Source organism: Ambystoma mexicanum, chromosome 5q (genome assembly GCF_040938575.1).
Source record: "Ambystoma mexicanum isolate Mex_15411 chromosome 5q, UKY_AmexF1_1, whole genome shotgun sequence".
Classification (NCBI taxonomy): domain Eukaryota; kingdom Metazoa; phylum Chordata; class Amphibia; order Caudata; family Ambystomatidae; genus Ambystoma; species Ambystoma mexicanum.
The window spans coordinates 1,312,633,585-1,313,121,171 of NC_090933.1; the positions used below are offsets into that span (position 1 = coordinate 1,312,633,585).

Below are 487,587 nucleotides of genomic sequence, written 5' to 3' on the forward strand. Positions count from 1 at the left end.
AAAGAGACACGGAGCCATGAGTCGTAACAACCATTTTATTTCTTCCCATCGTCACCAACCCCCGTTTCCCCTTAGGTTCCCTCCCCTTCCGCCCTCTTCCCGCCTTCTCCCCTGTATCCCCTCTTAAAGGGGCTGCGTCCCTTTTTAATCACGTATAAAACATCCCCCGTACTTAACATGGAAGTCCCGTTACATCTGTTCGATGAGTCTCACTGGCTTCTTTATTGTTCTGAGTGGCCTCCCTGGAGATTCTCTGCTTTCGCCTGAAGTTTCCAGTGGAGGTTCTATTTCATCTTTTCCTTCAAAGTTGTCCACTGCTATTTCCTGTTCCTCTGGGTCCTCGAGATACAGTCTCTTAAAGAAAGAGGGGTTTCGGGTAATGTCTCCTGGTTCTCCAGTTGCCGTAACCATGGGTCCCTTGACGGCTGTGATGATCCAAGGCTCTGGGCTGTAGCGTGTGTCCGTCTTTTGGCGATGTGTTTGTCGGACAAGGACGGTTTGTCCTACTTCTAGGGGGTGTTCTTTCGCCCTCCTCTTCTTGTCAGCCCACTGCTTGGCCTTTCTCTTCTTTTCAGCGTCTCATTCTCTGATGGTCGCATCCTCTTCTGGTGTGTAGTCTTCCCACCGGGGAATGCGTGTCCGGGGTTGGTACCTCACCGTGAGTTCAGCGGGTGGTTTTCCTGTCACATCATGTTGAGTGTTTCGATAGCTTCTGAGCATACTGCAGATGGGTTGTGCGTGGGGTATTTGCTCCGCTACTGCTTTCTGCAGGATCAGCTTGAGCGTGGCCATAAATCATTCCACCATCCCGTTGGCTTGGGGCCAGAGTGGTGTAACCTTCTGGTGGTGGAACCCCAGGTGGTCTGCGAGCCTCGCAAACTCTCGTCCTTGGAACGGTGATCCGTTATTTATCTTGACAGTGTTGGGGATGCTCCATTCACTGAATAATTCATCTATGACAGGCACTGTTTCCGAAAACGAGGTTGACAGGGTCTGCTTGACAAATGGGAATCTGGAATACTCATCGATTATAACCAGTAGGTATCCCCCTTCTTCCAGGGGTCCATAGAAATCCATTGCCACCCTTTGTCAGGGCCTTGTTGGAAGTGTGGTTAGTTGAAGGGGGTTTGGAGTTGGCCCCTTTGCCGCCAGTTGGCAGGGTCTACAGTGCATCAGCATATCTTCAACAATCACGTCCATGTAGGGAAACCAGACATAGTTTCTGAGAATTCGTTTGGTGTTGTCTATCCCTCGATGACCCTCATGAGCTAGTGTTACCAGGGTCGTCCTTAGGTCTCTCGGGGCTACTAGTTTGTCTCCACGCAGGAGTATCCCTTGATCTGTGGCTATTAGTTCTTCATGCACTTTGGCTATCTGATCAAGCTCCTTCTTGTCTGCCTCTTCCTTTTTGTTTCCAGTCATATGCAACAGCTGTTCTTATCATGGGGTCGGCTTTGCTTCTTTCCTCAAATGTTGCCATCGAGATTGTTGGTGGCATGGCATGAAGAAAGGTAGAAGATGTAGTCCGCAACCTCATGGGCTAGCGTGTTGTCTTTGTTCATCGTGGGATGTCTGGACAAGTAGTCCGCTGGGTTAGCATCCCCCCCGGGTTTGTGGACAATCTCATAGTCGCATTCCTGTAGCCTTATTCCCCAGCGTTCTATTCGGGGTGGCATTTTCGTTTTGGGGCTGCCAAATATTGAGAGAAGAGCCTGATGGTCTGTTACAAGGGTGAACCTCAAGCCAATGATGAAGTGATGATATTTCTCGCAGGCCCATGCTGCGGCTAAACTTTCCCTCTCCGCTTGTGAGTAAGCTCTTTCAGTTTGTGATAGGGCACGGCTGGCATAGGCCACCGCTGCATGCCGGGTGTTGTCTTCGGTGTCAATCTGGGCAAGGATGGCTCCAAGACCTACTGGACTGGCATCTACGGTGATGATGGTGTGCCACTCTGGGTGGAAGTACGCCAGTTGACGGTTGTTGGTGAGACTTTCCTTTATGGTTACAAATGCTGCTTGGCAGGCTGCATTCCAGACAAACAGTTGGTCCTTCTTCAGGAGAGTGCGGAGCGGGTCGGTGATTGTGGCATAGTTCGGGAGGTAACGTGCACAATATCCTGCCATGCCCAGGAAAGAGCGCAATTCAGCCGTTGTAGTGGGGGCTTGAAGGTCGGTAATGGCCTTGATCTGTCCGGGTCAGCTGTGATTCCTTTATCAGAAAATATGTGCCCAAAGAATTTGAGGCTGGTCTTGTTTATGTCGCATTTGGGTTCATTTAATGTCAAACATGCTTCTTGGAGGGTCTTGGAGATGATCATTAAGGCTCTGTCGTGCTGTTTTTGGTCCTTCCCAAAGATTAAAATATCATCACTGTAGTTCAGGGCATTTATCTCCGATGCTATTAGGCGCCTGATCATCACTTGAAAAATCTCTGCGGCAGATGATATGCCAAAGTTCAATCTCTTGTACCTGAAGAGCCCATCATGGGTGGAAAATGTGGTGATGGATCTTGAATCTTGGTCCAGAATGAGCTGGTGGTAGCCCTGATTAAGGTCCAGTTTTGAAAAATGCCTCGCCTCGTTTCATCTGATCAACATGTCTTCCAGGCTTGGGCCGGGGTGCCTCTCCCTCTGGATAGCAGTATTCGGGATGTGCATGTCGACACATATGCATAGACGTCTGTTCTCTTTGGGTACTATCACTATTGGGGACACCCATGGCGTTGGCCCTACTGCCTTCTCTATAATATCATTGAGAAGAAGGAGCTGGATCTCTTTTGATACTCGTTCCTGAAGGTGGAAACCTACTTTGCGGGGGTGTTGTGGCACTGGCATGATATTGTGGTTTATGTGCAGTTTGATGGGCGAGTTCTTGAGCATCCCCACTCCCTCAAAAAGTTTGGGGAACTGACGTTTGAGGTCTTCTTTTGTGAGCCGTCGGTCTGACACTGCCATTATGGTTTCTTGCATCGCGGGGTGTCCTTTTATTATTTCTGACCTGTCATAGTGTAGGTCAATCAGCCCTAGGGCACTGGCGGTCCGATAGCTGAGAAGGCAGCGCCATATGGATGGGCTCTTGACAATGTGAATTGTCCAAGATACCGTAAGATTGCGGTGTGTGAGGTTCCATTGGAATGGCCCCTTCGATGTCATGGGTAGGGCTGCTCCCCATTGGAAGATGTGTGTTTTGGATTCTCGAAGGGGCTACAGAGAGGCAATGTCACAGTACAGATCTTCATTCATGACGTTTACCGTTGCTCCCGTGTCAACCACAAATTTGTTCATGGTGTTCCCCATTTGGACTGTCACCTTTGGGGCTGAGGCGTCTTCAGCATTGACGCTGAGGAGTCGGACATACTCCCTGTCGTAGCCATCTTGTAGGTAATATGTTTGTTCATCTTCCTCTGTTTGAGGTATCAGTGGGGAGTTGGTGTATGGGTCTATGTCTTGCGCCTGAGATGGCTGGGGTTTTCCGAGGTATGTTGATACTTGTCTCAGCGATGGCGATCGTTCAATTTGGTGGAGGTCATACAGTTCATAATCCCTCCTGTCTGGCTCAATTTGGAGTCCTTCCAGCACTCTTACGGTGTTCGGGCGTTGGTAGGAGCTTGTGGGGCATGGTGGGTTTCTTTCGACAGGGCGTTGCAGTTCGCTGTGTTTTTCTGCTGTGCGGCCTGTAGTTCTTTGACAGGTTGAGCTTCCCTCCGGGAGTTGCTCCTTGGACATCACTTGGAAGTGGTTTTCCATTCCGCATCGTAGGCAGCGCTGGCCGATGGCGGGACATGGTCCTCTGTGCGGGTACTCAAATCCACAGCTGTAGCATTGGCGGTCACTCTGGGTCCGTTGAGTGGCGTATCTGGGAGAGATTCTGTTTTGGGGTCGAGCATAGGGGCTTATGGCAGCGATGATGTCACTCTTTTCGGATTCTCAATGGCTGCGGCTTGGACATCCACCCTTTCATAAACTCTGGCTAATTCTAGTACTTCCTTCAGGGAGAGTGGTTTCTTCAGGAGGTGTTTCCTGAACATGGAGGATATACAACCTTCTATTATTCGGAGTCGGATAGCCTCATCATCGTTAAAGTTGGCAAAGTCACATTTAGTTATTTTTCTCTGGAGGCGGATCACAAACTCTCCTATGGACTCATGGGGAAGTTGACCACATTGATTGAAGGTATATTGCTCATAGTCATGGTTGGGTGAAATGACAATCTTCTCATTGATGGCTTCTAATAGTTTTGGGTATGTGGTATGATCTCGTAGAGGAATCGTGCGTATAATATTTTTAATTTCCCTCCCTGCCACATTGGCAAAGATTCTGAGTATGTTGGGTGGTTCTTGTGTGCCGATTGCACCTACAAAGTCGTCGAACTCTTCTACCTACTCTTCCCATCGCTGACCCTGATCGTGGTGTGGGTGCAGTGAGAATGGTGCAGGTCTTCTCATTAGACTAGAGTGAGAGGCTGGCCCTCCTGGTGATAGTGGTAGGGCGTTGGCATCAGCTGCGTCTGGTGCAGACATGGTGGTGTCGTTGAGTGTAGTATAATTTCTGTGAGGTCAGAGAGGCGGAGTGGTTTCCGGTGGTAGGTGGGTTGTTACCGGCTGTTTGAGGCTTGGGTTTTATGCTTCTCTTCTTATGTGTGCTGCGGCACAAGGTACGTGTGTTGATGCACACGTCCCTTTGGGTGAGCAGGGTTGACACAATTTACTGGTATGCCTTTCGCTCCTTAGTGATGTATCTCTTTGATTTCCTTGGAGTGCCGCTGTTTTATCTGTCAGGGGGGGGGGCACAGGGTTTACTCTTAAATGTGCCTGTTCCCCTTCTCTGCTTCAGGTTGTTCCTTTATTATAGGAAAAATATGTTTTATTTTTTTTTATTTTTTTGGGATTTTGGAGTGGCACCGGGACACCTTACTGATAGCGGATGCGTCCGCGATGCTTCTGTCACTCAATCCGCTCTCCATGCTCGTTCCGCTGCTGCTGGGCTCCCTCTTCTGCTTTTCCACGTGTCCGTCGGCGGGTTTGCGGCAGCTTTCTGGATGCCGGTCCTCCCTCTCCTCCTGGGTACCTTCTTCCTCGTCAGGTGGCGGAACTTCTTCTCTCCTGGCACACGGGCCTGTAGACGTAGGGCACACAGGCCCTCTTCTCTGTCAGGCTCTCAGGCCCACGAATGTTGGGCGCAGGCCCACGTAATCTTCAGGGCGCACGGGCCCACCTTATCGCGACCGTTGGGCACACGCGCCCACACAACCTGCCGGGCACACGGGCCACCTAGTTTGTCGGGCTCACGGGCCCACGAGCGTTGAGCACACAGGCTCACGCAACCTGTCGGGCACACGGGCCCACCTAGTTTGTTGGGCTCACGGGCCCACGAGCATTGAGCGCACGGGCTCATGCAACCTGCCGGGCGCACAAGCCCACCTTGTTTGCTGGGCGCACGGGCCCTTCACACTGCTGGTCTCACGGACCTCTGTTTCTGTCTTTTGCAGGGCTCACGGGCCCATCGATGCAGCCATAGAGTGGGGGCTCATATCGTCCTCGACGCCAGTTGTTGGGGGGGGGCTCACAGCATTCCTACGCACTCAGGCACACTAAAGAGACACGGAGCCATGAGTCGTAACAACCATTTTATTTCTTCCCGTCGTCACCAACCCCCGTTTTCCCTTAGGTTCTCTCCCCTTCCGCCCTCTTCCTGCCTTCTCCTCTGTGTCCCCTCTTAAAGGGGCTGCGTGCCTTTTTAATCACATATAACAGTTACCATCCCAGGACAGGTGCAACAATTTATTATTCCCCTCAAAATTAAGCAAGGACAGTACCTCAAATTTCAGGACGCCAATATCAATTTGAATTCATATCTCCAACAACAAGATTTGTATTTACATCTGACATCTCTAGCAGACCTAGAACACAACACCATTCGAATATTGGGGGATAACAGCTACCCTCGAAGTATTACCTTTATTGGAATGGCGGTTGATGGCCAATATTATTCTATTGAATTAGGTAATGAAATCATGGGACCAATCCCAAATGACGGTTTCAACATCAGCAATGGTATTCCTCCAGAAAAGAGTTTTACTAGGCTTGGGGGGAATTTCATGGTGTAGTCTACCTCTCCCTATGGGGTGGAAGAGGTGACCTGTGACATCGGGGGGGGGGTAGTGTTCAGAGTCAAGGACCACTACCTCTAATCCCTGCAACTGTCCAGGTCAACACAATTCAAAGAGATCCCTCCACCCAACTGGAGGATACCGCTGAAATTGCCAAGCCCAAGGTCTTTCCAGATTTCAAGCAGATTGTTGAGGAAAGGATCAATCTTGCTGATGCCTGTGAGAGAGAGGAGCAAAGACAAAAGCTGAAACTGATCTTCCTGGAATTCCAAGATATTTTTCAGTTGGCTCATACAACTGTGGACGCACCTCTATTCATTCAACCAACATACCCATAGACCCCGAGACTTATCCCTGGGGCAAAATATACCGCCTTTATTCTCCAAACGACAGGGATCATACAGGAAACAACAAAATCTCTGGCAATCTCAGCGTCTGAGCCTGTGTCACCTGATTTTATTCCTAGGTGACGTCACAAACACCAATCCATCCCCAAAAACCTATGGGACATCCCCATTGGGTGGCTTAGGTGGTAATGCCTATAGAAATCCCCAATGTTAATCATGCTATTGGTTCACCATGTCAGGTGGCTTCGCATGAGGTTTCCCTAAGAAATTATCTGTTACTTTGTTGCACGGTCACAGGATGACCATTGGCCCGTGCAACAGTCTACACCACCCCATATGATCTGGAGTGGTTGGGGCGGGTCCCCCAGGTCTGGGAACCTGTTCTGTTCACAGCTCTTGGTGTGCCTTTTCAAGGTTATGAGAAAGACAATGTGTTCCCATTGTTGCCACTGGTCTGATCACCTAGCCTGAGAGAGTTCCTGCAGGTTGCAGTTTTGGTGGACAACGCATGTATCAATCTCGTCTACTTCGCTGGGAACAGCTCCTCTTCTTACCATGAGTAAATAGCCATTGTTCGGCTCGGTTGGGTAACGTGTGCGAAGACCACAACACTGAACCTTTCAGTCTGCAATTATTGAGGATTTTATTCTGCATTTCGCAGGTGGCTCATTGCCATCGCCTCGGGAATCAAGAATTTTTCACCTGCCCTTGACCTTGGCTGCAAACACTGTCTGTGCTCCATGCTGCAGAGTCTGCAGCTTTCTTTCCATATTTTGAGGCCTATGGCTTCATGTAAATTCACTACAGTCATTCTATAATTTCCTATAAGTTCTAATAGCTTCTCTAGGGATTAGTCGTGATGGAGCTCTATAAGTGCCTTATGCGTTTCTGTAGGTCCTTATGATTAGTTGCGATAAAGCTGTTGTAGGTGTTGTTCGTGTTTCCTTGGCTTTCTTGCGCTTCTGCATTTGGATAGTGTAAAGAAAAGGGTTTTGACAGTATGTATGTGTATCTGTCCTCTATCTATAGAAGGGTGTAAGCATGATCTTTGTGTAAACGTGTGTGTGTCAGCGTATCTTCATTCAGGGATGCAAATTTGCTTCATGGATAAAGCTGCTATATCGGGTTGTCACTGGTGACATCATCACGGCTGGACTTTGTCATTAGTCAACCTGATCCAGTGATGAGAGACTTTTCTCTTCGAAGCCATCAACTGGGTATGGTTTGAATTGTCGTCTGAGAGAATATCTTTTTCCATATGTGGGATGTACTGGCATGCCTGGTGGTTGGCCGAACAGTGAGTTACATTTGTCGTTTCTCAGTCTTCGGGCTGAAATTCACATATAGGACATGAGGGCATTCCAGGGATGCCTCTCTTCAACAATATAAAAGACATTGTGACAATCAACTCGGCAAAACTGTCTTCCCTGGCGAGCTGTATTGTTGGTTCAAATCTCTTTTCTAACTCGGGTCAAGGCTCATCACCAACTCTCACGATACAACTCCTAAATCCCAATCTTTAAAAAAAATAAGGCAACATCTAGTAATGGGGAGGACATAATGATGGATCGTCTGGTGGATAGCCAAACTCCCAACTCTCATAGTTTGCTGGAATGTATCTCTAGATTGGACACATCACCACTTCTTTTTGAGTCTCCCAACCTTCCATTAAATAGGTGTGTAGTTGAACATGAAGTGGTCTGCTCCTTGCCTCTGCCTAAAACTAACATTAAATGGCAAAAGATGAATGGGAAAAGTTAAAAGAAATCTCCAAATCAACCTGCCTCCAAGTCTAACCATCGAAAGTCTTTTCGTAGTCACGACATCCCTCCATCTCGGATGAGATAATGGACTTGAACTCACGATATAATACAGATGGTGTTGGAGGTACGTCTCAGAATCATTCTACACATTGTTATGGGGAGTCTCCTGCTATATCTTTACTGAATGGTGATGAGGTGGCCCCTGTGACTTCTACAGTCATAAACACTGTGGCTTCTAACTGTGTGCATAAAGGAATAGCAAAGGGCACTACCAGTCATTCTAATTCCATCCCTGGCGGGGTGAGTCAGAGGGTCGACCTCAAGATTTCCGCACAGTCTACGTTGAACTCTCTGCCCCCACCAGGAGGAGTGCTCTCAGTCGTATGAAAGTTCAACAAAAAAAAATGACATCCTTTTGGCGACCCTGTAATCAGAGGGCACCGTCCAACAAAACGAATATTACTGGTAGCAACCAGCCTTGTACAATTGTAACGTCATCAGCGGGACCGGTGGGCTCTACAGTAACCATTGATTCTATTTCTAGGCCCAAGTTGCGACTGTTGTGAGGGAAACGATCAATGTTGCCACTGAACGTTATTCCTCCAAGATTGAGGGGTGGGAATGTATTACGCAAAATGAGGGCGCACTCCGATTGAATAGAACTAAATTGGAAACAGATACCGACTTTGAGGTTGCTCCAGGCGAAAGAAATTGATTTAAATTATTCTCAACAATAGAATGGTTTCATACTTTCACTCTACAATTATCTCGAACATGATATGGGAGCAGGGCTCTAATTTAAGGACGCTGGGCCTTATGCTCCATGAGTTGTAATCTGCGGAGGAAGCTAAGATCGTTGGTTCTTACCTCGTGCAGCAAGATCTGGGGGCTGAGGTTTCTACTGATAGTAGGAAAGAAGACTCGGCTACCTCTTCTGATGCTATTGCCCAGCTGTCTCATTTCTTTAAAGAAGGCCAGGATTGGTCCTGGATAGAAGCAGCACTTAAGTCCTTCTCTGGGATAAGACAGGGCTTGAGCCAACCCTAACCTTTTATTTAATCTTACCTCTTTTAGGATTCTGTTGTGAAACGCATGTGGTTTTATTTATTTATTTATTACATTTATACAGTGCACCTAACCCTTGGGCATCTGGGCGCTTGAGCATAAGAATATGGTTACATTGCAAAACTTCATTCTACAGTTTCATAGCTGATAAGGTATACCATCGATACACGCTTATTCTATTACATTACCACCAAAGGTCACGGTTACATTTCAGGCTTAGTCGGTTTAAATACATTCTTACATTTAAGTTACACTGTGCCTGCCTTGTGTGCAGAATAGGGACAGGAGCTTGGGGGGGTGGGGGGATACTTATGAGTTCAGAGGTGGGCTTATGGTTGATAATATCCTGGTTGAAGAGCCAGGTTTTCAGTTTACTACGGAAGGACCATAGTGATGGGTCCCTCCTTAGCTCCAGTGGCATAGCATTCCAGTAGTTGGCTACGATAACAGGGAAGCTCGAACCTCCTGCTTTTTGTCTTTTGAATCATTGCGTAGTCAGTTGCCCAATATAGGCATCTTGGGTAGGTCTCAAGGACTGTACTCTGGAGATTTGTTACAAAGATGTTTGATGCTATGGATAGCATGGTAGGGGTGAACGTTCTCTTCTTGCAGGAAGCTATGAAAACCTTGCACTTTGATCTTAGAGGATGTAATACTTGTACGTCCCCGGCCACTCGTATCGACAAGCATTGTCTGAGTGGGGGATTGGCTATTGCCATAGATAGCGCTATGAACCTGCAAGCAGAGCTGTTCCACTCCTCCCAGGGGGCGTTGGCAGTATCTGTTACTATTGGTTAATGTTTATTAGAATATGCTAGATTTCCAGCAGGTTTGATCTTATGTCTTTGCCTGTTGGTTAGCAGGGGGACGTGAACATGCCATGGGTGTAGGCAGTGATTTTAATTCACACTGTGCAGAGGGGGCCAGATTACATCTAGCTGACATCATTCCCCTACGCTTCCCAGATTACATCTAGCTGGGGTCACTCACCTACGCTTCCCAGATTACATCTAGCTGGGGTCATTCACCTACGCTTCCCAGATTACATCTAGCTGGGGTCATTCCCCTACGCTTCCCAGATTACATCTAGCTGGGGTCATTCCCCTACGCTTCCCAGATTACATGTAGCTGGAGTCATTCCCCTAAACTTCCCAGATTACATCTAGCTGGGGTCATTCCCCTAAATTTCCCAGATTACATCTAGCTGGGCTCATTCCTCACGCTTCCCAGATTAAATCTAGCTGGGGTAATTCCCCTACCCTTCCCAGATTACACCTAGCTGGGGTCATTCCCCTATGCTTCCCAGATTTCATCTAGCTGGGGTCATTCCCCTACACTTCCCAGATTACATCTAGATGGGGTCATTCCCCTAAATTTCACAGATCACAGCTAGCTGGGGTCATTCCACTACCCTTCCCATATTACATCTAGCTGGGGTCATTCCCCTACGCTTCCCAGATTACATCTAGCTGGGGTAATTCCCCTATGCTTCCCAGATTACATTGAGCTGGGGTTATTCTCCTACACCTCCCAGATTACATCTTTTTTTTTTTTTTTTTTTTATTGGTTTATACAAAAACCTTTAAAAGGCAAGGTAAAAACACAAAAAAAAACAAAAGGACACAATTCATCCATTTCCACATTCAGAAACATACATGAGATCACGTTTCAAAATACAGACATAAGAGAGGAAAAGTCCACAGCAAATGCCAAGGGAACCTTGACATGTAACTCTAGGTGAGCTGTGTTTGATAACAAGCCATGTGAGCCTGTACCGTCAACCTTCCTCTTCGGTGTTCACTGAATCAAGGCTCGCTTCAATTTCATGCAAAAACACTGTTAGCACCCTTGTCAGTTTTGTGTTGGAACCGGAATACATCAGCTGCCACCATTCTTCTGCATTCCTTATTGTGTGTTCAGAGACTATTGGTCCCAGATGTTTAGTTCTTTGTGGTTTAAAGAATGGGCAGAATAAGACAAGGTGCTTGAGTGATTCAACGCACATTTTGCAATACCTACATACGGTGATCGAGTCAGCTTTTCCTGTCCAGTTCTTTGTCCTTTCTTTAGTTCTGAATAGGTTTAGGCGAAATCTCATGTATGTGGCCCTTTTAGTGTTGTCCGGAAACAAGGCTACATAGTTTTGTAGTGTGTTGAAAGCTTGTGCCTCAAGTGGAGCATCCTTCAATGCTTTAGACATTCTTCTGTCTTCACTAGTTAGAATCCAGTCTGCTTCCCAGATCTTTTTCTTCACCAGATCTGGGTTGTCCTGTAGAGTTTTGATATTCGTTCCATAAGTGATTAACAGTTCTTGGCATCTTTTGTACCACAATGCTAGGAGACAGTCTGGGTTGGCATTGCCAGGATTACTTAATATTTTAAATTGAGGTGCTGTTACAGGCATCACAGTTTTCCTAAATAGGGCCAAGGTGTTCCACAGGATCCTAGCTTCAAGCGAGATCAAGCCTAACTCGTAGCGTATGCAGGATGTGGGTGTGCTGTTCGGAAGATGTAAAATTTTTACCCAAAAAATGTGTTCTAGGGTTGACCAAAATTCAGCCGAGCATCCAAAGGCGTTCTCTGCGCCGTATATCAAGACTGGAACAACCTTCTGCTGATAGAAGGCTATCACTGGCTTGAGTGAAAACTTTCCGTATTTTTTATTTAGTATAGATGCTTGGGAAGTTAGTTGTCGACATTTAGTCTTCGTGATCTCCATCCAGGGGCTATCGTTTATGTTTGTGTTAATGTGCATCCCAAGATATCTGGTACTTTCCACCGTAGTAAGTGTTTCCTTTCCCAGGTGCCATCTGAATTTGTTATTTTTCCGGTGGCATCCAGTATGCAAATTCTGTAGTGTTAAGATTTCACTTTTTATGTTGTTGATGAGCAGTCCGTTGTTTTCCACGTAACGTTCAACTGCATTTTTTTACGCTGAAGGCCGATTGGGGTAGAATCCAACAAGATCAAATCGTCAGCATACAACAGCCAGCCTAATGCAGAGCCGTGTAGCGTGGGGGAGAAGGATCGTGGCTCATTAATTGCAGAGCCAATGTCCGAGAGAAAGAGGTTGAAGATGATCGCCGCCAGAGGACAGCCTTGCTTGACACCACAAAAAGTGTTAATTTCTTCTGTGAGCAATCCACCTTGGTTAAGGCGTACTCTGATGGTGGTGGCAGAGTGGATTTCTTTGATGGCGGCTAACAGACTCTCAGGACACCCCCAATTAAACATTTTTGTCCACAGTAGCTCGCGATCGATGGAGTCAAACGCATGGGAAAAGTCTATCAGAGCAAGATAGACCTTTCTCCCAGCTCTAATGGCTTCCATTTTCAGCAGATTTATCATTAAAAGGTTAAGACCGCAGCCGACCCCCTTTACGAAGCCTGTTTGTCTTTCATCCAGGTGACCACTGTCAACAATCCATTGTGAGAGTTTTCGTTGCAGCATGGTTGCATACACTTTGCCCAGTACATCCAAAAGAGCTATTGGTCGATAGTTTTTTGGCTCGAGACGATTTCCTTTTTTGAAGATGGGCACGATTATTGCTTTCTTCCAAGACTTTGGGGATTCTCGTCTTCTGCATATTCGAGTGAAGAGTTCCTCACAAAAGTCCGCCCATAGCTCTGGATTTTGTTTTAGGGTAAAGTTAGTCAGACCATCAGGTCCAGGAGCCCTTGAGGCACTGGCGTTCTTGATTATCTGTAGTATGTCAGCTTTGGAGAAAGTCAGGTCCCATTTGGTTAAATTTGGTGTTATAGGGGCCTGACAGGTGCCTTTTTTACTGTACAAGTTTTTGAAGTGTGATGACCACCTTGCTGCTGGTACCATATTTGACATCAATGCGGATTGAGGAGCCCCTTCGTTGTTTAGAAGTCTCCAGAACTCAGCTGAATTTTTATTGTTCATTTTTTGCATCATTAATTCTGCATCGTTTTGGAACATAATGGCTTTATGGGATCTTATCCAATTTTTGTATTTCTGTTTTGCGACGCGTTTTTCTCGCGCTGAGTCTATGGAGTCTCTGAATCTCAGGCGTCTGATCGAGGCGCGTAGCTCTCTCTTTTTTCTCATGATCTCAACATCGAATTTATGTTTGTTAGCAAAGCCAAGGTTTCTCAGTCCCTGTTTTTTTTCCACAAACAGATGTAATAAATGTGCGTATTCGACTCCACAATCCAGTTTGATGAAAGTTTCTGAAATTGTGGAGACTTCAGCAGAGAGCAGTGTTAGTCTCACTCTGTTTGGCTCAGCCAATATCCGATGTTCCCATCGTTCTTGTGGCAGTTGATTTACGGCTGACAAGGTGAGAATTACCATGTCGTGGTCGCTTTGAGTCATCGGTATTACCTCGAGCGACTTGATGGATTGTTGGATCTTTTCTGAGGCGAAGAAGTAGTCCAAGATGGAATTCTGATCTGCTCGTCGCCACGTAGGTTTTGCTGGTATATCACCGACAGAGTTTCCATTGAGCATTGCTAAGTTTCTAGCTTCCATTTCCCCCATCCATTTTGAAGCCACGTTGTTAGATACGTACACAACTTCGTTGTTTTTCATTCTTGTTGCCAAACAGTTGATATTCAGGTCTCCACAAATTATTATGTTTGTTGACTCATTCTCAAGTAAGAGGTCGTCGATTTTAGATGAGACTAAATCTATGAAGGAAGTTGATCCAGCCTGAATGTGATTCCAGTATATATTGAATATGTGGAAAAGAGTCGAGTTGTCAGCTCGAGACCCGTCTGAAGCTATCGTTGACAGAAGTATAAAGGGCGATAGGTTTAGAGAGTTAGTAATACGGTAGCCCGAGCTCTTTTTTACAATTGTCAACAGACCTGCCATTGGTCTTCCTCTAGTTTTTTTAAAGGCTGAATTAAAGGCCACTTCATAGGTGTCCATAATTGGGCAACTCGTCATCCACGTCTCTTGAAGGCAGACCACATCTAGCGCGTCCAGCCAGGGTTCTACAAATAGGTGGGAGAAGCCCCTGGTGTTCCAGGATCCGATCTTAAATTCCTGAGGCTCCTCTACCATTTGGCGTTATCGTTTTGAGGGTCTGCCTAATGCTTCAGCCAGCCAGGACCAATCCTTTTGTATTCCGCTTTGGGCTTGTGGGCTTTGCGAGTCACCAAGACTCGGATCCGTCGTGCCAGCTCCTTTAATGGTAATTTTGATGGTATCCTCTGTGGGGAATTTCCCTGGTACAGGCTCAGGGGAAAGATTGGCCGTTGTCTTTTTCATGGGTCCAGAGACACGATGCATATCACGTTCTGACAACAATTCCACATTTCGGGAAAGCTAATTTTCCTTGGTTTTGTTGGAAGACAGTGGTTCCTGGTAGAGCGAGTCGCGTTTAGTTTTTTGAGAGTCTGCTCTGTGATTGAATTCAGCTTGCTCAGACACTTCTGAGATGTCAAAGCCCATAGACATGAGAGCAGGGCCCGCATCCAGTACAATGTTCAGAACAATTCTGGATCTAAAGTGAAGGATGATTTTATCGTCTTGATCCTCATTTGTGAATTCCACAGTCTTGATGTCCTCAGAACGTATCGTTCTGAGAGAAGGCACGTATTGAAAGAGGCATAGCACGTTTGTGCGATTTAAAATGAGTTTCTCTCCATTTTCTATACGTTCTAGCCTCGCCTTGTGGAGAGTTTGACTTTTGTCGCCAGCGCTTTTATTCGTCCAGTTCGTTTTGCGCCATTCCATTCTCTCATGGCCAAGCCGTGTGTCGAAAGTCTCGTTTCTGGCCAGTCCTACTCTGTTAACGTTGTCTTTGTTGTAGCCAAGGTCATCCAAAAGTGTATCTTTTGATTTATTGTGAGTCCACAGGCCCTCTTTGAGAGCATGCTTCCTTTCTGACGATGGTTTAGACAGCGTCTGAGATTGAGCAAGGGCATTTCGCCTTTCTTCCAATGTTTTGAATAAGGGACTTGAGGGAATTTTGTGAGGCTCATCTTGTTTAGTCTTCTTTTCAAAGAGAGTGCATGTTCTTGCCGCGCCAGCTGGGATCTGGATAAGCGCTGAGTCATTTCCGTCACTTGACACTGCCGGCTGTGCATCCACAAGTGAGGTATCCTCAACTCCCGTCTCAGAAACCTTCTCCTCTGAATCCAAGTCTTCATACACAGACAGGTTAATTAAGTCGATGGATTGATCCTCGGTAGGTTCAGGGAGAGGGACAGATTCTACAGGCTTTACAGAGGTGTTTTCAATGGTAAGGTCATTTTTCTTTGTTGAATCTCTGTCGTCTGTTCGAGTGCTATTAACAGTTACATTGACAGTTTTGAGATTCCGAAGGAATTTTCTTGAGTTGTTACCAATTCTTTGGATTTTAGTTCTTAGATTTTTAGTTTTTTTCAGCGGTCCTGGATTGGGCCTCTTGTGATCTACTTTCAGGGGAACAGTTCCCTTGAATATGTCAAATATTTGGTTTTTGGGCTCTGTTGTTTCTGGAATTAGTATCACCTCAGGAGTGCGGGGGGGCTCCCTTGTCGATCATGGTTGCCAAAGAGGAGGGTTTTTGGGGATCCAGTGTCGCCAGATTTTTAGAGCCCTTACTGGTTTCCAGGACACTAGCAAAGTTCATTTGAAGAGATGCTTCGGTTATTGTTCTTTCATGGCTGGGGCCCAAGGTCTCATTCATAGGATTTTCAGGCACAGGTTTTGAGCCTTGGCTGCCCTGAGTATCAAGCACTAAGGGAAGCAGCGAGTTTTTTTCGCTACTCGGATTATTGGCCTCTCCACTATTCTGAATTGTTGGTGCAGTTTTTATTGCTTCTGTGTTTTCTCTAGAGTTGCTGAAATTGTCCAATACCCCCATGGTAGGGTGGAGCACCAGCGAGCCAGTGACTATGTCGGAATTTCTCATTGAGGTGTCGGACGGAGAATCCATGGAGATTTGCCACTTGTCGGTTTGTTGACCCGCTTGGTGCTCCCGGCTAGGATGCCGATTTGAATCCTGTGTCGTCATGTGACGATACTTTAGCACGCTTAGAGCTTCTTTCGCTACCTCTGCAAGGAGTTTTTTATCCAATTTGTTGTTTTCTTTCTGTTCTGTTAGAGTTTGCAAGGCGGCGGTCAGGTTTGTTTTTATTGTTCCGTTGTCTTTTCTTTCAGCGCGCAATTCTTTTTCTATGTTGATTATCTTTGAATTCATAAGCGCCACTAAAGTTGTCAGGTCCTTCACATTATCATTTAATTGCTCATAGAGCTTTAGAAATGGAGCAAGCGAAATTCCAGTTGCTGACATTAAGACCGATTGAAGGTCTTTGATAAGGTTCTCGTCAAGCCTGGCTTCTGAGTTGCGGACTTTTTTGTGTGATTGAGTTTTGGATCTCCTGACTTTTGGAAAGTCGCGTTCTATAATTGAAGAAGCAGTTGAACTAATCTCGGAAGAGGATGAGGTGGAAGCGTGAGAGTCACGCTCACAAGTGTTGTGTGCGAGATTTTGTTTAGCACTTCTGAAGACAGTTGGGCGTGTTGTCGCGTTTGCCTGTCTTTGAGGGGCACGAGCCTGAGAACAGGCTATACGGGGTGAAGCCGGACAAACAGCATCTTCTTCATTTTGCAGAGCGATTTTCCAATCGCGCAGAGCATCAGAATTTGTGATAGCCCAGTCCGCCCCTGGCTGAGTCTCACGGTTGGGTGCCATAGGCGTCCGCTGATTTTGCTGATTAATTGTGCTACGCTCTCCTCTAGATGTAAAATTGCAAATTTTGTTTATTTGGGAAAAATCTTGCAAGGTTTTGTTTATTTCAGAGAGATCATGCAGAGTTTTGTTTACAGCTTCTGTCGAGACTCTTCTATTTTTAGGGAGTGCTGGGGAAGCGCGTCCCTTGTTTGGGACAGATGAGTGCTTGTCAAGGATGCAAAATACTTCGTCTTCATCTTCCAGCACAGTGTTTGACTTGACAGGGTCCAGTTCAACCATTCCGTGTATAGAGTGGCCGTATGATTTCTTGGTGGGCGAGAGTGATGAGGTGCGCAGTTTTGACAGAAGGGCCTCTTTCCAGATTGGGTCCGGGCTATCATCACAGTTGCCATTATTTGTGCATCCTCTCATAGTGTGGGCACGCCACGCCAACACCATCAATTTAGGTAGTTTATTTGAAGAAGAGTTTATGGAGTGGGCGTCAGTGAGGAGCGCAGCGTTCAGATCGCTTGGGCGCGGACTTGCCGCAGCCTCAGACTCTGTGTTACAGGCGTCCACCTCGGTCGGCACAGCAGGCGTGACGACAGGCACACGAAAATCATCTCCGCGTCTTACCTCTCTCTCAGCGCACACGGAGCTGACAGTTGGGTCAGACGCCGTCAATCTGACAGACGAGGCAGTTGAAGGCTCGGGGTGGAAGGGTCCGCTCCAGGGATCGCCCGCAGGCAAAGAGGCCCCAACTCCGGCCAGAACTGGCCCAACATATCCCAGGGGGGGGGAGATCCCCAGCCCCACGCGGTCATCCATGCAGCCACCCCCACGGCCACCAAGCGTACATTCCCTCTCACCTCGCTCAGCTGTCCCACCACTCGCCGAGCATAGTGACGTCACACTCGGTGCGCACTTGCTCGCGTCAATGGCCGGTTTGTGTAACACGGGGGGAGACAGGTAAGGGGGATCGAGGGGTGCGACGGGCCCTGCTAGGTGATTGTCACTATTGTCAGTATTTGACAAGTCCACTTGCAGGGTAATGGGGGCTATTGGAGATGTAGAGGGTGTGGAAAGTAAAGAGTCTATCGTTGGAGTGGCGGTACATACTGCTTTTCTCCTTGTGCTTTTATTCTTCAAACACATCAGTGATGATACCACATCTTCAGGTTCTCCCACAAAAGTTCCGGTACACTCACTTACGATGTCATTATGTCTAATCGGTTTTGTACTTACTCGTTGGCCAGTGCTCGCGTCAGTCAGGTTAGATGTTGATGCGGAGGTGGAGTTCCAACGTCGCAGTTGCAGCCTTGTGTGGGGAGGAGAGGGCAAGCGGTCTCCTGTTTTCTCGCGTCTGTGCGATGATCCATCCATTACAACAGGCCCACAGGCCCTCGCCCGAACACCAGAACACCAAAACACACTGCGCACACCGCGCGCTCCGCGTGTGCTAGGGGTTTTAAGCTACTTCCTCCTGGAAGCAGTAATGGAAATGGAAAGCAGACTTCCAAATAGCCGAGAAGCAGCAGCAGCAGAAAGAGCCGGGGCAGTCTCAGGCTCACCAAAACACACTGCGCACACCGCGCGCTCCGCGTGTGCTAGGGGTTTTAAGCTACTTCCTCCTGGAAGCAGTAATGGAAATGGAAAGCAGACTTCCAAATAGCCGAGAAGCAGCAGCAGCAGAAAGAGCCGGGGCAGTCTCAGGCTCACCAAAACACACTGCGCACACCGCGCGCTCCGCGTGTGCTAGGGGTTTTAAGCTACTTCCTCCTGGAAGCAGTAATGGAAATGGAAAGCAGACTTCCAAATAGCCGAGAAGCAGCAGCAGCAGAAAGAGCCGGGGCAGTCTCAGGCTCACCAAAACACACTGCGCACACCGCGCGCTCCGCGTGTGCTAGGGGTTTTAAGCTACTTCCTCCTGGAAGCAGTAATGGAAATGGAAAGCAGACTTCCAAATAGCCGAGAAGCAGCAGCAGCAGAAAGAGCCGGGGCAGTCTCAGGCTCACCAAAACACACTCCGCACACCGCGCGCTCCGCGTGTGCTAGGGGTTTTAAGCTACTTCCTCCTGGAAGCAGTAATGGAAATGGAAAGCAGACTTCCAAATAGCCGAGAAGCAGCAGCAGCAGAAAGAGCCGGGGCAGTCTCAGGCTCACCAAAACACACTGCGCACATCTAGCTGGGGTCATTCCCCTAAATTTCCGAGATTACAGCTAGCTGGGGTCATTCCACTACACTTCCCAGATTACATCTAGCTGGGGTCATTCCCCTACGCTTCCCAGATTACATCTAGCTGGGGTAATTCCCCTACGCTTCCCAGATTACCTCGAGCTGGGGTTATTCCCCTACGCCTCCCAGATTACATCTAGCTGAGGTAATTCCCCTACGGTTCCCAGATTACATCTAGATGGGGTCATTCCCCTATGCTTCCCAGATTACATCCAGCTGGGGTCACTCCCCTGCGCCTCCCAGATTACATCTAACTGGTGTCATTTCCCTACGCTTCCCAGATTACATCAAACTGGGGTCATTCCCCTACGCTACCCAGATTACATCTAGCTGGGGTCATTCCGTACGCCTCCCAGATTACATCTAGCTGGGGTCATTCCCCTACACTTCCCAGATTACATCTAGCTGGGGTCATTCACCTACGCTTCCCAGATTACATCTAGCTGGGGTCATTCCCCTACGCTTCCCAGATTACATCTAGCTGGGGTCATTCCCCTACGCTTCCCAGATTACATCTAGCTGGGGTCATTCCCCTATGCTTCCCAGATTACATCTAGCTGGGGTCATTCCCCTACGCTTACCAGATTACATCTAGCTGGGGTCATTCATCTCGCCTCCCAGATTACATCTAGCTCGGGTCATTCCCCTAAATTTCCCAGATTACAGCTAACTGGGGTCATTCCACTACCCTTCCCAGATTACATCTAGGTGGGGTCAGTCCCCTACGCTTCCCAGATTTCATCTAGCTGGGGATATTCCCCTACACTTCCCAGATTACATCTAGCTGGGGTCATTCCCCTAAATTTCCCAGATTACAGCTAGCTGGGGTCATTCCACTACCCTTCCCAGATTACATCTAGCTGGGGTAATTCCCCTACGCTTCCCAGATTACATCTAGCTGGGGTCATTCCACTACCCTTCCCAGATTACATCTAGCTGGGGTCATTCCCCAACGCTTCCCAGATTACATCTAGCTGGGGTAATTCCCCTACGGTTCCCAGATTACATCTAGCTGGGGTCATTCCCCTATGCTTCCCAGATTACATCTAGCTGGGGTCATTCCCCTGCACCTCCCAGATTACATCTAACTGGGGTCATTTCCCTACACTTCCCAGATTACATCTAGCTGGGGTCATTCCCCTACGCTTCCCAGATTACATCTAGCTGGGGTCATTCCCCTACGCTTCCCAGATTACATCTAGCTGGGGTCATTCCGTACGCCTCCCAGATTACATCTAGCTGGGGTCAATCCCCTACGCTTCCCAGATTACATCTAGCTGGGGTCATTCACCTACGCTTCCCAGATTACATCTAGCTGGGGTCATTCCCCTATGCTTCTCAGATTACATCTAGCTGGGGTCATTCCCCTACGCTTCCCAGATTACATCTAGCTGGGGTCATTCCCCTACGCTTCCCAGATTACATCTAGCTGGGGTAATTCCCCTACGCTTCCCAGATTACATCTAGCTGGGGTCATTCCCCTAAATTTCCCAGATTACATCTCGGTGGGGTCATTCCACTACCCTTCCCAGATTACATCTCGGTGGGGTCATTCCCTACGCTTCCCAGATTTCATCTAGCTGGGGTCATTCCCCTACACTTCCCAGATTACATCTAGCTGGGGTCATTCCCCTAAATTTCCCAGATTACATCTCGGTGGGGTCATTCCACTACCCTTCCCAGATTACATCTCGGTGGGGTCATTCCCTACGCTTCCCAGATTTCATCTAGCTGGGGTCATTCCCCTACACTTCCCAGATTACATCTAGCTGGGGTCATTCCCCTAAATTTCCCAGATTACAGCTAGCTGGTGTCATTCCACTACCCTTCCCAGATTACATCTAGCTGGGGTCATTCCCCTACACTTCCCAGATTACATCTAGCTGGGGTAATTCCCCTACGATTCCCAAGATTACATCGAGCTGGGGTCATTCCCCTAAATTTCCCAGATTACAGCTAGCTGGGGTCATTCCTCACGCCTCCCAGATTACATCTAGCTGGGGTCATTCCCCTATGCTTCCCAGATTACATCTAGCTGGGGTCATTCCCCTATGCTTCCCAGATTACATCTAGCTGGGGTCATTCACCTACGCTTCCCAGATTACATCTAGCTGGGGTCATTCCCCTATGCTTCCCAGATTACATCTAGCTGGGGTCATTCCCCTACGCTTCCCAGATCACATCTAGTTGATGTCATTACCCAACACTTCCCAGATTATATCTAGCTGGGGTCATTCCTCATGCCTCCCAGATTACATCTAGCTGGGTCATTGCCCTACACTTCCCAGATTACATCTAGCTGGTGTCATTCACCTACACTTCCCAGATTGAATCTAGCTGGGGTCATTTCCCTACGCTTCCCAGATTACATCTAGCTGGGGTCATTCACCTACGCTTCCCAGATTACATCTAGCTGGGATCATTCCCCTACGCTTCCCAGATTACATCTAGCTGGGGTCATTCACCTACGCTTCCCAGATTACATCTAGCTGGGGTCATTCCCCTACGCTTCCCATATTACATCTAGCTGGGGTAATTCCCCTATGCTTCCCAGATTACATCTAGCTGGGATCATTCATCACGCCTCCCAGATTACATCTAGCTGGGGTCATTCCCCTAAATTTCCCAGATTACAGCTAGCTAGGGTCATTCCACTACCCTTCCCAGATTACATCTCGGTGGGGTCATTCCCCTACGCTTCCCAGATTTCATCTAGCTGGGGTCATTCCCCTACACTTCCCAGATTACATCTAGCTGGGGTCATTCCACTACCCTACCCAGATTACAGCTAGCTGGCGTCATTCCACTACCCTTCCCAGATTACATCTAGCTGGGGTCATTCCCCTACCCTTCCCAGATTACATCTAGCTGGGGTAATTCCCCTACGATTCCCAGATTACATCGAGCTGGGGTCATTCCCCTACACCTCCCAGATTACATCTAGCTGGGTTCATTCCCCTAAATTTCCCAGACTACAGCTAGCTGGGGTCATTCCACTACCCTTCCCAGATTACATCTAGCTGGGGTCATTCCCCTACGCTTCCCAGATTACATCTAGCTGTGGTAATTCCCCTCGCTTCCCAGATTACATCGAGTTGGGGTCATTCCCCTACGCCTCCCAGATTACATCTAGCTGGGGTAATTCCCCTACGCTTCCCAGATTACATCTAGCTGGGGTCATTCCCCTGCGCCTCCCAGATTACATCTAGCTGGGGTAATTCCCCTATGCTTCCCAGAATACATCTAGCTGGGGTCATTCCCCTACGCTTCCCAGATTACATCTAGCTGGGGTCATTCCCCTACGCTTCCGAGATTACATCTAGCTGGGGTCATTCCCCTACGCTTCCCAGATTACATCTAGCTGGGGTCATTCCCCTATGCTTCCCAGATTACATCTAGCTGGGGTCATTCCCCTACGCTTCCCAGATTACATCTAGCTGGGGTCATTCATCACGCCTCCCAGATTACATCTAGCTGGGGACATTCCCCTAAATGTCCCTGATTACAGCTAGCTGGGGTCATTCCACTACCCTTCCCAGATTACATCTAGGTGGGGTCATTCCCCTACGCTTCCCAGATTACATCTAGCTGGGGTCATTCCCCTAAATTTCCCAGATTACAGCTAGCTGGGGTCATTCCACTACCCTTCCCAGATTACATCTAGCTGGGGTCATTCCCCTACGCTTCCCAGATTACACCTAGCTGGGGTAATTCCCCTACGCTTCCCAGATTACATCGAGCTGGGGTCATTCCCCTACTCCTCCCAGATTACATCTAGCTGGGTTAATTCCCCTAAATTTCCCAGATTACATCTAGCTGGGGTCATTCCACTACCCTTCCCAGATTACATCTAGCTGGGGTCATTCCCCTACGCTTCCCAGATTACATCTAGCGGGGGTAATTCCCCTACGGTTCCCAGATTACATCTAGCTGGGGTCATTCCCCTATGCTTCCCAGATTACATCTAGCTGGGGTCACTCCCCTGCACCTTCCAGATTACATCTAACTGGGGTCATTTCCCTACACTTCCCAGATTACATCTAGCTGGGGTCATTCCCCTACGCTTCCCAGATTACATCTAGCTGGGGTCATTCCCCTACGCTTCCCAGATTACATCTAGCTGGGGTCATTCCGTATGCCTCCCAGATTACATCTAGCTGGGGTCAATCCCCTACGCTTCCCAGATTACATCTAGCTGGGGTCATTCACCTACGCTTCCCAGATTACATCTAGCTGGGGTCATTCCCCTACGCTTCCCAGATTACATCTAGCTGGGGTCATTCCCCTACACTTCCCAGATTACATCTAGCTGGGGTCATTCCCCTAAATTTCCCAGATTACAGCTAGCTGGGGTCATTCCACTACCCTTCCCAGATTACATCTAGCTGGGGTCCTCCCCTACGCTTCCCAGATTACATCTAGCTGGTTTAATTCCCCTAGGCTTCCCAGATTACATCGAGCTGGGGTCATTCCCCTACACCTCCCAGATTACATCTAGCTTGGTTAATTCCCCTAAATTTCCCAGATTACATCTAGCTCGGGTCATTCCACTACCCTTCCCAGATTACATCTAGCTGGGGTCATTCCCCTACGCTTCCCAGATTACATCTAGCTGGGGTAATTCCCCTACGGTTCCCAGATTACATCTAGCTGGGGTCATTCCCCTATGCTTCCCAGATTACATCTAGCTGGGGTCACTCCCCTGCACCTCCCAGATTACATCTAACTGGGGTCATTTCCCTACACTTCCCAGATTACATCTAGCTGGGGTCATTCCCCTACGCTTCCCAGATTACATCTGGCTGGGGTCATTGCCCTATGCTTCCCAGATTACATCTAGCTGGGGTCATTCCGTACGCCTCCCAGATTACATCTAGCTGGGGTCAATCCCCTACGCTTCCCAGATTACATCTAGCTGGGGTCATTCACCTACGCTTCCCAGATTACATCTAGCTGGGGTCATTCCCCTACGCTTCCCAGATTACATCTAGCTGGGGTCATTCCCCTACACTTCCCAGATTACATCTAGCTGGGGTCATTCCCGTACGCTTCCCAGATTACATCTAGCTGGGGTAATTCCCCTACGCTTCCCAGATTACATCTAGCTGGGGTCATTCATCACGCCTCCCAGATTACATCTAGCTGGGGTCATTCCCCTAAATTTCCCAGATTACAGCTAGTTGGGGTCATTCCACTACCCTTCCCAGATTACATCTCGGTGGGGTCATTCCCCTACGCTTCCCAGATTTCATCTAGCTGGGGTCATTCCCCTACGCTTCCCAGATTACATCTAGCTGGGGTCATTCCCCTAAATTTCCCAGATTACAGCTAGCTGGCGTCATTCCACTACCCTTCCCAGATTACATCTAGCTGGGGTCATTCCCCTACACTTCCCAGATTACATCTAGCTGGGGTAATTCCCCTACGATTCCCAGATTACATCGAGCTGGGGTCATTCCCCTACACCTCCCAGATTACTTCTAGCTGGGTTCATTCCCCTAAATTTCCCAGATTACATCTAGCTGGGGTCATTCCCCCATGCTTCCCAGATTACATCTAGCTGGGGTCATTCCACTACCCTTCCCAGATTACATCTAGCTGGGGTCATTCCCCTACGCTTCCCAGATTACATCTAGCTGGGGTATTTCCCCTACGGTTCCCAGATTACATCTAGCTGGGGTCATTCCCCTATGCTTCCCAGATTACATCTAGCTGGGGTCACTCCCCTGCACCTTCCAGATTACATCTAACTGGGGTCATTTCCCTACACTTCCCAGATTACATCTAGCTGGGGTCATTCCCCTACGCTTCCCAGATTACATCTAGCTGGGGTCATTCCCCTACGCTTCCCAGATTACATCTAGCTGGGGTCATTCCGTATGCCTCCCAGATTACATCTAGCTGGGGTCAATCCCCTACGCTTCCCAGATTACATCTAGCTGGGGTCATTCACCTACGCTTCCCAGATTACATCTAGCTGGGGTCATTCCCCTACGCTTCCCAGATTACATCTAGCTGGGGTCATTCCCCTAAATTTCCCAGATTACAGCTAGCTGGGGTCATTCCACTACCCTTCCCAGATTACATCTAGCTGGGGTCCTCCCCTACGCTTCCCAGATTACATCTAGCTGGTTTAATTCCCCTAGGCTTCCCAGATTACATCGAGCTGGGGTCATTCCCCTACACCTCCCAGATTACATCTAGCTGGGTTAATTCCCCTAAATTTCCCAGATTACATCTAGCTGGGGTCATTCCACTACCCTTCCCAGATTACATCTAGCTGGGGTCATTCCCCTACGCTTCCCAGATTACATCTAGCTGGGGTAATTCCCCTACGGTTCCCAGATTACATCTAGCTGGGGTCATTCCCCTATGCTTCCCAGATTACATCTAGCTGGGGTCACTCCCCTGCACCTCCCAGATTACATCTAACTGGGGTCATTTCCCTACACTTCCCAGATTACATCTAGCTGGGGTCATTTCCCTACGCTTCCCAGATTACATCTGGCTGGGGTCATTGCCCTATGCTTCCCAGATTACATCTAGCTGGGGTCATTCCGTACGCCTCCCAGATTACATCTAGCTGGGGTCAATCCCCTACGCTTCCCAGATTACATCTAGCTGGGGTCATTCACCTACGCTTCCCAGATTACATCTAGCTGGGGTCATTCCCCTACGCTTCCCAGATTACATCTAGCTGGGGTCATTCCCCTACACTTCCCAGATTACATCTAGCTGGGGTCATTCCCCTACGCTTCCCAGATTACATCTAGCTGGGGTAATTCCCCTACGCTTCCCAGATTACATCTAGCTGGGGTCATTCATCACGCCTCCCAGATTACATCTAGCTGGGGTCATTCCCCTATGCTTCCCAGATTACATCTAGCTGGGGTCACTCCCCTGCACCTTCCAGATTACATCTAACTGGGGTCATTTCCCTACACTTCCCAGATTACATCTAGCTGGGGTCATTCCCCTACGCTTCCCAGATTACATCTAGCTGGGGTCCTCCCCTACGCTTCCCAGATTACATCTAGCTGGTTTAATTCCCCTAGGCTTCCCAGATTACATCGAGCTGGGGTCATTCCCCTACACCTCCCAGATTACATCTAGCTGGGTTAATTCCCCTAAATTTCCCAGATTACATCTAGCTGGGGTCATTCCACTACCCTTCCCAGATTACATCTAGCTGGGGTCATTCCGTACGCCTCCCAGATTACATCTAGCTGGGGTCAATCCCCTACGCTTCCCAGATTACATCTAGCTGGGGTCATTCACCTACGCTTCCCAGATTACATCTAGCTGGGGTCATTCCCCTACGCTTCCCAGATTACATCTAGCTGGGGTCATTCCCCTACACTTCCCAGATTACATCTAGCTGGGGTCATTCCCCTACGCTTCCCAGATTACATCTAGCTGGGGTAATTCCCCTACGCTTCCCAGATTACATCTAGCTGGGGTCATTCATCACGCCTCCCAGATTACATCTAGCTGGGGTCATTCCCCTATGCTTCCCAGATTACATCTAGCTGGGGTCACTCCCCTGCACCTTCCAGATTACATCTAACTGGGGTCATTTCCCTACACTTCCCAGATTACATCTAGCTGGGGTCATTCCCCTACGCTTCCCAGATTACATCTAGCTGGGGTCATTCCTCTACGCTTCCCAGATTACATCTAGCTGGGGTCATTCCGTATGCCTCCCAGATTACATCTAGCTGGGGTCAATCCCCTACGCTTCCCAGATTACATCTAGCTGGGGTCATTCACCTACGCTTCCCAGATTACATCTAGCTGGGGTCATTCCCCTACACTTCCCAGATTACATCTAGCTGGGGTCATTCCCCTAAATTTCCCAGATTACAGCTAGCTGGGGTCATTCCACTACCCTTCCCAGATTACATCTAGCTGGGGTCCTCCCCTACGCTTCCCAGATTACATCTAGCTGGTTTAATTCCCCTAGGCTTCCCAGATTACATCGAGCTGGGGTCATTCCCCTACACCTCCCAGATTACATCTAGCTGGGTTAATTCCCCTAAATTTCCCAGATTACATCTAGCTGGGGTCATTCCACTACCCTTCCCAGATTACATCTAGCTGGGGTCATTCCCCTACGCTTCCCAGATTACATCTAGCTGGGGTAATTCCCCTACGGTTCCCAGATTACATCTAGCTGGGGTCATTCCCCTATGCTTCCCAGATTACATCTAGCTGGGGTCACTCCCCTGCACCTCCCAGATTACATCTAACTGGGGTCATTTCCCTACACTTCCCAGATTACATCTAGCTGGGGTCATTTCCCTACGCTTCCCAGATTACATCTGGCTGGGGTCATTGCCCTATGCTTCCCAGATTACATCTAGCTGGGGTCATTCCGTACGCCTCCCAGATTACATCTAGCTGGGGTCAATCCCCTACGCTTCCCAGATTACATCTAGCTGGGGTCATTCACCTACGCTTCCCAGATTACATCTAGCTGGGGTCATTCCCCTACGCTTCCCAGATTACATCTAGCTGGGGTCATTCCCCTACACTTCCCAGATTACATCTAGCTGGGGTCATTCCCCTACGCTTCCCAGATTACATCTAGCTGGGGTAATTCCCCTACGCTTCCCAGATTACATCTAGCTGGGGTCATTCATCACGCCTCCCAGATTACATCTAGCTGGGGTCATTCCCCTAAATTTCCCAGATTACAGCTAGTTGGGGTCATTCCACTACCCTTCCCAGATTACATCTCGGTGGGGTCATTCCCCTACGCTTCCCAGATTTCATCTAGCTGGGGTCATTCCCCTACGCTTCCCAGATTACATCTAGCTGGGGTCATTCCCCTAAATTTCCCAGATTACAGCTAGCTGGCGTCATTCCACTACCCTTCCCAGATTACATCTAGCTGGGGTCATTCCCCTACACTTCCCAGATTACATCTAGCTGGGGTAATTCCCCTACGATTCCCAGATTACATCGAGCTGGGGTCATTCCCCTACACCTCCCAGATTACTTCTAGCTGGGTTCATTCCCCTAAATTTCCCAGATTACAGCTAGCTGGGGTCATTCCACTACCCTTCCCAGATTACATCTAGCTGGGGTCATTCCCCTACGCTTCCCAGATTACATCTAGCTGTGGTAATTCCCCTCGCTTCCCAGATTACATCGAGTTGGGGTCATTCCCCCACGCCCCTCAGATTACATCTAGCTGGGGTAATTCCCCTACGCTTCCCAGATTACATCTAGCTGGGGTCATTCCCCTACGCTTCCCAGATTACATCTATCTGGGGTCACTCCCCTGCGCCTCCCAGATTACATCTAGCTGGGGTATTTCCCCTATGCTTCCCAGAATACATCTAGCTGGGGTCATTCCCCTACGCTTCCCAGATTACATCTAGCTGGGGTCATTCCTCACGCCTCCCAGATTACATCTAGCTGGGGTCATTCCCCTATGCTTCCCAGATTACATCTAGCTGGGGTCATTCACCTACGCTTTCCAGATTACATCTAGCTGGGGTCATTCCCCTATGCTTCCCAGATTACATCTAGCTGGGGTCATTCCACTACCCTTCCCAGATTACATCTAGCTGGGGTCATTCCCCTACGCTTCCCAGATTACATCGAGTTGGGGTCATTCCCCCACGCCTCTCAGATTACATCTAGCTGGGGTAATTCCCCTACGCTTCCCAGATTACATCTAGCTGGGGTCATTCCCCTACGCTTCCCAGATTACATCTATCTGGGGTCACTCCCCTGCGCCTCCCAGATTACATCTAGCTGGGGTATTTCCCCTATGCTTCCCAGAATACATCTAGCTGGGGTCATTCCCCTACGCTTCCCAGATTACATCTAGCTGGGGTCATTCCTCACGCCTCCCAGATTACATCTAGCTGGGGTCATTCCCCTATGCTTCCCAGATTACATCTAGCTGGGGTCATTCACCTACGCTTCCCAGATTACATCTAGCTGGGGTCATTCCCCTAGGCTTCCCAGATTACATCTAGCTGGGGTCATTCCACTACGCTTCCCAGATTACATCTAGCTGGAGTCATTCCCCTATGCTTCCCAGATTACATCTAGCTGGGGTCATTCCCCTACGCTTCCCAGAATACATCTAGCTGGGGTCATTCCCCTATGCTTCCCAGATTACATCTAGCTGGGGTCATTCCTCACGCCTCCCAGATTACATCTAGCTGGGGTCATTCCCCTATGCTTCCCAGATTACATCTAGCTGGGGTCATTCACCTACGCTTCCCAGATTACATCTAGCTGGGGTCACACCCCTATGCTTCCCAGATTACATCTAGCTGGGGTCATTCCCCTACGCTTCCCAGATTACATCTAGCTGTGGTCATTCCCCTACGCTTCCCAGATCACATCTAGTTGATGTCATTACCCTAAACTTCCCAGATTATATCTAGCTGGGGTCATTCCTCACGCCTCCCAGATTACATCTAGCTGGGTCATTGCCCTACACTTCCCAGATTACATCTAGCTGGTGTCATTCACCTACGCTTCCCAGATTGAATCTAGCTGGGGTCATTCCCCTACGCTTCCCAGATTACATCTAGCTGGAGTCATTCCACTACGCTTCCCAGATTACATCTAGCTGGGGTCATTCCCCTATGCTTCCCAGATTACATCTAGCTGGGGTCATTCCCTACGCTTCCCAGAATACATCTAGCTGGGGTCATTCCCCTACGCTTCCCAGATTACATCTAGCTGGGGTCATTCCTCACGCCTCCCAGATTACATCTAGCTGGGGTCATTCCCCTATGCTTCCCAGATTACATCTAGCTGGGGTCATTCACCTACGCTTTCCAGATTACATCTAGCTGGGGTCATTCCCCTATGCTTCCCAGATTACATCTAGCTGGGGTCATTCCACTACCCTTCCCAGATTACATCTAGCTGGGGTCATTCCCCTACGCTTCCCAGATTACATCGAGTTGGGGTCATTCCCCCACGCCTCTCAGATTACATCTAGCTGGGGTAATTCCCCTACGCTTCCCAGATTACATCTAGCTGGGGTCATTCCCCTACGCTTCCCAGATTACATCTATCTGCGGTCACTCCCCTGCGCCTCCCAGATTACATCTAGCTGGGGTATTTCCCCTATGCTTCCCAGAATACATCTAGCTGGGGTCATTCCCCTACGCTTCCCAGATTACATCTAGCTGGGGTCATTCCTCACGCCTCCCAGATTACATCTAGCTGGGGTCATTCCCCTATGCTTCCCAGATTACATCTAGCTGGGGTCATTCACCTACGCTTCCCAGATTACATCTAGCTGGGGTCATTCCCCTAGGCTTCCCAGATTACATCTAGCTGGGGTCATTCCACTACGCTTCCCAGATTACATCTAGCTGGAGTCATTCCCCTATGCTTCCCAGATTACATCTAGCTGGGGTCATTCCCCTACGCTTCCCAGAATACATCTAGCTGGGGTCATTCCCCTATGCTTCCCAGATTACATCTAGCTGGGGTCATTCCTCACGCCTCCCAGATTACATCTAGCTGGGGTCATTCCCCTATGCTTCCCAGATTACATCTAGCTGGGGTCATTCACCTACGCTTCCCAGATTACATCTAGCTGGGGTTACACCCCTATGCTTCCCAGATTACATCTAGCTGGGGTCATTCCCCTACGCTTCCCAGATTACATCTAGCTGTGGTCATTCCCCTACGCTTCCCAGATCACATCTAGTTGATGTCATTACCCTAAACTTCCCAGATTATATCTAGCTGGGGTCATTCCTCACGCCTCCCAGATTACATCTAGCTGGGTCATTGCCCTACACTTCCCAGATTACATCTAGCTGGTGTCATTCACCTACGCTTCCCAGATTGAATCTAGCTGGGGTCATTCCCCTACGCTTCCCAGATTACATCTAGCTGGAGTCATTCCACTACGCTTCCCAGATTACATCTAGCTGGGGTCATTTCCCTATGCTTCCCAGATTACATCTAGCTGGGGTCATTCCCTACGCTTCCCAGAATACATCTAGCTGGGGTCATTCCCCTACGCTTCCCAGATTACATCAAGCTGGGGTCATTCCTCACGCCTCCCAGATTACATCTAGCTGGGGTCATTCCCCTATGCTTCCCAGATTACATCTAGCTGGGGTCATTCACCTACGCTTCCCAGATTACATCTAGCTGGGGTCATTCCCCTATGCTTCCCAGATTACATCTAGCTGGGGTCATTCCACTACGCTTCCCAGATTACATCTAGCTGGGGTCATTCCCCTACGCGTCCCAGATTACATCTAGCAGAGGTCATTCCCCTACGCTTCCCAGATTACATCTAGCTGGGGTCATTCCCAGATTAAATCTTTCAGGGGAGTCGCTTGGGACTCCTTTACGGTTCATTGGGATTTTACTCAAGTTGAGGTTGAACCACAAGATGTTTTTTTAAACCGTTTACATGGCACGGGGAACGGCATCCTCTTGGATTGAGCATTTCTTTCACGACGCTAACCTCTTAATATTCAGCAACCCCTTATAGGGGATCTTTTGAGGATATATTTTGATTTGACACTGACACTCTGCCAATGAAGTGAATCCGTGCACCGCTTGGCTGTCCCCTGATAGGGGAGGTCTTTCGGTGAGATGGAACCAAAAACAGGGCCAACAATTACTAATCTTCTGTGTGCTGTAGTGGAGGAGAGGGGCTCTTCATGTGAAACATTGGCGGATCTATATTGCATCATCACAGCCTGCCTTAGATATCTGCCACGCAAGGAGGATCGTTTACGAGAAATGTGCCGAACTCACCAGTATGATCTAAGAATTGCTACTTCAAAGAGAGATAAACGCTTGAGTATCAAGCATCTTAAAAGCAGAGGGCTAGAGCCCAACGAGTATTTGATTGATAAAAAAAGGATCTGCCAGCATCATAGGAACTTTTTTAAAGCAATCAAATTTGAGGTCTATACGGAAGATAATCATTTCGTCCGGACATTTCTCTTGGACATGAATTCCAGACATGTATTAATCAAGGGGCGGGGCGCCAACACATATGGATTGTCCAATCTCTGAGTCAGAATGGGGGGGAAGTTTATCAATTCAAAAGGTCATCTGAGCTATGCTTCCGAGACAATGGCCTCATTGGATATGTCCTGTGTCTTTGATCGGGTAGTTCGCTCTGGTCCACGGACAAAGATGCTCTCATTCAATGTTGCACGAGAACTGGTCCAACTAATTTCTTGACTTCATTCAAATTCCTCGCTTAAGATGAGAGTTACGCGGGAAGGTTCTGTGACTAGATCCATCCCTTCTCAGCTTGAACGCAGACATGGTGGCCTCCTAGCTCCTACGCTCTTCAGCGTCTATGCGAGTGATATGGCGAGACTGTGGAAGGTGAATAACATGAGGCACGTTAGATTGGCCCATCTGAGGGTGCAATGGTTTGCATTTGCCGATGACCTAATTCTATTTGATAGGACCCCCCCATGGGGCTGCAGCATAAGTCAAATTTGTTTCATCATCACGCTGTGGCCAAGAAGGTACTCGCCAATTGATGTATTAACTGAAATTAAATAATTGTTATGTTTAACTAATGTTTTTCTATGTTTCATGTTTAAATTTGGTGACCTGCTTTATTTTAAACCAGGTCACAATAAAAAACATGCCCCACCTAGACCAGCCGGGGAAGCAGCTCCTTTTGAATGCTTCAGCCGCACAACACCCACTGATCCGGCATTCTGAAGGCCATTCACGCTACTAATGTTGCCAGGCGGCTGCCAGCTTTTATCATCTGGTTATATACAAAGGGGTGGTCCTGCCTTCAAACATTTGAACTTGCAATGATTTAGATGCAATGACCATTTTGAAACCTCCAAGGTATGCACAATAGAACAATACAAATTATGCTTCTATTGAAAAAAGGGGTAATTATCCAAACGCTGGACTTATATCATAGTGGCCTTTTTTAATTTGGCTACATATATAACTTAGCAATCATAGAGTAAAAACAAATGCAGAACATTTTCAATCAGATGAGTTACAGTTTTCTCAAAAAAGGGCAGCAATGTGAAAACAGATATATAAACAATAATGAAAAAAGCACTTTTATATTCAATGCATTCAACAAAATAAGGTGGGTGTTATAAATATACACACTCTTTAGCCCATATATAGTTCACAATAAGTTTATAAAGTAGTTGGGCTGGTCCGCTATGGAGTGGGCGGTGATCCTAAAAAAAGGTAGGGTCTGTTGTAGCCTGGCTTAGAAAGGGATACCCAGATGACTGGTCCGACGTCAAGAACTAGAAGTGTTGGCGGTTTTGGTGGTCAATATACACAGTTTATAATTCCAGAAGCTGTGTGACCTCGGACGTTTCGGCAGGATGGTTGTAAAGCCTTCTTCTGGGGCCAAGGTAAAACAGGTCTCCCTATAGATTAAAAGAAAAAACTCAACATAAAGGTGTGTTTAGGTAGAGTCCAGAGAGTAGATGGTGCCTCTAGAGCAAAGGAGTGGAGATAAAACTAAGGGCTCTCTATATGGAGTAGTGAGCAGTCCACATAAAAGGGTATTGCAAAAGGAGATCCTGGCACCCAATAAACGAACCTTCTGTAAAAGCTGCAATGGGGATGCTGCTTCAAAAGAATAGTGACTTATGTTCATGGGCAAGCGTGGTATTTCTGCTGCTGAGGTTTGTTGTCAGCGGTTGCCTATAGAAAGGGGAGAGACAAAAAATGTCCCACATCAATAGAATGCCGTTCCTTGACGCTCGGATAAGTGGTGGTACGGCAATCGTAACGAAAAATAGCACAGCATACCTTGTAGGCTCGTAAGCACAGCGTGTGACTGCTGCCTCACGTGCGCTCGAACTGGAGCGGTATCGGTCCTGTGTGCAACAGCCTAGGGGTCTGGAGCAATGCAAGCGCCGTGTTTACTATGCAGATTGTATGGAAGTGCAGTCGTGTTGCCAACTCCGGTCCGGCAACTGAAGCTGTAGACACTAGTGCCTGTGCGCATGTGTAATAATGTAGTGTTACAGGGGGGCGCTAGCGAGCCGAGCAAGATGGCGGCTTCCTAGGGAGCTGTGTGTGGCTCAGAATTAATCCTGTCTAATCCATTCCTCTGTGGGAACGTTTCCGCCGCTGATCGCCAGAATCTGACTCCTGAAGCCGAGCTGTGCGCCCCGACGCTTTCCTGGGCTCGCACCTCCGTCCACATCCCGAGATACAAGCGCCTGGCTGCAGGCCGCGATCCGCCGGGTATCGGCGCCCGCGAGACGTATAAAGCTGAGGCAAGAGAGCCGCCTCAACGTGAGCCCAGACAGCGGTCCGAAGAAGTCTCGACTCCCTCCCGCCCCGAGCGAGCCCGCGTCCTGTAACCTGCCAGCTCCCTCAGCTGATCGGTGTGATCCCAGGAGGGATCGGAGGTCCGGAGCCGGGCGTAAGACCCGAGGCCTGTGAGACGACACAGCGGAGATCCGGGCGCCCGCGTTCGAGCCCGACGCCGAGCGAGGGGAGGTCCTTCGGAGCCGAAGTAACCCAAGTCCAGCGGGGGACCCGTGGAGTGGCTTCCGCGTGTGTGCGGAGCCCGCGGCCCTGCGGCGCCGCGGATGTGAGGCGCGGCCGTCCTCCACTACACTACAGTGGAGCGGAATCTTTGGGTGGCGGGTTCGCCGGGCTGCGGCTGAGGGCACCCGGGCCGCAACACTCCCCCCGGGCCCACGCTGCGGGGGTGTGGAGACGGCCCTGCAGATCTGGCTGCCACGACAGGGACACCATACGCCGCAGCCGTGCCCTCCATCGGGAAGAAGGCCCCAAGGAGAGCGGGTTGACGTGTCCACCCCCTGTGCACGAAGAGACCGGGTGGTCTCCGTCCCCGCACAAAGGTAAGAGCCCTGCCGGGCACTTCTGAAGCTACACCGGACCGTTTCCCGAGAACAGTGCAGACGCCATTATTAAACTCCATCACTCGGAGCTGTGCACCATCATTAGTGTTCCTGAAGCGTGTATGTAAAGAAACGCCCAATCCAGCAAGTCCCTCCAGGACAGCAACACGCCGCTCACCCTGACGGAGCACAGCGTTTCTACGTGGTCATAGCTACTCCTTTTGGGACTCTGGCACAATAAGAAAATTGCTCTGTGCACTCACTCTGCAGAACATCTGACAAGGGGCTCACCAGGACACGCCTGTGTCCCCAAATTACGCTGTGCCCCATTTGAACCTTTCTGTTCGGGGAGAAATACCATGATTGGCCACGCTTTATCCTCGCACTCCATCCCCTTGCCTAAGGAGACCAGCGCCAGATAATACACGATCACACACCAGTCACTGAGCGAGGAGGTCTCCACCGGCGGTGTCAGTGGCGGTCACCCAGAGCCCTGCTGATACACGCTCCCAGAACGGAACGACGGCCGACGGGCAGTTGTAGTGCTGCACGGGCCCTCCCTGGCCCAACCACGACAGGGAGTCCAGCAACTATCAGCAAAGTTCCAAACACTACCGCGACCTCATTACGCTGACCCTCGCTTCAACTTGATAGTGCGTTAACCACGTGCCCTGTCGGGTGAAGGTGCCTTGGGCGGTCACATATCATGGGGAAGAACGACAAGTCCCAAAAAAAACTGAATTTTGAGGCCAGCTCCTCCACCAAGCCAACAAATGCCACGAGCAGACCCGCGTCCCCGGCTGCAGACGGCGGTTCCACCGAAGTCCAGATCCCTGATCTCGACATCAAAGAAATCCTGTTGGACCTAAAAGCTGGTATAGGTGACCTGGGAAGCAAACTAGATAACTTGTCGTCTAAAGTGGATCGTATCCAACATCGCCTCGACCAACACGCCGAGAGACTAGACACTGTCGAACAGCGTGTGTCCGATCTGGATGATGGCGCAGTGTCCCTGACCACTAGGGTCTCTGCGCTGGAATCCCAGGTAAAAAGCATCGCTGCTAAAAACGAAGATTTAGAAGGCCGTTCCCGTAGGAACAATATCAGAATTATTGGAGTCAGAGAGCAGCAACTCCAGATTAAGATGGAGGACCATGTTGAACACATCTGCACTGAACTGTTCGGCCCGGAAGCTCTCTCACGCCTATTCATCGTGGAAAGAGCGCACAGAATCCCTACGGTTAGACCGATCCCAGGAGCGAACCCACGTCCAATTATAGCCAGATTACTTAATTACAAAGACCGTGACGCAATACTTAAAGCAGCCAGAGAGAAAGGGAAACTCCAATTTGATGGCGACTCTATCCAGTTCTTTCCCGATTTCTCACCCTCGGTTCAAGCACAGAGGCGTTCCTTTACAACAATCAAACGGCGACTACAAGACAACCACATACTCTATTCGATGCTGTTCCCCGCCAAACTCCGCATCCAGCATGAGGGGAGAGCTCACTTCTTCGCCTCACCAGAGGAAGCTGCAGAGTATTTAGATCGAGCTGGTTGTCGGCCTGCTCCCAACAACCAGAGCCCGCGTCGTGGAGAACGCATCCGTAGGAACCCACCATAAAGTTCCCAGACTCGGCAAGATGCAGCGACACAGATCCTTCAGATGTCATCGACATCCACTATTCACCACAGAATTTCACAACTAACTGTCTCTGAGCCATATTGCTTCTCGCAAGGCGTCTAGCGCCCCAAGCACAGCACTGTCTGTAGCTCAATTGTTAAGGGTGGGTACACCGTGGGCGGGTTGGGGGTTGCCCACGCAGGGGGGGGTTGTAAAAGTTACTCACCCCGAAAGGAATGGGGTGGGTAATCCACAGGCCTGTTGGGGGTTGCCTGCGCAAGGGAGGGATCCTGGAGTTACCAAGTTGGTCTTCCCCTATCGACCACGTTCTAGCACACTACAATTACAAATCCTTATGCCGAAACCTGTGACCAGTAACACGCCCATCAACACCCTCGAGCTTTGTACGAACTGCAGGGTCGAAATGGCACCGGTCCCCTCCATTACATCACTGCAATCTGGGGTTACTTAAAATTGCTACTTGGAACATCCGAGGTGGAAACCAGCCCTCCAAACTCAGGAAAGTCCTACAATACCTACGGCGGCACAAGGTCAACATTGCAATGTTGCAAGAGACCCACCTTACTTCGACAGCAGAGCAACTTTGGGCCCGGTCATGGGGCTGTCATAGATACTTCTCCTCGTACTCCTCGTACGCGAGAGGAGTGGCAATACTGATTGACAAAAAAGCCAGCTTCAGCCTGATCAGCTTCAAGAAGGACGAGGAGGGCAGGTTCCTGTTAGTGAGAGGCCTGCTTGCTGGGAGAGAAATCGTTTTGGTGAACACTTACGCCCCCAATGTCGACGGACCGAATAACTTCAATTGGATCATGTCCAACCTTGGTACATATACCTCTGCGACGGTCGTCTGGGGTGCAGATCTCAACACCCCGCTCGACCCCCAAATCGACAAATCACACGGCTGCAACAGCAGAACTTCCAGGGCCAGCCGCCAAGTCACAGAGATCTGCCAAGCCTTTGAACTATCCGTAATTTGGAGACACACTCACCCGAATTCCCAGGACTATACTTTTCATTCATCGGTCCACAATACCAGCTCCCGCATTGATTATCTTTTGGTGTCAACACACAGTCCATACAGTTGGGGCCAAGGTTTTAAAAAAAAAAAATAATGTAGTGTTACAGTATTGCGCATGCGCGGGAACGTACCCGGTACGGTTGCCATGGTAGTGTTTGTAAGCAGTAATCACTAGGAAAGAAGGGAAATAATGTGTACCACAGGCTAGTGCCGAATTGAGAAACGGCGTTAAACGCTGGCGAACACATAACAAGGCAAGACTATCAGTAATATGCCCTGTTGTAAGAATGAAAATAAACCAATGGAAGTCGGAGAATCAAACAACAAAATGCGTGTTAGATAGTAGGTGGACTCAGTTCTTAGCTGGGACAAGTTAAACAAGGTAGCAGACCCATTGGGTGGTTGGGCTGGGTGTATGTATAGAGCCCTGCGGAGACCTCTTACTTCTAATGTGTTATACTCCCACCTATGGTTGCTAAGTGGGGCCTAGGCATGGAGCCAGAGGTGCTCTAGGCAGGGGGAATGTATAGGGGATGCTCCTCAAGGATGTTTATTGGTATTCTGAAGGTGCCAGCTCATTGAGTCCCTTGGTAGAAGTTTGGAGTTTAAAAATCCACCATGACTCTTTGAAATTGAGTGTGTTAGCGCGGTGTCCGGTCATTTGGTCAAAAATAAATGTTCGAATGACCATTTGATCGAATCAAAATGGTCGAAAAAAAAAGGTCGAATTTATTTATTTATATATATTTTTTTCGTTTTGGTTGCTTAAAAAATATTTTTAATAAAGAAAAAGGGAGGTTGGGGGGGAACCCCACCATAAAAAAAAAAAAAAAAAAGCGACCTTTTTTTTCCAACCATTTTATTTCGATCAAATGGTCATTCGACCATTTGATTTTCGACCAAATGACTGGTAACCTGTTAGCGCTATTCGAAGATTCTAGGACTTTGTCTATCACCCACCATTTGAAGCAGTCGAAGCTGTGTTGGTATTCAAGGAAGTGGGAAACTAGAGGAGCTGTATGTGTTTTACATCTGATCCGTGACTTATGTTCGCCGATCCTTTTGTGGACCAGGCGGGAGGTTTGACCTACATACCGAAGTTTGCAGGGGCATTCAATTAAATAGATGGCATTAGGTGTTTTGCAATTCGAAAAATGACGGAGTTCCCACTCTTTATCTCCTATCTTGAAGGCTTTAATCTTCGGAGTCTGGTTGCAGACTGCGCAGTTGCCACATGGGTGGTGTCCCCGAATTTCTTGCATGTTCCATAGAGTGGACCTAGCTTCTTTCCGTTTAAGTCTGGCTTGTGTGAGGATATCTCTAAGATTTTTTGATCTCTTCAAAGCCATCCTTGGAAGAGGTTCTTCAGGTAGACTTAGCCGTACTATAGGCCAGACTTTTTTGATTATCCCTTTCAGTTGTGATCTGTTGGGAGTTAAAGGTTGAAATGCATGCCATGGCGTTATTGGTTGTCTCTTCACGTGATTTAGGAGTGAGCAGAGCTTCTCTGGGAGTGCATATGGCTCTTTTTCTCGTGTTTTTCAGCAGTCTCTTCGGATACCCCCTTGTCCGGAGTTTGTCTTGTAATTCAGTTGCATGAATCTTCGGGCCACTGCCACATCATGCCACGAACCCTCTCCGACCACTCCATGGTTACACTCGACTTTACACTATCTGTGACTCCTAGAACTCCCGTGAATTGGAGATTTAAACCTGGCTCACTCTCAGATCCTATCTTCGCTGACGAGCTTCGTCAAGACATCACCACTTTCCTTGCGATAAACCAGGGCTCAGTCGATTCAGCCAGCACGTTATGGGAAACACTTAAATGCTATGTGAGAGGCGTGTGCATGGCCAAAGAGAACGGCATTCTAAAACTAATTAGGCGCGAGTTGACAGAATGTGAACAACGCCTGAAAGATCTAGAAAATACTCAATCAGCATCCCCAGACGTGCGGACCCAGGCCAAACTAAAGATAGAATTAGACAAATTCCAAGAGACAGCTGAACGCGAACTGAAATTTCTGAGCCGGAAACACAAGATTAAACAGTATGGAGAGGGGCAGAAACCCGGGGCGCTCCTGGCCCGCCTTTTGAGACTAGATCAAACACCCCCCCCCGAGTTGAATGTATCCGTGACACGCAGGGAACCCTATCATACACCGAAGAGGGAATCACTAATACATTCCATAAATTCTACCAAGACCTGTATAGCTCTAATATCACTAGCAACCCCGAAGAGATTCAGAACTACCTGAACGACACCGAACTGTACTGGGTAATCCATGAATTACGCGAACCACTGAACGCACCTATCACCCTAGAAGAAATTACTGAAACAATAAAATCTCTCCCGAACACTAAGGCACCCGGTCCCGATGGCTTGACAGGCGAATTTTACAAAACCCATGCAGCCGTGCTAGCCCCGATACTCCTGCAAGTATACGATGAGGCCCTGGAGCGTGGGATACTCCCTCCCACCCTCCATGAAGCCAATGTAATTCTCCTTCATAAATCAGGCAAACCACGGGACGATTGTGCCTCTTATAGGCCAATTTCACTGATCAATCTAGATAACAAGATCCTGGCCAAGATTCTCGCTAACCGTCTCCTTCCCCTCATGCCCGCACTAGTCCTAGGTGACCAAGCCGGATTTATCCCAGGCCGCAGCACGACATACGGTATTCAACGACTCTTTGGCGTCATTGCCGCACTCGACCCCTCACAGCAGGCCATTGCGGTACTGTTAGACGCCGAGAAGGCGTTCGACTCTGTCGAATGGCCTTATATCTTTGCAACACTCACACAAATGGGTCTGGGGAAAACTTTCGTCAAAATGGTCTCTCTACTTTATAATGGCCCCCGCTCCTACATCACCCTCGGCGCCACCAGATCTCCTGGAGTCAGGTTGGAAAGCGGAACTAGGCAGGGGTGCCCCCTATCCGCCCTTATCTTTGCCTTAGTTATGGAACCAATCGCCTCTAGATTGAGAGCACACCGTGTGGATAGAGGCATCACTCTAGGCCCACACAGGCTGATCGTCTCCCTCTATGCGGACGACGTGTTGCTTTTTATTAAAGATCCCCAAACAAATCTTAATCCAATTATGCGCGAGGTAATCCGATTTAGCGGCATCTCTGGGCTCAAAATAAACCACTCGAAATCGGTAATATTTCCACTGACGACATCCACATCTATTTTTCGTGATGACCACGGTTTTAAGTGGGAAAGCACCAGGGTGCGTTATCTTGGTATCCTCATGTCACTTAATCACGACGAAATCTTTAAAGACAACTACGGCCAGGTGTTCCATTCCCTTCGTGAGCGCGTCCAAAGATGGAAGTCACTTCCATTAACACTCTGGGGGAGGGTTTCACTCACCAAGATGGTGATTCTTCCCAAGCTCCTCTATCTGTTCACAAATATACCTCTAATACTCCCACGCGCTTTTATTCAGAAAATCAGAACCCTCATCTTGGAACTAATATGGGCGGGCAAGCCAGCAAGAGTCGCATATACGACACTGACATTACCGGTAGCTCAAGGCAGCCTCGCACTTCCCGATATAGAAAAGTACTATTGGGCCGCCCAAGCCCAATTCCTAGGCCATTGGTATGCCTCTGAACATATCCGCCCACATGTTCAAGTTGAGCGCGCCCTGGCGTCCCCCGACTTCCTAACAGCAGTCATCTTTAGCGAGCAACCGGTTCCGCACAACACATTAAACACAGTCCAGTCCTCAAACGCCATCTGGAAGAAAATAGCCCGCAAATACGAAATATAGATAAGATACTCTCCGCTATTAACCATCAAGTTTATCCCCGGTATACCTCTGACTAACGAAAAAGTCTTCCTGATCTGGCTGGACAAAACTAACATCCAAACATTTGGGGACCTCTTCCCAGAGGATATGTTCATAACCCCACAAATGATCAGAGAGAGAGGGGGCAATACCTCGCTTGACATTTTTCTTTACTTCAGGCTGCGGCACAACTTGCAGGCCCTCCTCCCAACATTCCCTAAACAACCACCAACATGGACCCTCTTACACAATGTGATACAGGCAGGGGGAGAGGGGCGGTTGGTTTCCACGATATATAGATCACTGCTCGCCGACACAACTATACCCGCCGTCATTGCGAAACAGCGTTGGGAGAGAGCCCTCCATGCCAAGATACCCGACGTCGAATGGACCTACATCCTTCAACAAACCCAAATAGTAGCCTTAAACACTCGCTATAAGCAGATACACTTCAACTTCATCCACCAGACATACTATACTCCCCAAAAGAGGCGGCGCCATCACCCCGAAGTCTCTGATCACTGCGAAAGATGCGGCACCCCAGCCGCTGACTTTGTTCACCTCGCATGGCAGTGCCCGGGTGTAGCCCGTTTCTGGTCCTCAGTTTTACAGCACACAAGTGATGTGATCGGTGAGGTGATTGCCCTGCATCCGACCATCGCCCTCCTGAGCATGACAAAACACCTACAGGCCCTGGGGAGAAGGCTCGCTTCTTTGCTCCTAGTGCTTGCCCGCAGAAGAATAGCCCTGACTTGGGGTCGCGGTCCCCTTCCCTCACCAGCGGCATGGAAAAGCGACATTCTTTACTGTCAAGATATGGGCGCTGAATTCCTACGGGCTCTCCCTCTACACGCACGTCCTCTGGATATATGGGTTCCTTACATCAGCTATCTACTCTCTACTTCTGATGTCACTACCTCTCAATCCTCACCCATGAACCATAACATCGCTGATAGTCCGACCCCGGCTTACCTCCCCAGCCCTCGGCAGAGCACATTGTCCCAAAAGTTATCTAAGCTGATGAGAAAATGACCCACAGACTGTGAAAATTGCATTGTAGGTGTAATGAACGCACTGTTCTTCTTTTGTTTTGTTGTCTTGACCTGTCGTCAAAGGTCGTTATTGTATGCTCTTGTTAAAACCCAAAAATAAAGGTTTTAAAAAAAAAAATAATGTAGTGTTACAGTATTGCGCATGCGCGGGAACGTACCCGGTACGGTTGCCATGGTAGTGTTTGTAAGCAGTAATCACTAGGAAAGAAGGGAAATAATGTGTACCACAGGCTAGTGCCGAATTGAGAAACGGCGTTAAACGCTGGCGAACACATAACAAGGCAAGACTATCAGTAATATGCCCTGTTGTAAGAATGAAAATAAACCAATGGAAGTCGGAGAATCAAACAACAAAATGCGTGTTAGAAAGTAGGTGGACTCAGTTCTTAGATGGGACAAGTTAAACAAGGTAGCAGACCCATTGGGTGGTTGGGCTGGGTGTATGTATAGAGCCCTGCGGAGACCTCTTACTTCTAATGTGTTATACTCCCACCTATGGTTGCTAAGTGGGGCCTAGGCATGGAGCCAGAGGTGCTCTAGGCAGGGGGAATGTATAGGGGATGCTCCTCAAGGATGTTTATTGGTATTCTGAAGGTGCCAGCTCATTGAGTCCCTTGGTAGAAGTTTGGAGTTTAAAAATCCACCATGACTTTTTGAAATTGAGTGTGTTAGCGCGGTGTCCGGTCATTTGGTCAAAAATAAATGGTCGAATGACCATTTGATCAAATCAAAATGGTCGAAAAAAAAGGTCGAATTTATTTATTTATATATATTTTTTTCGTTTTGCTTGCTTAAAAAATATTTTTAATAAAGAAAAAGGGAGGTTGGGGGGCAACCCCACCATAAAAAAAAAAAAAAAAAAAAAAAAGCGACCTTTTTTTTCCAACCATTTTACTTCGATCAAATGGTCATTCGACCATTTGATTTTCGACCAAATGACTGGTAACCTGTTAGCGCTATTCGAAGATTCTAGGACTTTGTCTATCACCCACCATTTGAAGCAGTCGAAGCTGTGTTGGTATTCAAGGAAGTGGGAAACTAGAGGAGCTGTATGTGTTTTACATCTGATCCGTGACTTATGTTCGCCGATCCTTTTGTGGACCAGGCGGGAGGTTTGACCTACATACCGAAGTTTGCAGGGGCATTCAATTAAATAGATGGCATTAGGTGTTTTGCAATTCGAAAAATGACGGAGTTCCCACTCTTTATCTCCTATCTTGAAGGCTTTAATCTTCGGAGTCTGGTTGCAGACTGCGCAGTTGCCACATGGGTGGTGTCCCCGAATTTCTTGCATGTTCCATAGAGTGGACCTAGCTTCTTTCCGTTTAAGTCTGGCTTGTGTGAGGATATCTCTAAGATTTTTTGATCTCTTCAAAGCCATCCTTGGAAGAGGTTCTTCAGGTAGACTTAGCCGTACTATAGGCCAGACTTTTTTGATTATCCCTTTCAGTTGTGATGTGTTGGGAGTTAAAGGTTCAAATGCATGCCATGGTGTTATTGGTTGTCTCTTCACGTGATTTAGGAGTGAGCAGAGCTTCTCTGGGAGTGCATATGGCTCTTTTTCTCGTGTTTTTCAGCAGTCTCTTCGGATACCCCCTTGTCCGGAGTTTGTCTTGTAATTCAGTTGCATGAATCTTGAAGTCATTGGTTTCGGTACAGTTTCTGCGGATCCTTAGGAACTGACCGTACGGTAGGTTAACTCGTAGACTTTTTGGGTGGTGACTTCTGTAGTGCAACGTGGTGTTTCTATCGGTATCTTTTTTATAGATGGAACAAGTGAGTTTGTTGTCTGACACCATGATATTAAGGTCCAAGAAGCTGATGCTGATGTTACTGTTGCTCATGGGGAATTTGATTTCCTGTGTTTGATTGTTGATCCAGTTCTGAAAGGTGGGTAAATCTTGACTGTTACCTTGCCAGATAAAAATAACATCATCAATATACCTAAACCATAAACTGATGTTTTCATGGAAAGGATTGGCATTGTTAAGTATGTAGCTTCTCTCGTATTCAGCCATGTAGATTATCGCTAGGCTAGGCCCCTGCCTAGAGCACCTCTGGCTCCATCCCTAGGCCCCACTTAGCAACCATAGGTGGGAGAATAACACATTAGAAGAGGTCTCCGCAGGGCTCTATACATACACCCAGCCCAACCACCCAATAGGTCTGCTACCTTTTTTAACTTGTCCCATCTAAGAACTGAGTCCACCTACTATCTAAAACGCATTTTGTTGTTTGATTCTCCGACTTCCATTGGTTTATTTTCATTCTTACAACAGGGCATATTACTGATAGTCTTGCCTCGTTATGTGTTCGCCAGCGTTTAACGCCATTTCTCAATTCGGCACTAGCCTGGGGTACACATTATTTCCCTTCTTTCCTAGTGATTACTGCTTACAAACACTACCATGGCAACCGTACCGGGTACGTTCCCGCGCATGCGCAATACTGTAACACTACATTATTACACATGCGCACAGGCACTAGTGTCTACAGCTTCAGTTGCCGGACCGGAGTCGGCAACACGACTGCACTTCCATACAATCTGCGTAGTAAACACGGCGTTTGCATTGCTCCAGACCCCTAGGCTGTTGCACACAGGACCGTTACCGCTCCAGTTCGAGCGCACGTGAGGCAGCAATCACACACTGTGCTTACGAGCCTACAAGGTATGCTGTGCTATTTTTCGTTACGATTGCCGTACCACCACTTATCCGAGCGTCAAGGAACGGCATTCTATTGATGTGGGACATTTTTTGTCTCTCCCCTTTCTATAGGCAACCGCTGACAACACACCTCAGCAGCAGTAATACCACGCTTGCCCATGAACATAAGTGGCTATTCTTTTGAAGCAGCATCCCCTTTGCAGCTTTTACAGAAGGTTAGTTTATTGGGTGCCAGGATCTCCTTTTGCAATACCCTTTTTTTGTGGACTGCTCACTACTCCATATAGAGAGCCCTTAGTTTTATCTCCACTCCTTTGCTCTAGAGGCACCATCTACTCTCTGGACTCTTCCTAAACACACTTTATGTTGAGTTTTTTCTTTTAATCTATAGGGAGACCTGTTTTACCTTGGCCCCAGAAGAAGGCTTTACAACCATCCTGCCGAAACGTCCGAGGTCACACAGCTTCTGGAATTATAAACTGTGTATATTGACCACCAAACCCGCCAACACTTCTAGTTCTTGACGTCGGACCAGTCATCTGGGTATCCCTTTCTAAGCCAGGCTACAACAGACCCTACCTTTTTTTAGGATCACCGCCCACTCCATAGCGGACCAGCCCAACTACTTTATAAACTTATTGTGGACTATATATGCGCTAAAGAGTGTGTATATTTATAACACCCACCTTATTTTGTTGAATGCATTGAATACAAAAATGCTTTTTTCATTATTGTTTATATATCCGTTTTCACATTGCTGTCCTTTTTTTGAGAAAACTGTAACTCATCTGATTGAAAATGTTCTGCATTTGTTTTTACTCTATGATTGCTAAATTATATATGTAGCCAAATTAAAAAAGGCCACTATGATATAAGTCCAGCGTTTGGATAATTTCCCCTTTTTTCAATAGAAGCATCATTTGTATTGTTCTATTGTCCATACCTTGGAGGTTTCAAAATGGTCATTGCATCTAAATCATTGCAAGTTCAAATGTTTGAAGGCAGGACCACCCCTTTGTATATAATCATACGCTAGCCTCTTTGTCCTGCACGTTCTGAGGCTGTCCCTCCAGTTACAAAGCTTTTATCATCTGACCACCCGGCTTCCATCACAGGTCCATCCCAAACACCAGGAGAAGCCGAGCTCCTGGGCTTCTCCGGGGCTGGCTTCCAGGAGTTCTGACAGCACCGGTCCTTTGGATTATAAATGCAGCTGTCATGGGGCGGCCTGGAATGTAATGTAACAAAACATATAAAGCGCAACTACGGCCCATAGACGTCTGGGCGCTAAATGATGTGCAGAGTGTGGGGTCTAGTGACAAGAAGCCTTTAGTATCACCTAGGTGGCACCCCCATCCAGCACTGCATTTTTAATCACTGGTAGGTTGCATTCTGGGACTTGTGATGCTTCATTTCCCATAATTTTTCGGCCCACAGGTTAAAAGTGCAAAGGGCTCTTAGCTGAAAAGCAAAGTCCGGCCCCTGAAAGCTACCTCCCTGCATCCACCTGCTTACACCGCAGGGTGGTTGTGTAGCCGGATTCATCCCATCACGGTATGCCTAGCGGCGAGGGGCACGCCCGGCCCGGTCTCTTTCTGTGTATTCTTAGTTACACCCATCAAGATGCACACGCCATTCTAAGTGCTGAACTACAGGTACCAGAATGCAAGGGGAAAGACATCTGCACTGGAAAGACTCACGCGTGACAGCAGACACCCTGAAGAGTGTGAGGCCTCAGCGGGAGACATGATGGTGTGTGCGGCCGTGTGATACCCCGGGAGAGGGGCGAGAGGCGTGTTATGATTTACCTATCCTGGGTTGGTAGCTGTTTCCTAAGTATGTGTGAGCCTGCGTCTGGAATGCTTGGATTAGAGTGTTCCACCTAGAATGTTATGGTGTGAGTGCCCAGGGTCTCTCTGTGTCGGTTGGAAATTGAATGGTGGATGTTTCATTCCCTCATGTACTTGTCCTACCTGTAACTTCAATTGCCTGTTCTTTATATCTGGGACCTACTAAAGCCTCCTAACTAAACCAGGACTCCTGTGTCATCATTGAACCACCACACTTGCATTATAACAGGGCGCACACACAATGCATTGTGGGACTTGTAGTTCTGCTCCCTGTGGTGCAGGTGTCGGGTTGAGGACCAGGGGGAGGGCTGCTTTTCTTTCGTTGCGGGCAGGACAGGCGTGCAGCTTCTTCTGAATAACACCGGCTGTTCCGCAACACAGTGACTACCCTGTGCCATGAATGCACGCTGCGGCCTGTTGGTGGGACTGGGGGGGGGCGGGGGCCGGCTCTGCACGCAGCTGGCCCAGCCACCGACCTCATTGGCGCTTCCTAGACTTCCCGCGTCGCAGCTCCGCGCCGGGCAACTTACGCTGCCACGCGGAGCCCGCCGAGCGCTCCCTCCGCGGTGACGTCACACGCCTCATTCATAAAACTCGGCCGAGCGTCGCCGCCTCCCGCCAGCCAATCCCGGAGCCGGCCGCGCCTCGCAGCCACGCCCCTCGCCGCGCAGCCAATCGTGGCGGCGCGCCTGTCCCCGCAGCCAGTCAGCATGATGTGGCAGAATCTTCAGCTCAAGCGCCAGATACAAGCGCCGGGCTGCGCGCGAGGTGTCCCAAGAGCTGCACGGGGAGCCGCGGAGGCGTGCAGTGACAGTGCACCGAGGAGAAGTGCACAGGCGGCTGCATTCGGGATGCGCATGGAACAACGCTCGGAGGAGCACGTGTGAAGCATTGAGGTACACAGGCAGGCAGCAGCGTTGAGTAAGTGCACTGCACTGGAGGTGTACGGGGGAGCATTGAGGTGCACAGGCAGGCAGCAGGGTCGAGTAAGTGCACTGCCCTGGAGGTGCATGGGGGAGCATTGAGGTGCACAAGCAGGCAACAGCATTGAGTAAGTGCACAGCACTGGAGGTGTACGGGGGAGCATTGGGGTACACAGGCAGGCAGCAGCGTTGAGTAAGTGTACTGCATTGGAGGTGCACGGGGAGCATTGAGGTGCACAGGCAGGCAGCAGCGTTGAGTAAGTGCACTGCACTGGAGGTGCACGGGGGAGCATTGAGGTGCACAGGCAGGCAGCAGCGTCGAGTAAGTGCACTGCCCTGGAGGTGCATGGGGAGCATTGAGGTGCACAAGCAGGCAACAGCATTGAGTAAGTGCACAGCACTGGAGGTGTACGGGGGAGCATTGGGGTACACAGGCAGGCAGCAGCGTTGAGTAAGTGCACTGCACTGGAGGTGTACGGGGGAGCATTGAGTTGCATAGGCAGGCAGCAGCATCGAGTAAGTGCACTGCCCTGGAGGTGCACGGGGGAGCATTGAGGTGCACAAGTAGGCAACAGCATTGAGTAAGTGCACAGCACTGGGGGTGCACGGGGAACATTGAGGTGCATAGGCAGGCAGCAGCATTGAGTGCACAGCCCTGGAGGTGTAATGGGAGCATTGAGGTGCGCAGGCAGCAGCATTGAGTACATGCACGGCAGTGGAGGTGCACGGGGGAGCATTGAGGTTCGCCGGCACTAGCATTGAGTACGTGCACGGCATTAAAGGTGCACGTGGTAGCATTGAGGTACACAGGCAGGCAGCAGCATTGAGTAAGTGCACGGCACTGGAGGTGCACGGGGAACATTGAGGCAGCAGCATTGAGTACATGCACGGCAATGGAGGTGCACGGGGAAGCATTGAGGTGCAAAGGCAGGCAGCAGCATCGAGTTCACAGCACTAGAGGTGTACGGGGAGCATTGAGGTGCACAGGCAGGCAGCAGCGTTGAGTAAGTGCACTGCACTGGAGGTGCACGGGGGAGCATTGAGGTGCACAGGCAGCCAGCATCGTTGAGTAAGTGCACTGCACTGGAGGTGTACGGGGGAGCATTGAGGTGCACAGGCAGGCAGCAGGGTCGAGTAAGTGCACTGCCCTGGAGGTGCATGGGGGAGCATTGAGGTGCACAAGCAGGCAACAGCATTGAGTAAGTGCACAGCACTGGAGGTGTACGGGGGAGCATTGGGGTACACAGGCAGGCAGCAGCGTTGAGTAAGTGCACTGCACTAGAGGTGCACGGGGAGCATTGAGGTGCACAGGCAGGCAGCAGCGTTGAGTAAGTGCACTGCACTGGAGGTGCATGGGGGAGCATTGAGGTGCACAGGCAGGCAGCAGCGTCGAGTAAGTGCACTGCCCTGGAGGTGCATGGGGAGCATTGAGGTGCACAAGCAGGCAACAGCATTGAGTAAGTGCACAGCACTGGAGGTGTACGGGGGAGCATTGGGGTACACAGGCAGGCAGCAGCGTTGAGTAAGTGCACTGCACTGGAGGTGTACGGGGGAGCATTGAGTTGCATAGGCAGGCAGCAGCATCGAGTAAGTGCACTGCCCTGGAGGTGCACGGGGGAGCATTGAGGTGCACAAGTAGGCAACAGCATTGAGTAAGTGCACAGCACTGGGGGTGCACGGGGAACATTGAGGTGCATAGGCAGGCAGCAGCATTGAGTGCACAGCCCTGGAGGTGTAATGGGAGCATTGAGGTGCGCAGGCAGCAGCATTGAGTACATGCACGGCAGTGGAGGTGCACGGGGGAGCATTGAGGTTCGCCGGCACCAGCATTGAGTACGTGCACAGCATTAAAGGTGCACGTGGTAGCATTGAGGTGCAAAGGCAGGCAGCAGCATCGAGTTCACAGCACTAGAGGTGTACGGGGAGCATTGAGGTGCACAGGCAGGCAGCAGCATTGAGTACGTGCACGGCACTGCAGGTGCACGGGGGCGCATTGAGGTGCACAGGCAGGCAGCAGCATTGCGTGCACAGTCCTGGAAGTGCACGGGGGAGCATTGAGGTGCACAGGCAGGCAGCAGCATTGAGTGCTGTGCACGGCCCTGGTGGTGCACGGGGAGCATTGAGGTGAACAGGCAGGAAGCAGCATTGAGTACATGGACGGCACTGGAGGTGCACGGGGGAGCATTGAGGTACACAGGCAGGAAGCAGCATTGAGTACATGGACGGCACTGGAGGTGCACGGGGGAGCATTGAGGTGCACAGGCAGGCAGCAGCACTGCGTGCACGGCCCTGGAGGTGTACGGGGGAGAATTGAGGTGCACAGGCAGCAGCATTGAGTATTTGCACGGCAGTGGAGGTGCACGGGGGAGCATTGAGGTGCACAGGCAGGCAGCAGCATTGAGTACATGCACGGCACTGCAGGTGCACGGGGGAGCATTGCGGTTCATAGGCAGGCAGCAGCATCGAGTGATCAGCACTGGAGGTGTACGGGGGAGAATTGAGGTGCACAGGCAGCAGCATTGAGTATTTGCACGGCAGTGGAGGTGCACGGGGGAGCATTGAGGTGCACAGGCAGGCAGCAGCATTGAGTACATGCACGGCACTGCAGGTGCACGGGGAACATTGAGGTGCACAGGCAGCAGCATTGAGTACATGCACGACACTGCAGGTGCACGGGGGAGCATTGAGGCTTGAGGCGCACAGGCAGGCAGCAGCATTGAGTACATGCACGGCACTGCAGGTGCACAGTGAGAATTGAGGTGCACAGGCAGGCAGCAGCATTGAGTACTTGCACACTATTAAAGGTGCACGGGGTAGCATTGAGTTGCACAGGCAGGTATCAGCATTGAGTGCATGCACGACACTGCAGGTGCACGTGGGAACATTGAGGTGCACAGGCAGGCAGCAGTATTGAGTACATGCACGGCACTGCAGGTGCACGGGGGAGCATTGAGGTGCACAGGCAGGCAGCAGTAATGAGTACATGCACGGCACTGCAGGTGCACGGGGGAGCATTGAGGTGCACAGGCAGGCAGCAGCATTGAGTGCATGCACGGCACTGGAGGTGCACAGGGGAGCATTGCGAGGTGCACAGGCAGGCAGCAATATTGAGTACATGCACGGCACTGCAGGTGCACGGGGGAGATTCAAGGTGAACAGGCAGGCAGCAGCATTGAGTACATGCACGGCACTGCGGGTGCACGGGGAGCATTGAGGTTCGCCGGCACCAGCATTGAGTACGTGCACGGCATTAAAGGTGCACAGGCAGGCAGCAGCACTGAGTGCATGCACGGCACTGGAGGTGCACGGGGGAGCATTGAGGTGCACAGGCAGGCAGCAGTATTGAGTGCATGCACGGCACTGGAGGTGTACGGAGGAGCATTGAGGTGCACAGGCAGCAGCATTGAGTGCATGCACGGCACTGGAGGTGCACGGGGGAGCATTGAGGTGTGCAGGCAGCAGCATTGAGTGCATGCACGGCACTGGAGGTGCACGGGGGAGCATTGAGGCAGAAACATTGAGTACATGCACGGCACTGGAGGTGCACGGGGGAGCATTGAGGTGCACAGGCAGGCAGCAGTATTGAGTACATGCACGGCACTGCAGGTGCACGGGGAGCATTGAGGTGCACAGGCAGGCAGCAGCATTGAGTGCATGCACGGCACTGGAGGTGCACGGGGGAGCATTGAGGTGCACAGGCAGCAGCATTGAGTGCATGCACGGCACTGGAGGTGCACGGGGGAGCATTGAGGTGCACAGGCAGCAGCATTGAGTGCATGCACGGCACTGGAGGTGCACGAGGAAGCATTGCGAGGTGCACCGCGGGGTTCTAGCCACTCTCGCAGGTAGGAGATGTCCGGCGATCTCCAGACGGTGCCTGTCTCGAGTTGCCGGCTCTCCCAGCCTGTCTCTTTCTCTGGGCTTCACCAACTCTCCCCGGCTGCCTGGCTTGTGTTCTCTCTGCACGCGGTGTGCCCGCTGCCATAGCAGACTGCGGGCGCCCACAGGCAGGCCTCGGGCCATACATAAAGAAGCATTGGCAATGCCAAGAGTTTGGGCATTTGTGTAGGCATGGGAAAGGCACTTGCCAGGCCCTGCGTGGTGGTATTAACTGGCCGTCCATGCAAGCAGGTGAAAAAGTGGTGCGAGTACCTGGGCATCTAACAGCGGTGCCTGGAAAATGCCGCACACCTCTGCACAAACCCAAATGGTTGGCTCTGCCAATGCTTGTCTTTAACAGGACAGGGTGGAGGAAGCGGATACAGCGAGTGGCTGGAGGCAGCGCTGGCAAGTGACACCTGTAGCGGGTTTATTCACTTTCATGAGACTGCTTTGAGAAAACACTGGCAGGCACTGATGGCAAGGCTTGATTAAAGCTAGCTGAAAAAGGTCCCATAAGGAGGTCATTTGGGCGAGGAGGGGTGGGAATGGCCTGAGGGATTAGCATGTGTATGGGCAGTCAATGAGTGGGCAAATAACCAAGCAACACCTGCAAGCTGTGCCCCTCCTCGTGGGCCGCTCCTCACTATCTGTACTCCAGTGTAATCGTTTCAGCTTCAAGAGCCAGAACTAAGACTGCAGTCGTTTCGGCTCATAGGTGGGGCTAGCCCAAACTAAAAAGTGTGGGGGGGGGGGGTCGGTGACGCAAGCGTTGGGAAGTGACATCACAAGAAGTGCACATAGGAGACAAGACACATGCAGCCTCGCTACAACCCTGCCGGTGGCTACCGACAAAAAGGCTATTACCGTTTCCGGCACGCTCTGGATCACGAGCGCCGAGCGACGGTGTTAATCCCCCTTCATAGAGTCCCATAGGTTTCCCTGGCCCCCATTAGGAGGTTGCCTGTGGGCTGCCGGCCTGATATCCTGGTAACACCGGGACATTCCGGCCAGCGGAGGACCGGGAAGCTCCCATTCTCGTGCAGTCCCATAGGTTTCCATGGCCCCCATTAGGAGGTTGCCGGCCTGATATCCCGGTAACACCGGGACATTCCGGCCAGCGGAGGACCGGGAAGCTCCCATTCTCGTGTAATCCCAGAGGTTTCCATGGCCCCATTAGGAGGTTGCTGGTGGGCTGCCGGCCTGATATCCTGGTAACACCGGGACATTCCGGCCAGCGGAGGACCGGGAAGCTCCCATTCTCGTGTAATCCCATAGGTTTCCATGGCCCCCATTAGGAGGTTGCCGGTGGGCTGCCGGCCTGATATCCTGGTAACACCGGGACATTCCGGCCAGCGGAGGACCGGTAAGCTCCCATTCTCGTGCAGTCCCATAGGTTTCCATGGCCCCCATTAGGAGGTTGCCGGTGGGCTGCCGGCCTGATATCCTGGTAACACCGGGACATTCCGGCCAGCGGAGGACCGGGAAGCTCCCATTCTCGTGTAATCCCATAGGTTTCCATGGCCCCCTTTAGGAGGTTGCCGGTGGGCTGCCGGCCTGATATCCTGGTAACACCGGGACATTCCGGCCAGCGGAGGACCGGGAAGCTCCCATTCTCGTGCAGTCCCATAGGTTTCCATGGCCCCCATTAGGAGGTTGCCGGTGGGCTGCCGGCCTGATATCCTGGTAACACCGGGACATTCCGGTCAGCGGAGGACCGGGAAGCTCCCATTCTCGTGTAATCCCATAGGTTTCCATGGCCCCCATTAGGAGGTTGCCGGCGGGCTGCCGGCCTGATATCCTGGTAACACCGGGACATTCCGGCCAGCGGAGGACCGGGAAGCTCCCATTCTCGTGTAATCCCATAGGTTTCCATGGCCCCCATTAGGAGGTTGCCGGTGGGCTGCCGGCCTGATATCCTGGTAACACCGGGAAATTCCGGCCAGCGGAGGACCGGTAAGCTCCCATTCTCGTGCAGTCCCATAGGTTTCCATGGCCCCCATTAGGAGGTTGCCGGTGGGCTGCCGGCCTGATATCCTGGTAACACCGGGACATTCCGGCCAGCGGAGGACCGGGAAGCTCCCATTCTCGTGTAATCCCATAGGTTTCCATGGCCCCCTTTAGGAGGTTGCCGGTGGGCTGCCGGCCTGATATCCTGGTAACACCGGGACATTCCGGCCAGCATAGGAACGGGAAGCTCCCATAGACTCCACGGGAATGGGAACACCGAAGCACCGGCACTGTTAGTAACAGTCTCGGTGCTTCACTGAGAAATCTGCCGGGAGGGTCTTGAACTACCGGCAGGTCAGCTTTGCTTGTAGTTTCGCAGCCCCTACAGGCAGACTTGTAGTTTGCTGGTCCAGAAAAGATGCTGGTGACCGTATATTGCAAGTAGGCTGGCGCCCCACCGGCAGACCTGCAGTCGGTAGGTCCGGGAAAGTGCTTTAATACCGGATGGGCGACACGGAATGAGGCCGTTCCTTGTGGCGTAGCCTGTTGCCGTGCGGCGCTGCGTGTAGACAATGCGTGTTTTGGTAATTCCTTAAAAACCCAGGGGCGTGCCGTCCAGCCGCGTGCTGCCCACAGGGTGCAAGGGAGTCAAGGGGGATCAGTGGGGTCTGACATCATCTTGCTGTGTTTGGACCAGGTTGGTTGTGTTTAAATTCTGTGTCTAAACGTGAACGCGGTGCTGTGTGCCTCTGCCAGTGTGTATTGCTTTCTGGTTGTCTATTTAATGGGGCTCTTAAAAGGTCCTTTAGATAATTGCTGGACGTGTTATTTACTCATGTTTTAAATACTCTTTTTTTCTCTTGCATTTTGTAAAGATTTTCAATAAAACAATTATAAATACAATTTAGAAAAATGTTTTTTACATTAACCAACTTCACGGTGCTTCTTTCGTCGCCCTTACAATGATGAAATGCTGAGCGCTGCTTGGACTTCAACCTCGGACCCGCAGTGCTCGGGGTGGATTTCAGTCCGCGGAGCTCTTTACCGGACTAATAACGCCCGTTAGTCACTTGCTGTTTGCCTTCAGGTGTCTGACATTGTCATTGGGTGTCTGTGTGCAGTAGGGCGCCTGCTCTTCCGGTTCTTGACATTCTCAGTGGGTCTCTTGAGTGTACCTTGGTGTCTGGACGTGTCACACTGCTCTTGGCAGTTCCATAACTCATAGTGTCCTTTGGATGTCTTGTCGAGTCCATTCTTGGTGTCTGAGAGTGTTTGTGATAGCCCCAATGGTATTTGGATGTCTGGTAGTGTTCATTTTGATTCCGGTCTGCGGGTGGTTTGCCTCCCGCAGGCTGAATTTGTTTGGTGATACGGTAATGTCGGCTGCCGTGTGGGTGTCTGACACCGTTCGTTGGTCGCTTGGTGTCTGGTCATTGGATGTCTGCTGACGTTACATGCTCTTTAGATGTCTGATGACGTCTGTTGTTTTTTAAGTGCTTGATAGTAGAGTTTGGTTCCCCATTGCATTCCAGCCGGGAGATGGAAGTCCAGTCCTGATTTATGTCTTTCTGTGAATTGTGGGCCAGGCCCCCAGGCACTACAAGTCCCACAATGCAACATTAAAACGACATCTCCCCAGTGGAATGGTGCATGTTGACATGTATGCAACTGCCACCGGATAATGTTTAGGCTGGAGAGAGACACCTTCTAACGTTTTTAGGAGACCCCCCCCATTGTCAAACGACTGGAAGTGCAAAATGACAGTGGATAATGCAAGCACTAACCATTACCTCACGTGACTCTAAACTACAACCCCTGGCATTTCTCTGACCTCGTCCCCCCGCCCCAGACGCCCCCCCCCCCCACACCCGCCCCCTTCCTTACACTGGCCGATGCGTTCCCAGACTCCCCGCTTCTCTCGCCACAGCCTCCCAGGCTGTGACCCCCCCCTCCCCCTGCCCCCATCTATTCACTGGCCACCCCCCTTCCTGATTCTTTTCTGGACCCCCCTCTATGCCCCCCTCCTTCCCTGATACCCATTCTGCTATTGGGTGAGCGGGAGTGCTGCCTGCATCTAAGATGTGCACATCTGTACACATGTGCAGGTACAGGACGCTTAGGGCTGCGGACCAGCATCCCCTAAATACCAAAAGCCGGCACGAGGGGGCGCACTTCCGCCGCACCCGCCTCCGCCTGAACTTCTAACCCCCACATTACAGACGGGCGCCCGCCATCACCATCTTCTTCACGGGCAAAATAGAGGGGGCGCTCCTGGCACTGACAGCTCCGAGTACCCCACGGGCATCTCCCGAACCCCTCTGTGAGGCCCCCAGATTGATGCACCACAAACCCATGCAGAGCCATAACCCAGCCTCCTCAGCTTCTGCCCCGTGAAGAAGCCCACACTCGACCTGGCCCCCACCGAGCCACTGCCCCCCCCCCTTTCCTGCCCCCACTTCACTGGGAAGAGGATCTAGACACCCATTGGCCTTCTGTTACAGGCAAAGAGCCCCCAGGACAGCACCCCTCCTGGATCACCTCAGTGCTGAGGGTGTCCAGCCTGTCATCAAAGGGCACAGGAGTGCACGACCTCTCTCAATCTCCTGCACCCCTCCCCCGCGATTCTTAACACGCGCCCCACGTGTGCAGGCCGCCCCTGCTCTGCTCTGCCTCTTGTTTGCTGCTTGAGAGGGTCTGGTGGCCTCTGGGCCTCTGGTCTCCGAGCGTCCACCCATGCTCATAGCTTTTTAGGTGTCTGTTGATCTGTAGGTGTCTGATAGTGTCTGATGATGTTTGGGAATGACCGTTGATTTCTAGGTGCCTGACAGTGTCTTGGTTTTTATGGTCTGTTAACGGCCCTTGATGTTCCGTGTGTCTGATAGTGTCTGTTAATTTATAGAGTATGTTAATGATTGTTGATGTCTGATAGTGTCTGTCAATTTATAGAATCTGTTAATGACTGATGATGTCTGATAGTGTCTGTTAATTTATAGTCTGTTAATGATTGTTGATGTCTGATAGTGTCTGTCAATTTATAGAATCTGTTAATGACTGATGATGTCTGATAGTGTCTGTTAATTTATAGTCTGTTAATGATTGTTGATGTCTGATAGTGTCTGTCAATTTATAGTCTGTAAATGATTGTTGATGTCTGATAGTGTCTGTCAATTTATAGAATCTGTTAATGACTGTTGATGTCTGATAGTGTCTGTTAATTTATAGTCTGTAAATGATTGTTGATGTCTGATAGTGTCTGTCAATTTATAGAATCTGTTAATGACTGTTGATGTCTGATAGTGTCTGTTAATTTATATTATGTAAATGATTTTTGATGTCTGATAGTGTCTGTCAATTTATAGAATCTGTTAATGACTGATGATGTCTGATAGTGTATGTTAATGATTGTTGATGTCTGGGGCTCATTATGAGTTTGGTGGTATTTAGGCAGTAATACCACAGAGATTCCACCAAATGGTATTACCATTAGCACCACTTGGTCTGGTGGTATTACCTACGGCCGTAACACTGCCCAATTACTAGTGGTGGAAATGGAAAAAATGTGGTGGCGGATCCCACAACACAAGGGCCGGAGTGGGGGAGGAGCGGTGCCTGAGAGGGCGTGGTCTAGAGGGGGCGGGGCTCGTAGTGGACATCCAGCAATACTGGAAAACTTTCCCAAAAAAAAACGCCCGCGACAACATCATTGCCCTTTACCGCCGGCTTTGGCACTGGTGTGTAATCACAATGCTCGCTACATGCACATCTGCAAGGAATCAGTTGTACATGTAGCGAGCATTGTGCTTTACACGCCAGAGCCGCGTAAAAGGAAATGCTGCCCTCGCGGGCGTTTATTTAGTTATTTCTTTTTTTTTTTAAGTATTCCAGCGCGGTTCATGGTCTTGGGCGGCTGACTCTGGCCGGATCCCGAGATCCGGCTCCATATCTGGTGCCGGAGATCCGCCGAGAGGCGGCCCAAGGACCAGCACTGCCGATTAGAAGTGACTGCTTGTCGGTGTAAACCCCCATTTTATAGAGTCCATCAGACTCCATTGGGGATTTGTGGCGTTATTACCTCCGGTGGAATTACCAGGTGGTTATTCCACCGGTTTCTGGAGGTAAAGTGGAGGAGTTACCTCCAGCATAAACCCTCAAGCAAACCCTCTGAACACTGGGTGACTGTTCTCCGTTCCTCTCTTCGACGCGCCAAACGTAAATGGAAAAACCCAGTTTACTACTGATGTTCACGGCCCATCATGTTTTCATTCTCTTACAACTCTGCTCTTTTTAGTGCCAAAATATTATGACTGTACTATCATTTTCTCTCTTTCTTCCCATCGTCGGCGCCTCTTTCAATACTTCAATGGAGTCATTACCCCTCCTTCTCCTGATCCGGCTCGTCTCACTCGCCTCATCCCCTTCAGATTTCACTACTTTCTTCATGGCTACGCTTCTCCTCGTGCGCTTCCCTTCCCCGTTTCCTCACTCTCCTTCGTGCTCCGCCTTTTACTTCTTTCACCTCGCTCTCTGATTTTGATGTTGCTAATCTCATCTCTAGAGCTCACCCGTCTGCCTCCCCCTCGGCCCCATCCCTTCCTCACTTATTCCGAAGGTCTTTCCTCTCCTTCTCCCATATCTTACGACTCTCTCTTTCTCTCTCTCTCTCTCTCTCTCTCTCTCTCTCTCTCTCTTTCTCTCTCTCTCTTTCTCTCTCGTTCTCTCCCTCTCTCTTTCTCTCTTTCTCTCTCGTTCTCTCTTTCTCTCTCTCTTTCTCTCGTTCTCTCTCTTTCTCTCTTTCTCTCTCGTTCTCTCTCGTTCTCTCTCGTTCTCTCGTTCTCTCTCGTTCTCTCTCTCTATCTCTCGTTCTCTCTCGCTCTCTCTCGCTCTCTTTCTCTCGTTCTCTCTCTCTCTCCTCTTTTCCTACCTCTTTCAATCATGCAATCATTCTCTCTGTTCTTAAGAAGCCGACTCTCGACTCCTTAATCCCATCTATTACCCGATCTCCCTTTTACCTCACTTCTCGAAAATTCTTGAACATGCGGTTTGTTCCCAAACTTCACTCTATTGTAAGGATCACCCTCTTCTTTCTCCCTTCCAATCTGGTTTCCGTCCTCTGCACTCCACGGAGTGGCTCTGCCTGCTGTCACAGACTCCCTTCTCTCTACGCTCTCTTCTATTGTTATGCTTTTGGATCTTTCTGCGGCATTCAACACTGTGGATCACTCTCTTCTCTTGTCTTCTCTTGCCTTCCTTGGTTTCGTTCCTCTCTCTCTGGTCGTTCCTCCTAGGTTTCCTGGGCCGGTAACCTGTCCTCTTCCTCTCGCTGCCTTCATCGTGGTGTTGCCCAAGGCTCCATCCTAGGCCTTTTCTCTCTTGAAACGCCTCCCTTTCCCACACCATTAAGCCTTTCGGTCTTATCAGAGTTTTCTCTCTTTCTCTAACTTTTCTAATTCTATCTACAACAACATCTCTGACTGTTTATTAGCTGTTCAATCCAAAATGCATTCTCGGTTTCTTCACCTTAATCCATCAAAAATGCAAATTCTCTTCTCACCATCATCCTCCATCTCCTCTTCTCCCTCCAATTTGTTTATTTCCCCCCTCTTCTATCTCTCTTTCCGGCTCGTAACTTGCGAGTCATATTTGACTCTAGTCTTTCCTTTGTCTCTCACGTCTCAGCTACTGCCCGATCGTGTCACTTTCAGGTATTTAACATACGTACAATTCGTTCTCTTCTGACTTTCCACGCGACTAAGCGTCTTATCTCTTCCCTCGTTCTTTACCGAATTGATTACCGCTCTGCTTTTCTCATTGGTCTGCCTGCATATCGTCTTGCCCCTCTACCCGCTGTCTATACCTCTGCCATCTGTACTCCTTTCTATCTCCCCCGGGCACTTCTATTTCTAATGCTCTAAACTCAATTTCCTGGCTTTCCTTTGAATCCCGTCTTCTATCCCATGTTCTGACATCTTTCCTCCCTGGTTTCTTTTTATTCTCCAGCTCGTTCTGTCTGTTCTCAATCTCTCTTCCTTCTGGATGTCCCTAAATCCCTTACGCTCCTACCCGATTTTGCTCTTTTTTTCTGCTCGTCCCGCAAAACTAGAACTCTCTACCCCTCTCCCTTTTTCTATGCTTTCCGCTCTGCTCTTAAAGCACATCTTTTGGCATCATCCTTGACATTGGCAATTCATTATTGACCCTTATTGTACCGTCTTTATTAATTGTGCAGCACTTTGGCAAAAGTGCTGTATAAATTCAACAAATTGGAGTAGTGAGTATTGGCCAGTGCACCTTCCCGTGTGTAGTACTAGTAAATCCTTCAATGCTGTTACCTGGCAACAGAACCTAGCAATGGCTGATACTCACTAGTCTATCAGGAACTATAGGTTTGCAGTCTATGGGTATGTTAGGTTGGTAACATGCGCCTAGACTCCCATGGGTCAAAACATTTATTCCAAGTCTTGGGCTATATTTTGATTTTTGGTTTAATACCAGATTAGTTTTTGATTATAAGTAGTGCCAACCTACTCCGTTTGGAGGCACGTGAAATTGTTTCGCCCTTACCTGGACTTTTTCAAGGTACAAAGTTGTATTCAGGTAACACAATTGTGAGTGTAGTGTATGTAGTACATTTCTGTAATTGAGGCCTATCACATACATTGGTTGTGCATAATATGTGTCAAGTGTCAATTTCTTTTTTTTTTAATTTGTTTTTATTTGCAGTTTCTTAATCAGCAATACAAAACAACATATGCTTGTGTTCCCTTCCCCAACGCCCAGGTACCCCCCCTCTCCCGCCTCTGCTGATAGTCTTGGATCTGCCTTGTCCTGACACCGCGTTCTTCACAACATGTCTCGTATTCGTATGTTGTGGGGGCACCATTGGATCTTGTAGTCACTTTGTAGATAGGTTACAATGTTACCCCATTCTTAATGGAAAGCTTCGCACATTCCCTGCAGTTTATACGTCGTCCATTCCAATGACACACATTTTCACACCTCGTGAGGCCAGTCGGTCTGTGAGCGTGGATTTTTCTGTTTCTATTGCTGGACTATTGTCAGCCATGCTGCAATAATCAGGGTCATCGCCCCCCATCTCCGGCTGTGCTTTAGAGTAGTCCTTTTGGTTTGAAGGCCACAGTATCATTTCCGGCCTATGGAGCATCTTAATTGTTTGCTCTTTGACCTCTTCCCAAAAGGGTTGAAGGATCGGGCAGTTCCACCAAATGTGTCTCCAGTCCCCTTTGTCCCGGCACCCTCTCCAGCATTTGTCACTCGTGGTTGGGAACATTGAATGGCCATTATAGTGCCACTGTACTCGCACTTTCAGCCACATCTCTCTAATTTGGATAGAGCGGGTCAGTTTCGGGATTCTGTTCCATGTCGAGGCCCATTGTTGTCTTGCCATCGGCCCTTCCAGTGTCTTCTCCCATTGCTTCGTGTAGGCCCACTGTATGTCTTCCCCTTGGTCATTTAGATGTTTGTAGAGATTCGAGACCAGTTTTGTAGGTCTCGAACGGGGTTAGCTGCCTCGTGGCCGCTTCCTTATTGATGGGAGAGGAGACCCATTGCTTCAGTTGCATGTATCTATATTCCTCTGCAGCCTTTATCCCCACGTCTCTCTTGCATTCCTGCAACGTCATGGCTTCATGATCGGTGTACATGTCCCTCAGTTTTGTGCATCCTGCCTGTGTCCAGTTCTGATACAAACTCCGGTCCAACCTGTTAGGCAGAAACCTGTGCAGTTCCCTTGGGGAACACTGCAAAAGATTTAAGACTACAGGTATAGCAGTAAACCCACTTGGTAGCAGCCTGCACCACCCAGATTTACCTGGTAGCTGTGGCTGAGCAGTCAGACTTCCCTCAAGAAGAGTTAGGCAGTATGCAAAGTATACACAATATGTACTCAAATACAATAGCACAAGCAAACACTGACCAGAGCTTGGTTTCAGAAGTATATAGTTATTTATTTTAAGAACACATAAGTTGAAAACACTCTAGCAATATATAGTAAAACACTTCAAACACAGTCATATGGAAAGCAGTCCCAACCCTTATTCCTAACTAGACAACTCTTGGTTAACACCACATAATTCAAACAGAGGTGAGTGCTTAACTTTTAGATGACACTCTAGTAGGTTCAAAGAAGGGAGGGAAAAAGAGCAGATTTAGGATAGACACACCACTCTAAGGTCAAGAACACTCTTTGTAAGTTCAAGGAAGCACAAAGTCACAGGTGAGCAAAAGTCACTAGGCAGGGCCCACTCTTAGAGCAGACGGAGCAAAAATGTGCCCAAGATCACACAGTTATTAGGGATTTAGAGTCTTGCAAACAAGTTCAGAAAGAGTTTAGAGAGGCTTAGAAAGTTTAGCCAGGGTGTCCCAGGCAATCCCAGGTTCGAAAGCCGGGGGCTAAAACTACCCCGTACAGTCGGTAGCAAGGGAAGCCAGGCGGAACACGGTACCTTAAACGGGAAGGATCCTCCAGCGGTGGCAGTTGTTCCAGGCAGTGGCAGCAAGGCTCGACGTCGGTCAGGGAAGAAGCAGATCTCGCTGAAGAGCAGAAGAAGAAGGTCGTTGCACTGCCCGGGAAGAAACCAGCCACGGAGTCCTCCGGTTAAAGGGTTGTACCGACTTTCGCGGTTGTGGTAAAAGTGTGGTATTCCCGTTGCCGGGGTGCTTGGCACGGGCAAGGCGGCCACAAGATACCTCGAAGAAGCGGAAAGAAGGTGAAAACTGGTTGTCCCCACCAGTCAAGGGAAGGAGCCACTCCGTTAAGAGTTCTCCTCGGTCGTTGGGAAAAGTGGTGAGACGGTTCAGCAGGGCTCCACCGGGTGGTGTCGTCGTAGCAGGTCGGCTCAGCTCTTCCCTCGTCGGATTCTTGGTCCTGTGGCGACTTCTAAAGTTCCAGTCCCCAAAGCCCTGCTTTTATGCAGCAAACCCCCATTCACCCAGCCTAGCTGTCACTCAAACATGCTCAGTGGTGAGCCGGCCGGCTCACCACTTGGGCCAATCAGGACGGAGTGCGACTTGAGTTACCAAGGTAACTCAGTCCAGGGTGCCTAAATCCCCCTCCACCCCTCCTAAGTACCCCAGACAGAGTGGCACCACTTTGGAGGGCTTCTGTGGAGAAGCCCGCCAAAAGTGGAACAAAGGGCTCCACTTTGGGTCAGAGTTACAGAGGCGAACGCCAATGCCATTTTAGGATCAAGTTTTGGCAAAAAATCCCAACCGGAGTTATAATAATAAATATATAAACCGGCGGTATGTTTGAGGCTACCGTAAATAAATAATTAAATGTGTTAGCCTAAAACAATGGGAAATCCCATAGGAAAATATTCGCGGTTGAATATAAAAAGTAGTTTCCACTGCCACCAGCCAAAACTCGATCAGGGGGGACGGAGACGTGCCCCCTTGACTAACAGACCCTGGGGCAATCGAATTGCCCCAGCCAGTACGTCCACAATATGATGGTTTGTACTGGTTCTGTTCAGGATTTAAGACTAGTAAAGTCTTTGGAGACTTTACCTGCCCTGGGAGACAGTAGTCAGTCCCAGGGTATGGGGTCTATGTTGGGGAGTCCCTAGGACACCCCTGGGTTACTGCACAGAGGGTGCTGTGTAACCCACATCACAAAAACACATGAGGCCCTATGGAGTAAAAGACCCCATTGCCCATTCAACACAAGGTTAACCAAAGAAACACTCTTCAAACATGCCCAAGAGTGAGGGAAAAAGTGTCTCACTCTTGGCAGGAGAAAAAAAGAAACCCCAAGAAATCCAGCAAAGCTGCTGGGGGACTCACTAGGTAGGGAAATTCAGCCTAAACAGAGAATTCTCCCTAACACTCGCCCCCCCAGACTAAGGGACAGGAGGATTTAATCCACTCCTGGATGAACCTCATACCTCTAGTCGATGATATACATCCTAGAGAGTCCATCAGCATTTTGATGGTGACACCCTGACCTGTGCTCAATGGTGAAATCAAACCCTTGCAGGCAGATTGACCATCTCAATAGTTTTGGATTTTCCCCTTTCATTTGCATTAACCATCTCAAGGGTTGGTGGTCAGTCTGAATAACAAAAGTAGAACCATACAAGTATGGTCTAAACTTCTTCAGTGCCCACACAATAGCAAAGCATTCTCTTTCGATTGTTGCCCACCTTGTCTCAGGATCCTTCAGTTTTCTACTGATGAAGCAAATGGGGTGCTCCCTACCCTTCTCATCCAGTTGGCTTAGAACTGCACCTATACCTACATTGGAAGCATCAGTTTGTACAATGAAAGTTTGGTGGTAGTCAGGAGCTCTTAATACTGGAGCTTGGCAAAGAGCTCTCTTCAGTGTTTCAAAGGCCTGATTGCACTCCTCATTCCATTTTACCTTTTTTGGGAATTTAGGAGAGGAGATTACATTCAATGGAGAAGCTATGGTCCCATAGTTCTCAATGAAATTTCTGTAATACCCAGTGAGGCCTAGGAAGGCTCTCACCTGGGTTTGAGTAGTTGGTGTTGTCCAATTTTGCACAGCTTCAATCTTGCTGAGCAAAGGCCTTATTTCTCCACCTCCTACCTCATGCCCAAGGTAGACCACTTTACTTTGACCAATCTGGCACTTACTGGCTTTGATTGTCAAATGGGCCTGTTCCAGAGCCTGCAACACATGTCCTAGGTGGTTCACATGTTCCTCCCAGGAGTGGCTGAAGACTGCAATGTCATCCAAGTATGCCATGCAGAAGTCTTCCATCCCAGCCAGAACTTGGTTCACCATCCTTTGGAATGTGGCAGGTGCATTTTTTAATCCAAAAGGCATGACCTTAAACTGGTACAAGCCAACGGGGGTTGAAAATGCAGTTTTCTCCTTGGCATGGTCTGTCAGGGCTATTTGCCAATAGCCTGACGTAAGGTCAAATGTGCTGAGGTACTTGGCTGCACCAAGTTTATCCACCAACTCATCTGTCCTGGGCAAAGGGTGGGCATCAGTCTTGGTGACTGCATTAAGAGCTCGATAGTCCACACAGAATCTCAAGTCTTTGGATCCTGCCTTTGGTACTAACACAACTGGGCTAGACCATGGACTAGTAGAGGGCTCTATTACCCCGAGATCAAGCATCTTCTTGACCTCCCCTTTGATGTGGGTTCTGATATGTTCTGACATTCTGTATCCTCTGCTTTTGACTGGCAGACAGTCACCAGTGAGTATATCATGCTGGCCCCAAGGGGTCAAGCCTGGTGACAGTGAGAACAGGGAGGCAAACTGATTTAACATTGATTTGCACTCCTCTTGTTGCTCAGGTGTCAGGTCTGAAGAGAGATTGACTCCTTCAACTGTTTCATCTAAAGGCACACCTCTGAAGAGATCAGGGAGAGATTCACTCTCTTCTTCCTCTGCAGCTGAAGCTAGAAGCAAGGCTCCTACGTCAGGTCTGGAGATGTATGCTTTTAGTCTGTTGGTGTGGAAGACTCTAGGAGCTTCCCTGGGTCTGCCCAGATCCACCAGATAGTTGACCTCTCCAAGTTTTCCCACAATCTTGAAGGGTCCCATCCATTTGTCTTGCAAGGCCCTCTGCCTTGTTGGGAGCATAACTAGAACTAGCTGGTTTTGAGTAAACTCAACCATGTTAGCCTTCTGGTCATGCCAATGTTTGACCAGAGCTTGACCAGCTTTCAAGTTGTCACTTGCTTCTGCCATCATGTGTGACATCCTCCTCCGGAGACCTATCACATAGTCAGTCACTCTGACTGGCTTGAGGGGAGGAGCACCTTCCAATCCCTCCTTAATCAGGGCCAATGGACCTCTGACCGGATGGCCATAGAGAAGCTCAAAGGGAGAATAACCTACTCCCTCCTGAGGGACTTCTCTATAAGCAAAGAGAAGGCATGGCAGTAGAAGGTCCCACTTCTTTTTAAGGGGTTCCTCTAAAGCACCTATCATGCTCTTCATGGTTCTGTTGAACCTTTCAACCAACCCGTTTGTCTGAGGGTGGTATGCTGTTGAGAACTCGTAAGTAACTCCACAGGTTTTCCACATGGCTTTCATGTAGTGGGACATAAAGTTTGATCCCCTGTCAGAAATTACTTCCTTAGGAAACCCAACCCTGGTAAAAATACCAAGGAGGGCCTTAGCCACAGCCGGAGCCGTAACAGTCCTCATAGGAATTGCCTCAGGGTACCTAGTAGCATGGTCTACTACAACAAGTATAAACCTGTTGCCTGAGGAGGTTGGGGGATCAAGGGGACCAACAATGTCAATCCCTACCCTCTCAAATGGGACTCCCACAACTGGGAGAGGCACTAAAGGTGCCAAATTCTTGGAACCAACCTTACCAGAAGTCTGGCAGGTATGGCAGCTCTTACAATATCTATCTACTTCTGCCCCCATCTTTGGCCAATAAAAGTAGAGAGAGAGCCTTTCCTTGGTCTTCTTGAAACTCAAGTGACCAGCCAAATGTATCTCATGGGCTAGTTGTAAGAACTGTTGTCTGTTCTCTTGCGGGACTACAAGGCGCTTGTAGTCTCCAGGTTCAGACTCAGTTGGTTCACTGTAGAAGAGGCCATCTTCCCAGTGTAACCTATACTTCCCAGGCTCTTGCCCATCAGCCTGAGAAGCTGCCTGGTGGCGGAGGCCTTCCAGAGTTGGACATTCTCTTTGCCCCTTACGAAAAGCCGCCCTGCTAGGCCCACCTTCTGCCAGTAAAGACTGCAGCTTAGGATGGTCCTCAGGGTCCAAATCTCCAATAAGGTTTGGGCCTCCTTCTAGCTCTTCCTCAGAGTCTAGTTCAACCACACAGGGTTGTACCTCCCTCTCAGCCTCAGCTGGAGGTGGAGTTACAGGTGTAACTTTGGACAACCTAGGGGAAGTCCTTGTCGGAAGCACTGGAGTGCTTGCTGCTGGCTTTTTCCTAGGAGTCTTGGGTTGCCCCTTTGCTCCTGATCTGGTAGTTACTGCAGTAAGTTGCTCCAGTGGGAGAGGAGTGATTTCTGTCATCATCTCCTGAGATACCCCTCTCAGGGTTTTCTCTCTTGCAGGTTTTGTGAGCTCCTGTAACCTTTTACTAGGTGGTCTGGGGGTATGTGACACAACTCCAAGAGCTTTTAGGTCATTACCCAACAGAACCCTACCTGGCACTTCACATTGTACACTGACAGGTATTTTCACAGCCATATCATTACATTGGATGAGAACTGGTAACTGGGGACACATCTGCACAGGCCCACTAGCTAACTTGGTGAGGCATTTGGGTGCCTTAGCAACATCCTCTGCCTTGAAAAATGATTCATCCACCACAGTTATGCTGGCTCCAGTGTCCCTAATGGCAGGAGTCTCCTGACCATTCACCTGGACACTGTCCTTATAATACTCTTTAGTATTATCTGGGATAGAGTTATAGACATCTAAATTCTGTTGTTCCCACAACCCCAGAGAGACTAAAGAAACACTAGCTGAGACTCCAGTGGGTTCATCAGCCAGTAATAGAAAGTTTCCACTTGCCATATGTACTTCCTCTTCTGGAGCGAAGGCTAAGGAGGCAAGCTGGACCCATGAAAGTTTACCCTTACATCTGGGATCTCCTTTCACATGGTCAGTAGCCTTACAAACAAAGCATGAGCCAAAGGCTCGCTGGAATGGAGGCTTGTTCTGACCTCCTTCTGGTCTGGGACCAGAAGGTACACTAGCCTGATTCGGTTTCCCTTGTGGCTTACCCTTATAGTTTTGTTTGGGGCCCTCTTTGGAATTTGTAGTATTAGAATTCTCTTTGGAGTCCTTCTTAGGCTGTTTCTCCCCATCCTTTTTCTGAGTTACCCCAGAATCCTTGTGAGTGGCCCTGTTGGCAACCCACAAGTCAGCAGCCTTAGCTAGTTTCCGGGAATCTAATTCCTTGGAATCAGCCAAGTGTTGTCTGAGCTCAGGAGAGCAGGCATCATAAATAGTCTCCAACATAAACAGATTCTTCATACCTTCATAAGTGTTCACTTTGGAACCCTTAATCCATCCCTCTAAGTTTTTCAACCCTTCACTCACCCAGGTAGCCCAAGGGGTACCATCATGCCTTTTGAGGCTCCTAAACCTCTTAAGATACTGGGAAGGGGTCTTCCCAAACCTAGCTATCAAAGCTAGTTTCACACATTCATAGTCCTTCTTATCCTCCTCCCCCATCTCCATTACCACATCAGTTGCAACAGGGGGAAGCCTAGAGAACAACCAGGTGAGTAAGTCATTTCCTGTGATGTTCTGGAGCCCATGATTATATTCAAACAGAGACAACCAATCCAACACATCCACCTTAGGCTCATACATACCAACCAATTCTTTAGGCATCAGGGGTCTTTTAGGACTGGAACTTCTAGAGGAGCCAGAGAGAGAAGCATTCTCAACAGACAATTTCTTCATTTCTAGCTCATGCTTGAGCTCCATTTCCCTTAGCCTTAGTTCTTTTTCAGTTTGAGCATTAAGTTTTTTATACTCCAATTCTAGTTTCATTTTCTCCAGTTCATAGTACTGAGGACTAAATGTGGGACCTGGTAAAGGCCCAGTAGGCACAGCAGGTAGAGCAGGCAGAGGCCTCGGGGGGACAGTCACAACAGCCTCACCCTCCTCTTCTGACTCTTCCTCAATATCATCAACATTTTGTTCTATGTCAATTTCAATACTGTCATCTACATTTGCTGGAGGGGTAGGTTCCTCTGAACCATCACCCAGACTTTGGTTAGCTAACAATCTTTCAATCAGCTCCATTTTCTTGCCCTTAGTCATGAGATCCTTATGTTTACAGAGCACTCTTAAACAATCAGCAGTTTTTGCTGCAAGGGACTCTTGACTATAGCTTTCTATAACTGACATGTTAGAGGATTACTTTTACAGTCCTAAGCTTTGTGGTTAGTTGCACTAAGGTATCTAAAGCACACTAAAATGTATACTCAATACAAATCCCACCGCTGCCACCAGTGTTAGGCAGAAACCTGTGCAGTTCCCTTGGGGAACACTGCAAAAGATTTAAGACTACAGGTATAGCAGTAAACCCACTTGGTAGCAGCCTGCACCACCCAGATTTACCTGGTAGCTGTGGCTGAGCAGTCAGACTTCCCTCAAGAAGAGTTAGGCAGTATGCAAAGTATACACAATATGTACTCAAATACAATAGCACAAGCAAACACTGACCAGAGCTTGGTTTCAGAAGTATATAGTTATTTATTTTAAGAACACATAAGTTGAAAACACTCTAGCAATATATAGTAAAACACTTCAAACACAGTCATATGGAAAGCAGTCCCAACCCTTATTCCTAACTAGACAACTCTTGGTTAACACCACATAATTCAAACAGAGGTGAGTGCTTAACTTTTAGATGACACTCTAGTAGGTTCAAAGAAGGGAGGGAAAAAGAGCAGAATTAGGATAGACACACCACTCTAAGGTCAAGAACACTCTTTGTAAGTTCAAGGAAGCACAAAGTCACAGGTGAGCAAAAGTCACTAGGCAGGGCCCACTCTTAGAGCAGACGGAGCGAAAATGTGCCCAATCACAGTTATTAGGGATTTAGAGTCTTGCAAACGAGTTCAGAAAGAGTTTAGAGAGGCTTAGAAAGTTTAGCCAGGGTGTCCCAGGCAATCCCAGGTTCGAAAGCCGGGGGCTAAAACTACCCCGTACAGTCGGTAGCAAGGGAAGCCAGGCGGAACACGGTACCTTAAACGGGAAGGATCCTCCAGTGGTGGCAGTTGTTCCAGGCAGTGGCAGCAAGGCTCGACGTCGGTCAGGGAAGAAGCAGATCTCGCTGAAGAGCAGAAGAAGAAGGTCGTTGCACTGCCCGGGAAGAAACCAGCCGCGGAGTCCTCCGGTTAATGGGTTGTACCGACTTTCGCGGTTGTGGTAAAAGTGTGGTATTCCGGTTGCCGGGGTGCTTGGCACGGGCAAGGCGGCCACGAGATACCTCGAAGAAGCGGAAAGAAGGTGAAAACTGGTTGTCCCCACCAGTCAAGGGAAGGAGCCACTCCGTTAAGAGTTCTCCTCGGTCGTTGGGAAAAGTGGTGAGACGGTTCAGCAGGGCTCCACCGGGTGGTGTCGTCGTAGCAGGTCGGCTCAGCTCTTCCCTCGTCGGATTCTTGGTCCTGTGGCGACTTCTAAAGTTCCAGTCCCCAAAGCCCTGCTTTTATGCAGCAAACCCCCATTCACCCAGCCTAGCTGTCACTCAAACATGCTAAGTGGTGAGCCGGCCGGCTCACCACTTGGGCCAATCAGGACGGAGTGCGACTTGAGTTACCAAGGTAACTCAGTCCAGGGTGCCTAAATCCCCCTCCACCCCTCCTAAGTACCCCAGACAGAGTGGCACCACTTTGGAGGGCTTCTGTGGAGAAGCCCGCCAAAAGTGGAACAAAGGGCTCCACTTTGGGTCAGAGTTACAGAGGCGAACGCCAACGCCATTTTAGGATCAAGTTTTGGCAAAAAATCCCAACCGGAGTTATAATAATAAATATATAAACCGGCGGTATGTTTGAGGCTACCGTAAATAAATAATTAAATGTGTTAGCCTAAAACAATGGGAAATCCCATAGGAAAATATTTGCGGTTGAATATAAAAAGTACTTTCCACTGCCACCAGCCAAAACTCGATCAGGGGGGACGGAGACGTGCCCCCTTGACTAACAGACCCTGGGGCAATCGAATTGCCCCAGCCAGTACGTCCACAATATGATGGTTTGTACTGGTTCTGTTCAGGATTTAAGACTAGTAAAGTCTTTGGAGACTTTACCTGCCCTGGGAGACAGTAGTCAGTCCCAGGGTATGGAGTCTATGTTGGGGAGTCCCTAGGACACCCCTGGGTTACTGCACAGAGGGTGCTGTGTAACCCACATTACAAAAACACATGAGGCCCTATGGAGTAAAAGACCCCATTGCCCATTCAACACAAGGTTAACCAAAGAAACACTCTTCAAACATGCCCAAGAGTGAGGGAAAAAGTGTCTCACTCTTGGCAGGAGAAAAAAAGAAACCCCAAGAAATCCAGCAAAGCTGCTGGGGGACTCACTAGGTAGGGAAATTCAGCCTAAACAGAGAATTCTCCCTAACACAACCTGGCTGGAAGTCTGGGTTGCCAAACAGTGGGGTGAGGGGGGGCGGGAGTGTTGTTAGTGTGCCTCCTTTTAGTGCAGCATCCCATGCACGCATCCTCGCCCCCAGCACCTCACTCACTTTAACATTCGGGTGTCTGTGTGGTTTTGGTAGCCATAGCAGGTAGGATAAGGGGGCCCCCACGACGCCTGATCCTGCAACGCCCATATTTGGTTGGGAGACTGGGCCACCCATTCATTGATGACCCTCAATTGCGCAGCTTCATAGTATTTCCGGAAGTGGGGTACTGATAGCCCACCCTGGTCTCTTCGTGCCATTAGGGTAGACTTTGCGAGCCTGGGCGGTTTGCGTTTCCATATGAAGTCCGTCACTAGTTCATTAAGGGCCATGAAAAATGATCGCGGGATCGCCACCGGAGGGTCTGGAAATAGTACAGGATCTTCGGCAGGATCGACATTTTTACTACCGTTATCATGCCCCACCAGGAGATATTCAGGGGGTACCACTTCTTGGTCCGTTTTCACTTTAGCTAGTATGTTCGGGTAGTTTGCCCGATAGATTTGACCCATTGTAGGCAGTAATTTAACTCCTAAGTACTGTAGCTCATCAAGGGATTTGTGCAGTTGCGTCTCTATCGCTAGATCGTCCACTAGTTGGGGGTCCACTGTTAGGTTCAATATTTCCGACTTTGTTTGTTAATCTTGAGGCCGGAGACTGTTCCGAATTGAGCTAAATATTGCAGGAGCACCGGGAGGTAGGTCCCTGGGGCCGTTAGCGCTATTAGCATGTCGTCTGCGAAGGCCATGGCCTTATGCTCCACCCCTGCCATCGTTATGCCTATTACGTGGTTTGGCCCCCTGAGTCTGATCAGAAAAGGTTTGAGGAACAGCGCATACAGTTTCGGCGATAAAGGGCAGCCCTGTTTCGTGCCCCTGCATAGGGGAATTGACCTTGATATGGTGTTGTTGATTGATACTCGAAGTGACGGGGATCTATAATTTGCTTTGACCATTTGTATGAAGGTTAGGCCGAATCCCATTCCCTCCAGGGTGTGGAACAGCTGCGACCACTCCACTCGGTCGAACGCTTTCTCCGCATCCAAGGAGACCAGAATAGCGGGGGTTTGGGTGAATCCTACTTTTTCTATGAGATGGCATACCCTGTGGGTGTTATCTGCGGTCTGCCTGGTTGGGATGAAGCCTGACTGATCGAGTCCTCTGAGCGCCGGGAGTATGCGGGTAACTCTTGCTGACAGAATCTTTGTGTATATTTTAGCGTCCAGATTGATCAGAGCTATTGGTCGATACAACCCTGGGAGTGCCGGGTCCTTCCCTGGTTTGGGGAAGACTATCAACTTTGCTTCATTCATGCAGTTTGTGATGTTTCCTTGTACCTTGAAGGTGTTGTACAGTTTCGACAATTTTGGGGCTAGTATCTCCCTGTATTTTTTGTAAAAGACGTCTGAGTATCCGTCTGGTCCCGGCGCTCTATTTTTCAGAAGGTTTTTGATAGTTCGGTGGACCTCTTCTTCTTGTATGTCTAATCCTAAGGCCTCCTTGCCCGAGACCGTTATCTGGGGGAGTTGTATATTACTCATGTATGCTTTTTGCTTATCTTCTCTGGGTGAGTCTGATCGGTACAAGAGCTGATAGTATGCCCTCATTACCTCGCCCATGTCCTCGTTTGTCGTTTTCATCTGACCCTTGTCACCTTTCAGCTGTTGAATGGTAATCTTGCGCCCCTGTTCTCTTAGTTGCCTAGCCAGCAGCTTATCTGCTTTGTTCGCGCTGACATAGTACCTACGTTTTAGGTTTAGGAGGGCCATTTCCGCTTTCTTATTTTGTAGTAGGCTCAGCTGCCCTTGTATGTGTCCCAGGGCTAGTTTCGTCTTTTTGCTTGGGTTTTTGACTAGATCGTTCTGTGCTGCCTTCAGTTTTCCTTCTAGGTCCTCCTCACATTTCCTTCTTTGCTAATCCCTTTGTGCCTTCAGAGCTATCAATTCCCCTCTCACGACGGCCTTGAACTCATCCCATACCACTCCCTGAGGCGCCCCCCCCATCATTTTCTTCAAAGTAGCGCTCTATCTTTTCCCTGACCACGCCCACCTGAATGTTATTGTGGAGGATGTCCTCTGGGAACCTCCAAGACCAGATCCCTCTTCGTTGGTTATTGATGTTGAATTGTGCTGTTAGTGGGGCGTGGTCTGAGAGGGAGATCGGGCCTGTTGCTATATCCACCACCTTCCCGATCAGCCCCGTGGAAGCCCATATATAGTCAATTCTGGATTGGGAATTGTGTACCTGTGAAAAGTGGGTGAATCCCTGCTTCTCCCCTTTCCTTGCGCGCCAGATGTCCTAAGTGCCAATGCCTCGAAGGCCTTTCTTAGAGCCCCCGACAGGGCAGTAGTTCCGGCCCTAGCCTTGTTGCTCCTGTCTTTTGTGGGTCCCATTCTATGTTGAGGTCTCCCCCAAGTATGTCCCCTGTGCCGAAACCCACTAATACCCTTAGAGTCGTCTTCAGAAAGCATTCTTGCCCGGTGTTGGGTGCATAAACCGAGGCCAACGAGAGTGGTTTACCTCCTATGGTTACATTGAGAAAGAGGTCGCTCCCCTCTTCGTCTTTGAGTGGTTTCTGCACCTGGGCATGTAGTCTATCCTGTATTGCTATGAGGACCCTTGCTCTCTTCTCCCCCGCATTTTCCTGGTATATTTGGCATGCCCCCCTGATTCTGATTTGTGCACCGTCTCTGTTGCTTACATGGGTTTCTTGTTATAACAGGATGTCCACCTTAAGTTTCCACACTTTGCGTTCCAATGTCTTCCTTTTGATAGGAGTGTTCATTCCTCTTACATTATAGGATACAACGTTCATCGCTTTAGGAACCTTGTTATCCATGCTCCTTCCAATATGTTGATGCATTGTTGTGGCGCCTGGCCTGTCGAACTGTTTTCTCTTTGCGGTTCCGTATCACCATCTTTCCATTCCTTCCTCCTTCCCTCCATCCCTCCCTCCCTCCCCCCTCTTTCCTTCCCCCTGTAACTCCGCTTATGGCCATTTCTCTTCCTCCCTCTCCGATGCAACTCCCAACTTGCATTATTCCCCCCCCCTTTAACTATCCTGAGGAGGGCTGTGGAACCTATGGTTGCTCGGGCGTATTGCTTTATACACCAGGCCCTCGTCAATCTCAGGAATAACTTTGTGGGGGCTCCTAAACCCCACTCAGATTCCATATGGTGGCGCCGGTTGGTCCTCCTCCCCCGGGCGCTTCCTGATGTCTGGATTTGTCTGGTTGCAACCTATCGTTGCCGGCTGCTGTGGGTGTTGCCCTCAGCCGGGCGGTTATGCCTTAGGCATCATTCGTCGATTTTCCATTCCCTGTGGCGATCTTACTTTGTTTTGGTGGGCGGTCATGTTTTCCTGTGTATGGTTTTCCATTCCCAGGTGTTAGGGAGAATTCTCCTTCTAGGGCTAATTTCCCTCACCTAGTGAGTCCCCAGCAGCTTTGCTGGATTTCTGGAGTTTATTTTTTCCACCTGGTAAGAGTGTACATCCTTTTCCCACTCCTACATGTGTTTTGGCCTATGTGTTTATACTCATTGTGTGATCTTGGGCACTGGAGCACACCACTCTTGGCGCCCCTGTTCTTGTAGGGGTTACACAGCACCTTCAGTGTAGTAACCCAGGGTTGTCTTTTAGACTGCCCGCTGACTCCATTTCGCTGGGGCTGACTACTGTCCCCCAGAGAAAGGTAAAGTTGCCATTTACTTTACATAGTCATTCTTACCACAGACCCAGTACACCCCATTTTACATGGAGTACTGGAAAGGGCTAATCTGTACCCCTTTTCTGTCTGTACCTCCCTGAGCATTGTCTCGCTCTTTTAACAATTAGACTTGGCTGGTGGCAGTGGTATCTACCCTAACTTTTCTACCGCGATTATATTAGATAAACGTGGTACTGTTCTTGGCTATTATATTAGCCTCGAACGTAAACCTGCTTGACCAAATCGTCTTTCTTTTGGCTCCGGTTGGGTTTATTCGCCATTTCTTTTTGTTAAAGTCCTTCTTGTGTTTTACTTTGCGCGGCAAACTAGGTTCGCCTTCTTTGTTCACCGTCTTTTGGCGGGCTTCTGCAAAGAAGCCCTCCTCTTGGCGCCTGGGTGTCTAGGTGGGCTGAATGTGAGGGAGGGGTGAAGTCACCCCCTGCACAGAGTATCCTAGGAAACCCAAGTTGCACTTTGCCATGATTGGCTGAGGGGGTTGTCCGGGCTGGATAACCCCCCTGCTGCGTGATTGACAGCCAGGCTGTGTGAATTGGGGTTTTGTGCATAAAAGGCAGGTTTCTTGGGCTAGAAGTCAGTCGCCTCTGGAACTACAAGGAACCAAAGAGAAGGGGAAAGAATGACGGCTGCTGCAACTACCCCGTCCTGGTGAAGCCCTGCTGCAGTCCTGAGCTATCTGCTCTTCGACGACTAAGAGGAGATCCAGTACGGAGTCTTCTTCCCTTGAGCTTGGTTGGGATAACCAGCCCATCTTCTTCAGCCAGAGGTCTCCGTCGTGGTCGAAATCTCTGCACACTGCTGTAGTGGTACGGATATCCACCTGCTGAGCCTCTCCTGTTTTTAAGGAGCACACCATTTCGTTGTCGCTGCTGCCGGCTTCATCCCTGTGTGGTGCAGACACCCTTCAGACGTCCCCCTTCACAACGAAGCTCCAGGAGTCGTGGGTCTGCGGGAAACCAACAGGAACAACTGCCAGGGCGCCAGCTGCACCATTGGAACAAGGTACTGTGTTCTGCTCGAGGAAACAGGGTGAATCCCTTTTCTTCATCTTCAAGGCTCGTCCTTGTCTTCCCTCCTTCTTATAACTTTTGCTTCCGAACATTGACAATATCCAAGTACTTTTTGGCTACACTGAATTGTGAACTGTCTAACGGTGTGATCTTCGGCATAGGTCTCCGGTGTCACCTAAACCTGGCTCTGACCCTTTGACTTTTGAACTCCTGTTTCTGAGTGTTTCTCGATGCTGTCTGCCTAACCTAAATATTGCCTGTGATTTTTGCCTCCATCTCCCTCTGGGTATCTCAGGTGCTAAGTGTGTTTTTGCCCCGGTAGCATTTCATGTCACGGATAGGCGTTTATTTAGTAGACCGAACTGTCAAAAAGCGATCGCAACCGTAAAAAGAGATCGCAACCGTATCCGCGGTATTGTGTTTAGTTCATAACACCGGTTCATTCAAACACAGGGTACTTACCTTGAGACTTACTGTACAAAGTGAATTGGTTAGTTGTAGTATATTAAACGTGTGGTTTTGTTTAAAGTTTAATAGAGGTGTTGTGTTTATAACTGATGGTTTAAAAATAAATGTACTTATATTTTTTACCTGAAACCTTGAATCAGTGTTTGCTTGAGTCACAGTAATTGTGGTCCCTTTGTGTAATCTCTGCTACTGCTCATATACTCTTGAGATAAGCCTGGCCGCTCTGCTACTGCTACCACTATAACGTAGTAGTACGGGCTTGTACCAAAGGTAAAACTTGTAGTTAATCAGGTGTAGTGGTCCCTAAGCGCACTGCACCGGATTCTGCCTAACACCAGAGATCACCCTGCTGTCCTGACCCCCCCCCCCCCGTCTTGTATATTCCTGATTCGTAGCCCTTCTTCTTGGGTAGTGATTCTTTGCTGTTTACCATCCCATGTGAAGAGTAGGCCAAGTGGGTACGTCCATTTGCATTTGATTTGTATCGCCACTAGTTCTTTGATCACCAGGTCCATTTCTCTCCTTTTCTGCAATGTCGACAGCGTTAGGTCTTGGAACAATTGTATGTCTACCCCGTTCATCCGTATATGGTCCATTGTTCTGGCTCTCTGGAGGATTTGTTCCTTTTGTGTGTATGAGGTGAGTGCTACTAGGACATCCCTGGGACGCGCTCCTGGCTCACCTGTTCTTCGCGGGCCTACCCGGTGGATCCTGTCAATTTGGATATCTGTGTCGTCCTCTATGGGGAGTATGTCTTTGCAGACCTGTTGTACCGCCTCTTGGAGATCTTTGTCCTCAACCGTCTCGACCATGTTTTTGATTCTGATGTTCGATCTCCATGAGCGGTTTTCTAGGTCCTCACATTGGAGTTCTAGATTGTAGGCCAGGTGGGCTAGGCATTCCTGGGTCTTACTATTTTTCCGCGCCTCTTCCTCCAGCGTGTTCGTACTTTCACCAAGAGATGCCATGTCAGCTTTCATCTCCTGGACCGCCTGTTTCATTTCTTCTCTTATGGTGTCGAACTGGGTGCGGACCGTGGTCATGAATTGGTCTTGGAACTCTTTGAACCATGCATGCATGTCCTCCTTCCTGGCCATATTTGTCTGAGCTGTGCCTTGGTCCAAGTTTGTACGTTGGTCGTCTTGTCCCTTTCCCTTCTAGTGGGTGGTTGATTCTGTTCTCCAGAGCTGCACCAGATTAGGTTCTTGTCTGGGTGTCTGGGGTTTCGTAGAGGTTTGTGACGATTTCCCCCTTGATTTGGACATGTGAGCTGTTTTTATTTAACTGCCAGGCGTTTCCTCCAGTGTAATGTTTCGTGGGTAGCCCTGGTGGGGGGCGGTCTGATACCTGGGGGCTATTTGGTCCACTGATCTCCCTTTTTGTTGTCATCCCTTGTGGACTCTCCCCACTGTATGGTGCTTTAGTACTTTCTTTGTTGTCTCTGTGTGGGTGGCCTCAGGGTGCCAATTGTCAGTCCATGGTGTTGTTTAGGAAGTTGTAGTTCAGGCCTTTCGAGTGAGTTGTCCTCCTCTTCCTGCCCCGACAGGGGTTTTGGGCTGTTATTCCCTACGCCGATGGAGGGTGATTGGGGTCTGTGGTGACTCTGCCGGTCCTGTGCCTGCTGTGCACCGTTTGTGGGGGTCCTCTGCCTATAATGAGGCCTTCCCCGTTATGATGGGCCTGTGGGTGGCTTTGGGCTGGAAGTCTCTTCGGCCTGCGCTCGCTCTTGGATCACTCACTCTCTGAGTCTGGTACCCGCTCGGCTGGGGATGGGTGACGCTGCTTGCACGATTCCTGCGGGGGTAAGGTCCCTCTGCCTGGTCCCTTGATGTTCACCCCTCTTGCTGCGTCCTGTGGTTATGTACCATGGTTACGCTGCTTTTGATGTAACCCCCTCTTGAGTGATGTGTTGCGAGCACGCCGCCCCTGCTTAATGAGTGTATGAAGTGATACCTCACAAGTTGTTGGTGGTCGTGGGGAGGGCTGCCATGACTTACGGACTCCCCACTTGTACTTGTAATGCACAACCCTCAGGCCTCTCTCATCCGCAGTGTTCTCCTTATGCGTCTGGAGTGTTGCTAGTGTCTTTTGTTAGGGGCTGGGTAGACTTTGGGCTCTGTGAGTAGGCCGTGCCTCTCAGAGCTATGGAGCGCGGCTGCAGGGGGTGGGGACCTTACCTGGTGAGTGCTCGTTGTGCACTGCTGATCATGTGCCCACTGGCCGCCTTGTCTCCTCCACTCTCCCGCCGCCATCGAGGGACCTCTGTTGCTCCTCTGGGACGCTCGTATAGCGGGCTGACTCCTCCGGGCTTCCCGGTCGTTCCGACTCCCCTGTGTTTTCTGCTGCATGTGCTTGATCATCCTGGTATAGGGCAACCACTGTGCTGTGAGGTCTGTTCCACGGCTTCCGTGCTCCCTTCTTCCATACGTATTTTCTCTCCTTTATGGTCGTTCGGGTTGCTTCTTTTGAGGGCATCGCCGGTCCTTGTGCGCAGTGCTTCTGCCGCCTGCCCCCCGGCGTCGGGCGTTCAATGTGCGGTGTTGGTGGGCGCGTGTCTCATTGCCCGCACCATGTCGCCGGCACAGAGCTGGGGGCGGGGGAGTCACTGAGGGATGTGTACTCTGGTGTCCGTGTTGACCCCTTCATGTTTCTTCTATGTCTTTTCTCGCGCCCTCATGTGTCGGCAGGCCTCCCCACGCAGTAATGCTGCCCTTCGCTTCTTCTGGTCCGGCACTAAGCAAGCTAGTCTGAGGAGGAGGCTTCTCCGATTTCTGGCCCCCTCGTGTTCTTTGCTTGCCAGGGGCGCTTCATTTTTGCAAGCAAATCCTCTTTAATGGAAATCTTCTTTGCCGCGGCCTGAGGGGAAGACGGAGCGACGTTCAGGCACGGCTACCCCTCGCGGCCACCATCTTGGAATCAAGTATCAATTTCTAAGAAAGGTTTTCTTGGTACACATAGCATTCATTACTGTTGCATCACAGTAATATGTATACAGTAATATCATGCACCCATCTCTTTTAATTTACGTTTACTATTTTTTAACCAGTATTGAATTATAGTGTGTTAAGTCAGTTTCAACCAGTCTTCTCTCTAATTATAAGTCCTTATATTAAGTTAACGATGTAATGTAAATGAAATGTATAGAGCGCTACTAAGGCGCAAGGGTATCTAGGCGCTAAAGCTCCATATGGACATTAGGGAACCCAGGGGAGTCCAGTTGATGTATCAGAAACAGATTTAGAAAAGATGAGTTTTAAGTGTCTTCCGGAAGGGAAGGTACTCCTCTATTAATCGCAGCGAGAGCAGAAGCCGTTTCCATAGAGTCGGGGCAAGTACCGAGAAGGAACGGCCACCTGCCCGTGCACGCTGATACCTAGGCACTCTGAGAAGACGCAAAGCAGATGAACGAAGACATCTGGTAGGATAGTACCTCTCAATCTTACTTTTCAGGTAGCTCGCTCCCCCCCCTCGTAAAGAGCCCGGTGAGTGACAAAGAGAGTCTTAAACTCGACTCTGTTGGCAACCAGCAACCAGTGAAGTTGCCGCAGCAGACCTTCAAAAGGGATCAGCCTGGGTGCATTCACGGCCAACCTGGCCGCCGCATTCTGAAGTATTTGTAGCCGCTGTATCTCGCGCTTGGGCTGCCCCAGACAGATTCCATTACAGTAGTCCAGCGAGTCCATTATTGCTGAGGTGACTAGCTGTGTGCAGCTAGTAGGTGGCAGCAGAGGCAGGATCTTTTTCAGGACCTTCAGTTTGCCAAACCTTGCACTGCACACCGCTGTATCCTGGGCCTTTGTGGAGCTATTAGGCAGAAGACTCAAACTAAGACTGTTTACCTACGTACTGAGCACTGGACAACGGCCAAGGGGGTTTGGCCAGAACTGAGAATTCCAAAGACTGGCATCAGCCTAAGAGCCAACTATCAGCACTTTGCTTTGTTCCCCATTTAATTTTAGCCAGTTGGCAGCCATCCACTTGCCAACAGCAGAGAGGCAGTCTCTAAGCTTAGCAGGGGGATCAGTTTATGGGGAGTCCAGCCCAAACACCAATTGGGTGTCATTGGCATAGGTGTAGAAAAGGACTCCGAACTTTCCAATAAGACCCGCCAATAGCAGCAGGTAGAGATTAAACAAAAGTGGGGACGAAGCCGACCCCTGAGGAACCCCATAGGGGAGAGTTTGTGGAGGGGACTGGCAGGTCTAAAGTAAGACTGTTTGCATGCGCTCTGCCACAAAGGAGTTAAACCATGCCAGTAGTGAGCACTTGACCCCTGCCTGCTCCGGCGAGCTACCAGAATGCCATGATCCACAGTGTCAAAAGCTGCAAAGAGGTCGAGAAGAAACAACACCCCAACCTCTCTGCGATCCTGGAGAAGAACCAGATCATCCAGGAGAGAGACCATGACAGATTCTGTGCCCACCGAGGGACGATAACACGACTGCAATGGGTGCAAACAGTTGCTGACTTCCAGGAATCAAGAAAAAAGCGTGTTCACAGTCTCCATCAACTTCATCACAACCGGAAGCAGGGATATAGGGCGAAAGATGTATGCCAAACTAGGGTTGGCTACCTATTTGTGGTAGCCATTTGTGCTTGAGCTGTAGTATCCAGAATAGGGGAGAGGAGGTTGGGTGGGGAATGGGAGGGTAGTTTGGTAAGTCAGAATCCGGAGACAGACAAGGAGGCAGGATGTTTATAAGCTTTATTCTCGCTTTCGAATCAAAAGACCTAATCTTTTCCTAAAGTTGTACTTATAAGACCTACTTTATGCAAAGGCATGTCATAAGGATGCACGTCGTCGGGATGTCAAGCTGTCATAACATGAATGAAGTCCTCTGTTCAGAAATCCTATTCTGATATGATATGGCATTTATAATGTGCCTATACACAAGTGTTTCAAGGCACGACGAGGCGAGGGGAAACAGAGGGAAGACCGACAGCGATTCTACTAGGCCAGGTGACATTGAGATTGCGCAAGTGCAGAGGGGTGGGGAAGATGAAAAGTGCAGGGGAAAGGGGAGGGGGCAGTGCAATACATAGCATAATAGTAAAATAAATAAAGACAATAAATAAAAGTGTGTTCAGCTGGTGGCAAGTGCAGGGGTAAAGGCAGACGTCAGGGGTCAAGTGCTAGTAGGGGCTGAATGGATACAGAAACAGTCCCCAGGTGCAATGGTTGTTAGGGCGGGCAGTGCAGGTGTGCAACTGGTGGGGAGTGGACCTGGGCCCGAGATCAGAGGGTAGCCAGGTAACCATTGCCAATTCAGATTCAGCCTGGAGATCAGCAGGGGAGAGGAGGAGAGAAAGCAGAAGCAAAGAGGAAGGTCTTGAGGTGCTTCCGGAACCAGAGATGGTTCTCCTCAAGTTTCAGGGAAACTGTTCCAGAGGGAGGCCCAGCAGAAGAAAGAGATCTACCACCAAGTCATTGCTTGGAGAAACGACTGACCCTGAGGGAGTTGGAGGCGGATGAGCGAAGTGCTCGGAAATGAAGATATTTAGGAAGATATTTAGGAAGAGAAAGTTGAATGTATTGACGTCCCAGGCCAGTGAAGAGATTTGTCCTCTGACCTACTTTCTCTCCCTCCTCTACAGAAGAAAAACATAAACAACCAAAATATAGTTTTGGGCCTTGCCCATAGAAAAGGGATGGCTGCTGGATCCTTACCCCCACCTCTGTGTTTCTTTACCATAGGCCCTTGCCTGTGTTCACAGTCCTCAGTCTCTTCCCCTACTCTGGGGTTCCTTGGTCCTTTCCCCACAGCAGGGCTTGTCTCAGTCTCTCTCTCCACTCTGGGGTTCCTTGGTTCTTTCCCCACACCGGGGCTTGTCTCAGTCTCTTCTCCCACTCTGGGGTTCCTTTGTTCTTTCCCCACACCGGGGCTTGTCTCTTCTCCCACTCTGGGGTTCCTTTGTTCTTTCCCCACACCGCTTCTTGTCTCAGTCTCTCCCTCCCACTCTGAGGTTCCTTAGTTCTGTCCCCACACCAGGGCTTGTCTCAGTCTCTCTTCCTCCCACTCTGAGGTTCCTTAGTTTTGTCCCCACATCGGGGCTTGTCTCAGTCTCTCTCCCGACTCTGGGGTTCCTTTGTGCTTCCACCAGAACAGGGATGTTCTCAGTCTCTCCCCCCACCCTGGGGCTCATCGCCGTGTCTCCCGTGTCTGGGGCTCCTTTTTGCTCTCCCCACACCAGGGCTTGTCTCAGTCTCTTCTGCCACTCTGGGGTTCCTTTGTTCTTTCCCCACACCGGGGCTTGTCTCAGTCTCTCGCCCCACTCTGGGGTTTCTTGGTTCTTTCCCCACACCGCGGCTTGTCTCAGTCTCTCTCCCCACTCTGAGGTTCCCGGGTTCTTTCCCCACACCGCGGCTTGTCTCACTCTCTCTCCCCACTCTGAGGTTCCTTGACTCTTTCCCCACACCGGGGTTTGTCTCAGTCTCTTCTACCACTCTGAGGTTCCTTGACTTTTTCCTGACACCGGGGCTTGTCTCAGTCTCTCTTCCCACTCTGAGGTTCCTTAGTTCTGTCCCCACACTTGGGCTTATCTCAACCTCTCCCCCCACTCTGGGGTTCCTTGGTTGTTTCCCCACACTGGGGCTTGTCTCAGTCTCTCTCCCCACTCTGGGGTTCTTTGGTTCTTTCGCCACACTGGGGTTTGTCTCAGTCTCTCTCCCCACTCTGGCTTTCCTTGGTTCTTTACCCACACCGGGGCCTGTCTCAGTCTCTCTCCCCACTCTGGGGTTCCTTGGCTGTTTCCCCACACCGGGGCTTGTCTCAGTCTCTCTCCCAACTCTGGGGTTCCTTGGTTCTGTCCCCACACCGGGGCTTGTCTCTGTCTCTCTCCCCACTCTGGGGTTCCTTGGTTCTTTCCCCACACCGCGGCTTGTCTCAATCTCTCTCCCCACTCTGAAGTTCCTTGGTTCTGTCCCCACACCGGGGCTTGTCTCAGTCTCTCTCCCGACTTTGAGGTTCCTTGGTTCTGTCCCCCCACCACGGCTTGTCTCAGTCTTTCTCCCCACTCTGGGGTTCCTTGGTTCTGTCCTCACACCCCGGCCTGCCTCAGTCTCTCTCTCCACTCTGGGGTTCCTTAGTCCTTTCCCCACCCTGGGGCCTGTCTCATTCTCTCTCCCCCCACTCTGGGGTTCCTTGGTTCTTTCCCCACACCGGGGCTTGTCTCAGTCTCTCTCCCAACTCTGGGGTTCCTTGGTTCCTTCCCCACACCGGGGCTTGTCTCAGTCTCTTCTACCACTCTGAGGTTCCTTGACTCTTTCCCATACCGGGGCTTGTCTCAGTCTCTCTTCCCTCTCTGAGGTTCCTTAGTTCTGTCCCCACACCGGGGCTTATTTCAGTCTCTCTCCCCACTCTGGGGTTCTTTGGTTCTTTCCACACACCAGGGCTTGTCTCAGTCTCTCTCCCCACTCTGGGGTTCCTTAGTTCTTTCCCCACACTGGGGCTTGTCTCAGTCTCTCTCCCCACTACTCTGGGGTTCCTTGGTTCTTTCCCCACATTGGGGCTTGTCTTAGTCTCTCTCCCCACTCTGAGGTTCCCAGGTTCTTTCCCGACACCGGGGCTTGTCTCAGTCTCTCTCCCTACTCTGAGGTTCCTTGAGTCTTTCCCCACACCGGGGCTTGTCTCAGTCTCTTCTCCCACTCTGGGGTTCCTTTGTTCTTTCCCCACACCGGGGCTTGTCTCAGTCTCTTCTCCCACTCTGGGGTTCCTTTGTTCTTTCCCCACACCGCTTCTTGTCTCAGTCTCTCCCTCCCACTCTGAGGTTCCTTAGTTCTGTCCCCACACAAGGGCTTGTCTCAGTCTCTCTTCCTCCCACTCTGAGGTTCCTTAGTTTTGTCCCCACATCGGGGCTTGTCTCAGTCTCTCTCCCGACTCTGGGGTTCCTTTGTGCTTCCACCAGAACAGGGATGTTCTCAGTCTCTCCCCCCACCCTGGGGCTCATCGCCGTGTCTCCCGTGTCTGGGGCTCCTTTTTGCTCTCCCCACACCAGGGCTTGTCTCAGTCTCTTCTGCCACTCTGGGGTTCCTTTGTTCTTTCCCCACACCGGGGCTTGTCTCAGTCTCTCTCCCCACTCTGGGGTTTCTTGGTTCTTTCCCCACACCGCGGCTTGTCTCAGTCTCTCTCCCCACTCTGAGGTTCCCGGGTTCTTTCCCCACACCGCGACTTGTCTCACTCTCTCTCCCCACTCTGAGGTTCCTTGACTCTTTCCCCACACCGGGGTTTGTCTCAGTCTCTTCTACCACTCTGAGGTTCCTTGACTTTTTCCTGACACCGGGGCTTGTCTCAGTCTCTCTTCCCACTCTGAGGTTCCTTAGTTCTGTCCCCACACCGGGGCTTATCTCAGTCTCTCCCCCCACTCTGGGGTTCCTTGGTTCTTTCCCCACACTGGGGCTTGTCTCAGTCTCTCTCCCCACTCTGGGGTTCTTTGGTTCTTTCCCCACACTGGGGTTTGTCTCAGTCTCTCTCCCCACTCTGGCTTTCCTTGGTTCTTTACCCACACCGGGGCCTGTCTCAATCTCTCTCCCCACTCTGGGGTTCCTTGGCTGTTTCCCCACACCGGGGCTTGTCTCAGTCTCTCTCCCAACTCTGGGGTTCCTTGGTTCTGTCCCCACACCGGGGCTTGTCTCTGTCTCTCTCCCCACTCTGGGGTTCCTTGGTTCTTTCCCCACACCGCGGCTTGTCTCAATCTCTCTCCCCACTCTGAAGTTCCTTGGTTCTGTCCCCACACCGGGGCTTGTCTCAGTCTCTCTCCCGACTTTGAGGTTCCTTGGTTCTGTCCCCACACCGGGGCTTGTCTCAGTCTTTCTCCCCACTCTGGGGTTCCTTGGTTCTGTCCTCACACCCCGGCCTGCCTCAGTCTCTCTCTCCACTCTGGGGTTCCTTAGTCCTTTCCCCACCCCGGGGCCTGTCTCAGTCTCTCTCCCCCCACTCTGGGGTTCTTTCCCCACACCGGGGCTTGTCTCAGTCTCTCTCCCAACTCTGGGGTTCCTTGGTTCCTTCCCCACACCGGGGCTTGTTTCAGTCTCTTCTACCACTCTGAGGTTCCTTGACTCTTTCCCATACCGGGGCTTGTCTCAGTCTCTCTTCCCTCTCTGAGGTTCCTTAGTTCTGTCCCCACACCGGGGCTTATTTCAGTCTCTCTCCCCACTCTGGGGTTCTTTGGTTCTTTCCACACACCAGGGCTTGTCTCAGTCTCTCTCCCCACTCTGGGGTTCCTTAGTTCTTTCCCCACACTGGGGCTTGTCTCAGTCTCTCTCCCCACTACTCTGGGGTTCCTTGGTTCTTTCCCCACATTGGGGCTTGTCTTAGTCTCTCTCGCCACTCTGAGGTTCCCAGGTTCTTTCCCGACACCGGGGCTTGTCTCAGTCTCTCTCCCTACTCTGAGGTTCCTTGAGTCTTTCCCCACACTGGAGCTTGTCTTAGTCTCTCTCTCCCCACTCTGAGGTTCCCGGTTTCTTTCCCCACACCGGGGCTTGTCTCGGTCTTCCTCCCCACTCTGGGGTTCCTTGGTTGTTTCCCCACACTACATTGGTGCTTGTCTCAGTCTCTCTCTCCACTCTGGGGTTCCTTGGTTCTTTCCCCACACTGCGGCTTGTCTCAGTCTCTCTCCCCACTCTGAGGTTCCCGGGTTCTTTCCCCATACCGTAGCTTGTCTCAGTCTCTCTCCCCACTCTGAGGTTCCTTGACTCTTTCCCCACACTGGGGCTTGTCTCAGTCTCTCTCCCCACTACTCTGGGGTTCCTTGGTTCTTTCCCCACACCGGGCCTTGTCTTAGTCTCTCTCCCCACTCTGAGGTTCCCAGGTTCTTTCCCCACACCGGGGCTTGTCTCAGTCTCTCTCCCTACTCTGAGGTTCCTTCAGTCTTTCCCAACACCGGGGCTTGTCTCAGTCTCTCTTCCCACTCTGAGGTTCCCAGGTTCTTTCCCCACACCGGGGCTTGTCTCAGTCTCTCTCCCTACTCTGAGGTTTCTTCAGTCTTTCCCAACACCGGGGCTTGTCTCAGTCTCTTTTCCCACTCTGAGGTTCCTTAGTTCTGTCCCCACACCGGGCTTGTCTCAGTCTCTCTCTCCACTCTGGGGTTCCTTGGTTCTTTCCCCACACCGGGGCTTGTCTCAGTCTCTCTCCCCACTCTGGGGTTCCTTGGTTGTTTCCCCACACCGGGGCTTGTCTCAGTCTCTCTCCCCACTCTGGGGTTCCTTGGTTGTTTCCCCACACCGGGGCTTGTCTCAGTCTCTCTCCCCACTCCGAGGTTCCTTGGTTCTTTCCCTACACCGGGGCTCGTCTCAGTCTCTCTCCCGACTCTGTGGTTCTTTGCTTCTTTCCCCACACTGGTGCTTGTCTCAGTCTCTCTCCCCACTCTGAGGTTCCCGGGTTCTTTCCCCACACCGGGGCTTGTCTCAGTCTCTTCTCCCACTCTGAGGTTTCCGGGTTCTTTCCCCACACCGGGGCTTGTCTCGGCCTCTCTCCCCACTCTGGGGTTCCTTGGTTCTTTCCCCAGACTGGGGCTTGTCTCCGTCTCTCTCCCCACTCTGGGGTTCCTTGGTTCTTTCCCCACACCGGGGCTTGTCTCAGTCTCTCTCTCCACTCTGGGGTTCCTTGGTTCTTTCCCCACACAGGGGCTTGTCTCAGTCTCTCTCCCCCCTCTGGGGTTCCTTGGTTCTTTCCCCACACCGGGGCTTGACTCAGTCTCTTTTCCCACTCTGGGGTTCCTTGGCTCTTTCCCCATACCTGGGCTTGTCTCAGTCTCTCTCCCCACTCTGGGGTTCCTTGGTTCTTTCCCCACACCAGGGCTTGTCTCAGTCTCTCTCCCCACTCTTGGGTTCCCGGGTTCTTTCCCCACACTGGGGCTTGCCTTAGTATTTCTCTAAACTTTGGGGTTCCTTTGTGCATCCCCCGGAACAGGGATTTTCTCAGTCTCTCCCCCCACCCTGGGGCTCATTGCAGTGTCTCTCCCATGTCTGGGGCTCCTGTTTGCTCTCCCGACACCAGGGCTTGTAGAAGGGGGTGAAGGGGAGAGGGACACAAAAGAGAGCGGGTGATGAAAGGGATGGCAGGAAGATTGTTGACATGCATCATTATCTGTGGTTACCTTGGCAAATATTGTCCGGAAACTCTGGATTCCGGTTGACTGTCAGAACTTCAATCTTCTACCCAAGGTGCCAAATAGTGGATATTTAGGCAAGTGATGTTAACCCAAAGGGTATTCCAAATTTCAGTTTTGAAATTTGGGCATGGAACCATGTCATGTGAGCCACCAGTTGTCTGAGTTGTTTGAGACATGGCAGAGATGTATTCAGGGCTGACATGTCCTAAAATGTAGACTTTGTTGACCACCTCTGCCACACACGGACACACTTCTGTGCTTGATTGCCCAGGTGAATTAATGCTCGTGTTCATAGGAGACGTTGCTTATTGTGGTTGCATTACGCATACGTGAACTAATCTCTTTGGTCACGCATGTTTTTAGGTACTTGATCATGATTCCGAAAAGCCTTCACTGGACTGGGATTCCACTATTTTACACAAGCAATGTCACACCCATCCATCCATCCATCCATCCATCCATCCATCCATCCATCCATCCATCCATCCATCCATCCATCCATCCAGTTTTGTGTTTTTGCTTTTCCACCTAGGTGAGAGAGGGTATGCCTAGGCAGGGTTCCCTTTCTCACTGCATCTAGGGGATTATGCAACACCTCACTGATGAGGCTCAACAAGGTAAAAATATGTTAGGGCTGTGCGTGTTCCCATGCGTCGGGATGTGTTCTAGCCGTTCAGGTTGGCCTGCTCCTATTGGTGGCATGACCAAGACTTGTGTGCGTATGACTAGGCCTCTAAAAATGGTAGTGGTTATGATTACGTTGAAACCATCTATCGATCTCTTTTTATGTTTGTGTCCATTCTGAGAAACCTGAGGGTATTCTCACTCCTACTACCCTGGGATCCTCTGCGCAGGTGGCCAGGGAAAGGCCATCGGTTTTGGATTCTGAACCTTGGGGCAGAGAAGCGAGAGAGGATCACCTGTGTGAAGGGTCCTTGAGGATTGGGAGGGGGGCGCCCTCAGGTGAGACATGGTATCCCCCTTTTCCCATGGACAAGCAACCTAACCCTCCCCCAATCTGTATGGGCTATTTTAACCAGTTCCCCTCATTTCCCCACATGTGACAATTGATAGTACTGAGACGAGGAATAGGAGACTAAGAGTAATGCACACAAGACCATGTCACCACTTTAGTACTGGGATGAGGAAGATGCCTGAAAAGAGTAGTGAAGGTCAGGCATGTCCTCCTATTCATGGTCAGGCAAATACAATTGGAAGCACACACCTGCAACCTGTCAAAGGGTTGCAGGTGTATAAAGGGAAATGAAATGTGCAGCAAGAGGAGAGATGGGGAGGCCTGTAGGAAGGTTTTCAGAGGAGGCAGCCATGGTGGGACCTGTGGAGGAGCCAGGACGCCGGCACAAAGCCCAGAAAGCCGGCCCAGCCCGAGGAGACCCGGGCCGGAAGGCCTTTGCATTGGCAAGGGCCTCTGTGGCAAAGATGTCCACAGCTGGAGCTGCGGGTGTGGGAGAGAGGGCGAGATGCTGTTCGTGTCCAAGAGAAGGCAGCGTAGCAACCAGCGAGTCCAAGACTATCCCCAAAGTGTGAGTGGGACTCGCAGCAGCTGGTCCGCCACCCGGAAATGGTGAGAGAAGCAGCAGGAGCCACCGCAGAACTATGCGGAAGACCGGCGAGTGTCAGGAGAGGTACTCGCCAGCCGGGGGCATTCCTAGCGGGTGGCAGAGAGGTGAATGCTTTCCCGAGCAGAAGAGAAAACCTGAAAATAAACATACAAGATGCATAGTGAATACGGAACAAATGGTAACTTGAAATTGAACATATTGAGCGTTTGTTTAACAACGAACTAAATGAAACTTGAAATTGAACACACTGAGCATTCGTTAAACACTGAACTGAATGAAACTTGAAATTGAACATATTGAGCATTCGTTAAACACTGAACTGAATGAAACTTGAAATTGAACATATTGAATATCTGGTGAATATCGAACAGAGTGAAATCTTACAATTAAGCTTGTTGAACATAAAAAGCACTAGCGTGAAAGAACGTCATCGAAAGGTTGGAAAAGAGTAAAACCACCACAAACTGAAATTTACGGATAGATACAGTGTGACAAGGCCAAAGACTGGCAAGAGGTGTGTGACATACTCTGGTAGAGCCAGGCGGCTACCGAAGAGAAGCCAGAGAAGTGTGAATAATTTCCATGAAGCCAAGAGGCCAACAAAGAGAGGAATCCTGGTTGCGTGACCTGTGATGGGTGGTCTGTGTGGTCTGACAACTGCGCCAAGACCTGGGTACCCTGACATGCGCGAACTAAAAGACATTGTGGAGTAAACCAAGAAGAGGCATTGCCAGAAAATGGACAAGGCAATCCAGGAACAGGGTCAAGCTGACCTAGAGCGGTGTTGAATAATTTTTTTTAAGATTGCAGTAAGTATAAATGGTAGAGCTGAAGTCTTGGGGATGGGAGCCCCTGAGAAGCGAGGAGCTATACTTGTCTCGAGAAGAAGCCTCAAGGACATTTTCCTTTGAACTGTGCTGCTTAGAATTTGGGGAATAGAACCCCAAGGATTGTGTGGAATTATGTTGCTTTGAAATTGAGAAAGGCAATCTTGAGACTTTTGTGAAAGTTTCTTGAACTTGGGGAAGGGGAGCTGAGGAAGAAGCTCTGAGCTTTGTGTTAATCGCTATGTCTTTGATTAGTGACCTCCTTGTACTCTGTTTTGCTTTAATTGTGAGGACAAGCATAGGTTTTGGCCACAGGCAGACTTTTAAGTTGAACTCTTTGACTCAGATGTTCCTTAGTTTTGCTGAAGCAGGGAAATCCCACCTTAGCATAGGGCAAGTTAGGCCTTCTACCATCCTGACATTTGAATTAATAAATTACTTTGTTTTGAATCTTGAATCTGTTGTCTGTGCCTTGCTTCATGATGCCTGAACGTCATCCCCTACTTTTCCATTGATCCCACAAGGGATGCCCAAATGGAAGTTGGGTGAAGGTGGTCTGCTGGAAATGCTCTGTAAAGTGAACACTATGCACAGTTGCTGCTTCTTATGCCACCCTGCGGCAGATGTATGGCATATGGGATGAGCAAATTCTGTGCATAACGACTAGTCCCCTCCTACTGCCATTCCCTAAAATGGCAGATACTCCGAAACAAGCACTGTAATAGCCCGAGACACAAAGTAAGTTGCAACACAATCCTGAGATTGAGGAATACTTCTTATGCAGTGCATTAGACCTGATGAAGCACTTACATTGTGAAACACATGTCGACTCATCATCCCCCTATGAATCCTTTTGTGTAATAGCAATAACATACAGTTGATCAGTACCTAGGTGAACTCTCTGTTCTAGCAACAACCACACTCTTGTGTCGTCCTCATTCAACAAAAGAATCTTCAATGTGTGGTTTTCCTCCGTTATTTAAAACTGCATTGTGAAAGTGTTTAAAATTGAACTCTGAAACCTAGGCCTTTTCCCCACTTACAGGACTCTCAGACTTATGTGTGAAATAGCACCACCCTGAGGTTTTTGCCTCCTAGCAAAGCATTCATCTAGTAAACTTTTCTACCATTATCTAAGCTCCTGTCGTCTTGTCCAATTGTCTACTATAGTCTCATCTCTCTCCATCTCTTCTGCTTGTGTCCTTCCCTAGTGTTTCTGCCCTCCTCCTCCCACAACCTTCCTCTTCTCTCCTATACCTACCTATGCTATGGTGTTCTCTGTCTCCTCTATCTTTTCTAACTGCTTCTCTATCGACTATCCTGCTCTCCTCACTAAATCTGGTAGGAAGAAGTTTAAAAAGGACATCCTGGTCTCCAACCCAGTCCTCCCTATCGCCGACACCTACACCATTGCTTCCTCCAGGCAAACCCTCACCGACATCCTCTTTGTCGTTCCCTCGCCAGACCTACGGACTCTTCATATGGTCTCTGTGCTTTCTCCTTTCTCTTCTTCTCCCATTAATGGTGGCACCTGGTGGGAGGCTCTCCTGGCCTCCTTCCACTCCTCTAAGGTCATCATTAATGTCTACCTGAATGGTACTGTCTTGGTCCAAGGCCCTCGGTCCAACCTTCTCCTCTTTGATAGATGCTTTCCGCGCCTCATCAATTTCCTTTCCTCTCCTGCTGTCCCCTCTTCCCCCCACAGCTTCCTTGCCTCCCCCTGCTGTCTCATCCTTGGCTACCTTTCCCTCTGCTCCCTCCTCTTCTGCCCCCCCTCTGACTCCTTCTACACCTCCACAGGGTGTACCTCTGATTTGTACCCCTCCCCGGAAATCTTTCGAGGATGGCAACCATCGTCATATTGCCACTCTCAACTCTCGCTCTGCTGTCAAACACTCCTCTGAAATCTGCCATCTCCTGGAAGAATTTGACCTTGATGTCCTTGGTCTCACCGAGGCATGGTTCACGGCCAGCTCTGTCACAAGCTTTGACACTCTATTCCCTGATGGCTACAAGATCCTCTCTGCGCCCAGATCCAACCGTTCCGGAGGGGGTGTAGCCCTGATCTTTCCTGAGTGGATCCCTGCCTCTGTCATTCCTATGCAGGCCTACTCCTCTTTCGAATGCCTTGTCTGCAGGCCCTCTCTCTCTCCTGACCATTCCCTTACTATGGCTACCATCTATCGGCCACCCAGTCAGATCTCCTCCTTCCTCTCTGAGTGGTCTTACCTCTCCTCTTCCCTCCTGGTCTCGACCACTCAACTCCTCCTTCTTGGAGACTTTACCATCCACCTGGAGGTTTTCTGTCCTTCCTCTTGACACTTTCGGGACCTCTGCGACTCTCTCTCTCTATTCTCCCTTCTGGCCCGACTCATTCTGCAGGGCACACTTGATGTTCTGATCTCTTCAGACCTTCCCCTTTCTATCCCTCTCACCATTCCTCTCTCCTGGAGTGATCACTTTCTCCTTTCCTCCCACCTCACCCTCTCTACCCCTCAGGCTAAGCCACCTCCAGCACTACCACCCACCTTCTCGGTTATCCGACCCATGAAGCGTGTGTCCGTTGAGGCTTTCACTGCCACTTTCTTACCCCCTGCCCTCCTTTGGCTGACTCACACCCTTACACAGCCCTTTCCATGCTCCACTCTTCTATATCTGATACTCTCAATGTTCTTGCCCCTGTCATGAGGATCCGCCTGAAGCCCAAAGCCCAAAACAAGTGCAACTCCTGGAATGACTCTGACCTCGTCACCCTCAAACGCAAGTGCAGGGTGGCTGAGAGGAAATTGTGTGCTTCCGGTACCTCCACTGACAAAACGGCCTTCCGCCTGCTCCAAAGGCAATATCGGCTCTCTGTCCGCACCAAGATGAGAGCTCACATCCAAGCCTGCGTCTCTGCGGCATCTAACAACTCGGCCGAACTCTTTAAAATTTGCAAGTACCCGGCCAATCCTGCTGCAGTCTCTACCTCTCCTGTCCCCTGCCAGGCCCTCTGCATGGCTCTGGTTTCTCATTTCATCTCTAAAAGTCAGGACATCCTCTCTCTCTTCCTCTCCCCCGACTCCCTGCTCTTCTTCTGGCCCATCTTCGGCCTCCTCGCCTCCCTCCTTCTCTGCCTTTCCCCTGTTCTCCCCAGACAAGGTTTCTAGACAAGTCCGATCTATGAAAGTCTCATCAAAACAGGTTCACCCCTGTTCCTCCAAAACCATCAAGGACCACATTGACACCCTAGTTCCTGCTCTGGCCGACTTCTGCAACCACTCCTTCGCCACTGGAGTATTCCCTCCCCCCCGACGGAAACTCCCTTGTGCACCGTCTTCTAAAGCATCCCTCTGCCAGCCCTTCCTGCCCGACTAACTATCGCCCAATCTCCATCAACCCTTTCCTGGGCAAACTCCTGGAAAAGCTCGCCATCTCCCAGCTTAATCTTCACACTGAATCTGTTTGTTGTCTTCATGACCATCAGTCTGGCTTCAGAGCAGCCAGACGCACAGAAATGCTCTCCTTAACATCCTTGAAGACCTGCTCTCCAACCTTGATTCCAACACGCCCTGTGTCCTCATCTTACTTGATCTCTCTTCAGCCTTTGACATGGTCAACCATGCCATCCTGCTCAACCGTCTCCGTGATAACTTGGGTATCACCGATCAGGCCCTGGCTTGCCTGACTTCTTTGCTCTCCGATTGACCCTCCTAGGTCCAACTTGGGTCCTTCCTCTCCTCTATCTCTACCTGTGGTATTCCCCAGGGGTCTATCCTCTTTCCCTGGCTGTTCAACCAATACCTGGCACTTCTTGCCCACCGCATTGCCGCTCTCTGCCCCAACCTTCAGTGCTATGCGGATGACACTGAGCTCATTTCCAGGTTCCCTTTAGCCACCTCTTCTCCTTCTCTCATCTCTGACTGTCTGTCTGCTATCCAGGAGTGGTGTGCCGCCAATGATCTCTGCCTTAATGCCAGTAAGACTGAGATCCTCCTCATCGGCCCACCCGCTCCCTCCATTCCTGTCTCTCTTGGCCCTCTTCCTGCTCCCACCTGTGAGGCTGAAAACCTCGGGGTCAATCTTCAACTCCACACTCTCCTTCTCTCCTCACATCTCTGACGTCTCTAAGAAGTACCACTACCTGCTGTACCTCCTCAGAGGTATTCTTCCTTTCCTCTCCTTTCCCCAGAAGCTCACTGTCTCCAGAGCTCTGGTTCTCTCTAGGCTGGACTACTGCAACAGCCTCTTTCTAAATCTGCCTGCTTCTACTCTCCTCTCTCTGCAACTCATCCAAAACAGGACTGCAAGACTTGTCCTTGGCCTCAAGCCCAGGGATCGTATCTCTCCAGGACTGAAATCTCTGCACTGGCTCCCAGTGGCGGCGAGGATTAAGTTCAAAACCCTTTGCATTGTCCACAAGGCCTTCTGGGGCTTGGGGCCTCAATACCTTCTCTTCCTAAATATCTTCCTTCTCGAGCTCTTCGCTCATCCGCCTCCAACTCCCTCAGGGTCTGTCGCTTCTCCAAGCAACGAGTTAGTGGTAGAACTCTTTCTTTGGCTGGGGTCTCCCTCTGGAACAGCCTCCCTGCCTCTCTGAAAATTGAGGAGAACCATCTACGGTTCCGGGAGTACCTCAAGACCTTCCTCTTTTCTTCTGCTTTCTGTCCTCCTCTCCCCTGCTGAACACCTGGCTGAAACTGAAACTGCACTTGTCAGCTGGCTATCCTCTGTTCTCGGGCCCAGGTCCCCTGCCCGCCATTTGCAATACAAATGTATAAAATAAACAAACAAACCTGCACTGCCGCCCTGGCAACCTTTGCACTCTGGGGCTGTTCTGTTTCCCTACAGCCCCCTACCAGCAGTCGACACCAGGTGTCTGCACTTATAGTTGCACCTACCACCAGCTGGCCGCACCTTTATTCTTATTTATTGTTTGATTTATTCACTGTCTATCCTATGCACTGCACTTCCCCTCCCCCTCACACTTTTCCTCTTACCCCCTCCCCTGCACTTGCGCGATCTCAATGTCACCTGTCCTAGTAAGATTGTTTTCTCTGTTTTCCCTCTGTTCCCCTCCCTTGCCTCGTCGCGCCTTGAAACACTTGTGTGTAGGCATGTCATAAATGCCATATCATATCACATCATATATCAATGAACACCTTTCCTCCAAGCATGAAACATGCCTTATTCTCTGTGCTCCGTACACCACCATCATGTTTTGTAACAGCATGCAGGCACGTTCCAACACTCCGCTGCCCGAGCCAAAGTACCAGTGGCAGAAATGTGGAGATCCTGAGGTTTTCAAGACTGGGAGAGCCATTCCATCTGCACGCTCATTCTTATTATTTTAATTTCTGTTGCCGTCACGTTTTGGGAGTGGACAGGAAGTCTGTTTCTTCTGCCAACACTTAAGCTCTGCTTCTCTATTTCTTGTAGGTGAGACTCTGACACTGCATCCTGCCGGGAGGTGACTTGTGGTAGCCGTGGAGATTGAGTTGCACCATGGCGCTCTTGGTGCACGTGCTGGCTTGCCTCCTGGGGACAGGCTCCTGGGTGGCCATCAATGGGATGTGGGTGGAGCTGCCCCTAATTGTCCCACAAATCCCAGAAGGCTGGTACTTCCCTTCCTACCTCACCATTCTCATTCAGTTTGCCAACGTGGGGCCTCTTTTTGTGACCCTGGTGCACCGCTTCCTGCCGGGCCGTCTCAATGAGGTTGCAGTGATTTACACCATCATCTGCATTGGAGTGGTAGCCTGTCTGCTGTTGGCATTCTTCTGGCAAGCGACCACCGTGGTGGCGGGAGAACTCCACAGCACCGCCCTGCTGGCCCTTATGTTCTTCTTGTCTGTGGTGGACTGCACCTCTTCTGTGACATTCCTCCCTTTCATGATGAGGCTAAAACCCCACTACCTGACCACCTACTTCATTGGTGAGGGGCTCAGTGGCCTTGTACCAGGCTTGGTGGCCTTGGGGCAAGGGGTTGGAGTTGTCCACTGTGTTAACGGGAGCCTCTTTCCAAATAATGGTAACGCAGCTAACGGCAGCGCCAGCAGCAGACTCCGGGCCGAGTACCAACCAGCCAGGTTTTCAGCCCAGATCTTCTTCCTGTTTCTCAGTTGTATGATGGCCACATGCCTTGTTGCCTTCTTCATGCTCAACCACCTACCTGCGGCCCGCCGGGAGCGTGCCAAGGCGAGACTCCAGTGTAAAAAGGTGCAAGTGAGCGACAGGGAGGCTTTGCCAGGACTGGAGACCGTGGAGCATCGTCCGATGATCAGCCCAACGGAGGACGTAAAGGGACAGAGGAAGAGCTTGTTTGGAGCCGGGACCTACTCGTGGCTCCAGGTTCTCTACATCTTTGCCCTGCTGGCGTGGGCAAACGCCTTGACCAACGCGATCCTGCCCTCTGTGCAGTCCTATTCCTGCCTTCCCTATGGGAACACTGCCTACCACCTCTCTGCCACCCTGGCTGCTGTGGCAAACCCGATGGCCTGCTTTGTTGCCATGCTCCTGCCAAACAGGTATTTGTTTTTATTTTTTGTAATTATTAGCGAGCAAACAGCTTTGATTTGAAACCCTGTGCAGTAGGTTCTATTGGCAGCACCACTGGGTATTTTACAAGAGTGAGAGCAAGAGTAAAATATCTGGTACACAGGTCTACTGGTGGAGTGGAGGATGCTTGGGATATTGAGAGGGCCACTGCAGAGAGTAACAGTTATATGGCTATGATGTAGGGCACACAATGTCATTAATACATGTTTTAGGGGAAGTGCTTCAAGAGAGGGTAAATGCCTCTTGGCGAATCTGAATTATGCCCCTGCTGGAAGGGTCTTCATGTCTAGCGATGGTGAGATCTAGTGTTGGGGGGCCAGCAGAGAGACTGGGCTGTGGCGGGAGGGTAGGGGTGCGGGGGGCATGGCGAGGTTCAGAGGAGCCTGGAATTTGGGAGTGCAAGTGGTGAGTAGCAGTAGACAGATTTACCAAGAAGGGGCGAGGGGCAGAGGGTAAGTCTGTGGAAGGGTTAAAATAATAAATATGACATTTGAAGAAGGAGGGGTTGTGCATGGATGTAGTGAGAAGAGATGGGTGAGAATCGGGGAAGATTAAAGGAGGTAGGAGAGGCAAAGTTAAGAAGTGTGTTGCGAGAGGAAAAGGACTAGAGGGGGTGCTCCCGGAGGAGGCGGGAGGCAGTGGACCACTTTGCTCAGCACCAGAATAGACTGATTGATCTTATGGAGTGGACACAGAAGATCGAGACTGGTCGCTGTTGCCTTAGAGCCGACCAATTGATTAGGCTTTTGACTACTGGGAATAGAACTCCAAGGTTGCCAGCTCCGCAGATGGGTTGGGAAGATTAGGTGGAAAGGAAAGAGGATTGGTGTTAAGGGTGAGGAGAAAGAGCACTTGTGTTATTCTAGGCTTTGGCCTCATTTAAGGCAATGCGTCCATTGACAAATGGCAGAGAGACGGTTGGTGATGCTGGAGGATATTTCTGGGGTGCAGGAGGAGAAGGAAAATAAATAATTATAATCAGCAAAAAGAAAATATGGGAAGCCAAAGGATGAGGTGAGTTTGCTGAGACACAAGGTATATAGGGTGAATAGGAGAGGGGCCAAGACAGAGTTCTGGGGACCTCCCCTGGGACGACAATGGCTGAGGTGAGCTTGCCTAGACAGGATGTGTAGGGTGAATAAGAGAGTGTCAAGACAGCGCCCTGGGGGACACCTCCTGGGAAGCCAAAGGCTGATGTGCGCTTGCCTAGACAGGAGGTGTATAGGATGAATAGGAGAGGGCCAAGACAGAGCCCTGGGGACGTCTCCAGGGAAGGTAAAGGATGAGGTGAGTTTGCTGAGGCACAAGGTTATAGGGTGAATAGGAGAGGGCCAAGACCGAGCCCTGGGGACCGTTGCTGTGACGCCAAAGGCTGAGGTGAGCTTGCCTAGACAGGAGGTCTATAGGGTGAATAAGAGAGTGTTAAAACTAGTCCTTGGGTTAAGACCCTGGGAGTCTACTTCGACTCTTCACTCGATATGAAGAAACATGCCAGTCAGGTGAAGGCATCCCATGCCTATACTACACGCCTGATCAGGCAAATAAAACCCTTTTTCTCAGAATCCAATACGGCCTCCTTTGCTCTCGCCCTGGAACTTAGTGTAAACTGGACTATGGTAACAGCCTGCTGGCAGGCATTTCCTAGTCCAACTTGGACATGCGCCAAGTTGCTCAAAACAATGCGGTCCGAGCTGTATGTGGTCTCTCACGAAGGAGTCAATTGACTGAGGCACGTATGTCTCCGCATTGGCTTCCAATCAAACATCTCACCTACAAGGTTCTGCTTCTCACTCACAAATGCCTTAATAATAAAGCGCCAGTCTATTTTAGGAAAAGATTAAGCATTCATGTTCCACCCGCTCACTTCGCTCCAATAATACTGATAGCTCTGCGTCTCCCAAATACAGACTGAAGCGTTTTGGTGGTATCGGTTTTCATTCCATTGGCCCGTGCTTATGGAATCGCCTTCCCACCTCTCTTCGTCTCCGCTCTGCACTACCCTTATTTAAAAGATCTCTTAAAACGTTTCTTTTTAATTCAAATGATTTGATATCTCTTCTTCCTGATGACTCTCTGGCTCTGACTCTCCTCTGTCTTGCTGCGCACTGAGGCCTTTGGGCGAGTTGCGCCTCATAAAAGTTATATAACAATAATAATAACAATAACAGAGCCCTGGGGGGACCCCTCATGGGAGTTTGCAGAATCGGGGGGTGTGTAGGGTGAATAGGAGCAGGCTAAGTTGGAGACCTGGTGCACCTCTAATGGGAAGCCAATGGCTGAGGTCAGTCTGTAGATTTGAGAGGAGTATCCGATAAATAGGGAATGGGCCAAGACAGAGCCCTGGGGGACCTCCCCAGGGAAGGCAAAGGATGAGGTGAGTTTTGCAGACTCAAGAATTTTATAGGGTGAATAATAGAGGGCCTACTCAGAACTTTTAGGTAGAACTCTTCTTGGACGTGCGGGGCGGTGCCAGCGTTCCAAGAGATGCATAAGGTGCAGTCCATGTGAGCAGGAATCTGGGATACCAAGATGGGAGACGGTAAGGAGGAGAGAGGGATATGATATATGATACGTCATTTATAATGCGCCTGTACACAAGTGTTTCTAGGCACGACAAGACAAGGGAGGGAAACAGATGGACAGGGGTTGACTGGGAACCAAAAGAGGCCCTGGAAATCATTTTCATCATTACATTTTTACACATTTCCAGCAAGCCTAACACTTTTCCTATGAGAAAATGTGGAACTGCCACAAAAAAAGAGGCCCAGAGTGCAGAGGCCTACCTGGAAATCTCCAGAGTTCCCTATAGGCCAGTCCACCCCTGCAGATGGAGGACAAGACCAACAATCTTACTAGGCCTTGTGTCATTCAGATGGTGCAAGTGCGAGATTGAGAAGTGCAAGGGGAAAGGGAAGGGGGAGGTGGATGGGGCAACTGCCTGGGAGAGAGAAGGGGAACAGGCCAGCAATGTTCTGAGTAGTGCAGCCAGTGCAGCGCGGCTCAGGGTAAGTGGAAGGAGGCAAGGGATTGTAGAGGTTACAGTTACAGCCCTTAAGTGCGTGGTAGGCCCGGAGTCAGTGCAGGAGAGACTGATCAAGAAAGAAAGAGCCTGATACCTAGTGAGACTCTGAGGGTAGCCAAGAAACCAGTTGGTACAGCAGACAGTTCGGTCAGCAGGGGAAGGAGAGAGAGAAAGCATAGAAGGAGAGGGAAGTTTTGAGCTGCTTCTGGAACTTCAGGTGATCTGGCTCAACAATGAGACCTGGGGAACGTATATGATGTGTATGGTGGGTGTCTGGACACGTGCAGATTCTTCCTGCTACCTCTGTAGCTTTATACGAAAGTCACCTTTGTGCACCAGAGTCCAGTTTGTTCACTGGGAGGAGAGTGCCCGCCGTTACTGCATTTGGTAACTATTGGAGAAACACACCCAGGTTTGGTGTGAGCCTTCCTCCCTGCAAAGTTTCCCAGTTCCATGTGTGACACCTCGAGCCAGTCCTGGTTTTCGCTTCCAGTTGCATGCTGGATCTTGTCGTTTTGTTTTTCATATTGCAAGCGTGCACCTACAAGTCCCAGCATGCAGTGTGAAAAAAAACAGGACTGGCCCAAAGATTCTGCATTGATCTGGGAAACCTAACAGCTATGGGGATCATAAGATACAAAAACCTTCCAGGAACTCACAGACAGAAGGTCACATGCAGGGCTTTAAGTGGGCCTGGCCTAGCCGGGACCAAACGCTGACTAGTCCCAGCCACGCCAACACCTCAGGCAGCCTGTGTAGCCGAAGCGCTGCACAATTACACAGGCTGCCTGCAGGTGTCAGTACTTAGGATGATCACTTGTGAAATGAACACATAGGACTATCAGAAGCTGAAACACAAGAGTGTGTCCATGTGTGTGGCGACAGTGAAGAAGGACTCTTGTTTTCCTGTGAAATGTGTGCGGAGGGTGACTCCACAAACCAATCCCAGGTACCCAGTCCCAGAGTTTGAGTGCTGTGACAGTGAGCAGTGTTCCTCACAGGTGTACACTGCAGCGTATGTGCGCAATAACCTGTCCACACCATGTGAAGTTGATGTTAAAAAGATAATTGTAGTGACTGGGACTTGCAAGAAGTCGGCACCCCAAACTCTCACAAGACTCGAAAGGAGCAGAGCGACACCGGCGCATTAGGATGTCTTTCAGAGCGTGGGCTCAGCGTGGAATACACGGCGGCCCGGCACTCCTCCTGAGAGCCCACCATCACGCTGCTGAACGTTTCTCTTCCCACAGGCACCACCAGCCCTCATCAGATGAACTCAATGAGTCTTGTCCACTCACAGTTGAGTAACTGTTTGGTGAACGTACTTGGTTGGCATCAATACAACCATAATCCCAACCCAGGGCTGTGTGTAGTTATTTTGGGCCACAACACTGATGTTCAACTTCATCTACTGAAAAACATCCCACAACTCATCAGGAGATAGATGTAGATAGGAGCTTGGCGTTCTCCTACCATTGAATTCTCGCGGTGTCCACAGAGAATGCATTACACGGCTGTAGCTCGTGCAGAAGCGAGCTACCAGGCTGAAGAAACGAGGCCACAGCTGCGCTGTGCTAGAATCCTTCCATGGCGACAGCGGAAATGCAGCACTCTGGGTGTGGGGCGCGGGGCTAACACGTCAAATGGTAGGGGTGGGGCTACCATCAGAGACTTTGTGTGGGTGGAGCTGATTTACTTGTATAGTGCCCTATTCCTGTAGTCCCAAAGGAAGGCTTTGGAAAACCTGTGTAAAAGTAGCAACCAGCACTGCAATTTCAGGTCCATTGGGCCAGTGGCATTAACCAATCACGTGATAGGGTTTAAATAGAAAATGCTAATTTTGATGGTAACTGCCATCTTGATATTGCTGTGGTTGTGAAGTGGTGCATGGCATTGCTGTGGTTGTGATGTGGTTCATGGTATTGCTGTGGTTGTGTTGTGCTGCATGGTATTGTTGTGGTTGTGATGTGGTACATGGTATTGTTCTGGTTGTGAAGTGGTGTATGGCATTGCTGTGGTTGTGATGTGATACATGGGATTGCTGTGGTTATGTTGTGGTGCGTGGTGGTCTTTGTCAGCTGGTAGTTCATGGTGCATGTCCAACTGCAGTGTATCGTAATCCCATGTAAGACTGAGCAGCGCTACAGTCCCTGTGCCTTTGAGGTGTCAGTGGGCAGTCAGAATGGAGGTGCGAGGAAACTGACTAGATACTCTGGGTCCTGTATTTGTGTCATGGCATAGGGCCACCTAACATAGCATCCCCTAACCTAACAACACATCTTGACACACAACTCCAGCAGCAATACAACCTAGGGTACACAATGGCACGTACACCAAGTGATGAGAAATGTCTACCCCAAATTTCCTTACACACCACACCAACCCCCCACAGCTACACCAACACATCTCCACGCACTCCTTAAACATATCTCTGACAGATACCAGAGTCAACCACACAAACAATTTATGTTAGCGGCCAGGAGCGCAAATGATTTATTGTTTATTTAGTTATTCATTGGTCATTTGTTATGCGCTTATACAATTAACAAAAATTGTTTCAAAGCGCCCACAGGTCACCAGGGTGGGGACAGGGGAAGTAGCCAATGAATTACAACAGGGATAAATAATGAATAGTGCAAACCAGTAATGAGAATAAAAGGGAGGGGAGACAAACCTACTATGCCTTGTGAGTGTTCAGAACATGCAAGTGTATAGGGAATTAAATTAACTGCTGCTCTAGACAAATCACAAAATAGCTTAAACGTACACGCTACATGCAACCTTATGTAGTCATATCTGCACACATTAACATTGCAACAAAGCCCTACCCTGTATTAGTCCCCTAGCCCACCACTTACAGATCTTGGAACTCCAAGAAATCTTGAAAACTGGAGAAGGTGTGATATGCAAGACTCAATAATATAGCATAATCGGACATAGCAAAGATCTTCACTCATTCTCATTGGTGGTAGTACGCTGAGCGGCCCAGGCAACTCTGACAACTGGCAGCAACAGGGCAGGAAATGTATGTTAGTCTGCTATGCTATAATCTTTAGTCCAGTAACTGGCTGGTGAGACTCTATTCCTCGCTGCCAAGTTAAGTTATATGGGAAATGAGGGCTGGTCACTGCAACAGTAACGTAATATTAGGAGGCATCCTCAGCCACTAAGGGAGGAGTACACCGAAGCACCAAATCATGAAATCTGCCCCACTGTAAGGCAGTCTTTTTAATAGTGTGAAGTTAATCACTCCGTTGTTTGCAGTTAAGTCACAGTGAGATTACACACTTTGTTTAAGCCGTGAACCACCTGGGATATAATCCCTTCTGCAAATAGGGCACTTGACCACATATCTTCTGAGCTGTACTTGGTACAAATATCTACGTTTTGGCTCTCAAGGACTGCAGTAATACTGTCTTATAATGTTCAATTGAAAAATACAAAAATGATGACCCGGGCTGATCACCTGTTACTTTAGGCTTCACAACGCTCGCCTCACTAGGCTGATCACCTGTTACTCTAGGCTTCACAGCGTCCGCCTCACTAGGCTGATGAACTGTTACTCTAGGCTTCACAGCGCCCACCCCACTAGGCTGATCACCTGTTACTTTAGGCTTCCCAGCGCCCACCCCACTAGGCTGATCACCTGTTACTTTAGGCTTCACAGTGCCCGCCTCACTAGGCTGATCACCTGTTACCTTAGGCTTCACAGTGCGCGCCTAAGTAGGCTGATCACCTGTTACTATAGGCTTCACAGCGCCGGCCTTACTAGGCTGATCACCTGTTACTTTAGGCTTCACAGCGCCCGCCTCACTAGGCTGATCACCTGTTACTTTAGGCTTCACAGCACCCGCCTCACTAGGCTGATCACCTGTTACTTTAGGCTTCACAGCGCCCGCCTCACTAGGCTGATCACCTCTTACTTTAGGCTTCACAGCGCCCACCTCAGTAGGCTGATCCCCTGTTAGTTTAGGCTTCACAGCGTGCGCCTCACTAGGCTGATCATCTGTTACTTTAGGCTTCACAGCGCCCACCTCACTAGTCTGATCACCTCTTACTTTAGGCTTCACAGCGCCCGCCTTACTAGGCTGATCACCTGTTACTTAAGGCTTCAAAAGCGCCCGCCTCACTAGGCTGGTCACCTGTTACTTTAGGCTTCACAGGGCCTGCCTCACTAGGCTGATCACCTGTTACTTTAGGTTTCACAGCGCCTGCCTCACTAGGCCGGTCACCTGTTACTTTAGGCTTCACAGGGCCTGCCTCACTAGCCTGGTCACCTGTTACTTTAGGCTTCATTGGGCCTGCCTCACTAGGCTGGTCACATATTACTTTAGGCTTCACAGCGCCTGCCTCACTGTGTTTTTGTCTTGTCTCTTGCAGGTCTTTGAAGATGATGGGAGCCTTGAGCATAGCTGGATCTTTGATCGCCTGTTACATCATGGCCATGGCAGTGCTGAGCCCCTGCCCACTGCTTCTCAACCACCATGGGGGTGTTGTGCTTATTGTAAGTGGAGGAGCTGCCCACCATGCATCTAGCCACACAGAGGACACCCAAATGCACATGTATCTATTCCACAGAGGGGCCGCCCTACAGCAGATGCTCAACACACAACTTCCTTCTTAAGGGGTCATACAGCATACATCTAGCTTTCCCCTAGAGGGATGTCTCCACTGGGGATGCCCAACACACATGTACCTGCACAGAGCATCGTGGAGCGCACATCTAGCTTTCCCAGAGAGGACATTCTCTACAGGGATGGCCAACACACATCTACCTGCACAGAGCATCGTGGAGCGCACATCTAGCTTTCCCAGAGAGGACATTCTCTACAGGGATGGCCAACACACATCTACCTGCACAGAGCATCGTGGAGCGCACATCTAGCTTTCCCAGAGAGGACATTCTCTACAGGGATGGCCAACACACATCTACCTGCACAGAGAATCGTGGAGTGCACATCTAGCTTTCCCATAGAGGGATGTCTCCACTGGGGATGCCCAACACACATCTACCTGAACAGAGTCTCGTGGAGCGCACATCTAGCTTTCCCAGAGAGGACATTCTCTACAGGGATGGCCAACACACATCTACCTGCACAGAGCATCGTGGAGCGCACATCTAGCTTTCCCAGAGAGGACATTCTCTACAGGGATGGCCAACACACATCTACCTGCACAGAGCATCGTGGGGCGCACATCTAGCTTTCCCAGAGAGGACATTCTCTACAAGGATGGCCAACACTCATCTACCTGCACAGAGCATCGTGGAGCGCACATCTAGCTTTCCCATAGAGAGATTACTCCACTGGGGATGCCCAACACACATCTACCTGAACAGAGTCTCGTGGAGCGCACATCTAGCTTTCCCAGAGAGGACATTCTCTACAGGGATGGCCAACACACATCTACCTGCACAGAGCATCGTGGAGCGCACATCTAGCTTTCCCAGAGAGGACATTCTCTACAGGGATGGCCAACACACATCTACCTGCACAGAGCATCGTGGGGCGCATATCTAGCTTTCCCAGAGAGGACATTCTCTACAAGGATGGCCAACACTCATCTACCTGCACAGAGCATCGTGGAGCGCACATCTAGCTTTCCCATAGAGGGATTACTCCACTGGGGATGCCCAACACACATCTACCTGAACAGAGTCTCGTGGAGCGCACATCTAGCTTTACCAGAGAGGACATTCTCTACAGGGTTGGCCAACACACATGTACCTGCACAGAGCATCGTGGAGCGCACATCTAGCTTTCCCAGAGAGGGATTTCTCCACTGGGGATGCCTCCACTGGGGATGTCCAACACACATCTACCTGCACAGAGTCTTGTGGAGCGCACATCTAGCTTTCTCATACCAGGATGCCTCCACTGGGGATGCCCAACACACATCTACCTGTCCAGAGCATCGTTGAGTGTACATCTAGCTTTCCCATAGAGAGATTTCTCCACTGGGGATGCCCAACACACATCTACCTGCACAGAGCATCGTGGAGCCCATATCTAGCTTTCCCAGAGAGGACATTCTCTATAGGGATGGCCAACACACATCTACCTGCACAGAGCATCATGGAGCGCACATCTAGCTTTCCCAGAGAGGGATTTCTCCACTGGGGATGCCTCCACTGGGGATTCCCAACACACATCTACCTGCACAGAGTCTCGTGGAGCGCACATCTAGCTTTCTCATACAGAGATGCCTCCACTGGGGATTCCCAACACACATCTACCTGCACAGAGTCTCGTGGAGCGCACATCTAGCTTTCTCATACAGAGATGCCTCCACTGGGGATGCCCAACACACATCTACCTGTTTAGAGCATCGTGGAGCGCAAATCTAGCTTTCCCAGAGAGGACATTCTCTACAGGGATGGCCAACACACATCTACCTGCACAGACCATCGTGGAGCGCACACCTAGCTTTACCGGAGAGGGATTTCTCCACTTTGGATGCCCAACACACATCTACCTGCACAGAGCATCGTAGGGCGCACATCTAGCTTTCCCAGAGAGGACATTCTCGACAGGGATGGCCAACACATCTACCGGCACAGAGCATCGTGGGGCGCACATCTAGCTTTCCCAGAGAGGACATTCTCTACAGGGATGGCCAACACATATCTACCTGCACAGAGCATCGTGGGCGCACATCTAGCTTTCCCAGAGAGGACATTCTCTACAGGGATGGCCAACACACATCTACCTGCACAGAGCATCGTGGAGCGCACATCTAGCTTTCCCAGAGAGGGATTTCTCCACTGGGGATGCCTCCACTGGGGATTCCCAACACACATCTACCTGCACAGAGTCTCGTGGAGCGCACATCTAGCTTTCTCATACAGAGATGCCTCCACTGGGGATTCCCAACACACATCTACCTGCACAGAGTCTCGTGGAGCGCACATCTAGCTTTCTCATACAGAGATGCCTCCACTGGGGATGCCCAACACACATCTACCTGTTTAGAGCATCGTGGAGCGCAAATCTAGCTTTCCCAGAGAGGACATTCTCTACAGGGATGGCCAACACACATCTACCTGCACAGACCATCGTGGAGCGCACACCTAGCTTTACCGGAGAGGGATTTCTCCACTTTGGATGCCCAACACACATCTACCTGCACAGAGCATCGTAGGGCGCACATCTAGCTTTCCCAGAGAGGACATTCTCGACAGGGATGGCCAACACACATCTACCTGCACAGAGCATCGTGGAGCGCACATCTAGCTTTCCCAGAGAGGACTCTCTCCACTAGAGATGCCCAGCACATGTATACCTTCATAGAGTTCCATATCTAACCCCATAGAACCACCAATTACACATCCCATCGGGCAGAGAACCCTAGAGCGCACATCCAAGCCTCGCCAAAGTCTTCTGTACCGGTGCCACTCAGCACCCAGGGGGTGTAATTCCACAAAGGTCCCCAGTACACATACTTAATCCCACAGAACCAGCCATTACACATCCCATCCGGCAAAGAACCCTAGAGCACACATCCTAGTCTAACCCGAGTCTTCTGTCCAGGCCGCACCCAGCACCCAGGGGAGTGTAATCCCAAAGAGGTCCCCAGTACACACACCCAACCCCACAGAACCAGCCATTACACATCCCATCCGGCAAAGAACCCTAGAGCACACATCAGAGCCTTGCTGGAGTCTTCTGTACAGGCACCACTCACCACCTACGTTGGTGTAATCCCACTGAGGTACATATTACACATGCCTAACCCCAAAGAACCAGCCATTACATATCCCATCAGACAGAGAACCCAGGAGCACACACCCTAGCCTCGCCCGAGTCTTCTGTACAGGCACCACTCACCACCTACGTGGGTGTAATACCACTGAGGGCCACATTACACATGCCTAACCCCACAGAACCACCCATTACACATCCCACCAGGCAGAGAACCCAAGAGCACACATCGTAGCCTAGCCTGAGTCTTCTGTACAGGCCACACTCAGCACCCAGGGGAGTGGAATCCCACAGAGGTCCCCAGTACACACACCGAACCCCACAGAACCACCCATTACCCATCCCATCAGGCAAAGAACCCAGGAGCACACATCCTAGCCTAGCCCTAGTTTTCTGTACCGGTGCCACTCAGCACCCAGGGGGGTGTAATCCCACTGAGGTCCCCATGACCCCCCCATTGCACATCCCATCAACCAAAGAACCCAAGAGCACACATCCAGCCTTGCCCGAGTCTTTTGTACAGGCCACACTCAGCACCCAGGGGAGTGTAATCCCACAGAGGTCCCCAGTACACACACTAAACCCCACAGAACCACCCATTACACATCCCATCAGGCAAAGAACCCAAGAGCACACATCCTTTTCTCGACCAAGTCTTCTGTACAGGCACCACTCACCACCTACGTGGGTGTAATCCCACTGAGGTCCACATTAAACATGCCTAATCCCACAGAACCACCCATTACACATCCCATCAGACAAAGAACCCAGGAGCACACATCCTAGCCTAGCCAGAGTCTTCTGTACCGGCGCCACTCAGCACCCAGGGGGATGTAATCCCACTGAGGTCTCCATGACCCCCCCATTACACATCCCATCAACCAGAGAACCCAAGAGCACACATGCTAGCCTCGCCCGAGTCTTCTACACCGGTGCCACTAAGCAAACAGCTACTCATTTATTTGTGATTGGTTCTGTGCTACCTTTTGTGAGGTTCACTTCAAAGCACAAGGAGTGATGGGGGATGGAGGCAGGGGATGGGGAGAAGTGAGAAGTGGGAAACAGGGAAAAGAGGGTAGGGAGAAGGATGGACCAGACCACAGCAGTGTTTAATGTATTCCTGGTACTAGGGACAGTGTAAATTAGCAAACATAGTAGTCAGTTCATAAATAGTTAATAAAACAAAAGTGCATTCAGGTCAAATAGACGTTAATTCATATTCTGTGAGGTGGCAGAGGCCACGAGGCTGATCAGTGGGAGGTAGTCTTCGCAGACTACGGAATGCATAACTACAGATCGCGTCTTGAGTGTTTTCCATGCAGGATCATTGTTAAGGGGAGATTGTCCCATAGCCATGCAGACAAACATGATTTCACAGGACCTTACTTGCATAATGTGCAGTGATGTAATTCAATCGCAAGATTAGTTCATGTGTGATGCCTGTGGCTAGTAGTGAAGAATGTGGTTGGATGTGTATTCAGGTCTCTTGGACCAAACAGGTCAATGGGTCCATCAGAGGATCTTAATTGTTATCCTGTGTTCTACAGGAAGTCAGTGGAAGGGTTCAGCGCAGGTGATGTATAGTTGCCATCATGAAGGTGTACAGCCTTGTTTTGGACTATTTGTAAGGGCTGGATGTGTTTATTTGGAAGAGCAGCGTAAAGCCCATTACAGCAATGTAAGTGTGATAAGACCAGTTGACCTACAACCTCAATTTTGTGACCAACCTCTAGGTTTGCTAGGAGTTTCCTGAAGAGAAGAAGGTGATAATGAGCATTAAAAGAGTGTGCATTGTTCTGGAGGATGAAGGTGAGAATCCAGGGTAATGCCCAGGCTGTTTACCTTTTAGAAGGTGGTGTTGGTTGATTACTTGGAGTGGGCGGCCGTGGAAACGGTTGCCTATGAGAAGAATTTCTGTCTTGTCACCAATGGGGCATAAACTATTTTGGATCATCCGTTCACGGATGATGTTGAGATACATTGCAATAGTTGGGATGTCACTAGTACAATCTAGGAATCTAAAAGCCAGTGTGTTGTCATCAGCTTGTAGGTGGAAATTGGGTTAACATTTTGATGGTGGAGCCAAGGTGTGAAAGGTATGAGTTGTTCAACCATGGGGTGAGGGCTTCCCCAGGACAGTTGGAAGGGCTTTAACCTGTGATGAGCCAATGTCCAAGAAGGAAGCCCGTCGAGGAGGAGGATTTTGTCTGCTGATAGATTGAGTAATAGGAAGACAGAGGATGGGCTGTCATCAAGGTCTGTGTGGAGATCCATTCAGGCGGTGTCCATGCTATTGGTTGGTCTGGAACTGGGCTGTCGATCGTGAAATATTCCTGCTGCATTTTTCCATCTTTGATAATAAAAGCTGCGCAAGGCTACATTGCACTTTGGAGGCCTTCAAGCTTGTAGCAATTCTGGGGAGTTCATTAACAATAATATGTCAAACGCCAAGAAACCTCAGGATGTGGCTATGCTGTTTATTTAATTAGACATAACAAGTGTTAGTGTTTTTATGTTGTGTTTGAGGTTATGAATTTATCCAACGAGTTATGAGTCTAGGTTGACAGCCATACCTTCGCTGAGAGTATGACAGGTTGCCAGCTTTGGCATGGGTGGGACGATGCCAAGTTGCCAGCCATAACTTTGAGAGGGTATTCCAGGTTGCCAGCCATAACTTCTGGAGAGGGTAGTCCAGGTTGGCAGACATAACTTTGAGAGGGTAGTCCAGGTTGGCAGACATAACTTCTGGAGAGGGTAGTCCAGGTTGGCAGACATAACTTTGAGAGGGTATTCCAGGTTGACAGCCATGTCTTGGGTGATAGGATTCCGGATTGGCAGCTTTGGCATGGGTGGGAGGATGCTTAGTTGCCAGCCATTTAATGTTTGGAAGGATGCCAGCATGCAGCCTTGTCATGGGCGGGAGGATGCCAGGTTGTCATGCATGTCTTTGGTGACAGTATACTGGATTGCCAGCCTTGTCATGGGCAGGATGATGCTAGGTTGTTATCCATGTCTTGGGTGAGAAGATGCCATGTTGCATGCCTTATCATGGGTGGGAGGATTCTGGGTTGTTTGCCATTTCTTGGGTGAGAGGATTTCAGTTTCCCAACCTTGTCATAGGTGCGAGGAAGTCAGGATGTCTGCCATGTCTTGTGAGGGAGGATGCCTGGTTGTTATCCAAACCATGAGAGCCAACAAACAGTCCCTCAAAACCATTTGGGTCAAATCCCCATCACTCACTAACAAATCTAACCTCCTTCATCTCACCAAGGAATACAAACAAGTCATTCACTCAGCCAAAGCATTCTCTCTCTCTCTCTCTCTCTCTCTCTCTCTTAGAGAGGATCTCTAAGGCCCAATGCCACTCATGCAAACTCTTCTCGATTCTACGTGAACTGGAATCTCCCATCGCATCCAGGGTCAATTTCACAAAAGACAATGCCTGGTGCCAAAGCATCCAAGACACCCTTACCACCAAAATGGACACACTCCAAATTAAAATGTAATCTAAGAGTATCCATCCTCGCAAAGACACATAAGCTGGAGATAAGCTCTGCATCCCCACCTCCCGCTTCCTTTAACTTCATGCCAGTCACTGAAGTAGAAATCGCCTCCCTCATCACCTCCTTGATACACACCCGCTGCCAAGGTGACTTATGCCTGGACCCCTTATCAAGGACTGTGCCACAGCTCTCATCCCCAACATTACTACCTTTATCAATTCCTCGTTTGTCAGCAGCTCCACCCCCCATCCTCAAGGAAGCATGGATATCAGCACTCATAAAGAAAATCTCTCTCGATCCCACCCTTCGCACTAATTACAGACCTATCACAATGGCCCCCTTCTTGCTGGAGATTTTGGATTGGGCATACAAGCATACCTGGAACAGCACAACATCCTAAACATGTGCCAGTCAGTTTCCCGCCCAGGTCATGGCATTGAATCCGCCCGCCTGGATCTTGAAAACCAGATGGATGACATCTGCGACGCAGGAAACCATGCCCTCCCCCTACTACTCGATCTGTCGGCAGCATTTCACCTCGTCAACCACAAGACGCCCTGCCACCACCTCACAGCTGCTGCCAATTTCTCCCGTGCTACCACCAAATGAATCGCTTCCTTCCTCGCTGATAGAGCTACCCGAGTGTATGCAGGCAGTGCAGCTGCCCCCACCCTATGCAGGTCCCCTGTGGCATCCCTTGAGGCCCTTGCATCTCTCACACCTTGTATTAATAAATCGTATTTATACAAAACCTCTTTTCAATCACCTTGTCTCACTGGGTATCTCATTTAAAAACTATGCTGACGATACTTAGATTGTCATCCCTCTCTCTGGCAACTATGAACACGACTCCTGCCAAATTTCCAACATTTACGACATCACCCAAACTTGAATGGCCAAGTACCAATGCTGCCTTAACGATATGACAGAGATCCTGATCATCTGCCCACGCACCCGCCTAATCAAGCTTGGCCCAGCCTACCCTGCTTTCACGATTGATGCCTGCACCATCCTGGTCTCCTCAGCCGTCAAAACGCTATGCGTCTATCTTGATTCTACCATTTGCATGACTCGCCACGTCAACCTGATTGCCTCTTCAGCCGCTCACATCACTTAACTCCTGAATACATCTAAACACTTCCTCTATTCACAAGACTGTATAACTATTGCCAAAGCTGTGATAGGAGCGCGTTTGAATTATTGCAACTCCCTCCTCACTGGCACCTCAGAGAGGAACTTGGACAAACTCTAGACCATCCAGAGTAAGGCCATTTGTGCTGCCCTGGATATCCCTAAAAGAAACCACATCTCTTCCCAGAGAAGAGCAGTCCACTGGCTCCGGGTGAGAGAAAGGATTAACTTTAAAATACTCTCCATCGCGCACCGCTGCCTTGCCCACACTGCACCACCCTTTCTGTAGCAGAGTATATCCCACAAATCAACCAGACCGACCAGATGCTCTCCAGCCACAGACTCAGCACTTCACGTTTCAAGCCTTGTAAAGCAGGAGGCTCTAGCTTCCCAGCCATTGCTGCGTGCCTGTGGAATAACTTACCTCAGCACTTAAACTCAGAAAACTTGCACTGGCCGTTCAGAAAAAAACTCAAAATGACCTTATTCAATTGACATGTTGCAGTTTCCGGACAACTGTTGAAACTGCACCCCACTTGACGATTCTGTGCCGTTACTGTACCATGTAACCTCCCTTCGCCTCTCCCCTCCTTCACCAATTTAAACACCCTGATGCCTATGGGTTTGGTGCACTTTATACATTCAAAAATAAATAAATAAATATCTTTGGTGAGAGGAACCAGATTGCCAGCCTTGTCATGGGTGGGATGATGCCAGGTTGATATCCACATCTTGGGTGAGATGATGCCAGGTGGGAGGATGCCAGGTTGTCATCTGTGTCTTGTGTGGGAGTACGGCTATAAGTGGCTTGTTCAGGGTTAGCCATTTCTGTGTGGAATAGATCACAAGTTCAGTGGGCGGCAGCAGTATCGCTGTCTGTCTTTTGCCCTTATCTTCTGTGCATCTCTTTCTGTGTGTTTGCCTGGTTCTCTTTCGTTTTCCCTTGTGCCTGTCTATCTCTCGGCCTGGAGAGCATTTTGTTTTTGCTTTCTCTGTCCTGGTTGCCTTCCTTTTATCTCTCTGACTTGTATTGCACTACCTCTAATCCTTTCCTTCCACTCTTCATGGCTTTACACCCTCCCTCTCACTCCCTTCCCTGGTTTTCACTATCCCCCCCTCAGACACTCTTTCTCTTCCTCTCCTTTTGTGGCCTAGTATGGGACTGCTTCTCTCTGTCTCTTTCTGGCGGTGGTTCCTTCTGACTGTCTCACGGGTACTGTGTATTCTGATCAGACTCTTTCAATGTTCTCCATAGGTGGTGGCGTGGGTGCTGTTCGTGGGCACTTTGTCCTATGTGAAGGTGATGATTGGCCTTATCCTGAGGGATGAGGGTCACAGTGCCCTGGTGTGGTGTGGAGCAGTGGTGCAGCTGGGTTCCATGATTGGGGCACTCATCATGTTCCCACTAGTCAGTGTTTACAGCCTCTTTCAGTCAGGGGACCCGTGTAACACCAGCTGCCCATCATGAATACAGAACTGAGGATCACAGGACTGTACCGGCAAGGACAATGTTACAACAGCTGCTCATCATTAGGGCAGCAGGAACAATGTTACCATAGCTGCCTATCCAGAATGCAGAATCTAGAACACAGGGCTGTACAGACAAGAACAATGTTACATCACCTGCCCATCATGATGGCAGCAAGAACAATGCTGCCCCACCGGCCCATTATGAGGGCAGTAAGAACAATGTTGCACCAGTGGCCCATAATTAATACAGAACTGAGGATCACAGACAAGAACAATGTTGTACCAGCTGCACATCATAAAGGCAGCAAGAACAAAGTTGCACTAGTGGCCCATGATGAAGGCAGCAAGAACAATGTTGCACCAGCTGCCCATCATGAATGCAGGACTGAGGATCACAGGGCTATACCGACGAGAACAATGTTGCACCAGCTGCCCATCATGACGGCAGCAAGAACAATGTTGCACCAGTGGCCCATGATGAAGGCAGAAAGAACAATGTTGCACCAGCGACCCATCATGAATGCAGAACTGAGGATCACAGGCAAGAACAATGTTGCACCAGCTGCCCATCATGAATGCAGAACTGAGGATCACAGACTATACCGACAAGAACAATGTTACACAAGCTGCCCATCATGAATGCAGACCTGAGGATTACAGGGCTGTACAGCCAAGAACAATGTTACACCAACTTCAGAACACTGAGCTGGACAGCCAAGAACAACGTTACACCAGCTGCCAATCATGACTGCTGTACTGAAGGAGACACAGCTGGCTGGCCAGGAATAATGATACACCTGCTTCCCTATATGAATGCAGAACTGAGGATCACAGGCAAGAACAATGTTACACCAGCTGCCTTACTTGCATGCAGAACTTCAGAACACAGGGCTGGACAGGCAAGAGCAATGTTACACCAGCTGCCAATCATAAATGCAGAACATCAGCACACAAGGCTAGACAGGCAAGAACAATATTGTAGCTACTACCCATAATTAATGTAGCACTGAAGGAGATTCAGCAGGCCAGGCAAGAACAATGTTCCTCCAGCTGCCCATCATGAAGCCAGAACTGAAGGACTCTGGGCAGGACAGTGTGTGGGTGCAGAAGGAGGAGACTGGCACACCGGTGGCACAGTGATTGCTAAAACCTAACTTTCCCTGTCTCTATGAGGGGTTTCCCTGCCTCAACTAAAATACTAAAGGGGGTCTGTCAGAATGTCCTTATAAATTAAAGAGTCCTCAACTGCATGTCAAAAGCTCTAATTCTGTCCCTTACACTTATAACTGAACTGGAAGGTTGCACCAATGTTCTTGGTGCAGTAGAATGACTCCCTTCTCCTGAACTGGGTGGCACAGTTCTGGTTGCAAGTTCTTAACCAGGGGGAATGACTCCCGTCCCCATGTCCCAATATTTCACAAAGGACTGCCAATCCTATAACACTCTGCATCAGAAGGTTAACTCTTTCTTCACTCCAGAAGGAATGACTCCCTTACCCTGGATCACTTGTTCCATACTCAGTTCTCTTAATGGTCAACAGAATGACTCCCTTATATTGACTGGCTTTTCTCCGGCCTGGGGGAATGACTCCCTTCCCCAGGGATTCTTGGCTTTTCCCTGTGGATGTAGCACTATCAGGAGAATGACTCCCTTCTCCTGGTATCTTGGTTTCACAGTCACTTTACCCTCAGCAATACTCATGGTGAATGACTCCCTTCCCCTGATGATCATTGTTTCACTGTTTTCCTTTTTTCTCAATAGTTCATATACAAGTGTGATCCTTGACCCAGGTTTCCCAAGTATAGCCCACCTGGTCTCCTTGCTTGCCAAGTACAGCAACGAGGACGATGACTTGTATCTTACTCCTTGCTTGGGTGCGGGTCCCAGACCCGTATTTCTCTGTCCTGGTAATTTGGAAGAATTGGTTCACTCTCCTGCCAAGTACTGCCTCAAGGACGATGACATCTATCGTCCCCTTTTGGGTTGGCGTTCGGGTCCCAGACCCTTGTCTCTCTTCTTCCTGCGTCTCCCAGACTTGGTATACTTGCTTGCCAAGTACTGTGCTGAGAAAGATATTCTCACTCGTTATTTTGAAACAGGGGCTTGTTCCCCTGTGGTTTCCAGCCCCCATCGGTCCCTGCACGATACCCGCTACCTTTGGTTTTCTCGAGGTGCGCGTCCAGCTCTTCTTGGCGTCCTTCTCTCTGTATTTCGGTTGTGCGAGTGGCTCTGCATTTCAGTTCTTTACCATTGTGGACCAGTTGCTTTGCGCTGGGACCTGAGGCTTCTGCTCTACTTCCTGCATTCGGGTGCCCATTTGCCAATACTCCACTCAGGCGTTGTGGGTAAAAGGAGATTGCTGGCTTCCCTAAATCAGGGAGCGGACTGCTCTCTGTTCCTCCCTGTTCGGCTCTGCATCTCCTTCCAACTTTCTGGGATTCATGGCCTTGCTTTCTAGTTGTCTGCTTCTCTCTTTCTCTTAGTCCGTCCTTCCTTTTTATGGAAAATGAGGAACCATGGCTCGGCGGATGTCTATACCGCTGCTGTTCCTTTTGGCCACTGTTCTTCATTGTTCATGTGTTCCACCTCATCTCAGTAGTTCCCTAGTCAGTATTCAGTATTTTGTCAGTCATCTTCTTTGTCTCAGTCAAAATAGGGGAACTGTTTGTATAACATATGGAAGTAGTAGGAAGGGGCTTTGATGTGATAATGGTAAGAGGTTTGGCAGTGTTGGAGTTGGGGTGTTGTGGTTGACCCTACCTAGATGTTCATTGTTATCCCCAGGTGGTGAGTCGCTCCCCATGGGTTCCTCCCACTGTGCACCACCCCCAGTGGGACTGTTGGGTAGCAGCCTCACCACCCGACCTCATGGGAAGGGGCTCCCCACGGGGAAAAGTGACGACATCTAGGGATTTGTCACAACATGCAGGAACAATGTTACACCAGCTGCTCTGCGTGATTGAAGGATTGAGGATCGCAGGCAAGACCAATGTTACACCTGTTGATCATCTCAAAAGAAGAACTGAAGAACTCAGGGCTGGGCCTGCAAGAACGATGTTCCACCATTGGCCAATCATGAATACAGAACTTCAGAACACAGAGCTGAACAGGCAAGAACAATGTTGCACCAGCTGCCCATCATGAACGCAGAACTGCAGAACACAGGGCTGAACAGGCAAGAACAATGTACACCAGCTGCCCATCATGAACGCAGAACTGCAGAACACAGGGCTGAACAGGCAAGAACAATGTACACCAGCTGCCCATCATGAACGCAGAATTTCATAACACACACAGGGACTTGACAGAAAAGAACAATGTTACACCAGCTGCCTATCATGAACACAGAACTTCAGAACACACGGCTGGACAGGCAAGAGCAATGTTACACCATTGGCCAATCATGAGTGCAGAACTTCCAAACACAGCGCTGGACAGGCAAGGACAATATTCCACTAGCTGCCAATCATGAATACAGAACTTCAGAACACAGAGCTGAACAGGCAAGAACAATGTTGCACCAATTGCCCATCATGAACGCAGAACTGCAGAACACAGGGCTGTACAGGCAAGAACAATGTACACCAGCTGCCCATCATGAACGCAGAAATTCATAACACAGGGACTTGACAGAAAAGAACAATGTTGCACCAGCTGCCTATCATGAACGCAGAATTTCAGAACACAGGGCTGGACAGGCAAGAGCAATGTCACACCACCTGCCAATCATGAACGCAGAACTTTAGAACACAGGACTTTACAGGAAAGAACAATGTTACACCAGCTGCCCATCATGAACACAGAACTTTAGAACACAGGGCTTGACAGGAAAGAACAATGTTACACCAGCTGCCAATCATGAACGCAGAACTTCAGAACACACGGCTGGACAGGCAAGAGCAATGTTACACCAGCTGGCCATCATGAATGCAGAACTTCCGAACACAGGGCTTGACAGGAAAGAATAATGTTACACCAGCTGGCAATCATAAATGCAGAACTTCAGAACACACGGCTGGACAGGCAAGAGCAATGTTACACCATTGGCCAATCATGAGTGCAGAACTTCCAAACACAGCGCTGGACAGGGAAGGACAATATTCCACTAGCTGCCAATCATGAATACCGAACTTCAGAACACAGAGCTAAACAGGCAAGAACAATGTTGCACCAACTGCCCATCATGAATGCAGAACTTCAGAACACACGGCTGGACAGGAAAGAACAATGTACACCAGCTGCCCATCATGAACGCAGAATTTCAGAACACAGGGACTTGACAGAAAAGAACAATGTTACACCAGGTGCCTATCATGAACGCAGAATTTCAGAACACAGGGCTGGAGAGGCAAGCACAATGTTAAACCACCTGCCAATCATGAACGCAGAATTTCAGAACACAGGGCTGGACAGGCAAGAGCAATGTTACACCAGCTGCAATCATGAATGCAGAACTGTAGAACACAGGGCTGTACAGGCAAGAGCAATGTTACACCAGCTGCCAATCATGAATGCAGAACTTCAGAACACACGGCTGCACAGGAAAGAACAATGTACACCAGCTGCCTATCATGAACGCAGAATTTCAGAACGCAGGGACTTGACAGGCAAGAGCAATGTTACACCAGCTGCCAATCATGAACGCAGAACTTCAGAACACAGGGCTGGACAGGCAAGAGCAATGTTACACCACCTGCCAATCATGAACGCAGAACTTCAGAACACAGGGCTGGACAGGCAAGAGCAATGTTACACCAGCTGGCAATCATGAATGCAGAACTTCCGAACTCAGGGCTTGACAGGAAAGAATAATGTTACACCAGCTGGAAATCATAAATGCAGAACTTCAGAACACAGGGTTTTACAGGAAAGAACAATGTTACACCAGCTGCCAATCATGAACGCAGAACTTCAGAACACAGGGCTGAACAGGCAAGAGCAATGTTACACCAGCTGGCAATCATGAATGCAGAACTTCCGAACTCAGGGCTTGACAGGAAAGAATAATGTTACACCAGCTGGAAATCATAAATGCAGAACTTCAGAACACAGGGTTTTACAGGAAAGAACAATGTTACACCAGCTGCCAATCATGAACCCAGAACTTCAGAACACAGGGCTGGTCAGGCAAGAGCAATGTTACACCAGCTGGCAATCCTAAATGGAGAACTTCAGAACACAAAGCTGGACAGGAAAGAACAATGTTACACCAGCTGCCCATCATGATGGCATATCTGAGGAACACAGGACTGGGCAAGCAAGAAAAAGGTCACTTCTGCTGCCCGCCATGAAGGCATTATGAAAGAACTCAGGACTGGACTGGCGAGAACAGTGTTACTCTAGCATGAATGCAGATTGTACTGCCACCATGAATGCAGGTATGAAGCATTCAGGGCAGGATGGACAAAAGGTCATAACAGCTGCTTTGATGCAGGTCCCAGACAGTTCTGGGAGTGTGAGCAAATGGGCAAAAACATTGCAAGACCCCTCTCCCAGTATTAATGCAGATCTAAGACCAACATGTCAGGGTAGGCAACACAAGCATGTGCCATTAACTGCCCCAGGGAGCAGAGCAAACAAAACAATGTAAATAGCTTTGGGAGTCTCTCAAAGGAGAAAAAACACAGCCAGATTACCAGTTCTAAGGGTTGGTTCCCAGTCAGGAGGGCCTACAACCAGGTTTTAGCTCACTTTACCTTTCACAAAGGACTCATATATGCATTTGCAGATCAATCTGGTCCTGTCTGGTTGTAGATACCCGCACCCTTTGAGTGGGAGACATCCCATAGAACAGGTTATTTAAGCCACGTCAGTTCTCAGTACAGGCCCCCCCCCACATTATTACACATTTTGAGAAACCTGTGATTTTACCATTAGTTACCCAGGGATAATCCAAATGTGAAAGGTACCTCGAGATACACTGTGGCTGTCGACTCTCCTGAGGGAGAAACAATTTTTTTTATTTTTACCATGTCCAAGCCGGTTTTATTTAATACAAAGAAACATTTTTCTTTTAAAATTAGAAGTGCATATAAATAGTTTAAGACATTTCATTTTGGTGTAGACAAACTCTAACAGTACCTCCCATATAGGTTTCAGAAGTGTGTTTGAAAAGTTATACACTCCTCATTCCTCAACATGTTTTTTTTTTAAACAATTTTTATTATTTTATATAACCAACACACCAAACATTACAACTTTTAGGACGTTCATATTCAGTATTTAAGCATCACATTATACAGTGTTTTCCTCCGTCCTGCCCCCACCCTTCCCATAAACTCGAGCCGTTTCATCCGTGCCATCTACATAATCGTTTTCCGGAATCTCAGTATTTGTCAACTCATCTGTTATTTCTTGATCGACCTGGTGGGGGTTTGTCATTGAGGTCACCAGCTGCCTCCAGGCAATCAGGGGGCCCACTTCCTCTTCTCCCCCCTTGGTGACAGCTTCAAACCATACTGCAGTTTCTGCATCTGCCCATTTCAAGAGGTCCGCCCACCATATCTCCACCCTAGGCCTGTGGGCTGCTTTCCTGCCCATAGCAATTCTACGCTTGGCCAGGATATAGGCCAGGTCCTTCATTCTACTGATGTGCTTTGAAGTACGTGGCCTGAGGAAACTCCCTAGCATACATGCCCAAGCAGATCCCACGTCAAGCACCACTCCTCTACTGGCCATTTTCGTCCTTATTTCTTCCCAGAATCTCTGCACCTCAGGGCAGGCCCAGAACATGTGCAACAGCCCCGCTTCCACCTCCCAGCACCTGGGGCATTTCTGTATAGCCGAGCCTCCAAACCCGGCTATTCTTCCAGGGGTCAAATAAGCTCTGTGGGTGACATACAGCTGGATCTGCTGGAGTCTCGCATTCGGGAACACTTTTTTATGATACCTCTGAGCTCTATCCCACTGTCCCTGTGTCATGGGTTCTCCTACCTCTTCCTCCCTGGAACAGCTCCCTCTCTACCTTCACCCTCAGGAGCTCATATATCCTGGATATCTCATGCCCCTCCTCTGAGACATCATACATCGTTTCCAGGGTGGCATCAGGTTCTTCCGCCAGTGCCGTCTCAGGCCACCACCCCCTCACCCGTTTCAAGAGCCTGATGTATGTGATGTATTGGCCTCTATGCACCCCTGTCTCCTCCTGAAGCCTCTGAAATTCCAGTGCCTCCCTTTCCTGCCATATGTCTCCAAGGGTGGCTAAGCCCACCGGTTCCCAGCATCTACGGACCGCTTTGAACAGTTGGGGGTCATCCCCGCATAACACCACCAGCGGGAACTGCTGGGAGAGTGGATCTGAGTCACCCACCGTTCTCCATGCTCTGCGCCAAACTTCCCAGCCCAGCCTCAACAGTCTCCCCATCCCCGCCAATTTAGATTTATGCAGCCACACTGTCTCTTTCAAAAAGTATGGAGCCGAATCACCTTGCAAGAGCCTGTCTTCTGCCGAGTCCTCCGCAGACAGCCATCTAGCCACATACAACAGCTGTCCCGCCAAGTAATACAGCTCAAAGTTCGGCAGGTTTATGCCCCCCTTATCACATGTGTTCTGTAGTTTCCACAGGGCCACCCTATTCCTGGAGTTGCCCCATATGAAGCCCCTGCACATGCTATGAAGTTTCACAAAAAATCGTCTGGGGATTGATTACGGGATATTCACAGTCTGGGCAGAACAACCATCTTGAGCAGGGCCGCTCTCCCCATCATAGCCAGGGGCAAACTAGACCAGAACACCATGCTATTCTTAATACCCTCAATCGCTTTCACTGTATTATGTCTGTGCTTCAACTCTATCTTATGATAAATATTCACACCCAGATACTTGAATGTCACGGTCTGTCAGGGTATCCGCAGGACAGGTAGCCCCGACAATGGGGTGCTCCTATACCTTCCCAAGAGGAATAAGCTAGACGTCCCGGGGTTCACTGATATGCCCGAGAGGGTGGCATAACGATCCATCACCTCCAGCACATATTGCAGGTTTTCTTCCGGGTAACGCAGGTAGAGAAGCATATCATCTGCATACAATGATATCAGGTGTGTGCCCCCTATCGTACGGATCCCCACCTCCCCGTATTGTTGCTGCAGGCATATTGCCAGCGGCTGTAATGCCAGGATATATAACATGGGTGACCAGGGGCATCCCTGTCTGGTCCCCCTACTTAGCTGCCATTTGTCTGAAATTATGGTTCCTGTTTTCACTCTAGCAATCGGGGAGCTATATAACAACTGGACCCGTCTGATATATCCTGGTCCCATTCCATATCCTTTCAGGGTCGCTTTCAATCATGGCCACCGCACCGAATCAAAGGCTTTAACCGCATCCAGTGACACGATAGCCAACTCGCCCGAGTCCCCCTCGGTTTGGTCAATGATATGGTGCAGCCTCCTATGATTGTCGGTGATATTTCTACCGGGGACATAGCCTGTTTGGTCTGGATGTAGCAACTTGCCTATTACCCTCTTTAGACTATTGGCCAGCACTGCCGTGAGTATTTTACTATCCTGGTTGAGCATGGACAAGGGCCTATAGGACCCACATTCCACCTCCGGCTTGCCTGGTTTCAGGAGCAGCATGATCACTGCCTCACGGAGGGACGCCGGCAGCTCCCCCAGCTCATAGGCTTCATTCAACATGGCCAATAGCGGCTGGAGTAATTCACTCTTATACGTTTTATAAAACTCACTGTGTAGCCCATCTGACCCGGGCGCTTTTATATGTGGGCAGGTGTTGGATCACCTCCTCCAGTTCATCTGAAGTAATGGGGGCATCAAGAACTGCGCGTTCTAGGTCATCTAAGGTGGGCAGCCCTATATCCTCTATTGTTTCCATTATTTCGTGACTCATATCCTCTCCTGTGTCCTCATATAATCATCTGTAATACTTAAGAAACTCCTCATTTACCCCTTCCTGGGTATTACAGATTTTACCTTCCGCGTTCCTAACCCCTCTGATCAACGAGCGGGGGGGTCTCATTTTTATATAACCAGGCCAGTAGTCTACCCGGCTTATCCCCCCCTGCATGTAGCCTCTCTGTATATTTCTTATAATTTACTTTACATAGTCTGTCCCAGAGTTCATCACAAGTCATCTGTAAGTGCCTTATCTTAACATTATTCTCTCGGAGGGTCCCCTCACTTTGTATCAGGCGCCCTAGCTCTATTTCTGTTTCTTGTAGTTCCCGTTAAATATCCCCTTGGAGTCCGTTTGATTTAGATATAGCTACCCCACGTGCCACCACCTTAAATGCCTCCCATACCATTCCCACAGAGCATGCACTACCCATATTAATTTCAAAATATTCCTCGATGGCCTCCCTTAGATCCTCTCGGAATCCCGCATCCTGTAACGCCTCGGTTCTGAGCCTCCATGTTGGGATTCGCGCTCTGGGGGGTTGGTGTAGCCACTCCACTACCAAAGGCAAATGATCAGATAATACCCAGGCTTTATATTCTGCGCCCACCAATTCTCCGACTATCTCGGCAGTGGCGAACACATAGTCCAGCCTCGTGTGCAGGTCATGTGGTGCTGCATAGTGCGAGTATTGCCTATCCATTGGGTGTAGCCGTCTCCACACATCCACCAGACCGAGGTCCGTCAACAATGCCCTCAGTGCTTTAGCTGCTGGTGCCGGCTTTACTAATTTGTCGTCCGACCTGTCTAACCCAGGGTTCAGGGTACAATTGAAGTCTCCTCCCCACACCACCGCGCCACCCAACAGGGGGCTAATTTTACTATACAGAGATCTAAAATATGCAGCCGTATCAAAATTAGGGGCATACAAATTTATAATGTTCACCTCCCTATTCTCGTGGAGACCTGCCATTCTGCCCTCTGGATCTATTGTCGAACTAAGCAGCTAGAACAGCACGTGCGGTGCCACCCAAGTGATCACCCCTCTTGCATATGCAGAGTATGTGGCACCTATGACTTTACCCTTACATTTTCTCCTGACCACCTCCAACCTCTCCCTGGTGAGGTGAATCTCCTGTAGCAGAGCTATATCAATATGCATTCTTCTTAGATACATCATCACTTTGTTACGTTTTAAGTAACTATTGAGGCCCCGCACATTCCAGGTTACCACTCTGAGATTACCCGATGCCATCTGCTCGATGTGCCCCCCCACCTCTCCCTCCAATATGTTCCCCAATGGCCCGTTGTCCGACTCGTTTCCCTCCCAACCTCAACAGCTCTCCCTCTCCCCTGTCCGCAACTCCACCCCACTGCACACAACCCTTCCCCTCCCCCCACCCTACACGGGCCCAACAAATGCCCAGCTCCATCCCTGGATCTCAGGCCCACCCGCGTCTGCTCCTATCCCGTAAACGAGGGCTAGGATCCTGCGGGTCGTCACCGTACTACCAGTGACCTAACTAAATATACTACTAAGGGGTATAAGGATTGCCCTCCAGGAGCTCCCGCTCACCTGAACTAGGATTATTGCGTTTCAATGGTCCCACCGGCCCATATTTGATACAACACATTCCCACAAGCTTTATTTTAAAATGCTATATTCAAGTCCCAATGTCTGAGCCATGTCACTAGTGATGGCCCATTCGCGCACTACTTATCTCCTGCGATCCCCGTCTGGACATCCGTTTCTTGGGGGCGACCCTGCATGCCCAGCCAGTCCATTGCATCTCTCAGCGTCTCAAAAAAACAGGGTTTTGTTCTTGTAGAACACTTTCAATTTGGCTGGGTAGAGCAACATATAACGGTGGCCTGCCTCTTTCAACCTCCTTTTCACCGCCCCGTAGTTCATCCTGTTGGACTTGCAAAGTATAATCCGGTTACGCCGTGATTGTCGCCGACCCCCTTTCGATCTTCCCTCCCCTCCGGAAAAAAGTATCTTCTCCCGCTCTCGGTAATTCAGAATCTTAGCGATCAGCGGCCGCGGGGGAGTTGCTGGGGGCGGTCTCCTCATCAAGGCCCTATGAGCCCTCTCAACTGCAAACCCCTGGGTCAATGCACCGCCAGTTATCTCCTGCAGGAGCATGGTTTCCACATATTCTGTCGGATTAGGACCCTCTATTCCTTCCGACAGGCCAACAATACGAATGTTATTGCGCCGAGCGCGCCCTTCTGCCTCCTCCGCCCTGCTTTCCAAGTTGCCTACCCTGTGCACAAGGGCATGGAGTTCCGACCCGTGGGCGGCACATGCCGCTGTGCTCGGGGCCACCTCCATTTCCAAGTTTCCAGTACGCTCAGCAAGCGTCCGCACGTCCTTTCTCAGCAAATTAACTTCCTTTTGGACTGCTCTGATCTTTATGTCCAGGCCCTCTTTCAGTTCGGTCATTGCCAGGCCCAGTTTGTTTTCCCAGGCAATTTTTAGATCCGCTATCGCCGCCAGGACCTCCTGAATCGTGCCCGGTGTCTCCGCTACTGCCGTAGTGGTATCCTTGCTTTTGCTCCCCTCAGCACTGGGGGGCGATTTAGCATAGGTCTCCAGTGTGGGTTGTTTGTTCCTGGGTCTGGCCACTTTAGAAGACGCCATGCTATATTGTGCGGGCGTGAGCCAGCAGTGCCACCCTTCGTGCAAAAACTCTACGTGGCGTTGGGCCACTCTTGGCGTTGCAGGGGCAGTTACAGCTGTATTCCAGTGTGGCCTTTTGCTTGCCCCCCTTCCAGAATGGGCTGCAACCTCCCACGTATCTGCACACCCTCCGTGCAGCACCACTTGTCTTTTTTGTAATCCTTCAGTGGCCAGTGGTCATGTACACCCAGTGCCCCGGCGCACTCCCCTTTCGACGCTCCGTCAGCCCCAGTGCCGTCCAATCCACAGTCCAGCCTGAGAATGTTCGCCTCACAGTCCTACGCTGGGGAGTCAGCCTTATGTTGTGTCTGGGGATCAGCAATTGCCCCAGATTGGTCTCTTCTGTTGTCTAGCTTCTGGGTGCAATGCTGTCATGATGCATACCCCCGGGCATCCAGACCACGTCCAACAGCCCCGGGAGCAGGCATCATGTCGCCTTGAGAAAACCCAGCAACCCCTGCTAGGGGCTGTCTGTGTTCAGTCCTGGCGCCTATGGCGCCAGGCTCATATGGGACATCCGTCCTGGCGCCATAGGCGCCAGGCTCATAGGTGCACACTTACCTGATGCAGACCATGCTGCAAGAAGATCCAAGCCCATGTGAGGCCTGGAAGGGACTACTTTACCTCAGGGACTATTTTGTTACTCGGGTGTGGTCGGGGAGGAATACCTACCTGGGACTACTTTGGAGGCTATTTAAACCACGCCCGAAGAGCAGCACACGCTTTGCGTTATTCTGCATCCAGCAGCGTAACGCTCACTGTGCCAGCAGCAGCATCCAGCCTTCTGCCACGCCCGCCTCGAACCTGGAGCACCTAGAAAGAAGGAAAGAAGCAAAGGTTAGAACAAGAGTATTACCTTATTTCTTACCTGATTCCGGATTCATCGCATCTTCAAACCAGAGGAAAGACTTTGTTTTAAACGCATCCCATTGCCAGCAGCAGCATCGCGCCATACTCACCGTTCCACGCAGCATCTCTTCGATCCGGCGCTGTCTCCATCTTTACATCGCCGAATCCCGGCACCTAAGGGGGACAAGAAACAACAAGGTGAGCAGAGAGAACAGACAGAGACAATCTCTTTGGCCGCCATATGCTTACCTGATTTTACCGCCAGAGGTATAATTCTTCAGCATGTCATATCTTCTAATGCCACACCTGTAAGATAAGGAGAAAGCAGCAAGTTTAACCCTTGGCATTATTTAACGGACAGTTTTGGGAAACACAGACTTTTACTGGAGCGCTTTCAGTTGTCAATCTTCTTATTGGGTCAAATCTGCAATATAAAAGAGGAATTGGACAGGAGTGAATTCCAGACATTTTGAACTCTTACGAACTATATACTTACGGCTCTTCGCCAGAATCTTTTGGAGTCAGGATTCGTCTACAACTCTTCCAATATCTTCAAGCTAGTGAAGTAACTGGTCATCAACGCGCCCCTGCGTCCTTTGCAGGATGGAGAGCCCATCCTTCAAGAATATAAGGTGGGATTGCTGAGAGGGCGCTTCAGAGGTGATTAGTGGGGAGGACAGTGGGGGTGCTATCACTTGAATCCACAAGTGGCTAAATCTATCTCTCCACTTGTAGGAGAATATTTCTACGGGCAAAGCAGACAAGATTAGGAGGGCAGATCCAGTCAGTCATCGCTGCACTACGCATCAAGTGGGTGGAGGCCGCAGGAGTCTAGGTCCGACCGACGCCCCTGTGGGAGCCAGGTGAGCGTAACAAAAGCCACCTATACTTCTAGGAGATGGCCCTCCAAAATATGCCTGGTTTCCAGTGTACTGGCACGCCTCACAGCACTGGCCACCAATTTTCCCACGGGCAGCACAGCTTACTGCATTATGGGTCATGTGGGGCTTCTGTGCTGAGCTGTAGGTAGCCCCTTTAGTGTTCAAATCAGGTCTCCAGTGTCCCTGTGTGCTGCCACTGCCACGCTTCCCCTTACTTCAATCCCAGGGGCCACTGCTACTTTGTAGCCAGCCTGCTTGCGGGCACCATTATCCAAGCGCAGCGCTCATTCGCTCGTCTCTTCGGAGATGTTGATACAATGTGTCTCAGGTGGCTTCCATCAGCGGCTTCACCGCGGGTCGGCGCCCGCCATCAATATGCTTTTTCGTTCCGCAGATCTTGTCAGGCTCCAGCTGTGTGTGTGCCCGCTCGGGGTGCACACGTCCTCGGGTGCTGTATCAGACAGCAAGACTCACGCGCCGCTGTTGTAGCAACATCTACAGATGTCCTGAAGCTCCCTTTGTTCACGCCGCCATTTTGCCTCTCAATCCATGCCGGCGCTCATAAAATCGAACGTCTGGATCTTCGTAGCAGTGCAACGCACATGTCCCAGATTATCAGCGAGTGTGCTCCTTACTATCACAGGCAGGGATGTTGTTTTTCAACGCCGGCAGGGATCCGCACACACTATTATTCAAACGGATCGACACAGGATCACAGGAGCTCCTCCGGAGCGCGTCCCTCTACATGGCCGCCTTAGCCACGCCCCCTCCTGGTGGAGAAACATACCATCAAGCATGTTATTTGAGCCGTGGGCGTTTTCAGTAGAAGGGCTCTCACATTTTTGAAAACAAGACACCAGATATCAGGAACAATGAACATAGAGGGATCTAAACAGTGCAACAGCAACTTCATGCCTCTTAACTCACACACTTTTCTCTCAGGCCGTTAACTGGAGCTGCCGGGCCATTACCCTCATTTCAGCCCTTGGAACGGGGGCTTAGTGCCACAAACTAGTTCTAAAGGCTGACAAAGGGTTTTAGCTGATAGAAGGGAAGCTGGTCCTCTGTTATAGGAGCACTGGGCAAGTGAAATGCTTTGTTATGCAGCATACTTGCAAACCCTACCGATTTAGGCGGTAGGCTAGAGCTTTTTAAGCACTCCTACCGCCTACAGATTTGGGTGTTTGATTCTACCGCTTTAGTGTGTCAGTCAAGTTGCTTTATGGCTCCCCAGGTGCTGATGCCTCTGAGCGCGATCCGGCACAGAGCCAGAACCTGCAGAGCTCAGACAGATCTGCAGAATGAGAAAGAGTTAAACCTGTGTGATTTTGGCTGCTGGTGGGTGTTCTGGTGTTATGCAGTGGGGCCTGGCATTCCAGGTAACGCAAAGAATGGGGGCTCACACTCTGCTTCTGGTTGCAATACACTGCCTGCGTTTCCCGGGCTTTCACCCTTATTTATTACCTTTACAGGCATCATGACTATACCCGTTCAGGAGGCCACAGTCTCACATCTACTCTATGTTCGTGGCATGCCGGTAGCTTCCATTCAGCAAAAACCCTCGAAGCCTGATGGGTGGTGCTGGTTGCTTTCGAAGGGCATACCAGCGTTGGCTCTCGTTCCTTGGGGTCTTAGTGGGCTTCTGGCAGTGGGCCTATTTCTGGGTCACTGTGGGATGTTGTTTCTTCCTCTCGTGACTGTTCTGTCTCTGTCGGGTCACTGTCTCTCCTTCTCCAGCCACAGTCACCATGCCGTGGCCTTTATTCCTGACGGTCCAGGCTGTGACTCATATGTGAGAGCTAGCTACCTCGGAAGCGCTCTGTTCTTTAGTAGCGCTGTGTCTCCCACTAGTAGTGGGCTAGGTGCAGCACCCTTTCTTCTTGCCTCATTGGGATTACAATCCCGTGTCCTTTTGGCACCAATCCTTTTGGGGAGATGGAGAGTTTGTGGCGGATGCCAAGCAGGCTCTGTAGCATCTACTGCATCTGTGTCGTGCGATGTGAGATTGACGTCAGGTATGTCTGCCACTCACCAGTCAGGATGGCGTTCTTGGTGATCTGTAGGCAGGTGTCTTTGGTTGTTTCCTCTATTATGCCTTGTAGGCGCATCGTCTTTGGTCGGGCCCATACTATAACGTGGAAGACGTGTTTCTCTGCTTCAAGCGTTGTGTGATTTTGGCTGCTGGTGGGTGTTCTGGTGTTATGCAGTGGGGCCTGGCATTCCAGGTAACGCAAAGAATGGGGGCTCACACTCTGCTTCTGGTTGCAATACACTGCCTGCGTTTCCCGGGCTTTCACCCTTATTTATTACCTTTACAGGCATCATGACTATACCCGTTCAGGAGGCCACAGTCTCACATCTACTCTATGTTCGTGGCATGCCGGTAGCTTCCATTCAGCAAAAACCCTCGAAGCCTGATGGGTGGTGCTGGTTGCTTTCGAAGGGCATACCAGCGTTGGCTCTCGTTCCTTGGGGTCTTAGTGGGCTTCTGGCAGTGGGCCTATTTCTGGGTCACTGTGGGATGTTGTTTCTTCCTCTCGTGACTGTTCTGTCTCTGTCGGGTCACTGTCTCTCCTTCTCCAGCCACAGTCACCATGCCGTGGCCTTTATTCCTGACGGTCCAGGCTGTGACTCATATGTGAGAGCTAGCTACCTCGGAAGCGCTCTGTTCTTTAGTAGCGCTGTGTCTCCCACTAGTAGTGGGCTAGGTGCAGCACCCTTTCTTCTTGCCTCATTGGGATTACAATCCCGTGTCCTTTTGGCACCAATCCTTTTGGGGAGATGGAGAGTTTGTGGCGGATGCCAAGCAGGCTCTGTAGCATCTACTGCATCTGTGTCGTGCGATGTGAGATTGACGTCAGGTATGTCTGCCACTCACCAGTCAGGATGGCGTTCTTGGTGATCTGTAGGCAGGTGTCTTTGGTTGTTTCCTCTATTATGCCTTGTAGGCGCATCGTCTTTGGTCGGGCCCTTGCTATAACGTGGAAGACGTGTTTCTCTGCTTCAAGCGCTGACTCACAGTCCTTTGTGGACGTCAGTCTGGGATGTCGAGACAGGAAGTCGACTGGGTTGTCAACCCCTGCTCTGTATAGGACTTCCACGACGTATTGTTGCAATTGCAGCATCCAGCGCTCGATTCGTGCCTGGGGTGCGGGTCGATCCCTTAAATATCAGCACCAGCGGCTTGTGGTCCTTGAACACTCGGACATGATTTTCCACAGTGTAATTGTGAAAATGCGGGCACCCTTACAAGATGGCTAGGGCTTCCTTTTTGATGTGGGCATAGTTTATCTCTGTCAGTGTCAGCACTCTGCTTGCTCAATGCGATGGGGTAGATTGTCCTCTCCTGGTCCTTCTCTGTTAGGACTGTGCTCAGTCCTACATGACTGGCATACACGAGCAGCTGTTTCTCGGGCGCTGTCAAAAAAAGCCATGGTGGCGTCTCCTAGCAGGGAGTCCTTGATACATTGAAACGCTGACTCCTATGGCTGTTCCCACTCCCAGTTGGCATTGGCTTTTGTGAGTTCCCTTAGCGGTGTTGCTAGGTGGCCATCCTGAGGAAGCAGCAAACCTCTGTGGTGCTGCTTGGTGCTTTGGCATTTTTAAGGCCCGCTACTTTGTGTCCGGGGTCATCCCCTTCTCATTGAATACATACCCCAAAAAACTGAGCTCCTTCTTCCCAAACTTGCATTTTTCTGCATGAAGAGTCAGCCCAGAGTCCTCCAGATGTGGAGTGTGGTGGCTAATCGGGAGTTGTGTTCATTCTCTGTTTTCCCGTAGACCAGGATATCGTCACTGATGTTGGTCACGCCAGGGAGATTTTGCAATACTTTCCTGATCTTATGTTAAAATACCTCGGCTGCAGAGGAGATTCCAAAATTGAGTTGTCGATATCTCAGCAGGGCGAGATGAGATGAGAATGTTGTAATGTACCTCGATTCTTTTGCCAGCTTGATCTGGTGATATCCAGACCATTAGTTCAGTTTGCTGAAGGTTGTTGTCCCGGTTAGATACACAATGAGTTCATCTATGGTGGGGTGATGTGTCTCTCCCTCCTGATAGCTTCATTAGGCACCCACATGTCGATGGCCTGTGGTTGTTTGGGCTTTGCATTCACAACCATGGGTTACAGCCACAGTGGTGTGCCTGTTGTTGTCTATGTTATTTTGGGATCCTCCAACTTCTTGAGTTCTGCTTCCACTGCCGCCCGCATGTGGAACAGGACTCTCATATTCTGAACCACCCGAGGCTCCACAGTGGGGTCAATGTGTAGAATGACGGTGCCATTTTTGAGGCATCCAATGCCCTGAAATAGTTGTGCATGTTTTTCTAGGAGATGCTCTATCCCCCTGAAGTGTATCCTGAATGTGAAGCGGATCAGCTTTAGTGTCTTTGGCTGTGTAGTGTTTCTATGCCCACATCCACCACGTAGATGCATGAGTTGCACCTTTCCTTATCGTACGTCAGTTCTGTCTTGAAGGAACCTCTCACTGGTAGTGACTTCTTGCACCCATACGCGTACAGCTGGACGAACCTGTGTTGTAGTGGCGGGTGAGCGGAGAGTCTCTCATAGCGCATTGCATGCATCACATCGACTGTGGTGCCCATTGGCCTGATCATGCATGTTGTTTGAGCGTGCCTACCACGTTTATTTTTGTTGTGCCAGGGTTTGATGGGCGATATCATGCTCTCTCCTTGGCTTCCGTTATGGCGGTGTTAGTTCGGGGGACAATTCGCCTTCCGACTTCTCCTACTCGTCGCTATCAATGTCATTGTCATCTGCTTCTACGGCTTACGCCCGTCCTCTGTCTTTACGTGTGTGCAGTTTTGCAGGGTATTTGCTGGTGTGACTGTTTTCTAACTTGCTCTCTCTGCAGGAGTCGTTGCTTCTATTTTCTGGTGATACTGCAGTTATGTTGTCGAGTTGGCTGCGGGGGGCTGAGCTGAGGCACACCGATGCAGAGTGAATTACTTTTCTGCACTTGTGGCAGATGACGCCTAGTGCCGGGCATGGTTCCTCTTTGTGCCAGGGCCCTCCGCACCATTTGCAGGACTCTGGCCTTCTCGGTTTCAGGGTAAACTTGTCCCGCCCCTTTCACAAGGTGCTTTTAATGTTGCTACAGTGTTTTCAGAGTTCTTGGAGTCTAATGGCAGATGGCTGATCATCGTCTCCATTACCGTCAGCTGCCCGTCTGTCCCCTCTCGTTGGCATCCCAGTGGCAAATTTGCCTCGGACATGATGACCCTGCCAGTTTTTCCGACAAGAGTCTGTGGATTACCTGTTGACGGACCGAGAACTCCTCATCTGGGAAGTGACATCCTATTGGCATTTCTCTGAGGCGGCTGTGGAAATCATAAATCTTTTCATTGGGCCGCTGGCATGCCTGGCTCATTTAAAATCTGTCAAAGTCAGGTTTCAGTTGCAACTTGAATTTGTTAGTCAGCATTGTTTTGTGGTGCCGTAATGTCCTTCGTGCCCATGTTGGGCAGGGCATTGAACAGCCTGAGTGTGAGGGTCCCCAGGTTGAGCATCAGGAGTTTTCGCCTGTCTTCGGTGTCTGTGACTTTACATGATTTCTTTGCAGCTCGAACTGTTGCAATCACAACTCCCACCTGAGCGTGGCTCCTGACCCATACGGGTCAAAAGGCTTCAGGAATGTCGTCTTGGCCAAGTCTAGCCACGTGTTGTTCTCAGGAAACGGTCCTTGGACGCTCACCCTTGCTGGTGATGCTGTGGGGTCTTTCTCCCTGTTGACTGCAGGTCTTGGTTACTTTGTGTCACGGCTGTTTTAGGCTGAGTGTGGGAGCTGCTTGGAACTATGAGTTGTGGACGTAGCGTTGAGGCCGGCTATGCGCTCTTCACAGTGGCCCTGGCATTGCCTTCCTATTCAGATGGGCATTCTTTCTCACACAGAATGCCTGGTGGAACAGCACTAGGCCAGTTTGTCGAGGCTCGCCTTGCTTTGTACACAGCAGGATCTTTATGTTGACCTGATTAGTTCCTGCGTTGTCAGTGCAATTGTGTTATTTTTTCTTCTACAGAGCCGGCACTGCTTTGTTACTTATATTGGCTGTCTGCCTCTTGGCGGCGGGACCGGGCGGGCTGGGGCACTGACTCACGGTTGACTTGTCCCCTGGTGTGCTTTAGTTGTCAACCTCCGGAACCTTGGAAGGCCTATCAATGATATTAACTACCTCCTTGGCTTCCTCCTCACCTGAGTCTTCTGGAGAAGTGTCGCGGCGGTAAACCTTTTTCCCAATCTTCTTTTTCTTAGAGAAGAGGTATGGCCGTCCGCTGTGAGAAGCCACCATGATTCCCTGCCAAGCAGGAAAGCAAGAGGCTTCCTTCCCGCAGGGACCGGGTAATGAGGGAAAAAAGCGGATGCTCAAAAAAACCCTCAGAGAAACAAATCCACGTTCCTGTAGTTTCGGAGAGTGATGTGAAGTAATCCAGCAGATCCGATGTAAGAAGCAGGATGACTGGAGCGAGTATCTTGATCAGGAGACTGAAGGCGGGGCAGGTCCTTGGAAGAATCCAGGAGTGAAGGATGAAGGGGTAAGAGAAGGCAAAAAACAAAGAGAAAACCAGAAAGGCGGCGGAGCGCCACGGAAAGAAAAGGAGAAAGCGAACGGCGAAGGGACGCCGACTGGAGACCAAAGGGTAGCAAAAATAGCACGAAGGAAAAAACACACGGAGCCAGCAACTCGGGAAGAAACAAAGTTGCAACGCACCGAACACGGAAGTGGGCGGTGCTTAAATAGTGAAGCCGGGAAGAAAAACAGAGAAAGACTAGAGCGGTAAACCTGGGAATGGACAGGGAAAAACAATGGATGACCTAATCGCGCCGCCAACGCCAGGCGTTCCATAGTCCCCACCGGCGACTAGACGCTGGCGGCATGACATTAGTACACTCCGGCTGCGTCCTCTGCTCAGCGGCGTGAGCGCGCGTGTTCAGCGGCGTCCTCTGCCGGCCTCCACTGTTGATGGGTGTGGGCTGGCTCACGCACCTCGCACCGCTGCGGCAGGTAAGTGCTCTTCTTCTCATTCCGGCGGCTGCTGTCAATGCGTGCCTCGGCGGTGCTGATTGGGGCGAGGGGTGTGTGTGTGTGTCCTGTCAGCTCTTGTGCGGCTGACTGCTGGGCCACCGTAGGTGTTTCTGCTGCTTTGTTGGGAGCCAAACTTGGGTCTAGCGACTGCATTTGTCTATAGTGTGGTGTTATGCAGTGGGGCCTGGCATTCCAGGTAACACAAGGAACGGAGGCACACACTCTGCTTCTGGGTGACCGCACTGCCTGCGTTTCCTGAGCTTTCGCCGTATTTATTACATTTACTGTACCCGCGTCATAACGCTACCCGTCACGCCGCTGTGTCCGTTACATGACAACATCACAGGTGATTGACAACTCTGTGATGTAATTCTGAGCGCACGTGTTGTACTTGCAGAAAGGCGAGTGGCTGACAGGTCTACACTCAGTAGTGCTGGATAGGTCCATTTTCCTTCCGTTCTTTAAAAACAAATTGTGGAGATGCAGAGAGACATTAAAAAAGAACATGAAGCTTTTCTGAAATTGCTGAACCCCCATGCTAGATACCGGGATAAAAAGAGAGTACTATTTGAATATTTTGCTCTGTCTGCATATCAGCTCACAGCCATATTAAAATCATATCAGTGCCGCCAGCGCTCCAGGGCCCCGGCCAGTTCCATTAGCGCCATGACGCTGATTGAAACTGGAAGTAGCTCTGAGCACTTTCCCAGAACCAAAAGCTTGACTGAAGGAACAGAGCAACACGATCTGGGGCAGGTAAGGAGACATGGCAGGGAGGGAGGGGCGAGAGAGAGGTAAGCAGAGGGTCGATAGGAAGGCAGAGAGAGAGAGAGAGAGAGAGAGGCAGAGAGAGAGAGAGAGAGAGAGAGAGAGAGAGAGAGAGAGAGAGAGAGAGAGAGAGACAGAGAGAGACAGAGAGAGAGAGAGAGAGAGAGCGATGGGAAGGGAGCAGCGAGGGGAGAGGAGCCAGGCAGGTGGATAAGATAGATGAAAGGAGGGCAGGAGGCAACAAAAAGCCACACAGCGATTCAGGGAGGCCCCCGGCCACTGCCCCATGTTGCCAGTCAGCAGTTTCATAACAGCAATATATTCCTCTCTGTATTACTTTTGTTCTGGGGTTTGCCTTACAAGCTGCATTTGCAGCAGCCCTTGCGGCCGTCACTTCCCTTCGGGTGAGGCATGTTTAACTAGTTAGTTTTCGGAATATTTGATGTGTTAAGGGCAGGGATGTCATCGGGACCTTTCAACCTTTCAGTAGAATGGGGCCATGAGCCTCAGGGAGGTCCCTGGCCACTGCCCCATGTTGCCAGCCAGAAGTTTTATAACACAGCAATATATTCCTTTTGTTCTGGGGCTCGCCTTGTGTTGTATCGTGCTTTGGATGGATGCATGGGCCTGGTGATGTAAGAGGGAGTGTTGTGGTCTGGGTGCGAGAATGTTGCTGTTTGAGTGGAGGAATGTTCTGTGTTGAGGTTCCACGCTCAGGCCGTTGGAGAGGCCCTGCCTGGATGATGGGAGCCAGTGGTTCTTACTGAGACATCTTAATGTAACTGAAATAAAGCATCTGCTGGCAGCTCACTTGAAGGGCATGCAGATCCTCCATTACTTCACCGTATAAGCTGCGTTTGCACAAGCCCTTGCAGCTGTCACTTCCCTTGCGGTATACAGAAGTGTTATCACCTTGTTGCCTTTTCACACCAGTTTCTCCACAGCAGGCACGTGTTGAAATCGAAGGATTTGTAGCTTTTCAGTGGGTGTTTCATGTTTCAGGTCCCTGCTGGCGAGCCATCTCATGATAATCAGCGGGTATGTTTTAAGAGGAAAATATGTGTTAATGAGGAAGACGTTGGTCGCAGTGCTCACAGCTCTCACATTTGGTACATTTCTCTCTAATGATGAGGATCTGGGATAGGCCACACCAGCCAGTCCAGTCCTTTCCTGTGATCTCTTCAATGCCATATGTCACTTGAGGTAATTTCCTCTGATGTCATGAGGTCAAAGTTCATGTGACATAACTTCCTGTGATGTCATCATTCTGCTAATTACTATTTTTGAAACTTTAAGATTCCTACAGATTTTTGGTCACAGAATGTTGGCATGTATGATGCACCAGCTTAATAAACAGGTCACGTCTTGTAACAAAAAGGGAGTGGAAAGAACACTGTTATATCAGAGAATCACAGTCTGTCTGTCTCTATGCTTTGATGAGGACGGGGCGGCAAACCGTTTAACCAACCAACCACTGTGGCTTTCTCAGAAACCAAATAAGTAAGCTTCAACTACTCAAAGATGTTTCAAAGCAGCGTGACAACAGAAGACTACTATGAGCCACAAACTAAGAGGAACACAAACCAGTGTTACACCAGCAGCCCAACAGAAAAAGGGTTCCCTGCAGGAACGGAAATACAGGGGCATAAAATAAGAATTCTGTCAGGGTCCATGGTATTCCACGATGAACGCAAACATGAAAGTTCCATGCCTGGAGAGTGGGGCACACATGGAGATGGTGGAATGGGCAAGCGCATAAGATGGTAGCCGGCATGAGAAGTTGGCTCCCAGAAGTCATCATTAGGCACATGCAGAGCAATTACGGTTATAATACAAGCTCTGCCCATCTGCCAGACACCTTCCCAATGGCTGTGTTTGCTTGGACACCCCCCTGTGGGTTTCTGGTTGCTGCCCATAGAAATTGGGCAGCGGGGTGCACAGCCAAGATGACTTTCTGCCCATCATGCAGAACTCCGGTTTCCTGTTTGCAGCCAGAAGGGAATGGCTGCTCTGGTACAACACCCCGGTGGAGGCAGGCCATTGTGTGGAACCAGACTCCCCATGTTACTTTGTTGCAACCTTTCCAGCCCATGTCCTGCTCAGAGCTGCCAAACTCATGGACCCAGGAATACAAACTTGACTTCACTGGCTGCCTCCGAACCGACTGCACCATGGCTAGAATGATTCTCTACCTCATGATATCACACTACCTCTTTTTTGCACCTTCTGAACTCCAGCTCTCGCACCCCCTCACAAAATTGGCCCAGGGTTCTACAGTGAGAAGCGGGAGGCTTTTCTAGACCTTGTAATACAGAGGGGTGGTTTGTCTCCCAGTACAAAGACTGACAGACTTGGCAGGCATATTATCTGCCGACATTGTTAGGGATTTCAATCAGGCGACGCACACCTTAGTCTCTGCCCAGAATTCAGCGCGCAATTGAAATGCTTATGGTATAGATTAGATTCAATATTGAGATGATATATCACTCATATCACACCCGCTTTTCAAATACCCCAGGTCACAATGGATCATGAACCAGGCTGGTTGATAAAATACAATATTTATTTATTTATTTATTTGAAAATTAAAAGAATCATACCATTTTTAATATGGGGCAGCAATCACCAATGGAGTGATAAGAACAATAGGAATGGAGGCAATGCACCTAATTCAACACTTTAGCAACACAGATATAAAACCCCAGGGAATAGAAACACTTTTTGATTTTCGGAAAGATAGTACTCAAGTTAGGATTTCCCCCTGCAAAATTTCGTCAACCCACAAACAATCACTTCTGAATGGATATAAGGAAACAGCAGGCAGTTAGGAATATGTATCTGGAAACGGAATTCAAATCTATCTTTCCCTCCTCAAATGAGAGTGAAAGATGGATTTGAAACCCTTGAAATGTTAAAATGACACTTGGGAATGGCTGAATAAAACATTGAATGTGTATACAAATCTTGAAACAAAAACAATTCTTTACAGGAGCAACACTGGAAAGATACTAGCAATCACAAGCAATGGATCGAGCAAAAGCATACAATTCGAAATTACATGGAAGATTGAAAACAGTTTATAATCTAAATGACACGTTGTAAAATTAGCAAACTTTTGCCATTCCCGCCTAAATTTTCCAAAACAGTTTTTAATAAACATGGCTGAAATATTGTAAATCGTGATGCTAGTTGGGGTGTAGCTCTGGATCCTAGGTACAATATGGAAGTGAAATGAGGTGTCTACCTGGTAAATTGAGTGAGTTATGCAAGCTCTAGTGAGGTGCATTTTTGAGAAAATGAAGGCGCGAAAAAGGAAAAGAAATCAATTTTGACAAGGACAGTTTTACTCTACACTAGGACATTCAGGCTATGCCACCAGATTGAGACACAGTAAGTTCTGGGGTTGACTCGAGAGTTCAACCCTAGCACCTCCGCACCCGCCCTGGCAGACCCAGTCCGATCACTCCAAACAGGATTAATAGTTTAGAATTTTACAAGACAAAATTATTAAAGATGTTGGCGCTAGCACAAGAAATCAAAGCAGGGCTTCAAGAATGATTTTTGACAATTTTAATAAAATATCGGGGTCAGAATAGGATATTTTAGAGATTAGGATGAAACAAAGCAAGGCAAGGTATACTATGTTTTCTATGGTTCCTATTGATACTCACAGTCCACTTTAGTTAGGATTTTGGATTTTGGACAGTCAGCGGTTCTGGTCGCCACACGGATCTGGTCTAACAAAGGACCGGCGAACAACATCAGCGGGACCGGATCAGAGGGCAGGGACTGGATACCAAAGGATAGTTCCTCTGGACTGGCAGTTCTGGTGACTGGATACTACAGATCAGCTGGATGGCAGGTTTGCAGCAGGCATGCATTTAGTGAGCAGCAAGGTTAATTCAGGATGCTTCCCAAAACACCACAGCGTTTCCCTTGATTATTGGGATTATTTTAGAATTGAGGCCCAGCTGAATCAGGATCAGCAATTCTTGGCCTTGTGGTTGGGATCTGCAGTTTAGATGGATAAATGCAAGATGAAGACAGGAACAGGACGCCGGCGTAGGAAATCATCAACCAGTGTGCCCTGTGTGTTGTCAGGGGCTCTTATTATAATGCCAGGTGACATCATCACAGTATATGACAGGGGCAGGCTTTACTACACATGTCTCTAACAATAGGATTGGGCAAGGGTATAAGTCTCCGCCTAGCTCTTTGCTGGTAGGATCACAGAAAAATGATGTCATGTTTATGGGGTGATATTTACAGTTTCCAGAAACCTCCCAGAGTTACTGCAATTACAATCTAATTTTGCCACAAACACATTTACACAATTGCAACCTATTAGTAAATCAGATACACAGGTTTCACATTTTTTTCCTCACATTCCAATCCAAACCCCCAGTCCGTGAGGCCTGGTTTCGCTCATCTACCAGTTTTTTGCACTTTCTCACTGGGATTTACATTTCTCCAAATTCTACAACTTTACACATGAGTGGGGATTGTCATAAGGAAGATATGTACAACATTTTACATTTGCTACATGGATACTTTTCTGGTAATTCCACGTATATCACCATTTCTGTCCACTTGGTGTCACTACATTCTACCAAGTTTTAAACTAAAGGCCACAAATGTACTTTTACACTGTGAAAATTCTACATTGTTACCAATTTTGGTTGCTGAGTTAAAATACTTTAAAGTTTCCTTATGGAATAGTCTTTAGAACAAATGGGGGTCACTGTCTGTCTTTTTTTCTTTTCTTTCCAGCTGACACCACTGGCATTTCCTTTCAAGCAGGATGGGGGGTTCCTCCGGCATGATTGAAGTTTTAGGGACTTTCACACCTCCAGCTTCCTTCCCTGAGAACTGCGTTGTCCTGGGTTCCAGCAGAGAAGAAAGTCTGCTCCACCCTATAATTATCAGTGGGTTGGCAGGATCTGCTGGGAGAGATAGCCCTTTTGGCAGAAAACCTGTTTTTCAACTTGCTAACTCAAGCCACCCTGGGTTTAACTTTCACTTTCGACCTTAAATCCAGAATTAAATAAGCCTGTTCTATCAAATAACACATGTGATATATTCTCTCCATTAACAAACCCCTTTATATTTCTAAAAACAAGTAAAACATTTATTTACCAGTGTACTGTTTTAAAACACAGGCATTTGTTTTTCCTTATTTTGAAAGCAGCTTATTTTCACACGTGGTGCAAGCTGACATTTCTTTCTTTAATTCGGTTTTGGGCAGCTCACTCAGATTTCCACAATGTCCTTGCAGCTAAAGTCATTTTTCTTTGAATGCATGAATTTTATCTAAACACTGGTATATGAAACTGACCAGGCTCAGATAGTTAAAGTTCATTTGAAGACAGCTGATGTTTGCTACATTGTAAAGAAAATGAACGCGCGTTGCTGTGTTAGAAAAAATAAAGATCTTTGTTGATTTCTTTCCAAGCTACTTTGACTGGGCCTTTCATTCAGGAATTATGCCCGGCTTTACAGAGGCACAAGGACTTCTTTAGGGCATAGCAGGGCCCTTTCAATCATAGAAGTTTCATGAGGAATGGACAGATGGAAATAGCATAACACATCATTTTGAAAGGGTAAAACAAGGTTTCATTATGAAGGTGAATTTTTGGCTTTTGCAGCAATGTAGTGTTGCCTTCACTTGATTCCATATGAATGTCTCAGAACACACTGGCACACTCCTGCAGTGTGTACCCTGTCCCCTGTTCCACCCGCCTAAAATGTGGGTGGCAGGAAGATGTAGCCATCTTTTGGTTGTTAAAAACATAGTTTTGAGATACTGGTGCGCACAGGAGCCAGTGCAGCCATTTGGCTGTGTCTTGCACAAATGCAGCAAATTGATCATTAGAAATATTTGGAGACAGGATCAATCCTTGCGAAGTGCAGGAGCAACGTGCTCCACACATTTCTTGACATACATATGTCTCTTGCTTAAGAACTTGGCAAATCCTGAAAGTGAATTCACTTTGCGTTCAGAGGTCGCAGGTGGAGCAATGGCTATTGCCCAGGCAGGGAAGCCTGGAGGTGTGAGATACATTGCCAGATACAAAAAGGTTTCAGCAGAGGGCAGCATTCCATGCACACTGTCTGATGGCGTAAGATGTAAGGTCAAGGGCGCGCTTGTACATGTGGACCCCCCCGTAATAAGAACCAGCTCTTTGATTTGATCCTTCTCATCGAGCAAAGGCTGGCAGAAAGAAACACATGTAGAAAGATGCCCTGGCAACCTGCCACAAAGTAAATGAACCAGGGCCTACTTGATTACAGATCTGGGGACAAGGGACGGTTCACCCAAATCCTTGGAGCTGGGTAGCACCCGCGGGCCACTCTGCCAAGAGGCTAGGAATACATGAAGAAAGCAGCAACTATGATTAGATTCTGAGGAATAGGGGCACAGCCAAACAGCAGGCCTCGCGATTAAGAAGAATCTGCAGTTCTTTCCCCTAGTGGCCAGAATGACCCCCTTCCCATACAGATGAAACCTAGCAGCGGTCTACCCTTTCGTGCGACGGCTCAGGAGCCGCAAGAAAGTTTCTGGATTGCCTGCATGCCAGGAGGTGCCGGCTCCTGTTAGTTCAGTATAGGGGACAATGTCTTCAGGAGAGATTAACCACCAGAAAAAGAAACCGTACATGAACAATGCTAGACACATCACAAACCTTTGACCTTTGATCTCATTGACTCGCCTCACTCCAAGGTGATTCTAGGGCTGTCATGATTGCAACAACATAATTCCCTAATCGAATGGCAAAAGAAGACCTTGGCCATTGGTTCTACAAGGTTCAGGGAGCATTGCCTGGGATAAGGCATTGACTTGGAGTGCCAAGAGATCACACAAGTGGCAACAGTGCGGGGTATAAGAACCTTTAACATAACAAACTGCATCCATGAATCACACAGGATGTATCAGCATCCCCCAGGAACATTTGAATTTAGGAGATGTAGTCATTGAACTAATATCCGAAGAGCTCCCAGCATCTTGCCCATATGGCTGCCCAATCTACCACAAAGTCAGAGCTTTGCTTTCTTCAGACAAGGTGTAAGCTGTCATCGGCAAGGAAGAGGAGTGCATGGAAGACACAATTGGGGACAGTAGGCATAGTAGTGACATCCAGCCCCCAAAAAGTAACCAATTGCAATATGCGATTGTGGGCTACTTTTTCATTGATGCCTGTGCTGATTTTATGTCATAATCTAACCCTGACCAGAGGTGGTGTAGATGTTCATGCAGCGTGTTTAGGTTGCATGGTCTTCCACAGATCTTTATGGATGGGGGTACATAATTTACTTCAAAATTCTGGAGAACCATCTGAAATTTGTTGGGAACTCAGCTGTGTTATACATCCAGCCACCATCAATATTTGGATGGGCAGACGAAAAGATGGTACATCAATAGGGACCAGGGCAATTGTATTTGCTGTTGCCACAGGGGGGGATTTGCCTAGGTTATCTTATGTTCAATTATACCACACACCGCTGCCATTTCCATGGTCTCCAGGCGATCTATAATAATACGTACCATGCCTCACACCATCCTTCTCCATCCTTCCTTCCACCATCCTTCTCTTCTTGGACAATACATGCACAAGGTCTACTAACAATGCTGCCTCCAGTTCAAGTTCCCACAGCTAAGGAGAGGATCCATGTGATTAAGGACACTCCGATAGAGGCCAACATATGCAAGTGAAATCTAGGGACAAGGCTCGGAGGTAAAAGAGAAGATGAGTCACTGGGACTTTCAGGACTGGCTGAGTCGCATACAAACTCAATTTGCCCGGCTGTTGTATAATCCATCTGGAGGTCATTTGACAGCCTTATTGAAACTCAAGAGTGGGAGGTATGTGAAATTTCACACACATGTAGTTCCATGATATGGGAAGGACTTTGGGAGGGATAACTGGCAGCAACCACTCCTAGCGACCAGCCTCCAATGTGTCCACACATGGTCTAAGCCAGTATCTCCACAGATGATGGTCTGCTGATGTAGGTGCTGGACTGTGGGACTCTGGGGGAGGATTACTCTCAGGATCCATGGTAACGCACAAAGAACACAGGCAAGAAGGCTCTGTACCCGGAGAGTGTGGCACGCACCCAGATGGAGGAATATATGCTGCATATGAGCCTCGGTACAAGATGGCAGAAGCCATGATGAGTTGGCGTCCAGCAGTTCCGATCATAACGGAATCGGTCCCGGGTGGATGACACGCTTCTTTGTCAAGCTTGTGGTACGCGGAGTACTGGGTAGACCCCCCACTGATTTGCCATGTTGCTTCGGTTCCACCAAGACCCATGGGCTCCTGGAAGACCATTCATGCTGCGACTTGCTGAGAGCTGTCTGAACTCATCCACCTTGGAATACAACATTTGCTTCACTGACTCTCTCAGAGCCGCTTGTCTTAAGGCAGATCCCAGGCGAGAGTTCCTGCCTCATGTCATCACACTGCTCCTTATTCATATCCTGCTGACTGGCAGCTGTCACACTGCCTCACGATCCAGACCCAGGATACTTCGGAGACAGGCTGGGAGGCTTCCCCAGATCTTGGCAGACACAGGGTTGGTTTCACCGGCTGATTGCATCGGGTACAAAGACTGACGACAGCCCCGCAAGGTATATTATCTCCAGGCATATTCAACCACTGGGAAGTGTCAAGGTTTGCCAGGAGCATGAGATAGACATCTGGAGTGCAGTATCCTATATCTGGGCATGTGCACACCCCAATAACGCTGTAAGCCCCTTCTCTTCTAAAATACTGTCTCAATTGGGTGCTCTGTCCTGGCGTCCTCAGTTTTGATAATGAGCGTCCTCATACACAATGGAGTAACAGATGCCTCACCCACTTCATCCTGTAATGTTCATGGTTACAGACACTGTCATGTTAGGGTGAGTGTTGTTAAAAAATGAGATGAACATCAAGCCCACTGTCTATTATGTGCTTGTTGATGCCACTTTCTTTTTATATCACAGATGTATTTGTCAAATATAAATATCCCTGGTCATTTCTATGTTCCTAAAATTGTCTTTGATTTCATGCAAAGCAGCCAGGAACTCTCTTTGGTGCTATTTTCCCCATTCCCCTTTCTCACAGGGGTTGTTTGAAAGTGTGCAATAGGAGTGCACTAGGCTGCCCATCTTGGAATGATGACATTCTATCATAAAAGGTTTTATATTGTTATTCTAGGTTTTAACAATGGGCTTTGATTGGTAAGTTGAGGATAATGTGCTGCTTATGACTACAATATATATATGTACAAGAAGTGTTTGTTGGAAATTAACTTTTGTTTTTTTAAAGAGCCAGTTTACAATGCTGGTACAGTTAAATATATATACATATAAACACACCATTGTTGCTCAGCCTTTTCCTGCCTGTACATAAAAAAGGGCAGTGCGGTCTTGGCAACAAACAAAAACCAGGGCACTTGATCTGCGCTTCAAATCACATGCGTTTTAATTCAGACACCAATGTGTAAAAAATACAATATTACAGAAACGTGGACTTACTGAGAATTGTTAAGTCCTGCAGTAAAGCACTCCTAGTTCACCACGCGTTCCGTCCCCAAAAGCTGGGACTTCCTCAGGTGCAATTCCATTCCCCATGTTTAGGCGCCATATTTAAAAGCAGTCTTGACGCATCAAGGCAGTCACGTTCCTCCAACCCAGATCAGTCATGTGACTGCTACTGGTGCTGTGTCCTATGTTTAAGCCCAGTGCCATTTTGGAACATAATGTTCTTATGTTGTCCGTGCCTCAGATGGCTTTAAATTCTAGTGACAACTCCATTATAACAACATGACTGCCTAGTGCACATAACTTGCCCGCGTGCATAATATCTGCCTGAGAAGGTGTAAATCAGCCTAACTATTGTCGTTTAATGCAGCGCGCCAGTGCACTTAATTAGTAGGTGAGCTAAATCCAGGACTTTTCGGAGGCAAACAAGCTGGACAAGGTTGCAGCATTAAAGTGCTATAACTCATCAACATAATGTCAAAGTGTTCTCACAATCCACATGTACTTGTGAATTGACACTGTAGTTCCGCCCCAGTGGGCTAAACATCTAATCCCCTCCATTTTATATAAATGCTTCTGAAACTTCATAGCCAGATCATGAAACTCGATATTCTTCTGGAGGTCAAAAATCTGCAACAACTCTTATTCACATCTTAGTTCTGTTCATAGAAGAGATGCATGTATGTATACACAGAAAAGGGCTCAAATTAAGTGTTCAACAAATGTACGGCTAGTTCTTCATCTGTGTTGTGTCCGAATGGTTTTTGCGTATTGAACTTGATAAGTTTGGACTCCAATTGTCTCCACTGTCTTTCTCTCTTGTCCTTTCTTCTATGTTCTGGAATGTGTGCTGGAGCTGTGTATTTTATTAGCGTAGGATTGCTGGATGTAAGTAAAGTCGGGTTGGTTTGGTTTGCCAACTCGATTTACTCGATGCCTGCCTTCATAGACCACAGGCACAGCGGGAACCTTCACGGACAACAATTCAGCACAACTGTGTCTAATCCCAAGAGAGCTGAAGGAGATGCCTGTTCCCACTGGAGGGTTAATGGACAGCCCTTAGTAGTTTCTGACTCGTAACTGGCTATACAGAACAACTCAATAGGGGTACTGCCAGGCACGATGAGAATGTATCTTGAAGCTTGATTAGGACCACTCAATTTGCTGTGATTTTCGGAATACCAGGGTCAAGAAACATAATCCGTACATATATCGGGCAGCAGAAACATTCTTCTCGGGGTCTGAATTCTGGGTCCAGTATTGTATGCACAACAGTGTGCTTTCTATTATTATTTTATGTGTGGACTGGTGGAGCAACAGCAGGTCTCTTGGATGTGTTCAAAGATCTAGAAGAACGGTAACTTCGACCTCATTGGAGCTTTGATTGTAGCATTGATAGACTTCCTGTGTTGACGATATTGTTCTGTCTAATGTTTTGTGAAATCCTGAGAAAGCAACCCTACAAAAGTACCTACAGGCACACCTGAAGAACAAACTTGTAGTTGAATCCAAGACATCTGGGATGGCGTCATTGTTTTATGTACTGTGAAGAGCCAGGAATGAGACGCGGACACAGGAGACTTGTTTGTGGGTACAAACCTTTATTAACATAAATGGGGGGTGTAAATTTCCCTACCTCAACCAACCTAATGGGTCTGTCCGGTGTAACGATGTCCAAACAAAAGGTCTGTCCTGTGTCCGTAATCCTATTCTGGCCCTCAGACTCTAAATAAACTCCAAGGTGTAAGGGTATTGACTCTTGAGTTTTCCAAGTGTTCAAATGTTCAAGTTCTTATTATTTTATTTTATCTTTTGGTCCTCAGGGGTCACCATTTACTTTGGTCTTGAGGACGGTGGAATAACTCAATGTTACCGCTGAAATGTACAGCCCCCCTGAGAATCAGTTCTGGACACAGTTGCGTAGCTGCACAGTCATAATGACTAGAACTGTGCCCTACGTAGACCCCTGAATCCATGACTAGGTCAATGTGGCCTTTTTAGTGGTTGTGTCATATGTTTAGTCAGATAGCAAGGATCGTAGTGAAATTCTACAGACTGCAAGCTTTGAACACATTCTTTGTTCCCTTGTCTGCCTCCTGATTTACACATCTTCATATAAACTGCGAACCAGTAATGAGTTTCGATATATGGCTAACTCTTGTTTAATATATTCATTGTATTATGTGTTAGTCTATTTGTCTATATATTAATTGATTCATTTTTGCTAAATAAATAACTTGCAACATGCAAGGCACAAAACAATAAGTTGTCTTATTGATTTTCACATTGATTCATACTGTCGGGCTTGAGTAGAATTGCATCGAGCACTCTGCCACCACCAAAATGTAATAGCTAAGAAGCATTTGTTTCTATAGATAAATTATGTCATGGCAGGACATTTTTCTGTTTTTGCTTATAGTGCCAGAGTCCTGTCCGGAGTTGGGGAGACCCTCAAGTTTACACACAAATGTTCAAGTTCAACACAAAAGTACAAATCTAACAAAAAGGTTTCTTGTTCACATTTCCATGGATCACATTCCTTCCCCAGATTCCTTATATGAAGTTTCACCAGCTCAAAAGAATACTCAGGTTCCAAGAGGATTACTCTCTCCCCGTGGTATATTCTCTTCTCTTGGGGTATCAGCTCCCTTCCCTGAGCTTTCTATTCTCCTTTTACACATTGCAAATACCAAGGGTATGTCTCTTTCTAAGGTCTGTCCGTCACTCTGAACAATAGTTCATTTATTCAAAGGCATGGCCTTCCTTGAAGTTCTTTACAATAGTTATTTGGTCTTCACCTGGGATACCTTCCCGCCAGGTCTTGCCACACAAATACCTAACTCTCACTTCACCTGGTGTACCTCCTTACCAGGACTTCATTAAACAAACATCAACCTTCACCTGGTATACTCTCCTGCCAGGACTTTGTTACACAAACACTTTGTTATACAGATACTTAACTTCACCTGATATGCTTGTTTGCCAGTACTTCATTATATGAATCACTTTTCTATTACACAACCACTTTGTTATATGGATACTTAACTTCACCTGGTATACTTGTTTGCCAGGAGTTTATTATATGAGTCACTCTTTCTTTCAGCTTGGTGTTTAATAACCCATGGATAACTTGCTTTGCTGATACTCTCACTTCTTTAGTAACAGTGCCCAATTCCCTTGCGCTGCATTCTCAAGAAGTGATTAACTTTTTTTTGGCCACCCCGTAACCCACTTATTTCCTTTAGGTTCACTGGTTGCTTCTGCAGAGCGGCATCTACTCGCCGGCAACCAAGTAACTATTTTTCATTCCCAGTGCTTACCAGTTGTCTCCAGCGTTTCTGCACTCCTGCTTCGGCGTACTGCTTCACACACGCCCGTCAAGCTCTGCACTCACATTGTGACGGCTTTCACGGTGCAGGGTTCCCGCTGCTCTCTCTCTCTCGTAGCAGCGGACCGCCCGAATCCTGGTTTCTCTGTTCTCGCATCAGATTCACCTTCAGATCGCCTGCCACGGCGTGATTGCCTTCAGGGTAGTGCTCAGCGGTCTTACTGGTTGCGAGGCAGTTCAGTCTCTGCAGATCTCCTCTCTCCTTCTCATTTGCCTTCTCTTTCTCCGCTGCAGCAGGCTAGTATTTGAACATCCTGGTTTGCTTAATCATTTGCCAACAGCTAGACCAGACCGCTGCATTGGTCCCCCGGTCTTCGTGATACTCATCTCTCCGTTGTTGTTTCTCATGCCAGTGATTATGGAGTTTATTTATTTCATTTATTTACTTATATAGCGCCAAAAATCTGCAGGCATCAGGGCGCACAATTACACGAGGTTACGAACATAGAAATCGGGACAAGAGACTGGAGGGGCAGGGGGTAGTCCCACTAAATCCAAGTATGATTGCTTTAACTAAAGAGTAGTGTTTTTAGAGACTTGCGAAAGGCCCTTATGTTTGTTTCCTGCCATAGATTCAGTGCAAGTGCATTCCAAACATGGGCCGCCAAGATAGGGAATGACGTGCTCAGGCCATTCGCTCATTTGAATATGGGGCAGCTAACCAGCACCGGGCTGGATGAGCGTAGAGTTCTCTTAGGCTCATACAAGGTCACCTGGGTTTTCAAATATGCTGGGGCCTTCCCATGTAGACATCTGTGGACAAGAATGGCTGCCGTGAACTGTATACGAGCTGGAACAGGAAGCCAGTGCAAAGCTTGTCTGCTGGTGGTGATATGTTCTTTCTGGGAGATCCCCTTTATGATACAAAGAGTATCATTCTGGAGGACTTGAAGTTTTGGAAGGCATTTTCTGTTAGCGCCGATCTGAAGATCATTAGCCTGGATAGTATAATGGCCCGTGCTATGGTGATGCAATTTGTCTCAGAAATAAAAGGTTTTATATTTTTTAGTATTTTGAGATAATGTTGACAATTTCTGGGTGTCTGGTTCACATGCGCTTCAGCACTAAGGGATGAATCTAGTACGGGATATTACAGTCCTTGATTTTAAAACTCAAATAGTCAGCGTTCAATTTTGCCAGGGAGGACCCAAAAATCAACAGCTCTGTCTTCCCTCCATTCAAACACATCCAGTTATTAGTCGTCGTATATGAATTGGAGGTTAGCTGTGTCAAGATCGTACTCACCACTGATTTCGAGTGTCATCAGCAGAATTAGTGAAAAAGAAAGCAAATCCCTCAAGAAGACTACAAAGTGCTCTGATGTACAGATTAAAGGGTGTGGCGACAAGCAAGCTCCCTGGGGGACACCGTAGAGTATAGGGGCCAGTTTAGATAATACATTGCCCCAGCATACTATGGATGTCCGATGGGACAGAAACACTGAACCCATTTTACAACTTCCTGAGTACAGTTTCCTAGGTCTACCAGAGTCTGGAGTTGCGTTCTGAATGATTTGACGGACGTGGCTATTGAGCATCCTAGGAAGTGATCCTCAATACTCCCTGCCTCTTCCTCATCCTAGCTGTCAACATATTCTCCCTAATGGGAGTTTGGGGATTAATCATAATAAATCTATCAAGAGGAGGGGGATGAGTATAGCACTATGCCATTAAGGCATGGGTGACCGGGGAAACATCCCTGGAGGGGAATGGGGAGCATGTGGTTTTCTCTAACTATACCATCTGGTCTCACCTAGAGTCACCTCCCCCAGGTGGTCCTCCCTCATATAGCGTCCCCCAGGGTCAGGATCAGGTAGCCGCTGCCATCCCCTGACCCCATGGGGGTGGTCATCTCAGGGAAAGGAGTGCTGGTATCATCAGAATTATCACATTACCAACAAAACATCCTTCTCAATTTAGACCAAGCCTGGACTATCAAAGCTTAAACCGCTGAACCATGAAAAGCTGATATCCTCTGTGTTCAATGCCAGATATTTTCGAAGTCTTGCATGGAGAGGGATATTTACAAATTAGATTCACCAGCAGCGTACAATCTCATCCCAATCAAGGAAGGAGACAAATGGAAGACAGCATTCCAGACTTGGTTTGGCCACTATGAAGATCACGTTATTACCTTCGGTTTGGCAAAGATTCATGGACCACGTTTTTGCAGATCTATTGAACCACTCCATTATAGTTTACCTGGATGGTGTTCTGATGTTCTGTAAATAGTTATCCCAGCATAACACCCATGTGTGTGTGACGTACTCCACAGACCACTTGAACATTGCTTGTCCACCAATCTTAAAATGTGCAGTTCCGATCAGACCTTCGTCACCTATTTAGGATATATGCTTTTGTTGAAGGGGATATTGATGCATCCCAGAAAGATCTCAGTATTCATGTCCTGGCTGGAGCCACACATTATCAGCCAGGTTCAGAGCTTCTTATGTTTGTCAAATTGTTACAGGAAGTTCATTCCAAACTTCTCCCAGTTAGCCACTGCGATTACTAAAACACTTAAATGAAAGAAGCCTTTCTTTTTGAATGCTTATGCCTAGAAGCCTTGCTACGCATGTATGTGTCCGCTCCCATGTTACGACACTCTAACGCCTGCAAAAACCCTTCACTGTGGTGACTTAGACTTCTGATTGTGTCTTGGAGCTGTGTTTAAGCAACAAGCTCACAAGAACTCTGAACATGCCGTGGTCTCTATGTCCAGGAGACCGTTGCAGTCTGACACTAATTATTCGATTCCTGCAAAGGCGCTCCTGGCTATCAAACAGCCATTTCTGGATTGGTGATATTACCTTTTAGTGGTCGCTCTTGAGGTTGAAATTAGGATGGATCACTGGAACCTACAGCCTTTATAACAAATTGAGTGCAAGAATGACCACCAAGTCAGATGGGCCTACTTCTTTATACAATAGTATTACTGCATAATATATACAATGGATCTGAAAATGTAGGTGCTGACATCATCGACAGATACCACCAGAATGTGTGATACCCCCACACATCATAATTGGAAACACCACCTCCTTTTGGTCTAAAGTAAACCCAGTGAAAGCAAGTTCTCCCCATTACTAAAGACTGTAAGGGAGATATGTATAGCAAGTATGACACTGGCACAAAAGGTACAATTTGTAAAACCATTATTGAAGTTAGAATGGGGTTGGAGAAACTTCTACTTTGTCCTATAGCTAAGATGGGAGTAGTCTCAACCATCAAATAATAAATAAAACAGTCCTAGTTGAGTCTGTCAAATAAAAATGGCCTATACTAACAAAAACCTAATGCCTGCCCTATATCTTGTACAAAAAGTCTGAAAAGGAGAATATGTATGCAAAGGAAAGTCACTGTTCAAATATACAGAATAAATGTCAGCTCTACTCCCCACGTTGGACAGCACGGAGTAAGGCGGTCCCTGTAGGCAAGATGACCCACTCTTGTTCAGGCTCTTAACACAAAGGCAGTTCAAGACGTGGATCGAGGCCCGCCTGGCCTTCCATGTTAAAGTCTTACTTTCCAAAATATAGTTCATCAAAAGAGTTTACGTTGGTCTCCCTCAGTCAGGCTCGGACCTTTCAAAGCAAAACACTTGCAGGGGTTCCCTTCCCAAAGCCTAATTCACCTAATTTAGGGGTTCTCTTCCCCTAACCTGTTACACCTTCGGTCTCTCTCAGTCGGGCTTGGACCGTTTCATGATGTCGAAGACTTTCCAATATGCGTGGCTTTTTTTCTACAGACCTCCGCAGGACCTCTTCGACTTTCCAGCTTTCAATTCACACTCCCCTGTTATTTGCCCCAGTGCATCCTGGTCTGGCTAGTTCACTGTATTATGCACCAAAGTTCAATGTCATGAGAGGACCAGGGCTCTAGAGACAGTGAGCTTCTGAGGGAAAGTGAGAAAAGGCAGAATACCTCTGAGGAGGTGCATCTGAACGTGCGACTTCTTAGAGACCTCGGAGATGAGAGGATAGAATGAGAGGGTGGAGTCGAAGAGGACACCAAGGGGTTCTTAGCCTCACACGAAGGAGCGTGAAGAGGGCCTAGGTCAGTGAGAGAGAGAGGAAAGGAGGGAGCAGGTATCCCAATGAAGAGGATCTAGGTCTTACTGGCATGAAAGTAGAGATCATTGGCAACACACCATTCCTGAATTGCGGCCAGACAGTCTGGTATGAAAGAAGGAGCAGAGGTGGCTGAGGGGAGCCTGAAGGAGAGCTGGATGTCATCCGCATTACACTGAAAGTTAGAACAGCATGTAGGCCATAGGTGCCAGGTATTGGCTGAATAGCCAGGGAGAGAGGTTAGACCCCTGGGGAACACCACAAGTAGAGAGAGAGATAGAAGAGAGGAAAGACCCCAGTTGGAACTAGGAGAGTCGGTCAGTGTGAAAAAGAGGTCAACCGGGACAGGACCTGACCAGTGATACCCATGTTGTCATGGAGGCGATTGAGCAGGATGGCATGGTTAACCATGTCAAAAGCAGAGGATAGATCGAGGAGAATGAGGACAGAAGGAAGATTAGAGTCAAGATTAGAGAGAAAGTCTCTGCAGGTGTTCAGGACTGAAGGATGGTAGAAACCCCATGTGTATTGGCCTTGGATCCGTGAATCATAATCACATCCAGTTGCTTTTGACAAATGAAAGGTCAAGAACCTCAAATGTATATTTAGTCTTGATTTAATCAGAGCGTAATGGTAAGTAGTTAGCTGGGCACGAGTGGAGCTGGTCACATGCGGAAGGCCACATGGGGAAAGCCAACATGTGTTTCGACCATAGGTCTTTATCATGGCAGATTGTATAGGTGGGTTCATTTGGCCTGATCCGGCGGAGTTCTAGGGCCTAGCCACGAGCTATCATAATGAAGTTCTGTGCTTATTCCGAGAAGATCCTCCAGGCATCTAAGGCAAAGGGTGACGGGCCAGAGATTGCTCATCTGCCAAGACTTGGCGACACTGACTCTCCAGAAGCGGGAGGCCTTCTGGCCCATTACAGCAAGACTTCAGCAGCAGCAAATCCGGTACAGATCCCGTTTGGACTGCTATTTACTTGAGAGGGCAAGCAATGGCATGCACTGTGCCGGAGTAAGCTGACAAGATTGTGGGGGCTGATCTGGGCATGTCACATGATGAGGACAAAAGAGGTGCTTGGCAGCAATTTCGGGGCTGTAGACAAAAATACAGAAGAAATCCCTACGGGGCCCTACAGGCTGATTAATGGGCGGGTGGCTAGCGTCCTCCTGATTCAGATTGTTTTGCGGGTTGGGGGACTTGTTTCGCTCTTTGATAGTGGTTTAGTTTAGTTTATTTACTTGTATAGCTGTTACGCTCACCTGGCTCCCACAGGGGCGTCGATCGGACCCAGACCGATGCGGTCTCCACCAACGTGATGCGTAGTGCAGAGATGACAGACTGGACTGGCCCTCCTAATCTCGTCTGCTTGACCCGTGGGAGTATTCTCCTGCAAGTGGAGAGAGGGATTTAGCCGCCCGTGGATTCTAGTGATGGCGCCCCACTGTTCTGCCCACTGATCCCCTCCGATATTCTCTTCCAATAGTCTTACCTTATATTCTTGAAAGATGAGCTCTCCATCCTGCGTGGGATGCAGGGGCGCGTAGACTCCAGTTACTTCACTGGTTCGACGACGTTGGAAGAGTTCCGGAAGAGTATTGGCTCTGCAGTTCCAGGCCTGAACCGTTAAAATAAAGTTCAAAGAGTTCAATATGTCCGTTGTTCACTCTTGTCTCATTTCCTTTCTTGCATTGCAGTTGATTCGGGAGAAGATGGTTTCGTGGCAGCTGATGGCGTTCATTTAAGAGTCTGTATTACCCAAAGCTGTATGGTGAATGATGCATGTATATAACTTGTTGTTTTCCTCTCTCTTTACTTGCGCGGCGTAAGAGAATGTGGCGTGTTAAGGATAATGCCTCCGGTGGTAAATCAGGTAAGTCTATGATGGTAAAGAGATTGTATTTGTTGGCTCTCTCAGCTCACTTTGTTGTTTCTTTTGTCCATTAGATGCCGGAGTTCGGCGAAGAAATGATGGAGGCAGCGCCGGATCGAAAGATGCTGTGAGGACTGGTGAGTATGGCGCCGCGCTGCAGCTTGCGATGCGACGCATGCAGAAATAATGTCCTTTCCAGGTTCAGAGACGTGATGGATCTGGAATCAGGTGAGAAATAAAATAAGGTCGAGGTTGGCTCTAGATGTGGAGGCAGCCTGTGCTAAGCTTCACTATTTTTGAGTCTATTAAGTTGATCTGGTGTTGCAAGATCACAGGAGTAGTAAGGGTTTAGCCAGTACCCCAGGTTGCTAGGTAGATAATGGAAGTTTTCTCCTGGCTATCTTGCTTCAATAATTTGAATAATCTTGTTGACACTTTGTTAGTGCGATACAAGTTTTGCCAAGCAAAAAACTTTCATTATCAACGAGAAATAAAATAATGTTCGTTTTTCTAACCTTTTATATTCTCTCTTATTCCAGGAGCTCCGGATTCAAGACGGGCGTGGCAGAAGACTGGAAGCCGACTTGCAGACACGGTGAGCGTTACGCTGCTGGATGCAGAATAATGCGAAGCGTGTGCTGCTGTTCGGGCGTGGTTTAAATAGCCTCCAAAGTAGTCCCAGGTAAGAAGTTCCTCAGAACCACACCCGAGTAAAAAATAGTCCCTGTAGTAAAGTAGTTCCCTCCAGGCCTCACGTTGGCTTGGCTTTTTTTGCAGCATGGTCTACATGAGGTAAGTAATGTCTATGAGCCTGGCGCCTATGGCGCCAGGACTGTTTTTTTATTATGAGCCTGGTGCCTAAGGCGCCAGGACTGAACCCAGACAGCTCCTAGCTGGGGCTGCTGGGGTTTTGATAAATATCTAGATGCCTGCTCCCGGAGCTGATGGGCTTGGTCCTGAGGCCCGGGGGTAGGCATCATGACAGCACTCCCCCCTAAGGCCCCTCCTAAAGTTGTTCCTCCCCTTGGCCCTGGTTTGTCTGGGAAGTTCCGATGGAATTTCTTCACCAACCGAGGTGCATGAACGTGGTCACTAGGCTCCCATGACCTTTCATGTGGTCCGTAGCCCTTCCAATCGATTAAATAAAAAAGTTTTGATTTAACCATCTTGGAGTCCAGGATATTTTTTACCTCGAATTCAGGTTCTCCATCTATCAAGATGGGGTCAGGTGTTTTGGTTAATCTTGTCCCAGGTTGAACTGGTTTTAAAAGTGAAACATGAAAGACAGGATGAATCCGCATATTAGAGGGTAATTCCAATTTGACGACACCGGGTTGATAATGGCCTTAATGGTGTAAGGTCCCAAATATCTAGGATTAAAAGTCTGAGTTCCCTTTAGAGGTATGTGTTTTGTAGCCAGCCAAACTTGATCCCCAATCTGGTATTGTGGAGTTTCACTTCTATGTTGATCAGCATTTTTCTTGTTTTTCTCTTTTGCTTGTTTCAAATGTTCTGTTGCCTCCTTAAAGGCTTGTGTAATAGTAGAGTGTAAATGATTAACTGCAGGCATTTCTAAGTGCTGAGGCGAATCGAGTTCTGAGGTTCGAGGATGATGTCCATATATGGTATAAAAGGGGCTTTGTCCGGTTCCTGAATGTACAGAGTTATTGTATGCATACTCGGAAATCCAGAAAATATCCTTCCAATTGCTTTCGGTCTGGTGTAGCATGCAACGAAGGTACTGTTCAAGAGTCTGGTTGGTCCTCTCCGTCTGACCATCGGTCTGGGGATGGTGACTGGTTGATAACCTCATGTCGATTTGCGCCAATTGAAAACATTTCTTCAAAAATTGTGAAATGAATTGACTACCTCGCTCAGAGACCAATACGGAAGGAAATCCGTGTATTCGAACAATGTTTTCGAGGAACTCCTTGGCCAAAATTGAAGCGGAAGGTAATCCCTTTAAAGGAATAAAGTGGGCCATCTTGGAAAAAAGATCCACAATAACTAGAATGGTGTTAAATTCATTACACGGAGGTAGATCTGTAATAAAGTCTAAGGATAAAGTGTGCCATGGTGTAGGTGGAACATCCAAAGGTTGTAAAAGACCGGCTGGTTTTTTCTTCTGACTTTTGTTTTGGGCGCAGATACCACAAGATAGTACAAATTACTTTACGTCTTTTCGCCAGGTGGCCCACCAGAACTGTCTTTTAATTTTAGCTTCAGTTTTTGCGATACCTGGGTGTCCTTCCATCAGGGCATCATGATAATTGGAGATAACTAGTTCTTGTAGTTCCTTGTGTGGTAGAAATAGATGTCCTTGATAGTAAGGTAGGTCATTAATGACTGAATAATCTGGGCCTTTCTTCACCCAGTCCTGCAGGGCTGCTGGGTCGAAAAGTTGTTGGATTTTTAAATGAATATCTTCTAAAGTCTGTAGAGTAGTTATGCCAAGGATTCTTTGTTCTGAAATAATAGGCACCAGTTCCGGGTTTGAATATGCTTCTCCCATCCCTATTCGGGATAAGGCATCTGCCTTACCATTTTTACAACCTGGTCGATAAGTGATTACGAAGTCGAATTCGGCAAAGAATAATGCCCATCGAAGTTGATGCGATGATTGGGCCTTGGCTGTTTTCAAATACTGCAAATTCCTGTGATCCGTGATTACCGTGATGGTATGCCTGGCACCGAGCAGGTAATGCGGCCAAGCCTTGAAGGGGGATTTGATGGCTAACAACTCTTTATCAGTAACCGCATAGTTTAATTCGGGTGCTGAGAATTTTCTTGACCAGAATGCTACTGGATGGAGCTGACCAGTTTCAGGATCCTTCTGGGACAGGACAGCTCCCATGGCTAAACTGGATGCATCGGTTTCAACTATGTATGGAAGCTCTGGACGTGGATGCTTTAAGACAGGTGCAGACGTGAATTTCTTTTTTAGCTCTTGGAAGGCTCTTTCCGCCTCTTTGTTCCACAGGAAACGCTTGTTCGCAAAAGTGCTGTGATGGGGTGTACCACAAGTGAGAATTCAGGAATGAATCTGCGGTAAAAATTAGCAAATCCAAGCATGCTTTGTACCCCTTTAACTGAACTGGGTGATGGCCACCTGAGAATTGCGTCCACCTTTCGGGAGTCCATTCAAACTCCTTTTGGAGTCAGAATAAATCCAAGGAATTCAACTTCCGTAGAATGAAAAACACATTTTTCCAATTTCGCATATTTTTTTAATTTTTTTATTTACTTGTGCATAATCAAAATACATGATTTTTACAAGGCTAGCATCTTCCTAAGACATCTGACAGACAAATCTTATTTATGAAAGTTCCCAGCTACTGTGAAGTAGACATCATGTGTCAAGTATGTGAAAAACTTCCGTAGCACGCCTCATGGCAAAATGAGGCAGTTTAGGGCGAAGAGATAGGCACGCTTACGCCGTGCCCAAGGGCGTTGATCTTACTGAATGCAGCTTCCATCAGTTTGGATGTCGCTAATGTCCAGCAGGTTTTTTCCCCCGAGATGAGACGGCACCACCAGGTGTCTTCTTCTATCAAGCGAGAATCCATCCAACAGGGTGACAGGAAAGCAGTGCGTTCTTGCGTTAAAGAAGGACAATTCAAAAGAAGGTGGCGAACTGTCTGAATGGAATCAGGGGCATTACATAGTCTGCAGACTTTTATTGCTGTTTGGTGTCTTATTCCCAAGATTTCTCTTGTATGAAGTATATTCAGGCGGGTTCTTAGAAAGGTGGACCTCAGTTTCCGGTCCGGAAATTTTAGGCAATAGGCTAGAGGAGTGTTTAGCCTATTAAACGTCGGAGGAAGATGGGTCAGCAGCTTGCACGCAGATGCTTGATCGTTAGTGATGATCCAATCCTGGATTTTCAATTTTTTGCTAACTCTTTGGGGGTTGGAGATAAGGTCGTCCATAGTGCACTCTAACTCCTGTAGTTTCATTTTTTGGAGATCAGTCCAGTTCAGAAGAGTCTTGCACTTAGATGAAGCCATCTCTTGAGCTATGACATTGAAGATAGAAAGCCCATCTTTTATGAGAGTCTTTCTGAATAGGGCCAATGTGGACACACTCACAGTGGCACTCAATGATACCAAGCCTAACTCTCTTCTCAGGGCCACGATGGGAACGGAGTTAGGAAGGCCAAGAGCTGATTTCCACATAAATCCCTCTAGTTTCTGCCAAAAGGAGGTCGGTATGGTGAGCGAGGCATCCATGCCATAAGTCAGGGCGGGAACCATTTTGCCCTTGTAAAAGTTAATGGCCGGGACCAAAGAAAATTTGCCATATTTGCGATCCACCATTCTCAGTTGTGAAGTTAGATTTTTTGCTTTCGCCCACAGATGTTGTTGCATTTTTATGTCTTGCATGCTTCCGTCAAGAATCACTCCGAGATATTTGAACTGCGAGACCACTTCAATTTTTGTTTGGTGTACAGACCAGGACCTGATGTTTTTCGTCGATGGTTGGCTTTTTGAAAATATCATGATTTTCGTTTTCAACTTATTTATGGACAGATTGTTAATGTCCATATAGTGAGCTAGATTCTCCAGCTGGCGTTGAAGGCCAATGGGCGTCTGGTCGAGCAGAATCATATCATCCGCATATAAAATGCAGGACATCTTAGAACCACCAAACATCGGAGGAAATGATCGTACCGTGGATTCAGACTCTTTAAAATCTCCCAGAAAGGCAACAAAAAGCACCGGTGCCAGCGGGCAGCCTTGCTTTAGCCCTCTATTGGCTGAAATTTCCTTAGATAAAGACCCTTTTTTGTTGAGACGGACACTTAGCGTGGTGTTGGTGTGCAGCGCAATTATGGGGTTAAGGATGGCATCTGGGCACTTCCAGTTTTTCAGCTTTTTCCACAGAAGCACTCTGTCCAATTTATCAAATCCCTGCGAAAGGTCAATGAATGCTGCATAGACTGTCGGTGCCCCTTGTTTAATTTTAGCCTTCAAGATGTTCATTATGAAGATATTCACCGTGGTGCTTCCGTTCTTCTTGAAGCCTACCTGGAATGGATCTCTGCAGGGGGCCAAAAGCGCCCAGCGCCGGAAACGATCCAATAGGAGCGAGGCAAATAGTTTCCCCAGGATGTCCAGCAATGCTATAGGCCGGTAATTGCCTGGTTCTTCACGACTTCCTTTTTTAAAAATGGGGATCACAATGGCTTTAGTCCAAGATAGAGGAATTTTCCTACTGTCAGCACAGTGTTTGAAGAGTAGACTTACAAAGGGGACCCATTCCTTGATGTAAGTTTTTAGGTCAAAGTTAGAGAGGCCATCGGGACCCAGGGCTCTAGAAGAATTCAATTTCTGAATAGCCATAGATATGTCCGTAGGATCCGACAAATCAGCCCAAGATGTCTGCGACAGCTCTACCCGCAGATTTATGGTGGATCTTGGGCTCGTAAAAAGGGCTGTAAAGAATTGAACCCAGGCTGCTTCCGACACTGCGTTGATCAAGTTGTTATGCGTGTTTCGCTGAGACTGATTTATCAGATTCCAAAAGTCCGCGTTTTTTTTTAAGGTAAGGACTCTGAGCATTTTTTCTGCATCATTTTGATAAATGGCTGCTCTCCTTGACCTGATCCATGATTTGTAGATTTTGTTGTAGATAACCCACACGTCCCAGGCTGCCCGTGTGTTTTCAATCTTTGCTCTGCGTTTTTGTTTTCTTAGCTCCTTCTTTTTCTCTGCTATGAGTTTGTCGTAATTATGAGTAAAAGATGGTAAAGAGGCCATCCCAGACCCCACCTTTTTTCTATGTTCGATCAACATCGGGAGGTAGTTCGGCCTCATTGTCTGTTCGGAAATGTGTTGAACTTTAGCTACAGCAGCATACTGCTGAGTTAAGGACCGCACATTGGCCGCTGTTAGCCGAAGCCGGGTTTGTTGAGGATTCGTCTCGATGGAAGGAGAAAATAGTTACACGCCTGGACCTCGGCATGTTGTGGTCGCTTGCCTCGGTTTTCACCACTTGATAATTTAGAATTTCTGCAGTTAGGGCCTGCAAGACAAAGATGTAGTCCAGGGTTGCCATCGACTGGCCTCTTTCCCAGGTCGGAATATGATGGTCTCCGCCCAAAATCCATTCCGCGTTATGTAGACCTCTTGCTGCCATTAGGTCCATCCAGGCTTGCCCCCTGTGTTCCGATTGCGTGGTTGGAGCGTTAACAAGAGCTTGTTGGAAGGGGTGGATACAATTGGCGTTCAGATCTCCGCAAATTATTGCAAAAGGGGTGTTCAATTCCAGCATTATGGCATCTATAGTTTCTGCCATGGTTTGGCAGAAGTCTGCGGATGTCGTTCTTTGCGGGTTCCAATACGTGGTTATCACCGCCAGAGGGTGCTTGGAATAAGACTTAGAACGTGGGTGAGGATTATCGGCAGCGTAGTTCCACTCAATAAGGACGGCCAAGACCCCATAAGTCCTCTTCATAGTCTTGATGATTCTCAAGTTGGGCCCAGAGCGTACCGAAACGAGAAGGCCGGCGGATGGACGGCCTAGCAAGCTCTTTGTAGCTGGTGAAATCTCAATTTCGAATCCGTCCATGGATGGTTTGTCTTGGAGCCACGTCTCTTGGAGACAGAAAATATCAAACAAGACTAAATCGACAGTACTGGATTCAGCTAAATGGGCGTGTCCTCTCGTGTTCCATGAAGCCAGCGTCAAGGTCTTACGGACACACACATCGCTGGCTTTAGAGGATGGTTGCTATCTAGATCGTTTAACACTCAGCGCTCCTTTGATCCAATTCCATGGACCGCCTAAGGGAGATGCTTTTTTGGAAGGCTCACGTAAGTCTTTGGAATTCCTGCTTAAAGAGCCTTGTCAGTATTTTCTTTGAGTGTCATTTCTTGTGTGCGGTGAATAGTCTCTTGTAAATTTTCTTGTTGGATAGGAGAGACGCTTGTCCGTACGTCGTTCAGGCGAGCTGTCTCTGTTCTTCTCGTTGCGGCCTTTCCTATCAGCAAAATCAGATGTGACTTCTGCATAAGTTCGGACATGATGATCTCTTCGCCGGATTACTTCGGGAGATCGGGCATGGTTGACCGTCTGCTGGGTTATTTCCGGAGAGCGGGATATTTGCTGATTTTGGTCCCTAGGATCATTGTTCTTATTCGCTAAGTCAAAGAAGTGCGCTTTTAGAGCTTCTCTCCGTGCAGAGTGGTGAAGAGCAGGGCTTCGAGGATTGTGACTAGAGGCAGAAGCCTTACCTTTCGTCAAATAACTGCTATTTACCGGGGACTTTATTTCTGATAACAGAAACCCCAGTGATTTCAATTCATCTCCTACTTTGCGGGAGAGATCCTGTATTGCTGTTGCATGTATATACAGATGGGCCTTGGCCTTCTTGTCGCTATGGTAGGGCTGAATCCATTTAAAATCCTCGGATTTCAGTTTCTTTAGGCTGACTGTCGAAGATGTAATTTTCAGAACTGTCCTTCGATTCAAAATCATAAAGCTGTCTTTGCTGGAAGCTTGTTCAATTTTGAACAGACGGATCTGGTTTCCCCTATTCACGTCTGCCTCTTGGGATTCTGAATGGTTATAGGAATTATAATGGCGATTTGACAAGGATCCATTTTGGCGATTTCTACGTAGGGGACTGTCCCTTGGGACCGCCGGCCGAACCGCAGTTTCCTCCAGAACTAATCTTTGGGCGGTTAAGCTCTTCGTAGATTGGGATTTCCGTGGAGGACTGTTTGAAACAATAGGAAGCTTCACCACTTCCTTTAGCTTAGTATCTTCAGACAATGGAACTTCTTCAAGCTGTACACAAACATTCAATAAAAGACTTGAGTCCAAGAAATCCTCCACTGATTTAGGCGACTGGGTTAGATCAGTGACAGAGGCGGCCAGATTGCCCCTTGCGGCTGGTGTACCCACCTCTGGGTGAGACCGGGGGAATATCCCGCTGGTTTCCGAATCCTGATGTAAGGACTGGCCAGTCAATCATTCCGACTCTTCTTTCCTACTTAATTTTATTGTTTTTTTGCCCGTAGTCGGGAGTTGCATCTGGCTACAGCCACTTCCCCCTGTCACAGCTCCACTTGCAGAAGACCTATTTGACTGGGTTGTGGCAGAAAACTTGTTGCGGGACAATGGTGCCATTTCCTCATTGTGTATAGATGGATAGGTCTGTGTGGATTTGTGGACCGCCGCGTCAGCCGATCCTTGTTTGGCACATATGCATGTTGATGGATTGGGCATGGCTGCCTCCGGCAGGTCTCTTTTTTTAGTTTGAATATCATATTTTAAGTCTATTGCCGAGATGTAACCCTCCAGAAAGGTTAACTTTGATTGGACAATGGCTAGAGATGCCGTGTTATCTTTTGATGTGTCGCCCAGGAATTCATAAAGTTTGCAGAAAGGCGCCATTCCTATTGTTATGGCAGACATGATCGTAGTCATGTCTTTCCTTATAGTAGGTGATTCTTTATGCCTCAGTGATTCGTTGTCATTTGATCTTCCATTCCTGGCAGGTGTGGGCTTCGGATCTATAGAAGCTGCATTGGCAATTGAATGTCTACGTCTAAGGCTGGGTTCCTGTGGTGAAGAGGTCGCTTTGGGTGTATTCAAATGGGCTGTAGTCCTTGCTTGTGCAGACATCCCTTTTTGGGTGGGATAAACTTTAGGCTGAAGCAGGTCCAGGATCTCTGAAACTCCGTTCCGGAGTGGCCTAGCCTCAATAGAAGGAGACTGCAGGGCTTTACACGGTGGGCTAATAAAATTGGCTGATGCTGTCCCCGCTTGAGGAGGTATTAATTGAGCGGGGGTGGTAGGCGATGAAGTTTGTGGGTGCGCTATCGCCGTGAATGGAGCCGCCATAGGGATTTGCCGGATATCCAGAGTCTGGCCAGCATCTGGCTCAGCTATCGGTGAATGGGGAGCTGACACCCCTGCTGTTTTCCTACATTTAGAGACCGGAGGGGTTTGCTCCAGAGCTTCCAGGATCTCAGCATCCGATGGTTCAGAGTCAATCAGTGCTTTTCCTTTCCCTTGAGTCTTGAAGAAATTCAAGAGGGCATTTGACAGCATGGGAGTTGAAAGGAGGCTTTTCCCCGGAGGTTTTTTTTTAATTTACTGCCGATGACCCCAATTGTTTCATCTGTTTACTGTTCTTTCCTTTAGAATCTGCTTGATTTTGCTGTGTTTTATTGAACGGAAAGCATTTAACATTGGGGCCTTAGCACAGGACGTTTCTTAGGTTCGCCTTCCCTTTTTTTTTGTATAGAGGTCTTTTTATGTTTAACTGTAGAGACGACTTAGGACTCGCCAAAGATGTAGAAGAATGATCAGAGACTGATTCAGAGTCTGATTCTGAAATGGCTTCGGGGGGGGTTTCTTGTCCTTTGCGAGACCGACCGGGCAGCCATGGCCCGATCCTCATCCATTGATGGTGGTGGTCCCATGGGTAGATCCAAAATTGGAAGATGTTCTGGTTCCGTAGGAGCCGAAGGCAATATTGCCGAAGCTCTAGGAGACATCAAGGGAGCAGTTTTCCATGGCTCATTGGTTTCTATGGCTAAATCCGCCAAGGGAGAGTGCGTCATAGCCATGATAGTTTCTGAAGGAAAGGACGGCTCCAGGGGCTCGGGCAAATCAAGCATTGCAGCAGTAGGCGCAGGCTGAAAGACTGCCTGAGCAGGGCCGCCCGCCAATGTCACTCCCCTCAGGTCCTCCCCCAGGGGTCCTTCGACCCTCACGGAGGGAGGGCCACTCGCCAAGGCGGTATCGGGGCAGGTGGTACTGGCTAGCGGGCTCATGTGTGGTCCCAGACCATAGTTGGAAGCGGCGTTTGACGAGATTGCATGGTCTCTAGGACCTGTCGCTAAAGTCTGTGACAGAGGACCATTGAAAATACAATTAGCTGCCGCAGATTTCAATGTAGATAGTGCTATTCCAGGAAGCGGCACAGCCGTTGGAGCTTTCATTTCATTTGAGGCATCTTGCCGCCTGAGAGGACTGGTGGGCGTGCGGTCCAGGTCTTGGACTGCAGTCATCAAGGAAATGGTCGAAAGAGCGACCAGCAAGTCTGTAGTGTAAGTCATTGGTGAGCTGTTCTGCGTTAATAGCAGATTCTTTTTGACGTGACTTCGCAAGAGGCGTTGCTCCGAGTCTTCTTCCATAGCCGAGGAGAACCAAAAGGGGAAGGTAAGAACAAGAGGGTGAGGAGGAGGGGGGAGGAAGAGAGGGGAAGGGGGGGGAAACAGGAAACGAAGGGGAGGGGAAAGGGAAAGGGAAAGCAGGGAACTAATGGAAAAGTGGGGGACGGAGGGGGGGAGGAAAAGACCAAGGGAAGAAGGGAGGGAAATAGAGAACGCGGGCCGCCTTGCCACCGACAAACGTTGTTTTCACACACTAGTTTTCTCAGTTGTGGATGCCGCAAAGCAGACAGATAAATGGGTCATGATGCAGAGCACCTTCACACAGTCATAAAATGGGAGTGGATAAGAAGGCAGCCTACCTCCAGTTTGTGCAGAGAGACACCTCCACTCCCCGCGACCTGAAGCGGACTGGAGCAGACTGGAACTCTGCCCGGAACTCTGCCCGGAACTCTGCCCGGAACTCTGCCCGGAACTCTGCCCGGAACTCTGCGCGCGCTCGCGCGGAAGTCGAGTTTTTAAGGGAGGTGGAGGGTATTTTCCCTTAAAGGTGCAGGTAGCAGAGCAAGTCCGTGAAACAGAAGAACAGCAAAGCAAGTCCTCACAGTAGCAGTATCTGGAGCAGACTGGAACTCTGCCCGGAACTCTGCCCGGAACTCTGCCCGGAACTCTGCCCGGAACTCTGCCCGGAACTCTGCGCGCGCTCGCGCGGAAGTCGAGTTTTTAAGGGAGGTGGAGGGTATTTTCCCTTAAAGGTGCAGGTAGCAGAGCAAGTCCGTGAAACAGAAGAACAGCAAAGCAAGTCCTCACAGTAGCAGTATCTGGAGCAGACTGGAACTCTGCCCGGAACTCTGCCCGGAACTCTGCCCGGAACTCTGCCCGGAACTCTGCCCGGAACTCTGCGCGCGCTCGCGCGGAAGTCGAGTTTTTAAGGGAGGTGGAGGGTATTTTCCCTTAAAGGTGCAGGTAGCAGAGCAAGTCCGTGAAACAGAAGAACAGCAAAGCAAGTCCTCACAGTAGCAGTATCTGGAGCAGACTGGAACTCTGCCCGGAACTCCACGGGCGCTCCGCGCGGAAGTCGAGTTTTTAAGGGAGGTGGAGGGTATTTTCCCTTAAAGGTGCAGGTAGCAGAGCAAGTCTGTGAAACAGAAGAACAGCAAAGCACGTCCTCACAGTAGCAGTATCTGGAGCAGACTGGAACTCTGCCGCAAGCTCCGCGCAGAAGTCGAGTTTTTAAGGGAGGTGGAGTGTATTTTCCCTTAAAGGTGCAGGTAGCAGAGCAAGTCCGTGAAACAGAAGAACAGCAAAGCATGCCCTCACAGTAGCAGTATCTGGAGCAGACTGGAACTCTGCCCGGAACTCCGCCTATAACTTGTGCTGGCGTAGTTTCTCAAGGACTGCACGAACATGCTTAACATGATCTGATTCGGAGGAGGAGTACACTAGAATATCGTCTATGTATACAACAACACAGACGTCAATGAGCTCGCGAAGGACATTGTTCATAAAATACTGGAAGGCTGCTGGTGCATTGCACCACCCGAAGGGCATCACCTGATATTCGAACAATCCGTACTTGGTGCAAAAGGCAGTCTTCCATTCGTCGCCTTTCTTTACACGTACCAGATGATATGCCCCTCGGAGGTCTAACTTAGTATAGATACAAGCATCCTTTACTTGGTGTAGTAATTCGGGGATCAGAGGCAATGGTTATCGGTTTTTTACTGTAATTTGGTTTAATGTGCGGTAATCTATGCATGTTCTAAGGTCACCTTCCTTTTTAGGCACGAAGAATAAAGCTGAAGAGGCAGGGGACTTGGATGGATGAATGAAACCATTAGCTAGGTATTGGTCCAAGTATTGTCGTAGGTGGAGATTTTCGGGTTCCGTAAGGGCGTAGATCCTACTGCATGGAGGTTGTGCACTGGGTAAGAGATCGATCTGAAAATCGTATGATCTGTGAGGTGGTAAGGTGTTTGCCTGTTCTTTTTGAAAAACATCTTGAAAGTCTTGCTATTCCTGAGGTAACTGCGTGATTGAATTTGTGACTGTGGCCAGGCCTTTGTTCAAGGTTTTTTCCGGGTAACAGGTTTGTGCACAGTCCGGGAAGGTCATTCTCTTCTCTCGTCATTCAATACAAGGATTATGTGTTTCCAACCATGGCATTCCCAGAATTATTGGAACTGTGGGGCCTTGATTAAATCAAACACAATATTTTCTCGATGCCCATCTTGACCCAACAGTGTCATCTCTGTAGTGGAATGAGTTACAGGCCCGGAGGGTATTCAGTTCCATCGACTGTGGTGATGACATCCGAAGTGGTCTTTTTGCAAAGAGGTAGATTCATCCTTGAAGCCAATTCGTGGTCCATGTAGTTTCCTACGGCCCCACTATCAATGTATGCCCTTACTGCGTGCATTCGTGATGGCTGCCTAGGATCAATAAGGACCATTGGTATGATTAGGTGCGAGGTCTGAGTGTCCTTCTTTAAGCTCGGCAAGCGGACCTCTACGCTTGTTGGGCGTGGTCGTTTCCCGAACCAGGCTCTATTTGATTTTTATCAGAAACTCCTACCACCTTCTTGGGTGGTTTTGTAGGGCAATCCCGTAGAAAATGTCCTGAGGCTCCACAGTACAGACATAATTGCATTTGTCATCTCTTCTCTCTTACCTTTTGAGTTAGGGGTCCTTTAACCCCCCCCGCCGATCTGCATAGGTTCTGATGCATCTGTTCCTTTGGAAGTAATGTTGGGTTTGACCAATACCCGATTCTCAAATTTTGCTCGATCAGCCTTCCTATATTGAAGTTGGTTGTCTAGCTGGACTACTAAGTCTATGTATTCTGCACAATCCTGAGGTGGGTTCACAACTTGAGCCAAAACATCTTTGAGTTCTCCCCGAAGTCCACGATGAAATAATATAATTCGTTTTACCTCAGGCCAACCGGTTTCCACCACCAACCTATTGAAGGTTGCGATATAGGTTAGCAGATCCTGGTTGCCCTGTCATAGGGATAGAAGTTCGTTATCCAGGGCCTGTCCCTGTGAATGTCTGGCAAATAGTCTTTCCATGCTCATTTGGAACCCCTGAAAATCCCGAAGAAGAGGGTCATCCTGGTTGACTAGTGGAATTGACCAATCAGCTGCACTGCCACTAAGATATGATAATACAAAGGCTACTTTGGCTTGATCATTTGGAAAAGCTCCAGGTCTGCATAAAAAGTGCAAGCGGCATTGATTCATAAACACAGCAAACCTTTTTGGGTCCCCAGCAAAGCGTTCAGGTGGAGCTAAAGGAATAGCCCCTGGTAACACCACTTGCACAGGATTGCTCAATGGAACAGGAGTTGGATTCCACCCCCGAGTCCAGGTAGGGGTGTTTGCCCAGCTTGGTTTTGCAGCAGTTGCCTAGCAAGATCATCAGTGCACTCCTTTGAGACAATCAGTTCTCTCCTGAGGGCATTAGTCTCTTGGCAAACGGTGTGCACTTCCGCTCTCAGTTTCCCCCAATAATTGGGCCAGTTGGTCAGTTGCTGAGGTTTCCATAACACCCGGTTGGGGATTTGTAGAAAGGTTTTGCATTCTGTTACGCTCACCTGGCTCCCACAGGGGCGTCGATCGGACCCGGACAGCTGCGGTCTCCACCAACGTGATGCGTAGTGCAGAGATGACAGACTGGACTGGCCCTCCTAATCTTGTCTGCTTGACCCGTAGGAGTATTCTCCTGCAAGTGGAGAGAGGGATTTAGCCACCTGTGGATTCTAGTGATGGTGCCCCACTGTTCTGCCCACTGATCCCCTCCGATATTCTCTTCCAATAGTCTCACCTTATATTCTTGAAAGATGAGCTCTCCATCCTGTGTGGGATGCAGGGGCACGTAGACTCCAGTTACTTCACTGGTTCGACGGCGTTGGAAGAGTTCCGCAAGAGTATTGACTCTGCGGTTCCAGGCGTGAACCGTTAAAATAAAGTTCAAAGAGTTCAATATGTCCGTTGTTCACTCTTGTCTCATTTCCTTTCTTGCATTGCAGTTGAGTCCGGGAGAAGATGGTTTCATGGCAGCTTGATGGCGTTCAGGTAAGAGTCTGTATTACCCAACGCTGTCCAGTAAATGATGCATGTATATAACTTGTTGTTTTCCTCTCTCTTTACAGTCGCGGCGTAAGAGAATGTGGCGTGTTAAGGATAATGCCTCCAGGGTTAAATCAGGTAAGTCTATGATGGTAAAGAGATTGTATTTGTTGGCTCTCGGCTCACCTTGTTGTTTCTTTTGTCTCTTAGATGCCGGATCGAAAGATGCTGTGAGGACTGGTGAGTATGGTGCGGCGCTGCAGCTTGCGATGCGACGCGTGCAGAAATAATGTCCTTTCCAGGTTCGGAGACGTGATGGATCCGGAATCAGGTGAGAAATAAAATAATGTTCGTTTTTCTAACCTTTTCTATTCTCTCTTCTTATTCCAGGAGCTCCGGATTCAAGACGGGCGTGGCAGAAGACTGGAAGCCGACTTGTAGGCACGGTGAGCGTTACGCTGCTGGATGCAGAATAACGCGAAGCGTGTGCTGCTGTTCGGCCGTGGTTTAAATAGCCTCCAAAGTAGTCCCAGGTAAGAAGTTCCTCAGAACCACCCCTGAGTAAAAAAATAGTCCCTGTAGTAAAGTAGTTCCCTCCAGGCCTCACGTTGGCTTGGCTTCATTTGCAGCATGGTCTGCATGAGGTAAGTAATGTCTATGAGCCTGGCGCATATGGCGCCAGGACTGTTTTTTATTATGAGCCTGGTGCCTAAGGCACCAGGACTGAACTCAGACAGCCCCTAGCCGGGGATGCTGGGGTTTTGATAAATACCTAGATGCCTGCTCCCGGAGCTGATGGGCTTAGTCCTGAGGCCCGGGGGTAGGCATCATGACAATAGCGCACCCCACCCAAGGGTATCTGTGCGCTTATGATTTAGATGCATGGATACAAGGTTACAGCAGAACATATACAGTTCGCACAATGTAGGGAGAAGGTGTGTTACAGTTCACCTTCCCTACAGACATAGGTACTGGAGGTGTGTTACAAATCACCTTATAGCTATAGATCAAGAAGGAGACAGTAAGCCATAGATCACAACAGCAACAGCATATAAGCAGCTTGCTGAACACAGGGAGTGAACAAGCCAAGGGTGTCATTTATACATATATTTACAAGGAACAGAAACATGTCAGTCAATCGTACAATCTATGAGTGTACGTTCTCCAGGTTGGAATTAAGCTCAGGAGTTGTATGGGCTGAGGAGCCATGCTTTAGTTTTGGCTCTGGAGGTCCAGAATGCGGACTCTGCTCTAATGTCAGATGGGAGGGAGTTCCCGCATTTAGCTGCTAGCACTGGGAAGCTGGAGCCACCTGTTGTTTTTAGGTTGAATTAGGGGATAGTGAGTTGGTTGAGATAGTTGGTTCTGGTGGGTCTGTTAGTCTGATGTCTCAAGAATTTAGCTGATAAGTACGAGGGAGCCGTGTTGGATAGGCATTTATGTGTGATGGCAACTGATTGAAGTGTGATTCTGTCATGAATGGGAAGCCAATGAGCCTCTCTTCTATGGGAGGAGATGTGACTGGAACGTGGGATGTTTACGGCCGATCTTAGTGCATTATTTTTCAGAACTTGGAGTTTGTTTAAGTCGATGAATAATGTGTTACAATAGTAAAGCTTAGATAGAAGGAGTGCTCTTGCTAGTGTACTGCAGCTGGTGGTAGATAAGAAGGGCTTGCACGCATTGATCAGTTTATTGGTGTATGCTGTGGAAGAGGCTAAGAGTTGACTTGTTTATTTAATCCAATGTTTTGACTTCCCTCGAGACTTTGATGACATTACCATCAATGTTGAATGACTCATAGCATGCGTCTAATTTATTTAAAAGAGTTTGGGATCCAATGATGAGTAGTTCAGTTTTATCATCGTTTAAACAAAGGCTATGAGTGGCCATCCAAGCTTGGATCTCCAGATAAATGTCGTTGATCAGTTTGGTGTCTTGAGCGTAACAGCCAGTGAGTTTGACCAGGATCTGGGTGTCGTCATCATAGTTGGTGTACGTGACACCCAAATTGTCAAGGCGGTTGAATAGGAGTTTTGTGAATATATTGTAAAGCGTGGGCAATACGTATGATCCCTGTGGGACTCCACAGGTGATGGGTACAGGTGGTGCTGAGGCCGTAGGTGAAAAGACCCTTGTGGTTCTATTTGAGAGGAAGGATTTGATCCAACTGGCTGCATTTGATGAGAAGGCGGCTGCTGAGGTTAGGTGTTGGGTCAGGATTTTATGGTCTACCAAGTCGAAGGCTGCAGAAAGATCCAAGAGCAGGAGGATTTCCTAACTTGCCTCCGTCTTTGAGCTCATCCATCTGGATCTTGAGATCTAACAATGCTGTCTCTGTGCCATGTGTAGGTCTAAATCCAGATTGCCGGAGGCCTAACAGGTTGTTGTGGGTGGTGTGGGTGGGGTGGCGAGGACTGGGGCTTGTTCAGCGGGCTAAGCCAGATTGGTAGGAGCTGATGGATACTCTCTCACTCATGCCGCTGTTTCCTCTGCTGGTTTGGTGTTATTTTGTTCTTGGGTTTTAATGTTGGGTTTTCGGTTATGTATTTGGGGAATCTGATCATTGTACGCGCTCCACTGGTTAGTACAATGAAGAGAGGGTCAGTGGTGGCTTGGGGGTCGGGCGGGGACTCTCTGTGAGAATTATCAAGGTGAATGTGTGGGTGGGTAGCAGGGGACCCTACATTGGAGGAGGTTTTTGGGCTGAAGCTGTTGACATATAATGTTAGGGGCCTCAATTCCACCAGGAAGCAGACAATACTTCTCCAAAAGGGCTGCAGGCACCAAGAGACTCTGTTCCCCCCACTTCCCATGCCAACACGTTGCCTCCTGTAGGGAGAAGGGGGGGCTGTGGAGCTGCCTGCAAGATGACTGCATCCTGCTGAGCTGTGGCGTTGGTTCGGCCTTGTGTGAAGTTGCTGCCCATTAAATGATCAGCCCTATCATAAAAACAGTGCATTTTGCCCCGGTACGATCAGTGATCTGATGCCTGAGCCGGGGGATATCCATTGGGAGCCGGGAGTGGGTCGCCTGGTATGGGTGCAAAAGAGACATGCAGCGAGGAGATGTGGAGGAGGACTGCCCGGGGGGTGCGGCGGCTGGCGGTTTAGACCTGCTTTGGATGGGGTGGACACACAATCCTCCCTGTGGGCTGAAATCACCTTGCTGCACCCCCCAGACAGAGGACAAGAGAGTAGGGGGTGAGTGGTCTGACGGCTGTGTCTCCCGGGCGCGTGTGGTCCGCATGTGGTGGGGAAACACACCATCATTCTGGGCTGATATAACCCTCGCCTGAGACCTAGAGTGTGGCAGAGAGAGGGAAGAGAGATCTGCCGGGCGATGGTGGGAATTGGAGCCTGGTACCTATTTGCGTTGGGGGGGTGGCACACCAACCCTCCCCTTTGGGGAGATCCTTAATTGGAGACCCGAACTGGGACTATTGAGTACAGGAGAGCTGTGGTGAATGCACTTGGAGGCAACACTCAATACTTTGGGTAGGTGATACTGAACTCATAGCTACCCTAGGAGACAGGCCTGGATATAAAGACGCAGATCCTGCACGATTGCCCAGAGATAACAGTGTAAAGCTGGTGGGATGGAGGGGGAGCACTGGGGGAGCTGACGAAGGAGACGTGAGGCTGCGCTGGGGTGCTGCTTGGTGGCTCCTTCCTACGTTACATGGCTGGCTTGAGGCCCAAAAATATGCAAAGCATGTTGCATTCAGAGTTGCTATGTGGAGAGTTGGCGCTTGGGAAGGCACATTCTACGGGTCTGTTATGCAACCTACAGGCCCACTCTGTGTTGCCTGCCTCTGAAAGTCCCCTCAATATGGTCACTTCCTTTCCCTGCAGCACAGCGGGCATTGAAGAATCCTCCTCCATGGAGGAAGCGGGGGACTGTCCTCACTGAGCAGTGCCCTGGCATCCTATCCTGCTCCTGACTGTGAGCTGAAGTGGGCTTACAGCTGTAGAGACTCTACTGCCATCAAGACACTCAGACATACATGTGCTCTGGGACCGCTGAGATGTGATATAGCCATGACGAAAGGTGGGGGATCCCACAAGAAGCAAAGTAATATGGAGACATTGACTAAGCAGGTGACCAGACCAGGAATGGAGGCAGATGCAGGCCCTGAAGTTCCTGCTGTACAACCTGTCACTGACATGCCTGATCCCCAGCAGACAATGAACAGTGTACAGTCTGGGTTCGCTGCAGTGAGTGGGAAACTCAATTACATAAAATTGAACATCTGCACCCTAAACGCAAAAATGCAGCGTGAAAGTACCAGAGTGACAGAGGCAGAAAATCGCATTACTACAGCCAAAGGTGATATTTCGGGCCTGAAAACACAATTGGCCTCTATGACCAAGAATCTTACTTGACCCATGCAATGGTGCAACAACCTGGGATTGCGCTCAAGATGCAATAACATCCGGTTCATTGGTCTAACAGATAGTTTTGGCACTGGTCCTATGGAGAAGGCCATTTAGGGGCTTCTCAGACAACTCTTGAACAACCCAGACTTCTCATACACCTTCATTGTGGAGAGAGCCCTCAGCCCACAGATCGCTAGCGACAAACCTAAACCTGCCCCCCCCGACCAGTGATAGTGCACCTTCTGAACTTCTGAGACAGTGATCTCAAACGAGGAAGCTAACATACACATCTACCCAGATGTCTCCAGGGCAGTCCAGATGGAGCGCAGATCCTTTATTGGGGTGAAAAAGCTACTACGTGATAGGCCAATCCAGTATGTTATGGTCATCCCTGCTCACCTTAGATTCCAACATGAAGGGAAGCAGTGGTATATATCGAAGCAAACATTCCCCTCCCTTGGGGGGCTGCAGGAGGGGCAAACAACAAAGCGACACATGCTTGAGACTCTGCATGATGGATGCTGATAGTTGGACTTGGGGAGCTGACATGAGGAGCTAGGGGTGGCTATGGAGGGTAAGTGCTTTCCCATGATGCATCAAGCTGATAATGGTTTCTGTTTCTTCAGGGGAGAAAAGCTATGAAACGTTGTCTCGGCAGACATGGGTCACAGTGGTGGACGGTTGGATTCTGAATTGTGAATGGTCTGATAACCATGCATGGTTGGGGGCACACATCAGTTAATACAAACGTGGGATGGCAGTACTTAATTTTCTGAACTGGAACGTTCGTGGGCTACGTAATTACACGAAAGCCAGAAAGATCATTGCCTGTTCTAATAGAAATAAAACAAATCTACATGGCGGCTGCCAATAAAAACATGGCTGCAACTTTGGGTAACAACAGGTTTTTCACTTCCTTCTTTTGCTACTCTAGCGGGTTCTGACCCTGATTCACAAATCTCTCAAATTTGCACTTAAAGATAAAGGTTCTGACATTGATGTGGACGGTAGATACGTGGTGCTACATGGTGTCCTGGAAGGTGTGGCATTGCTCCTAGTCAATACTTATGGTCTGAATGTGGACACCCTGCCTTCTGTGATAAGACTGCGACCACCATAGTAACCTACCCGGAGATACCAGTTATCTGGGGGTAGGGATTGACATGAACACGATACTAGATCAGTCAATGGACCGCACTGGGACTGCTCCCAGACCTCCGTACAAGGCGTCCCGTAAGCCTCAACATCACCTTGACCTCTGTGACATATGGAGGGTACGGCACCCACACGAGTGACAGTTTACATTCTACTTGTTGGTACATGACATGTCATCTCGCATAGATTTATTGCTCATTTTACGACATCTGATTGGGAGGGTAACATCTGCGGACATTCTCCCACGTACATTGTCAGACCACTCACCTATAACCATACAGATGGAAATCGGCAGAGGGGCTCCTTCCCGAACACGATGGAGATTAAAATCAGAAGCGTTACTGGATATGGTGTTTAAAACGGGCATTGGAGAAGATATGCACACTTACTTCACCCAAAACACTCCGGGCACTACCTCGTATGGCATGATGTGGTAGGCCTTATTAGGGGGGTGGCAATGTTAAAAGAATTTGGGGTTCTCAAAACCAGTAAGTGCGATAGAGAGCACTGAGAACGTAGACTCAAAGAACTGGAAAATGCTTACGCGCCCACATCAGACCTGAACCTCCTTGCAGACATGCACTCCATGCTTGAGCAGTTTCGCACACATGCGCAAGGGCAATGGAATATTTTGCACAGCCTCTGGTCACTAGGAAATATGGGGAGGGTGACCAGCCCGAAGGACACTTGCTAGGCTGATAAGAGTGGAGAGGGGCCCACTGCACATGTATAGCGTCTTAGATGAACACGGGGGAAGCAAATACTCTGATCAAGATATTCTAGGTGTGTTTAGACGATTCTATGGATCTCTTAACCAGGCAAGCGCACCCAAGTGTGAACAGGCCATACATACTTTACTGGAGAGTATCCCGCATCTAGACTATCGGAGAACGCTAGGGAGCAGATAAATGTACCGTTCACATTGGAAGGAATTATGGGAGTAATTAAAGACATTCACAGAAGTAAGGCACCTGGCCCAGATGGGTTGACAACAGAGTTCTACGCAACGTATGGTGCAATCCTAGCCCCACACTTATTGTGAGTATGGGAAGAGTCCCCTGTGAATTCGATCTTCCCGGAGACGCCTCGTGAGGCCACCATAACTATGTTGCTCAAACTGGGTAAGCCTGCAAATGAGTGTGGCTCGTATTGACCCCAGTCGCCAATTAACATTGATACGAAAATATTTTCACAGATCACAGCAAATAGACATCTCCCACTAATTCTTCAATTGATCCATAATGACCAGGCGGGATTCATACCAGGACGCGCCACTGCGCTAAACATCAGTTGTTTATTTAACATAATTTCCCATCTTTCCCCTGGGGTTTCAGCCCTGGCCGTTGCACTTGACGCGCAAAAGGCCTTTGACATGGTGTCATGGGAATATCTGTTAGTGCTACTGAACAAGTGTGGACTCAGAGACCATATGATTAGCTTTATCAAACTCCTTTACTCGCACTGAACTGCCAGAGTCCTGGTCATCTCACATCTGTCAGAATCCTGCGCCTGAAAAGAGGGACACACCAAGGCTGCCCCTTATGGCCACTATTGTTAGCGCTAGCCATTCAGCCTATGGCGGATATGGCTAGGGAAAAACATAGGAAAAGGGGCATCTGCCTAGTTGGACCGCCTGAAATTATTTTCCTTTTCATGCAGACGATGTGCTGTTCTATATCAGGGACCCAACTACAAACCTTGATGCAGTGATGCAGGATATGACTGATTTTGGTGAATACTCTGGCTTCACAATTACCTATTCTAAATCTGAGATTTAACCCCTAACTGACAATACACCCGAACCACTCGGAACATATCTGTTAAAATGGACTTCCGGGTGCGTGAATTATTTGGGAGTTTTGGTGTCTCGTTACAAAAGCTCCATCCTTTCGCATAACTGCACTGCCCACAAAATGTATATTGCTGACAAACTAAATAAATGGGAAAATGTCCCTCTCTCTATGGCTGGAAGACTTGCCGTAGTCAAGATGATTCTTTTGCCTCAGCTGCTATACCTGTACACTAATATGCCCTTATGGCCGGGCAAGGAAAACTTAGTTACACTTCACAGGTTTCTCTCGCGAGTCTTGTGGCATGCAGGGGCAGTTTGTAAAAAATGGGTGGAACTGAAATTCCCTTATGATAGAGGAGGGCTTGCTGCACCTTACCTCGGATTTCACTGAATTGCGGCCCAAGCACAATTTGCATCCTACTGGTACGGTATGGAGGGGGATCCACCTCATGTTAGATTGGAAAGGCTAGCGGCTAAAAAACAGATATCAGAACTCTCGTGCTTGACAAGTACAAAGTTGATTGCCCGTATGACCCAGTGCATGCCACCTTATCTGCATGGCGGGCCATAGTACATAAAGTTGGGGTGACATGCCCATATTATAAATGGCTACCTCTGTGGAGGTTCCCAGGACTAGACCCGACATGGTATTGTTTCCTACGATCTCACTGGGAGAAACTAGGGTACTGGGAGGCTCTGGGGGGTGTGTTCCCAGATGGCAGATTTCTTACTAAGCAGACATGGAAACAGGGGTATAAGGGCACAACAACGGAAATTTGGCAATATTGAGCATTTGCAGAAGGTGTACCAACAAGACCCTTAAATACCTCTGTGTCTACCTTACTCTCCAGAGCAAGGGTTGTGCCAAGCCAATTACCCGAGGCTGTTCTGGGATATAAGGGTTGACTTGAAGGTCTGGGGCTCGCAGGCTGTGTCGTGGCTGTGCAGAATTGTCTCGATCAAGATGAATATCTTATACCCACCACTGTGACCAGCGCGTCTCAAGCCTACCATGCTTGAGCGCAAACCTGCCCCTTCTGCGCCTAGAACCTACCGCCACAATCCACCAGACAAACATTAAGCACCAAACCCACCTTGTTGCCAGTGTTGTAAAGCAGGTTTCTTGGAGGCAGCAGGTAAATTGTCATCAAGTTGCCTTTATTCAAGATAGAAAACAGGATAATTTCATTAGGAGCAGGAGTACAGATCTTCAGAAAAGACCACTAGCTCCAACCACCCAGGCTACATGACTCCAACTGCCTGGGGTGGAACACTCACACAACCACAAACATTCCATGCACTCACACAACATTCTCTCATGACATCACAACATCCATGCAGGAAGAGAGACAGGACACAACACACCTCCCATCCTTCAACATACAATGAAGAGAAACACACACGTGGGAAGGTTAACCACCACACGAACACCCACACGAACACACCCATATTTCTGGATTTGGAGTCTGCTTCTGCTGTAAGGGGTGGACTGCTCAAATAAACCTGAGGGGATCTGGGAAATGCACACTTGGGCTCCAATGAAGAGTGCATCCTGTTTTCCAGCTGGTCCCCAATTGGATTGGCTTTTGGAAGGGATTCTTGAGTGAAACTTTCTTTTGTATCAGATGTCCAGTCATGTGCATGAATTTGACGCGTGTTCGCAGTAGAAGCCCCAGTGAGCAAATACGAAAACCTCACCCCATCAAAGGCCAGATCAGGGAGGTCTGTATCTGCTTGGGCCGGGGGTCCATAATGCAATAGTACCAAATTGATACATGATATGATATGGCATTTGTAACGCGCCTTTACACAAGTGTTTCAAGGCGCGACAGGCAGGGAGGGGGGAACAAGGGGAAGACAGACAACGATCCTACTAAGCCAGGTGTCATTCAGATCGCGCAAGTGCAGAGGTAGGGGGGAGGGAAAAAGTGCAAGTGGAAGGGGAGGTGTGGGGGAAGTGCTGAACAGGGTAAGTAGAATAAAAATAAATAAATAAATAGGGCCAGCTGGTGGCAAGTGCAAGGTAAGTGCAGACAAGTGCTGGGAGGGGGAGCTGTAGGGATGCAGAGACAGTCCCGCAGTGCAGGGGTTGCCAGGGAGGCAGTGCAAGTGGAGAGTGGCTGGGCCAAGGACCGAGGTCGGTGAGAGTGGCCCAGGTGCAGGTTCAGTGCAGTTTCAGTGAAGAATTTAGCAGGGGAGAGGGAGAGAGAAAGCAGAAACAAAGAGGAAGGTTTTGAGGTGCTTCCGGAACCGAAGATGGTTCTCAAGTTTCAGGGAGGCAGGAAGGCTGTTCCAGAGGGAGGCCCCTGCCGCAGAGAGAGATCTACCCCCCGATCGTTGCTTCGAGAAACGGCGACCCTGAGGGAGTTGGAGACAGATGAGCGAAGGGCTCGGGAAGGAAGATATTTAGGAAGAGAGAGTTGAAGGTATTTAGGCCCCAGGCCCAGAAGGCCTTGTGGACAATGCAGAGGGTTTTGAACCTAATCCTCGCAGCCACTGGGAGCCAGTGTAGAGATTTCAGTCCTGGAGAGATATGGTCCCTGGGCTTGAGGCCAAGGACAAGTCTCGCAGTCCTGTTCTGGATGAGTTGCAGAGGCCGGAGAGTGGAGGCAGGCAGATTTAGATAGAGGCTGTTACAGTAGTCCAGCTTCGAGAGAACCAGGGCTCTGGAGACTGAGCTTCTGGGGGAAGGAGAGGAAGGGAAGAATACCTCTGAGGAGGTGCAGCTGGTAGTGTGACTTCTTAGAGACGTCAGATATATGAGGAGAGAAGGAGAGTGTTGAGTCGAAGATGACCCCAAGGTTTTTTGCCTTGCAAGTAGGAGCAGGAGACGGGCCAAGAGAGGATGGCCAGAGCGCTGCAGGGAAGGACAGGGGCGCCAGTGCAGTGTATGTTCTGCAGAGGCTGCTGCGTGAGGTGAGATGAGCACTACAGTGTTTCTTTTTTAGTGAAGTCTCTACCCTCTTCTCTTCTAGAACCCTATGTGCAGAGGGGTACGATTTGCATTCATCGACAGTGTTTTTTTCCGATTCAATTATTTGCCAAATTTTATTTTTCAAACAAACTTATAGAAAAATATAGGGGGGTGGGTAAGGGTATGTAAAGGGTGGGTGGTCAGGAATAGTGTAAAATTAATAAGGTGGAGGGGTTGGAGGGAAACACCCAAAAATAAAAAAAATATGTCAAGTTTTTTCCCAAAAATATTTTCAGCAAAAACACTTGATGAAGGTACATAGAACCGCGCAGAGGAATCATAGACCTTATGTCAAGGATCTCAGACATGGACTGGGCCACCAGGGGACGCCGCATGGACACCAGTCTCTGCATCACGCTCTTGTCCTAGGTGTGGAGGCGGCATAGACATTATCTCAAGGATCTCACTACATGGACTAGGCCACTAGAGGACACTGCATGGACACCAGTCTCTGCATCATGCTCTTGTCCGAAGTGTGGAGCCGTCATTGACCTTATCTCAAGGATCTGAGACATGGACTGGGCCACCAGAGGACGCTGCATGGACCCCAGTCTCTGCATCATGCTCTTGTCCTAAGTGTGGAGGCATCATAGAGCTTATCTCAAGGATCTCACTACATGGAATGGGACACCAGAGGATGAAGCACGGACCCCAGTCTCTGCATCATTAGCTTGTCCTAGATGGGGAGGCGTCACATACCTTATCGGAAGGATCATAGAGCTCAATTCAAGGATTTCAGACATGAACTGGGCACCAGAGGAAGCAGCGTGGACACCAGTCTCTGCATCATGATCTTGTCCTAGGTGTCGAGCGACTATTAGCATGGATTCTCAATTGTTGTCAACTGAATCATATCCCACTCCTGCCACATGTAAGGAAGGCATAGTATCAACAGTAAGACAGACACAAGTGACCACAGTTAAAGGGTGTTTATTGAACTTGAAATGGGTTTGTAAAATGCATATCATGAGGATCTGCTTGAAGCCCAAAGCCAAGTGCAACTCCTGGTATGAATCTGACCTTGCCACCCTCAAACGCAAGTGCAGGGTGAATGAGAGGAAATGGTTGGCTTCTTGCGCATCCTCTGACAAACTCGCCTGCCGCCTGCTCCAAAGGCAATACCGGCTCTCTGTCTGCACTAGAAAGAGAGCCCACATCGAAGCCTGCGTCTCTGCAGCATCTAAAAACTCGGCCAAACTCTTTAAAATCTGCAAGGAGCTGGCCAATCCTGCTGCAGTCTCTACCTCTCCTGTCCCCTCCGAGTCCCTCTGCATGGCCCTGGCTTCTCATTTCATCTATAAAGCCCAGGACATCCAGTCCACACTCACGTCTTCTCCTCCTCCTCCCTCTACTCTCTCCTCCGCCTCCGGTCCCCCTGTAGCCACCTATCCTCCTCTTTGTCTTCCTTTCCTCTGTTCTCCCCCGACGAGGTATGTAGACAAGCCAATCTATGAATGTCTCGTCAAAATAGTTTCTTCCCTGTTCTTCAAAAACCATCAAGGACCACATTGACACCCTTGCTCCAGCCCTGGCTGACTTCTGCAACCACTCCTTCAACACTGGAGCCTTCCCTTCCCACCTGAAGCACTCTCTTGTGCACCTTCTTCTCAAGAAACCCTCAGCCGACCCCTCCTGCCCAGCTAACAATCACCCCATCTCCATCACTCCTTTCCTGGGCAAACTCCTGGAAATGCTGGCCATCTCCCAGCTTAATCTTCACACTGTATATGTTGGTTATCTCTATGACCATCAGTCTGGCTTCAGAGCAGCCAGAAGCATGGAAACGGTTCTCATGAACATCTGGGAAGATCTGCTCTCTAACCTTGATTCTAATCTCCCCTTTGTCCTCATTCTTACTCGATCTCTCTTCTGCCTTTGACACGGTCAACCATGGCATCCTGCTCAATCATCTCCATGATAACCTGGGTATCACTGACCAGCTCCTGGCCTGGCTGACTTCGTTCCTCTCTGATCGACCCTCCCAGGTCCAACTTGGGTCCTTCCTTTCCTCTACCTCACTCTCTACCTGTGGTGTTCCCCAGGGGTCTAACCTGTATCCCTGGCTGTTCAATCAATACCTGGCACCTCTCGCTCACTGCATTGCTGCTCTCTGCTCCAACTTTCAGTGCTAGGCGGATGACTCGTTTTCAGGCTCCCCTCTGCCACCTCTTCTCTTTCTCTCATCTCTGACTGTCTGTCTGCTATCCAGGAGTGGTGTGCCACCAAAAATCTCTGCCTTAATGCCAGTAAGACGGAGATCCTCCTCATCGGCACACTTGCACCCTCCTTTCCTTTCACTCTGTGGCTGGCCTCCCTTGGCCTACTTTCTGCTCCCACCTGTGAGGCTAAGGACCTCGGGGTCATCTTCGATTCCACGCTCTCCTTTTCTCCTCACATCTGTGACGTCTCTAAGAAGTCAAACTCCGAACAGCACCTCCTCAGAGGTATTATTCCTTTCCTCTCCTTTCCCCAGAAGCTCACTAGCCTAGAGAGAACCAGAGCTCTAGAGACAGACTACTGCAACAGTCTCTTTCTAAATCTGCCTGATTCTACTCTTCGCCCTCAGCAACTCATCCAGAACAAGACTGCAAGACTTGTCCTTGGCCTCAAGCCCAAGTATCGTATCCCTCCAACACTGACATCTCTGCATTGGCTCACAGTGGCTGCAACAATTACGTTCAAGACCCTCTGCATTGTCCACAAGGCCTTCTGGAGCCTGGGTCCTCAATACCTCCCACTCTCATTTCGTAAATACCTTCCTACTTGAACTCTTCGCTCCTCCACCTCCCTCAGGGTTAGTCGCTTCTCCAAGCAACGAGTTGGTGGTAGATCTTTCTTCGGCTGGGGCTTCCCTCTGGAACAGCCTCCCTGCCTCTTTGAAACTTTTGGAGAACCACCTCTGGTTCCGGAAGCACCTCAAGACCTTCCTCTTTGCTTCTGCCTTCTCTCTTCCTCTCCCCTGCTGATTTCCTGTCTGATACTGCACTGGTCACATGGCTACACTCTGATTTCGGGCCTAAGGCCCTGCTCAGCCAGTTGCACACCTGCACTGCCTCCCGGCAACCCTTGCACTTGGGTCTTTATCTGTAACCCTACAGTCCCCCTACCTGCACTTTTGGACACCTGCTGTCTGCACTTACCCTTGCACGTGCCTCCTGCGGGCCACACTTCTTATTGTTTTGATCCTTGTACAGCACTGCCCCCTCCCCTTTCCCCTGGCACTCCCCCCCACCTCCCCTGCACTTGCGCAATCTCAATGTCACTTGGCCTAGTAAGATCGTTGTCTCTGTCCGCCCTCTGTTCCCCCTTCCTTTCCTCGTCGCACCTTGAAACACTTGTGTATAGGCGCGCTACAAATGCCATATTATATCTATTCCTAAGACTAAAGATGGGAGAAAGCTACAACCACCAAATAATAATAACGCAGTCCTAGTGGTGTCTTGTCAAAATAAAAGAGGACTATGCTAATAAACCTATTGCCAATTATTACTTCTAAATACAAATGGTGTTCGAAACAATGTTATACAAAAGAAAAGTGTTCAAGAAATGATATGTCAGGATAGTTAAGCCGTTAGCTTCCCTTCCCCACATTTTCAGCACAGGACAAGACGGCACACTCAAGCTCAGCACATACTGTGGCTTTTCTAGCACGAGAATGCAGTTCAAAATCTCAGCATCATGGCCTTCTGTGCCAAAGTTCTTTGCCATTCAAAGTCTCTTACTTCAGAGGGCCTAAAGCGACAAACATTCAAAGTTCCTTTCTCCTAAGGATTCTCATATGCACAACTTCTCTGGTGATTCACTTTTCACCATGGGGCCCCCTCTGCCGGGCTCAGACCCACTTCTCAGCTGGATACCTTACAGAGACCTTCAATTGAGCACACACGCAAAGGTCAAACACTCATTAGCAGTTGAACTTGACTTACGTCTTTTATCACACACGCTTTAACAATGTTAATTCCAGCTCTCACCATACAATGTTGTTGCTTTCAACCTTGGCTTCAACACAGACCAGACTTGTATCGATCTCCCCAACTCACCGGCTGTGTTGATTTCACTGATGCAGCTTTGTTCCTGGAGCCAAGGATGGTACCACGGTGGCTGGTGCTTCTCCCCACATTGATTAGTGACACGGGAAGGCCCCAGGTATCTCCAATACACAATACAGGTTTCTTCATACTGGATTCCTGGTCTTACGCTTTCCAATTTTGACGGGTTTTGAAAGTAACGGTTCCCTGTCATAGAGGTCAAGGGAATTTCCCTCTTTGTGATCCCCTCCTGTTTTGCCGTCTTTCTTCTCTCATCTAGCTGCCGTCTCAAAACTGCCATTTCCTTGTGTGCTTTGCCTCGGTCAAGGCGTTCTCTTGTGCTCTGCCTTTTATCCGTATGGGGAAGTTTAATGGAAGTCAAGTGTAAGTAATTGTCAGTAATTGCTTGTAATTAGTCTGTTTTCTCCCATAGCAGGCTGTCCCTGTGAAAGGGTTTGTGTTGTAAAGGGCAGGGGGTAGAGTTCCTAAGTATCCTACCTGGTAGGATGGGTTAAAGGTGTTACAGGGAAGGGAGTACCGCGTCTCACCATCCGGTAGCCCACTCCCACTCCCTGAAGACCTCCCACCCAGGTGATCCTCCCGCATTGGTCCACCCCAGGAAGTGGATCCAAAAGCGATGGCCGTGTCCTGGGCACCTGGATGACAGATCCTCTGGGACTAGTGGGTGAGACACCTTCTGGTTTCTCAAAGTACAACCTCAAAGACGATGGTGTCTAAAAGTTGAAATAATAGGCCGGCAATAGGCAAATCATTAGACCAGTTACAACAACACATAAAAATAATATGCTGGTCAAGACCAATAGACTTGTCGTGACCAATAGTGTAATAAGATTGGACGGTTTTGAGTAAAAGAAAAAAGGATGAACTTTATTGTTGATGTTGTAGCACTCACAGTTCATAGTTTGAGGCTCGATTTTGGAAAGGTAGCATGCAGTAAGAGTACCCTGCTGAATGTGACAGCCATTTTAAGTGCTAGGAGGTAGGCGAGCCAGGCAAATAGATTAAACCCTGGGCTAAACTGCCCTTCACCTGGCCATCCAATGGGAGCTCAGGCAGGGTCCCGTTCAGTGCGAGGGCTGTCCCAGTGGCTTGGGGCACATTAGTAGAAATGGCAGCAGGAGGGCTTGATAAAGTGTTGTGCGTGCTTCAACAAATGGTACTTACCCCTCATCTGAGTGCCAGTTGGGTTTCAGGCCAAGACCCAATGAAAATCCTTGCCAGGATTCCTTGGAAAGAAAACTCTGAATCCTTACAGAGATCCCTCCCAGGCAGCAATGAGAATCTTAACAGGAATCTCTCCCAGGAATCAACAGGAATCCTCATAGGGATGCCTCCCAGTAATTAAGAAGAATCCTCATAGGGATCCCTCCCAGGCATCAGCCAGAATCCTCACAGGAATCCCTAGAGCTCCTATGCAGGGTGATTCACAAGCCCTATTGAGGCAAGCCCAGCCCTATCCAGGCAAGCCCAGCCCTACAAGACCATGATATGGTTATTTATAACATGCTTAATACCCAGAGGTTTCTAAGCACGGACCGGGTATTGAACCTGTGTTGCTCTGTGTCGTCTTGCTTCCAAGGCGAACGCGTTGCCCCTGAACTATCCTCCTGAGAGGATCCCTATCAAGGCAAGCCCATCCCTATCAGGACAAGCCCAGCCATATCAGGACAAGCCCAGCCATATCAGGACAAGCCCAGCCATAGTATGGCAAGCTCAGCCCCAACAAGGTGAGCCCAGCCTTAATGAGGCAAGCTCAGCCATATCAGGACAAGCTCAGCCATATCAGGACAAGCTCAGCCATATCAGGACAAGCTCAGCCATATCAGGGCAAGCTCAGCCATATTAAGGCAGGCTCAGCCATATCAGGGCAAGCTCATCCCTACATCCCTGCCATGGAAAGCCCAGCCCTATCAAAGTAAGCCCATTCCTTATAAGGGATACCTAACCCTCTTAATCATTTATTGTGAGACGGGTTGTTCATACTCAACCTTACAAAAAAGTTAAACAAATCAGTGAATACACATATCAACAACAAATATGCAAAATAAGTTCTGTATCAAATAAGTTTAAAAACTGTTCAAAAATAAAGAAAGGAAAATAGAAAGAAAAATAATTGCTAAATAAAACAAAAATGAAAACATTACATCTTTCTAAGGACTTCATAGCATATTCATCATTAAGGACAGTATTTAAAACATATATTAGAGATAACAAATATATATGATCACCGTAAATGTATCAGACCAGCCTTGTGCAGGATTTTAATGACAGCAATGGGGGCCATTGTTTCCCGACCACTCAAAATTCGTACAATAATATATTGTGAATGAAGCAAGGCAAAATAATGTATTTATGGCCCCAACCATAACGTTCTAATTGTTTCCAACCCTTTTAATGCTAGCTCCGTCCTAATAAGGCAAACTCAGACTAATTAAGACAAGTCCAGCTCTATCAAGGCAAGCCCAGCCCCATCAAGGCAAGGCCAGCCCTATCAAGGCCAACCAAGCCCTATCAAGGCCAGCCCAGCCCTATCAAGGCAAGCCCAGCCCTATCAAGGCAAGCCCAGCCCTATCAAGGCAAGCCCAGCCCTATCAAGGCCAACCAAACCCTATCAAGGCAAGCCCAGCCCTATCAAGGCAAGCCCAGCCCTATCAAGGCAAGCCCAGCCCTATCAAGGCCAACCAAACCCTATCAAGGCAAGCCCAGCCCTATCAAGGCAAACTCAGCCCTATCTATCAAGGCTAACCAAACCCTATCAAGGCAAGCCAATCCCTATTAAGGCCCAGTCCTATAAAGCATGGCCAGCCCTATTAATGCAAGCTGAGCCCTATCAAACCAAGGTAAGCCCTATTAATACAATATTTTTAGGAGCTAATTATAATCCTCAAAGGGATCCCAAGAGCTCCTATGCAGGGTGAATCACCAGCCCTATTAAGGAAAGCCCATCCTTACATCTCTGTTATGGAAATCCCAGCTGCATCAAGGCAAGTCTCGATCTATCACAGCAAGCCCAGTCCTATTATGGCAAGCCCAGTTCTATTAAAGCAAGCACAGCCCTATCAAGGTGAGCCCAGCCCTATCAAATCAAGTTCGGCCTTATTAACACAAGCCCTGCCCCATTATGTCACGCTCTGCCCTATTACAGTGTGTTAAGTCATATCAGAGCAAGTTTAGCCATATCGGGGCAAGATCAGCACTATTAAGGCAAACTCAGCTGAGCCCAGCTTCATTAAAGTGAATCCAGCCATGTAAAGGTAAGCCCAGCCCTATCAAAGGAAGCCCATCCTTATGAAGGAAAGCCCATGCCTATTAAGGCAAGCTCAGCCATATAAAAGGGAAGAGATGCCATATTGGATGAAAGCTCACTGGATGTGTCTAAATGGCTCCAAAACCAAACGTATGACATTTGGAACAACGAAAGCCTTGCAAAATCTAGGCCCAGCTTACTCTTCCTTCAATATAAAAGACTCCAACATCACAGTCAAAAATAAGGTCAAAACACTCGGCATATATTTGCAATCTTCACTAGGAGCGGAGGCACAGGCCTCGTACCTGAAAAGAAACTGCCAGTACTATCAGAGACTGCTATTCCCAATCAGGCCCTTCCTAAACACCAAAACCAGTGCTTCTATTGCTAGAGCCACCATCCTATCACGACTGGAGTATGGAAAAGCATTGCTACTAGGATCCAGCAATAGCTGCATTAAGCAATGTCAGATAATCCGAAATAATGCAGTTAGATCCATCGCAGGGAAATCCAAACGCGACCACATAACAAAAGACAGAATCGACCTCCACTGGCTCGCCACAAAGGAGCGTTTTAGTTTCAAATCTCTGACATTGGTCCATCGCTGCCTTTATGGCACTGCTGCAGCATACCTAAAAAAGGAAATCAAATGGTATGAACCAAGCCGAAGCTTAAGATCTGATAATCAAGGACTACTTGAATCCGGCCATGTCAGAGTAAAAGCCACAGGCTTAGGTAGAGCCTTTCCCACCAAAGCGCTCTCTCTTTGGAATGAGCTACCCTGCAATCTCAGGCTGGAAAGCAATTTCCACTCCTTTAGAAAGCTGTTGAAAACCATACTCTTTAGGTAATCTGACACATAAACCACTTCTGCACTCATATTGAGTCCATCTTTACTTCTATTTGTATAGTCCTGTGATCTCTCCGTCTTCGTGTCCTTGTCGCGCCCTGATGCTTGCGAGCTTTGGCGTGTTACAAATATATAAATAAATAAATATTACGGCAAGTCCAGTCATACCGAGGACAGACAAACCATACAAATCCAGCCCCAGCCCTATCAAGGGAAGCCCAGTCCTAATAAAGTAAGCTCATTCCTCAATCCTTACCAAGGAAAGCCCAATCCTTACAATGCTAGCTCAGTTTTATTTAGGCAAGCTCAGACTAATTAAGACAAGCCCATCCCTATCAAGGCAGGGCAAGCCTAGACCTATCAAGGCGATCAAGGCACTATCAAAGCGAGCCCATACCTATCAAGGCAAGTCTAGCCATATCAAGCCAAGTTCAGCCATACAAAGACAGGATCAGCACTATCAACGCGAGCCCATGCCTATCAAGGCAAGTCTAGCCATATCAAGGCAAGATCAACCCTATCTACAAAGGCAAGTCCAGTCATATAAAAGCATGTCTTCTCAACCAATCCAAGCCCAGTCCTATCAAGGCAAGCCCATCATTATAAATGAAAGCCCATCCCTATCAAAGCAAGGCCTACACTTTTACTGGTATCTCAGCCCTATTAGTGAAGCTCAGTCCTATTACAGCATTTCAAGACCGTTTAAGGCACGCACAGCCTGACTGGGCTAGCTCAGCAGTAAGGCAAGCCCAGCCCAATTCAGTTCAATTTCTATTTTTAATGTGCTTTGTTTGGCCTCGGAAAGCACCACTATGTCCTCCCAAAGCCCTTCCAGTGCCTCCCGGAAGTTGAAAATCACCGGCCTTTCCTGAAATCTTAAGCACGTCACTGGGAGGTTTTTCTGGAGTATTGAGGAATTATGGAAGATCTCGACTATGGGTTAAAGCTGATGAAAGAATTGTTCATAGATTAATGACTTGTCAATTCCTTGTTATTCTCTTTATATCTTAAAGATAAAAAGCAATTTAGGAATAAAATAATGGATTTACTCCTAAAAGGATTTACAAATAATATATTTATGAAATTAGAAAATAATTAAAAAAATCATTTTGCAGATTTATTAGGCACTATATGAATGCATTAAGTGTACACATACATGCATAGTTTAATAAATACAATGCAGCTCTCAAGATCCAAGTCAGGGGCGGGCTGAACATACAGTCCAGATTTTTATTTACATTATAATCTTTCAGGTTCACTGCTTTCCCCCATGAGCCACGTGCAACCTCTGTGTTTACACGGTAGGTATGTTGCAGCTCTGAGTTTCTCACTTGAATGGATGAACTGATGGCACCACAAAGCAGACTTCTGAGTAAAAACCTTTCTTGTGCAATGGTTCAGTTTTCCGCCAGCGTGGACCATTTGATGTTTTTACAGGTCAAAGCCCCGAGTGAAGCTGTGCATGTATTTTGTGCACTGTTACAATTTCCCCACAGTATGGATCATCTGATGCCCGGTCAGATGAGAGCTCTGGGTGAAGCGTTTATCGCACTCCGTGCACTCATATGGTTTCACACCGGTATGCAGCCTCTGATGCCTGAACAGAGAAGTGCTTTGAGTGAAGCTATTTTTGCACCTCGTGCACTGGTATGGTTTCGCCCCAGTGTGGATCCTCTGATGTGACAACTAATCAGAGCTCTGAGTGAAGCTTTTCTCGCACTCCGTGCACTGGTGTGGTTTCTCTCGTGTATGCAGCATCTGATATTTGGACAGATTGGAGCTATCCCTGACGCTCTGATGTGATAACAGATTAGAGCTCTGAGTGAAGCTTTTCTTGCACTCTTTGCACTGGTATGGTTTCACCCTGGTATGGATCCTCTGATGTGAAGATTGTGGGCAAAGTGCAGCCTGGCTTACATTGGAACATTGTGCTTGAGCAAATCATCCAGCTGCCACTGTGTATAACATTCTTGCATCAAAAAGGAAGGGGGTCTCTGAACTTGCAGCCGTCTGGGCCGATGAACTGAATGAGGAAGTCAGTCCTGAATTCTGGCTGAGATGTTGCAATAATGCATGGACTGGGCGTTAAGAACCACGCAAATTAAACTGCATTTTAGAACGTATTGGTCACCAGAAAGAATGTTTAAAAGAGGACTCTCAGATAGTGAGATACTGGAAGTGTAACCAATCCGTAGGCACTCAGAGTCACTTACTGTGGTTTTGTGTGAAAACAAGAACTTTCTTGAAAGGGGTATGTGAGCGGATGGGCCTGGTGCTCCAATGTTTGATCCCGAGAAACGCCACACTTCTGATTCCCGGGGATGTCACCCACCAGGCAGGCCTATCATTTTCAAAGAAAATATGGTTATTAAAAGGCTGCGTGCTTGCAAAAAGAATTCTCTTGTGTGCATGGAAATCCCCCAACAGCTTCAACATCGATGATTGGGTGGAAAATCAACTAACTGTGTCAACGTATGAAAAAACTATTTTAAAGTATAAAGATGAATCTGACAAATTCAATGACATTTATGGTCTGTTCTTAGACACCTATGGTTAATTGACACTTTAATTACTTGCTGCATGACCTATGACAGTTTATTTGATGCCCATTGTATCAACAGTATGATCTGGTTGCATTGCTGTTTTACATATGTACCCTGTTGGATGGATATTTGACGGGATATTGTAGCAATACCTTTTTGGGATAAAAAAAATGTATTTTTCTTTTTTTTCTCTTTTTCTCTTTTTCATACATTACGGCAACACTGCTGTACAAATATAGTTATATTAAGTTTGCAAAATCTCATGGCAAATCTGTTTTGATTGTACTTTTTTGGCATGCATATGTACTATCTTTTGCCAATGATAAAATAAAAACATTTAACTTCTAACTTCTCATAGGAAAGACACACGTGAGAGCTTTTAGACAATGTTAACCATAGTTATAATGCTTTTTCCACTCCAGACACTCTACTATATTACCTGAAATGAGCCATTAAACCTATGATAAATGGGTAATGACTAGAGTAGGTTTCAACGGTTTACCACTCAAAGCCATCGCTGCAAGATGGAAATGTCAGCCAGACGATACCAGTTGTCCGTTATGTAACACACCAATAGAAGAGCTGCTACACTTTGTCATGTTCTGTCCTGCATATTTGCACATTAGAAAGACAACAATTTTATTGGTTTTAAGACAGTTGGATTTTCTTCAGTGTTGATCTGCTCCAGGTTATTTCTTATGGCCAACTCACCTTGTGTTGTCTGTGTGATTTTGTTACATCTTATACAGGAGTTTAAGTGAAGAAAGAACCATTTGTTGCTGTACGTAGTTTTTAATTCGCTTTACAAACTGACATTTATTGTATAATGTGTTTTAAGATGGAAATTGCTTTTTGGAAGAATTCATTCTTCAATAAACACATCTTATTGATCACCCAATTATTATTTTTTTTAAATGAATGGATCCTCTGATGACGCCCCATATCCCTCCTCTGAGGCTTGTCTGCTAATGTTTGCACAGTCAGAGCTCTGAGTTTCTCACTTGAATGGATGAACTGATGGTGCCACAAAGCAGACTTCTGAGCAAAGTTTTTCTTGTGCAATGGTTCAGTTTCCCGCCAGCGTGGACCATTTGATGTTTTTACAGGTCAAAGCCCTGAGTGAAGCTGTACATGCATTTTGTGCACTGTTACAATTTCCCCACAGTATGGATCATCTGATGCCCGGACAGATGAGATTGCTGAGTGAAGCGTTTATGGCACTCCGTGCACTGGTATAGTTTTACCCCAGTATGCAGCCTCTGATGCCTGTACAGAGAAGTGCTTCGAGTGAAGCTTTACTTGCACTTGTGTATAGGTGCGTTATAAATGCGACATCATAGCATATCATATATCACTCCGTGCACTGGGATGGCTTCTCCTCAGTATGGATCCTCTAATGTGAGGACAGAATAAGGCTCTAAGTGAACCTTTTCTTGCACTCCATGCAGCGGTACAATTTATCTCCTGTTTGCAGCCTCTGATGCCTTGACAGATAAGAGCTCTGCGTGAAGCTTTTCTTGCACTCTGTGCACTGGTATGGTTTCACCCCTGTATGTAGCCTCTGATGCCTTGACAGATTATTCATCTGGGTGAAGCTTTTCTCGCACTCCGTGCACTGGTATGGTTTTGCCCCAGTGTGGATCCTTTGATGTGATAGCAGATGTGAGCTCTGAGTGAAGCTTTTCTCGCACTCCGTGCACTGGTATGGTTTCTCGCCAGTATGTAGCATCTGATGCCTTGACAGATTAGTCCTCTGAGTGAAGCTTTTCTCGCACTCTGTGCACTGGTATGGTTTTACCCCAGTGTGGACCCTCTGATGTGATAACAGATCAGGGCGATAAATGAAGCTTTTCTCGCACTCTGTGCACTGGTACGGTTTCTCTCCCGTATGCAGCCTTAGATGCCCTGCCAGATTAGTGCTCTTAGTGAAGCTTTTCTCACACTCCGTGCACTGGTATGGTTTCACCCCAGTGTGCAGCATCTGATGTCTGTAAAGATTAGAGCCATCACTGAAACATTTCATGCACTCCGTGCACTGGTATGGTTTCACCCCAGTATGGATCCTCTGATGTGATAACAGATGAGACCTCTGACTGAAGCTTTTTTCACACTCTGTGCACTGGTATGGTTTCCCTCCAGTATGGATCCTCTGATGTGATAACAGATGAGAGCTCTGAGTGAAGCTTCTCCCACACTCTGTGCATTGGTATGGTTTCTCCCCAGTATGCAGGATCTGATGCTTAGAAAGCAAAGCGCTATGAGTGAAGCTTTTTCCACACTCTGTGCACTGATATGGTTTTTCCCCAGTTTGGCTCCTCTGATGTGCTGACAGACTAGAGCTCAGAGTGAAGCTTTTTTCATGCTCACCACCCTGGTTTGGTTTCTCCCTCGTCTGTACCATCTGATTTCTGGCCAGATGGGAGCCATGACTCTGGCCTTGCTCCTGCTCACCACACTGCATGATTTTCCTAGCAGGAGGCTGTGAGATCTGTACAGCTTTAGTCTGAGCTTTAGGTGAAACCTTTTTGAACTCAGCACTCTTGTATTAGTTATGCCTGTACAGATCATCTGATGTGAGCAGGGATGCAGGCTCAGAGCAAAGATATTTTTATAGAATGGATGCTCCAATGAATCGAACTTCAGAGTGATGTCTAATCCCTCCGTCGTCTCGAAATGCTGTACTTCTGCTGCGAGAGCCGTTGTAGTTATCTCTGCTGCGCACCTGTAAACGAGACATAACGGTCAGTGAGTGCATGAATAAAGGAGAGGTCTTTCAGACTGTTAGCCAAATGTTAGTTGCGGTGGAATATAATAAATAACATTGCCATCACACTTTATATAGCGCTTCATGCTGGATTCCAAGTGCTGTAATAACAGATGCTATTTCCCAATTTAAAGGTTCTCAATTTATGAAATCGGGGAAGGATGACATGCTGAGTCAGCACCACTGAGATTTGAACCTAGGTCTTGCAAGGTGAACACAGATGCCTGGGGCGAGCGCCTAACTTGCTGACTTATAAGGTGAGGTGTACCCCTAAAGAGGAAGTCAGGGGATGTGGTGCAATTGGCTAGAATGCAGGGAAAGTATTTTTGTTGTTGGGAAAATTCTGTTTGGGGCCAAGTGACTGAATACACCATGGAGAGAGCATTCAATTTCAGTCCCCCAATTTGTACCTCAGGTTGTTTCAGATATTTGGGGTACCGCCTGCCTATTACTCACCACTCTTTGGGGTGCAAGAGGAAAGTGCGGAGTGCATCATTACAGGCAGAGTTATACTGCTTTCTCTGGTTCATCTGGTGCTAATGCAGAGATCACAAGTGCTGGGGTGTCCCTGCATCAGCCCCTGTGGAGGTACTGTGTGGTACTGTGCATCAGAGGGCAGGTCACACTGCTTGCTCTGGTTCATCTGGTGCCAATGCAGAGATCACAAGTGCTGGGGTGTCCCTGCATCAGCCCCTGTGGGGTATAAACAGTGCAGCAGTGTACAGTGCAGGCCACACTGCTTGCTCTAGTTCTTAAACTGAAAAGTGCACCAGCAATGGTGACCTGTTTATCAGCAGACTTGGGTGTAAAGCAAGTGTAGACACAGCCATCAAAGGATAAGTTAGGCAGCTCCCCAGCTTGTCTGCTGCTGGAGGTTCTACTCCAAAGTTCACCAGTGCTGCTGCTGTTCTGTTCATCATCTCTTTTGGCATAGGAGTATCTAGGGTGAAGTCCCTAGTGGGCGGGAATGTGGAGGGCCCCTGGGGGAGGAAGCTCATCTGCTGCTGGAGGTTCTACTCCAAAGTTCAGTATTGCTGCTCCTGGTGGTGTGCTCATCATCTCTTTTAGCATAGGATCATCAAAGGCAAAGTGCCTAGAAGGCAGGGTTGGTATTGATGGTGCGTGTAGGTGGGGGGAGTGGTGGCAATTAATAGCTTTCCCTTAAGTTACCATTAGGATTATTTGTTAAATCATAGTGGGGGTTGTCACCAGGTGATAAGGCTTGAGACCTGCTCCACACTCCTGAGCCTCAGTGTCCAAGATCCTCTCTACAGCACAGCTGAGATGCACTTCCCTACAATACCTACAACATTAGGGGACATCTGTCGCCACTACCCTCATTGGACAGGTGCCATTCTTTAATTCACTTGGGTGGCACAAAGTGCTTAAAACTTTTAAAGTGTTTTCAATTGGAGGCACTACTGAGGTAGAGACACTGGCATTTGAAGTATGGAAATGGACCAGAACGGCTGAGTGGATGGTTTGTGAAAGTGTTTATCCCGCTACATTGACATCACCTGGTCATGCTGGTATGCCATCCTCGCCTCTGAACGAGTGGGTGTGGTCTTGATATGCGTTGCCTTCTATATAGTATTCTATAAAGGTTGAATTTCCCTTTGCATCTTCAGCCTTAAATGTAGTAGCATTATCTGGTCTTCTCTGGTCCCACTGAATACTTGCTCCACAAGGGTGCCGTTAGGAAAGATTTCTCTTTTAGGCAACTTTCCCTCCATATTCTATGGACCCCCAAACGTTTTGCTTCTGTTTTACACCTTGTCCTGACTTATCAGCGAAGTGAAGCATTTGTTATGGGGAAATTGACTAGTCCTTCAGACTGTCAGTACTGGGAAACAGTTTCCCTTTTGACTTGTTATCTGTTTGGATAACTATTTCATATTGCACAAAGCATCTTTCAATGCAGTGCAATGGGGATACTTTTGTATCACCCTAGACTAACAATCAAGGGATTTATGGGTACATTTAAATGTGCCTAAAAACAAACTGGTGGCAGCAGGTACATTTTTACAATGGGCCTCATTACGACCCTGGCGGTAATCGCCCGTCATTACCGCCATGGCGTAATGAGCGTTTACGCCGTGGGACGATGGCGTAAAGAGCGCCACATCACGACCCATCGCGCACGAGCATTACGCCATGGCGGTAATGCAATTAACGCCATGGCGGAAAAGGCCCCTACCGGCATCGCTAAGCGAGCAAGGTGCCCTTCCGCCAGCGTAAGTAGCGGCCACCGTAATTTACGGCCACCGTAATTAGCGGCGGCCGTAAAAGGCCAAACCGGAAATAGCGTCATCGCGCCGGAACGGGAAGCAGCCCGTCGGCCATCTTTAAAAACACAATCCATCGCCATCCTACCAAACAACACCAGACCCAACCCTGACACCTGTCCCAACCAAACACCCACCCATCCAAGTTCCCGAAAATGCCAAAATCCGTGAAAAAGGCATGTGACCGCCAGCGCCAGGAGCGATTCAGCCGGGAGGAACTCTGCATGCTAGCGGAGACCCTGCAGGACAACGCAGGTGTTGTTTTCTCCCCTGAAATGACCAGGACAGCAATCGGGAAGAAGAAGGCCATCTGGGCCCTGGTGGCTGAGCGCGTCAGCGCGGTGGGGACCGTACCCCGCACCCCACAGCAGTGCCGGAAGCGCTGGGATGACCTGCGCATACGGGTCAGAGCCGTCATCTCGGCAAACCGCAACCTTGCCCAGGGAACCGGTGGAGGGTCGGAATCCCCCCTGAAACTCCAACCGTGGGAGGAGATCTGTGCTACCACCATCGGCATGGAATCCATCGAAGGCGTTGGAGGGATGGAAAGGGGAGCCCCGACATCAGGCGATGAAGGTAGGTGCCTCATACAAGACATGCCATAGTCACAGCAGTCCAATCATGTGTAGCACAAGGTTGCCCTAGAGTGTAAATGCAACACAAATCAATACTGCCCATAGCCACATGCGAGCACCACCCTGCATACACTGCTGGCCCCCGCATACCTGCATCCACATACCACACCAAAAGGAGACAACCTGCATGGCACTGCCTGAAATCTGCCTCATCCACTGGCCAAAATAATGTCAACCATTGTCATTCAAAAGTCCGTAGACCCATCAATAACGCCCTCCCACCTTTGCTCCACCACAGGCACAGAATCACACCCAGAGGACCAGGACACCCCTGCGCCGAAGAGAGCGAAGTCCAACAACAACCTCCCTGCACCCTCAACCTCAGCTGCAGTGAGGCAGACCCCACGACAAGCAGGTCCCACTGCAGGCATACCGGAGGTCCCACCGGCAAGCACCCCTGTTGGCAGCAGGCCAGCAGCAGCTGCTCCACCTCCACCGACATTGCCTGCCACAGAAGGCAGGGGGTCAGCGGCCAGCAGCAACATCGGGGAGACAGCTGCAACAGCTGCATGTTCTGACTCGGACATGGAGCAGGAGGTCAGAAGCCCCACTGACCAACTACATTCCCCCTGTTTCTCAGACGCCAGCCCCCATGAGGGCGACACACAGGGGCACACTGAGGCAGAGGAGTGGCCTTCCACCCCATGCCCTGTCCACACTCCACAGGAGGGGACCAGCCCCTCCATCACTCCACCTGCACTGGCCATGGGCCAGCACGGCCAGCCGTCCCTCGAGGACATCACTCAGCGGCAGCATCAACTGTCCGCAATGCTGGATGAGCATGCCGCGGAATGTGTGGGGGCTAGGTTCAGCATTGAACAGGCCACGGAGACACTAAGGGCGGAAGTGGCGCAGAGCACTGCCACCCTGAGGGATGCCATGCAGGCCATGTCCAGGGACATCTGTGCCGAACTTGCGGGCTTGCGTCGTGCGGGCACTGACCTCACCCACACAGTACAGGAGCTGCATGCACAGGGGCAGCCAGGGACATCCTCCACTGCCAGTTCTGCGCAGAGCAGCCCCGTGCGCCGTTCCGGACGCGACCTGCGCTCCACAGCCAGGGGTGCCCCGGGGGCCGGGAGAGGGGGCTTGTGACGGCCTGTGGACACTGTCACAGGCATCTGTTGACAGCTACATGGGGTGTGTTGGGGTGTGCAGGGGGGAGGTGGGAGGGGGTGTGTTGGGGTGTGCAGGGGGGAGGTGGGAGGTGGGAGGGGGTGTGTTGGGGTGTGCAGGGGGGAGGTGGGAGGTGGGAGGGGGTGTGTTGGGGTGTGCAGGGGGGAGGTGGGAGGGGGTGTGACACGACAGTTCATAGTTCCAATACACTTTTTTCTTTCAAAAAAAGAAATGTGTGGACATTTTCATTGCGTATGTGTGCTTTATTGGTGTACAGTCCACAGTGTGCATGTCCCAGAGACACACAGTGCCCCAAGTGCAGTCTCCATGCGATAAACACCAGCCGTGTGTGCTAGAAGCAGTGGTCGATGATACTTGGCCCATGGCACGCCCCTCCTGTGCATCGCCTCCTCCATGTAGTGGCGCCCCATCTGCACCCTCCTCATCGTCAGGTGGTTGCAGTTCTGCGTCAGGGGGCAGGGGCACATTCCGTCTGACGCACATATTGTGCAGCATGACACATGCCATGACGATCTTTGCCACCTTCTCATGGCCATACAGGAGTGCCCCACCAGACCTGCTGAGGCTTCGGAACCGTGCCTTCAGGAGGCCGAATGTCTGCTCTATGACCACACGAGTACGTGTATGTGCACGGTTGAAGTCCTCCTCGTGCTGGTTCTGCGGGTTCCGGACTGGCGTGAGGAGCCACCTCTTCAGGGGATAGGCTGCATCACCTGTATGTAGGCGAGAATGTATGTGTCAGTCATGTTGTCTGATCAGGAACATGATGTTCCACCATGGCTGGCATGGAACTGTTACCTTGGCTCACTTCTACATGCACTAATTGATTCACACTATGCAACCAGTATATGCTCATTGCTGCCATGGCCTGTTTTGCATGCCATCACCCTATGTATGCAGAGGGGTTTTGTGCATTGTGAGTGCCCTTCCTCTGTATCCGTTCTCTGTGTTACTCACAGCCAGGTGGAGTATGCATCTTCCCCCCCCCCTTTCTGCCAGGTGGAGTATGCATCTTCCCCCCCCCCTTTCTGCCAGGTGGAGTATGCATCTTCCCCCCCCCCTTTCTGCCAGGTGGAGTATGCATCTTCCCCCCCCCCTTTCTGCCAGGTGGAGTATGCATCTTCCCCCCCCCCCTTTCTGCCAGGTGGAGTATGCACTGGTACGTCATTCCCATGCCCACTTCCATGACATTGCACTCACCGAGTAGCCAGGATCTTGGGCCTGCATGTCGCTCCATGTAGCGTGGTATTGTGGAGTTCCTCAGGACCATTGAATCATGGGTTGATCCGGGGAATCGGGCACAACAATGTGTGATGATCTTGTTGGAGTCACAGACCATTTGCACGTTGATAGAGTGGAACTGTTTCCGGTTGCGGTACGGTACCTCCATGGCACGTGGAACCACCAATTCCACATGGGTGCAGTCGATGGCACCAATGCAACCGGGTATGCTGGCTAGTGCATGGAAACCCACTTTGGTGTTTGCAATCTCCTGGGCAGTCCGTGGTAATGAGATGTGGTCGTCTGTGTGCTTGAGGAGGGCATCGAGCACTTGGATGAGTGTTCGTGAGAATAATGGTTGTGAAATGCCATGCAGGTGCCCCACTGTGTGCTGGTAGGTGCCTGTGGCCAGGAAGTGGAGTACAGCCACTACCTTCAGTAGGGGGGGGATGGCGGTTGGACTTTCTATCATGCTGACGATGTCGTCGTGTGTCATGTCTACGATGGCGGTGATGGTGTCCCGGTCCAAACGGTACAGGGTGTGGATCTGCTCAGCAGTGAGGTTGTTTGGATTGGCTCTGATGCGTGGGATTGGGGGCTGCCTGCGTGGTGGCACTGGCTGTGCTGGTGGGGCTTGCTGGGCCTGCCTTGCCCTCCTTCTCCTCCTGCGTCTCCTCTGTGCTGCCTGTTGTTGTTGTTGCTGTTGTAGTAGCACATGCATTGCTATCAGGTCCTCCAGCCCCAACATTGCTAGTCGTATTGCCATCATTGTGGAGTGTGACTGGGTGTGGGTAGGGGTGGGGTGTGCTCTTTTTGTACTCCCCTGAGTCTGTATTGCCTTCACCTGTGCTGTTTCTGTGCACCTGTGGCAGCTGCATTCACTTGAATTGGCCCTTTACGGTTGGTTCGCGATGGCGTTATTTGCACCATGGCGGTAAGGTACTTAGCGGCCTCGGTGATGGCGTTAGGTGCATGTCCGCTTGGGTCGGCATTTGCGTACCTTTCCGCCATGGCGCTAAGTACGGTGTGGGCGGTCGCGTGCGCGCACCCTTAGCGCAGTTAGCGGCAGCGTTAACTACGATGCCGCTATTGGCATCGTAGTTTACGGTCAGGAGTCATGATCGGACCTGGCGGAAAACGATGGCGGTAACCATTTACCGCCATCGTTTTTCACTTACCGCCAGGGTCGTAATGAGGCCCAATGTTTGCTATCTTTTTTGTTAGCTCACTTGCGTTTACCGCGTTTCACTGCAAACTGTGGGCCTGTTACCGCCGCATTTAAGAGTCCACCCAATCTCGAGTCTGGCATGTTTAGCCCCAGCTCAGAGCTGGGGGTAAAAACACTGGAAAAATGCCAATTTTCGGCGCAATTACCGCCGGTAGTATTACTGTGCGGTAATTGCGGCAAAAAGTCCCAATTGAATGGACCCAATGGGGAATGGGGACTAACAGTTAGCACTCCACGCGTACCAGATGTAGAGATCCTGGGAATTAAGATCTTCTGTGCCTCTGAACGTAAGGGAAATGACAGACCCACGAGTGGATCGTCTGATCACTGACTAGATCGAATAAACATCCACCTCCACAACCAGCTCAGGTGCTGAAGAACGCTGATGAGGCAAGACGTTCCAAAGCTCCAGAGGCGGCAAAGAAATCATTTGATTTCTGGCCCACCATGGACCTCGTCATCTTAGTGGAGCACTGAACTGCTCGCCATCCTCCATCCCTGGCAATGGCTGAAGAGAAAATTGCCTGCCTCAGTCAAAATTCACCTTTGTGGTTTGGCAAGCTTGCAGACTCATGCAGGGAGCCTGCTGACCAGATTAGGTCAGCAACATCCTCTTGCCGTCAGGTGCTGTCTGGAAAATGGAAGAAAGAGAAGAACAGACCCTGAACAAGGCCACCATTCCCAAAGGACAGTCTGTCACCACCCCTGCGGGAAGCAGCTTCATGGTGGAAGGAGCTGCCACTCACTGCCACTCTGGTGGTCCTGGTGGAGGCTCCCAGCATGGACACACTAGCAGGAGGCATCCTACAGAAGGTACTGCTGATGGCAATGGGGGACATGACTAAAGCCACGATTCCCAAAGGACAGTCTGTCACCATCCCTGCGGGAAGCAGCTTCATGGTGACAAGGAGCTGCCACTCCAGTGGTCCTGGTGGAGTCCCCCAGCATGGACACACTAGCAGGAGGCATCCTACGGAATGTACAGCTGATGACAATGGGGGACATGACAGAAGCCACCATTCCCAAAGGAAAGTCTGTCACCATTCCTGCGGGAAGCGTCTTCATGGTGGAAGGAGCAGCCACTCGCTGCCACTCTGGTGGTCTTGGTGGAGGCCCCCAGCATAGACACACTAGCAGGAGGCATCCTAGAGAAGATACTGCTGATGAAAGTGGGGGACATGACTAAAGCCACCATTCCCAAAGGACAGCCTGTCACCATTCCTGCGGGAAGCGGCTTCATGGTGGAAGGAGCGCCCACTCTGGTGGTCCTGGTGGAGTCCCCCAGCATGGACACACTAGCAGGAGGCATCCTACGGAAGGTACTGCTGATGACAATGGGGGACATGACTGAAGTCACCATTCCCAAAGGACAGTCTGTCACCATCCCTGCGGGAAGTGGCTTCATGGTGGAAGGAGCTGCCACTCTGGTGGTCCTGGTGGAGGCACCCAGCCTGACACCCTAGCAGGAGGCATCCTACAGAAGGTACTTCAGATGAGTGGGGACATGATTGAAGTCACCATTCCCAAAGGACAGGCTATCACCACTGCTGCGGTAAGCGGCTTCATGGTGGAAGGGGTTGCCACTCTGGTGGTCCTGGTGAAGGCCCCCCGCATGGACACACTAGCAGGAGGCATCCTAAGGAAGGTACTTCTGATGACAATGGGGGAAATGACTGAAGCCACCATTCCCAAAGGAGAGTCTGTCACCATCCCTGCGGGAAGCGGCTTGGTGGTGAAAGGAGCTGCCACTCTGGTGGTCCTGGTGAAGGCCCCCAGCATGGACACACTAGCAGGATGCATCCTACGGAAGGTACTGCTGGAGAGTGGGGGACATGACTAAGGCCACCATTCCCAAAGGACAGTCCGTCACCATCTCTGCGGGAAGCAGCTTGGTGGTGAAAGGAGTGGCTACTCTGGTGGATAGTGTGGGCCAACGTGGTCCTGGTGGAAGCGCCCAGCAAGGACACACTAACAGAAGGCATCCTACGGAAAGCACTGTTGATGACGGTGTAGGACATGACTAAATCCACTGTAGCAGTACCCAGTGGGGCGTGACTGGCCCAGGTCTGTGTTCCAGCAACAGTAACTTAAACCACATCCACTGCTCTATTTCTGAACTTTGACACAACAAACTTCTACTTTGGCGACTCATCAATACCGGAATATATCAACAGCAGCTTGTGAAACTCTGGGCGACCTGGTTCTAGCCGTTGGCGAGCAACAAAAGAGGACCAACGCATTCCCCACTCCTCATTGTCTATCTCAGAGATTAGACACCGATATATCATGTCCGACCGTGTCCTTGCCATCAAACCAGGATTGTTCGACTCTTGAACAGAGACGAATGGAGATACAAAATCAGTCAATCTCTACCTGGCCTCACAACATAAACTAACCCCCTTTAATTCTGAAGATCTAAATACACACCAACAAGCACAAGTGAATAGCGTCTCCTTAAACACAGGGCCTAAACAATGGCCACCTAGCAAGGACATGACCCAGCACCCAGAGAGAAAGTCAACATCTGCTCCAGCCCTGACACACAATAACAGCAACAGTCATATGGAACCTTATAGCCAACAAAGATCTGGGCCACCACATTACCACCATCTAATCATGAAATGTCCTCCTTCTCCATATACTACTTACGATCTCAATAGAACTAGTGTCATATTTGGAGATACTCCAAGTCTTGAGGAATCATGAAATGTCCTCCTTCTCCATATACTACTTACGATCTCAATAGAACTCGTGTCCTTAGTACATTTGGAGATACTCCAAGTCTTGCGGACATAACCTCCTCAGATGTACATCAAGCTGAATTCCCAGATGAAACAGATGGATCGGTTACGAGACTATGGATCCAATCAGGGGTTGTTTTAAATGCCATTTGGAAAGCAAGAATGCATCTTGTTGTTCTGGGATGTGTGCTCACACAGGATCCCTCCACTTTGATCCCATCTGGACAGAGAGGGGAACAATTCCCAACAATGACACCATTGCCGGCTCTTAAAAACACATGCTCAGATATGCAACAGCACATATCACATCACACAGGTGCTAGTGCTTTAAATTCCAATCCAACCTGCATTTGGCGTAACTTTCAGGCATAACAAACCCCACAACAATCCATACACAAAGCTCTTTTGGCAATTTGGAACACGCAAGGATTCACCCATTTAATGAACAGTTCGGACACCTTCGACATAGTTGCTTTGCAGGAGATATGGCCTAGAAACTCTGTTACGGAATGATCATCAGATCATCTTTTTTTTATTTTTAAGTGTAGTTCAAATAAGTTTATTCAAAAACTGATTTATGCTACCAGAGCTGAAGCGGTTGAGGATTCATACTTCCAGTTTGGGGGAAGCACTCTCCTCGTCTTATAATAGCGAGCCAGCCTGTGAATTCTGCTTTCGATCAGAATGAGACGAAATTTAGCATCTTTATCCTTGCGGTTTCTCTCAAGATGTTTGCGAACAGCAACAGCCTTCTTGATCAAGTGATACAAATCTTCAGGAAGGTCTGGGGCAAGACCTTTGGATTAGCTGCTAAAGTTCCTTCAAAAGGCAAACCCACGCCAGGCCTCCTGGTGGCAGTCAAAATCAGTTCTGGGTTCACAATTCAGCCATGGGCAGCTGCAAACCAATGTATACAGTTGCTTAAAATAGAATTCATAGATAAAGTGATCGCGCTCATCAATGTCTACTGGAACCCCGCTGGGATTACCACCAACACGTTTTTTCAAGATCTTGAAATGATTTTCAATCTTGTGATGCAGATGCCTTTCATCACGTGCACTATATTGGTCGGAGATTTGAATCTTCACTGCCTTTCAAGTTCCCCCTCAACTGAAAACCCAGTGCGCCGAAGATGTACAGCTCTTATGAGAGAGAGAGAGAGAGAGAGAGAGAGAGAGAGAGAGAGAGAGAGAGAGAGAGAGAGAGAGAGAGAGAGAGAGAGAGAGAGAGAGAGAGAGAGAGAGAGAGAGAGAGAGAGAGAGAGAGAGACAACCGACAATGGTCAGTGCAGTGCTGACAGGCGATGTACCTCCACAAAGCACCAGGAGAAGAGGCACCCAGGAGGGCATTACCGACTACATCTACTTAGACCGAAATCTATTTGCTGATGCAACCAGATTCGAGGTTGTGAAACAAAAATATAGCGATCATGAGTTGTTGACCGTAAACTGGTCTTGGCAGTGCACCACTCTTAGCTCCCCCATGAACAAACATAAGGGTCAACTTACACTTACCGGTGGAAGAAGTCGTTTTCGATGGTGTAAACCTATGCCACAACGGTTAAATAAGTGCACCACCCAAAGCCAATATTTTCCTGACTAACACACCAATTACTTGGGTGAACATTACATAACTGTCTTACACCTCTTTAGTCTTCCGCCATCAACAGCAGTGAAAGCAACTGTAAAAACAAACATATCCACGACCCAGAATTAAAGGACTCGCTTTGCTTCTCTCACCGGGCACAAAAGATCCCACGCTTTAAGGAAAACGAAATCTAAATATAAAAATTGGATAAGAGCCCGGAAAGCCTTATTATTTCAAAGAGATGGAGAGGCAATGTTGGAGGCCATTACTTCTAAAAACACAGCACAAACATGGTCTCTAGTCTATCGAGTTATCCAGGCCTCGCAAACCCTGATTAGACTCAATGAAGTCTCAGAACAACAATGGGGGATCATTTCCCAACCCTATATGCTCTGCCTGGTCCTTCCTTCTCGGATCATTAACAAGTTTCATCTCCAAGTGTCTCTGAAGAAGACATCTTATATTACATCCAAAGATCTAGTTGGTTTCGAGCGCTGTGCCTAGACAGCCTGAGCAATGCTATGTTCAAAGAGCATCCTAAGGCCTGGGCCATAATTCTTCACAACATTTGCACATACATTATTGATACTAATTGCCTTCCAACATCATGGCTAAAATCTACAATCAAAACAATTTTTAAGAAAGTTGATCGCCGGTCTCCGGACAATTACAGGCCCATTGCCCTCCTTGACGCGCTGGGCAAGATTTGTGCCGGTTTCATCTTAAGGGACTTCAATAACCAGACAATCAGGACACAGAGTCGTGACTCCTTTCAGGCAGGCTTTATTGCTGGATTGGGCACAGCAATTAACCTCAGGGCAATCACTGTCTTGAAGTCACACTGCCTTGCCCTAAAACAACCTTTATATTTGATGTTTGTAGACTTCGCTCTGCCTTTGATTCCATATCCAAACAATTGCTGATGACCAATTTATCTAAGGCAAAGTCTTCGGCCTCTATTAGCTCTCTAATTCAGCTAGTACACTCTAACACCTGAATTAAAGTACGGCTAATATGATCAGCTCCCATCTTTACACACAGAGGACTGAAGCAGGGCGGTATCCTTGCTTCAGCCCTCTTGAAATTTTTCATATCAAATCTAAAGGAAAGGTTTGCAAACATCATGACGGATGCACCCAAGATAGGAACACAATTAATACTGTGGCTGCTAGATACAGACAACTTGGTGCCGTTATCAAAAACCCCAACGCGCTGGCCACTTATGCTGAGAAAAACCAAATTCAAATCAACCTTGATAAAATAAAGGTCAGGCATTGTGGGAAAACACGGAGCGTAAACAAGTCGCTTTCCTGGACTTCGCCTGACACACAACTTCAAGTAGTTCACCACTATTTGGGCTTTAATGTAAATGACCAAAATCATGACGATCCGTACTTGGCTGACATCCAGAACAAGTGGAGTACAGCCATTTCCCAGGCCATAGTCATACTTGCCAAATATGACGCATTTTCTGGTGTAACTACTCTGACCTACTACAACCAAAAGGCTGTGCCGCTGATGCTCTATGGCGCTGAAACTAAAAATATTTTCCCGGCAAGTTCTGGTGACGTGTTATGAGTCTTCCACAATGCTCACCAGTAGCTAGGATCAGATTTTAATTGGGTGCGATTTCCCTTTATGGCATATACGCATGGAAATTATGCGCGTTGTATAGAAAAAAAAAATTGCGCCTAAATCAGAGATGTTATTAAGCATACTAGCTACGTATGTGTCTACATGAAATCAGGAAGTTTATAACCACATGCAAGACCACCACTTTAAATATATCAGCTACTACCGATATATCACTGGAACTTTTGCTGGACAATCCAACACGCGCTACGCAAAAATGGCATCAGTTTGATTGGATTAAAACGCGAGAAGTAATGCTGATCACACATTGACTTCAAGAATAATACCTTCAATAACAAGAAATATCGTGTTTTGGAACCTTACCTAGCAAAATATCCATCCCCTTCGCACAGGATTGCGTATTTGCGATTCACACTTAACCTAATCCTCTGTAGAATGGGTTTGCCCCTATCACCGGTACTGGTAGTAACGGTGCTGGTGATAGGGACAATTCTTTGCCGTTATTGGGCCTGATCCTGGCAGGTAAGGTCCGCCGGTAGTTCGCTGCCCCTTCCCGGCAAGCTCGAGGTATGCCAGAGTGAGAAAAATGCCAGATCTGGTATTACCGTTATTTTTCCAGCATTTTTCACAGACCGGCAAACTCATAATGAGGGCCAATATCTTTCTTTTCAGAAAACCACTCCAGGTGATTGTGCCGCAAATAATGCTGGACCACCGGAAGTAGCAGGGTCTCAAGCTGTCCAGTGACAAATGTCAGCTTTGTTGATCCATTGTGACTGTGGAATAGGGGCTGAACCAGAGAAGGTCGAGTCCCCATTCAAACCGGACCACGGCCTAACAGCATGAAGGAGTTGCAAAGTTTTCTGGGTTTCTCCAATTACTGTAGACCTTTTGTTCCTGTGTTTCATCGAGCAGCCTGACCATTGGTAAGGCAATATCCAGCAACATGCACAGACATGAAGAGCAGCAATTCACTATCACAGGTCTACCACAAGGAAAAGACTTCGAATCTAGATATGTGAGCAGGTCTAGCACAACCTGGCTGGTAGACAAGCACACAACTGCAACAATCTTAGGATTTGCTGAACAGAACCAGTGCTACTTGCTCCACATTGATTCTATGCTCGGGGGTTCAGGGACCAGGAGGGCCTGAGCTGCCAGGCAAGGCACCTATGCCAACCAATGTCTGCCTGGATTAAAGAAGAAAAATCCAGGGCACACCCATGAAATTCCTGGCATTGAAGACTGCAGCCATATAGAGATCACAGGATGCACTCTATGAGGCAGGGTTCCCAGTGAGATCAGATAACATCTGGGTAACCTATGACCTGCAATCATCCAAGTTAGAGGCCCCAGATAACTATCTGCGTATAACTTCTAAAGTCGGGTATCGTCCTGTGAGAGCAGACATTCCACAGACACTCAATGCCATGGACAACACCATCTAGTGGAGGATTGGATGCCCCCCCCCCACACCTCCAGGCGGCCAGAGCCAGAACACACTCAGCAAACAGTGGCGATACATCACCGCACTGCTGAATACGTGGGTGACAGCTCAGACGCAAAACTAGAAAATGGTGAAGACAGCTGTGCTGCACTGATGAGATCCGAGCAGCTTTGGGGTACCCCTGATCTCTTTTAACCCTAGCTCGAGCTTCCCGATTATCTCAGTACTAATCATGAGCACACTACATTAAAGAGCAAAACGCTCACCCACGAGCCTCTGCTCCCTGATATTCGGATTTCACCATGACCTCAGGAAGGAGATTCACTGCTGTGAAAACAATGGTGTAAATCCTCCAATCCAGCTGCATTCCATCATGACCTCAGGAAGGAGATTCACTGCTGTGAAAACAATGGTGTAAATCCTCCAACTGAGCTGCATTCCACCATGACCCCAGGAAGGAGATTCACTGCTGTGAAAACAATGGTGTAGATCCTCCAATCCAGCTGCATTCCATCATGACCTCAGGAAGGAGATTCACTGCTGTGAAAACAATGGTGTAAATCCTCCAACTGAGCTGCATTCCACCATGACCCCAGGAAGGAGATTCACTGCTGTGAAAACAATGGTGTAGATCCTCCAATCCAGCTGCATTCCATCATGACCCCAGGAAGGATATTCACTGCTGTGAAAACAATGGTGTAAATCCTCCAATCCAGCTGCATTCCATCATGACCTCAGGAAAGAGATTCACTGCTGTGTAAACAATGGTGTAAATCCTGCAATCCAGCTGCATTCCACCATGACCCCAGGAAGGAGATGCACTGCTGTGAAAACAATGGTGTAAATCCTCCAATCCAGCTGCATCCATCATGACACCAGGAAGGAGATGCACTGCTGGGAAAACAATGGTGTAAATCCACCAACTAAGCTGCATTCCATCATGACCTCAGGAAGGAGATTCACTGCTGTGAGAACAATGGTGTAAATCCTCCAATCCAGCTGCATTCCATCATGACTCCAGGAAGGAGACGCACTGCTATGAAAACAATGGTGTAAATCCTCCAATCGAGCTGCATTCCATCATGACCCCAGGAAGGAGACGCACTGCTGTGAAAACAATGGTGTAAATCCTCCAATCCAGCTGCATTCCATCATGACCCCCAGGAAGGAGACTCACTGCTGTGAAAACAATGGTGTAAATCCTCCAATCCAGCTGCATTCCGTCATGACCCCAGGAAGGAGATTCACAGCTGTGAAAACAATGGTGTAAATCCTCCAATCCAGCTGCATTCCGTCATGACCCCAGGAAGGAGATTCACTGCTGTGAAAACAATGGTGTAAAACGTCCAACTGAGCTGCATTCCACCATGACCCCAGGAAGGAGATTCACTGCTGTGAAAACAATGGTGTAAATCCTCCAACTGAGCTGCATTCCACCATGACCCCAGAAAGGAGATTCACTACTGTGAAAACAATGGTGTAAATCCTCCAATCCAGCTGCATTCCATCATGACCTCAGGAAGGAGATTCACTACTGTGAAAACAATGGTGTAAATCCTCCAACTGAGCTGCATCCATCATGACCCCAGGAAGGAGATGCACTGCCGTAAAAACAATGGTGTAAATCCTCCAACCGAGCTGCATTCCACCATGACCCCAGAAAGGAGATTCACTGGTGTGAAAGCAATGGTGTAAATCCTCTAACCCAGCTGCATCCATCGTGACCTCAGGAAGGAGATTCACTGCTGTAAAAACAATGGTGTAAATCCTCCAATCCAGCTGCATTCCATCATGACCTCAGGAAGGAGATTCACTGCTGTGAAAACAATGGTGTAAATCCTCCAACCCAGCTGCATTCCACCATGACCCCAGGAAGGAGATGCACTGCTGTGAAAACAATGGTGTAAATCCTCCAACTGAGCTGCATTCCACCATGACCCCAGGAAGGAGATTCACTGCTGTGAAAACAATGGTGTAAATCCTCCAATCCAGCTGCATCCATCATGACCTCAGGAAGGAGATTCACAGCTGTGAAAACAATGGTGTAAATCCTCCAATCCAGCTGCATCCATCATGACCTCAGGAAGGAGATTCACTGGTGGGAAAACAATGGTGTAAATCCTCCAACCCTCATGACCTCAGGAAGGAGATTCACTGTTGTGAAAGCAATGGTGTAAATCCTCCAACCCAGCTGTATCCATCATGACCTCAGGAAGGAGATTCACTGGTGTGAAAGCAGTGGTGTAAATCCTCTAACCCAGCTGCATCCATCATGACCTCAGGAAGGAGATTCACTTTAGTGAAAACAATGGTTTGAGTTTTCTCTGTATGTATTGGATATTAGTCAACACACCGATTGGCACACTTACTGGGCTGTTGTATGCTAATCTTAAATCCAGAAGTGGCTTGATGAAGACAAGTTATATAGCTCACATGAAAAGGTTCACAGATTAGTGGTGGATCCAGTCTGGCGTTGACCCACTGTCTTTGACCCTCCCTAACTTTAAGAAAGCCATGAAGGAAATATTGTCCTCACGTTGAAGGGAAACCATTGTGGTGGATCTCGCATCTAAATCTTCCACTGCATTGTTTCACACTTCCATCAGCTCTCGGACGGAGTACCAGATACATGAAACAATGCCAGGGAAACTATGGTGTCTGTGAGAATCTCAAGGTGAAATGTAATGCAGTGAAGACTCGAGAAGTCACGGGGATCTGGCAAAATAGGCCTAGAATTGAGAGAGTATGTCGCCTATGTGGCAGCCCTGGTATCGAGACTGTGAAACATCTCCTGACAGAGTGTGCATGCCTCAATAGGCTTAGACATCAAGCACTCAGATAGGCTGCTATGGTTGGGAACTAACGCAGAAGAACTGTGCTCCACCTTTAGGAGTGGTAATAATGCTGCTTGTATCTTATACAGGATTATCTTCTGGAAGCAGATTTTATTAATGTTACAGAATCCCGGCCTTGGGTCTTCACATGCCTCTTAGGTCTATGGGGATTGTGTGATGAATCTGTACATACTGTATGTTTTCTAGGAATTGTGGAGGTTTTGATCGTTTTCTTCTTTATTTATGTGGTATGTACTAAAAGTTGATTTGTCAACTGTACAATACTATATAAAAATAAAATTAAAAAAGAAAACAACAGGGTAAATCGTCCAATTCAGCTGCATTCCATCATGACCCCAGGAAGGAGATTCTCACTGTGAAAACAACGGGGTAAATCCTCCAACCCAGCTGCATTCCATCATGACCCCAGGAAGGAGATTCTCACTGTGAAAACAATGGGGTAAATCCTCCAACCCAGCTGCATTCCATCATGACCCCAGGAAGGAGATTCTCACTGTGAAAACAATGGGGTAAATCCTCCAACCCAGCTGCATTCCATCATGACCCCAGGAAGGAGATTCACAGCTGTGAAAACAATGGTGTAAATCCACCAATCCAGCTGTATTGCATCATTTTTCATTTATTTGTATTTTATTTATTATTTGTAATGCGCTTTATACAACAGAATTGTGTTTCAAAGCGCCACAAGGCTAAATGGGAAGGGGAAATAATGACAGTGGCAAGAAATAAAAGCAACAATAATATATATATATAGTCGTGGTCCTACTAGGCCTTGTGGCATTCGGCCGTGCAAGTGCATTGATTATAAGTTCAGGGGAGTGGGATCAAAAGGGGGAGCAGAGGAGTGGACAAGTGCTGGAGGAGGGCCCAAGAAGGAGGTGTTAAGGGAAGTCAGGAGGAGCACCTCAGGCTACGTGCTAGGACAGGCAGCTCTCAAGGATGGTATGTTGAACCACCAGGCAGGGGCCCGCAGGGCAGTGGAGGGGTGCTGGTAATGCTGGGGAGGATGGGCCTGAGAGCCTGTGAGGTTCATGAGAATCAGGCCACCGGTCACAGTGGCAGCGGGGAAATAAGCAAGGAAGGGAAAGAGTTAGAGAAAAGCAGAATGTTGAGGAGTTTACGGAATTTAAGGAGGTCCGGCTCAAATCTGAGCGGGGCAAGGAGGCTGTTCCAAAGGGAGGCACCAGCCGCAGGGAGATATCTGCCTCCCCACTCTCTGCTTAGAAAAACGTTTGACAGTCAGAGAGTTGGAATTAGAGGAGCGTAGGGCTCGAGCAGGAGAGTATTTATGGAGGGAAAGTTGGAGATAGCTTGGTCCCAGGTCCCAGAAGGCCCTGTGGGTGATGCAGAGGGTCTTGAAATTGATTCTTGCAGCTGCCGGAAGCCAGTGGAGACATTTTAGAGCTGGAAAGATACACTCCATGGGCCTGAGCCCAAGGAAAAGTCTTGCAGCCTTATTCTGGATTAGCTGGAGGGGGGGTAAAGAGAGGAGAGAGGGAGATTGAAAAAGAGGTTGTTGCAGTAGTCCAGCCTGGAGAGGACCAGAGCTCTGGGGACATTGAGCTTCTGGGGGAAGGTGAGAAAAGGAAGAATGCCTCTGAGGAGGTGGAGCTGGAAGTGGGACTTTTTGGTAAGGTCATGATGTGAGGAGTGAAGGAGAGAGCAGATTCTAAGATGACCCCGAGATTTCCAGCCTCACAAGAAGGTGGGGTATGAGGGCCCAAAGATGGTGGGCAATGGGTAGGAGGAAAATAGGGCACAGTTGTCCCAATGAGGAAGATATCTGTCTTGCTGGCATTGAGACCAGTGGTGGCTGGTGAATTGTTTTAACTGGAGAGGTGTAAATATTTCTCCCTGATATGGCCGAGCGACCGAGCGTAGCACGAGCGCAATATAAATAAACTATCATATCATATCACAGCACTCAAGGGGGCAGTCCGGGTACTGCCCCCGAGAACTCTTTTTAAATAATAGGTGAAAATGGAGCATTTTAGAGCACACTTTTTAGAATAATTGGTTGAAAAGCCAAACCGTTTGCAATTGTGTTTTGTAGTGTAACTCCTGAAAATAAATCCAATAGATGCAAATCACCAACAGTACACAGAAGCATTTCTCCAATACATTTTTATGATGCCTTTTCCCATAATATGTACCAGCATAAAACATTTTCACACATACATTTCCATGCTGACTACACCATTATACGCTAATATTCACATACTCATGTTTGCTTTTTGCATGATGCCAGTAATTATACTATAAGAAAACTATAAGAAAACATGTCCATGTTTGTTCTGCCAATATATGGCAGTAGAACACGTTACAACATACTCCAGTTGGCTTTACCATTAAAAATGCATGCCAAAGTATGACAACATGTCCAAACGGGCTGTACTAAAATGCCAGTCGAGCTACATAATAACACTTATCATGCTTGCTTTACCAAAGATGCCCAAAACAAAATGTCATACCCCAATAAGAGATTGCTAGACAAACTGCATTATAATTCAAGTCTAGCTACATAATAACACTTATCATGGTTGATCTATCAACCATGTGCAGTAAAACATGCCATGCCTGCTCCATGGTGTGCCAGCGCCTTGCAGTCAGACATAATCACAATAATGACAAATATGATTATGTGTGATTGCGAGGCACTGGGGGGCAAAGCATGTTTTTTTTACTGCCCATCTATCATTTATGCCCAGTAAAAAAATGACACGCCTGTCCCCTGGGTCCTGAGCTCCTCACACATGCACACAATCAATGTTGTTATGTGTGAATGTCGTTATGTGTGTATGCCAGGCACTGGGGGAGCAGGGATGTGATGGTATTTTTTTACTGGACCTCTATCAAAGATGTCCAGTAAAAAAACACCATGCCTGGCCCCTGGGCCTCAGCACCAAACACACACACAATCAAATTGATTGTGTGTATGCAAGGTGCGGGAGGGCCAGTATGGTGTTTTGTACTAGACATCTATCGTAGATGCCCAGTAAAAATATATCATGCCTGTCCCTTCGGCCTCACAGCGCAGAACACAAACACAATCAAAGTGATTATGTGTGTATGCAAGGCGCTGGGGGGCCAGGCATGGTATTTTCTACTGGACATCTATGATAAATGTGCAGTAGAATAATACCATCCCTGTCCCCTGGAACCCCCACAGCACCTCAAACGGAGAGCTGATTTTGGCCGGTGGGGAGGGGGTTTGTGCAACAAAGGCATTTTTAAAATGCTGTTGTACAAACCTGCTACCCCCACTCACCAAAATCATTTTGGATCAACACACACACACACACACACACACACACACACACACACACACACACACACACACACACACACACACACGCACTTGCTGTCTCATTCACAGTCGTGAGCACCCATCATGCACTCACAACACAAGCATACATGCATCCATACACATACTTAAATAATAAACATACAAACACACACATTTACACAACAAGCACTCTTTGTTTCATTCATACAAACACCCATTATACAATTACTCAAAACACAAGCGTACACGCATCCATACACATTTTAAAATAAACATACAAACACACACATTTACACAACATACACACAGACAGCACTTACACCAGCATCCATCATCATACATTCACCTAACACGACAAGCATGCATGCATCCATACACATAATTTAAATTGTAAAAATGTACATAAACAAACATACCTTCTGCTGAAGGTACAGAGGTTCCAGTGCTCCACCCCCCTGCAAGCATGAACAGGAATCAGATGTTTCCTGGTCCCAGCAAATGCGTGCAAGGGGCCTGAGTGTGGGTCCAGAGAAGCCCCACTCCAGCCTGCTCTGTCTGTATGTGCAAGGAGGCGCAAGAGCACCCCCTTGCACATACAGACGTGCAGTTCCCCAGCCAGCATTTCAAATGAACCATGCAAGGCTGGGGAAGCAAATGCCCCCAGCCTTGCATGGCTTATTGAGCTTGTGCAGCTGGGGACATTTAACTGTAAAAGGGAAACAAAGTTTCCCTTTTACAGTTAAGAGCACTCCCTCAGCTGAAAGAACCAGCTGAGGGAGTGCTGGTATTCTACTGAGCTGGCTCCTCCATAATGGGTGAGAGGGGACCAAGACCCGGTGGGTTGAGGCCCCTTCACCCATTATGGACGAGCCACCCATGATGGAGACAGAGATCGTTCTTGAACACCATGCCTGAATGGCGGACAGACAGTAGGGGATGAGAGAGGAGGAAGATGGACGTTTGAAGGAAAGCTGTGTGTCATCGGCATAACACTGGAAGTGAGGATAGGAGGAGATCAGATGAGCAAGAGGGGCGAGATAGATACTGAAGAACCATGGCCATAGGATAGAGCCCTGGGGGACACCACAGGTAGAGAGGGTGGTGGAGGAGGATAAAGAGCCCAATTGCAGCTGGGAAGGGGGGTTAGTGAGGGAAGAAGTCAGCCAGTCAAGTGCCTTGTCAGTGATGCCGAGGGTGTCACAGAGTCATTTTATGAGGATGGAGTGGTTGACCGTGTCAAAGGTGTAGGAGAGATCAAGGAGAATGCGAACAGCAGGAGAGTTGGAGCCGAGATTTGCGAGCATGGTTTCCTGAGTGTTCAGGAGAGCCGTTTCCGTGCCTCTAGATGCCCGGAATCCAGATTGATGTTAATGAAGGCAGCCAACAAGATCAGTGTGGAGGGTCAGTTGATGGAGGACCAGAGTTTACCCAAGAAATGGGCAATAGAGATAGGGCGATAGTTAGCCAGGCATAAGGGGTCAGCAGAAGGCTTTTTTTAAGAGAGAGTGCACAAGGGAGTGCTTGAGGCATAAATGGAAAGAGCCAGTGGCGAACGAGTGGTTACAGAGGTCTGACAAAGGAGATGTTGTCCCTTCTTATAGCAGACCACTTTAGAGACCTCAGCCGGTGCAGGAGGGAGGAGAGTGAGGGGGGCGGGACGAGGGGGTCAAGGAGGTAGGGGAGTAGGAATGGGAGAGGAGGTTTGGATGGAGGAGAGTTAGGACAGGATTGGATACGAAGTGAGAGGCCAAGGCAGTGCAGAGGGCCTGGGAAGAAAGGAGACAAGTGGAGACTGCAAGTGGATTGGCAAGTTCCTTGCAGATTTTGAAAAGTTTGTCCGTGTTGTTAGAGGGTCCAGAGATGCAGGCTTGGATGTGGGACTGCTTTTTGTAGCGGATAGAGAAGTGATATTGCCTTTGGAGCAGGCAGCAGGCCATTTTGCCAGAGGATGAGCCCAAGGTCTGCCACTTCCGTTCAGCAACTCAGCACGTATGTTTCAGAGATGCTAGATCGGAGTTGTACCAGCTGTTATTCTTGGTGGCAGATTTTAGATGGATCCTCATGGCAGGGGCAAGGATGGTGAGAGTGTTTGAGATGGCAAGATGCAGATTAGCAAGGACAAAGTCAGTAGGAGAGCCATTGGTGGGGGTTGGAGAGGGGTGGCTGAAGGTGGAGGCAAAAGCAGCAACTGACACTCGCTTCATTGGTCGAATGACAGTGAAGGAGGCTGACAGTGCAGGGGGTGGCTCGGATAGAGGGCCAATGGGCCCGAGATAGGAGGAAAGGAGAGAGTGGTCAGACCAGGAGGGGCGGTGACCGGATTAGAGAGAGGGATGTGGGCATCAAGAGTGTGGCCAGCAGAGTGAGTCGGGCCGGAAGGAAGAATAGTGAGAGAGAGGGAGGGAGTCCCAGCGGACCTGGAACGGAGAGGTGGATGATTCAAGAGAGTCGAGGTGGATGTTGAAGTCACCAAGGAGGAGGAGTTTGGAAGAAAGAGGTTTAAGGAGATGAGGCGAGGTCAGCCCAATCAGAGAGGAAGAGGAAGATAGGGCCATGGGGTCTGTAGATAGTGGCGAGGGTGAGAGAGAAAGTGTGGGGGACCCTCAGCCTACAGACGAGGCATTCAAAAGAGTAGTAGGATTGAGTAGGAATGACGGAAGCAGGGACCCACTCAGGGAAGATCAGGGCCACTCCGCCTCCAGTCCTGTTGGGTCGGGGTTCGGAGAGGATTTTGAAGCCCTCAGGAAGGAGACTGTCAAGAGCAGTGACAGAGCAGGCATTGAACTATGTCTCACTAAGAGCGACGACGTCCAAGTCAAGGTCTTCGAGAAAGAGAGAGATGTCAGAGGAGTATTTGACAGCAGAGCGAGCATTCAGAGTAGCGAAGTGAAGCTGGTTTCCACCTTTGAAGGTTTTCCAAGGGGGTGCACAGGGGCATGGTACTCCCATCGGTGGTGGAGAAGTGAGGGGAAGAAGGGGTAGGAGGAGAAGGGAGGAGGTATATGAGAGAAATCAGGCAACGGTCAAGAAGGAGAAGAGTAAGTTCAGGACCTGGGGCCATGATAGTGCCATTGTGATAGACATTAATGATGCACCTAGAGGATGAGAAGTATGCAAAAAGGACTTCCCATCTGGTGCCACCATTAATGGGTGAGGAGGAGGAGAAAGTGGAAACCAGGTGGGGCGTCCAATGATCAGGAGAGGGGACAGTGAAGAGGATGTCTGTAAACGTCTGTCTGCAAGTAGGGGTTGACGTAGGTGTCGGTGATAGCAAGTCCTGGGTTAGAGTCCAGGAGAGCTTTTTTCAGCTTTTTTCTTCCAGATTCATGAGAGAGGAAGGGTAAGTGATAGAATAGCAGTTGGAATAGGTAGGACAGATGGGGAGTGCCATGGCAATAGCAGGAGAGAGATAAGCAGGGGAGTTGCATAGTGCACAGGGACTCACCAAGTGGCCTAGCAGCCAGGCAGGCACAGTGGAGGAGGTGTGCAAGGAAAGACAGTCGGTGCACAGATTGAAAAACCCTCCCAGATTCGAATTTCCCCAAAAGGCACTAATACAGCACAAAATGGAGGATGCAGCAAAAGATTTGAATTTTGCCAGTGACTGCTAATACAGCACAAAAAGGAGGGTAAAGATGTTGAAGGCGCTCTTAAGGAGGAAATAAGGGTTTGGCACCAGTAGGCAGCAGAAAGCAGGCAGTAAGTGAGATGTAAAGTAGACACATATGTCAAGTGGGAGGAGGATACAGTTTGCAGTCAGGCTGTGTGACAAGGGAGGCAGGAATCAGCAGGTAGGCAGATGTGGTCCAGGGGCAGGTGATCCAGTGTGCTTACCGGTGTGAAGTAGTGGCACATCTTTCATCGTCCTGAAGTGCAGGGATTTAGTACATTTGATCTGTGTGCAGCGTGGGCTCGGGGGAAGGTTTGCAGGGGCGGCGATATAGAGTGGTGCTCCCTCCAGCTCCAGACAGAGGCCTTAGTGTGGGCCTTGGTACTGGGGGCCAGCTCTCTCGCCTGCCGGCTCCTGGTAGGCCAAATAGGATGTTAAGCAAGCCATTCAGGAGCAGTGCAACTCCGTTTCCATGCAGATTCTCTGAGGCACTCCGGTGCCGAGGAAAAGGGCCGCCATGCTGAGACGAGCAAAAACAATGGAGTTGGTGCTGCCCACGCGTGTGTCGAGGCAAAAGTAGACATATTTTTAAATTTCGCAGCACAGTGATTTTTGAAGAAGAACCGCTGCTGATTTATAGGCCCACAGTGAAGCAGCAATGGAGCAACATGCCGCGGTGCACGCTGTTGCCCAGAATTGTCTTGCCCTCTGGGGAAGGGCTCTGTGTTCACCGCTGTTCGGGGCATGCCGCTGGGTGTGGCGAGAGGAGTGGGGAGATGAACGAATAAGTATAGACCTCAGTAAGGGGAAATCACTGCTGTGAAAATAATGTAAATCCTTCAATCCAGCTGCATTCCATCATGACCCCAGGAAGGAGACTTACTTGTGTTAACCCAATGATGTAAATCGTCCAGTCCAGCTGCATTCCATCATGACCTCAGGAAGGAGATCCACAGCTGTGAAAACAATGGCAAATCAACAGCCGACTACTCCAATAACAAAAGTAAAAGTAAGGCCAGCAGGTGGCAAGTGCAAGGGTGAGTGCAGACATCGGGTGTCAAGCGCTGGTAGCGGGACTGCAGGGATACAGAGAACAGTCCCCAGTGCAGGGGTTGCAGTGCAGGATGGCAGTGCAGGAGTGAGACTGGTGGGGAGGGGACCTGGGCCTGAAATCAGAGGGTGGCCAGGTAACCAGTGCACTGTCAGCATCAGCCAGGAAGTCAGCAGGGGAGAGAAGGAGAAAAAGCAGAAGCAAAGAGAAAGGTTTTGGAGGTGCTTCCGGAACAGGAGATGATTCTGGCCTGTAACACTCTGGGGACAAAGCGGAGTCCTAGCTTCATGGACACAACTAGACACAAACAACAATCCAGCAATTTAACTGGTAACCCAATTAAGGGCTTTTAAAAATGCACGAACTGCAGTATGTGCAAACATGCCCTAAATAACATCCACACCTACACCATTACTAATGCAAACGTTATGAAGATACATGAGTTTATTAACTGTAGGCCCACCTATGTAACATATATCATTGTATGCTTATGTAACAGAATATATGTGTGCAGCACAATTCGGGAGCTGAGAACAAGGATCAGGGAACATCTCGGGAACCTAACACCACTGTAATTAGCGGAACAGTGGCAGAAGGAACATCCCAAAGACAAGAAGGGCAAACCTCAAATTCTTTGGTGTCAAACACATCAGACCAGACCGAAGGATGGGCGGTCAAGAAAAGACCGTACGCCAACAGGAAGCAAGAATCATATGTAACCTAAGAACAATCTCAAAAGGTCTAAACACTGACCTTGAAATGCACCATTTTCTATAGCAAAATGGAAATACCAATGAAGGAGGAAGTATGAAAAAGAATAATGTAAGAGTACACCATATGGACAGGATGGGCAGGACCAATATGTAGCACTACCCCTAGGATGATGAGACGAGATCCAACATAGAGGACTGACAATAAACAATTTAAAAGAAAAACAGGAAGATCGACGGGACTACTAAATGGCAATCATAACTCATTTGCAATATCTATCGATCTACAATTGTGCTATAATGACTTATGACATCATACACAGCATTAGTGAAACAATATAACCAGAACCATGGAGTCTGCCTCCATTTCATTGACCTGCTCAGCCGTCAGGATTGAATGTTACAGGTGAGAATAATATTCAATTAAGTGCAAATCTATTTATACCCAAATACCAGCACGGCATCCAGGTGCAGTCAATTATTTCCCCTCACTTAGGACTGGCATGACTGAAATGCAAGGCATGGTTTAAAAGGGACACAATTCAGGAGAAATGCCAGCACACCACCAGGTGGGATCAAACTATGTTTCCCCACACTCAGGATTGGCATAATGCAAAGCCAGCATTTAATAATAAAAAGTTTGGGAGTAAAGCTCCCTTTCTGCCAACCACTAACACTGAATATTTGTGTATTGATACACTTGCAGGGATATACCATTGGGCAATCCTAATCCATATGTACATTCATCAAAATAAATGGGTAAACAATGTCACTACTCGGTTTCTGCATTATTATGCAGAAATGGAATCAAAGCATAGAATTGTATAAAGTATGGTCTTTTAAACTAATAAATAAAAAACGAACAAAACAAAAAGTAATGAAAACGTACGTTTAAAATGGAGGCAAATGCTTGACAAGTTTAGAATCTAACCTTTCTCCCAAGTTTAGGGTCTAACCTTTCTCCCTGGTTGTTCAACCAATACTTGGCACCTCTCGCCCACCGCATTGCTGCTCTCTGCTCCAACTTCCAATGCTATGCTGATGACACCCAGCACGCTTTCAGGCTCCCCTCTGCCACCTCCTCTCCTTCTCTCATCACAGTTTGTCTCTCTGCAATCCAAGAGTGGTGCGCCGCCAATGACCTCTGCTTGAATGCCAGCAAGGCAGAGATCCTCCTCATCGGCACACCTGCACCTCTCTTTCCTGGCACTCCCTGGCTGGCCTCCCCTAGCCCTCTTCCTGCTCCCACCTGTGAGGCTAAGAACCTCAGGGTTATCTTCGGATCCACACTCTCCTTCTCTCTTCACATCTCTGACATCTATAAGAAGTCAAACTACCAACTGCACCTCCTCAGAGGTATTCTGCCTTTCATCTCCTTCCCCCAGAAGCTCACTGTCTCTAGAGCTCTGGTTCTCTCTAGGCAGGACTACTGTAACAGCCTCTTTTTAAATCTGCCTTATTCTACTCTCCGTCCTCTCCAGCACATCCAGAATAGGACTGCAATACTTGTCCTTGGTCTCAAGCCCAGGGTTAGTATCTCTCCAGCACTGAAATCTCTCCATTGGCTCCCAGTGGCTGCAAGGATCATATTCAAGACCCTTTGCATTGTCCACAAGTCCTTCTGGGGCCTGGGGCCAAAATATCTCCAGTTTTCTCTTCTGAAGTATCTTCCTACTCAAGCTCTTCACAATTCCACCTCCAACTCCTTGAGGGTCAATCGCTTTTCCAAGCAAGGAGCTGGGGGCAAATCTCTCTCTCTCCGGCTGGCGCCTCCCTTTGGAACAGCCTCCCTGCCTCTCTGAAACTTGAGCAGAACTATCTCTGGCCCCGGAAGCTGCTCAAGACTTTCCTCTTTGCTTCTGCCTTCTCTCAACCTCTCCCCTGCTGATCTCCTGTCTGATACTGCACTGGACACCTTGCTACCCTCTGAACCTCGGGCCCAGGTCCCCCGCCCTCCCATTGCACACCTGCACTGCCGCCTGGTAACCCTGCACTGGGACTGTATCTGCAACCCTAGAGTCCCCCTATCTGCACTATCTAATCACTTGCTTTCTGCACTTGCACTGCCACCTGCTGGCCGCAATTGTTTTTTGTTGATCCTATGTTCTGCACTTGCTCCTCCTCCCCTTCCCCGGCACTTCTCCCCCTTTCCTCTCCCCTGCACTTGCGCGATCTCAATGTCACTTGGCCTGGTAAGATCATTGTCTTGTCCCCTCTTGTTCACCTCCCATGCCTTGTCGCACCTTGAAACACTTGTGTATAGACACACTATTAATAAAATATCATACATATCATATCAATACGTTACAAACGCTACAATCAGATGCCTGTGTTGATGACGTCATCACGCTATAACCGATGACGTCGTCAGTGTCAGACAGAATTAAAAAAAATCACTTTCAGGATGGCGGCGATCGAGCAACGACGTGGAACTCCTACATTCCTGAAAGAACCCATAAGAAAATCTGATTAACAGAATTTAAAAAGGTAAGATAATTTGACAGGCCGACCAGGGGAACTAATAAATGTTCAGGCTTATATATGTATAAAAACATTTATTTCTGGCCACAGGCCTTAACTTGTAGCATTGCTTTCTGTAGGTGAAATACTCAACTTAAAGCATTATGCATACAACATATGAAGAGCTTCACAGAAAATCAAATGCCAGTAAAGAATTGTATCACAGGTAAATGACCACTTAAACCATAATAAAGACTTATTCTTTATTTCAAACATGGAGGTCATTAGATATGCATCGTCTAGCCCACAGATTAGAATTAAACTACAAGAACGAATCAGAATGATTAAAAAGGGCCCTCATGGCAATATATAACAAGGATACCCACTAAAGATGACCAGTGACACTACTACAGGGAGTGTGGTTTGGTGAAATGCAACTTCAATTACCCAAACAATGGTTTTAAAGAGCAACTTTAATATTTTACAGATACTACTTAAAAGCTGAATTTCTTGAGACTGTAACAAGGACTTGCAAGTGACTGGGTGAAACTGACATAACACACTAGGTAAGAGACGACCCAGGCAATATGACTTAACCATAGTATACTGAGAACCACAAACCTAACCAGGCACTAATGTAAATATTTCAGCTTTTATCCTTTCCTTCCTACCATTCCTCCCCGCAGAGCTACTAACCACTGTATAGCTCAATATTGGTTAGACAATAGGAATTTTGAATGAATTGCGAATAATGTGTGATATTACTGTGCAGTAACAGTAATTAATGCAATGTATACCAAGAAAGGGATACTAGACAAATACTGCATAACCAATGTGTGTACTAGGACTCACTTTATAGGAATGCTCTAGATATGTCACGCTTATAATTGGGGTTCTTGAATACAACATTGTGCCTTGAAAAAGCCCTGGTAAGGTCGAAACAATTGCATGTGCCACCAAATGGAGAATGTTGGCACTACGTATAATCAAAAACAGATCTGGTATTAAACCAGTAATCAAAATGTAACCCAAGACTCGAACTAATGATTTTCTTTGACCTATGGGCCAAGGCGCATGATACAAACATAACATATCCATACACTGCAGCCTATATTTTATATCAACCCAAGTGTGATACATGGTGTTATAGGATCTCTCATCGCCGCGTATTACTCTGTCGTTACAACTATTGTCGCTTGAATCCAAGCTTTTACAGGCAGTTGAGGCCTGAATTTCACGCCTATTGATTGGATAAATTGGGATTCAACTAGTGCATAGAGCCTGCGGAAACTGTGCTCTTATTGGATGACATCCCCTTTATAAGTGGATGGATATCCAAAAAAGAATTTAGCCATCAGTCTACTTTACTAAGTAACTTGCACGCTGTCCCTCTTCGGTAAGAGTCCTATCCTGACTGCTGTGACAAGACACTTTGCTTGATGGCGTCATTCCTAGAGTGTTTATCTGAAGAGAGTGGGGAGGGGCAGGGGTGGACTGGGAAGCAAAAGAGGCCCTGGAAATAATTTTCGAAGTGGCCCCATGTTACACATTTTCAGCAAGCTCAACCCTTTTCCTATAGAAGAATGTGAAAATACTACACAAAAGAGGCCCAGGGTGCACAGAATCTCAAGAGTTCCCTATGGGCCAGTCCACCCCTGGGGAGGAGCCACAGGAAGTGTAGTTGCCAGGATATTCATAGTGTGGGGAGGGGGGGCTTTCTCATGGCTGTAACTTCTCCCCAGAGCTACTACAACTTGTCCCTCTCCTCAGTTTGCCTTACATTAAATAGACTCCAGTACTTACCAGTTTGGTCTGATGCCCCATTGTACTGGCAGAATGGTTCTAGGGGTGTCCCTTGGATGCATTAATCCCCTTCCTACCCCCTGGGGGTATATCTTGTTTTCTTGGGAAGGTGGCAAGCTTTCCCAGAGAAAACAAAGGGAGCTTCCACGGCTGAACCCAAATGGTCTGTTTTAGGGGGAAGTCATCCCCGGGCAGTGGTACACAAATCACTGACAAATGAATTAGTTGCTTTTTGTATTTCTACTAAATAGTAAAATGATGCAGGAAATTCCATCTCAGAAGGGATGATCAGCTGAATAGACCCCCTTTCAGAAAGCTCTGCTGCATCAGCCTCCTGATCTGCAGCCCCTGCTCTACAGTGGCACAGAGCAGGGTCAGAGGTCGCATGGGTCCTGTTTGACAGCTGCTGTGACAGCAACGTCACTACAGACAGAGGTGGCATTTAAATAGCCAAGTCCTATAAGGGAAAGCCCAACCCTACCAAGGCAAGCCCATCCCATCAAAGCAAGTCCAGCCCTACCAAGACCGTATCAAAGCAATCCCAGCCCCAACAAGGCAAGCCCAGCCCCATCAAGGCAAGTCCAGCCCCATCAAGGCAAGTCCAGCCCCATCAAGGCAAGTCCAGCCCCATCAAGGCAAGCCCAGCCCCATCAAGGCAAGCCCAGCCCCATCAAGGCAAGCCCAGCCCCGTCACAGCGAGCCCAGCCCCGTCACAGCGAGCCCAGCCCCGTCACAGCGAGCCCAGCCCCGTCACAGCGAGCCCAGCCCCGTCACAGCGAGCCCAGCCCCGTCACAGCGAGCCCAGCCCCGTCACAGCGAGCCCAGCCCCGTCACAGCGAGCCCAGCCCCGTCACAGCGAGCCCAGCCCCGTCACAGCGAGCCCAGCCCCATCACAGCGAGCCCAGCCCCATCACGGCGAGCCCAGCCCCATCACGGCGAGCCCAGCCCAAATGGTCTGTTTTAGGGGGAAGTCATCCCCGGGCAGTGGTACACAAATCACTGACAAATGAATTAGTTGCTTTTTGTATTTCTACTAAATAGTAAAATGATGCAGGAAATTCCATCTCAGAAGGGATGATCAGCTGAATAGACCCCCTTTCAGAAAGCTCTGCTGCATCAGCCTCCTGATCTGCAGCCCCTGCTCTACAGTGGCACAGAGCAGGGTCAGAGGTCGCATGGGTCCTGTTTGACAGCTGCTGTGACAGCAACGTCACTACAGACAGAGGTGGCATTTAAATAGCCAAGTCCTATAAGGGAAAGCCCAACCCTACCAAGGCAAGCCCATCCCATCAAAGCAAGTCCAGCCCTACCAAGACCGTATCAAAGCAATCCCAGCCCCAACAAGGCAAGCCCAGCCCCATCAAGGCAAGTCCAGCCCCATCAAGGCAAGTCCAGCCCCATCAAGGCAAGTCCAGCCCCATCAAGGCAAGTCCAGCCCCATCAAGGCAAGCCCAGCCCCATCAAGGCAAGCCCAGCCCCATCAAGGCAAGCCCAGCCCCATCAAGGCAAGCCCAGCCCCGTCACAGCGAGCCCAGCCCCGTCACAGCGAGCCCAGCCCCGTCACAGCGAGCCCAGCCCCGTCACAGCGAGCCCAGCCCCGTCACAGCGAGCCCAGCCCCGTCACAGCGAGCCCAGCCCCGTCACAGCGAGCCCAGCCCCGTCACAGCGAGCCCAGCCCCGTCACGGCGAGCCCAGCCCCGTCACGGCGAGCCCAGCCCCATCACGGCGAGCCCAGCCCCATCACGGCGAGCCCAGCCCCATCACGGCGAGCCCAGCCCCATCACGGCGAGCCCAGCCCCATCACGGCGAGCCCAGCCCCATCAAGGCGAGCCCAGCCCCATCAAGGCAAGCCCAGCCCCATCAAGGCAAGCCCAGCCCCATCAAGGTAAGCCCAGCCCCATCAAGGTAAGCCCAGCCCCATCAAGGTAAGCCCAGCCCCATCAAAGCGAACCTACATATGCGGGACACTCATTCTAGACCACCGGTGGGTTCCGAGATGTTCTAATACCACCAGAAATACAAAACCTATATTTAGCCTTGACATGAGAATTGGTGACATTGTATGCGTCACATGTGACCCATTTTCCAAGAAGTCACTTTTTCCTAAATGCTACCTTGGTTGTTAAATCTACTTCACATGTTCACGACTGCTACATAATAAACACCAACGGGGGGTGCCTTACCAAGTCAGGTAATTCCCCGAGGTCGAGTTACAGCCCCAACAAAGCCAACTCTTGGGGAGCAAGCATCACATGTCTCTGAAAAAAATGCACCCACCAACATTTTTTTCCAAAGAAAGTTGCGTTCAAATAACGGGGGTATCCTAAAACATTTTTAAAAACACCTTTTTTTGGGCTTGATTCAAAGGTCAGGCTTTGAAACATCACTGTTTGTTTGCAAGTGATGTTTGTGCATCACATGTGCTGCTTTCCTGAAATGGGCCGTCTCACATATGAGGCTGGATTTGTTTTTTTCCCCGTGCTGTTTTTAACATTTGGATATAAACTGCAGTGAATGTATGTTATAATGCCCCTACATTTTTGTTTCGTGCATTTTACAGACTTTTTTTTCTTTTTTTCACTCAGCATCACTGGTGATGCAGCGAAATGTGCGTTTTCCTCGGTGACGGAGGCACCGAGAGTGCTGAAAATTCATTTGGAAGCTCACTAGTGACATGTCCTTGCAGCCATCTCATTTAAATTCACGAAATATGTAATGCATTTTTGAGGCAACGTCAAACTCAAAATGTTACCCGACAAGGAGTTCCAGGGCATCGGACCGAAGTACCCAGACGACAGAAAAAGTGAAAACAAATATAAAAACACTACCTACATGCGGGACACTCCATAGACACCACCGGTGGGTTCTCACATGTACCAACGCCACCAGAAACAAGGGCCAAGCAGAGAGAGCAAGCGCCCCTCTAGCTGAAAATGATCCTTTCTCCGCGTCCCCTAATCAGGGCAAAGCAACGGGAAACCAGTCAAGTTCTCCCATAAGCTTCCCTCCACAATCAGCAAACTTATCTCCAATTGACAAGGATTTAAGTTGGAGAGTAAGGGAGAAGAGACGGGAGCAAAATCCGACCCCCACCCCGACATCGCCCCGAGCTACACCAAGAAGAAACAGCAATTTAGGAGACCTTAATCAAGATGAAACTCAGAAAGAATCACCTCCCAAGCGATTAGACATAACAACTCTCATGTCCGCGATCACCATCGCTTTAGCCCCGTTTGGCAAGCTATACGAGGCAATAAGTGACTCTCTAAAAGACCAAACAACCTTGCTCGCAATGACCCACACGAAACTGATTTATCTGGAAGGGTATATCGCAGCAAAAGAAAAGTTAGACTCTGAACTTTTCAACAAGATTCTGCTCATGTCTTCTAGACCGCCCTCTACACCGAAGCTGTCAAAGCAGAGACCCATCAAGATCAGAGACTCAACCGATCAAGGATCCCAAACAGAAACTGCCTTCCTATTTGGGCAACAGCTGACATCTAATCAACAAGTACTGGAAAACAAGTGGTCTTCAACCAACTCATCTGCTCCTCAAAACAAACAAAAAAAAAAGCCAGCTCCTGCCTGTGCTCCTGGCCACATCCACTGTACCTTTGACAGAAAAAGGAGCTTGGGGTCCCAGTACCCAGCACCAACAACCAAAAGGTCAACCCGCAAAATTGGAGGAATCCAGGAACCATTCGAAAACCAGGGAAGATGTATCAACGCCCTCAAACAGGGTCGATCCAGCAAAGGCGCCGCTGCAGTCCGACGAAGGCATAGAATCCCGTACACAAAGAGACTCACAGCCCATGTTGATCCAAACGGGCCCTTCAGTCAGGCCAAAAACAAAAGCCCACAAGGTAAACGCATCGCAGAGACCTATACCATCGGATGCTCAACAGACGGTAACTTCTATCCCGGTAAATCCATGTAAGTCCCCTATTACAATGGAAGACTTCTTGAGAGATGATAACTTTATGAATTTAACTACCCACTCATCACCGTCTAACGCAGCAGATCCACAGAACTGGCACTTTGAAAAACAAAAAAAGCCTACCAAAGGCATTATGCCTAAATCCCCACTCTCAAAAAAACGCAGGCGACAGAGTGGACTTCGGGAGGAAGAGTCACAAGTTAACTCCCTTAGAATTCCGAGAGGCCCACAAGAAATGAGAAACCGTCCACCTTCAACAAAAGACCATCACAAAGAGGCGGAAGTAAGGGACATCGACTACCGGAATCCAAGAAGCAGAAGAAGTCCGGACAGCTCAAGAAGACGGAATAAGCCAAACAGTCCTAACAGACAAAAATTCTCTTCACGAGTCCACAGACCACAGCAAAACTTTCCTCCGTCTATTATATTCAAGATCGAACAGATCCCACAAAATTCAGAAGCAATAACACTAAACAGAGGAACGGTTTTACAAATTCTGAAACACTCCAAAAACCTAAAACACTTGACTACGTCAGATCTAACGCTAGTGGAACCTTACCACAAAGACCGCAGAGCCAAGGCATTCCTCCATGTCAAAGTGCATGCGGTAAAGAGAGGTTCAAGCGACGACTTTAGCGACCTCCGAAAATGCGGGTATACCATCATAGAATGGTCCAGCTCAGCGGAAAAGGATCATAACCACGCGGCGAAGACGGAGTACGCCAAAAATCAGTCTGCAAAAAAAACAAACTGGAATTCTCGCGACCCTGCCAAATCTACAAGCCAACAGACTGCTTCTTCACATGACTCAGCCAAAGAGGGCTTAGGCACAAAAAGAAAAGAAAGCCATACCTCATCGGCGATAGAAAGAGAAGAATGCACCACAAGCCATACTTCAAAAGGCCTATCTAAACCCCCAAGAAACTTCGAGAGCGCCACTACAAACGAAGAGACGAGCTCACAGTCACCCTCACAATCATCAAATATTTCGTCCTCATTTGCTCCCATAAAACAATTATTAGCGTGGCTGCCCAAAGCACCAAAGTCCTCAGCGAAAAAATAGCAACCAACCCAGGTGAGCCTGCCAACCAGAGACACAATGCAACTCTCAATTTTAGCAGCTTCACACCACACAAAGTCTAAAGTTTGCTCTGATATCACAATGATGTCCTGGAATACAAGAGGATTCAATCACCTTACCAGACCAGGCGAAGTGAACCTCGCCGAATACGACATCATTACACTTCAAGAAACATGGCTCCTCGACAAACCTGGAATCGATGGTTTTTCCGTCATGGTCGCGGCAGCTAGTAAGGGTCGGCTGGGTCGCCTGGACTTTTGGTGGCAGTTCGGAACGGAACCGGTCTCACAATTAAGAAGTGTCTGGCCGCAAGTCAAAACCACCTAGCGGTGCGCTTGTGGAATGGGCTTCCCCTTCTGAAGTCAGGTCAGAGAAACATAAAATTGGAAAAGAAAACCAAAAGGAGACCAAACTGCTGGCCATAATCACCACATACTGGAACCCACAGTCCATCACCGATGAGAAATTCCTCAATATCATCGAAACAGAGATTGACAGAATCCTATCATCATACGAAGAAGCAGTGGCGACCTGAATGCGACCTGTCCAAAAAAGGGACAAAAAACCATCAACCTGAGAGAAAAAACCAAGGCCGTGTCCCGTGGGGAAAAATGGCAGACACTTATGAATACCAGAAACCTCCACAACATTGAGGAAGCTCTCCTACCAGAAAATCCCATCCCGTCCTGGGAAAGAGGTGCACAAAAGGGGACTATAGATTATATCTACACATCTGGGGCCATGCTAGCACGGTTGGGTTCATTTGAAACATTGCGAACAACAGAGCGATCACAACATCCTGAAAATCAGCTGGCAATCGGAGAACAGCACAAGAATACTCCTGTCTGAAGTCCTAGAACCCACTGCCTAAGGAAACCGACTCAGACTTACGAGTGAAAGGATTAGAGAACTGACGAGAAATTACGAACGGCAGGAATACAGAGAATCTGGAGGTACAACTTATGTAGCAGACTACCAACCGCTGCTGATTCCATATTACTCAAAAGCACAGAAAAAAAGGAAGGCTGCAACAAACCCGCTGCACGAGTACAACTTAGATCTAGTACTCAAAAGGCGAGAACTCAGGAAACTGAAGAGACAAGCGGCAAATTTAAAAACGAGCGACGCAGATAAAATCTACTTGCTAGAGCAGAAAAACTACAAATCCTGGCTAAGATTCCACCGATCAGCTCTATACCAGAAAGACGCCGAAGAAATGCTAAAGAAACTAGCAGACAAAAATTCCGGAGCTTTTTGGCAACTGATAAAAAAAGAACGATAACAAGACGTCGTCCTCGACATCAAACTGTGTCGCAGAGGCTGCCTGGACAGTTCACTTCTCGTCCACTTTCAAACTTCCCGAGGGAACTGCTCCCAAAACAGTTGCACCATTAGACCTTACTCCTTGGGCAGACTTCTCCGATATTGAAGACATTACGGCAGCAATAAAAAGGCTAAAACCATCAAGAGCTCCGGGTCCCGACGGAATCACAAATATCGACTTGAAAAACCACCCGTCTGAATGGGCGACCTTTATTAGTCAAGTCTTCCAAAACTGTACCTTGTCCAAATCAATCCCAGTCTCTTGGTCTACCTCAGTTGTTGCCCCCATTTACAAGAAAGGTGACAGGTTGGCTCCGGCAAACTACCGCCCAATCGCTTTGTTGGATACCATTGGAAAGATCTATGGCTCGCTCATACAAAGGAACTTTCAAACCTGGGCTAAATCGGCCGAATGCAACGACCCTTTTCAAGCGGGCTTCATGAAAAACTGCGGAACCCAAGTCAACATTCTGATCCTCAGCATCTTGAAGAGCAAACTTATGGAAGGCCCTGGAAGAGTCTTCTTAGCCTTCATAGACCTGACCCAGGCCTTTGACCAAGTCGACAGAGAGTTACTATGGTCCAAACTGTCTGCCTGGAACTGCCCGGGGTCCCTACTGGAGCCCATCAAAGCTCTCCATACAAAAACCTCCATAAGAGTTAAACTGAACCATCAAGGTCTACTCTCTGAAGTCATTCCAACATTCAGAGGGGTTAAGCAGGGATGCCCCCTGGCGCCTGCTTTGTTCATCTCTTTTTTGGGGGATAATAAAGAAAGCGCAAACCAAACAAGATCGTTCCCTCCAAAAATCGGCCAAACGCCTCTAGCTCGACTTCTTTATGCCGATGATATAATCCTCCTCGACCAGACAGAAATTGGTCTACAAAGACAACTAGACAATCTGGCTTCCTACATATCCACAAACAACCTGGAGATTAATAAGGAAAAGACGAAAATTCTGATACTGGAAAAACCATCCGGGAAGAGGCAAAAAAAGAAGCCGATCTGGCACATTGAAAAAGCCGCATTAGAGGTCGTAAAACACTTTAATTATCTTGGTGTGATGATGGATAGCTCCAAATCAGAAGTCACAGCGCAAAAGCATCTGTGGGAAAAAACTCGTAAACTGACAACACAGGTACGGATCATCGACAGAAAGTATGGACGGTTTTCTCTGTTACCGGTCCTGAAATTTTACAAAGGAAAGGTGGTCCCCTGCCTGGTCTACGGAGGAGAAGCACAACCTACTCTCCCCACTGCGATATGGGCCAAACTGGAGGGATACTTCTGGCAGAAGGTCCTCCAATTACCGGATTCAACACCAATCGCAGGCATTAGACGCAAACTAGGCCTCCGATCTTTGAAAGCAGCAAAAGAGGCAGGAGAAATGTCACTCTTCAGGAAAATACTCATGCAGGAATCCCCCCCACTTTACAACTTGATAAATACTGAAATGCTCAACGGTACGTGCAAGATGCTGACCACATAGGGATTTAAACAAAGAGCCACCCTGGACAACATCGCCTGCTCAGAAGAGACACTGATCGGTAACCCTACCAAAGTGAAAAAGAAAATGGACCAAGAGGACTGGATTGAAACCCACACTACGGCTGAAAAAAACAAACTTCTAAACCACCTGTCTCCTCAACCTAAAAAACTGGATGCCACGCTCGAAATATTCAAAAGATTTCCGGACAAAGCTCTACGTTCAACCCTACTTAGGGCAAGGTTGAACTTACTCCCAACCAACGAAATCCGGGCGATAAGGGGCCTTTCTGCCACAAATCAATGTCGCTTGTGCAAAAGCAAATCTGAAAAGGAGTCAGTGAAACACCTTCTCTTAAAATGCCCAAAGACCACCAAATGGAGAAAAGCTTTTCTTGGCCCCCTACTTGAACCTTTCTCCCAATACGACGAAGAAGTGTGGTGGGCCCGCTTAATGAGTGGGTCAAGAACTTCATGGTCCATAGCAACGACAAAAATTTTTAAAAGCTGCACTGGATGAATGCACAAAAACAACATAAAACGTCTACACTGAAACTGAAACTAAAGTACATAGAAGTGAAGAGAATGAAGTAAACCACTTTGCAAAATCATAAAATTGATAAACGCAAAAAAAAAAAAACAAAAAAAAAAAAACTATATTTATCTTTGATATGAGAATTAGTGACATCTTGGCAAATGTGTCGTGTATGACCCATTTGCCAAGATGTCACTTTTTTCCCAGATGCTACAAATATGTGCTAGTATATAATGTAATGTAATGTAACAGGCATTTGTAGAGCGCCTTTCCCCCTTGGTATGGGCTCAACATGCGGGAGTTTCAACGATCTTGGGTGACTGAAGTCCAAGTATGGGAAATTTGCCAGAGTTATAGCATGCATTTGAGACAATACGAAGGTAGGAAGGGGTGGCCAAGTCTAGTCACCCATGTTGAGCAGGCATGTGGGTGGGTGCAGAGAGGGAGTCTGGAGAGAGACATTATATGGGCAGTTAGCCGTATTTTATTTATTTATTTATATGCTAACATTTATAAAGAGACATCGTGGCGCAGTTACGGACAATAAGAAATCGTTGTTGGTTACAGGAGAGTAAGGCAGATAAGCCACAACATGGTTACATAGCGGTACAGGAGTATGCATAGAATCGGGGTGGGGGAGGCAGGGGAGGGGAGTGGGAGTTAGTTAAAGAGTTTGGTTTTGAGGCCTTTGCGGAAAGCAGTGAGGGAGGTCTCAGCGCTTTGGGTAGGTCGTTCCAGAGTTTGGGAGCTATGTGAGGAAAACCAATCCCACGTGCTTTGGCTCTTTTGATGGGTGGGATGCAGAGTTGGTTGGCATAATGGCTTCTTTTGGGGTGCTCTGAGGACTCTCTGGTGATGGTATCAGACAAGTAGGACGGGGCGGAAAAGCTTAAGCATTTATGCGTGAGGGTGAGGGTCTTGAATGTGATTCTATCTTTTACAGGGAGCCAGTGGGCGGACCCTCTGGCCTGTGTGATGTGGTCTCTTTTGGGCATACTAAGGGCAGCTCTAAGCGCATTATTTTGGACTATTTGGAGTCTATTTAGGTTTTTGGCTGAAGTGCCTGCTAGGAGAGCATTGCAGTAGTCTAATTTAGCTCTGATGGTGGCTCGAGCGATGGAGAGGCAGGTTTGGTTAGATAAAAAGGGTATAATGGCTGTTAGTTTGGTAGTATGGGCGGAGGCAGAGGCAATAGCACTGACTTGACGTGACATAGACAGGGAAGAGTCTAAGTAGACTCAGAGGGTCTTCACCAATGAGGAGACCGGGATAGTGGTGTTGTCGATGGTGAAGTTGCAGTATTGTTGGTTGAGTTTAGACTAGGTTTCTTTAGGGCCTAGGAGGAGGATCTCAGTCTTATCTCCGTTGCGGCAGAGTCCATTGGCTGCCACCCAGGCTTGAATGGAGGAGTAAATTTGGAGGAGGGCTGCTGAGTCTAGGTCGTAGGAACCGGTTAGAGGGAGGAGGACTTGTGCATCATCGGCATAGTTTGTGTAAGCTATGCCGAGGGAGTCCAGTTTATCGAAGAGTGGTTTAGTAAATAGGTTGTATAGTGTAGGTGCTGTGCAGGAGCCCTGGGGGACTCCGCAAAGGATGGTGGCTGGCTCGGCATTAGCCTGAACCGAGAAGACCTTCATGGCTCTGCCTTCTAGGAATGAGGTTATCCAGGAGGTGGCTTCTTCGGAGAAATGAGCTGCGTTGGTGGGATGGGAGGTAAGGATTTTATGATCAACGAGATCGAACGCTGATGAGAGGTCCAGTAGCAGCAGCAGGGCTGGTTTGCCTGTGTCTGTTATCTTAATTATTGGGTTTTTGAGGTCTAGGAGGGCGGTTTCAGTGCTGTGGCCTTTGTGGAAACGTGATTGCCTTTTGCCTAGGATGGCGTAGGATTGTATGAAGTGTTGGATCTGATTGTGGGCTGCTTTATCTAGGATCTTGAGAAAGAAGGGGATGGTAGTGATCGGGCGGTACTTATTCGGGGAGTTGGGGTCCAGGGATTTTTTTTTTTTTTTAGAAGGGGGCAGACCCAGGCTTCTTTAAGGTTGGAAGGGACCGTAGCTGTGGTAAGGGAGGCATTGATGAATGCTGTGAGGATAGGAGCCAGGGACTCGGCGCAATCTTTCATGATGTTGGGGGGGCAGGTGTCCCCTTTACACATGGATGGTTTGAGATGTTGGAGTAAGTTTATGACTTCCGCTTCGGAGACATCTCTGAAGGAGAAGAGAAGGGCGGAAGGTCTGTGAGGGGCGGTGCTGGGCGTTGCCCGACGGGCGGGTTTGGAAGTGCTTTATATTGAGTTTGAATTTTGTCTTGGAGAAGTTTAATTTTGTTTAGCATGGCTGCCTGAATGCTGGAGCACCAGGCTTCGTCTTTAATGATCTTGTCGGAGCTGGTTGAAGAAGTGATGAGGTCTTTAAAGATAGAGAACATTTCCTTTGATTTGGAGTTGGCGTTAGTGATACGGTGGTTGAAGGAGTCGATCTTTGCTTTGAACATGGCTTTTATGTATTGTGTGGATAGCCTTTTGAATTCTACTAGTGTGCGTTCACTAGGTTTGGCCTGCCAATTGGATAGGACTAGCCGTTTGCTGGTGTGAAGGGCTAGTAAGTCTTCTGTGAACCATGCGTTGGTGTGCATGGATTTTCTTTCCTTTTTAGCTTCAATCGGGGCTATACCGTCAATGGCTCTTGTGAGGGTGTGGGAGTAGATGTCAGCGAGAGAGCTGGTGTCGCTTGAGAAGGGAGGTTTAAGTTCAGAGAAATCCAGGTAGGGGAGAGGTTGTCCTTGGTTGATTTTTTGGAGCTTCTGACCATGGCTGGGGGAGCGCGAGAAAGTACTTTAGTGGTGGGAACTGTGAACTGGATGCAATTATGGTCAGTCCACGGGTAAGCAGTGTTGGATACCACGGTGGTGGAGCAGTTGAGGTCTGCCACCCAGTCAAGGGTGCAGCCTTTACCATGAGTCGGGCTTGTGACTTTTTGTGAGAATCCAAGGTCTTTGAGATCTTTGGCTAGGGCTGCTTTGTCTTCTGGATCGTTGAGACCTAAATTGAAATCTCTGAGCAGGATGGTTTTGGTGGAGCTTTTTAAGTTGCTACCTACAATATGGAGGAGGTGCCCTTGGAAGTCGGGGCTGTGCCTGGGGGCCTGCAGATGATGTGTATGCTTATAGTGCAATTGGGGGACAGGGACAGCTTGTCTGAGAGTAGGTTGGTGTTGCCTTCCCATGGGTAATCACATTGCCTAATGGAAAGTGTGTCCTTAGATATAAGGGCTACACCTCCACTTTTTGCGAGCTGATGTTCCTGTCGAAGGATAGAGTAACCTTGCGGGAGGGCAAGGGAGATGGCAGGGCCTGATGCATCATGGAGCCAGGATTCAGTGAGGGCAAGTATGTCTAAGTCGTAGGTGGTGATGAGGTTGTTGATCTCGAGGGCATGGGTGGGGAGGGAGCGAGCGTTAATGAGAGCAAATTTGAGAGGCTGTGCAGGTGCATGTTTTTTGGGGGTGGCGGTAGGGTGTGGGGCGTTGTTCAGGCGGGGGAGGGTGGTGGCTGGAGGGCTTGCGAGGCGAGGTGGCGCGGTGAATGGCAAGGGTGTGCACGTGGGTTGGGTGAGGGGACCCACTGGGAACGGTCGGTGTACGGGAGCTTGCTGGTTGTTGGGAAGGTTGAGCGTGAGCCTGGTTTGTGATTTCTGATGTCTGTAGAGATGGGCAGGCTGGGGTGCAGAATGGGCTTGGTGCGTGTTCTAAGCCTAGAGAAACTAAATCCTAGGTTGGTTTGGGGGTTGGCCGTAGGGTAGCTTGTGGGGGTAATGTTGACTGAACAGGTGTGCTGATATGGAGTGTGGGCCGAGAGGTGTGTGATATAGGTAGACATTATGGCAGGGTCAGTGTGCCTGAGGGTGGCTAGTGTAGGGGTTAGGGCAGTGAGGAGGTGCAGAATGAGGGTGATGCAGTGTGTGTGCTGGTTATTGGACGTGTGATGTGGTAGGGGTCGTGTGACAGGATGCATTGGTAGGCAGGTGGGGGGAAAAATGCTGTGTGGTGGGTGGAGTGTAGGTGAGGTGCGGGTCAATATCACGATAGCTAGTAATGGATTTAAACAGAATATGTGCCACTAAACCATGGACAAAAATGGACGGCAATCAATTTTAACAATTGGGTAGCAGTCAGAGCAAACATATTATCCGGCAAGCACTTTTGATAGGCGAGCGGCAACCAATATAAGTAGAGAGTGCAGCAATGAGGCATCACAGCATTAAAGGACTCAATTTAAACAGGATATGCAGCAACCTTTTTGACAAAATAATAGCGAGGATTAGACTTTTTAGAAAGATAGTCAGTAAATCCGTGAAGTTGGTGGCAGTGCGGTCGTGGTGACTGGGCACAGCTTTTGCAAGTGCAGACGGATTTTGGAAGGCGACCAAAGATGGGCGCGGGTCAGTGGGAGAGACAAAGTGTCAATGAAGGTGGCCTACCTTAGCAGTTCGTAGTCACAAGGGATATAGCCTGCACCGCGCACCAGTGGCGGGCCGGCTTCTGCCTCGCCAGCAGATATGCGTCATACAAGATGCGTGCGGCGTTGCCTAGCAACGCAACGCCAGGCTTACTGTGGAGGGGGCGGCCATCTTAGAAACAGGCTGCCGCCTCGTATATCAAATGGGAATGTGGAATGGCGATCAAGGATCTGTAGCAGATGTTAGACAAGGTGCTTCTTAGTGGCACCGACGTGCTCACCTATATTAATGATGGTGCACTGGATCGTGGCGATGTAGACTCAGCTGCTCTTGTAGCATGAGCGGATGGTTACGGCAGCAGCGTAGGGATCCTCGGCTATGAGGAAAGGAAAGGGATCCTGCCCTCTCTGTGTTCTGTTAGCGAAATGGGGGATAGCTGCATTCTAATGACAGATGTGTTGTGCACAGTGTCTTAGAGTAGGGCGTGGGTGCTATAGGTAGTGTGAAGAGTATGTGAGAGAGACATGTGTGCAGCTTGACCACATTTCATCTTTCAGTTAAGCTGCAAAAATGCTTAGTCAAGGTATATTGGCGTCAACAGATTTCGTTTTCAGGATCTGAATCGAGCAATAAGGCCTCCCAATGGAATGTTCAAGTTTTAAAAAGAAAGTTGATTGATGAGGTTACATACATATGCAGGACACTCCCATCTGCACCACCAGTGGGTTCTGAGATGTACTAATGCCACTAGAAACACAACAACCCGAAAAAGTCAACTCTTGGGGAGAAAGCATCACATTTGATGGTCTCTGAAAAAATGCACCAACCAATATTTCTTTTCAAAGAAAGTTGAGTTCAAATAAATGGGGGTGTCCTAGAAGAGGTCAAGCTCAGCCCCACCCCACACATACACACACAGACACACAGACACACACACGTCCATCAGTCCCTCTACACACCACTAGCCCCCCACAAGCACAGCCCCCCCACACGAACACTCAGATCCCTGCCCAAACACTACAGGCAAGCCCTCCAAATTGTCCCTCTCACACACGCTCTGCACCCAGCCCCCACCCCACACACACACACGCCCAAGCTGCCTCACACACATCACACACACACTCAGCCCCTCCCGCACACAGCTCCACCACACACACAGCCTCCCCACACACACACACTCAGGCCTCCCCACACAGACACCAAGTCCCCCCACACACACACATACACAGAGCCCCACTACACACAGCCCCACTCCACACATACACACTCACCCACACCACACTCAGCCCCACCACACACTATAAACCCCTCCCACATACACACATTCTCAGCCCCCCGCACACAGACCCCACACACACCCACAGCCCCCCACCCACACACAAACACACTCAGACCCCTGCCCACACGATAACCATTCTACACTCTCCCTCACACACGCTCTGCACCCAGACCCCATCCCACACACACTCCCAAACTACCTCTCCTACACACTTGGCCACAAAAATACACACACTCAGCCCCCCACACGCACTACAAGACTGCCGCCCCCACCACACACACAGCCCCACAACACACAAAAAATCCCACCACACACACAAACACACATAGCCCCAACACACAAGCACAAAGCCCCAACACACAAGCACATAGCCCCAACATAAACGCAAAACCCTTACCCACACTCAGCCCCAGTACACACACACACACAACCCCACAGCACACTCAGCACCGCACACACCCATACCCAGCCACACTACACACCCATACCCAGCCACACACACTCAGATGCCCCCATACACAGACTCAGCCTCACCACACACTCATATGCCCCCACACACAGACAATCAGGCCCCCAACACACACAGACACACATTATCTGCCCCCACACACAGATCCCTGTGATGAATCACGGATCCCCCAGATGTAACCTCCTCCCATGTGGCCATGGGACGACAGCCGCTAGCTGATTCTAACCCTGGGGGTGGCTATATGAGGGAGGATCACATGGAAGGAGATAGCCTCCGGGGCGATGTCATGGCTTCAATGGATGAGACATTGTATCCCCCATTTGGCCACGAAGAAAACTCTTAATACCCAATACCCCAATGGCCTACTGCCATGTATCTATACCCCCTTTAGGGAAAATAGAGAAGACTTTTCCCAAAACCCTTTAGGCGAAACTTACATCCCTGGTCTAAAAAGTAAAAGCTCCAAGAATACTTTTTCCAGTTCTAATTCTCCTCCATATAGAGCTGGCTTGTCATATGGAACCATTGAAAGTGATTTCCCAAGTAATCTGCATCAGTTAACATCAATGGACTCCATATCCCACAAACACCCAAGTACTGGGACAAGGAGGGTGAAGGGAATGATGCAGAGCAGAAGGAGCCTCAAACTCTAGGCTGTTGCTCTTTGGAAGGAGTTGTACCTCTCTGCGAGGCGTGTGGTCTCTGGAAGCACGGACCGGTATGGCAGAGCCAAGTGGCTCGCCAGCAAGAAGGCGGAAGAACATTGCACGAGCAGGACGTGCCGCAGACATGCCAGGAACCAAGGGAAGTTTTCTGGGTGTTCGGCAACCAGAGAAAGCAACGTTTCACCTACTGGAACCTGAAGGAAGGTAGGCGTGCTGAAGTGAAGCTGCAAGAGGAACCAGAGTGACGTGGAAGCAGTCCAGAGTGGAAAGCAGGCAGCAAAGCTCTGCTGCTTTAGCGTGAATGGGCTTGAAGATGCCACACAGAGCCGATGAGTCAACCCAAGCAAAATGGGGACTCTGAGGTGTTTCAGTGACCACCCCAAATACAATTTGTAAACTTGAAAACAACAGAGACATTAAGGAGATTGTTTGCAAACCAAGAAGGCATATTGCATATACGAACCCCAGCCATATAGGAGTGTATGGAATGCAGATATGGGGGAGACCCAGAGCGAATGTTGAAACAACCAGATATACAAAACCTAAGAAGATATATCCAATTGTGGAATTAAAAAAGGAACTGTTACCTATGAATATAAGAAGTCCTGGCAAGCAAGTAAACCAGGCAGTCAAAAGTGCACAAGAAGTCTTGGCAGGGGAGTATACCCGGCAGTCACAAGTGCACAAGATGCCCTGGCAGGGGAGTATACCAGGCAGTCACAAGTGCACAAGAAGCCCTGGCAGCAGTGGTCGAAAGTGGGTGGGAGCGGTGCTCCACTACTTCTTTTAATTAAGTTTTACCGTTAAGTTTTATTTTAAAAAGAAATCGTTCCGGAACGGTTTCGTTCTAAAATAAAAGTGTAGGAAGAAGTTGAAACTTGCACTTTCGGTGCACTGCACTGCACGTGCCCTTAAACAGTAGGTGCATGTGTTTTGGGGTTTGTATTGTGCATGGGAGGGGACGCGGCAATGGGGTATGTGGGAAACGGTGCAGGCCAGTAGGGAACATAGTTCCACTACTTCTTTTCATACACTTCCGACCACTGCCTGGCAGGGGAGTCAGGCAGGCAGGCCTGACTCCCCTGTCCAGGCCAGGCAGTCACAAGTGCACAAGAAGCCCTGGCAGGGGTGTAAGACAGGCAGTCACAAGTGCACAAGAAGCCCTGGCAGGGGAGTATACCCGGCAGTCACAAGTGCACAAGAAGCCCTGGCAGGGGAGTAAACCAAACAGTTGCAAATATATAGGAAGTCCTAAGAAAGGACTGTGTTTATCAACAAAAGAAGGACCTTTTGTAAGAAGGAACTACAAGGCTAAGGAGCTTTGTAACCAACAGGATTGTTGTGGTCCAAGAAAGACACAAAGAACTGTTAGACCAAGAATTGATGGCATAGTGTTGAAGATTTCAGGGGAAGGGCATCCCCCTCTGGAACCGAGGTTCTTTTACCCTGGAGAACCTTTATGTGTTGTTCTATTTTTCCTTTATGAACTCGGTTTGTACTCACCAGGCTAAAGAGATTTCCATTTCACCTAAAAATTTAGTTTGTAGTGTGAGGGTCAGGTTAGAACGTTTGGACACAAGGAGAGTTTTCATTTTGACATCTTGACATGGACCGGACCTTACTTTTTGGTTTTAGGTAGGGACATTCCTGTGAGAGCAGGGTCACAGAGGCATTTTCCCAAACCGTTTTAGGTTAATAAAAGCCATTAACCAAAAACATGGCAACTTTGTGTCTGGCTTTTATTGCTGACTCCTCGCCCCCCACCCACCACACACAGCCCCCAACACACAAGCACATTCAGACCCCTCCCCACACGACACCCATGCCCGCCACACTCTCTCCATCACACATGGTCTGAACCAAGCACCCACACACTCCCATGTTGCCTCCCCACACACTCAGCCACACAACAAACACACTCAACCCTGCCCCCACACCACACACACACACACTCCGAGGCTACCCCCACACACACACCTCACTACACAGAGCCCTGCCATACCCACACACAGAACCCTGCCACACCCACACACACCGACTGGCTTTCACACTCAGCCCCACAATGCACACACACTCAGCACCCCACACACACACACACACACACACACACAACCCCACCACGCACACACCCAGCCCACCTAAATACAGCCCCACCCAGACACACACAGCCCCACCCCACACATACACACAGACCAATCCCCACCGCACATACTCAGCCCCACCAAGCACACCTACTCATCCCCACCACGCACACACAGCCCTACCACACACACACCCTCAGCCCCACCACCACACAGATAGAGTCCACCCACACAAACACACACACACTCCGAGGCTACCCCCACACACACCTCACTACACAGTGCCCTGCCATACCCACACACAGAACCCTGCCACACCCACACACACACCGACTGGCTTTCACACTCAGCCCCACAATGCACACACACTCAGCACCCCACACACACACACACACAACCCCACCACGCACACACCCAGCCCACCTAAATACAGCCCCACCCAGACACACACAGCCCCACCTCACACATACACACACACCAATCCCCACCGCACATACTCAGCCCCACCAAGCACACCTACTCATCCCCACCACGCACACACAGCCCTACCACACACACACCCTCAGCCCCACCACCACACAGATAGAGTCCACCCACACAAACACACACACATTCACTCTCTCTCACACTCACGCTCAGACCCTGTTGCACACGCCCAGGCATCCCCACACACAAACACTCAGTCCCCCCACAGACACACATTTTCAGGCCCCCACAGACAGAACCACCACACACAGACGCCCCCCCACACACACACACTCAGACCCCTTCCCACACACTGCAACCAGCCCACATGTGACTCACACTGCCATGCTGCCTCCCCCACACACACACAGCCCCACCACACACACACACACACACAGCACACGTCAAGAGAACACGAATATATGGGGGTGAAAGACACACGCCCTCACCTTCTAATCCACGAGCAAAACACACGATCCACATGGAGGAGTCTTTCGCCTCCAGCCAGTGGGCCCCCTCCTCTGAGTGCAGCTGCTGCGCCTGCGAGCCCGGCTGTGACGCCCCCCACCGCTTTTTTTAGACGCAAGTGGGCTCGGACACCCGCTCCCACTCCGGTTTTATCCAATGATGCTTACGCGATTTCAGATCCCTCCCCGTTTGCTCCACCCCCCTCCCACACACCCCACCTCTGCCTCCCCTGGCACCTGCCACCGCCCCCGCCCCCCCGAACCCGCCAGCACCTGCCCCTGCTTCTCACCAAGGGGCCCTCATGTTCGCGTTTAACTCATAATGCAATAAAATTTGTGTTTATAAATAACTATGAACACGTGATTTTATCCCTATAGACTTCTCGGTATTTTTTTGGGGTAAAACGTGATTCGTAAAGGACCTTAAAATAAAGTTTTGCCAATGTAAACGTGATATCATATTCTGGGCTGGGGTCAGTCTGAGGGCATTTATACCCTAGAATTCGGCCCATTTCATAAACGGCATTTTCAACACTAGCGCCGACTAACGCACGTGGCTCAGGTTGGCGCTACATACCAGTCACAGCCTTAACTTTGGCCAGGGGTTTAAAACGGCGGTGACTTTGGCATTGCACCCACCAGTGCAGCCCGCCCCCCCCCACACACACTCCCCATGTCTGGTCACCTCTGTATATGAGCACTTTTGGGCTGCCCTCTAATTCCCCAATGGGCTGTGAATGGGGCTCAAATGGTGTTTGGAGGTTTAACCCTTTCAGTTTATGTGTCTGTCTGTGAGGTTTTCTTTGGAGATGTCACCAGCTGGACGTATAGCTCAGTGAGTGAAGTACTTGCTGTTGAGCTCTGCGTTCATCCTCTAGATTTTAGGCGAGTGTCGTGGCAGGATGGACACAGCATTTTATCCTTTAGAGGCAGGTACATAGTGCTTTTAGTGGGCCGGGGCCGGCAGTCTCCAAAAAGTGGAGCTGAGCAGGGGTCCCCTAACCCCACCACACCACAGCGGTATACATTATCCGGTCACGGCCGAAGCGCGACGGGAGATGCACCCGCCATTTTCGATTCAGGGAAACTGACATAAGTGCCATACAGCCACAGCTGTGGCTGGCTGGCACTGCACTTCTGTCAGTCAGTGTAACGTCCCCCTGTGACCCCTCACGTGAGGGGTCACAGGAGGAAGTTACTGTCCTTTTGTTTCCCCACCACCTCCCCACCCTCGCCGAACCTGGGGCCTCTATGCCATGTGTTAGGGAGAATTCACTGTTTAGGCTGAATTTCCTAACCTAGTGAGTCCCCCAGCAGCTTTGTTGGATTTCTGGAGTTTGTTTTTTTCTCTTGCCAAGAGTGAGACTCTTTTCTTCCCACTCTTGGACATGTTTCAAGGTGTTCCTTTGACTGTTAATGTGTTTTATGGGCTATGGGGTCTTTTACTCCATAGGGTTCTCATGTGTTTTTACTATGTGTGTTACACAGCACCCTCAGTGCAGTAACACAGGGGTGTCATAGTGACACCCCACCATAGACTCCATACCCTGGGACTGACTACTGTCTCCCAGGGTATGTAAAGTCACCATTGGCTTTACTACTCCAAATTTACTAACAGAACAAGTACAAACCATCATATTGTGGACGTACTGGTCGGGGCAATTCGATTGCCCCTGGGTCTGTTTTTCGCGGGGGTACTGTGCAGTCCTCCCTCGTCGAGTTTCTGGCTGGTGGCAGTGGTTACCACGCATAATATTCCTTAAGAATATTTTCTATGGGATTTTCCCATGTATTTTAAACGCACCACTTTTTGGTGCAATGTTAAAGATAGCACCGGTTTATTTATTTAATATTAATTCACCGGTAGGGTCTTTGTGCCAGAACTCGGTTTTAAAATGGCGTTTGTGTTCGCCTCTGTAACACCAACCCAAAGGTCGAGCCCTTTGTTCCACTTTTGGCGGGCTTCTCCACAGAAGCCCTCCAAAGTGGTGCCACTCTGTCTGGGTACCACAGGGTGTGTGGAAGGGGGTTTAGGCACCCTGGACTGAGTTGCCTCGGCAAGTCAAGTCGCACTCTTGTGTGATTGGCCCAGTGGTGAGCCGCCCGGCTCACCACTTAGTATGTTTGATTGACAGCTAGGCTGAATGAATGGGGGTTTTCTGCATAAAAACAGGGCTTTGGGGACTGGAACTTCAGAAGTCGCCTCAGGACCTGAAAATCCGAAGAGGGAGAAGCTGAGCCGACCTGCTACGACGACACCACCGGTGGAGCCCTGCTGAACCGACTCACCACTTCCCAACGACAGAGGAGATCTCCCTGCTGGAGAGTCTTCTTCCCTTGACTGGTGGGCACAACCAGTTTACCGCCTTTTTTCCTTCCAGGACGTCGAGTGGTCGAATTGCCCGTGCCAAGCACCCCGGCAACCGGATAGCCACTTAGCACTGAACCGCGAATAAAAGGACCGCTCCTTTTAATTGAGAACTCCGCGGCTGGTTTCTTCCCTGGCAGTGCAACGGACTCCTGCTCTCCTCCACGACGAGATCCTCTCTTCCCCCGGACGAAGCACCGACTTGCACCCGCTGCCAGGAACAACTGCCCCCGCTGGAGTGTTCTCACCATTTTAAGGTACTGTGTCCGCCAGGCCGCCCTTTCTTTAGATTGCTACAAGGTGACAGTAAATCCTTAACCTTCTGGACTGGGCTGGCTTCTTGACCATCTAACTGGTCCCTTTCTTTTGGTCCAACTCCTTTCTGAACATTTTACAAGACTGTTATGCACTTTTAAACCGTGTGACCTTGGACACATTTCGTTCTGATCCTCTTAAAGTGGGTCCGGCTTTCTGAACTCTAACTTCACGGTTTTTATTCAGCCTTCCTATCTTGCTTTGTTCGCCTGAAAGTGTTGGGATCTGTTTCAATTTATGCTCTGCCTTTCTCTCCCATTCAAACCGAATTATTAGAGTGCCATCTGCGTTAAGCACTCACCGCTGTCTGAAAATAAGTGGTGCTTTACTTTAGACTTGTCTAATATTCTTTTAAGGGAGTGTATATACTTTAGTGACTGTGTTTTTGAACTGCTTGATATTAGTGCCAGTGTGTTTCCATAGATGTGTTTTGAAATAAATAATTATATATCTTTTACACCAAAGCTCTGGTCAGTGTTTGCTTGTGCTACTGTGTTCTTTTGACCTATTGTGTATGCCCTGTATACTGCCTAACTCTTCTTGAGAGAAGGCTGACTGCTCAGCCACAGCTACCAAGTGAATCTGTGTGGTACAGACTGCTACCAAGTGGGTTTACTGCCAACACCTGTAGTCTTAAATCTTTTGCAGTGGTCCCAGAGGGAACTGCACAGGTTTCTGCCTAACACCATGTTTCTATGTTTATAAAAGATGGCTTGAAAAGTGCACAATTCAAGCCAACTTTTGTAAAGCTTTGCTGACGACAAAGACGCCTCGGACTGCAGATATCTGTGTTTCATCTCTGCTCATGCCACTGTCAGCAACGGCTGTGGTGGCTCTGGCAAATATGCACCTCACAATGCAACTCTTGCCTTACAGAGAGAGAGTGGGAGCGTGAGAGAAGTACCCAATGAACACCAAAAACAAACCCTAGACCCTGATCAACACCATGACTGCCTTTCCCAGGAAAAGCTACTTACGGATGTGGGGCTGACCTGCTGCAACAGCGGGGCCCCTGTAAAGTCACACTGACCATGCAGGTCCAACAGCAGGCCCCTCTAAAGTCACACTGACCATCCAGCAGCAACAGTGGGGCCCATGTAAAGTCACAGTGAAAATGCAGCTCCAACAGCAGGCCCCTGTAAAGTCACACTGACCATCTACCTCCAACAGAGGGCCCCTGTAAAGTCACACTGACATCTACCTCCAACAGCAGGGCCCCTGTAAAGTCATACTGACATCCGGCTGCAACAGCGGGGCCCCTGTAAAATCACACTGACCATCTACCTCCAACAGCGGGGCCCCTATAAAGTCACACTGACCATCTACCTCCAACAGCAGGGCCCCTGTAAAGTCACACTGAAATTCGGCTGCAACAGCAGGGCCCCTGTAAAGTCACACTGACCATTTACCTCCAACAGCGAGGCCCCTGTAAAGTCACACTGACCATGCGGCTGCAACAGTGGGGCCCCTGTAAAGTCACACTGGCCTTCTGGCTGCAACAGCGGCACCCCTGTAAAGTCACACTGACCATGCAGCTCCAAAGGCAGGGCACCTGTAAAGTCACACTGACCATCTGGCTGCAACAGCGGGGCCCCTGTAAAGTCACACTGACCATGCAGCTCCAATAGAGGGCCCCCTGTAAAGTAACACTGACCATCCGGCTGCACAAGCAGGGCCCCTGTAAAGTCACACTGACCATCTGGCTGCAACATTAGGGCCCCTGTAAAATCACACTGACCATGCAGCTCCAACAGTGGGGCCCCTGTAAAGTCACACTGACCATCCGGCTGCAACAGCGGGGCCCATGTAAAGTCACACTGACCATCCGGCTCCAACACGGGGGCCCTGTAAAGTCACAATGACCACGCAGCTCCAACAGTGGGGCCCCTGTAAAATCACACTGACCATGCAGCTCCAAAAGCGGGGCCCATGTAAAGTCACACTGACCATCCGGCTGCAACAGCGGGGCCCCTGTAAAGTCACACTGACAATGCAGCTCCAATAGAGGGCCCCCTGTAAAGAAACACTGACCATCCGGCTGCACAAGCAGGGCCCCTGTAAAGTCACACTGACCATCTGGCTGCAACATTGGGGCCCCTGTGTTAGGGAGAATTCTCTGTTTAGGCTGACTTTCCTAACCTAGTGAGTCCCCCAGCAGCTTTGCTGGATTTTTGGGGTTTATTTTTTTCTCCTGCCAAGAGTGAGACTCTTTTACCCTCACTCTTGGGCATGATTTGAGTGTGTTTCTTTGAATCTAGATGTGTTTAATGGGCTATGGGGTCTTTTACCCCATAGGGCTTCATGTGTTTTTGTGATGTGTGTTACACAGCACCCTCAGTGCAGTAACACAGGGGTGTCATAGTGACCCCCCAGTATAGACTCCATACCCTGGGACTGACTACTGTCTCCCAGGGCATGTAAAGTCACCATTGACTTTACTAGTCTTAAATTCTGAACAGAACCAGTACAAACCATCATATTGTGGACGTACTGGCTGGGGCAATTCAATTGCCCTGGGGTCTGTAAGTCGAGGGGGCACGTCTCCGTCCCCCCTGATCGAGTTTTGGCTGGTGGCAGTGGATACTACTTTTTATATTCAACCGCAAATATTTCTCTATGGGATTTTCTCATTGTTCGAGGCTACTATCTTTATTTATTTAATTACGATAGCCTCGAACATACCGCTGGTTTATTTAATTAATATTAATTCTCCGGTTGGTATTTTGTGCCAAAACTCAGTTCTAAAATGGCGTTTGTGTTCTCTTCTGTGACTCCAACCCAAGTCGAGCCCTTTGTTCCACTTTTTGGCGGGCTTCTCCACAGAAGCCCTCCAAAGTGGTGCCACTGTGTCTGGGGTACTTAGGAGGGGTGGAGGGGGATTTAGGCACCCTGGACTGAGTTGCCTAGGCAACTCAAGTCGCACTCCGTCCTGATTGGCCCATGTGGTGAGCCGGCCAGCTCACCACTTAGCATGTTTCAGTGACAGCTAGGCTGAGTGAATGGGGGTTTTCTGCATAAAAGCAGGGCTTTGGGGACTGGAACTTCAGAAGTCGCCACAGAACCTAAGAATCCGACAAGGGAGAAGCTGAGCCGACCTGCCACGACGACACCACCGGTGGAGCCCTGCTGGACCGTCTCACCACTTTTCCCAACGACAGAGGAGATCTCCCGCCGGAGAGTCTTCTTCCTTTGACTGGTGGGGATAACCAGTTTCACCGTCTTTTCGCCTTCCCGACGTATCTCGTGGCCACCTTTCCTGTGCCAAGCACCCCGGCAACCGGGATACCATGTTTTACCACGACCGCGAATTAAAGGGTACTACCTTTAACCGGAAAACTCCGCGGCTGGTTTCTTCCCTGGTAGTGCAACGACTTTCATCTTTCCTCCAAGTCGAGATCTTCTCTTCCCCTGGATGACGACGAGACTTGCACCCACTGCCAGGAACAACTGCCACCGCTGGAGGATCCTTCCCACTTAAGGTACCGTGTCCCGCCTGGCTTCCCTTGCCACCGACTGTACGGGGTAGATTTACCCCCCAGCTTTCGAACCTGGGTTAGCCTGGGACACCCTGGCTAATCTTTCCTGAGCCTCTCTAAACTCTTTTCGAACTCTCTGCAAGACTTTCTAAGCCTACTGTAACTGTGTGATCTTGGGCGCATTTGTGCTCTGCTCTCTCTAAGAGTGGCCCCAGCCTATGGACTTTGTCTCACAAAGTGACTTTTGTTCTTCTGCTTGCTAATAGTGTTCCAAAATCTTAGAGTGGTATACCTTTCCATATTCTGTCTTTTTCCCTCCCTTTTTCATAAACTTATTGGAGTGCCATCTATAGTTAAGCGCTCACCTCTGTATGAAAATAAGTGGTGTTTTACTAAGACTTATCTGATAAGGAATAAGGGTTGTATATATTATAATAGTAACTGTGTTTAGAGTGTTTTACAGTACGAGTGCTGGAGTGTTTCAAACAGTGTGTTTTTAAATAAATAATTATTTACTTTGATACCAAAGCTCTGGTCAGTGTTTGTTTGTATTATTGTATCTGAGTGCCTATTGTGTATACTTTGCATACTGCCTAACTCTTCTTGAGGGAAGTCTGACTGCTCAGCCACAGCTACCAGGTAAATCTGGGTGGTACAGACTGCTACCAAGTGGGTTTACTGCTAACACCTGTAGTCCTAAATCTTTTGCAGTGCTCCCTAAGGGAACTGCACAGGTTTCTGCCTAACACTGGTGTACAGCGGTGGGATTTGTATTGAGTATACATTTTAGAGTGCTTTAGGATACCTTAGTGCAACTAACGACAAAGCTTAGCACTGAAAAAGTAATCTTTCTAACATGTCAACTATGGAAAATTATAGTCAAGATTCCTTTGCTACAAAAACTGCTGATTAAGAGTTCTCTGTAAGCATAAGAACCTCCTGACTAAAGGCAAGAAAATGGAATTGATAGAAAGGTTGTTAGCTAACCAAAGTCTGGATAATGGTTCAGAGGAACCTACCATGCCAGAAACTGTAGATAACAGTATAGAGATTGATGTTGATCAAAATGTTGATAATCTTTTGGAAGAGTCAGAAGAGGAGGGTGAGGCTGCTGTGACTGTCCCTCCTAGGCCTCTGTCTGCTCTACCTGCTGTACCTACTGGGCCTTTGCCAGGTCGCACACTTAGTCCTCAATATCTTGAATTAGAGAAAATGAAACTTGAACTAGAGTTCAAGAGACTGAATACTCAGGCTGAACAGAGACACTAGGAACTGAATCAAGAATTAAGGCTAAGGGAAATGGAGCTCAAGCATGAGCTAGAAATGAAGAAATTATCTGTTGAAAATGCTTCTCTCTCTGGCTCCTCTAGAAGTTCCAGTCCTAAAAGACCCCGGATGCCTAAAGAATTGGTTGGTATGTATGAGCCTAAGTTGGATGTGTTGGATTGGTTGTCTCTGTTTGAATATAATCATGGGCTCCAGAACATCACAGGAAATTACTTACTCACCTGGTTGTTCTCTAGGCTTCCTTGCAACTGATGTGGTAATGGAGTTGGGGGAGGAGGATAGGAAAGAGTATGAATGTGTGAAACTAGCTCTGATAGCTAGATTTGGGAAGACCCCTTCCCAGTATCTTAAGAGGTTTAGGACCCTCAAAAAGCATGATGGTACCCCTTGGGCTACCTGGGTGAGTGAAGGGTTGAAAAACTTAGAGGGATGGATTAAGGGTTACAAGGTGAACACTTATGAAGGTATGAAGAATCTTTTTATGTTGGAGTCAATTTATGATGCCTGCTCTCCTGAGCGCAGACAGCACTTGGCTGATTCAAAGGAATTAGATTCCCGAAAACTAGCTAAGGCTGCTGACTTGTGGGTTGCCAACAGGGCCACTCACAAGGAATCTGGGGTAACTCAGAAAAAGGATGAGGGGAAACAGCCTAAAAAGGACTCCAAAGAGAATTCTAATACTGCAAATTCCAAAGAGGGCCCCAAACAAAACCATAAGGGTAAGCCACAAGGGAAACCACAGCAGAATAGTTTACCCTCTGGTGCCAAACCAGAGGGATGCCAGAACAAGCCACCATTCCAGAAGGCATTCGGTAAATGCTTTGTTTGTGGCTCTACTGACCATGTGAAAGGAGATCCCAGATGCAAGGGTAAACCTTCAGGGATCCAACTTGCCTCCTTAGCCTTTGCTCCAGAGGAGGAAGTCCGATGGCAAGTGGAAACCTTCTACTGCTGGCTGATGAACCCATTAGTGTCTCAGCCAGTGTTTCTTTGGTCTCTCTGGGGTTGTGGGAACAACAGAACTTAGATGTGTATAATTCTATCCCGGATAATACTAAAGAGTATTATAAAGACAGTGTCCAGGTGAATGGTCAGGTGACCCCTGCCATTAGAGACACTGGGGCCAGCATAACTGTGGTGGATTAATCATTTTTCAAGGCAGAGGAGGTTGCTAAGGCACCCAAATGCCTCACCAAGTTAGCTGGAGGGCCTGTGCAGATGTGTCCCCAGTTACCAGTTCTCATCCAGTGTAACGATGTGGCTGTAAAGATACCTGTCAGTATACAATGTGAAGTACCAGGTAGGGTTCTGTTGGGTAATGACCTGAAAGCTCTTGGAGTTGTGTCACATACCCCCAGACCACCTAGTAAAAGGTTACAGGAGCTCACAAAACCTGCAAGAGAGAAAACCCTGCGAGGGTTATCTCAGGAGATGATGACAGAGATCACTCCTTTACCACTGGAGCAACGCACCGCAGTAATTACCAGATCAGGAGCAAAGGAGCAACCCAAGACTCCTAAGAAAAAGTCAGAAGCAAGCACTCCAGTGCTTCCAACAGTTACAACTGTAACTCCATCTTCAGCTAATGCTGAGAGGGAGGTACAACCCTGTGTCGTTGAACTAGACTCTGAAGAAGAGCTAGTAGGAGGCCAAGAACTTATTGGAGATCTAGACCCTGAGGACCATCCTGAGCTGCAGTCTTTACTGGCAGAAGGTGGGCGCAGCAGTGCAGCTTTCCGTAAGGGGCAAAGAGAATGTCCAACTCTGGAGGGTCTCCACCACCAGGCAGCTGCTCAGGCTGATTAGCAAGAGTCTGGGAAGTATAGGTTACACTGGGAAGATGGCCTCTTCTACAGTGAACCAACTGAGTCTGAACCTGGAGACTATAAACCTCAGGAAAACAGACAACAGTTCTTGCACTTAGCCCACGAGATTCCTTTGGCTGGTCACTTGAGTTTCAAGAAGACCAAGGAAAGGCTCTCACTCTACTTCTATTGGCCAAAAATGGGGGCAGAAGTAGATACGTTTTGCAAGAGCTGCCATACCTGCCAAACTTCTGGTAAGGTTGGCTCCAGGAATGTGGCACCTTTAGTGCCTCTCCCAGTTGTGGGAGTCCCATTTGAGAGGGTAGGGATTGACTTTGTTGGTCCCCTTGATCCCCCAACCTCCTCAGGCAACAGGTTTATCCTTGTTGTAGTAGACCATGCTACTAGGTACCCTGAGGCAATTCCTATGAGGACTGTTACAGCTCCAGCTGTGGCTAAGGCCCTCCTTGGTATTTTTACCAGGGTTGGGTTTCCTAAGGAAGTAATATCCGACAGGGTGTCAAACTTTATGTCCCACTACATGAAAGCCATGTGGAAAACCTGTGGAGTTACTTACAAGTTCTCAACCGCATACCACCCCCAGACCAATGGGTTGGTAGAAAGGTTTAACAGAACCATGAAGAGCATGATAGGTGCTTTAGAGGAACCTCTGAAAAGAAAGTGGGACCTTCTACTGCCATGCCTTCTCTTTGCTTATAGAGAAGTCCCTCAGGAGGGAGTAGGTTATTCTCCCTTTGAACTTCTCTATGGCCATCCAGTCAGAGGTCCATTGGCCCTGATTAAGGAGGGATTGGAAGGTGCTCCTCCCCTCAAGCCAGTCAGAGTGACTGACTATGTGATAGGTCTCCGGAGGAGAATGTCACACATGATGGCAGAAGCTGTCAGAACACCGAATCCTAGTGGACTTCCTCGCTTACCCAACAGACTTTCGGGGGTCAAAATAGCTAGGAACAACATTAATCGCTTCCGTTCCTTTAAAGGCTTGTTTCAAAGGCATTGGGGGTTGCCATGGCGACGCTGGCCGCTAGTACGCCTGCAGTCACGTGTTGCTCCGGTTTCTCGTTCACGTGACTCCCGCGTTGTGGTCACGCAAATTTAGGGCCGCCCCGTTTGCTGCTTCGGTGCTTCTGATCGTTTTCCTTGGAACACAACAGTGGCACTTTTGTTATCCTGGATCTTGCTCCTTCTCGACCTTTTGCCAGTCTATTGGATTTGCTCTTGTTTTGCCCACGGTACTTCTGCTTCGAACTGCTGCTACGACCCGGACTTCCTTTTTGACTTCGATTCTCGTCTCCTGCTTCACTTTGCCTGCTTACTTGGATTTGACCCGGACCGCTCTCAGATTCATTGTTTGGATTGTCTACTTACGTCTCTCAGAAGAAGGATCTTTCACCCTAGGCGTACGCGTGCCGGCGGGAATAGGAAACTGGTGCTGGACTAGAGACTACCTACAGCACTCTTGGGAACTCGCTGAACACTCTAGGCGTACGCGTGCCGGCGGGAATAGGAAACTGGTGCTGGACTAGAGACTGCCTACAGCACTCTTGGGAACTCGCTGAACACTCTAGGCGTACGCGTCCCGGCGGGAATAGGGTTTTGTATTGGACCCAAGAAACCTTTCAGCACCTGTGAGACTGCTTTCTTCTTGGACTTTCCCTTTGGATCTGTTTAGATCAACTACATCATGCTTTCTTCGTTGCATCTCTTCTTACGAATATACAAGTAAGAAATCTCACCTCTTGTTCTTTTTCCAGTTATTCGCTCTTTTGTTTATCCTTGTCTTATGTAAGCTCTTGTATCATTCCAGAGGCTGATTAGTTCCAATCTGCTTTTGTTTTTCTTGTGGGACATGTTATGCACATTACCCTACTGACACTCAGTGGGTTTCCAGCGTGTCCTGTGCACTTGTAAAGCACCTTGAAGGAAGTTGCAGTCATCAGGGGGTTCCAGAGTGTCCTGTTCCTTCTTCAAACATCTTTCAACCAATTGAATGCTCAGACTGTTTTTTATGCACAACTGAGTGTTACATTGGTGGGAAGAAATAATCTACTGCACTACGGGTTCAACAGCTCGTCTTCGGTCACCAGGCGCTTTACCCTATCAAGGTTCACTGATCTGACAGAAGCTAGTGATAACCTGAAAGCTGGACAAGCTTTGGTCAAGCATTGGCATGATCAAAAGTCTAACATGGTTGAGTTCACTCAAGACCAGCTAGTTCTCGTTATGCTCCCAACAAGGCAGAGGGCCTTGCAAGACAAATGGATGGGACCCCTCAAAGTTGTAGGAAAACTTGGAGAGGTCAACTATCTGGTGGATTTGGGCAGACCCAGGGAAGCTCCTAGAGTCTTCCACACCAACCGACTGAAAGCGTACGTCTCCAGACCTAAAGTAGGAGCCTTGCTTCTAGCTTCAGCAGCAGAGGAAGAAGAGAGTGAGTCTCTCCCTGATCTCCTCAGAGGTGTACCTTTAGATGAAAACATTGAAGGAGTCAATCTCTCTTCAGATCTGACACCTGAGCAACAAGAGGAGTGCAAATCTATGTTAAATCAGTTTGCCTCCCTGTTCTCGCTCTCAGCAGGCTTGACCCCTTGGGGACAGCACGAGATACTCACTGGTGACTGTCTGCCAGTCAAAAGCAGAGGATACAGAATGTCAGAAAATGTAAGAACCCATATCAAAGGGGAGGTCAAGAAGATGCTTGATCTCGGGGTAATAGAACCCTCTACTAGTCCATGGTCTAGCCCAGTTGTGTTAGTACCAAAGGCAGGGTCCAAAGACTTGAGATTCTGTGTGGACTAAACAGCTCATAATGCAGTCACTAAGACTGATGCCCACCCTTTGCCAAGGACAGATGAGTTGGTGGATAAACTTGGTGCAGCCAAGTACCTCAGCACATTTGACCTTACGTCAGGCTATTTGCAAATAGCCTTGACAGACCATGCCAAGGAGAAAACTGCCTTTTCAACCCCAGTTGGCTTGTACCAGTTTAAGGTCATGCCTTTTGGATTAAAAAATGCACCTGCTACATTCCAAAGGATGGTGAATCAAGTTCTAGCTGGGATGGAGGACTTCTGCATGGCATACTTGGATGACATTGCAGTCTTCAGCCGCTCCTGGGAGGATCATGTGAACCACCTAGGGCATGTTTTGCAGGCTCTTGAGCAGGCCAATTAGACTATCAAGGCAAGTAAATGCCAGATAGGTCAAAGTAAAGTGGTCTACCTTGGGCATGAGATAGGAGGTGGAGAAATAAGGCCTTTGCTCAGCAAAATTGAAGCTGTGCAAAATTGGACAACGCCTACTACACAAACCCAGGTGAGAGCCTTCCTAGGCCTCACTGGGTATTACAGGAATTTCATTGAGAACTATGGGACCATAGCTTCTCCACTGAATGTAATCTCCTCTCCAAAATTCCCTAAAAAGGTCAAATGGAATGAGGAATGCAATCAGGCCTTTGAAAAACTGAAGAAATCTCTTTGCCAAGCTCCAGTACTGAGAGCTCCTGACTACCACCAAACTTTCATTGTACAAACTGATGCTTCCAATGTAGGTATAGGTGCAGTTCTAGGCCAACTGGATGAGAAGGGTAGGGAGCACCCCATTTGCTTCATCAGCCGTAAACTGAAGGATCCTGAGACAAGGTGGGCAACAATCGAAAGAGAATGCTTTGCTATTGTGTGGGCACTGAAGAAGTTTAGGCCATACTTGTATGGTTCTACTTTTGTCATTCAGACTGACCACCAACCCTTGAGATGGTTAATGCAAATGAAGGGAGAAAATCCAAAACTATTGAGATGGTCAATCTGCCTGCAAGGGTTTGATTTCACCATTGAGCACAGGTCAGGGTGTCACCATCAAAATGCTGATGGACTCTCTAGGATGTATGTCATCGACTAGAGGTATGAGGTTCATACAGGAGTGGATTAAATCCTCCTGTCCCTTAGTCTGGGGGGGGGCGAGTGTTAGGGAGAATTCTCTGTTTAGGCTGAATTTCCTAACCTAGTGAGTCCCCCAGCAGCTTTGCTGGATTTTTGGGGTTTATTTTTTTCTCCTGCCAAGAATGAGACTCTTTTACCCTCACTCTTGGACATGATTTGAGTGTGTTTCTTTGAATTTAGATGTGTTTAATGGGCTATGGGGTCTTTTACCCCATAGGGCTTCATGTGTTTTTGTGATGTGTGTTACACAGCACCCTCAGTGCAGTAACACAGGGGTGTCATAGTGACCCCCCAGTATAGACTCCATACCCTGGGACTGACTAATGTCTCCCAGGGCATGTAAAGTCACCATTGACTTTACTAGTCTTAAATTCTGAACAGAACCAGCACAAACCATCATATTGTGGACGTACTGGCTGGGGCAATTCAATTGCCCCGGGGTCTGTTAGTCGAGGGGGCACGTCTCCGTCCCCCCTGATCGAGTTTTGGCTGGTGGCAGTGGCTACTACTTTTTATATTCAACCGCAAATATTTCTCTATGGGATTTTCCCATCGTTCGAGGCTACTATCTTTATTTATTTAATTACGATAGCCTCGAACATACCACCGGTTTATTTAATTAATATTAATTCTCCGGTTGGTATTTTTTGCCAAAACTTGGTTCTAAAATGGCGTTTGTGTTCTCTTCTGTGACTCCAACCCAAGTCGAGCCCTTTGTTCCACTTTTTGGCGGGCTTCTCCACAGAAGCCCTCCAAAGTGGTGCCACTCTGTCTGGGGTACTTAGGAGGGGTGGAGGGGGTGGAGGGGGGTTTAGGCACCTGGACTGAGTTGCCTAGGCAACTAAAGTCGCACTTTGTCCTGATTGGCCCAAGTGGTGAGCCGGCCGGCTCACCACTTAGCATGTTTGAGTGACAGCTAGGCTGAGTGAATGGGGGTTTTCTGCATAAAAGCAGGGCTTTGGGGACTGGAACTTCAGAAGTCGCCACAGGACCTAAGAATCCAACGAGGGAGAAGCTGAGCCGACCTGCCACGACGACACCACCGGTGGAGCCCTGCTGGACCGTCTCACCACTTTTCCCGCCGGAGAGTCTTCTTCCTTTGACTGGTGGGGATAACCAGTTTCACCGTCTTTTAGCCTTCCCGACGTATCTCGTGGCTGCCTTGCCTGTGCCAAGCACCCCGGCAACCGGGATACCACGTTTTGCCACGACCGCGAATTAAAGGGTACTACCTTTAACCGGAAAACTCCACGGCTGGTTTCTTCCCTGGTAGTGCAACGACCTTCATCTTTCCTCCAAGTCGAGATCTTCTCTTCCCCTGGACGACAACGAGACTCCCACTGCCAGGAACAACTGCCACCGCTGGAGGATCCTTCCCACTTAAGGTACCGTGTCCCGCCTGGCTTCCCTTGCCACCGACTGTACGGGGTAGATTTAGCCCCCCGCTTACAAACCTGGGTTAGCCTGGGACACCCTGGCTAAACTTTCCTGAGCATCTCTAAACTCTTTTTGAACTCTCTGCAAGACTTTCTAAGCCTAGTGTAACTGTGTGATCTTGGGCGCATTTGTGCTCTGCTCTCTCTAAGAGTGGGCCCAGCCTATGGACTTTGGCTCACAAAGTGACTTTTGCTCTTCTGCCTTGCTAATAGTGTTCCAAAATCTTAGAGTGGTGTACCTTTCCATATTCTGTCTTTTTCCCTCCCTTTTTCATAAACCTATTGGAGTGCCATCTATAGTTAAGCGCTCACCTCTGTATGAAAATAAGTGGTGTTTTACTAAGACTTATCTGATAAGGAATAAGGGTTGTATATATTATAATAGTAACTGTGTTTAGAGTGTTTTACAGTACGAGTGCTGGAGTGTTTCAAACAGTGTGTTTTTAAATAAATAATTATATACTTTGATACCAAAGCTCTGGTCAGTGTTTGTTTGTATTATTGTATCTGAGTGCCTATTGTGTATACTTTGCATACTGCCTAATTCTTCTTGATGGAAGTCTAACTGCTCAGCCACAGCTACCAGGTAAATCTGGGTGGTACAGACTGCTACCAAGTGGGTTTACTGCTAACACCTGTAGTCCTAAATCTTTTGCAGTGCTCCCTAAGGGAACTGCACAGGTTTCTGCCTAACACCCTGTAAAGTCACACTGACCATGCAGCTCCAACAGCAGGGCCCCTGTAAAGTCACACTGACCATGCAGCTCCAACACGGGGCCCCTGTAAAGTCACACTGACCATGCAGCTCCAACAGTGGGGCCCCTGTAAAGTCACACTGACCATGCAGCTCCAACAGCGGGCCCCTGTAAAGTCACAATGACCATCCGGCTGCAACAGTAGGGCCCATGTAAAGTCACAGTGACCATGCAGCTCCAACAGCAGGCCCCTGTAAAGTCACACTGATCATCTACCTCCAAGAGAGGGCCCCTGTAAAGTCACACTGACATCCGGCTGCAACCGCGGAGCCCCTGTAAAATCACACTGACCAGCTACCTCCAACAGCGGGGCCCCTGTAAAGTCACACTGACCATCTACCTCCAACAGCAGAGCCCCTGTAAAGTCACACTGACCATCCGGCTGCACAAGCAGGGCCCCTGTAAAGTCACAATGACCATCCGGCTGCAACAGTGGGGCCCCTGTAAAGTCACAGTGACAATACAACTCCAACAGCGTGGGCCCTGTAAAGTCACACCGACCATCCGACTGCAACAGGGTCAGTCGTTTTTCAAAGAAACCTGCTGGGGGTAGATCTCTGTCTTCGGATGGGGCCTCCCTTTGGAACAGCCTCCCTGCCACTCTAAAATTTGAGGAGAACCATCTCTGGTTCTGGAAGCACCTCAAGACCTTCCTCTTTTCTTCTGCCTTCGCTGCCCCTCTCCCCTGCTGATATGTTCTCTCTCGGCACTGTGCACCTGGCCACACTCTGTCCTCCGGGCCCAGGTACCTGCTCACCCTGCCACCCTCCCGCACTGTCTCTGGGCCACCCCTTGCACTGGGGTCTGTATCTGTACCTGTAGCCCCCCCTTTTTCTTCCTGCACTTTTCAGACCTACCCTGTCTGCTGCCTTCAACCTAGCACTTGCAAATTGCTGGCTGCACTACCACTGTTTGTTGCCTTTATTATTTATTTAATGTTATTGATCTGTTTCTCCTCTGCTTCGCACTTTCCACTTCTCCGCAATTCCATGCACTTTTCCCCTCCCCCTCTCCCATGCACTTGCGCGTTCTCAATGTTACTGGGCCTAGTAAGATCGCTGTTTTGTTCTCCCCTGTTCCCTACCTTGCCTTGTCATGCTTTCAAACACTTGTGTACGAGCGCGATAGAAATAAAATATCAATATCAATATCAACAGTGGGGCCCCTATAAAGTCACAGTGACAATACAACTCCAACAGCGGGGCCCCTGTAAAGTCACACTGACCATCCGGCTGCAACAGTGGGGCCTCTGTAAAGTCACAGTGACCATCCAGCTGCAACAACGGGGCCCCTGTAAAGTCACAGTGACAATACAACTCCAACAGCGGGGCCCCTGTAAAGTCACACTGACCATCCGGCTGCAACAGTGGGGCCTCTTTAAAGTCACAGTGACCATCCAGCTGCAACAACGGGGCCCCTGTAAAGTCACAGTGACAATACAACTCCAGCAGCGGGGCCCCTGTTAAGCCACACTGTACACTGCTTATTCTGCCCTCAGTAAAGTATGCGTTGTGGAGTGTTTACACTGCTATCATGCACTGAGGACGGAAAGGTTGCCGCCACAGTCCTGCATGGCACATACTAGCCTACAGACCAATAGGGGTCTTGGAAGTCATTCACTGTTGTTTGCTGGGTGGAGGTCCTGTCCCCTACAACTGTTGCTTTCTTTGAAATATCCAGATCTGAGCTGCAAACATCCCTGGTAAGATCCTACATGGTGGAAGGCCTCAGTAAAGTCAGAGCTCACCTGGGTGATCTCCAGTGTGTGGGCAATATTGTCCTTCCCACCTAGGAAATGATGAGTGATCAATGGGCAATACTGTCCTTCCCGCCTAGGAAATGATGAGTGATCGATAAGCAATACTGTGCTTCCAGCCCAGGAAATGACGAGTGATCTATGGGCAATACTGTCCTTCCGGCCTAGGAAATGAAGAGTGATTTATGAGCAATACTGTCCTTCCCACCTAGGAAATGACGAGTGATCTATGGGCAATACTGTCCTTCCAACCTTGGAAATGACGAGTGATCTTTTGGCAATACTTTCATTCCCGCCTAGGAAATGACGATTGATCTATGGGCAATACTGTCCTTCCGGCCTACAAAATGACCAGTGATCTATGGGCAATACTGTCGTTCCCACCCAGGAAATGATGACTGATCTATGGGCAATACTGTCCTTCCGGCCTAGGAAATGACGAGTGATCTATGGGCAATACTGTCCTTCCGGCCTAGGAAATGATGAGTGATCTATGGGCAATACTGTCCTTCCGGCCTCGGAAATGACGAGTGATCTATGGGCAATACTGTCCTTCCGGCCTAGGAAATGACGAGTGATCTATGGGCAATACTGTCCTTCCCGCCTAGGAAATGATGATTGATCTATGGGCAATACTGTACTTCCCGCCTAGGAAATGACGAGTGATATATGGGTAATACTGCGCTTCCCGCCTAGGAAATGACGAGTGATCTATGGGCAATACTGTCCTTCCCACCTAGGAAATGATGAGTGATCTATGGGCAATACTGTCCTTCCCGCCTAGGAAATGACGAGTGATCTATGGGCAATGCAGTCCTTCCAACATAGGAAATGACCAGTGATCTATGGGCAATACTGTCCTTCCCGCCTAGGAAATGACCAGTGATCTATGGGCAATACTGTCCTTCCCGCCTAGGAAATGACCAGTGATCTTTGGGTAATACTGTCCTTCCCACCTAGGAAATGATGACTGATCTATGGGCAATACTGTCCTTCCCGTCTAGGAAATGACGAGTGATCTATGGGCAATACTCTCCTTCCTGCCTAGGAAATGACAAGTGATCTATGGGCAATACTGTCCTTCCCGCCTAGGAAATGATGAGTGATCTATGGGCAATACTGTCCTTCCCTCCTAGGAAATGACGAGTGATCTATGAGCAATACAGTCCTTCCCACCTAGGAAATGATGAGTGATTTATAAGCAAAACTGTCCTTCCCGCCTAGGAAATGATGAGTGATCTATGGGCAATACTGTCCTTCCGGCCTAGGAAATGACGAGTGATCTATGAGCAATACTGCCCTTCCCGCCTAGGAAATGACGAGTGATCTATGGGCAATACTGTTCTTCCAGCCTAGGAAATGACGAGTGATCTATGGGCAATACTGTCCTTCCTGCCTAGGAAATGATGAGTGATCTATGGGCAATACTCTTCTTCCAGCCTAGCAAATGACCAGTGATCTATGGGCAATACTGTCCTTCCTGCCTAGGAAATGACGAGTGATCTATGGGTAATACTGTCGTTCCCGCCAAGGTAATGACGAGTGATCTATGGGCAATACTGTCCTTCCCGCCTAGGAAATGACGAGTGATCTATGGGCAATACTGTCCTTCCCGGCTAGGAAATGACGAGTGATCTATGGGCAATACTGTCCTTCCAACCTAGGAAATGACGAGTGATCTTTTGGCAATAATGTCATTCCCGCCTAGGAAATGACGATTGATCTATGGGCAATACTGTTTTTCCGGCCTAGGAAATGACGAGTGATCTATGGGCAATACTGTCCTTCCCGCCTAGGAAATGACGAGTGACCTTTGGGCAATACTGTCCTTACCACCTAAGAAATGACGACTGATCTATGGGCAATACTGTCCATCCCGCCTATGAAATGACAAGTGATCTATGGGCAATACTGCCCTTCCCACCTAGGAAATGATGAGTGATCTATGGGCAATATTGTCCTTCCCACCCAGGAAATTACGACTGATCTATGGGCAATACTGTCCTTCCCGCCTAGGAAATGATGAGTGATCTATGGGCAATACTGTCCTTCCTGCCTAGGAAATGACGAGTGATCTATGGGTAATACTGTCCTTCCTGCCTAGGAAATGACGAGTGATCTATGGGCAATACTGTCCTTCCCGCCTAGGAAATGACGAGTGACCTATGGGCAATGCAGTCATTGCAACATAGGAAATGACGAGTGATCTATGGGCAATACTGTCCTACCCGCCTAGAAAATGACCAGTGATCTTTGGGTAATACTGTCCTTCCCACCCAGGAAATGACGACTGATCTATGGGCAATACTGTTTTTCCGGCCTAGGAAATGACGAGTGATCTATGGGCAATACTGTCCTTCCGGCCTAGGAAATGACAAGTGATCTATGGGCAATACTTTCCTTCCCACCTAGGAAATGACGAGTGACCTTTGGGCAATACTGTCCTTCCCACCTAAGAAATGACGACTGATCTATGGGCAATACTGTCCATCCTGTCTATGAAATGATGACTGATCTATGGGCAATACTGTCCTTCCCACCTAGGAAATGACGAGTGATCTATGGGCAATCCTGTCCTTCCCGCCTAGGAAATGATGAGTGATCTATGGGCAATACTGTCCTTCCAGCCTAGGAAATGACGAGTGATCTATGTGCAATACTGTCCTTCCTGCCTAGGAAATGACGAGTGATCTATGGGTAATACTGTCCTTCCCGCCTATGAAATGAAAAGTGATCTATGGGCAATACTGCCCTTCCCACCTAGGAAATGATGAGTGATCTATGGGCAATACTGTCCTTCCCGCCTAGGAAATGATGAGTGATCTATGGGCAATACTGTCCTTGGCGCCTCGGAAATAACGAGTGATCTATGGGCAATACTGTCCTTCCCACCTAGGAAATTACCAGTCATCTATGGGCAATACTGTCCTTCCCACACAGGAAATGATGACTGATCTATGGGCAATACTGTCCTTCCCGCCTAGGAAATGATGAGTGATCTATGGGCAATACTGTCCTTGGCGCCTCGGAAATAACGAGTGATCTATGGGCAATACTGTCCTTCCCACCTAGGAAATTACCAGTCATCTATGGGCAATACTATCCTTCCCACCCAGGAAATGATGACTGATCTATGGGCAATACTGTCCTTCCAGCCTAGAAAATGACGAGTGATGTCTGGGCAATATTGTCCTTCCGGCCTAGGAAATGACGAGTGATCTATGGCCAATACTGTCCTTCTGGCCTAGGAAATGACGAGTGATCTATGGGCAATACTGCTCTTCCCGCCTAGGAAATGACGAGTGATCTATGTGCAATACTGTCCTTCCCGCCTAGGAAATGACCAGTGATCTTTGGGTAATACTGTCCTTCCCGCCCAGGAAATGACAAGTGATCTATGGGCAATACTGTCCTTCCGGCCTAGGAAATGACGAGTGATCTATGAGCAATACTGTCCTTCCCGCCTAGGAAATGACGAGTGATCTATGGGCAATACTGTCCTTCCAACCTAGGAAATGACGAGTGATCTTTTGGCAATACTTTCATTCCCGCCTAGGAAATGACGATTGATCCATGGGCAATACTGTACTTCCGGCCTAGGAAATGACAAGTGATCTATGGACAATACTGTCCTTCCCGCCTAGGAAATGACGAGTGACTTTTGGGCAATACTGTCCTTCCCACCTAAGAAATGACGACTGATCTATGGGCAATACTGTCCATCCCCTATGAAATGACAAGTGATCTATGGGCAATACAGCCTTTCCCGCCTAGGAAATGATGAGTGATCTATGGGCAATACTGTCCGTCCCGCCTATGAAATGACGAGTGATCTATGGGCAATACTGTCCATCCCGCCTAGGAAATGACCAGTGATCTATGGGCAATACTGTCGTTCCCACCCAGGAATGACGACTGATCTATGGGCAATACTGTCCTTCCCGCCTAGGAAATGACGAGTGATCTATGGGCAATACTCTCCTTCCGGCCTAGGAAATGACGAGTGATCTATGGGCAATACTGTCGTTCCCACCCAGGAAATGACGAGTGATCTATGGGCAATACTGTCCTTCCGGCCTAGGAAATGACAAGTGATCTATGGGCAATACTGTCCTTATGGCCTAGGAAATGACGAGTGATCTATGGGCAATACTGTCCTTCCGGCCTAGGAAATGACGAGTGATCTATGGGCAATACTGTCCTTCCGGCCTAGGAAATGACGAGTGATCTATGGGCAATACTGTCCTTCCCGCCTAGGAAATGATGATTGATCTATGGGCAATACTGTACTTCCCGCATAGGAAATGACGAGTGATCTATGGGTAATACTGTCCTTCCCGCCTAGGAAATGACAAGTGATCTATGGGCAATGCAGTCCTTCCAACATAGGAAATGACCAGTGATCTATGGGCAATACTGTCCTTCCCGCCTAGGAAATGACCAGTGATCTATGGGCAATACTTTCCTTCCCGCCTAGGAAATGACGAGTGATCTATGGGCAATACTTTCCTTCCCGCCTAGGAAATGTCGAGTGATCTATGAGCAATACTATCCTTCCCGCCTAGGAAATGACGAGTGACCTTTGGGCAATACTGTCCTTCCCACCTAAGAAATGACGGCTGATCTATGGGCAATACTGTCCATCCCGCCTATGAAATGACAAGTGATCTATGGGCAATACTGCCCTTCCCACCTAGGAAATGATGAGTGATCTATGGGCAATATTGTCCTTCCCACCCAGGAAATTACGACTGATCTATGGGCAATACTGTCCTTCCCGCCTAGGAAATGACGAGTGAACTATGGGCAATACTGTTCTTCCAGCCTAGGAAATGACGAGTGATCTATGGGCAATACTGTCCTTCCCGCCTAGGAAATGATGAGTGATCTATGGGCAATACTGTTCTTCCAGCCTAGCAAATGACCAGTGATCTATGGGCAATACTGTCCTTCCTGCCTAGGAAATGACGAGTGATCTATGGGTAATACTGTCGTTCCCGCCTAGGTAATGACGAGTGATCTATGGGCAATACTGTCCTTCCCGCCTAGGAAATGACGAGTGATCTATGGGCAATACTGTCCTTCCCGGCTAGGAAATGACGAGTGATCTATGGGCAATACTGTCCTTCCAACCTAGGAAATGACGAGTGATCTTTTGGCAATAATGTCATTCCCGCCTAGGAAATGACGATTGATCTATGGGCAATACTGTTTTTCCGGCCTAGGAAATGACGAGTGATCTATGGGCAATACTGTCCTTCCCGCCTAGGAAATGACGAGTGACCTTTGGGCAATACTGTCCTTCCCACCTAAGAAATGACGACTGATCTATGGGCAATACTGTCCTTCCAGCCTAGGAAATGACGAGTGATCTATAAGCAATACTGTCCTTCCCGCCTAGGAAATGACAAGTGATCTATGGGCAATACTGTCCTTCCGGACTAGGAAATGACGAGTGACATATGAGCAATACAGTCCTTCCCGCCTAGGAAATGATGAGTGATCTATGGGCAATACTGTCCTTCCAACCTAGGAAATGACGAGTGATTTTTTGGCAATACTGTCATTCCCGCCTAAGAAAGGACGATTGATCTATGGGCAATACTGTCCTTCCAGCTTAGGAAATGACGAGTGATCTATGGGCAATACTGTCCTTCCCTCCTAGGAAATGACGAGTGATCTATGGGCAATACTGTCCTTCCTGCCTATGAAATGACAAGTGATCTATGAGCAATACTGTCGTTGCCGCCTAGGAAATGACGAGTGATCTATGGGCAATACTGTCCTTCCCACCTAGGAAATTACCAGTCATCTATGGGCAATACTGTCCTTCCCACCCAGGAAATGATGACTGATCTATGGGCAATACTGTCCTTCCAGCCTAGAAAATGACGAGTGATGTCTGGGCAATATTGTCCTTCCGGCCTAGGAAATGACGAGTGATCTATGGCCAATACTGTCCTTCTGGCCTAGAAAATGACGAGTGATGTCTGGGCAATATTGTCCTTCCGGCCTAGGAAATGACGAGTGATCTATGGCCAATACTGTCCTTCTGGCCTAGGAAATGACGAGTGATCTATGGGCAATACTGTCCTTCCCACCTAGGAAATTACCAGTCATCTATGGGCAATACTGTCCTTCCCACCCAGGAAATGATGACTGATCTATGGGCAATACTGTCCTTCCAGCCTAGAAAATGACGAGTGATGTCTGGGCAATATTGTCCTTCCGGCCTAGGAAATGACGAGTGATCTATGGCCAATACTGTCCTTCTGGCCTAGGAAATGACGAGTGATCTATGGGCAATACTGCTCTTCCCGCCTAGGAAATGGCGAGTGATCTATGGGCAATACTGTCCTTCCCGCCTAGGAAATGACCAGTGATCTTTGGGTAATACTGTCCTTCCCGCCCAGGAAATGACAAGTGATCTATGGGCAATACTGTCCTTCCGGCCTAGGAAATGACGAGTGATCTATGAGCAATACTGTCCTTCCCGCCTAGGAAATGACAAGTGATCTATGGGCAATACTGTCCTTCCAACCTAGGAAATGACGAGTGATCTTTTGGCAATACTTTCATTCCCGCCTAGGAAATGACGATTGATCCATGGGCAATACTGTACTTCCGGCCTAGGAAATGACAAGTGATCTATGGACAATACTGTCCTTCCCGCCTAGGAAATGACGAGTGACTTTTGGGCAATACTGTCCTTCCCACCTAAGAAATGACGACTGATCTATGGGCAATACTGTCCATCCCCTATGAAATGACAAGTGATCTATGGGCAATACAGCCTTTCCCGCCTAGGAAATGATGAGTGATCTATGGGCAATACTGTCCGTCTCGCCTATGAAATGACGAGTGATCTATGGGCAATACTGTCCATCCCGCCTAGGAAATGACCAGTGATCTATGGGCAATACTGTCGTTCCCACCCAGGAATGACGACTGATCTATGGGCAATACTGTCCTTCCCGCCTAGGAAATGACGAGTGATCTATGGGCAATACTCTCCTTCCGGCCTAGGAAATGACGAGTGATCTATGGGCAATACTGTCGTTCCCACCCAGGAAATGACGAGTGATCTATGGGCAATACTGTCCTTCCGGCCTAGGAAATGACAAGTGATCTATGGGCAATACTGTCCTTATGGCCTAGGAAATGACGAGTGATCTATGGGCAATACTGTCCTTCCGGCCTAGGAAATGACGAGTGATCTATGGGCAATACTGTCCTTCCGGCCTAGGAAATGACGAGTGATCTATGGGCAATACTGTCCTTCCCGCCTAGGAAATGATGATTGATCTATGGGCAATACTGTACTTCCCGCATAGGAAATGACGAGTGATCTATGGGTAATACTGTCCTTCCCGCCTAGGAAATGACAAGTGATCTATGGGCAATACTGTCCTTCCCACCTAGGAAATGATGAGTGATATATGGGCAATACTGTCCTTCCCGCCTAGGAAATGATGAGTGATCTATGGGCAATACTGTCCTTCCCGCCTAGGAAATGATGATTGATCTATGGGCAATACTGTACTTCCCGCATAGGAAATGACGAATGATCTATGGGTAATACTGTCCTTCCCGCCTAGGAAATGACAAGTGATCTATGGGCAATACTGTCCTTCCCACCTAGGAAATGATGAGTGATATATGGGCAATACTGTCCTTCCCGCCTAGGAAATGACAAGTGATCTATGGGCAATGCAGTCCTTCCAACATAGGAAATGACCAGTGATCTATGGGCAATACTGTCCTTCCCGCCTCAGAAATGACCAGTGATCTATGGGCAATACTTTCCTTCCCGCCTAGGAAATGACGAGTGATCTATGGGCAATACTTTCCTTCCCGCCTAGGAAATGACGAGTGATCTATGAGCAATACTGTCCTTCCCGCCTAGGAAATGACGAGTGACCTTTGGGCAATACTGTCCTTCCCACCTAAGAAATGACGGCTGATCTATGGGCAATACTGTCCATCCCGCCTATGAAATGACAAGTGATCTATGGGCAATACTGCCCTTCCCACCTAGGGAATGATGAGTGATCTATGGGCAATATTGTCCTTCCCACCCAGGAAATTACGACTGATCTATGGGCAATACTGTCCTTCCCGCCTAGGAAATGACGAGTGAACTATGGGCAATACTGTTCTTCCAGCCTAGGAAATGACGAGTGATCTATGGGCAATACTGTCCTTCCCGCCTAGGAAATGATGAGTGATCTATGGGCAATACTGTTCTTCCAGCCTAGCAAATGACCAGTGATCTATGGGCAATACTGTCCTTCCTGCCTAGGAAATGACGAGTGACTTTTGGGCAATACTGTCCTTCCCACCTAAGAAATGACGACTGATCTATGGGCAATACTGTCCATCCCCTATGAAATGACAAGTGATCTATGGGCAATACAGCCTTTCCCGCCTAGGAAATGATGAGTGATCTATGGGCAATACTGTCCGTCCCGCCTATGAAATGACGAGTGATCTATGGGCAATACTGTCCATCCCGCCTAGGAAATGACCAGTGATCTATGGGCAATACTGTCGTTCCCACCCAGGAATGACGACTGATCTATGGGCAATACTGTCCTTCCCGCCTAGGAAATGACGAGTGATCTATGGGCAATACTCTCCTTCCGGCCTAGGAAATGACGAGTGATCTATGGGCAATACTGTCGTTCCCACCCAGGAAATGACGAGTGATCTATGGGCAATACTGTCCTTCCGGCCTAGGAAATGACAAGTGATCTATGGGCAATACTGTCCTTATGGCCTAGGAAATGACGAGTGATCTATGGGCAATACTGTCCTTCCGGCCTAGGAAATGACGAGTGATCTATGGGCAATACTGTCCTTCCGGCCTAGGAAATGACGAGTGATCTATGGGCAATACTGTCCTTCCCGCCTAGGAAATGATGATTGATCTATGGGCAATACTGTACTTCCCGCATAGGAAATGACGAGTGATCTATGGGTAATACTGTCCTTCCCGCCTAGGAAATGACAAGTGATCTATGGGCAATGCAGTCCTTCCAACATAGGAAATGACCAGTGATCTATGGGCAATACTGTCCTTCCCGCCTAGGAAATGACCAGTGATCTATGGGCAATACTTTCCTTCCCGCCTAGGAAATGACGAGTGATCTATGGGCAATACTTTCCTTCCCGCCTAGGAAATGTCGAGTGATCTATGAGCAATACTATCCTTCCCGCCTAGGAAATGACGAGTGACCTTTGGGCAATACTGTCCTTCCCACCTAAGAAATGACGGCTGATCTATGGGCAATACTGTCCATCCCGCCTATGAAATGACAAGTGATCTATGGGCAATACTGCCCTTCCCACCTAGGAAATGATGAGTGATCTATGGGCAATATTGTCCTTCCCACCCAGGAAATTACGACTGATCTATGGGCAATACTGTCCTTCCCGCCTAGGAAATGACGAGTGAACTATGGGCAATACTGTTCTTCCAGCCTAGGAAATGACGAGTGATCTATGGGCAATACTGTCCTTCCCGCCTAGGAAATGATGAGTGATCTATGGGCAATACTGTTCTTCCAGCCTAGCAAATGACCAGTGATCTATGGGCAATACTGTCCTTCCTGCCTAGGAAATGACGAGTGATCTATGGGTAATACTGTCGTTCCCGCCTAGGTAATGACGAGTGATCTATGGGCAATACTGTCCTTCCCGCCTAGGAAATGACGAGTGATCTATGGGCAATACTGTCCTTCCCGGCTAGGAAATGACGAGTGATCTATGGGCAATACTGTCCTTCCAACCTAGGAAATGACGAGTGATCTTTTGGCAATAATGTCATTCCCGCCTAGGAAATGACGATTGATCTATGGGCAATACTGTTTTTCCGGCCTAGGAAATGACGAGTGATCTATGGGCAATACTGTCCTTCCCGCCTAGGAAATGACGAGTGACCTTTGGGCAATACTGTCCTTCCCACCTAAGAAATGACGACTGATCTATGGGCAATACTGTCCTTCCAGCCTAGGAAATGACGAGTGATCTATAAGCAATACTGTCCTTCCCGCCTAGGAAATGACAAGTGATCTATGGGCAATACTGTCCTTCCGGACTAGGAAATGACGAGTGACATATGAGCAATACAGTCCTTCCCGCCTAGGAAATGATGAGTGATCTATGGGCAATACTGTCCTTCCAACCTAGGAAATGACGAGTGATTTTTTGGCAATACTGTCATTCCCGCCTAAGAAAGGACGATTGATCTATGGGCAATACTGTCCTTCCAGCTTAGGAAATGACGAGTGATCTATGGGCAATACTGTCCTTCCCTCCTAGGAAATGACGAGTGATCTATGGGCAATACTGTCCTTCCTGCCTATGAAATGACAAGTGATCTATGAGCAATACTGTCGTTGCCGCCTAGGAAATGACGAGTGATCTATGGGCAATACTGTCCTTCCCACCTAGGAAATTACCAGTCATCTATGGGCAATACTGTCCTTCCCACCCAGGAAATGATGACTGATCTATGGGCAATACTGTCCTTCCAGCCTAGAAAATGACGAGTGATGTCTGGGCAATATTGTCCTTCCGGCCTAGGAAATGACGAGTGATCTATGGCCAATACTGTCCTTCTGGCCTAGAAAATGACGAGTGATGTCTGGGCAATATTGTCCTTCCGGCCTAGGAAATGACGAGTGATCTATGGCCAATACTGTCCTTCTGGCCTAGGAAATGACGAGTGATCTATGGGCAATACTGTCCTTCCCACCTAGGAAATTACCAGTCATCTATGGGCAATACTGTCCTTCCCACCCAGGAAATGATGACTGATCTATGGGCAATACTGTCCTTCCAGCCTAGAAAATGACGAGTGATGTCTGGGCAATATTGTCCTTCCGGCCTAGGAAATGACGAGTGATCTATGGCCAATACTGTCCTTCTGGCCTAGGAAATGACGAGTGATCTATGGGCAATACTGCTCTTCCCGCCTAGGAAATGGCGAGTGATCTATGGGCAATACTGTCCTTCCCGCCTAGGAAATGACCAGTGATCTTTGGGTAATACTGTCCTTCCCGCCCAGGAAATGACAAGTGATCTATGGGCAATACTGTCCTTCCGGCCTAGGAAATGACGAGTGATCTATGAGCAATACTGTCCTTCCCGCCTAGGAAATGACAAGTGATCTATGGGCAATACTGTCCTTCCAACCTAGGAAATGACGAGTGATCTTTTGGCAATACTTTCATTCCCGCCTAGGAAATGACGATTGATCCATGGGCAATACTGTACTTCCGGCCTAGGAAATGACAAGTGATCTATGGACAATACTGTCCTTCCCGCCTAGGAAATGACGAGTGACTTTTGGGCAATACTGTCCTTCCCACCTAAGAAATGACGACTGATCTATGGGCAATACTGTCCATCCCCTATGAAATGACAAGTGATCTATGGGCAATACAGCCTTTCCCGCCTAGGAAATGATGAGTGATCTATGGGCAATACTGTCCGTCTCGCCTATGAAATGACGAGTGATCTATGGGCAATACTGTCCATCCCGCCTAGGAAATGACCAGTGATCTATGGGCAATACTGTCGTTCCCACCCAGGAATGACGACTGATCTATGGGCAATACTGTCCTTCCCGCCTAGGAAATGACGAGTGATCTATGGGCAATACTCTCCTTCCGGCCTAGGAAATGACGAGTGATCTATGGGCAATACTGTCGTTCCCACCCAGGAAATGACGAGTGATCTATGGGCAATACTGTCCTTCCGGCCTAGGAAATGACAAGTGATCTATGGGCAATACTGTCCTTATGGCCTAGGAAATGACGAGTGATCTATGGGCAATACTGTCCTTCCGGCCTAGGAAATGACGAGTGATCTATGGGCAATACTGTCCTTCCGGCCTAGGAAATGACGAGTGATCTATGGGCAATACTGTCCTTCCCGCCTAGGAAATGATGATTGATCTATGGGCAATACTGTACTTCCCGCATAGGAAATGACGAGTGATCTATGGGTAATACTGTCCTTCCCGCCTAGGAAATGACAAGTGATCTATGGGCAATACTGTCCTTCCCACCTAGGAAATGATGAGTGATATATGGGCAATACTGTCCTTCCCGCCTAGGAAATGATGAGTGATCTATGGGCAATACTGTCCTTCCCGCCTAGGAAATGATGATTGATCTATGGGCAATACTGTACTTCCCGCATAGGAAATGACGAATGATCTATGGGTAATACTGTCCTTCCCGCCTAGGAAATGACAAGTGATCTATGGGCAATACTGTCCTTCCCACCTAGGAAATGATGAGTGATATATGGGCAATACTGTCCTTCCCGCCTAGGAAATGACAAGTGATCTATGGGCAATGCAGTCCTTCCAACATAGGAAATGACCAGTGATCTATGGGCAATACTGTCCTTCCCGCCTCAGAAATGACCAGTGATCTATGGGCAATACTTTCCTTCCCGCCTAGGAAATGACGAGTGATCTATGGGCAATACTTTCCTTCCCGCCTAGGAAATGACGAGTGATCTATGAGCAATACTGTCCTTCCCGCCTAGGAAATGACGAGTGACCTTTGGGCAATACTGTCCTTCCCACCTAAGAAATGACGGCTGATCTATGGGCAATACTGTCCATCCCGCCTATGAAATGACAAGTGATCTATGGGCAATACTGCCCTTCCCACCTAGGGAATGATGAGTGATCTATGTGCAATATTGTCCTTCCCACCCAGGAAATTACGACTGATCTATGGGCAATACTGTCCTTCCCGCCTAGGAAATGACGAGTGAACTATGGGCAATACTGTTCTTCCAGCCTAGGAAATGACGAGTGATCTATGGGCAATACTGTCCTTCCCGCCTAGGAAATGATGAGTGATCTATGGGCAATACTGTTCTTCCAGCCTAGCAAATGACCAGTGATCTATGGGCAATACTGTCCTTCCTGCCTAGGAAATGACGAGTGATCTATGGGTAATACTGTCGTTCCCGCCTAGGTAATGACGAGTGATCTATGGGCAATACTGTCCTTCCCGCCTAGGAAATGACGAGTGATCTATGGGCAATACTGTCCTTCCCGGCTAGGAAATGACGAGTGATCTATGGGCAATACTGTCCTTCCAACCTAGGAAATGACGAGTGATCTTTTGGCAATAATGTCATTCCCGCCTAGGAAATGACGATTGATCTATGGGAAATACTGTTTTTCCGGCCTAGGAAATGACGAGTGACCTTTGGGCAATACTGTCCTTCCCACCTAAGAAATGACGACTGATCTATGGGCAATACTGTCCATCCCGCCTATGAAATGACAAGTGATCTATGGGCAATACTGCCCTTCCCACCTAGGAAATGATGAGTGCTCTATGGGCAATATTGTCCATCCCACCCAGGAAATTACGACTGATCTATGGGCAATACTGTCCTTCCCGCCTAGGAAATGATGAGTGATCTATGGGCAATACTGTTCTTCCAGCCTAGGAAATGACGAGTGATCTATGGGCAATACTGTCCTTCCTGCCTAGGAAATGACGAGTGATCTATGGGTAATACTGTCCTTCCTGCCTAGGAAATGACGAGTGATCTATGGGCAATACTGTCCTTCCCGCCTAGGAAATGACGAGTGACCTATGGGCAATGCAGTCATTTCAACATAGGAAATGACGAGTGATCTATGGGCAATACTGTCCTACCCGCCTAGAAAATGACCAGTGATCTTTGGGTAATACTGTCCTTCCCACCCAGGAAATGACGACTGATCTATGGGCAATACTGTTTTTCCGGCCTAGGAAATGACGAGTGATCTATGGGCAATACTGTCCTTCCGGCCTAGGAAATGACGAGTGACCTTTGGGCAATACTGTCCTTCCCACCTAAAAATGATGACTGATCTATGGGCAATACTGTCCATCCTGTCTATGAAATGATGAATGATCTATGGGCAATACTGTCCTTCCCACCTAGGAAATGACGAGTGATCTATGGGCAATACTGTCCTTCCAGTCTAGGAAATGACGAGTGATTTATGTGCAATACTGTCCTTCCCGCCTAGGAAATGACGAGTGATCTATGGGTAATACTGTCCTTCCCGCCTATGAAATGAAAAGTGATCTATGGGCAATACTGCCCTTCCCACCTAGGAAACGATGAGTGATCTATGGGCAATACTGTCCTTCCCGCCTAGGAAATGATGAGTGATCTATGGGCAATACTGTCCTTGGCGCCTCGGAAATAACGAGTGATCTATGGGCAATACTGTCCTTCCCACCTAGGAAATTACCAGTCATCTATGGGCAATACTGTCCTTCCCACCCAGGAAATGATGACTGATCTATGGGCAATACTGTCCTTCCCGCCTAGGAAATGATGAGTGATCTATGGGCAATACTGTCCTTGGCGCCTCGGAAATAACAAGTGATCTATGGGCAATACTGTCCTTCCCACCTAGGAAAATACCAGTCATCTATGGGCAATACTGTCCTTCCCACCCAGGAAATGATGACTGATCTATGGGCAATACTGTCCTTCCAGCCTAGAAAATGACGAGTGATGTCTGGGCAATATTGTCCTTCCGGCCTAGGAAATGACGAGTGATCTATGGGCAATACTGTCCTTCCGGCCTAGGAAATGACGAGTGATCTATGGGCAATACTGTTCTTCCCGCCTAGGAAATGACGAGTGATCTATGGGTAATACTGTCCTTCCCGCCCAGGAAATGACAAGTGATCTATGGGCAATACTGTCCTTCCGGCCTAGGAAATGACGAGTGATCTATGAGCAATACTGTCCTTCCCGCCTAGGAAATGACGAGTGATCTATGGGCAATACTGTCCTTCCAACCTAGGAAATGACGAGTGATCTTTTGGCAATACTTTCATTCCCGCCTAGGAAATGACGATTGATCCATGGGCAATACTGTACTTCCGGCCTAGGAAATGACAAGTGATCTATGGACAATACTGTCCTTCCCGCCTAGGAAATGACGAGTGACTTTTGGGCAATACTGTCCTTCCCACCTAAGAAATGACGACTGATCTATGGGCAATACTGTCCATCCCCCTATGAAATGACAAGTGATCTATGGGCAATACAGCCTTTCCCGCCTAGGAAATGACGACTGATCTATGGGCAATACTGTCCGTCCCACCTATGAAATGACGAGTGATCTATGGGCAATACTGTCCTTGCCGACTAGGAAATGACGAGTGATCTATGGGCAATACTGTCCATCCCGCCTAGGAAATGACCAGTGATCTATGGGCAATACTGTCGTTCCCACCCAGGAATGACGACTGATCTATGGGCAATACTGTCCTTCCCTCCTAGGAAATGACGAGTGATCCATGGGCAATACTCTCCTTCCGGCCTAGGAAATGACGAGTGATCTATGGGCAATACTGTCCTTCCGGCCTAGGAAATGACGAGTGATCTATGGGCAATACTGTTCTTCCCGCCTAGGAAATGACGAGTGATCTATGGGTAATACTGTCCTTCCCGCCCAGGAAATGACAAGTGATCTATGGGCAATACTGTCCTTCCGGCCTAGGAAATGACGAGTGATCTATGAGCAATACTGTCCTTCCCGCCTAGGAAATGACGAGTGATCTATGGGCAATACTGTCCTTCCAACCTAGGAAATGACGAGTGATCTTTTGGCAATACTTTCATTCCCGCCTAGGAAATGACGATTGATCCATGGGCAATACTGTACTTCCGGCCTAGGAAATGACAAGTGATCTATGGACAATACTGTCCTTCCCGCCTAGGAAATGACGAGTGACTTTTGGGCAATACTGTCCTTCCCACCTAAGAAATGACGACTGATCTATGGGCAATACTGTCCATCCCCCTATGAAATGACAAGTGATCTATGGGCAATACAGCCTTTCCCGCCTAGGAAATGACGACTGATCTATGGGCAATACTGTCCGTCCCGCCTATGAAATGACGAGTGATCTATGGGCAATACTGTCCTTGCCGACTAGGAAATGACGAGTGATCTATGGGCAATACTGTCCATCCCGCCTAGGAAATGACCAGTGATCTATGGGCAATACTGTCGTTCCCACCCAGGAATGACGACTGATCTATGGGCAATACTGTCCTTCCCGCCTAGGAAATGACGAGTGATCCATGGGCAATACTCTCCTTCCGGCCTAGGAAATGACGAGTGATCTATGGGCAATACTGTCTTTCCCACCCAGGAAATGACGAGTGATCTATGGGCAATACTGTCCTTCCGGCCTAGGAAATGACGAGTGATCTATGGGCAATACTGTCCTTATGGCCTAGGAAATGACGAGTGATCTATGGGCAATACTGTCCTTCCGGCCTAGGAAATGACGAGTGATCTATGGGCAATACTGTCCTTCCCGCCTAGGAAATGATGATTGATCTATGGGCAATACTGTACTTCCCGCATAGGAAATGACGAGTGATCTATGGGTAATACTGTCCTTCCCGCCTAGGAAATGACAAGTGATCTATGGGCAATACTGTCCTTCCCACCTACGAAATGATGAGTGATCTATGGGCAATACTGTCCTTCCCGCCTAGGAAATGACAAGTGATCTATGGGCAATGCAGTCCTTCCAACATAGGAAATGACCAGTGATCTATGGGCAATACTGTCCTTCCCGCCTAGGAAATGACCATTGATCTATGGGCAATACTTTCCTTCCCGCCTAGGAAATGACCAGTGATCTTTGGGTAATACTGTCCTTCCCGCCTAGGAAATGATGACTGATCTATGGGCAATACGGTCCTTCGCGCCTAGGAAATGACAAGTGATCTATGGGCAATACTGTTTTTCCCGCCTAGGTAATGACAAGTGATCTATGGGCAATACTGTCCTTCCCGCCTAGGAAATGATGGGTGATCTATGGGCAATACTGTCCTTCCAACCTAGGAAATGACGAGTGATCTATGAACAATACAGTCCTTCCCACCTAGGAAATGATGAGTGATCTATAAGCTATACTGTCCTTCCGGCCTAGGAAATGATGAGTGATCTATGGGCAATACTGTCCTTCCGGCCTAGGAAATGACGAGTGATCTATGAGCAATACTGTCCTTCCCGCCTAGGAAATGACGAGTGATCTATGGGCATTACTGTCCTTCCCGTCTAGGAAATGACGAGTGATCTATGGGCAATACTGTCCTTCCAACCTAGGAAATGACGAGTGATCTTTTGGCAATACTGTCATTCCCGCCTAGGAAATGACGATATATCTATGGGCAATACTGTTTTCCGGCCTAGGAAATGACAAGTGATCTATGGGCAATACTGTCCTTCCGGCCTAGGAAATGACAAGTGATCTATGGGCAATACTTTCCTTCCCACCTAGGAAATGACGAGTGACCTTTGGGCAATACTGTCCTTCCCAACTAAGAAATGACGACTGATCTATGGGCAATACTGTCCATCCTGTCTATGAAATGACAAGTGATCTATGGGCAATAACGTCCTTCCCACCCAGGAAATGATGACTGATCTATGGGCAATACTGTCCTTCCCACCTAGGAAATGATGAGTGATCTATGGGCAATCCTGTCCTTCCCGCCTAGGAAATGATGAGTGATCTATGGGCAATACTGTCCTTCCAGCCTAGGAAATGACGAGTGATCTATGAGTAATACTGTCCTTCCCGCCTAGGAAATGACGAGTGATCTATGGGGAATACGGTCCTTACCGCCTAGGAAATGACGAGTGACCTATGGGCAATGCAGTCATTTCAACATAGGAAATGACGAGTGATCTATGGGCAATACTGTCCTTCCCGCCTATGAAATGATGAGTGATTTATGGGCAATACTGTCCTTGCTGCCTCGGAAATAACGAGTGATCTATGGGCAATACTGTCCTTCCTGCCTAGGAAATTACCAGTCATCTATGGGCAATACTGTCCTTCCCACCCAGGAAATGATGACTGATCTATGGGCAATACTGTCCTTCCAACCTAGAAAATGACGAGTGATCTATGGGCAATATTGTCCTTCTGGCCTTGGAAATGACGAGTGTTCTATGGGCAATACTGCCCTTCCAGCCTAGGAAATGACGAGTGATCTATGGGCAATACTGTCCTTCCCGCCTAGGAAATGATGAGTGATCTATGGGCAATACTGTCCTTCCCGCCTAGGAAATGATGAGACATCTATGGGTAATACTGTCCTTCCCGCCTAGGAAATGATGAGTGATCTATGGGCAATACTGTCCACCCCGCCTATGAAATGACAAGTGATCTATGGGCAATACTGTCCTTCCTGCCTAGGAAATGACCAGTGATCTTTGGGTAATACTGTCCTTCCCGCCCAGGAAATGACGACTGATCTATGGGCAATACTGTCCTTATCGCTTAGGAAATGACGAGTGATCTATGGGCAATACTGTCCTTCTCGCCTAGGAAATGACAAGTGATCTATGGGCAATCCTGTCCTTCCCGCCTAGGAAACGATGAGTGATCTATGGGCAATACTGTCCTTCCAGCCTAGGAAATGACGAGTGATCTATAAGCAATACTGTCCTTCCCGCCTAGGAAATGACAAGTGATCTATGGGCAATACTGTCCTTCCGGACTAGGAAATGACGAGTGACATATGAGCAATACAGTCCTTCCCGCCTAGGAAATGATGAGTGATCTATGGGCAATACTGTCCTTCCAACCTAGGAAATGACGAGTGATCTTTTGGCAATACTGTCATTCCCGCCTAAGAAAGGACGATTGATCTATGGGCAATACTGTCCTTCCAGCTTAGGAAATGACGAGTGATCTATGGGCAATACTGTCCTTCCCTCCTAGGAAATGACGAGTGATCTATGGGCAATACTGTCCTTCCTGCCTATGAAATGACAAGTGATCTATGAGCAATACTGTCGTTGCCGCCTAGGAAATGACGAGTGATCTATGGGCAATACTGTCCTTCCCACCTAGGAAATTACCAGTCATCTATGGGCAATACTGTCCTTCCCACCCAGGAAATGATGACTGATCTATGGGCAATACTGTCCTTCCAGCCTAGAAAATGACGAGTGATGTCTGGGCAATATTGTCCTTCCGGCCTAGGAAATGACGAGTGATCTATGGCCAATACTGTCCTTCTGGCCTAGAAAATGACGAGTGATGTCTGGGCAATATTGTCCTTCCGGCCTAGGAAATGACGAGTGATCTATGGCCAATACTGTCCTTCTGGCCTAGGAAATGACGAGTGATCTATGGGCAATACTGTCCTTCCCACCTAGGAAATTACCAGTCATCTATGGGCAATACTGTCCTTCCCACCCAGGAAATGATGACTGATCTATGGGCAATACTGTCCTTCCAGCCTAGAAAATGACGAGTGATGTCTGGGCAATATTGTCCTTCCGGCCTAGGAAATGACGAGTGATCTATGGCCAATACTGTCCTTCTGGCCTAGGAAATGACGAGTGATCTATGGGCAATACTGCTCTTCCCGCCTAGGAAATGGCGAGTGATCTATGGGCAATACTGTCCTTCCCGCCTAGGAAATGACCAGTGATCTTTGGGTAATACTGTCCTTCCCGCCCAGGAAATGACAAGTGATCTATGGGCAATACTGTCCTTCCGGCCTAGGAAATGACGAGTGATCTATGAGCAATACTGTCCTTCCCGCCTAGGAAATGACAAGTGATCTATGGGCAATACTGTCCTTCCAACCTAGGAAATGACGAGTGATCTTTTGGCAATACTTTCATTCCCGCCTAGGAAATGACGATTGATCCATGGGCAATACTGTACTTCCGGCCTAGGAAATGACAAGTGATCTATGGACAATACTGTCCTTCCCGCCTAGGAAATGACGAGTGACTTTTGGGCAATACTGTCCTTCCCACCTAAGAAATGACGACTGATCTATGGGCAATACTGTCCATCCCCTATGAAATGACAAGTGATCTATGGGCAATACAGCCTTTCCCGCCTAGGAAATGATGAGTGATCTATGGGCAATACTGTCCGTCCCGCCTATGAAATGACGAGTGATCTATGGGCAATACTGTCCATCCCGCCTAGGAAATGACCAGTGATCTATGGGCAATACTGTCGTTCCCACCCAGGAATGACGACTGATCTGTGGGCAATACTGTCCTTCCCGCCTAGGAAATGACGAGTGATCTATGGGCAATACTCTCCTTCCGGCCTAGGAAATGACGAGTGATCTATGGGCAATACTGTCGTTCCCACCCAGGAAATGACGAGTGATCTATGGGCAATACTGTCCTTCCGGCCTAGGAAATGACAAGTGATCTATGGGCAATACTGTCCTTCCGGCCTAGGAAATGACGAGTGATCTATGGGCAATACTGTCCTTCCGGCCTAGGAAATGACGAGTGATCTATGGGCAATACTGTCCATCCCGCCTAGGAAATGACCAGTGATCTATGGGCAATACTGTCGTTCCCACCCAGGAATGACGACTGATCTATGGGCAATACTGTCCTTCCCGCCTAGGAAATGACGAGTGATCTATGGGCAATACTCTCCTTCCGGCCTAGGAAATGACGAGTGATCTATGGGCAATACTGTCGTTCCCACCCAGGAAATGACGAGTGATCTATGGGCAATACTGTCCTTCCGGCCTAGGAAATGACGAGTGATCTATGGGCAATACTGTCCTTCCGGCCTAGGAAATGACGAGTGATCTATGGGCAATACTGTCCTTCCCGCCTAGGAAATGATGATTGATCTATGGGCAATACTGTACTTCCCGCATAGGAAATGACGAGTGATCTATGGGTAATACTGTCCTTCCCGCCTAGGAAATGACGAGTGATCTATGGGTAATACTGTCCTTCCCGCCTATGAAATGAAAAGTGATCTATGGGCAATACTGCCCTTCCCACCTAGGAAACGATGAGTGATCTATGGGCAATACTGTCCTTCCCGCCTAGGAAATGATGAGTGATCTATGGGCAATACTGTCCTTGGCGCCTCGGAAATAACGAGTGATCTATGGGCAATACTGTCCTTCCCACCTAGGAAATTACCAGTCATCTATGGGCAATACTGTCCTTCCCACCCAGGAAATGATGACTGATCTATGGGCAATACTGTCCTTCCCGCCTAGGAAATGATGAGTGATCTATGGGCAATACTGTCCTTGGCGCCTCGGAAATAACAAGTGATCTATGGGCAATACTGTCCTTCCCACCTAGGAAAATACCAGTCATCTATGGGCAATACTGTCCTTCCCACCCAGGAAATGATGACTGATCTATGGGCAATACTGTCCTTCCAGCCTAGAAAATGACGAGTGATGTCTGGGCAATATTGTCCTTCCGGCCTAGGAAATGACGAGTGATCTATGGGCAATACTGTCCTTCCGGCCTAGGAAATGACGAGTGATCTATGGGCAATACTGTTCTTCCCGCCTAGGAAATGACGAGTGATCTATGGGTAATACTGTCCTTCCCGCCCAGGAAATGACAAGTGATCTATGGGCAATACTGTCCTTCCGGCCTAGGAAATGACGAGTGATCTATGAGCAATACTGTCCTTCCCGCCTAGGAAATGACGAGTGATCTATGGGCAATACTGTCCTTCCAACCTAGGAAATGACGAGTGATCTTTTGGCAATACTTTCATTCCCGCCTAGGAAATGACGATTGATCCATGGGCAATACTGTACTTCCGGCCTAGGAAATGACAAGTGATCTATGGACAATACTGTCCTTCCCGCCTAGGAAATGACGAGTGACTTTTGGGCAATACTGTCCTTCCCACCTAAGAAATGACGACTGATCTATGGGCAATACTGTCCATCCCCCTATGAAATGACAAGTGATCTATGGGCAATACAGCCTTTCCCGCCTAGGAAATGACGACTGATCTATGGGCAATACTGTCCGTCCCACCTATGAAATGACGAGTGATCTATGGGCAATACTGTCCTTGCCGACTAGGAAATGACGAGTGATCTATGGGCAATACTGTCCATCCCGCCTAGGAAATGACCAGTGATCTATGGGCAATACTGTCGTTCCCACCCAGGAATGACGACTGATCTATGGGCAATACTGTCCTTCCCTCCTAGGAAATGACGAGTGATCCATGGGCAATACTCTCCTTCCGGCCTAGGAAATGACGAGTGATCTATGGGCAATACTGTCCTTCCGGCCTAGGAAATGACGAGTGATCTATGGGCAATACTGTTCTTCCCGCCTAGGAAATGACGAGTGATCTATGGGTAATACTGTCCTTCCCGCCCAGGAAATGACAAGTGATCTATGGGCAATACTGTCCTTCCGGCCTAGGAAATGACGAGTGATCTATGAGCAATACTGTCCTTCCCGCCTAGGAAATGACGAGTGATCTATGGGCAATACTGTCCTTCCAACCTAGGAAATGACGAGTGATCTTTTGGCAATACTTTCATTCCCGCCTAGGAAATGACGATTGATCCATGGGCAATACTGTACTTCCGGCCTAGGAAATGACAAGTGATCTATGGACAATACTGTCCTTCCCGCCTAGGAAATGACGAGTGACTTTTGGGCAATACTGTCCTTCCCACCTAAGAAATGACGACTGATCTATGGGCAATACTGTCCATCCCCCTATGAAATGACAAGTGATCTATGGGCAATACAGCCTTTCCCGCCTAGGAAATGACGACTGATCTATGGGCAATACTGTCCGTCCCGCCTATGAAATGACGAGTGATCTATGGGCAATACTGTCCTTGCCGACTAGGAAATGACGAGTGATCTATGGGCAATACTGTCCATCCCGCCTAGGAAATGACCAGTGATCTATGGGCAATACTGTCGTTCCCACCCAGGAATGACGACTGATCTATGGGCAATACTGTCCTTCCCGCCTAGGAAATGACGAGTGATCCATGGGCAATACTCTCCTTCCGGCCTAGGAAATGACGAGTGATCTATGGGCAATACTGTCTTTCCCACCCAGCAAATGACGAGTGATCTATGGGCAATACTGTCCTTCCGGCCTAGGAAATGACGAGTGATCTATGGGCAATACTGTCCTTATGGCCTAGGAAATGACGAGTGATCTATGGGCAATACTGTCCTTCCGGCCTAGGAAATGACGAGTGATCTATGGGCAATACTGTCCTTCCCGCCTAGGAAATGATGATTGATCTATGGGCAATACTGTACTTCCCGCATAGGAAATGACGAGTGATCTATGGGTAATACTGTCCTTCCCGCCTAGGAAATGACAAGTGATCTATGGGCAATACTGTCCTTCCCACCTACGAAATGATGAGTGATCTATGGGCAATACTGTCCTTCCCGCCTAGGAAATGACAAGTGATCTATGGGCAATGCAGTCCTTCCAACATAGGAAATGACCAGTGATCTATGGGCAATACTGTCCTTCCCGCCTAGGAAATGACCATTGATCTATGGGCAATACTTTCCTTCCCGCCTAGGAAATGACCAGTGATCTTTGGGTAATACTGTCCTTCCCGCCTAGGAAATGATGACTGATCTATGGGCAATACGGTCCTTCGCGCCTAGGAAATGACAAGTGATCTATGGGCAATACTGTTTTTCCCGCCTAGGTAATGACAAGTGATCTATGGGCAATACTGTCCTTCCCGCCTAGGAAATGATGGGTGATCTATGGGCAATACTGTCCTTCCAACCTAGGAAATGACGAGTGATCTATGAACAATACAGTCCTTCCCACCTAGGAAATGATGAGTGATCTATAAGCTATACTGTCCTTCCGGCCTAGGAAATGATGAGTGATCTATGGGCAATACTGTCCTTCCGGCCTAGGAAATGACGAGTGATCTATGAGCAATACTGTCCTTCCCGCCTAGGAAATGACGAGTGATCTATGGGCATTACTGTCCTTCCCGTCTAGGAAATGACGAGTGATCTATGGGCAATACTGTCCTTCCAACCTAGGAAATGACGAGTGATCTTTTGGCAATACTGTCATTCCCGCCTAGGAAATGACGATATATCTATGGGCAATACTGTTTTTCCGGCCTAGGAAATGACAAGTGATCTATGGGCAATACTGTCCTTCCGGCCTAGGAAATGACAAGTGATCTATGGGCAATACTTTCCTTCCCACCTAGGAAATGACGAGTGACCTTTGGGCAATACTGTCCTTCCCAACTAAGAAATGACGACTGATCTATGGGCAATACTGTCCATCCTGTCTATGAAATGACAAGTGATCTATGGGCAATAACGTCCTTCCCACCCAGGAAATGATGACTGATCTATGGGCAATACTGTCCTTCCCACCTAGGAAATGATGAGTGATCTATGGGCAATCCTGTCCTTCCCGCCTAGGAAATGATGAGTGATCTATGGGCAATACTGTCCTTCCAGCCTAGGAAATGACGAGTGATCTATGAGTAATACTGTCCTTCCCGCCTAGGAAATGACGAGTGATCTATGGGGAATACGGTCCTTACCGCCTAGGAAATGACGAGTGACCTATGGGCAATGCAGTCATTTCAACATAGGAAATGACGAGTGATCTATGGGCAATACTGTCCTTCCCGCCTATGAAATGATGAGTGATTTATGGGCAATACTGTCCTTGCTGCCTCGGAAATAACGAGTGATCTATGGGCAATACTGTCCTTCCTGCCTAGGAAATTACCAGTCATCTATGGGCAATACTGTCCTTCCCACCCAGGAAATGATGACTGATCTATGGGCAATACTGTCCTTCCAACCTAGAAAATGACGAGTGATCTATGGGCAATATTGTCCTTCTGGCCTTGGAAATGACGAGTGTTCTATGGGCAATACTGCCCTTCCAGCCTAGGAAATGACGAGTGATCTATGGGCAATACTGTCCTTCCCGCCTAGGAAATGATGAGTGATCTATGGGCAATACTGTCCTTCCCGCCTAGGAAATGATGAGACATCTATGGGTAATACTGTCCTTCCCGCCTAGGAAATGATGAGTGATCTATGGGCAATACTGTCCACCCCGCCTATGAAATGACAAGTGATCTATGGGCAATACTGTCCTTCCTGCCTAGGAAATGACCAGTGATCTTTGGGTAATACTGTCCTTCCCGCCCAGGAAATGACGACTGATCTATGGGCAATACTGTCCTTATCGCTTAGGAAATGACGAGTGATCTATGGGCAATACTGTCCTTCTCGCCTAGGAAATGACAAGTGATCTATGGGCAATCCTGTCCTTCCCGCCTAGGAAACGATGAGTGATCTATGGGCAATACTGTCCTTCCAGCCTAGGAAATGACGAGTGATCTATAAGCAATACTGTCCTTCCCGCCTAGGAAATGACAAGTGATCTATGGGCAATACTGTCCTTCCGGACTAGGAAATGACGAGTGACATATGAGCAATACAGTCCTTCCCGCCTAGGAAATGATGAGTGATCTATGGGCAATACTGTCCTTCCAACCTAGGAAATGACGAGTGATCTTTTGGCAATACTGTCATTCCCGCCTAAGAAAGGACGATTGATCTATGGGCAATACTGTCCTTCCAGCTTAGGAAATGACGAGTGATCTATGGGCAATACTGTCCTTCCCTCCTAGGAAATGACGAGTGATCTATGGGCAATACTGTCCTTCCTGCCTATGAAATGACAAGTGATCTATGAGCAATACTGTCGTTGCCGCCTAGGAAATGACGAGTGATCTATGGGCAATACTGTCCTTCCCACCTAGGAAATTACCAGTCATCTATGGGCAATACTGTCCTTCCCACCCAGGAAATGATGACTGATCTATGGGCAATACTGTCCTTCCAGCCTAGAAAATGACGAGTGATGTCTGGGCAATATTGTCCTTCCGGCCTAGGAAATGACGAGTGATCTATGGCCAATACTGTCCTTCTGGCCTAGAAAATGACGAGTGATGTCTGGGCAATATTGTCCTTCCGGCCTAGGAAATGACGAGTGATCTATGGCCAATACTGTCCTTCTGGCCTAGGAAATGACGAGTGATCTATGGGCAATACTGTCCTTCCCACCTAGGAAATTACCAGTCATCTATGGGCAATACTGTCCTTCCCACCCAGGAAATGATGACTGATCTATGGGCAATACTGTCCTTCCAGCCTAGAAAATGACGAGTGATGTCTGGGCAATATTGTCCTTCCGGCCTAGGAAATGACGAGTGATCTATGGCCAATACTGTCCTTCTGGCCTAGGAAATGACGAGTGATCTATGGGCAATACTGCTCTTCCCGCCTAGGAAATGGCGAGTGATCTATGGGCAATACTGTCCTTCCCGCCTAGGAAATGACCAGTGATCTTTGGGTAATACTGTCCTTCCCGCCCAGGAAATGACAAGTGATCTATGGGCAATACTGTCCTTCCGGCCTAGGAAATGACGAGTGATCTATGAGCAATACTGTCCTTCCCGCCTAGGAAATGACAAGTGATCTATGGGCAATACTGTCCTTCCAACCTAGGAAATGACGAGTGATCTTTTGGCAATACTTTCATTCCCGCCTAGGAAATGACGATTGATCCATGGGCAATACTGTACTTCCGGCCTAGGAAATGACAAGTGATCTATGGACAATACTGTCCTTCCCGCCTAGGAAATGACGAGTGACTTTTGGGCAATACTGTCCTTCCCACCTAAGAAATGACGACTGATCTATGGGCAATACTGTCCATCCCCTATGAAATGACAAGTGATCTATGGGCAATACAGCCTTTCCCGCCTAGGAAATGATGAGTGATCTATGGGCAATACTGTCCGTCCCGCCTATGAAATGACGAGTGATCTATGGGCAATACTGTCCATCCCGCCTAGGAAATGACCAGTGATCTATGGGCAATACTGTCGTTCCCACCCAGGAATGACGACTGATCTGTGGGCAATACTGTCCTTCCCGCCTAGGAAATGACGAGTGATCTATGGGCAATACTCTCCTTCCGGCCTAGGAAATGACGAGTGATCTATGGGCAATACTGTCGTTCCCACCCAGGAAATGACGAGTGATCTATGGGCAATACTGTCCTTCCGGCCTAGGAAATGACAAGTGATCTATGGGCAATACTGTCCTTCCGGCCTAGGAAATGACGAGTGATCTATGGGCAATACTGTCCTTCCGGCCTAGGAAATGACGAGTGATCTATGGGCAATACTGTCCATCCCGCCTAGGAAATGACCAGTGATCTATGGGCAATACTGTCGTTCCCACCCAGGAATGACGACTGATCTATGGGCAATACTGTCCTTCCCGCCTAGGAAATGACGAGTGATCTATGGGCAATACTCTCCTTCCGGCCTAGGAAATGACGAGTGATCTATGGGCAATACTGTCGTTCCCACCCAGGAAATGACGAGTGATCTATGGGCAATACTGTCCTTCCGGCCTAGGAAATGACGAGTGATCTATGGGCAATACTGTCCTTCCGGCCTAGGAAATGACGAGTGATCTATGGGCAATACTGTCCTTCCCGCCTAGGAAATGATGATTGATCTATGGGCAATACTGTACTTCCCGCATAGGAAATGACGAGTGATCTATGGGTAATACTGTCCTTCCCGCCTAGGAAATGACAAGTGATCTATGGGCAATACTGTCCTTCCCACCTAGGAAATGATGAGTGATATATGGGCAATACTGTCCTTCCCGCCTAGGAAATGATGAGTGATCTATGGGCAATACTGTCCTTGGCGCCTCGGAAATAACGAGTGATCTATGGGCAATACTGTCCTTCCCACCTAGGAAATGACAAGTGATCTATGGGCAATACTTTCCTTCCCACCTAGGAAATGACGAGTGACCTTTGGGCAATACTGTCCTTTCCACCTAAGAAATGATGACTGATCTATGGGCAATACTGTCCATCCTGTCTATGAAATGATGACTGATCTATGGGCAATACTGTCCTTCCCACCTAGGAAATGACGAGTGATCTATGGGCAATACTGTCCTTCCAGCCTAGGAAATGACGAGTGATTTATGTGCAATACTGTCCTTCCCGCCTAGGAAATGACGAGTGATCTATGGGTAATACTGTCCTTCCCGCCTATGAAATGAAAAGTGATCTATGGGCAATACTGCCCTTCCCACCTAGGAAATGATGAGTAATCTATGGGCAATACTGTCCTTCCCGCCTAGGAAATGATGAGTGATCTATGGGCAATACTGTCCTTGGCGCCTCGGAAATAACGAGTGATCTATGGGCAATACTGTCCTTCCCACCTAGGAAATTACCAGTCATCTATGGGCAATACTGTCCTTCCCACCCAGGAAATGATGACTGATCTATGGGCAATACTGTCCTTCCCGCCTAGGAAATGATGAGTGATCTATGGGCAATACTGTCCTTGGCGCCTCGGAAATAACGAGTGATCTATGGGCAATACTGTCCTTCCCACCTAGGAAATTACCAGTCATCTATGGGCAATACTGTCCTTCCCACCCAGGAAATGATGACTGATCTATGGGCAATACTGTCCTTCCAGCCTAGAAAATGACGAGTGATGTCTGGGCAATATTGTCCTTCCGGCCTAGGAAATGACGAGTGATCTATGGCCAATACTGTCCTTCCGGCCTAGGAAATGACGAGTGATCTATGGGCAATACTGCTCTTCCCGCCTAGGAAATTACGAGTGATCTATGGGCAATACTGTCCTTCCCGCCTAGGAAATGACCAGTGATCTTTGGGTAATACTGTCCTTCCCAGCCAGGAAATGACAAGTGATCTATGGGCAATACTGTCCTTCCGGCCTAGGAAATGACGAGTGATCTATGAGCAATACTGTCCTTCCCGCCTAGGAAATGACGAGTGATCTATGGGCAATACTGTCCTTCCAACCTAGGAAATGACGAGTGATCTTTTGGCAATACTTTCATTCCCGCCTAGGAAATGACGATTGATCCATGGGCAATACTGTACTTCCGGCCTAGGAAATGACAAGTGATCTATGGACAATACTGTCCTTCCCGCCTAGGAAATGACGAGTGACTTTTGGGCAATACTGTCCTTCCCACCTAAGAAATGACGACTGATCTATGGGCAATACTCTCCATCCCCTATGAAATGACAAGTGATCTATGGGCAATACAGCCTTTCCCGCCTAGGAAATGATGAGTGATCTATGGGCAATACTGTCCGTCCCGCCTATGAAATGACGAGTGATCTATGGGCAATACTGTCCATCCCGCCTAGGAAATGACCAGTTATCTATGGGCAATACTGTCGTTCCCACCCAGGAATGACGACTGATCTATGGGCAATACTGTCCTTCCCGCCTAGGAAATGACGAGTGATCTATGGGCAATACTCTCCTTCCGGCCTAGGAAATGACGAGTGATCTATGGGCAATACTGTCGTTCCCACCCAGGAAATGACGAGTGATCTATGGGCAATACTGTCCTTCCGGCCTAGGAAATGACAAGTGATCTATGGGCAATACTGTCCTTATGGCCTAGGAAATGACGAGTGATCTATGGGCAATACTGTCCTTCCGGCCTAGGAAATGACGAGTGATCTATGGGCAATACTGTCCTTCCCGCCTAGGAAATGATGATTGATCTATGGGCAATACTGTACTTCCCGCATAGGAAATGACGAATGATCTATGGGTAATACTGTCCTTCCCGCCTAGGAAATGACAAGTGATCTATGGGCAATACTGTCCTTCCCACCTAGGAAATGATGAGTGATATATGGGCAATACTGTCCTTCCCGCCTAGGAAATGACAAGTGATCTATGGGCAATGCAGTCCTTCCAACATAGGAAATGACCAGTGATCTATGGGCAATACTGTCCTTCCCGCCTCGGAAATGACCAGTGATCTATGGGCAATACTTTCCTTCCCGCCTAGGAAATGACGAGTGATCTATGGGCAATACTTTCCTTCCCGCCTAGGAAATGACGAGTGATCTATGAGCAATACTGTCCTTCCCGCCTAGGAAATGACGAGTGACCTTTGGGCAATACTGTCCTTCCCACCTAAGAAATGACGGCTGATCTATGGGCAATACTGTCCATCCCGCCTATGAAATGACAAGTGATCTATGGGCAATACTGCCCTTCCCACCTAGGAAATGATGAGTGATCTATGGGCAATATTGTCCTTCCCACCCAGGAAATTACGACTGATCTATGGGCAATACTGTCCTTCCCGCCTAGGAAATGACGAGTGAACTATGGGCAATACTGTTCTTCCAGCCTAGGAAATGACGAGTGATCTATGGGCAATACTGTCCTTCCCGCCTAGGAAATGATGAGTGATCTATGGGCAATACTGTTCTTCCAGCCTAGCAAATGACCAGTGATCTATGGGCAATACTGTCCTTCCTGCCTAGGAAATGACGAGTGATCTATGGGTAATACTGTCGTTCCCGCCTAGGTAATGACGAGTGATCTATGGGCAATACTGTCCTTCCCGCCTAGGAAATGACGAGTGATCTATGGGCAATACTGTCCTTCCCGGCTAGGAAATGACGAGTGATCTATGGGCAATACTGTCCTTCCAACCTAGGAAATGACGAGTGATCTTTTGGCAATAATGTCATTCCCGCCTAGGAAATGACGATTGATCTATGGGCAATACTGTTTTTCCGGCCTAGGAAATGACGAGTGACCTTTGGGCAATACTGTCCTTCCCACCTAAGAAATGACGACTGATCTATGGGCAATACTGTCCATCCCGCCTATGAAATGACAAGTGATCTATGGGCAATACTGCCCTTCCCACCTAGGAAATGATGAGTGCTCTATGGGCAATATTGTCCTTCCCACCCAGGAAATTACGACTGATCTATGGGCAATACTGTCCTTCCCGCCTAGGAAATGATGAGTGATCTATGGGCAATACTGTTCTTCCAGCCTAGGAAATGACGAGTGATCTATGGGCAATACTGTCCTTCCTGCCTAGGAAATGACGAGTGATCTATGGGTAATACTGTCCTTCCTGCCTAGGAAATGACGAGTGATCTATGGGCAATACTGTCCTTCCCGCCTAGGAAATGACGAGTGACCTATGGGCAATGCAGTCATTTCAACATAGGAAATGACGAGTGATCTATGGGCAATACTGTCCTACCCGCCTAGAAAATGACCAGTGATCTTTGGGTAATACTGTCCTTCCCACCCAGGAAATGACGACTGATCTATGGGCAATACTGTTTTTCCGGCCTAGGAAATGACGAGTGATCTATGGGCAATACTGTCCTTCCGGCCTAGGAAATGACGAGTGACCTTTGGGCAATACTGTCCTTCCCACCTAAGAAATGATGACTGATCTATGGGCAATACTGTCCATCCTGTCTATGAAATGATGACTGATCTATGGGCAATACTGTCCTTCCCACCTAGGAAATGACGAGTGATCTATGGGCAATACTGTCCTTCCAGTCTAGGAAATGACGAGTGATTTATGTGCAATACTGTCCTTCCCGCCTAGGAAATGACGAGTGATCTATGGGTAATACTGTCCTTCCCGCCTATGAAATGAAAAGTGATCTATGGGCAATACTGCCCTTCCCACCTAGGAAATGATGAGTGATCTATGGGCAATACTGTCCTTCCCGCCTAGGAAATGATGAGTGATCTATGGGCAATACTGTCCTTGGCGCCTCGGAAATAACGAGTGATCTATGGGCAATACTGTCCTTCCCACCTAGGAAATTACCAGTCATCTATGGGCAATACTGTCCTTCCCACCCAGGAAATGATGACTGATCTATGGGCAATACTGTCCTTCCCGCCTAGGAAATGATGAGTGATCTATGGGCAATACTGTCCTTGGCGCCTCGGAAATAACGAGTGATCTATGGGCAATACTGTCCTTCCCACCTAGGAAAATACCAGTCATCTATGGGCAATACTGTCCTTCCCACCCAGGAAATGATGACTGATCTATGGGCAATACTGTCCTTCCAGCCTAGAAAATGACGAGTGATGTCTGGGCAATATTGTCCTTCCGGCCTAGGAAATGACGAGTGATCTATGGGCAATACTGTCCTTCCGGCCTAGGAAATGACGAGTGATCTATGGGCAATACTGTTCTTCCCGCCTAGGAAATGACGAGTGATCTATGGGTAATACTGTCCTTCCCGCCCAGGAAATGACAAGTGATCTATGGGCAATACTGTCCTTCCGGCCTAGGAAATGACGAGTGATCTATGAGCAATACTGTCCTTCCCGCCTAGGAAATGACGAGTGATCTATGGGCAATACTGTCCTTCCAACCTAGGAAATGACGAGTGATCTTTTGGCAATACTTTCATTCCCGCCTAGGAAATGACGATTGATCCATGGGCAATACTGTACTTCCGGCCTAGGAAATGACAAGTGATCTATGGACAATACTGTCCTTTCCGCCTAGGAAATGACGAGTGACTTTTGGGCAATACTGTCCTTCCCACCTAAGAAATGACGACTGATCTATGGGCAATACTGTCCTTCCCGTCTAGGAAATGACGAGTGATCTATGGGCAATACTGTCCTTCCAACCTAGGAAATGACGAGTGATCTTTTGGCAATACTGTCATTCCCGCCTAGGAAATGACGATATATCTATGGGCAATACTGTTTTTCCGGCCTAGGAAATGACAAGTGATCTATGGGCAATACTGTCCTTCCGGCCTAGGAAATGACAAGTGATCTATGGGCAATACTTTCCTTCCCACCTAGGAAATGACGAGTGACCTTTGGGCAATACTGTCCTTCCCAACTAAGAAATGACGACTGATCTATGGGCAATACTGTCCATCCTGTCTATGAAATGACAAGTGATCTATGGGCAATAACGTCCTTCCCACCCAGGAAATGATGACTGATCTATGGGCAATACTGTCCTTCCCACCTAGGAAATGATGAGTGATCTATGGGCAATCCTGTCCTTCCCGCCTAGGAAATGATGAGTGATCTATGGGCAATACTGTCCTTCCAGCCTAGGAAATGACGAGTGATCTATGAGTAATACTGTCCTTCCCGCCTAGGAAATGACGAGTGATCTATGGGGAATACGGTCCTTACCGCCTAGGAAATGACGAGTGACCTATGGGCAATGCAGTCATTTCAACATAGGAAATGACGAGTGATCTATGGGCAATACTGTCCTTCCCGCCTATGAAATGATGAGTGATTTATGGGCAATACTGTCCTTGCTGCCTCGGAAATAACGAGTGATCTATGGGCAATACTGTCCTTCCTGCCTAGGAAATTACCAGTCATCTATGGGCAATACTGTCCTTCCCACCCAGGAAATGATGACTGATCTATGGGCAATACTGTCCTTCCAACCTAGAAAATGACGAGTGATCTATGGGCAATATTGTCCTTCTGGCCTTGGAAATGACGAGTGTTCTATGGGCAATACTGCCCTTCCAGCCTAGGAAATGACGAGTGATCTATGGGCAATACTGTCCTTCCCGCCTAGGAAATGATGAGTGATCTATGGGCAATACTGTCCTTCCCGCCTAGGAAATGATGAGACATCTATGGGTAATACTGTCCTTCCCGCCTAGGAAATGATGAGTGATCTATGGGCAATACTGTCCACCCCGCCTATGAAATGACAAGTGATCTATGGGCAATACTGTCCTTCCTGCCTAGGAAATGACCAGTGATCTTTGGGTAATACTGTCCTTCCCGCCCAGGAAATGACGACTGATCTATGGGCAATACTGTCCTTATCGCTTAGGAAATGACGAGTGATCTATGGGCAATACTGTCCTTCTCGCCTAGGAAATGACAAGTGATCTATGGGCAATCCTGTCCTTCCCGCCTAGGAAACGATGAGTGATCTATGGGCAATACTGTCCTTCCAGCCTAGGAAATGACGAGTGATCTATAAGCAATACTGTCCTTCCCGCCTAGGAAATGACAAGTGATCTATGGGCAATACTGTCCTTCCGGACTAGGAAATGACGAGTGACATATGAGCAATACAGTCCTTCCCGCCTAGGAAATGATGAGTGATCTATGGGCAATACTGTCCTTCCAACCTAGGAAATGACGAGTGATCTTTTGGCAATACTGTCATTCCCGCCTAAGAAAGGACGATTGATCTATGGGCAATACTGTCCTTCCAGCTTAGGAAATGACGAGTGATCTATGGGCAATACTGTCCTTCCCTCCTAGGAAATGACGAGTGATCTATGGGCAATACTGTCCTTCCTGCCTATGAAATGACAAGTGATCTATGAGCAATACTGTCGTTGCCGCCTAGGAAATGACGAGTGATCTATGGGCAATACTGTCCTTCCCACCTAGGAAATTACCAGTCATCTATGGGCAATACTGTCCTTCCCACCCAGGAAATGATGACTGATCTATGGGCAATACTGTCCTTCCAGCCTAGAAAATGACGAGTGATGTCTGGGCAATATTGTCCTTCCGGCCTAGGAAATGACGAGTGATCTATGGCCAATACTGTCCTTCTGGCCTAGAAAATGACGAGTGATGTCTGGGCAATATTGTCCTTCCGGCCTAGGAAATGACGAGTGATCTATGGCCAATACTGTCCTTCTGGCCTAGGAAATGACGAGTGATCTATGGGCAATACTGTCCTTCCCACCTAGGAAATTACCAGTCATCTATGGGCAATACTGTCCTTCCCACCCAGGAAATGATGACTGATCTATGGGCAATACTGTCCTTCCAGCCTAGAAAATGACGAGTGATGTCTGGGCAATATTGTCCTTCCGGCCTAGGAAATGACGAGTGATCTATGGCCAATACTGTCCTTCTGGCCTAGGAAATGACGAGTGATCTATGGGCAATACTGCTCTTCCCGCCTAGGAAATGGCGAGTGATCTATGGGCAATACTGTCCTTCCCGCCTAGGAAATGACCAGTGATCTTTGGGTAATACTGTCCTTCCCGCCCAGGAAATGACAAGTGATCTATGGGCAATACTGTCCTTCCGGCCTAGGAAATGACGAGTGATCTATGAGCAATACTGTCCTTCCCGCCTAGGAAATGACAAGTGATCTATGGGCAATACTGTCCTTCCAACCTAGGAAATGACGAGTGATCTTTTGGCAATACTTTCATTCCCGCCTAGGAAATGACGATTGATCCATGGGCAATACTGTACTTCCGGCCTAGGAAATGACAAGTGATCTATGGACAATACTGTCCTTCCCGCCTAGGAAATGACGAGTGACTTTTGGGCAATACTGTCCTTCCCACCTAAGAAATGACGACTGATCTATGGGCAATACTGTCCATCCCCTATGAAATGACAAGTGATCTATGGGCAATACAGCCTTTCCCGCCTAGGAAATGATGAGTGATCTATGGGCAATACTGTCCGTCCCGCCTATGAAATGACGAGTGATCTATGGGCAATACTGTCCATCCCGCCTAGGAAATGACCAGTGATCTATGGGCAATACTGTCGTTCCCACCCAGGAATGACGACTGATCTGTGGGCAATACTGTCCTTCCCGCCTAGGAAATGACGAGTGATCTATGGGCAATACTCTCCTTCCGGCCTAGGAAATGACGAGTGATCTATGGGCAATACTGTCGTTCCCACCCAGGAAATGACGAGTGATCTATGGGCAATACTGTCCTTCCGGCCTAGGAAATGACAAGTGATCTATGGGCAATACTGTCCTTCCGGCCTAGGAAATGACGAGTGATCTATGGGCAATACTGTCCTTCCGGCCTAGGAAATGACGAGTGATCTATGGGCAATACTGTCCATCCCGCCTAGGAAATGACCAGTGATCTATGGGCAATACTGTCGTTCCCACCCAGGAATGACGACTGATCTATGGGCAATACTGTCCTTCCCGCCTAGGAAATGACGAGTGATCTATGGGCAATACTCTCCTTCCGGCCTAGGAAATGACGAGTGATCTATGGGCAATACTGTCGTTCCCACCCAGGAAATGACGAGTGATCTATGGGCAATACTGTCCTTCCGGCCTAGGAAATGACGAGTGATCTATGGGCAATACTGTCCTTCCGGCCTAGGAAATGACGAGTGATCTATGGGCAATACTGTCCTTCCGGCCTAGGAAATGACGAGTGATCTATGGGCAATACTGTCCTTCCCGCCTAGGAAATGATGATTGATCTATGGGCAATACTGTACTTCCCGCATAGGAAATGACGAGTGATCTATGGGTAATACTGTCCTTCCCGCCTAGGAAATGACAAGTGATCTATGGGCAATACTGTCCTTCCCACCTAGGAAATGATGAGTGATATATGGGCAATACTGTCCTTCCCGCCTAGGAAATGATGAGTGATCTATGGGCAATACTGTCCTTGGCGCCTCGGAAATAACGAGTGATCTATGGGCAATACTGTCCTTCCCACCTAGGAAATGACAAGTGATCTATGGGCAATACTTTCCTTCCCACCTAGGAAATGACGAGTGACCTTTGGGCAATACTGTCCTTTCCACCTAAGAAATGATGACTGATCTATGGGCAATACTGTCCATCCTGTCTATGAAATGATGACTGATCTATGGGCAATACTGTCCTTCCCACCTAGGAAATGACGAGTGATCTATGGGCAATACTGTCCTTCCAGCCTAGGAAATGACGAGTGATTTATGTGCAATACTGTCCTTCCCGCCTAGGAAATGACGAGTGATCTATGGGTAATACTGTCCTTCCCGCCTATGAAATGAAAAGTGATCTATGGGCAATACTGCCCTTCCCACCTAGGAAATGATGAGTAATCTATGGGCAATACTGTCCTTCCCGCCTAGGAAATGATGAGTGATCTATGGGCAATACTGTCCTTGGCGCCTCGGAAATAACGAGTGATCTATGGGCAATACTGTTCTTCCCACCTAGGAAATTACCAGTCATCTATGGGCAATACTGTCCTTCCCACCCAGGAAATGATGACTGATCTATGGGCAATACTGTCCTTCCCGCCTAGGAAATGATGAGTGATCTATGGGCAATACTGTCCTTGGCGCCTCGGAAATAACGAGTGATCTATGGGCAATACTGTCCTTCCCACCTAGGAAATTACCAGTCATCTATGGGCAATACTGTCCTTCCCACCCAGGAAATGATGACTGATCTATGGGCAATACTGTCCTTCCAGCCTAGAAAATGACGAGTGATGTCTGGGCAATATTGTCCTTCCGGCCTAGGAAATGACGAGTGATCTATGGCCAATACTGTCCTTCCGGCCTAGGAAATGACGAGTGATCTATGGGCAATACTGCTCTTCCCGCCTAGGAAATTACGAGTGATCTATGGGCAATACTGTCCTTCCCGCCTAGGAAATGACCAGTGATCTTTGGGTAATACTGTCCTTCCCAGCCAGGAAATGACAAGTGATCTATGGGCAATACTGTCCTTCCGGCCTAGGAAATGACGAGTGATCTATGAGCAATACTGTCCTTCCCGCCTAGGAAATGACGAGTGATCTATGGGCAATACTGTCCTTCCAACCTAGGAAATGACGAGTGATCTTTTGGCAATACTTTCATTCCCGCCTAGGAAATGACGATTGATCCATGGGCAATACTGTACTTCCGGCCTAGGAAATGACAAGTGATCTATGGACAATACTGTCCTTCCCGCCTAGGAAATGACGAGTGACTTTTGGGCAATACTGTCCTTCCCACCTAAGAAATGACGACTGATCTATGGGCAATACTCTCCATCCCCTATGAAATGACAAGTGATCTATGGGCAATACAGCCTTTCCCGCCTAGGAAATGATGAGTGATCTATGGGCAATACTGTCCGTCCCGCCTATGAAATGACGAGTGATCTATGGGCAATACTGTCCATCCCGCCTAGGAAATGACCAGTTATCTATGGGCAATACTGTCGTTCCCACCCAGGAATGACGACTGATCTATGGGCAATACTGTCCTTCCCGCCTAGGAAATGACGAGTGATCTATGGGCAATACTCTCCTTCCGGCCTAGGAAATGACGAGTGATCTATGGGCAATACTGTCGTTCCCACCCAGGAAATGACGAGTGATCTATGGGCAATACTGTCCTTCCGGCCTAGGAAATGACAAGTGATCTATGGGCAATACTGTCCTTATGGCCTAGGAAATGACGAGTGATCTATGGGCAATACTGTCCTTCCGGCCTAGGAAATGACGAGTGATCTATGGGCAATACTGTCCTTCCCGCCTAGGAAATGATGATTGATCTATGGGCAATACTGTACTTCCCGCATAGGAAATGACGAATGATCTATGGGTAATACTGTCCTTCCCGCCTAGGAAATGACAAGTGATCTATGGGCAATACTGTCCTTCCCACCTAGGAAATGATGAGTGATATATGGGCAATACTGTCCTTCCCGCCTAGGAAATGACAAGTGATCTATGGGCAATGCAGTCCTTCCAACATAGGAAATGACCAGTGATCTATGGGCAATACTGTCCTTCCCGCCTCGGAAATGACCAGTGATCTATGGGCAATACTTTCCTTCCCGCCTAGGAAATGACGAGTGATCTATGGGCAATACTTTCCTTCCCGCCTAGGAAATGACGAGTGATCTATGAGCAATACTGTCCTTCCCGCCTAGGAAATGACGAGTGACCTTTGGGCAATACTGTCCTTCCCACCTAAGAAATGACGGCTGATCTATGGGCAATACTGTCCATCCCGCCTATGAAATGACAAGTGATCTATGGGCAATACTGCCCTTCCCACCTAGGAAATGATGAGTGATCTATGGGCAATATTGTCCTTCCCACCCAGGAAATTACGACTGATCTATGGGCAATACTGTCCTTCCCGCCTAGGAAATGACGAGTGAACTATGGGCAATACTGTTCTTCCAGCCTAGGAAATGACGAGTGATCTATGGGCAATACTGTCCTTCCCGCCTAGGAAATGATGAGTGATCTATGGGCAATACTGTTCTTCCAGCCTAGCAAATGACCAGTGATCTATGGGCAATACTGTCCTTCCTGCCTAGGAAATGACGAGTGATCTATGGGTAATACTGTCGTTCCCGCCTAGGTAATGACGAGTGATCTATGGGCAATACTGTCCTTCCCGCCTAGGAAATGACGAGTGATCTATGGGCAATACTGTCCTTCCCGGCTAGGAAATGACGAGTGATCTATGGGCAATACTGTCCTTCCAACCTAGGAAATGACGAGTGATCTTTTGGCAATAATGTCATTCCCGCCTAGGAAATGACGATTGATCTATGGGCAATACTGTTTTTCCGGCCTAGGAAATGACGAGTGACCTTTGGGCAATACTGTCCTTCCCACCTAAGAAATGACGACTGATCTATGGGCAATACTGTCCATCCCGCCTATGAAATGACAAGTGATCTATGGGCAATACTGCCCTTCCCACCTAGGAAATGATGAGTGCTCTATGGGCAATATTGTCCTTCCCACCCAGGAAATTACGACTGATCTATGGGCAATACTGTCCTTCCCGCCTAGGAAATGATGAGTGATCTATGGGCAATACTGTTCTTCCAGCCTAGGAAATGACGAGTGATCTATGGGCAATACTGTCCTTCCTGCCTAGGAAATGACGAGTGATCTATGGGTAATACTGTCCTTCCTGCCTAGGAAATGACGAGTGATCTATGGGCAATACTGTCCTTCCCGCCTAGGAAATGACGAGTGACCTATGGGCAATGCAGTCATTTCAACATAGGAAATGACGAGTGATCTATGGGCAATACTGTCCTACCCGCCTAGAAAATGACCAGTGATCTTTGGGTAATACTGTCCTTCCCACCCAGGAAATGACGACTGATCTATGGGCAATACTGTTTTTCCGGCCTAGGAAATGACGAGTGATCTATGGGCAATACTGTCCTTCCGGCCTAGGAAATGACGAGTGACCTTTGGGCAATACTGTCCTTCCCACCTAAGAAATGATGACTGATCTATGGGCAATACTGTCCATCCTGTCTATGAAATGATGACTGATCTATGGGCAATACTGTCCTTCCCACCTAGGAAATGACGAGTGATCTATGGGCAATACTGTCCTTCCAGTCTAGGAAATGACGAGTGATTTATGTGCAATACTGTCCTTCCCGCCTAGGAAATGACGAGTGATCTATGGGTAATACTGTCCTTCCCGCCTATGAAATGAAAAGTGATCTATGGGCAATACTGCCCTTCCCACCTAGGAAATGATGAGTGATCTATGGGCAATACTGTCCTTCCCGCCTAGGAAATGATGAGTGATCTATGGGCAATACTGTCCTTGGCGCCTCGGAAATAACGAGTGATCTATGGGCAATACTGTCCTTCCCACCTAGGAAATTACCAGTCATCTATGGGCAATACTGTCCTTCCCACCCAGGAAATGATGACTGATCTATGGGCAATACTGTCCTTCCCGCCTAGGAAATGATGAGTGATCTATGGGCAATACTGTCCTTGGCGCCTCGGAAATAACGAGTGATCTATGGGCAATACTGTCCTTCCCACCTAGGAAAATACCAGTCATCTATGGGCAATACTGTCCTTCCCACCCAGGAAATGATGACTGATCTATGGGCAATACTGTCCTTCCAGCCTAGAAAATGACGAGTGATGTCTGGGCAATATTGTCCTTCCGGCCTAGGAAATGACGAGTGATCTATGGGCAATACTGTCCTTCCGGCCTAGGAAATGACGAGTGATCTATGGGCAATACTGTTCTTCCCGCCTAGGAAATGACGAGTGATCTATGGGTAATACTGTCCTTCCCGCCCAGGAAATGACAAGTGATCTATGGGCAATACTGTCCTTCCGGCCTAGGAAATGACGAGTGATCTATGAGCAATACTGTCCTTCCCGCCTAGGAAATGACGAGTGATCTATGGGCAATACTGTCCTTCCAACCTAGGAAATGACGAGTGATCTTTTGGCAATACTTTCATTCCCGCCTAGGAAATGACGATTGATCCATGGGCAATACTGTACTTCCGGCCTAGGAAATGACAAGTGATCTATGGACAATACTGTCCTTTCCGCCTAGGAAATGACGAGTGACTTTTGGGCAATACTGTCCTTCCCACCTAAGAAATGACGACTGATCTATGGGCAATACTGTCCATCCCCCTATGAAATGACAAGTGATCTATGGGCAATACAGCCTTTCCCGCCTAGGAAATGACGACTGATCTATGGGCAATACTGTCCGTCCCGCCTATGAAATGACGAGTGATCTATGGGCAATACTGTCCTTGCCGACTAGGAAATGACGAGTGATCTATGGGCAATACTGTCCATCCCGCCTAGGAAATGACCAGTGATCTATGGGCAATACTGTCGTTCCCACCCAGGAATGACGACTGATCTATGGGCAATACTGTCCTTCCCGCCTAGGAAATGACGAGTGATCCATGGGCAATACTCTCCTTCCGGCCTAGGAAATGACGAGTGATCTATGGGCAATACTGTCTTTCCCACCCAGGAAATGACGAGTGATCTATGGGCAATACTGTCCTTCCGGCCTAGGAAATGACGAGTGATCTATGGGCACTACTGTCCTTATGGCCTAGGAAATGACGAGTGATCTATGGGCAATACTGTCCTTCCGGCCTAGGAAATGACGAGTGATCTATGGGCAATACTGTCCTTCCCGCCTAGGAAATGATGATTGATCTATGGGCAATACTGTACTTCCCGCATAGGAAATGACGAGTGATCTATGGGTAATACTGTCCTTCCCGCCTAGGAAATGACAAGTGATCTATGGGCAATACTGTCCTTCCCACCTACGAAATGATGAGTGATCTATGGGCAATACTGTCCTTCCCGCCTAGGAAATGACAAGTGATCTATGGGCAATGCAGTCCTTCCAACATAGGAAATGACCAGTGATCTATGGGCAATACTGTCCTTCCCGCCTAGGAAATGACCATTGATCTATGGGCAATACTTTCCTTCCCGCCTAGGAAATGACCAGTGATCTTTGGGTAATACTGTCCTTCCCGCCTAGGAAATGATGACTGATCTATGGGCAATACGGTCCTTCCCGCCTAGGAAATGACAAGTGATCTATGGGCAATACTGTTTTTCCCGCCTAGGTAATGACAAGTGATCTATGGGCAATACTGTCCTTCCCGCCTAGGAAATGATGGGTGATCTATGGGCAATACTGTCCTTCCAACCTAGGAAATGACGAGTGATCTATGAACAATACAGTCCTTCCCACCTAGGAAATGATGAGTGATCTATAAGCTATACTGTCCTTCCGGCCTAGGAAATGATGAGTGATCTATGGGCAATACTGTCCTTCCGGCCTAGGAAATGACGAGTGATCTATGAGCAATACTGTCCTTCCCGCCTAGGAAATGACGAGTGATCTATGGGCATTACTGTCCTTCCCGTCTAGGAAATGACGAGTGATCTATGGGCAATACTGTCCTTCCAACCTAGGAAATGACGAGTGATCTTTTGGCAATACTGTCATTCCCGCCTAGGAAATGACGATATATCTATGGGCAATACTGTTTTTCCGGCCTAGGAAATGACAAGTGATCTATGGGCAATACTGTCCTTCCGGCCTAGGAAATGACAAGTGATCTATGGGCAATACTTTCCTTCCCACCTAGGAAATGACGAGTGACCTTTGGGCAATACTGTCCTTCCCAACTAAGAAATGACGACTGATCTATGGGCAATACTGTCCATCCTGTCTATGAAATGACAAGTGATCTATGGGCAATAACGTCCTTCCCACCCAGGAAATGATGACTGATCTATGGGCAATACTGTCCTTCCCACCTAGGAAATGATGAGTGATCTATGGGCAATCCTGTCCTTCCCGCCTAGGAAATGATGAGTGATCTATGGGCAATACTGTCCTTCCAGCCTAGGAAATGACGAGTGATCTATGAGTAATACTGTCCTTCCCGCCTAGGAAATGACGAGTGATCTATGGGGAATACGGTCCTTACCGCCTAGGAAATGACGAGTGACCTATGGGCAATGCAGTCATTTCAACATAGGAAATGACGAGTGATCTATGGGCAATACTGTCCTTCCCGCCTATGAAATGATGAGTGATTTATGGGCAATACTGTCCTTGCCGCCTCGGAAATAACGAGTGATCTATGGGCAATACTGTCCTTCCTGCCTAGGAAATTACCAGTCATCTATGGGCAATACTGTCCTTCCCACCCAGGAAATGATGACTGATCTATGGGCAATACTGTCCTTCCAACCTAGAAAATGACGAGTGATCTATGGGCAATATTGTCCTTCTGGCCTTGGAAATGACGAGTGTTCTATGGGCAATACTGCCCTTCCAGCCTAGGAAATGACGAGTGATCTATGGGCAATACTGTCCTTCCCGCCTAGGAAATGATGAGTGATCTATGGGCAATACTGTCCTTCCCGCCTAGGAAATGATGAGACATCTATGGGTAATACTGTCCTTCCCGCCTAGGAAATGATGAGTGATCTATGGGCAATACTGTCCACCCCGCCTATGAAATGACAAGTGATCTATGGGCAATACTGTCCTTCCTGCCTAGGAAATGACCAGTGATCTTTGGGTAATACTGTCCTTCCCGCCCAGGAAATGACGACTGATCTATGGGCAATACTGTCCTTATCGCCTAGGAAATGACGAGTGATCTATGGGCAATACTGTCCTTCTCGCCTAGGAAATGACAAGTGATCTATGGGCAATCCTGTCCTTCCCGCCTAGGAAACGATGAGTGATCTATGGGCAATACTGTCCTTCCAGCCTAGGAAATGACGAGTGATCTATAAGCAATACTGTCCTTCCCGCCTAGGAAATGACAAGTGATCTATGGGCAATACTGTCCTTCCGGACTAGGAAATGACGAGTGACATATGAGCAATACAGTCATTCCCGCCTAGGAAATGATGAGTGATCTATGGGCAATACTGTCCTTCCAACCTAGGAAATGACGAGTGATCTTTTGGCAATACTGTCATTCCCGCCTAAGAAAGGACGATTGATCTATGGGCAATACTGTCCTTCCAGCTTAGGAAATGACGAGTGATCTATGGGCAATACTGTCCTTCCCTCCTAGGAAATGACGAGTGATCTATGGGCAATACTGTCCTTCCTGCCTATGAAATGACAAGTGATCTATGAGCAATACTGTCGTTGCCGCCTAGGAAATGACGAGTGATCTATGGGCAATACTGTCCTTCCCACCTAGGAAATTACCAGTCATCTATGGGCAATACTGTCCTTCCCACCCAGGAAATGATGACTGATCTATGGGCAATACTGTCCTTCCAGCCTAGAAAATGACGAGTGATGTCTGGGCAATATTGTCCTTCCGGCCTAGGAAATGACGAGTGATCTATGGCCAATACTGTCCTTCTGGCCTAGAAAATGACGAGTGATGTCTGGGCAATATTGTCCTTCCGGCCTAGGAAATGACGAGTGATCTATGGCCAATACTGTCCTTCTGGCCTAGGAAATGACGAGTGATCTATGGGCAATACTGTCCTTCCCACCTAGGAAATTACCAGTCATCTATGGGCAATACTGTCCTTCCCACCCAGGAAATGATGACTGATCTATGGGCAATACTGTCCTTCCAGCCTAGAAAATGACGAGTGATGTCTGGGCAATATTGTCCTTCCGGCCTAGGAAATGACGAGTGATCTATGGCCAATACTGTCCTTCTGGCCTAGGAAATGACGAATGATCTATGGGCAATACTGCTCTTCCCGCCTAGGAAATGGCGAGTGATCTATGGGCAATACTGTCCTTCCCGCCTAGGAAATGACCAGTGATCTTTGGGTAATACTGTCCTTCCCGCCCAGGAAATGACAAGTGATCTATGGGCAATACTGTCCTTCCGGCCTAGGAAATGACGAGTGATCTATGAGCAATACTGTCCTTCCCGCCTAGGAAATGACAAGTGATCTATGGGCAATACTGTCCTTCCAACCTAGGAAATGACGAGTGATCTTTTGGCAATACTTTCATTCCCGCCTAGGAAATGATGATTGATCCATGGGCAATACTGTACTTCCGGCCTAGGAAATGACAAGTGATCTCTGGACAATACTGTCCTTCCCGCCTAGGAAATGACGAGTGACTTTTGGGCAATACTGTCCTTCCCACCTAAGAAATGACGACTGATCTATGGGCAATACTGTCCATCCCCTATGAAATGACAAGTGATCTATGGGCAATACAGCCTTTCCCGCCTAGGAAATGATGAGTGATCTATGGGCAATACTGTCCGTCCCGCCTATGAAATGACGAGTGATCTATGGGCAATACTGTCCATCCCGCCTAGGAAATGACCAGTGATCTATGGGCAATACTGTCGTTCCCACCCAGGAATGACGACTGATCTATGGGCAATACTGTCCTTCCCGCCTAGGAAATGACGAGTGATCTATGGGCAATACTCTCCTTCCGGCCTAGGAAATGACGAGTGATCTATGGGCAATACTGTCGTTCCCACCCAGGAAATGACGAGTGATCTATGGGCAATACTGTCCTTCCGGCCTAGGAAATGACAAGTGATCTATGGGCAATACTGTCCTTCCGGCCTAGGAAATGACGAGTGATCTATGGGCAATACTGTCCTTCCGGCCTAGGAAATGACGAGTGATCTATGGGCAATACTGTCCATCCCGCCTAGGAAATGACCAGTGATCTATGGGCAATACTGTCGTTCCCACCCAGGAATGACGACTGATCTATGGGCAATACTGTCCTTCCCGCCTAGGAAATGACGAGTGATCTATGGGCAATACTCTCCTTCCGGCCTAGGAAATGACGAGTGATCTATGGGCAATACTGTCGTTCCCACCCAGGAAATGACGAGTGATCTATGGGCAATACTGTCCTTCCGGCCTAGGAAATGACGAGTGATCTATGGGCAATACTGTCCTTCCGGCCTAGGAAATGACGAGTGATCTATGGGCAATACTGTCCTTCCGGCCTAGGAAATGACGAGTGATCTATGGGCAATACTGTCCTTCCCGCCTAGGAAATGATGATTGATCTATGGGCAATACTGTACTTCCCGCATAGGAAATGACGAGTGATCTATGGGTAATACTGTCCTTCCCGCCTAGGAAATGACAAGTGATCTATGGGCAATACTGTCCTTCCCACCTAGGAAATGATGAGTGATATATGGGCAATACTGTCCTTCCCGCCTAGGAAACGATGAGTGATCTATGGGCAATACTGTCCTTGGCGCCTCGGAAATAACGAGTGATCTATGGGCAATACTGTCCTTCCCACCTAGGAAATGACAAGTGATCTATGGGCAATACTTTCCTTCCCACCTAGGAAATGACGAGTGACCTTTGGGCAATACTGTCCTTTCCACCTAAGAAATGATGACTGATCTATGGGCAATACTGTCCATCCTGTCTATGAAATGATGACTGATCTATGGGCAATACTGTCCTTCCCACCTAGGAAATGACGAGTGATCTATGGGCAATACTGTCCTTCCAGCCTAGGAAATGACGAGTGATTTATGTGCAATACTGTCCTTCCCGCCTAGGAAATGACGAGTGATCTATGGGTAATACTGTCCTTCCCGCCTATGAAATGAAAAGTGATCTATGGGCAATACTGCCCTTCCCACCTAGGAAATGATGAGTAATCTATGGGCAATACTGTCCTTCCCGCCTAGGAAATGATGAGTGATCTATGGGCAATACTGTCCTTGGCGCCTCGGAAATAACGAGTGATCTATGGGCAATACTGTCCTTCCCACCTAGGAAATTACCAGTCATCTATGGGCAATACTGTCCTTCCCACCCAGGAAATGATGACTGATCTATGGGCAATACTGTCCTTCCCGCCTAGGAAATGATGAGTGATCTATGGGCAATACTGTCCTTGGCGCCTCGGAAATAACGAGTGATCTATGGGCAATACTGTCCTTCCCACCTAGGAAATTACCAGTCATCTATGGGCAATACTGTCCTTCCCACCCAGGAAATGATGACTGATCTATGGGCAATACTGTCCTTCCAGCCTAGAAAATGACGAGTGATGTCTGGGCAATATTGTCCTTCCGGCCTAGGAAATGACGAGTGATCTATGGCCAATACTGTCCTTCCGGCCTAGGAAATGACGAGTGATCTATGGGCAATACTGCTCTTCCCGCCTAGGAAATTACGAGTGATCTATGGGCAATACTGTCCTTCCCGCCTAGGAAATGACCAGTGATCTTTGGGTAATACTGTCCTTCCCAGCCAGGAAATGACAAGTGATCTATGGGCAATACTGTCCTTCCGGCCTAGGAAATGACGAGTGATCTATGAGCAATACTGTCCTTCCCGCCTAGGAAATGACGAGTGATCTATGGGCAATACTGTCCTTCCAACCTAGGAAATGACGAGTGATCTTTTGGCAATACTTTCATTCCCGCCTAGGAAATGACGATTGATCCATGGGCAATACTGTACTTCCGGCCTAGGAAATGACAAGTGATCTATGGACAATACTGTCCTTCCCGCCTAGGAAATGACGAGTGACTTTTGGGCAATACTGTCCTTCCCACCTAAGAAATGACGACTGATCTATGGGCAATACTGTCCATCCCCTATTAAATGACAAGTGATCTATGGGCAATACAGCCTTTCGCGCCTAGGAAATGATGAGTGATCTATGGGCAATACTGTCCGTCCCGCCTATGAAATGACGAGTGATCTATGGGCAATACTGTCCATCCCGCCTAGGAAATGACCAGTTATCTATGGGCAATACTGTCGTTCCCACCCAGGAATGACGACTGATCTATGGGCAATACTGTCCTTCCCACCTAGGAAATGACGAGTGATCTATGGGCAATACTCTCCTTCCGGCCTAGGAAATGACGAGTGATCTATGGGCAATACTGTCGTTCCCACCCAGGAAATGACGAGTGATCTATGGGCAATACTGTCCTTCCGGCCTAGGAAATGACAAGTGATCTATGGGCAATACTGTCCTTATGGCCTAGGAAATGACGAGTGATCTATGGGCAATACTGTCCTTCCGGCCTAGGAAATGACGAGTGATCTATGGGCAATACTGTCCTTCCCGCCTAGGAAATGATGATTGATCTATGGGCAATACTGTACTTCCCGCATAGGAAATGACGAATGATCTATGGGTAATACTGTCCTTCCCGCCTAGGAAATGACAAGTGATCTATGGGCAATACTGTCCTTCCCACCTAGGAAATGATGAGTGATATATGGGCAATACTGTCCTTCCCGCCTAGGAAATGACAAGTGATCTATGGGCAATGCAGTCCTTCCAACATAGGAAATGACCAGTGATCTATGGGCAATACTGTCCTTCCCGCCTCGGAAATGACCAGTGATCTATGGGCAATACTTTCCTTCCCGCCTAGGAAATGACGAGTGATCTATGGGCAATACTTTCCTTCCCGCCTAGGAAATGACGAGTGATCTATGAGCAATACTGTCCTTCCCGCCTAGGAAATGACGAGTGACCTTTGGGCAATACTGTCCTTCCCACCTAAGAAATGACGGCTGATCTATGGGCAATACTGTCCATCCCGCCTATGAAATGACAAGTGATCTATGGGCAATACTGCCCTTCCCACCTAGGAAATGATGAGTGATCTATGGGCAATATTGTCCTTCCCACCCAGGAAATTACGACTGATCTATGGGCAATACTGTCCTTCCCGCCTAGGAAATGACGAGTGAACTATGGGCAATACTGTTCTTCCAGCCTAGGAAATGACGAGTGATCTATGGGCAATACTGTCCTTCCCGCCTAGGAAATGATGAGTGATCTATGGGCAATACTGTTCTTCCAGCCTAGCAAATGACCAGTGATCTATGGGCAATACTGTCCTTCCTGCCTAGGAAATGACGAGTGATCTATGGGTAATACTGTCGTTCCCGCCTAGGTAATGACGAGTGATCTATGGGCAATACTGTCCTTCCCGCCTAGGAAATGACGAGTGATCTATGGGCAATACTGTCCTTCCCGGCTAGGAAATGACGAGTGATCTATGGGCAATACTGTCCTTCCAACCTAGGAAATGACGAGTGATCTTTTGGCAATAATGTCATTCCCGCCTAGGAAATGACGATTGATCTATGGGCAATACTGTTTTTCCGGCCTAGGAAATGACGAGTGACCTTTGGGCAATACTGTCCTTCCCACCTAAGAAATGACGACTGATCTATGGGCAATACTGTCCATCCCGCCTATGAAATGACAAGTGATCTATGGGCAATACTGCCCTTCCCACCTAGGAAATGATGAGTGCTCTATGGGCAATATTGTCCTTCCCACCCAGAAAATTACGGCTGATCTATGGGCAATACTGTCCTTCCCGCCTAGGAAATGATGAGTGATCTATGGGCAATACTGTTCTTCCAGCCTAGGAAATGACGAGTGATCTATGGGCAATACTGTCCTTCCTGCCTAGGAAATGACGAGTGATCTATGGGTAATACTGTCCTTCCTGCCTAGGAAATGACGAGTGATCTATGGGCAATACTGTCCTTCCCGCCTAGGAAATGACGAGTGACCTATGGGCAATGCAGTCATTTCAACATAGGAAATGACGAGTGATCTATGGGCAATACTGTCCTACCCGCCTAGAAAATGACCAGTGATCTTTGGGTAATACTGTCCTTCCCACCCAGGAAATGACGACTGATCTATGGGCAATACTGTTTTTCCGGCCTAGGAAATGACGAGTGATCTATGGGCAATACTGTCCTTCCGGCCTAGGAAATGACAAGTGATCTATGGGCAATACTTTCCTTCCCACCTAGGAAATGACGAGTGACCTTTGGGCAATACTGTCCTTCCCACCTAAGAAATGATGACTGATCTATGGGCAATACTGTCCATCCTGTCTATGAAATGATGACTGATCTATGGGCAATACTGTCCTTCCCACCTAGGAAATGACGAGTGATCTATGGGCAATACTGTCCTTCCAGTCTAGGAAATGACGAGTGATTTATGTGCAATACTGTCCTTCCCGCCTAGGAAATGACGAGTGATCTATGGGTAATACTGTCCTTCCCGCCTATGAAATGAAAAGTGATCTATGGGCAATACTGCCCTTCCCACCTAGGAAATGATGAGTGATCTATGGGCAATACTGTCCTTCCCGCCTAGGAAATGATGAGTGATCTATGGGCAATACTGTCCTTGGCGCCTCGGAAATAACGAGTGATCTATGGGCAATACTGTCCTTCCCACCTAGGAAATTACCAGTCATCTATGGGCAATACTGTCCTTCCCACCCAGGAAATGATGACTGATCTATGGGCAATACTGTCCTTCCCGCCTAGGAAATGATGAGTGATCTATGGGCAATACTGTCCTTGGCGCCTCGGAAATAACGAGTGCTCTATGGGCAATACTGTCCTTCCCACCTAGGAAAATACCAGTCATCTATGGGCAATACTGTCCTTCCCACCCAGGAAATGATGACTGATCTATGGGCAATACTGTCCTTCCAGCCTAGAAAATGACGAGTGATGTCTGGGCAATATTGCCCTTCCGGCCTAGGAAATGACGAGTGATCTATGGGCAATACTGTCCTTCCGGCCTAGGAAATGACGAGTGATCTATGGGCAATACTGTACTTCCCGCCTAGGAAATGACGAGTGATCTATGGGTAATACTGTCCTTCCCGCCCAGGAAATGACAAGTGATCTATGGGCAATACTGTCCTTCCGGCCTAGGAAATGACGAGTGATCTATGAGCAATACTGTCCTTCCCGCCTAGGAAATGACGAGTGATCTATGGGCAATACTGTCCTTCCAACCTAGGAAATGACGAGTGATCTTTTGGCAATACTTTCATTCCCGCCTAGGAAATGATGATTGATCCATGGGCAATACTGTACTTCCGGCCTAGGAAATGACAAGTGATCTATGGACAATACTGTCCTTCCCGCCTAGGAAATGACGAGTGACTTTTGGGCAATACTGTCCTTCCCACCTAAGAAATGACGACTGATCTATGGGCAATACTGTCCATCCCCCTATGAAATGACAAGTGATCTATGGGCAATACAGCCTTTCCCGCCTAGGAAATGATGAGTGATCTATGGGCAATACTGTCCGTCCCGCCTATGAAATGACGAGTGATCTATGGGCAATACTGTCCTTGCCGACTAGGAAATGACGAGTGATCTATGGGCAATACTGTCCATCCCGCCTAGGAAATGACCAGTGATCTATGGGCAATACTGTCGTTCCCACCCAGGAATGACGACTGATCTATGGGCAATACTGTCCTTCCCGCCTAGGAAATGACGAGTGATCCATGGGCAATACTCTCCTTCCGGCCTAGTAAATGACGAGTGATCTATGGGCAATACTGTCTTTCCCACCCAGGAAATGACGAGTGATCTATGGGCAATACTGTCCTTCCGGCCTAGGAAATGACGAGTGATCTATGGGCAATACTGTCCTTATGGCCTAGGAAATGACGAGTGATCTATGGGCAATACTGTCCTTCCGGCCTAGGAAATGACGAGTGATCTATGGGCAATACTGTCCTTCCCGCCTAGGAAATGATGATTGATCTATGGGCAATACTGTACTTCCCGCATAGGAAATGACGAGTGATCTATGGGTAATACTGTCCTTCCCGCCTAGGAAATGACAAGTGATCTATGGGCAATACTGTCCTTCCCACCTACGAAATGATGAGTGATCTATGGGCAATACTGTCCTTCCCGCCTAGGAAATGACAAGTGATCTATGGGCAATGCAGTCCTTCCAACATAGGAAATGACCAGTGATCTATGGGCAATACTGTCCTTCCCGCCTAGGAAATGACCATTGATCTATGGGCAATACTTTCCTTCCCGCCTAGGAAATGACCAGTGATCTTTGGGTAACACTGTCCTTCCCGCCTAGGAAATGATGACTGATCTATGGGCAATACGGTCCTTCCCGCCAAAGGAAATGACAAGTGATCTATGGGCAATACTGTTCTTCCCGCCTAGGTAATGACAAGTGATCTATGGGCAATACTGTCCTTCCCGCCTAGGAAATGATGGGTGATCTATGGGCAATACTGTCCTTCCCGCCTAGGAAATGACGAGTGATCTATGAACAATACAGTCCTTCCCACCTAGGAAATGATGAGTGATCTATAAGCTATACTGTCCTTCCGGCCTAGGAAATGATGAGTGATCTATGGGCAATACTGTCCTTCCGGCCTAGGAAATGACGAGTGATCTATGAGCAATACTGTCCTTCCCGCCTAGGAAATGACGAGTGATCTATGGGCATTACTGTCCTTCCCGTCTAGGAAATGACGAGTGATCTATGGGCAATACTGTCCTTCCAACCTAGGAAATGACGAGTGATCTTTTGGCAATACTGTCATTCCCGCCTAGGAAATGACGATATATCTATGGGCAATACTATTTTTCCGGCCTAGGAAATGACAAGTGATCTATGGGCAATACTGTCCTTCCGGCCTAGGAAATGACAAGTGATCTATGGGCAATACTTTCCTTCCCACCTAGGAAATGACGAGTGACCTTTGGGCAATACTGTCCTTCCCAACTAAGAAATGACGACTGATCTATGGGCAATACTGTCCATCCTGTCTATGAAATGACAAGTGATCTATGGGCAATAACGTCCTTCCCACCCAGGAAATGATGACTGATCTATGGGCAATACTGTCCTTCCCACCTAGGAAATGATGAGTGATCTATGGGCAATCCTGTCCTTCCCGCCTAGGAAATGATGAGTGATCTATGGGCAATACTGTCCTTCCAGCCTAGGAAATGACGAGTGATCTATGAGTAATACTGTCCTTCCCGCCTAGGAAATGACGAGTGATCTATGGGCATTACTGTCCTTCCCGCCTAGGAAATGACGAGTGATCTATGGGGAATACGGTCCTTACCGCCTAGGAAATGACGAGTGACCTATGGGCAATGCAGTCATTTCAACATAGGAAATGACGAGTGATCTATGGGCAATACTGTCCTTCCCGCCTATGAAATGATGAGTGATCTATGGGCAATACTGTCCTTGCCGCCTCGGAAATAACGAGTGATCTATGGGCAATACTGTCCTTCCTGCCTAGGAAATTACCAGTCATCTATGGGCAATACTGTCCTTCCCACCCAGGAAATGATGACTGATCTATGGGCAATACTGTCCTTCCAACCTAGAAAATGACGAGTGATCTATGGGCAATATTGTCCTTCTGGCCTTGGAAATGACGAGTGTTCTATGGGCAATACTGCCCTTCCAGCCTAGGAAATGACGAATGATCTATGGGCAATACTGTCCTTCCCGCCTAGGAAATGATGAGTGATCTATGGGCAATACTGTCCTTCCCGCCTAGGAAATGATGAGACATCTATGGGTAATACTGTCCTTCCCGCCTAGGAAATGACGAGTGATCTATGGGCAATACTGTCCACCCCGCCTATGAAATGACAAGTGATCTATGGGCAATACTGTCCTTCCTGCCTAGGAAATGACCAGTGATCTTTGGGTAATACTGTCCTTCCCGCCCAGGAAATGACGACTGATCTATGGGCAATACTGTCCTTCTCGCCTAGGAAATGACGAGTGATCTATGGGCAATACTGTCCTTCTCGCCTAGGAAATGACAAGTGATCTATGGGCAATCCTGTCCTTCCCGCCTAGGAAACGATGAGTGATCTATGGGCAATACTGTCCTTCCAGCCTAGGAAATGACGAGTGATCTATAAGCAATACTGTCCTTCCCGCCTAGTAAATGACAAGTGATTTATGGGCAATACTGTCCTTCCGGACTAGGAAATGACGAGTGACATATGAGCAATACAGTCCTTCCCGCCTAGGAAATGATGAGTGATCTATGGGCAATACTGTCCTTCCAACATAGGAAATGACGAGTGATCTTTTGGCAATACTGTCATTCCCGCCTAAGAAAGGACGATTGATCTATGGGCAATACTGTCCTTCCAGCTTAGGAAATGACGAGTGATCTATGGGCAATACTGTCCTTCCTGCCTATGAAATGACAAGTGATCTATGAGCAATACTGTCGTTGCCGCCTAGGAAATGACGAGTGATCTATGGGCAATACTGTCCTTCCCGCCTAGGAAATGATGAGTGATCTATGGGCAATACTGTCCTTCCCGTCTAGGAAATGACTATTAATCTATGGGCAATACTGTCCTTCCTGCCTAGGAAATGACGAGTCATATATGGGTAATACTGTCCTTCCCGCCTAGGAAATGACGAGTAATCTATGGGCAATACTGTCCTTCCCGCCTAGGAAATGTTGAGTGATCTATGGGCAATACTGTCATTCTCGCCTAGGAAATGACGAGTGATCTATGGGCAATACTGTCCTTCCAACCTAGGAAATGACGATGGGCAATACTGTCCTTCCGGCCTAGGAAATGAGGAGTGATCTATGGGCAATACTGTCCTTCCCTCCTAGGAAATGACGAGTGATCTATGGGCAATACTGTCCTTCCTGCCTAGGAAATGACGAGTGATCTATGGGTAATACTGTCCTTCCCGCCTGTGAAATAACAAGTGATCTATGCGCAATACTGCCCTTCCCACCTAGGAAATGATGAGTGATCTATGGGCAATACTGTCCTTCCCGCCTAGGAGATGAAGAGTTATCTATGAGCAATACTGTCCTTGCCGCCTTGGAAATGATGAGTGATCTATGAGCAATACTGTCCTTCCAGCCTAGAAAATGACCAATGATCTATGGGCAATACTGTCCTTCCCACCCAGGAAATGATGACTGATGTATGGGCAATACTGTCCTTCCAGCCTAGGAAATGACGAGTGATCTATGGGCAATACTGTCCTTCCGGCCTAGGAAATGACAAGTGATCTATGGGCAATACTTTCCTTCCCACCTAGGAAATGACGAGTGACCTTTGGGCAATACTGTCCTTTCCACCTAAGAAATGACGACTGATCTATGGGCAATACTGTCCATCCTGTCTATGAAATGACAAGTGATTTATGGGCAATAACGTCCTTCCCACCCACGAAATGATGACTGATCTATGGGCAATACTGTCCTTCCCACCTAGGAAATGACGAGTGATCTATGGGCAATCCTGTCCTTCCCGCCTAGGAAATGATGAGTGATCTATGGGCAATACTGTCCTTCCAGCCTAGGAAATGACGAGTGATCTATGGGCAATACTGTCCTTCCTGCCTAGGAAATGACGAGTGATCTATGGGTAATACTGTCTTTCCCACCCAGGAAATGACGAGTGATCTATGGGCAATACTGTCCATCCGGCCTAGGAAATGACGAGTGATCTATGGGCAATACTGTCCTTATGGCCTAGGAAATGACGAGTGATCTATGGGCAATACTGTCCTTCCGGCCTAGGAAATGACGAGTGATCTTTTGGCAATAATGTCATTCCCGCCTAGGAAATGACGATTGATCTATGGGCAATACTGTTTTTCCGGCCTAGGAAATGACGAGTGATCTATGGGAAATACTGTCCTTCCCGCCTAGGAAATGACGAGTGACCTTTGGGCAATACAGTCCTTCCCACCTAAGAAATGACGACTGATCTATGGGCAATACTGTCCATCCCGCCTATGAAATGACAAGTGATCTATGGGCAATACTGTCCTTGGCGCCTCGGAAATAACGAGTGATCTATGGGCAATACTGTCCTTCCCACCTAGGAAATTACCAGTCATCTATGGGCAATACTGTCCTTCCCACCCAGGAAATGATGACTGATCTATGGGCAATACTGTCCTTCCAGCCTAGAAAATGACGAGTGATGTCTGGGCAATATTGTCCTTCCGGCCTAGGAAATGACGAGTGATCTATGGCCAATACTGTCCTTCCGGCCTAGGAAATGACGAGTGATCTATGGGCAATACTGCTCTTCCCGCCTAGGAAATTACGAGTGATCTATGGGCAATACTGTCCTTCCCGCCTAGGAAATGACCAGTGATCTTTGGGTAATACTGTCCTTCCCAGCCAGGAAATGACAAGTGATCTATGGGCAATACTGTCCTTCCGGCCTAGGAAATGACGAGTGATCTATGGGCAATACTGTCCTTCCCAGCTAGGAAATGACGAGTGATCTATGGGCAATACTGTCCTTCCAACCTAGGAAATGACGAGTGATCTTTTGGCAATAATGTCATTCCCGCCTAGGAAATGACGATTGATCTATGGGCAATACTGTTTTTCCGGCCTAGGAAATGACGAGTGATCTATGGGCAATACTGTCCTTCCCGCCTAGGAAATGACGAGTGACCTTTGGGCAATACTGTCCTTCCCACCTAAGAAATGACGACTGATCTATGGGCAATACTGTCCATCCCGCCTATGAAATGACAAGTGATCTATGGGCAATACTGCCCTTCCCACCTAGGAAATGATGAGTGATCTATGGGCAATATTGTCCTTCCCACCCAGGAAATTACGACTGATCTATGGGCAATACTGTCCTTCCCGCCTAGGAAATGATGAGTGATCTATGGGCAATACTGTTCTTCCAGCCTAGGAAATGACGAGTGATCTATGGGCAATACTGTCCTTCCTGCCTAGGAAATGACGAGTGATCTATGGGTAATACTGTCCTTCCTACCTAGGAAATGACGAGTGATCTATGGGCAATACTGTCGTTCCCGCCTAGGAAATGACGAGTGATCTATGGGCAATACTGTCCTTCCCGCCTAGGAAATGACGAGTGACCTATGGGCAATGCAGTCATTTCAACATAGGAAATGACGAGTGATCTATGGGCAATACTGTCCTACCCGCCTAGAAAATGACCAGTGATCTTTGGGTAATACTGTCCTTCCCACCCAGGAAATGACGACTGATCTATGGGCAATACTGTTTTTCCGGCCTAGGAAATGACGAGTGATCTATGGGCAATACTGTCCTTCCGGCCTAGGAAATGACAAGTGATCTATGGGCAATACTTTCCTTCCCACCTAGGAAATGACGAGTGACCTTTGGGCAATACTGTCCTTCCCACCTAAGAAATGATGACTGATCTATGGGCAATACTGTCCATCCTGTCTATGAAATGATGACTGATCTATGGGCAATACTGTCCTTCCCACCTAGGAAATGACGAGTGATCTATGGGCAATACTGTCCTTCCAGCCTAGGAAATGACGAGTGATTTATGTGCAATACTGTCCTTCCCGCCTAGGAAATGACGAGTGATCTATAGGTAATACTGTCCTTCCCGCCTATGAAATGAAAAGTGATCTATGGGCAATACTGCCCTTCCCACCTAGGAAATGATGAGTAATCTATGGGCAATACTGTCCTTCCCGCCTAGGAAATGATGAGTGATCTATGGGCAATACTGTCCTTGGCGCCTCGGAAATAACGAGTGATCTATGGGCAATACTGTCCTTCCCACCTAGGAAATTACCAGTCATCTATGGGCAATACTGTCCTTCCCACCCAGGAAATGATGACTGATCTATGGGCAATACTGTCCTTCCCGCCTAGGAAATGATGAGTGATCTATGGGCAATACTGTCCTTGGCGCCTCGGAAATAACGAGTGATCTATGGGCAATACTGTCCTTCCCACCTAGGAAATTACCAGTCATCTATGGGCAATACTGTCCTTCCCACCCAGGAAATGATGACTGATCTATGGGCAATACTGTCCTTCCAGCCTAGAAAATGACGAGTGATGTCTGGGCAATATTGTCCTTCCGGCCTAGGAAATGACGAGTGATCTATGGCCAATACTGTCCTTCCGGCCTAGGAAATGACGAGTGATCTATGGGCAATACTGCTCTTCCCGCCTAGGAAATTACGAGTGATCTATGGGCAATACTGTCCTTCCCGCCTAGGAAATGACCAGTGATCTTTGGGTAATACTGTCCTTCCCAGCCAGGAAATGACAAGTGATCTATGGGCAATACTGTCCTTCCGGCCTAGGAAATGACGAGTGATCTATGAGCAATACTGTCCTTCCCGCCTAGGAAATGACGAGTGATCTATGGGCAATACTGTCCTTCCAACCTAGGAAATGACGAGTGATCTTTTGGCAATACTTTCATTCCCGCCTAGGAAATGACGATTGATCCATGGGCAATACTGTACTTCCGGCCTAGGAAATGACAAGTGATCTATGGGCAATACAGCCTTTCCCGCCTAGGAAATGATGAGTGATCTAGGGCAATACTGTCCGTCCCGCCTATGAAATGACGAGTGATCTATGGGCAATACTGTCCATCCCGCCTAGGAAATGACCAGTTATCTATGGGCAATACTGTCGTTCCCACCCAGGAATGACGACTGATCTATGGGCAATACTGTCCTTCCCGCCTAGGAAATGACGAGTGATCTATGGGCAATACTCTCCTTCTGGCCTAGGAAATGACGAGTGATCTATGGGCAATACTGTCGTTCCCACCCAGGAAATGACGAGTGATCTATGGGCAATACTGTCCTTCCGGCCTAGGAAATGACAAGTGATCTATGGGCAATACTGTCCTTATGGCCTAGGAAATGACGAGTGATCTATGGGCAATACTGTCCTTCCGGCCTAGGAAATGACGAGTGATCTATGGGCAATACTGTCCTTCCCGCCTAGGAAATGATGATTGATCTATGGGCAATACTGTACTTCCCGCATAGGAAATGACAAATGATCTATGGGTAATACTGTCCTTCCCGCCTAGGAAATGACAAGTGATATATGGGCAATACTGTCCTTCCCACCTAGGAAATGACAAGTGATCTATGGGCAATGCAGTCCTTCCAACATAGGAAATGACCAGTGATCTATGGGCAATACTGTCCTTCCCGCCTAGGAAATGACCAGTGATCTATGGGCAATACTTTCCTTCCCGCCTAGGAAATGACGAGTGATCTATGGGCAATACTTTCCTTCCCGCCTAGGAAATGACGAGTGATCTATGAGCAATACTGTCCTTCCCGCCTAGGAAATGACGAGTGACCTTTGGGCAATACTGTCCTTCCCACCTAAGAAATGACGGCTGATCTATGGGCAATACTGTCCATCCCACCTATGAAATGACAAGTGATCTATGGGCAATACTGCCCTTCCCACCTAGGAAATGATGAGTGATCTATGGGCAATATTGTCCTTCCCACCCAGGAAATTACGACTGATCTATGGGCAATACTGTCCTTCCCGCCTAGGAAATGACGAGTGAACTATGGGCAATACTGTTCTTCCAGCCTAGGAAATGACGAGTGATCTATGGGCAATACTGTCCTTCCCGCCTAGGAAATGATGAGTGATCTATGGGCAATACTGTTCTTCCAGCCTAGCAAATGACCAGTGATCTATGGGCAATACTGTCCTTCCTGCCTAGGAAATGACGAGTGATCTATGGGTAATACTGTCGTTCCCGCCTAGGTAATGACGAGTGATCTATGGGCAATACTGTCCTTCCCGCCTAGGAAATGACGAGTGATCTATGGGCAATACTGTCCTTCCCGGCTAGGAAATGACGAGTGATCTATGGGCAATACTGTCCTTCCAACCTAGGAAATGACGAGTGATCTTTTGGCAATAATGTCATTCCCACCTAGGAAATGACGATTGATCTATGGGCAATACTGTTTTTCCGGCCTAGGAAATGACGAGTGACCTTTGGGCAATACTGTCCTTCCCACCTAAGAAATGACGACTGATCTATGGGCAATACTGTCCATCCCGCCTATGAAATGACAAGTGATCTATGGGCAATACTGCCCTTCCCACCTAGGAAATGATGAGTGATCTATGGGCAATATTGTCCTTCCCACCCAGGAAATTACGACTGATCTATGGGCAATACTGTCCTTCCCGCCTAGGAAATGATGAGTGATCTATGGGCAATACTGTTCTTCCAGCCTAGGAAATGACGAATGATCTATGGGCAATACTGTCCTTCCTGCCTAGGAAATGACGAGTGATCTATGGGTAATACTGTCCTTCCTGCCTAGGAAATGACGAGTGATCTATGGGCAATACTGTCGTTCCCGCCTAGGAAATGACGAGTGATCTATGGGCAATACTGTCCTTCCCGCCTAGGAAATGACGAGTGACCTATGGGCAATGCAGTCATTTCAACATAGGAAATGACGAGTGATCTATGGGCAATACTGTCCTACCCGCCTAGAAAATGACCAGTGATCTTTGGGTAATACTGTCCTTCCCACCCAGGAAATGACGACTGATCTATGGGCAATACTGTTTTTCCGGCCTAGGAAATGACGAGTGATCTATGGGCAATACTGTCCTTCCGGCCTAGGAAATGACAAGTGATCTATGGGCAATACTTTCCTTCCCACCTAGGAAATGACGAGTGACCTTTGGGCAATACTGTCCTTCCCACCTAAGAAATGATGACTGATCTATGGGCAATACTGTCCATCCTGTCTATGAAATGATGACTGATCTATGGGCAATACTGTCCTTCCCACCTAGGAAATGACGAGTGATCTATGGGCAATACTGTCCTTCCAGCCTACGAAATGACGAGTGATTTATGTGCAATACTGTCCTTCCCGCCTAGGAAATGACAAGTGATCTATGGGCAATACTGTCCTTCCTGCCTAGGAAATGACCAGTGATCTTTGGGTAATACTGTCCTTCCCGCCCAGGAAATGACGACTGATCTATGGGCAATACTGTCCTTATCGCCTAGGAAATGACGAGTGATCTATGGGCAATACTGTCCTTCTCGCCTAGGAAATGACAAGTGATCTATGGGCAATCCTGTCCTTCCCGCCTAGGAAACGATGAGTGATCTATGGGCAATACTGTCCTTCCAGCCTAGGAAATGACGAGTGATCTATAAGCAATACTGTCCTTCCCGCCTAGGAAATGACAAGTGATCTATGGGCAATACTGTCCTTCCGGACTAGGAAATGACGAGTGACATATGAGCAATACAGTCCTTCTCGCCTAGGAAATGATGAGTGATCTATGGGCAATACTGTCCTTCCAACCTAGGAAATGACGAGTGATCTTTTGGCAATACTGTCATTCCCGCCTAAGAAAGGACGATTGATCTATGGGCAATACTGTCCTTCCAGCTTAGGAAATGACGAGTGATCTATGGGCAATACTGTCCTTCCCTCCTAGGAAATGACGAGTGATCTATGGGCAATACTGTCCTTCCTGCCTATGAAATGACAAGTGATCTATGAGCAATACTGTCGTTGCCGCCTAGGAAATGACGAGTGATCTATGGGCAATACTGTCCTTCCCACCTAGGAAATTACCAGTCATCTATGGGCAATACTGTCCTTCCCACCCAGGAAATGATGACTGATCTATGGGCAATACTGTCCTTCCAGCCTAGAAAATGACGAGTGATGTCTGGGCAATATTGTCCTTCCGGCCTAGGAAATGACGAGTGATCTATGGCCAATACTGTCCTTCTGGCCTAGAAAATGACGAGTGATGTCTGGGCAATATTGTCCTTCCGGCCTAGGAAATGACGAGTGATCTATGGCCAATACTGTCCTTCTGGCCTAGGAAATGACGAGTGATCTATGGGCAATACTGTCCTTCCCACCTAGGAAATTACCAGTCATCTATGGGCAATACTGTCCTTCCCACCCAGGAAATGATGACTGATCTATGGGCAATACTGTCCTTCCAGCCTAGAAAATGACGAGTGATGTCTGGGCAATATTGTCCTTCCGGCCTAGGAAATGACGAGTGATCTATGGCCAATACTGTCCTTCTGGCCTAGGAAATGACGAGTGATCTATGGGCAATACTGCTCTTCCCGCCTAGGAAATGGCGAGTGATCTATGGGCAATACTGTCCTTCCCGCCTAGGAAATGACCAGTGATCTTTGGGTAATACTGTCCTTCCCGCCCAGGAAATGACAAGTGATCTATGGGCAATACTGTCCTTCCGGCCTAGGAAATGACGAGTGATCTATGAGCAATACTGTCCTTCCCGCCTAGGAAATGACAAGTGATCTATGGGCAATACTGTCCTTCCAACCTAGGAAATGACGAGTGATCTTTTGGCAATACTTTCATTCCCGCCTAGGAAATGACGATTGATCCATGGGCAATACTGTACTTCCGGCCTAGGAAATGACAAGTGATCTATGGACAATACTGTCCTTCCCGCCTAGGAAATGACGAGTGACTTTTGGGCAATACTGTCCTTCCCACCTAAGAAATGACGACTGATCTATGGGCAATACTGTCCATCCCCTATGAAATGACAAGTGATCTATGGGCAATACAGCCTTTCCCGCCTAGGAAATGATGAGTGATCTACGGGCAATACTGTCCGTCCCGCCTATGAAATGACGAGTGATCTATGGGCAATACTGTCCATCCCGCCTAGGAAATGACCAGTGATCTATGGGCAATACTGTCGTTCCCACCCAGGAATGACGACTGATCTATGGGCAATACTGTCCTTCCCGCCTAGGAAATGACGAGTGATCTATGGGCAATACTCTCCTTCCGGCCTAGGAAATGACGAGTGATCTATGGGCAATACTGTCGTTCCCACCCAGGAAATGACGAGTGATCTATGGGCAATACTGTCCTTCCGGCCTAGGAAATGACAAGTGATCTATGGGCAATACTGTCCTTATGGCCTAGGAAATGATGAGTGATCTATGGGCAATACTGTCCTTCCGGCCTAGGAAATGACGAGTGATCTATGGGCAATACTGTCCTTCTGGCCTAGGAAATGACGAGTGATCTATGGGCAATACTGTCCTTCCCGCCTAGGAAATGATGATTGATCTATGGGCAATACTGTACTTCCCGCATAGGAAATGACGAGTGATCTATGGGTAATACTGTCCTTCCCGCCTAGGAAATGACAAGTGATCTATGGGCAATACTGTCCTTCCCACCTAGGAAATGATGAGTGATATATGGGCAATACTGTCCTTCCCGCCTAGGAAATGATGAGTGATCTATGGGCAATACTGTCCTTGGCGCCTCGGAAATAACGAGTGATCTATGGGCAATACTGTCCTTCCCACCTAGGAAATGACAAGTGATCTATGGGCAATACTTTCCTTCCCACCTAGGAAATGACGAGTGACCTTTGGGCAATACTGTCCTTTCCACCTAAGAAATGATGACTGATCTATGGGCAATACTGTCCATCCTGTCTATGAAATGATGACTGATCTATGGGCAATACTGTCCTTCCCACCTAGGAAATGACGAGTGATCTATGGGCAATACTGTCCTTCCAGCCTAGGAAATGACGAGTGATTTATGTGCAATACTGTCCTTCCCGCCTAGGAAATGACGAGTGATCTATGGGTAATACTGTCCTTCCCGCCTATGAAATGAAAAGTGATCTATGGGCAATACTGCCCTTCCCACCTAGGAAATGATGAGTAATCTATGGGCAATACTGTCCTTCCCGCCTAGGAAATGATGAGTGATCTATGGGCAATACTGTCCTTGGCGCCTCGGAAATAACGAGTGATCTATGGGCAATACTGTCCTTCCCACCTAGGAAATTACCAGTCATCTATGGGCAATACTGTCCTTCCCACCCAGGAAATGATGACTGATCTATGGGCAATACTGTCCTTCCCGCCTAGGAAATGATGAGTGATCTATGGGCAATACTGTCCTTGGCGCCTCGGAAATAACGAGTGATCTATGGGCAATACTGTCCTTCCCACCTAGGAAATTACTAGTCATCTATGGGCAATACTGTCCTTCCCACCCAGGAAATGATGACTGATCTATGGGCAATACTGTCCTTCCAGCCTAGAAAATGACGAGTGATGTCTGGGCAATATTGTCCTTCCGGCCTAGGAAATGACGAGTGATCTATGGCCAATACTGTCCTTCCGGCCTAGGAAATGACGAGTGATCTATGGGCAATACTGCTCTTCCCGCCTAGGAAATTACGAGTGATCTATGGGCAATACTGTCCTTCCCGCCTAGGAAATGACCAGTGATCTTTGGGTAATACTGTCCTTCCCAGCCAGGAAATGACAAGTGATCTATGGGCAATACTGTCCTTCCGGCCTAGGAAATGACGAGTGATCTATGAGCAATACTGTCCTTCCCGCCTAGGAAATGACGAGTGATCTATGGGCAATACTGTCCTTCCAACCTAGGAAATGACGAGTGATCTTTTGGCAATACTTTCATTCCCGCCTAGGAAATGACGATTGATCCATGGGCAATACTGTACTTCCGGCCTAGGAAATGACAAGTGATCTATGGACAATACTGTCCTTCCCGCCTAGGAAATGACGAGTGACTTTTGGGCAATACTGTCCTTCCCACCTAAGAAATGACGACTGATCTATGGGCAATACTGTCCATCCCCTATGAAATGACAAGTGATCTATGGGCAATACAGCCTTTCCCGCCTAGGAAATGATGAGTGATCTATGGGCAATACTGTCCGTCCCGCCTATGAAATGACGAGTGATCTATGGGCAATACTGTCCATCCCGCCTAGGAAATGACCAGTTATCTATGGGCAATACTGTCGTTCCCACCCAGGAATGACGACTGATCTATGGGCAATACTGTCCTTCCCGCCTAGGGAATGACGAGTGATCTATGGGCAATACTCTCCTTCCGGCCTAGGAAATGACGAGTGATCTATGGGCAATACTGTCGTTCCCACCCAGGAAATGACGAGTGATCTATGGGCAATACTGTCCTTCCGGCCTAGGAAATGACAAGTGATCTATGGGCAATACTGTCCTTATGGCCTAGGAAATGACGAGTGATCTATGGGCAATACTGTCCTTCCGGCCTAGGAAATGACGAGTGATCTATGGGCAATACTGTCCTTCCCGCCTAGGAAATGATGATTGATCTATGGGCAATACTGTACTTCCCGCATAGGAAATGACGAATGATCTATGGGTAATACTGTCCTTCCCGCCTAGGAAATGACAAGTGATCTATGGGCAATACTGTCCTTCCCACCTAGGAAATGATGAGTGATATATGGGCAATACTGTCCTTCCCGCCTAGGAAATGACAAGTGATCTATGGGCAATGCAGTCCTTCCAACATAGGAAATGACCAGTGATCTATGGGCAATACTGTCCTTCCCGCCTCGGAAATGACCAGTGATCTATGGGCAATACTTTCCTTCCCGCCTAGGAAATGACGAGTGATCTATGGGCAATACTTTCCTTCCCGCCTAGGAAATGACGAGTGATCTATGAGCAATACTGTCCTTCCCGCCTAGGAAATGACGAGTGACCTTTGGGCAATACTGTCCTTCCCACCTAAGAAATGACGGCTGATCTATGGGCAATACTGTCCATCCCGCCTATGAAATGACAAGTGATCTATGGGCAATACTGCCCTTCCCACCTAGGAAATGATGAGTGATCTATGGGCAATATTGTCCTTCCCACCCAGGAAATTACGACTGATCTATGGGCAATACTGTCCTTCCCGCCTAGGAAATGACGAGTGAACTATGGGCAATACTGTTCTTCCAGCCTAGGAAATGACGAGTGATCTATGGGCAATACTGTCCTTCCCGCCTAGGAAATGATGAGTGATCTATGGGCAATACTGTTCTTCCAGCCTAGCAATTGACCAGTGATCTATGGGCAATACTGTCCTTCCTGCCTAGGAAATGACGAGTGATCTATGGGTAATACTGTCGTTCCAGCCTAGGTAATGACGAGTGATCTATGGGCAATACTGTCCTTCCCGCCTAGGAAATGACGAGTGATCTATGGGCAATACTGTCCTTCCAACCTAGGAAATGACGAGTGATCTTTTGGCAATAATGTCATTCCCGCCTAGGAAATGACGATTGATCTATGGGCAATACTGTTTTTCCGGCCTAGGAAATGACGAGTGACCTTTGGGCAATACTGTCCTTCCCACCTAAGAAATGACGACTGATCTATGGGCAATACTGTCCATCCCGCCTATGAAATGACAAGTGATCTATGGGCAATACTGCCCTTCCCACCTAGGAAATGATGAGTGCTCTATGGGCAATATTGTCCTTCCCACCCAGGAAATTACGACTGATCTATGGGCAATACTGTCCTTCCCGCCTAGGAAATGATGAGTGATCTATGGGCAATACTGTTCTTCCAGCCTAGGAAATGACGAGTGATCTATGGGCAATACTGTCCTTCCTGCCTAGGAAATGACGAGTGATCTATGGGTAATACTGTCCTTCCTGCCTAGGAAATGACGAGTGATCTATGGGCAATACTGTCCTTCCCGCCTAGGAAATGACGAGTGACCTATGGGCAATGCAGTCATTTCAACATAGGAAATGACGAGTGATCTATGGGCAATACTGTCCTACCCGCCTAGAAAATGACCAGTGATCTTTGGGTAATACTGTCCTTCCCACCCAGGAAATGACGACTGATCTATGGGCAATACTGTTTTTCCGGCCTAGGAAATGACGAGTGATCTATGGGCAATACTGTCCTTCCGGCCTAGGAAATGACAAGTGATCTATGGGCAATACTTTCCTTCCCACCTAGGAAATGACGAGTGACCTTTGGGCAATACTGTCCTTCCCACCTAAGAAATGATGACTGATCTATGGGCAATACTGTCCATCCTGTCTATGAAATGATGACTGATCTATGGGCAATACTGTCCTTCCCACCTAGGAAATGACGAGTGATCTATGGGCAATACTGTCCTTCCATCCTAGGAAATGACGAGTGATTTATGTGCAATACTGTCCTTCCCGCCTAGGAAATGACAAGTGATCTATGGGCAATACTGTCCTTCCTGCCTAGGAAATGACCAGTGATCTTTGGGTAATACTGTCCTTCCCGCCCAGGAAATGACGACTGATCTATGGGCAATACTGTCCTTATCGCCTAGGAAATGACGAGTGATCTATGGGCAATACTGTCCTTCTCGCCTAGGAAATGACAAGTGATCTATGGGCAATACTGTACTTCCCGCATAGGAAATGACGAATGATCTATGGGTAATACTGTCCTTCCCGCCTAGGAAATGACAAGTGATCTATGGGCAATACTGTCCTTCCCACCTAGGAAATGATGAGTGATATATGGGCAATACTGTCCTTCCCGCCTAGGAAATGACAAGTGATCTATGGGCAATGCAGTCCTTCCAACATAGGAAATGACCAGTGATCTATGGGCAATACTGTCCTTCCCGCCTCGGAAATGACCAGTGATCTATGGGCAATACTTTCCTTCCCGCCTAGGAAATGACGAGTGATCTATGGGCAATACTTTCCTTCCCGCCTAGGAAATGACGAGTGATCTATGAGCAATACTGTCCTTCCCGCCTAGGAAATGACGAGTGACCTTTGGGCAATACTGTCCTTCCCACCTAAGAAATGACGGCTGATCTATGGGCAATACTGTCCATCCCGCCTATGAAATGACAAGTGATCTATGGGCAATACTGCCCTTCCCACCTAGGAAATGATGAGTGATCTATGGGCAATATTGTCCTTCCCACCCAGGAAATTACGACTGATCTATGGGCAATACTGTCCTTCCCGCCTAGGAAATGACGAGTGAACTATGGGCAATACTGTTCTTCCAGCCTAGGAAATGACGAGTGATCTATGGGCAATACTGTCCTTCCCGCCTAGGAAATGATGAGTGATCTATGGGCAATACTGTTCTTCCAGCCTAGCAAATGACCAGTGATCTATGGGCAATACTGTCCTTCCTGCCTAGGAAATGACGAGTGATCTATGGGTAATACTGTTGTTCCCGCCTAGGTAATGACGAGTGATCTATGGGCAATACTGTCCTTCCCGCCTAGGAAATGACGAGTGATCTATGGGCAATACTGTCCTTCCCGGCTAGGAAATGACGAGTGATCTATGGGCAATACTGTCCTTCCAACCTAGGAAATGACGAGTGATCTTTTGGCAATAATGTCATTCCCGCCTAGGAAATGACGATTGATCTATGGGCAATACTGTTTTTCCGGCCTAGGAAATGACGAGTGACCTTTGGGCAATACTGTCCTTCCCACCTAAGAAATGACGACTGATCTATGGGCAATACTGTCCATCCCGCCTATGAAATGACAAGTGATCTATGGGCAATACTGCCCTTCCCACCTAGGAAATGATGAGTGCTCTATGGGCAATATTGTCCTTCCCACCCAGGAAATTACGACTGATCTATGGGCAATACTGTCCTTCCCGCCTAGGAAATGATGAGTGATCTATGGGCAATACTGTTCTTCCAGCCTAGGAAATGACGAGTGATCTATGGGCAATACTGTCCTTCCTGCCTAGGAAATGACGAGTGATCTATGGGTAATACTGTCCTTCCTGCCTAGGAAATGACGAGTGATCTATGGGCAATACTGTCCTTCCCGCCTAGGAAATGACGAGTGACCTATGGGCAATGCAGTCATTTCAACATAGGAAATGACGAGTGATCTATGGGCAATACTGTCCTACCCGCCTAGAAAATGACCAGTGATCTTTGGGTAATACTGTCCTTCCCACCCAGGAAATGACGACTGATCTATGGGCAATACTGTTTTTCCGGCCTAGGAAATGACGAGTGATCTATGGGCAATACTGTCCTTCCGGCCTAGGAAATGACAAGTGATCTATGGGCAATACTTTCCTTCCCACCTAGGAAATGACGAGTGACCTTTGGGCAATACTGTCCTTCCCACCTAAGAAATGATGACTGATCTATGGGCAATACTGTCCATCCTGTCTATGAAATGATGACTGATCTATGGGCAATACTGTCCTTCCCACCTAGGAAATGACGAGTGATCTATGGGCAATACTGTCCTTCCAGTCTAGGAAATGACGAGTGATTTATGTGCAATACTGTCCTTCCCGCCTAGGAAATGACGAGTGATCTATGGGTAATACTGTCCTTCCCGCCTATGAAATGAAAAGTGATCTATGGGCAATACTGCCCTTCCCACCTAGGAAATGATGAGTGATCTATGGGCAATACTGTCCTTCCCGCCTAGGAAATGATGAGTGATCTATGGGCAATACTGTCCTTGGCGCCTCGGAAATAACGAGTGATCTATGGGCAATACTGTCCTTCCCACCTAGGAAATTACCAGTCATCTATGGGCAATACTGTCCTTCCCACCCAGGAAATGATGACTGATCTATGGGCAATACTGTCCTTCCCGCCTAGGAAATGATGAGTGATCTATGGGCAATACTGTCCTTGGCGCCTCGGAAATAACGAGTGATCTATGGGCAATACTGTCCTTCCCACCTAGGAAAATACCAGTCATCTATGGGCAATACTGTCCTTCCCACCCAGGAAATGATGACTGATCTATGGGCAATACTGTCCTTCCAGCCTAGAAAATGACGAGTGATGTCTGGGCAATATTGTCCTTCCGGCCTAGGAAATGACGAGTGATCTATGGGCAATACTGTCCTTCCGGCCTAGGAAATGACGAGTGATCTATGGGCAATACTGTTCTTCCCGCCTAGGAAATGACGAGTGATCTATGGGTAATACTGTCCTTCCCGCCCAGGAAATGACAAGTGATCTATGGGCAATACTGTCCTTCCGGCCTAGGAAATGACGAGTGATCTATGAGCAATACTGTCCTTCCCGCCTAGGAAATGACGAGTGATCTATGGGCAATACTGTCCTTCCAACCTAGGAAATGACGAGTGATCTTTTGGCAATACTTTCATTCCCGCCTAGGAAATGACGATTGATCCATGGGCAATACTGTACTTCCGGCCTAGGAAATGACAAGTGATCTATGGACAATACTGTCCTTCCCACCTAGGAAATGATGAGTGATCTATGGGCAATCCTGTCCTTCCCGCCTAGGAAATGATGAGTGATCTATGGGCAATACTGTCCTTCCCGCCTAGGAAATGACGAGTGATCTATGGGCATTACTGTCCTTCCCGCCTAGGAAATGACGAGTGATCTATGGGGAATACGGTCCTTACCGCCTAGGAAATGACGAGTGACCTATGGGCAATGCAGTCATTTCAACATAGGAAATGACGAGTGATCTATGGGCAATACTGTCCTTCCCGCCTATGAAATGATGAGTGATCTATGGGCAATACTGTCCTTGCCGCCTCGGAAATAACGAGTGATCTATGGGCAATACTGTCCTTCCTGCCTAGGAAATTAACAGTCATCTATGGGCAATACTGTCCTTCCCACCCAGGAAATGATGACTGATCTATGGGCAATACTGTCCTTCCAACCTAGAAAATGACGAGTGATCTATGGGCAATATTGTCCTTCTGGCCTTGGAAATGACGAGTGTTCTATGGGCAATACTGCCCTTCCAGCCTAGGAAATGACGAGTGATCTATGGGCAATACTGTCCTTCCCGCCTAGGAAATGATGAGTGATCTATGGGCAATACTGTCCTTCCCGCCTAGGAAATGATGAGACATCTATGGGTAATACTGTCCTTCCCGCCTAGGAAATGACGAGTGATCTATGGGCAATACTGTCCACCCCGCCTATGAAATGACAAGTGATCTATGGGCAATACTGTCCTTCCTGCCTAGGAAATGACCAGTGATCTTTGGGTAATACTGTCCTTCCCGCCCAGGAAATGACGACTGATCTATGGGCAATACTGTCCTTCCAGCCTAGAAAATGACGAGTGATGTCTGGGCAATATTGTCCTTCCGGCCTAGGAAATGACGAGTGATCTATGGGCAATACTGTCCTTCCGGCCTAGGAAATGACGAGTGATCTATGGGCAATACTGTTCTTCCCGCCTAGGAAATGACGAGTGATCTATGGGTAATACTGTCCTTCCCGCCCAGGAAATGACAAGTGATCTATGGGCAATACTGTCCTTCCGGCCTAGGAAATGACGAGTGATCTATGAGCAATACTGTCCTTCCCGCCTAGGAAATGACGAGTGATCTATGGGCAATACTGTCCTTCCAACCTAGGAAATGACGAGTGATCTTTTGGCAATACTTTCATTCCCGCCTAGGAAATGACGATTGATCCATGGGCAATACTGTACTTCCGGCCTAGGAAATGACCAGTGATCTATGGGCAATACTGTCCTTCCCACCTAGGAAATGATGAGTGATCTATGGGCAATCCTGTCCTTCCCACCTAGGAAATGATGAGTGATCTATGGGCAATCCTGTCCTTCCCGCCTAGGAAATGATGAGTGATCTATGGGCAATACTGTCCTTCCCGCCTAGGAAATGACGAGTGATCTATGGGCATTACTGTCCTTCCCGCCTAGGAAATGACGAGTGATCTATGGGGAATACGGTCCTTACCGCCTAGGAAATGACGAGTGACCTATGGGCAATGCAGTCATTTCAACATAGGAAATGACGAGTGATCTATGGGCAATACTGTCCTTCCCGCCTATGAAATGATGAGTGATCTATGGGCAATACTGTCCTTGCCGCCTCGGAAATAACGAGTGATCTATGGGCAATACTGTCCTTCCTGCCTAGGAAATCAACAGTCATCTATGGGCAATACTGTCCTTCCCACCCAGGAAATGATGACTGATCTATGGGCAATACTGTCCTTCCAACCTAGAAAATGACGAGTGATCTATGGGCAATATTGTCCTTCTGGCCTTGGAAATGACGAGTGTTCTATGGGCAATACTGCCCTTCCAGCCTAGGAAATGACGAGTGATCTATGGGCAATACTGTCCTTCCCGCCTAGGAAATGATGAGTGATCTATGGGCAATACTGTCCTTCCCGCCTAGGAAATGATGAGACATCTATGGGTAATACTGTCCTTCCCGCCTAGGAAATGACGAGTGATCTATGGGCAATACTGTCCACCCCGCCTATGAAATGACAAGTGATCTATGGGCAATACTGTCCTTCCTGCCTAGGAAATGACCAGTGATCTTTGGGTAATACTGTCCTTCCCGCCCAGGAAATGACGACTGATCTATGGGCAATACTGTCCTTCTCGCCTAGGAAATGACGAGTGATCTATGGGCAATACTGTCCTTCTCGCCTAGGAAATGACAAGTGATCTATGGGCAATCCTGTCCTTCCCGCCTAGGAAACGATGAGTGATCTATGGGCAATACTGTCCTTCCAGCCTAGGAAATGACGAGTGATCTATAAGCAATACTGTCCTTCCCGCCTAGGAAATGACAAGTGATCTATGGGCAATACTGTCCTTCCGGACTAGGAAATGACGAGTGACATATGAGCAATACAGTCCTTCCCGCCTAGGAAATGATGAGTGATCTATGGGCAATACTGTCCTTCCAACCTAGGAAATGACGAGTGATCTTTTGGCAATACTGTCATTCCCGCCTAAGAAAGGACGATTGATCTATGGGCAATACTGTCCTTCCAGCTTAGGAAATGACGAGTGATCTATGGGCAATATTGTCATTCCCTCCTAGGAAATGACGAGTGATCTATGGGCAATACTGTCCTTCCTGCCTATGAAATGACAAGTGATCTATGAGCAATACTGTCGTTGCCACCTAGGAAATGACGAGTGATCTATGGGCAATACTGTCCTTCCCGCCTAGGAAATGATGAGTGATCTATGGGCAATACTGTCCTTCCCGTCTAGGAAATGACTATTAATCTATGGGCAATACTGTCCTTCCTGCCTAGGAAATGACGAGTCATATATGGGTAATACTGTCCTTCCCGCCTAGGAAATGTTGAGTGATCTATGGGCAATACTGTCATTCTCGCCTAGGAAATGACGAGTGATCTATGGGCAATACTGTCCTTCCAACCTAGGAAATGACGATGGGCAATACTGTCCTTCCGGCCTAGGAAATGAGGAGTGATCTATGGGCAATACTGTCCTTCCCTCCTAGGAAATGACGAGTGATCTATGGGCAATACTGTCCTTCCTGCCTAGGAAATGACGAGTGATCTATGGGTAATACTGTCCTTCCCGCCTGTGAAATAACAAGTGATCTATGGGCAATACTGCCCTTCCCACCTAGGAAATGATGAGTGATCTATGGGCAATACTGTCCTTCCCGCCTAGGAGATGAAGAGTTATCTATGAGCAATACTGTCCTTGCCGCCTTGGAAATGATGAGTGATCTATGAGCAATACTGTCCTTCCAGCCTAGAAAATGACCAATGATCTATGGGCAATACTGTCCTTCCCACCCAGGAAATGATGACTGATGTATGGGCAATACTGTCCTTCCAGCCTAGGAAATGACGAGTGATCTATGGGCAATACTGTCCTTCCGGCCTAGGAAATGACAAGTGATCTATGGGCAATACTTTCCTTCCCACCTAGGAAATGATGAGTGATCTATGGGCAATCCTGTCCTTCCCACCTAGGAAATGATGAGTGATCTATGGGCAATCCTGTCCTTCCCGCCTAGGAAATGATGAGTGATCTATGGGCAATACTGTCCTTCCCGCCTAGGAAATGACGAGTGATCTATGGGCATTACTGTCCTTCCCGCCTAGGAAATGACGAGTGATCTATGGGGAATACGGTCCTTACCGCCTAGGAAATGACGAGTGACCTATGGGCAATGCAGTCATTTCAACATAGGAAATGACGAGTGATCTATGGGCAATACTGTCCTTCCCGCCTATGAAATGATGAGTGATCTATGGGCAATACTGTCCTTGCCGCCTCGGAAATAACGAGTGATCTATGGGCAATACTGTCCTTCCTGCCTAGGAAATTAACAGTCATCTATGGGCAATACTGTCCTTCCCACCCAGGAAATGATGACTGATCTATGGGCAATACTGTCCTTCCAACCTAGAAAATGACGAGTGATCTATGGGCAATATTGTCCTTCTGGCCTTGGAAATGACGAGTGTTCTATGGGCAATACTGCCCTTCCAGCCTAGGAAATGACGAGTGATCTATGGGCAATACTGTCCTTCCCGCCTAGGAAATGATGAGTGATCTATGGGCAATACTGTCCTTCCCGCCTAGGAAATGATGAGACATCTATGGGTAATACTGTCCTTCCCGCCTAGGAAATGACGAGTGATCTATGGGCAATACTGTCCACCCCGCCTATGAAATGACAAGTGATCTATGGGCAATACTGTCCTTCCTGCCTAGGAAATGACCAGTGATCTTTGGGTAATACTGTCCTTCCCGCCCAGGAAATGACGACTGATCTATGGGCAATACTGTCCTTCTCGCCTAGGAAATGACGAGTGATCTATGGGCAATACTGTCCTTCTCGCCTAGGAAATGACAAGTGATCTATGGGCAATCCTGTCCTTCCCGCCTAGGAAACGATGAGTGATCTATGGGCAATACTGTCCTTCCAGCCTAGGAAATGACGAGTGATCTATAAGCAATACTGTCCTTCCCGCCTAGGAAATGACAAGTGATCTATGGGCAATACTGTCCTTCCGGACTAGGAAATGACGAGTGACATATGAGCAATACAGTCCTTCCCGCCTAGGAAATGATGAGTGATCTATGGGCAATACTGTCCTTCCAACCTAGGAAATGACGAGTGATCTTTTGGCAATACTGTCATTCCCGCCTAAGAAAGGACGATTGATCTATGGGCAATACTGTCCTTCCAGCTTAGGAAATGACGAGTGATCTATGGGCAATATTGTCATTCCCTCCTAGGAAATGACGAGTGATCTATGGGCAATACTGTCCTTCCTGCCTATGAAATGACAAGTGATCTATGAGCAATACTGTCGTTGCCGCCTAGGAAATGACGAGTGATCTATGGGCAATACTGTCCTTCCCGCCTAGGAAATGATGAGTGATCTATGGGCAATACTGTCCTTCCCGTCTAGGAAATGACTATTAATCTATGGGCAATACTGTCCTTCCTGCCTAGGAAATGACGAGTCATATATGGGTAATACTGTCCTTCCCGCCTAGGAAATGACGAGTAATCTATGGGCAATACTGTCCTTCCCGCCTAGGAAATGTTGAGTGATCTATGGGCAATACTGTCATTCTCGCCTAGGAAATGACGAGTGATCTATGGGCAATACTGTCCTTCCAACCTAGGAAATGACGATGGGCAATACTGTCCTTCCGGCCTAGGAAATGAGGAGTGATCTATGGGCAATACTGTCCTTCCCTCCTAGGAAATGACGAGTGATCTATGGGCAATACTGTCCTTCCTGCCTAGGAAATGACGAGTGATCTATGGGTAATACTGTCCTTCCCGCCTGTGAAATAACAAGTGATCTATGGGCAATACTGCCCTTCCCACCTAGGAAATGATGAGTGATCTATGGGCAATACTGTCCTTCCCGCCTAGGAGATGAAGAGTTATCTATGAGCAATACTGTCCTTGCCGCCTTGGAAATGATGAGTGATCTATGAGCAATACTGTCCTTCCAGCCTAGAAAATGACCAATGATCTATGGGCAATACTGTCCTTCCCACCCAGGAAATGATGACTGATGTATGGGCAATACTGTCCTTCCAGCCTAGGAAATGACGAGTGATCTATGGGCAATACTGTCCTTCCGGCCTAGGAAATGACAAGTGATCTATGGGCAATACTTTCCTTCCCACCTAGGAAATGACGAGTGACCTTTGGGCAATACTGTCCTTTCCACCTAAGAAATGACGACTGATCTATGGGCAATACTGTCCATCCTGTCTATGAAATGACAAGTGATCTATGAGCAATACTGTCGTTGCCGCCTAGGAAATGACGAGTGATCTATGGGCAATACTGTCCTTCCCGCCTAGGAAATGATGAGTGATCTATGGGCAATACTGTCCTTCCCGTCTAGGAAATGACTATTAATCTATGGGCAATACTGTCCTTCCTGCCTAGGAAATGACGAGTCATATATGGGTAATACTGTCCTTCCCGCCTAGGAAATGACGAGTAATCTATGGGCAATACTGTCCTTCCCGCCTAGGAAATGTTGAGTGATCTATGGGCAATACTGTCATTCTCGCCTAGGAAATGACGAGTGATCTATGGGCAATACTGTCCTTCCAACCTAGGAAATGACGATGGGCAATACTGTCCTTCCGGCCTAGGAAATGAGGAGTGATCTATGGGCAATACTGTCCTTCCCTCCTAGGAAATGACGAGTGATCTATGGGCAATACTGTCCTTCCTGCCTAGGAAATGACGAGTGATCTATGGGTAATACTGTCCTTCCCGCCTGTGAAATAACAAGTGATCTATGGGCAATACTGCCCTTCCCACCTAGGAAATGATGAGTGATCTATGGGCAATACTGTCCTTCCCGCCTAGGAGATGAAGAGTTATCTATGAGCAATACTGTCCTTGCCGCCTTGGAAATGATGAGTGATCTATGAGCAATACTGTCCTTCCAGCCTAGAAAATGACCAATGATCTATGGGCAATACTGTCCTTCCCACCCAGGAAATGATGACTGATGTATGGGCAATACTGTCCTTCCAGCCTAGGAAATGACGAGTGATCTATGGGCAATACTGTCCTTCCGGCCTAGGAAATGACAAGTGATCTATGGGCAATACTTTCCTTCCCACCTAGGAAATGACGAGTGACCTTTGGGCAATACTGTCCTTTCCACCTAAGAAATGACGACTGATCTATGGGCAATACTGTCCATCCTGTCTATGAAATGACAAGTGATTTATGGGCAATAACGTCCTTCCCACCCACGAAATGATGACTGATCTATGGGCAATACTGTCCTTCCCACCTAGGAAATGACGAGTGATCTATGGGCAATCCTGTCCTTCCCGCCTAGGAAATGATGAGTGATCTATGGGCAATACTGTCCTTCCAGCCTAGGAAATGACGAGTGATCTATGGGCAATACTGTCCTTCCTGCCTAGGAAATGACGAGTGATCTATGGGTAATACTGTCTTTCCCACCCAGGAAATGACGAGTGATCTATGGGCAATACTGTCCATCCGGCCTAGGAAATGACGAGTGATCTATGGGCAATACTGTCCTTATGGCCTAGGAAATGACGAGTGATCTATGGGCAATACTGTCCTTCCGGCCTAGGAAATGACGAGTGATCTTTTGGCAATAATGTCATTCCCGCCTAGGAAATGACGATTGATCTATGGGCAATACTGTTTTTCCGGCCTAGGAAATGACGAGTGATCTATGGGAAATACTGTCCTTCCCGCCTAGGAAATGACGAGTGACCTTTGGGCAATACAGTCCTTCCCACCTAAGAAATGACGACTGATCTATGGGCAATACTGTCCATCCCGCCTATGAAATGACAAGTGATCTATGGGCAATACTGTCCTTGGCGCCTCGGAAATAACGAGTGATCTATGGGCAATACTGTCCTTCCCACCTAGGAAATTACCAGTCATCTATGGGCAATACTGTCCTTCCCACCCAGGAAATGATGACTGATCTATGGGCAATACTGTCCTTCCAGCCTAGAAAATGACGAGTGATGTCTGGGCAATATTGTCCTTCCGGCCTAGGAAATGACGAGTGATCTATGGCCAATACTGTCCTTCCGGCCTAGGAAATGACGAGTGATCTATGGGTAATACTGCTCTTCCCGCCTAGGAAATTACGAGTGATCTATGGGCAATACTGTCCTTCCCGCCTAGGAAATGACCAGTGATCTTTGGGTAATACTGTCCTTCCCAGCCAGGAAATGACAAGTGATCTATGGGCAATACTGTCCTTCCGGCCTAGCAAATGACGAGTGATCTATGGGCAATACTGTCCTTCCCAGCTAGGAAATGACGAGTGATCTATGGGCAATACTGTCCTTCCAACCTAGGAAATGACGAGTGATCTTTTGGCAATAATGTCATTCCCGCCTAGGAAATGACGATTGATCTATGGGCAATACTGTTTTTCCGGCCTAGGAAATGACGAGTGATCTATGGGCAATACTGTCCTTCCCGCCTAGGAAATGACGAGTGACCTTTGGGCAATACTGTCCTTCCCACCTAAGAAATGACGACTGATCTATGGGCAATACTGTCCATCCCGCCTATGAAATGACAAGTGATCTATGGGCAATACTGCCCTTCCCACCTAGGAAATGATGAGTGATCTATGGGCAATATTGTCCTTCCCACCCAGGAAATTACGACTGATCTATGGGCAATACTGTCCTTCCCGCCTAGGAAATGATGAGTGATCTATGGGCAATACTGTTCTTCCAGCCTAGGAAATGACGAGTGATCTATGGGCAATACTGTCCTTCCTGCCTAGGAAATGAGTGATCTATGGGTAATACTGTCCTTCCTACCTAGGAAATGACGAGTGATCTATGGGCAATACTGTCGTTCCCGCCTAGGAAATGACGAGTGATCATTGGGCAATACTGTCCTTCCCGCCTAGGAAATGACGAGTGACCTATGGGCAATGCAGTCATTTCAACATAGGAAATGACGAGTGATCTATGGGCAATACTGTCCTACCCGCCTAGAAAATGACCAGTGATCTTTGGGTAATACTGTCCTTCCCACCCAGGAAATGACGACTGATCTATGGGCAATACTGTTTTTCCGGCCTAGGAAATGACGAGTGATCTATGGGCAATACTGTCCTTCCGGCCTAGGAAATGACAAGTGATCTATGGGCAATACTTTCCTTCCCACCTAGGAAATGACGAGTGACCTTTGGGCAATACTGTCCTTCCCACCTAAGAAATGATGACTGATCTATGGGCAATACTGTCCATCCTGTCTATGAAATGATGACTGATCTATGGGCAATACTGTCCTTCCCACCTAGGAAATGACGAGTGATCTATGGGCAATACTGTCCTTCCAGCCTAGGAAATGACGAGTGATTTATGTGCAATACTGTCCTTCCCGCCTAGGAAATGACGAGTGATCTATGGGTAATACTGTCCTTCCCGCCTATGAAATGAAAAGTGATCTATGGGCAATACTGCCCTTCCCACCTAGGAAATGATGAGTAATCTGTGGGCAATACTGTCCTTCCCGCCTAGGAAATGATGAGTGATCTATGGGCAATACTGTCCTTGGCGCCTCGGAAATAACGAGTGATCTATGGGCAATACTGTCCTTCCCACCTAGGAAATTACCAGTCATCTATGGGCAATACTGTCCTTCCCACCCAGGAAATGATGACTGATCTATGGGCAATACTGTCCTTCCCGCCTAGGAAATGATGAGTGATCTATGGGCAATACTGTCCTTGGCGCCTCGGAAATAACGAGTGATCTATGGGCAATACTGTCCTTCCCACCTAGGAAATTACCAGTCATCTATGGGCAATACTGTCCTTCCCACCCAGGAAATGATGACTGATCTATGGGCAATACTGTCCTTCCAGCCTAGAAAATGACGAGTGATGTCTGGGCAATATTGTCCTTCCGGCCTAGGAAATGACGAGTGATCTATGGCCAATACTGTCCTTCCGGCCTAGGAAATGACGAGTGATCTATGGGCAATACTGCTCTTCCCGCCTAGGAAATTACGAGTGATCTATGGGCAATACTGTCCTTCCCGCCTAGGAAATGACCAGTGATCTTTGGGTAATACTGTCCTTCCCAGCCAGGAAATGACAAGTGATCTATGGGCAATACTGTCCTTCCGGCCTAGGAAATGACGAGTGATCTATGAGCAATACTGTCCTTCCCGCCTAGGAAATGACGAGTGATCTATGGGCAATACTGTCCTTCCAACCTAGGAAATGACGAGTGATCTTTTGGCAATACTTTCATTCCCGCCTAGGAAATGACGATTGATCCATGGGCAATACTGTACTTCCGGCCTAGGAAATGACAAGTGATCTATGGGCAATACAGCCTTTCCCGCCTAGGAAATGATGAGTGATCTAGGGCAATACTGTCCGTCCCGCCTATGAAATGACGAGTGATCTATGGGCAATACTGTCCATCCCGCCTAGGAAATGACCAGTTATCTATGGGCAATACTGTCGTTCCCACCCAGGAATGACGACTGATCTATGGGCAATACTGTCCTTCCCGCCTAGGAAATGACGAGTGATCTATGGGCAATACTCTCCTTCTGGCCTAGGAAATGACGAGTGATCTATGGGCAATACTGTCGTTCCCACCCAGGAAATGACGAGTGATCTATGGGCAATACTGTCCTTCCGGCCTAGGAAATGACAAGTGATCTATGGGCAATACTGTCCTTATGGCCTAGGAAATGACGAGTGATCTATGGGCAATACTGTCCTTCCGGCCTAGGAAATGACGAGTGATCTATGGGCAATACTGTCCTTCCCGCCTAGGAAATGATGATTGATCTATGGGCAATACTGTACTTCCCGCATAGGAAATGACGAATGATCTATGGGTAATACTGTCCTTCCCGCCTAGGAATTGACAAGTGATATATGGGCAATACTGTCCTTCCCACCTAGGAAATGACAAGTGATCTATGGGCAATGCAGTCCTTCCAACATAGGAAATGACCAGTGATCTATGGGCAATACTGTCCTTCCCGCCTAGGAAATGACCAGTGATCTATGGGCAATACTTTCCTTCCCGCCTAGGAAATGACGAGTGATCTATGGGCAATACTTTCCTTCCCGCCTAGGAAATGACGAGTGATCTATGAGCAATACTGTCCATCCCGCCTATGAAATGACAAGTGATCTATGGGCAATACTGCCCTTCCCACCTAGGAAATGATGAGTGATCTATGGGCAATATTGTCCTTCCCACCCAGGAAATTACGACTGATCTATGGGCAATACTGTCCTTCCCGCCTAGGAAATGACGAGTGAACTATGGGCAATACTGTTCTTCCGGCCTAGGAAATGACGAGTGATCTATGGGCAATACTGTCCTTCCCGCCTAGGAAATGATGAGTGATCTATGGGCAATACTGTTCTTCCAGCCTAGCAAATGACTAGTGATCTATGGGCAATACTGTCCTTCCTGCCTAGGAAATGACGAGTGATCTATGGGTAATACTGTCGTTCCCGCCTAGGTAATGACGAGTGATCTATGGGCAATACTGTCCTTCCCGCCTAGGAAATGACGAGTGATCTATGGGCAATACTGTCCTTCCCGGCTAGGAAATGACGAGTGATCTATGGGCAATACTGTCCTTCCAACCTAGGAAATGACGAGTGATCTTTTGGCAATAATGTCATTCCCACCTAGGAAATGACGATTGATCTATGGGCAATACTGTTTTTCCGGCCTAGGAAATGACGAGTGACCTTTGGGCAATACTGTCCTTCCCACCTAAGAAATGACGACTGATCTATGGGCAATACTGTCCATCCCGCCTATGAAATGACAAGTGATCTATGGGCAATACTGCCCTTCCCACCTAGGAAATGATGAGTGATCTATGGGCAATATTGTCCTTCCCACCCAGGAAATTACGACTGATCTATGGGCAATACTGTCCTTCCCGCCTAGGAAATGATGAGTGATCTATGGGCAATACTGTTCTTCCAGCCTAGGAAATGACGAATGATCTATGGGCAATACTGTCCTTCCTGCCTAGGAAATGACGAGTGATCTATGGGTAATACTGTCCTTCCTGCCTAGGAAATGACGAGTGATCTATGGGCAATACTGTCGTTCCCGCCTAGGAAATGACGAGTGATCTATGGGCAATACTGTCCTTCCCGCCTAGGAAATGACGAGTGACCTATGGGCAATGCAGTCATTTCAACATAGGAAATGACGAGTGATCTATGGGCAATACTGTCCTACCCGCCTAGAAAATGACCAGTGATCTTTGGGTAATACTGTCCTTCCCACCCAGGAAATGACGACTGATCTATGGGCAATACTGTTTTTCCGGCCTAGGAAATGACGAGTGATCTATGGGCAATACTGTCCTTCCGGCCTAGGAAATGACAAGTGATCTATGGGCAATACTTTCCTTCCCACCTAGGAAATGACGAGTGACCTTTGGGCAATACTGTCCTTCCCACCTAAGAAATGATGACTGATCTATGGGCAATACTGTCCATCCTGTCTATGAAATGATGACTGATCTATGGGCAATACTGTCCTTCCCACCTAGGAAATGACGAGTGATCTATGGGCAATACTGTCCTTCCAGCCTAGGAAATGACGAGTGATTTATGTGCAATACTGTCCTTCCCGCCTAGGAAATGACGAGTGATCTATGGGTAATACTGTCCTTCCCGCCTATGAAATGAAAAGTGATCTATGGGCAATACTGCCCTTCCCACCTAGGAAATGATGAGTAATCTATGGGCAATACTGTCCTTCCCGCCTAGGAAATGATGAGTGATCTATGGGCAATACTGTCCTTGGCGCCTCGGAAATAACGAGTGATCTATGGGCAATACTGTCCTTCCCACCTAGGAAATTACCAGTCATCTATGGGCAATACTGTCCTTCCCACCCAGGAAATGATGACTGATCTATGGGCAATACTGTCCTTCCCGCCTAGGAAATGATGAGTGATCTATGGGCAATACTGTCCTTGGCGCCTCGGAAATAACGAGTGATCTATGGGCAATACTGTCCTTCCCACCTAGGAAATTACCAGTCATCTATGGGCAATACTGTCCTTCCTGCCTAGGAAATGACGAGTGATCTATGGGTAATACTGTCGTTCCCGCCTAGGTAATGACGAGTGATCTATGGGCAATACTGTCCTTCCCGCCTAGGAAATGACGAGTGATCTATGGGCAATACTGTCCTTCCCGGCTAGGAAATGTCGAGTGATCTATGGGCAATACTGTCCTTCCAACCTAGGAAATGACGAGTGATCTTTTGGCAATAATGTCATTCCCGCCTAGGAAATGACGATTGATCTATGGGCAATACTGTTTTTCCGGCCTAGGAAATGACGAGTGATCTATGGGCAATACTGTCCTTCCCGCCTAGGAAATGACGAGTGACCTTTGGGCAATACTGTCCTTCCCACCTAAGAAATGACGACTGATCTATGGGCAATACTGTCCATCCCGCCTATGAAATGACAAGTGATCTATGGGCAATACTGCCCTTCCCACCTAGGAAATGATGAGTGATCTATGGGCAATATTGTCCTTCCCACCCAGGAAATTACGACTGATCTATGGGCAATACTGTCCTTCCCGCCTAGGAAATGATGAGTGATCTATGGGCAATACTGTTCTTCCAGCCTAGGAAATGACGAGTGATCTATGGGCAATACTGTCCTTCCTTCCTAGGAAATGACGAGTGATCTATGGGTAATACTGTCCTTCCTGCCTAGGAAATGACGAGTGATCTATGGGCAATACTGTCGTTCCCGCCTAGGAAATGACGAGTGATCTATGGGCAATACTGTCCTTCCCGCCTAGGAAATGACGAGTGACCTATGGGCAATGCAGTCATTTCAACATAGGAAATGACGAGTGATCTATGGGCAATACTGTCCTACCCGCCTAGAAAATGACCAGTGATCTTTGGGTAATACTGTCCTTCCCACCCAGGAAATGACGACTGATCTACGGGCAATACTGTTTTTCCGGCCTAGGAAATGACGAGTGATCTATGGGCAATACTGTCCTTCCGGCCTAGGAAATGACAAGTGATCTATGGGCAATACTTTCCTTCCCACCTAGGAAGTGACGAGTGACCTTTGGGCAATACTGTCCTTCCCACCTAAGAAATGATGACTGATCTATGGGCAATACTGTCCATCCTGTCTATGAAATGATGACTGATCTATGGGCAATACTGTCCTTCCCACCTAGGAAATGACGAGTGATCTATGGGCAATACTGTCCTTCCAGCCTAGGAAATGACGAGTGATTTATGTGCAAACTGTCCTTCCCGCCTAGGAAATGACGAGTGATCTATGGGTAATACTGTCCTTCCCGCCTATGAAATGAAAAGTGATCTATGGGCAATACTGCCCTTCCCACCTAGGAAATGATGAGTAATCTATGGGCAATACTGTCCTTCCCGCCTAGGAAATGATGAGTGATCTATGGGCAATACTGTCCTTGGCGCTTCGGAAATAACGAGTGATCTATGGGCAATACTGTCCTTCCCACCTAGGAAATTACCAGTCATCTATGGGCAATACTGTCCTTCCCACCCAGGAAATGATGACTGATCTATGGGCAATACTGTCCTTCCCGCCTAGGAAATGATGAGTGATCTATGGGCAATACTGTCCTTGGCACCTCGGAAATAACGAGTGATCTATGGGCAATACTGTCCTTCCCACCTAGGAAATTACCAGTCATCTATGGGCAATACTGTCCTTCCCACCCAGGAAATGATGACTGATCTATGGGCAATACTGTCCTTCCAGCCTAGAAAATGACGAGTGATGTCTGGGCAATATTGTCCTTCCGGCCTAGGAAATGACGAGTGATCTATGGCCAATACTGTCCTTCCGGCCTAGGAAATGACGAGTGATCCATGGGCAATACTGCTCTTCCCGCCTAGGAAATTACGAGTGATCTATGGGCAATACTGTCCTTCCCGCCTAGGAAATGACCAGTGATCTTTGGGTAATACTGTCCTTCCCAGCCAGGAAATGACAAGTGATCTATGGGCAATACTGTCCTTCCGGCCTAGGAAATGACGAGTGATCTATGAGCAATACTGTCCTTCCCGCCTAGGAAATGACGAGTGATCTATGGGCAATACGGTCCTTCCAACCTAGGAAATGACGAGTGATCTTTTGGCAATACTTTCATTCCCGCCTAGGAAATGACGATTGATCCATGGGCAATACTGTACTTCCGGCCTAGGAAATGACAAGTGATCTATGGACAATACTGTCCTTCCCGCCTAGGAAATGACGAGTGACTTTTGGGCAATACTGTCCTTCCCACCTAAGAAATGACGACTGATCTATGGGCAATACTGTCCATCCCCTATGAAATGACAAGTGATCTATGGGCAATACAGCCTTTCCCGCCTAGGAAATGATGAGTGATCTATGGGCAATACTGTCCGTCCCGCCTATGAAATGACGAGTGATCTATGGGCAATACTGTCCATCCCGCCTAGGAAATGACCAGTTATCTATGGGCAATACTGTCGTTCCCACCCAGGAATGACGAGTGATCTATGGGCAATACTGTCCTTCCCGCCTAGGAAATGACGAGTGATCTATGGGCAATACTCTCCTTCCGGCCTAGGAAATGACGAGTGATCTATGGGCAATACTGTCGTTCCCACCCAGGAAATGACGAGTGATCTATGGGCAATACTGTCCTTCCGGCCTAGGAAATGACAAGTGATCTATGGGCAATACTGTCCTTATGGCCTAGGAAATGACGAGTGATCTATGGGCAATACTGTCCTTCCGGCCTAGGAAATGACGAGTGATCTATGGGCAATACTGTCCTTCCCGCCTAGGAAATGATGATTGATCTATGGGCAATACTGTACTTCCCGCATAGGAAATGACGAATGATCTATGGGTAATACTGTCCTTCCCGCCTAGGAAATGACAAGTGATCTATGGGCAATACTGTCCTTCCCACCTAGGAAATGATGAGTGATATATGGGCAATACTGTCCTTCCCGCCTAGGAAATGACAAGTGATCTATGGGCAATGCAGTCCTTCCAACATAGGAAATGACCAGTGATCTATGGGCAATACTGTCCTTCCCGCCTAGGAAATGACCAGTGATCTATGGGCAATACTTTCCTTCCCGCCTAGGAAATGACGAGTGATCTATGGGCAATACTTTCCTTCCCGCCTAGGAAATGCGAGTGATCTATGAGCAATACTGTCCTTCCCGCCTAGGAAATGACGAGTGACCTTTGGGCAATACTGTCCTTCCCACCTAAGAAATGACGGCTGATCTATGGGCAATACTGTCCATCCCGCCTATGAAATGACAAGTGATCTATGGGCAATACTGCCCTTCCCACCTAGGAAATGATGAGTGATCTATGGGCAATATTGTCCTTCCCACCCAGGAAATTACGACTGATCTATGGGCAATACTGTCCTTCCCGCCTAGGAAATGACGAGTGAACTATGGGCAATACTGTTCTTCCAGCCTAGGAAATGACGAGTGATCTATGGGCAATACTGTCCTTCCCGCCTAGGAAATGATGAGTGATCTATGGGCAATACTGTTCTTCCAGCCTAGCAAATGACCAGTGATCTATGGGCAATACTGTCCTTCCTGCCTAGGAAATGACGAGTGATCTATGGGTAATACTGTCGTTCCCGCCTAGGTAATGACGAGTGATCTATGGGCAATACTGTCCTTCCCGCCTAGGAAATGACGAGTGATCTATGGGCAATACTGTCCTTCCCGGCTAGGAAATGACGAGTGATCTATGGGCAATACTGTCCTTCCAAACTAGGAAATGACGAGTGATCTTTTGGCAATAATGTCATTCCCGCCTAGGAAATGACGATTGATCTATGGGCAATACTGTTTTTCCGGCCTAGGAAATGACGAGTGACCTTTGGGCAATACTGTCCTTCCCACCTAAGAAATGACGACTGATCTATGGGCAATACTGTCCATCCCGCCTATGAAATGACAAGTGATCTATGGGCAATACTGCCCTTCACACCTAGGAAATGATGAGTGATCTATGGGCAATATTGTCCTTCCCACCCAGGAAATTACGACTGATCTATGGGCAATACTGTCCTTCCCGCATAGGAAATGATGAGTGATCTATGGGCAATACTGTTCTTCCAGCCTAGGAAATGACGAGTGATCTATGGGCAATACTTTCCTTCCTGCCTAGGAAATGACGAGTGATCTATGGGTAATACTGTCCTTCCTGCCTAGGAAATGACGAGTGATCTATGGGCAATACTGTCGTTCCCGCCTAGGAAATGACGAGTGATCTATGGGCAATACTGTCCTTCCCGCCTAGGAAATGACGAGTGACCTATGGGCAATGCAGTCATTTCAACATAGGAAATGACGAGTGATCTATGGGCAATACTGTCCTACCCGCCTAGAAAATGACCAGTGATCTTTGTGTAATACTGTCCTTCCCACCCAGGAAATGACGACTGATCTATGGGCAATACTGTTTTTCCGGCCTAGGAAATGACGAGTGATCTATGGGCAATACTGTCCTTCCGGCCTAGGAAATGACAAGTGATCTATGGGCAATACTTTCCTTCCCACCTAGGAAATGACGAGTGACCTTTGGGCAATACTGTCCTTCCCACCTAAGAAATGATGACTGATCTATGGGCAATACTGTCCATCCTGTCTATGAAATGATGACTGATCTATGGGCAATACTGTCCTTCCCACCTAGGAAATGACGAGTGATCTATGGGCAATACTGTCCTTCCAGCCTAGGAAATGACGAGTGATTTATGTGCAATACTGTCCTTCCCGCCTAGGAAATGACGAGTGATCTATGGGTAATACTGTCCTTCCCGCCTATGAAATGAAAAGTGATCTATGGGCAATACTGCCCTTCCCACCTAGGAAATGATGAGTGATCTATGGGCAATACTGTCCTTCCCGCCTAGGAAATGATGAGTGATCTATGGGCAATACTGTCCTTGGCGCCTCGGAAATAACGAGTGATCTATGGGCAATACTGTCCTTCCCACCTAGGAAATTACCAGTCATCTATGGGCAATACTGTCCTTCCCACCCAGGAAATGATGACTGATCTATGGGCAATACTGTCCTTCCCGCCTAGGAAATGATGAGTGATCTATGGGCAATACTGTCCTTGGCGCCTCGGAAATAACGAGTGATCTATGGGCAATACTGTCCTTCCCACCTAGGAAAATACCAGTCATCTATGGGCAATACTGTCCTCCCCACCCAGGAAATGATGACTGATCTATGGGCAATACTGTCCTTCCAGCCTAGAAAATGACGAGTGATGTCTGGGCAATATTGTCCTTCCGGCCTAGGAAATGACGAGTGATCTATGGGCAATACTGTCCTTCCGGCCTAGGAAATGACGAGTGATCTATGGGCAATACTGTCCTTCCCGCCCAGGAAATGACAAGTGATCTATGGGCAATACTGTCCTTCCGGCCTAAGAAATGACGAGTGATCTATGAGCAATACTGTCCTTCCCGCCTAGGAAATGACGAGTGATCTATGGGCAATACTGTCCTTCCAACCTAGGAAATGACGAGTGATCTTTTGGCAATACTTTCATTCCCGCCTAGGAAATGACGATTGATCCATGGGCAATACTGTACTTCCGGCCTAGGAAATGACAAGTGATCTATGGACAATACTGTCCTTCCCGCCTAGGAAATGACGAGTGACTTTTGGGCAATACTGTCCTTCCCACCTAAGAAATGACGGCTGATCTATGGGCAATACTGTCCATCCCCCTATGAAATGACAAGTGATCTATGGGCAATACAGCCTTTCCCGCCTAGGAAATGATGAGTGATCTATGGGCAATACTGTCCGTCCCGCCTATGAAATGACGAGTGATCTATGGGCAATACTGTCCTTGCCGACTAGGAAATGACGAGTGATCTATGGGCAATACTGTCCATCCCGCCTAGGAAATGACCAGTGATCTATGGGCAATACTGTCGTTCCCACCCAGGAATGACGACTGATCTATGGGCAATACTGTCCTTCCCGCCTAGGAAATGACGAGTGATCCATGGGCAATACTCTCCTTCCGGCCTAGGAAATGACGAGTGATCTATGGGCAATACTGTCTTTCCCACCCAGGAAATGACGAGTGATCTATGGGCAATACTGTCCTTCCGGCCTAGGAAATGACGAGTGATCTATGGGCAATACTGTCCTTATGGCCTAGGAAATGACGAGTGATCTATGGGCAATACTGTCCTTCCGGCCTAGGAAATGACGAGTGATCTATGGGCAATACTGTCCTTCCCGCCTAGGAAATGATGATTGATCTATGGGCAATACTGTACTTCCCGCATAGGAAATGACGAGTGATCTATGGGTAATACTGTCCTTCCCGCCTAGGAAATGACAAGTGATCTATGGGCAATACTGTCCTTCCCACCTAGGAAATGATGAGTGATCTATGGGCAATACTGTCCTTCCCGCCTAGGAAATGACAAGTGATCTATGGGCAATGCAGTCCTTCCAACATAGGAAATGACCAGTGATCTATGGGCAATACTGTCCTTCCCGCCTAGGAAATGACCATTGATCTATGGGCAATACTTTCCTTCCCGCCTAGGAAATGACCAGTGATCTTTGGGTAATACTGTCCTTCCCGCCTAGGAAATGATGACTGATCTATGGGCAATACGGTCCTTCCCGCCTAGGAAATGACAAGTGATCTATGGGCAATACTGTTCTTCCCGCCTAGGTAATGACAAGTGATCTATGGGCAATACTGTCCTTCCCGCCTAGGAAATGATGGGTGATCTATGGGCAATACTGTCCTTCCCGCCTAGGAAATGACGAGTGATCTATGAAAAATACAGTCCTTCCCACCTAGGAAATGATGAGTGATCTATAAGCTATACTGTCCTTCCGGCCTAGGAAATGATGAGTGATCTATGGGCAATACTGTCCTTCCGGCCTAGGAAATGACGAGTGATCTATGAGCAATACTGTCCTTCCCGCCTAGGAAATGACGAGTGATCTATGGGCATTACTGTCCTTCCCGTCTAGGAAATGACGAGTGATCTATGGGCAATACTGTCCTTCCAACCTAGGAAATGACGAGTGATCTTTTGGCAATACTGTCATTCCCGCCTAGGAAATGACGATATATCTATGGGCAATACTGTTTTTCCGGCCTAGGAAATGACAAGTGATCTATGGGCAATACTGTCCTTCCGGCCTAGGAAATGACAAGTGATCTATGGGCAATACTTTCCTTCCCACCTAGGAAATGACGAGTGACCTTTGGGCAATACTGTCCTTCCCAACTAAGAAATGACGACTGATCTATGGGCAATACTGTCCATCCTGTCTATGAAATGACAAGTGATCTATGGGCAATAACGTCCTTCCCACCCAGGAAATGATGACTGATCTATGGGCAATACTGTCCTTCCCACCTAGGAAATGATGAGTGATCTATGGGCAATCCTGTCCTTCCCGCCTAGGAAATGATGAGTGATCTATGGGCAATACTGTCCTTCCAGCCTAGGAAATGACGAGTGATCTATGAGTAATACTGTCCTTCCCGCCTAGGAAATGACGAGTGATCTATGGGCATTACTGTCCTTCCCGCCTAGGAAATGACGAGTGATCTATGGGGAATACGGTCCTTACCGCCTAGGAAATGACGAGTGACCTATGGGCAATGCAGTCATTTCAACATAGGAAATGACGAGTGATCTATGGGCAATACTGTCCTTCCCCCCTATGAAATGATGAGTGATCTATGGGCAATACTGTCCTTGCCGCCTCGGAAATAACGAGTGATCTATGGGCAATACTGTCCTTCCTGCCTAGGAAATTACCAGTCATCTATGGGCAATACTGTCCTTCCCACCCAGGAAATGATGACTGATCTATGGGCAATACTGTCCTTCCAACCTAGAAAATGACGAGTGATCTATGGGCAATATTGTCCTTCTGGCCTTGGAAATGACGAGTGTTCTATGGGCAATACTGCCCTTCCAGCCTAGGAAATGACGAGTGATCTATGGGCAATACTGTCCTTCCCGCCTAGGAAATGATGAGTGATCTATGGGCAATACTGTCCTTCCCGCCTAGGAAATGATGAGACATCTATGGGTAATACTGTCCTTCCCGCCTAGGAAATGACGAGTGATCTATGGGGAATACTGTCCACCCCGCCTATGAAATGACAAGTGATCTATGGGCAATACTGTCCTTCCTGCCTAGGAAATGACCAGTGATCTTTGAGTAATACTGTCCTTCCCGCCCAGGAAATGACGACTAATCTATGGGCAATACTGTCCTTCTCGCCTAGGAAATGACGAGTGATCTATGGGCAATACTGTCCTTCTCGCCTAGGAAATGACAAGTGATCTATGGGCAATCCTGTCCTTCCCGCCTAGGAAACGATGAGTGATCTATGGGCAATACTGTCCTTCCAGCCTAGGAAATGACGAGTGATCTATAAGCAATACTGTCCTTCATGCCTAGGAAATGACAAGTGATCTATGGGCAATACTGTCCTTCCGGACTAGGAAATGACGAGTGACATATGAGCAATACAGTCCTTCCCGCCTAGGAAATGATGAGTGATCTATGGGCAATACTGTCCTTCCAACCTAGGAAATGACGAGTGATCTTTTGGCAATACTGTCATTCCCGCCTAAGAAAGGACGATTGATCTATGGGCAATACTGTCCTTCCAGCTTAGGAAATGACGAGTGATCTATGGGCAATACTGTCCTTCCCTCCTAGGAAATGACGAGTGATCTATGGGCAATACTGTCCTTCCTGCTTATGAAATGACAAGTGATCTATGAGCAATACTGTCGTTGCCGCCTAGGAAATGACGAGTGATCTATGGGCAATACTGTCCTTCCCGCCTAGGAAATGATGAGTGATCTATGGGCAATACTGTCCTTCCCGTCTAGGAAATGACTATTAATCTATGGGCAATACTGTCCTTCCTGCCTAGGAAATGACGAGTCATATATGGGTAATACTGTCCTTCCCGCCTAGGAAATGACGAGTAATCTATGGGCAATACTGTCCTTCCCGCCTAGGAAATGTTGAGTGATCTATGGGCAATACTGTCATTCTCGCCTAGGAAATGACGAGTGATCTATGGGCAATACTGTCCTTCCAACCTAGGAAATGACGATGGGCAATACTGTCCTTCCGGCCTAGGAAATGAGGAGTGATCTATGGGCAGTACTGTCCTTCCCTCCTAGGAAATGACGAGTGATCTATGGGCAATACTGTCCTTCCTGCCTAGGAAATGACGAGTGATCTATGGGTAATACTGTCCTTCCCGCCTATGAAATAACAAGTGATCTATGGGCAATACTGCCCTTCCCACCTAGGAAATGACGAGTGATCTATGAGCAATACTGTCCTTCCCGCCTCGGAAATGACGAGTGATCTATGGGCAATACTGTCCTTCCCGTCTAGGAAATGACGAGTGATCTATGGGCAATACTGTCCTTCCAACCTAGGAAATGACGAGTGATCTTTTGGCAATACTGTCATTCCCGCCTAGGAAATGACGATATATCTATGGGCAATACTGTTTTTCCGGCCTAGGAAATGACAAGTGATCTATGGGCAATACTGTCCTTCCGGCCTAGGAAATGACAAGTGATCTATGGGCAATACTTTCCTTCCCACCTAGGAAATGACGAGTGACCTTTGGGCAATACTGTCCTTCCCAACTAAGAAATGACGACTGATCTATGGGCAATACTGTCCATCCTGTCTATGAAATGACAAGTGATCTATGGGCAATAACGTCCTTCCCACCCAGGAAATGATGACTGATCTATGGGCAATACTGTCCTTCCCACCTAGGAAATGATGAGTGATCTATGGGCAATCCTGTCCTTCCCGCCTAGGAAATGATGAGTGATCTATGGGCAATACTGTCCTTCCAGCCTAGAAAATGACGAGTGATCTATGGGCAATACTGTCCTTCCTGCCTAGGAAATGACGAGTGATCTATGAGTAATACTGTCCTTCCCGCCTAGGAAATGACGAGTGATCTATGGGGAATACGGTCCTTACCGCCTAGGAAATGACGAGTGACGTATGGGCAATGCAGTCATTTCAACATAGGAAATGACGAGTGATCTATGGGCAATACTGTCCTTCCCGCCTATGAAATGATGAGTGATCTATGGGCAATACTGTCCTTGCCGCCTCGGAAATAACGAGTGATCTATGGGCAATACTGTCCTTCCTGCCTAGGAAATTACCAGTCATCTATGGGCAATACTGTCCTTCCCACCCAGGAAATGATGACTGATCTATGGGCAATACTGTCCTTCCAACCTAGAAAATGACGAATGATCTATGGGCAATATTGTCCTTCTGGCCTTGGAAATGACGAGTGTTCTATGGGCAATACTGCCCTTCCAGCCTAGGAAATGACGAGTGATCTATGGGCAATACTGTCCTTCCCGCCTAGGAAATGATGAGTGATCTATGGGCAATACTGTCCTTCCCGCCTAGGAAATGATGAGACATCTATGGGTAATACTGTCCTTCCCGCCTAGGAAATGACGAGTGATCTATGGGCAATACTGTCCACCCCGCCTATGAAATGACAAGTGATCTATGGGCAATACTGTCCTTCCTGCCTAGGAAATGACCAGTGATCTTTGGGTAATACTGTCCTTCCCGCCCAGGAAATGACGACTGATCTATGGGCAATACTGTCCTTCTCGCCTAGGAAATGACGAGTGATCTATGGGCAATACTGTCCTTCTCGCCTAGGAAATGACAAGTGATCTATGGGCAATCCTGTCCTTCCCGCCTAGGAAACGATGAGTGATCTATGGGCAATACTGTCCTTCCCGCCTAGGAAATGATGAGTGATCTATAAGCAATACTGTCCTTCCTGCCTAGGAAATGACAAGTGATCTATGGGCAATACTGTCCTTCCGGACTAGGAAATGACGAGTGACATATGAGCAATACAGTCCTTCCCGCCTAGGAAATGATGAGTGATCTATGGGCAATACTGTCCTTCCAACCTAGGAAATGACGAGTGATCTTTTGGCAATACTGTCATTCCCGCCTAAGAAAGGACGATTGATCTATGGGCAATACTGTCCTTCCATCTTAGGAAATGACGCGTGATCTATGGGCAATACTGTCCTTCCCTCCTAGGAAATGACGAGTGATCTATGGGCAATACTGTCCTTCCTGCCTATGAAATGACAAGTGATCTATGAGCAATACTGTCGTTGCCGCCTAGGAAATGACGAGTGATCTATGGGCAATACTGTCCTTCCCGCCTAGGAAATGATGAGTGATCTATGGGCAATACTGTCCTTCCCGTCTAGGAAATGACTATTAATCTATGGGCAATACTGTCCTTCCTGCCTAGGAAATGACGAGTCATATATGGGTAATACTGTCCTTCCCGCCTACGAAATGACGAGTAATCTATGGGCAATACTGTCCTTCCCGCCTAAGAAATGTTGAGTGATCTATGGGCAATACTGTCATTCTCGCCTAGGAAATGACGAGTGATCTATGGGCAATACTGTCCTTCCAACCTAGGTAATGACGATGGGCAATACTGTCCTTCCGGCCTAGGAAATGAGGAGTGATCTATGGGCAATACTGTCCTTCCCTCCTAGCAATTGACGAGTGATCTATGGGCAATACTGTCCTTCCTGCCTAGGAAATGACGAGTGATCTATGGGTAATACTGTCCTTCCCGCCTATGAAATAACAAGTGATCTATGGGCAATACTGCCCTTCCCACCTAGGAAATGATGAGTGATCAATGGGCAATACTGTCCTTCCCGCCTAGGAGATGAAGAGTTATCTATGAGCAATACTGTCCTTGCCGCCTTGGAAATGATGAGTGATCTATGAGCAATACTGTCCTTCCAGCCTAGAAAATGACCAATGATCTATGGGCAATACTGTCCTTCCCACCCAGGAAATGATGACTGATGTATGGGCAATACTGTCCTTCCAGCCTAGGAAATGACGAGTGATCTATGGGCAATACTGTCCTTCCGGCCTAGGAAATGACAAGTGATCTATGGGCAATACTTTCCTTCCCACCTAAGAAATGACGAGTGACCTTTGGGCAATACTGTCCTTCCCACCTAAGAAATGACGACTGATCTATGGGCAATACTGTCCATCCTGTCTATGAAATGACAAGTGATTTATGGGCAATAACGCCCTTCCCACCCACGAAATGATGACTGATCTATGGGCAATACTGTCCTTCCAGCCTAGGAAATAACGAGTGATCTATGGGCAATACTGTCCTTCCTGCCTAGGAAATGACGAGTGATCTATGGGTAATACTGTCCTTCCCACCTAGGAAATAACGAGTGATCTATGGGCAATACTGTCCTTCCCGCCTAGGAAATGATGACTGATCTATGGGCAATACGGTCCTTCCCACCTAAGAAATGACAAGTGATCTATGGGCAATACTGTTCTTCCCGCCTAGGTAATGACAAGTGATTTATGGGCAATAACGCCCTTCCCACCCACGAAATGATGACTGATCTATGGGCAATACTGTCCTTCCCACCTAGGAAATGACGAGTGATCTATGGGCAATCCTGTCCTTCCCGCCTAGGAAATGATGAGTGATCTATGGGCAATACTGTCCTTCCAGCCTAGGAAATGACGAGTGATCTATGGGCAATACTGTCCTTCCTGCCTAGGAAATGACGAGTGATCTATGGGTAATACTGTCCTTCCCACCTAGGAAATAACGAGTGATCTATGGGCAATACTGTCCTTCCCGCCTAGGAAATGATGACTGATCTATGGGCAATACGGTCCTTCCCGCCTAGGAAATGACAAGTGATCTATGGGCAATACTGTTCTTCCCGCCTAGGTAATGACAAGTGATCTATGGGCAATACTGTCCTTCCCGCCTAGGAAATGATGGGTGATCTATGGGCAATACTGTCCTTCCCGCCTAGGAAATGACGAGTGATCTATGAACAATACAGTCCTTCCCACCTAGGAAATGATGAGTGATCTATAAGCTATACTGTCCTTCCGGCCTAGGAAATGATGAGTGATCTATGGGCAATACTGTCCTTCCGGCCTAGGAAATGACGAGTGATCTTTTGGCAATACTGTCATTCCCGCCTAGGAAATGACGATATATCTATGGGCAATACTGTCCTTCCAACCTAGGAAATGACGAGTGATCTTTTGGCAATACTGTCATTCCCGCCTAAGAAAGGACGATTGATCTATGGGCAATACTGTCCTTCCAGCTTAGGAAATGACGAGTGATCTATGGGCAATACTGTCCTTCCTTCCTAGGAAATGACGAGTGATCTATGGGCAATACTGTCCTTCCTGCCTATGAAATGACAAGTGATCTATGAGCAATACTGTCGTTGCCGCCTAGGAAATGACGAGTGATCTATGGGCAATACTGTCCTTCCCGCCTAGGAAATGATGAGTGATCTATGGGCAATACTGTCCTTCCCGTCTAGGAAATGACTATTAATCTATGGGCAATACTGTCCTTCCTGCCTAGGAAATGGCGAGTCATATATGGGTAATACTGTCCTTCCCGCCTAGGAAATGGCGAGTAATCTATGGGCAATACTGTCCTTCCCGCCTAGGAAATGTTGAGTGATCTATGGGCAATACTGTCATTCTCGCCTAGGAAATGACGAGTGATCTATGGGCAATACTGTCCTTCCAACCTAGGAAATGACGATGGGCAATACTGTCCTTCCGGCCTAGGAAATGAGGAGTGATCTATGGGCAATACTGTCCTTCACTCCTAGGAAATGACGAGTGATCTATGGGCAATACTGTCCTTCCTGCCTAGGAAATGACGAGTGATCTATGGGTAATACTGTCCTTCCCGCCTATGAAATAACAAGTGATCTATGGGCAATACTGCCCTTCCCACCTAGGAAATGATGAGTGATCTATGGGCAATACTGTCCTTCCCGCCTAGGAGATGAAGAGTTATCTATGAGCAATACTGTCCTTGCCGCCTTGGAAATGATGAGTGATCTATGAGCAATACTGTCCTTCCAGCCTAGAAAATGACCAATGATCTATGGGCAATACTGTCCTTCCCACCCAGGAAATGATGACTGATGTATGGGCAATACTGTCCTTCCAGCCTAGGAAATGACGAGTGATCTATGGGCAATACTGTCCTTCCGGCCTAGGAAATGACAAGTGATCTATGGGCAATACTTTCCTTCCCACCTAAGAAATGACGAGTGACCTTTGGGCAATACTGTCCTTCCCACCTAAGAAATGACGACTGATCTATGGGCAATACTGTCCATCCTGTCTATGAAATGACAAGTGATTTATGGGCAATAACGCCCTTCCCACCCACGAAATGATGACTGATCTATGGGCAATACTGTCCTTCCAGCCTAGGAAATAACGAGTGATCTATGGGCAATACTGTCCTTCCTGCCTAGGAAATGACGAGTGATCTATGGGTAATACTGTCCTTCCCACCTAGGAAATAACGAGTGATCTATGGGCAATACTGTCCTTCCCGCCTAGGAAATGATGACTGATCTATGGGCAATACGGTCCTTCCCACCTAAGAAATGACAAGTGATCTATGGACAATACTGTTCTTCCCGCCTAGGTAATGACAAGTGATTTATGGGCAATAACGCCCTTCCCACCCACGAAATGATGACTGATCTATGGGCAATACTGTCCTTCCCACCTAGGAAATGACGAGTGATCTATGGGCAATCCTGTCCTTCCCGCCTAGGAAATGATGAGTGATCTATGGGCAATACTGTCCTTCCAGCCTAGGAAATGACGAGTGATCTATGGGCAATACTGTCCTTCCTGCCTAGGAAATGACGAGTGATCTATGGGTAATACTGTCCTTCCCACCTAGGAAATAACGAGTGATCTATGGGCAATACTGTCCTTCCCGCCTAGGAAATGATGACTGATCTATGGGCAATACGGTCCTTCCCGCCTAGGAAATGACAAGTGATCTATGGGCAATACTGTTCTTCCCGCCTAGGTAATGACAAGTGATCTATGGGCAATACTGTCCTTCCCGCCTAGGAAATGATGGGTGATCTATGGGCAATACTGTCCTTCCCGCCTAGGAAATGACGAGTGATCTATGAACAATACAGTCCTTCCCACCTAGGAAATGATGAGTGATCTATAAGCTATACTGTCCTTCCGGCCTAGGAAATGATGAGTGATCTATGGGCAATACTGTCCTTCCGGCCTAGGAAATGACGAGTGATCTTTTGGCAATACTGTCATTCCCGCCTAGGAAATGACGATATATCTATGGGCAATACTGTCCTTCCAACCTAGGAAATGACGAGTGATCTTTTGGCAATACTGTCATTCCCGCCTAAGAAAGGACGATTGATCTATGGGCAATACTGTCCTTCCAGCTTAGGAAATGACGAGTGATCTATGGGCAATACTGTCCTTCCTTCCTAGGAAATGACGAGTGATCTATGGGCAATACTGTCCTTCCTGCCTATGAAATGACAAGTGATCTATGAGCAATACTGTCGTTGCCGCCTAGGAAATGACGAGTGATCTATGGGCAATACTGTCCTTCCCGCCTAGGAAATGATGAGTGATCTATGGGCAATACTGTCCTTCCCGTCTAGGAAATGACTATTAATCTATGGGCAATACTGTCCTTCCTGCCTAGGAAATGACGAGTCATATATGGGTAATACTGTCCTTCCCGCCTAGGAAATGGCGAGTAATCTATGGGCAATACTGTCCTTCCCGCCTAGGAAATGTTGAGTGATCTATGGGCAATACTGTCATTCTCGCCTAGGAAATGACGAGTGATCTATGGGCAATACTGTCCTTCCAACCTAGGAAATGACGATGGGCAATACTGTCCTTCCGGCCTAGGAAATGAGGAGTGATCTATGGGCAATACTGTCCTTCCCTCCTAGGAAATGACGAGTGATCTATGGGCAATACTGTCCTTCCTGCCTAGGAAATGACGAGTGATCTATGGGTAATACTGTCCTTCCCGCCTATGAAATAACAAGTGATCTATGGGCAATACTGCCCTTCCCACCTAGGAAATGATGAGTGATCTATGGGCAATACTGTCCTTCCCGCCTAGGAGATGAAGAGTTATCTATGAGCAATACTGTCCTTGCCGCCTTGGAAATGATGAGTGATCTATGAGCAATACTGTCCTTCCAGCCTAGAAAATGACCAATGATCTATGGGCAATACTGTCCTTCCCACCCAGGAAATGATGACTGATGTATGGGCAATACTGTCCTTCCAGCCTAGGAAATGACGAGTGATCTATGGGCAATACTGTCCTTCCGGCCTAGGAAATGACAAGTGATCTATGGGCAATACTTTCCTTCCCACCTAAGAAATGACGAGTGACCTTTGGGCAATACTGTCCTTCCCACCTAAGAAATGACGACTGATCTATGGGCAATACTGTCCATCCTGTCTATGAAATGACAAGTGATTTATGGGCAATAACGCCCTTCCCACCCACGAAATGATGACTGATCTATGGGCAATACTGTCCTTCCCACCTAGGAAATGACGAGTGATCTATGGGCAATCCTGTCCTTCCCGCCTAGGAAATGATGAGTGATCTATGGGCAATACTGTCCTTCCAGCCTAGGAAATGACGAGTGATCTATGGGCAATACTGTCCTTCCTGCCTAGGAAATGACGAGTGATCTATGGGTAATACTGTCCTTCCCACCTAGGAAATAACGAGTGATCTATGGGCAATACTGTCCTTCCCGCCTAGGAAATGATGACTGATCTATGGGCAATACGGTCCTTCCCGCCTAGGAAATGACAAGTGATCTATGGGCAATACTGTTCTTCCCGCCTAGGTAATGACAAGTGATCTATGGGCAATACTGTCCTTCCCGCCTAGGAAATGATGGGTGATCTATGGGCAATACTGTCCTTCCCGCCTAGGAAATGACGAGTGATCTATGAACAATACAGTCCTTCCCACCTAGGAAATGATGAGTGATCTATAAGCTATACTGTCCTTCCGGCCTAGGAAATGATGAGTGATCTATGGGCAATACTGTCCTTCCGGCCTAGGAAATGACGAGTGATCTATGAGCAATACTGTCCTTCCCGCCTAGGAAATGACGAGTGATCTATGGGCATTACTGTCCTTCCCATCTAGGAAATGACGAGTGATCTATGGGCAATACTGTCCTTCCAACCTAGGAAATGACGAGTGATCTTTTGGCAATACTGTCATTCCCGCCTAGGAAATGACGATATATCTATGGGCAATACTGTTTTTCCGGCCTAGGAAATGACAAGTGATCTATGGGCAATACTATCCTTCCGGCCTAGGAAATGACAAGTGATCTATGGGCAATACTTTCCTTCCCACCTAGGAAATGACGAGTGACCTTTGGGCAATACTGTCCTTCCCAACTAAGAAATGACGACTGATCTATGGGCAATACTGTCCATCCTGTCTATGAAATGACAAGTGATCTATGGGCAATAACGTCCTTCCCACCCAGGAAATGATGACTAATCTATGGGCAATACTGTCCTTCCCACCTAGGAAATGATGAGTGATCTATGGGCAATCCTGTCCTTCTCGCCTAGGAAATGATGAGTGATCTATGGGCAATACTGTCCTTCCAGCCTAGGAAATGACGAGTGATATATGGGCAATACTGTCCTTCCTGCCTAAGAAATGACGAGTGATCTATGAGTAATACTGTCCTTCCCGCCTAGGAAATGACGAGTGATCTATGGGCAATACTGTCCTTCCCGCCTAGGAAATGACGAGTGATCTATGGGGAATACGGTCCTTACCGCCTAGGAAATGACGAGTGACCTATGGGCAATGCAGTCATTTCAACATAGGAAATGACGAGTGATCTATGGGCAATACTGTCCTTCCCACCTATGAAATGATGAGTGATCTATGGGCAATACTGTCCTTGCCGCCTCGGAAATAACGAGTGATCTATGGGCAATACTGTCCTTCCTGCCTAGGAAATTACCAGTCATCTATGGGCAATACTGTCCTTCCCACCCAGGAAATGATGACTGATCTATGGGCAATACTGTCCTTCCAACCTAGAAAATGACGAGTGATCTATGGACAATATTGTCCTTCTGGCCTTGGAAATGACGAGTGTTCTATGGGCAATACTGCCCTTCCAGCCTAGGAAATGACGAGTGATCTATGGGCAATACTGTCCTTCCCGCCTAGGAAATGAGTGATCTATGGGCAATACTGTCCTTCCCGCCTAGGAAATGATGAGACATCTATGGGTAATACTGTCCTTCCCGCCTAGGAAATGACGAGTGATCTATGGGCAATACTGTCCACCCCGCCTATGAAATGACAAGTGATCTATGGGCAATACTGTCCTTCCTGCCTAGGAAATGACCAGTGATCTTTGGGTAATACTGTCCTTCCCGCCCAGGAAATGACGACTGATCTATGGGCAATACTGTCCTTCTCGCCTAGGAAATGACGAGTGATCTATGGGCAATACTGTCCTTCTCGCCTAGGAAATGACAAGTGATCTATGGGCAATCCTGTCCTTCCCGCCTAGGACACGATGAGTGATCTATGGGCAATACTGTCCTTCCAGCCTAGGAAATGACGAGTGATCTATAAGCAATACTGTCCTTCCCGCCTAGGAAATGACAAGTGATCTATGGGCAATACTGTCCTTCCGGACTAGGAAATGACGAGTGACATATGAGCAATACAGTCCTTCCCACCTAGGAAATGATGAGTGATCTATGGGCAATACTGTCCTTCCAACCTAGGAAATGACGAGTGATCTTTTGGCAATACTGTCATTCCCGCCTAAGAAAGGACGATTGATCTATGGGCAATACTGTCCTTCCAGCTTAGGAAATGACGAGTGATCTATGGGCAATACTGTCCTTCCCTCCTAGGAAATGACGAGTGATCTATGGGCAATACTGTCCTTCCTGCCTATGAAATGACAAGTGATCTATGAGCAATACTGTCGTTGCCTCCTAGGAAATGACGAGTGATCTATGGGCAATACTGTCCTTCCCGCCTAGGAAATGATGAGTGATCTATGGGCAATACTGTCCTTCCCGTCTAGGAAATGACTATTAATCTATGGGCAATACTGTCCTTCCTGCCTAGGAAATGACGAGTCATATATGGGTAATACTGTCCTTCCCGCCTAGGAAATGACGAGTAATCTATGGGCAATACTGTCCTTCCCGCCTAGGAAATGTTGAGTGATCTATGGGCAATACTGTCATTCTCGCCTAGGAAATGACGAGTGATCTATGGGCAATACTGTCCTTCCAACCTAGGAAATGACGATGGGCAATACTGTCCTTCCGGCCTAGGAAATGAGGAGTGATCTATGGGCAATACTGTCCTTCCCTCCTAGGAAATGACGAGTGATCTATGGGCAATACTGTCCTTCCTGCCTAGGAAATGACGAGTGATCTATGGGTAATACTGTCCTTCCCGCCTATGAAATAACAAGTGATCTATGGGCAATACTGCCCTTCCCACCTAGGAAATGATGAGTGATCTATGGGCAATACTGTCCTTCCCGCCTAGGAGATGAAGAGTTATCTATGAGCAATACTGTCCTTGCCGCCTTGGAAATGATGAGTGATCTATGAGCAATACTGTCCTTCCAGCCTAGAAAATGACCAATGATCTATGGGCAATACTGTCCTTCCCACCCAGGAAATGATGACTGATGTATGGGCAATACTGTCCTTCCAGCCTAGGAAATGACGAGTGATCTATGGGCAATACTGTCCTTCCGGCCTAGGAAATGACAAGTGATCTATGGGCAATACTTTCCTTCCCACCTAGGAAATGACGAGTGACCTTTGGGTAATACTGTCCTTCCCACCTAAGAAATGACGACTGATCTATGGGCAATACTGTCCATCCTGTCTATGAAATGACAAGTGATTTATGGGCAATAACGTCCTTCCCACCCACGAAATGATGACTGATCTATGGGCAATACTGTCCTTCCCACCTAGGAAATGACGAGTGATCTATGGGCAATCCTGTCCTTCCCGCCTAGGAAATGATGAGTGATCTATGGGCAATACTGTCCTTCCAGCCTAGGAAATGACGAGTGATCTATGGGCAATACTGTCTTTCCCACCCAGGAAATGACGAGTGATCTATGGGCAATACTGTCCTTCCGGCCTAGGAAATGACGAGTGATCTATGGGCAATACTGTCCTTATGGCCTAGGAAATGACGAGTGATCTATGGCAATACTGTCCTTCCGGCCTAGGAAATGACGAGTGATCTATGGGCAATACTGTCCTTCCCGCCTAGGAAATGATGATTGATCTATGGGCAATACTGTACTTCCCGCATAGGAAATGACGAGTGATCTATGGGTAATACTGTCCTTCCCGCCTAGGAAATGACAAGTGATCTATGGGCAATACTGTCCTTCCCACCTAGGAAATGATGAGTGATCTATGGGCAATACTGTCCTTCCCGCCTAGGAAATGACAAGTGATCTATGGGCAATGCAGTCCTTCCAACATAGGAAATGACCAGTGATCTATGGGCAATACTTTCCTTCCCGCCTAGGAAATGACCAGTGATCTTTGGGTAATACTGTCCTTCCCGCCTAGGAAATGATGACTGATCTATGGGCAATACGGTCTTTCCCGCCTAGGAAATGACAAGTGATCTATGGGCAATACTGTTCTTCCCGCCTAGGTAATGACAAGTGATCTATGGGCAATACTGTCCTTCCCGCCTAGGAAATGATGGGTGATCTATGGGCAATACTGTCCTTCCCGCCTAGGAAATGACGAGTGATCTATGAACAATACAGTCCTTCCCACCTAGGAAATGATGAGTGATCTATAAGCTATAATGTCCTTCCGGCCTAGGAAATGATGAGTGATCTATGGGCAATACTGTCCTTCCGGCCTAGGAAATGACGAGTGATCTATGAGCAATACTGTCCTTCCCGCCTAGGAAATGACGAGTGATCTATGGGCAATACTGTCCTTCCCGTCTAGGAAATGACGAGTGATCTATGGGCAATACTGTCCTTCCAACCTAGGAAATGACGAGTGATCTTTTGGCAATACTGTCATTCCCGCCTAGGAAATGACGATATATCTATGGGCAATACTGTTTTTCCGGCCTAGGAAATGACAAGTGATCTATGGGCAATACTGTCCTTCCGGCCTAGGAAATGACAAGTGATCTATGGGCAATACTTTCCTTCCCACCTAGGAAATGACGAGTGACCTTTGGGCAATACTGTCCTTCCCAACTAAGAAATGACGACTGATCTATGGGCAATACTGTCCATCCTGTCTATGAAATGACAAGTGATCTATGGGCAATAACGTCCTTCCCACCCAGGAAATGATGACTGATCTATGGGCAATACTGTCCTTCCAGCCTAGGAAATGACGAGTGATCTATGGGCAATACTGTCCTTCCTGCCTAGGAAATGACGAGTGATCTATGAGTAATACTGTCTTCCCGCCTAGGAAATGACGAGTGATCTATGGGCAATAATGTCCTTCCCGCCTAGGAAATGACGAGTGATCTATGGGGAATACGGTCCTTACCGCCTAGGAAATGACGAGTGACCTATGGGCAATGCAGTCATTTCAACATAGGAAATGACGAGTGATCTATGGGCAATACTGTCCTTCCCGCCTATGAAATGATGAGTGATCTATGGGCAATACTGTCCTTGCCGCCTCGGAAATAACGAGTGATCTATGGGCAATACTGTCCTTCCTGCCTAGGAAATTACCAGTCATCTATGGGCAATACTATCCTTCCCACCCAGGAAATGATGACTGATCTATGGGCAATACTGTCCTTCCAACCTAGAAAATGACGAGTGATCTATGGGCAATATTGTCCTTCTGGCCTTGGAAATGACGAGTGTTCTATGGGCAATACTGCCCTTCCAGCCTAGGAAATGATGAGTGATCTATGGGCAATACTGTCCTTCCCGCCTAGGAAATGATGAGTGATCTATGGGCAATACTGTCCTTCCCGGCTAGGAAATGATGAGACATCTATGGGTAATACTGTCCTTCCCGCCTAGGAAATGACGAGTGATCTATGGGCAATACTGTCCACCCCGCCTATGAAATGACAAGTGATCTATGGGCAATACTGTCCTTCCTGCCTAGGAAATGACCAGTGATCTTTGGGTAATACTGTCCTTCCCGCCCAGGAAATGACGACTGATCTATGGGCAATACTGTCCTTCTCGCCTAGGAAAAGACGAGTGATCTATGGGCAATACTGTCCTTCTCGCCTAGGAAATGACAAGTGATCTATGGGCAATCCTGTCCTTCCCGCCTAGGAAACGATGAGTGATCTATGGGCAATACTGTCCTTCCCGCCTAGGAAATGATGAGTGATCTATAAGCAATACTGTCCTTCCCGCCTAGGAAATGACAAGTGATCTATGGGCAATACTGTCCTTCCGGACTAGGAAATGACGAGTGACATATGAGCAATACAGTCCTTCCCACCTAGGAAATGATGAGTGATCTATGGGCAATACTGTCCTTCCAACCTAGGAAATGACGAGTGATCTTTTGGCAATACTGTCATTCCCGCCTAAGAAAGGACGATTGATCTATGGGCAATACTGTCCTTCCAGCTTAGGAATTGACGAGTGATCTATGGGCAATACTGTCCTTCCCTCCTAGGAAATGACGAGTGATCTATGGGCAATACTGTCCTTCCTGCCTATGAAATGACAAGTGATCTATGGGCAATACTGTCCTTCCCGCCTAGGAAATGATGAGTGATCTATGGGCAATACTGTCCTTCCCGTCTAGGAAATGACTATTAATGTATGGGCAATACTGTCCTTCCTGCCTAGGAAATGATGAGTCATATATGGGTAATACTGTCCTTCCCGCCTAGGAAATGACGAGTAATCTATGGGCAATACTGTCGATTCCCGCCTAGGAAATGTTGAGTGATCTATGGGCAATACTGTCATTCTCGCCTAGGAAATGACGAGTGATCTATGGGCAATACTGTCCTTCCAACCTAGGAAATGACGATGGGCAATACTGTCCTTCCGGCCTAGGAAATGAGGAGTGATCTATGGGCAATACTGTCCTTCCCTCCTAGGAAATGACGAGTGATCTATGGGCAATACTGTCCTTCCTGCCTAGGAAATGACGAGTGATCTATGGGTAATACTGTCCTTCCCGCCTATGAAATAACAAGTGATCTATGGGCAATACTGTCCTTCCCGCCTAGGAGATGAAGAGTTATCTATGAGCAATACTGTCCTTGCCGCCTTGGAAATGATGAGTGATCTATAAGCTATACTGTCCTTCCGGCCTAGGAAATGATGAGTGATCTATGGGCAATACTGTCCTTCCGGCCTAGGAAATGACGAGTGATCTATGAGCAATACTGTCCTTCCCGCCTAGGAAATGACGAGTGATCTATGGGCAATACTGTCCTTCCCGTCTAGGAAATGACGAGTGATCTATGGGCAATACTGTCCTTCCAACCTAGGAAATGACGAGTGATCTTTTGGCAATACTGTCATTCCCGCCTAGGAAATGACGATATATCTATGGGCAATACTGTTTTTCCGGCCTAGGAAATGACAAGTGATCTATGGGCAATACTGTCCTTCCGGCCTAGGAAATGACAAGTGATCTATGGGCAATACTTTCCTTCCCACCTAGGAAATGACGAGTGACCTTTGGGCAATACTGTCCTTCCCAACTAAGAAATGACGACTGATCTATGGGCAATACTGTCCATCCTGTCTATGAAATGACAAGTGATCTATGGGCAATAACGTCCTTCCCACCCAGGAAATGATGACTGATCTATGGGCAATACTGTCCTTCCAGCCTAGGAAATGACGAGTGATCTATGGGCAATACTGTCCTTCCTGCCTAGGAAATGACGAGTGATCTATGAGTAATACTGTCCTTCCCGCCTAGGAAATGACGAGTGATCTATGGGCAATAATGTCCTTCCCGCCTAGGAAATGACGAGTGATCTATGGGGAATACGGTCCTTACCGCCTAGGAAATGACGAGTGACCTATGGGCAATGCAGTCATTTCAACATAGGAAATGACGAGTGATCTATGGGCAATACTGTCCTTCCCGCCTATGAAATGATGAGTGATCTATGGGCAATACTGTCCTTGCCGCCTCGGAAATAACGAGTGATCTATGGGCAATACTGTCCTTCCTGCCTAGGAAATTACCAGTCATCTATGGGCAATACTGTCCTTCCCACCCAGGAAATGATGACTGATCTATGGGCAATACTGTCCTTCCAACCTAGAAAATGACGAGTGATCTATGGGCAATATTGTCCTTCTGGCCTTGGAAATGACGAGTGTTCTATGGGCAATACTGCCCTTCCAGCCTAGGAAATGACGAGTGATCTATGGGCAATACTGTCCTTCCCGCCTAGGTAATGATGAGTGATCTATGGGCAATACTGTCCTTCCCGCCTAGGAAATGATGAGACATCTATGGGTAATACTGTCCTTCCCGCCTAGGAAATGACGAGTGATCTATGGGCAATACTGTCCACCCCGCCTATGAAATGACAAGTGATCTATGGGCAATACTGTCCTTCCTGCCTAGGAAATGACCAGTGATCTTTGGGTAATACTGTCCTTCCCGCCCAGGAAATGACGACTGATATATGGGCAATACTGTCCTTCTCGCCTAGGAAAAGACGAGTGATCTATGGGCAATACTGTCCTTCTCGCCTAGGAAATGACAAGTGATCTATGGGCAATCCTGTCCTTCCCGCCTAGGAAACGATGAGTGATCTATGGGCAATACTGTCCTTCCCGCCTAGGAAATGATGAGTGATCTATAAGCAATACTGTCCTTCCCGCCTAGGAAATGACAAGTGATCTATGGGCAATACTGTCCTTCCGGACTAGGAAATGACGAGTGACATATGAGCAATACAGTCCTTCCCGCCTAGGAAATGATGAGTGATCTATGGGCAATACTGTCCTTCCAACCTAGGAAATGACGAGTGATCTTTTGGCAATACTGTCATTCCCGCCTAAGAAAGGACGATTGATCTATGGGCAATACTGTCCTTCCAGCTTAGGAAATGACGAGTGATCTATGGGCAATACTGTCCTTCCCTCCTAGGAAATGACGAGTGATCTATGGGCAATACTGTCCTTCCTGCCTATGAAATGACAAGTGATCTATGGGCAATACTGTCCTTCCCGCCTAGGAAATGATGAGTGATCTATGGGCAATACTGTCCTTCCCGTCTAGGAAATGACTATTAATCTATGGGCAATACTGTCCTTCCTGCCTAGGAAATGACGAGTCATATATGGGTAATACTGTCCTTCCCGCCTAGGAAATGACGAGTAATCTATGGGCAATACTGTCCTTCCCGCCTAGGAAATGTTGAGTGATCTATGGGCAATACTGTCATTCTCGCCTAGGAAATGACGAGTGATCTATGGGCAATACTGTCCTTCCAACCTAGGAAATGACGATGGGCAATACTGTCCTTCCGGCCTAGGAAATGAGGAGTGATCTATGGGCAATACTGTCCTTCCCTCCTAGGAAATGACGAGTGATCTATGGGCAATACTGTCCTTCCTGCCTAGGAAATGACGAGTGATCTATGGGTAATACTGTCCTTCCCGCCTATGAAATAACAAGTGATCTATGGGCAATACTGTCCTTCCCGCCTAGGAGATGAAGAGTTATCTATGAGCAATACTGTCCTTGCCGCCTTGGAAATGATGAGTGATCTATGAGCAATACTGTCCTTCCAGCCTAGAAAATGACCAATGATCTATGGGCAATACTGTCCTTCCCACCCAGGAAATGATGACTACTGATGTATGGGCAATACTGTCCTTCCAGCCTAGGAAATGACGAGTGATCTATGGGCAATACTGTCCTTCCGGCCTAGGAAATGACAAGTGATCTATGGGCAATACTTTCCTTCCCACCTAAGAAATGACGAGTGACCTTTGGGCAATACTGTCCTTCCCACCTAGGAAATGACGAGTGATCTATGGGCAATCCTGTCCTTCCCGCCTAGGAAATGATGAGTGATCTATGGGCAATACTGTCCTTCCAGCCTAGGAAATGACGAGTGATCTATGGGCAATACTGTCCTTCCTGCCTAGGAAATGACGAGTGATCTATGGGTAATACTGTCCTTCCCACCTAGGAAATAACGAGTGATCTATGGGCAATACTGTCCTTCCCGCCTAGGAAATGACGAGTGATCTATGGGCAATACGGTCCTTCCCGCCTAGGAAATGACGAGTGACCTATGGGCAATGCAGTCATTTCAACATAGGAAATGACGAGTGATCTATGGGCAATACTGTCCTTCCCGCCTAGAAAATGACCAGTGATCTTTGGGTAATACTGTCCTTCCCGCCGAGGAAATGACGACTGATCTATGGGCAATAGTGTGCTTCCCACCTAGGAAATGACGAGTGATCTATGGAAAATAATGTCCTTCCTGCCTAGAAAATGACGAGTGATCTATGGGCAATACTGTCCTTCCCGCCTAGGAAATGACGAGTGATCTATGGGTAATACTGTCCTTCCCGCCTATGAAATGATGAGTGATCTATGGGCAATACTGTCCTTCCCGCCTAGGAAATGATGAGTGATCTATGGGCAATACTGTCCTTGCCGCCTCGGAAATAACGAGTGATCTATGGGCAATACTGTCCTTCCCGCCTAGGAAATTACCAGTCATCTATGGGCAATACTGTCCTTCTCACCCAGGAAATGATGACTGATCTATGGGCAATACTGCCCTTCCAGCCAAGAAAATGACGAGTGATCTATGGGCAATATTGTCCTTCCGGCCTTGGAAATAACGAGTGATCTATGGGCAATACTGCCCTTCCGGCCTAGGAAATGACGAGTGATCTATGGGCAATACTGTTGTTACGCAGAAATCTGTGCAGTTCCCTTGGGGACCACTGCAAACGATTTAGGACTACAGGTGTAAGCAGTAAACCCACTTGGTAGCAGTCTGTACCACCCAGATTTACCTGGTAGCTGTGGCTGAGCAGTCAGACTTCTCTCAAGAAGAGTTAGGCAGTATGCAAAGTATACACAATAGGCACTCAGACACACCAATACAAGCAAACAACTGACCAGAGCTTTGGTATCAAAGTATATAATTATTTATTTAAAAACACACTGTTTGAAACACTCCAGCACTCTTGTTGTAAAATATTCTAAACATAGTTACTATTGTAATATATACACCCCTTTTTCCTTATCAGATAAGTCTTAGTAAAACACCACTTATTTTCATACAGAGGTGAGCGCTTAACTAGATGGCACTCCAATAGGTTTGTGAAAAAGGGAGGGAAAAGACAGAATATGGAAAGGTACACCACTCTAAGATTCAGGAACACTGTTAGCAAGGCAGAAGAGCAAAAGTCACTGGTGAGCCAAAGTCCAAAGGCTGGGCCCACTCTTAGAGAGAGCAGAGCACAAATCCGCACAAGATCACACAGTTACACTAGGCTTAGAAAGTCTTGCAGAGAGTCCAAAAAGAGTTTAGAGAGGCTCAGGAAAGTTTAGCCAGGGTGTCCCAGGCCAACCCAGGTTCGAAAGTCCGGAGCTAAATCTACCCCGTACAGTCGGTGGCAAGGGAAGCCAGGCGGGACACGGTACCTTAAGTGGGAAGGATCCTCCAGCGGTGGCAGTTGTTCCTGGCAGTGGGTGCAAGTCACGTCGTCGTCCAGGGGAAGAGAAGATCTCGACTTGGAGGAAAGATGAAGGTCGTTGCACTGCCAGGGAAAAAACCAGCCGCAGAGTTTTCCGGTTAAAGGTGGTACCTTTTTTCGCGGTCGTGGTAAAACGTGGTATCCCGGTTCCCGGGGTGCTTGGCACAGGCAAGGCGGCCACAAGGTACGTCGGGAAGGTGAAAAGACAGTGAAACTGGTTATCCCCACCAGTCAAAGGAAGAAGACTCTCCGGCGGGAGATCTCCTCTGTCGTTGGGAAAAGTGGTGAGAGGGTCCAGCAGGGCTCCACCAGTGGTGTCGTCGTGGCAGGTCGGCGCATCTTCTCCCTCGTCGGATTCTTAGGTCCTGTGGCAACTTCTGAAGTTCCAGTCCCCAAAATCGTGCTTTTATGCAGAAAACCCCCATTCACTCAGCCTAGCTGTCACTCAAACATGCTAAGTGGTGAGCCGGCCAGCTCACCACTTGGGCCAATCAGGACGGAGTGCGACTTGAGTTGCCTAGGCAACTCAGTCCAGGGTGCCTAAATCCCCCTCCACCCCTCCTAAGTACCCCAGACAGAGTGGCACCACTTTGGAGGGCTTCTGTGGAGAAGCGCGCCAAAAAGTGGAACAAAGGGCTCGACTTGGGTTGGAGTCACAGAAGAGAACACAAACGCCATTTTAGAATCAAGTTTTGGCAAAAAATACCAACCGGAGATTTAATATTAATTAAATAAACCGGGAGTATGTTCGAGGCTACCGTAAATAATTAAATAAAGATAGTAGCCTAAAACAACAGGAAATCCCATAGGAAAATATTTGCGGTTGAATTTAAAAAGTAGTATCCACTGCCACCAGCCAAAACTCGATCAGGGGGGACGGAGACGTGCCCCCTCGACTAACAGACCCCGTGGCAATTGAATTGCCCCAGCCAGTACGTCCACAATATGATGGTTTGTACTGGTTCTGTTCAGAATTTAAGACTAGTAAAGTCAATGGTGACTTTACATGCCCTGGGAGACAGTAGTCAGTCCCAGGGTATGGAGTCTATACTGGGGGGTCACTATGACACCCCTGTGTTACTGCACTGAGGGTGCTGTGTAACACACATCACAAAAACACATGAAGCCCTATGGGGTAAAAGACCCCATAGCCCATTAAACACATCTAGATTCAAAGAAACACACTCAAACCATGCCCAAGAGTGAGGGTAAAAGAGTCACACTCTTGGCAGGAGAAAAAAAGAAACCCCAAAAATCCAGCAAAGCTGCTGGGGGACTCACTAGGTTAGGAAATTCAGCCTAAACAGAGAATTCTCCCTAACAACTGTCCTTCCGGCCTAGGAAATGACGAGTGATCTATGGGCAATACTGTCCTTCCTGCCTAGGAAATGACGAGTGACCTTTGGGCAATACTGTCCTTCCCACCTAAGAAATGATGACTGATCTATGGGCAATACTGTCCATCCCGCCTATGAAATGACAAGTGATCTATGGGCAATACTGCCTTTCCCGTCTAGGAAATGATGAGTGATCTATGGGCAATACTGTCCTTCCCGCCTAGGAAATGACGAGTGATCTATGGGCAATACTGTCATTCTCGCCTAGGAAATGACGAGTGATCTATGGGCAATACTGTCCTTCCAACCTAGGAAATGACGATGGGCAATACTGTCCTTCCGGCCTAGTATATGAGGAGTGATCTATGGGCAATACTGTCCTTCCCTCCTAGGAAATGACGAGTGATCTATGGGCAATACTGTCCTTCCTGCCTAGGAAATGACGAGTGATCTATGGGTAATACTGTCCTTCCCGCCTATGAAATAACAAGTGATCTATTGGCAATACTGCCCTTCCCACCTAGGAAATGATGAGTGATCTATGGGCAATACTGTCCTTCCCGCCTAGGAGATGAAGAGTTATCTATGAGCAATACTGTCCTTGCCGCCTAGGAAATGATCAGTGATCTATGGGCAATACTGTCCTTCCCGCCTAGGGAATGACGAGTGATCGACGGGCAATACTGTCCTTCCCACCCAGGAAATGACGACTGATCTATGAGCAATATTGTTTTTCCGGCCTAGGAAATGACGAGTGATCTATGGGCAATACTGTCCTTCCGGCCTAGGAAATGGCAAGTGATCTATGGACAATACTTTCCTTCCCACCTAGGAAACAACGAGTGACCTTTGGGCAATACTGTCCTTCCCACCTAAGAAATGACGACTGATCTATGGGCAATACTGTCCATCCTGTCTATGAAATGACAAGTGATCTATGGGCAATAACGTCCTTCCCACCCAGGAAATGATGACTGATCTATGGGCAATACTGTCCTTCTCACCTAGGAAATGACGAGTGATCTATGGGCAATCCTGTCCTTCCCGCCCAGGAAATGATGAGTGATCTATGGGCAATACTGTCCTTCCAGCCTAGGAAATGACGAGTGATCTATGGGCAATACTGTCCTTCCTGCCTAGGAAATGACGAGTGATCTATGGGTAATACTGTCCTTCCCACCTAGGAAATGACGAGTGATCTATGGGCAATACTGTCCTTCCCGCCTAGGAAATGACGGGTGATCTATGGGCAATACGGTCCTTCCCGCCTAGGAAATGACGAGAGACCTATGGGCAATGCAGTCATTTCAACATAGGAAATGACGAGTGATCTCTGGGCAATACTGTCCTTCCCACCTAGAAAATGACCAGTGATCTTTGGGTAATACTGTCCTTCCCGCCCAGGAAATGACGACTGATCTATGGGCAATAGTGTGCTTCCCACCTAGGAAATGACGAGTGATCTATGGAAAATAATGTCCTTCCCGCCTAGGAAATGACGAGTGATCTATGGGCAATACTGTCCTTCCCGCCTAGGAAATGACGAGTGATCTATGGGTAATACTGTCCTTCCCGCCTATGAAATGATGAGTGATCTATGGGCAATACTGTCCTTCCCGCCTAGGAAATGATGAGTGATCTATGGGCAATACTGTCCTTGCCGCCTCGGAAATAACGAGTGATCTATGGGCAATACTGTCCTTCCCGCCTAGGAAATTACCAGTCATCTATGGGCAATACTGTCCTTCCCACCCAGGAAATGATGACTGATCTATGGGCAATACTGTCCTTCCAGCCTAGAAATTGACGAGTGATCTATGGGCAATATTGTCCTTCCGGCCTTGGAAATGACGAGTGATCTATGGGCAATACTGCCCTTCCGGCCTAGGAAATGACGAGTGATCTCTGGGCAATACTGTTGTTAGGCAGAAATCTGTGCAGTTCCCTTGGGGACCACTGCAAAATATTTAGGACTACAGGTGTAAGCAGTAAACCCACTTGGTAGCAGTCTGTACCACCCTGATTTACCTGGTAGCTGTGGCAGCAGTCAGACTTCTCTCAAGAAGAGTTAGGCAGTATGCAAAGTATACACAATAGGCACTCAGACACACCAATACAAGCAAACACTGACCAGAGCTTTGGTATCAAAGTATATAATTATTTATTTAAAAACACACTGTTTGAAACACTCCAGCACTCTTGTTGTAAAATATTCTAAACACAGTTACTATTGTAATATATACACCCCTTTTTCCTTATCAGATAAGTCTTAGTAAAACACCACTTATTTTCATACAGAGGTGAGCGCTTAACTAGATGGCACTCCAATAAGTTTGTGAAAAAGGGAGGGAAAAGACAGAATATGGAAAGGTACACCACTCTAAGATTCAGGAACACTGTTAGCAAGGCAGAAGAGCAAAAGTCACTGGTGAGCCAAAGTCCAAAGGCTGGGCCCACTCTTAGAGAGAGCAGAGCACAAATGCGCCCAAGATCACACAGTTACACTAGGCTTAGAAAGTCTTGCAGGGAGTTCAAAAAGAGTTTAGAGAGGCTCAGGAAAGTTTAGCGAGGGTGTCCCAGGCCAACCCAGGTTCGAAAGCCTAGAGCTAAATCTACCCCGTACAGTCGGTGGCAAGGGAAGCCAGGCGGGACACGGTACCTTAAGTGGGAAGGATCCTCCAGCGGTGGCAGTTGTTCCTGGCAGTGGATGCAAGTCGCGTCGTCGTCCAGGGGAAGAGAAGATCTCGACTTGGAGGAAAGATGAAGGTCGTTGCACTGCCAGGGAAAAAACCAGCCGCAGAGTTTTCAGGTTAAAGGTGGTACCTTTTTTCGCGGTCGTGGTAAAACGTGGTATCCCGGTTGCCGGGGTGCTTGGCACAGGCAAGGCGGCCACGAGGTACGTCGGGAAGGTGAAAAGACGGTGAAACTGGTTATCCCCACCAGTCAAAGGAAGAAGACTCTCTGGTGGGAGATCTCCTCTGTCGTTGGGAAAAGTGGTGAGACAGTCCAGCAGGGCTCCACCGGTGGTGTCGTCGTGGCAGGTCGGCTCAGCTTCTCCCTCGTCGGATTCTTAGGTCCTGTGGCAACTTCTGAAGTTCCAGTCCCCAAAATCCTGCTTTTATGCAGAAAACCCCCATTCACTCAGCCTAGCTGTCACTCAAACATGCTAAGTGGTGAGCCGGCCGGCTCACCACTTGGGCCAATCAGGACGGAGTGCGACTTGAGTTGCCTAGGCAACTCAGTCCAGGGTGCCTAAATCCCCCTCCACCCCTCCTAAGTACCCCAGACAGAGTGGCACCACTTTGGAGGGCGTCTGTGGAGAAACCCGCCAAAAAGTGGAACAAAGGGCTCGACTTGGGTTGGAGTCACAGAAGGGAACACAAACGCCATTTTAGAATCAAGTTTTGGCAAAAAATACCAACCGGAGAATTAATATTAATTAAATAAACCGGCGGTATGTTCGAGGCTACCGTAAATAATTAAATAAAGATAGTAGCCTAAAACAATGGGAAATCCCATAGGAAAATATTTGCGGTTGAATATAAAAAGTAGTATCCACTGCCACCAGCCAAAACTCGATCAGGGGGGACGGAGACGTGCCCCCTCGACTAACAGACCCCGGGGCAATTGAATTGCCCCAGCCAGTACGTCCACAATATGATGGTTTGTACTGGTTCTGTTCAGAATTTAAGACTAGTAAAGTCAATGGTGACTTTACATGCCCTGAGAGACAGTAGTCAGTCCCAGGGTATGGAGTCTATACTGGGGGGTCACTATGACACCCCTGTGTTACTGCACTGAGGGTGCTGTGTAACACACATCACAAAAACACATGAAGCCCTATGGGGTAAAAGACCCCATACCCATTAAACACATCTAGATTCAAAGAAACACACTCAAATCATGCCCAAGAGTGAGGGTAAAAGAGTCTCACTCTTGGCAGGAGAAAAAAAGAAACCCCAAAAATCCAGCAAAGCTGCTGGGGGACTCACTAGGTTAGGAAATTCAGCCTAAACAGAGAATTCTCCCTAACAACTGTCCTTCCGGCCTAGGAAATGACAAGTGATCTATGGGCAATACTGTCCTTCCCGTCTAGGAAATGACGAGTGACCTTTGGGCAATACTGTCCTTCCCACCTAAGAAATGACGACTGATCTATGGGCAATACTGTCCATCCCGCCTATGAAATGACAAGTGATCTATGGGCAATACTGCCTTTACCGTCTAGGAAATGATGAGTGATCTATGGGCAATAATGTCCTTCCCGCCTAGGAAATGACGAGTGATCTATGGGCAATACTGTCCTTGCCGCCTAGGAAATGACGAGTGATCAATGGGCAATACTGTCCTTTCCGCCTAGGAAATGACCAGTAATCTATGGGCAATACTGCCCTTCCGGCCTAGGAAATGACGAGTGATCTATGGGCAATACTGTCCTTCCCTCCTAGGAAATGACGAGTGATCTATGGGCAATACTGTCCTTCCTGCCTATGAAATGACAAGTGATCTATGAGCAATACTGTCGTTGCCGCCTAGGAAATGACGAGTGATCTATGGGCAATACTGTCCTTCCCGCCTAGGAAATGATGAGTGATCTATGGGCAATACTGTCCTTCCCGTCTAGGAAATGACTATTAATCTATGGGCAATACTGTCCTTCCTGCCTAGGAAATGATGAGTCATATATGGGTAATACTGTCCTTCCCGCCTAGGAAATGACGAGTAATCTATGGGCAATACTGTCCTTCCCGCCTAGGAAATGTTGAGTGATCTATGGGCAATACTGTCATTCTCGCCTAGGAAATGACGAGTGATCTATGGGCAATACTGTCCTTCCAACCTAGGAAATGACGATGGGCAATACTGTCCTTCCGGCCTAGGAAATGAGGAGTGATCTATGGGCAGTACTGTCCTTCCCTCCTAGGAAATGACGAGTGATCTATGGGCAATACTGTCCTTCCTGCCTAGGAAATGACGAGTGATCTATGGGTAATACTGTCCTTCCCGCCTATGAAATAACAAGTGATCTATGGGCAATACTGCCCTTCCCACCTAGGAAATGATGAGTGATCTATGGGCAATACTGTCCTTCCCGCCTAGGAGATGAAGAGTTATCTATGAGCAATACTGTCCTTGCCGCCTTGGAAATGATGAGTGATCTATGAGCAATACTGTCCTTCCAGCCTAGAAAATGACCAATGATCTATGGGCAATACTGTCCTTCCCACCCAGGAAATGATGACTGATGTATGGGCAATACTGTCCTTCCAGCCTAGGAAATGACGAGTGATCTATGGGCAATACTGTCCTTCCGGCCTAGGAAATGACAAGTGATCTATGGGCAATACTTTCCTTCCCACCTAGGAAATGACGAGTGACCTTTGGGCAATACTGTCCTTCCCACCTAAGAAATGACGACTGATCTATGGGCAATACTGTCCATCCTGTCTATGAAATGACAAGTGATTTATGGGCAATAACGTCCTTCCCACCCACGAAATGATGACTGATCTATGGGCAAATACTGTCCTTCCCACCGAGGAAATGACGAGTGATCTATGGGCAATCCTGTCCTTCCCGCCTAGGAAATGATGAGTGATCTATGGGCAATACTGTCCTTCCAGCCTAGGAAATGACGAGTGATCTATGGGCAATACTGTCCTTCCTGCCTAGGAAATGACGAGTGATCTATGGGTAATACTGTCTTTCCCACCCAGGAAATGACGAGTGATCTATGGGCAATACTGTCCTTCCGGCCTAGGAAATGACGAGTGATCTATGGGCAATACTGTCCTTATGGCCTAGGAAATGATGAGTGATCTATGGGCAATACTGTCCTTCTGGCCTAGGAAATGACGAGTGATCTATGGGCAATACTGTCCTTCACGCCTAGGAAATGATGATTGATCTATGGGCAATACTGTACTTCCTGCATAGGAAATGACGAGTGATCTATGGGTAATACTGTCCTTCCCGCCTAGGAAATGACAAGTGATCTATGGGCAATACTGTCCTTCCCACCTAGGAAATGATGAGTGATCTATGGGCAATACTGTCCTTCCCGCCTAGGAAATGACAAGTGATCTATGGGCAATGCAGTCCTTCCAACATAGGAAATGACCAGTGATCTATGGGCAATACTGTCCTTCCCGCCTAGGAAATGACCATTGATCTATGGGCAATACTTTCCTTCCCGCCTAGGAAATGACCAGTGATCTTTGGGTAATACTGTCCTTCCCGCCTAGGAAATGATGACTGATCTATGGGCAATACGGTCCTTCCCGCCTAGGAAATGACAAGTGATCTATGGGCAATACTGTTCTTCCCGCCTAGGTAATGACAAGTGATCTATGGGCAATACTGTCCTTCCCGCCTAGGAAATGATGGGTGATCTATGGGCAATACTGTCCTTCCCGCCTAGGAAATGACGAGTGATCTATGAACAATACAGTCGTTCCCACCTAGGAAATGATGAGTGATCTATAAGCTATACTGTACTTCCGGCCTAGGAAATGATGAGTGATCTATGGGCAATACTGTCCTTCCGGCCTAGGAAATGACGAGTGATCTATGAGCAATACTGTCCTTCCCGCCTAGGAAATGACGAGTGATCTATGGGCAATACTGTCCTTCCCGTCTAGGAAATGACGAGTGATCTATGGGCAATACTGTCCTTCCAACCTAGGAAATGACGAGTGATCTTTTGGCAATACTGTCATTCCCGCCTAGGAAATGACGATATATCTATGGGCAATACTGTTTTTCCGGCCTAGGAAATGACAAGTGATCTATGGGCAATACTGTCCTTCCGGCCTAGGAAATGACAAGTGATCTATGGGCAATACTTTCCTTCCCACCTAGGAAATGACGAGTGACCTTTGGGCAATACTGTCCTTCCCAACTAAGAAATGACGACTGATCTATGGGCAATACTGTCCATCCTGTCTATGAAATGACAAGTGATCTATGGGCAATAACGTCCTTCCCACCCAGGAAATGATGACTGAACTATGGGCAATACTGTCCTTCCCACCTAGGAAATGATGAGTGATCTATGGGCAATCCTGTCCTTCCCGCCTAGGAAATGATGAGTGATCTATGGGCAATACTGTCCTTGCAGCCTAGAAAATGACGAGTGATCTATGGGCAATACTGTCCTTCCTGCCTAGGAAATGACGAGTGATCTATGAGTAATACTGTCCTTCCCGCCTAGGAAATGACGAGTGATCTATGGGCAATACTGTCCTTCCCGCCTAGGAAATGTCGAGTGATCTATGGGGAATACGGTCCTTACCGCCTAGGAAATGACGAGTGACCTATGGGCAATGCAGTCATTTCAACATAGGAAATGACGAGTGATCTATGGGCAATACTGTCCTTCCCGCCTATGAAATGATGAGTGATCTATGGGCAATACTGTCCTTGCCGCCTCGGAAATAACGAGTGATCTATGGGCAATACTGTCCTTCCTGCCTAGGAAATTACCAGTCATCTATGGGCAATACTGTCCTTCCCACCCAGGAAATGATGACTGATCTATGGGCAATACTGTCCTTCCAACCTAGAAAATGACGAGTGATCTATGGGCAATATTGTCCTTCTGGCCTTGGAAATGACGAGTGTTCTATGGGCAATACTGCCCTTCCAGCCTAGGAAATGACGAGTGATCTATGGGCAATACTGTCCTTCCCGCCTAGGAAATGATGAGTGATCTATGGGCAATACTGTCCTTCCCGCCTAGGAAATGATGAGACATCTATGGGTAATACTGTCCTTCCCGCCTAGGAAATGACGAGTGATCTATGGGCAATACTGTCCACCCCGCCTATGAAATGACAAGTGATCTATGGGCAATACTGTCCTTCCTGCCTAGGAAATGACCAGTGATCTTTGGGTAATACTGTCCTTCCCGCCCAGGAAATGACGACTGATCTATGGGCAATACTGTCCTTCTCGCCTAGGAAATGACGAGTGATCTATGGGCAATACTGTCCTTCTCGCCTAGGAAATGACAAGTGATCTATGGGCAATCCTGTCCTTCCCGCCTAGGAAACGATGAGTGATCTATGGGCAATACTGTCCTTCCCGCCTAGGAAATGATGAGTGATCTATAAGCAATACTGTCCTTCCCGCCTAGGAAATGACAAGTGATCTATGGGCAATACTGTCCTTCCGGACTAGGAAATGACGAGTGACATATGAGCAATACAGTCCTTCCCGCCTAGGAAATGATGAGTGATCTATGGGCAATACTGTCCTTCCAACCTAGGAAATGACGAGTGATCTTTTGGCAATACTGTCATTCCCGCCTAAGAAAGGACGATTGATCTATGGGCAATACTGTCCTTCCAGCTTAGGAAATGACGAGTGATCTATGGGCAATACTGTCCTTCCCTCCTAGGAAATGACGAGTGATCTATGGGCAATACTGTCCTTCCTGCCTATGAAATGACAAGTGATCTATGAGCAATACTGTCGTTGCCGCCTAGGAAATGACGAGTGATCTATGGGCAATACTGTCCTTCCCGCCTAGGAAATGATGAGTGATCTATGGGCAATACTGTCCTTCCCGTCTAGGAAATGACTATTAATCTATGGGCAATACTGTCCTTCCTGCCTAGGAAATGACGAGTCATATATGGGTAATACTGTCCTTCCCGCCTACGAAATGACGAGTAATCTATGGGCAATACTGTCCTTCCCGCCTAAGAAATGTTGAGTGATCTATGGGCAATACTGTCATTCTCGCCTAGGAAATGACGAGTGATCTATGGGCAATACTGTCCTTCCAACCTAGGTAATGACGATGGGCAATACTGTCCTTCCGGCCTAGGAAATGAGGAGTGATCTATGGGCAATACTGTCCTTCCCTCCTAGCAAATGACGAGTGATCTATGGGCAATACTGTCCTTCCTGCCTAGGAAATGACGAGTGATCTATGGGTAATACTGTCCTTCCCGCCTATGAAATAACAAGTGATCTATGGGCAATACTGCCCTTCCCACCTAGGAAATGATGAGTGATCTATGGGCAATACTGTCCTTCCAGCCTAGAAAATGACCAATGATCTATGGGCAATAGTGTCCTTCCCACCCAGGAAATGATGACTGATGTATGGGCAATACTGTCCTTCCAGCCTAGGAAATGACGAGTGATCTATGGGCAATACTGTCCATCCGGCCTAGGAAATGACAAGTGATCTATGGGCAATACTTTCCTTCCCACCTAAGAAATGACGAGTGACCTTTGGGCAATACTGTCCTTCCCACCTAAGAAATGACGACTGATCTATGGGCAATACTGTCCATCCTGTCTATGAAATGACAAGTGATTTATGGGCAATAACGCCCTTCCCACCCACGAAATGATGACTGATCTATGGGCAATACTGTCCTTCCCACCTAGGAAATGACGAGTGATCTATGGGCAATCCTGTCCTTCCCGCCTAGGAAATGATGAGTGATCTATGGGCAATACTGTCCTTCCAGCCTAGGAAATGACGAGTGATCTATGGGCAATACTGTCCTTCCTGCCTAGGAAATGACGAGTGATCTATGGGTAATACTGTCCTTCCCACCTAGGAAATAACGAGTGATCTATGGGCAATACTGTCCTTCCCGCCTAGGAGATGAAGAGTTATCTATGAGCAATACTGTCCTTGCCGCCTTGGAAATGATGAGTGATCTATGAGCAATACTGTCCTTCCAGCCTAGAAAATGACCAATGATCTATGGGCAATAGTGTCCTTCCCACCCAGGAAATGATGACTGATGTATGGGCAATACTGTCCTTCCAGCCTAGGAAATGACGAGTGATCTATGGGCAATACTGTCCATCCGGCCTAGGAAATGACAAGTGATCTATGGGCAATACTTTCCTTCCCACCTAAGAAATGACGAGTGACCTTTGGGCAATACTGTCCTTCCCACCTAAGAAATGACGACTGATCTATGGGCAATACTGTCCATCCTGTCTATGAAATGACAAGTGATTTATGGGCAATAACGCCCTTGCCACCCACGAAATGATGACTGATCTATGGGCAATACTGTCCTTCCCACCTAGGAAATGACGAGTGATCTATGGGCAATCCTGTCCTTCCCGCCTAGGAAATGATGAGTGATCTATGGGCAATACTGTCCTTCCAGCCTAGGAAATGACGAGTGATCTATGGGCAATACTGTCCTTCCTGCCTAGGAAATGACGAGTGATCTATGGGTAATACTGTCCTTCCCACCTAGGAAATAACGAGTGATCTATGGGCAATACTGTCCTTCCCGCCTAGGAAATGATGACTGATCTATGGGCAATACGGTCCTTCCCGCCTAGGAAATGACAAGTGATCTATGGGCAATACTGTTCTTCCCGCCTAGGTAATGACAAGTGATCTATGGGCAATACTGTCCTTCCCGCCTAGGAAATGATGGGTGATCTATGGGCAATACTGTCCTTCCCGCCTAGGAAATGACGAGTGATCTATGAACAATACAGTCCTTCCCACCTAGGAAATGATGAGTGATCTATAAGCTATACTGTCCTTCCGGCCTAGGAAATGATGAGTGATCTATGGGCAATACTGTCCTTCCGGCCTAGGAAATGACGAGTGATCTTTTGGCAATACTGTCATTCCCGCCTAGGAAATGACGATATATCTATGGGCAATACTGTCCTTCCAACCTAGGAAATGACGAGTGATCTTTTGGCAATACTGTCATTCCCGCCTAAGAAAGGACGATTGATCTATGGGCAATACTGTCCTTCCAGCTTAGGAAATGACGAGTGATCTATGGGCAATACTGTCCTTCCTTCCTAGGAAATGACGAGTGATCTATGGGCAATACTGTCCTTCCTGCCTATGAAATGACAAGTGATCTATGAGCAATACTGTCGTTGCCGCCTAGGAAATGACGAGTGATCTATGGGCAATACTGTCCTTCCCGCCTAGGAAATGATGAGTGATCTATGGGCAATACTGTCCTTCCCGTCTAGGAAATGACTATTAATCTATGGGCAATACTGTCCTTCCTGCCTAGGAAATGACGAGTCATATATGGGTAATACTGTCCTTCCCGCCTAGGAAATGGCGAGTAATCTATGGGCAATACTGTCCTTCCCGCCTAGGAAATGTTGAGTGATCTATGGGCAATACTGTCATTCTCGCCTAGGAAATGACGAGTGATCTATGGGCAATACTGTCCTTCCAACCTAGGAAATGACGATGGGCAATACTGTCCTTCCGGCCTAGGAAATGAGGAGTGATCTATGGGCAATACTGTCCTTCCCTCCTAGGAAATGACGAGTGATCTATGGGCAATACTGTCCTTCCTGCCTAGGAAATGACGAGTGATCTATGGGTAATACTGTCCTTCCCGCCTATGAAATAACAAGTGATCTATGGGCAATACTGCCCTTCCCACCTAGGAAATGATGAGTGATCTATGGGCAATACTGTCCTTCCCGCCTAGGAGATGAAGAGTTATCTATGAGCAATACTGTCCTTGCCGCCTTGGAAATGATGAGTGATCTATGAGCAATACTGTCCTTCCAGCCTAGAAAATGACCAATGATCTATGGGCAATACTATCCTTCCCACCCAGGAAATGATGACTGATGTATGGGCAATACTGTCCTTCCAGCCTAGGAAATGACGAGTGATCTATGGGCAATACTGTCCTTCCGGCCTAGGAAATGACAAGTGATCTATGGGCAATACTTTCCTTCCCACCTAAGAAATGACGAGTGACCTTTGGGCAATACTGTCCTTCCCACCTAAGAAATGACGACTGATCTATGGGCAATACTGTCCATCCTGTCTATGAAATGACAAGTGATTTATGGGCAATAACGCCCTTCCCACCCACGAAATGATGACTGATCTATGGGCAATACTGTCCTTCCCACCTAGGAAATGACGAGTGATCTATGGGCAATCCTGTCCTTCCCGCCTAGGAAATGATGAGTGATCTATGGGCAATACTGTCCTTCCAGCCTAGGAAATGACGAGTGATCTATGGGTAATACTGTCCTTCCCACCTAGGAAATAACGAGTGATCTATGGGCAATACTGTCCTTCCCGCCTAGGAAATGATGACTGATCTATGGGCAATACGGTCCTTCCCGCCTAGGAAATGACAAGTGATCTATGGGCAATACTGTTCTTCCCACCTAGGTAATGACAAGTGATCTATGGGCAATACTGTCCTTCCCGCCTAGGAAATGATGGGTGATCTATGGGCAATACTGTCCTTCCCGCCTAGGAAATGACGAGTGATCTATGAACAATACAGTCCTTCCCACCTAGGAAATGATGAGTGATCTATAAGCTATACTGTCCTTCCGGCCTAGGAAATGATGAGTGATCTATGGGCAATACTGTCCTTCCGGCCTAGGAAATGACGAGTGATCTATGAGCAATACTGTCCTTCCCGCCTAGGAAATGACGAGTGATCTATGGGCATTACTGTCCTTCCCGTCTAGGAAATGACGAGTGATCTATGGGCAATACTGTCCTTCCAACCTAGGAAATGACGAGTGATCTTTTGGCAATACTGTCATTCCCGCCTAGGAAATGACGATATATCTATGGGCAATACTGTTTTTCCGGCCTAGGAAATGACAAGTGATCTATGGGCAATACTGTCCTTCCGGCCTAGGAAATGACAAGTGATCTATGGGCAATACTTTCCTTCCCACCTAGGAAATGACGAGTGACCTTTGGGCAATACTGTCCTTCCCAACTAAGAAATGACGACTGATCTATGGGCAATACTGTCCATCCTGTCTATGAAATGACAAGTGATCTATGGGCAATAACGTCCTTCCCACCCAGGAAATGATGACTGATCTATGGGCAATACTGTCCTTCCCACCTAGGAAATGATGAGTGATCTATGGGCAATCCTGTCCTTCCCGCCTAGGAAATGATGAGTGATCTATGGGCAATACTGTCCTTCCAGCCTAGGAAATGACGAGTGATATATGGGCAATACTGTCCTTCCTGCCTAAGAAATGACGAGTGATCTATGAGTAATACTGTCCTTCCCGCCTAGGAAATGACGAGTGATCTATGGGCAATACTGTCCTTCCCGCCTAGGAAATGACGAGTGATCTATGGGGAATACGGTCCTTACCGCCTAGGAAATGACGAGTGACCTATGGGCAATGCAGTCATTTCAACATAGGAAATGACGAGTGATCTATGGGCAATACTGTCCTTCCCACCTATGAAATGATGAGTGATCTATGGGCAATACTGTCCTTGCCGCCTCGGAAATAACGAGTGATCTATGGGCAATACTGTCCTTCCTGCCTAGGAAATTACCAGTCATCTATGGGCAATACTGTCCTTCCCACCCAGGAAATGATGACTGATCTATGGGCAATACTGTCCTTCCAACCTAGAAAATGACGAGTGATCTATGGGCAATATTGTCCTTCTGGCCTTGGAAATGACGAGTGTTCTATGGGCAATACTGCCCTTCCAGCCTAGGAAATGACGAGTGATCTATGGGCAATACTGTCCTTCCCGCCTAGGAAATGAGTGATCTATGGGCAATACTGTCCTTCCCGCCTAGGAAATGATGAGACATCTATGGGTAATACTGTCCTTCCCGCCTAGGAAATGACGAGTGATCTATGGGCAATACTGTCCACCCCGCCTATGAAATGACAAGTGATCTATGGGCAATACTGTCCTTCCTGCCTAGGAAATGAACAGTGATCTTTGGGTAATACTGTCCTTCCCGCCCAGGAAATGACGACTGATCTATGGGCAATACTGTCCTTCTCGCCTAGGAAATGACGAGTGATCTATGGGCAATACTGTCCTTCTCGCCTAGGAAATGACAAGTGATCTATGGGCAATCCTGTCCTTCCCGCCTAGGAAACGATGAGTGATCTATGGGCAATACTGTCCTTCCAGCCCAGGAAATGACGAGTGATCTATAAGCAATACTGTCCTTCCCGCCTAGGAAATGACAAGTGATCTATGGGCAATACTGTCCTTCCGGACTAGGAAATGACGAGTGACATATGAGCAATACAGTCCTTCCCACCTAGGAAATGATGAGTGATCTATGGGCAATACTGTCCTTCCAACCTAGGAAATGACGAGTGATCTTTTGGCAATACTGTCATTCCCGCCTAAGAAAGGACGATTGATCTATGGGCAATACTGTCCTTCCAGTTTAGGAAATGACGAGTGATCTATGGGCAATACTGTCCTTCCCTCCTAGGAAATGACGAGTGATCTATGGGCAATACTGTCCTTCCTGCCTATGAAATGACAAGTGATCTATGAGCAATACTGTCGTTGCCGCCTAGGAAATGACGAGTGATCTATGGGCAATACTGTCCTTCCCGCCTAGGAAATGATGAGTGATCTATGGGCAATACTGTCCTTCCCGTCTAGGAAATGACTATTAATCTATGGGCAATACTGTCCTTCCTGCCTAGGAAATGACGAGTCATATATGGGTAATACTGTCCTTCCCGCCTAGGAAATGACGAGTAATCTATGGGCAATACTGTCCTTCCCGCCTAGGAAATGTTGAGTGATCTATGGGCAATACTGTCATTCTCGCCTAGGAAATGACGAGTGATCTATGGGCAATACTGTCCTTCCAACCTAGGAAATGACGATGGGCAATACTGTCCTTCCGGCCTAGGAAATGAGGAGTGATCTATGGGCAATACTGTCCTTCCCTCCTAGGAAATGACGAGTGATCTATGGGCAATACTGTCCTTCCTGCCTAGGAAATGACGAGTGATCTATGGGTAATACTGTCCTTCCCGCCTATGAAATAACAAGTGATCTATGGGCAATACTGCCCTTCCCACCTAGGAAATGATGAGTGATCTATGGGCAATACTGTCCTTCCCGCCTAGGAGATGAAGAGTTATCTATGAGCAATACTGTCCTTGCCGCCTTGGAAATGATGAGTGATCTATGAGCAATACTGTCCTTCCAGCCTAGAAAATGACCAATGATCTATGGGCAATACTGTCCTTCCCACCCAGGAAATGATGACTGATGTATGGGCAATACTGTCCTTCCAGCCTAGGAAATGACGAGTGATCTATGGGCAATACTGTCCTTCCGGCCTAGGAAATGACAAGTGATCTATGGGCAATACTTTCCTTCCCACCTAGGAAATGACGAGTGACCTTTGGGCAATACTGTCCTTCCCACCTAAGAAATGACGACTGATCTATGGGCAATACTGTCCATCCTGTCTATGAAATGACAAGTGATTTATGGGCAATAACGTCCTTCCCACCCACGAAATGATGACTGATCTATGGGCATTACTGTCCTTCCCACCTAGGAAATGACGAGTGATCTATGGGCAATCCTGTCCTTCCCGCCTAGGAAATGATGAGTGATCTATGGGCAATACTGTCCTTCCAGCCTAGGAAATGACGAGTGATCTATGGGCAATACTGTCTTTCCCACCCAGGAAATGACGAGTGATCTATGGGCAATACTGTCCTTCCGGCCTAGGAAATGACGAGTGATCTTTGGGCAATACTGTCCTTATGGCCTAGGAAATGACGAGTGATCTATGGCAATACTGTCCTTCCGGCCTAGGAAATGACGAGTGATCTATGGGCAATACTGTCCTTCCCGCCTAGGAAATGATGATTGATCTATGGGCAATACTGTACTTCCCGCATAGGAAATGACGAGTGATCTATGGGTAATACTGTCCTTCCCGCCTAGGAAATGACAAGTGATCTATGGGCAATACTGTCCTTCCCACCTAGGAAATGATGAGTGATCTATGGGCAATACTGTCCTTCCCGCCTAGGAAATGACAAGTGATCTATGGGCAATGCAGTCCTTCCAACATAGGAAATGACCAGTGATCTATGGGCAATACTTTCCTTCCCGCCTAGGAAATGACCAGTGATCTTTGGGTAATACTGTCCTTCCCGCCTAGGAAATGATGACTGATCTATGGGCAATACGGTCTTTCCCGCCTAGGAAATGACAAGTGATCTATGGGCAATACTGTTCTTCCCGCCTAGGTAATGACAAGTGATCTATGGGCAATACTGTCCTTCCCGCCTAGGAAATGATGGGTGATCTATGGGCAATACTGTCCTTCCCGCCTAGGAAATGACGAGTGATCTATGAACAATACAGTCCTTCCCACCTAGGAAATGATGAGTGATCTATAAGCTATACTGTCCTTCTGGCCTAGGAAATGATGAGTGATCTATGGGCAATACTGTCCTTCCGGCCTAGGAAATGACGAGTGATCTATGAGCAATACTGTCCTTCCCGCCTAGGAAATGACGAGTGATCTATGGGCAATACTGTCCTTCCCGTCTAGGAAATGACGAGTGATCTATGGGCAATACTGTCCTTCCAACCTAGGAAATGACGAGTGATCTTTTGGCAATACTGTCATTCCCGCCTAGGAAATGACGATATATCTATGGGCAATACTGTTTTTCCGGCCTAGGAAATGACAAGTGATCTATGGGCAATACTGTCCTTCCGGCCTAGGAAATGACAAGTGATCTATGGGCAATACTTTCCTTCCCACCTAGGAAATGACGAGTGACCTTTGGGCAATACTGTCCTTCCCAACTAAGAAATGACGACTGATCTATGGGCAATACTGTCCATCCTGTCTATGAAATGACAAGTGATCTATGGGCAATAACGTCCTTCCCACCCAGGAAATGATGACTGATCTATGGGCAATACTGTCCTTCCAGCCTAGGAAATGACGAGTGATCTATGGGCAATACTGTCCTTCCTGCCTAGGAAATGACGAGTGATCTATGAGTAATACTGTCCTTCCCGCCTAGGAAATGACGAGTGATCTATGGGCAATAATGTCCTTCCCGCCTAGGAAATGACGAGTGATCTATGGGGAATACGGTCCTTACCGCCTAGGAAATGACGAGTGACCTATGGGCAATGCAGTCATTTCAACATAGGAAATGACGAGTGATCTATGGGCAATACTGTCCTTCCCGCCTATGAAATGATGAGTGATCTATGGGCAATACTGTCCTTGCCGCCTCGGAAATAACGAGTGATCTATGGGCAATACTGTCCTTCCTGCCTAGGAAATTACCAGTCATCTATGGGCAATACTGTCCTTCCCACCCAGGAAATGATGACTGATCTATGGGCAATACTGTCCTTCCAACCTAGAAAATGACGAGTGATCTATGGGCAATATTGTCCTTCTGGCCTTGGAAATGACGAGTGTTCTATGGGCAATACTGCCCTTCCAGCCTAGGAAATGACGAGTGATCTATGGGCAATACTGTCCTTCCCGCCTAGGAAATGATGAGTGATCTATGGGCAATACTGTCCTTCCCGCCTAGGAAATGATGAGACATCTATGGGTAATACTGTCCTTCCCGCCTAGGAAATGACGAGTGATCTATGGGCAATACTGTCCACCCCGCCTATGAAATGACAAGTGATCTATGGGCAATACTGTCCTTCCTGCCTAGGAAATGACCAGTGATCTTTGGGTAATACTGTCCTTCCCGCCCAGGAAATGACGACTGATCTATGGGCAATACTGTCCTTATCGCCTAGGAAATGACAAGTGATCTATGGGCAATCCTGTCCTTCCCGCCTAGGAAACGATGAGTGATCTATGGGCAATACTGTCCTTCCCGCCTAGGAAATGATGAGTGATCTATAAGCAATACTGTCCTTCCCGCCTAGGAAATGACAAGTGATCTATGGGCAATACTGTCCTTCCGGACTAGGAAATGACGAGTGACATATGAGCAATACAGTCCTTCCCGCCTAGGAAATGATGAGTGATCTATGGGCAATACTGTCCTTCCAACCTAGGAAATGACGAGTGATCTTTTGGCAATACTGTCATTCCCGCCTAAGAAAGGACGATTGATCTATGGGCAATACTGTCCTTCCAGTTTAGGAAATGACGAGTGATCTATGGGCAATACTGTCCTTCCCTCCTAGGAAATGACGAGTGATCTATGGGCAATACTGTCCTTCCTGCCTATGAAATGACAAGTGATCTATGGGCAATACTGTCCTTCCCGCCTAGGAAATGATGAGTGATCTATGGGCAATACTGTCCTTCCCATCTAGGAAATGACTATTAATCTATGGGCAATACTGTCCTTCCTGCCTAGGAAATGACGAGTCATATATGGGTAATACTGTCCTTCCCGCCTAGGAAATGACGAGTAATCTATGGGCAATACTGTCGATTCCCGCCTAGGAAATGTTGAGTGATCTATGGGCAATACTGTCATTCTCGCCTAGGAAATGACGAGTGATCTATGGGCAATACTGTCCTTCCAACCTAGGAAATGACGATGGGCAATACTGTCCTTCCGGCCTAGGAAATGAGGAGTGATCTATGGGCAATACTGTCCTTCCCTCCTAGGAAATGACGAGTGATCTATGGGCAATACTGTCCTTCCTGCCTAGGAAATGACGAGTGATCTATGGGTAATACTGTCCTTCCCGCCTATGAAATAACAAGTGATCTATGGGCAATACTGTCCTTCCCGCCTAGGAGATGAAGAGTTATCTATGAGCAATACTGTCCTTGCCGCCTTGGAAATGATGAGTGATCTATAAGCTATACTGTCCTTCCGGCCTAGGAAATGATGAGTGATCTATGGGCAATACTGTCCTTCCGGCCTAGGAAATGACGAGTGATCTATGAGCAATACTGTCCTTCCCGCCTAGGAAATGACGAGTGATCTATGGGCAATACTGTCCTTCCCGTCTAGGAAATGACGAGTGATCTATGGGCAATACTGTCCTTCCAACCTAGGAAATGACGAGTGATCTTTTGGCAATACTGTCATTCCCGCCTAGGAAATGACGATATATCTATGGACAATACTGTTTTTCCGGCCTAGGAAATGACAAGTGATCTATGGGCAATACTGTCCTTCCGGCCTAGGAAATGACAAGTGATCTATGGGCAATACTTTCCTTCCCACCTAGGAAATGACGAGTGACCTTTGGGCAATACTGTCCTTCCCAACTAAGAAATGACGACTGATCTATGGGCAATACTGTCCATCCTGTCTATGAAATGACAAGTGATCTATGGGCAATAACGTCCTTCCCACCCAGGAAATGATGACTGATCTATGGGCAATACTGTCCTTCCAGCCTAGGAAATGACGAGTGATCTATGGGCAATACTGTCCTTCCTGCCTAGGAAATGACGAGTGATCTATGAGTAATACTGTCCTTCCCGCCTAGGAAATGACGAGTGATCTATGGGCAATAATGTCCTTCCCGCCTAGGAAATGACGAGTGATCTATGGGGAATACGGTCCTTACCGCCTAGGAAATGACGAGTGACCTATGGGCAATGCAGTCATTCCAACATAGGAAATGACGAGTGATCTATGGGCAATACTGTCCTTCCCGCCTATGAAATGATGAGTGATCTATGGGCAATACTGTCCTTGCCGCCTCGGAAATAACGAGTGATCTATGGGCAATACTGTCCTTCCTGCCTAGGAAATTACCAGTCATCTATGGGCAATACTGTCCTTCCCACCCAGGAAATGATGACTGATCTATGGGCAATACTGTCCTTCCAACCTAGAAAATGACGAGTGATCTATGGGCAATATTGTCCTTCTGGCCTTGGAAATGACGAGTGTTCTATGGGCAATACTGCCCTTCCAGCCTAGGAAATGACAAGTGATCTATGGGCAATACTGTCCTTCCCGCCTAGGTAATGATGAGTGATCTATGGGCAATACTGTCCTTCCCGCCTAGGAAATGATGAGACATCTATGGGTAATACTGTCCTTCCCGCCTAGGAAATGACGAGTGATCTATGGGCAATACTGTCCACCCCGCCTATGAAATGACAAGTGATCTATGGGCAATACTGTCCTTCCTGCCTAGGAAATGACCAGTGATCTTTGGGTAATACTGTCCTTCCCGCCCAGGAAATGACAACTGATCTATGGGCAATACTGTCCTTCTCGCCTAGGAAAAGACGAGTGATCTATGGGCAATACTGTCCTTCTCGCCTAGGAAATGACAAGTGATCTATGGGCAATCCTGTCCTTCCCGCCTAGGAAACGATGAGTGATCTATGGGCAATACTGTCCTTCCCGCCTAGGAAATGATGAGTGATCTATAAGCAATACTGTCCTTCCCGCCTAGGAAATGACAAGTGATCTATGGGCAATACTGTCCTTCCGGACTAGGAAATGACGAGTGACATATGAGCAATACAGTCCTTCCCGCCTAGGAAATGATGAGTGATCTATGGGCAATACTGTCCTTCCAACCTAGGAAATGACGAGTGATCTTTTGGCAATACTGTCATTCCCGCCTAAGAAAGGACGATTGATCTATGGGCAATACTGTCCTTCCAGCTTAGGAAATGACGAGTGATCTATGGGCAATACTGTCCTTCCCTCCTAGGAAATGACGAGTGATCTATGGGCAATACTGTCCTTCCTGCCTATGAAATGACAAGTGATCTATGGGCAATACTGTCCTTCCCGCCTAGGAAATGATGAGTGATCTATGGGCAATACTGTCCTTCCCGTCTAGGAAATGACTATTAATCTATGGGCAATACTGTCCTTCCTGCCTAGGAAATGACGAGTCATATATGGGTAATACTGTCCTTCCCGCCTAGGAAATGACGAGTAATCTATGGGCAATACTGTCCTTCCCGCCTAGGAAATGTTGAGTGATCTATGGGCAATACTGTCATTCTCGCCTAGGAAATGACGAGTGATCTATGGGCAATACTGTCCTTCCAACCTAGGAAATGACGATGGGCAATACTGTCCTTCCGGCCTAGGAAATGAGGAGTGATCTATGGGCAATACTGTCCTTCCCTCCTAGGAAATGACGAGTGATCTATGGGCAATACTGTCCTTCCTGCCTAGGAAATGACAAATGATCTATGGGTAATACTGTCCTTCCCGCCTATGAAATAACAAGTGATCTATGGGCAATACTGTCCTTCCCGCCTAGGAGATGAAGAGTTATCTATGAGCAATACTGTCCTTGCCGCCTTGGAAATGATGAGTGATCTATGAGCAATACTGTCCTTCCAGCCTAGAAAATGACCAATGATCTATGGGCAATACTGTCCTTCCCACCCAGGAAATGATGACTGATGTATGGGCAATACTGTCCTTCCAGCCTAGGAAATGACGAGTGATCTATGGGCAATACTGTCCTTCCGGCCTAGGAAATGACAAGTGATCTATGGGCAATACTTTCCTTCCCACCTAAGAAATGACGAGTGACCTTTGGGCAATACTGTCCTTCCCACCTAGGAAATGACGAGTGATCTATGGGCAATCCTGTCCTTCCCGCCTAGGAAATGATGAGTGATCTATGGGCAATACTGTCCTTCCAGCCTAGGAAATGATGAGTGATCTATGGGCAATACTGTCCTTCCTGCCTAGGAAATGACGAGTGATCTATGGGTAATACTGTCCTTCCCACCTAGGAAATAACGAGTGATCTATGGGCAATACTGTCCTTCCCGCCTAGGAAATGACGAGTGATCTATGGGCAATACGGTCCTTCCCGCCTAGGAAATGACGAGTGACCTATGGGCAATGCAGTCATTTCAACATAGGAAATGACGAGTGATCTATGGGCAATACTGTCCTTCCCGCCTAGAAAATGACCAGTGATCTTTGGGTAATACTGTCCTTCCCGCCGAGGAAATGACGACTGATCTATGGGCAATAGTGTGCTTCCCACCTAGGAAATGACGAGTGATCTATGGAAAATAATGTCCTTCCTGCCTAGAAAATGACGAGTGATCTATGGGCAATACTGTCCTTCCCGCCTAGGAAATGACGAGTGATCTATGGGTAATACTGTCCTTCCCGCCTATGAAATGATGAGTGATCTATGGGCAATACTGTCCTTCCCGCCTAGGAAATGATGAGTGATCTATGGGCAATACTGTCCTTGCCGCCTCGGAAATAACGAGTGATCTATGGGCAATACTGTCCTTCCCGCCTAGGAAATTACCAGTCATCTATGGGCAATACTGTCCTTCTCACCCAGGAAATGATGACTGATCTATGGGCAATACTGCCCTTCCAGCCAAGAAAATGACGAGTGATCTATGGGCAATATTGTCCTTCCGGCCTTGGAAATAACGAGTGATCTATGGGCAATACTGCCCTTCCGGCCTAGGAAATGACGAGTGATCTATGGGCAATACTGTTGTTACGCAGAAATCTGTGCAGTTCCCTTGGGGACCACTGCAAAAGATTTAGGACTACAGGTGTAAGCAGTAAACCCACTTGGTAGCAGTCTGTACCACCCAGATTTACCTGGTAGCTGTGGCTGAGCAGTCAGACTTCTCTCAAGAAGAGTTAGGCAGTATGCAAAGTATACACAATAGGCACTCAGACACACCAATACAAGCAAACAACTGACCAGAGCTTTGGTATCAAAGTATATAATTATTTATTTAAAAACACACTGTTTGAAACACTCCAGCACTCTTGTTGTAAAATATTCTAAACATAGTTACTATTGTAATATATACACCCCTTTTTCCTTATCAGATAAGTCTTAGTAAAACACCACTTATTTTCATACAGAGGTGAGCGCTTAACTAGATGGCACTCCAATAGGTTTGTGAAAAAGGGAGGGAAAAGACAGAATATGGAAAGGTACACCACTCTAAGATTCAGGAACACTGTTAGCAAGGCAGAAGAGCAAAAGTCACTGGTGAGCCAAAGTCCAAAGGCTGGGCCCACTCTTAGAGAGAGCAGAGCACAAATCCGCCCAAGATCACACAGTTACACTAGGCTTAGAAAGTCTTGCAGAGAGTCCAAAAAGAGTTTAGAGAGGCTCAGGAAAGTTTAGCCAGGGTGTCCCAGGCCAACCCAGGTTCGAAAGTCCGGAGCTAAATCTACCCCGTACAGTCGGTGGCAAGGGAAGCCAGGCGGGACACGGTACCTTAAGTGGGAAGGATCCTCCAGCGGTGGCAGTTGTTCCTGGCAGTGGGTGCAAGTCACGTCGTCGTCCAGGGGAAGAGAAGATCTCGACTTGGAGGAAAGATGAAGGTCGTTGCACTGCCAGGGAAAAAACCAGCCGCAGAGTTTTCCGGTTAAAGGTGGTACCTTTTTTCGCGGTCGTGGTAAAACGTGGTATCCCGGTTCCCGGGGTGCTTGGCACAGGCAAGGCGGCCACAAGGTACATCGGGAAGGTGAAAAGACAGTGAAACTGGTTATCCCCACCAGTCAAAGGAAGAAGACTCTCCGGCGGGAGATCTCCTCTGTCGTTGGGAAAAGTGGTGAGAGGGTCCAGCAGGGCTCCACCAGTGGTGTCGTCGTGGCAGGTCGGCGCATCTTCTCCCTCGTCGGATTCTTAGGTCCTGTGGCAACTTCTGAAGTTCCAGTCCCCAAAATCGTGCTTTTATGCAGAAAACCCCCATTCACTCAGCCTAGCTGTCACTCAAACATGCTAAGTGGTGAGCCGGCCAGCTCACCACTTGGGCCAATCAGGACGGAGTGCGACTTGAGTTGCCTAGGCAACTCAGCCCAGGGTGCCTAAATCCCCCTCCACCCCTCCTAAGTACCCCAGACAGAGTGGCACCACTTTGGAGGGCTTCTGTGGAGAAGCGCGCCAAAAAGTGGAACAAAGGGCTCGACTTGGGTTGGAGTCACAGAAGAGAACACAAACGCCATTTTAGAATCAAGTTTTGGCAAAAAATACCAACCGGAGATTTAATATTAATTAAATAAACCGGCAGTATGTTCGAGGCTACCGTAAATAATTAAATAAAGATAGTAGCCTAAAACAACAGGAAATCCCATAGGAAAATATTTGCGGTTGAATTTAAAAAGTAGTATCCACTGCCACCAGCCAAAACTCGATCAGGGGGGACGGAGACGTGCCCCCTCGACTAACAGACCCCGTGGCAATTGAATTGCCCCAGCCAGTACGTCCACAATATGATGATTTGTACTGGTTCTGTTCAGAATTTAAGACTAGTAAAGTCAATGGTGACTTTACATGCCCTGGGAGACAGTAGTCAGTCCCAGGGTATGGAGTCTATACTGGGGGGTCACTATGACACCCCTGTGTTACTGCACTGAGGGTGCTGTGTAACACACATCACAAAAACACATGAAGCCCTATGGGGTAAAAGACCCCATAGCCCATTAAACACATCTAGATTCAAAGAAACACACTCAAACCATGCCCAAGAGTGAGGGTAAAAGAGTCACACTCTTGGCAGGAGAAAAAAAGAAACCCCAAAAATCCAGCAAAGCTGCTGGGGGACTCACTAGGTTAGGAAATTCAGCCTAAACAGAGAATTCTCCCTAACAACTGTCCTTCCGGCCTAGGAAATGACGAGTGATCTATGGGCAATACTGTCCTTCCTGCCTAGGAAATGACGAGTGACCTTTGGGCAATACTGTCCTTCCCACCTAAGAAATGATGACTGATCTATGGGCAATACTGTCCATCCCGCCTATGAAATGACAAGTGATCTATGGGCAATACTGCCTTTCCCGTCTAGGAAATGATGAGTGATCTATGGGCAATACTGTCCTTCCCGCCTAGGAAATGACGAGTGATCTATGGGCAATACTGTCATTCTCGCCTAGGAAATGACGAGTGATCTATGGGCAATACTGTCCTTCCAACCTAGGAAATGACGATGGGCAATACTGTCCTTCCGGCCTAGTATATGAGGAGTGATCTATGGGCAATACTGTCCTTCCCTCCTAGGAAATGACGAGTGATCTATGGGCAATACTGTCCTTCCTGCCTAGGAAATGACGAGTGATCTATGGGTAATACTGTCCTTCCCGCCTATGAAATAACAAGTGATCTATTGGCAATACTGCCCTTCCCACCTAGGAAATGATGAGTGATCTATGGGCAATACTGTCCTTCCCGCCTAGGAGATGAAGAGTTATCTATGAGCAATACTGTCCTTGCCGCCTAGGAAATGATCAGTGATCTATGGGCAATACTGTCCTTCCCGCCTAGGGAATGACGAGTGATCGACGGGCAATACTGTCCTTCCAACCTAGGAAATGACGATGGGCAATACTGTCCTTCCGGCCTAGTATATGAGGAGTGATCTATGGGCAATACTGTCCTTCCCTCCTAGGAAATGACGAGTGATCTATGGGTAATACTGTCCTTCCCGCCTATGAAATAACAAGTGATCTATTGGCAATACTGCCCTTCCCACCTAGGAAATGATGAGTGATCTATGGGCAATACTGTCCTTCCCGCCTAGGAGATGAAGAGTTATCTATGAGCAATACTGTCCTTGCCGCCTAGGAAATGATCAGTGATCTATGGGCAATACTGTCCTTCCCGCCTAGGGAATGACGAGTGATCGACGGGCAATACTGTCCTTCCCACCCAGGAAATGACGACTGATCTATGAGCAACATTGTTTTTCCGGCCTAGGAAATGACGAGTGATCTATGGGCAATACTGTCCTTCCGGCCTAGGAAATGGCAAGTGATCTATGGACAATACTTTCCTTCCCACCTAGGAAACAACGAGTGACCTTTGGGCAATACTGTCCTTCCCACCTAAGAAATGACGACTGATCTATGGGCAATACTGTCCATCCTGTCTATGAAATGACAAGTGATCTATGGGCAATAACGTCCTTCCCACCCAGGAAATGATGACTGATCTATGGGCAATACTGTCCTTCTCACCTAGGAAATGACGAGTGATCTATGGGCAATCCTGTCCTTCCCGCCCAGGAAATGATGAGTGATCTATGGGTAATACTGTCCTTCCAGCCTAGGAAATGACGAGTGATCTATGGGCAATACTGTCCTTCCTGCCTAGGAAATGACGAGTGATCTATGGGTAATACTGTCCTTCCCACCTAGGAAATGACGAGTGATCTATGGGCAATACTGTCCTTCCCGCCTAGGAAATGACGGGTGATCTATGGGCAATACGGTCCTTCCCGCCTAGGAAATGACGAGTGACCTATGGGCAATGCAGTCATTTCAACATAGGAAATGACGAGTGATCTCTGGGCAATACTGTCCTTCCCGCCTAGAAAATGACCAGTGATCTTTGGGTAATACTGTCCTTCCCGCCCAGGAAATGACGACTGATCTATGGGCAATAGTGTGCTTCCCACCTAGGAAATGACGAGTGATCTATGGAAAATAATGTCCTTCCCGCCTAGGAAATGACGAGTGATCTATGGGCAATACTGTCCTTCCCGCCTAGGAAATGACGAGTGATCTATGGGTAATACTGTCCTTCCCGCCTATGAAATGATGAGTGATCTATGGGCAATACTGTCCTTCCCGCCTAGGAAATGATGAGTGATCTATGGGCAATACCTTGCCGCCTCGGAAATAACGAGTGATCTATGGGCAATACTGTCCTTCCCGCCTAGGAAATTACCAGTCATCTATGGGCAATACTGTCCTTCCCACCCAGGAAATGATGACTGATCTATGGGCAATACTGTCCTTCCAGCCTAGAAATTGACGAGTGATCTATGGGCAATATTGTCCTTCCGGCCTTGGAAATGACGAGTGATCTATGGGCAATACTGCCCTTCCGGCCTAGGAAATGACGAGTGATCTCTGGGCAATACTGTTGTTAGGCAGAAATCTGTGCAGTTCCCTTGGGGACCACTGCAAAATATTTAGGACTACAGGTGTAAGCAGTAAACCCACTTGGTAGCAGTCTGTACCACCCTGATTTACCTGGTAGCTGTGGCAGCAGTCAGACTTCTCTCAAGAAGAGTTAGGCAGTATGCAAAGTATACACAATAGGCACTCAGACACACCAATACAAGCAAACACTGACCAGAGCTTTGGTATCAAAGTATATAATTATTTATTTAAAAACACACTGTTTGAAACACTCCAGCACTCTTGTTGTAAAATATTCTAAACACAGTTACTATTGTAATATATACACCCCTTTTTCCTTATCAGATAAGTCTTAGTAAAACACCACTTATTTTCATACAGAGGTGAGCGCTTAACTAGATGGCACTCCAATAAGTTTGTGAAAAAGGGAGGGAAAAGACAGAATATGGAAAGGTACACCACTCTAAGATTCAGGAACACTGTTAGCAAGGCAGAAGAGCAAAAGTCACTGGTGAGCCAAAGTCCAAAGGCTGGGCCCACTCTTAGAGAGAGCAGAGCACAAATGCGCCCAAGATCACACAGTTACACTAGGCTTAGAAAGTCTTGCAGGGAGTTCAAAAAGAGTTTAGAGAGGCTCAGGAAAGTTTAGCGAGGGTGTCCCAGGCCAACCCAGGTTCGAAAGCCTAGAGCTAAATCTACCCCGTACAGTCGGTGGCAAGGGAAGCCAGGCGGGACACGGTACCTTAAGTGGGAAGGATCCTCCAGCGGTGGCAGTTGTTCCTGGCAGTGGATGCAAGTCGCGTCGTCGTCCAGGGGAAGAGAAGATCTCGACTTGGAGGAAAGATGAAGGTCGTTGCACTGCCAGGGAAAAAACCAGCCGCAGAGTTTTCAGGTTAAAGGTGGTACCTTTTTTCGCGGTCGTGGTAAAACGTGGTATCCCGGTTGCCGGGGTGCTTGGCACAGGCAAGGCGGCCACGAGGTACGTCGGGAAGGTGAAAAGACGGTGAAACTGGTTATCCCCACCAGTCAAAGGAAGAAGACTCTCTGGTGGGAGATCTCCTCTGTCGTTGGGAAAAGTGGTGAGACAGTCCAGCAGGGCTCCACCGGTGGTGTCGTCGTGGCAGGTCGGCTCAGCTTCTCCCTCGTCGGATTCTTAGGTCCTGTGGCAACTTCTGAAGTTCCAGTCCCCAAAATCCTGCTTTTATGCAGAAAACCCCCATTCACTCAGCCTAGCTGTCACTCAAACATGCTAAGTGGTGAGCCGGCCGGCTCACCACTTGGGCCAATCAGGACGGAGTGCGACTTGAGTTGCCTAGGCAACTCAGTCCAGGGTGCCTAAATCCCCCTCCACCCCTCCTAAGTACCCCAGACAGAGTGGCACCACTTTGGAGGGCGTCTGTGGAGAAACCCGCCAAAAAGTGGAACAAAGGGCTCGACTTGGGTTGGAGTCACAGAAGGGAACACAAACGCCATTTTAGAATCAAGTTTTGGCAAAAAATACCAACCGGAGAATTAATATTAATTAAATAAACCGGCGGTATGTTCGAGGCTACCGTAAATAATTAAATAAAGATAGTAGCCTAAAACAATGGGAAATCCCATAGGAAAATATTTGCGGTTGAATATAAAAAGTAGTATCCACTGCCACCAGCCAAAACTCGATCAGGGGGGACGGAGACGTGCCCCCTCGACTAACAGACCCCGGGGCAATTGAATTGCCCCAACCAGTACGTCCACAATATGATGGTTTGTACTGGTTCTGTTCAGAATTTAAGACTAGTAAAGTCAATGGTGACTTTACATGCCCTGAGAGACAGTAGTCAGTCCCAGGGTATGGAGTCTATACTGGGGGGTCACTATGACACCCCTGTGTTACTGCACTGAGGGTGCTGTGTAACACACATCACAAAAACACATGAAGCCCTATGGGGTAAAAGACCCCATACCCATTAAACACATCTAGATTCAAAGAAACACACTCAAATCATGCCCAAGAGTGAGGGTAAAAGAGTCTCACTCTTGGCAGGAGAAAAAAAGAAACCCCAAAAATCCAGCAAAGCTGCTGGGGGACTCACTAGGTTAGGAAATTCAGCCTAAACAGAGAATTCTCCCTAACAACTGTCCTTCCGGCCTAGGAAATGACAAGTGATCTATGGGCAATACTGTCCTTCCCGTCTAGGAAATGACGAGTGACCTTTGGGCAATACTGTCCTTCCCACCTAAGAAATGACGACTGATCTATGGGCAATACTGTCCATCCCGCCTATGAAATGACAAGTGATCTATGGGCAATACTGCCTTTACCGTCTAGGAAATGATGAGTGATCTATGGGCAATAATGTCCTTCCCGCCTAGGAAATGACGAGTGATCTATGGGCAATACTGTCCTTGCCGCCTAGGAAATGACGAGTGATCAATGGGCAATACTGTCCTTTCCGCCTAGGAAATGACCAGTAATCTATGGGCAATACTGCCCTTCCGGCCTAGGAAATGACGAGTGATCTATGGGCAATACTGTCCTTCCGGCCTAGGAAATGACGAGTGATCTATTGGCAATACTGTCCTTCCGGCCTAGGAAATGACGAGTGATCTATGGGCAATACTGTCCTTCCCGCCTAGGAAATGATGATTGATCTATGGGCAATACTGTCCTTCCCGCCTAGGAAATGACAAGTGATCTATGGGCAATGCAGTCCTTCCAACATAGGAAATGACCAGTGATATATGGGCAATACTGTCCTTGCCACCTAGGAAATGACCAGTGATCTATGGGCAATACTGTCCTTCCCACCTAGGAAATGACCAGTGATCTTTGGGTAATACTGTCCTTCCCGCCTAGGAAATGACGAGTGATCTATGGGCAATACTGTTCTTCCCGCCTAGGAAATGACAAGTGATCTATGGGCAATACTGTGCTTCCCGCCTAGGAAATGACGAGTGATCTATGAGCAATACAGTCCTTCCCACCTAGGAAATGATTAGTGATCTATAAGCTATACTGTCCTTCCGGCCTAGGAAATGACGAGTGATCTATGGGCAATACTGTCCTTCCGGCCTAGGAAACGACAAGTAATCTATGATCAATACTGTCCTTCCCGCCTAGGAAATGACGAGTGATCTATGGGCAATACTGTCCTTCCCGTCTAGGAAATGACGAGTGATCTATGGGCAATACTGTCCATCCAACCTAGGAAATGACGAGTGATCTTTTGGCAATACTGTCATTCCCGCCTAGGAAATGACGATTGATCTATGGGCAATACTGTTTTTGCGGCCTAGGAAATGACAAGTGATCTGTGGGCAATACTGTCCTTCCGGCCTAGGAAATGACAAGTGATCTATGGGCAATACTTTCCTTCCCACCTAGGAAATGACGAGTGACCTTTGGGCAATACTGTCCATCCCGTCTATGGAATGACAAGTGATCTATGGGAAATACTGTCCTTCTCACCCAGGAAATGACTGATCTATGGGCAATATTGTCCTTCCCGCCTAGGAAATGACAAGTGATCTATAGGCAATACTGTCCATCCCGTCTATGAAATGACAAGTTATCTATGGGAAATACTGTCCTTCTCACCCAGGAAATGACTGATCTATGGGCAATATTGTCCTTCCCGCCTAGGAAATGACGAGTGATCTATGGGCAATCCTGTCCTTCCCGCCTAGGAAATAATGAGTGATCTATGGGCAATACTGTCCTTCCAGCCTAGGAAATGACGAGTGATCTATGGGCAATACTGTCCTTCCTGCCTAGGAAATGATGAGTGATCTATGGGTAATACTGTCCTTCCCGCCTAGGAAATGATGAGTGATCTATGGGCAATACTGTCCTTCCCGCAGAGGAAATGACAAGTGACCTATGGGCAATGCAGTCATTTCAACATAGGAAATGACGAGTGATCTATGGTCAATACTGTCCTTCCCGCCTAGAAAATGACCAGTGATCTTTGGGTAATACTGTCCTTCCCGCCCAGGAAATGACGACTGATCTATGGGCAATAGTGTGCTTCCCAACCAGGAAATGACGAGTGATCTATGGAAAATACTGTCCTTCCCGCCTAGGAAATGACGAGTGATCTATGGGCAATACTGTCCTTCCCGCCTAGGAAATGACGAGTGATCTATGGGCAATACTGTCCACCTCGCCTATGAAATGACAAGTGATCTATGGGCAATACTGTCCTTCCCGCCTAGGAAATGACCAGTGATCTTTGGGTAATACTGTCCTTCCCGCCCAGGAAATGACGACTGATCTATGGGCAATACTGTCCTTCTCGCCTAGGAAATGACGAGTGATCTATGGGCAATACTGTCCTTCTCGCCTAGGAAATGACAAGTGATCTATGGGCAATCCTGTCATTCCCGCCTAGGAAACGATGAGTGATCTATGGGCAATACTGTCCTTCCCGCCTAGGAAATGTCGAGTGATCTATAAGCAATACTGTCCTTCCCGCCTAGGAAATGACAAGTGATCTATGGGCAATACTGTCCTTCCGGACTAGGAAATGACGAGTGATATATGAGTAATACAGTCCTTCCCGCATAGGAAATGATGAGTGATGTATGGGCAATACTGTCCTTCCAACCTAGGAAATGACGAGTGATCTTTTGGCAATACTGTCATTCCGGCCTAGGAAATACGATTGATCTATGGGCAATACTGTCCTTCCGGCTTAGGAAATGATGAGTGATCTATGGGCAATACTGTCCTTCTCGCCTAGGAAATGACAAGTGATCTATGGGCAATCCTGTCCTTCCCGCCTAGGAAACGATGAGTGATCTATGGGCAATACTGTCCTTCCCGCCTAGGAAATGACGAGTGATCTATAAGCAATACTGTCCTTCCCGCCTAGGAAATGACAAGTGATCTATGGGCAATACTGTCCTTCCGGACTAGGAAATGGCGAGTGATATATGAGCAATACAGTCCTTCCCGCCTAGGAAATGATGAGTGATCTATGGGCAATACTGTCCTTCCAACCTAGGAAATGACGAGTGATCTTTTGGCAATACTTTCATTCCCGCCTAGGAAATGACGAGTGATCTATGGGGAATACGGTCCTTACCGCCTAGGAAATGACGAGTGACCTATGGGCAATGCAGTCATTTCAACATAGGAAATGACGAGTGATCTATGGGCAATACTGTCCTTCCCACCTATGAAATGATGAGTGATCTATGGGCAATACTGTCCTTGCCGCCTCGGAAATAAAGAGTGATCTATGGGCAATACTGTCCTTCCTGCCTAGGAAATTACCAGTCATCTATGGGCAATACTGTCCTTCCCACCCAGGAAATGATGACTGATCTATGGGCAATACTGTCCTTCCAACCTAGAAAATGACGAGTGATCTATGGGCAATATTGTCCTTCTGGCCTTGGAAATGACGAGTGTTCTATGGGCAATACTGCCCTTCCAGCCTAGGAAATGACGAGTGATCTATGGGCAATACTGTCCTTCCCGCCTAGGAAATGAGTGATCTATGGGCAATACTGTCCTTCCCGCCTAGGAAATGATGAGACATCTATGGGTAATACTGTCCTTCCCGCCTAGGAAATGACGAGTGATCTATGGGCAATACTGTCCACCCCGCCTATGAAATGACAAGTGATCTATGGGCAATACTGTCCTTCCTGCCTAGGAAATGAACAGTGATCTTTGGGTAATACTGTCCTTCCCGCCCAGGAAATGACGACTGATCTATGGGCAATACTGTCCTTCTCGCCTAGGAAATGACGAGTGATCTATGGGCAATACTGTCCTTCTCGCCTAGGAAATGACAAGTGATCTATGGGCAATCCTGTCCTTCCCGCCTAGGAAACGATGAGTGATCTATGGGCAATACCGTCCTTCCAGCCTAGGAAATGACGAGTGATCTATAAGCAATACTCTCCTTCCCGCCTAGGAAATGACAAGTGATCTATGGGCAATACTGTCCTTCCGGACTAGGAAATGACGAGTGACATATGAGCAATACAGTCCTTCCCACCTAGGAAATGATGAGTGATCTATGGGCAATACTGTCCTTCCAACCTAGGAAATGACGAGTGATCTTTTGGCAATACTGTAATTCCCGCCTAAGAAAGGACGATTGATCTATGGGCAATACTGTCCTTCCAGCTTAGGAAATGACGAGTGATCTATGGGCAATACTGTCCTTCCCTCCTAGGAAATGACGAGTGATCTATGGGCAATACTGTCCTTCCTGCCTATGAAATGACAAGTGATCTATGAGCAATACTGTCGTTGCCGCCTAGGAAATGACGAGTGATCTATGGGCAATACTGTCCTTCCCGCCTAGGAAATGATGAGTGATCTATGGGCAATACTGTCCTTCCCGTCTAGGAAATGACTATTAATCTATGGGCAATACTGTCCTTCCTGCCTAGGAAATGACGAGTCATATATGGGTAATACTGTCCTTCCCGCCTAGGAAATGACGAGTAATCTATGGGCAATACTGTCCTTCCCGCCTAGGAAATGTTGAGTGATCTATGGGCAATACTGTCATTCTCGCCTAGGAAATGACGAGTGATCTATGGGCAATACTGTCCTTCCAACCTAGGAAATGACAATGGGCAATACTGTCCTTCCGGCCTAGGAAATGAGGAGTGATCTATGGGCAATACTGTCCTTCCCTCCTAGGAAATGACGAGTGATCTATGGGCAATACTGTCCTTCCTGCCTAGGAAATGACGAGTGATCTATGGGTAATACTGTCCTTCCCGCCTATGAAATAACAAGTGATCTATGGGCAATACTGCCCTTCCCACCTAGGAAATGATGAGTGATCTATGGGCAATACTGTCCTTCCCGCCTAGGAGATGAAGAGTTATCTATGAGCAATACTGTCCTTGCCGCCTTGGAAATGATGAGTGATCTATGAGCAATACTGTCCTTCCAGCCTAGAAAATGACCAATGATCTATGGGCAATACTGTCCTTCCCACCCAGGAAATGATGACTGATGTATGGGCAATACTGTCCTTCCAGCCTAGGAAATGACAAGTGATCTATGGGCAATACTTTCCTTCCCACCTAGGAAATGACGAGTGACCTTTGGGCAATACTGTCCTTCCCACCTAAGAAATGACGACTGATCTATGGGCAATACTGTCCATCCTGTCTATGAAATGACAAGTGATTTATGGGCAATAACGTCCTTCCCACCCACGAAATGATGACTGATCTATGGGCATTACTGTCCTTCCCACCTAGGAAATGACGAGTGATCTATGGGCAATCCTGTCCTTCCCGCCTAGGAAATGATGAGTGATCTATGGGCAATACTGTCCTTCCAGCCTAGGAAATGACGAGTGATCTATGGGCAATACTGTCTTTCCCACCCAGGAAATGACGAGTGATCTATGGGCAATACTGTCCTTCCGGCCTAGGAAATGACGAGTGATCTTTGGGCAATACTGTCCTTATGGCCTAGGAAATGACGAGTGATCTATGGCAATACTGTCCTTCCGGCCTAGGAAATGACGAGTGATCTATGGGCAATACTGTCCTTCCCGCCTAGGAAATGATGATTGATCTATGGGCAATACTGTACTTCCCGCATAGGAAATGACGAGTGATCTATGGGTAATACTGTCCTTCCCGCCTAGGAAATGACAAGTGATCTATGGGCAATACTGTCCTTCCCACCTAGGAAATGATGAGTGATCTATGGGCAATACTGTCCTTCCCGCCTAGGAAATGACAAGTGATCTATGGGCAATGCAGTCCTTCCAACATAGGAAATGACCAGTGATCTATGGGCAATACTTTCCTTCCCGCCTAGGAAATGACCAGTGATCTTTGGGTAATACTGTCCTTCCCGCCTAGGAAATGATGACTGATCTATGGGCAATACGGTCTTTACCGCCTAGGAAATGACAAGTGATCTATGGCCAATACTGTTCTTCCCGCCTAGGTAATGACAAGTGATCTATGGGCAATACTGTCCTTCCCGCCTAGGAAATGATGGGTGATCTATGGGCAATACTGTCCTTCCCGCCTAGGAAATGACGAGTGATCTATGAACAATACAGTCCTTCCCACCTAGGAAATGATGAGTGATCTATAAGCTATACTGTCCTTCCGGCCTAGGAAATGATGAGTGATCTATGGGCAATACTGTCCTTCCGGCCTAGGAAATGACGAGTGATCTATGAGCAATACTGTCCTTCCCGCCTAGGAAATGACGAGTGATCTATGGGCAATACTGTCCTTCCCGTCTAGGAAATGACGAGTGATCTATGGGCAATACTGTCCTTCCAACCTAGGAAATGACGAGTGATCTTTTGGCAATACTGTCATTCCCGCCTAGGAAATGACGATATATCTATGGGCAATACTGTTTTTCCGGCCTAGGAAATGACAAGTGATCTATGGGCAATACTGTCCTTCCGGCCTAGGAAATGACAAGTGATCTATGGGCAATACTTTCCTTCCCACCTAGGAAATGACGAGTGACCTTTGGGCAATACTGTCCTTCCCAACTAAGAAATGACGACTGATCTATGGGCAATACTGTCCATCCTGTCTATGAAATGACAAGTGATCTATGGGCAATAACGTCCTTCCCACCCAGGAAATGATGACTGATCTATGGGCAATACTGTCCTTCCAGCCTAGGAAATGACGAGTGATCTATGGGCAATACTGTCCTTCCTGCCTAGGAAATGACGAGTGATCTATGAGTAATACTGTCCTTCCCGCCTAGGAAATGACGAGTGATCTATGGGCAATAATGTCCTTCCCGCCTAGGAAATGACGAGTGATCTATGGGGAATACGGTCCTTACCGCCTAGGAAATGACGAGTGACCTATGGGCAATGCTGTCATTTCAACATAGGAAATGACGAGTGATCTATGGGCAATACTGTCCTTCCCGCCTATGAAATGATGAGTGATCTATGGGCAATACTGTCCTTGCCGCCTCGGAAATAACGAGTGATCTATGGGCAATACTGTCCTTCCTGCCTAGGAAATTACCAGTCATCTATGGGCAATACTGTCCTTCCCACCCAGGAAATGATGACTGATCTATGGGCAATACTGTCCTTCCAACCTAGAAAATGACGAGTGATCTATGGGCAATATTGTCCTTCTGGCCTTGGAAATGACGAGTGTTCTATGGGCAATACTGCCCTTCCAGCCTAGGAAATGACGAGTGATCTATGGGCAATACTGTCCTTCCCGCCTAGGAAATGATGAGTGATCTATGGGCAATACTGTCCTTCCCGCCTAGGAAATGATGAGACATCTATGGGTAATACTGTCCTTCCCGCCTAGGAAATGACGAGTGATCTATGGGCAATACTGTCCACCCCGCCTATGAAATGACAAGTGATCTATGGGCAATACTGTCCTTCCTGCCTAGGAAATGACCAGTGATCTTTGGGTAATACTGTCCTTCCCGCCCAGGAAATGACGACTGATCTATGGGCAATACTGTCCTTATCGCCTAGGAAATGACAAGTGATCTATGGGCAATCCTGTCCTTCCCGCCTAGGAAACGATGAGTGATCTATGGGCAATACTGTCCTTCCCGCCTAGGAAATGATGAGTGATCTATAAGCAATACTGTCCTTCCCGCCTAGGAAATGACAAGTGATCTATGGGCAATACTGTCCTTCCGGACTAGGAAATGACGAGTGACATATGAGCAATACAGTCCTTCCCGCCTAGGAAATGATGAGTGATCTATGGGCAATACTGTCCTTCCAACCTAGGAAATGACGAGTGATCTTTTGGCAATACTGTCATTCCCGCCTAAGAAAGGACGATTGATCTATGGGCAATACTGTCCTTCCAGCTTAGGAAATGACGAGTGATCTATGGGCAATACTGTCCTTCCCTCCTAGGAAATGACGAGTGATCTATGGGCAATACTGTCCTTCCTGCCTATGAAATGACAAGTGATCTATGGGCAATACTGTCCTTCCCGCCTAGGAAATGATGAGTGATCTATGGGCAATACTGTCCTTCCCGTCTAGGAAATGACTATTAATCTATGGGCAATACTGTCCTTCCTGCCTAGGAAATGACGAGTCATATATGGGTAATACTGTCCTTCCCGCCTAGGAAATGACGAGTAATCTATGGGCAATACTGTCGATTCCCGCCTAGGAAATGTTGAGTGATCTATGGGCAATACTGTCATTCTCGCCTAGGAAATGACGAGTGATCTATGGGCAATACTGTCCTTCCAACCTAGGAAATGACGATGGGCAATACTGTCCTTCCGGCCTAGGAAATGAGGAGTGATCTATGGGCAATACTGTCCTTCCCTCCTAGGAAATGACGAGTGATCTATGGGCAATACTGTCCTTCCTGCCTAGGAAATGACGAGTGATCTATGGGTAATACTGTCCTTCCCGCCTATGAAATAACAAGTGATCTATGGGCAATACTGTCCTTCCCGCCTAGGAGATGAAGAGTTATCTATGAGCAATACTGTCCTTGCCGCCTTGGAAATGATGAGTGATCTATAAGCTATACTGTCCTTCCGGCCTAGGAAATGATGAGTGATCTATGGGCAATACTGTCCTTCCGGCCTAGGAAATGACGAGTGATCTATGAGCAATACTGTCCTTCCCGCCTAGGAAATGACGAGTGATCTATGGGCAATACTGTCCTTCCCGTCTAGGAAATGACGAGTGATCTATGGGCAATACTGTCCTTCCAACCTAGGAAATGACGAGTGATCATTTGGCAATACTGTCATTCCCGCCTAGGAAATGACGATATATCTATGGACAATACTGTTTTTCCGGCCTAGGAAATGTCAAGTGATCTATGGGCAATACTGTCCTTCCGGCCTAGGAAATGACAAGTGATCTATGGGCAATACTTTCCTTCCCACCTAGGAAATGACGAGTGACCTTTGGGCAATACTGTCCTTCCCAACTAAGAAATGACGACTGATCTATGGGCAATACTGTCCATCCTGTCTATGAAATGACAAGTGATCTATGGGCAATAACGTCCTTCCCACCCAGGAAATGATGACTGATCTATGGGCAATACTGTCCTTCCAGCCTAGGAAATGACGAGTGATCTATGGGCAATACTGTCCTTCCTGCCTAGGAAATGACGAGTGATCTATGAGTAATACTGTCCTTCCCGCCTAGGAAATGACGAGTGATCTATGGGCAATAATGTCCTTCCCGCCTAGGAAATGACGAGTGATCTATGGGGAATACGGTCCTTACCGCCTAGGAAATGACGAGTGACCTATGGGCAATGCAGTCATTTCAACATAGGAAATGACGAGTGATCTATGGGCAATACTGTCCTTCCCGCCTATGAAATGATGAGTGATCTATGGGCAATACTGTCCTTGCCGCCTCGGAAATAACGAGTGATCTATGGGCAATACTGTCCTTCCTGCCTAGGAAATTACCAGTCATCTATGGGCAATACTGTCCTTCCCACCCAGGAAATGATGACTGATCTATGGGCAATACTGTCCTTCCAACCTAGAAAATGACGAGTGATCTATGGGCAATATTGTCCTTCTGGCCTTGGAAATGACGAGTGTTCTATGGGCAATACTGCCCTTCCAGCCTAGGAAATGACAAGTGATCTATGGGCAATACTGTCCTTCCCGCCTAGGTAATGATGAGTGATCTATGGGCAATACTGTCCTTCCCGCCTAGGAAATGATGAGACATCTATGGGTAATACTGTCCTTCCCGCCTAGGAAATGACGAGTGATCTATGGGCAATACTGTCCACCCCGCCTATGAAATGACAAGTGATCTATGGGCAATACTGTCCTTCCTGCCTAGGAAATGACCAGTGATCTTTGGGTAATACTGTCCTTCCCGCCCAGGAAATGACGACTGATCTATGGGCAATACTGTCCTTCTCGCCTAGGAAAAGACGAGTGATCTATGGGCAATACTGTCCTTCTCGCCTAGGAAATGACAAGTGATCTATGGGCAATCCTGTCCTTCCCGCCTAGGAAACGATGAGTGATCTATGGGCAATACTATCCTTCCCGCCTAGGAAATGATGAGTGATCTATAAGCAATACTGTCCTTCCCGCCTAGGAAATGACAAGTGATCTATGGGCAATACTGTCCTTCCGGACTAGGAAATGACGAGTGACATATGAGCAATACAGTCCTTCCCGCCTAGGAAATGATGAGTGATCTATGGGCAATACTGTCCTTCCAACCTAGGAAATGACGAGTGATCTTTTGGCAATACTGTCATTCCCGCCTAAGAAAGGACGATTGATCTATGGGCAATACTGTCCTTCCAGCTTAGGAAATGACGAGTGATCTATGGGCAATACTGTCCTTCCCTCCTAGGAAATGACGAGTGATCTATGGGCAATACTGTCCTTCCTGCCTATGAAATGACAAGTGATCTATGGGCAATACTGTCCTTCCCGCCTAGGAAATGATGAGTGATCTATGGGCAATACTGTCCTTCCCGTCTAGGAAATGACTATTAATCTATGGGCAATACTGTCCTTCCTGCCTAGGAAATGACGAGTCATATATGGGTAATACTGTCCTTCCCGCCTAGGAAATGACGAGTAATCTATGGGCAATACTGTCCTTCCCGCCTAGGAAATGTTGAGTGATCTATGGGCAATACTGTCATTCTCGCCTAGGAAATGACGAGTGATCTATGGGCAATACTGTCCTTCCAACCTAGGAAATGACGATGGGCAATACTGTCCTTCCGGCCTAGGAAATGAGGAGTGATCTATGGGCAATACTGTCCTTCCCTCCTAGGAAATGACGAGTGATCTATGGGCAATACTGTCCTTCCTGCCTAGGAAATGACGAGTGATCTATGGGTAATACTGTCCTTCCCGCCTATGAAATAACAAGTGATCTATGGGCAATACTGTCCTTCCCGCCTAGGAGATGAAGAGTTATCTATGAGCAATACTGTCCTTGCCGCCTTGGAAATGATGAGTGATCTATGAGCAATACTGTCCTTCCAGCTTAGAAAATGACCAATGATCTATGGGCAATACTGTCCTTCCCACCCAGGAAATGATGACTGATGTATGGGCAATACTGTCCTTCCAGCCTAGGAAATGACGAGTGATCTATGGGCAATACTGTCCTTCCGGCCTAGGAAATGACAAGTGATCTATGGGCAATACTTTCCTTCCCACCTAAGAAATGACGAGTGACCTTTGGGCAATACTGTCCTTCCCACCTAGGAAATGACGAGTGATCTATGGGCAATCCTGTCCTTCCCGCCTAGGAAATGATGAGTGATCTATGGGCAATACTGTCCTTCCAGCCTAGGAAATGACGAGTGATCTATGGGCAATACTGTCCTTCCTGCCTAGGAAATGACGAGTGATCTATGGGTAATACTGTCCTTCCCACCTAGGAAATAACGAGTGATCTATGGGCAATACTGTCCTTCCCGCCTAGGAAATGACGAGTGATCTATGGGCAATACGGTCCTTCCCGCCTAGGAAATGACGAGTGACCTATGGGCAATGCAGTCATTTCAACATAGGAAATGACGAGTGATCTATGGGCAATACTGTCCTTCCCGCCTAGAAAATGACCAGTGATCTTTGGGTAATACTGTCCTTCCCGCCGAGGAAATGACGACTGATCTATGGGCAATAGTGTGCTTCCCACCTAGGAAATGACGAGTGATCTATGGAAAATAATGTCCTTCCTGCCTAGAAAATGACGAGTGATCTATGGGCAATACTGTCCTTCCCGCCTAGGAAATGACGAGTGATCTATGGGTAATACTGTCCTTCCCGCCTATGAAATGATGAGTGATCTATGGGCAATACTGTCCTTCCCGCCTGGGAAATGATGAGTGATCTATGGGCAATACTGTCCTTGCCGCCTCGGAAATAACGAGTGATCTATGGGCAATACTGTCCTTCCCGCCTAGGAAATTACCAGTCATCTATGGGCAATACTGTCCTTCTCACCCAGGAAATGATGACTGATCTATGGGCAATACTGCCCTTCCAGCCAAGAAAATGACGAGTGATCTATGGGCAATATTGTCCTTCCGGCCTTGGAAATAACGAGTGATCTATGGGCAATACTGCCCTTCCGGCCTAGGAAATGACGAGTGATCTATGGGCAATACTGTTGTTACGCAGAAATCTGTGCAGTTCCCTTGGGGACCACTGCAAAAGATTTAGGACTACAGGTGTAAGCAGTAAACCCACTTGGTAGCAGTCTGTACCACCCAGATTTACCTGGTAGCTGTGGCTGAGCAGTCAGACTTCTCTCAAGAAGAGTTAGGCAGTATGCAAAGTATACACAATAGGCACTCAGACACACCAATACAAGCAAACAACTGACCAGAGCTTTGGTATCAAAGTATATAATTATTTATTTAAAAACACACTGTTTGAAACACTCCAGCACTCTTGTTGTAAAATATTCTAAACATAGTTACTATTGTAATATATACACCCCTTTTTCCTTATCAGATAAGTCTTAGTAAAACACCACTTATTTTCATACAGAGGTGAGCGCTTAACTAGATGGCACTCCAATAGGTTTGTGAAAAAGGGAGGGAAAAGACAGAATATGGAAAGGTACACCACTCTAAGATTCAGGAACACTGTTAGCAAGGCAGAAGAGCAAAAGTCACTGGTGAGCCAAAGTCCAAAGGCTGGGCCCACTCTTAGAGAGAGCAGAGCACAAATCCGCCCAAGATCACACAGTTACACTAGGCTTAGAAAGTCTTGCAGAGAGTCCAAAAAGAGTTTAGAGAGGCTCAGGAAAGTTTAGCCAGGGTGTCCCAGGCCAACCCAGGTTCGAAAGTCCGGAGCTAAATCTACCCCGTACAGTCGGTGGCAAGGGAAGCCAGGCGGGACACGGTACCTTAAGTGGGAAGGATCCTCCAGCGGTGGCAGTTGTTCCTGGCAGTGGGTGCAAGTCACGTCGTCGTCCAGGGGAAGAGAAGATCTCGACTTGGAGGAAAGATGAAGGTCGTTGCACTGCCAGGGAAAAAACCAGCCGCAGAGTTTTCCGGTTAAAGGTGGTACCTTTTTTCGCGGTCGTGGTAAAACGTGGTATCCCGGTTCCCGGGGTGCTTGGCACAGGCAAGGCGGCCACAAGGTACATCGGGAAGGTGAAAAGACAGTGAAACTGGTTATCCCCACCAGTCAAAGGAAGAAGACTCTCCGGCGGGAGATCTCCTCTGTCGTTGGGAAAAGTGGTGAGAGGGTCCAGCAGGGCTCCACCAGTGGTGTCGTCGTGGCAGGTCGGCGCATCTTCTCCCTCGTCGGATTCTTAGGTCCTGTGGCAACTTCTGAAGTTCCAGTCCCCAAAATCGTGCTTTTATGCAGAAAACCCCCATTCACTCAGCCTAGCTGTCACTCAAACATGCTAAGTGGTGAGCCGGCCAGCTCACCACTTGGGCCAATCAGGACGGAGTGCGACTTGAGTTGCCTAGGCAACTCAGCCCAGGGTGCCTAAATCCCCCTCCACCCCTCCTAAGTACCCCAGACAGAGTGGCACCACTTTGGAGGGCTTCTGTGGAGAAGCGCGCCAAAAAGTGGAACAAAGGGCTCGACTTGGGTTGGAGTCACAGAAGAGAACACAAACGCCATTTTAGAATCAAGTTTTGGCAAAAAATACCAACCGGAGATTTAATATTAATTAAATAAACCGGCAGTATGTTCGAGGCTACCGTAAATAATTAAATAAAGATAGTAGCCTAAAACAACAGGAAATCCCATAGGAAAATATTTGCGGTTGAATTTAAAAAGTAGTATCCACTGCCACCAGCCAAAACTCGATCAGGGGGGACGGAGACGTGCCCCCTCGACTAACAGACCCCGTGGCAATTGAATTGCCCCAGCCAGTACGTCCACAATATGATGGTTTGTACTGGTTCTGTTCAGAATTTAAGACTAGTAAAGTCAATGGTGACTTTACATGCCCTGGGAGACAGTAGTCAGTCCCAGGGTATGGAGTCTATACTGGGGGGTCACTATGACACCCCTGTGTTACTGCACTGAGGGTGCTGTGTAACACACATCACAAAAACACATGAAGCCCTATGGGGTAAAAGACCCCATAGCCCATTAAACACATCTAGATTCAAAGAAACACACTCAAACCATGCCCAAGAGTGAGGGTAAAAGAGTCACACTCTTGGCAGGAGAAAAAAAGAAACCCCAAAAATCCAGCAAAGCTGCTGGGGGACTCACTAGGTTAGGAAATTCAGCCTAAACAGAGAATTCTCCCTAACAACTGTCCTTCCGGCCTAGGAAATGACGAGTGATCTATGGGCAATACTGTCCTTCCTGCCTAGGAAATGACGAGTGACCTTTGGGCAATACTGTCCTTCCCACCTAAGAAATGATGACTGATCTATGGGCAATACTGTCCATCCCGCCTATGAAATGACAAGTGATCTATGGGCAATACTGCCTTTCCCGTCTAGGAAATGATGAGTGATCTATGGGCAATACTGTCCTTCCCGCCTAGGAAATGACGAGTGATCTATGGGCAATACTGTCATTCTCGCCTAGGAAATGACGAGTGATCTATGGGCAATACTGTCCTTCCAACCTAGGAAATGACGATGGGCAATACTGTCCTTCCGGCCTAGTATATGAGGAGTGATCTATGGGCAATACTGTCCTTCCCTCCTAGGAAATGACGAGTGATCTATGGGCAATACTGTCCTTCCTGCCTAGGAAATGACGAGTGATCTATGGGTAATACTGTCCTTCCCGCCTATGAAATAACAAGTGATCTATTGGCAATACTGCCCTTCCCACCTAGGAAATGATGAGTGATCTATGGGCAATACTGTCCTTCCCGCCTAGGAGATGAAGAGTTATCTATGAGCAATACTGTCCTTGCCGCCTAGGAAATGATCAGTGATCTATGGGCAATACTGTCCTTCCCGCCTAGGGAATGACGAGTGATCGACGGGCAATACTGTCCTTCCAACCTAGGAAATGACGATGGGCAATACTGTCCTTCCGGCCTAGTATATGAGGAGTGATCTATGGGCAATACTGTCCTTCCCTCCTAGGAAATGACGAGTGATCTATGGGTAATACTGTCCTTCCCGCCTATGAAATAACAAGTGATCTATTGGCAATACTGCCCTTCCCACCTAGGAAATGATGAGTGATCTATGGGCAATACTGTCCTTCCCGCCTAGGAGATGAAGAGTTATCTATGAGCAATACTGTCCTTGCCGCCTAGGAAATGATCAGTGATCTATGGGCAATACTGTCCTTCCCGCCTAGGGAATGACGAGTGATCGACGGGCAATACTGTCCTTCCCACCCAGGAAATGACGACTGATCTATGAGCAATATTGTTTTTCCGGCCTAGGAAATGACGAGTGATCTATGGGCAATACTGTCCTTCCGGCCTAGGAAATGGCAAGTGATCTATGGACAATACTTTCCTTCCCACCTAGGAAACAACGAGTGACCTTTGGGCAATACTGTCCTTCCCACCTAAGAAATGACGACTGATCTATGGGCAATACTGTCCATCCTGTCTATGAAATGACAAGTGATCTATGGGCAATAACGTCCTTCCCACCCAGGAAATGATGACTGATCTATGGGCAATACTGTCCTTCTCACCTAGGAAATGACGAGTGATCTATGGGCAATCCTGTCCTTCCCGCCCAGGAAATGATGAGTGATCTATGGGTAATACTGTCCTTCCAGCCTAGGAAATGACGAGTGATCTATGGGCAATACTGTCCTTCCTGCCTAGGAAATGACGAGTGATCTATGGGTAATACTGTCCTTCCCACCTAGGAAATGACGAGTGATCTATGGGCAATACTGTCCTTCCCGCCTAGGAAATGACGGGTGATCTATGGGCAATACGGTCCTTCCCGCCTAGGAAATGACGAGTGACCTATGGGCAATGCAGTCATTTCAACATAGGAAATGACGAGTGATCTCTGGGCAATACTGTCCTTCCCGCCTAGAAAATGACCAGTGATCTTTGGGTAATACTGTCCTTCCCGCCCAGGAAATGACGACTGATCTATGGGCAATAGTGTGCTTCCCACCTAGGAAATGACGAGTGATCTATGGAAAATAATGTCCTTCCCGCCTAGGAAATGACGAGTGATCTATGGGCAATACTGTCCTTCCCGCCTAGGAAATGACGAGTGATCTATGGGTAATACTGTCCTTCCCGCCTATGAAATGATGAGTGATCTATGGGCAATACTGTCCTTCCCGCCTAGGAAATGATGAGTGATCTATGGGCAATACCTTGCCGCCTCGGAAATAACGAGTGATCTATGGGCAATACTGTCCTTCCCGCCTAGGAAATTACCAGTCATCTATGGGCAATACTGTCCTTCCCACCCAGGAAATGATGACTGATCTATGGGCAATACTGTCCTTCCAGCCTAGAAATTGACGAGTGATCTATGGGCAATATTGTCCTTCCGGCCTTGGAAATGACGAGTGATCTATGGGCAATACTGCCCTTCCGGCCTAGGAAATGACGAGTGATCTCTGGGCAATACTGTTGTTAGGCAGAAATCTGTGCAGTTCCCTTGGGGACCACTGCAAAATATTTAGGACTACAGGTGTAAGCAGTAAACCCACTTGGTAGCAGTCTGTACCACCCTGATTTACCTGGTAGCTGTGGCAGCAGTCAGACTTCTCTCAAGAAGAGTTAGGCAGTATGCAAAGTATACACAATAGGCACTCAGACACACCAATACAAGCAAACACTGACCAGAGCTTTGGTATCAAAGTATATAATTATTTATTTAAAAACACACTGTTTGAAACACTCCAGCACTCTTGTTGTAAAATATTCTAAACACAGTTACTATTGTAATATATACACCCCTTTTTCCTTATCAGATAAGTCTTAGTAAAACACCACTTATTTTCATACAGAGGTGAGCGCTTAACTAGATGGCACTCCAATAAGTTTGTGAAAAAGGGAGGGAAAAGACAGAATATGGAAAGGTACACCACTCTAAGATTCAGGAACACTGTTAGCAAGGCAGAAGAGCAAAAGTCACTGGTGAGCCAAAGTCCAAAGGCTGGGCCCACTCTTAGAGAGAGCAGAGCACAAATGCGCCCAAGATCACACAGTTACACTAGGCTTAGAAAGTCTTGCAGGGAGTTCAAAAAGAGTTTAGAGAGGCTCAGGAAAGTTTAGCGAGGGTGTCCCAGGCCAACCCAGGTTCGAAAGCCTAGAGCTAAATCTACCCCGTACAGTCGGTGGCAAGGGAAGCCAGGCGGGACACGGTACCTTAAGTGGGAAGGATCCTCCAGCGGTGGCAGTTGTTCCTGGCAGTGGATGCAAGTCGCGTCGTCGTCCAGGGGAAGAGAAGATCTCGACTTGGAGGAAAGATGAAGGTCGTTGCACTGCCAGGGAAAAAACCAGCCGCAGAGTTTTCAGGTTAAAGGTGGTACCTTTTTTCGCGGTCGTGGTAAAACGTGGTATCCCGGTTGCCGGGGTGCTTGGCACAGGCAAGGCGGCCACGAGGTACGTCGGGAAGGTGAAAAGACGGTGAAACTGGTTATCCCCACCAGTCAAAGGAAGAAGACTCTCTGGTGGGAGATCTCCTCTGTCGTTGGGAAAAGTGGTGAGACAGTCCAGCAGGGCTCCACCGGTGGTGTCGTCGTGGCAGGTCGGCTCAGCTTCTCCCTCGTCGGATTCTTAGGTCCTGTGGCAACTTCTGAAGTTCCAGTCCCCAAAATCCTGCTTTTATGCAGAAAACCCCCATTCACTCAGCCTAGCTGTCACTCAAACATGCTAAGTGGTGAGCCGGCCGGCTCACCACTTGGGCCAATCAGGACGGAGTGCGACTTGAGTTGCCTAGGCAACTCAGTCCAGGGTGCCTAAATCCCCCTCCACCCCTCCTAAGTACCCCAGACAGAGTGGCACCACTTTGGAGGGCGTCTGTGGAGAAACCCGCCAAAAAGTGGAACAAAGGGCTCGACTTGGGTTGGAGTCACAGAAGGGAACACAAACGCCATTTTAGAATCAAGTTTTGGCAAAAAATACCAACCGGAGAATTAATATTAATTAAATAAACCGGCGGTATGTTCGAGGCTACCGTAAATAATTAAATAAAGATAGTAGCCTAAAACAATGGGAAATCCCATAGGAAAATATTTGCGGTTGAATATAAAAAGTAGTATCCACTGCCACCAGCCAAAACTCGATCAGGGGGGACGGAGACGTGCCCCCTCGACTAACAGACCCCGGGGCAATTGAATTGCCCCAACCAGTACGTCCACAATATGATGGTTTGTACTGGTTCTGTTCAGAATTTAAGACTAGTAAAGTCAATGGTGACTTTACATGCCCTGAGAGACAGTAGTCAGTCCCAGGGTATGGAGTCTATACTGGGGGGTCACTATGACACCCCTGTGTTACTGCACTGAGGGTGCTGTGTAACACACATCACAAAAACACATGAAGCCCTATGGGGTAAAAGACCCCATACCCATTAAACACATCTAGATTCAAAGAAACACACTCAAATCATGCCCAAGAGTGAGGGTAAAAGAGTCTCACTCTTGGCAGGAGAAAAAAAGAAACCCCAAAAATCCAGCAAAGCTGCTGGGGGACTCACTAGGTTAGGAAATTCAGCCTAAACAGAGAATTCTCCCTAACAACTGTCCTTCCGGCCTAGGAAATGACAAGTGATCTATGGGCAATACTGTCCTTCCCGTCTAGGAAATGACGAGTGACCTTTGGGCAATACTGTCCTTCCCACCTAAGAAATGACGACTGATCTATGGGCAATACTGTCCATCCCGCCTATGAAATGACAAGTGATCTATGGGCAATACTGCCTTTACCGTCTAGGAAATGATGAGTGATCTATGGGCAATAATGTCCTTCCCGCCTAGGAAATGACGAGTGATCTATGGGCAATACTGTCCTTGCCGCCTAGGAAATGACGAGTGATCAATGGGCAATACTGTCCTTTCCGCCTAGGAAATGACCAGTAATCTATGGGCAATACTGCCCTTCCGGCCTAGGAAATGACGAGTGATCTATGGGCAATACTGTCCTTCCGGCCTAGGAAATGACGAGTGATCTATTGGCAATACTGTCCTTCCGGCCTAGGAAATGACGAGTGATCTATGGGCAATACTGTCCTTCCCGCCTAGGAAATGATGATTGATCTATGGGCAATACTGTCCTTCCCGCCTAGGAAATGACAAGTGATCTATGGGCAATGCAGTCCTTCCAACATAGGAAATGACCAGTGATATATGGGCAATACTGTCCTTGCCACCTAGGAAATGACCAGTGATCTATGGGCAATACTGTCCTTCCCACCTAGGAAATGACCAGTGATCTTTGGGTAATACTGTCCTTCCCGCCTAGGAAATGACGAGTGATCTATGGGCAATACTGTTCTTCCCGCCTAGGAAATGACAAGTGATCTATGGGCAATACTGTGCTTCCCGCCTAGGAAATGACGAGTGATCTATGAGCAATACAGTCCTTCCCACCTAGGAAATGATTAGTGATCTATAAGCTATACTGTCCTTCCGGCCTAGGAAATGACGAGTGATCTATGGGCAATACTGTCCTTCCGGCCTAGGAAACGACAAGTAATCTATGATCAATACTGTCCTTCCCGCCTAGGAAATGACGAGTGATCTATGGGCAATACTGTCCTTCCCGTCTAGGAAATGACGAGTGATCTATGGGCAATACTGTCCATCCAACCTAGGAAATGACGAGTGATCTTTTGGCAATACTGTCATTCCCGCCTAGGAAATGACGATTGATCTATGGGCAATACTGTTTTTGCGGCCTAGGAAATGACAAGTGATCTGTGGGCAATACTGTCCTTCCGGCCTAGGAAATGACAAGTGATCTATGGGCAATACTTTCCTTCCCACCTAGGAAATGACGAGTGACCTTTGGGCAATACTGTCCATCCCGTCTATGGAATGACAAGTGATCTATGGGAAATACTGTCCTTCTCACCCAGGAAATGACTGATCTATGGGCAATATTGTCCTTCCCGCCTAGGAAATGACAAGTGATCTATAGGCAATACTGTCCATCCCGTCTATGAAATGACAAGTTATCTATGGGAAATACTGTCCTTCTCACCCAGGAAATGACTGATCTATGGGCAATATTGTCCTTCCCGCCTAGGAAATGACGAGTGATCTATGGGCAATCCTGTCCTTCCCGCCTAGGAAATAATGAGTGATCTATGGGCAATACTGTCCTTCCAGCCTAGGAAATGACGAGTGATCTATGGGCAATACTGTCCTTCCTGCCTAGGAAATGATGAGTGATCTATGGGTAATACTGTCCTTCCCGCCTAGGAAATGATGAGTGATCTATGGGCAATACTGTCCTTCCCGCAGAGGAAATGACGAGTGACCTATGGGCAATGCAGTCATTTCAACATAGGAAATGACGAGTGATCTATGGTCAATACTGTCCTTCCCGCCTAGAAAATGACCAGTGATCTTTGGGTAATACTGTCCTTCCCGCCCAGGAAATGACGACTGATCTATGGGCAATAGTGTGCTTCCCAACCAGGAAATGACGAGTGATCTATGGAAAATACTGTCCTTCCCGCCTAGGAAATGACGAGTGATCTATGGGCAATACTGTCCTTCCCGCCTAGGAAATGACGAGTGATCTATGGGCAATACTGTCCACCTCGCCTATGAAATGACAAGTGATCTATGGGCAATACTGTCCTTCCCGCCTAGGAAATGACCAGTGATCTTTGGGTAATACTGTCCTTCCCGCCCAGGAAATGACGACTGATCTATGGGCAATACTGTCCTTCTCGCCTAGGAAATGACGAGTGATCTATGGGCAATACTGTCCTTCTCGCCTAGGAAATGACAAGTGATCTATGGGCAATCCTGTCATTCCCGCCTAGGAAACGATGAGTGATCTATGGGCAATACTGTCCTTCCCGCCTAGGAAATGTCGAGTGATCTATAAGCAATACTGTCCTTCCCGCCTAGGAAATGACAAGTGATCTATGGGCAATACTGTCCTTCCGGACTAGGAAATGACGAGTGATATATGAGTAATACAGTCCTTCCCGCATAGGAAATGATGAGTGATGTATGGGCAATACTGTCCTTCCAACCTAGGAAATGACGAGTGATCTTTTGGCAATACTGTCATTCCGGCCTAGGAAATACGATTGATCTATGGGCAATACTGTCCTTCCGGCTTAGGAAATGATGAGTGATCTATGGGCAATACTGTCCTTCTCGCCTAGGAAATGACAAGTGATCTATGGGCAATCCTGTCCTTCCCGCCTAGGAAACGATGAGTGATCTATGGGCAATACTGTCCTTCCCGCCTAGGAAATGACGAGTGATCTATAAGCAATACTGTCCTTCCCGCCTAGGAAATGACAAGTGATCTATGGGCAATACTGTCCTTCCGGACTAGGAAATGGCGAGTGATATATGAGCAATACAGTCCTTCCCGCCTAGGAAATGATGAGTGATCTATGGGCAATACTGTCCTTCCAACCTAGGAAATGACGAGTGATCTTTTGGCAATACTTTCATTCCCGCCTAGGAAAGGACGATTGATCTATGGGCAATACTGTCCTTCCGGCTTAGGAAATGACGAGTGATCTATAGGCAATACTGTCCTTCCTGCCTATGAAATGACAAGTGATCTATTGGCAATACTGTTGTTGCCGCCTAGGAAATGACGAGTGATCTATGGGCAATACTGTCCTTCCCGCCCAGGAAATGACGACTTATGTATGGGCAATACTGTCCTTCCAGCCTAGGAAATGACGAGTGATCTATGGGCAATACTGTCCTTCCAGCCTAGGAAATGACGAGTGATCTATGGGCAATACTGTCCTTCCCACCCAGGAAATGACGACTTATGTATGGGCAATACTGTCCTTCCAGCCTAGGAAATGACGAGTGATCTATGGGCAATACTGTCCTTCCAGCCTAGGAAATGACGAGTGATCTATGGGCAATACTGTCCTTCCGGCCTAGGAAATGACGAGTGATCTATGGGCAATGCTGTCCTTCCCGCCTAGGAAATGATGAGTGATCTATGGGCAATACTGTCCTTCCCGTCTAGGAAATGACTATTAATCTATGGGCAATACTGTCCTTCCTGCCTAGGAAATGACGAGTCATCTATGGGTAATACTGTCCTTCCCGTCTAGGAAATGACGAGTGATCTCTGGGCAATACTGTCCTTCCCGCCTAGGAAATGTTGAGTGATCTATGGGCAACACTGTCATTCTCGCCTAGGAAATGACGAGTGATCTATGGGCAATACTGTCCTTCCAACCTAGGAAATGACGATGGGCAATACTCTCCTTCCGGCCTAGGAAATGAGGAGTGATCTATGGGCAATACTGTCCTTCCCTCCTAGGAAATGATGAGTGATCTATGGGCAATACTGTCCTTCCTGCCTAGGAAATGACGAGTGATCTATGGGCAATACTGTCCTTCCTGCCTAGGAAATGACGAGTGATCTATGGGCAATACTGTCCTTCCTGCCTAGGAAATGACGAGTGATCTATGGGCAATACTGTCCTTCCGGCCTAGGAAATGACGAGTGATCTATGGTCAATACTGTCCTTCCCGCCTAGGAAATGATGAGTGATCTATGGGCAATACTGTCCTTCCCGTCTGATTCATGGGCAATACTGTCCTTCCTGCCTAGGAAATTATGAGTCATCTATGGGTAATACTGTCCTTCCCGCCTAAGAAATGACGAGTGATCTATGGGCAATACTGTCCACCCCGCCTATGAAATGACAAGTGATCTATGGGCAATACTGCCATTCCCACCTAGGAAATGATGAGTGATCTATGCGCAATACTGTCCTTCCTGCCTAGGAAATGACCAGTGATCTTTGGGTAATACTGTCCTTCCCGCCCAGGAAATGACGACTGATCTATGGGCAATACTGTCCTTCTCGCCTAGGAAATGACGAGTGATCTATGGGTAATACTGTCCTTCTCGCCTAGGAAATGATAAGTGATCTATGGGCAATCCTGTCCTTCCCATCTAGGAAATGATGAGTGATCTATGGGCAATACTGTCCTTCCCGCCTAGGAAATGACGAGTGATCTATGAGCAATACTGTCCTTCCCACCCAGGAAATGATGAGTGATCTATAAGCAATACTGTCCTTCCCGCCTAGGAAATGACGAGTGATCTATGGGCAATACTGTCCTTCCAACCTAGGAAATGACGATGGGCAATACTGTCCTTCCGGCCTAGGAAATGAGGAGTGATCTATGGGCAATACTGTCCTTCCCTCCTAGGAAATGACGAGTGATCTATGGGCAATACTGTCCTTCCTGCCTAGGAAATGACGAGTGATCTATGGGTAATACTGTCCTTCCCGCCTATGAAATGACAAGTGATCAATGGGCAATACTGCCCTTCCCACCTAGGAAATGATGAGTGATCTATGGGCAATATTGTCCTTCCCGCCTAGGAAATGACGAGTTATCTATGAGCAATACTGTCCTTGCCGCCTAGGAAATGATGAGTGATCTATGAGCAATACAGTCCTTCCAGCCTAGAAAATGACCAATGATCTATGGGCAATACTGTCCTTCCCACCCAGGAAATGATGACTGATGTATGGGCAATACTGTCCTTCCAGCCTAGGAAATGACGAGTGATCTATGGGCAATACTGTCCTTCCGGCCTAGGAAATGACGAGTGATCTATGGTCAATACTGTCCTTCCCGCCTAGGAAATGATGAGTGATCTATGGGCAATACTGTCCTTCCCGTCTGATTCATGGGCAATACTGTCCTTCCTGCCTAGGAAATGATGAGTCATCTATGGGTAATACTGTCCTTCCCGCCTAAGAAATGACGAGTGATCTATGGGCAATACTGTCCACCCCGCCTATGAAATGACAAGTGATCTATGGGCAATACTGCCATTCCCACCTAGGAAATGATGAGTGATCTATGCGCAATACTGTCCTTCCTGCCTAGGAAATGACCAGTGATCTTTGGGTAATACTGTCCTTACCGCCCAGGAAATGACGACTGATCTATGGGCAATACTGTCCTTCTCGCCTAGGAAATGACGAGTGATCTATGGGCAATACTGTCCTTCTCGCCTAGGAAATGACAAGTGATCTATGGGCAATCCTGTCCTTCCCGTCTAGGAAATGATGAGTGATCTATGGGCAATACTGTGCTTCCCGCCTAGGAAATGACGAGTGATCTATGAGCAATACTGTCCTTCCCACCCAGGAAATGATGAGTGATCTATAAGCAATACTGTCCTTCCCGCTAAGGAAATGACGAGTGATCTATGGGCAATACTGTCCTTCCCGCTAAGGAAATGACGAGTGATCTATGGGTAATACTGTCCTTCCCGCCTAGGAAATGACGAGTGATCTATGGGCAATACTGTCCTTCCCGCCTAGGAAATGACGAGTGATCTATGGGCAATACTGTCCTTACCGCCTAGGAAATGACGAGTGACCTATGGGCAATGCAGTCATTTCAACATAGGAAATAACGAGTGATCTATGGGCAATACTGTCCTTCCCACCTAGAAAATGACCAGCGATCTTTGGGTAATACTGTCCTTCCCGCCCAGGAAATGACGACTGATCTATGGGCAATAGTGTGCTTCCCACCCAGGAAATGACGAGTGATCTATGGAAAATACTGTCCTTCCCGCCTAGGAAATGACGAGTGATCTATGGGCAATACTGTCCTTCCCTCCTAGGAAATGACGAGTGATCTATGGGTAATACTGTCCTTCCCGCCTATGAAATGATGAGTGATCTATGGGCAATACTGTCCTTCCCGTCTAGGAAATGATGAGTGATCTATGGGCAATACTGTCCTTGCTGCCTCGGAAATAACGAGTGATCTATGGGCAATACTGTCCTTCCCGCCTAGGAAATTACCAGTCATCTATGCGCAATACTGTCCTTCCCACCCAGGAAATGACAAGTGATCTATGGGCAATACTGTCCTTCCCGCCTAGGAAATGACGAGTGATCTATGGGCAATACTGTCCTTCCCTCCTAGGAAATGACGAGTGATCTATGGGTAATACTGTCCTTCCCGCCTATGAAATGATGAGTGATCTATGGGCAATACTGTCCTTCCCGTCTAGGAAATGATGAGTGATCTATGGGCAATACTGTCCTTGCTGCCTCGGAAATAACGAGTGATCTATGGGCAATACTGTGCTTCCAGCCTAGAAAATGACGAGTGATCTATGGGCAATACTGTCCTTCCGGCCTAGGAAATGACGAGTGATCTATGGGCAATACTGTCCTCCCGCCTAGGAAATGATGAGTGATCTATGGGCAATACTGTCCTTCCCATCTAGGAAATGACGAGTGATCTATGGGCAATACTGTCCTTCCTGCCTAGGAAATGATGAGTCATCTATGGGTAATACTGTCCTTCCCGCCTAGGAAATGACGAGTGATCTATGGGCAATACTGTCCACCCCGCCTATGAAATGACAAGTGATCTATAAGCAATACTGTCCTTCTCGCCTAGGAAATGACAAGTGATCTATGGGCAATCCTGTCCTTCCCCCCGAGGAAATGATGAGGGATCTATGGGCAATACTGTCCTTCCCGCCTAGGAAATGAGGAGTGATCTATGAGCAATACTGTCCTTCCCACCTAGGAAATGATGAGTGATCTATAAGCAATACTGTCCTCCCCCCCTAGGAAATGACGAGTGATCTATGGGCAATACTGTCCTTCACGCATAGGAAATGACGAGTGATCTATGGGCAATACTGTCCTTCCTGCCTAGGAAATGACGAGTGATCTATGGGTAATACTGTCCTTCCCGCCTATGAAATGACAAGTGATCTATGGGCAATACTGCCCTTCCCACCTTGGAAATGATGAGTGATCTATGGGCAATACTGTCCTTCCCGCCTAGGAAATGACGAGTGATCTATGGGCAATACTGTCGTTGCCACCTAGGAAATGATGAGTGATCTATGGGCAATACTGTCCTTCCCGCCTAGAAAATGACCAGTGATCTATGGGCAATACTGTCCTTCCCACCCAGGAAATGACGACTGATGTATGGGCACTACTGTCCTTCCAGCCTAAGCAATGACGAGTGATCTATGGGCAATACTGTCCTTCCAGCCTAGGAAATGACGAGTGATCTATGGGCAATACTGTCCTTCCTGCCTAGGAAATGACGAGTCATCTATGGGTAATACTGTCCTTCCCGCCTAGGAAATGACGAGTGATCTATGGGCAATACTGTCCTTCCCGCCTAGGAAATGTTGAGTGATCTATGGGCAATACTGTCCTTCTCGCCTACGAAATGACGAGTGATCAAAGGGCAATACTGTCCTTCTCACCTAGGAAATGATGAGTGATCTATGGGCAATACTGTCCTTCCAACCTAGGAAATCACGATGGGCAATACTGTCCTTCCTGCCTAGGAAATGACGGGTGATCTATGGGCAATACTGTCCTTCCTGCCTAGGAAATGACAAATGATATATGGGCACTACTGCCCTTCCCGCGTAGGAAATGATGAGTGATCTATGGGCAATACTGTCCTTCCAACCTAGGAAATGACGATGGGCAATACTGTCCTTCCCGCCTAGGAAATGACGAGTGATCTATGAGCAATACTGTCCTTCCCACCTAGGAAATGATGAGTGATCTATAAGCAATACTGTCCTTCCCGCCTAGGAAATGACGAGTGATCTATGGGCAATACTGTCCTTCCCGACTAGGAAATGACGAGTGATATATGAGCAATACAGTCCTTCCCGCCTAGGAAATGACGAGTGATCTATGGGCAATACTGTCCTTCCAACCTAGGAAATGATGAGTGATCTTTTGGCAATACTGTCATTCGCGCCTAGGAAAGGATGATTGATTTATGGGCAATACTGTCCTTCCGGTTTAGGAAATGACGAGTGATCTATGGGCAATACTGTCCTTCCCTCCTAGGAAATGACGAGTGATCTATGGGCAATACTGTCCTTCCTGCCTATGAAATGACAAGTGATCTATGGGCAATACTGTTGTTGCCGCCTAGGAAATGACGAGTGATCTATGGGCAATACTGTCCTTCCCGCCTAGAAAATGACCAGTGATCTATGGGCAATACTGTCCTTCCCACCCAGGAAATGACAACTGATGTATGGGCAATACTGTCCTTGCAGCCTAGGAAATGACGAGTGATCTATGGGCAATACTGTCCTTCCAGCCTAGGAAATGGTGAGTGATCTATGGGCAAAACTGTCCTTCCGGGGTAGGAAATGACGAGTGATCTATGGGCAATACTGTCCTTCCCGTCTAGGAAATGACTATTGGTCTATGGGCAATACTGTCCTTCCTGCCTAGGAAATGACGAGTCATCTAAGGGTAATACTGTCCTTCCCGCCTAGGAAATGACAAGTGATCTATGGGCAATACTGTCCTTCCCGCCTAGGAAATGTTGAGTGATCTATGGGCAATACTGTCATTCTCGCCTAGAAAATGGACAAGTGATCTATGGGCAATACTGCCTTCCTGCCTAGGAAATGACGCGTGATCTATGGGCAATACTGTCCTTCCCGCCTAGGAAATGTTGAGTGATCTATGGGCAATACTGTCCTTCTCGCCTACGAAATGACGAGTGATCAAAGGGCAATACTGTCCTTCTCACCTAGGAAATGATGAGTGATCTATGGGCAATACTGTCCTTCCAACCTAGGAAATCACGATGGGCAATACTGTCCTTCCTGCCTAGGAAATGACGGGTGATCTATGGGCAATACTGTCCTTCCTGCCTAGGAAATGACAAATGATATATGGGCACTACTGCCCTTCCCGCGTAGGAAATGATGAGTGATCTATGGGCAATACTGTCCTTCCAACCTAGGAAATGACGATGGGCAATACTGTCCTTCCCGCCTAGGAAATGACGAGTGATCTATGAGCAATACTGTCCTTCCCACCTAGGAAATGATGAGTGATCTATAAGCAATACTGTCCTTCCCGCCTAGGAAATGACGAGTGATCTATGGGCAATACTGTCCTTCCCGACTAGGAAATGACGAGTGATATATGAGCAATACAGTCCTTCCCGCCTAGGAAATGACGAGTGATCTATGGGCAATACTGTCCTTCCAACCTAGGAAATGATGAGTGATCTTTTGGCAATACTGTCATTCGCGCCTAGGAAAGGATGATTGATTTATGGGCAATACTGTCCTTCCGGTTTAGGAAATGACGAGTGATCTATGGGCAATACTGTCCTTCCCTCCTAGGAAATGACGAGTGATCTATGGGCAATACTGTCCTTCCTGCCTATGAAATGACAAGTGATCTATGGGCAATACTGTTGTTGCCGCCTAGGAAATGACGAGTGATCTATGGGCAATACTGTCCTTCCCGCCTAGAAAATGACCAGTGATCTATGGGCAATACTGTCCTTCCCACCCAGGAAATGACAACTGGTGTATGGGCAATACTGTCCTTGCAGCCTAGGAAATGACGAGTGATCTATGGGCAATACTGTCCTTCCAGCCTAGGAAATGGTGAGTGATCTATGGGCAAAACTGTCCTTCCGGGGTAGGAAATGACGAGTGATCTATGGGCAATACTGTCCTTCCCGTCTAGGAAATGACTATTGGTCTATGGGCAATACTGTCCTTCCTGCCTAGGAAATGACGAGTCATCTAAGGGTAATACTGTCCTTCCCGCCTAGGAAATGACAAGTGATCTATGGGCAATACTGTCCTTCCCGCCTAGGAAATGTTGAGTGATCTCTGGGCAATACTGTCATTCTCGCCTACAAAATGGACAAGTGATCTATGGGCAATACTGCCTTCCTGCCTAGGAAATGACGAGTGATCTACGGGCAATACTGTCCTTCTCACCTAGGAAATGATGAGTGATCTATGGGCAATACTGTCATTCTCGCCTAGGAAATGACGAGTGATCTATGGTCAATACTGTCCTTCCAACCTAGGAAATGACGATGGGCAATACTGTCCTTCCGGCCTAAGAAATGAGGAGTGATCTATGGGCAATACTGTCCTTCCCTCCTAGGAAATGACGAGTGATCTATGGGCAATACTGTCCTTCCTGCCTAGGAAATGACGAGTGATCTATGGGTAATACTGTCCTTCCCGCCTATGAAATGACAAGTGATCTATGGGCAATACTGCCCTTCCCACCTAGGAAATGATGAGTGATCTATGGGCAATACTGTCCTTCCCGCCTAGGAAATGACGAGTGATCTATGGGTAATACTGTCCTTCCCGCCTAGGAAATGACGAGTGATCTATGGGCAATACTGTCCTTCCTGCCTAATAAATGACAAAGGATCTATGGGCAATACTGTCCTTCTCGCCTAGGAAATGACGAGTGATCTATGGGCAATACTGTCCTTCCTGCCTAGGAAATTATGAGTGATCTATGGGTAATACTGTCCTTCCAACCTAGGAAATGACGAGTGATCTATGGGCAATACTGTCCTTCCCTCCTAGGAAATGACGAGTGATCTTTGGGCAATGCAGAACTTCCCACCTAGGAAATGACGAGTGATATATAGGCAATACTGTCCTTCCTGCCTAGGAAATGACGACTGATCTATGGGCAATGCAGTCCTTCCAACATAGAAAATGACCAGTGATCTATGGGCAATACTGTCCTTCCCGTCTAGGAAATGATGAGTGATCTATGGGCAATACTGTGCTTCCCGCCTAGGAAATGACGAGTGATCTATGAGCAATACTGTCCTTCCCACCCAGGAAATGATGAGTGATCTATAAGCAATACTGTCCTTCCCGCTAAGGAAATGACGAGTGATCTATGGGCAATACTGTCCTTCCCGCTAAGGAAATGACGAGTGATCTATGGGTAATACTGTCCTTCCCGCCTAGGAAATGACGAGTGATCTATGGGCAATACTGTCCTTCCCGCCTAGGAAATGACGAGTGATCTATGAGCAATACTGTCCTTCCCACCCAGGAAATGATGAGTGATCTATAAGCAATACTGTCCTTCCCGCTAAGGAAATGACGAGTGATCTATGGGCAATACTGTCCTTCCCGCTAAGGAAATGACGAGTGATCTATGGGTAATACTGTCCTTCCCGCCTAGGAAATGACGAGTGATCTATGGGCAATACTGTCCTTCCCGCCTAGGAAATGACGAGTGATCTATGGGCAATACTGTCCTTACCGCCTAGGAAATGACGAGTGACCTATGGGCAATGCAGTCATTTCAACATAGGAAATAACGAGTGATCTATGGGCAATACTGTCCTTCCCACCTAGAAAATGACCAGCGATCTTTGGGTAATACTGTCCTTCCCGCCCAGGAAATGACGACTGATCTATGGGCAATAGTGTGCTTCCCACCCAGGAAATGACGAGTGATCTATGGAAAATACTGTCCTTCCCGCCTAGGAAATGACGAGTGATCTATGGGCAATACTGTCCTTCCCTCCTAGGAAATGACGAGTGATCTATGGGTAATACTGTCCTTCCCGCCTATGAAATGATGAGTGATCTATGGGCAATACTGTCCTTCCCGTCTAGGAAATGATGAGTGATCTATGGGCAATACTGTCCTTGCTGCCTCGGAAATAACGAGTGATCTATGGGCAATACTGTCCTTCCCGCCTAGGAAATTACCAGTCATCTATGGGCAATACTGTCCTTCCCACCCAGGAAATGACAAGTGATCTATGGGCAATACTGTCCTTCCCGCCTAGGAAATGACGAGTGATCTATGGGCAATACTGTCCTTCCCTCCTAGGAAATGACGAGTGATCTATGGGTAATACTGTCCTTCCCGCCTATGAAATGATGAGTGATCTATGGGCAATACTGTCCTTCCCGTCTAGGAAATGATGAGTGATCTATGGGCAATACTGTCCTTGCTGCCTCGGAAATAACGAGTGATCTATGGGCAATACTGTGCTTCCAGCCTAGAAAATGACGAGTGATCTATGGGCAATACTGTCCTTCCGGCCTAGGAAATGACGAGTGATCTATGGGCAATACTGTCCTTCCCGCCTAGGAAATGATGAGTGATCTATGGGCAATACTGTCCTTCCCATCTAGGAAATGACGAGTGATCTATGGGCAATACTGTCCTTCCTGCCTAGGAAATGATGAGTCATCTATGGGTAATACTGTCCTTCCCGCCTAGGAAATGACGAGTGATCTATGGGCAATACTGTCCACCCCGCCTATGAAATGACAAGTGATCTATAAGCAATACTGTCCTTCTCGCCTAGGAAATGACAAGTGATCTATGGGCAATCCTGTCCTTCCCCCCGAGGAAATGATGAGTGATCTATGGGCAATACTGTCCTTCCCGCCTAGGAAATGAGGAGTGATCTATGAGCAATACTGTCCTTCCCACCTAGGAAATGATGAGTGATCTATAAGCAATACTGTCCTTCCCCCCTAGGAAATGACGAGTGATCTATGGGCAATACTGTCCTTCACGCATAGGAAATGACGAGTGATCTATGGGCAATACTGTCCTTCCTGCCTAGGAAATGACGAGTGATCTATGGGTAATACTGTCCTTCCCGCCTATGAAATGACAAGTGATCTATGGGCAATACTGCCCTTCCCACCTTGGAAATGATGAGTGATCTATGGGCAATACTGTCCTTCCCGCCTAGGAAATGACGAGTGATCTATGGGCAATACTGTCGTTGCCGCCTAGGAAATGATGAGTGATCTATGGGCAATACTGTCCTTCCCGCCTAGAAAATGACCAGTGATCTATGGGCAATACTGTCCTTCCCACCCAGGAAATGACGACTGATGTATGGGCACTACTGTCCTTCCAGCCTAGGCAATGACGAGTGATCTATGGGCAATACTGTCCTTCCAGCCTAGGAAATGACGAGTGATCTATGGGCAATACTGTCCTTCCTGCCTAGGAAATGACGAGTCATCTATGGGTAATACTGTCCTTCCCGCCTAGGAAATGACGAGTGATCTATGGGCAATACTGTCCTTCCCGCCTAGGAAATGTTGAGTGATCTATGGGCAATACTGTCCTTCTCGCCTACGAAATGACGAGTGATCAAAGGGCAATACTGTCCTTCTCACCTAGGAAATGATGAGTGATCTATGGGCAATACTGTCCTTCCAACCTAGGAAATCACGATGGGCAATACTGTCCTTCCTGCCTAGGAAATGACGGGTGATCTATGGGCAATACTGTCCTTCCTGCCTAGGAAATGACAAATGATATATGGGCACTACTGCCCTTCCCGCGTAGGAAATGATGAGTGATCTATGGGCAATACTGTCCTTCCAACCTAGGAAATGACGATGGGCAATACTGTCCTTCCCGCCTAGGAAATGACGAGTGATCTATGAGCAATACTGTCCTTCCCACCTAGGAAATGATGAGTGATCTATAAGCAATACTGTCCTTCCCGCCTAGGAAATGACGAGTGATCTATGGGCAATACTGTCCTTCCCGACTAGGAAATGACGAGTGATATATGAGCAATACAGTCCTTCCCTCCTAGGAAATGACGAGTGATCTATGGGCAATACTGTCCTTCCTGCCTATGAAATGACAAGTGATCTATGGGCAATACTGTTGTTGCCGCCTAGGAAATGACGAGTGATCTATGGGCAATACTGTCCTTCCCGCCTAGAAAATGACCAGTGATCTATGGGCAATACTGTCCTTCCCACCCAGGAAATGACAACTGATGTATGGGCAATACTGTCCTTGCAGCCTAGGAAATGACGAGTGATCTATGGGCAATACTGTCCTTCCAGCCTAGGAAATGGTGAGTGATCTATGGGCAAAACTGTCCTTCCGGGGTAGGAAATGACGAGTGATCTATGGGCAATACTGTCCTTCCCGTCTAGGAAATGACTATTGGTCTATGGGCAATACTGTCCTTCCTGCCTAGGAAATGACGAGTCATCTAAGGGTAATACTGTCCTTCCCGCCTAGGAAATGACAAGTGATCTATGGGCAATACTGTCCTTCCCGCCTAGGAAATGTTGAGTGATCTCTGGGCAATACTGTCATTCTCGCCTACAAAATGGACAAGTGATCTATGGGCAATACTGCCTTCCTGCCTAGGAAATGACGAGTGATCTACGGGCAATACTGTCCTTCTCACCTAGGAAATGATGAGTGATCTATGGGCAATACTGTCATTCTCGCCTAGGAAATGACGAGTGATCTATGGTCAATACTGTCCTTCCAACCTAGGAAATGACGATGGGCAATACTGTCCTTCCGGCCTAAGAAATGAGGAGTGATCTATGGGCAATACTGTCCTTCCCTCCTAGGAAATGACGAGTGATCTATGGGCAATACTGTCCTTCCTGCCTAGGAAATGACGAGTGATCTATGGGTAATACTGTCCTTCCCGCCTATGAAATGACAAGTGATCTATGGGCAATACTGCCCTTCCCACCTAGGAAATGATGAGTGATCTATGGGCAATACTGTCCTTCCCGCCTAGGAAATGACGAGTGATCTATGGGTAATACTGTCCTTCCCGCCTAGGAAATGACGAGTGATCTATGGGCAATACTGTCCTTCCTGCCTAATAAATGACAAAGGATCTATGGGCAATACTGTCCTTCTCGCCTAGGAAATGACGAGTGATCTATGGGCAATACTGTCCTTCCTGCCTAGGAAATTATGAGTGATCTATGGGTAATACTGTCCTTCCAACCTAGGAAATGACGAGTGATCTATGGGCAATACTGTCCTTCCCTCCTAGGAAATGACGAGTGATCTTTGGGCAATGCAGAACTTCCCACCTAGGAAATGACGAGTGATATATAGGCAATACTGTCCTTCCTGCCTAGGAAATGACGACTGATCTATGGGCAATGCAGTCCTTCCAACATAGAAAATGACCAGTGATCTATGGGCAATACTGTCCTTCCCGTCTAGGAAATGATGAGTGATCTATGGGCAATACTGTGCTTCCCGCCTAGGAAATGACGAGTGATCTATGAGCAATACTGTCCTTCCCACCCAGGAAATGATGAGTGATCTATAAGCAATACTGTCCTTCCCGCTAAGGAAATGACGAGTGATCTATGGGCAATACTGTCCTTCCCGCTAAGGAAATGACGAGTGATCTATGGGTAATACTGTCCTTCCCGCCTAGGAAATGACGAGTGATCTATGGGCAATACTGTCCTTCCCGCCTAGGAAATGACGAGTGATCTATGGGCAATACTGTCCTTACCGCCTAGGAAATGACGAGTGACCTATGGGCAATGCAGTCATTTCAACATAGGAAATAACGAGTGATCTATGGGCAATACTGTCCTTCCCACCTAGAAAATGACCAGCGATCTTTGGGTAATACTGTCCTTCCCGCCCAGGAAATGACGACTGATCTATGGGCAATAGTGTGCTTCCCACCCAGGAAATGACGAGTGATCTATGGAAAATACTGTCCTTCCCGCCTAGGAAATGACGAGTGATCTATGGGCAATACTGTCCTTCCCTCCTAGGAAATGACGAGTGATCTATGGGTAATACTGTCCTTCCCGCCTATGAAATGATGAGTGATCTATGGGCAATACTGTCCTTCCCGTCTAGGAAATGATGAGTGATCTATGGGCAATACTGTCCTTGCTGCCTCGGAAATAACGAGTGATCTATGGGCAATACTGTCCTTCCCGCCTAGGAAATTACCAGTCATCTATGGGCAATACTGTCCTTCCCACCCAGGAAATGACAAGTGATCTATGGGCAATACTGTCCTTCCCGTCTAGGAAATGACGAGTGATCTATGGGCAATACTGTCCTTGCTGCCTCGGAAATAACGAGTGATCTATGGGCAATACTGTGCTTCCAGCCTAGAAAATGACGAGTGATCTATGGGCAATACTGTCCTTCCGGCCTAGGAAATGACGAGTGATCTATGGGCAATACTGTCCTTCCCGCCTAGGAAATGATGAGTGATCTATGGGCAATACTGTCCTTCCCATCTAGGAAATGACGAGTGATCTATGGGCAATACTGTCCTTCCTGCCTAGGAAATGATGAGTCATCTATGGGTAATACTGTCCTTCCCGCCTAGGAAATGACGAGTGATCTATGGGCAATACTGTCCACCCCGCCTATGAAATGACAAGTGATCTATAAGCAATACTGTCCTTCTCGCCTAGGAAATGACAAGTGATCTATGGGCAATCCTGTCCTTCCCCCCGAGGAAATGATGAGTGATCTATGGGCAATACTGTCCTTCCCGCCTAGGAAATGAGGAGTGATCTATGAGCAATACTGTCCTTCCCACCTAGGAAATGATGAGTGATCTATAAGCAATACTGTCCTTCCCCCCTAGGAAATGACGAGTGATCTATGGGCAATACTGTCCTTCACGCATAGGAAATGACGAGTGATCTATGGGCAATACTGTCCTTCCTGCCTAGGAAATGACGAGTGATCTATGGGTAATACTGTCCTTCCCGCCTATGAAATGACAAGTGATCTATGGGCAATACTGCCCTTCCCACCTTGGAAATGATGAGTGATCTATGGGCAATACTGTCCTTCCCGCCTAGGAAATGACGAGTGATCTATGGGCAATACTGTCGTTGCCGCCTAGGAAATGATGAGTGATCTATGGGCAATACTGTCCTTCCCGCCTAGAAAATGACCAGTGATCTATGGGCAATACTGTCCTTCCCACCCAGGAAATGACGACTGATGTATGGGCACTACTGTCCTTCCAGCCTAGGCAATGACGAGTGATCTATGGGCAATACTGTCCTTCCAGCCTAGGAAATGACGAGTGATCTATGGGCAATACTGTCCTTCCTGCCTAGGAAATGACGAGTCATCTATGGGTAATACTGTCCTTCCCGCCTAGGAAATGACGAGTGATCTATGGGCAATACTGTCCTTCCCGCCTAGGAAATGTTGAGTGATCTATGGGCAATACTGTCCTTCTCGCCTACGAAATGACGAGTGATCAAAGGGCAATACTGTCCTTCTCACCTAGGAAATGATGAGTGATCTATGGGCAATACTGTCCTTCCAACCTAGGAAATCACGATGGGCAATACTGTCCTTCCTGCCTAGGAAATGACGGGTGATCTATGGGCAATACTGTCCTTCCTGCCTAGGAAATGACAAATGATATATGGGCACTACTGCCCTTCCCGCGTAGGAAATGATGAGTGATCTATGGGCAATACTGTCCTTCCAACCTAGGAAATGACGATGGGCAATACTGTCCTTCCCGCCTAGGAAATGACGAGTGATCTATGAGCAATACTGTCCTTCCCACCTAGGAAATGATGAGTGATCTATAAGCAATACTGTCCTTCCCGCCTAGGAAATGACGAGTGATCTATGGGCAATACTGTCCTTCCCGACTAGGAAATGACGAGTGATATATGAGCAATACAGTCCTTCCCGCCTAGGAAATGACGAGTGATCTATGGGCAATACTGTCCTTCCAACCTAGGAAATGATGAGTGATCTTTTGGCAATACTGTCATTCGCGCCTAGGAAAGGATGATTGATTTATGGGCAATACTGTCCTTCCGGTTTAGGAAATGACGAGTGATCTATGGGCAATACTGTCCTTCCCTCCTAGGAAATGACGAGTGATCTATGGGCAATACTGTCCTTCCTGCCTAAGAAATGACAAGTGATCTATGGGCAATACTGTTGTTGCCGCCTAGGAAATGACGAGTGATCTATGGGCAATACTGTCCTTCCCGCCTAGAAAATGACCAGTGATCTATGGGCAATACTGTCCTTCCCACCCAGGAAATGACAACTGATGTATGGGCAATACTGTCCTTGCAGCCTAGGAAATGACGAGTGATCTATGGGCAATACTGTCCTTCCAGCCTAGGAAATGGTGAGTGATCTATGGGCAAAACTGTCCTTCCGGGGTAGGAAATGACGAGTGATCTATGGGCAATACTGTCCTTCCCGTCTAGGAAATGACTATTGGTCTATGGGCAATACTGTCCTTCCTGCCTAGGAAATGACGAGTCATCTAAGGGTAATACTGTCCTTCCCGCCTAGGAAATGACAAGTGATCTATGGGCAATACTGTCCTTCCCGCCTAGGAAATGTTGAGTGATCTATGGGCAATACTGTCATTCTCGCCTAGAAAATGGACAAGTGATCTATGGGCAATACTGCCTTCCTGCCTAGGAAATGACGAGTGATCTACGGGCAATACTGTCCTTCTCACCTAGGAAATGATGAGTGATCTATGGGCAATACTGTCATTCTCGCCTAGGAAATGACGAGTGATCTATGGGCAATACTGTCCTTCCAACCTAGGAAATGACGATGGGCAATACTGTCCTTCCGGCCTAAGAAATGAGGAGTGATCTATGGGCAATACTGTCCTTCCCTCCTAGGAAATGACGAGTGATCTATGGGCAATACTGTCCTTCCTGCCTAGGAAATGACGAGTGATCTATGGGTAATACTGTCCTTCCCGCCTATGAAATGACAAGTGATCTATGGGCAATACTGCCCTTCCCACCTAGGAAATGATGAGTGATCTATGGGCAATACTGTCCTTCCCGCCTAGGAAATGACGAGTGATCTATGGGTAATACTGTCCTTCCCGCCTAGGAAATGACGAGTGATCTATGGGCAATACTGTCCTTCCTGCCTAATAAATGACAAAGGATCTATGGGCAATACTGTCCTTCTCGCCTAGGAAATGACGAGTGATCTATGGGCAATACTGTCCTTCCTGCCTAGGAAATTATGAGTGATCTATGGGTAATACTGTCCTTCCAACCTAGGAAATGACGAGTGATCTATGGGCAATACTGTCCTTACCTCCTAGGAAATGACGAGTGATCTTTGGGCAATGCAGAACTTCCCACCTAGGAAATGACGAGTGATATATAGGCAATACTGTCCTTCCTGCCTAGGAAATGACGACTGATCTATGGGCAATGCAGTCCTTCCAACATAGAAAATGACCAGTGATCTATGGGCAATACTGTCCTTCCCGCCTAGGAAATGTCGAGTGATCTATGGGCAATGTAGTCCTTCCCGCCTAGGAAATGACAAGTGATCTTTGGGCAATACTGTCCTTCCTGTCTAGGAAATGAATAGTGATCTTTGGGCAATACTGTCCTTCCCACCCAGGAAATGATGACTGATCTATGGGCAATGCAGTCCTTCCAAAATAGGAAATGACCAGTGATCTATGGGCAATACTGTCCTTCCCGCCTAGGAAATGAGGAGTGATCTATGGGCAATGCAGTCCTACCCACCTAGGAAATGATGAGTGATCTATGGGCAATACTGTCCTTCCCGCCTAGGAAATGATGACTGATCTATGGGCAATGCAGTCCTTCCAACATAGGAAATGACCAGTGATCTATGGGCAATACTGTCCTTCCCACCTAGAAAATGACGAGTGATCTATGGGCAATGCAGTCCTTCCAACATAGGAAATGACCAGTGATCTTTGGGCAATACTGTCCCTCCCACCCAGGAAATGACGAGTGATCTATGGGAAATACTGTCCTTCCGGCCTAGGAAATGATCAGTGATCTATGGGCAATACGGTCCTTCCTGCCTAGGAAATGACGATTGATCTAGTCATGGCAGTAAATCAAAGACAAAGAGAAGGGGATTGTTTCCAGATCTTGGCTTTGCTTTAGGGACCCCTGCAGTGGGATCACAGGATCCACGCTGTTACAGCAGGCATGCTGCTTCATGTATTGAGCACGTGATCATGTTATAATGTGATGTTGCCATAAGCACCTGAGTGCCCACCCCCCCGAGCACACACTTCTGTTTCACCGAGTAGGAGTACATGAATATACACTGTCCTGTGTGGAGTATACTGGGCGCTGGTTTTGTCTGGCCAGTATCCTTTCCTCGGGTGCTCCCCAGTTTGCTCAAGTGGTTTTGTTAGTGGGAAAGCCTGAGTGTTGCTTGTTCACAACACCACCGGTTGTCTAAAGTGTAGACTTGCCTGCTGCTGTGCATTATCAGCCGTGTGGCTTGCAGATTCTTCTGAGACTATTAACCCCCCTTTGGCTATGCTCACATTACACCTTTATATTCGTCAATGTTATGACGCACTCCCAGCCTCTGGGATGCCTTTTTTGATCTTAAGATGGGAGGTGCAAAAAACGACAAACCTTGCCAACAATGTGTGTTTTTTAAATGCAAAGAAATCTTGTCACTAAAGCCTTTTTTTCTTTTGTTAAGGGCAACAGTGGGAGCCTTGCGGCTTCGATTTGCTTATCTCATGAGTTTTCCAGACTAGGGGCCTTGTAGCACCAATGGGCCCGCACAGGCCCCTGCGTGTGTGTGCAGTGGTGTGTGTACATGTTAGCACTGAGCCGGGGAGAAGGGCGGGGCCTCCCAGGGAGCACAGGAAGCCGTGGGAGTGTTACACATGACCTGGTGCTGGTGCCAGACTGAGTCCAGTGTCTCTTTCAGCCACATGTCTTCATGCATAACCAGGAAGACATCTGAACGATATTGACACATATTGCAAAGGTGTAGAGGGCGAACCTATAGCCTGGGTGCAGCCCACACAGATTTACAGTGGAGATTTCCACCCGCACACCTGCCTTTTATATCGTATTCATAACTACTTAAACTGGAGTAAACTGATAATAAATAACAAGATAAATAAAGAACGGCCAGCTGGTGGCAAGTGCAGGGTGAGTGCAGACATAAGTGCTGGAGGTGGGACTGTAGGGATACAGAAAAACAGTCCCCAGGTACAGGGGTTGCCAGCGAGGCAGTGCAGGCGTGCAACAGGCAGAGCTTGGCCCTAGATCAGGTGGGTGGCCAGGTAAACAGTGCAGTCTCAGTATCAGCCAGGACTTCAGCAGGGGAGAGGGGTAGAGAAAGCAGAAGCAAAGAGGAAGGTTTTTAGGTGCTTCCGGAACCGAAGATGGTTCTCCTCAAGTTTAAGAGAGGCTGTTCCAGAGGTAGGCCCCTGCTGAGGAAAGAGATCTACCACCAACTCGTTGCTTGGAGAAGCGACTGACCCTGAGGGAGTTGGAGGCGGCTGAGCGAAGAGCACGAGAAGGAAGATATTTAGGAAGAGAGAGTTGAAGGTATTGCGGCCCCAGAAGGCCTTGTGGACAATGCAGAGGGTTTTGAACTTAATCCTCGCAGCCACTGGGAGCCAGTGCAGAGAATTCAGTCCCAGAGAGATACGATCCTTGGGCTTGAGGCCAAGGACAAGTCTCGCAGTCCTGTTCTGGATGAGTTGCAGAGGGCGGAGAGTAGAAGCAGGCATATTTAGAAAGAGGCTGTTGCAATAGTCCAGCCTAGAGAGAACCAGGGCTCTGGAGACAGTGAGCTTCTGGGGGAAGGAGAGGAAAGGAAGAATACCTTTGAGAAGGTGCAGCAGGTAGTGTGACTTCTTAGAGACGTCAGAAATGTGAGGAGAGAAGGAGAGTGTGGAGTCGAAGATGACCCCGAGGTTTTTTGCCATGCAGGTGGGAGCAGACAGAGGGCCAAGAGAGGCCGGCCAGAGAGTGACAGGAAAGGCGGGAGCAGGTGTGCCGATGAGGAGAATTTCAATCTCACTGGCATTAAGGCAGAGGTCATTGGTGGCACACCACTCCTGGATAGCAGACAGGCAGTCAGAGATGAGGGAAGAAGAGGTGGCAGAGGGTAGCCCGAAAATTAGCTGTGTGTCATCCGCATAGCACTGAAAATTGGGGGAGAGAGTGGCAATGCGGTGGGCAAGGAGGAGCAGGTATTGGTTGAACAGCCAGGGATAGAGGTTAGAGCCTTGGGGGACACCACAGGTAGAGAAAAAGATAGTGGAGAGGAAGGACCCAAGTTGGACCTGGGAGGGTCAGTCAGAGAGGAAAGAAGTCAGCCACGTCAGGGCCTGACCAGTGATACCAAGGTTATCACTGAGACAATTGAGCAGGATGGCATGATTGACAGTGTCAAAGGCAGAAGAGAGATCAAGCAGGATGAGGACGCAAGGGGTGTTAGAGTCAAGGTTGGAGAGCAGGTCTTCACAGATGTTCAGGAGAGCAGTTTCCGTGCTTCTGGCAGCTCTGAAGCCAGTCTGATGGTCATGAAGACAACCAACAGATTCAGTGTGGAGGTCAAGCTGGGAGATGGCCAGTTTCTCCAGGAGCTTGCCCAGAAAGGGGGTGATGGAGATTGGGTGATGGTTAGCCGGGCAGGAGGGATTGGCTAAGGGTTTCTTAAGAAGAGGGTGCACAAGGGAGTGCTTCAGGGGGGATGGGAAGACTCCAGTGGCGAAGGAGTGGTTGCAGAAGTCAGCCAGGTGTCAGGAATAAGGGCAGCCGTGGAGGGCACGGACCAAGAAAAAGACTATATTTCAGAAAAACGCAGTAAAGACTACAATTCCCAGTAGTACTTGGGAAATTTTGTAGTCCATTGCTGTGCGCGCGTGTGGCCAGCTGATCTTGATTAGCAACGGTTTATGGGGAGGCGCACGGCAGGTGTGGCTTATTTTGTTTCCGGAGGTTGCTGTGTACGAGGAGGAAAGGAGCCGCCGCCTGCTTATGGACGGTGCCGGAACTCAGAGATTGCGGCCGTGATGTTGCAGCAGCCGTGAGGAGTGGTTTGTGCTGAGAGGCTGCTACGAGCGACAGCTACTACGTCCGGGAAGGCTCAGGAGCCTCCCGGACCAAAGATAAGTGCGGGCAGGGGCTTGGGAGTGTTTATGAAACGGCACTATATGCATTTCCTATGAGCATGGTTATTAGTTGGAAAAGAACGTTGTAGTATACGCAAGGTTGCCCGATTAGTGGAGTCAGGAACTGAGTTATTTTAGGGTTGTTCAACGTTTAAGCTCCCCACGTGTTGGGAACGGGGGAGGAGCAGTTTATGAACTATTACAAGAAGCCCATATGTGTGACGCCCAGATAGGTGTTTCATTCTCTGTTTATGTTCATTGTATGTCAGCAATGCTTACGCCAGCCACAGGGCCATGAGTCTTTGTCTTTCATAGTGGGAGCAATACCCGTTGTATGTTCCATTTTGCTTGCCATGTTAGCTATATATGTTTTCTTTCTATGAGCAAATGAGAGGGGTACATGTATCAAGATGTACTAACTAATCATGTTATGCAAACCAACTGAATGTTTAAGTGTGCAGGTTAAGTGTGTATCATGGTGACTATGTTATAAGAGTAAACACACATTTTGGTGAGTGTTTCAAGGTTTGATTAGGTATAGCTAGTGTAGGGATTTTTCCTGTTACTTCCCCATTCCTATCCAAACTAGGTTCTCCCTCACCCTCTATCCGGTGTTCCTAACTTCCCCTACCCTGTCCACAACTTCTCCCTAACCCTCTTCCCCCCACTGGCTGCCACGTGGTGTCCTGTCTAATCTATATCAGGTACCTGTGGCAACCACAGTGGGAGGGTCGACTTCATTCGGCTTCTGTGGTTCAAGGGAGAGTGTCGACATCTCTTCCCCATTATTGTGTGTATTTGACACCAGGGCAGGAGCCAGGGAGTCGATGTGGTCCTTGATGATTTTGGAGGAACATGGGTGAACCTGTTTTGATGAGATTTTTATAGATCGGACTTGTCTAGAAACTTTTTCTGCGGAGAATAGGGGAAAGGCAGAGAAGGAGGGAGGAGAGGTGGCTTCAGAAGGGCCAGAGGAAGAGCAAGCAGTAGAGGGAAGGAGGGGAGAGGAGGCGAGTGAGGACAGGATGTCCTGAGTTTTGGAGATGAAGTGGGAAGCCAGGGCCGTGCAAAGGGCCTGGGAGGGGACAGGAGAGGTAGAGACTGCGGCAGGATTGAGTTCAGCCGAGTTGTTAGATGCTGCAGAGACACAGGATTGGATATGAGCTCTCTTCTTGGTGAGGACAGAGAGCCGATATTGCCTTTGGAGCAGGCGGAAGGCCAGTTTGTCTGAGGATGTCATGAAGTAAGCCATTTCCTCTCAGCCACCCTGCACTTGCGTTTAAGGGTGGTAAGGTTGGAGTCGTACCAGGAGTTGCACTTGGCTTTGGGCTTCAGGCGGATTCTCATGACATGGGCAAGGATATCAAGAGTATCAGATATAGCAGAGTTGAGCGTGGAGAGGGCTGTGTCACGGTGAGAGTCACCCAAAGGGGGACGATGGGGTGAGAAAGTGGTGGCGAAATCCTCAACTGACACACGCTTCATGGGCCGGATGACCGAGAAGGTGGGTGGCAGTGATGGAGTTGGCTTGGCCTGTGGGGTAGAGAGGGTGAGATGGGAGGAGAGGAGAAAGTGATCACTCCAGGAGAGAGGAGTGGTGAGAGGGACAGAAAGGGGAAGGTCTGAGGAGATCAGAACATCCAGAGTGTGCCCTGCAGAGTGAGTCGGGCCAGATGGGAGAATAGTGAGTGAAAGAGAGTTGCAGAGGCCGTGAAAGAGTCCAGAGGGAGGACGGGGGGCATCCAGGTGGATGTTGAAGTCGCCAAGAAGGAGGAGTTGAGTGGTCAAGGCCAAGAGTGAAGAGGAGAGGTCCGCCCACTCAGAGAGGAAGGAGGCGATCTGACCAGGTGGCCAATAGATGGTAGCCACTGTAGAACAAATATACATACAATATCATCCAACCTGGGTTGGTACTCATTTATCGACGCCAGAAGGATGAAAGGCTGAGTTGGCCTTGCCGGGATTCGAACCTGCAACCTACAGGTTGCACACACATCACAGCAGCGAGTGCTCAACCCATAGAGCTATCTTTCCGGCTATAGTAAACTGAGAAATTGCATGTCTGAATGTTCTTAAAGTCAGAAAGCAAATTACACTCTGTAGTGGATACCATTAAACTGATAACTGAGATTTAACAGCAGGCCAGTTCATCTGCAGGTCTGGTGCAACGTTGGCCATATGTCAAGCTTGTGTGGATCTACTTTTCAGGGTTCAGAGGTTGTTAAAGTACATACCATTGAGAGGGTTCATAACTGAATGTATTAAAGAATTTAGAGTTATGCAGGGAAAGTAGCGCACTCACACTGCATCCCATAGTCTGGGCACTCGTTACCTCATACATGCAAACAAACATCCTGAACAGCATGCCAGGGAGATAGGAAAGATAGACACATTACAACAAAGCATTAATTGTGGCACAATGAAAGCAAGGGTCACTTTATGTGCTACAGTCCAACATTTCTATACTCTTCACAAGCTTTTAGACACAAGGATTTTGTCATGTGACTGAGGACGCCGAAATGGAATGTCTTGTGATGATCGTAACAGAGACAACGGCAGAAAAAAACATGCTATAACTGCAACTTGCAAAAAGCAAAATACATAGTCCGAAATGGATGCTTATTCTACACTAAATGCTTTTTGGAGGTTTTTGCCTGCATTGTGAATTTTAGGTGTTTAAGAACAGACAAAATCAGTGACTCACCCTCTGAAGTGTGCCTGAAATAAACCTTTAATGAGTCTAGCAATTATTGTATAGAATTCCAGAAAGACTAATTATTTGTTATTCCTAGTCTTTTTTATTTAGGGTGTTGAGTGTTCTGACCCACGTTTGAACTATTATACTACAACATTTGGTGCTGTGGGCTTAGGAAATCCAGGATGGCGGAAAAGCCCACATTTGCGCCAGAATCCAGGAAAACTGTGCAGTTTTTGCGCACACCAAAATGGTTGCCTAACCTGCCACCCACCAGTGCGAGCCATGTTAAGCAAGGATCATGTACTATCAAGCAAAATCCCCTTTTTGAAATGGAATTAATTCAAGACAACTCCTAAAAAAATGGGTGCAGTACCGGCTTTGGACACAAGCCGGCGCTAGTGGTCTAAACTCTGACTGGGGACCTGTATTGCAGAAGCTAAACAGCATCCTGAGCTAGCTAGGACTTCAAAGGTTTGTTCCCAGGAGGCAGCCTGTTTCAATTAAAACAGTTCAAAGGGCCTCTGTCCATAGGAAGCATTCACACCAGCCCTTACCAGCAACAGCCCAGGAGATCACATGGTCAAGCTAACCAAATGCAGAGTGGCCCCCTGGTCTGCTGACCTCAGTCAACCAATAGACTCTTTCCATTGAATAGGGTATGCTGATTTTGGATGTTTACTGTCAACACACTGCTCTGGGAGAAGCCAGACAGGTGATCTCTGACTCACCAAGCTTCTGGGGAGGACCCAAACACTGAAGTGAAGTGAAGGCAAATATATGTTTTATAAGAATACTGCTAACTAATTGTAACCAGATGACAGAAATGTACGACTTTGGGATCTTTAAAATGACACATTCACTCCCAGTTCAAAACTAGGCTGGTCGCTCTGTGATGTTCTGAGGCAAAACCCAGCTAATTATTAATACTACAGACACTGTGTTTATGCTAGAGACACAGTAAATTACTGGAATATGTGTAGGGAGATGGTGTACATCTGTGTAATTTTTGGTAAAAATCCAATATTGGAAAACCAACCAAAAAGCGTAAAATGTTGTCATTTCTTAATCCAAGCTCTTAGAAACATCAGAGTTGGAACAGAGACTACCTTATGTGATATATGATGTGTGTATGTAATGTCAACCACTTGTGTATCTGGGAAATGTGTTTAGTTATGAAAATGATTTTCTAAGGTAAAAGCAAAGGGGAGTGTTCTTTCTGTAGGCCATAAAGATGACACCTGATGACTCACTCTGACACACAACTCTGTTCTCCAGTGAGAGCACAGAAAATTCTTCAACCTATCAGAACCCTTAGTGCGTTGGGCATAGAAAGTTAGCCTCCACATCCATTTTCAAAAGACATAAAAAGAGCCACTGGAAGACAGACAGGGACATTCATTTTCCAACCTTCAACTGAATTCCTGCGCAGCACGCTGATGGAGAACTCCAGAATCCAGAACTCCAGAGATCTAGACTGAATCCAGAACAAAAACTCCAAATAACTCTAGAACCCAACCAGCTGAACTCCTATCAGCAGGCCTTCAGAACCTAGGAACCAAATCAAACTATTTAACCGCCGGGCTGTGCGGTTTGCTGCTTGCTAAGAATCCTGTGTTTCCGGAACCCGAGAGAGACCCAGAAAGCAGTGCTGTATCCAGAGAGACAGACCGCTGTGCAGCGCCTGACAGACCCAGAGAGCAGAGCTGACCCAGATAGCAGTGACTTCAGAACCATCCGCCCGGAGCCCAGTCTAAACCTGTTGACCAGACCCTGATGGCCTATTTCAAATTTATAGTGTGAGTACCCAGCTAGAACTGTGCAGAACCAATCTCTTAGTTTAAAATAATCTAATTCAAACTATTTTAACCTGTTCAAAACTGCATAGAAATCTTATGTTCCTTCTGTGGTCTCAAACCTGCAAAGTGTCATTTGTCATTGGAATCTTACTTTCATTTCGAGAAACTACCTCCACAAAAATCTCTATAACTTTTGATCCGTTCATGGTAGAAGCGTGATTTAACTTTCATTCTGAAGCTACGATTCTAAGCTTTCTAAAAAGCCGAAAACTATTCCCTATAGTTATTCCGTAACCACGCTCGACACACGCGACTAAATTGCTGCGAATTGAAAAATTAGCTCCTGTCAAAAATATCTGTCTTTTGCTTCCATTATTAAATTCCGTTTTCAACCTGATAACCATCCCTGAATCACTGATAGGGTTGACCTGAACTGATTTAGAGTATCTCTCACTCACCCTGAACCTCTAGAGGGAATTAAAATCAATTTTAGCATATTTCACTTCCTTGCAAATCACCTGAAAGTCTTTTCCCTGTGTTTTAAAATCATCCCTGGTGCCATCAGCTTGCTAGGGGGGAACTGAATTTCGTATTGTATTGTGATTGTATTCCTGAAGATTGTGTACTCTCCTTCCATCTCTTTATATTGCATAGGAGGAGAGTGAATTACCCCAAGGGGGAAAGTGATTACATTGTTGTTGGTTGAAATCATGTCAATTTATTTCTGTGTTGCATTCTGTCCCACCTTGCATTTCCTTGAACCATATAAAGCATTCTCTGCTACCTTATTCTTCTGTTCCTATTCATACGTAACCAAGAACCTGCTACTGTAGGATTACCTATTGCTGGTTACTGCTCATATTCACAAGTGTGCTATCAATTATCAATTTATTTATAAAAGTGTGATATCTAGATCTTGTTTAATTTTCAATAAACCTGTTAATTTGCAAAACAAACCTACTTCTTGGCTCAGTGGGGTCAGGGGGATTCTAAGAGAGGGGTGTTATATAAGGGTTGTCATCCAGAGTAAACGAACTGGGCATAAAAATACATCAATAAGGGTTTCCATCAGCATCCCAGACTAGGCATTGACTTAGCTGTAGTGTTGAAGTGAAGTCGCTTAACAAAGTGGGGGCTCGAGCCGGGGACGTCTGGACTAGATATACCACTTGTGCAGATTAATACGGTGTGCTAACTGACAGGATACATAATCCTGTTGGTTCACCATGCCGTGTTACACTGTAAAAGCACTCCTCAAAGGGACCCTCTAAGGAGAAGGTCTGTTTTGCAAAATAAAATACTAACGTCTGTAAGTCAGGAAGAAAATCAATTTCCAAAATGACGACCTTGGTAGATATCAAAATAGCCAGAGAACACCTCTTACATAAGCTATTTGTGAGAGGTGAGTGGGCTGAACAGGACCAAAATGTGTGGTTGCAGGCAATCGCGCAACAGGTCACTGTAACTGGGTCAGATATATGGAGAGATCAGGGTCCCTTACATGTGGCCCTGAGTGAACTATATATGGCTCCTAAAGCTAAAGATGAGCACAAAAAGATTGTCAGGATAGCGGCATATTTATATCTATATATGGGAGCCATGCAGGACAAATGTGCTGAAGGCCAAGATCTGGCAAGTAGGCAACTGCTGGCATTACAGAAGGCCCAATCTGATCTGGACTCTTTTGAGCAGAGGCTGTACAGAAGCCAGGAGTCAGAAAATGAGAGTAGACAGTACATCATTAAAATAAAGGAGGATATGGATATCCTGCAACAGGAAAAGGCTGACCAGAATACCAGAATTCTGGCCTTGCAGAAAGAGCACTAAGACAGTTTGGACTCCCTACTGCAGAGCCAGAAAAAGCTGGAGCAACAGATAGATTTCAACAGGGCATGCACAAAGCAGGTAGCCACCCTGCAAAGCCAATTGGATAGAGAAAAAGAGGAGAGCAATAAAGTGATTCTGAAAGACCTGGATACCCAGACAGAATTTGAGGAAGAGCGACAGAAAGCTGGTGCCTTCCAAAGGCAAAGGGACGGCCTGGCGGCACAGATGCAGGCTCTTAGTCAGGAAAGGGACACCATAGGCCAGGAAGTCTGCCACTTAAAAAGAAAAATTGAAGAAAATCACCTGGCCCTCCAGGGGCTGGGTGACCTCCAAAAAGAGCATCAGGACTTGCTAGAGCACACCAGGAGAGTGGAAGATGCTCTGGCAAGAAAGGAGCAGGCCAGTAGGGATGGGACTCAGGAGGTAACCCTCTTGCAGCAAAGACTGGCCCAGTATTCCAGGACCAACCAGGAGGCACAGAGAGAGAATGAGGCTCTCTGTCAGCACAATGATAGGCTCCAGCAACAGGTAGCCATGCAGGAGAGACTGATAGAGTCTAGTAAGGCCTTAACTGAGGAACTGAAAGCACAGGCTCTTGCATGGCAACAGGGAGCAGGGGCTGATAGAGATGAGGTCCGCTGGGAAACACCTGAGCATAACCTCAGGAGCCCTAGTACCAGAGGCCTTCATCTCTCTGAGTCCTTGGACTCTGCCACCCCCATGTCCCATGGCACACATGAGCCCAGGGCCACTGGGATGGCAGATTACCATCCAGCCAAAAGTATGGGGCTCATAGGCCAGTACCACCCAGGAATGGATGGGCGGGCATTTGGGTATGGGCACCCAAGCACAGTGCAATTTAGTGGGGAACCCCAGGAGAGTAGGCAGCCTAAAAACCTCTGCCCAGTTAGGTCAGTGGGGTGGGGGGTACCCATCAAATCCTGGCAGCAAGGAGGGATCTGAAGACTCCTCTGAGCGTCACAGGACACAGGAGACCAGGTCCCCACATTCTGCCAGCCATTCCCAGGCTCGCAGAATCCAGGAAAACCTGGAAGATCAGACGAGCACCTCTGGGAGCAGTGCTTCTGAGTCAGAGGATGAGTGGACCAGGGTTACCCGAACCAAGAAGGCCAATAAGGCAAAAAGGGCCTTGCTTAAGGACCCCTTAAAGCAGATCAAGGCAATAAGGAGTGTCATCACTCCTTATCATAAAAACTCCAAGTATTCTGTTTGGGAACACTTGGAGCTCTTTGAGCAAATGATGGAGACTTTCCATTTGAAAGACAGCAGTAGCTGTATTCAGTATGTCAAATGGACATTCTCCCCAGAATACTCCAGTTTCTTTGCGGGCTGGAGGACCAAAACCATTCAAGATGGTCCACATATCGCGCGGCCATCTTGAAACACTTTTCTGTGCATAGGAATCCCCAAGAGGCTCGTAAGGCAGCCTACAATTTGCAATGGGGGAGGATCAGGCCCCACAAGAATTTGTGCAGGAGTTAAAGCGTGCTTTTGCGCAGACTACAAAAAGGGTATGCACGGAGAGTAAATAATTTGTTAATATGTTTTTCCATGCCTTACCCAAATACATAATGACCCAGCTCGTGAGAGATGTTCACGAGAAAAGATCTTTAGACTGGGTCATTGAGAAAGCCACACGCATCTATGAGGTGCAGAAACTGGTGGAAAACAAGAATCAGCCCAAAAACCCCAAAACCAACAGCACCCCTGCTGCTGCCAAGGTGGCAGAGGTAAAGGTTGCCCCCGTTTTAGATTTGAAGATGGGGGGACCTAAAAACCTGCCTGCACCAAATAATTCTAAGCCCAGAAGGCCCTCGGGCCAGTCACAGACAGGGATTCAAGGAGGTAGTCCCACAAATGGGGTCCCTCGCTCCCCTGACTATGTAAGTCCCCGCTATCAAGGAAACAGTCCAATCCTGGGTTATGTGTGGACTCCTCCGGTCCAAGGGGGGGGGATCCAACCAAGCGCCCAACCCAGGGAACTTCCCTCCTAACTTCCCACAGGAGGGAAGAAATTCACCAAACCCTGGGCAGAACTTTTTCCTCAGGTATCCACCCAACTTCCAACCCCAAAATCATCTGTCCTTCTTTCCCCAATTCCCTGAGCCCAGAAAACCTAATCCGGGAGAGGGGAGGCCAAGGGTGGAGGGGTACCCAAATCTTCCCAACCCAGAGTATTACCAGAGAAGGGATAGCTACCCTTCCCGGGATCAGCCCAGGGGAGAAAACAGGACCCTGTATCAGCCTGAGCGGGTTTCCCAGTTAGAGCGCCAGGTTCAGAACATGGCACAAGATCTGGGTCGCATGCTGAGGGCCCAACAGAACCCTCAGATGGGCATGCCGGCACAGAATGCCCCAAATACTGGACCTAGTGCTCCAGAACAATGACGGGGGCAGCACCCCGACAACCCACCGGTTCCGAGGGAGAAGGCACAAGGGAAGGGGGGTGTAAAGCCTTGGAGGAAGCTTCCTTCCCCACTTGTAAACAGCCCCTGGAAACCCAGGAACCGGAAACAAAATCTCCTGCCCCTGAAAGTCTGCCGCCCAAGGAGCAGAGAGGAGGTAGGAGAAAAAAAGGACCCAAACAGACCCATTTTGTGGAGGAGGTACAGGTCTTCCAATTTGAGGGAGAGGGATCCTCAGAGGATCCTGGGAAAAAGATCTTCTCCTTCAGAGATGGGGGAACTCCTCCCAAGGAAAAATGGGTCCCAAGGGATTCCAACCCAGACTGGGGAGATGTGGGGATTGAGCTGTCGCCACCCATCATCTTATCCCAGAACCAACAATATCAAAAGCCCCTGGTTCAAACCCATCCTGATGACTGCCTCCCAAAAGGGGAGGGCGGCCCGGAACCGGAACCAGGGGAACCAAGAAAAACTCCCATTTCCAGTTGCCAACTTTTTCTTTCAGATTCCCAACACTCCCCGCCGAATTCTGCCCAAATTTGCAAATTCTGTCCAAAAATGTGCATTATCTGTGCCCCCTTGAGGAGAAGGAGGGAAGATACTATGCCCCGGTACAAGTACAGGGGCAGGGTACAATTTTGGCACTGGTGGACACTGGATCCCAAGCTACCCTTCTGTCCAGAAGGGCCTTTGATGAACTAAATGCAGGAAGGGGGGAGAATTACCAGATTCCTCTCACCTCTCTTCCTGGACAACTTCAGAACTTTGACAGGAAGGACATTCCCGTCGAGGGGACTGCAGATATGGACATTAAAATTGGGCGACACAAGGTGAAACATCCGGTCATAGTAGTGACTCCAGAGGGCACCCGTTGTCTACTAGGGAATGACCTTCTGAGGAGGTTGTCACCCCTAATCGACTGCATGAACAAGGTCGTCTGGACCCAGACTAGCCGACCCATAAAGTTAAAACAGAGTGTCAACCATGTTAGTTTAAACGGCACATGCCACATGGTTGAACAAAAATATGACCAAGTAGAATTTCACTTCCAGAACAACCAAATTCCAGACGTGACAGTAATAGCAGTAGGACCACAGACTGGTGATGGGGGGTCCTCTCTGTTTCTGAAAATCAACCTTCCTTCCAGTCTAAGGTGGCATTCCACACTGGAAGGAAACACTCTGAAATTCTTTACTAATCCACAATCAGAAACTCCCACTCCTATAGTCCAGAAAGATGTGAAATCAGCTCAGAGCCTGGCTGATATTCAGCAAATTGGAGAGCAGTTGTTCATCCCAATTCAGTTCAATGAAGGGAAGGACTCTGTTCTCGCCCGAGTGTGTGTGAACAATGGTAAGACCTTCATCAGCGAAGCCATGGTCCGCCAACTCCCAAAAGATCCAGCCATTCCCACATTCAAACTGATAGACAAATGGGAAATGGATCTGGAAGCACCCAATTCCAAACATCTCCTGCCAAGCAGGTGTATGCTCAAAATATCCATTGGCAACAAGAGCATAGTCCATAATTGTTGGGTCGTGCGAGACGTCACTGCCACCTTTTAATTAGGCAGTGATATTCTCAATCGCTTTGCCATTAGTTTGGACCTAATAAACTTCAAAGCTTGGTCCCGATTAGCGGATAATCCCATGGGCTTTGATGATCCAGAAAAAGCATTTAGGTCAGCTCAATTGCTACCTTATGTAGTTGAAATTCATGTTAAAGAGGAAGTCACCATCCCAGAAAGGACCCGACAATTCTCCCTGGGAGTGAAAGTTAAGAGGACAAAAATTGAAAAACCCTGATGCTTATATTCATCTAAATGCTTCTCTCCAACAGCAAGGGTTAGGGGTAAACCCAACACCATTAGTCAATATAGAACATGACACCATTTCAATAGAGGTGGATAACAGCGACTTAAAGAGTATCACTCGAGCCGCAAGCACCATTATTGGAATGGCGGTTTTTGACCGACATTTTTCAATTGATTTAGGAAATGAACTGTTAGGACCGATCCCCAAGGACTGTTTTGGCAGTGACAGCAATGACAATACAACACCAGACAGGACCTTTACCCGGCATGGGGGGCACTTCCTGGTGTACACTTCCTGCCCTTATGGTAAGGAAGATGTGACTTGTGACTTCAGAAGGGATGCAGTGATTTTCCAGGTCCATGAGGGCTGCCTTTCCCACTTGAAGCCTCCATTCCAAATCAGCACCCTGACCAGGGACTTCTCCACCCAGCTGGTGGAGGCCGCTGAGATAGCAAAACCAGAAGTCTTTCCAGGCTTCAGGCAGATGGTAGAAGAGAGAGTCAACCTAGCTGATGCCTGTGTGGAACAGAAGCAAAAGTTGAAACAAGTTTTCTTGGATTTCCAAGATCTCTTTGCGCTAGACTCATATGACTGTGGTCGCACCGACATCCACACAACAACAATTCCCACGGACCCTGGCATGACTAAAGTGTTTATGAAGCAATATCGCTTGCCTCTCGCATCCATGGAGTCCATTACTGAAATAATTAAGAACCTTGAGTCCCGGGGAATAATCTGTCCAGTACACAGCACCTTCAATAATCCGGTGCTGGGAACAGTGAAGCCAAACGGCCAGTGGAGACTCTGCGCCGACCTTAGGGAGCTCAACAAACGGGTCCATACTTCCCGATGGCCTCTGCCCTACATTGACCAAGGGCTGGCCCAGATCCAGGGTTCACAGGTATTCACTGCAATAGACCTGACCAATGGATACTGGACCGTGCCTGTCAGTAGGGAGGACCAATACAAACTGGCTTTTACCTTTGGGGGCCAGCAGTACACATGGACCCGGACTCCCTTCGGATATCTCAACTCCGGCAATGAATTCAACATTTTCCTACACAAGGCCATGCCCGACCTGGGTGCGAGGGGTAACCTGGCCTATGTAGATGATGTGCTCATTAAAAGTTCAACTGTGGAAGAACATATAGCGGAGATCCGTTATGTTCTGACCCAGTTGAGGGCCGCCGGAGCAAAACTTTCCTTTCAGAAAGCACAGTGGTGTAGGCCCCTTGTTAATTTCTTGGGGCATGAGATTACTCCTCAGGGTCTCTGTCACCAGGAAAAGAAAGTGGAAGCACTCCAGAAACTGAAGGATCCCACAACTCTGCGGGAACTAAGGAGCCTCCTTGGACTGACTAATTACAGCAGAAAGTTCATTGAGGGCTACGCAGAGATCACCAGACCCCTGATTCATCTCTTGAAGGGGGGGGTCAAGTGGGAATGGGGTCCAGAACAATCCGAGGCAGTAAGAAAACTCAAAAGAAGCCTCTCACAAGCGCCTTGCCTAGCTTACCCTGTCAGAAACAAGGAGTTCTTCCTGGAGACAGGGTTCTCTAATACGTGCTTGACGGCAGTATTATACCAAAAGCATGACAAGGTCAATAAAGTAATCTCCTGTGCGAGCAAAACTTTATCCTCTGTGGAGGAAAAATTCAACGATTGTGAGAAGGCACTCCTGGCAACGGTGTGGGCATTGAAGAATTACCACCCGTTTATCCAGGGGGAACACATCATAGTGGAGACTCCACACCAGCCTCTGCAATATCTCCAAAGTGACAGAATCTGGGCCGGAAATGTGAGTAATTGCCAAATTACTTCCTGGATTCTATCAATGCAAGGCTTTCCTGTGGAGGTCAGATATGGCCAAAACAAGAAGAGTCCCCTCGCGCAAGGTCTGGCTGACTTGCATGATTGTGCCAGAGAAAACTGTCTCGAGGACGAAAGTCTAAAAATCAAGGACAACATGGAGGCCTACCTTAATTCCCCACACAAAGTCTTTGAAGAAGACAAGTGTGAGGGAATGCCCACTGTCTATGTGGATGGATGCTCTTACCATGTTGACAACAACGGGGAGAAAGAGCTGGTGGCCGGCGTAGGGAATGCATGGGTGAATGAGTCTCCAGAACCCTCCGCTGGGTACAAAATTGGTCCCCGAAGTAGTCAGGTGGCAGAGTTGATGGCTGTGCATCAGGCCATCCTCACTGCTGTCCAACATTAACTCCACGAACTGGTCATAATCACAGATTCAGATTATGTACGGAACGGGTTCGTGGAGCACCTGGTTAATTGGAAAACCAGAGGCATGTTATGTGCTAATAACAAACTCTTGAAACATGGGAAGTTAATCCAAAACATTGATGATCTGGTCACCTCGAATGGGATGACCATCTACTGGAAAAAGATAAAGGGTCATTCCAAAGTAGAGGGACCAGACAAAACTGGAAATGACTTAGCTGATCAGCTGGCCAAAACCGGGGCCATCCAAGGGGATCTAATAGAAACATAGTCCCTGTTGGGGGAAATCCAGGTCACTGCTATCACTAGGTCCCAGACAAATGCTCACAATGATCTTTCAACTGCACAATGGAGTAAGGAGACCCCAGATTCTGATTTAATTACGGCTCAGAAGGGGGATCCAATCATTGGTAAGTTTTACCAACACATTGAGGACCCTGAGAACTTTCCCCTGACGGATACCGATTACATTGGGAAAGAGGACCTTAGAGTGTTGATTAAATGTCCAAAAATGTTCTGAATCCAAGACGGTTTGTTGGTAAGGAAATCCAAAGCTGGCCATGATCAGTGGGTGGTCCCTACCTCATTCCGAAGCCTGATGTTAAGTCACGCCCATGATGCGGCCACAGCCAGGGTCATAGGGGGTTTCACACAACACTGGAAATCTTAAGAGAGGTTGCATACTGGCCACACATGGGGCAGGACCTTGACCAATACTTGAAGGGGTGTCTTGTGTGTGCACAATTTCAGCCAACATCCCTCACATACACCGTGCGCCTCTCAAAAAGAGGGGGATGACACTGCCATGGTCAGATTTACAACTCGACTTCATAGGCCCTGTGATTCGCTCCTCTAGGGGAAATAAGTACATGTTGACAGTAACATGCTTATTTACTAAATGGGTGGAATGCCTCCCAGCCCCAAACTGCAAGGCAGAAACTGCAGCTGCCCTGATGATCAATCACATCTTTTCACGTTTTGGACTACCCCAAAGGATTGAGTGTGACAGAGGTAGCCATTTCACCAGTGAAGTGATGACAAAGATGTGGGAGATACTGGGGGTCAAAAGGAAGCTACACATTGCTTACCGACCAGCTTCTTCTGGGGCAGTAGAACGGTACAACCGAACCATTGTGAGCATCTTAAAAAAGTGTGTGGCAGATTCTGGGCCAAGTTGGGATATCCGATTACCTCTGGTCCTAATGGCCATCAGATCTACCCCTTCATCTGCAACAAAAATGTCACCATTTGAGCTGATGACTGGACGCAAGATGGTGCTTCCCCAGCATTTGCTCTACAGGACCCAAGAGCAGACGTTGATCAATGCCTCCACTACTCACGAGTATGTGGAGAATTTGAGGAAACACCTCCAACATGCTTTTGGCTATGCTCAGCAGAATCTAGAAAGATCAGCCGAGAGTATGAAAACACACTTTGATTTGAAAACCACCAGGAAAGAATATAATGTGGGAGACTGGGTCTATCTATACAATTTCCAAAGGAACCAGGCCAAGCAGCGAAAATTTTTGCCTACATGGAAGGGACCCTTTGAAATTATAGACAAGATCTCCCCAGTCGCTTACAAGATCCGCATCCCCAAAGGCAGTTTGGCAAAAGGGGAAGACAAGTGGGTCCATATAAATCAGTTAAAGTGTTGCCATCCCAGGAACACTCTGCAGCAACTGGAGGAGTCCTCTGCAATACCAGAGGGGGCCGCTCCAGAGTAATTCAGTTCCAACCTTAAAATATCCCACATATAGTCTCTAGATTATTATGATTCTTGAATGCAAAATGTATCCTGATTATATCTTGTTTTTTTTAAATAAGACTGCAAAATGTATCCTGATGTATAAAATGTATATGCTCGCCACACCATTAATAGTGGTGGAAAATGTCTATGAATGTGTATTGCCGCTTTGCTTTGTCATCCTAGGAGAAAGAAAGCCTGGAGACTGACCACGGAAGACGACCTGGGGACCGGGAGCAAAGATCCGAGGGGCCTGGGGTACCGTCCAATACTCCCATCAGGACCTCCGAGGAGAACCGATCGATCAACCCTGATGGAGGAAAAGATGCTGAACTTTGTCATCTGCGGAATCGGAATAAGATGATGCGGACATCCCAGCGCGTGGATCAAAACATCCTTTGCACCCGACTCCCCCTCGACTCGAAATCAAAGTGCAGTCGGGCGGGGGGGCTTGTTGGGTGTTCTGACCCACGTTTGAACTATTATACTACAACATTTGGTGCTGTGGGCTTAGGAAATCCAGGATGGCAGAAAAGCCCACATTTGTGCCAGAATCCAGGAAAACTGTGCAGTTTTTGCACACACAAAAATGGTCGCCTAACCTGCCACCCACCAGTGCGAGCCATGTTAAGCAAGGATCATGTACTATCAAGTAAAATCCCCTTTTTGAAATGGAATTAATTCAAGACAACTCCTAAGAAAATGGGTGCAGTACCGGCTTTGGACACAAGCCGGCGCTAGCGGTCTAAACTCTGACTGGGGACCTGTATTGCAGAAGCTAAACAGCATCCTGAGCTAGCTGGGACTTCAAAGGTTTGTTCCCAGGAGGCAGCCTGTTTCAATTAAAACAGTTCAAAGGGCCTCTGTCCATGGGAAGCATTCACACCAGCCCTTACCAGCAACAGCCCAGGAGACCACATGGTCATGCTAACCAAATGCAGAGTGGCCCCCTGGTCTGCTGACCTCAGTCAACACAGAAGACTCTTTCCATTGAAAAGGGTATGCTGATTTTGGATGTTTACTGACAACACACTGCCCTGGGAGAAGCCAGACAGGTGGTCTCTGACTCGCCAAGCTTCTGGGGGCGGACCCAAACACTGAAGTGAAGTGAATTGAAGGCAAATATATGTTTTATAAGAATACTGATAACTAATTGTGACCAGATGACAGAAATGTACGACTTTGGGGGATCTTTAAAATGTTCAAAACTAGGCTGGTCGCTCTGTGATGTTCTGAGGCAAACCCCGCTAATTATTAATACTACAGACACTGTGTTTATGCTAGAGACACAGTAAATTACTAGAATATGTGTAGGGAGATGGTGTACATCTGTGTAATTTTTGGTAAAAATCCAATATTGGAAAACCAACCAAAAAGCGGAAAAGGTTGTCATTTCTTAATCCAAGCTCTTAGAAACATCAGAGTTGGAACAGAGACTACCTTATGTGATATATGATGTGTGTATGTAATGTCAACCACGTGTGTATCTGGGAAATGTGTTTAGTTATGAAAATGATTTTCTAAGGTAAAAGCAAAGGGGAGTGTTCTTTCTGTAGGCCATAAAGATGACACCTGATGACTCACTCTGACACACAACTCTGTTCTCCAGTGAGAGCACAGAAAATTCTTCAACCTATCAGAACCCTTAGTGGGTTGGGCATAGAAAGTTAGCCTCCACACCCATTTTCAAAAGACATAAAAAGAGCCACTGGAAGACAGACAGGGGCATTCATTTTCCAACCTTCAACTGAATTCCTGCGCAGCACGCTGACGGAGAACTCCAGAATCCAGAACTCCAGAGATCTAGACTGACTCCAGAACAAAAACTCCAAAGAACTCTAGAACCCAACCAGCTGAACTCCTATCAGCAGGCCTTCAGAACCTAGGAACCAAATCAAACTATTTAACCGCCGGGCTGTGCGGTTTGCTGCTTGCTAAGAATCCCGTGTATCCGGAACCCGAGAGAGACCCAGAAAGCAGTGCTGTATCCAGAGAGACAGACCGCTGTGCAGCGCCTGACAGACCCAGAGAGCAGAGCTGACCCAGATAGCAGTGACTTCAGAACCATCCGCCCGGAGTCCAGTCCAAACCTGTTGACCAGACCCTGACGGCCTATTTCAAATTTATAGTGTGAGTACCCAGCTAGAACTGTGCAGAACCAATCTCTTAGTTTAAAATAATCTAATTCAAACTATTTTAACCTGTTCAAAACTGCATAGAAATCATGTGTTCCTTCTGTGATCTCAAACCTGCAAAGTGTCATTTGTCATTGGAATCTTACTTTCATTTCGAGAAACTACCTCACAAAATCTCTTTCTATTCCCTATAGTTATTCCGTAATCGCGCTCGACGCACGCCACTAAATTGCCGCAAATTGAAAAATTATCTCCTGTCAAAAATATCTGTCTTTTGCTTCCATTATTAAATTCCGTTTTCAACCTGATAACCATCCCTGAATCATTGATAGGGTTGACCTGAACTGATTTAGAGTATCTCTCACTCACCCTGAACCTCTAGAGGGAATTAAAATCAATTTTAGCATATTTCACTTCCTTGCAAATCACCTGAAAGTCTTTTGCCTGTGTTTTAAAATCATCCCTGGTGCCATCAGCTTGCTAGGGGGGAACAGAATTTTGTATTGTATTGTGATTGTATTACTGAAGATTGTGTACTCTCCTTCCATCTCTTTATATTGCATAGGGGGGGAGTGAATTGCCACAAGGGGGAAAAGTGATTACATTGTCGTTGAATGAAATCATATCAATTTATTTCTGTGTTGCATTCTGTCCCATCTTGCATTTCCTTGAACCATATAAAGCATTCTCTGCTACCTTATGCTTCTGTTCCTATGCATACATAACCAGGAACCGTGCTACTGTAGGATTACCTATTGCTGATTACTGCTCATATTCACAAGTGGGCTATCAATTATAAATTTATTTATAAAAGTGTGATATCTATATCTTGTTTAATTTTCAATAAACCTGTTAATTTGCAAAACAAACCTACTTCTTGGCTCAGTGGGGTCAGGGGGATTCTAAGATAGGGGTGTTATATAAGGGTTGTCATCCAGAGTAAATGAACTGGACATAAAAATACATCAATAAGGGTTTCCATCAGCATCCCAGACTAGGCATTGACTTAGCTGTAGTGTTGGAGTGAAGTCGCTTAACAAGGGTCACTGCTCAAAGTGTTACTTATGGAAGTCCTGTTTTTTTTTTTAAGAGGCCTGAACAAGAAAACCAGTCACTCCAAAAACAAAGAGCCACATAGGGCTGGCCACAGCCTAGGAGCTTCAATTTCTTTGGTGTTGTTTTTTTTAACTCTTTTCTTTTTTTCAGGGGTGGCAAAGGAGACCCCAAGGGTCGCAGCTGTGACTCCTGGCGACCTCAAAATTATGTCTCTGTTGTGAGAAACTCATGGTGACAACAAGTAAGACAGACACAAGTGATCAAAGTCAAAGGGTGTTTATTGAACAATGAATGCTGTATGCAGGGTGGAAAACCCCTAATCTAAACCTATATCTAAGATGGGAGCAAGCATCGATCGTCAAATGAAAAATAAGGTAGTCCTTGCGGCGTTGTGTCAAAATAAAAAGGGCTTATAGTAATAAACCTATTGCCACAAGACGTCCACAGGGTCAAGAACCTGTGGACCTCGGTGAAGAGGCTGAGTTGGGAGTAGGCCGTGCAGTCTAGTAATTTGGCTAAGAAGCGGTTGTTGGAGATGAGGTGGTAGTTGGGTGGGAGGAGGGGGTCAATAGAGGGCTGTTTTAGGAGTGGTTTGACGTGAGAGGCTCTGTATTCAGGTGGGAATATACCTGTTAGAGAGAGGTTGATTATGAATCTTGCGAGGGTTCCTGCACAGGTGGAGGCAAAGATGTTTTTGAGGAGGGCCGGTGGGCACAGGTCTTCAAGGGAACCTGAGGGGTGGCTATTGGAGAGAAACTTTGAGAACTTGGGAAGGGAGATTGCAGAGAAGGTGCTGAAAAGGGTCAGACTTGGGGGCAGCGGAAGGGGAGATGAAGGGGGGATGTCGGTAGAAGGGGGACAGGGTTACTAGTTTAGCATGGATTGAAAGGTTCCTATCAATGGCTGTATTGATATAATGGTCAGAGAGGGTGTAACACAATGCCTGGGAGATGATGGGCAGAGAGGAAGAGCAGGGAGGGGTCTTGAACTCAGAGATGATCTTGTGGAGTTTGTTGCATGGGCTGTTTGCGTTGGCATGTGAGAGGTGTAGAAGGCATATTTGGCTTTCCTGATTTCAAGGGTATCCCTACAAAATATCCCCACCAAAAATATCGCCGTACAAATGGCCGTTTGTCTCGCCATGGGCGATATTTTTGGGTGGGATAATTTGGGGTTGCAGGGGTGTCCCCGCAGGGTCCATGGGTCAATATCGCCGCAAAAATATGGCAATATTTTTGTATCGCAATATTTTTGTGGGGATATTAACACATGGAACCATTTCAAGTCTGTTGGCTCTCATCTGCCTAGCCAGAGTGGTTTTGTTTTGGACGGAAGGGTTGGTCCGCCAGTGTCATTCCAGCCGATGGTTGAGTGTTTTGAGGAATTTGAGGTAAGGGTTGAACAACCTGGGGGAAGGACCTGTGCAGTTGGACAGAAGTTTTGTCGGGGTTAGGTGAGGACCGATCACCTGAGAGCCATTGGTTGAAAAGGTCTGGGGGGGTACCTCGCTGGAGGCGGAGATTGGGCAGGGAGGTGAGTAGGGCAGAGGAAAGATCAGTGCAGATGGTTACCTTTTCCCAGAGTGGGATCTCGGGGGAGGCAGAGGGGGGCGGGAGGCGGGGAGAGCAAGAGGTCGCCGGAGTCAGGGCTGAAAAGAAGATAGAAGAGTGATCAGTCCAGATGAGGGGGCGGGTGGGGACAGAGGAGAGCAGGTTGGATGAGCTAAACACTACATCTAATGTGAGTCCTGCAACGTAGGTGGGGTGTGAGAAACCTGAGGATATTCTCACTTCCACTTCCCTGGGATCTTCTGCACAGGTGGCCAGCGAAAGTACATTGTTCTCTGAGGATGGACAAGCGAGGGAGGATCACCTGGTTGGAGGGCCCTTGCGGATTGGAGGATGGGTGCCTTCAGGCGAGACATGGTATTACCCCTTTCCTTTCCAAGGAGAAACCTTTATTCCAAGGGCAGTTATGGGATACTGTTATCCCTGTCCCATTGACCAGAGAAAGGATAGGAGATACTCTCAATCCAGACGTGCCAGGAAGAAAGTTAAAACGGTTAAATAAAATAGGGGTGGAGGGTCTTTGGGGACTTGGAGTGGGATACCCTTGGGAGAGTATTCCCCTTTTCCTACTGACAACCAATCCAACCCTTCCTCCACCGTCATGGGGTATTATAAACCAACTCACATGACTTTCTCATATATAATCACTAACAGTACTGGGACGAAGAAGAGGCAACTGGGAATAATGAAGACTAGCTGGTTATGCAACTCTAGTACTGTGACAAGGAAGAAGCCTGTTGAGAGTTGCAGAGGTCAGGCATGTCCCCCTTAATGATGGTCAGGTAGTGCCAATTGCTTATTCGCACCTGCAGCCTGTTAAAGGGCTGCAGGTGTATAAAAAGCCCAACTAGAGAGAAACAGAGAGGGAAGGAGTACCGGTGATGGTGGAGCAGCAGCAGATAGGCTTAGAAAAGCAGCATGGAGCTGTACATGTGCAGCGCACCGACGGTTCAGAGGAGTGCAGCCCAGGACCTGGGAGCCAAAGAACCAAACAAATACTGAAAGAGGAGCCATACTGAGAGGCTGCCCCGTTTCCTGGCATTCGCAGTGCTCATTTTCCCTGGGCCAGAAGCCAGCCCAGGATTGCCTGAGGGGCAGGAGGTGGAGCCCTGAGACAGAGAGTAGGAGGCCGAGAGATCTGCACTGTCGAATTGCCTAGAGAAGCAACTGGTAAGTTTCTATGAGAGAGGAAACCCGATATGCGAATGTTTGAACTAAGGCAGAGGATTACTTTGTATCAGAGTGGTCGCCTGTATGATAAAACACGTTTTCAAAGGTCTCCAACCTGACTCCTCATTAATCATTGAACAATTGAGAATACTTTGTAGCAGAGTGGTCACGTGTACATGAAGGCACGTTTTCAAAAGTCTCAGAGTGCTGGGCACGTTACAAAGGCAATTTAAAAAGACTTATAACAATGCAATGTACTGAATTTAAACTTTTACAATTGCTATGAAAGTCTCAGAGTGCTGGCCACGTTATTTAAGGAATTCTAAAAAACTATATAACAATGAGGTGAACTGCATGAAGGCCCTTAATACTTATTGAATTCCGAACCGAATGAAAACCTTACAAAAACATATCTTCATACTTATTGAATACCGAAGTGAAAGAAAACTATTACCTATGAAGATTATAGATGAATTGAGCTTTTGAAATTCAAATAAACACATCATGCACCAAGTAAATACATGCAACATTCATATATGTCGAATTTACAAGTCAACACAGTTTTGAACCAAAGAAACCAATACATGTTGAACATTAAAGTGAACAGAACTTCAGCAATACAAGTGAACCCACTAAATATTGGACTCCAAAGTGAATGGAACTTTGGAGGTGAACCTTAACAGGTGAATGAACTACAATTTCCAGTCAAGAGCTTTTTGTACAACGACCAACCATATACAGCGGGAGCAAGTGTGGCGCAGAAGTTTAAGAAAACTGGAAAATATCCTTATAACATTGAAAGTGAATCTTGGGGAAGGGAACCCTGAGGTTTAATCTGCTTATTGACTTGAGGGCAGAGCATCAAGACATTTTGGCCCTCATTACGACCCTGGCGGAAAGTAACTGACCTGACCGCCATAGCGTAAATAGCGTTTCCGCCATTGCACGACGGAGTAAAGTGCGGCTAATTCGGACCCATCGGGCACGAGCACTACGCCATGGCGGAAGTGCAAAGTCCGCGATGGTGGAAATGTCCCCAAAACGCCCCTCACCGCCGTCGTACGGCGCCCTAGGTGCAATTCCGCCACCCATCATAGCGGTCACCGTAATGAGCGGCAATCGGAAAATACGGTGACCGTAAATATACGGAAACGGAAGTAAAAACATGGTCCCGGAACGGGAAACAGCACGCCGTACACCTATAAAATCAGAATCCCAACACAACCATTAAAAATCCTACCCTGAGACACATCCCAACCCGTTATCCACCCTAGTGAAAACAATAAAAATGGGAAAAGTAGCGAAAAAAGCGTGCGACCGCAAGCGGCAGGTCCACTTCTCCCATGAGGAACTCACTGTGCTCACAGAGACCCTCCAGGAGAATGCTGCCGTCGTCTTCTCGACGCAAATGACCAGGACGGCACTTGCGAACAAGAAGGCCATATGGGCCCTGGTGGCACAGCGGGTAAGTACGGTGGGGACCGCACCCCGCAACCCACAGCAATGCAGAAAGCGATGGTACGACTTGCGGATACGGTACGGAGCATACTATCAGCCAACCGTAACATTGCCACAGCTACCGGGGGAGGATCGGAATCACCCATCAAGTTGACCCCCTGGGAAGAAATCTGTGCCTCCACCATTGGAATGGAGAGTATAGAGGGAGTCGGAGGGATGGAGAAAGGAGTGCAGACATCCGAAGAATCAGGTAAGTGGGCCAAATAAAACAATGCTAAATCCACAATGTCCAATCATGTGAAGTACCTTGTGTCCACATAGTGCAACAGAAACACATGTCCAGGAGAACGTCCACATACATTGGCCTGATAGCGCACTTTAAAAGTCACAATAAATACATAAATAATTAAAAATCCTAAAAACACCCTCTACACGTGCAGCATGCACACCCTAACTGCAGGCTGCAAAACAACTGCATCCTCAATCCACACAAAAATGAAACCACCTCCAAGGCCCTGACCCAAATCACCCTCAGGTACCACCCCAATGCATGTGATACATTGCCATTCCAATTTCCACAGACCCATTAATAACGCTCGCCCTCCTTTACTCCACCACAGGGTCCGATTCAAACGACGAGCTCCAGGACACCCCTACCAGCACACCTGCAAAGAGGGCCAAGACCAACGGCCAAAGACCCTCCACCTCAGCTGCACGGATCAAGACACGGCAGCAGCACAAATCAAGTGGCAGCACACAGGAGGGGACTTCAACAGGCACCCCAGCAGCCAGCATGCCCACAACAGCAGCACCACAGGTCCCCCCAATGGATGCCACAGAAGGCACTGCTTCTGGTGGCAGCAGCACCATAGGTGACACTGCATTAATGGCAGCATGCTCCGACACAGAAAACGGTGCTGTCGATGTAGGATCCATCCATGACCTGTCTCAATCCCCCTGTTTGTTTCATCCCGTACACCATGAGGATACCACGCAGGGGCACCCACAAGACGACGACTGGCCATCCCCCACAAGCCCTGTGGCAAGGCAACATGAGGTGATCAGCCCCTCTGTGACACCACCGCAAATGGGCATGGCCCAGCAGAGGCAACAGTCCCTCGACCAGGTGATCGTGCAACAGCAGCAACTGGCCACGCTCCTCAAGGAGCATGCTGATGAATGTGGGGGTACTAAGGCAGCCATAGAAACATCTACTGAGACACTTAGGGCAGAAATGGAGAGAAGTACAGAGACACTAAGGGCACAAATGGAGAGAAGCACCGAGAGCCTGAGGGTACAAATGGAGAGAAGCACCGAGAGCCTGAGGGTACAAATGGAGAGAAGCACCGAGAGCCTGAGGGGGGAACTGCATGCGACGTCCAAAGTCGTATGTGCTGAACTTGCCGCTGTGCGCCGTGTGCTCACTGAGCTCTCACAAACCCTTAGGGACATGCATGGACGTGAGCAGGCAGAGACATCATCCGTTGCAAGTTCCGTCCAGGGCAGCCCCCAATGTAGATCTGGGAGGAACCTGCGCTCCACAGGCAGGGGTGCCCCTGATACCCAGAGAGGGGGCTTGCAATAGTGTCTGCCCACTGACAATGAGCATCTTTGGACACTGGTGTTCGGGGGGGAGGTAGGAGGGTGGAGGGGGTGTGTTGGGCTTACTTGGGTGGCGGGTCGATGGGGTGTGTAACATAATTTCACATATGCTATAAACATTTCACAATCATCCAATGAGATGTGTGGACATTGATCTTTGTGTACGAGGCCTTTATAGGCGTACAGTCCATATTGTGCATGTTCCAGACACACACAGTGCCACAAGTCCCATGTCCATGTATCAGCCACCAGGCGTGAGTGCTAGAAGCATGAATCTATAATAATCTGACGAATTTCACGGCCCACCTGTGCCTCGCGGACTCCTTGAGGTGCTGCCACATCCCCACCCTCATCATGACCATCTTCAGGTGCTTGCAGTTCTGCGTCAGGGGGCATGGGCACATTTCTACGTACGCACATGTTGTGTAGCATGACACATGCCATGACCATCTTTGCAACCTTCTCATGGCGGTACAGGAGTGCCCCGCCAGACCTGCTGAGGCAGCGGAAACGACCCTTCAGTAGGCCGAATGCCTGTTCTATGACTACACGGGTAAGTGAGTGGGCATGGTTGTAGTCCTCCTCATGCTGGTTCTGTGGGTTCCGGAGTGGTGTAAGGAGCCATCTCTTCAGTGGATACCCGGCATCACCTGTATGTGGACAATAAAGGATGTTTGTGGAATGACATTGCTACGTACGCATCCCCCCCCCCTTCCTGCCAGGTCATTGCCGCATCACATACCCCACATTATCATGCATGAAATGAGACTCACCGAGTAGCCAGGATCTGTTCCCTGCATGTCGCTCCATGTAGCGTGGTATTGTAGAGTTCCTCAAGACCATAGAATCATGGGTTGATCCAGGAAATCGGGCACAACAATGTGTAATGATCCTGTTGGAGTCACACACCATTTGTACATTAAGAGAATGATATTGTTTTCGGTTGCGTTACTGGGCCTCCATGGCATGTGGGACAACCAATTCCACATGGGTGCAGTCGATGGCACCAATGCAACCCGGTATGCCGGCAAGTGCATGGAATCCCACTTTTGTGTTGGTAATTTCCTGCTCCGAGCGTGGTAGAGAGATGTAGTCGTCTGCGTGCTTCAGGAGGGCATCGAGCACTTGCAATAGTGTCCGTGACAACAGTGGCTGTGAAATGCCATGCAACTGTCCGACTGTGTGCTGGTAGGTGCCTGTGGCCAGGAAGTGTAGTACAGACACCACCTTCAGTAGGGGTGGGATGGCGGTTGGGCTATCTATCATGCTGACAAGGTCAGCGTGTGTCATGTCCACAATGGCGGTTATGGTGTCCCGGTCCAAACGGTAGAGGGTGTGGATCTGCTCATCAGTGAGGTTGAACGGATGAGCTCGGAGGCGTGGGATTGCGGGCTGCCTGCGTGGTGGTAGTGGCTGTGCTGGTGGGCCTTGCTGGCCCTGCCTTGCCCTCCTCCTCCTCCTGCGTCTCCTCTGTGCGGCCGGTTGTTGTAGTAGTTGGTGTTCGTCTTCTTCTTGAAGTTGGAGTACATGCAGTGCTATCAGGTCCCCCAGGGCCAACATCGCTAGTCCTGCCGGTAGCATTTTGGAGTGGGTGTGGTTGTGGGAGGGGGTTGGGTGTGCAATTTATGTGTTTTCAGGCAGTATAGCCTCCACCTGTGGTGATTCATTCCACCTGTGCAAGCTGCAATCCCCTTTGGGCGAGCACGTCCCGCACACAACGCTGCAATTCGACGCATGGCATCTTGCGATTACAATCATGTATTTAATCCCGATGGCAGTGAAATATTGGTTCATATGTTGATTCTGCTATGGTCCCATTGTTTCACATACTATCTTTACAGTCGCGAACAAACTTGTGAAGGGTCAGTGGAATGTAGTGCTCGATTAACGGTGGACCCTCATGCAGCACTGTACCGAGGTTCACCGACGGGCGGGGCGTCCCATTTGTGAGTGAAGCCAGTTGCCATTTTCACACACTGCCGCACTACATGGATGAATTTGTGATTTCGAGCGGTCACAGATGCCTTTTTGACGTGATGTTGCAAATGAGGAATTCGAAGGACAGCGCTTTCAGTTTTCAGCTAGCGGCGAGGAGACACCCACAGGTCTGACTGCAGATATAAAGTTCTATTGTTTAATGTCCTTGGGACAGGGGCCATGGCGAGAATGCAATGATTGATATGAATAGTATGGGATGCGCAATAGCGTAGTGGACGATAAGGCCGGACGTTCCCAAATACATGTTACTTCACAACACTGGAATTCCGGGCTGGAGCACAGTGGATTTTGCAGACTGCATTACGCACAGACTCAATGGAAATTTCACATGTTATGTGAGTAAATAATCAGGCGTTTTCATACCGGGATGAGGGAATGATGTATGGATGCATGGACAGATGATTTAATAGAGAGTTTGCCATGTACATGGCTTTTTGGAATCTATCCACTTCCCCTGCGCTATGTGATGCAGGGCTGCCATAGTGGGACCATCGTCTATCTGCCCTTGTTGAACCCTCCCTGTCTCGACGCGCCTTCAAACACTTGTGTCTATGCACGTTACTAATCCCATCTAATGGATTCTGTTTTAACAGACGCATGCACACAAACACTCGTTTGTAATAGTGTTTTCACCTCGATTTATATAGTTATGATTCGCAAGTGATTTTTGGGTGGGAATAATCCTTTTGAGTGGGCTAGCATGCATATGATCATTGAAGTGAGTAATTCAAATGAAGTTCTGATGCCCATACTATTCTTTTTCATTTCATTTGGGTGACAGGTATCTCCTCCCCTTTTGCCGCTGCCATCTGTATGCCACTCCTGCAGATGGCTTTTACTCCCGACACCTGCTGCTTCGTGTTAATCAGTGGAGCACCATTACGATCTTATGGGACGATCGCCAATGGGCCACATGCCCTTACGCAGTACTAGTGGCTAGGAGCAACATATCGACCTTTCAGCTGGACTAGTGCCTACCTAATGGGACGGCCCTGCGGTTCTAGGCGCTTCCATGTTGCCTTTTTGAACGTGAATGTAGCCCCTGTGTACCATGAAGGTACAGGGCGTCACACAAGAAGAAGCTGGTCATTTATTGCGGATGCAGCCCACAATAATGAAATATATTTTGGAGTTCATGACCTAATAGCTGTATGGGCTTGGTGATTTTGTTGTGCATTAAATTTCTATTCTGATATTAACCGTGTAGCGTTATTCTTTGCAAGTAATGTAGCATATTCCTATTTGTGGAGCGATGTATAGTGAGAAGATCTGCATTGGGTTCCGGCTTCTGAGTATAGTTGCGTGGTACTGTACTGGGCGCGTTTGCCTACGAAGCCCAGTGAGGTCAGGGATAGGGGCTGCCATTATGACTGTTTTAATGATGTCATGCTCAGGGGCGGGGGATTAGCTTTTGTGTAACAGATGCCGGTCAGCCAGGTGGATTGGTGGAATGATGTGATTATCAGAATATGGCTGGTCACAGGTGCCTGTGTTTGCGTGCGTTTCTTGGAGGGAGACTGAGGTCATGTCCATTGGAATAGCTTCTGTATTCGTGCCATCTGTGCCCTGCAGCTCCCATTGGCCTCTCTTGAGATGAGCCTGGCTGCTCAGTCCCTCTGCCAACTTGTGTGGTACATGCTTATGCTGATGGTTGGTTTGTTTACTGGCAAGAGTACAGGGCTGGTGCAGTCTCCCTCAGGATACTGCTTTGAATGTTGCCTTACACTGGTGTCAAGCGATGGGGGGCCTGTTGTTGTTTTGTCCCATATTTCAGTTCATGTTGCTGTACTTGAACCTTCACATGCCTGTGCTGCATCAGTACGGCAATGGTGACATGGCAAATATGGATGGCCACTCACAAGGCACTTGGAGCCCCTACATTCATTTGTTCGTTGGCATGCATGGGTGACTTGTACATTTCACTGGTTGCATTGTGTGACTTCATTGCACCTACGAGGAGTTGTGCAATGTGGCCAGGGAGTGGTGTACAGGCACTCAGTAGGGCCATTTACGGTTGGTTCGCGATGCCGTACTTCTCACCATGGCGGAATGGTACTTTCCGCCATGCTTGATGGCGTTAGGTAAATGTCCGCTAGGGTCAGAATTCGCGTACCGTTGCGCCATGGTGGTAATTACGGTTTTGCATGGCGCGCGTGCGCGTACTTGGTGCAGTTAGCGTTGGCGTTCACTACGGTGTCGCTAATGGCATCGTACTTTACGGTGACGGGTCATAATCGCACCGAGCGCTATTCGATGGCGGTATTGCATTTCCGCCATCGTTTTTCGATTTCCGCCAGGGTCGTAATGAGGGCCTTTGTGTTTAGAACTGTGTTTTTAAACTTGGGGAAGGGAACCCCGAGTGTTCGTCAACTTTAGATCATCCTGAACTTAAGGCAATCCTGAGACATTTTGTTGGAACTGCTTTATATATGGGGAAAGGAGCTGAAAGAAAGCTGCGAGCTGGACAGAGCTCCACACTTTGTGTTGAGCACTGTTTTGTTGGTTGCTGACATCCCTACTCATTGTATAGATTAGTTGTGAGGGCAAGTATAGGTTTTGGACACAGACAGATTCCTAAATTGAACTCTTGGACTTTGACTTTCCTTAGTTTTGGTTTGGTAGGGAAAATCCCTTATAATATAGGGCAAAATAGTTGTTTTTCCATCCTGACTTAAGTTAATAAAGTTGTATTGTTAATTCAGAATCTGTTGTATGTGTCTTACTCCACAATGCCTTCACAGGGGCCTGATATGAGTTGGATCAGGTTAAGGGCTTGCATGTTGTCAGTAAGATGCCGGGTCATGGGGCTGGAGGTGTTGTCGAATCAGATGTTTAGATCCCTATGAACAGTGAGAGTTGGGTGAGAAAGAAGTAAAGCCAATACAGAGTCACTCAGGAAGCGAAGGTACAGTCATAGCCTGGGGGTCTGTAAAGGTGGAGGAAGCTTAGGAGGGAGAAAGAAGGAGAGTACTGGAATTTTACTCATAGGGATTTGCAGTCATCATTGCGGGGTTTTTTCTCGACCTGTAAGGGTGTGAGGAGGTGGGGTTTGTGGAGGATGGCTATGCCGGCTGCTCTGCTGGCTCTGTTGTGTGTGATCAGGGAGAAGCCTGAGGAAATGCCTCCTGTGCAGAGGGGAGAAAGTCGCCAGAGAACCAGGTTTTAGTGATGAAAAGCATGTTAGGGTTTTCATTGGATATAAGGTCAAAAATCATGTGTTTGTTTCTGGTGAAAAAGTAGAACCTACAGTAAAGACTCGATATTTTTATTAAAGAATTCATAATGCAATACACATACCACTCTACTGACTTATTAGTTCTGTCAGCCTCTACATCAAATCACAGATGGTAAGATGAGCAGAGGCTTACACCCATCTGCAGTAGTGTGTGAAAAGCTTCCTAGAATTGAGATGTAAAATTGGCACTTTGAGCAAAAGCCAAGACTCACTGCAAACGATGCAGACAATGTGTGTCTTTTGTTTAGAAACATTTGGACTTCCAGTAATGCAGACCAGCTTGCTCTTATCTAATTCTTAATTTGTTGTCATGTCCATAAGAAAAACATGCAAGTTGTTCTTCTTTAGACGAGTGTACTTCTGCCGTTAAAGGTTATCCATTGGCAATGCAGTCACTTCTGAAAGCCCTTCATCCATAGTTCTTTATTAAATGGTGGTTATCTTTAAAGACAGGAGTGGCCCGAACAAGTGTCTCCACTTAAATCTGAGAGAATACACATTAGATGTATTAATTGGTGAATTTCTGGACATGCAATAAATGCAAGTTACACTGCCACTAAAATACCAGAACCACCCCATGGTCTCTTCTAAATATTTCTGATTGTGGAATACGTAATCCAGTTTGTCTTTTACATGGACCACTCCCATCCACAGACGACAAGGTATCTTTGCTGGGCCAATTGAACATGATTCTGTGTATATCTGTGCACAATGCTCTTGTAAAGAATATATATGACCCCACAAGTGTCACTGTCCTCCGTATAGAAACCCTTGTAGTCCCTTGAGGCCAGAAGTGGGAACAATGATCAGATCTTAAAATCACAGGAGCCCAATGGCGAGCCAGCGGCTGAGTAAAGGTTTGATTGCTCCACTGAATCCGCTATTTCCCCCTCTGCAATCTGTCCGGCTCCTCAGCTCCCACTCCCCACCGCAGCTCATCTATTATCCCTGCATTCTATTTGCAATCCCAGGAGGGATTACGGGGGAGCAGAGGAGCTGGGATGGGCCCAGTTCAATAAAGACTATTTTAGCTGATCGTTTTAACCTGTGTCCCTAATACTATTTTTGCCCTCACACCCGAAATAAAGTCCAAGGTGCGAGGATATTGACTCTTTAGTTTTCCAAGTGTTCACATGTTCAAGTTCAACACAAAAGTTCAAATCTAACAAAAAGGTTTCTAGTGAACAATGTTCCCCTTCCCAGGGATCAGCTTCCTTCCCCAGATTCCTTATATCAAGTTTCACCAGCTCAAAAGAACTCAGGCTCCAAGAGGATTACACCTTCCCTTGGTATATTCACTTCTCCTGGGGTATCAGCTCCCTTCCCTAAGCTTTCTCTTCCCCTTTTACACGTTGCAAATACCAAGGGTATGTCTCTTACTAAGGACTTTCCGTCTCTCTGAACAATTTCACAATAGTTCATTAATTCAAAAGGCATGGCCTTCCTTGAAGTTCTTTACAATATTTATTTGGTCTTCACCTGGGATACCTCCCCACCAGGTCTTGCCACACAAATACCGAACTCTCACTTCACCTGGTGTATCTCCTTACCAGGACCTCTTTAAACAAACATCCACCTTCACCTGGTATACTCTCCTGCCAGGACTTTGTTACATAAATACTAAACTTCACCTGGTATACTTCCCTGCCAGGACTTTGTTACACAAACTCTTTGTTATACAGATACTTAACTTCACTGGCATACTAGTTTGCCAGGACTTTATTAAATGAGTGACTCTTTCATTCAGCTTGGGGTTCAATAACCCATGGACAACTTGCTTTGCTGTTACTCTCACTTCTTTAGTAACAGCGCTGCTTCCCTCGTGCTGTGTTCTCAAGAAGTGATTCATTGTATTTGGCCACCGAGTATCCCACTTATTTCCTTTAGGTTCACTGGTTCCTTCTGTTGCTTCCCGTGGAGCAAAGTGTACTCGCCGGCAACCGGGTAAAACGTTTTCCTTCTCAGGGCTTACGGGTTGTCTCCAGTGCCTCCCCGCTCTCCCCTGTTTCGGCATACTGGCTTCGCGTGTGCCCCATCAAGCACTGCACTCTCGTTGTGTAGGCTTTCACAGTGTGCAGCTCCCGTTGCTCTCTTGGCAGTGGACCGCCCGCACCCTGGTTTCTCGTGTTGGATTCACCTTCAGATTGCCTGCCACGGCGTGCTTACCTTCAGTGTAGTGCTCAGCAGTCTTATGTGTTGAGAAGCAGTATGGCCTCTGCAGCTCTCCTCTCGCCTTCTCATTCGACCTTCCCCTTCTCCACTGCAGCCAGCCCGTATATGAACTTCCCGGTTTTCTTACTCATTTACCAACAACTAGACCGCTGCGTTGGTACCCTGTTCTTCGTGATGCTCATCACTCCATTGTTCTTTCTCACGTCAGTCATTATGGAGTTTCTTTCTGAATGACTTGAAGGATGTGGATATTGAACTTCATGGGAGGTGATCCTCACTACTCCCTGCCTCTTCCTCATCCTAGCTGTCAACATATTCTCCCTAATGGGAGTTTGGGGATTAATCATAATAAATCTATCAAGAGGTGGGGGATGAGTATAGCAATATGCCATTAAGGCATGGGGGACTGATGAAACATCCCTGGAAGGGAATGGGGAGCATGTGGTTTTCTCTAACAATATCATCTGGTCTCCACTAGAGTCACCTCCCTGCAGGTGGTCCTCCCTCATATAGTGTCCTCCAGGGTCAGGATCATGTAGCGGCAGCCGTCCCCTGGCCACATAGGGGAGGTCATCTCAGGTAATGGAGTGATGGTATTATCAGAATCACATTACGAAAAATAGATCTTTCTCAATTTAGACCATGCCTGGACTATCGAAGCTTAAACAGACTAACCGCGAAAGATAGATATCCTCTGCATCTAATGCCAGATAATTTCAAAGTCTTGCATGGAGAGGGATATTTACAAAATAGATTCAAATCAAGATACGAGACAAATGGAAGACAGCATTCCAGATTTGGTTTGGCCACTATGAAGATCACGGTATTCCCTTCGGTTTGGCAAAGATTCATGGACCACGTTTTTGCAGATCTATTGAACCCCTCCATAATAGTTTACCTTGATGACATTCTGGTGTTTTCTGAATCATTATCCCAACATAACACCCATGTGTGTGTGAAGTACTCCCAGACTATTTGAACATTTCTTGTCCGCTAATCTTAAAATGTCCAGTTTCGATCAGACCTTCATCACCTATTTAGGATATATGCTTTTGTTGAAGGGGATATTGATGCATTCCAGAAAGATCTCAGCATTCATGGCCTGTCTGGAGCCACACATTATCAGCCAGGTTCAGAGCTTCTTGTTTCTGTCAAATTGTTACAGGAAGTACATTCCAAACTTCTCGCAGTTAGCCACTCCGATTACTAAAACACTTAAAGGGACAACGCCTTTCTTTTGGAATGCTTAAGCCTAGAAGCCTTGCTACGCATGTGTGTGTCCGCTTCCATGTTACGACACCCCAACATCTGCAAAACCCTTTACTGTGGTGGCTCAAGCTTCTGATTGTGCCTTGGAGCTGTGTTTAAGCGCCAAGCTGACGAGAGCTCTGAACATGCCGTGGTCTCTCTGTCCAGGAGACCGATGCAGTCTGACTCTAATTATTCAGTCTCTGCAAAGGAGCTCCCAACTATCAAACAGGCACTTCTGGATAGGTGACATTATCTGCTAGGGGCCGCTCATGAGGTCGAAGTTAGGACGGATCACTGGAACCTACAGCCTTTACAACAAATGGAGTGCAAGGATAGCCACCATGCCAGATGGGCCTACTTCTTTATACAATAGGATTTCTGCATAATATATACAATGGATCTGAAAATGTGGGTGCTGACATCAGCGACAGATACCACCAGAATTTGTGATACCTTCACACAGCATAATTGGAAACACCACCTCCTTTTAGTCTAAAGTAAACCCGGTGAAAGTGACTTTGCCATGAGAGTTCAGCTGCGGGACACACTTGAGTCGTTTCTAGAAAGAACAAAATTGAGAGATACTTTTGGTGTTCAGTGTGTGCCCAGTCCAAGCCCACTCGTCAGCCTCCGTATTGGAAATTCCAGCAAATGGACATCCCCGTTGATCTTCAATCTATAGATGGAGCCGCTGGGAGCCCTCCACGCCCACCCTCTTCGTGGGTTGATCTTTCCCTGCTATACGCCCCGGACCGAGGAGGGGGTGAGCGGTCTGAGAGCTGCGGCTCTCGGGCGCCTGTGGTGCGCATGCGGTAGGGAAACACACCATCCCTCCCAGCTGATATAATCATCTCCTGAGACCAGGAGTGAGGAAGAGAGAGGGAAGAGAGATCTGCCGGGCGATGGTGGGAATTGGAGCCTGGTACCTATTTGCGGTGGGGGAACGCACCAACCCTCCTCTTCATCGAGATCCTTTATTGGAGACCCGAACTGGGACTATTGAGTGCGTGAAAATCGAACACCTCCACCCTAAATGCAAAAATGCTGCGCGAAAGTACCAGAGTGACAGAGGCAGAAAATCACATTAGTACAGCCAAAGGTAATATTTTGGGCCCGAAAACACAATTGGCCTCTATGGCCAAGAATCTTACTCGAGCCATGCAACGGTGCGATGAACTGGAATCGCGCTGGAGATGCAATAACATCCGCTTCATTGGTCTACCAGAGAATTTTGGCACGGGTCCTATGGAAAAGGCCATTGAGGGGCTTCTCAGACTTCTCATACACCGTCATTGCGGAGAGAGCCCACAGATCGCTAGCGATGGGCCCCCTGGCCAGCAATAGCGCAGCTTCTGAACTACTGAGACCGTGATGTTATCCTCCGTAGATCATGGGGGAAAGGTGCGCTCCAATACGAGGCAGCTAACATACACATTTACCTGGATTCCTCCACGGCGGTCCAGATGCCGTGCAGATCCTTTATTGGGGTGAAAAAGCTGCTACGTGATAGGACAATCCAGTACGTTATGGTCATCCCTGATCACCTTAGATTCCAACATGAAGGGAAGCAGTGGTATATATCGAAGCAAACATTCCCCTCCCTTGGGGGGCTGCAGGAGGGGCAAACAACAAAGCGACACATCCTTGAGACTCCTCGTGATGGATGCTGATAGTTGGAGATGGAGAGCCATGGGTGGCTATGAAGGGGAAGCGCATTCCCCTGATGCATCAATTAGGAAGCATGTAGGTGATCGAATAGGACCATAGAAAAGGGATCAGAAAAAACGGATCTTTTTGAAATTACTTGTAATGTAGAAAAAAATGATGCATACTTATTTTTTAAATACAGAAATTACAAATTCTGGAAATACGCGAAACGCTCCTTTGTAATCAACACGGAGAAGACTTGGAGCCTCCCATCCCTCGATCTCCGGAGGGAATCCAACTTATTATCCAGAAGACATCCCTATTTAATTATCCATCATAAGTAGGCCTTTCTTTTTCTTCTCAGCACTGTATCATGCATCATTCTTCATTTCTATAGTGCCAAGATACCAACACTGGTATTTGCAGCGCTCTAAAAAAAACACAACAGGCTGTGAAGAGCCTGCAATGCCGTGTAGTAGGCAAAGCACCTGCGTAGCCCAGCGGGCGTCCATCAGTTATGCGTCTGAAGCGGCTTGAAAAGCGCTCCATGTCACTCGCTGCATGTGTCTTTCCATGTCACTCGCTGCATGTGTCTTTTCATGTCACTCCACTCGCTGCATGTGTCTTTCCATGTCACTCGCTGCATGTGTCTTTCCATGTCACTCGCTGCATGTGTCTTTTCATGTCACTCCACTCGCTGCATGTGTCTTTCCATGTCACTCGCTGCATGTGTCTTTCCATGTCACTCGCTGCATGTGTCTTTCCATGTCACTCGCTGCATGCGTCTTTCCAGGTCACTCGCTGCATGCGTCTTTCCAGGTCACTCACTGCATGGGTCTTTCCATGTCACTCGCTGCATGTGTCTTTTCATGTCACTCCACTCGCTGCATGTGTCTTTCCATGTCACTCGCTGCATGTGTCTTTCCATGTCACTCGCTGCATGTGTCTTTCCATGTCACTCGCTGCATGTGTCTTTCCATGTCACTCGCTGCATGCGTCTTTCCAGGTCACTCGCTGCATGCGTCTTTCCAGGTCACTCACTGCATGGGTCTTTCCATGTCACTCGCTGCATGGATCTTTCCATGTCACTCGCTGCATGGGTCTTTCCATGTCACTTCCTGTATGTGTCTTTCCATGTCGCATGTGTCTTTCCATGTCACTTGCTGCATGTGTCTTTCCATGTCACTTGCTGCATGGGTCTTTCCATGCCACTTGCTGAATGTGTCTTTCCATGTCACTTGCTGCTTGCGTGACATTTCCATGTCACTCGCTGCATGGGTCTTTTCATGTCACTCCACTTGCTGCATGTGTCTTTCCATGTCACTCGCTGCATGTGTCTTTCCATGTCACTCGCTGCATGGGTCTTTCCATGTCACTCGCTGCATGTGTCTTTCCATGTCACTCGCTGCATGTGTCTTTCCATGTCACTCGCTGCATGCGTCTTTCCAGGTCACTCGCTGCATGCGTCTTTCCAGGTCACTCACTGCATGGGTCTTTCCATGTCACTCGCTGCATGGATCTTTCCATGTCACTCGCTGCATGGGTCTTTCCATGTCACTTCCTGTATGTGTCTTTCCATGTCGCATGTGTCTTTCCATGTCACTTGCTGCATGTGTCTTTCCATGTCACTTGCTGCATGGGTCTTTCCATGCCACTTGCTGAATGTGTCTTTCCATGTCACTTGCTGCTTGCGTGACATTTCCATGTCACTCGCTGCATGGGTCTTTTCATGTCACTCCACTTGCTGCATGTGTCTTTCCATGTCACTCGCTGCATGTGTCTTTCCATGTCACTCGCTGCATGGGTTTTTCTATGTCACTCGCTGCATGGGTCTTTCCATGTCACTCCCTGCATGGGTCTTTCCATGTCACTCCCTGCATGGGTCTTTCCATGTCACTCGCTGCATGGGTCTTTCCATGTCACTCGCTGTGCACACGGGGCAGCAATTCATCTGCACCCCTCGGGGCGCTGACATAAGGCGGCAGTCGGTATTTACGGTACCAGTGTTGAGCGTGCATGCAGTCGTTCCGCTCCATCCACATTTCCGAGGGGTGATTATTTTTTATGGTGTAGTAAACCTGCATAGGAAGAGAGTGTGATTGGCAGGGCCTGCTTGTTTTTACGTGTAAAGGGGCCTGGCTGCTAGTCGGTTTCCAGCAGCCCCTCGGCATTGACCTCTGCCCCCTGCTCCTGCATATTCAGGTCTCATCATCTTAAGGATGACTGTTAAGTGTTAAATGCAGGGCAACGGTTGCAGAGATCAGGTAAGTACTCGAACACGTTGTATGCTTCGAATTAGAAAAAGGTTACTTCAGTGACATTGTATTCGGTAAAATAAGGGTTCGGTGATACAAAGACTGTCTCTTCAGGGGAGAAAAGTTATGAAACGTTATCTTGGCAGACAGGGGCCACGGTGGTGGACGGTTGGGCTCTGAATTGTGACTTGACTGATAACCATGTGGGGGTTGGACAGTTCATACAAACACGGAATGGCAGTACTTAATTTTCTGAGCTGGAACGTTCGTGGGCTAGATAATTACACGAAAGCCAGAAAGATCATTGCCTGTTCTAATAGAAATAAAACAAATGTACTCTTTCTGCAGGAGACACTCTACATGGCGGTTGCCAATAAAAACATGGCTGCAACTTGGGGTAGCAACAGGTTCATCACTTCCTTCTCGTCCCTCTAGCGGGTTCTGACCCCGATTCACAAATCTCTCAAGTTTGCACTTTAAGGTTCTGACATTGACCTGGACGGTAGATACGTGGTGATACATGGTGTCCTGGAAGGTGTGGAACTGCTCCTAGTCAATACTTATGGTCCGAATGTGGACACCCTGCCTTCTGTGATAAGACTGCGACCATCATAGTAACCTACCTGGGGATACCAGTTATCTGGGGGTAAGGGGTTGACATGAGCACCATACTAGATCAGTCAATGGACCGCACTGGGACTGCTCCCAGACCTCTGTACAAAGCGTCCCGTAAGCTGCGACATCACCTTGATCTCTGTGACATATGGAGGGTACGGTACCCACACGAGCGACAGTTTACATTCTACTCGTTGGTACCTGACATGTCATCCCACATAGATTTGTTTCACATTTTACGACAACTAGTTGGGAGGGTAACATCTGTGGACATTCTCCTGTGTACATTGTCAGACTACTCTCCTATAACCATGCAGATGGACATGGGCAGAGGGGCTCCTTCCTGAAGACGATGGAAGTTTATATCGGAGGCGTAACAGGATATGGCATTTGATAAGATATACATGCTTACTTCACCCATAACACTCCGGGCACTACCTTGTATTGAACGGATGACATCTTGAAGGGTGAGCATCTTGAACTTCAGGCGTTGCAGACTCTTGTTCAACGCCCAAAGATCTAGAATAGGCCTCCACTTACTGTTGTGCTTCTTCACGACAAAGTACCGGGAGTAGACCCCCTTGCCACGTTCCGCAACCAGAACTGGTTCCATGGTCCCTTTTTCTAGCATGAGAACCACCTCCTGCCGCAGGATTGGAAGATGCGGCTGCAGGCCATGCACTGGGGGGATAGGGACCAGAGGCCGCTGGAAATCCAACGAGTTGCCAAGCCGCACCGTGTCTAGCACCCAGCAATCTGATGCTATCTTTCGCCACTCGTCGACATGGATGGCGACCCTGCCCCCCAGCAGATTGTCCATATGGCAGTCATTGTTGAGCTCTTGTTTACCTTCCTTTAGACTGCAAACCTTTCTTTCGCTGTGCTTGGAAGTTCAGTCCAGGCCCTTCTGAACCGACTGGCCCGATCGCCAATAACCTTGAGACGAGTAGCTGGAGTGCCCGTATCCTCGATCTCTGACGGAAGCAAACTGGGCATTCCCAGAGGCTCCACAAAAAGCCTGAAAGAAGCGAAAAGAGTGACCACTTTGCAGGGAACCCAAGGATTTTGCGGTTTCCGTATCCTCTTTCATCCCTTTCAGAGCCTCATCCATTTTCTCGCTGAACAAGTGTTCACCCTCACAGGGCATGTTGATTACCTTATATTGGACCTCTGGGCGAAAGTCTGTGCACTTCAACCAGGCCTGCTGTCTGAGCACCACTCCATTATTAATTTGTTTAAAACCTGACTCCGCCAGGTCCACAGCAATATTGATGCTGTGGTTGGAGGCCTCCTCCCCCTCCCGAACCAACATCATTGCTTCCTTTCGGTGTTGCTTCGGCAGATGTTCAAGAATCGGGGCCAGCCGATGCCACATTTCACAATCATATCTGGCCATAATTGCCTTAGGAATTTTCAGCCTTCACAGTCGTAGGTGCTACCGTCAAGACCTTCTTTCCAAAGGCATCCTGCTTCCTGGCCTCACTGTCCGGAGAAGTAACACATTTATGTTGCCTCCTGGTCTTAAGGCTGGCAGCCGCTGACACCACATACTCAGACACCACGGACACAGGCGTGGGCTGCAACACCAGGCATCTAGGGGTAGACGCGGGAGCTTTGAACTTCTTTTCAAGGCGACCTTTCACTGCTGGCTCCAAAAACGGGTGCCGCATCGTGCGCAGGCCTTCCTGGCACACGTGGTTGAGAATTGGTACCGAGAAGTCCGCCTTCCTCCGCTTGCCCATTTGGTCGAAGAGGAAGCAGTCCTTACATTCCTCTTCAGGCGCCAGTCCAAACTCCAGACACGTTTTCAACATCATGGCGTGGAATGCCCCAATATCATCTGGAGGCAATGGTTGTGCCGGACTACAGGGCTGCTCCACTTCAGGGTCCGTGTCCCACGCGTCATCCCTCATCGACGACGATGACACAGTAGATAGGGTGTACCACGGAACACTCTCAGGGTCAGATTCAGGTAGCTTGCACTCTTCAGGATGAGACCCGGGACGGTCCAACCCCACTGGCAACGGCAACCGTGCTGGAGGAGACTTCCTAGGTGCCTCACCAGGCAACCCCTCGACCACCGGCACCACCGGAGTCGGAAGAGGCAACCTTGCATCCAGTTGCCCCAAAAAAGACTGAAGCATCGACAGCACTTGCAACAACAGCAGAGATTGCTGGTTAACCAAAGGGTAAAGGGTTGGCCCAGCCCCCACCCCACTCGACGTCGAAGGCCTCACACTCTGCAGACCCAGAGACGACGGGTCAAACACCAGCTCCTGTTCCTCCTCCATTCCAGAAGAAACAGAAAACATAGCTGGTTCTTTCTGCAAAATATTCTCAGGAAGGATGGAAAGGCGGTGGACTGCCACTCCCCACCCATCATCAACAACCCTTCCGATTGCATCTGTGACGACAACAGCAGTGGACCACGGCCAGTCAGAGTCGTGGACGGTGCCCACGACACCCCCGTCAACGACGGGACCGTAGATTGCAGCACTGCTGTGACAATGGAACAACTGTCAACAAGCTCGTCATCAGAACCACGTCCCGTGGCTTCGATTTCACCAGAGACTCAGATTTTTTGGAAGAACCGGAACAGTGCTTCGAAGACTCCCGGCTGGACAAAGACTTGTGATGGTCTCTGGATGACGAGTGCTTCGACAAGACTAATTTGGCTTTGCCAGGTCTTTCTCTGACCCCGTAGACATCTCAGGGCCTACCACTGTACCCTTTGGACTTGGCCGGCCGACCATGCTTGGAAAACGAAGTGCCACTCATCCCCTTCGAATGATGCCGCCTAGACGAAGACTTGCTGCCTTTCCCCACCTCTGACGCAGGCTACGCTGCCCAATGCTTCTTAGCAGGGCGTCCCACCGACGCCGCCCGGCGATGCTCCGCGGACTTCGCTGCCCTTCCTGAAGACTGACTCCCCCGGGCCGAACCCACCTCTGAGGCCAGATACGTGCCCTCGTTAAACCAACATATGAGCCGTCGATTAGTTTTTCAAGGTCTTCTACGAAAACCCCTGACATATCTCGCAGGCATTCGCCGAGTGATGGGTGCCTAGACATTAAAGACAGTCCATATGACCATCCCCTTCGTACACCTTCTTCAAGCCGCATGTAGCACAAAAACGAAAAAGAGACTTCTTCTGGGCTACCGATAACATTCTAGCCCACAAACCAAACGCACGTGCAAAAACACCAAGAAACACAAGGTGATCCCAACTGTTTGGAGACGGTTGAAATCTGAGGGGAAGCCACGGGGCGGGGCTATTTATTCCAGGCATCCTATTGGTGGGGCCTAAAGCACCCAAAAACGATGTTGATGGGACACTAAAGTGTCAAAGTTTTCCATAGGAAAACGCTAAGTTAAAGTTACTGAGGTTTCCCAGCCTGACGACGAGGAAATATTCACAGCATGTGAATCCATGAAAGATCCAATGCTGGAGAATTGTCAGTTACCGGAGTCTGCCTGACCTGTGTGTTGGGACATGTCAGGTTATTGTGTCAGAAACAGTTTGTGTCCGAAAAAGGGAGGTGGGGGCGGAGATCTTCTAGGGTAGGCTTAATATGTCAGAATATACAGTCGGCACAGCCAAAGGCTGTGGCCTCTGGCTAGTATTGTGTTGAAAACCATGGCTAGCAGCTGGTTAGTGCATAAAATATACAGTGGCAACGGTTGAAGGTCATTGCTAGTAGCTGGTTAGAGTTGTGTAATACACAGTGGGCACAGCCAAAGGCCATCGCTTATTGCATTTCATTATTTTAAAATGTATAGTGGACATGGCCAAAAAATGTACAGACTGATCAAGGTCAAAGTCCATGGCTAGTGGTCCATTTATATGTTAGAATATGTAGTGGGCACAGTCAGTGTCACGTTTACCTCTGGTGCCCTGCAGGTTTGCCTGGTCCGGACTGGTCTGCGGAGTGGCCCCTGTACTGGTCCCCTTCACCCGGTCGTATGTCCCAGCCATGCCTTCCCTCACCTGTCGCCTGGAGGAAAAACCTCCGGAGGGCCGTGAGGTTGGGAGTGGCCTGGATTTGTTTGGGAAGATCATCGCTGGTGTTCTCAGGGGGTGTTGTGGAAACCTAAGGGGCAAACAGAGGGGAAGTCTACTGTCGAAAAATGACTGCAATGTCCCCAGTCTCCTCCCTCATACCCCTATCCCCTTGAAAGGCGAGGCTGGCTGGAGCGCGTGGGATGCGGCTCACCTGTGGTTCTGTGTCTGCAAGCGCGGCCCGGAGATGGGTCTCGAAAAGGGAGCTGAAGCGAATGAGAGTTTCTCTCCAAAGCGTAAAATGACTCTGCTAATTGTCTAATGTTCTTTCTCTCTCCCCAGGTGTTGGACTTCAGCGCCGAACCGGTAGCGGAGCCCTGAAGATGGATCACTCGTTCCTGGATACAGGTAAAATCTTGAGTTCTTAGACGGGGGTTTGGTTCTGATGGGGGGAGAACGGAAGGCAGTTGCTAACTCTGTTGCTTGCTTTCGTACAGGGCAGGAGCTGGAGGCCTGGAAAACCCTGGGCGGGAGCAAGTCCACGCCAGATGAGAGGAGGACGGAGTCCGCCGCCGAGTGGCATTGAACAGGATGCTGAAGGCCGTAGGCCAAGACTGAAGACCAGGATACTGAAGGTTGCTGAAGAACCGAAGGATAAAGAATGTTCGTAGGATGGTGAAGGCTCGAAAGATGCTGAAGGTTCAAAGGATGCTGAAGGACCGAAGAATGCTGAAGGTTTGAAGGATGCTGAAGGAGTCCCAACTGGATGCAGAAGAATGCTCTCGACCAAGGAGCTCAATGCAGTAAGATGCTTGAGCGCAGGAGCGATAAGCAAAACACTTCTCTTGTTAGGAGCGCTAAGAAGAAACGCTAAGCACAGGGTGCGGTCCGGGGCGTGGCTTTATAGTCCTGTGCCACACCCTGCCGGAGCTAGATGCATAAGGGCGTTGGCTTTGTGCACGTGCCAGGTAAATTGCCGCACGTGCCAGACTCGCACGTGCTCAGTGCTTCTTGGCTTGTGATGGGCAGTGCCCTGGTCTTTAGCTCGTTCTTGCGGGCCGCAGCTAGGCCACGCCCACCCACACGCTTGCGCCAGCCAGCCACCATCCCTGTCCACCTTTTCCCTATTGTATGAGAGGGGGGCTCCCCCCCCCTGTTAGCCTGCCATCCCTGAGCCCGTAACGGGATTGTGACACAAAGATTGTGGCCACTGGCCAGTATTGTGCTACAGTCCATGGATAGTGCTTGTTCAGTGTATATAAATACAGTGGACACTGTTGAAAGCTACATCCAGTGCTAAAGGCCACAACCTATGGTGGGTAGCTTGTTAGTTGTAGTATCTCATTTTGTTTACACACCCAGCTACTTATATGTTCCATATGTCATCACTGCAACATTGTGCAATAGACTGGAACATGGAGCAGTAGTGGAAAGATGCTCTGTGGAGTGTAGAGGATGGAACATAGAATGTGAGAAGAAAGATGCAGATTTGATCAATTGTTCTTGACTGTCCACTTAATAAATCTCCTCAATCTACAAATAATTGTGCATTAGTGTTTTAAACTATTCAGTGCACATGGGTGAACCTTGTGACCACTGTCCATAACTGAAGGCCATGACTAGTACCCATTCATGTGTTAAAATACAGTTGGCCATGCACACTGACAATGGCTGAAGGCCATGCTTAATGCCAATTACTGTTGTAATGTAATTAGCGATGTGATCTGTGATGTCATCATTGTGGTCATAGTCTGTGCAACAGGGGGCGCAAAGTTAAGGTGGCTTCGCAGAATTTCAAGGGTTTTGTTGCATTAAGTCCCCACCTTAACGTCCCTGCAACTAAAGTATTTTGCTTGAATATATATATATATATATACGTATAGTAAGGGTGCAGAAGTAAGACTCTGACACAGAAGGGTCAAAGTGTTTGCTATACACTTTTATTCAAGGGTCAAAAGGAAAAGAAACCCCTACCTCACCCTAACTCTAAGAGGGGTTTCCCAGCTCTACCGAAATAACTAGTGTCAGAATGTCCAAAGCAAAAGTCCCAATGTTCAGTGTCAAAATCCTAACTCTGTCCCTTAAACTCTTAAGCTAACTAAATCAAAGGAGAGGTCTTCCTGGTCCAGAGGAATGACTCCCTTTCCCTGGACAAAAGGTCGTTTTTGTCTTGGTAGGATATTCCCAATGTGGTTTCAGCCACTCCTTAGCTGTTGAGAGAATGTCTCCCTTTGCCCAGCCTCCCTCATGATTACAATGTAGTCCTTTGGGGTCCAAGATCGTAGTTGGCAGCTCTGGCTCCCTTGCCATATACTGCACTGAGAACAGCCTGGATGCACTCCCTAGGCTGTGATGGACTACACAGACTTGGTTCACTAACCTGCCCAGCACTATGAACTGTCCATTAACTTCCAGTTTTCTTTATTTGGGTGCGAGTCCCAGACTCAAAATTCCGGCCTTAGCTTTCTTTTCTGTGGGCTTGGTTCACTCTCCTGCCAAGCCTTAGTATAGGTCCATGTACTTCTTTGCTTTTCTCCCACTGCATTTGGGGCCCAGACCCGTCTTTCCCAGACTTTCGATTCGTGCCACCACCTCAAGCCTTCAGTGCCTTCTCGGCTACCCACGTACCTTGTGGCATGGTCAGCGTGAGTGTTGGCTCCCTTTAGGTAGCTGGACTCTGCGGGTCTCCAGTAACTTCCTGGAGTTTACCTTGCTATGCGGAGGGTCCGCAGTCTTCTCTCCTTCTGGGACAGCATGGTCTTGCACTCTCGCACTTCCTGGGTTTCTGGGGCTCCCAGAGTTTTAGTCCGTCTGCAGGGCGTGCAGTCCTCATGTCCTGGACCAGCCTCTCTACCCCGTTCTTGGTGTCCTGGTCTGCACCCGCCTGCCCGTAATGGCTCTCACGGTTCTTCTAGGGAGAGCTTGACAACCTGTCAAGTCCCACTCCAGTTTTTATCTTGTTTCTTCCAATCAATTGTCATGAAATTGTTATTTATGAACCACTAGCCTGGTGAAAGTGGTTCAGATGGTTATTCGTTATTGTTCCACACCTCCTTGTCTCAGTACCTACCGAGTGGGTGCTGATCTGGTAACTCATTAAGGATCTTCCTCGTCTCAGTAATCTACCTGGACCGCTTTTGAAAAGTACTAAGGGTATGAGGATTTGACTGAAGAGGAAGCAGGTGATGGAAAGTTGGGGTAACTGCGGGAAGGGGGTCTAGGGTTATGTTATTGGGCGGAATACTGCATTTTCCCAATGTGGTGAATGGTTCCCAAAGGATGTTTCCCCTCCCATGAGAGCCACCCGCTGATTACCACCACCACGGGGACTATTAAGTAGCAACCTCACCACCCTGGCCGCATGGCAAGGGACTCCCCCACCCCCTACGGACGCAGTGACAAGTTGACTGCTATAAACATTTATTGGAATGAAAAGACAGGAAAAACCTATCTATCCCTTACTCTAAGAGGGGTTTCCCTGCCTCAACCAAAATACTAAAGGTTGTGTCAGAATGTCCAATCAAATAAAGGATGCCCACCGCTGTGTCACAACCTATTTCCGTCCCTTACACTTAATCTAACTCAGGAAATAATAATAATGTCTCTTCTTGGTCTTAAAGAATGGCTCCCTTCTTCTGGAGTTTCTGGTTAAAATGTCTTTAGAGGAAAACAAAAAAGTTTGCCAAATGCAAACTCTCCAACTCGAACACCATTCCTTATTGCCCAAAGTTAGTGTCACTTTTGGGTTCCCTGGAGAATGACTCCCTGCTCCATGAGTCTCGATTTGTTGATGTTAAATACCAGGGGGAAACACCTCTTCCCCTGGTCTTCCTTAGACTTCACAATGCCAGGGGCAATGCCTCCCTTCCCCAGGCCTTCTTGAGGCTTTTCTTTGTGGGTCCCCGACCCGTGTTTGGCTTTCACTTTGCTTTGGAAAACCAGGTTCACTATCCTGCCAGGCCTTGCTCTACATGTAATAATTCTTCTGGACTTGCTTTACTGGATGTGGGTTCCAGACCCGTACTTGGTTTCCTCTTGTCTTTGGCAAACCTGGTTCACTATCCTCTAAGTTGCTACCACGAAGAGGACGACTTTGGATGCAACTTGCTAGTCCCAGACCTTTGCTATACGGCTTCTCTGCCTCTCGGGCCCCCAGCCACCATTCCGGTCTCCCCACCCTCTTCCGGGCACTTACCGGTCTCTCTCGGTGGTCTGCAGGCTTCTTCTCCCTTCTCAGGTGTCTTACGATCTTCCCAGGGACTTCAGCGGCTCTGCAGCGGTTTCCTGCTCCTGGGCTGTGCATTCCAGGTAGATCCCATGCTCCTGCTCTCCTCCAGCTGGCCGCTCGACTTCCTGTCTCCAGGCCCAGCCAGACGGCAGCGGACCTTTCGGGGATATCTCTGCCAATGGGCAATGGTCCCGTCCTCGGCTGCTTCTTGCTTCTTCTTCTGCCCACGGATATCGAAACTCCTGTTCGCTCCAGGAAGGGTCTCTTTCATTGGCGAGTTTCTCTTCCCTTTTTTTACAGATTGTCTAGTCTGCTCTGCGTGGATGGGAGCACTGATCTGCGTGGCTCCACGCCTCTTAGTCACAGTCGTGTGGAATGCGGTTTCATGTGGGTAGCTACTACTCTTCCTCGTCTCATTCAGGTCAGTGACACAGACACACATGGAGGTGTGGGGAGTTAGTGGGTGTTGTACAGGCTAGGAGGTTGTACTGTCATACATGCCAATATTCAGATGCACCTGGGAGGAAGATTTCCACAGGGAAATCGGGAGGCGCATATTTCCCCATAGGAATGCATTGGGGTTACAGTTATTTTAGGCGGGAGACTGAAAAATAGAAATATTTTTCACCTCAAAATCGGCAGTCTCCCGCCTAAATCGGGAGGGTTGGCATGTATGTACTGTAGTAAGACTATACCATACCGGGATCTCCTGGGATGGTCATCCCTCGTCAGATAAGGGGGGGTAAGGGCTACCTCCCCATGTGACCCTCCCATGGTGCACCACCCCAAGGGGGATTGTTGGATTGTGGCCCCATGGGAGGGCCTCCCCTAGGGGAGAAGGTACGACATCTGAGGATTTGTCACAATAGTATTTGCACACAGGGATGATAGGCATAGAGGGTCCCGGAACACAGGATGATTATATGTATATGACTTTATTGTCATATGTCTTGTTAATATCTCAGCTTCCTTATCAGACCTGCTAGGTCGCTGTTTATTTATTAGCAATCATGGGCTGCTTTCTTGAGTGTAAACACTGTACATTTTAGCTGTACTTTGCACTTTATAGTGTAACAGATATTTGCACTGAATTGCACTGGGCATCTTATTGTTATTTAATAAGTCCAGACAACAGTCATTTAACAAGACTATTTCGGTCTCTGTCTTTTTACCAGCAGCCTGTGCTTTCAGCATTGTATTGTATTTCATTTGTGTTGTGGTGTCGGGAAGCCAAGCATTATACTTTGACCACAGAGTTGCTGTAGAAAGAGATATGCATTTTAAACCGTGTCAAATGGAGTGCCTGAATAGTTTGGTCCTATTTATTGTATAAACGTGATATTAAAACCAGAATCGATTTTGCATTACGGTTAATTTAGGTCGGACATGCTTACTCAATATACTTTGGCACTCCAAGATGTCTGGCACATGTCTGGTAGAAAGGTGTTTATGTGCCATAGAGTTCATAAAGAACTCCACAGGGATCATAGACGTGTAACAATATACAAAAGTCCTAATTTTATGTTGTTTCCGTTGTATGTGATCCAGTGGTTTGCTAACCGTGAAACGGATCGTTGCCTGTCTTTCCCCGTCCACGGTATACTTAATAAACACATTTTTTGCAGTGGAATTTGTGGAGCTTCATTCTACGCAGATTGGAAGACTGTCTCCAGCTCTGCTGCGCCAGCGTACCACGGTGCAAAGTCTTCTAATATATACACACGCTGAGGATGAAGACGTTGGACTGTGTTCCCGCTGATATGAAGCGCATTCAAGGTTTCCTTTTCTCCTTTGGGAACTACATTCTGCGCTCTGGTTGACTTGGTGATTTACACATTGAAGAGTGTCACGGGCTGGGCTGACTGGCGGACGAAGCAAGGGCGTACGTTTTTCTGTCAACGGAGGGACACGTTGCCGCTACGGTAAGCTTGGCTCACTAAGGCCAGGTACTTATTTTCACTCTTTATGGTCACCCGTCACAGCATAAAAACGTAAACGCCACAGGGGGGGGGGGGAGTGGGGTCGGGTGTTTGAGGAGCAGACATTGTTCCAAGTCGAATATACACCACGCTCCAATGAGTTCATCAATATGCATAGCTCTCAACCATTTGTCTCGCAAAGGCGGGTGAAATCTCCCGATTTTCTTTTTGGCCGGTGAGACGCCCATTGGAATGAATGGGTGTGCAGGAGGCTTGGTGGGTGAGTCAGCCCTTTGCAAGGCGGTGACACCCGCCAAAAGCGGGTGAGTTGAGAGCTATGAATTTGACATCACAAGTTGACAGGGAGAATGCTTGCAGAGAACAGGCTGCAACTTTGTTCAGTGAAACTCAATCAACAAGTAATAACACCAGCAAAATAGCAATTCTACAGGATGTTACACCAAATAATGAAAGGAAGCTGTTGCGAGAATTGGAAAAAACTACACAAGAGGGAGATTAGCAAATGGTGGGAGGAGCACTCACTCCAGTACTATATAGAGGTGGGTAGAATTCCCAGGGGTTTGCGCATTTTATTCACATCCTCATTTGAAGATCAGGACCCAGCCATGTTACAAGAATGGGGCAAATCCACCAATACCTTCTCAGTTACATTCTTAAACATTCTTATTAAATATGCATACACAGATAGACACAAAGGTTTGCAAAGGATACAGGAATTGGAGGATCAATTGTTGATAATCACCTCCAGCGAAGAAGACAAACAAATTCAAATAAACATAGAGAAGGGCTATAAAACATTTGAAGATGACATTAAACTTAGGAAACAACATACGTTTATCCGAGATGAGGATTATGAAAAGGGACGGGTGTACACTTTTAAATGTCGTTTTGACATCTTACGACAAAAACCCCTGTGCAATTCCACAATTCCTTCTGAAATTGAAACGACTGGCAGTGAAAATGAACAGCCTTTACCCAAATGTAATTTTGTAGAGGAAATGAGAGTCTTGGGCATTGATGGAAACAACAACAACAAAAAACAAGAGGAATATGCTGAGGAATGACCACGGGACAGAGAGGAATAAAAAAAACAAGGGAGGGACAACGATTCAAGCACCTCAGACACAGACAAGTCCAGGAGATCAACACGCTCCGGCAAAAAGACAGTGTCCAAATATTTATGGAAACACAAGTGTCAGTGGTTAACCTTTCTTCACATACATTTACTCCAGAAGAAATTAAGGTACATAAAATAAGTTCTCAATTTCTGCCCCATAACCCAGTATGACTATGCGCAAACATAAGGAGTCGCTGATTGGATACACAACTGTGGCCATTGAAGACATGCAGATTCTTGCAGATTTGGTACATTTGGAATCAGGACATCAGACTCAAAAAGAAATTAGTGAAGGAGAGTGGAACTCACTGGATATACACATTGATTGGTCCGTAAAAAGTGAGCTAAAATTAAAATCCAGGTTCAATTCTATTTTCCAACTGGGAGGCCACATGGAAGCATTTCAGGACCTGAAAAAAGTCAGAAAGAAGAAATATCAGAATAAACCTAACTTGACCTTTCATGAGAGAGATACGTTGATGGCACTCCAAACACGTCTGACTGTATTATCAAACCCTCTGACTACGGAACTAACATTGTCATTCTAAATCAACATGATTACATCGTAGAGGCTAAGAGACAGCTTACAAATAAAGAATGCAATCGGAAAATGGAGGGTGATCCTTCAGAAGATATGAACACAAAACGTTCTGATTTTCTCAAAGTATGGAAGGGGCTAGGTATTCTAGACAAATAAGAGACGAATAAGAGAAGATTCCTGCAACCCAGATTTCCCATCATGCCAATCATCTATTTTTTGCCGAAGTTGCACAAAAGTATGAAGAAACCTCATGGCAGACCTATTGTCACTCTTAGTGTATCCCTGGTAGAAAACATTTCTAAAATAGGTTGATGAAACTTTGGTTTCTTTTGTGACTTCGTTACTGTCGTATTTGAGGGATACTTAGGAATTCCTCAACAAAATTAATGGCATACCATGGGAATCCTCTTTTCTACTGGCCATGCTAGATGTTGTATCCTTATATACTTGCATCAAACATGCGGACGGACTACGAGCTTGTGAATTGTTTCTAAATACATGATCCATGAATTTCTTAAAACATGATAAAATTATCACAGAGATGATCCAACTTTGTCTTATCAATAACATTTTTTGTTTGACAAGGGTTACTACATCTAACTCCAAGGGACGGCAATGGGCACTACGTTTGCTCCGTCGTATGCCAACCTCACCATGGGGTGGTGGGAGAAGTTTGTAGTGTGGCATCCAGACAATAATAAACAATCATATCATATCATACAGACAAGATTGCCTTATGGCTACGATACATAGATGATTTATTCTGCTGAAGAATGGTTGGCTTTTGTAAAAATTCTTAATGTGAACATGCTCAATTTTAAGTTCACAGAAAGCCACAGCAAGACTGCAATTGTCTTTTTGGATATTCTTGTCAAAGTAGAAAAGGTGAACTCATCACAGAATTACATAGAAAATCCACCAACTCCAACATATCTCTACAGTCAACTAGCAACCGTCCAATATGTTTAAAATGGAGTATACATTATGGGTAGTTCATAAAAATTCGAAGGAATTGCACTAAAATAGAAACCTTCGACAAAAATGTGCCATGATGGCACAACGATTTCAGACTTGTGGATATCCTATGAAGGTGCTCCAAAGGGCATTCATCAAAGCACGTGAGCGAGATCGGAACTCACTACTAATATCTAATCCAACCCAGAACATGGTTCAGGATGACAAAGCCATACACCTGATTCTCACTAATGGAGAGGGGTTGAATAATATTCGTCAAATTATGACCAAACATTGGCATGTGCTACAACTTGATGAACATTTGGGGGGGCAACATGGGCGAAAAAATCAATATCACTTTTCGGAAATCCATGTGTCTAAAAGACAGATTGGTGTCAAGCTACATGAGCCCCAATGTTAACATCACAGCAGATACATGGTTGAGCAAATGTACTCCTGGGTTTCATGGATGCATGAAATGCAAAGCGTGTCAATATGCCACTATTCTAACGAGCCATTGCCGTCCTGTCTTGGCAATAGATATTAAGATAAAGTCACAGATAACTTGCAACACAGTCTATGTGGTTTATGTTCTCATGTGTTCATGCAAAAAATGGTATGTGGCTAGTACCATTGGCAAACTTAAATTCAGGATTCTTCAACATATATGTGCCATTAAGAATATAGATCCCGCATGCCCTATGGCAGTGCATTCCAAAACAGTCCATGGAGGTAAACTGGATGGGCTCACATTTTTTGGTAAACATACTTTTCCAGAACCACCCAGAGGAGG

The 487,587-nt window shown here is 47.9% G+C and overlaps 2 protein-coding genes across 4 annotated transcripts; one reads left to right on the forward strand and one right to left on the reverse strand.

The window, feature by feature from the left end:
- The first annotated feature begins 47,786 nt into the window (after positions 1-47,786).
- Positions 47,787-139,502, forward strand: LOC138498070 (riboflavin transporter 2-like). 2 transcript variants are annotated; one of them, XM_069621922.1, is made up of 4 exons: positions 47,787-47,919; positions 95,034-96,121; positions 103,555-103,678; positions 138,831-139,502. In XM_069621922.1, exons 2-4 carry the CDS (start codon positions 95,100-95,102, stop codon positions 138,885-138,887), a joined length of 1,203 nt encoding a protein of 400 aa, XP_069478023.1. In that variant the 5' UTR covers positions 47,787-47,919; positions 95,034-95,099; the 3' UTR covers positions 138,888-139,502. The 2 variants fall into 2 exon arrangements, with proteins under 2 accessions (XP_069478023.1, XP_069478022.1); XM_069621921.1 differs by lacking the exon at positions 138,831-139,502 and adding an exon at positions 112,764-114,228.
- Positions 139,503-186,662: 47,160 nt separating this feature from the next.
- LOC138498462 (zinc finger protein 271-like) lies at positions 186,663-485,711 on the reverse strand. Of its 2 annotated transcripts, none has more exons than XM_069622211.1 (2): positions 485,609-485,711; positions 186,663-190,832 (listed from the first exon to the last, which is right to left on the reverse strand). In XM_069622211.1, exon 2 carries the CDS (start codon positions 190,569-190,571, stop codon positions 189,528-189,530), a length of 1,044 nt encoding a protein of 347 aa, XP_069478312.1. In that variant the 5' UTR covers positions 190,572-190,832; positions 485,609-485,711; the 3' UTR covers positions 186,663-189,527. The 2 variants fall into 2 exon arrangements, with proteins under 2 accessions (XP_069478312.1, XP_069478311.1); XM_069622210.1 differs by lacking the exon at positions 485,609-485,711 and adding an exon at positions 238,753-238,883.
- Positions 485,712-487,587: the final 1,876 nt, after the last annotated feature.

Bases quoted from the DNA above. Each gene is read 5' to 3' on its own strand.
- LOC138498462 (XM_069622211.1), bottom strand. From the start codon at position 190,571: ATGCAGTGTGGTGAGCAGGAGCAAGGCCAGAGTCATGGCTCCCATCTG.
- LOC138498070 (XM_069621921.1), top strand. From the start codon at position 95,100: ATGGCGCTCTTGGTGCACGTGCTGGCTTGCCTCCTGGGGACAGGCTCC. The intron at 96,122-103,554 runs GTATTTGTTTTT...TGTCTCTTGCAG, and splicing joins GCCATGCTCCTGCCAAACAG to GTCTTTGAAGATGATGGGAG. The intron at 103,679-112,763 runs GTAAGTGGAGGA...TGTTCTCCATAG, and splicing joins ATGGGGGTGTTGTGCTTATT to GTGGTGGCGTGGGTGCTGTT.